Below are 576,716 nucleotides of genomic sequence, written 5' to 3' on the forward strand. Positions count from 1 at the left end.
AGCACCTTCCTCCGTACATTTGGGGAGTCTCCCACATGTCTTTTGGCAAACTCAAAATGTGCCTGGCAATTTTTGTGTGTAAAGGCCCCGTCATAAACACCGAGATCGCTAGCGAGATCGCTGATTTTGTGATGCATCAGCGATCTCGCCGGCGACATCGCTGTGTGTGACATGCATCAGCGACTGGCCCCTCTGCCAGGTATCGCTGATTGTGCATGAGTGTCCTGGGCCATTTTTTGATCGTTGGTCTCCCGCTGGCCAGCACGCATCACTACGTGTGGCAGCGGGAGACCAACGATCAGCGAGCTCCCAGCGCTGTAAGCAGACGCTGGGAGCTGGTATCCAAGGTAAATATCGGGGAACTAAGTGACGTACGCACTTAGTTACCTGATATTTACCTTGGATACCAGCGTCCTCGCTGGTCCTGATCTCTGGTGAGATCTGCCTGTTTGACAGCTCACCAGCGATCAAGTAGCGAGGCACCAGCGATCCTGACTAGGTCATATCGTTGTCGGGATCGCTGGTGCATCGTTCAGTGTGACGGAACCTAAGTAAAGGTTTTTTTCTGCCCACTCTTCCATAAAGGTCACCTCTATGGATTGTACGGCTTATTGTGGTCGTATGGACAGATACGCCAGTCTCTGCTTGGGAAATCTGCAGCTCGTTCAGGGTTACCTTTGGTCTCTGTGCTGCCTGTTTAATGCCCTCCTTGCCCGGGCTGAGAGTTTTGCTGGGCGTCCCTCTCTTGGCAGGTGTGTTGTGATGCCTTGTTCTTTCATTTGGATGATAATGGATTTGATGGGGCTCCAGTGGATCATCAGAGGCTGGGATTTTTTTTTTTTTTTTTTTATAACCCAACCCTCACTTTTACTTCTCAGCATCTTTGTCCCTGACTGGTTTGGAGATCTCCTTGGCCTTCATAGTGTTTGGTTAGTGTTGCCTCTCACTTAATGGTCTTGCATCCTCCTTGGTCTTTCAGAAAAGGTAAAGTGTATATACTGACAGACCGTGTGACACTCAGATTACACCCAGGTGGACTTCCTGTCACTAAGCAGGTGACTTGTATAGGTAATGGCATGCACCTGAAATTCTTAGAGGCTTCATAGCAAAAGGGGTGAATACATATGCACACGCAAATTTTAAATTATTTGATCCCATCAATTTAATTTATTCCTATATTTTTCTCACTTCATAATCTTCACTATTTAGTGCTGATGCATCACACACAAATCACATTACAAAAATATTTCAGTTTGTAATGTAACAAAATAGGTAAAAAGTCCATGGGGGTGAATACTTGTACAAGGCACTGTATAGTACCAGAAATTTGAACCTAGAAATGACTGATTAAAATGCAGATTCACTTTTAAAGGCCTTATCTGATGTTTGATGCTAGTTGCTCAGTAATGCGCTCTGCTTCCTTCTTGCTGGAGTTGGTGCATTCCAGATGGAAAGTTTGGACCAGAGGCATGGTTGTGCCGCTGGTCTGTGCTGAACGCTGTCCCTTGCTGCTAGTAAAGGCATCATGGGAGAAGCGCAGGAGCACTGGTGATCCACCTACAGTGGTATGGAAAGTATTCAGACCCCTTTAAATTATTCACTCATTGTTTCATTGCAGTCATTTGGTAAATTCAAAAAGTTCATTTTTTTTTCTCATTAATGTACACTCTGCACCCCATCTTGACTGGGAAAAAAAAAAAGATGTAGACATTTTTGCAAATTTATTAAGCAAGAAAAACTGAAATATCACATGATCATAAGTATTCAGACCCTTTGCTCAGACACTCATATTTAAGTCACATGCTGTCCATTTCCTTGTGATCCTCCTTGAGATGGTTCTACTCCTTCATTGGAGCCCAGCTGTGTGTAATTAAACTGATAGGACTTGATTTGTAAAGGCGCACTCCTGTCTATATAAGACCTCACAGCTCACAGTGTATGTCAGACCAAATGAGGATCATGAGGTCAAAGGAACTGGCCAAGGAGCTCAGAGACAGAATTGTGGCAAGGCACGGATCTGGCCAAGGTTACAAAGGAATTTCTGCAGTACGCAGGGTTCCTAAGAGCACAGTGACCTCCATAATCCTTAAATGGAAGAAGTTTGGGACCACCAGAAGTCTTCCTAGACCTGGCCGTCCAGCCAAACTCTGCTTTCATAAGAGATTTACACTGCGTCAGTTATGGTAACTGGTGCCATCCACAGCAGCCCGTCAATGGAACCAGAGCCCAAATTTTGCAAATCTGCTCACACACTTTGTGATTTGGTCATGCCTAAAACCTTAAGTGTATAAGAGGCTGGTGTGGTACTATGGTGAGAATGTCGCATACACTTTTAGTACGAAAATAACATTTTGTATTGCTCCCATAATGCGACTCAGAAAATCTTGGTAGGTACGGTCCCTTTATGTGGTAATAGTCTTATAAAAGGTACAAAGCGTTGAGGGTTTTTCACGCTTAAAGCACACCATTTTTTCTTTTAAGTTCCCTGCTCCTAATATTATACTTGCCAGCCATCGCCTTCAGCTCTTCTCGGCGCCGCTTCGGTCCCAACCGGCTATCTTGTGCCTGCAACTTCTCACTGATCGGGTAACGGTCACAAGCTCTCAGTGTAAGTCTATGAGAACCTCGTTCTGGCACTCAGACTTACATTGAGTTGTGACTTCCAGTATGACCAGTGAACACTGGAGAGATACCAGCAGAACACCGGAGTGGCGCTGATAACAAGATTTCGTCTGGTAACTATAATGCTGGGGGCAGGGAATATGCATTAATGACACCACTCCAGTGTTAAAAAACACAAAAAAATGCTGAAGTGGTGCTTTATGAAAAATTACAGATCCTGGCAGTCAGATCGAGCCGAAAATGACTGAAAGCTCCAGGTGGTAAAGCGGGTTCAAACAAGAACTAATGAAGGCTATTCTCTAACTCTGCAAACCCTGCACAGGCATTCTGGTGTGGGTCTGTACCAGCCACTTGTATAAGGCGGCCCTTTTGCCTCCGGGGATCAGTACATCTGCCATCCACTATCCGTGTTCAGAATGAAGTCTGACTGCTTACAGTGTGAGCTTGTAGTCCTGCACGCACGCTACTCCTCACTCGCATTTATCAGGGTGACGTTTAAGACAATAAAAGTCACTTATGGGTTAAGATGGAAACAAAAAAAATCATGTTTGGTAATATGGCATAAAAAACCCAAACATTAAATTATGACATTAAATGTCCATTATAGCATAAAACTACAGCTAAAAGTGCTCCATAGGAACTGCTGGTGCATTTCCTGATTATCTGTGTATATACGCTCTGCCTATGTGTACAGCTTACACTATATCCACAGATAACCTTGACAATGACCGTTGAGGTTCACAATGCCACTATATATACGGTCTACTTCACAAGTGGCAAATAATGTGGCTGATCCACCTGACACCAGGTAAAACCAGTTAGTAGACGATGAGCGTATATTTGCCTTAATAGATGGGTGATGAATTCATGCTCCCATTTATCATGAGCTGAACTCAAACATCTAAGACTTTCATGTACACAACAGACCTTTTGCTCTCAAATATCATTCACAAATTTGTCTATATCTGTTGGTGAGCGCTTCCCCTAATCTGCATCAGTGAGAGTTTCCCCTAATCTGCGTCAGTGAGCGCTTCCCCTTTTGCAGGACCATTGGTATCCATACAACCGTGGAGACCAGGCTCCAGATCATGCGCTCCAGCTGAGAACGAGCTCTCAACTCTGCTCAGTCCCCCAGCTTCTCTCTCCACGTCTACACACTTCGCCCTCCTCACAGAACTGACTAATTTCCCTTCCTGGCCCTCAGAGAGCACTCCTCCCCCAATTCTGGTTGAGTTCCCTCTGCTGGCCCGGAGTGGGAACTGTGTTGCATGTTATGGTTAACTGCTAGAGAGTCCCTTCATTGCTTCCAAGCCTGACATCACCCTCCCAGGAGGAAGGCAATGCCGCTGTGGCAACCATACTCCTGGGGGCACCACAGCAGCAATGATGTTGAAGCTCCCCACAGGTGGAGCTGTAGTCCCAGGGCAGTGTAGATGAGGTTGGCGAGTGGGGAGATCGTGTAAAGAAGTAGATGTAGCAGAGCCGGGTGTAAGGCGCAAGAATAAGTGGAGGACACAAGAGCATGTAGTTCCAAGGCTTTACTCAGTCTGGTGCACACAGATTCCCGCTTCGGTGCTGTGTCCTCCAGGTCAGGGGCTCAGCCAACTCCCAGGCAAGGTAAAGTACACCTTTCCAGCACTCCTCCAACATGTGCCTTCTCTGAATGTCTCCACACTAGCGCCTAATCTGAAGTACTTGTAGTTGCGTATTAAACTCAAGTTCCTCCTTCTTGATGTTACTTAAAACTCTACTTGTACAGCAGACAGCTGTAGCCTGCTTTGGAGACTTCTTGCTATCATGTCCCGGCTCTCTCACGTTGCTGTTGTGCCGCCAAGTCTTAGGCTATGTGCACATGCTGCAAATTCTGCTGCGGTTCCGCAGCGTTTTTGGCCCTGCGGAACTGCAGCAGTTCCGCAGACATGGTACAGTACCATGTTACCCTATGGGTTTTAAAAACCGCTGTGCTCACGCTGCGGTTTTTTCCACGTGGTTTTGCTGCGGTTTATAAACCGCAGCATGTCAATTGTTTCTGCGGATTCCGCTGCGGTTTCACACCTTTAACATAGTAGAGGTGTGAAACCGCAGGTCATTTTACCTGCGGTTCCACGCGAAAAAACCCGCAGGTGAATCCGCAGCGTGTGCACATAGCCTTAGATGGGAATAAAGTGGTGACGACTTCTATTCCTCAGGTTTCTGCTGCAGGAACATCAGTATCCATACAACCTTGGGGACCGGACCCCGGCCATGCACTTCAAACTTGAGGAAGGGCTCTGCTCTGACCCTAGTCCTAGTCTTCTCCTTACGTTCTGTACTAAACTATCTTCCTTCTGAAGAATCAGGCTTTCTATGGCTCTTTCCTGTGCCAGCAGCTCCAGGACACAGGAGTCTGCTGCAGCACTTTTTTCACTCCATCCCTCTCTGAGGATCTTCTCTCACAGACTGACCTTTTCCTAATATTCTCCCTCTTGTGCAGTCTAAGCTCCACCCACCTCCCAGCACTATTCGTGTTCCAAGCAGGGAGCCACCAAGGTTGCTCTGCTACACTACTGGTGTGCGTGTGGGATGCAAGTGTTAGAGTGTGGTCAGGTGTCTTCACCTTACCTGGATAGTTGTGTACCACACCTCAGGAGGAGGTGCAGTACCTCGGTTGCGACTGAACCCTCAGGGGCGCCACATTTCTCATCTGCGTCGGTGAGCTCTTCTCCTTTGCCGAGATAATCCATCCACCTAACGTGTGACATATCCAGATGCTAATTGCACACATGATTATTTCTCACATGTGCCTTAGGGTGCTCACAATGACAGACTGCTCTAAAATATGCAGTTTTACAGTGTTTGGGGCTTCTGGGGAGGTTAGAAAACCAGTCAGTATCTGGTGTGACCACCATTTGCCTCACGTAGTACAACACCTCTCCTTCGTATAGAGTTGATCAGGTTGTTGATTGTGGCCTGTGGAGTGTTGGTCTGCTCCTCTTCAATGGCTGTGCGAAGTCGTTGGACGTGACCACACTGTCATCTACGCCACCAACAGATCATGTTTTCAGGATTTCCTTAGTATTGCTCAAGTGATAATTGCTTCACCTGTGCAATACAAAGGAAATCCTGAAAACATGATCTGTTGGTGGGCCTTGAGGACTGACGTTAGGAAACCCTGATCTAGGCCGAGCCAGAGTATCCCAAACATGCTCAATGGGTGACATGTCCGGTGAGTATGCTGGCCACGCAAGAACTTCACACAGCCATTGAAGAGGAGCGGACCAACACTCCTCAGGCCACAATCAACAACCTGATCAACCAGCGACTCACTTGGAGCAACAGGTACCTTATCAACTAAGCGTCCGCATCAGTGTACATGCAATTCTACACCGTACATTGATCACACTGAATGTGAACAGACTTTTATACCTCATCTGACATCAAGCTGCAACCTGACCAGTATCGCAGCCATCTCAGAAGGAAGGACAATCATCGACTGTGATAACGCCAACATACCTTTATATAACTGTGGTCTACAGCAGGTACTTTTTATACTGCAGGTCATTATATTATATATGGCTTATCATCCATCTATTTCTATTAACACGAATATATTCTCATTGTCTCAAATATTTGTTCACATTGGTCGGAGAGCAGAAAATCATCACTTGAGCAAAACATTGTGTTTTGTACTTTAGTGCTGAATTTACCTAAAAATTACATTATATGTTGTTATAATGACCTGATTGGGTGGTATTTTTGTAGTGGCCCATTACATTTACCCATTGTGACAAATATTTCACCTCATTAATATTTTTGCCATACTGCTTTTCTTGTCATGGCCAGAAGAGGACAGTATAGTCCCATATAATGTAATGTAGACAGATGACAGGCAATAAACCTCAACATATAGTGGTGGACAAAAGTAGTGAGAGGGACACAATTTTGTTGCTTCATTTTTTATAATGGCAGCTTACATTATCTCTACATTGTTATGAAGGGGGATCAGATGAATTGCAAAGTCATTCTTTACCCTGAAAATTAATTGACACAAAATAAACATTTCCACTGATTTTCAGCCCTGCTACAAAATGACGTAACTTCTCATTAGCTTTGGAGAAAGTGTTAAACGGGACAAGGCAGCTGATATCTCTCCGTCAGGCCTCATCCAGACATTGATCCGTGTTGCCAGTATGTGTTTTATCCTTATTTTTCACAAACAGAACACACATCCATTATAGTCTATGGTGCTATATGTGTTTTTTCTTGACACTGTGACTGTGCAAAACTTTCTGTATTTTATATCGGTATTTGTAAGGCAAAACCAGGAGAGGAACAGAGAAAAGTATAATAGAAACACGTCACCACTTCTGAATTTATCACCCGCTCCTGGTTTTGACTTACAGATACTGATGTAATATACTGAGCAAATACTGAAAGTGTGAATGTGGCCAAAAAGGGAGCTGGAGTTCATGGTATTTTGTTAACCTTTTACTTCCCAAGGAAACAATGACGTGCAGTCATTACTTTGCATTAAAAGGACTTTACAGCCAAGGATGTTGCTACTTCTGAGATTTCCCCTGGATCAACCATTTATCCAATCATCAAGAGCTGCAAAGAAACAAGTTTAATTGCTGTGAAGATGGCTTCAGGAAGCCCAAGAAGGTCCAGCAAGTGCTAGGTCTGCCTTCTTCAGCTTCTGGGATTGGTTTAACACCATTGCAGAGCTTGCTCAGGAATGGCAGCAGGCAGGAGTCGATGCTTCTGTATGCCCAGTGACGTGAAGAGTTTTGGATCTTGGCCTGTTGTCAAAATGGGAAGCAAAGAATCCACTTCACCCTGAGAAAAACAAAGGACTGGCATTCTGCGGGGAATGTGGGAGTGCAGGTATTGGACTGCAGAGGACTGGGGTAAAGCTATTTTCTCTGATGAAGCCACTTCAGGCTCTTCGCAACAGAAATTGACGTGCAGAGATCTGGAAAGACGTGCCACATGTCTGTCTCCACAGGCAGCTGTAGACACGTGGTGGCTGACACTGTGCCTGCTATTATTAAAGATGAATATTCACCGCTCTCCACTTCCAAAGTCCCAAGCATGGAGCGCAGTGAGTATTCCTGCGGTTGTCCTCGGCATATGAAGGTACATGATAGTCATGTCATGTGCTGTTACATGCTGAAATCAGATGCTGGCATCAGAACAGGATGCTGCGAAGGAGAAGAGGGAAGGTAAGTAGTAGTGTTTATATTTTTTGTATGAGCGCAGCATAGTGAGGGCCATGTATACCAGGATAGGTATGGGGGTGTGGCGCCCCTGAGGGTTCAGTCGCCACAGAGGTACTGCACCTCCTTCTGAGGTGTGGTACCCCACTATCCAGGTAAGGTGGAGACATCTGACCACACTCCAACACCTGCACCCCACACCACAAAGTAGTGTAGCATAGCACCCCTTGGTGGCTCCCTGCTTGGAACACGAAACGTGCTGGGAGGTGGGTGAAGTTTAGTTCGCACAAAAGAGCGGGAAGAGTTGAGTCAGTCAGTCTTTCATTCAGTCAATGAGTGAGGATGTAGAAGGACAGAGAGTGAGAAAGAGAAGATCCCGGGGAGAGGGATGGAAGAAGGAAGTGCTGCAGCAGGCCACAGTGATCTGGGTCTGCTGGCACAGGAAAGAGACAAAGAGAAAGGAAGCTTGATTCTCCATTGGAAAGAAGGATTTGTACGGAAAGTGAGGAGAATAAGAGAACCAGGGTTAGAGGAGAACCCTTTTCAAGTTCTAAGCGCAAGGCCAGGGCCCGGTCCCCGAGGTTGTATGGATACTAATGGTCCTGCAGCAGACACCGGAGGAATAGAAGTAGTGACCACTTTATTCCCACACAAGACTTGGGGGCACAACAGCAACTTATTAGTGAGCCGGGACTTAGTAGCAAGGAGTCCCTGAAGCAGGCTACATCTGTCTGCCGTAAAGTAGAGTTCATAGGAACAGCTGAGAGGAGGAACTCCAGTGTAACTCAGTACTAGGAGTACTTCATTCAAAGGCGCTATAAGAGGAGACGTTCAGAAAAGGAACATATGTTGGCGGAGTGTTGGAAAGGAGTACTTCATCTTGCCTGGAAGTTGGCTGAGCTCCTGACCCGGAGGACACGGCACGGATGCGGGCACCTGTACCTGCAACAGACTGTGAGTAAAGCTTTGGAACCACATGCCCTGGTGTCCTCCGCTTATTCCTGCGCCAACCTGCCCAGCACTGCTACATCCCTTGCGCATGACACTACACCATCTACGTGTCACTTCACCTACACAGCCCTGGGACTACAGCCCTGCCTGTGGAGGGCTATAACATCACTGCTGCACCACACCATCTGTCCCAGAGGATCTGTCTGCAGCGTTGGCTTACATCTCTATTGCCGAACTTCACAGGTGGCGTCACGAATCACTTATAAACTTTCACCACCATAAGCACACTGAAACAACCCCCTTTGCAATGGAGCCCCAGGGCCACGGACCGGGTCACTGCTGCCGTGACAACCCCCGTTGAGAAGATCAACCGGCCCGGTACCAAGTACCCCACGGCCCTGGTGAGTGAGGGCGCTCCAGGGGCCATATATACTAGTATGGTTGCCACGTATACCAGCATGGGGGACCATGTATAATAGGATGGAGATGGGGGGGCAAGTTTTCCAGGATGGGAAGAGTGGCCATGTACATCAGGATGGGGGATGGTGGCCATGTATACCAGGGAGGCGGCCATGTATGCCTGAATGAGGACATATATCTCAGGATGGGAGATATTACCCCTATAACAGTGTCAGCAGCAGCCCCCCCTCACAACACTGTGTCATGACCACACTTTTTGCTTCAATTTTTTTTTTTCTATTTTTCTCATCTAAAACCTAGGTGTGTCTAATGGTGCGGTAGTAGCGGTACATCTTAGGCTAAGTGCACACGTTGCAGAAAATTTCTGCTCAAAAACCTGAATCCCTTCCCAGAAACCGCTCCTATATTTCCGCGGCGGTTTTTGCGCGGTTCTGATGCGTTGTTGATGCGTTTTTTACGGCAGCGGTTTCTAAACGCATGGAAGAAGCCAAAACCGCGGAAAAATCCGCAAAATTAATGAGCATGCTGCGTTTTTTACCGCAATGCGGTTTTTCGCGGTAAAAAACGCATCAATGTGCACAAAAAGTGCAAAATGCATAGAAAAAGACTGCAGCTTATTTTTAGTGGTTTTATAGTGAAAACCGTGGTAAAAACCACTAAAAAAAGCTGTGTGTGAACACAGCCTTATAGTCCAAAAAATATGGTAATAGTAATAAAAAAAAGTATGATCCCCTTCATTTGTAAAACCAGCTGAGGGAAAACAGACAGCTGTGATAATGGTATTTTTTGACAGGGAAAAGGCCAATATCCATTGAGCTGCCCAGCCTATTAGAGTATGTGCCGACAATCCGGAACTAGCAGCGCTTTGGACGCACCACATGTTCGCTGCGTTCAAAGCGCTGCCTTCTATTGAATGCAGGTGAATCCGCATGTGTTCACTGAACCGTGTGGATTCACCGCGTCCAATACATTCTATGGGTGAAATTTCTCTTGCGGAGACTCGTGTCTCTGCAACAGATTTCTTTAAAATCCCATCCACTATGCTGTAACATCTGGATGTTGCAGGTTGGGTGCTGCACAAGGACACAGCGTCCAACCTGCACATTAATATCAGCCTGAAACTGTCTGATTTGCCTTATTTATTTATTATGCTTTGCTTATACAGCGTCATCTTATTCCACAGCACTTTACACACATTATCAGTTCTGTCCCCGATGGGGCTCACAATCTACATTCCCTCTCAGTATGTGTTTGAAATGCGGGAGGAAATCGGAGAACCTGGAGGAAACCCAAGCAAACTCGGGGAGAACATACAGACCTGTCAGATGTTATCCTTGATGAGATTTGAACCCAGGACCCCAGAGCTGTGGGGCTGCAGTGTTAACCACTGAGCCACCATGCCGCCTTTAACTAAATATTAAAATGGGGTGGACCCTAAAAAAAAAAAAGATGCAGGGTTCCCCTTATTTAACCCCTTAACCCCCGGGCCATTTTCCAATTTGCGCTTGCGTTTTTTACTCCTCTTCTTCCCAGAGCCATAACTTTTTTTTATTTTTCTATCAATATGGCCATGTGGTGTGGGGGCTTGTTTTTTGCGGGACGAGTTGTACTTTTGAACAACGCCACTGATTTTAACATATCGTGTACTAGAAAACAGGAAAAAAATTTAAAGTGCTGTGAAACTGCAAAAAAGTGTAATCCCATCGGGTTTTTTTAACCATTTTCACTCAATGCTAAAACTGACCTGCCATTCTGATTCTCCAGGTCATTACGAGGTCATAGACACCAAACATGTCTAGGTTCTTTTTTATCTAAGTGGTGAAAAAAAATTCCAAAGTTTGTTACAAAAAAAAAAGCGCAATTTTCAGATACCATTAGGGTCTCCAGTTTTCGTGATCGTGGGTTGGGTGAGGGCTCATTTTTTGTGTGCCGGGCTGACATTTTTGATGATACCATTTTGGTTCAGATACGATCTTTTGATCGCCCGTTATTGCTTTTTAATGCAATGTTGCGGCAACCATAAAAACGTAATTCTGTCATTTTTACTTTTTTTCTCATTATTACGCCATTTAGCGATCAGATTAATCCTTTTTTTTATATTGATAGATCGGGCGATTCTGAGCGCAGGCTGTTGCGTATCTATCAGCTGACATGTGCCCGGAAGGTGCGGGCTCAGCACCAGAGCCTGCACCAAACAGAGGCAGTCCGACATCAGCGTACTATTACGCCCAATGTCAGAAAGGGGTTAAAATTGTTGGTACCATTCCAAAAATTGTGGGTAAACACTTTCTTTCAAGCATGTGATGCTCATTCAAACTCACCTGAGGCAAGTAACAGGTGTGGACAATATGAAAGCCACACTTGAAACCAGATTAAAAAGAGAACAAGTTGACTCAATCTTTCCAGACAGCCTCCTCATATAGAGAATAACATTTCAGTAATTCCGTAACTTTTTTGTAAAACTTCACGTTGCACTTTCAGTTGAACGTCTGCCCTTATCGCCCCATTGACTTGTATTGTACTGAAGGTTGTGCCAGGACCTTCCCAGGAGGAGGCTTCAGGCTGCAGATTCTCCTCACCCTATATATATGATCTGAAAGGCCACGCCCACCATGTGATGGACATGTAGTGGCCACGCCCACCCCATGACTGACATATAGAGGCCACACCCACCTTGTGACTGACATCTAGTGGCCACATCTGTTCCATAAATTACCTGCAGGGGCCACGCCCACTCTGTAGCTGCATTATAAGGCCGCGCCCACCTCATTAATGATCTACAAGGCCCACGCCCACAAGCGACTGGCATTTAGGAGCCACTCTGTAGAGTAAATGCAAGAGCCACGCCCACCACAGAGACCACACCCACCCTGTGACTGGCATATAGTAGCCACACCCATCCTGTGAATTACCTGCGAGGGCCACGCCCACCCTGTGAATGAATCGTGAGACCACGCCCTTTCCGTGGGCGGCATCAGAAGGCCACGCCCACCTCATTAATGATCTAGAAGACCCACGCCCACAAGTGACTGGCATTTAGAGGGACCCTGTAGAGTAAATGCAAGAGCCACGCCCACCACGTGACCGAAATGCAGGTGCCCCGCCCACGATGTGATTGACCCATGGGCCACGCCCACCAGGTGACTGACAGGCGTGTCCCGCGTGCATTGTGAATGCATTACACTTCTATCGGCTTCCCGGAGCGGCCGCAGGCCTGAGGAGACAGAGGAGCCCCGGCACAGGCCTAGCTATGTATAGGGAGGCCATGACATACGATAGAGGAGGTAAAGCCGCTATGTTCTCAGCTCGCACCGCGCCCTGTACCGATAATGAGCCGCGGGCCACACAGCGCGGCTCCCCCCCCCCTTATGTGACCGTGGAGCCGCCGGTCGCGCGCACTACTTCTGTCACTCGCAGTGCGCGGAGGAGGACAGTTACTGAGAATCACGTGACAGCGCGCGGAGGGATCTGTGGCAGGTAAAGAGAGGACGGTCTGGCTCCTGAGGGGGGCGGTAGAATGGCTGCTGCGCGTCTCCCCCAGTCTCCGCACATTACACCGCTGTCTCTGCAGACCGAGGACACACACGGGCGGCTGCACGGCTTCTCTCCGCTTTGTCAGATCCTCAGACTCACGTCACACCTGCTGGTGTCACCTCACAGGGCGTTTCCCCTTCATCTACCGCTAGTGCGGAGCCGCAGCGCCCCTGGTGGTTGCTGGGGAAATAGCAGCCAAGTCCTTGTTGCCAGTGTGGGGGGTCACGGGTGGATCCCGGCCTGTGTTTGGGCCGCACAGGGGTTGGTTTCCCTCAGATAGGACACTATGAACACGTGACATTTTCTTCTTGGCCCTGCGGTTCACATAATTATTTGGCTTGTCTCGATGACACAAATGTGGTTTCCAATGGAGAAGTAACTGGGGATGCTGTATGTGTGACACTCCAGCAGGGGGCGCCCTCTGGACCTGCCTCCACAGTCTGGGTTGTGTGTGGCCACTCATATTTGCTCCGGCACAGTCTGTGGGACCCCCTATATTTTCGGGTGATCACTGCGGTCCAGTGTCGGACACTGAGGACATATTGTCCCTATTAGCGTTTGCTCACACCAAAGTATTTTTTTTTTTTTTTTTACGCTTTACTAGATAAATAAAAAAGTGGGGGAAATTTTCCTTGTCGCCATATTCTTAGAGCCTTTAAAGGTTGTTTTCTGGTGTCAGAAAAGCGGTGTGCCCAGGTGCTCTTCATTGCAAGAAGCCCTCAATCTGTTCTGTAGTCACCATCCCCAGGTCCGCGCTGAGTCTGCCGCTGCTCACTGTGTCCTATTGTCTGCAGCCACTAGCTGGATTCAGTGGCCGAGCCTCACGGCTCCCTGAGTGAGAGAACCCCCTTCCCCAATAAACTGCACCTGGAAACACAATATTCTTGACAGCGGAAAACCCTAAGGCTATGTGCACACGTAGTTTTCTGGTTGTAGAGAAATCTTGCCCTGTGGTTTCACACCTCATAATGATAAGGGTGAAACCGCAGCGGAAACCGCACAAAGAATTGACATGCTGCGGATTGTAACACGCGGAAAAATCAGAGGCATGTGCACAGCATTTTTTTTTTACATAGGAAATAATGGTACTGTGCAACGCAGCAGAATCCGCAGCGTGTGCACACACCCTAAACCTCACAACTGATTGCATTATAGTGTCAGAGCATTTTGCCCGCAATTTTAACAAGACATTTTCCAAAACGTTTCTAAAACGTTTGTGTTACAAAAACATAGCACGGAAAAAATAAACTGACTAAACAAATGTAGTGTGAATGAGGCCTGATTTAGGTGGGAATGTAAACCACTCTAAACTCAGAACATGTTGTGAACTTGTACCTGACCCAGCACTGAGCTGCTTTTTTACAAGTTTTGTTGTAACAATTGTAATAACAATTTTCATGTCCGGTGTCCTGCAAGTTACATTAGACTAGCTCTTATTCCATCTTTACATCAGAACATTGCAGTATCTAAAATCTCTACAAAGAGAGGTGTACTAGCACAAAAAATCAGTCAGCTTCCACAGCAATTCACTTTCTACAAGTATGAAGTCAGTTTTATCCAAACGTGGGAAGAAGTTGGTCTACAAGAATCGCATGTACATATTTTCCAAACAAACGGCTGACGATGTCCCTTCCATCTGGGTGTGTGAAAAACGGTCGACTTGCAAGGGGACGTGTTTGGACCAATGAAGCATCTGGTGAATGGATAAAAGTAACCAATCCCCACAACCACGCAGCAGAAGCAGCAAGACCTGAAGCAATCAGACTTGTCATGAGGCGGTCACCAGGGCAAGGACAACACAACAGATTCTCACAGAAGTCATTTCAGGAACCCATTCTAATGTTGTAGCACTTCTCCCAAAGAAAGCATCACTGAAGAGAACAATACGATTATCAAGGCAACTTGGCAATATTCCAAGGTTGCCCCAAACCCTTGATCAACTTGTTATTCCCCAGGAGTTCCAGGGGATCAATATTGATGGTATCCAGCAGCGGTTCTGGAGGCCACCACGAGTCCTCCCCTTCTTCCCAGCATCCTCTTTTTCTGCCTGATCTCATCACGGCACTGCGCATGCACAGTAGTGTCTTGGTGACAGAAGAGGCATCCTGCCCCCTGGATTGACTGATGAATGGAGCAGGAGTGGCGTCATGTCAGTGAGCGGCCAGGAGACATTCAGCCTCACTGCTGCGGCATTCATCATGCTTCATGGATCAGTGATCCAGGCAAGATAAAAAGACAGCCGGAAACAGGAGAACACGGCACGGGGAACCGCTAGTGACCCAAGGAGCTGCAGCTGCGACAGGTAAGTATGTCAGTTTTTTTTGTGTTCTAGGGTGATAATACTCCTTTAAGGCCAGCCAGAAGAGACACTGGGTGAGCTGCTGAAAAGGCAGCCACAGGAATCCCCAGCAATTGGGGTTCTGCATATTTTACCCCCAGGTATGTTCAGACCTTGATGTTTTATTCCCTGCATGTTGACCCCAAAAGCTGAGGGTGAAACATCTGGGGGCGAAACATCAGATGGCGACACATCCAGGGACAAAATGCTGTAGGTGAAACATCCGGGGGTGAAATGTGCAGGGGCGAAAAATCCTGGGGGCCAAATGTACCCAGGGGCGAACTGCAGGGGGTGAAACTTCCTATAACCGGAGGACCAGACCCTACAATGACTGTTTGTACAGATCCCTCCGTATTGCAGTGTTTGGTAATATGAATGCAGTGGAGGCATCCAGAGTAGTGATGAGCGAGTATACTTGTTGCTCGGGTTTTCCCAAGCATGCTCGGGCCGTCTCCGAGTATTGTGGCGTGCTCGGAGACTTAGTTTTTGCCATCTCAGCTGCAGGATTTGCGACTACAGCTTGAATACATGTGTGGAATGCCTGTTTGTTAGGGAATTTCCACATGTATTCAGTCTGCCTACAAGTCACAAATCGTGCAGATAAGGCTAGTTTCACACTAGCGTTTTTGAGCGCAGCAACGGCTTGCGCACGGCCACCGCTAAGCCCTGCCGCGCCTCTGCCGGTAGCTCCGCCTACCGGCGCATGACGCTGCATGCGCCCTGCGTCCCCTATCTTTATCCCTGGGGGCGCAGGCCGTGCGCAGTATGCGTTTGGCGGCGCAGTTTGGTTGCGTCGGCGCACCGTCAAAAAGGCGCATGCGCCGCCAAACGCATACTGCGCACGGCCTGCGCCCCCAGTGATAAAGATAGGGGACGCAGGGCGCATACCGGCGGAGGCGCGGTAGGGGGCGGGGCTTAGCAGCGGCCGTGCACAGGCCGTCGCTGCGCTCAAAAACGCTAGTGTGAAACTAGCCTCAGACGACAAAAACTAATTCTCCGAGCACGCCAAAATACTCGGAGGTCACCCGAGCAATGAGTATACTCCCTCATCACTACTGGTCTTATTGGCCCCTTCCCAGCTTAACCCCTTAACATCCAATGACAGACAGAGTCAGTCATTGGACGCTTCCCCCTGTTTGGTTGCGGCTCCGGCGATGAGCCTGCACCTTTTTTGGGACATGACAGCTGATTTGATCCACTGACATGTGCCCGGAACAGCCACGGGTGAAAGTGGGGCTGCAGCCCTGCTGTATGTGGCAGAGGCGATCGGAAAACTGCAGCTTCAAGTCTCCCATGGAGACTATTGAAGCAAGTAAAAAATACGTTTTTAAAAATATTAAAAAAAGATAAAAGTTTAAATCACCCCCCTTTCACCCAGTTCAAAATAAAACAATAAAAAAAATCAAATATACACATATTTGGTATCACTGCGTTCAGAATCGTCCAATCTATCAATATATAAAAAGAATCCATTCGGTGAACGGTGTAGCGAGAAAAGAAATCAAAACGCCAGAATTACTTTTTTTTTGGTCGCTGCAACATTGCAATAAAATGCAATAACGGGCGATCAAAAGATCATATCTGCACCAAAATGTTATCAATGAAAATGTCACATCGGCACATAAAAAATAAGCCCTCAGGCAGTCAGAGAGATCATGAAAAATGGAGATGCTACGGGTCTCGGAAAATGGCAACTTTTTCTTTTTTTTGCAAACTTTGGAATTTTTTTCTGAACTTTGATAAAAAAGAACCTTGACATGTTTGGTGTCTATGAACTCGTAATGACCTGGAGAATCATAAAGGCAGGTCAATTTTAGCATTTACTGAACTTAGTAAAAAAGCCAAAAAAAAACAAGTGTGGGATTGCACTTTTTTTTTTTTTTTTCCTGTTTTCTGTTACACTATATGGTAAAACCAATGGTGCTATTTAAAAGTACAATTCATCCCGCAAAAACAAGCCCTCACATGGCCATTTTGACAAAAAATAAAGAAGTTATGGCTCTGGGAAGAAGAGGAGCAAAAAAATAAAAATGAAAAACTAAAAATACCCCTGGTCGTTAAGGGGTTAATATCCATGGACCTTCCCAGCCTTTTAATATTGGCCCACAGCTGTCTGCTTTGCTTTAGTTATTAAAAAATGGGAGACTTTTTTTTTTTTTACTCATTCATTAAACAAGTGCTGTAAACTACACACAAGGCACTGCTCCACTTGGACCTCCAAGATTATTTTTTTTTATTCTGTTATGTTAAGTAATTTTCCTATCCATATCTGTTTGCAGGGCAATTGTCCTGTTCTTACCAACATTTTGCTTCCTTTTGCAGACCCCTAGCCCTCACTATGACCGTTTTACAGCACCTAAGTTCGGGTTCCCCAAACTGAACTTGGGACTAAAGTTGGGCCGAACCAGAACATCCACGGGTCCGCTTATCCCTAGTTCTGGCACATGAGGGCCTGTGGAAGGGGCCTCCATGACTGCCTTCTTAGTCCTGATAGGAAGCCCAGTCTGTTACTAGGCTGCATAGGAACATGACATTATCGCTATATACTGCAATAATACTATATTGTATTCACCGTCATTTCCGGTTTTCTTCTGTTTTCCAGCACATTGTTTGGTAATATCAATAGGCCTCCGATATGATGAGGTTGGAAAGTTTGGGCTTGTTTAGCTTAGAAAAAAGACAAAGGACTGTCATGTGACTTATTCCTTCCAAAGACCATACTAAGGACCAGGGGGCATGCATTACGGGTGGAAGAAAGGTGATTTACTGTTACAGCTGTCAGAATATGGAAGAGGTAGTAATGGCCGACACTAAAACAGCTTTTAAAAAAAGGGCTGGATGATTTCCTGAGTACACATACCTTTGGGGGTTATAGATAACTTGGCGACAAAAAATGTATAATTGGTGGAGAAAGGTTAAACTTGATGGACCGAGGTCTTTTTTTCAGCATATGTAACTATTGTAAAACTACAACTCGTTCTGCAAAAAAAAATAAAACATCCCTCATACGGCTATTGCTAGAGGGAAAATTAAAAAAAAAAAAAAAAAAAAAAGGTTATGGGGAGGGAAAAAAAAACAAAATTGTGAAAAAAATAGCTGGCTGTTGTGATAAGGGGCTCAGGCTCCTCTTTGGCAGCTGGCCACTTTTGGGGATTGATGATATTTGGTACCACAGTTGGGACCCTCTGATGCTGGAGGGGGTGCTGTGCAGTTTCATTAGAGGAGCATAATATAGCGTAAGTTGATGTTGGAGCACATTTGAGTACAGAGGTGGGCGTATTATTGGTGGTCATGTCCACCTCCAAAGCAGCTTGTGCCACACACATTGCTTAAAGGGAACCTGTTAGCTGTTTTGGCCGATACAAGATGCGGCCACAGCCTTTCAGGGCTTATCTACAGCATTCTATAATGCTGTAGATAAGCCCCCGATCCGACCTGCAAGTGAAGATCCGCCTTCAGCGGTCACGTGATACCGCTCATTACCATTCATGAGTTTAATGAGCGGTACCACGTGACCGCTGAAGGCAGGAAGGGAAACGATGGAGAAGCGAGGGGGCTGCAGAGAGTGCCAGGATGGGTGAGTATGATCTGTGATAGCCCCAAAAAATGGGCTGAAAATCTCGGCTTATACACAAGTATGTACGGTACATTGAGAGTTGGGGAATATTGCCTGAGTTGTTCCTCAGAGTTGGGGAACATTGCCTGAGCAAAAAGAATCAACTGTTTTTCCTGGATAACCTTGTATGCGGCTTGATTCATACGTCCTTCGCAAAGATCACCCTGTCCAATTCTAGCCTTTCTGAAGCATCCACAGATCATCACTGATCCTCCTCCAAATTTCACTGTGGGTGCAAGACACTGAATCCTTGTATGCCTCTCCAGGTCTCCGTCTAACAATTAGACAACCAGGTGTTGGGCAAAGCTGAAAATTAGACTCATCAGAGAAGATTACCTTACTCCAGTCCTCTATGGTCCAATCCTTATGGTCTTTGGCAAACTTCAGCCTGGCTCTCCTTTGCTTCTCATTGATGAAAGGCTTTTTATACCTTTACATGACTTGAGCCCTGCCTCTAGGAGCCTGTTAAGAACTGTTCTTGCCATGCGCTTCACCCCAGCTGTCATTTGCCCTTCCTTTTGTAGGTCACTTGATGTCATCCTGCGGTGTCTGAGTGACATTTGAATAAGAAGATGGTCATCCTGTTCAGTGGAGAGTCGTTTTCGCCCTCTGCCGGTCTGAAGCTTTGTTGTCCCCTAGGTCTGCTGCTTGACCTTGTTGTAATGGACTCCCGTCTTAGAAATTTTAAGGATGGAGGCAACATGACGCTCACTGTATCCCTCTGCTACTAAAGCCAGAATTGAGCCCTTCTTTTCCTCACTCAACTCGTTTGGCATGGTTAAAAGTTATTTTTTCATTCCTATTACTTTTGGGATATTACTAGCACTTGTTTTGCCATCCAGTTGTCCCATTGCAAGAGGATTTTGAGGTCACAGCAGGGATTTTTATACTTTCCTTTGTTAAATAAGATTTGGTTCAGGTGATCACCTAATCAGAAGCACATTAAGTAGAATGAGGTGTACTCTGGATGGAATTCAGCTGACACTGGATGGAATGGCTGTCAGACATGGTGAGAAACTAATTTTTATTAAACTGTGCAGTGGTCTCTTAATTTTTGCCAGAGCTGTATGGAGACCATATCAAGGTAGATACCAGTTCTGAGACCATGTAAGAGATTACAGCACAGTTACAAATGGTGACTTACAGGTGACGTTCTTTCTGATGGAGTCGTTCACTCTTTCCGTCTTTTCCATCTGGCCCAGACCGACATGACAACTTCTCCAGCCAGGACTCATCTACAGAGAATACAACAAAGACACATCTGACTTCTCACATTTCCTGCACCATCCAGATCTGTTCCCAACCTGCACAAACTCCTCATTCTGCTGATACCCCAATACTGAGCCACTGCTGCCGTATGTGTCCTACAGCACCTGCTGGGTGGTACAATAATGGCTCCTCTTACAGCCCCACGTAATACTGTCACCACTGTGCCCATTGCATAATGACTCCTTTATGCTCTCTAGATAGTAAAATTCCTCCCTAGAAAATATTAATGCCATGTGCTAGTGCCCTCCACATTTTGTCCCTAAAACGTAGTAATTCCACATATGCAACTTTGATGGTCACAATACTGTGTGCCCCTATAACACTAATGCTTACGTGTCCACTTAACATTTAATAATGTCCCCTAAGTTCTCCCCATGTACAGCTTCCCTATACACAGTATAATGTCCCCACAGCTCTCCTATACACAGTATGATGATCCCACTATTATATTGCTTAAATTAAGGCATGCCATGGTCACTGGGGGGTGAATGTGAGAGGATGGGGGTATTGTAGGGGCTGAAGTGGGGGAGGGGGTACAAGACATGGGGGGTGAATATGAGAGGATGAGGGTATTGCTGGGGATGGGGCACTGGAGGTGAATGTGAGAGGATGGAGGTATTGTGGGGGCTGAAGTGAGGGAGGGGGTACAGAGCACTGAGGGGCTGATTATTGTATTGTTAGATAATATGCACTCTATAACATGTAATAGTTGCTGTCTGGGGGGCTGGAGATGGGGAGGTAGGGGGCTTTTTACACTTACCAGCTGGGTCTTTTATGAGTATTAGTACAAAAAGCTCCCATATAGTAACCATGAGCTGCATCATATTTTGCACCACTCCAGCATTTATTTTAATTTTACCACTGGAGTGGCGCTTAAAATCCAAGACCTCTACGGACTGTCTGGTATTCACCCTCCGGCGTTTTCATTGTTTTCATCGCCGCTCGGCTCCATCTCCTGCAGTTTGTGACCTGTCAGCTGCTTCAGTGTTTCATGGAGTGGCGTGGAGGTCACTAATCAATGTGAGTCTGAGAGCCTCGGTCTGGCCTAGTTCTGGCCCTCATAGACTTTCGTTGAATGCTTGTGACGCAGCTTCCGGGTGTTAGAGCGTGCTGAGTCGACTGTCAGTCGGGGTAAGGGGTGCAGTTACAGCTGCCGCTCTCTATATACAGCGCGGTGACTGAAACCGTGCCGGTGCTGACTCCAAGACCGAGGCTGCCGAGAGGAATGAAGTTAATTTCCTTCTGGCAGTGTGACTCTCAGTGCGGGCGCTGCACAGTGTCAGAACACCGTTAACTACTGTGTTTTGGGGGAGCAGTGGGGACATCATTCTATGTATAGGGGAACTCTGGGGGACATCATACGGTATGTATGGAAGCTGTGGGCCCACCATACTGTGTATAGGGGAGCTGTGGGGACTTTATACTATGTATAAGGGAGCGGTTGGCCAGTTATGCTGTGTACAGGGGAACCAGGGGAACTGTGGAGGATATCATACTGTATTTGAGAGCTGTGTATAGAGTATAGGGGAGCTGTGAAGGCATTATACTGTAACATTATTTTGTCAGGTTATGAGTTGCTGCTGAGCAATAACATGGAAGTCGGAAGACTGAGGCATAAGGCACTTCAGCCAGCAAGACCGGTTAGTCGCACCATACCTGACAGTGGTGAGTACTCACACTTGTCCTCTTCCAATCAGTCATTTTATAATATGTAAGTGGTTATCACCTCTTCACAGGATAGATGTGGGGGTCCTGCTGATCCAGAGCACAGGGGTCTGATGCCCTGTAAGAATTGAGCAGTGGCCTCACATGTGGGTACAACACCATTCATTGCCCTTTTACCCTGAGGCTCTGTTGATATGTCGTCTATGGGAAGAGCAGATGGAGGCTTCATTATTCAGGGTCCTCCATCCACTGAACGTCGCAGCATCGGGGGTCCATGATCAGGGAAGCATGGATATGATAAAACAACTTTCAGTGTTTGTTTTGCAGGAGCCTTGTTGAACTTGGAAGCTAAATTTACCAATCACTGCAAAGACGACATTAAAGAGCATTGCAATCTGGTAAGGCGCGTTATCTGTGATGGCTTTGGTGGAGAACTTGCATGTGATTATGAAAGGTGTTCATGGGTTTGTGGGGGGAAAAACTGCTACATCTAAGGCCTCTTTCACACTTCAGTTTTTTGTATCAGTCAAAATCCGCCAAAAGGATGGATGCCGGATCCGTTTTAGAACTGATGACAACGGATGCCACCCATCCGTTTTTTTGACGGATCCGACAAATGAAGAATTTTAAAGGAATCGCAGCCTGGAAAAGGAGAGAGAGAGAGAGATTTTTTTTTTTTGTCCGTCAACCAGAAAGAATTTCAGGTTAAATCCGTGTCTGGAGGATCCGCCAGAGAAAAAAAGTTGCAAGCTCCGTTTTGAAAACTTTGAGGATGGTGACGGACAGCAACTTTTGTCGGATCCGCAAAAAAAACGGATGCAACGGACGGCAATCCTTCACAATCCGCCTATAATGAAAGTCAATGGGGAAAAAAACGGATCCTCAAAAAAAAATTGCGGATCCGTTTTTTTCAAAACCTGGCGGATTGTGATTGATTGTAAAAAACTGAAGTGTGAAAGAGGTCTAAGTGCTCAATGTATGAGCTGAATCTTATAGTCCTTGGATATCACCCCCCGCCAATACTTACAATATAAGTATAGGATTAGTAATGGATAGGTGTCTTATAGGCGCCTCTACGGTACTAAGCCTGGGCTTGACGTCACCAGACAATACAAAGGTGACATCAACCCCACAAATATGAACCCTGCCACAGAGCAAGTGGGAAGAGCTGGGCAAAGCGCCATAATTGGCACATCCAATAGGTGTGCCTTTTCTGGGCAGCTGTGGGCTGCTATTTTTAGGCTGGGGGGGGGCGACAATATCCATTGGCCCCTTACTGGCCTGAGAATACCAGTCCCCAGCTGTCTGCTTTAGCTTGGCTGGTTGTCAAAATGTGGAGGAATCCACACCGTTTATTTTAATTATTTATTTAAAAAAGGGAAAATCACGGCATGGGGATCCCTCTATTCTTGATAACGCTGACAGCTGACAGTTACAGCCCGCAACTGTCAGTTTTGTCTGGCTGGTTATCAAAATTACAGGGAAATCCAAACTGGTTGTATTTTAAATTATTTAGAGCATCAGCTGATGAATACTGCCATCAGCCACGCCTGCTCTCACTATTAGCTGCAGCAGGCGTAGGCCGATGTGAGTAGTAGTCCCATCTGCCGACGCCAGTGACCGAGGGTAAACTTTTTACCTCTGGTCAGAGCTGCAGGCTCACGCTGTTATTTGCCAGCATGTGATCCGCGGCTCTCTGACCGGTGGTAAAGACTTTACCGACGATCATAGGCAGTATTTGCCGCGCTGTCTTGCACATGACAGCGTGGAAAACACTGGATGTTTGGACTTTCCCTTCAAGTGAATGGGGTCCGGGTACTATTCTGGTACCCAAACCAAATTTTTTTTTTCAACTGTTGCTGAACCCACCAGACCCGAAAATCCAGAGGTTTGCCCATCTCTAGTGATGAGTGAACGTACTCGAATAAGGCGTTATTGGAGCATGCTCGGGTGCTAAGAGTGTCTTCGGTGTGCTCGAATAATGTGTTCAAGTTCACTTGGCTGCATGTCACGCGGCTGTTTGGCAGCCACAACACTTGCAAGGATTGCAGAACAAACGGGCATCACTAGCAAATACCATGCCGTCCATTAAAGCTGTATTCTGATTACATTGGTAATGTGTCCGTATCTTCTCTTGGTTTAGTGGCCCTCCACTGGGAACCTGCATGATATAGATAAGGATCGAGGAAGTGATAAACCAACAGAAGAACCAGCAGTAAATACTACAGAAGGTGAATCTGTGTTTAGCCCCTTACCGACATATGACGTATTATTACGCCGATGCGGCCTACAGTGGTGAGCGCGGGTCATGTGATCGCGGGTCACCGATGTGTCGGCATGACAACCCAAGGTCTCCTGGAGACCTTTATAGATGTCAGTGCCTGATTGCTGTGAGCGCCACCCAGTGGTCGGCGTTCATAGCAAGTCAGTAATTCAGCTGCATAGATGAGATCTGCTCATCGCCTCTATGTAGCTGAGCCGATTGAGTTGTGGCACCTTCTAGCCTCCTATGGAGACTATTGAAAAATGCCAAAAGTAAAAAAGAAAATGTGTTTAAAAATATATAAAAGTTCAAATCGTCCCCCCCCTTTCGCCCCATTCAAAATAAAACCATAAAAATAAAATCAAACATACACATATTTGGTATCGCCGTGTTCAGAATCACCTGATCTATCAATTAAAAAAAGAATTAACCTGATCGCTAAATGGCGTAGCGAGAAAAAAATTAAACGCCAGAACTATGTTTCTTGGTCGCCGCAACATTGCATTAAAATGCAATAACTGGGGATCAAATGATCGTATCTGCACCAAAATAATATCAATAAAAAGTCAGCTTGGCGCGCAAAAAATAAGCCCTTACCCAACCCAAGATCCTGAAAAATGGAGACGCTACAGGTATCGGAAAATGGCGCTTTTTTTTTTTTTTAGCAAAGTTTTGAATTTTTTTTCACCACTTAGGTAAAAAAGAACCTAGACTTGTTTGGTGTCTATAAACTTGTAATGACCTGGAGAATTATAATGGCTGGTTAGTTTTAGTATTTAGTGAACTTGGCAAAAAGCCAAACCAAAAACAAGTGTGGGATTGCACTTTTTTTGCAATTTCACTGCACTTGGAATTTGTTTCCCTTTTTCTAGTACATGACATGCTAAAACCAATAATGTCGTTCAAAAGTACAACTCGTCCGGCAAAAAGTAAGCCCTCACACGGCCATATTGACAAAAAAATAAAAAAGTTATGACTCTGGGAAGAAGGGGAGCGAAAAACGAAAACGTAAAACCAAAAAAAGCTCCGGGGGTTAAGGGGTTAAAGTCTATTGTATGCCTGTACGCCTCTCACCGCCGGGGGCCGCTTGTGTAAACTTTTTACCATTGGTTTTCAATGTACAGACACAAAGCTGACCTTCCTGCCCCTGCACTATATCGGTCTATAAGAGGCACATCACTGACCATAGCAGATTGTTAGCTCACCTCTGCTGCTCCACTGTGTAGTATTGTTAGTAATTAGCTGCTTATGCTAAGGCTTTAGCACCTGTCTGAAAGGCCTGAATGAGTATTCCCAGCTAGAGACTTACAGCCGAAATCAAAATTATTCAACCCCCATTGCCAGCTGAGTTTGTTAGTAATAGGATTTTACTTTGTTTCTTACCCGCCCATGTCTTTCTCTGTGCAGCTTACCAGCTGAGTCTTTTCGTAGTATTAGTATAAAAACCCCCATTAGTAACCATGAGCTGCATCACATCGACACCTATAAGTACCTTGGTGTGATCCTCAATAATAAGCTTGACTGGGCCCATCACTTGGATGCAGTGTACAGGAAGAGCCAAAGCAGGCTTTATCTGCTCAGAAGGCTGAGAGCCTTCGGAGTTAGGGGGGCACTCCTTGCATCCTTCGTCAACTCTGTTGTGACATCAGTCATCTTGGGCACTCCTTGCATCCTTCTTCAACTCTGTTGTGGCATCAGTCATCTTCTTTGGTGTGGCGTGCTGGGGTAGTGGCATATCAACCAGGGATAGGAATAGGCTGGACAAACTGATTAGAAGGGCCAGCTCTGTCCTGGGATGCCCCCTTGATCCAGTTCAGGAAGTAGGCGACAGGAGGATACTGGCCAAGGTGAGCTACATGGTGCAGAAGGATTCCCATCCCATGCATGAGACCCGTGACAAAGATGTTCAGTACTGTTAGTGACCGGCTACTTCATCCTAAATGTGAGAGGGAGCGCTATCGAAAGTCCTTCCTTCCTGCTGCAGTTAGGCTGTATAACCAGCACTGTCCAGAACGGAGAATGGCCCAAACAGTGAACTGATAGATCCAAAAGTTGTGATAGTCCACTTAATCTTTTTTTTTTTTTTTTTCTTCCGTATATGTACCTACCTACTGTCAATGTAATGCCTTTATGCATCTGTATCTGTACTTGTTCCTGCGTGGCTGCTGTAATGCTCTGAATTTCCCCATGGTGGGACGATTAAAGGATTATCTTATCTTATTTAAAGCACCACTCCAGCATTTATTTTAATTTTACCACTGGAGTGGCGCTTAAATTCCAAGACTTCTACCGACTGTCTGGTACTCACCTTCCGGCATTTTCATCTGTTTTCGCCGCCGCTCGGTTCCTTCTCCTGCACTTTGTGACCTGTCAGCTGCTCCCAGTGTTTCATGGAGTGGCGTGGAGGTCACTAATCAAGTCTATGAGAACCTTGTTCTCATCTAGTTCTGTCCACGTTCTGGCCTTATGACGCTGCTTCTAACTTCTGGCCAGTCAGAATCTGCGCTCACAAGACTCGCACAGAGACGCAGGACTGGAGCTGTGCCAAAAAAAGGTGAATGCGCCGGAGGAGGAGTATATGACCGGGGCAGGGGACTTGCCCTTAAAGCACCACTCCAGCGGTGAGAAAAAAGCCCTGCTAGAGTGCAAATTGCCTCTTCAGAAAGAAAGAGGACTTTTACTCTACAGCGCCACCTATTGGTAGTAGTGCTGTAGAGTAAAAATCCTCTTTCTTTCTGAAGAGGCAATTTGCATATTTTCCCAGAGGAGCATTGCACGGCGAATAAGCCTCCTTACCTTGACAAGCCAGAGCTGGTATGTCACTCTCCATAAGAGAAACCTTACCCCTTAGACCTGCTAGAGTGGTGCTTTAATAATTTATTAATAAGCAGACGGCCAAATCATGACACGGAGCGCCTGCTCTCATGAGACCCCAGTATCACTGGCGTTATCGGTCGGTCATGGACCCCATGTTTGCTTTGTGCTTGTGTCAGCTAGAAAGGTTTGGCTTCTCTCAATAGAAGAGAATTGAGAGAAGCCGAAAGAGTCTTCTCACATGACTGCCTGCTGACATCAGTGATGCTGGGGCCATTATTACTGTACATAGGGGGGACTCGGGATATTATTAAATGTCAAGTGGGGACTTAAGAAGCATTGTTTATAGGGGTACCAGTAGCAAAACTCCCGGGTGTTAAAGGGTGCTGAGCCGGCTGTCAATCAGGGTAAGTGGCGCAGTTACAGCTGCAGCTCTCTATATTCAGCGCGGTGACTGAAACCTTGCTGGCGCTGCCCCTATGACTCCAAGCGCGAGGCTGCCGGGAGGAATAAATTTAATTTCCTCCTGGCAGTGTGACTCTTAGTGCGGGCGCCGCCATTAACTATTATACTGTGTTTTGAGGGAGCAGTGGGACATCATTCTATGTATAGGGGATTTCTGGGGGGACATCATACGGTATGTATGGGAGCTGTGGTCCCACCATACTGTGTATAGGGGAGCTGTGGGCCCACCATACTGTGTACAGGGGAACTGTTATGAGCTCATTTTCACCTTTGATGTCCGATGAACTCCCTCTGCTGGTGAAAGGAGGTAGTGAAATTGATTTGTCATCTGAACAGGTGGAGTGTGATTGGACATCCAGAATCTCTGAGTGGATATAAGGCCGCCGACGCCCTGCTGGGTTGCTGGTGATCCTCTCTGCTCTGAGCTCTGGCCTCCAGTTTAGTCCTGTCTACTAAATCTAAGTTTTTGCTCTGCTATTGTTCCATGAGATTTTGTCTGGTTTACTTAGTGTTTGTGTTCAGCCAGCCCTGGTTGGGACTGGCTGAACTCCATTTTTGTCTCTGATCAGTTGATCTCTTTGCTCTGTTTTCAGAATATACCTGAGTGCTGATATAGTGATTTTGAAGTCTAGTGGCTTCAGGGCCTTTTCTATCAGACGTGTTGGACATTATTTTTGGCAGGGTTTTTGCGTGATTGCAGACAGTTGCTTTTCTTTCCTGTCCTATCTAGTTAGTGAGGGCCCCATCGTTTGCTCAGCCTGTCTTTCTGTCTGTGTTTGTGTTTTCATCTGTTTTCACCGTCAATACATGTTGGGGGCTGTCTATTGCTTTGGGGGTCTGCTCTGGGGCAGTTTAGATTTCCCCTTTCTTTCTTTAGGTTTATTTAGCTCTCCGGCTGTAAACGAGGTGTCTAGGACCACCGTAGGAACACCCCATGGCTACTGTTAGTTGTTGTGAATAGGATCAGCGGTCTGCAATCCGCTAGCTACCAACCTCTCCGGTTTTCTGGACTTAGCTTGTATTTTTGTTTTTTCCTCCGGTGACTCATTCATAACAGGGAACTGTGGGGGATATACCTGTTATGAGCTCATTTTCTGCTCCACCAGCTGGGAGTTCTTCTTCCGTTCTCCCTCTGGTAGTGACAGGAGGTAGTGAGGTTAGTTTAATTGGTAATGGTCTGCCACCTGACGAGGAGGATTGTGATTGGATCTCTGGAGTATCAGACTGGATATAAGACAGCCAACGCCCTATCCTGTTGCTGGTGATTCAGTCTGTTTCTCAGGTCTTGGACTTCAGCTCTGCTCCAGTCATCTCAAGTTAAGTTTGTTTTTTGCTAATGTTCACACTTGCTCTTGTTGGTCAACTCAGTTTTTGTGTAGTCACCCAGCCCGGCTGGGTTGTGCTGAATTTCCACTCTTATTTACCTGTATTTGCCAATTTGCCTTTTTGTCCTTTATTAGATTGGCCTCTTTTTGCTCTGTCTCAGAATATTCCAGAGTGCTGATATAGTGGGAGAAGTCTAGTGACTTCAGGGTTAATTTTGTTATCAGAAGCGTTGGACATTATTTTTGTTAGGGTTTTTTGGCAGATTGCAGACAGTATCTTTCCTTTCCTGTCCTTTCAAGTTAGTTTGGCCCCATCGTTTGCTCAGCCTATTTTTCTGCCTTTGTTTGTGTTTTCATCTTGCTTCACCATCAATACATGTGGGGGGCTGTCTTTCCTTTGGGGTCTGCTCTGGGAAGTTAGTTTTCCTCTTTTAGGCTTATTTAGCTCTCTGGTTGTGACGAGGAGTCCAGGACCACCGTAGGCACGCTCCACGACTGCTTCTAGTTGTGTGTTAAGATCAGGGCTCTGCAGTCTGCATAGTTACCATCCTCTCTGGGTTTCTGAGACTTAGCATGTGTTGCTTTTTTCCTCCTCGGTGACCCATTCATAACATATACCATATTTAAGAGAGCTGTGTATAGGGGAGCTATGAAGGCATTATGCTGTGCGTAGGGGAGCTGTTGGTCCATTATACTGTTTATAGTGGAGCTCTGGGGGCATAATACTTTCTACAGTGGAGCTCTGTCGGCATTAGACTGTGTATAGGGTAACTGTGGACTCATCATACTGTGTATATGTGGGGAAGGTGACTTGACGGACAGACCTGACTGGAAGTAGGAGGGGACGATTTGTGCACTACAGGCGAAGATTGGCAATGACAGAAAGGTAACAGCAAGGAAAGACAGAAAAGGGAGTGCAGTACCGAAATTTGACCACAAGATGGCAGGGGGAGTGTAGTTCACGACTTAACATCAGCTTACGGCTATAGAAACTGCTTAGTCATGGGGTGTGGGGAGATAGGAACCCAGGAGGGAAATTCCCAGTGAGAGAGGGGATAAATAGGACTGGTTGGGGTTCCAGGTGAGGTTAGTCCCAGGAGGAGCTCAGCAGAGGAAGACTCAGGACAGAAGACTGAGAACGGTGAAGAGCTCGACCAGGGGACTGACAGGAGAAGACAGTCAGGCGGGTGGCCCTGACACGACGTACTGCAGGACAGACGAGGCCCCGGAGGTACCGATTGGACGACGACCTCGGGCAGGTGAAGCGCTGGCAATAGATTGGTCTAGGACAGCCTCAGCGAAAGATCCGCGAGGGACGTCATCACGACTAAAGGAAAGGTGAAAGGTACCCGGGCCTGGAAACGGAGAGCTGTATAGGAACTGCTGTGCATGGCTAAGGTTGTCAGGAGGACGGCCAATAAACCCGGATCTGTTACAACTGAATTCTGCCTCCGCCTCGTCTTTGCATCGTCCGGTCGTGGTAAGCAGTGGACCACCCCCCCAATCCGGGCCCCTACCACATTTAGGGGAGCAGTGGGATCATCACTGCAGCCTTAGGAGTTACGTAGAGTTATCAAAGCTTCCGTTGTGTCCAGACCAGTGACTGGCTTTAAAGTAGCTCCCTGGGACTTGAATCTAGTATTAAATCCCTTTGAGTCAATTCATCTGCCACGATTAGGGTACTCGCCCTGTAAAGACCTTTTTTTGGGCCTTAACCTCAGCTAGACGGGTGGATGAGTTACAGGCCATCTCGGTTAATCCACCCTTCACAACCTTCCTGTAATGGGGGTATCATAAAACCTCATCTAGCTTTTTTTTTGCTCTATGCACACGGTGTGTTTTTGCAGCGTTTTCTCTGCTTGGATATGGGCCAAAAAGCGCTATGGAATCCTTACGCCAGCTAATTCAATGAGAATCCTGAAGTGCTGTGCACGCGATCAGTAATTTTCCTTGAATATTTGCAGTGTGTTGTTTTTTTTTTCTGCAGGACGTCAATTCTCAGTCAGTCAGTTCTCAGTCTTTCTGTGAGAATCCAGAATCTCAGGACGAGTTAGTTTTTCTTTCTTTTGGACATCAGGAGGTGCCTGTTTAAATATCTTGAAGTCACGAGCCCCCGGTGTTAGTCCTCATCAATGTTTGCATTGTTTCATGGTCCCAATAAAAGTAAGGGGGCTACTAAACACACCATAGCTAGGTGAGTTAGAATAGCCATAACCTTAGCGTGCTCAGCAACAGGACAGAATCCCCCTCTGGAGATTAAGGCTGATTCTACAAGAGCCATGGCAACCTCTTGGGCAGAGAGGGCTAATACTTCTATTGATCAGATCTGCAAAGCTGCTGTCTTGTCCTCTCCCTCTTTAAACACTACAGGTTAGACCTGAGATACTCTGATCTTTCCTTTAGAAGAAGGTCTCTTTCTGCGGTGGTCTCTCCCTAGGGATCTCTCCTATTTTAGTGTCTCCGTACAGTGCTGTGTAGCGAGATCTTATGCTCTGTAAACAGCATGAGGCGAATGGAGAGGTTTCGCTTTTTTATTCTGTTGGTTTCCTGTTCCTAGGGGGCAAATACTCTCTCTTCATACGGTGCTGTCATGGTTCAGGAAAATCCAATTACCGGTAAGTAATTATCTTTTCCGGCCACATAGCCATGTATAGGCTTGTGTTTTGCAGGACGAGTTTTACTTTTCAATGACCCCCCATCCATTTTATCATGTGATGTAGTGAAAAGCGGAGAAAAAAAAGAATTTTGTCAAAATGGAAAAGCGCAATTCCAAAATTGTTTTTTTGGGGTATTTTTATTTAGAGTTTATTTTACTTTAAAAATGACATGACCATTTGACTCTCCAGGTAGTATGATTACAGTGATGCCAGAATGTATAGTTTTGTTTTATTTTAAATGGTGATAAAAGTTCAGAAAATTGTAGTGAAAAAACAAAATTTGTTGCCGTTTTTCGAGGGCCGGAAAACCGCAGTTCTGACGTTTTGACTTGGGCTTTTTCACAGGACCAGAAATTTTCAGCAGAACCCTGGCTGTCATGGCAAACCATTGATGCCCCACAACCATGTCACAGGCGCCGATGTGCACATAGAGCAACCCTTTCTTCCCCCTCTGGCACGTTGTCAGCTCTGCTCCACCTGTAGTTGTTAGTGGCAGATGATGGCTGAATAAATTATCCATCATCTGCCAGCAAAGATACAGGCTCTGTTTGCGAGCTTTCATCAGACTCCGAGAGACGGCATATGACATGCCCTGAGCGTCATATGTTAAGGGGTTAAAGGAAATCTTTGAGCACAAACTGACTATTCAAACCAGGCACAGACACTATGCGCACGCTCGGTGTGGCCAGACTGTACTGTGCATCATATCCTTTATTTCTACCTTCTTTTCCATCATTGACAGCTCTGACTTTACAGGAGCCAGAGAAAGGCAAAGATAGATAGAAAACAAGTAGATAGAAAAGTGCGCTGATCTGTGTAGCAAATACAAGGATGCACTGAGTGCTTGGTTTGAACAGTCATTTTGTTTTGACAGGCTATCAACTGAATGACTTCACCGTGAAGTGAATGTAACGTTATTTTGTCAGGTTGTGAGTTGCTGCTGAGCAATAACTTGGAAGTCGGAAGACTGAGGCGTAAACCACTTCAGCCAGCAAGACCAATTCGTCGCACCATACCTGACAGTGGTGAGTACTCATACACTTGTCGTCCTCAAATCAGTCATTTTATAAAATGTAAATGGTTATCACCTCTACACAGGATAGATGTGGGGGTCCTACTGATCCAGAGCACAGGGGTCTGATGCCCTGTAAGAATTGAGCAATGGTCTCACATGTGGGTACAACACCATTCATTGCCCTTTTACCCTGAGGCTCTGCTGATATGTCATATATGGGAAGGGCAGATGGAGTCTTCATTATTCAGGGTCCTCCACCCACTGAACGTCACAGCACAGGGGGGTCCATGATCAGGGAAGCATGGATATGATAAAGCTACTTTCAGTGTTTGTTTTGCAGGAGCCATGTTGAACTCGCAAGCTAAAGTTACCGATCACTGCAAAGACGACATTAAAGAGCATTGCAATCTGGTAAGATGCATTATCTGTGATGGCTCGGTGGAGAACTTGCATGAGATTATGAAAGGTGTTCATGGGTGTGTGGGGGAAAAACTGCTACATCTAAGTGTTCAATGTATGAGCTGCACTCCATAGTTCTAATTGGAATCTGCCACTAGGTGCCATTTTTTTTTTTTTTTCAAATTATTTATGGTAATTAAAAAAAAATGTAAAAAAAAAAAAAAATGGCCTGGTTGTTTTCCCCCCCCCCACACACACACATTTTTGTCAGCCAGCCAAAGCAGACAGCTGGTGGCTGGTAAGGGGCCCTGGATAAAACCTCCCCTCCCCACCCCCCCGCCAATATTTACAATATAACTATAGGAATAGAGGAATAGTAATGGATAGGTGTCTTATAGGCGCCTCTACGTTACTAAGCCTGGGCTTGATGTCACCAGACAATACAAAGGTGATATCAACCCCACAAATATGAACCCCCCACTTGCCACCGCCACAGGGCAAGTGGGAAGAGCCGGGCAGAGCGCCAGAATTGACATATCTGAGAGGTGCATCTTTTCTGGGCAGCTGCCGGCTGCTATCTTTAGGCTGGGAGCGGGGGGACAATATATATAGAGAAAATAAGGTACAAGACCTTAGCCAGCTCACCAACTTGACCTGCAGGTACACGGAACTCCATCCTGACCAGACGTCATGTTTCCAGTAGAGAAAAAAGTGTTCCAGCTCCTTAAAAAATTCTTGAAATTTTATTAGTGCTTTTCCAAAGTATTTCAGTGTGGTAAAAACTCCATAAGCACTGCTTATGGACTTTTTACCGTACTGAAATACTTTTGGAAAAGCACTAATAAAATTTCAAGAATATCCATGCGCCCCTTACTGGCCTGAGAATAGCAGTCCCCAGCTGTCTGCTTTAGCTTGCCTGGTTGTCAAAAATGGGGGGCACCCCACGCCGTTTATTTTAATTACTTTAAAAAAGAAAAGAAACACGGCATGAGGATCCCTCTGTTCTTGATAACGCTGAGAGTTACAGGCCCGCAACTGTCAGTTTTGCCTGATTGGAAATCAAAAATACAAGGGAACCCATGCCGGTTGTTTTTTCAATTATTTAGAGGATTGGCTGATTAATACTGCCATCAGCCGCGCCTGCTCTCACTGTTATTTGTGGCAGCAGGCATAGGCTGATGTGAGTAGTAGTCCCATCTGCCGATGCCAATGATCAGTGATAAACTTCTTACCTCCGATCACAGTTGCAGGCTCACGCTTTTATTTGACAGCATGGGAACCGTGGCTCTCTGACCGGCGGTAAAAGATTTTACCGCCGATCATAGGCAGCATTTGCCACCCTGTCATGCCATGACAGCGTGGAAAACACTGGATGTTTGGGCCTCCCCTTCAAGTGAATTCTGGTACCCAAACCAATTTTTTTTTTTTTTTTTTTATATAACTTCAGCTGAACCCACCAGATCCAAGCATCCAGAGGTTTGCCCATCTCTATTGATGAGTGAACGTACTCGAATAAGGCGTTATTGGAGCATGCTCGGGTGCTAACAGAGTGTCTTCGGCGTGCTCGAATAATATGTTCAAGTTCACTTGGCTGCATGTCACGCAGCTGTTTGGCAGCCACAACACTTGCAAGGATTGCAGAACAAACGGGCATCAATAGCAAATACCATGCCGTCCATTAAAGCTGTATTCTGATTACATTGGTAATGTGTCCATATCTTCTCTTGATTTAGTGTCACTCCACTGGGAACCTGCATGATATATTTAAGGATCGGGGAAGTGATAAACCAACAGAAGAACCAGCAGTAAATACTCCAAAAGGTAAAAAGGCGAATCTGTGTGTAAAGTCTGTATTGTATGCCTGTTCTGCCTGTACACCTCTCTCCGCGGGGGCCCGCTTGTGTAACTTATTACCATTGGTTTCCAATGTACAGTCACAAAGCGGACCTTCCTGCCCCTGCACTATATCGGTCTATAAGAGGCACATCACTGACCATAGCAGATTGTTAGCTCACCTCTGCTGCTCCACTGTGTAGTATTAGTAATTTGCTGCTTATGCTAAGGCTTTAGCACCTGTCTGAAAGTCCTGAATGAGTATTCCCAGCTGTAGACATACAGCCGAAATCAAAATTATTTAACCCCCATTGCCAGCTGAGTTAGTTAGCAATGGGAATTTTTTTTTCAGTTTCTTACTCACCCATGTCTTTCTCTGTGCAGACAGAATCACATACAGCAGAGACTTATTGATGCAAATATCATACTTGTCTGTGTGCAAAAAGAAGCCAAAGCATTTACCCGATCTCTCCATTATTCATCAGTACCCGGTAAGTTATAGATATAATCCCACATAGAGGCGAGTGGCTGCTGACCTGTCACTGCCTCCTGGTACTGGTTAGTATCCGGCAAGTGTTCTATTCAGCAGAAGTCTGACTACACCTGCCTATGATTTGATGGTTTGCCTGTCCTCCAAAATTACCAGGTCCAGTATCTATTTTGGTCATTTTCTGGTGCCTTCAACCATTTTCTCTGTATTGTTTCCTCCCCCCCCTGTAAAGGCTGATACCATGGATCTTCCTGTGTAGCGGACGCTGCTACTGGTACCATTACCCTGTTTTTGGCCAATACTAGTTATGAGCTGTGAGATTCCTTCATGGATTTTTTTAAGAAACACAAAGCAACTAAGAGGAATAGATGGTCTTAGCAGACATCTGATATTGTGGTATTGGATATCACCAAAGTCCCCCTTTACTGTGCGAGTAGAAAGTGGCTGCTAATATCATTTTTCTGCCAGTTGGCTCAGGAAAGTTGATTCCAAACACTATAAAATGGCTAAACTATCAAAGACAGTAGGTACCGCTTCGCCAAAACTACAAGACCCGAGCAGCGGTGGGGATCAAGTGTTGGACCTGGGGAGGGGGGGGGGGAGTACCTCCTCTCTTTATTTCACCTGTTTTGGGTCCATTTTCCTGAAAAGGGTAAACCCCCTTTAATAGAACAAGTATATATTTTTATAACTCTATACTTTTTCTGCCTGTAGATGAACATCTGCGACAATTAAAAGTGAGGAATGTTTTCCTTTCTTTGACAGGCAGAGCGTTTATAAAGCTGTGAGTTGTTGGTGCCCAAAGGGGTAAATTTACTATACTAAATGAGCCATGGTTATTATGCTTTAGATATCTTTTGCATGTCCCATCTCAAAATTCAAGGGAATTGCGGCATTATTTAAGGAGAACGTGGCGTGGTGCAAAGTAAGCCAACTCCTAATTTATTTTACATTTTTGTGTTGCATGTACAATACAAATTTTAACAGCGCAACAGAAACTATTACTAACATGAAAATAGACCCACGGTAATCACAAGCGACAATTTTACTCGTCTATATGGAGAATACTTGGTGCACCAGCTTTATCATCTCTTGAGACACTTTGATAAATGTGGTGCATGCTCATACTAACTGGTATAAATTTATCGCTTCATTGGGGGACACAGGAACCATGGGTGTATGCTGCTGCCACTAGGAGGCTGACACTATGCAAATAAGAAAGTTAGCTCCTCCTCCGCAGTATACACCCCACCGACTGGTGCTCAATTACTCAGTTTAGCTTAGTGTCAGTAGGAGGTGGACCCGTGTCTTTCGTTAGACCCTTATCTACCTCAGTGTGCGTCGTTTCTTTACAGGTTCCGGAGGGATACAGAGTGAATAGTCACATCTGTACTCCCACAAAGAGACTGAGTACGGCGTGTACTGCCACCCCGTATCCTCATGTCTACCGGCCAGGAACACATGCGTGTTCGCCTTCTGTATCTCACCCACTCGCCTACCAGAGCGTGTCTGTGGATGGAGACACGGTCTGCAACTGGAAATGGGGTAAGTCAGGACTGCAGGAGGTATCAGCAGGCTGAACCCCTCTCTCCTTCCCATGATAGTAATCCCCCTGGGCGGTGGGGAACGGGCAAGCTTTCTTAAGCGGCATTACCTGTATTTAGCGTTCTCCGCGCCGCAAAACTGCGGTTCTCTTTAGACCTCCGCACCGCCCCGCGCTCTCCGGCGGCCGCCGTTTCTAATTCAGGCTTCGGTTCGGGCCTAATTCTGGGGCGAGGCCACGCCCCCATTTTCAGGCGTGCTTTTTCTTCTGAGGAACAGTCCCGCCCGTCTGGCGCCACCCACCGCTTCTCTGAGGGCTAGAGGTGTCGCAGGGGCCCACCCACTCCTCCCAGTATAGGAGGGAGTGGAGTTTTCTTATACTCCTGACAGAGCGGTTAGCTCCGCCCCCCTCTCTGGTGAGCTGATTCCCGCCCACAGCGTTCAGGAGCGCATTTTTACCTCAGTTTTTCCTCAGCCTGTGAGCTGCTCGTCTCCGCTGCAGCGTGCTGCGTACACAGGTTCCGTGTGTACCTCTGCGCTGCAGACTGACACCCTCCTCAGCTCTCCGTCCCTTAACCATCTGGCACTGTTAGTGGGTTAGCTCATAATGTCTAATTCTAAACTAATTTGCTCTGCTTTTTCCTCTGTGGTAGTCAGTCATTTTGCATGTTCTTCTTGCAAACGCAAGTTTCCATCAGGTCAGTCCTCTCCCCATTGTCAGGACTGCAGCAAGCCCACTGAACCCACCGCCCAGGAGCCCCCGGTTGTCCCGAGTGAGGTTGAGGCCCCTATCCCAGGGTGGGCTTCCTCACTGTCTCAATCTGTGGCGGATTTCACCAAGGTGTCCCAGACCTTGGTGTCTGTACTGGATAAGTTGCCACTACAGACTTCTGCAGGACCCAGCAGGTCACAGGATGCTCCGGTCGAGCCTGTTAATATTAGCCGCAAAAGAGCCTTACGGGAGCATCAGTCCGGTTCCTCTTCCCGTTCCGCATCGCCCCATAGTCCGTCCAAACAGCCTCCCTTATCAAGATCTTCCTCCCCTGAGCCAGGTGAGACTTTCTCGGATGGATCCTCCGAAGATGTTTTGGAGCTGGACTCGGACCAAATCGCTAATATGAGGGATATAGTTCAGAGCCTCATTGCAGCGATTAATCAGTCCTTCAATATCAAAGATTCTACCGCGGACCAGGAGGTTTCTTTCAGATGGTCGAAACCACCTTCCAAGGTCTTCGCTCATCATTCAGAGTTCCAGAAAATTCTTTCCAGAGAGAGAAAATCCGACCAGGCGTTTTCAAAGAGGAAAACGCCTTGGGGTGTTATATCCTTTCTCGCCGGAACTCATTGCAAACTGGTCAGCTTCACCGACCGTGGACCCTTCGGTTTCAAGACTATCTAACAGCACGGTCCTTCCAATTTCTGGGGGAGCATCTCTAGCAGACACTAATGACAGAGTCATAGAATCTTTTGCTAAGTCAGCCTTCGAAGCGGCGTCTTCTGTTCTAAGCCCGGCCTTCGCTTCTACTTGGGCTTCTAAGGCCATAGCGAAATGGGCTAAGGACCTCCGCCAAGGCATTTAGGCTGGAGACCAGCCAGAACAGCTGGCGGATCTCGCGACCAAATTTCGCATGCAGGCGAATATTTGGTCTCGGCCTCCCTGGATGCCGCATCCTGCGCAGCTCAGTGATCAAGCAACTTGGTGGCTATTAGGCGCACAGTTTGGCTTAAGGCTTGGCAAGCGGACTTATCGTCAAAATAGTCCCTCACCAGTTTACCGTTTCAGGGATCGCGTCTTTTGGCGATAGGCTGGACCAGATCATTAAGGATGCCACTGGGGCACAAGCTCCCTTCTTCCCCAGTCAAAATCTCGTTGACCTCCGACAAAACGTCGGCCTTTTCGTCGCTTCACGACAGCAGATACGTCTTCCCACCAGCAGAGGCACCAGCAGAGGCCTCAACCGTGCCAAGATAGGAAAAGAGTCTTCTTTAGGCCCACTCCTTTCTGGCGATCTCATTCTTCCCAGGGTAGAGCTACCAGACCTAGACCTGGAAGATCTTCCTCCGCATGACTGGAATCAAAACACTGGAGCATACTCCCAGGTGGGCGGCCATCGTCTTGCCTTCAGGGACGTATGGCTTGCCTCGGTGGAATACGCTTGGGTCAGGGAAGTTGTATCTTCAGGATACAAAATAGAATGTTTCTCGTCCTCGGGATCGATTCTTCGAATCCCAACCCCCGAAAGACCCTGCCTTTTGTTCCGGGTTTCTTTACAGCCATCGACTCTTCTCAAGTCGGGAGTGATTGTTCCAGTACCAGAAAAAGAGCGATTCACAGGTTTCTATTCGAACCTGTTTGTAGTGCCGAAAAAAGGAGGCACGGTTCGGCCCATTCTGGACTTAAAACTACTGAACAAAAGGGTTCGTCTGCGACATTTCAGGATGGAGTCCCTTCGTTCAGTAATCGCTTCCATGGAGGCACAAGAATTCCTGTGCTCCATAGACATTCAAGACACCTATTTACATGTCCCAATCTTCCTGGGTCATCAAAAATAACTGCGTTTCGCGATACATCAGGATCACTTTCAGTTTGTCGCCCTGCCGTTCAGGCTCGCCACCACCCCCAGGGTTTTTACAAAAATCATGGCAGCATTGATGGCCATTTTGAGGATCAGAGGTCTCGTGCTCTTCCCGTACCTCGACGACATCCTCATCAAAGCTCCATCCTTGCCCCAGGCTCTCGAAAGTCTGACCATTGTCTACGACACTCTTGCTCAATTCGGGTGGATCATCAACACAAAGTCCTGCCTAGTTCCAATACAACGCCTTGTGTTTCTAGGCATACTTTTCGACACTCGTCAGGCAAAGGTCTTCCTTCCCGACGACAAGAGAGTAACTCTTCGGTGGGATGTTCGTTTGCTTCAGGGCCCCCGACTCATTTCCCTCCGATCAGCCATGAGAGTTCTAGGGAGGATTGTTATGAATGAGTCACCGTAGGAGGCAAAAACAGAAATACTAGCTAAGTCCAGAAAACCAGAGAAGTTGGCAGGTATCGGATTGCAGACCCCTGAACCTATCAACAACTAGCAGTAGCCGTGGGGGGTTCCTACGGTGCCCAAGACCCCTCGATCACAGCCGGAGAACTAAATAGCCTAAAGACAGAAAGGGAAATCTAAACTGCCCCAGAGCAGACCCCAAAGCAATAGGCAGCCCCCAACGTATAATGACGGTGAAGCAAGATGAAAAAACACTCACACAGAAAGGCTGAGCAAATGATGGGGCCCAAGCTAACTAAATAGGACAGGATAGAAAAGCTGCTGTCTACAATCCGCCAAAACCCTATCAAAACAAGAGCCAACAGACTGATAGGGAAAAAAGCCCTGAAGACGCTAGGCTTCGAAAAGACTATATCAGTACTCAGGTATTTTCTGAAGACAGCGCAAAAAATATTCAGCTCACCCCAGCAGGGGATGGCAGAAATCCAGAAAAAGGTGAAACAAAACCAAAACACAAATGCAAAAAGCAGAGCAGAAACCTTAGCCTTTGAGGAGCAGGAATCAGACTGGTCTCCTAGAATCCCTATGAGAAATCACCAGCAAGGCAGAAGGGCATCGGCTGCCTTATATCCAGTTAGCAATTCCAGTCACCCAGTCATCATCATCCTGCTCAGGTGCTTGGTAATCAGCCTTACTACCTTCCTTCACCAGAAGAGGGAGTTCATCAGACCTCAATGGTGAAGGGGAAAATGAACTCACAACAGAGGATGGTTGCAACGTCGGAGGTGATTCCCTTCGCCCAATTCCACTCAAGACCGCTTCAGCGGGCCATTCTGTCGCAGTGGAACAAGTCTGTCTCCTCACTGGATCTTCCATTCCGACTCTCATTTCAGGTCAGGCTGTCCCTCAATTGGTGGCTAACATCTCCTCTTATTGCCCAGGGCCGATCGTTCCTTCCGGTACCTTGGCAAGTGGTGACGACAGACGCCAGTCTTCTGGGCTGGGGCACAGTGTTTCGCCATCTCACAGTACAGGGCAGTTGGTCAAGGCAGGAAGCGACTCTTCCGATCAACGTCCTAGAGATACGGGCTATTTTCCTGTCAATGATTCATTGGGACAAGCTGCTCAAAGGTCTGCCAATCCGGATTCAGACGGACAATGCTACAGCGGTGGCATATATCTACCACCAGGGAGGGACTCGGAGTTCCTCTGCGTTGGCCGAGGTATCCAAGATACTTCATTGGGCAGAAATGTCAGTCCCAGCGATATCCGCCGTACACATTCCGGGTGTGGAAAACGAGGCCGCCGATTTTCTCAGCCGCAAAGGCCTCGCGGCAGGGGAATGGGCCCTGCATCTGGAAGTCTTCCAACAGATTTGACTTCATTGGGGCACTCCGGACGTGGATCTGATGGCGTCCCGTCTGAACAAGAAAGTTCCAAGGTTCGTATCCAGGGCCCGCGATCCCCTCGCGGTGGGCGCTGATGCTCTAACCATTCCTTGGTCACAGTTCGTGCTCCCCTATTTGTTCCCTCCTCTTCCTCTTCTTCCCAAGCTGTTGAAGATCAAGGCAGAAGGGGTACCAGTCATCCTCATCGTGCCGGATTGGCCCAGAAGGTCTTGGTTCGCGGACATCGTCAACCTTCTCGCGGACGCTCATTGGACACTTCCAGACTGACCAGATCTGCTGTCTCAGGGTCCGATTTACCACCCCAATTCTCGGTCGCTCAATTTGACGGCGTGGCCAATGAGACCGCGGTACTAAAAGTCAGGGTTTTCAGATCGGGTAATTCACACAATGATCCGGGCTAGGAAGCCTTAGTCTTCCAAAATATACTATAGAACGTGGAAGGCATATTTTTGTTGGTGTGAGTCCAATCGCGTTCCGCCAATGTCTTTCTCGCTCCCTTCTATTCTAGCATTCCTCCAGGTAGGCCTGGACGGGGGTCTGGCCCTTAGTTCTCTAAAGGGGCAAGTTTCGGCGCCTTCAATTCTTTTACCGAAGACGCTATCCTCTCGGCCGCAGGTAAAAACCTTTTTACAAGGGGCGGCCCATGCAGTTCCTCCATATCGGGCTCCAGTGGATCCCTGGAATCTCAATTTAGTCCAAGAGGCTCTACAAGGTTCCCCTTTGAGCCTCTCAAGGAGGTTTCTCGATCTCTTCTCTCTTGGAAAGTGGCCTTTCTAGTGGCCATTACTTCCATCCGACGTGTCTCGGAGTTGGCAGCTCTTTATTGTCAACCTCCTTTTTTAGTGATTCACCAAGATAAAGTTGTTCTACGGCCTCCGCCGTCCTTTCTTCCCAAGGTGGTATCTGCTTTCCACTTGAATGAAGGCATCGTTCTACCTTTCTGCTCGGCTCCAGTTCATCCCCGGGAATGCTCCTTAAACAGACTGGACCTGTTCTGAGCGATGAAGGTCTACTTGGCTAGAACCGATGTTTTCCGGAAGTCAGACTCTCTTTTCGTCATCCCAGATGGGGCTCGAAAAGGCATGTCTGCCTCCAAGGCGACTATTACGCACTGGATCAGATCGGCTATCTTAGAGGCTTACCGGATAAAGAACAGAGTGCCCCCTTCTGGGATTAAGGCTCACTCCACTCGGGCAGTGGGTGCATCCTGGGAGGTGCACCACAGGGCTTCTGCGATGCAGCTTTGTAAAGCTGCAACCTGGTCCTCTGTTCACACTTTTGTAAAATTTTACGAGGTCCACACCTACGCTTCGGCGGATGCCAGCCTAGGAAGAAGGATCTTGCAGGCAGCGGTGGTGAGTCCGCTGACCTGATGGAAGTTTGTTTCCCACCCCAGGGACTGCTTTGGGACGTCCCATGGTTCCTGTGTCCTCCAATGAAGCGATAGAGAAAACAGGATTTTTAGTTGCTTACCGTAAAATCTGTTTCTCGGAGCCTTCATTGGGGGACACAGCACCCTCCCATGTTTTCAACTTCTGTACTTTGTTCTATGTAATATAGTTCTAGTTGAATTGTTGGTTTACTTTATATTCTATTGCTTCTCCTACTGCTTTCTCACTAACTGAGTAATTGAGCGCCAGTCGGTGGGGTGTATACTGCGGAGGAGGAGCTAACTTTCTTATTTGCATAGTGTCAGCCTCCTAGTGGCAGCAGCATACACCCATGGTTCCTGTGTCCCCCAATGAAGGCTCCGAGAAACAGATTTTACGGTAAGCAACTAAAAATCCTGTTATTCACTGTCCACATATTTGTCAGACTGAGTATATTGGCCCCTAAATGTATTACAAATTTTAATCATTTTCATTACACTTCCTTAAAGGGACCTTGTCACAGTCCAGTGCCGCAGTATTGCTGCCATCTGTAGGGAGATGCGCTCTATCATTTGTCCTCTGACTAATTGCATCCAATATCTTCTGTAGGATTAACGGTGTCCTTGTTTTCGTACCGTGAAAAGTAACTTTTTCAAAGACGTCCCTCACTTCACTATTGTAATCAGTTTCATCTATGCGGTGCCACACTAATTCCAATTTAATAATTACTTCTGCCAACTACTTTTTTTTTTTTTTTTTTTCCCTTCAGGATATGTAACCTTTTCCAATAATGCTCATGTTCATATCACTTTGTCACAGGTGTTCACAGTAACAGCGACTATGAGTGCAACATGTAAATACAGCTTAAAACCCACAGACATCCTTGTTATGGAGAAAATGATTTTTCCATGTGTTTGTTTATTGCCTTCATTTAGTGCAATGGTATGTTTTTCTACAATCATCACTTATTTTTAGATCCCCTTATATGCAGTTTTTCCCACCGGATAAGTTTCAACACTTCCTGTTGTGGGAGTGTCTCTCCCAGTAATACAGGCCGGACGTGAGGTCTGTGTGTCTCCAAAATGCTGCTGGCTTAATTAATTCCTATATCGGCACAGCTTCTCTTGTGCACGTCATGTGCTTTTCCTCCTAATATTATTCCAAATGTTTTTTTTTTTTCATGGACCGCATACGGACCAAAAAATATGGTCATGTGAATGAGCCCTTACACAAAGGAAAGGGAGGTGGAGAGCAAAGATCAGTCAGGAGCACTTATTAATATAGAACGTTTTTGCAGATGACTTGGCTAGATAATGGGACTTAGATGATCTGAAGCAACAAAAGGAAAGCAAATGAACGATGATAAAAAAACATAAAAAATCTGTGCGTCCATAGAATTTGACCCCGTTCTGAAATCAGATGTAATATTCAGTCCATGTGACCTGGGCATGTCTGACCAGGTACAGAATATTACATCATCGCAATCGGCTGCGCACACAGGGCTAGCGGGGATCTCACCGAAGTCACCGCAGTTCAGCCCAGCTGGGAACGGAGCCTCACTGACTGGTAGTAACCTCTATGATGTCACCCCAGGTCACTGAGGCTGTGTTCCCAGCAGCTCATTCACCAGTGGTTCTCAGCCTGGACGGTCACATCTTGGCTCCGTCCAGGTTGAAAACTAATTATCTCCCAGACATGGATTACAGTGTAGAAAAGAATGACAGACAGGTATGGTATATTGTTGTTTTTTTATTCTAGGTTTATTACAGGAGATCGAGGGCTTTGGTGGAATTGGGCGATAGGTGAGTATAACTGTTTTGTTTTTAAATAAAGTAAAACTGTGTTTTGTTTTATTTCTAATAAAAGACTTTATTCTGGCTTTGTCTTTACTTACCATGTAACTACAGGATTAGTATAGGATAGGTGTCTTATAGACGCTTCTCCATTACTAATCCGTGGGCTTGATGTTACTAGACAATACAAAGGTGACATCAACCCCACAAATATTACCCCACTTGCCACCGCTACAGGGCAAGTGGGAAGAGCCGGGAAAAGCGCCAGAATAATACACGTGCCGTTTCTGGGCAGCCGCAGGCTGCTATTTTTAGGCTGTGGGGGCCAATATCCATGGCCCCTTAGCAGCCTGAGAATACCAGCCCCAGCTGTGAGCTTTAGAAAGTCCAGTTGTCAAAAAAGGGGGGACCCCATGCCTTTTTTTAAAATTATTGAATTTGAAATTTATTTAAATAATTTGAAAAAATGTCTTTTTTTTATCACTTAAATGTAACTCATCATTCTCCCCTGCTCACGCCGATCGCCAGCAGAGCAAGGGAGAATGATGAGAGCAGTGTTCAGCACCCTGCGCCCGGGAACAGCGCTTACTTTTACGCTTCTTCCCCAGCGCCGATGTGTGTCACATGGATGACATCCATGTGTGTTATGCTTATGCACGTGTGCTGGTCGTTTTGTGGCCCGTGCAGACATTAAAAAATGGGCATGTCAGTGTGTTTTGCCCATGGACACACAATCCTTGTGGAAACACACTGACATGTGCACAGACCAATTCACTTTAATAGGCGAATAGCGCTCCGTTCCTCCCGAGTCTCTCCACATGGCTAATTAGTACTGTACAGCCACATTTGGGGTATTACCACGTTCAGTACAAATTGTGGGACAAATTTTGTTGCCATTTTTAGCCACTTCTTGTGTGAAAATGTAAAATCTTTGGCTAAAAGAACATTTTGGTGGTAAAAATGTAGTTATTTTTTCTTCACTGCCCAATGATATAAAATTCTGTGACACACCCATGGTGTCAATATGATCACTGCACCCCTAGATGAATTCATTGAGAGGTGTAGTTCATAAAATGGGGTCACTTATGGGGGGGATCTACTGTTCTGGCTCCTCATGGGCTCTCCCAGTGGGTCATGGCACCTGCAATCCATAACAGTAAAATCTGGCGCTCCTGCCTTCTGAGCTTTGCACTGTGCCTGAAAAATATTTCCCGATTATATGTACGGTATTGGCGCACTCAGGAAAAAATGGACCTCAGTTTGTTGTAAAAAAAAAAGTCAAAAACTTGGTGCTAAAACAACATTTTAGTGGTAAAAATCTAATTTATTCATTCTTCATCGCTCAGAGGAATAAAATCCTGTGAGGCACATGTGGTGTCAATATGATCACTGCACCTCTATATGAGTTCATTGGGGAGTGTAGCTTGTAAAATGAGTTCACATACAGTCATATGTTAAAGTTTGGGCACCCCTATTAATGTTAACCTTTTTTCTTTATAACAATTTTGTTTTTTGCAACAGCTATTTCAGTTTCATATATCTGATAACTGATGGACTCAGTTATATTTCTGGATTCAAATGAGGTTTATTGTACTAACAGAAAATGTGCAATCTGCATTTAAACAAAATTTGACCGGTGCAAAAGTATGGGCACCTCAACATAAAAGTGACATTAATATTTCGTAGATCCTCCTTTTGCAAAAATAACAGCCTCTAGTTGCTTCCTGTAGCTATTAATGAGTTCCTGGATCCTGGATGAAGATATTTGTGACCATTCCTGTTTACAAAAAAATTCCAGTTCAGTTAAGTTTGATGGTCGCCGAGCATGGACAGTCGGCTTCAAATCATCCCACAGATGTTCAATGATATTCAGGTCTGGGGACTGGGATGGCCATTCCACAACATTGTAATTGTTCCTCTGCATGAATGCCTGAGTAGATTTGGAGCGGTGTTTTGGATCATTGTCTTGCTGAAATATCCATCCCCTGCGTAACTTCAACTTCGTCACTGATTCTTGCACATTATTGTCAAGAATCTGCTGATACTGAGTTGAATCCATGCGACCCTCAACTTTAACAAGATTCCCGGTGCTGGGCATTGGCCACACAGCCCCAAAGCATGATGGAACTTCCACCAAATTTAACTGTGGGTAGCAAGTGTTTTTCTTGGAATGCTGTGTTTTTTAGCCTCCATGCATAACGTCTTTTTGTATGACCAAACAACTCAATCTTTGTTTCATCAGTCCACAGGACCTTCTTCCAAAATGTAACTGGCTTGTCCAAATGTGCTTTTGCATACCTCAGGCGACTCTGTTTGTGGCGTGCTTGCAGAAACGGCTTCTTTCGCATCACTCTCCCATACAGCTTCTCCTTGTGCAAAGTGCGCTGTATTGTTGACCGATGCACAGTGACACCATCTGCAGCAAGATGATGCTGCAGGTCTTTGGAGGTGGTCTGTGGATTGTCCTTGACTGTTCTCACCATTCTTCTTCTCTGCCTTTCTGATATTTTTTTTGGCCTGCCACTTCTGGGCTTAACAAGAACTGTACCTGTGTTCTTCCATTTCCTTACTATGTTCCTCACAGTGGAAACTGACAGGTTAAATCTCTGAGACAACATTTTGTATCCTTCCCCTGAAAAGCTATGTTGAATAATCTTTGTTTTCAGATCATTTGAGAGTTGTTTTGAGGAGCCCATGATGCCACTCTTCATAGGAGAATCAAATAGGAGAACTACTTGCAAGTGGCCACCTTAAATACCTTTTCTCATGATTTGATACACCTGGCTATGAAGTTCAAAGCTCAATGAGGTTACAAAACCAATTTAGTGCTTCAGGAAGTCAGTAAAAAGTAGTTAGGAGTGTTCAAATCAAGAAAATGATACGGGTGTCCATACTTTTGCACCAGTCAAATTTTGTTTAAATGCAGATTGCACATTTTCTGTTAGTACAATAAACCTCATTTGAATCCAGAAATATAACTGAGTCCATCAGTTATTAGATATATGAAACTGAAATAGCTGTTGCAAAAACCAAAATTGTTATAAAGAAAAAAGGTTAACATTAATAGGGGTGCCCAAACTTTAACATATGACTGTATAGTGGGTCTCTGTTGTTCTGGCACCTCAGGGGATCTGCCAATGTGACATGGCACCCTCAAACTATTCCAGCAAAATCTGAACGCCAATATGGCGACTCTTCCCTTCTGAACTTTGTACTGTGCCTCAAAAGTAGTAATCCTCCACATATGGGGTATCGGCATACTCTAGAGAAATTGCACAACTTTTAAGGTCCAATGTCTCCTGTTATCCTGGGTAAAATAAACAATTGGGGACAAAAAAGATTATTTTTGTGGGGGAAAATTTTTTTTTTTTTTTTTTATTTATTACGGCTGTACGTTATAAACTTCTGTGAAGCACTTGGGGGTTCCAAGTGCTCACCACTCATTCCTTGGGGGGTCTAGCTTCCAAAATGGGGTCACTTGTGGGGGTTTCCACTGTTTAGGCACATCAGGGGCTCTCCAAACACGACATGGCGTTTGATCTCAAATCCAGCCAATTTTGCATTGATAAAGTCAATGGCGCTTCTTCCCTTCTGAGCTCTGCTGTGCACCCAAACAGTGGTTTACCCCCACATATGGGGTATCAGCGTACTCGGGACAAATTGCACAACAACTTTTAGGGTCCAATTTCTCCTGTTACCCTTGGGAAAATAAAAACATTTGGATCTGAATTAAATTTTTTGTGAAAAGTTAAATGTTCATTATTTTTTTTTTTTTTTTTTTAAACATTCCAAAAATGCTTGTGAAGCACCTGAAGGGTTAATAAACTTCTTGAATGTTGTTTTGAGCACCTTGAGGGGTACAGTTTTTAGAATGGTGTCACTTTTGGTTATTTTCTGTCATATAGGCCCCTCAAAGTGACTTCAAATGTGATGTGGTCCCTAAAAAAAAAAAATTGTGTTGTAAAAATAAAAAATCGCTGTTTAACCCCTTCACCCCCAAGCGTGGTTTGCACGTTCATGACCGGGCCAATTTTTACAATTCTGACCACTGTACCTTTATGAGGTCATAACTCTGGAACGCTTCCATGGATCCCGGTGATTCTGACATTGTTTTCTCGTGACATATTGTACTTCATGTTAGTGGTAAAATTTCATTCAAATAACTTGCGTTTATTTGTGAGAAAAACGGAAATTTGGCGAAAATTTTGAAAATTTTCCAACTTTGAATTTTTATGCCCTTAAATCACAGAGATACTGCACCTGAAAAACTTGATAACTAACATTTCCCACATGTTTACTTTACATCAGCACAATTTTGGAACCAAAATTTTTTTTTGTTAGGAAGTTATAAGGGTTAAAAGTTGACCAGCGATTTCTCATTTTTACACCACCATTTTATTTTTAGGACCACATCACATTTGAAGCCACTTTGAGGGGTCTATATGATAGAAAATACCCAAAAGTGACACCATTCTAAAAACTGCACCCCTTAAGGTGCTCAAAACCACATTCAAGAAGTTTATTAACCCTTTTGGTGCGTCACAGGAATTTTTTTGAATATTTAAAAAAAAAAAAATGAACATCTAACTTTTTTTCACAAAAAAAATACTTCAGGTTCAATTTTTTTTATTTTACCAAGGGTAACAGGAGAAATTGGACTGCAAAAGTTATTGTGCAATTTGTCCTGAGTACGCTGATACCTGATATGTGGGGGGAACGACTGTTTCGGCGCATGGCAGAGCTCAGAATAGAAGGAGCGCCGTTTGACTTTTTCAATGCAAAATTGGCTGGAATTCAGATCGGACGCCATGTCACGTTTGGAGAGTCCCTGATGTACCTAAACAGTGGAAACCCCCCAATTCTAACTCCAACCCGAACCCCAACACACCCCTAACCCTAATAATAATAATAATAATAATAATAATAAATGTTATTTTTATAGCGCCGACATATTCCGCAGCACTTTACATTTCAGAGGGGATTTGTACAGACAATAGACATTACAGCATAACAATAATCACATACAGTAGATTATAACAAATACCAAGAGGAAAGAGGGACCTGCTCGCAAGCTTACAGTCTATGAGGAAAGAGGGAGACACGAAAGGTGGGTGGTAACAGTTACCCTGATTGTATGGACCAGTCATAATGTTAAGTGTGTAACAGTACAGACACAGAGGGCTAATGGAGGCATAAAGCATGTGGGAACATGATGCGGGGAACCTGGTTATGGTAAAACTTTTGGCTCTGCCACACAGGGATAGATTAGGTTAATGTGTTGGGGTGGTAGGCCAGTCTGAATAAATGCGTTTTCAGGACACGCTTAAAATTGTGGGGATTGGGGACTAATCGTATTGACCTGGGAAGTGCATTCCAAAGAATTGGCGCGGCACGTGTAAAGTCTTGGAGACGGGAGTGGGAGGTTCTGACTATTGAGGATGCTAATCTCAGGTCATCAGCAGAACGGAGGGCGTGGGTAGGGTGGTATACTGAAACAAGGGAGGAGATGTAGGGTGGTGCTGAGCCATGGAGGGCTTTGTGAGTGAGGGTAATAAGTTTATACTGAATTCTGTAGTGGATGGGTAGCCAGTGTAATGACTGGCACAAGGTAGAGGCATCGGTATAACGATTGGTGAGGAATATGATCCTGGCTGCAGCATTCAAGACAGATTGGAGGGGGGAGAGTTTGGTAAGAGGGAGACCGATTAGAAGAGAGTTACAATAGTCGAGACGAGAATGAATAAGAGAAACAGTAAGAGTTTTTGCAGAGTCAAAGGTAAGAAAAGGTCGAATTCTAGAAATGTTTTTGAGGTGCAGATGACTAATCTCAGCCCTAACCCTAACCCTAATGGAAAAATGGAAATAAATACATTTTTTTTATTTTATTATTTTTCCCTAACTAAGGGGGTGATAACGGGGGGTTTGATTTACTATTTATGGCGGTTTTTATATTTGGCAGCTGTCGCACGCTAAAAGACGCTTTTTATTGTAAAAATAGTTTTTGCATCACCACATATTGAGAGCTATAATTTTTCCGTATTTTGACCCACCGAGTCATGTGAGGTCTTATTTTTTGCGGGACGAGTTGACGTTTTTATTGGTACCATTTTCGGGCACGTGACATTTTTTGATCGCTTTTTATTCCGATTTTTGGGACGCAGAATGAACAAAAACCAGCGTTTCATGAATTTCTTTTGGGGGAGTGCGTTTACACCGTTCCGCGTGCGATAAAATTGATAAAGCGGTTTTATTCTTCGGGTCAGTACGGTTACAGCGATACCTCATTTAGGTCGTTTTTTTATGTTTTGTCGGTTTTATGCAATGAAAACTATTTTATATAAAAAATTATTTTTGCATCGCTTTTTTCTGCGAGCTATAACTTTTTTTTTTTTCGCTGATGATGCTGTGTGGCGGCTCGTTTTTTGCGGGACAAGATGACGTTTTCAGCGGTACCATGGATATTTATATGCGTCTTTTTGATCGCGCGTTATTACACTTTTTGTTTGGCGGTATGATAATAAATCATTATTTTTTGCTTTTGTTTTTTATTTTTATTTTTTAAGGGGTTCGCTAAAGGGTTTAACTAATGGGACAGTTTTATAGGGCGGGTCGTTACGGATGTGGCGATACCTAATATGTGTACTTTTATTGTTTTTTTTTTTGTTTTTTTTTTTATTTCCAAAAATGGATTTATTTGGGGGAATATATATTATATTTTTTTTTTTTTTTTTTCTAATTTATTTGGCGATGTTTGTTTTTTTTTTTTTTTTTTTTTTTAAATTTATTTTAACACTTTTTTTTTTTTTTAAACTTTATTAAATAGTCCCAGGTGGGACATCACTGTCCTGTGACAGATCGCTGAGCTGTCACATCACAGATCACTGTGACAGATCAGCGATCTGTCACAGGCAGTGCAGAAGGCTTCCTCATGCCTGCGCTTTGCAGGCACTGAGGAAGCCAGCTTCCTGCAGGCCCCCGAAGGCCCCCGTCGCCATCTTGGATTCGGGGGCCTGCAGGAAAGGAGCCCCCCGCAGCAGCGCTGCACATTGCGCTACCGTGGGAGGCTCAGGGAAGCACGGAGGGAGCCCCCTCCCTGCCGATGCTTCCCTTTAACCCCCGGTACACCGCAATCATGTTTGATCGTGGTGTGCAAGGGGTTAACGTGTCGGGAGCGGTCCGTGACCGCCCCTGACACATTGTGCCGGGTGTCAGCTGTGATAATCAGCTGACAGCTGACACCCGGCTGCGATCAGCGGCGCTCACCACGTGGGCGCCGCTGATCGCGGTAGACGTACTATCCCGTCCATGTGCATAGGGGCCCAGGTCCCATGGACGGGATAGTACGTCTGATGTCAGGAAGGGGTTAAGGCCTGTTTCACACTTCCTTTTTTGACCATCAGGCATTCCAGAGTTATTAGAACTTTATTAGGTGCGTCACAGGAATTTTTTGACTATGGAAAAAAAAAGTTTTACCTTTTTCCTCAAAAAATTTACTTCAGATCCAATTTTTTTATTTTGATAAGGGTAATAGGAAAAAATGGACCTCAAAATTTGTTGTGTAATTTCTCCTGAGCATGCAGATACCTCACGTGAGGGAGAAAACCACAGTTTGGGCGCATGGCTGAGCTCGGAAGGGAAGGAGCGCCATTTGACTTCCTGAAAAATCTGCTAGAACAATTGGTGGACAACATGTCGCATTTGGAGAGCCCCTGATGTGCCTAAACGGTGAAAATCCCCCACAAGTGACACCATTTTGAAAACTAGACCCCTCAGAGAACTGATCTAGATGTGTGGGGAGCACATTGAACCCTCAGGTGCTTCACAGAAAATTATAACATTGAGCCGTAAAAATAAAAAAAAATCACACATTTTTTTAGCACAAAATATTGCATTTTAATAAGGGTAACAGGAGAAATTGCACCATACAGTTTGTTGCAATTTCTTCTGAGTATGCCAATACTCTATATGTGGGGGAATACTACTTTTGAGACACAGTGCAAAGCTCAGAAGGGAAGAGGCACCATATTGGCGTTCAGATTATGCGGGAATGGTTTGAGGATGCCATGACACATTGGCAGAGCCTGTGAGGTGCCAAAACAGAAACCCCCATAAGTGACCCCATTTTACAAACTACACTCCCCAATGAATTCATCTAGGGGTGCTGTGATCATATTGGCATCACACGTGTGTCACAGATTTTTATACCATTGGGCAGTGACAAAAAACTAACTAAATTTTTGCCAACAAAATTTTGTTTTAGCACCAGATTTTACATTTTCACACAAGAAGTGGGTAAAATTGGCACCAAAATTTGTCCCACAATTTCTACTGAACTTGGTAATACCCCATATGTGGCTGTACAGTACTGCTTAACCTTACGGACATACGGAGAGATTCGGGAGGAACGGTGCGCTATTTGCCTCCTGGAGCACAGAATTTTCCTAGAACAGTTTGCGGACTCCATATACAGAGCCCCTAATTGCTGGAAGAACAGCACCCGTAAGTTATGCAGGGTCTCATTGCTTCAGAACTGCCAATCGTGGACGCAGTATGTGTAGGCACACTGTGGGGCTCAGAAAGGAGGAGGCATTTGGATTTGGTAGTGGAGAATTTGCTGAATTTCTTTTAGCGCGTGAGGAGCCATTTCATTTTTCCAGAGCCTTTGTGCTGCCAGTAACGTGGAAGCCCCCTATATTTTATTTAACAGATGACGGACCTGAGTGAGGACTTGTGTTTTTTTGTGGATTGAGTTGAAGCTTTTACTGGGAACATTTTACATAACGTTTGGGATCACATTTATCCGGCGCTCTACGCTGACCGCTTACTTTGTGGTTTCCATCTAAATCTGTGAGTGATGTGATAAAGATGAAACCCCGGATGGATCTGTTCACTATAATGAGGCAGGTTATTCTGGACGCCATCTGGCCCCTATTCAGTGGTGTCCTTCTTTTCAGAAGTGCACAAAACTGTGGCCGACAGCACTTTTATGCAATCCTAAAAAGTCAGACACCGTTGGATCACAGGTCAGATGGCGTCCACAGTGCCTCCATCTGCCTCATTATAGGGAGCTTTCGGCCGGGGTTCCGTCAGGAATTTCAGAGATTTACACGGAAACCCCGGTGTAGGTGCGCAGCACAGCGCACAGGATAAATGTATGCCGAGCCACTGCGATCTTTGGGAAGCAGAATGAAAAAATCCAAAGCAGGTGAAGAATTGGTTTTATTTTTTTTATTTTTTTTTTATGCCGTTCCTCGTGTAGTATAACTGATTAGGCGACTTTATTCTTCGGGTCGGTGCGATTACAGCGATACCAGATCTATATCTGTATCTATACACTAAGACGCTTTTTATTGCAAAAAAATCGTTTTTGCATCACCATATGTTGAGAGCTATAATTTTTTCCATATATGGCCCACAGAGTCATGTGATGCTTCTTTATTGTGGGATGAGTTGACGTTTTTATTAGAACCATTTTTGGGCACATGACATTTTTTGATCACCTTCTATTCTAATTTTTGGGAGGAAGATTGAACAAAAAACAGCGGATCAGAATTTTTTCTTTCTTTGGGGGGGGGTTATGCCGTTCCGTGTCGTAAAATTGACTAGGCAATAAGGAAGTTTTATTCTTATGGCCAGTACGATTACAGTGATACCTCATTTATTTTTTTAATATTTTGGTGCTTTTACACAATAAAATCTTTTATAGAAAAATTAAATATTTTGCATCGCTTTATTCTGAGAGCTATAACTTTTTTTATTTTGCCACTGATGGAGTTGTGTGGCGGCTTGTTTTTTTGCGGGACAAGATGACGTTTTCAGCAGTGCCGTATTTATTTATATTTTATTTATATCCATGTTTTTTTTATCGCGTTTTTATTCCACATTTTGTTTGGCGGTATGATAATAAAGCATTGTTTTTTGTCTTGTTTTTTTTTTTATGGTGTTGGCAAAACAGATTAGTCGGATTGTTTTATTGGTCAGGTCATTGTGGATGCGGCGATACCAAATGTGTACTTTTATTATTGTTTTTTTTATCTATTTATAAATACAATATCTTTTTGTTTTTTTTAAATATTACAATTATTTAAAACACTTTTTTTAACTTTGTCCCACTATGGGACTATCATTTTTTTTTGCAGGCTGATCGCTTCTACAGCAAGGGGATGCATACTATACAGTCAGCTCTGTCAGCACTAACAGGGAAAGTTGCTGGTCATGCAGTGCGATTGATCAGCAAGTTTCCTGGCTCTGGTGACCCGGATGTTGTCATGATGACATTGGGTCACTATGGCATGCCGTGAAGTCCCCGATCCAAAGGCAGAGGGGCTGTTAGTCCTCTGCCAGCTACCAGAATGCTGCCATTGCATTCTATTGCAGCATTTCGGGGGTTAAAGTGCTGAGAGCGGTGCCTGACCGCTCCTGGGACTTAGTGCTGAGTGTCAGCTGTCAGAATCGGCTGACACCCAGCGGCAGTCGCCCGCGCACCACCTGTGTGCATGAATGATCAAAATAATGTATTAATTTGTCCCTGGTCAAATTGGCACATGGATGAATTATGTCAAATATCAGAAAGGGGTTAAATGTTTTTTTTTTTCCCTTCCTCATTTCTGAAGCACCCAGTTAAACTTCTTGAATGTGGTTTTGAGCACCTTGCGGGGTGCAGTTTTTAGAATAGTATCACTTTTGGCTATTTGCTGTGATTATAGATCCCTCAAAGTCTCTTCAAATGTGAGGTGGTGCCTGCGAATGGTTTTGTAAATTTTGTTGGAAAAATGAGAAATTGCTGGTCAACTTTTAACCCTATTAACTTCCTAACAAAAAAAAAATATTTAAAAGATGATGATGTAAAGTAGACATATGGGATATGTTATTTATGAACTATCCTGTGTGAGAATTTTTATGTCCTTAAATCAGAGTTAAGTTTGACAATTTTCTACATTTTTGCCTAATTTCCATTTTTGCACAAATAAATGCAAGTCATATTGAAGAAATTTTACCACTAACAATTAAGTACAATATGTCACGAAAAAACTCAGAATCAGTGGGATCCATGAAAGCGTTCCAGAGTTATAACCTCATAAAGTGACAGTGGTCAGATTTCTAAAATTTGGCCTGGTTGATAGACAAAATTGGCTTGGTCATTAAGGTGTTAAACTTTAAGGCTATGTGCACACAGTTAGTTTTTGATGCGTTTTCATTGCATTTCTTCCACATGGAAATGGGCCAAAAACACTATGGAATCCTTATATAAGCTTATTCAATGACAATCCTGAAGTGTTGTGCACATGGTCAGTAAATTTCTGTGCGTATTTGCAGTTCGTCTTTTTTTTTTTTTTTTTTTTTTTGTTTCTGCACCCATTGACTTCAATTGAGTCAGTTAAATCCACAGAAAAAACGCAGGTATAAAAATGTTTGTGGATTTGCTGAGTTTTTGTTTTGCGTTTTAGCAGCTTCCTTTTGTGTTTCCCACGCTGTCATCCTTATGACAGCGTGGGAAACACCGGCGCGGTGATTCTTGTCTGTGGTAACGCTAACCCCGGTAAAACTGTCGGTCAGAGTGCTGCGGGATCATGCTGTCCGATGTCAGCATGACCCAGCAGCTGTGACTGCGACCCGTCGTAACGCTACCGCAGACTGTCGGCCAGAGCGCTGGTAAAATTACATATTCAAATAAAAATTAAAGAACATTATACTCACCTAACGCCAAATCCCCGATGCCCTCATCTCGTAGAAATGTAAAATTAAAAAACCAACATATACTCGCCTGTCCGCCGTTGTCCAGGTAATCGAGTGTCCCACGGCATTCTAACGTGTAGAACAAGTCACCTCAAGATGTGACCACTCCAACCGGCTGCCGGCGATACACTGTGGGAGTGATTACCTCCTGTCAGTGTATCACTTTCCCACGCAGCAAGGGAAATAACTGGAGCTGTTCAGCGGATGAACTCCGGTGAACTCTCACGGCAGCTCAGTGATACACTGAAAGGAGGTAATCACTCCCTCAGTGTGTCACCAGCTGTCTATGAGAGCAGATGTGACTGCTCTCAAAGTGATCAGAATCATCGTGGGACATTGTAGATTCTCTTTTCTGAGGACCGGTGAGGAATACTGTGGTTTATTATTTTATTTTTGTTGCAGGATAAGTTGGCTTTAGTGGATTAGGCGTTTGGTGAGTATGGTTTAATTAAGATTATTAAAGGAGTCTGTGTCATTTCAAATAAAGGACTTTATTCTGGGTGTCTGTTTTTATACAATATCACTGTGGGGTTAGTAATGGATGGGTGTCTTATAGATGCCTCTCCATTACTAACCTGTGGGCTTGATGCCACCTGACAGTACAAAGGTGGCATCAACCCCACAAATATGAACCCCATTTGCCACCGCTACAGGGCAAGTGGGAAGAGCGAGGCTAAGCGCCAGATTTGGCACCTGTTATAGATACTCCTTTTCTGGGGTGGCTGAGAGCTGATGTTTTTAGTCTGGGAGGGGCCAATATCCATGGCCCCTTCCTAGACTATTACTATCAGCCCGCAACTGTCTGCCTAGCCTTTGCTGGTTAGATTTTATAGGGGGACCCTATGTCAACTTTTTTCTGGAGTCCCCCTGTTAACTAGCCAGTAAAGGCTAATGAAACAGCTGTGAGCTAATATTAATAGCCTGGGCACCTTTATGGCTATTAACTCCTTCCCAGAATATTAACATCAGCCTTCAGCCATCATCTTTCTCTCTGCTGGTTGTTAAAATTATGCGGGAGCTCACGCAATTTTTATTTTTTTCCTTTAAAATTAACAGTTGCTGTCTGGTTCAGCTTATGTATGTTGGTTCTGTTAAGGCTCCTACATAGGCTGGTGACAGAGTGTGTGTTTGTGTTTACTTATTGGCTTAGGCCTGTTTCACATTTCAGTTATTTGACGTCAGTCCAAATCCGCCAGGTTGTGCAAAAAAACTGATCCGTCAGTGTTGTGACACAAACGGATGCCACAGACTGGACGGATCCGCTTTAGCAGGTAGTGACCGAAATTTAAAGGAAAACGAGTCCGGGGTAAAAAGGAGAGAGAGAGATTTTTCTTTACACGGCTGTTCCGGAACGTTACTCAGGGGTTAAAAGCCGTGCTCCAGCGAATCTGCCGGGCATGCGCAATATAAATTAGCGGACCGTCGCTTGGAAAAAAACGTTGCAGAGTCCGTCCCATCCGCCCGGGAGGCGCTAAAATTTTGACAGATCAGTCAAAAAACGGGTGGTCCGTCAAGATCCGCCGCTAATGTAAGTCTATGGGGGAAAAAAACGGATCCGCCCTTTTTTGGCGGATCCGTTTTTTAAGAAAATTGGCGGATTTTGATTGACGTCAAAAAACTGAAGTGTGAAACAGGCCTTAGTAATGAGTGTGTCCGGCTGACACCTTTTAATTACTAAGCCTAGAGCTAGGTGTCAATGACAGCTGCTGATACCAAGCCCTACTACTACATCAGCATGAAAAAGTTTGTGTTGAACCAAGAAATTACATCATAAAACATTCTTTTAAATATCTTTATTTAGCTCAAAAAAGCATTCATTACTGTACAAAAACGCACCAAATACGTGCAGTTTTTCCACTGCCAAGAGATGCAGAAATTTCTGGAAGCAAATAATCAACGTGCGCACATAGTCTAAAAGGAATCTGTCACCTTGAAAATGCTGACTAATCTGCAGGCACCAAGTTATAGAGCAGTTCCTTTTTTTTTTTTCTCATTAATATACACTCTGCACCCCATCTTGACTGGAAAAAAAAACAAATGTAGAAATTTTTGCAAATTTGTTAAAAAATAAAAGCTGAAATATCACATGGTCATAAATATTCAGACCCTTTGCTCAGTATTGAGTAGAAGCAGCCTTTTGAGCTAGTACAGCCATGAGTCGTTTTGGGAATGATGCAACAAGTTTTTCACACCTGGATTTGGGGATTCTCTGTGTCATGAACTCATTTTCTGCTCCACCAGTTGAGTTCCCCTTCCGTTCTCCCTCTGGTGGTGACAGGAGGTAGTGCAGTTGGTTTAAGTGGTAGTGATCTGCCACCTGATGAGGAAGATAACGATTGGATCTCTGGAGTATCAGACTGGATATAAGACTGCCAATACCCTATCCGGGTGCTGGTGATTCAGTCTGCTTCTCAGGTCCTGGACTTCAGCTCTGTTCCAGTCTTCTCAAGTTAAGTTTGTTTTTTGCTAATGTTCGCACTTGCGCTTGTTGGTCAATTCAGGGTTAATTTTGCTATCAGAAGTGTTGGACAATATTTTTGTAGGTTGTTTTTGGCAGATTGCAGACAGTCTTTCCTTTTCTGTCCTTTTTAGTTAGCCGGGCCCCATCGTTTGCTCAGGCTATTTTCCTGCCTTTGTTTGTATTTTCATCTTGTTTCACTGTCAATACATGTGGGGGGCTGTCTTTCCTTTGGGGTCTGCTCTGGGGCAGTTAGTTTTCCTCTTTTCCTGCTTTAGGCTTATGTCGTTCTCCGGTTGTGACGAGGTGTCTAGGACCAATGTAGGAACGCTCCACGACTGCTGCTAGTTGTGCGGTTAAGATCAGGGATCTGCAATCTGCATAGTTACCAACTTCTCTGGTTTTCTGAGACTTAGCTTGTTGTCTTGTTTTTCCTCCTCGGTTTCCCATTCTTAACTCTGCCATTCTTCCTTGCAAATCCTCTCCAGTTCCATCAGGTTGGATGGTGAACGTTGGTGGACAGCCATTTTCAGGTCTCTCCAGAGATGATCAGTTGGGTTTAGGTCAGGTTTCTGGCTGGGCCAGTCAAGAATGGTCGCAGAGTTGTTCTGAAGCCACTCCTTTTGTTTTTTTAGCTGTGTGCTTAGGGTCATTGTCTTGTTGGAAGGTGAACCTTCGGCCAAGTCTGAGGTCCAGAGCTCTCTGGAAGAGATTTTTATCCAGGATATCTCTGTACTTGGTCACATTCATGTTTCCTTCAGTTTCAATCAGTAGTCCTGTCCCTGCAGCTGAAAAACACCCCCAAAGCATGATGCTGCCACCGCCATGTTTGACTGTTGGGATTCTATTGGGCAGGTGATGAGCAGTGCCCGGTTTTCGCCACATATATCGCTTAAAATAATCACCAAAAAGTTCTATCTTCATCTCCTTATACCAGAGAATCTTATTTCTCATAGTCTGGGAGTCCTTCATTTGTTTTTTAGCAAACTCTATGCAGGCTTTCATATGTCTGGTACTGAGGAGAGGCTTCCATCGGGCCACTCTGCCATAAAGGCCCGACTGGTGGAGAGCTCCAGTGATAGTTGACTTTGTGGAACTTTCTCCCTTCTCCCTACTGTATCTGTGTAGCTCAGCCAGTGATCTTGGGGTTCTTCGTTACCTCTCTCACCAAGGCTCTTCTCCGACAATCGCTCAGTTTGGCTGGACAGCCAGGTCTAGGAAGACTTCTGGTGGTCCCAAACTTATTCCATTTAAGGATTATGGAGGCCACTGTGCTCTTAGGAACCTTGAGTACTGCAGAAATTCTTTTGTAACCTTGGCCAGATCTGTGCCTTGCCTCAATTCTGTCTCTGAGCTCCATGGCCAGTTCCTCTGACCTCATGATTCTCATTTGGTCTGACATGCACTGTGAGCTGTGAGGTCCTATATAGACAGGTGTGTGCCTTTACAAATCAAGTCCTATCAGTTTAATTACACACAGCTGGACTCCAATGAAGGAGTAGAACCATCTCAAGGAGGATCACAAGGAAATGGACAGCATGTGACTGAAATATGAGTGTCTGAGCAAAGGGTCGGAATACTTATGACCATGTGATATGTTTTTTTCTTTTTTAATAAATTTGCTAAAATTTCTACATTTCTGTTTTTCTTTTCAGTCAAGATGGGGTGCAGAGTGTACATTAATGAGAAAAAAATGAACTTTGTTTCATTGCAGCCATTTGGTAAATTCAAAAAAGAGTGAAAAATTTAAAGGGGTCTGAATACTTTCCGTACCCACTGTATAGTTTTGTGGGGAAAGATTCCATAGAACCTGTGTTTTAATCATATAAATGTCTGCTCTTTCCCGGATTTTTGGTCGAGTGAGTGGTCTTGTCAGTGACTGACAGCTGTCTGTTTTCACTCTTGTACATTTAGATGTAAATTTATTTATTTTTTTTGCAACCATTAGGTAGAATTGGTTACTTGCTTTTTTTTTAAAATGCGCAGCATAAAAAACTCACTAAAAACTCATGACGGGAACGTAGCGTAAAGGTATCAAATTAGTCTGTGTAACAGCCCCATTATGCCCGTGCCTTAACGTTACATTGCTAAATCATGCTGACAGGTTCTCTTTAGGCCGGTTTCACATTTGCGCTTCAGGGCGCAGCGACGGCCTGTGCATGGCTGCCGCTAAGCCCCACCCCTGCCGCGCCTCCGCCGGTAGCTCCGCCTCCGGGCGCATGACGCTGCATGTGTCCCCATCTTTATCACTGAGGACGCATGCCGTGCGCAGTATGCGTTTGCCGGCGCCTGCGTCCTTTTGACGGTGCGCCGAACGCAACCAAATTGCAACAGGTTGCGTTTGGCGTTGGTCGGCGCACCGTCAAAAGGACGCAGGCGCCGCAAAAACGCATACTGCGCACGGCCTGCGTCAGTGATAAAGATAGGGGACGCATGTAGCGTCATGCGCCCGGAGGCGGAGCTACCGGCGGGGGCGGGGCTTAGCGGCGGCCGTGCGCAGGCCGTCGCTGCGTCCTGAAGCGCAAATGTGAAACCGGCCTAAAGCAGGAAGTCAACAAGCTGCGCCCAGTGGTCTGCATTTCTCCCCAGCAGTGTCCTCTGCCTGGGATCCCCCAAGATCTGAGGTGATCCCTGAGTTGAGACGAGGTGGGAGCTTTTAACACTTCATATGCTTAGACGAAAAAGTTCCTGCATGTTAAACGTCCCCCTTTAAAAGTTGCCATAGATAAAAATGTCTTATTACAAGTGGGGTCGGGTGCAGAGGACAATCCTGCTTGATGGGAAAGCACAGTGCTTTTATTTGTCTTATGCAGTTCTCCTTATTTCCCATCCACCATATATGATGTTGTTCCCAGGTCTCCAGCCTCCATCGTGCCACCGACCCCCTCCATGCCGGCTCGCTGGATGACACCCATCCCTCGATGAGACTCCAGCATGCCGTCTACCATCCGTGAGAGGATGACTGTGATTGTTGGCACGTTATCCGCCAGCTCATTTCATCAGACTTTCCGAATAAAATAGGAATTCTGTGCCTGTTCTGTTACTGTGCGTTGAAGCTATTTATTTTGTTTCTTTGTATATACTTTATGTTCATATTTAATAATCTTGGCTGCTTTTGATCGATCGCTTCATATGTCTGTTTTATCCAGATCCGTCTAAAGCACCACACGCTTTTTTTTTTTTTTCTATCTGTTGAAAGTTAAAGTTTATTCTCGCATTTGTGATGATAAAAAAAATCCCTTTTAGTTTTTTACTTTGCTGGATAAATTATTTTGAGAAGGGATTGAATGCGGTAGATCTGTTTTGAGGTTTCAATGATTGTTCCTCTGTTTGAAACAAATTTTATATAAAAAAAAAATTAAATAAACACGGCAGAAGATTTTCATTATTTTAGACGGCGCTACGTTGTTGGTTTTTTAATACAGAAAGTTTTCTCTACGTCTGAGCTTTCTACAGTAGATCAGAATAGAAATCCAGTGCAAGCAGGGCAGATAGGAGGGAGTGCAGGATGAAGATCTTGTGTGCGCCATCAGGCTTGGATTGGCCCATAGGAGAACAGGAGAATCCCCCTTTATGCTGATATTGGGCTGTGGTGCGTTCACCATAGGACTGACTATACGACCCTCAGTTTTGTAGTGATGAATATAAGAAAGCTTCATTGGGCCATAGACTGGACCTGCACACGTTCCCAAATCCATTTCCATTTTTATATCCATGTTAAACACCTAAAGACGGCTGAAACTTGCTTGGAAAACTGAAGTACAAAGGATGTCATCTGTTTTTAATCCCTTTTTAATGCATCCCCATAGACTTTAATGGTCAAGTCTGATCCGTAAAATACAATATCATTTCCCAAAGGCAAGACATGTTATTACCTCAGCCACAAAACAAATTAAAATGTACGTTTTACTGGGAATGAATAAAATGAGAATCTATTGTGTGAATATGCAAAAATTATGTCAATTGATGACTGGTACCGTTATAAAAATCTGCATTAACTGAGGTTCGAATACTACAACTTTCTCTATCATGGTCAATCTGTCAGGTCTGGTTCTCAATTACTGTAGGTTCTAACCAGTAACCAGCAGTTGGCCAATGTATATAACTGATCGAACATTGAACAAAATGATTAGATTGATTAGTCACCATGATTCTAATGCGCTGATCGCTAGTAAAATGATGTAGCCGATAGTTGGCTGTAGAGTAAAGCAAGCGGCCCTGGCCCGTTCACATTCCCCACCACTGCCCTGTAGTCTGTGCTATTGTGATTGTACCAAAGGGTTTAATACCATTTAAAAAAAAAAAAAAAATTAAAACTGCCTCCCCGACATGTTTCACCCAAGTGCAGGCTTCATCAGGGAAGTGAGGCTACTCTAGCACAAGCGGCCTACTTATAGCCTTTCCATCTGCCTTAACCCGGGAGCTGTCCTCTTGTAATTGTTAATGTGCAATCACTGTCCAGAAACCAATACATGGCAGTATAAGGATGCCAAACAAAGGTTGCTACTATCATAGCTAACCGGGTAACCTCTTCCAACTTGTGACATTGGAAAAAGACAGCAGGCACTTGCAATGAAAGCGTCATTGCATGAGCTGGACTGGGCTTCGCACCGAAACGGAGCGCGCCACTGTCCGTATTACTTGGTGCCCCCAAATGGAATTGGCTCAAAATAAGGACGCACGTGCAATGTGTTTCGATGGAAGCATGTACAGTAGAGCATAATCACGGTACTGTTTTTATGATGGATTCTTTGCACAGGCGCTTCTTTCCTGTGTCATGGGTTGGATGAGGATGCCTGACTAGTTATGAAGCGTACAACCTTCGATTTGTGTCCTTATACTGCAGAGTGTTGGTTGCTTGTAAGTCAATCAAGAGTGATTGCACATTGGCACTTATAATTTGGGGCTTTTTAATATGCGAATAGGAGAGGGCGACTCCTGGGAAAATATAAGAAGACATAACAGGACGTTCCTTGCGAAGGCCTCTTCCTTTAACGCCAAGCCACCTCTATCAAAATGCTATCATGGTGTAAATCAAGGTGCCAATGAAGGCTGGAATGATGGCTAGAGATTGGTCTGGAGACTGTGAGGGATTGTCACACCGGTCCTACTCCCAAGATGACGGTATGGAGGGGCATAATATAAATATACAATAGTTGGACCCCTCCAATCCTCATTCCAATTACACTGATAGCTCAGTGTTGCGTTGATTTGGTTGTGGAGCCAGTAGTACAGCTATTTCTCCAAAGTGTCCCAGGAGAGGTTTTTCAACACAGAAATGACAGGCCCCCTGCTGCTCGAGCTGGTGTGAGCAGCCTGCGTGGATCAATGGCGCTACCGTGGGACTGCAGCGTCTCCGGACTTGTCTCCCATCAAACTCACCTGGAATGGCATTCTTCAGAAGCTTCCCAGGCAGCATGCATTCAGCATGGCAGAGCAATTCTCAGACACAAATTAATAACCTCCTTGATGACAGCCAAGGCGTGCTGGTGCGGGGAATTCTACACGTGTCGCTCATATGTGGTGGTAAAGAAATCGAGATGTTTTGAAAACTAATGTCAGTAGCACGTCTATCCATCTGGTGATTTCCATAATCCCATCACTGTTTCTTGTTGCAGTTTCAAGGCTGAGACCGTATATCAATGCAAATATAAATAACTTTATTGAACAATGAATAAAAACATTAACCCCTTTCTGACCACCAAAATGACATAAAACTGACTTAAGATATAAGTGACTAGCATCCTCCAATGGGTCAAAACACGTCAGCTGTACACCCTGCTGCATCAATCACGATTGACGTCGACCCCGACCATGGTCGTTTATACCCTTAGATGCTGCTGTCAATAGTGATTAGAATGTGAGGCCTCCCTATTTAACCCCATGAGCACCCTGAGATCATGATTATCTGATCCTGATGTTTGCTATGACAATTCACGACTAAATGATGGCCTTAGCGTCTCCCTCCTGTAGTTGAGTCAGCTACTTCCAGCCGGAGCGGACAGACATGCACCCAGGCCCCTGACGGGCTGCAGCACTCTAGTGAATAGCATAAGACTGCTAGGAGGTATAACTGATTCTATCACAACTGTTGTACCCTGTACACTAAGTGGTCAACTGCTGGGATCAGGGTCTCAGCCCCTACATCATGCCGCTGTCACATTACACACCAAAATTTCTTAACAGATCCCCTTTAAAAAGTGCTCTAAGAACCTCAAATGTATTTGTATAGTCTATAGCAATAATACAGTTCAGAATTCCTATATTCAATGTATACATACACCTTACATCACTCAGTGCACTGTACCTTGTGTTTGTAAGAGCTAAAATCCAGCCTTGACTCTGTGATGCCTTCCATCAGGGCTGTCCAACAGGCTCTGTAGACATCCCGCTGGTGTTGCAGGCTATTTTTGTGTGTGTTTTAAGGAATCTGCCAGCACTATTTTGCTATTTAATTAGAGAGCAGCATGATTTAAAGGCTGAGAACTTGATAAGAACAATGATGTGTCACTTACTAGACTGCATGCTGTAACTTCAACAAAATAAGTGTTTTATCAACAGGAGATTATCATCACTACAGGACTAGGTGCTTCCTGTTCTATGTAACTCTGCCCCCACCAGTGATTAGCAGCTTTCTGGGTACACTGTGCATAGGCAGAAAGACGCTAAAAAGTAGTGTGGGTGGGTTATACAAAGTTCAGAACTGCTACATCTGCAGCAGAGAAGACAGTAATAAGTGGCATGTAAAAGTTTGGACACCCCTGGTTAAAATTACTGTTATTGTGAAACAGTTAAACAAGTTGAAGATGAAATTATCTCTAAAAGGCCTAAAGTTAAAGATGACTCATCTCCTTTGTATTTTAGGCAATATATATATGTCATTTCTTACATTTTAAGAATTACAAAAAGTAAAATTGGCCTATGCACAAGTTTGAGCACCCTTGGAGGTTTGTGTGCCCAGATAACTTTGACCAAGGTTTCACCCTTTAATTAGCTTGTTAGAGTTGTGGCTTGTTCACGATCACCGTTAAGAAAGGACAAGTGATGCAAATTTCCCAGATTTGTAAAAACCCAGCCTTTTCTAACCTTGAGCCAAAAAAACAGCAGCCATGGGATTTTATAAGCAGCTGCCTAGCACTCTAAAAAATAAAATGGTGGAGGCCTACAAGGCAGGAGAAGACTATAAGAAGATAGGAAAGTGTTTTTTCAAGTTGTCATTCCTCAGTTTGAAAAGTAATTAAGAAATTACAGTTAACAGGAATAGTGTGCGTCCACATAAGGTCTGGAAGACCAAGCAAAATTTTAGTGGGAGCTGCTCTTAGGATTGCTAGAGAGGCAAATCAGAATTTCCGATTGGCTGAAAAAGACCTTAATAAAGATTTAGCAAACTCTAGAGTTGGGGTACATTGTTCTACTGTTCAGAAACACCTGCACAAATATGGCCTTCATGGCAGAATCATCAGAAGAAAACATCTGCGTCCTCACCATAAAATTCAACTGGTCCTTCAAGTTTGTGCTTTTATTAGCAATTAAGGGTCTACGGGACACTATCTCTTGAGCAAAATTGCAGATTTGACACATGTGACAATTTGTGATTATAGATGCCCTGATGTGGCTGACCATCGGGCCAAATTGAAAATAAAAAAACAAAGCTTTTTTCTTATTTGGGATATCATGGTCACTATTTGTACCTCATAAATCTCTTTGGGATGAAGCTGCCGCTCTGATTATTGCCTCATCTAGGGACATAGATGGATACCCCCTTTTTTCTAATTTACCTTTAAGGTCAATAGCCTGTTCCAAAAAAACATGTATGATGATCACTATTTATTCTTCTGAACCTTAAAACCTGGCTAGAAGGTAAGGCGGCTTTTGTGTAAGGTGGATGTGCGCTAGGAAAATGTAGAAAGGAATTAGAAGCTGTAGGATTCTTGTGTTCTCATCCACTGTTAATTCTCACATCCAAGAAAACCAACTCTGACCCTCCAAAAAACGGAGGTGAACTTCATGTTCATGGTGTTTACAGTATTTAGGTAGTGGACAAAATCCCAAAATAATGCCTCAGTTCCTGCCCATACTATGAAGATGTCCACATAGTGCAGGTATAATCTGATTTACTTGAAAAAGCGGTTCCACCCTGTGTAGACACCTTCTTCAAGCACAGCCAAAAATAAATTTGCAAGCTGAAAAGTTGTTTCCCGAATCTCGTAAAAAGCCATATACCAAAACTCCACAAGTCAAGAACCCATCCCCCAGGCCGTCCCATAGTGTTTGGGATAGGGCCTCTGACAGAGCCCATTTCCCAGTATGTAGATTGGCTGTTTCGACCGCTGTTGAAAAGTGTACCCCCTTATTTGAAGGATAATGGTGATTTTTTTTATGTATTTTCCAGGGTTTCACCTGGCAAAAAGGCTTCACACTCCCGCCCATCGACGTGGAAAGCCTTTACTCCACAAGTCCCCAAGAGCAAGAGGTAGATACGGTACGGTCAGTCATGCTTAATACGGACAGCGCTGGGGATTTTATTAACTTCACATGTGGAGCGTTCGAGTTTATTCTGAAACCTAACGGCTTTAAAATTTTTAGACGCCTAGTACCTCCAAAAAAAAGCGGCGTGGCCATGGGCACGCCGATAACGTGCACATTTGCAAATTTAATTTTGGCTGTGCCTGAGGAAGATGTTTTCTACACAGGGTGGAACCCCTTTTTTGAAGTACATCAGATTATACCTGCGATAAGTGGACGACATCTTCATAGTATGGGCAGGCACTGAAGCATTATTTCAGGATTTTGTCCACTACCTAAATACTGTAAACACCATGAACATGAAGTTCACCTCCGTTTTTTGGAGGGTCAGAGTAGGTTTTCCTGGACGTCAGAATTAACTTAGTGGATGGTAACGTAAGAACAGAAGTACATAAGAATCCTACAGAGTCTAAATCCTTTCTACATTATTCTAGCGCACATCCACCTTACACAAAAGCCGCCTTACCTTCTAGCCAGTATTTAAGGTTAAGAAGAATAAATAGTGACCATACACGTTTTTTGGAACAGGCTATTGACCTTTTTCAAACTTTTCAAATTTTACTCTTGTTACATCCTTTTTTATTTAATTGATTTACAATCCTATATTTGGCCTGGATTTATCAAGTGGGGCAAGTCTATCATATCATCCTGCATTTGCGGAGTGCTTGCCATGATTGCTGGATGGTATTATTTGATATTTTCTTTTTGTCTACAAGACACCTGCAGGGAATTTTTTATAGGCGATTGCAATACTTGTTTTCATCTCTACTCTATAAAGATATTGTTTTCCCAACTATATTGATAGGGTTGAAATAGGGGAGTGAGGGACAGTCCTCATTGAGTGGGGGCGACAAAAAATCCTCCTTATAGGGTGCCAACCTCCACAGCCAGGCAGGTTTATAAAATAGGCTTATTGCAGGGTTTTTGTAGGATTTATGTGGTTTATTTTTGGTATATAACCATTCATTGGGTATGTGTTTTTTTTTTTTTAAAGATTTTAATTATTAAAAGTTGTTTTTTAAGGGAACATATGTTCACTCAACTTGCTTAACTGTTCACATTAACAGTAATGTTGACCAGGGGTGCCCAAACAATTACATGGCGTTATATATTAAAATAAGAGCGCAAAGCCTAGTAAGTGACACATCACTGAAATCAAGGACTCACCTCCTTTTTAGTGTAGAGTCGAACATTTCGTAGAGTACAAAACTGTGCCAAAATATCTAGCGTACATAAAATTTGTGACAAATTGTATTACTTTGAAAAAAGTAGCAAATGATCAATTGGGCAAAAACATCTGGAAAACGTAAACTCTGCTCACAATGGCGACCATAAAAAGAAAAACAAAATTGGCAAACATGTAAAATAGACTTTAAAAAAACTTTAGAAAAATATTTCAATTTGTGACACATGTGATATTTTAATCAAGTGTGACTGCTTTTTCTTTGTGGTGACGTTGGGTCGACCATGAAAACCCAACATTATGGCTGGATTTCAATGGAGCTCTGTGATGGCAGGCACAGGGGTCTTCAGCATACCTCTGACTACCATAACAAACCATCGGCACCTGCGATCATGTTGGTGCCATAAGGGGTCGCTGTTAACAGATTACCAGTCATGGACGCAGTTCAGCTTCACCCACGGCTGTTAGAGGCAGATCCTGGCCATTATCTGATAAGTATTATGCGGGCTCAGGCGGTGAGCCTGATCCATACACCTGCTCCCAACTTGATGTCCTGAACAGGTTAAAGGCAGGAACCATTTATAGCTCTGACTCCAAAAAACCGCATCAGAAATGTGTGATTCCAGCCTATGGGTATATTTGCACCTCACTTCTTTCAGGTGAATTTTGCCTGGAATCCACTTGAAAAAGAGCTACCAGATAAAACACCACCAGGGGTTCCCCGAAGCATCTTTGCCTTGGAGAAATCAGCTGGTACATTGATGTCTAAAAGGAGTATTCCTGACATGTACCGATGTATTGGGATAATGCTGCTCCTTCACTTTTCGAGACAGCTAGTGGACAGGTGGCAATGCAGGTGATTTCTTTTGCAATTCATTTATTTTTTGTTCCATTGTTGCCTTGAATTTAGAACAAGTGGTGGAGATTTACTATGTGAAATACACCAGAAGAAACTTTCCTCTGTCATGTACATTTATTATGGGAAACTTTCAGAGGCTTGCTAAACAAGAGGTGAGGCTTTATATGAAAGGGGGAGGCGCTAATAAAAAAAAGTTTTGGCACAAAGTGGGCTGAAAAAAAAAAATGGTGATGTAAATTTAGACAATTTAAACATAGTTCTGACCGGATTGGTAGACCTGGCCCATGTCAATATTTGGTTCCTTTTCTTTTACAAATATATAGGGTGGGCCATTTATATGGATACACCTAAAAATGGGAATGGTTGGTGATATCTGTAAAATAATGCGTATTCTTGTAAAATACTTAGGACTAGTTACCAGATAAAAATGTAGTGGTTTATTTGGATTCTTCCATCAAAGAAAAGATTATTACAAAAAAACATAAAAATAGGTGCACGATTATAAAGAGATTGTCCATTTGTTCCTAGCAAAGCTTGTCACCTTCTTTCTCTGGGATCCCACATGGCAAATGGCGTCTGTCTCTGTTCGGCTTCTCACGTAGCAAAGTTACATATCAGCTGTCTGTCCATTCAATGCTATGTCCGTGCAGAGATGACATCCTCGCGTCTGTGTCTCATGATGGGGAGGGAGCAAGCGCCCTCTAGAGTTAGCCATGAATTATATACGTCTCTTAAAGCACGTGATCTCTACATATGGAGCCGACCTTTTACCATGAGCTAAACTTAAATATGTAGTGGAGCTGACATGAGCAAAACTTCCAAGAATAACCTATGTAATGTCAGCTAAAGCAATGTACAGAACTGGGTGTAATAAGAATACAACTCCATAACTAATATATACATCCATAACTAATATTTAACAATATCAACTTCCTGTTTGTGGCACATTAGTATATGGGAGGGGGGAAACTTTTCAAGATGGGTGGTGACCGTGGCAGCCACCCTGGTGTTTCCACATTAATGGCCCTCTCTGTATACACACGTGGTCAAAATTGTTGGTACCCCTTTTTTAATGGCACAAAATTCCACAATGGTCACAGAAATATCTTGAATCTGACAAAAGTAAAAAATAAAAAATCTATGTAAATGAACAAATGAAAGTCAGACATTGCTTTTCTGCCATGCTTCCACAGATTTTTTTTAAATAATAAAACTCATGAAATAGGCCTGGACAGAAATGATGGTACCCTTAACTTTAATATTTTGTTCCACAACCTTTTGGAGGCAATCATTTCAATCAAACGATTCCTGAAACTGTCAATGAGACTTCTGCACCACTTGACAGGTATTTTGGCCCACTCCTCAAGAGCAAACTGCTCCAGTTGTCTCTTATTTCAAGGTTGCCTTTTCCAGATGGCATGTTTCAGCTCTTTCCAAAGATGCTCATAGGATTTAGGTCAGGGCTCATAGAAGGCAAATTCCAGATAGTCCAGTGTTTTCCTCTTAGCCATTCTTGGATGTTTTTAATTGGGTGTTTTGGGTCATTATCCTGTTGCAAGACCCATGACCTGAGACTGAGGCCAAGGTTTCTGACACTGGGCAGCACATTTCTCTCTAGAATGCCTTCATAGTCTTGAGATTTCATTGTACCCTGCACAGATTCTAGACACCCTGTGCCAGATGCAGCAAAGCAGGCCCAGAATATAACAGAGTCTCCTCTATGTTTCACAGTAGCGACAGTGTTCTTTTCTTGATATGAATCATTTTTCCATCTGTGAACATAGAGCTGATGTGCCTTGCCAAAAAGTTCCATTTTTGTCTCATCTGTCCATAGGACATTCTCCCAGAAGCTTTGTGGCTTGTCAACTTGTAGTTTAACAAATTACAGTCAGGCTTTTTTAGGATTTTTTTTCAACAATGGTGTCCCCCTTGGTTGTCTCCCATGAAGTCCACTTTGGCTCATACAGCGACGGATGGTGCGATCTGACACTGATGTTCCTTGAGCTTGAAGTTCACCTTTACTCTGTTTAAAGGTTTTTCTGGGCTCTTTTGTTACCATTCGTATTATCCATCTCCTTGATTTGTCATCAATTTTCCTCCTGCAGCCATGTACAGGGAGGTTGGCTACAGTCCCATGGAGCTTAAATTTCTGAATAATATGTGCAATTGTAGTCACAGGAATATCAAGCTGCTTGGAGATGGTATTATAACGTTTACCTTTAACATGTTTGTCTATAATTTTCTTTCTAATCTCCTGAGACAACTCTTTCCTTCGCTTCCTCTGTTCCATGTTGAGTGGTGACATGGTGTGTATCACAAACAGCACAGCCCTCTATACAGACCACTCACTGATTCCAAGATGGTAGACACCTGTGATGCTAATTGGTGGACACACCTTGATTTAACATGTCCATTTTCTCACACTACCATCATTTCTGTCCAGGCCTATTTCATGAGTTTTATTTATTTATTTTTAATTCTGTGGAAGCATGGTTGACAAGCAATGTCTGATTATCATTTGTTCATTTTCATAGATTTTTGATTTATTACTTTTGTCTGATTCAAGTTATTTCTGTGACCATTGTGGGTTTTTGTGTCATTAAACAAGGGGTACCAACAATTCTTGACCACATGTGTATGTATAAAACTCAAAATCTGTAGTAGCCCGCTGTATACAAATCCACAGTTCTCGCCCGATTTGGGTTAAATTTGGCGTGCCCCCTCTCCACCCACAGAAGCAGAATACTGCGCACGTTAAATCTCGCTAGCGTCCCCCCGTCATGAGATTGGGGCCCCCGAAGTTAGGCCCTATACATATAATCGAGAAATGTGAAGGTGAAAGTAAAAATGCTGAGGGGAAAACAGTTGTGACTGACAGGGACGGATTATAGCGATGGTGTCAAAGAGTTGCTGCTAAAGGGTCTGCACCACCACACACAAACACCATACAAACATCACACAGACAGCACACATACACCAACCCACAAGCACAACACCACACACACACCACCCCACAAATACCACAACACCACCCAATAAATACCACATGCACACCACACACACACACACGCATGCAAACTGAATTTCCCCATGGTGGGACGATTAAAGGATTATCTTATTTCTTAAAAAACACACTCAGAAGGATGCACCCTACGCACACGGACAAACATTACTGAGCAGCAATATTGGTCAGGTGAAAAATGCCTCATAGTAAGATTGTCATTATTGCTTACTATACAGGGAGCATTCATCACTGAAGCTGCTGAGTTAAAGTGAAAGCTGAGCTCTGATTGGTTGCTATGGACAACTAGACAAGTCTGCCTGTGAGGCGGTTTTCGTTACTGAGATGTGAGCTCCTGCAGGTCCTAGTAATACTGTGTGAGGGCTGCACTGTATTTACTATTCATCCTATCACATCTCTTATCAGTGTCAGGTGAATACTAAAGGGTCATAATACTAAGGACAGTTTTTTAAAATGACGCCCAAAAAACGACTATCTATTGGGCAAGTTCATTTTTTTTATAAAAAAAAAACAGTTCAAAAAATATTTGTAATAGTTTATACTACATAATATGTATTGAATATGTATTGAATATATAAAATCAATAAAAATGTTGAAATGGGGAAAAAAAAGTTATTCACATCAATTTTACGACAAATTAGTAATATGCCAAAATAATAAAAATTTAAAGTGGAAAAAATTTTTACAGTAGCATTCTGAAAATGTCAATTTCAGGGTGACACTGAAAATGTTACTTTAGCTACCCTAACCAACAATTTAACATATTTTCTGCGAGCGAAGCCGCGGGTATTCTACTAGTTGCAAATAAATGACACAAGAATAGCGAGAGAAATGATTACAAAGCACCGAAGATGAGAAATGCTTTATTAAAATTTGCCACAAAAAGTTACCTATCTAAATTATGTGAAGGTTTACTCTTGTACGATCTAAGGTACAACTTTAAGATGAAGAATAAACTGGTCTGCAATGGTCGGTCAGTACGATGGGTAATTGTCACAATGACAGTAATGTTACGGCAGCAGATATTCAAGTAGTTAAACTTTTGATATAATAACCTATATGACGACAGTCTCACAAATGACTGATCTGGAGCCGTTTACTACTTTGGTCAGTTCTGCACCCCCCATGGCTGCTCCATTGTAGCGAGGCACAGACCTGTATAGAAGGTGATCTGTGACACATGAGTACACGCACCTTATCCAGCATACTGTCATTCTTTATATTTCATGTTATAGAGAATTTCTCCTAAAATGTGAAAATGCCCTGGAAATCCTTGTTGGGGCTTTGATTTTGTAATTGACCGTTCCTGAGTCTCTAACACTGGTAAGTGAAGCAGGGTGACGACCACACGTGGCAGCCATTGCCCCCATAGTGCCTATGGTCAAGTGTTCAGAGGACTGGTGTGTAAATCTATTAGAATGGAACACATGAGATGTTATTTTATGTGCTTCCCGTAAGTGGTAATATTACTGGCAGTAATGCACAATATCACGGTAATATAAGGCATTTTCACTGCAAGGTAATCATGAGCAAGGATTGTTAAAAAGGCTGGTTTCACATTTATCCTGCCATGTTACTGCGCATGCTTGCTCGTTCATCGGGTGAAATGATCTTTTGTGCAGCATCGGGGCTCATGCAGACGTCTGTGCGACACGACCTCCGCGTGGACCTCAATGCATGGACTAGCTGCAGGCCTCCTGACGAAAGCGTGACAGCCTTGTAGAATTATACGAATCCTGCTCGGATGTTGCACAGACGTCTGCATGAGCCTTTAAAGATTGTTCTCGGTGCCACATCATCCTGCAAACAGCCGGTGAGAACTATGGCAACCTAGGCGCCCTGAGCAATCTGGTATCGATCGCTCAATGTGCACTTTAATCTGCCTGTTCTTTCTAACAACCACTGACTGGTAAAAGCCTATCGTGGTCATATCATACGGTATCGTGACGGTGGTCGTAATGCGCTGGTGGTCGATCCATGAAACAGGAGCTTAGGACCTTTTGTAGCAATACTGATTGATTCTTAACAATCAAGCTGTAGTAGCAGTCCTAAGGAAAATCCTAAGTGGTATGAAAAAAATACGGTGGCCTGCAGCTCTCATTCCAAAAAAACTGTAGAGCTGAGAAGTAGTAACAATCACCGGAACCAGAGCCCTGTGTACCTCTTACTACCCGCGGCATCCCCGCCACCTGTAAGGCTATGTTCCCACGAGAAATTTTTTAAGCTGTTTATTTTTGAAAAAAAAATGCAAGTAAAATGTTTGACTTAATGTGCAGAAATGGTGCAAAAAATCTGCAATATCAGAAACTCACCTAAAGCTCATCTTGGGAACATAGCCTAATTTGTAAGTCCAGAGCAATGTTATGCATGCTTTGCACTGCAATAATGACATTTCACAAGGTATCAGGTAAGAGAAGGTTTGCAGGACTCTGGTCCAGTGGCCACGGAGCACCAACATGGCTACTGGACCACGGTCCTGTGACTCTACTAAAGAGTGTACTGTACCTTTAGGCTGCATTCACACATACGTTGTACATTAGTGTGTGCAGTCTATTTTTTTCTTGAACATCACACGGTCTGCATGTGTTATGTTCACATTTTATATTACTTGCTCTGTTTTCTATCCATATATTGTCCAGTACATGGGATATTGACAATCCCATCTACTTGTACTGTAGATTTGTCAAGCAGAATGCACACACTACCTGAACCCAGACTTACAGTTAAGTCTCACCCTATCTCTATTGTCCAGATTCATCAAGACCCTCGATCTTCACCCCGGTCTTGATGATTGGGCGGGGTAGAGGGCACACCTCTTAATGAATCTGGAGTATCTAATGAGTGGTGTGCGCCTCACCACAAGTCTTACTCCAGTCCCTGCTGGAGTAAGATTTCCAGTGCAGCGAATTCCACCTTTTGTCATGAATTTAACAAGCGGCAGTCGCCATGCCCCATCCCGCCGTAGATTTGCCCACTTTGTCGGAGCTTGGTGAAAATGACTTGCAAACACCAAATGTCGCAAAATTTGTGCTCTGCTTTCAGTTGCAGTTTTCCTACTTCCCAAAACTTTTTACACCATGTTTCTAGGTTGTTTCTGGAAGTGAGAAAAGCAACACCTGATACTTTAAGCAGATCCAACCAATGCAGAACTAATCCACATTTCTGTATGTAACATATGTAAATTGTCTAAACAATACAGAGGGGGAGATACAATAGCACAGGTTTCTTTATATATGATGTCAGGGTATGTCCTCCTCACCGCTCATCTGTGGGACAATGCGCACCTCTAATTATTATTGAGGACCCACCAAGAAGCTGTAAAGAAGGAGAGACAAAAAAAAACAGGTTACAAACAAACTTCCCTCAAAACAAGAGTCATAAGCGTAGGTTGTCTCAATATGACCGGACATGACAGATGGTCCTGACAAAATAGTCTTTTTTTTTTTTTACAGTGGAATTAAAAAATAAGGTAAAAAAAAATATTATAAATATTGTGAAAAAAAATTCTAAACATTAAGGGTATGTTTCCACGGTCAGGAAACGCTGCGGTTTTGACGCTGCATACAGCCGCAGCGTCAAGCCCGAAGCGTCCAGATGTTACAGCATAGTGGAGGGGATTTCATGACATCCCATCTCCACTATGCGTTAAAAGACGCAGGTGGCAGACCCGCGTAAACTGACGTGCGGCGCATCTTTTCAGAACGCAGCATGTCTGTTTACAATGTCAATTCTTTCTGCAGATTTGAAACCGCAGCAAATCCATGCAGAAAATTCTGCACAGCGTTTTCCAATTTACCATTAAAAACAATGGTACTGTACAACGCAGCTAAATCTGCTGCGGACCCGCAGGGCCAGAAACGCTGCAGATCTGCAGCAAAATCCGCATCGTGTGCACATAGCCTAACTGCGTAAACACAGTTTACTATGCATGTCTACTAATTTAAATAAAGTTCTTACCTGTCCCGCCGCCGTAAGTCCGCGTCCACTGCAGTTCTCGCGATAACTTGGCTTATCGCGAGAACTGCCGTGTACTTGACCGGGGGGTTATCTCCGGTCACGTACACAGTGTAGATGATTGCCGGAAATCTCCGGTGGTCATCTACAAGCTCTTCTATATCCGGATGTCATGCATCCAGATGTGGCAGAGCTGGACTCGTCGTGGGACACTCGTATAATGGACTACGTCAGACAGGGAGTATATGGTTGGTTTGTTATTTTATTTTTTTTTTTCAGGTGATCGATGGCTTCGCTTGGATTTGGGCATATAATAAAAATATGGAAAACTGTGTTGTGTTTTATTTCATTAAAATACTTTTTTCTGGCTCTGCCTTTTTTAACCCTTTAACTACTGGATTAATAATGGATAAGTGTCTTATTGACGCCTCTCCATTATTAACTGGGCTTAATGCCACCTTACAATCAAAGGTGACATTAACCCCTTATTATCCCATATGCCACCCCTACACGGGAGTGGAATGAGAGAGGCTAAGTGCCGGAATTGGCACATCATATAGATGCGCCATTTCTGGGGCGGCTGCGGGCTGGTGTTTGCAGCCAGGGGCGGTCCAATACCCATGGCCCCTTCCTAGGCTATGAATTTCAGCCCGCAGCTGTCTGCATAGCCTTTCTGGCTATTATAGGGGGACTCCACGTCCTTTTTTTTTTTGGTCCCCCTATTTTAATAGCCACAAAAGGCTATGCAGACAGCTGCGGGCTGATATTCATAGCCTGGGAAGATCCATGGGTATTACACCCTTCCCAGGCTAAAAATATTGGCCCCCGGCCATCGGCTTTCCCACTCTGATGCAGAAAATTGTGCAGGATCCCACGTCATTTTTTTTTTTTTGGGGGGGCACCCTATTTTAATAGCCAGATATATCTGTAGATAGATATATCTATAGATATATACAGTCATATGTAAAAGTTTGGGCACCCCTATTAATGTTAACCTTTTTTCTTTATAACAATTTTGGTTTTTGCAACAGCTATTTCAGTTTCATATATCTAATAACTGATGGACTCAGTTATATTTCTGGATTCAAATGAGGTTTATTGTACTAACAGAAAATGTGCAATCTGAATTTAAACAAAATTTGACCGGTGCAAAAGTATGGGCACCCTTATCATTTTCTTGATTTGAACACTCCTAACTACTTTTTACTGACTTCCTGAAGCACTAAATTGTTTTTGTAACCTCATTGAGCTTTGAACTTCGTAGCCAGGTATATCAAATCATGAGAAAAGGTATTTAAAGTGGCCACTTGCAAGTAGTTCTCCTATTTGATTCTCCTATAAAGAGTGGCATCATGGGCTCCTCAAATCAACTCTCAAATGATCTGAAAACAAAGATTATTCAACATAGCTTTTCAGGGGAAGGATACAAAAAGTTGTCTCAGAGATTTAACCTGTCAGTTTCCACTGTGAGGAACATAGTAAGGAAATGGAAGAACACAGGTACAGTTCTTGTTAAGCCCAGAAGTGGCAGGCCAAGAAAAATATCAGAAAGGCAGAGAAGAAGAATGCTGAGAACAGTCAAGGACAATCCACAGACCACCTCCAAAGACCTGCAGCATCATCTTGCTGCAGATGGTGTCACTGTGCATCGGTCAACAATACAGCGCATGCATAACGCCTTTTTGTATGACCAAACAACTCAATCTTTGTTTCATCAGTCCACAGGACCTTCTTCCAAAATGTAACTGGCTTGTCCAAATGTGCTTTTGCATACCTCAGGCGACTCTGTTTGTGGTGTGCTTGCAGAAACGGCTTCTTTCGCATCACTCTCCCATACAGCTTCTCCTTGTGCAAAGTGCGCTGTATTGTTGACCGATGCACAGTGACACCATCTGCAGCAAGATGATGCTGCAGGTCTTTGGAGGTGGTCTGTGGATTGTCCTTGACTGTTCTCACCATTCTTCTCTGCCTTTCTGATATTTTTCTTGGCCTGCCACTTCTGGGCTTAACAAGAACTGTACCTGTGTTCTTCCATTTCCTTATTATGTTCCTCACAGTGGAAACTGACAGGTTAAATCTCTGAGACAACTTTTTGTATCCTTCCCCTGAAAAGCTATGTTGAATAATCTTTGTTTTCAGATCATTTGAGAGTTGTTTTGAGGAGCCCATGATGCCACTCTTCATAGGAGAATCTAATAGGAGAACTACTTGCAAGTGGCCACCTTAAATACCTTTTCTCATGATTTGATACACCTGGCTATGAAGTTCAAAGCTCAATGAGGTTACAAAACCAATTTAGTGCTTCAGGAAGTCAGTAAAAAGTAGTTAGGAGTGTTCAAATCAAGAAAATGATAAGGGTGCCCATACTTTTGCACCGGTCAAATTTTGTTTAAATGCAGATTGCACATTTTCTGTTAGTACAATAAACCTCATTTGAATCCAGAAATATAACTGAGTCCATCAGTTATTAGATATATGAAACTGAAATAGCTGTTGCAAAAACCAAAATTGTTATAAAGAAAAAAGGTTAACATTAATAGGGGTGCCCAAACTTTTACATATGACTGTATATATATATATGTGTGTGTGTGTGTATATATGTGTGTGTGTGTATGTATGTATGTATGTGTATATATATATATATATATATATATATATACACTCACTGGCCACTTTATTAGGTACACCATGCTAGTAACGGGTTGGACCCCCTTTTGCCTTCAGAACTGCCTCAATTCTTCGTGGCAGAGATTCAACAAGGTGCTGGAAGCATTCCTCAGAGATTTTGGACCATATTGACATGATGGCATCACACAGTTGGCGCAGATTTGTCGGCTGCACATCCCTGATGCGAATCTCCCGTTCCACCACATCCCAAAGATGCTCTATTGGATTGAGATCTGGTGACTGAGGAGGCCATTTGAGTACAGTGAACTCATTGTCATGTTCAAGAAACCAATCTGAGATGATTCGAGCTTTATGACATGGCGCATTATCCTGCTGAAAGTAGCCATCAGATGTTGGGTACATTGTGGTCATAAAGGGATGGACATGGTCAGCAACAATACTCAGGTAGGCTGTGGCGTTGCAACGATGCTCAATTGGTACCAAGGGGCCCAAAGAGTGCCCAGAAAAAATTCCCCACACCATGACACCACCACCACCAGCCTGAACCGTTGATACAAGGCAGGATGGATCCATGCTTTCATGTTGTTTACGCCAAATTCTGACCCTACCATCCGAATGTCGCAGCAGAAATCGAGACTCATCAGACCAGGCAACGTTTTTCCAATCTTCTACTGTCCAATTTCGATGAGCTTGTGCAAATTGTAGCCTCAGTTTCCTGTTCTTAGCTGAGAGGAGTGGTACCCGGTGTGGTCTTCTGCTGCTGTAGCCCATCTGCCTCAAAGTTCGACGCACTGTGCGTTCAGAGATGCTCTTCTGCCTACCTTGGTTGTAACGGGTGGCAATTTGAGTCACTGTTGCCTTTCTATCAGCTCGAACCAGTCTGCCCATTCTCCTCTGGCATCAACAAGGCATTTCCGGCCACAGAACTGCCGCTCACTGGATTTTTTTTCTTTTTCGGACCATTCTCTGTAAACCCTAGAGATGGTTGTGCGTGAAAATCCCAGTAGATCAGCAGTTTCTGAAATACTCAGACCAGCCCTTCTGGCACCAACAATCATGCCACGTTCAAAGGCACTCTAATCACCTTTCTTCCCCATACTGATGCTCGGTTTGAACTGCAGGAGATTGTCTTGACCATGTCTACATGCCTAAATGCACTGAGTTGCCGCCATGTGATTGGCAGATTAGAAATTAAGTCTTAACACACAGTTGGACAGGTGTACCTAATAAAGTGGCCAGTGAGTGTATACTAGATGGTGGCCTGATTCTATCGCATCGGGTATCCTAGAGTCTCTGTTAAAATAAAAAATTGTGATATACTCACCTCCCGACGGCCCCCGGACTCTTTCTCTCCTCTCACCACGCTCCCGATCCCAGTAATGCTTTGCGCGAAACACCGCTGATGACGTCATGCTCTCGCGAGAGTGACGTCATCTCCAGCCCTTCTCGCTAAGCATTACTGGGACTGGAAGAGCGTGGTGAGAGGCGGGACAGAGTCCAGGGGCTGTCGGAAGGTGAGTATATAACTATTTTTATCAGAGACTCTAGAATACCCGATGCAATAGAATCGGGCCACCATCTAGTGTATTATACTCCTGTTACACCCGGAGCTGCAGTCACTGTTCTGCTTTTACCTAATGCTTTGTAGTCCAGTTACACCCAGAGCTGCAGTCACTGTTCTGCTCTTACCTAATATATTATACTCCTGTTACAGCCAGAGCTGCAGTCAATGTTCTGCTCTTACCTAATGTATTATACTCCTGTTACACCCAGAGCTGCAGTCACTGTTCTGCTGTTACCTAATGTATTGTATACTCCAGTTACACCCAGAGCTGCAGTCACCATTCTGCTCTTACCTAATGTATTATACTCCTGTTACAGCCAGAGCTGCAGTCACTGTTCAGATCTTACCTAATGTATTATACTCCTGTTACACGCAGAGCTGCTGTCACTGTTCAGATCTTACCTAATGTATTGTACTCCAGTTACACCCAGAGCTGCAGTCACTGTTCTTCTGTTAATGTATTGTACTCCAGAATATGTACAGGACTGTGCGTGTGTAATGAGCAGTGATGCCTTTAACGGCTGTAATATGCCTGTACAATAAGCGATGCGGCCGTGTTGCCGCGAAGACTAATCAACTGTCACTGATTGGTCGCGGCCTAACTGCCGTGACCGATCAGCGAGGCGGGATTTCCATTACAGACAGACAGAATTAGACAATTATATAGTAGACTAGCTGAAGAGCACGGCGCTGCCCGGGCATAGTAACTAACTGTGGTTAGTTATAACAAATTATAATTATCCTCCATCCCATAGTCCCGTGCCCATATACCCATCACACATCCTCCATCCCGTAGTCCCATGCCCATATACCCATCACACATCCTCCGTCACATGCCCATACACCCATCATACATATCCTCCATCCCATAGTAGAGTGCCCATATACCCATCACACATACCCTCCATCCCATAGTCCAGTGCCCATATACCCATCACACATCCTCCAACCCATAGTCCCGTGCCCATAAAACTCACTACCACTTGAAAACAATTACCATGGAGTGCTGCCTTTATTTGGAGTGAATATATATATATATAGATAGATATATCTATGTATCCATATATCTATCTATAGATCTATTTATGTGTGTAATGGTCAGGGCCGGCATTAGGGGCAGGCAGACCAGGCATCTGCCTAGGGACCCTGCTACCCCAGGGGCCCCCAGCTAGCGGCACATCATGGGGCCCCTGTGAGGCAGGGGGGCCCGCCTGCCCCTGATGCTGACTCCCCCGCCGCCATCTGCCCCCCCAGCGCCGACTTCCCCGCCTCCACAGCAATGATGGAGGAGACAGCGTCAGCTGACGCTCCCTCTCCCATCATTCCCCGCTCTGCCTCTGACACAGCGGATGCTCTCACTGTGTGCAAGGCAGAGCAGGAGACAGGCTGGAGCGAGTGTTTGTTTTTTTTTTTTAAATATATCGCTGTGTGTGTTGGACTGTAGGGCCACTCTCAGGGGGATGCTATGTGCGGCAGGGCTGTATATACCATGTGGTGCTGGACTTGTATATACCATGTGGGGCTAGGCTGTATATACCATGTGGGGCTAGGCTGTATATACCATGTGGGGCTGGGCTGTATATACCATGTGGGGCTGGGCACTATATACTATGGTGCTGGGCTGTATACCATGGTGGTGCTGGGCTATATACCATGGTGCTGGGCTGTATACCATGTGGGGCTGGGCTATATGCTATGCGACTGTGTTATATACCATGGGGGGTACATTTTACATTATATTCTATGGGGGAGGCTGTTATATAATATGGGGGGCTGCATTATATTCTGTGGGGAGGTGGGCTGTTTTATTTTCCATTTGGGGCTACATTATATTCTATGGGGGGCTGTATTATATTTATTATATTCTGTGGGGGGTGATTGCATCATACTTGAGGGGGCTACATTATACTATATGAGGGGGCTACATTGTATTCTATGGGGGGCTGCATTATATTGTATGGGGGCTTCATTATATTTTATGGGGCTGCATTATACTTTATGAGGAGGGCGCTACATTGTATTATATGGAGGGGCTACATTATACTATATAAGGGGCTGCATTATACTATATGAGGGGGGCTGCATTATATTCTATGGGGGGTTACATTATATTCTGTGGAGTGGCTGCATTATACTCTGGGGTAGCTGCATTATGCTCCAAGGGGTGGCTGCATTATACTATAAGAGGGGGCTGCATTATATTCTATGGGGGGTTACATTATATTGTATGGCAAGGCTGCATTATACTCTGTGGGGTGGCTGCATTATGCTCTATGGGGTGGCTGCATTATACTATATGTGGGCTGCATTATACTGTATCGAGGACTATGGGGAATACATTATATGAAGAACTATTGGGTGCATTATACTATGGGAAGTGAATTGTACTACATGGATGACTATGGTGGTGCATTATACTATATGGAGCACTGAGGAGTGTATTATACTATATGGAGGACTATGGGGCACATTATATTATATGGAGGACTATGAGGTGTAAACTGTAGATGTGCTGCTGATAACATGATACTGTATGGTGATCTGTTAGTGATCCATTATTCATCGTTCTGTCTCCATCATTCTTTCTCAGATGGTGGAAAGAGGCCGGGAAACAAGTGTTGAATGATTTCAATATTGTAGATCACACTCATTTAGTGGCCTGAACTCAGCACATGTAACTACAACTGAAATGCTTCTTTGTGATGTGCAATATGTTAGCATTTGGGGCCTCATTTTAAACTTTGCCTAGGGCCCCACTTTGCCTGAAACCGGCCCTGGTAATGGTATGTGGGTTGGACAAATGTTAAAGAGGAGGTTGGACCAGAAATTACATCACAAATCTTTTTTTTGTTAAATAATATATATTATTTAGCTTACAAAAAACGCATACAAATCAGCATGAAAAAACGCATCAAAACCACAGGTGACCTGCCAGTGACCTCAGATGCAGATTTGGTGCAGATTTTACCTGCGTCTAATCCTGACTGTGGAAACATACCCTAAGAGCACATGTGAATTAAACCGTTTTGTTTTGAAACCTTTAAGTAGATCTGGTCAAAGCATTTTTATTTAGAAGTAACATAATTAGCTGAATAAAGTCAGTGCCATGTGCAGTCAGCGTCACATCATGTCCATATAAATTCTCCTGTTCTGAAAGGTCCCGGAGTCTGTAACACCACTAAGCAAGCAACGTGAAGACCAAGAAGTCCTCCAGAGGTCACAGACAAAGTTGTGGAGAAAGATAGATCATGGTTGGGTAATAAAATATTCCAAGCTTTGAACATCCCTTGGAGCACCGTGAAATCCAATATAACAAATTGGAAACAGTATGGTACAACTATCACCTGACAAAGGGCGACCACCCAACAAAACTCCCAGACGGGAAGGAAGGCATTAATCTAGGATTCATCAAAGACACCAAAAACACTGAAGGAATTCAAAGGACCCAGAGTTAAGATGGAAGTGTCTGTCCAAAGGACCACTATACACTCTACAGAGAAGAGTGGACAGAGATAAAACATTGTTTAAAGAAAATCAGAAGAAAACATTTGGAATTTGTCATACGGCACATGGCAGACTCTCCAAATACATGGATGAAGGCTCTCTGGTAAGAAGAAGCTAAAATTGAACTGTTTGACCATCACAGGAAATGTCTGTGGCTCAAACCCAATATTCTCCATCACCCAAAGAACACCATTCCCACAGTGAAGCGTGTAGAGACATACCAAATATAATCGTGTATAAGCCGAGTTTTCAGCACATTTTTTGTGCTGAAAATGCCCCTCCTTGACTTATACACGAGTCAATGTCCCAGAAGACGGCAGGAGAGGCGGAGCAGCGGGTCACAGGAGACAGGAGCTGGCTGCTGCGGTTAAAGCCTGTGCCCGCTGCTAAAGAGAAATTAATATTCACTGCACTGTCAATGAATATTCATTTCTCTTATAGCGAGCACAGTTACAGTCGCAGCGGCCGGGCTATCGTGGGTGACCGCTCATTAAGGTAATGAATATTCACATCTCTCCACTCCCATAGATGTGGAGAGAGGTGAATATTCATTCCCTTAATGAGCAGAGACACGTGATCGCCCGGCCACAGGAGCTGCTGGCACCGGAACAAGATGCAGTGAGGGAGCGCAGGGAAGGTAAGTAGGATGTTTTTATGCTTTTCTCATGGGGGTCATGCATACAAGGATAGGAATGAGGAACCATGCATACCAGGATAGGGATGATGAGTCATGCATACAAGGATAGGAATGAGGAACCATGCATACCAGGATAGGGATGAGGAGCCATGCATACCAGGATAGGTATACCAGGATGCTAATACTTGAGTCAATAAGTTTTCCCAGTTTTTCGTGGCAAAATTAGGTGCCTCTGCTTACATTTGGGTTGGCTTATATGCGAGTATATACAATACCTCAGTAAGTTAATATCTGTATTTCATAAAGTTTGCCCTGCAGTACACATTATTAACTTTCGGGGGTTGAATAGTTATGCACAATAAAGGTCTCTGTGTTTCATTGTGTCACCGTAAAGAAATACTCTGCACCTTCGAAGAAGTAGGCATGATGTGTAGTTAAAAAGGTAAATAAAAAAAAAATCCCCCAAAATGCATTTTAATTTGAGGGTGTAATGCTACAAAATAGGAAAATACCAAGGGGTGAAAACTTGTGTTATACTCATGCCTGTGATGATAATGAAAAGTAATCTCTACCTAATAGAAAATAATTCATTTTTATAAATCACAAAGAAAAGTTTTCATAGTTTTGTAAATAATAATATGGAAAATGCCAAAATCTACTTTTTTTTTCAAAGTTTAACATAATATTGTGATGTGCAGAACGTAGCTTCCTGACCACACAATCCATCTAATGGAGGTAAGAAAACTTTATAGAGAATTTCAGTAGGGTTTCGAGTAAAATGAAGGACACTGGTCTCCGCTATGAGTCAGGTGGTCTCGAGGGAGTGGGGTTGCGGTAGCGCTCGCCGTCTACGAATGCAGTGATGATAATTATACCTACCGGGTACCAGCATCGTTGTTATCAGTTCTGGGGTTTCCAGGAAATCAACATTGCTCCTCTGAAATGTCTTGCTGTAATTGGCTTGGAGGTGGCTGTGTAAAGATAAAACTCTTATTATAGGCACTTTAGCTCCCTAATCTACATTATGTTTGAGTTGTAAGGGACCTCCTGGGTAATCATGTCCAACCCCCTGCTCAATGATTCACTAAACCATCTCAGACAGATGTGTCACGGGGCAGTAGTTGGAAAACAGGGGACGAGGAACCTGGGCCCCTGAACTGCCCCTCAGACTAAGGGGGTGCCCTGACTTTCCTTAACTTGGGGGTACACTTAATGGTAGTGAGGCCCAAGTCTCAGAGGGTCACCAGGTTACCAACCTTGATCTGCAGCACCAGGTGGCCTTAAAAAAGGGAAGTGGGAGTAGTCACCAACTGCTGACTGACTAAACATGTAGTAACACCAGCAGCCACCAGGGGGGGGGGAAACCCAGCAGCCGACCAACTACAGTTGTAGTAACCCCAGCGGCCACCGGGGGCAAAAACCCATATTAACCTCTGTGGGCCAGAAAGGAAAAAGGTTTATATAAGAGAGTCCAGACTCTGATACAGATCCAAAAATGGATCGTGACAGATGTCTGTCCAGCCTATGTTTGAAGATTTTGTTGATCACATTAAAGGGAACAGTGAACAGATTTTAACATGTAGAAGTGTTGAGCCTCTCACCTAGCCAAATTAGTTCTTATGCTTTGCACTGATGAGAGGTCAATACCCCGAAACACCATGTCTGCAAATTGAGATTCTGATTTGGCTTTTATCCTAAGTCATATTGGAAGACTTGTGAAAGGGTCTATAGTGACTGGTAAGATTGCTGCTTCCAACAGGTGGCGCTATAGAGTTCAAGTCCTCTTCCTCTCTGAAGAGGTAATTTACATATTAAATGGCCCTGAATAAAAATTATAACATTTTTGTAGAGATCTGACTTGTCAGTCACAATAAATCTAGTGTAGCAGCCATATGCGAATCAAGCTGTAAGTGCACTGGGGGTGTGCCACTTTAATTTTCTTAAAGTGCATTGACACTTCCCCCCGTGCACATCCTGACTGATTTCCATGTGTTTTCTAGATTTCTAACAACTGGCACATGGGATCTCTACAAAAAAAATGGCAGTTTCATTGTGTACAAGTAAACCATTACTACCAGATGTGAATACAAGCAGATAGATTCTAATGCAGATTTCGCTATGGTATTTCCACCGAGGGACGTCTGTAACAGTAATGCATGTGTGAACAAACCATATAACCTGAGGCATACTGTAAGCCAATGAAAATCGCTTGGCATACTGTAAGCCAGTGAAAATCGCTTGTGTTGCTTAGGCCTGTTTCACACATCCGTTTTTGTCCATCAGTCAAAATCCGCCGTTTTGCAAAAAAAACGGATCTGCCATTTTTCTTGGCGGATCCGTTTTTTTTCCCATTGAGTTGCATTACCGGCGGATCTTGACGGATGGCCATCCTTTGGATCCGTTTTTTTTGCGGATCCGCCGAAATTTTGACGTCCGCCGACATGCCCGAACGGACCATGCAACGTTCTTTTGGGCGGCAGGATCCGCACTTCTCACTGCGCATGCCCGAAAGACTTCACTCAGCCGGAAATTTAACCCTAAACTCTGTTTTGGCGGCTGAAAAATTTCTCTCCCCCAGAGGCAGCGGTTCCTTTAAAATTCTGCTTTTGACGGTCCGGTGCCAAACGTTGTGGTCAGTACAGGAACGGATCCGCTATCCGCCATTTTAGCGGATTTTGACTGACCAAAAAAACTGATGTGTGAAACAGGCCTTAGGCTTAAAATTACCGCTACACTTTAGTGCTAGATATGGGTGGATCAATTCTTGAACCTCCAGTCCATCATACAGGTTCATAGTCTCCTGAGTGTTGGGCTGGAGGCTTGTGAATCTTATAACTTCTGGGATCTCCAGCGCGGCTTTTGATCAGCGGAGTTGGAGCTACGTCGTGTGTACACTGCACCATAATGGCATCACAACAGTCGGGCTAATCAAAAGCAAGTGCTGGGAATTTCGAAAAGCTAAGAGATATGGAAGCCTCTTGTCCAGCAGTCAGAGACTACTGATCAGCCGATAGACAGGACTTTCGCCAACCGATCCACCCCTCTGTGATTAACATGTCATACATCATACATATCTTGCTTCACTTACTTCTTCCATGCGTTACTGCTTTCCCAAAATTCATAGATGATAAAACGAGACTCGTTGGAAAGTCTCTGAATGGAAACACTGTGGAAGGTAAGATAGAAAAGGATGTTTAGTCCTGTATAACTGGATGTCTCTCATGCAGATCAGTAGTTTATGACTGCTTCCCGTGTAAGTACTCTGACATACAGAAGTGGAACGCATTAACTGACCACCGGCCCTTGCCTATACTTCGTAGGGACATAGCGTTTACGGCTGGGTTCACATGGGTAATTGTGCAGCGTGGGGAACACTGCATGTAATTTACTGCAGATGTCTGGAGAATTTTTATTTCAGAAACTTTTTTTTTTTTTTTAAGAATAACCATCTTTAGAAACTGTGTGGCTAACAGACACTACGCAAGACAGTTCATGGTGCAGCACATCCGGTTTTGCCAGTTTACAAGGAACTGCACCATTTATTAACCCTGACAGATATTAAAGTCATTAAAATTGGTGGAAGCTTCAAAGTCATAGTGAAATTTCTATGCCTGGAGTAGCGCTGGATTCGCTTTTCTTTTGCCAGCTCTAGTTAATGATTTCTGTCATATGGATTGATTGACGTCTAGATCAGTATTTTGCTGCCAGGGGCTCTGAAACCATCAGTTTTCACAAGATGGCACAATTTATTGGGTAAATTGCCCATGGGAGGCCACTGTAGATAGTAATGCTATGAGGGCTTACTATGGCTGTAATTTTATTGAGGGCCCTGTGGCTATCAATGTTATGAGGGGTTCCTCTGGTTGTAATTTTATGGCGGGCCCTGTGGCTATCAATGTTATGTTGGGTTCCTCTGGTTGTAATTTTATGGAGGGCCCTGTGGCTATCAATGTTATGAGGGCTTACTATGGCTGTAATTTTATTGAGGGCCCTGTGGCTATCAATGTTATGAGGGGTTCCTCTGGTTGTAATTTTATGGCGGACCCTGTGGCTATCAATGTTATGAGGGGATCGTATGGTTGTAATTTTATGGAGGGCCCTGTGGCTATCAATGTTATGAGGGGGTCCTATGGTTGTAATTTTATGGAGGGCCCTGTGGCTATCAATGTAATGAGGGGATCCTCTGGTTGTAATTTTATGGAGGGCCCTGTGGCTATCAATGTTATGAGGGGATCGTATGGTTGTAATTTTATGGAGGGCCCTGTGGCTATCAATGTTATGAGGGGGTCCTATGGTTGTAATTTTATGGAGGACCCTGTGGCTATCAATGTTATGAGGGGATCGTATGGTTGTAATTTTATGGAGGACCCTGTAGCTATCAATGCTATGAGGGGTTCCTATGGTTGTAATTTTATGGAGGGCCCTGTGGCTATCAATGTTATGAGGGGGTCCTATGGTTGTAATTTTATGGAGGGCCCTGTGGCTATCAATGTAATGAGGGTATCCTCTGGTTGTAATTTTATGGAGGGCCCTGTGGCTATCAATGTTATGAGGGGATCCTCTGGTTGTAATTTTATGGAGGGCCCTGTAGCTATCAATGTTATGAGGGCTTACTATGGTTGTAATTTTATGGAGGGCCCTGTAGCTGTCAATGTTATGAGGGGTTCCTCTGGTTGCAATTTTATGAAGGGCTCTGTCGCTATCAATGTTATGAGGGGTTTCTATGGTTGTAATTTTATGGAGGTCTCTGTAGCTATCAATTTTAGAGGGGTTCCTATGGTTGTAATTTTATGGAGGACTATGTATCTATCAATGTTATGAGGGGTTTCTATGGTGCAATTTTATGGAGGACTCTGTCTATCAATGTTATGAGGGGATCCTATGGTTGCAATTTTATGGAGGGCCTTGTAGCTATCAGTGTTATGAGGGGATCCTATGGTTGTAATTTTATAGAGGACTCTGTGTCTATCAATGTTATGAGGGGTTTCTATGGTTGCAATTTTATGGAGGACTCTGTCTATCAATGTTATGAGGGGATCCTATGGTTGTAATTTTATGGAGGGCCCTGTAGCTATCAGTGTTATGAGGGGATCCTATGGTTGTAATTTTATGGAGGGCCCTGTAGCTATCAGTGTTATGAGGGGATCCTATGGTTGTAATTTTATGGAGGACCCTGTAGCTATCAATGCTATGAGGGGATCCTATGGTTGTAATTTTATGGAGGGCCCTGTAGCTATCAATGTTATGAGGGGTTCCTGTGGTTGTAATTTTATGGAGGGCCCTGTAGCTATCAATGTTATGAGGGGATCCTATGGTTGTAATTTTATGGAGGGCCCTGTAGCTATCAATGTTATGAGGGGTTCCTGTGGTTGTAATTTTATGGCGGGCCCTGTGGCTATCAATTTTATGAGGGGTTCCTGTGGTTGTAATTTTATGGAGGGCCCTGTAGCTATCAATGTTATGAGGGGTTCCTGTGGTTGTAATTTTATGGAGGGCCCTGTGGCTATCAATGTTATGAGGGGTTCCTGTGGTTGTAATTTTATGGAGGGCCCTGTGGCTATCAATGTTATGAGGGGTTCCTGTGGTTGTAATTTTATGGAGGGCCCTGTGGCTATCAATTTTATGAGGGGTTCCTCTGGTTGTAATTTTATGGAGGGCCTTATAGCTATCCTTGATTTTGAAAAGTACCCTGGTTGTCCCACAGTTTATGTGGTGTCAGCATAGATGCAGCTTTTCATGGTGTTGCCACTTTATCTTACTGGTATTATAAAAAGTTATTGAGTTTCTAAATACTTTGTAAAAAGTTTAAGCTGGTTTTAAAAACATCGTCCTCCTACATTACAGAAAAGGAAATCTGTTAACAGATTTTTGCTATGTATTCTGAGAACAGCATGATATACAGTAGGTGCTGAGATCCAGTGATGTGTATAAGGCCCATACACCAAGGCCTATATAACCCAATCCACACCACTGAATGGCAGCTTTCCATGTACATTGACAACTGCTAATAAGTGGTGTGGGCGGGGTTATCCAGAGAGGCAGGACTAGGTGGCACCAGGCAGCTAGTCCTGTATTGATAATCTCCTGCTGATAAAACACTGATTTTACTGAATATCAGCTTAGTAAGTGACATCACTAAAATCAGGGTCTCTGCTCCTACAGTATGCTGCTCTCAAAGTACATATCAGAACCTGCTGACAGATTCCCTTTAAAACCTCAGTTCTATCCCCATTTAATTACTGGTAATTGTGGAAATTGTTTATACATATGCTAATATTACGTGCGACAGATGCACAATACTTAACTGCAAACATCCCGCCTCACTGTTAACAGACTCCACGTAGTGTTTTAGGGAAAGACGGAATTCTTCCAGCTCTTCGGTTATCACAGAGAGCTGCCGCTGAACAATCATTATGTGCTAAGGAATGGGAAAAGATTGACATCATTTCACTACAATCACATAAAGAACGAGCCACTAATCACGGACACTGTTAGAACAAGCTTGCCGAGAAGACAAAAGGGATCGGAGGATAATTTCCATGTGCCTCCCTGACACATGGAGATCTGACACCGGAAATTCTTTGGAGCATGAAAAATCCGCAATGTTCTCTTAAATTTTAAATGAGCGCTTGTTATAAGACTGGGCATTCCTCCGTTTACTACTTGATATATTTTTATATCTTTTTCACGGTTCACTCACAAATAAGATAGAGGAGGATGATTGCTCTGACACGGACATGTCTATTAGGGACTGAATAATATAAGACAATTTTAATGTGCAGAAGTTTCGTTCTAGATTGGAAATGGATCTAAAGGCTATGCACATAAATGGGGATGAGCTGCAATACCGAACACCACCCAATGACAAAAGGGGCGCTGTTGCTGGAAGAAGTAGAATCCTTTTTCTAATCCTGGGAGGTCTCTTTACTAATATAGTGTTGCTGTCTCAGATTATGGTCACTGACGACTGTCTTACGATTCAATCAGTCGCTGGTGATTTTGCTCGTACACAAAGCAGACTGATACTAATTGTTCTGGTTGAAATTTTCATCAGTGTTTGGTTCATTTTTACCATCAGTTTCATTTGTTTTTATAACTTATGAAAAGGTCTCTGAAGCATCTTATATGGAACAAATATGAAAATCGGACGGTATTAGGATGCAAATAAGAAGGCATCCATCTGCTGTCTAATTTTTTCATGGACCCATAGTCTTTTATTGGCGAGTTTGATCCATCACTCAGCCATGTGGGTGGACTTCATAGGAAACGTCTTTTTCAGCGTACTGTATGCTGCAATACTGTCTATGTGTACAGAAAAATTAAAAAAAGATAGTTCTTGGAAGTAGAAGAAAAAAAAATTAAAGGGCAAAAACAAAATCTCCTAGCCTGGAAAAGATGTATTAGATGTATTAGACTAATATGTTTTTCAGGAGTCTCATTACCATTACAGACAGATTACAATGAAAGGTAACACTTCTATATATGGTAAATAACACCACTCACAATTGGTGATGTTACAGCTCACCTCCTCACCCTCCCTGCACAATAACCTCTGCACCGTTTGTAATTCAATGCAACTCAATAGGGTCTTAAGTCTAATGCTTATATCTTAGGAGCTGCTGAAAAGAGCAAGAAGTAGGAGGATAATATTAGGCTTAGTTAGAAAATTGCAAGATGGTGATATGAAAAAAAAGATTATCAAGAATGTTTATACATATATTTATAAAAATCTGATTTAAATAATAGGTCATGAAGTTGGTACCCTTTTGTACATGTAGATGTCACGGCCCCCGTGCCTCCAGCCATGCGCCGCCCCCCCGTCGCGAGCGCTCATTCTTATCCGGCGCCACAGCCTCGCTCTCCCCTGCTCCAGCGTCGCTGCCCTCCTCTGACCGGCCCGCGGCCTGTGACGTCATTGCGTGCTCTGCGCATGCGCCATAGGCCGCGGCCGGCCCTCTGCCTATGATCTTATTGGCCGGCGGTGCCCTGACCCGGTAGCACCGCCGGACCAATGGGGGCACATCTGCAGCTATATCAGGCCGCCCTCCCTTAATGGAGGTGCCTGATCATTGTTGTTCTGACATCCATCCTGGTCCTGTGGATTGCCTAGCAGCTTCCACTCCCTCTCACTGCGTTGTGCTTCCTTGCAGTCCTGCATACGTGCTGTCCTACTCCGGTCCTGCCTGTCCGTGTCCGCACCTGCAGTCCTGTTCCAGTCCAGCCTACCCGTGTCCGTACCTGCTGTCCTACTCCGGTCCTGCCTGTCTGTGTCCGCACCTGCAGTCCTGTTCCAGTCCAGCCTGCCCGTGTCCATACCTGCTGTCCTACTCCGGTCCTGCCTGTCGGTGTCCGCACCTGCAGTCCTGTTCCAGTCCAGCCTACCTGTGTTTGTATCTACTGTTCTACTCCAGACCTGCCTTCCCGTGTTAGTCCCCACACTCTACTCCGAGCCGCCCCTCTTGGTTCCGGCTGCCGTGGCATTCGAACCCCTGGACCTGCTCCTAACGATCCCTGTATAGGGGTTGGTTCCACCTGGTTGCTCGTCCGGGGTCCCTCGGTGTCACGGTCCAGAGGGTCCACTCCGGGAAGTCCGCCTTGCCCAGTACAAAGCTAACAGTAGAGTTCTAAAGCAAGAAAAACTTATCACCTTAAGGCATCTTTCAGATGTCAGTGTGTCCAGTATGTGTGGTGACAGTTTTCATACATACCAGAGACACTTTCACACATAGACCCACCACGGACCGTGTGTCCTTGGGCAAAATACACTGACATGTCCATTTTTTAACAGCAGCGCAGTCTGAAAAATGTCCCGCAGATTTGCACACGGGTGACATACGTGTGTCAGTGCGACATGTACCGGTGCCTGGGAATCAGTGGAACAGAAAGCACTGTTCTGTGCTGAAGACAGCTCTCATCATTCTCCCCTGCTCTGCCAGCAATCAGCGCGAGCAAAGGAGAATGTTGAGAGTAATAATCAACTGATGACAGAAAGCAGAGGGCAGCTGAAGGGAGTACTACACCTGCTGCCGCTAAGGGCGGTTTCACACGTCCAGATAATTCCGGTACCGGAGCTAACCATGTCCATGTGGATACGTAGGCCATCCGTGTGTGATCCGTGTGCTATCCGAATGTCCGTGTGTACCATCCGTGTGTGATCCGTATGATGTCCGTCTATTGAAAAAATTGGTTTCAATGTTTACACTATGACTCCTAAAAACGCACACGGATGGCACACGGATGCCATCCGTGTGCGGTACGTGTTTACACGGACCCATTGACTTGTATGGGTCCGTGTGATCCGTGCTGTTCCACAAAAACGGACATGTCAGCGTATTTTGCACACGGACGGAGAAGAATCCACAAGGCCGCAGGCGACCAGAAGAGGTCTTCTGGGATAAGACAGCCCCGGCTCCTGTCGAGGAAGCGTCCACCTCCAACACGAAGGGTTTGCAGCTCTCAGGACGGGACAGCACAGGAGCCGTGGAAAAAGCCCGTTTTAGCGACTGGAAGGCCTCTTCTGCCTCTGGCGTCCAGGAGTTAGAAGAGCTCCCCTTACGAGTAAGGGCGGAAATAGGCTTGGAAAGTGAAGAAAAGTGTGGAATAAACTGCCTGTAGTAGTTGGTGAATCCGAGGAAACGTTGGATGGCTCTTAGGCCGACAGGACGGGGCCATTTGAGAATGGTGGACAGTTTCTCTGGATCCATCTGCAGCCCGGCGTCTGAGACAATGTAGCCCAGAAATGGCAGCGAGGTTTGCTCGAATAGGCATTTCTCCATCTTAGCATACAAACGATTCTCCCGAAGGCACTGAAGAACCAGGCGGACCGTCCTCCTATGGGATGGAAGATCAGAGGAGAAGACAAGGATGTCGTCCAAGTACACTACCACACAGGAGTACAGGAGGTCCCGAAAGATCTCATTGACGAATTCCTGGAACACTGCCGGAGCGTTGCACAGACCGAAGGGCATCACCAGGTACTCATAGTGACCATCACGGTGTTAAAGGCGGTCTTCCATTCATCGCCGGCACAGATGCGGATAAGATTGTATGCTCCCCTGAGATCCAACTTGGAGTATATCCGTGCCCCTCTGAGACGGTCAAACAACTCCAGAATGAGTGGGAGGGGGTACCGGTTCTTGATGGTGATGTTGTTTAGACCTCTATAATCGATGCATGGGCGTAGCGAACCGTCCTTTTTTTAACAAAGAAGAAACCGGCTCCTGCTGGGGAGGAGGACTTCCGAATAAAACCCTTGGCAAGATTCTCCTGGACGTATTCAGACATGGCGGCAGTTTCCGCGGGAGAGAGTGGGTAGATTCTACCCCTAGGCGGAGTGGAATTAACTTGATAGGACAGTCTTAGGACCGGTGTGGTGGAAGGACCTCCGCCTCCTTTTTGTCAAAGATGTCTGCATAGGCCCAGTAAGCAGAAGGCAGCCCCGAAAACTCCAGGGGTGGACGTGCGGAGACAGTTGGACGAATGGGTTTCAGGCACCAGCCCTGACACGCATCTCCCCAGCGCAAAACCTCTCCTGAAGACCAGTTGAGAACCGGCTGATGAGTCCGTAGCCACGGGAGCCCTAGCAGAATGGCGTGAGACAGATCGGGCAACACGTAGAAGGCCACTCTCTCCCGGTGGAGAGCGCCGATTTGCAAAACCACCTCCTCTGTGACCGCCGTGATGGGTTCCTGTAGTGGTCTGCCGTCCACCGAAGCGATTAGTCTGGGATTCTTCAGGGTAACCACGGGAATCCGGTATTTGTCCACCACTTCACGCCGGATGAAGCTACCTGCAGCGCCCGAATCCATGTAGGCCACCTCGGACCCACGCCTCTCCCCTGAAAGTAAAAGAACAGATAACGTGAGAGCTTGAGATGAGTCACTTACACCTAGGGAGACCTCTTACCTGACTTAGGTGGAAGAGTTTCCCGGTCTCTCAGGGCAAGAACGGATGAAGTGGGATGCTCCTCCACAATAAAGACAGAGACCCTGCACCCGTCTCTCTTTCACGTGTCTCAGCCATCCGGACCCGATCTACCTGCATGGGCTCGGGAGGCGGAGTGTGACCGGACTCAGCTGGTCGCAGACTAAAGGAACAAGTAGTGGTCGGGGCTGGCCTAGTGGGTCTCCTGTCCCTAGCAGACTCCCACGCACGCTCCTGGAACCGGAGGTCTATTCGAGTTGCCAAAGAGATAAGGTCCTCGAGGGTGGTAGGAGTATCTCGACCCGCTAATTCATCCTTTATCCTGCCCGACAACCCATGCCAGAAGGCTCCGACCAATGCCGAGTTGTTCCAACCCAATTCAGAAGATAACGTGCGGAACCGGATGGCGTACTGACCAACCGTCAGGTTGCCCTGGTGAAGGTTGAAGAGCGACTCGGTGAGGAAGGCTACCCGTCCCGGCTCATCAAACCCTCTACGAAAGGTGTCCAGAAAAAACAGAATGTTTGAAACCACGGGGTCATCCCTCTCCCAGAGCAGATTCAGCCAGGATAAGGCCTCCCCCTCCAGATGGGACATGATAAAGGCCACCTTGGCCCTATCGGAGGGATACTGGTGAGGCTGAAGTTCGAAGTGCAGGCTACATTGGTTTAAGAACTCTACACTGTTTGGGGTCACCACTGTACCGAGGGGGCTTGGCCAGGCGAGGAGGGAAGCGAAGCGGGACCGGGGGTAGCGGCCGCGGCTGCAGCGGCGGACTGGAGAGCCCCCAAACGGTTGTCTACAGAGGCCATATAGGACAGAATATGGGACTGGGCATCGTGCTGTTGACCCAGTTCCTGCCGGAGGCTGGCCAACTGGGCGGCGTTCCCTGGATCGGCAGCCTGTAGGGCAGACAGGCGTGACTCCATGGATTTCAAAACGGACATGATGCGCCCCTGGTTCTCCCGTAAGAAGAGCAACTCCTTATGACCGGGAGCCGAGGCACCAGCGGGATCCATGGCCTGATCGTACTATTAGCTTTGTACTGTTAGCTTTGTAGCCTAATGAATGTGTCTATGTGTGTCAGTGTCTCCGGTATGTGAGAAAACTGTCACTACATGTACCGGAGCCACTGACGTGTGAAACTGGCCTAATATTGAGAGCAGGCAGCGGCTGATGGGAGTATAAAAAAAAATAAACCGGTGTAGGTTCCCCTATTTGATAACCAGCCAGGCAAAACTGACAGCTGTCAGCTGCAACCCTCAGCTGTCAGTGTTAGCTTTGCTGGTTATCAAGGATAGAGGGGTTCTCACGCTGTTTTTTTTAAATTATTTAAATAAATAAACTTAAAAACCACGTGGTTTCCCCCCCATTTCTGACAATCAGCCTTGCTAAAGCAGACATCTGGGGGCTGGTATTCTCAGGCTGGTAAGGGGCCATTATGGTTTTTCTGATATGTGAAGGAGAAATAAGTTGACATTTGAACATAATACATTTAAAGAACAAAACATCAAAGGTGAAGCAGAGAGAACAACTCCAGCACAAATTCTGAAAAGGTCACGGATCTCCTGCAACTATTCATCCTCTGGAGGTTTCTACTTCTTGCTTCTGCCCCTGACTTTTCATCTATTGCACACAAAGGCCACAGCAAAAAAAAAAATGTCTAGTGTTTTGATTCATAGATTAGATAATTTAGGAAACCCTCGATTAGCCATAAGAATGCCCATTTGGTGAAACTATATACAGGATGGTTATAATGTATTTATAACCAGGATTGAAGACCACAGTGAGACAACAAATTAAAATGAAACAAAACTTTTTTTTAGCACTTAAATATATTGTATATAAACTCATATGTTCAGAAAAACACAAAAATAACAGTACACACTTGGCAGAAAAAAAAAGAATAAAAAATTGAAAACAATGTCAGGACACAATCAATGTCACCATTTGTTCAGTTTGAAGTAAAAATCAAACTAAAGTGGGATTAATTAGAAATAAGACTTCTGTGTCAGTGCTCACGTTACTTTACATAGACTATCAATGGGGGCTTTAATGCTTAAGAAGATATGTTTTATTTCATGTTCCTTATCCACAATGGCAAAGTCAAGATTGCTTTCTCAGCAGACTGGAAATGCTATTATCACCAAGCAGTCTAAAACTGTTCAAAATTATCTCCAAAGACCATAGAGAACCCTATAATAATAATAATAATACATTTTATTTCTATAGCGCCAACATATTCCCTAGAAAAGATGTTTTAAAACGTATCTAAGAAACTATGTGCAATATGCAAAGAAGAAAATGATGGACATTGGGAGCAGCGGTGGAGGAATATGAGGTGAGAAAACTCTCCCTCCCTCAATGAACTGCGCCTGGAGACACAACTTTCCTGACAGTGGAAAACCTCTTTTAACCTTTAATTTTCCATCGATGAAGCTGTACAAGATCTTGTTGTTGTCGTGGTCCAGGCTGGATTATGACAGATAAATGCACTAGTAATCTTTTTTTTCCTTAAGCTGTGTGACCATTAGGGTCATTGCACTGTGGTGGTTTCAGTTCTAGTTTTGCCCCCGGTGGCCGTTAGGGTCATTGCACTTGTTACTTTAGTTTGGTGCACGTGATTATAAAGCAGGTGTGATTTCTCTGGCTCTGCTATAAAAGAGTGTCAGGTGTTGCAATCACTGTTGGTGATAGTGGTCATTTCCAACCATCCTTGGTGGAGGAAGGAGCTAGAGAGAGTTCCTTGGAGCACAGTCAGAGTCCTGGTGTGGAAGGAGTCACAGAGGGGATGTCCATGCAGCTCTGACAGAGCTTGGTGGCAGCTATTCAGGAGGAAAGCTGCATTCTGGTGGTGGACTCTGTTGCTGGGAGCAAGAGCAACAGAGCAAAGCTAAGTGGTGTTTCCCTGTTTGTGACTTCCCTTATGTGTGTTTCAGTGCAGTGGTGGGATTAGTTTCTGCACCGTCCATTTCATTAGAAAGGGCTAGGTGCAGGGCGAGCTAGTGTTCTTAGGTTCCAGCTTGGCGACAGGTGCGGAGCCTGTATAGGGACTGTTAGGAGTGTAGAGACTGGCTCAGGGGAGTCTCCAAGTCCCCATTCCCTATCGCAGGGCCCTCCATTGTATCGGTTTCCCTGGTGTTTCCCCTTATTGTTTAAATTCGCCCTGCTGGAGGCGGTGTATACAGTTTCACGTGTAATTCTGAAATTCACCTGCTGGAGGCGGTGTATCCGGCTGCACGTTATATTATTTAAATTCGCCCTACTGGAGGCGGTGTATCCAGGGTTACGTGTGTGATAGAAATTCGCCCTGCTGGAGACGGTGTCCAGTCACACGTTGACCGTCACATTTGTTTTTTTTACAGTATGAGATGTAGTTTTCATTGGTGCTATATTTGGGATACAATTATCTGATCATTTTATTGGGGAGACAATGTAACCAAAAGTTTATTTTGCCATTTTTTTTTCTTTTTTGTGGGATGAGCTTTCTGGTTTTTTTTTTCTCCCTAGAGGACCAGAACCTGCAGTGATTTTGTCATGGAGGGATGGGGGGGACGGCGATGGAGGCATCCAAAGGGTTAAACTGTTGTTGATCAAAGATTATACAGAGCTGACCACGGTTTCATGTATGGCAGTGATATCTTATGATGTTTCTGTGTGACCACGGTGTAGGTTTGGGTATTTTTCTGCTGAATTTCTCTCCAAGGCCGCAACACATTCATGTTAACCCATTTAAGCAGGTCTGTCAGTGTAGTGTATGGATCTGGGTCATCTCCTAAGTCTCATCCATACACCTAGTGGGAACATCAGTCGTTCATGCATGTCAGATGCCCCGAGGCCATTAAGAAAGCTCGTTTCTGATACGTTTGGTTTATATGAACTCGCAAACTCCAGCTGTGCTCTTCCTCCCGATCTGATACTACATATGGCGGGGTGGCAGCAGGGCCGGACTGGGACCAGAATTCATCCCTGACATGTAAAATCACACAGGCCCACTTCTTGCAACTTTGATAGACCACTCAAAATTATTAACCCCTGCGGTTGACGTCAGCGCCAGCTGCTAACATCAAGCCCAAAACCATTACCCTGATTGCCAAAGCACCGAGGAAAATCGGGAAGAGCTGAGACTAAGCACCAGAACTGGCACATCTAATGGATGCGCCTTTTCTGAGGTGGCTTAGGGCTGGTCTTATTAGGCTGGGAAGGGGCCAATATCCATGGACCTTCCCAGCCTATTAATATCAGCTCACAGCTGTCTGCTTTGCCTTAGCTGGATATTAAAAATAGGGGGATCTGTTATGATGAGTCACCGAAGGAGGAAAAAACAAAATACCAGCTAAGTCCAGAAAAACCAGAGAGGTTGGCAGCTATCGGATTGCAGACCCCTGAACCTATCCACAACAACTAGCAGTAGCCGTGGGGGGTTCCTACGGTGCCCTAGACCCCTCGATCACAGCCGGAGAACTACATAGCCTAAAGACAGAAAGGGGAAAAACTAAACTGCCCCAGAGCAGACCCCAAAGCAATAGGCAGCCCCCAACATATAATGACGGTGAAGCAAGATGAAAACACTAACACAGATAGAAAGATAGGTTGAGCAAATGATAGGGCCCAAGCTAACTACATAGGACAGGATAGGAAAGCTGCTGTCTGCCATCCGCAAAACCCCTATCAAAATGAGCCAACCGACTGATAGGAAAAACAGGCCCTGAAGACGCTAGGCTTCAAAAGACTATATCAGCACTCAGGTATATTCTGAAGACAGCAAAAGATCAACAGATCAGAGACAAAAATGGAATTCATCTCACCCCCGGCCGGGGATGGCAGAACTCCCAAAAAACAAGGCAAAACAAATCAAAACTGAAGTGTACAAAGCAGAGCAGAAAAACTTAGCTTTGAGATGCAGGAATCAGACTGGTCTCCAAGAATCCAGCAGGAAAACCAGCCAGGAAGAAGGGTGTCGGCAGCCTTATATCCAGTCCTCAATTCCAGCCACCCAGTCATCATGTAGCTGCCCATGTGTTTGATAATCAGCCTCACTACCTTCCTTCACCAGAGGAGGGAGTTCATCAGACCTCAATGGTGAAGGGAAAAATGAACTCACAACAGGGATCCCACATCATTTTTTAATTTATTTATTAAAAAGTACAGTATACTACACACACAAGGCACTGCTCCACTTGGAATTCTTGGTTTAAAATGATTATTTTTTATTATATGTTATTTTAAGTAATTTTCCTATCAACATTTGTTTGCAGGGCAATTGTCCTGCTCTTACCCACATTTTCCTTACTTTTGCAGCCCCTTAGCCCTTACTGTGACCATTTTCCATCACCAAAGTTCGCGTCCTGATTGACTCATATGGGGTTCGGGTCAAGTTCTTGTTCCTGAACTGTGGACTAAACTTCGGCCAAACCCGTACATCCACGAGTCTGCTTATCCCTAGTTATTACACATGAGGGCCCATGGAAGGCCCCCATGGCAGCCATCTAGGTCCTCGTAGGAAGCCCAGTCTGTTACTAGGCTGCATAGAAGCATGACATAATCTCTATATACTGCAATAATGCTATACTGTGGCATATAGAACAAGCAATCACAGGTTCATGTCCCCTAAGGGCTAATTCAGATTTTCTCTGATTTTCACACGTATGGGAAAAATGTCCGTATTATTTTGATCAGACTTTGATCAAGTGCATCAGTTTTTCTCATGAATAAAGAAAAAGATTCTCCACTCTGACAGTCTCTGAAAATCCAACCACACTCGGTGATTCCTTTGTATCCCCATTCATACTGCACCCACACACACAAATGATACACCATTTGAAAGGTAAACTCGTCCCCTTCAGCAAGAAAATAGCCAAACAAGCCACACATCCACGATTTGATCACAAAATACAGTTTAAACATTAATTTTCATAAACCTGCAGTAAGGAAAAATGACCTGCAAGTGGCACCACAGTACCCCAAAGCACACTACCAACACATTTGTATACATGCATTGCTTTTTTGGAGATTACTTCACCCCCCACACACACACATGATGCACCATTTGAAAGGTAAACTTGCCCCCTTCAGCAAGAAAATAGCCAAACAAACCACACATTCATGATTTTATCACTAAATACAGTTTAAACATTAATTTTCATAAACCTGCAGAAACACAATGACCTGCAGGTGGCACCTCAACCGGAAAACATTTTTTGGCCTCTACTTATCAAAACAATTTATTGTATTACCAATCTATATATATAAATACCTCTCTGTGTTCATCAGCTCATGAAATACATTTACATTTGAGCAGAACCAAAAAATTACACCTGAACACGAGCTTAGAGGAGACAAAAAAAATTACAATTTGTGTTACTAGGTCACTTTTTCTGAACCATAAATACAAAGCTCAAAAAATAATCATGGGATAAATGATTATTTTCCCATCATTTCACTGAACTGGGAATTTTTCTCCCGTTTTCCAGCACATTGTATTGAAATGTGAATAGGACTTCGATTTGATGAGAGGTTGGAAAAGTTGGGCTTGTTTAGGTTAGAAAAAAGACAAGACGTGTGGTCAGTACAAGGGACTGGCACATGACTTATTCCTTCCAAAGACCATACTTAGAACAAGGGGACACTCATTATGCGTAGAAGAAAGACGATTCAGCCATTAAATAGGAAAGGGTTCTTTACAGTTACAGCAGTAAGACAGTGGAATACCCGACCACAAGAGGTAGTAATGGCCGACACTATAACAGCCTTTTATAAAAGGGCTGGATGATTTCCTCAGTAACCATAACATCGCGAGTTACAGTTGTGGCCAAAAGTATTGACATCCCTGCAATTCTGTCAGGTAATACTCAGTTTCTTCCTGAAAATGATTGCAAACACAAATTCTTTCGTATTATTATCAACATTTAATTTGTCTTAAATGAAAAAACACAAAAAGAATTGTCCTAAAGCCAAATTGGATATAATTCCACACCAAACATAAAAAAGAGGGTGGACAAAAGTATTGGCACTGTTCGAAAAATCATGTGATGCTTCTCTAATTTGTGTAATTAACAGCACCTGTAACTTACCTGTGGCACCTAACAGGTGTTGGCAATAACTAAATCACACTTGCAGCCAGTTGACATGGATTAAAGTTGACTCAACCTCTGTCCTGTGTCCTTGTGTGTACCACATTGAGCATGGAGAAAAGAAAGAAGACCAAAGAACTGTCTGAGGACTTGAGAAACCAAATTGTGAGGAAGCATGAGCAATCTCAAGGCTACAAGTCCATCTTCAAAGACCTGAATGTTCCTGTGTCTACCGTGCGCAGTGTCATCAAGAAGTTTAAAGCCCATGGCACTGTGGCTAACCTCCCTGGATGTGGCCGAAAAAGAAAAATTGACAAGAGATTCCAACACAAGATTGTGCGGATGTTGTATAAAGAACCTCGACTAACATCCAAACAAGTTCAAGCTGCCCTGCAGTCCGAGGGTACAACAGTGTCAACCCGTACTATCCGTCGGCGTCTGAATGAAAAGTGACTGTATGGTAGGAGACCCAGGAAGACCCCACTTCTTACCCCGAGACATAAAAAGCCAGGCTGGAGTTTGCCAAAACTTACCTGAAAAAGCCTAAAATGTTTTGGAAGAATGTTCTCTGGTCAGATGAGACAAAAGTAGAGCTTTTTGGGCAAAGGCATCAACAGAGTTTACAGGAGAATAAAAGAGGCATTCAACGAAAAGAACACGGTCCCTACAGTCAAACATGGCGGAGGTTCCCTGATGTTTTGGGGTTGCTTTGCTGCCTCTGGCACTGGACGGCTTGACCGTGTGCATGGCATTATGAAGTCTGAAGACTACCAGCAAATTTTGCAGCATAATGTAGGGCCCAGTGTGAGAAAGCTGGGTCTCCCTCAGAGGTCATGGGTCTTCCAGCAGGACAATGACCCGAAACACACTTCAAAAAGCACTAGAAAATGGTTTGAGAGAAAGCACTGGAGACTTCTAAGGTGGCCAGCAATGAGTCCAGACCTGAATCCCATAGAACACCTGTGGAGAGATCTAAAAATGGCAGTTTGGAGAAGGCACCCTTCAAATATCAGGGACCTCTGGGTGTAACAGGAGTATATTAGGTATTCTAGAGTCTCTGTTAAAATAAAAAATAGTTATATACTCACCTTCCGATGGCCCCCGGATTCCTCTCACCACGCGTCTGGTATCTTTCGGTTCCAGTAATGCTTAGCGAGAAGGGCCGGAGATGACGTCACTCTTGCGAGAGCGCGACGTCATCAGCGGTGTTTCGCGCAAAGCATTACTGGAACCGGAAGATGAGAGGAGAGAAAGAGTCCGGGGGCCTTCGGAAGGTGAGTATATAACTATTTTTTATTTTAACAGAGACTCTAGAATACCCGATACGAAAGAATCGGGCCACCATTTAGTACACTATATATGCCTTGTAAAAAGACACATCTGCATGTTTTTCTCAATATCTGACATGAAATCAGAATAAACCTTTCCTGGTTTATGTCACTTAGGATAACAATAATTATTAATATTTGCCAAATTCCAAATAATGAGAGAGCGAATGTTTTAAGGAATTTTTATTACTTTCTGCAAAGTCAAATGTTTGCATACATTTCATTAGTATTTGGTACCATTGCACTTAAACTGAATGACTTGGGTCAAACGTTTGGGATATCATTCCACAAGCTTTTCACAATAGTTGGTCGGAATTTGGGCCCATTCCTCCTGACAAAACTGGTGTAACTGATCCAGGTTTGTAGGTCACCTTGCTCGCACCGGCCTTTTCAGCTTTGCCCATAAATTTCAAATAGGATTGAGATCAGGGCTTTGTGATGTCCACTCCAAAACATTCACTTTATTATCTTTAAGCCACTCTGTTACCATTTTGGCAGTATGCTTCTGGTTCTTGTCCACCAGGAAGACCCATTTCTGACCAAGCTTTAACTTCCTGGCTGATGTCTTGAGATATTGCTTCTGTATTGCCACATAATCTTCTTTTCTTATGATATGCACTTCACAAAACAGATGCCCATTCCCTCCTGCCACAAAACAACCGCACAACATGATGCTGCCACCCCCCGTGTTTCACAGTTGGGATGGTGTTCTTAGGCTTCTAGCTTCTCCCTTTTTCCCCCAAACGTAACAATGGTCATTATGCCCAAAAAGTTTAATTTTAGTTTCATCAGACCACAGGACATGTCTTCAAAAATTAAGGTCTTTTCATGTGTACATTTTTAAACATTAATCTGGCTTTGTTATGTTTCTTTTGGAGTAATGGCTTCTTCCTGGCAGAGTGGCCTTTCAGCCCATGTAGATACAGTACTCATTTCACTGTGGATAATGACACAATCTTACCAGCTTCCGCCATCATCTTCACAAGTTCTTTTTCTTTTGTCCTTGGGTTGATATGCACATGTCGGACCAAAGCACGTTCATCTATGGGACACAGAACCCGTCTCCTTCCTGAGAGTTATGATGGCTGGACATTCCCATCTTGTTTGTACTTGCGTATAATTGTTTGTACAGATGAACGAGGCCCCTTCAGGTACCTTGAAATTGTACCCAAGGATGAGCCAGACTTGTGCAAGTCCTCAATTCTCTTCCTAATATCTTGGCTGATTTCTTTAGACTTTCCCATGACGCTACATAAAGAAGCAGTGTGTTTCAGGTGTGCATTAAAATACACCTACAGGTGTGTCTCTAAACTGTTGCCAAAAACATATCAGAAGCTTCCAAACACCTGACATAATCATATGGGCAGTCCAGAAATGATTAAAGGCATAGTAATCTTAATGTATGTAAATTTTTGAATTTGCAGAAAGTAATAAAAATGCCTTAAACATTTTCTCTCCTTATTCTGGCATTTGGCAAATATTAATGTTTTTTGGAAGTGCATTGAGTTGCAGAGTGGATTGCTGCTGAAGCAAAAAAAAAAACCCCTTTAAATCTGCTTCAGCGAGTGTGAGCAAGCTGAGTGTGACTGAAGCGTAAGTACGAACAGTGGTAAGTGTGTGACTTGTAATTCAGTGACTTTGGATTCAGGGAGTTTACAAGCGAGGTATTACTGAATTGCTGTTATATTTTATTAATACTTTTTATTTCTTTTTACTTTAATTTTCTGTCTGGTGCAAGCCCCATTAGGAAATGTGCTCCATCATTGACAATGCCATCCAGTGTACATCTTGCCACATGCATGCAATCCTTGAACAGCCGGTTGAGGGTGCATACTGCTGTGCGAGATGTGAGCACATTGTGCATTTGGAAGCCCAGATACTGGATCTAAATGTGCAGCTGGCAACACTGAGATCCATAGACAATATGGAATGGAGTCTGCTGCTCACTGAACAGACGCTTAATGGGATAGATGAGGGGGAGGATGGTAGTATGGAGCTCCAAGACACTGAGGCAGCTAGCTGGGTGACAGAAGTCAGGGTAGAGGGAAGAGTGCCAGGGAGGCTAGTCCTGATCTGGCACAACCCAATAAGTTTGCTAAGTTGGCACATGAGGGGAGTGTCAGTACAGGGGTAGCACTGCTGCAGCAAGGCATGTCCTCTGAAAGCTGGAGGAGTGTCTGCTCCAGTAAGGGGGGAAATAGGAGAGCAGGGCAGGCCAGACAGGTGCTGGTAGTGGGGGACTCTATTAGGGGAACAGATAGGGCAATCTGTCACAAAGACAGCGATCGTCGAACTGTGTGCTGCCTACCTGGCGCTCGAGTCCGACACATCGCTGATCGGGTTGACAGATTATTGGGAGGGGCCTGGTGAAGATCCAGCGGTCATGGTGCACATTGGCTCAAATGACAAAGTTAGAGGTAGGTGGAAGGTCCTTAAAGATGATTTCAGGGGATTAGGCTGCAATCTTAAAAGGACCTCCAAGGTGGTATTTTCAGAAATACTTCCTGTACCACCTGCCACACCAGAGAGGCAATGGGAGATTAGGGATATAAATAAGTGGCTCAGGAATTGGTGTAGGAAGGAGGGGTTTGGGTTCCTGGAGAACTGGGCCGACTTCTCAGTTGGCTAGAGGTTCTACGCTAGGGACAGGCTGCACCTCAATGGGGAGGGTGCAGCTGTGCTGGGGGAAAAATGGCTAGAAGGTTGGAGGAGTGTTTAAACTAGGGATTGGGGGAAGGGTATTCATTTTATAGGAGGGGAAGATAGTGCAGATAGAGACCAGGGCACAAATAATGAAATTGGGGGTGTCGTGGGGGGGTTTGAATAGTTAAGATTTTAGGGAAGAATAGAGGTACAGAGAGATACATAAAGTGCATGTATACTAATGCCAGAAGCCGCGCCAACAAGATGGAGGAATTAGAATTAACTTTGTTGGAACATAATTATGACATGGTGGGGATATCTGAGACATGGCTGGACGAGAACTATGACTGGGCGGTTAATTTACAGGGATATAGTCTGTTCAGAAATGACCGTACAAATAAACGAGGGGGAGGCGTGAGTTTATATGTAAAATCATCCTCAAAACCCATCCTGTGTGATAATATATATGAATCTAATGAAAATGTAGAGTCCCTGTGGGTGGAGATAAGGGGAGGGGGAAAAATAATAAATTACTGATAGGGGTTTGTTATAAGTCTCCAAAAATAATGGAAGCAACAGAGAATATCCTCATCAAGCAAATAGATGAAGCTGCGACTCACTGAGAAGTCATTATTATGGGGGACTTCAACTACCCTGAAATACATTGGGGAACCGAAACCTGCAGTTCCAGCAAAGGTAATAGGTTTTTGACAACTATAAGAGACAATTACCTTTCACAACTGATTCAGGACCCAACCAGAGGGGGGGCACTGCTAGACCTAATATTAACAAACAGGCCAGACCGCATATCAAATATAAGGGTTGAGGGTCACTTGGGTAATAGTGATCACAAAATAATAAGTTTTCATGTGTCCTTTAATAAGATGTGTAGTAGAGGGGTTACAAGGACACTAAACTTCAGGAAAGCAAATTTCCAACGGATGAGAGATGATCTTGGTGCAATAAATTGGGACGATATCCTGAGACATAAAAGTACACAAAGAAAATGGGAGACATTTATTAGCATCCTGAATAGGACCTGTGCACAATATATACCGTCTGGGAATAAACATGCTAAAAATAGGAGGAAACCACTATGGTTTAATAGAGCTTTAAGGAGTGCAATAAGTGGCAAAAAGAAAGCATTTAGAGAATTAAAGCAAGTAGGTAGTGATGAGGCATTTAATAAATACAGAATATTAAATAAATTCTGTAATAAGCAAATCAAAACAGCAAAGATTGAGACAGAGAGACTCATTGCCAGAGAAAGTAAAAATAATCCCAAAATATTCTTTACGTAAATAGTAAGAAACTAAAAAATTATAGTGTTGGCGCCCTTAAAAATAGTCTGGGTGAAATGGTGGATGAGGATAAAGCCAATATGCTAAATTACTTTTTTTCTACAGTATTTACACAAGAAAATCCCATGACGGATAACATGATCAGTGATAAAAGAAAAATCTCCATTAAATGTCACCTGCTTAACCCAGCAGGATGTACGGCGGCGTCTAAAAATCACTAAAGTTGACAAATCCTCGGGCCCAGATGGGATAAACCCCCCGAGTACTGCAGGAATTAAGTACAGTCATAGACCATTATTTTTAATCTATAAAGATTCCATAATAACAGGGTCTGTACGACACGACTGGCGTATGGCAAATGTGGTGCCAATATTTAAAAAGGGGACAAAAACTGAACTTGGAAATTATCGGCCAGTAAGTTTAACCTCAACTGTGGGTAAAATCCTGGAGGGTTTTCTAAGAGATACTATACTGGAGTATCTGGAGATGAATAACCTCGTGACCCAATATCAACATGGGTTTACAAGGGACCGTTCCTGTCAGACTAATCTGATAAGCTTTTATGAAGAGGTAAGTTCTGGACTGGACCAAGGGAATGCAGTGGACATGGTGTACATGTGTGGCGCCCCTGAGGCTCAGTCGCCACAGAGGTAAAGCACCTTCTCCTAAGGTGTAGTGCCCCACCACTTAGGTAAGTTGGGAACTCTTTTTCACGCTCCAACACCTGCATCCCACACACAGGATAGTTCAGCACTGACCACATTGTGGCTTCATGCTTAGAGGGTAGCAGAGCACCTTTCGTGGTTCCTTGCTTCGTAACAGGAGATGTGCTGGGAGGTGGGTGGAGTTAGCTATAAAAGAGTGGGAAAGTTTAGAATTACAGTTCAGTCGAGATCAGTCTGACAGAGGGTCAGTCAGTCAGGAGAGACTGAGGACGGATCCCTGGAAGAAGGGATGGAGGAAGGAGTGCTTCAGCTGCCTCAGTTACATGAGCCAGCTTGCACGGGACAGAAACAGAAGGAGAAAGACGTAGAACTGCAACCTAAGCTTCCATAAGAGAGAGAAAGAACAGCGCAGAACGAATGAGTAGGAGAACAAAGAGGAGTTGTGGGTTGGAAGAGGAACCCTGCCTATAGGTTCTCAGCGCAAGGCCGGGGCCCGGTCCCCGAGGTTGTATGGACACTTATGGCTCTGCAGCAGACACCGGTGGAGTAGTTGGCTGTAAATGCACAACTCCCATCCAAGACTTGGGGCACAACAGCAACTGAATAGAGAGCCAGGACTCCAGAGAAGGGAATCCCCGAGAGAGGCTACAGCTGTCTGTCATACAAGTAGAGTTGTTAGGAACATCTCACAGGATCAACTTCAGAGTACCACGGTACTGGAGCTCTTCACACTACAAGGCGCAATAGAGGAGTCGTTCAGGAGAGGTACATGTTGGCGGGGTGTTGGAGAGGAGAATCCTGACTTGCCCGGGAGGTTGATTGAGTCTCTACCCCGGAGGACGCGGCACGGAGGCAGGCACCAGTGTGTACCATGAACTCTGAGTAAAGCTTTGGAACTAAAAGCCCTGGTGTCCTCCATTCACTTGTACACCAACCCCGTCAGCACCGCTACATCTGGGTACCAACATTCCTCACACCGCCTGCGCCTATACACTGCCCTGGGGTTACAGCTTCACCTGTGGGGAGCTACACCATCTATGCTGCAACACACCATCAGCCCCCAGAGGATCTGCATGCAGTGTTGGCTTAACATCTTGCTTGCCAAACACCACAGGTGGCGTCACGAGCTATTCCATTCCATTAACTAGATTCCCCCAATACTTGGGTGCCGAGGGCCACGGACCGGGTCACCGCTACTGTGACACATCCCACTGACCCCAGTACCGAGTACCCCACAGCCCTGTGAGGGCGACTCACATGGACTTTTCAAAAGCTTTTGATACGTGCCACACAAAAGGTTGATACATAAAATGAGAACAATGGGGATAGGGGAAAATATGTGTAAGTGGGTTAAGAGCTGGCTCAGGGATAGGAAACAAAGAGTGGTTATTAATGGACCACACTCGGACTGGGTCACGGTTAGCAGTGGGGTGCCACAGGGGTCAGTATTGGGCCTGCTTCTTTTTAACATATTTATTAATGACCTTGTAGGGGGCATATGTGGCACCCTGCATCTTTATCGCCACAAAAGGGTTAAATATGTACTGTTTAGTATGTGTTTTGTGAGCAATGGGAGTTATGCTTTCTCTGCTAAAGACATAACACACACACAATTTGCCGCACTCCCTCATTTGTCTGAAGCTGAGAGCTTTGCAGACATTCCCTAACTGGAAGGGGCCGACTTGTTGTTCTCAGTGTGAAGAAGGAGGAAGAACGTCTTGGAAGCCATGATGACATGTGGCTGATCCAGAAGTGAGAGCTAAGAAGCAGGGAAACAGCCCCTAGATCATTCATGCTTTCAGAGCTGGGTGGTAAGCTGAGAGACTGCGTGTGATTATACAACCATCAGAAAAGTGTTTTCCCTCAGAAATACTGCAGTAACCTGGAATCAATGAAGGACAGTTCAAGTGGGAACTTGAGCTGCGTCACAAAGGATTCAAACTGCAAGTTGCTGAAGGCAAAATGCACAGTGAGTAGAGGCAATACTGGGAAGTTCTAAACTCCAGAAAGCCTTGGTCCCAGAAGGGATTAGAATAGCAGGAGGTTACACTGAGTTACAGCAAGGACAGATAACTCCCATTCTCCAGAGCAAACTGTCACCTGGTGAGAGTTGTAAAATCTCCTCTGAACTGCACCTAAACTACAGTAAATGATAAAGTGACTTTCCTTGTCTCCTGCCTTATTACATTGTGCCTTCTACTTGCATCACAATCTCTGGGGGTCCTGCCCTGGTTGGAGAGGGTTTTAACATCTGCACTGCCATCACCATCTACTCCCTCAGGGATTATCTGCAGTGCTGGCTATACTACAGCTGAAATGGTGAGTCGCACCCCTGCAAAGGTCAACTAGGGGGGGGAAGATGTCTAATCCCGGCGACGCTCAGGGTGCAGCAGCTGCAGCTCCCATATTGCCTCTCACCATGCCTTATATACCTGGTGCGACATGGCTGCCACAGTACAATGGCGAATCGCACACCTTAAGTGACTTCAAAGTGAAGCTGCGCAGCATGTTTGAAATTTACCCTATGTCAGAGTTGCAGAAAGTCAGTATACTTACAAGTCAGCTCAGTGGCGCTCCTCAGAGAGAAGTTAAATCTTGGCCAGCGACTGATAAATAGGCTGTAAAAGACATTTTTGCTAAACTAAAGGATAATTTTGACACCTGTACTGCTTCAGAAATAAAGATGTGATTTTTCAGCTGCAGACAGAAATCACAGGACACTGTCAGAGACTATGCCTTAAACCTGCAGGAGGCGCTGCAGGCCATTAAACAAATTGATCCAGACTAGGTAAGAGATGAGGACAAAATGCTAAAAGAACATTTTATTGAAGGTCTTCTGTCTGATTCCAGTAAGGCACAACTGCGCATGATGTCATTGCAGAACCCTGACATGGACTTTGTTCAGTTTAAGGACAGATCCATCCGTATCTTAAGAGAATCTACCTATGTCTGCACTGAGCCAGTTAAACATTCAGCCGTTACATACCACCAGAGGGCAGTATCCTCGCCCCAGGTGCCTGCAGTACAGCATGTGCAGGCTCCAGTTGATGATTCTATTGCAGATTTATGGCTGCAAGTACAGGAACTGACTAAAAATATGGTTGCTCTTTGTAAAACTGTTCAGACTCTCCAGAATTGTTCCCCCACAAAGAGGATCCAGCTACCATCAAGCCAAGATGATCTCCCATGGCGACGGCCAAAGAGGATGCCACAACATCAGCGACGACTGACTTGCTCCAGCAGGAGAACAACAGATCGATTTGACTCTTCCGGGAGACCCATCTGCAGACGGTGCAATAAGGTGGATCATATTGAAAGGGAATGTCCTTTAAATGGGCGACCCCTTGGGCCGAGGACAACCCCCCCAGGAGTAAGACAATCTGGTCCAACTAACTGGAGAAACAGGTATGTTGGAGGACGTCCACTTATAACCGTGGTAGTGGATGGTATCCCCTTCATCGCCCTCGTGGACACTGGATCACAGGTAACCACCATGCCTCACACACTGTACCAAAGATATTGGACTGATGCTGATTTCACCCAACTTCATGATGGTAAATTGGCTTTAATAGCAAATAATGGTCAACCTCTGACACAGGTGGGGTACAAAGAGGTTGTCGTTAACGTTGGGAAGGTGGAGCTCAAAGCTCAAGGTCTTGTGGTGGTAGAGGTGGAAAGAGGAGAGTGTCCACCTATCATAACCTTGGACACAAATGTGATTGAAAATTGTTTAAGTGAGGTCATCACCATTTTGAAAGACATAGCCGAGTCGGCCCCGTACAAAGAACAGCATGCCCTCAATAAAGATATCAAGGCCCTTGTGCAGCAACAGCAGGTGGTGTTAACTGGTGGAGAGATTGGTAGCGTAAAGGCCCCTTTTACATTTAGCGATGCACCAGCTATCCCAACCACGATACGACCCGGTCAGGATCGCTGGTGCATCGCTAAATGGTCGCTATTGAGCTGCCAAACAGGCAGATCTCACTAGCGATGCAGCAGCGGTCGGCGGTCGCACTTACCTTTCAGACGCAGCGATGATGTCTTCTTCCGCCTGCGTCCATAGCTCGCTCGTCGGCGCCAGCAGGAAGCCGATGACGAGAAAAGGACCAGGCCGATCTCGCGTGATCAGTGATAGCCAGCGGGGAAGCCGGTCAGAGGTAAGTTTCACATGTAGCAATATCGCTAGCAATATCGCTGCTGCGTCACAAAATCGGTGACGCTTTAGCGATATTTCTAGCGATATCGCTATGTGTAAAGCCCCCTTAAGGGTGAGTGATCCCCACTCCATTATGCTTCTCCCTAGGAGTGAGACCCTCATCTGGTGCAGAGCAGCCATAGGCATCAGAGGACGGGATTACCAAGCTCTCTTTGAACCAGTCCATTCAGATAGCAGACCTACTGTGCTGACGTCCAGGGGAATTGTTGATGTTAAAAGGAGCAGGGTTCTGGTACGTGTTCTGAACTGTGGAGAGGAGGAAGCTTGCTTGCCCGTTATGCAACCAAAGCCAAACTATTCACAGTCAGCAACAATGATATTCAGGCTGTAGAACTCCTGACTCCGTCAGAAGCGACGGATGGCAATGGCTCTTCTGTTCAGACGGAGGAATGGTTCCAAAAGATACATGTTGGCGCCGACTCCATTCCGGTACATCAGAAAAAGGGAGTGCAGCGGGTGGTGCAAGAATACGAGAGGGTTTTCAGTAAGAATCCTTTGGATTTTAGGCAGGTAAAAGGGTTTCAATATAACATCCCCACAGGATATCACCTACCTATCAAAGAAAGGTATCGTCCTGTACCTCCAGCTCATTATCAGTGTGCAAAAGGTATGCTAAAAGAAATGAAACAAGCAGGGGTAATCAGGGATAGCTACAGTCCTTGGGCAGCTCCCCTGGTGTTAGTCAAAAAGAAAGATGGTACTGTCATGATACCAGTGCTGGGTGACTGGCACTTCTGGGGTTAATGTTTTGATCTCAGTGCAGACTCTTACTTGCACACCTGGGACCTATTATGGTGGCCTCTCATTGGTTCTGGGAAAGCTTCTTATAGCCTCAGGAAGCTCCCATCCCCCGTCAGTTATACTTTCGCCCTTGGCATTGTGTGGTGACCCCTGAGTGTGTTTGTGCTGTGTTCTGGTTGCTTGATTCTCTGTGTACGACTCAGCCTGTTCTCTGGATATTGCTTTGAATTCTGCTTGGTACCTTCTATGTCTGTTTGGTTTTGACTTCTGCTTGGCCCTGACTATCCGTTCTGTCTCATCCCTGGTACTTTACTGATATCTCTGTGTATGACCTCCGTTTTGCCTGACTCTGAGTATTTCTGTATAGTGTCCTGCCATCTGTGAAAGCAGGACGCTAAGCCCTGCCCCCTTGCAGTCACAAGACCGTAGGTCCTGTGACTGCTTGCTAAACTTCAGCATCCACAGGTCCTGTGTATGTCCTTTCCGGCTGTACCTTACCCCGGGCCCCCCTCCAGTGCAGGTGAGTCCCTGCTCAGCGGAGGCTGCACGCCGGCGCTGACAGAATCCTGACGGTACAATGCGCATGTGTGTAGATTACAGAAAACATAACAAAATTACTCACAAAGATGCATACCCTTTACCGCGCATAGAGGAGTCTCTAGCAGCATTAAAATCCGCTAGATACTTCTCCACTTTGGACTTAACCAGTGGGCACTGGCAGGTTCCTGTTGCTGAGGCAGACAAAGAAAACACTGCATTCACTACTCCGATGGGGCTATGTGAATTTAATTACATGCCATTCAGATTGAGCAGTGCTCCTGGAACCTTTCAGAGAATTATGGAATATTGCCTTGGCCATATGAACTTTGAGACTGCGCTATTGTACTTGAATGATGTAATTGTATATTCCAGGACCTATGAGGAACATCTGCAACACCTGGCAGAGGTCTTGGAGGCGTTGTCCAACTTCGGCTTAAAGGTAAAACCATCTAAATGTTATCTCCTAAAGCCCAAAGTGCAGTGTTTAGGCCATGTCGTGAGTTCAGAAGGAGTAGCACTCAACCCAGACAAAGTGACTGTCATCAGAGACTGGCAAGTACCCACCAACATCCAAGAGGTCAGACAATTCCTAGGCCTAGTGGGGTACTACAGACGCTTTATCAAAGAGTTTACTAAATTGGCAGCCCCTCTTCAAGATCTCCTAGTTGGCCAATCCAAAAAGGCCAGAGGCAAGAGTCCCCTGATTGAGTGGAATGCTAGGTTGGATGAGTCATTCAACAGCCTTAAGCAAGCACTTACTGGAGAAGAGATCTTAGCATATCCAGACTATGATCAGCCGTTTATCCTACACACCGATGCCAGCAATGTTGGCTTAGGAGCAGTCCTATCTCAAGTGCAGCAAGGTAAGGAGAAAGTCATTGCTTATGCCAGTCGGAAGCTTCATCCTACTGAGAGGAACCCTACAAACTATAGCTCCTTCAAGCTAGAATTATTGGCTATCGTCTGGGCAGTGACCGAGAGGTTCAAACACTATTTGGCCTCATTCAAATTTACCATCTACATGGACAACAATCCGTTAACCCATCTGGAGACTGCCAGGCTTGGCGCCTTGGAACAAAGATGGATGGCTCGGTTGTCCAATTATGAGTTTGTCATTAAATACCGAGCTGGCACTAAAAACGCCAATGCCAATGCTTTGTCCCATATGCTAAATGCTCCTGTTCCAGCAGAGGATCTGGAAGAAATAGAGATGCCAGCATTCCATCGCTACGGTGTCTCCCAAGACTCTAACCACGTGACAGGGAGAAGTGTTGCCATTCACAAAGTTTCCCTTAATCCACTACCTCACGATTGTTGGGCAGAGATGCAGAGCAGTGACCCGGCTATATGTATGGTCAAAGAGCTCCTTGGAGAAGCAGATTCATCTCCAGCTCCTGATGCGCCTGCAGATATCCAACAGTTGTGGAAAGAGAGAAAGAAGCTGTTCCTTTATGAAGGCAAGTTGATCAGAAGAGCTATTAACCCCCGTAGGCATGAACTGGTATGGCAGATCGTGGTCCCTAAAAAGGATGTGCCCATGGTTTTGGAAGCTTACCACAATCAAGCGGGACACTTTGGTTGGAAAAAGCTGGAAGTAGTCATCCGCGACCGATTCTTCTGGATAGGTATGAGACGGTCTATTGAACAGTGGTGTAGGGAGTGTGTCCCATGTAATCTCAGAAGAAAGAATTCTGCCAATCAAAGGGCCCCTTTGAAGCCCATCATCACTAAACAACCTTTGGAACTGGTGGCCTTAGACCACATGCAACTAACCCCAAGCCAATCAGGGTATACCTATGCCTTAACAATAGTGGATCACTATTCCCGTTTCCTAGTGGTCGCTCCGGTGAAAGACCAAACCGCAAGAACAGCTGCAAAGGCATTCCAGGAATATTTCTGCAGACGCCTTGGCTACCCAGATTAATTGCTGACAGACAGAGGTCCAGCCTTCGAAGCAGAGGTCTTCCAAGAATTTTGCTCACTCTATGGATGTAAAAAGATCAGAACTACACCATACCATCCACAAGGCAATGGTCTTTGTGAAAAACTAACTCATCTGGTGATCAGTTTATTGCAGATCCTACCAATGGAACCAATGGCCTGAGAAATTGCCTGATTTGATTGAAATGTTCAACCATATCCCAACCAGTGCAGCAGGATATGCCCCAGCATACTTGATGCGTGCACGTCCAAGTAAACTCCCCATCGACCTGGAAATGGGAGTCCTAACTTCTGAAACTATATCCAGCCAATTGGACACTGATTGGAATACAGAAAGACAACTGCAGTATCAGAAAGTGTAGAGGAAAGTCTTGCTCAAGCTAGGCAAAAACAGGAAAGGAACTTTAATAGACATGCTGTTGCAACTCCCCTACCAACAGGTGAACAAGTGCTGAAGAAAAAGAGAACCCACAAGTTAGATGACCAATGGGAGGCTCAGCCTTACACTATTCAACCATCTAGCTTTGACAACAGCAAAGTGTGCACTATCTCCAAAGATGGTGGAAAAACGTGTACCACAGTATTCAGAGACAATCTGAAAGTATGTCCAGCACGATTGCGTGAAAGAGTTGAGACTAAGGAAGACTCACAGCAAAAAGAAAAGACTGATACCAAGATTCGCACTGTTCTAGGTGAATTCCCTAGTTCTTGGCTACAAGTTAACAATGCAGTGGTAGTTCCAGTGATAGTGTTCCCACAAAGGTCTTTACCAGAGACACCAAATTGTTCTGGAAGCGATGAATCGCTAATGCCAACAACTAACACTGTGCATGAGGAAGAATCAGAAAACTTGCCCACAGTCAGCAGTGAACCTGTTGTACCCATGGTAGGTTCAAAGATTCATAGGAAGCTGCCTAGTATTCCTATCGTGCACAGATCACAGCGTAGCACACAGGGCCAAACCCCTTCTTGCTATAGAAATAATTTATAGAAATGATTTGTAAGATATTCTAAGATTAATAATTTAGTTTTGAGTTGTACTAACATTGAACTTTGCTTTAGATAACGTAATTGAAAATGTTAAATTGTGCCCACATGGACTAATGTGAGATTTCACTAGTTAGTATGCCTTTTTTCTACTACAAGAACTCTTGTAAAGACTCTTAAACTCAAGAAGAAACTGTTCATCGTGCCTTGGCAGGAAGCCATCTAAAACAGCCAGTGCAGTGAATTTCCTATTATGGTCTGTGTGCCCTGCAGCTGCACTCAGTGAAGATCCAAACAATCAGAAATGTTTTTGGGCTGTAATCCATGACTCAACTCAATTACTGGGACTGTTTACTTATACTCAAGTTAACTGTTATGTCATTTGTTATATGCTTATGTTTCAAACCGTATATGATGAGCTCCACATAATGCTATAGTATATGTTGGTCCCAATGGATGAAGCTCCACTGTCTTATGGGCCCAAATAATGCTCCATATATAATGGGCCCCATTTCTACTGCTCTAGTGTATAATGGGCCCTGTAAATGCTGCTCCAGTGTCTGATGTCCACCTTTGGAATGCTCCAGTGTATGGTGGGCCCCATATATCATTCACCAGAGTATAGTGCTCCCCAAAAATTGCTGTCCCAACATTGAAAACAATTACATAAGTCTCCTTGCTAGGGAATCCCAGCACTACTCTGAACTCCTTGTCGTCCCCATCTTCCATCTCACTGCACTTGGCTGTTTAGGCCCTCCCACCGGCAAAGACACTTTTGCGTACTATGCGGTGCCCTGTGCCAGTGCCATCACCCATGAGTATGCCCCCCCCACCTGCTCAAGGAACCTGCACTTTCATCTGCACCTTCCTCTTTGTCACCGTGTAAGGTGGTATAGTATGTGGGAAGGGGAACCTGATTTTCCTCTGGGTCAGATTCTGGCAGTGTAGATTGCGAGGGGAATGTAGTGGTCTGGGTCAATGTACCAGCAGCATCATCCAGCAGTGGCTGGGCCTCAGTGCACTTGTGGCGTCCCCAAGAGTACAGTCGCCACTGTGGCATTACCTTCCTCCTAGGGAGTGTGTTGTCAAGCTTGGGAGCAACGAAGGATCTCTCTAGCAGTGAATCCAACACACAACACATTTCCCTCTCCAGGCTAGCAGGGAGACCTCTGAACCTGACTACTGAGGAGCTGCTCTCTGTGGTCGGGAGGAGGTAAGTTAGGGCACTCTGTGCAGGGAAGGGGAAGTGTGTGGACGTGAGAAGGGGAGCTGGAGGATGAGCAGAGTTAAGGCTCACTCCTAGCTGGAGCGCATGGTCCCGATTCCGGTCTCAGAGTTTGTAGGGACACTGACTTTCCTGCAGCAGAAACCGGGGGAAGTAGCAGCTATAAATGCTGTGTACCCAACTAAGGCTCGGAGGCCCCAGCATCGACGTGTGGGAGCCAGAAGGAAAAGGCTACAGCTGTCTGCCATACAAGTAAAGTCTGAGGAACATCTGTTAGACAGGAGGCGCTTCAGTGAACCACGGTCCTGTGAGTGCTTCCCCCACAAGCGCTTGAAAGGAGACGTTCAGGAAGGTACATGTTGGCGGAGTGTTGGAAGGGAGCTTTCCATTTTGGTCCCGGAGGTTGGCTGAGGTCCTGACCCGGAGGACACAGCACGGAGGCAGGCATCTGTGTAACCTGCAGACTGTGAGTAAAGCTTTGGAACTGCACGCTCTGGTGTCCTACAGTTATTCCAGCACCGCTACATCTGGGTACCAGCACCTACACCGCCTGTGCCTTTCCCCCATCACTACATCTACACTTCCCTGGGACTCCAGCTCCACCTGTGGGGAGCTTCACCATCTTTGCTGCACAACACCATCAGTCCCAGAGGATCTGCATGCAGCGTCGGCCTAACATCTATGTTGCCGAACACCACAGGTGGCGTCAAACTATCTATATAAACTCTTTACCATTATACCACGCCATTTACATGGGCACCCAGGGCCACCATCCGGGTCAGCGCTGCTGTGACACATCCCACTGACACCGGCCCGGTACCGAGTACCCATATGCCAACTGCTGATCGGGCAGCGTTATTCCCACGAACCTCCAAACAGCGTCCATGAAGGCAAAGTTTTTGGTTTCCGGGGGCAGTATGATTGCAAAGCTGAACCTTAAAGGAATGTCCAAAAGGGCACCACCAGGAGTGGAGCCTGTGGCTTAATTGGACTCCACCCGGGAAACCACAACCATGCCACCTAAAGAAAAGATGCACACTTTGAAAGCTTTGTCGATTCTGTGTGTGGTGTGGTATGTGTGTTTGTAGTTGTGCTAGCGATTTCTCAGCTTTATTCCGTTAACAACCGAGACTCCGGCATGCCCCCGCAGTACGCGTCAAGCTTACTAGAGGGATAAGCGAGGCTCTGGCACGTGAGATCGAGCAATAACAGGTCTAGCATTCCCGTACATGTCCAGGGCTGCATGCACACTACACTGAAAGGACCAGCTTTTGTCGCTTACAGGTGCAGATAACCTGCTGAACTCCGTTAGTGATGGGGATCTGTGATTCAGATTATTCCCCGCGAACGAACGATGATTTCCCAGTAAGTTCAGGTCAACCGCAATTCCGGAGTTAGGCCTAACCGTCATTCCTGAAAAAATTACGTGTCCAAATCACAGGTGCTGTAGCTTGCTTAACAGCTCGGCAGCCGTTCTCAGGCCCAGTATGGATTCAACAACATTGCAGAAAGTTGATAAAGGGTACAGTTTCACCGGATAAAACGTATATATGTAGCCTAGTTTACACATTAAAAATATATGTCTATAGATCAGGAGGCAGACTCAGATGTTCTCAGGCCCTGTATGGAATTGACCAGATTGTACAAAGTTGAGAAAGGGTACTTTATCACTGGATAGCAGGTATATATAGCATAGTTTAAACATGTAAAATCTCCGTGTTCTCAGTATGGATTACACAGCAATCTAAAAAGTGGAAAAAAGGAAATGCATTTGAGGCGTACACAACTATATACTTTTGGTGTTATTTTTAAATCTTCATATATATTTCTGTCTCAGTAATACAGTCCAGCCTCTCCGCAATAGGAAATGAGATGCATACAATTACTGACATAAAGGCTAGTGATTGCAGAAATCTAGGAATTACTATTCACGGGAAAAACTTCCATCACAATTCTCATAGGCGATGCTGACCCTCAATTAATTTGTGTGTTGAGACAGTGAAAACATTTTTTTGTGAATAAAGTCTTGCTGTATCGCACTTCCGTTGATTCCATCACTGTTACTCATCTCAATCAAATTTTTATCACAGGGAGCGATGTAAACATGGTGCTCACTGGCTATCATGATCTGTCACGTAACTTTGGAGTGCAAAAGACAGAAGCCACAGGCCATAGGCGATTCTATTTGATTGGCATGAGAGGGCACATTTTAAAATGTGCGCCGGAATGTCACACGTTTGTGAGTAGGAAAACTGTGAAAGCTGATGATAAACCACCACTGCATGTCATTGTGAGTCAACGTCCATAAGAAATGGAAGCCATTGATCATCTGGAGCTAGAGCCCGGCCAGCAGGACAGGGCATAGCTACATCTTAACCATCATCTTTCAGTTCAATCAATTTGTAGTGGCACTCCCAGTGAAGGATTTGACAGCCCAGACTACACAGCGGAGGAGCAGGGAGAGGTAAACATTGCAAATGCTGGGGCCCTGCCCAAGCAAGGGGGGCACACTCGTGGGTGTCGGTACTGGCACTGGGCCCCTCATAGTACGGCGGTGTGTCTGACGGCGGGTGTGCACCACCACCGTCAGAGACACTTGATTGCACTATGAGGGACCCAGTGCCCGTGCCCAAGAGTCGGCCTACCCACCTGTCCAGGGCAACGGCACTCGCATGGTTTCGTGCGCTAGGTGGTGACCCCGGCCATGGGGGGGCAGCCCAGTTAGGGAGGTTTACAAAGTGGCATATGTTGATGTGGGACATTCAGCTGCTGCAAAAGGCGAAATAGGTCAAGTTCGCGGAATAGGAGGAGGACCAAAGCAAGCCATTTTTCTGGCAACCTATGTGTCATCAAGGGAAGGTGGGACAAAATCCTTGGAAACCCATGCATGGTTCATTTTAATGAAGGTTAGATCATCCACATTTTGGGTTGACAGACGGGTCCTTTTTCTGTCAGGATTGATCCAGCTGCACTGAAGACTCTCCGATAGCACACTTGCAGCTGGGCAAGCGAGCTCCTGTAAGGCATATTGTGCCAATTCAGGCCAGGTGTCCAGTTTAGCGGCCCAATAGTCAAAGGGGATTGACCTCTGCGGGAGAACATCGATATGGGAGGAAAAGTAGTTTGTAACCATAGTTGACAACTGCTGTCTCTTGTCACTTTCCATCGATGCAGTATTACCAGTTGTGTGAGCGGTACTTGAAAAATCAGTCCACAACATTGTCATGAAACCCCTGTCTCCAACGCCACTTCTGCTGTGTGCACCATGAACACCTCTGCCAAGCTGCACCCGGCCCGTACGGCTCGTGTGAGAACCATCACCGCTGCTGTGTGCTGGGAATACCTCAACCAACCGGTTTACCAGAGTTGCTTGTTTATTAGCCAATATTAGGTCAAGGTTCTTGTGTGGCATGATGTTTTGTAATTTGCCTTTATAGCATGGATCCAGGATGCTGGCCAACCAGTAGTCGACATCGAGTGCTGGTTGGAGGAGCACTTTCTGGCAAATCCACATCCCTCCAGTCACGCACAAACCCTGTACCAGACCTTGCCACGCCAACATTTTCACTTGCCCCACGAGATGCATCCTCCTCCCCTAAGTAATCATCCCCATCATCATCATCCTCCTCCTCTTCTTCCTCCACCTCGTCCAGGAGAGGTTCTTGAGCAGGCAATGGCTGAATGTCATCAAGGATTCCCTCCTCCTCTTCCTCCTCGTCAACATTGGCTGCAGACGCCTGCTCCTTAAGGTGCGTCAAAGTTTGCATGAGCAGACGCATAAGTGGGATGCTCATGCTTAGGATGGCATTGTCTGCGCTTACCAGCCGTGTGCATTCCTCAAAACACTGAAGGACTTTACAGAGGTCTTTCAGCTTCGACCACTGCACACCTGTCAACTCCATGTCTGCTCTCAAAGTGCCTGGCCGTGTATCCTCCCACAAATGCATTATGGCCTGCCTCTGTTCGCACAGCCACTCAAACATGTGCAGGTTGGAGTTCCACCTTGTTGCAATGTCGATAATGAGGCGGTGGTTGGGAAGGTGGAGCAATCGCTGCAGCTTCTGCATACAAATGGAGTGTACAGGCGACCGGCGGATGTGCGCGCACAGTCTTCGCACCTTCTGGAGCAGGGCTGTTAATTCCGGATAATTGTTGAGGAAGCACTGCACCACCAGGTTCAAGGTGTGAGCCAAGCAAGGTATGTGGCTGAGTTTTGAAAGGGCTATGGCTGCCACAAAATTACGGACGTTATCACTAACTACCTTGCCTGCCTCAAGATGTATACTGCCCAGCCATGACTCAGTTTGTCGCTGAAAGTACTCGGCCAGCACCTCCGCGGTGTGTCTGTCGCCCAAATACATCATCTGCAACACAGCCTGCTGACGCTTTCCACTAGCTGCTCGATAGGGGGACACCTCATGTGCAACAGTGGCAGCTGCAGATGGAGTGCTCGTACGACTGCGCTCTGTGGACGAGCTTTCGCTTCTGGAGGAGGAGGGTCGAACGCCTACATCCAACTGTTTCTTATACCGTGGGCTAGGCAGCACTGTCCCACCACCGCTGTCCCCTGTGGACCCTGCATACACCACATTAACCCAGTGCGCAGTGATGGACACACGTAACGGCCCTGGCCATGCCGACTGGACCATGCATCTGTTGTGAGGTGCACCTTTCCACTCACTGACTGCTTGAGTGCATGGACAATGCGGTCTTTCACATGATGGTGGAGAGCTGGGATGGCTTTGCGAGAGAAGTGGCGACTGGGTAAGTCATAGCGTGGTACTGCATAGGCCATGAGTTCGCGGAAAGCTGCGCTTTCCACCAACCGATAGGGCATCATCTCTAACGAGATTAGTTTGGCAATGTGGGCGCTCAAACCCAGTGTACGCGGATGAGAGACAGTACTTTTTTGACCTACTCATAGTCTCTGGGAGGGTGAGCTGGACTTGAGAGCTGCATATGGTGGAACTAGCAGTGGAGAGAGCGGACTGAGAGAGGGTTGATGATGGTGATGGAGTTGGTGTTCTTTCTGATGGCCTAGATTCAGTCTTTCGTTGATATAAGAGTGGGATTCCCTGACTGCTTTGGCCTTGCAACGACACCTCAACATTTGCTGCTGTGCTAACCGGTGGGCTTACAGTGGGGGAAACAATGTAGCGTTGCTGACTACCTTCTTTGTGATCAGTTGCACATGTGGTACTTGAGGTTTGGTGTTGTGTCCACGCTTGCAAGTGCATGCTGGTTAAATGTCTAAGCATGCAACTGGTATTCAAATTTTTCAGATTTTTCCCTTGGCTAAAGGTCTTTGCGCACTTCTTACAGATAACCTTGGCCTGATCATGAGGATTTTGTTCAAAAAAGTGCCACACTGCACTCTTCCTACTTTGGAAGACATTTTGCAGCCTAGCACGCTGTGCTATTTTGACCGTCTGGACAAGCTGTCCAGCAACTCTTTTGATTTTTGGAACCTGTCTTTGGAGTGCTCCGGGCCTGCCAGATAACAGCTGTTGCGATGTCGATGTCTGCTGTGGATGCTCCTCCTCCTCATCTGAGCTATTGGAAGCAGCACCCTCTTCCCCCAATGGATGCCAATCTGGGTCAACAACTGGGTCATCCATCACCTCCTCTTCAATGTCATGTGCACCTTCCTCTGTGTCACCGTGTATGGTGGTATAGTATGCGGGAAGGGGCACCTGAGTCTCATCAGGATCAGAATCTGGCTCATTACACTGCGAGGACAATGTAGTGCTCTGAGTGAATGTACCAGCAGAATCATCTATCAGTGGCTGTGCATCAGTGCACTCCATGTCAGATTCATCTTGGCCTGGGTAATTCACCATTTCACTTGATAACCCAGGCATGGTATGTGAAAACCATGGAGTAATCAGTTGTATGGCCTGCGTCATCCTTCAATCTTGGTTGGGGTGAAGGACACAAGGAAAGGTGTGGTTCATGAACATGAGCCTCCAATGATGACTCAGTGCTTTTATTTTTTACAACTTCAGAAGAGGAGGCGATAGAGCTGGAGGATGAGTCAGCAATGTAAGCCAAAACTTTTTCCTGAAGCTCTGGCTTTAAAAGCGGTTTGCCAAGTCCTAGAAAACTAAGCCTTCGAGGCCTTGTGTAGCCAGACGATGACGCAGGCTCAACACCTCCTGCATTCGGTCCTATTTTGCTTTTGCCACTACCATCAGATCCACCACCAACACCATCATTACCAGCTGGCAACCCCCGCCCAATTCCACGGCCTCTTCCACCAGCCTTCCTCATTTTTGGTGAAAATGTACAAAAAATCCCACAAACTATATAGTAATGTAAAACAAGGTACAAGGTGTTTATAGGACAGGGCAGATGTAGAATTTCTGAACACACTTGTGGACACTGTTGGATTGTGTGAGGCCCAGTGAATATCACACCGGTATGTCACAGGCTCAATGTCGCAGGTGTGAAAAATGTCACTATAGGACAGGGGAGATGTAGAATTTCTGAACACACTTGTGGACACTGTTGGATTGTGTGAGGCCCAGTGAATCTCACACCTTTATGTCACAGGCGCAATGTTGCAGGTGTGAAAAATGTCACTATAGGACAGGGGAGATGTAGAATTTCTGCACAAAAGGAAATTTTCTGCTCACCCCTCTTCACTCCTTATCACACCTCCGACGCACGGAAACACCCTGACCCGGGTGTATATTGCATGCACAACATAGAAAAAGATTTTCCAGCGTCTCCAGGAGATAAAATAACAATTGCTTTATTGAAAATATAAAATCTTCTTACCATCAAGTAAAAACAACATAAAGAGGCATATGGAGGGGAGCACTTTCCTATGCGTTTCACCCTGAAAGGGCGTAATCATGGAATGCGTAAAGAAGGTCTCCAAACAGATATTTAAGTGCAAAACATGTCAAGGAAACAGGTGATTCAATTAGGTGAAAAACACACCCATTACATTTAACATAGACAAAACCAAATTTGAAAAAAGTGTACAATGCATGGAAACCAACACATACGAAGGGTATAATAATAAACAGATCAAGGAAAAAAAAAAAAAAAAAATATTTTATAAAGAAATTTTTCTTACTTGATATATCACATATAAAGCAGTTAAAAAACCATATAGGTATTTAAAGGAAGCCATAATGTACTCTGATAGCGTTATAACAAGGATCTTATAATTTGCGGACAATTTGTACGTAGCATGTTATCAAATGGTGGGAATTGATTGCATTACAACAAACGGAAAGAAAGAGAAAAATACTGCAACAGAAAAAAACAAAACACCATTGTTTCATTCATTTACAATTTTCTTTCAAAGATATATATGTACAAATATATACCCTGTGTTAAGTACCCCTCGTATATCCAACTGTGAAAATGTCTAAGTTATTTACTGGAGAGGAAAAAAAAAAAAAAAAGAAAAAGACCACACATTTGAATGACATGAACAAGAGAAAGAGATACCTAAGAATACTGCATGATTAGATCTCTCCTCTTGTTCATACCATGCGGTATTCTAGTGCCCAATTTATAAATCCAGAAAGACTCTCGATTGAGAATCTTTCTACGATGGTCCCCTCCCCTGACTGGTTTGTAGACCTTTTCAATGCCAGTGAATGTGAGAGAATCGAGGCACCTATTATGAATAGTAATAAAGTGCCTCGAGACTGCAGAAACATTCACTGCAGAAGGATTTAAAGTATCAGACATGTGTCTGCGTATTCGCTGTTTGAGAGGACAAGTTGTACAACCTACATATTGAATTGAACAAGAAGTACATTCAATGAGATATACAACATTAGGGGTATTACAATTAATGAAATCCCTGATGTTGTAAGTCAAACCAGTGTACATGGAGGTAAATGATTTGCATCTCTTGGCATGTTTGCACGATATGCAAAAATTGTGCCCACAGCCAAAAAAGCCAGTGCATGATAACCAATTTTTGGAATTGCTCTTTTTATTATTACTGACTACTAGACTAGGTGACAAGATGTGGGCTAAACTGGGCGCTTTTTTCGCCACAAAATTGATTTTATTTTTTTCTAGAATATGACTAAGTTGATTGTCCTGTAATAAAATAGGTAAATGTTTTTGTATTATTTTCACAATATCCTGAAATTGCGGAGAAAAATTGGTAGAAAAAGTTAATTGGTGATTAATATTATGTTTATTTTTGTGATGATTTAGAAAAAGGTCCGATCTGTCAATTTGGTTCACTATTTTTTGAGCTCTATTCAAACACCAGTTGGGATATCCCCTGTGTTTTAATCTAGCAACAGCTTTGCTAGTTTCATGTTGGAGAAGATCAGACCTGGAGCAATTACGCTTTAGTCTGATTAATTCTCCAATGGGGATGTTTTTCACCGTATGGGGAGGGTGACATGAGCTAGCTAGTAAAATGGAATTAGAGTCAGTTTCTTTATGATAGGGAAGAATATCAATCTTATTGCGGTCGCCAATCAAAGTCACATCTAAATAGTTGGTAGTAGACGGATGGACTTGAAAAGTAAAATTGAGGTTGAAGGAATTTTGATTGAGATGATTTATGAAGGAATGTGCTATAGCAACATCTCCTTCCCAAATGAATAATAAATCGTCGATATAACGTGTATAAAAGATTATATGCTCTGAAAAACTATTATTATCATCAAAAATGTAAAGTTCTTCAAAAATGGCGACCACAATGTTAGCAAGGGAGGGGGAAAATTTACCTCCCATGCTAACGCCACACTTCTGAAGAAAAAATTCCCCATCAAAAGAAAAATAATTATGTGTCAACAAAAAATTAATAGCTGTAATAATGAAGTTTTGAGTCTGTAAGGGATAAGAACTATGCCTTCTGAGAAACACCTGGAGACAATCAATGGCTACATAATGTGGTATAGACGAATATAGACTGACAATATCACAGGTCAGCCACATATAATCATCATGCCAAGAAATGGGATTTAAGTTGTTTATTAAAGATTTGGTGTCTCTCAGAAAGCCTGGCACATCCCTGACTAAAGGTTGCAAAAAATGATCTATCCAAGCACCCAGCTTTTCTCCAAGGGAACCAATGCCTGATATAATAGGCCTAAAGGGTGGTGGAAAAATACCCTTGTGAAGTTTAGGGAGGGCATGATAAATGGGGATAATAGGAAAATCCACTTTTAAATAATCGTATATTTTTTGAGAAAAAATGCCCCCCTCCAAACCATCTTGAAGTAATTTATCGATTTTACTCTTGTAAAAATTATTAGGGTCTCCCTGGAGATGTAGGTAGGTGTTATTATCAGATAGAATAGCATGATTCATTTTAAAATAAAGTGAAGAGTCCAGAACCACGACCCCTCCCCCCTTGTCTGCTTCCCTGATAATTAACCCTGTGTTGGATTGCAGATCTTGTAGTGCCAGAATTTCTTGAGGATTAAGATTGTTTTTATCAATACTTGTAATTCTGTCTAAATCAACAAGATCTGCCTCCACCTTTTCCTGAAAAATATCTAGGATAGATGGCCTAGATTGAACAGGGTAAAAAAAGGGGTTAGAAGTTACAAAACTATCAGGAGAGGAGTCGTAAGTTCTACATTCTGACTCCAATTGTCGCAAATCAGAAAGTTTTTTCAATTCATGAAACATTGGTATTATGTTAGAATCATGTTCAGCAGAATTTGGAAATGAAGACATGTTTTCCTGTAAATCATTATCATTATAAAAATGACATTTTAACGTTAGGTTTCTAGCTAGTTTGTTCACATCCAATAAAGTCCTGAAAACATTGAATTTATTTGTAGGGCAAAAACTCAATCCCTTAGACAAAACAGATAAATGATGCTGGGAGAGGATCTGGGCAGACAAGTTCCAAACCGGACAGGTTAATGTCTCCGTTTCCTGCGATCCGGATACCTTGTGTTTCCGATGTTTCCTGCCTCCTCTCCTGATGCGTTTTTTGAAGCAGCATTTTTTCGCTTGTATTTTTTATTGATAGGAGCAGAAGGATTAATTTCATCAATTGAGGAATCTGAAGAATTTTCTATTGAATAACTGGTGGTAGCTGAAGAGATGCTAGTATCGCCAAAGCTGACATGGCGTTTGGAATTTTTTTGGAAAAATTTTTTATTATCTTGTTTTCTCAAGATGGAATTTTGGTGAGATGAATTTCTCCAAGTATAAACTTTTTTTGTTTGATAATCATTAATGCCTCTGTCTAATTTGCGTTTTTTTCGTTCCGCAATTTTATCATCTAAGGTGGTAAGATGTTTATCCAAATTTTCTTTTAACTTAGTTAATTCAGGAAAGTCCTTAAATTTATCCAAAGCAGTCTCTGTTGTAATAATGCTGTTTTTGCAAATCTCCAGCTCTTGTTCCTCATATTTTACAATAAGCTCCATAAGCTGCAGTGAACATTTGGAAAGAATGGTGTTCCAGTCATTCAAAAAAGTCTCAGGAAAAGAGGAAAAGGTAGGAGATTTAATGATCCTTAATCCACGAGGTATCATATTTCTGTTGATGTAAGAGCGCAATGAAGTAGAATCCCACCAAAGTCTGGCTTCTTTAGATTTATTTTTTTCCAATGATCTGTGTAACAGCAGGAGCTCCTCATTATCCTTGGCGACAGCCTCAATCGTGGTAACATCACCATGAATGTTGAAGATGGAGTTGAACTTAGTTCTCCTGTGCAGAGGTGGATCCATGTGGAGTGGAAGTAACGTGGGTTATAATCGCCACAAAATTGGAAAGTCCAAATTGTAGAGGGAGCACGAAAAAGGTCAAAATGAAATGCACAAAAGGAAATTTTCTGCTCACCCCTCTTCACTCCTAATCACACCTCCGACGCACGGAAACACCCTGACCCGGGTGTATAGTGCATGCACAACATAGAAAAAGATTTTCCAGCGTCTCCAGGAGATAAAATAACAATTGCTTTATTGAAAATATAAAATCTTCTTACCATCAAGTAAAAACAACATAAAGAGGCATATGGAGGGGAGCACTTTCCTATGCGTTTCACCCTGAAAGGGCTTAATCATGGAATGCGTAAAGAAGGTCTCCAAACAGATATTTAAGTGCAAAACATGTCAAGGAAACAGGTGATTCAATTAGGTGAAAAACACACCCATTACATTTAACATAGACAAAACCAAATTTGAAAAAAGTGTACAATGCATGGAAACCAACACATACGAAGGGTATAATAATAAACAGATCAAGGGAAAAAAAAAAAAAATATTTTATAAAGAAATTTTTCTTACTTGATATATCACATATAAAGCAGTTAAAAAACCATACAGGTATTTAAAGGAAGCCATAATGTACTCTGATAGCGTTATAACAAGGATCTTATAATTTGCGGACAATTTGTACGTAGCATGTTATCAAATGGTGGGAATTGATTGCATTACAACAAACGGAAAGAAAGAGAAAAATACTGCAGCAAAAAAAAAAAAAACACCATTGTTTCATTCATTTACAATTTTTCCTCTCCAGTAAATAACTTAGACATTTTCACAGTTGGATATACGAGGGGTACTTAACACAGGGTATATATTTGTACATATATATCTTTGAAAGAAAATTGTAAATGAATGAAACAATGGTGCTTTTTTTTTTTTTTCACGCTCAGTACCTCACCAGGACAAAAAAAAAAATTTGGATTGCTTTTTAAAAAGCAGTTTGCAGAGCAGTGGGAAAACAGCAATGCAGCTATCAGGAAGCCTTATAAGGCAGCCTAACAACCAACACAGCTGATCCAGCAAAATATAGCCTCCACTTGCACTGCACACACAGTGACTGGTGTGTTGTACAGGCAAAATCGCTAGCAACAGAAGCAGTTTTTGGTGTCTTCATCCCTGCCTAACACTCTCCCTACAAAATCATCAGCAGCAGCAGCTCTCCCTATTCTGAGATCAGCATGAGTAACATGGCGATCGGCGTGCACGCCCTTTTATACCCCCTGTGACGCCCCCCAAAGCAAGCCAATCACTTGCATGCCCTTCTCAAAGATGGTGGTGACCCCTGCCTATGTCATCACGTTGCCCACAGTGTCCGTGGATCCTGATTGGCTGAAAAAGGGCGGAAAACAAACTTTTGAAACGCGACTTTGGCGCTAAAGTCGCCGAGCTCGTGGCCGACCTCACCCTAGGGTCGGGTTTCGTTTCAAGAAACCCGACTTTACCAAAAGTCGGTGACTTTTGAAATTTTTCGACCCGTTTCACTCAACTCTACCGGCTATACTACAGTCGAACACTCCAACTGGCGTCACGAATCACTACATAAACTTTATCCCCATTCAACTCTACCCTTTTTACATGACCGCCTGAGGCCACAGGCTGGGTCACTGCCACTGTGACATTTCCCATTGAAGTCAACGGGCCCGGTACCGAGTATCCCACGGCCTCTGGGGCGCGTCACATACAGAGTAGAATTTCAATATTTGCAGATGACACTAAACTCTGCAGGGTAATCAATACAGAGGAGGACAATTTTATATTACAGGAGAATTTATGTAAACTAGAAGCTTGGCCTGATAATTGGCAAATGAGCTTTAATGGGGATAAATGTAAGGTCATGCACTTGGGTGGAACAAACAAGATGTATAATTATGTGCTTAATTGTAAAACACTGGGCAAAACTGTCACTGAAAAAGACCTCGGTGCATGGGTGGACGACAAACTCACATTTAGTGGCCAGTGTCAGGCAGCTGCTGCAAAGGCAAATAAAATAATGGGATGTATTAAAAGAGGCATAGATGCTCATGAGGAGAACATAATTTTACCTCTATATAAGTCACTAGTGCGACCACACTTAGAATACTGTGTACAGTTCTGGTCTCCGGTGTATAAGAAAGACATAGCTGAACTGGAGAGGGTGCAGAGAAGAGCGACCAAGGTTATTAGGGAACTGGGGGTCTGCAATACCAAGACAGGTTATTACACTTGGGGTTATTTAGTTTGGAGAATCGAAGGCTTAGGGGTGATCTTATTACAATGTATAAATATATGCGGGGACAGTACAAAGACCTTTCTAATGATCTCTTTACACAAAGACCTGTGACGGAGACAAGGGGGCATCCTCTACGTCTGGAGGAAAGAAGGTTTAAGCATACTCACAGACGTGGATTCTTTACTGTAAGAGCAGTGAGACTATGGAACTCTCTGCCATATGATGTCGCAATGAGTGATTCCCTACTAAAATTTAAGAAGGGAATGGATGCCTTTCTTGAAAAGTATAATGGTACAGGGTATATATAATAGATTCCTTGATAGGGCGTTGATCCAGGGAACTAGTCTGATTGCCGTATGTGGAGTCGGGAAGGAATTTTTTTTCCCCAATGTGGAGCTTAGTGTTTGCCGCATGGGATTTTTTGGCCTTCCTATGGATCAACATGTTAGGCTTTGGGTTGAACTAGATGGATTTAAAGTCTCCGTTCAACCTTAAATACTATGTTACTATGTTAATGATTATGGTGATCCTAATTGACTTAAAATAGGAAAGGTTTATTCTGATTTCATGTCAGATATTGAGAAAAACATGCAGATGTGTCTTTTTATGTAGTATATGTAAACTTCTTGTTTCAACTGTATAATGCGGTCGTCTGCCCGAGCTCTTAGATGCTGACATATTACAGCTGATGCTCTTTCCTAGTGACAAAAAAGAAAATGTACTTTTAGATAAATTTTGCTGAAATGTAAAAAAAAAACAAAAAACTTTTTTTATAATGGTAAAACTTGCTGTTGATTGTTGAAAATGTCACATTTAGAAGCTTTTAACGATTGACGCCGAGCACTCTGCTGGGAAAACATATATTGAATTACTTACCGATTTTGTGCTTCCCTCTAAGATTTCTTCTTCCAGGGGTTCCAGTTTTAGATCCTTAATTAAACAGCAAAATACAGAAACCGTTTCAGAAAAGCACAGGTAACAGAACATGAATAGGTATACAATGGTCGGGAGGTGACCACGTATCAAATGAGGACAAGATAAAAATGGTGCAGGTACTCTCTGTAACCAAGCAGATTCCAGTTCTTATTTGTTAATGGTTCTTTGAAAAATAAAAACAGGAATTTAATTGGTAGCTATAGGTAAGATCTCTACTCATCTCTGCACTAGTGTTGATAAATCACAATTACAGTATATATGGTTTCTTATGAAATTCACTTAAATTTGTGCACGTATCTGTTATAGGTGAACTCCATTACAAGCAAAAGAGAGAATGATGACTAAAGTGAGTGATTACACGCATATGAATCACATAACTATTGATTGATGTCCCTGAGGACAGGGTTTGGGGTGACATATTCTACACTCAGGTGTCCTTTAAAGATGGCCTTTCAGAAGGTCAAAAGTGGCCAGTTTTAGTTTTATTTTATGCCTGCTTCTCCCTGGAGTATTACAATTTATGTTATTCCGCTTGTTTTTTTTTTTGTAAGTCCGTCATACGGTTCCAGAGATAAGTGTACTTGGCTCACAGGATTCTGTGGGTGCATGGCTCACAGGATTCTCTGGGGGCATGGCTCACAGGATTCTCTGGGGGCATGGCTCACAGGATTCTCTGGGGGCATGGCTCACAGGATTCTCTGGGGCATGGCTCACAGGATTTTATGGGGTGTGGCTCACAGGATTCTCTGGAGGTGTGGCTCACAGGATTCTATGGGGGCATGACTTACAGGATTCTCTCGGGGGCATGGCTCACAGGATTCTCTTGGGGGCGTGGCTCACAGGATTCTCTGGGGGTCATGTCTCACAGGATTCTATGGGGGCATGGTTCACAGGATTCTCTGAGGGGCATGGCTCACAGGATTCTCTGGGGGGCGTGGCTCACAGGATTCTCTGAGGGGCATGGCTCACAGGATTCTCTGGGGGGCATGGCTCACAGGATTCTCTGGGGGGCATGGCTCACAGGATTTTATGGGGCGTGGCTCACAGGATTCTCTGGGGGGCATGGCTCACAGGATTCTCTGGGGGCATGGCTCACAGGATTCTCTGGGGGCATGGCTCACAGGATTCTCTGGGGGGCATGGCTCACAGGATTTTATGGGGCGTGGCTCACAGGATTCTCTGGGGGGCATGGCTCACAGGATTCTATGGGGTGTGGCTCACAGGATTCTCTGGAGGTGTGGCTCACAGGATTCTATGGGGGTGTGACTCACAGGATTCTCTGGGGGCGTGGCTCACAGGATTCTATGGGAGTGTGGCTCATAGGATTATCTGGAAGCATGGCTCACAGGATTCTATGGGGTGTGGCTCGCAGGATTCTATGGGGGCGTGGCTCACAGGATTCTATGGGGTGCATCGCTCACAGGATTCTCTGAGGGGCATGGCTCACAGGATTCTATGGGGGCATGGCTCACAGGATTCTATGGGGGCATGGCTCACATGATTCTCTGGGGGCGTGGCTCACAGGATTATCTGGGAGCGTGGCTCACAGGATTCTATGGGGGCGTGGCTCACAGGATTCTATGGGGGCATGGCTCACAGGATTCTCTGGGGGGCATGGCTCACAGGATTCTCTGGGGGCATGTGTTTAGGTTACTTTGCACTGTATTATTACACTGTGAGCCACGGACCCTTAGGAAAAAACATAAAAATAAGGACAAAATAAAACCGTATAGCAGATTAAATATTAAAAAATAAACAATACTAAGGGGTGCAGTGGGAATAAAATAAGAGCTAAAGCTGGATACTTTTGTCCTAGTGATGGTACCATATAGGTCCCTAAGAGCATTGCCATTCTAGGGGCCTGAGTATTCAAGTGGAGAAGAGATTATTAGGGTAGTTTTTAAAGGGGTTGTCCACTAATAGAACAAACACTTCTTAATCTGAATGTTTCCTCCTTTTAAAATAACAACACTTATACTCACTTCCGGTGCCGGTGCCATTTCACCAGTGTCATCACTACCTCTTTCAGTGATTGTGTAACATTGTGAATTCACGCAAACCCTGCAGTCAGTCAGCAGCCGCGTCACTCTCCCCGCCTTCAGACAAACTGCTTACATCCAGAGGAAGTGACCTCTGCTGCTCTCTCTTCCGGTGAAGCGGCTGCTGATTGGTCTCAGGGTTTGTGTGACGTCACAATGTTACACAATCATTGAGAGAGCCAGTGCTGAAACCGGTGAAATGGCGCTGGCACTGGAGGTGAGTATATGTGTTGCTATTTTAAAAGGAGGAAACATACGGATTGAGAAGGGGTTGTCCAAGTAGTTGACAAACCCTTTATCCTTTGATGGGTGGTGGCAACCCCAAAGCTTCTGACCACTCCATAAATGTTTATTCACACACGACAGAGGCAGACTTGTTGCAGAAATGTTTGTTCCATTTATCCATATGGAGTTCACAGATTTCTGCGAGCTGAATTCAGAGGAACAGAACAGTGACAAAAATTGTTATACCAAATTTGCTGCATGTGAATTGACCTCTGGATTTAGAAGATATAAAGAAGCACTGGAATATTAATAATCTCATAAATGCAAAAGTGCAAAAGAAAAATCATAACTATTACCCTCTTTAGTGTCATATTAGTTTTTCTATGTATTTGCAATACATAGACACAATGCAGGTGTCTCAGACGTCAAGGTTAGATTTCAGAAAGGCAGATTTTAAGGGATTCAGAAAGATAATTGGAGGGATCCAATGGCTGGATATCCTTAAAGACAAAAATGTCCAGGAAGGATGGGAAATCTTGAAAAATGAAATTCTCAAAGCACAGTTGTTAACAATTCCGAAAAGAGGGAAGAATAGGAAGCATTTAAGGAAACCAGGATGGGTGAACACAGAACTTAAGCACATGCTAAAAAGGAAGAAAAAAATGTTTATAAAATGGAAAGAGGGAGGCATATCTAAAGAAGAATATAATGCTGTCTGCAGAACCTGCAGGGCACAAATCAGATTATCTAAAGCTGAAAATGAATTGAGGCTTGCAAGAGATGTCAAAAGCAATAATAAAGGATTTTGGGGATATGTCAAAAGTAAAAGAAAAGTCAAAGATGCTATAGGATTTTTACAGGATGAAAATGATGAAATGGTAAGACAGGATGTTGAGAAGGCTGAACTTTTAAATTCCTATTTTGCATCTGTTTTCTCTCAGAAAGGAAATGTAACACCAACTGTTATTCACTGTCCTATTAAGGGAATAGAAGAATCCAGGATATCTATAAACAGAAAGATAGTGAGGAAACACTTAGCTAACCTAAATGAATTCAAGTCTCCAGGTCCAGATGAATTACACCCCAGAGTACTGAAGGAGATAGCAGAAGAAATTTTTGAACCCCTCTCCATAATCTTTGAAAATTCTTGGAGAACAGGAGAAGTGCCAGAAGACTGGAGAAGAGCAAATGTTGTTCCTATCTTCAAAAAGGGGAAGAAGGTGGACCCAGGCAACTATAGGCCAGTGAGTCTGACTTCTATACCAGGAAAGATCTTTGAACAAATTATTAAACAACATGTATGTCAATACCTGGATAAGAATGAAGTGATCAAACAGAGTCAGCATGGGTTTGTAACTAATAAGTCATGTCAGACTAACTTAATTTCCTTCTATGACGGTATCACTGATTGGGTGGATCAAGGAAATGCTGTAGATATAGTATATCTTGACTTCAGCAAAGCATTTGACAAAGTCTCTCATACAATCCTTATTGAAAAAATGACTAAGTATGGAATGGACAAGGCAACTGTTAGGTGGATTCATAACTGGCTTAGTGATCGGACCCAAAGAGTGGTCGTAAATGGCTGCACATCCAGTTGGAAGAATGTCTCAAGTGGGGTACCACAGGGCTCTGTCCTGGGCCCTGTATTGTTCAACATCTTTATCAACGATTTAGATGAAGGAATTGAGGGTAAACTGATTAAATTTGCTGATGACACAAAGCTAGGAGGGATAGCTAATACTAGAGAAGAGAGAGAGAGGATTCAAAAAGATTTAAATAAACTGGAGAAGTGGGCAGCAACTAACAGAATGGTTTTTAACAGGGAGAAATGCAAAGTACTACATCTGGGCAATAAAAATGAAAAAAGCATATATAGAATGGGAGGAATAGGGCTAAGTGACAGCACATGTGAAAAAGACTTGGGTATACTAATAGATCACAGACTGAATATGAGTCAACAGTGTGATGCAGCAGCAAAAAAGGCAAATGCAATTCTAGGATGTATTAACAGAAGCATACAGTCTAGATCACGTGAAGTCATTATTTCCCTCTACTCCTCTTTGGTCAGACCTCATCTGGAATATTGTGTCCAGTTTTGGGCACCACATTTTAAAAAAGACATCAACAAACTGGAGCAAGTTCAGAAAAGAGCGACCAGAATGGTGACCGGTCTGCAAACCCTGTCTTATGAGGAAAGGTTGCAGGATTTGGGAATGTTTAGTTTGCAAAAGAGAAGACTGAGAGGAGACTTAATAGCTGTCTACAAATATCTAAAGGACTGTCACATTGTAGAAGGATCAACTTTATTCTCATTTGCACAAGGAAAGACTAGAAGCAATGGGATGAAACTGAATGGGAGGAGACACAGATTAGATATTAGAAAAAACTTTTTGACAGTTAGAGTGATCAATGAGTGGAACAGGCTGCCACGAGAAGTGGTGAGTTCTCCTTCAATGGAAGCCTTCAAACAGAGGCTGGACAGACATCTGACTGGGATGATTTAGCGAATCCTGCTTTGAGCAGGGGGTTGGACCAGATGGCCCAGGAGGTCCCTTCCAACTCTACGATTCTATGATTCTATGATTCTATATCAGATCTGTGTTCACCAAGTTGAATCACCCATGTGATAGATCTTATCGGAGGTGTTGGTAGACACTGAAGATACTTGGATCACCATGAAGCACTGGTGTGGAGATACAAATATTGTGGCAATTGCTGAGGCAATGGTGCCGCTAGTGGCCGATAACAGCAATACCACTGTCCCTTATCCTATAGTCTACACACCGGTCGAGGTTTATAATGGAAGGAACCATATTATATGAGGCTACCTTCTACCAGTGCAGACAAAGGAGAGCTGTTGCTCTATATTATCTGTATTTCCTTTCAGACAGAATCTTTAGTATCAGCGTGACGCTAGGCGCAAAGCTCGGGAACAATGGGGCATCGCATCGGGCAGAGAATGGGCGAGGTTCTAGTAACTAGAAAAGGTAACCACGTTTTAGAGGAAGAAAAGCACAGCAATATTTTCAATACCTTCTTCTCCAGTCTGTCAATTAGTTTCTGAAGTCTGTTTATCTGGGTCATCCACTGGTTGTCTTCGTCTAGTAGGCCTACGGGAAGAATAAATAAGTCATAGAACTGAAAATATTCCAGCTTTTAATACAAGCTGCTCTAGGGAGCCACCATTCTGCCTGTAGATTTTAGGATAATAAACCATTCTGGGGATTATTCCTTCATAAATAAATGTGTATAAAACATTAAACTATAGTGCCAAGAAGTGTAGTAAAGTCAGAGTCATTGAGTGGACGACTGTGACTGTAACTAGAGGACACGGGGGCCAGTCCGGATACCCAAATGGTATGTACGTCTTGTGATGGATCCTTAAGGACGTGGATACAGCTGAAGCCTCTGGCCGAGCAGAGCCTCTGTTTTCTTGCCCCACTACTTACTCTGGTAAGTTACAAGCTACTTTTGACTTGTGGCCTACCAGAAGTGAGGGGTGTATGGAAAACATCACAGTACTACACCTATGCCGAGCCACAAACTGCAGAATGAAGCAGAACTCCGTCCCTCATCGTGGGAATGTGAGTATTGACTCAAACGAGGCATGAAATCACTAGGAGAGGAAGAGTATTATCATATAGAACAGAGGGGGCACAGATATGGAGGCACATAGTGGGCATTATTGTATGGAGGCACATAGTGGGCGTTATTAATGATGGTGGCACATAGTGGGTGTTATTAATGATGGAGGCACATAGTGGGCGTTATTAATGTACCGAGGCACATAGTGGGCGTTATTAATGTACGGAGGCACATAGTGGGCGTTATTAATGTATGGAGGCACATAGTGGGCGTGTTAATGATGGAGGCACATAGTGGGCGTTATTAATGATGGTGGCACATAGTGGGTGTTATTAATGATGGAGGCACATAGTGGGCGTTATTAATGTACGGAGGCACATAGTGGGCGTTATTAATGTATGGAGGTACATAGTGGGCGTATTAATTATGGAGGCACATAGTGGGCGTATTAATTATGGAGGCACATAGTGGGCGTTATTAATGTATGGAGGTACATAGTGGGCGTATTAATTATGGAGGCACATAGTGGGCGTTATTAATGTACGGAGGCACATAGTGGACATTATTAATGATGGAGGCACAAAGTGGGTATTAATAGTGTATGGAGGCACATAGTGGGCATTATTGTATGGAGGTACATAGTGGGTATTATTAATGTAAGGAGGCACATTGTGGGCATTATTAATGATGGAGGCACATAGTGGGTTTTATTAGTGTATGGAGGCACAGTGTGCATTATTAATGTATAGAGGCACATAGTGGGCATTGTTAATGATGGAGGCACATAGTGGGTATTATTAGTGTATGGAGGCACATAGTGGGTATTATTAGTGTATGTAGGCACATAGTGGGCATTATTAATGTACGGAGGCATATAGTGGGCATTTATGTATGGAGGCACATAGTGGGCATTATTAATGTACGGAGTCCTATAGTGGGTGTTATTAATGTACGGAGTCCTATAGTGGGCGTTATTAATGATGGAGGCACATAGTGGGCGTTATTAATGATGGAAGCACATAATGGGCATTATTAATGATGGAGGCACATAGTGGGCATTATGTATAGAGGCACATAGTGGGCACTATTAATGTATGGAGGCACATAGTTGTCATTTATAATGTATGGAGGCACAGAGTGGGCATTATTAATGTATGGAGGCACGTAGTGGGCATTATTAATGTATGGAGGCACATAGTGGGCATTATTAGCACATGGAAGCACATAGTGGGCATTATTAATATATGGAGGCACAGAATAGGTATTAATATACGGAGGCACAGAGTGGGCATTATTAATATAAGGAGTCACAGAAGGAGAATGATTAATATATGGGGGCTCATAAGGAGCATTATTAATAAATGGAGTCACAGAAGGGGTATTATTAATATAAGGAGTCACAGAAGGGACATTATTAATGTATGGAGGCACGGCAGGATTATTCTTAATATGAGGAGGAACAGAAGGCGTATTATTAATATAAGGAGGCAAAGAAGAGGCATTATTAATAAATGGAGTCCCAGAAGGGGCATTATTAATGCAGGGAGGCACAGACTGGGCATTATTAATATATTGAAGCTCTGAAGGGGCATTACTAATATAAGGAAGCACAGAAGAGGCATTATTAATAAATGGAGGTAATAGAGGCACAGAAGGGGCATTACTAATATAAGGAGGCACAGAGGAGCATTATTAATATATGGAGGCACAAAAGGGACCGTATTAATATACGGAGGCACAAAGGAGCATTATTAATAAATGGAGGCTCAGAAGGGGCATTATTAATATGAGGAATCACAGAAGGGCATTATTAATATGAGGTATTACAGAAGGGCATTTTTAATATGACGAGGCACAGAAGGGGCTTTATTAACATAGAAAGAACAGTAATAATATATTGAGGCTCCTGAGGAGAATTACTATTTTTTTTTTTAAGGGAGTGGGAACATAGTGTCATTGTGGCATCCAAGCTCCCAGCTGGTTGTGGGGGATCCAAGTCCAAAGGTTTCCCTGGGGTCCATAGGACTCTAGTTATGCCCCTGCTACCATGTACTTATGCCCCTGCTACCATGGTAACATATTACCGAAAATGGAGCAGGTGCCTGCCACAGAGCTGCTATTCTTGCTATTATCTTACAGGCAGCATGGGGCAGACACTAAATACACATTACAAGTCTAAATTCAGTAAAAGAAGAAAGTGGAAAAACATACCAAGGTTAAACTGTGGGTTGTTTGGAGAAAAGCTATTATTTCTCTGAAGTCTCCGATTAGATCGTTTTCCTGACCACGGGATGGAGAGCACATGGGGCTTTATAGGGCCTTGTCTGCAGGTAATCAGAGGACAGGCATTTTGTTGCTTCTTTTATGGAGCGTTGAGCTTGTAAGATGAGTAAGAATATTACAATTTACACAACCCATCAGTATGATTTAGTGATGTAAAATAAAGGCACGGCCATACTGGTGCTGATATACCAAATTACATCAATACTTTTAGGCCACGTTCACATTATCAGTATTTTGCATCAGTATTTGTGAACCAAAACCAGGAGAGGAATAATCAGAGGAAAGTATAATAGAAACACGTCACCACTTCTGGATTTATCCCCCCCTCCGGGTTATGACTTACAAATACTGAGGTAAAATACTGACCGAATACTGAATGTGTGAACGTGGCCTTAGTGAAGAAATCCATCCTGTGGATCGCAAAGCAGTGACCTGTCAAATAGATACCAGTGGCAGGCGGAGGAGCCGGGGCAGCAGCCGAAGACCCTACTCACAGTCCTGCCCCCCGTGCACCTAAAGCTAATAACCCAAAAGCTTCAAATATGGATTAAAGAACAGCCATTGGCCGGAGTCACATTACCGTAAAATACGGTCGAGTGGTATGTGATACAAGTTATTCTATGCGGCAGCTCAAATCTGTAATTATTTTCTCATGCCGAGTCAGCATGTGAGAAAAATCACAGCATGTTGAGATTGGCAGCGAGGCGAGGCTCACGCGCACCCACATAAGTCTATGGGTGCGAGTGACACAAAGCACAGCACTCAGGTATCACCCAAGTGCGGTGCAATATACACCGATGCCGGCAGCAGAGGAGATGGAGAAAATAGTTTCTCTGTCTCCTCTGCACCTGTGCTCCAATCTTCTCAGTGCGAAAGGATCGAAGCACAGAGCACTGACCCTGAAATCACACTCGCAGCAGAGCAGGAGCCGAGGGTCATTAGCATATCGCATTCGATGCATTCACGCTGGTGTGACTCCAGCCTAAAGTTACCTATTTAATCTGTATAACAGCGCCATTATGTCCATGCCTTTACTTTACATTGCTAAATCATGCTGATGGTTTCTCTTCAGAGAAACCATGACAAACACCAGAACCTTCATGATTATTTATCGCACAAAGTGCACCAAAAACACTTTTGCTCCTTACATCAAATTTATTATGTGTTTTAGACACCTTTAGCATCAGGGTTAGCAGGATAGGGGTACGGCTTAATGTGTGTCACCATGCATCCAAAAAAAATGGCACAAAGTTAAAATAGCTAATGAATGGCATAATCTTGATGAAGTCCATGCATCCGTCCAAAAGTCAGATAGTGGTGGACAGACCCACAGACTTGCTGTTGAGCCCAAACACTGTTGCGACAGAGCTGCGTACTGCAGAGTGGTGTTTTAAACAATCAGTGGGGTCTCAGGACCTTCAACTAATCAGTAGGGGTCTTAGGACCTTTTACCAATCATTAAGGATCTCAGGACCTCAATCAGTGGGGATCTCAGAACCTTTAGTGGATAAGTAGGGGTCTCAGGACCTTTAGCTAATCAGTAAGGATCTCAGGACCTTTAATCAATCAATATACCATCAATCAAGTGTCCAAAATTAAATATACTAAATGGCACTTCAACTCAAGATAAACACCAAGTCCTTATTTATAATAAAAAAATTTTTATTATTCACCGTTATTTATCACACTTGTTGACTATTCACATATCAATTGTCCGCTAATTTCCTTCTTTTCAGTCTGTTCCGGTGTACGCATGCGCTATGATGCCCAGACGCTGGTAAACTCCTGGAAATGCTCTCATAGTGACGGCTTGCGGTTCATGCTTGCGTATCACTGAGCATCTGACTGGATGTTACGCTGTGCCGGGGGCGTGATATCAACTGCATGCGTCATTAAAACCGGCACGTGACTTTACTCCTCTCCTGCTCTTATTGGCCGCACGGTGTATAAATATCCTCCTGCCCCTGTCCTAAGCCATGCCCCAAGGAAAAAACCGAGCGGCGAAACGTGCGTCGGGATATCAGGACGGGAATCTTCTGCTGCACACAAGGTGAATCGCCCTCCTCATTTATATGTTAAGTCCTAGGTTTTATACCTGATATATATACTTATTTGGTGGTGGCATGCAATCACTATGTATGTTCTTTAATGCAGCTATTGGCACTCCATTTTTTGTCCCTATCTATTGTTACCTTGTTAACAATGTTACCTTCCTTATGTGTTTGCTCATATGTATATCCCCTAATGGTAGCCTTGCACTATGCACTTTATACCCACTATTGGGATATATATTAACTATGAGCAAATGACTATATTTATAGAAGGCATTACTTATTGTAAACTATAGTTACATATTGGCTTATTTGTGGACTTATTTATGGACTTATTTATAGTGCTATCCCGTCCTGTTCATGAGACATTCTGCTTGTTTTTTATGTATGTTTTTATTATCTATATTTAAATAAAAATGATTTTAATGGATCTCTTCATTTTTGGTCCACTTTATTATAAGTAGGGACTTGGTGTTTACCTTTAATCAATCAGTAGGGGTCTCAGGACCTTTAACCAATCAGTAGGGGTCTCAGTCAGGACCTTTAACCAATCAGTAGGCGCCTCTGAACCTTTAATCAATCAATTGGAGTCTCAGAACCTGGACTATGACTGATCAACAGCATTATACAGACTCTTTAATATTGGACATTTTTTTTTCAGATGACCAGAATCTGTTACTCTTAGGTTGGGGCGACACGAGTTTTGCATGATAGCCATTTGCATGATTTCTGACAAATTGTGCAATTTTCTGAAATTTGCTGTCACACGAGAAATTTAGATCTTTGATTTTGCTATAAATAAACCAATTAGCTGACAAGTTGCACACAATTATATGTGAAACTTGCATTGACCTCTATGGAAAGTGTGTCAGCTGCAACTTGCAGGCAGAAAATTCAACACATTTGGAAACATATACACCTACAACACCATAGAAAGTCAGCAATTTTAGTAGCTCTAATCTTATCAAAAGCTGGAAACACTGTAATAAATCTACTCCCTAATAAGACTGTCTTGTCAAACGGAATTTAGAATGAAGGGATTACTTGGTGTCATTTTTTTTTGCCTGCTTTACCCTATTTTGTCATTTATATTGAGACCAAGTTATCAATCTATAGTACAATGTAGGCGGAATTTAACATCTTACATTTTTGTCCCCTGATTGCAAAAAATGACTAGAAAAAGCAAAGCACAGAAAACTCTTGGCATGTTTGTAAAAACAAAAACAATTTCATATGAAAAGATGAACTGAAAATGAAGAAAAAAAACTAGAAACATGGATCAGTCATTCAAAGTATTTTTGAGAGTCAAATTTGCCAGATAAGAGCCGGAATTATCAAAGGAGTGAACATCGCCGTTCCTCCAACTTCTTCACAATTATCGGTGAATATGGAACATGAAATGAAGTGGTGGGAAATTACAATTACAATGACCTAAAACCCTGAACGTGCTCGCTCGGGTGACAGTGGCAGGTGGGGAGTTTGACTGGGGTGGTACACCTGTCAAGGCGAACTCAAGGAGGCCAGAAACCTCCTGTGGAGCAGAAGGGCTACTGTTTGGTGCAAAAACACAAATATCAGGATCCTGGCAGCACCGCCATACAGCCTCCGCTGAGCAGGGACTCACCTGCACTGTAGGGACCCCTGGGGACAGGAACAGCCAGAAAGTACAGGTGCACAAGACCTGAACGCTGAAGGTTAGCAAGCCGGCACAGGACCTACGGTCATGTGACTGCAAGGGGGCGGGGCTTAGCGTACAGCTTTCAGAGAAGATAGAAAACTCAGAGTCGGGCAAAACAGAGTTCATACACAGTACGGGCAAACGAGGTACAGGAGGGATAAACAGACGGGAGGTCAGACAAAGCCAAAGGTCATACACAAGAGGGCGGTGCGGTACCAAAGGGACGAGCAGAGAGTAGTCGAGTCACAAGCAGAGAGTCATACACGAGAGAGTGGTGCGGTACAAGAGGGGAAGGCAGAACTCGTAACAGTGACAGAACCGGATCACAACCAAACAAGCAACAAGTTATCAGGCACAATGCATACCTACACAAGAGGTCAACTAACTCAGCCGAGGGCAGGACTTTAACTGACACCGGACCTAGGTCCAGTGACCGTTAAATAGCCGCCCTCTGCCAGAGAGAGGCAGAACAATTAACCCCCAGTCTGACCAGGACGGGTCAAAGCGAAACCCCGTCCAGGATCATGACAACAATAACATGTTACTTGTGTGTAATAAGCTGCAGGTACTGAAGATGTCGCCACGGATCTGAGACCGACCAAGAGTTAAAGGTTTATTTACAGGGATTTTCTCTCCATGCAGGGAGGAGCAGTAGGGGTTAAATGTGACAGTATAAAACAGTAAAGCAGCACAATGGAACTGTAGAAAGCAATAAAACAGTTATGCTGGCATTGAAATGGTTAAACTCAGATAATTATAACTTATCAGTCCGGGGAAAGCTTGATTGAAGAGTCTACTTCTCCCACGTTGGCACCAGCAGCGCTTGCAATCTCTAGAGTCTCTGCTCTGAATGAAGTTGGGACCTCCAGGGGTTAAAGCAAGGAGCAGGGAAATTCTGCAAACCTGAGTCTCCCCTGCTCTGAGTCTCTGTATGATACCCTGTCTGTCTCTCCGCAGGAACGATGCTGTGCACACTGTGAAGTCTCTTTGCCACACTCAAAGGCTCCAGCTTGCCACTGAGGTCCCCAGGACTGCGTGCTCGTGTCACTTTATCTGCACTGTCAGGGGGAAGTCTCGTCTAGTCAAGGAGGCTACCCAGTCCACGTACTCACATACGGCACTCTCAACGCCTCCTCCTTCAGTCAGTTCCTTGAAGGGGGGGTTCTCTCTCTCTGGGAGCCCGATGCTGCAGCCTGCTCTTTGTCCTGCATGCTCTGCTCTGTGTCTCACGCGCCCTGCTTTCGCACCCTCACCCTGCACAGCGTCCTGTCCACCGCCCCTTCTCTTTGGTCACTGCCCCCCCATGGTCACATGGTTCAGGTGATCCAGGCCAGAAAGGCTCCCCCCCGGCAACCCTGCTGTCTGGCTAGGTGGTTCCAGACATGGAGCAGCAGAGGTATCCCCTTTTGGGCTCTTCTTCCTCTTCACCCTCTTACATTCTCCTCTCTTTTTGCTCTCCATTCCACGGGCAAAATTTTCTGTAGTTCCCGTTGACAGTCTTCCAATCCCTGAATAATTTGTTGCCAGACGAATTGGTCTTGGGGGGGTACACCGGCAGTTGAATGCTCAAAGCGTCGCAAATCAGAAGGAGCAACCGTGTCAACTGTTACGGGAGAAACGATGGCTTGAGTTGCTCCCGCTGGGATGGCAGTTTCAGGCACCAGCCTCCCTTCCGTGTCCCTTGGGGGAAATTGGGAGTCTTCCTCATCTTCAAAATCAATGTCAGTCAATGGAACTGCCTGTGGGGCAGCAGGTACTTCTTGTCTCGGCGCTGGGCCCTGCTTCATATGTTGCAGCTTGTTCAGTCCCCTGTTATGTCAGTATCTTTTTGCTTGCTGCCAGTTTATACCAGAGTGCTGATCTAGCGGGGGTGAGATCATGTGATCTCAGGTTCTTTTGTATATCAGAAGTGTTGGACTTTTTCAGGGTTTTGTGTGTGATTGCAGACAGTATCTTTTTCTATCCTGTCTTGTCTAGACAGCTTGGGCCCCACCGTTTGCTCAGTCTGTTCTCTGCCTGTGTTTGTGTCTCATCTTTTCTCACCAACAATATATGTTTGGGGGCTGTCTATTCCTTTGGGGATCTGCTTCGGGGCAGTTTAGATTTCAGCATTCTGTCTTTAGGCTTAGTTAGTCTTCCGGCTGTGACAAAGCGTCTAGGGCATCGTAGGAAAGCTCCATGGCTACTGCTAGTTGTGCGGATAGGATCAGGGGTCTGTAATCCGCTTAGTTACCAACCTCTCTGGTCTTCTGGTGGCTTAGCCTGTTCCTGCCATCCTCCTCGGTGACCCATTCATAACAGGAAGCCCAACACCAGTCCCATAACAGATTGTCCATAACAAAGCAGGAAATATGTTACTGGTGCAAGGAACTCACTTTAAGGAGAAACTCCTCTGAAACAAATTTGATGCCATTCTTAGCCAGTGGTGTTTTGTCAATGGCAACAACATGGATGGGAGTCTCCAGCCTAACTGTCCCAAATTTACACCTGGACACCAAGTCAGAGGTAATAAAGTTCATGGACAAGCCGCAATCCATGAAGTCAGAAGTGGACGTGGAGCCACTCCCACAACAAAGTTCCACTTGCAACAAAATTTTTGATAATGCAGAAAAAGGTACCTGAGACAATCACCCAGACTCAGCCGCTTGTTGATCGGGGAACCAGAGGAGCTGTCCTTTTTCCAATGTCTGGGATCTCCACAAAAAAAGCACAATTTTCCTTTACGCCACCGTCTCCACTCTATAGCTATAGCTCTCATAGAGTGAGCTGTTACACCCAGTGGGGGAGTCTGATCTAAAGAAGAATAAGCCAGTGCAATACCCATACGTAACCATCGTGCAATAGTTGACTTTGAGGCTTTCTTACCCCTGTTTGTCCCCTGAAAGGAGACAAAAAGGGCTGAAGACTGTCGCCATGATTTTGAGGCTTCTATATATTGAAGCAGGCAACGTCTGACATCTAGACAATGGAAGGTTTTTTCTCCCTGGGATTTGGGGTTTTGACAAAACGAGGGCAAAATTATTTCCTGCTCCCTGTGGAATTTGGAATTTACCTTCAGTAGGAAGGCCGGATCCGTTTTTATGATCACTCTATCATCCAAAAAGGTGGTATATGGTGGATTTACCAATATTGCCTGCAGCTCGCATGTAGAGCTGAGGTTAGGGCCACTAGAAGTACTGTTTTTAGCGTTAGCGCCTTTATTGAGATGGAAGCAATAGGTTCAAATGGAGATGCTGTCAGTGCCCTTAATACTAAATTTAAATCCCAGGGAGCCACCTTAGATGGTAATTTTTTGGGCCTGGATGTAAAGGAGGCCCGAATGAATCTATAGATCCATGGGTGATCAGGCAGTTTTTGATCAAACAACGCACCCTGGGCCGATACCTGCACTTTTAAGGTGCTTGTGGACAGTCCTTTTTCCAGTCCTTTCTGGAGGAACTCTATGACCTCTTTTCTTGGTATTTTTTGGGCTGTCCCAGTCCATTGTCGGCCCGTGAACTGTAAGAATTTTTCCCAAATTTTTTGGTATTTACGTGAAGTTACCTCCTTTCTGCTAGCGAGCAGGGTGGTTACTAAAGGGACTGAGAACCCTTTTGCTAGAAGGAGTCCCCTCTCAAGTTCCATGCAGTGAGGTGCAGCCTGTGAACCCGGGGATGTTCTACTGAGCCCTGGTATAGCAGATGGGAAGATCCATGGGTCTGAGATAGACATGCGTCTGAGCCATGTGAACAATGCCCTCTTCGGCCAGAAGGGCGCAACCAGGATTATTCGAGCTTTGTCCTGTCGGATCTTTTTCGAGACTACTGGAATCAATGGAAAAGGGGGGAACGCTTAGGCCGGACAAAATTTCCACCCCCTCTGGTCGTTCTCTTGGATTTAGGGAGTAGAACCTGTCCACTTTTCAATTTTCCCTGGTAGCAAAGGCAGCGCAGATTTCCCCAAATATTTTTTGATTTAGGGACCATTCTCCCTGGTGTAGTACATGATGGCTTAAATAATCAGCCAGATAATTGTCTGCCCCCTTTAAATGTGTACCAGATAAGGATAGAAGATTGTTTTCCGCCCATGCGAATAATTCCCTGGTTTCTGCCATAAGGGTTGCCGACCTTGTGCCCCCTTGTCTATGTATGCTATGACCGTGTTGTTGTCGGATAATATGGTGACATGTCTCCCTTGCACTTCTCGCTTTACTAGGGGAAGGGCCACCAGTTCTTTTAGATTTGAGGATGCATCCCTCATTCCAGGTTCCCACTGGCCCTGTAGGGTTCCATTCTCTATGTGTGCCCCCCAACCACTCGGAATTGCGTCCGTGGTCAGTACCACCAAGTTTTGAGTCGTCCAAGGCACTGATTTGTTTAAGTTTTCGGTGCTCAGCCACCATTTTAATGACTCCTGCACTTGAGGTGAGAGAATGATCTCCCGGTTTAAATTGGAGGGACCCCTCTCCTGCTCGGATAGGATCTGCCACTGTAGTTCTCTCGTATGGGCTTGTGCCCACCGGACCGCTGGGATTGTTGCTGTTAACGTGCCCAGGAGCGACATTGCCTCTCTTACTGATATGGCTCGACCGGATTGTATCCGTTGTATTTTTTGTTGGATAGCCCTTATTTTTTTTCTGGAAGAATGCACTGCTGTTTTAATGAGTCCAATTGAATTCCAAGGAATTCTTGTGACTGAACTGGAGTTAATCTGGATTTTTTTAGATTGATCATCCAGCCTAACCTGGTCAATATTTCCAGGACCTTTGTAACTGCATTTTCGCAATTCTGCTTGTCGTTTGCTATGACGAGGAAATCGTCTAGATAGGGTACCAACAGGATATTTTCCCTTCTTATAAAGGACGCTACTTCCCCGATGATTTTTGTAAGTATATGAGGGGCTACTGATACCCCGAAGGGTAGGCACTGGTACTGGAGATGAGTGGGGACTTGAGCAATCTCTACTACCAATCTTAGATATTGTTGGTGTTCTCCCCATATTGGCACATGGTAATAGGCGTCGGTAAGATCTATTACTGTTGTAGCAACCCGGGTCGAGTAGCTTCACTGCTGACCCCAAGGTCTCCATTTTGAATTTCTCTGTCCTGATGTATTGGTTTAGGGCTTTGAGATTGAATATGGTTCTTAGTGACCTATCTGGTTTTGGCGTGAGAAACAGAGTGCTGTAAAACCCTTTCCCTTCTTGATGATACGGTACTTTTATTAGTACCTCTTTTTGTATGAGGAGTTGAATCTCCTTTTCTAGCGTGGCCTGATTCTTTTTGGCTACCCGGGTCACTTTTACTCTTTGAGGTGGAAGGCTTAGAAAACTTAGTCGCAGGCCCCCGGCTAACAGGTCGGTTACCCACTTTGAGGCGGGCAATGCTACCCGTTGATGGACAAAGAACCGAAACCTTCCCCCAACCGCCCTGGCGTCATTGCTTAGTATCGGGTCTCGGGGTGGTTTTACTAAAGAGGAATCCTTTCTCTTTTCCCCTCCAGGGTCTTCCCCGTGTGGCTCTATCGTCTGGCCGCCCTCGGCTCCCTCTATTCCCTGCTCCACGAAAGGACGAGCGAGCTTCAGTCCACCGACGCCTAGGGAAGGGGGGTGGAAACCGTTTTTTCTTATCTGATGCTTTTTCTAAAATTTCGTCCAATGCTTTCCCAAACAGGTATTGACCCTCACAAGGGATGGCGCAGAGTTTAACCTTTGACTGGAAGTCTGCCGACCAGTTTTTTAACCATATTGCTCTGCGGCCTGAATTTGAAAGGGCGCATGCCGGGCAGCACCTCGGACGGAATCTACTGCGGCGTCAGCCAGGAATCCCGCTGCCTTCTGTAGGGAAGGTATTGCCTCCAGCAGTGTCTCCCTTGGGCATTTATTCTTAATTTGGTTACTTAATTTATCTAACCACTTGACCATGGCCCGTGCTGTACAAGTGGCGGCCACCCCCGGCTTAAACGACCAAGCCGATGCCTCCCAAGCAGATTTTAGAAAAGCGTCTGCTTTCTTGTCAAGGGGATCTTTTAAGGCGCCCATGTCCTCAAATGGCAATGCTATTCCTCTGGATGTAATGTACTAGCAATGGCGGCATCTAGTCTGGGAGCTTTTTCCCATTTATTGCATACCTCCTCATCAAACAGGTATTTACGTTTGAGCGCCTGCGGTATGGACATTTCTTTGTTGGGTTTTTTCCATTCCCTCTTGATTAAATTTAACAGGTTATCATGAAAAGGAAAAACCCTTCGTTTTTTCCCCTCAAGATTACTAAACATAGCATCTTGAATTGATTTTGGCTCTTTTGGTGTTTCCAGTCCCATTGTGGATCTTACAAGTTTTAGTAATTTCCCAATGTCCTCAGATAGGAAATATGGACGACCCTTTTCCTCATCCGAAGAATCCAGGTCCGAGTCTGAGGGCCCTAGCTCTCCTTGCTCTTCCTCAGACTCTATGTCGGTAGTTATTTCTGTGGGAGGAAGAGGAGGAGGTGGGGGCGGTGGTGAAGTGGGTGTTACATCGGAGCTAAGTGTAGTCTGCTCCTTCAATTCATCTTTGACTGTTGACTTTACTTGATCCCGGATCATAGTTTTAATGCTCTGGAGTGGGGATGGTGACTCCTTGGCCACTGTTTTTTTAATGCATGAGCGACAGAGTCGCTTCTCATATGTTTTAGCTAGGGCCTTTTTGCATAATGCACACTCCTTGTTCTTTTGTTTTGATGTGGCCTTTCCCTAAGGAAGACATACATAGGGCTGTTGTTAATATAATGTGTTGCCTTACCAAGGCCCTCACCCGGCCCTCTGGGTACCCCGGTGGCCGGTGGCTCTTCCTCCTGCGCGCGCATCTTGTCTTCAGGATCCATCTGCGCCCCGCTGCTGATCTGGCTCTGCTATTCTGGAGCCTGTATGCAGCCTCTCGGGGACTGGTGGCACCTTCCTTGCTTCCCTTTATATGGAGGAGCGGTGTGTGCTTCTGAGACCGCTCCCTCCCGGAAGTGCCCAGTACACTGCTCCCCCGGCGTGTGACGTCACTTCCGGTGTGACCCCAGAAGCCGTCTCCACTCAGTCAGTGCCTGCGTCGTGGTGGCCACGCTTCCCCCGGCCCAGCCTACCACTGGAGCGGCCGCCGGGGAATCTGACGAGGAGGACATCATTCACAGCGCCCACCGAGCTGGGCTGACAGGCACACGCCACCGCGCCCCGCTGCCATCCTCTCCCCGCGGACCTCGGCCTCCTGACCGGCTGACATCAGAGGGGGATCCCTCTGGAGGTATGGACTCTGCCCCCCCGGCATCCGCCTGCGGGAAACAGGAAACCAAAACTGAGGCGAGAGGTGCCGCCCCCTTCTTATGTCTCTGCTACAGGTTTCCTGTTTCCTGGGGGCAGATACCATCTCTCATGTCTGCGGTGCTGTCATGGGAAAGGGAAAATTCTTTTGTGACCTTGGCCAGATGTGTGCCTTGCCACAATTCTGTCTCTGAGCTCCTTGGCCAGTTCCTTTGACCTCATGATTCTCATTTGGTCTGACATGCACTGTGAGCTGTGAGGTCTTATATAGACAGGTGTGTGCCTTTACAAATCAAGTCCTATCAGCTTAATTAAACACAGCTAGACTCCAATGAAGGAGTAGAACCATCTCAAGGAGGATCACAAGGAAATGGACAGTATGTAACTTAAATATGAGTGTCTGAGCAAAGGGTCTTAATACTTATGACCATGTGATATTTCAGTTTTTCTTTTTTAATAAATTTGCAAAAATTTCTACATTTCTGTTTTTTTTTCTGTCAAGATGGGGTGCAGAGTGTACATTAATGAGAAAAAAAATGACCTTTTGTGAATTTACCAAATGGCTGCAATGAAACAAAGAGTGAAAAATTTAATGGGGTCTGAATACTTTCCGTACCCACTGTAGGAGGCCACAAACACATTTTATTTAGTGTCTTACACATCCGAAGGTCCGCAGTTATCTGGTCCTTTGGTTCCATAGTGTCTGGATAAAAATATATTTGTAAGGAACAGCGGGATCTTGTTAGCAGATATGGCAGATCGCTCTGCAATACCCAGCAGCACCTTCTAACATGCCAAACAGGAAGGTGGAGTATACCGACACGCATCATTAGCATACGTGATCGCTTTTAATCACTGCAAAACATTTTGCTGAGATTTGCTTAATTGCAAGCCTCTTAACTTCTCAGTCAGCTATTATGTAGAAAATAGCTTTGGATGCTGCAGGAGCGAGACTTCTATTAATAGAGGAATAGCAAATTTTATTTATAACCAAATAAACAAATGTACCTTTGCATAGCACATGTGCACCATACAATTCTATAATTCTATTAAGATTGTACATAAATACATAAATAGACATATATATATATATAATATATGTATGTATATATATATATATATATATATATATATACACGCACACACATGGATATATTATAATATATACAGCACTGGCAAAAATTAAGAGACCACTGCACAGTTTTATAAAATCAGCTTCTCTACATGTCTGACAGCCATTCCATTCCAGTGTCAGTTGAATTCCAACCAGAGTACACCTCATTCTACTTAATGTGCTTCTTAAAAATGAAAGACAGCAAAATGTGCTGGAGTGGGTTATCAAAATCATAGTGATTTAGATGTGTTGGTAATCACAACCAAGATTCCAGCACATGAATGGATAGTGCAGAACACACTGCATATAACCATAGCAACTGACGAAAAGCAGTGAAAAAGTCCTCATATCACAAGGTAAAGTGCAAAGTAGGTTTTTATTGAAAGGTGAAACAAACAGAACATGGCTAAAAAGTGACATTGGTGGGAAAAGAAAGGCCGGGTAGCAATGGCAGCTCCAAATAAATAGTCATGAGAAATGCATGAACATTGTGAAGTGTCTAAATGTCTAAACATAAAAAGTGTTTGCCCATGAACGTGACCATAGCTACAGGGAAAGAAATCCCTAAATGAATGATGACAGGCAAAAACATACAATATGGTAATCAAGGGGACACTTACACAAGAAGGAGCAGCAAGGGAGACCACAGCCGTACTTACACAGACACTTGTGTAAGTGTCCCCTTGATTACCATATTGTATGTTTTTGCCTGTCATCATTCATTTAGGGATTTCTTTCCCTGTAGCTATGGTCACGTTCATGGGCAAACACTTTTTATGTTTAGACATTTAGACACTTCACAATGTTCATGCATTTCTCATGACTATTTATTTGGAGCTGCCATTGCTACCCGGCCTTTCTTTTCCCACCAATGTCACTTTTTAGCCATGTTCTGTTTGTTTCACCTTTCAATAAAAACCTACTTTGCACTTTACCTTGTGATATGAGGACTTTTTCACTGCTTTTCGTCAGTTGCTACTATTAATGTGCTTCTGATTAGGTGATCACCTGAACCAAATCTTATTTAACGAAGGAAAGTATAAAAAAAACCCTGCTGTGGTGTTCACAATCCTCTTGCAATAGGACAAGCTGGATGGCAAAACAAGTGCTAGTAATATCCCAAAAGTAATAGGAATGAAAAAATAACTTTTAACCATGCCAAAGGAGTTGAAAAGAAAAGTCTTGAGTGAGGAAAAGAAGGGCTCAATTTTGGCTTTGCTAGCAGAGAGATACAGTGAGCGTCATGTTGCCTCCATCCTTAAAATTTGTAAGATGGCAGTCCATTACAACAAGGTCAAGCAGCAGACATGGAGGACAACAAAGCTACAGATCTGCAGAGGGCGAAAACGATTCTCCACTGACCAGAATGACCATCTTATTCGATTGTCAGTCAGCAACTGCAGGATGACATCAAGTGACCTACAAAACGAATGGCCGCAGCTGGGGTGAAGTGCACGGCAAGAACGGTTTGTAACAGGCAGGGCTCAAGTCATGTAAAGGTAGAAAAAAGCCTTTCATCAATGAGAAGCAAAGGAGAGCCAGGCTGAAGTTTGCCAAAGACTATAAGGAATGGACCATAGAGGACTGGAGTAAGGTAATCTTCTCTGATGAGTCTAATTTTCAGCTTTGCCCAACACCTGGTCATCTAATGGTTAGACAGAGACCTGCAGAGGAGTACAAGCCACAGTGTCTTGCACCCACTGTGAAATTTGGTGGAGGATCAGTGATGATCTGGGGATGTTTCAACAAGGTTATCCTTGAAAAACAGTTGATTCCTTCTGCTCAGGCAATGTTCCCCAACTCTGAGGACTGGTTTTTCCAGCATTACAATGCGCCATGTCACACAGCTAGGTCAATCAATGTGTGAATGAAGGACCATCATATCAAATCCCTGTCATGGCCAGCCCAATCTCAAGACCTGAACCCCATTGAAAACCTCTGGAATGTAATCAAAAGGAAGATGGATAGTCACAAGCCATCAAACAAAGAAGAACTGCTTAAACTTTTGTACCAGGAGTGGCATAAGGTAACCCAAAAGCAGTGTGAAAGACTGGTGGAAAGCATGCCAAGACGCATGAAAGTTGTTATTAAAAATCATGGTTATTCCACAAAATATTGATTTCTCCTGAGTTAAAATATTAGTATTGTTGTTTCTAAATGATTATGATCTTGTTTTCTTAGCATTATTTGAGATCTGCAATCACTGCATTTTTTTGTTATTTTGACCATATCTCTTATTTTCTGAAAATAAATACAAAAATTAGTGCTTGAAAATTCGAATACATGTTATCAGTAGTTTATAGAATAAAAGAGCAATTTAAATTTTACTTAAAAATATACCTAGAAAGAGAACAATCAGACAAACTGAACATTTTGAAGTGGTCTCTTAATTTTTGCCAGAGCTGTATATGTAAGCAGATACCGGGATGCAGTACCACAGGGAATGAAGAGCAAGGGTTAGCTATAATGCAATTTAATTAGAACAAAAGGGAAACTCCTCGCAGGGAGGCAAATGAGATTATTAAATGACACAATAGTCTTGTATGAATCTTATTGTGACTCCTATGTTCCTCAGCTGCATGTAGTCGGATGAGGGTTGTAGTACTAGCAAAGGCTCGTATGGAGCGGTTTTGCCCGTTGAGCCCCTAGCCCATGAATTTGTACAGCCAAAATGGGTAATGCTGTGGAAGTCTCTACCTAGTGTGTGCTCTGCCGCAAGTCTGGCAACGGGGGGAATAATGCTCACGGTCCGGCACCTGGCACCCGCTCCTCAATGCGAGCACTGTACGCTATCTGGCTATGTGCCCGACGCCCTGCGCACTCCCTGGTTCTGCGGGGCCAGCGCACAACTTCTCCCTGACCCTAGCTTCCCACTCTCTCTGTCTCTGCAGAGCACGGCGCACACCTGTCTCAACTCTCTGCCGGCGGGAAACTGAACTGCTTTCCCGCGCTTCCTGTTCTCTGCCGGATCCTGCTACACCCTCTCTCAACAGGTCATTGGTCCTGTATGGTTCCCCATTCTTTGCCCCCGGCAACACTGGAGGCAGCCTCGACAGTTCCGGATCCGTCATTGCGCAGGTACCCGCAGCCGGGTCTTCCTCCTTACATATACATAAATTAAGGGCTCTTTCACATGAACAAATAAATCGGACGAGTGCAATCCTATAAAAAATTGGGTAGCATGAGATTCGGATTCGGCATGAGAAAACAATTGCAGCATCCTTCAAAAGGTTGTGAGAATCAGATCGCATGCACCCATACACGTCTATGGGTGTGTGTGAAACATCGGATTGCACTCAAGTGTCATCCGAGTGCATAGCGATTTCTACGGACGCCGGCAATGGAGGAGATTGAGAAATTACTTTCTCTGTCTCCTCAGCATCTGTGCTACGATTCCCTCATGCAAAAGGATCGGAGCACAAAGCACAGACACTTGGCTCCCGCTCGCATCAGAGCTGAAGCCGAGTGTCGTTAGCATATCGCATCTGATGCTATACACTAGTGTGACCCTGGCCTAATAGGGAAGACCCTTTGCACAACATCACAACACATTTCTAGTGTGACCTACTTCTTATAAGAGGATCGGTCACTTCTCCTGATAGGTATATTTGTAGTAAATACGGTGTCATGTAATAGTTTGGGAGGGAAGAATAAATTAAACGAAATTTCAATAAATTCTTGATGCAAACATAACACCATCTGTAAAAAAAACTGAAGTTGAACAGAGGATGGCTTCTACAAATGGATAATGATTAGTGTTGAGCGATACCATCCGATATTGAGAAATATCGGATCAGATTGGATCGGCCCGATACTCAAAAAAGTATCGGTATCGCCGATTCCGATACCGGAAGTCCCATTCAAGTCAATGGGACAGAAATATCGGAATTAAAAAAACCCTTTCTTTACTTGCACATCCAGTTCGGGAGGGGGGGAAGAGTATGGGTGGTGTGTGGGCGGACACTGTGCGTGTCTGTGCGGGCCTGCCAGGGGTCTGTACGGGCCTGCCGGGGGCTTGTGCCGGCTGCCGGGGGTCTGTACGGGCCTGCCGGGGGCTTGTGCCGGCTGCCGGGGGTCTGTACGGGCCTGCTGGGGGCTTGTGCCGCCTGCAGGGGGTCTGTACGGGCCTGCTGGGGGCTGGTGCCGGCTGCCGTGGGTCTGTACGGGCCTGCCGAGGGCTTGTGCCGGCTGCCGGGGGTCTGTACGGGCCTGCCGGGGGCTTGTGCCGGCTGCCGGGGGTCTGTGCGGGCCTGCTGGGAGTCTTGTGTGTGTGCAGGCATTGTCCGATGGGACTACAAGTCCCATCGGGCGATGCCTGCTACAATGACTGTGATTGACACATTAGCCAATGATGGGACAGTAGTAGTCCCATCATCCGGCTAATGTGTTGAATGTAAAAAAAAAACCCATACATACTGCATACATACATACTACTTATATACAACATTCATACAACATACATACTGTACATACTTCATATATACTACATTCATACAACATACATACATACTACATATACTACATTCATACAGCATACATACATACTACATATATACTACATTCATGCAACATACATATATACTACATTCATGCAACATACATACATACTACATGCTGCATACATATTACATATATACAAAATTCATACAACATACATACATACTACATACATACTTCATATATACTACATTCATACAACATACATACATACTACATATATACTACATTCATAAAACATACATACTACATACATACTACATATATACTACATTCATTCAACATACATACATACATACTACATTCATACAACATACATACTATATACATATACTACATTCATACAACATACATACATACTACATACTTACTACATACATACAACATGCTACAGACATACAACATACATACTACATACAATACATTCATACAATACATACATATAAACATACAGTACATATAACATAGAGTACATACTCACCAATACTTGTCACTATGATCCCCGAAGCCAGTGTCATCTGTGGAAAAATATGAAAATAACAAACAACCTATATACTCCCTGATCCGCAGAAATCCACGCGTGTCCCACGCCGATCTCCTGTGGAGAACAGCAGCACAGCTGATGCGACCGCTCTCTACGGGGCTCCAGGAATCCAATGACGGGAGGTAGGTATCCTTCCGCACTGTATTCTTCCGCCACTGTAAAAAAAAATAGTCCCTAGTCTCACTTTTGGCATTGCTGTGAGAGAAAGTTCCCATGCAGCTTTTGCCATAAAGTGAGACCAGGGACTATTTTTTTACAGTGGCGGAGGAATACAGTGCGGAAGGATACCTAGCTCCCGCCATTGGATTCCTGGAGCCCCATAGAGAGCGGTCGCATCAGCTGATGCTGCTGTTCTCCACGGGAGATCGGCGTGGGACACGCATGGATTTCTGTGGATCAGGGAGTATATTGTTTGTTACTTTCATATTTTTCCACAGATGACACTGGCTTCGGGGATCAAAATGACAAGTATTGGTGAGTATGTACTCTATGTTATATGTACTGTATGTCTATATGTAAGTATTGTATGAATGTATGTAGTATGTATGTATGTATGTAGCATGAATGAATGTAGTATGTATGTAGTATGTATGAATGTAGTATGTATGTAGTATGTATGTATGTTGTATGAATGTAGTATATATGTAGTATGTATGAAGGTAGTATGTATGTAGTATGTAATATGTATGTTGTATGAATGTTGTGTATATATATATAGTATGTATGAATGTTGTATATATGTAGTATGTATGTAGTATGTAGTATGTATGTGTATATATAATATATATATATATATTTTTTTTTTTTTAACATTCAACACATTAGCTGGATGATGGGACTACTACTGTCCCATCATTGGCTAATGTGTCAATCACTGTCATTGTAGCAGGTATCGCCCGATGGGACTTGTAGTCCCATCGGACGATGCCTGCACACACACAAGACCCCCAGCAGGCCCGCACAGACCCCCGGCAGCCGGCACAAGCCTCCGGTAGGCCCGTACAGACCCCCGGCAGCCGACACAGGCCCCCGGCAGGCCCGTACAGACCCCCGGCTGTTGGCACAAGCCTCCGGTAGGCCCGTACAGACCCCCGGCAGCCGACACAGGCCCCCGGCAGGCCCGTACAGACCCCCGGCTGTCGGCACAGACCACGCATCATGATGTGCACTGACCGCGCATCATGATGACATCATTTCAGCAGCCAATCACAGCCACAACAGTGGCTCATTGCATTATGGGGACTTCCGATTTCGGTATCCGATATTGAAAAAATATCGGTACTCGGTATCGGAATTCCGATACAGCGAATATCGGCCGATACCCGATATTTGCAGTATCGGAATGCTCAACACGAATAATGATCCTAAACACACATCAAAATCCACAATAGAATACCTCAAAAGGCACAAGCTGAAAGTTTTACAATGGCCCTCACAGTCCCCTGATCTGAACATAATTAATTGAAAATCTGGCTGGACCTCGAAATAGCAGTGAATGCAAAGACGACTCAGGGATCTCACAGAACTGGAAGAAATTTCCAAGAGAGAATGGATGAAAATCTCTCAAATGAGAATTGAAAGACTCTTGTCTGGCTACAAAAAACATTTACAAGTTGTGATACTTTCTAATAGGGGATGATACTAGGTACTAACCATGCAGGGTGCCCAAACTTTTACATCAGTCGATGTAAAAGATGGAAATATTTTTTTTTGCCTAATATTGAAAGTAAATGTGTCATCTTTAACCCCTTAATGACCACTGATAGGCATTAAAACGTATTCCCTCATCAGTGTTTTAAAACAGCAATTGAGAATATGGCTGTAGTACCCCCCAGAGTCGTAAATCCAGGGAGGTCTTGGCTTCCGTGGGTAGCTGATCAGAGCCGGATTTTCTGGTTCCCAATCACGTGAATAACGTCGATCACAAAAAAAGTACACCCCAAAGGTACTTACCGTAATCATGATTTCTGGTTCACAAGTATGTCTGGCGCAGTGTTCCCCAACTCCGGTCCTCAGGAGCCACCAACGGGTCATGTTTTCAGGATTTCCTTAGTATTGCCCAAGTGATGGAGTTCTTGCCTGTCCAGAATGTAATTATCATCTGGCAGTACAAAGGAAATCCTGAAAACATGACCCGTTGGTGTCTCCTGAGGACCGGAGTTGGGGAACCCTGGAACAGGATATTGAAGAGCTGTTGTCATAACTGCATTTCCAGATAGTGGAGTTGGGCTTCAGAAGGGTTGTATAGGACGAGGAAACAGGATGTTTCTAGAACACTGCCTATAGTGTCCAGGAGTTGTGTACTGTATTGCATCCAAGCTAATGGTGACAGGCTGGAATACTGCTTTGATCAAGGGTAAGGGTGTGTGCACACGTAAGCGTTTTTTTCACGTTTTTTTAAGCGTTTTTACCGGCAAAAATGCTTAAAAAACACTTACAAGAAGCATCCCATTCATTTGAATGATTTCTGCACTTTTTGTGCATATTGATGCATTTTTTTCCGTGAAAAAAACGTATTGTGGTAAAAAACGCAGCATGCTCATTAATTTTGTGGAAAAATCCGCATTTCTAACTATATTCTATGAGACTGGGGATGCTCCGGAAAAAATCGCTTCAAAACGCACAAAAATCACAACAAAAACGTGCAAAAAACGCACGGAAAATGCGCGGAAAAAAACGCGTTTTCTGGGTAGGAGTCCGTTTTTTTGTCAGGAATTTTCTGCATGCGTGGGTACATAGCCTAATACTGTTTATAGAAATCAAATGGACCTTTTTTGTATTTTTTTTAAATTGTACACAAAAAAATTAAACTTAATTTGGCTTATACCTATTGTTAGAATGGCCATTCATTACAAAAAAAAACAACAAAATTTTTTTAATATGTCATCTGCAGCCTATTAAAACCACAAACAGCTGAAAAAAAAAAGTCATCAAATCAGCTAAAGTTGAAAATCAATGTCAGGTATCCAAGATAAGCAAGACAAATCCCAGGAAATTCCTTAAATGTACAGTACTTTCCCAAAGTGTTGGACAGTTTAGGAAAATATGCTGCAAAGTAAGAATGCTTCAAAAATAGAAGTGTTAATAGTTTATTTTGTTTTTTATTAATTAACAAAATGCAAAGTGAACAAACAGGAGAAGATTCTAAATCCTATCAGTGTGATTGCCACTTGCATTCAAAACAGCATGAATTCTCCTAGGTACATTTGTACTTGCAAACAGTTTTTGCGGGAACTCGGCAGGGAGGTTGTTTCAAACACCTTGGAGAAATAAGCGCAGCTATTCTGTGGATGTAGGCTTGCTCAAATCCTTCTGTCTCTTCATGTAATTCCAGACAGACTTGAAGATGTTGAGATCAGGGCTCTATGGGGGGCTATATTGTCATTTACAGGACTCCTGTACGTTTGAAATCATTGTTCTTCTGCAGTATAAATCTTGAGCCAGTCAGATGTCTCCTTGATGGTACTCAATGATGGATAAGTTATCTGCCTGTATTTCTCAGCACTTATGACATACCAGTGCTTTTCACAAAATTAGAATATCATCAATAAGGTAATTTACTTCAGTTCTTCAATACAAAAAGTGAAACTCATATATAGAGTGATCTATTTCAAGTGTTTATTTCTGTTAATGTTGATGATTATGTCATACAGCCAATGAAAACCCAAAAGTCATTATCTCAGTAAATTAGAATACTTTTTAGCACCAGCTTGAAAAATGATTTTAAAATCCGCAATGTTGGCCTACTGAAATGTAGGTTCAGTAAATGCACTCAATACTTTGTCGGGGCTCCTTTTGCATCAATTACTGCATCAATGCGGCGTGGCATGGAGGCAGACTGTGGCACTGCTGAGGGGTTATGGAAGCCCAGGTTGCTTTGATAGCAGCCTTCAGCTCGTCTGCATTGTTGGGTCTGGTGTTTCTCATCTTCCTCTTGACAATATCCCATAGATTCTCTATGGGGTTACGGTCAGGCGAGTTTGCTGGCAAATCAAGCACAGTGATAGTTGTTTTTAAACCATGTTTAACCCATGTTTTTCTCTGAAACAATACAATATTTCAGACTTAAATGTATGTAGCTGAAATTGTGCAGCAAGAATCTGATATATGTTGACCATACATAAGGTAGAACGTATCGGCTGTCAAAGTTCTCCTTAATAAGTTCTGGCATGAAATGTTTTGGAAAAGACATTTGCAATATGTTCAAGGAATGTTTTGTATGGCTACAGGAGAGTGCACAAAATTATCCATATTCAATGAGGTTCAGAAGTGTTTTATGTAGAGGAACTCCCTAAAATGGCCATAAGGAGTTCTCCACTTATTCAGAAAATGTAAAATCCTTTAGTGTCCAGCAAGATGATAATGGAGCCTGTTTTATGCTACCTTTTATATATGAATATTTGATCTGTTTTACATCATGGCGTGTAAGCTTCAGAGAGGAGAACACATAACAGAAATTATTGTGAACTAGATTAAGGCCCGATGCTATCGCATCGGGAGGATAGTGATGTAGCATTTACCATGTGTTGTGCGGCACTGTGAGCAGCACACCTTGAGAAGGAGATGTGGTGAACAGCCATCCCGCCTATCTCTTTAGCTGTTCACAAAAACCCAGCCCTGTTAAAAGAGGAAATAACATATCTCAGCAGCAAATATGATGCTAGACCTTGACATCCGGGTTCATATCACCAAATGAAAGAATTTTGATGATACACATCTCCCCTCTTATACTTAATGTGTGTTACAGTAATATTGAGAATTATGTATAAATGTATCACACCTATGTTTTTATGTGGATAGGATGAAGTGTGGTAGTAACTTGTTCCACATGCTGATGTGGAAGCATCCTGTTGTGAGTCTACTAATAATGATGAGGAAGAAGCCGTCTGTTGTCGGCAGTGACGGCGTGCAGAGGCTTCTTCAGCCAATCTAATGGATTTAGAGTTAGGGGATTTGTGTGTGAGGCAACGGCGTTTATAAGCCTTAATCTTGTCAAGGCGATGGTGTTTTTCCTCAGGAGTCTCATTAGCACGGTGTTGTTTTTGACGTAGTGCTAAAGCTGCTTTCCTTTCACTGGCATTGCCATACTGTGCGTCGGTATTGACTAATGGTGGTATTGATAGGGCAGAAACAGATTGCTGATTAGTTATGTCAGTGGATGAAGTGTGGTAGTAACTTGTTCCACATGCTGATGTGGAAGCATCCTGTTGTGAGTCTAATAATAATGATGAGGAAGAAGCCGTCTGTTGTCGGCAGTGACGGCGTGCAGAGGCTTCTTCAGCCAATCTAATGGATTTAGAGTTAGGAGATTCGTGTGTGAGACGACGGCGTTTATAAGCCTTAATCTTGTCAAGGCGATGGTGTTTTTCCTCAGGAGTCTCATTAGCACGGCGTTGTTTTTGACGTAGTGCTAAAGCTGCTTTCCGTTCACTGGCATTGGCATACTTTTTGGTATGACTCATGTTGGCACAGGTAAAGGAGTCAATTTGGCAGTTATCTGGCAGTGAAGAAGGCGTCCTGGAGTATTGTAGTGTAAACGGATACTTATAGTGCTTATAGTCTTCTTATAGAAGTGGGGTACAGCAAAACAGGGCATAGAAATGGCGTGAGATAATTGACTTATTAACTGGTGTAATTATGCAGAAGACTTAAACTGGGGTCCTCCTGTAGTAATGCTTAACGTTTGAAGAAACTAGTGTCCTCCTAGTCGAGGCAAAATTGGCCCTGTAATTGCCCAGCAGTAGTTATGAAGTGGTAGAGGCAAATTGGCCCTGTAATTAGACACCGGCAGTGAACAGGCAGAGGAGCAAGGCAACATGTCCACACAGCAAGTCGGCGTGAGGTAAATGACGAAATTCCACGGGATCCAAGATGGCGTCGGTGAAATCTTGTCGAGATTTCGCCAACGCCATCTTGAGTATCGCGGGATTTCGCCAATCCAAGATGGCGTCGCCGCAAAAACATGTCAACGGCGTGGACAATGTCTGGATCCAGGATGGCGCCAGCGGAAGATGTCGGGGATCGTGCCGATGCCGACGGCGATCGTGGAGCAGCGGCGATGACGGCGTGAGTATGAGAGATGGAGTGAGAGAAAGGGTCGCATGTGGAGTGAAAGAGGGGGGACGTGAGTGGTGATGGTGAAAGGTGAGAGGAGTGTGTGTTGAGGAGGTGTGTGTATTGAGGAGGAGTGTGTGTTGAGGGTTAACATGGCAAGAGGTGTGTGGTGACGGCTGGCATGGTGAGGAAGGTGTGTGTTAGGAAGGTATATGGTGTCGGGGAGTGTGCGGGGGGCAGAAGAGGCACAGTGCTACCGCCAAAGGCAGCTTCTGTCTGGATGTGACGTCACCAAGTTACAACCGGACGGAAGCTGCTTTGCACATTTATTATTAGAGATGAATTCGACAGGAATGTATTATGCAACCTTCATTACATTGCATTGCATTAGATTTGCTTTTTATTAAGTATGCATTTCTTTTGTCTGGATATATTTTCTGTGAAAGCAATAAAGTGTGACAAAGAGAGAAAAGGTAAAATGAAGTTAGGGAAGAAAATACACTGAAGAGAAAAGGAGAGGTGTATTGTATATTGTATTGTAGCTGCTTACGCACCCTGATTTTCCAAACAATTTGTAAACGATCGGTGGTTTGAAACATCTTAGCCAAGGATCCAATGGCTGTTTCCATTAGTTTGACCCCTGCAGTGGATGTAAAGGAAACATCTACCACTGATATTATGAGTGTCCATAAAAGGAATGTGTCAATTACAAATAAGGCTTTTATGCTCAATGTTTTTGTTGTGGGGAAGGTGACTTGACAGACAGATGTGACTGGTAGTAGGAGGGGTCGGTTTGTGCAAGAGAGACGGAGATTGACAGGATAGAAGGGTGACAGCTGGGAAAGGTAGATAGGAGGGTGTAGTACCGAGAAATGACCACAAGATGGCAGGGGAGAGTAGTTGAGGACTGAACATCAGCTTATGGCTCAAGAAAACGCTTAGTCATGGGGGGCGGGGAGACAGGAACCCAGGAGGGGAATTCCCCTGTGAGAGAGGGGATAAATAGAACTGGTTGGGGTTCCAGGGAGACTAGTGGGAGGAGCTCAGCAGAGGAAGACACAGGACAGAAGACAGAGACTGCTGAGGAGCTCGGCCAGGGGACTGACAGAGAAGAGACAGTCAGGGGGGTGGCCCCTGACCCGACGGACCGCAGGACAGACGAGGCCCCGGGGGTACCGATTGAACGACGACCTCGGGCAGGTGAAGCGCTGGCGGTAGATTGGTCTAGGACAGCCCCAGCGAAAGATCTGATAGGGACTTTACTGCGACTGGAGAAAGGGAGCAGGTACCCGGGCCTGGAGACAGAGTGGTGTAAAGAAGCTGCGGTGCGTGTTTGGTAGTCGTCAGGAGGACGACGAATAAAATCCGGAACTGTTACAAGTGAAATCTGTCTCCGCCTTGTCCTTGAATCGCCTGGTGTCTGCATCATCCGGACAGGGTAAGCAGTGGTCCACCCCCCAAGCTCGACCCCAACCACATTGTCATAGAGAAAAATTAAAGCCCCCCAAAAAAATCTCCACTAAAACATCTCCAAACATCACCTCCTTTTAAATTAAAGCCCCCCAAAAAATCTCCAATAAAACATCTCCAAACATCACCTCCTTTTGAAGTATTACCTCACATTAAACATATGGGAAAGAGAGAAAAAATATAAGAAGGGAACAGAGGGACTACTTAAACAAATGAAATTAGAAAGCATTAACACCTCACCTCCATTGAAGCAGAGTCCTCCTGCTGTGACCAAATAATTACAGCAGGAACATTTGATAGGAAAGGGATAACCAGTCTTTACGCAGAGGAGGAGAACTGCTTTCCCAGGCATAAGCTTCCTTTGATTAAAGGAACTTTCACAGCCCGAGTGGTGCCAGTGGTCAGATATGAATATTGGGTTTTGCATTGATCCATTAATTATGGGAGATACATTTCAGACATTGTAGCAAAGGGATGAACAGAACATATCCACTCACATCACTGTAGGGCCACCAGAACCCCTCCAACTTAATAAGGGTCCAGTAGATGTGAACAAAGCCATGTTTGATCTCCATGCAATGGTAAAATCAGATAACAAATAAGACGTCAATAACTAATGCCCAGAAACTTCAGGGGAGAAGATATCTTGTAAGTTGGAGATCTCATAAAATTCTAACAGAACCAGCACATCCTACAATCCGTCCCCACATGAGCTCATCAAGGGGAGAAATGTGGGCACAACTTGGAGCTAATAAAAAGCAGTATTTGGTCTTGGTCATTTGTCAGTACATGTGTCTTGGTATTACAACTTTCTAGATACTCTGGAGTTCTGTCTATATGTCTGTAGTCTTCCAGGACCTCTGATGCCTGTTTCCGGTCTTCCAAGACCTCTGCTACATGTCCATTTGCGGCTTCCAAGACCTCTGCTATTGTCTGCTTATGGCTTCCAGGACCTCCTGTCCGCTTGCAGCTTCTAATACCTCTGCTACCTGTTCCAGTGTTCCCATATGTGTCTTGGTGGGTCTTACAGAGACCCAGGCAGATTATCACAGGGCATCATGCCAGATTATCTGCAAAGACCGAAATGTAGCACATCAGAGGTCAATGGACCAGAGTGAAGGGATCACAGCCCAGATCTGGAACAGGTGCATAACAGTTCCCCTTCTTAGGGCCCCTCCCAAATGAATCCTTATCTTATGGCAATGATGTTGTTGTTGCTGTTCTTTTGGGACCAATTATATTCTGTTGGGCTTCGAGGATCCACCTCACGTAGTGAGCCTAAGGTCCAGGAAGGCACATAGGCCAAAGGCGTTGGTGCAGCAGGCAGTTGAGGCATGTTGGAAACATATAGCAGAGGTACGGGGAGATCACAGACAGACAAGAGTCCCGAAATAGACAGCTGAAGTCCTTATAGCCGAAGACAGGAGATGTCCTGGATACTGCAGGTGTACATATAGTAGAGGTCCTAGAAGACCGAGAACATGTAGCAGACAGAATCATTTAGAAACTAGAAAGTCTGAATACTGAGACACAGGTGTGTGTCTTGGTAGACCTTATATAGCCCCAGGCAGATGACCACATGGGATCATGCTGGACCATCTGCAAAGCCCGACATGGAGCAGAACCTAAGCTCAATGGCTCTGATTTTTCGAAGCTTTGAAAAGTTGCAATTTTGCGCAACGTGAGGCTGAGCAAAAATTTTACAACCTTTGGCATTTTCACATCATTTTTGACCAGTTCTGACAAAGCAGGGGGCGCTGTGGTGTTACAACCTTTGCCTCTTCAAATTTATGACGAACAGTGGCATTCCTTATGCTAAAAATTTTGCTCCAGTCCTCAAATGGTGTAAGATTTGTTGTGAGGCATAAAAGCAGTATGTGCCTCTTTTGAATCAGGTGTCTCACATTTTTCCCCTCCCCTTAATCAAGTCGGATCGGGGTCTTATCTACAGCATTATAGAATGCTGTAGATAAGCCCTGAAAGGTGGTGGCTGTAACTAGTATCAGCCAAACCTGGTAACAGGTTCCCTTTAAAAACATTTTTTACATCACAGAAATAATCAGCGTAATCCTATGCTGTCCTGTCTGTATACTCTTTTGCTTCCTCCCCTGCCCAGGAGCTGTGGTTTGATCAGACCATGCTCCTGCACGATCAGACACGACCATTACGCAGTACACAGCAGGGACACATTTATAAGATTATCTCAGCCAGGGCTTTGGAGTTGGTAAGCCAAACCTCCGACTCCAATTCCGACTCCTCAATTTCCATGACACGGACTCCGATTCCATGACTACGACACTCTCATACCAGGGCTGTGGAGTCGGTAAGCCGAACCTCCGACTCCTCAATTTCCATGACACCGACTCCGACTCCAACTCTGACTCCACCAAAATGGGCTCCGACTCCAACTCCACGACTCCGAGTCTGACCCCACAGCCCTGATCTCAGCACATGAACATTTTATTTAAACACATCCAATTGTGGAACTTAATATTCAAAGATCTATTGATTAAAATGTACTTTTATCCAGCAGCGCCTTTAACTTTTGATTAAGCACAGTGTATGAAATGCTGGTCTTGGCAAATATTTCCATATATGTTTATATTTCTGAAGTTGAGTAGATCTTTTTTTAGGATTCTCTCTCCCTTGCTCTTTAGCTAACGTGTAGATTTATTCTTGGTCAATGCATTATTTATGTAGAATAGTAGCAGGATCCTGAGGGCATTGCAATGAAGAAAAATGCTTCTCCTCCTAAACTGCATGAAACAAGATGTGTGCTCACATTTGTATTTTCAATTACAAACAATGGAGAATAGGATCTGGAAAGAATATGCCATGCAGAGGAGTCAGTGGATTTTTCTTAAGGGGAAAAAAGGGAAACTGGAGCAGGGAAGAACAGAGGTGGACGTTAGGGAAATTTACAGCTTTTAATACATGCATAATTACAACGAAACTATATGATAAGCTCCCAGTATGCGAATATCTGTAAGGATGGCATTACCTTTTCTACTATGCTTTTAGCGACCATCTGAAAAAGGATCTCATTTATCAACATTGTCTGATAGAAATGAGCAAAATTTTGTCAGCCAAGAGTTTCACCGACAGGCGAAAATCCTATAAGGGCTCGTGTAGATGACCGTAGTTTCGATCCGAGTGTGATCCCACAAAACATCAGATCACACTCGGATCAGTGCTATTCATTGAGGCAGTACACGTCAGATTTTTTACTCAGATCAAGTGGTTGAAGGAAAAAAAATCACAACATGCACAATTTACCTTCAATAATCAGATGGCACACGCCCATTCATGTTTATGGGTCCCTGTGAAACATTGGACCACACTCGGATGACATGCGATTGCGATCCGATTTTCACAACCAGACTGAATGGAGAAGATGGAGAAACATTTTTTTTTTTAATTCTCTACATCTGAGAAAAAACAATCCCACTCTGATCAAACTTTGGTCAAACTCTAATCAGTCTGATTATTATCACTGGATTGATTTTCTTAGATGGAGAACATATGTTCATCTGCACCTGCCCTAAGAGAGCTGTATTTGCCACTTGAAACATAATGGAGGCTTAAATATGGATGGCACTCACACCAATCTGATCGTTAGCCTCAACTGTTTAGGTGGATTCATGAAGCTGTAGGTCAGGACACATGAACCAGGGTGTTGGCCTGACAGACTGCAAGTCACATGGAACCGTACGAACATGGATAACAAGCTATGTTAAATGACAGGCAAAAAGCAAGGAAGGACACACTGGAAGTTACAGAACCAGAAAGATAGATGACAAGGAAAACGGTGAGTCTGAAGCAGCACACAGAGGTAGTTAACAAAATCCATAGCATGTTATTGCTTAATGTGAACAGTCTCTAATAACAGTTTGTCATGCTCACAGCAAATGATTGGATAAGCAGTAGAAAAGTGAAGTTTTAACCAACATGTCTGAGGGTTTGTTGAAATACATGAGTTTGCAAAGATGAATGTATGCAGCATAGTGCATAGTCTCTAAATATCAGTCTGTAATGCTTACTGCAAACTATGGGCTAACAAACAAGTCTTGAAGAACATAAGTTGCTAATTGTAGAAATCACAGGAGTCTGAGGAGATGATAGCAACAGGAGACCCTGAATGGTGACAGACACTAAACAGCAACCGAACACAATACATTCTCAATTTTCAGACACTGCAATGTGTCCAAGTGGACAATAAGGAACGTATAACCATGTTGAGCACAACAAAGAGCAGCAGCCATAGTGGACCTCGGCCCAGAAAATGAGAGGTCATCATTATCAGTGTTGCCCACCTATCTTAAGAACAACCCATTACTTTTCTGTTGGCTTTCATTTGACAAAGGTGTAAAATAATACAAAAATTATCTAAGCAAAAAGGCTATCTGTGTTGTCCATAGCACACTGTCAGCCCAAATGCCATTAGTGCATTAAATATACACTGCTCAAAAAAGTAAAGGGAACACTAAAGGCCCTTTTACATTTAGCGATGCACCAGCGATACGACCAGCGATCCGACCCGGTCAGGATCGCTGGTGCATCGCTAAATGATCGCTAGTGAGCTGTCACTCAGGCAGATCTCACAGCGATGCAGCAGCGACGCAGCGCACGATACTCACCTTTCACACACAGCGATCCTGACGTCCTCCCGCCCGCCTCCACGCGTCGCTCGTAGTCACAGCAGGAAGCTGACGACGAGAAATGGAGCCGGACATTCTCGCGCGATCAGCAATGGACAGCGGGGGAGCCGGTCGGAGGTAAGTATCACACATAGCGATATCGCTAGCAATATCGCTATAACGTCACAAAATCGGTGACGTTATAGCGATATCGCTAGCGATATCGCTATGTGTAAAACCCCCTTTAAACAACATCTGTTGTCTATTCCATTTGCACAACAGCATGTGAAATTGATTGTCAATCAGTGTTGCTTCCTTAAGTGGACAGTTTGATTTCACAGAAGTTTGATTTACTTTGAGTTATATTCTGTTGTTTAAGTGTTCCCTTTATTTTTATGAGCAGTGTATAAAATTACCTACCTGGTATTTTTCATGAAATAAAAACAGCACTCAGGTCTTATGGTTATAAGTGACAGGTAGCCTAGGTTTAAGGGGGTTGTCATCGAAACTCATCACCTATCTACTGTGCAGGGGTGGCTGATATAGCAGCTACATCCAAGCTAAGATGATAGAGATCATCTCTAAACGCAAAACAACTGGACCAGCAATAGGACAGACTGGCTATCCATGCAGGTATTCTGTATCACCAACTGATGTTACTCTGCTTAAATTGGTTCTACCCAGCAAATTGTGATAATACATGAAAATGTCTGTTCAATGGATTCATGAGAAGAAGGGTCACTGTTCAGTTGGCTGTAAAACTTCCATGCAGCGGAGTCAGGGGGCCTGTTTCAAAAACAGAGAGATCGAAGAGTTGTTTCTGCTATGTCAAGTATGAACATTACGTAGAATATTTTACCAACCCCAGTAAAATGGCACTTATACAGTGGCATGTAAAGGTTTGGGCACCCCTGGTTAAAATTACTGGTATTATGAACAGTTAAGCAAGTTGAAGGTGAAATTATCTCTAAACGGCCTAAAGTTATAGATACCTTTGACCAAGGTTTCAGACCTTAATTAGCCTTTTAGGGTTATGGCTTGTTCACTATCATTGTTAGGAAAGGCCGGGTGATGCAAATTTCTCAGCTATATAAATCCTAGCTTCCTCTAACCTTGAGCTAAAAAACAGCAGTCATGGAGTCTTCTAAGCAGCTGCCTATCTCTCTAAAAATGAAAATGTTGGAGGTCCACAAAGCAGGAGACGGCTATAAGAACGCAGCAAAGCATTTTCAATTTGTCCTTTTCCTTAGTTCAAAATGTAATTAAGAAATGGCAGTTAACATGAACAATGGAGGTCAAGATAAGCTCGGGAAGACCAAGAAAAATAGCAGTGAGAGCTGCTCGTAGGATTGCTAGAGAGGCAAATCAGATCCCTCGCTTGACTGCAAAAGACCTTTAGAAAGATTTAGCAGACTCTGTAGTTGTGATACATTGTTGAACTGTTCAGAGACACCTGCAAAAATATGGGATTCATAGAAGAGTCATCAGAAGAAAACCTCTCCTGCATCCTCACCATAAAACTCAGCATCAGAAGAATTCAAAAGATCATCTAAGTAAGCCTGATGCACTTCGAAAACAAGTCCTGTGGACCGGGGAGGTTAAAATAGAACTCTTTGGCAACAATGATCGAAGGTATGTGTGGAGAAAGGAAGGAAGAATGGATGAAAGTCCCCCAAACAGGAATTGAAAGACTCTTCGATGACTACAAAACCATTTGCCAGCGGTGATACTTTCCAAAGGGAGTGCTATTAGGTGCCAACCATGTAGGGTGCAAAACTTTTGCTTCAACCCCTTTTTCCTTTTTGTAATGAAAATATATATGTATTTTTTTTGCCTAAAATACAAAGGAAATGCGTTCTCTTTAACTTTTAGAGATCACTTTATCATCAACTTGCTTAACTGTTCACAATAACAGTAATGTTGACCAGGGATGCTCCAACTTTTAACCCCTTAATGTCCAATGACGGACACAGTCCGTCATCAGACATTTCCCCTGCTTTGATGAGGGCTCCGGCGCTGAGCCCGCATCAAAGCCGGGACATGTCAGCTGTTATGAACAGCTGACATGTGCCCGCAATAGGCGCGAGCGGAATCGCCGTCCGCCCGCGCCTATTAACTAGTTAAATGCCGCTGTCAAAGCTGACAGCGGGCATTTAAATAGCATTTCCGGCCACCGGGCCGGAAATGACCTCATCACCGACCCCCGTCACGTGATCGGGGGTCGGCGTCATGTTGCCTGGACAACCAGAGGTCTCTATGAGACCTCTATGGTTGTTCCAGGCATATGGCTTTCAGCGCCACCCGGTGGTCGGCGCTGAAAGCACAGCAGTAAATCTGCTACATACGGGCGATCTGCTCATCGCCCATATGTAGCAGAGCCGATCGGGTTGCGCAATCTTCTAGCCTCCTATGGAGGCTATTGAAGCATGCCAAAAGTAAAAAAAAAAAATGTTTAAAAATAAAAAAAAATAAAAAAACCTAAAAGTTCAAATCACCCCCCTTTCGCCCCAATCAAAATAAAACAGTAAAAAAAAAATCCCACATACACATATTAGGTATCGCCGCGTTCAGAATCGCCCGATCTATCAATAAAAAAAAAGCATTAACCCAATCGCTAAACGGCGTAGCGAGAAAAAAATTCAAAGCGCCAGAATTACGTTTTTTTGGTCACCAAGACATTGCATTAAAATGCAATAACGGGCGATCAAAAGAACATATCTGCACAAACATGGTATCATTAAAAACGTCAGTCCGGCACGGAAAAAAAAAGCCCTCACCCGACCCCAGATCATGAAAAATGGAGACGCTACGGGTCTCGGAAAATTGCACAAATTTTTTTTTTTTTTTTTAGCAAACTTTGGAATTTTTTTTCACCACTTAGATAAAGGAGGACATAGACATGTTTGGTGTCTATGAACTCGTAATGACCTGGAGAATCATAATGGCAGGTCAGATTTAGCATCTAGTGAACCTAACAAAAAAGCCAAGCAAAAAACAAGTGTGGGATTGCACTTTTTTTGCAATTTCACCGCACTTGGAATTTTTTTCCCGTTTTTGAGTACACGATATGGTAAAACCAATGATGTCATTTAAAAGTACAACTCGTCCCGCAAAAAATAAGCCCTCACATGGCCATATAAACGGAAAAATAAAAAAGTTATGGCTCTGGAAAGAAGGGGAGGGAAAAATGAAAATGTAAAACCAAAAATACCCCTGGTCGTTAAGGGGTTAAATGCCACTCTAACCCCATAAAATATATGTTGTTACAGTTGTTATGAATCCAAAGAATCCAAAGAAAGGAGAAGATGAAAGAATGGTTACTAGATTATGTTACTAATTCAGTGTATAAAACCACAGTAGACTCTGTTATGGGCTATCCACCATCCTTACTAATATTAAGATGAGCCGGACATTGCTCCCTCAACCAGATAGTACAGAGTAAGCACAAAGGATGAAGAGCGAACACCCCGGATCTGGATGGACATTTCAGAAAAGCTTTAGAGATGCGTGACTTCTTGGCTCAACAGCTGGGTTCCTGCACTATCATAGCCAATTGAAAATTTGAAACAGATTTCCAAAAGGGGCCAGCAATGTGCAATGGAGGTGAGTTTATCACTTTAATCCACATCTGAAAAACTATGATAGATAAAAGAAACCCCAGACATTTTAACCTGATCTAATAGTATGGGCATGATCAATGAACCGTAAGCTGGCATGGTGCACTACAAATATTTGTGTTACTGGCGCTGTATACAAGACTTATTCGTATTCATTTAGAAATCTAAAAAGGTCCCATCCTCCCCATGGTTGGTAGGTGTGTGAGATGTTCCTCATCAGTATTTTGCACGTATGCTGCCTTGGCCTTTGTCATGGAGGTCTTCTAAATTCTGCAATGCATTAGTAATGTGAGCAGGTGTAGTAATGGCCCGGATTGGGGGGTGGTCCACTGCTTATCGCACGCATACAACACAAAGACAAGACGGAGGCAGATTTTCGGGTACAACTGGTCCGAGTCTATTGGCCGTCCTCCAGACGACCGTAGCAATACACTGCAGCACCTTTACAGCTCTCCATATTCCCTCCCGGGTTCCTTCACCTTCCTTCAGTCGTAGTGACGTTCCTCGCGGATCTTTCGCTGGGGCTGCCCTAGGCCTATCTACCGCCAGCGCTTCACCAGTCTGAGGTTGTCGTCCAATTGGTACCCCCGGGGCCTCATCTGTCCTGCGGTTCTTTGTGTCAGGGCCACCCCCCTGACTGTCTCCTCCTATCAGTCCCCTGGTCGAGCTCTCCACCATTGTCAGTTCTCCGTACTGATTCTTCTCCTCCTGAGCTCCTCCCGGGACTGGAACCCTCTGGAACCCTCTCCTGTCTTATTTATCTCCCTCCTCGGGAATTTCCCTCCTGGGATCCTGTCTCCTCGCCCCCCATGACTAAGCGTTTTCGTAGCCTTAAGCTGCTACCAAGTCCTGTTCTCATGCTCCCTCCTGCCATCTTGTGGTCAAACTTAGGTACTGCACTTCTTTTCCGTTTTCCCCAGCTCTTTCCCTTTTGTCATTACAAACATCCGTCTACAGTGCACCAACCATCCCTTCTCCCTACAGACAAGTCCGTCCGTCAGGTCACCTTCCCTACACAGGTATTACTAAAAATGGCTGTTTTTTCAATGATTTGTTTTTTTTTGGGATTTATATCCATTTGCTGTAATTTGCAATTAATCCACATCTGCTGACAAAGTAAACGATGAAGCAACCAGGGGACCGGATTTGTACTGTTTACTGGAACACAGTGAGATCTTGTACATTCATAAGACAATTAAGAAAATTAAGTCAACAACTGCAGCTCCTCTGTTTTCAGAAACAATGTAGTTGGTAGCACATTAGCAGGATGACACTACAGGGACAACTTAATAGGCTGAAAAGAGAGGCGTCCCTCACTGCATGAGAAGATGTGGAAGGCAAAATCAACAAAAAACTAACATGGCTTGAAAATTATTTGTCATATACCCAGATTGTTGCAACAACAACTAGAAAGATAAGAGAAGAAAATAGGCTTTGAGAGAGTACAAGACAGTATGACACTCTCCTTATAGTTGGGAGTTGGAGAAGTGGAAGAACCTTAGCCACTAGCAGAGAAGAGGACAAGGCAGCCGAGTTATGAGAGAGGAATCAGTGGATTTACAAAGGATATTCTTCATATTCGTACCATAGGAGTAGACTTTTTGTCCAAAAATGTTGAGTGAAATCACTCTAATTTCTTTACTGAGCTCCAAAGCCAGCTTTCTGTCATAAACATGCTCTTGAAAATGGCTCAAGCACCTTTTAACAAATCAGGTTGCAGCTTGCCCTTTCAAACGAGTCAAAAAATCAAATCTATGCCTGCTATGGCAAATTTCAGCCAAAATTCATTCCTTATTCTTTGAACTGAATTTAAGAGTAACCACCATTTCAGGTAACTTTTCAGAATAAACTGTCCTGTGTTTGTATGTGTGTAAAAACACTATTTACGGTCATCATATAATTTTTTATTCTGCATTTATCAACATTTTTTCCCCCTGGCCGGCTACATATTTTATTAGCTATCCCTGCACTGTATAGAGGTCTGAGACTACCTGCTATAACGTTTCTCATGTACTGTAGACCAAGAGAAATGGCAATCCTGCTGCCTTATCTCTATTTATCACGTATATGGACACAGCAATATGAAGGACATTATAGAGCAGTACCAACTGTGCAGTGTAGCTGTGAATCCAGCACTGAAGAGAGGCCAACAGGAATGTTTCTATGTATATTTACCTCTGTCTATCAGAAGCTGCTTACTGATCCTCAAAGCTACATAGCCTTCTCAGGGCAGCAACTGTAGCCTGATCAATCACTGAAGCTGATAAGTCATCTTTATTTCTGCCTCTTTGAGATGGATTTTAGCAGTGAACTGAGAGTGAGTGATAAGGTGCTGGATGAAGGGGGAAGGAGAAGAGGAAACAAAATTTCTTATCTTCATCTGTACTATTAGTTTCTGTGAGTAAACTGAAACTACAGTTACACCTTAATACAATTTACTTGTCTATAGGGAGACAAGTTACAGATTGATAAAAATAATGCACAGTTTTGCAGAAGCAGCACATCGAGTTTGCAATTTCGTTGGTTTAGTTTGCGTGAAAAACAGCAGTAAACTGCTTTAAAAATATGGATGTTTAACTATATAAAAATCCAGGTGAGGCACAATGGCCATTTAAGACTCCATTGTTCAGGTGGAAAGCTGCTATACTTCTATAAGGAAAACTTGACTCCTGTCTCAAGCATTTGCTTCTGCAGTTTGGGATTTGCAAGTCAGATTACTCCCCGAGGAAAAGTGATTGGCTCTCGGTGTAAAAGGCATTCTAAAAAGTTGTCAAGTGCTCATGGATATGCTTAGAAATTTCAAAGCCCTGTCTCATAAGACCTACAAAATAGAAAAAACACGGCACTCAGTGTGGAGAGAGGTGCACAAGTCGGGTATCCAGCCAACTAACAATGTAGTACAAAAACTTGGCACTCAAAAGAAAAATTGATTTGACAGTTCCTTTATTGTAAAAGGCATCCAGTTAAATATACTTATTTTACTTCTTTAAACGTTTTCGGTCATACAATTGACCTTCATCAGAAACAGAATTTTTTCACAGTTGGTTTTAACTAGAATGAGTTTACAAGAAGACAAGACATGTCTACATGATGTTCATACGGTCATTATCAGCATCCTGTTGCTCAGATATTTGTTAGATACTTATTTGTTCACTAACCATACTGTCTTGTCTTCTTGTAAACTCATTCTAGTTAAAACCAACTGTGAAAAAATTCTGTTTCTGATGAAGGTCAATTGTATGACCGAAAACGTTTAAAGAAGTAAAGAAGTATATTTAACTGGATGCCTTTTACAATAAAGGAACTGTCAAATCAATTTTTCTTTTGAGTGCCAAGTTTTTGTACTACATCATAAGACCTACAGTTTATCAGAATACCTAAAGGGTAAGGACAGACCGGCATCGCGATGTGAGACAGAAGCAATATTACTGAGGTGAATGAACATAACGACAAAAGTGTTTCTATTCACGCATATACATATATTTTTGGCCAATTTGTGTTTTTGAAGAGAAAAAGCTAATTGTCGTATAATGAAAAATAATATATAAAAATGTTAGAAAAGTGCAGAGGAGAGTATTTTTTCCTAAACGGTTTAACATTTAAAGGGTTCCAGCTCACATCAGTTAGAACTAGGGATGATCGGACCAGTGGAAGCTTGGGTTCGTCTGGTACGACCAAACTTTAGTGTAAAGTTCGGTACGGGTACCAGAACTGTACCCGAACTTGAACTTAAACCCGAACCCCACAGAAATCAATGGGGACCCAAAATTTGGAGCTGGAATCTCTCTCTCCATTCCAAACTGTAAAACAGAGTTCCAGGAGAAGTTCATGTTCAGAGTTCAGCACCAGACACAAGGAATGAACCCAAAATTTTACAATTCGGGTTTGCTCATCTTTTGCTAGTAGGTCTCAGATTGTCAGCGTCCTGGAGCCCTATGCAGTAAGCTATTACTGATCAATTTGACATATAGTGTCAAATTACAATAATCCTATTACATCCCCAGTGCCGATGGTGTAACTTGAAGTTTCTGGGCTCTAACATGACTCCCAACTATCAGGTCTTGAATCGCAATAGTCTTTTAATATGGAGCAAAGCCAACTTTTTGCATTGCCCACTCAGGCTCTAAGCAACGTATGACAAAAGTTGTGTCCTCACGAATAGCGATTTGGTAGAAGTGATGGTATGGGGCTAGGATATACCTGCCTGGACGCTGTAGAAATTCTCACAGGTTTTGACCACTTGTTTGTCTTTATCTGCACTCAATTAGAGATGGCGAATCATAGTAATGTGATATGCCATCAGTGAGCTGTAACGTATAGCCACCCTGCTACAATGGCTAGGCTCAGAGGTAGCTCCCGGGTGTTTAACCAGAGAGATTTCACGATCAAAAGTGACATATAAGGAGTTGGAAACATGAAACACGTTAGAGAATCAATCCGCAATAATTTCACTATACCCTGGACTCTCTGGGGATTTCTTATTTCATACCGACCCGCACCTCCTACAATTGATAAAAAGAGTTTGACAGTGAGAGGTGTCCGTCTGTCAGCTCAATGGCAGCCCGCGATATAATCATGGGGTGACGATGTGTCGCCATGACAGAAGGGAACGCAACAATACTAACAGGCAGGTAAAAAAAATGTATTATGTGATTAAAAAATGTATTGTTTCCTCTTCTAAGTCTATATGAATATTCTAAACTAAACTGTTTCAAAATACAAAAAAAAAATTATAGATAGAGAAATATTGCCTTATTTACAGTGAAAATTAGTTTATTATGAACAACAACAAAAAAATTAGAAAAACTGTACAAAATGGTCATGTCAGTATGTATGGGTATTGTAATCACCTGTACTGTAAAGTTCTGACATTATTAATCTCAACACAGTGAGCAGTGTAGATGGGGAAAAAGCAGAATAAAAGAATCAAAAGTCCTGTGTATCACAAAATGGTATTAATAAAAGCACTGATCACCCCCCCCCCAAAAAAAAACAAAACAAAACAAAACATCTCCGTCAAGGTAAAAAAATTGTATGATTCTTTCAATGTAGAGAAAATTGGGTGATTTTATTGCGTAGAAGGGGTAAAACTTAAAATCTGTAGGATTACCATGTTTATAATACACACAAAATGCTGTAAAGACAAAACCCAAATCAGAAATGACAGTGACTGGGTTTTTTTCATCCTAAAAATACAATAATATATTGATATACAGTTCAAAATGTTGACATTAATAAAAATTTGCTCTCTAAAAACAAGCCCTCATACAGCTATGGTAACGGAAAAGTTAAATTCTAATGGATTTTGGAATGCAAACTTTTTTATACCACTCATCGCCCTAAAAAATGAACCAAAACAATTGATTACTGTGATACAATAAATGTCTCCCAAAATGGTGCTATTAAAAAGTTTTACTCTTCCTGCAAGAAAGAAGAAGGTTTCATGGGGCTATTTCGACTGCAAAAGAGAAAAAAAAAATAGCAGGCTATAACTTTGATGAGTTAAAGAAAAGCAGGACACTTGTAAGGTAGGGAACAATGCGATGTCTGCACAGTGACGTGCCTACGCAATCCTACCTTTCCTGGCGCGTCTGCTCCTCTGTCGTCTCCATGGCACATTCTAATGAGTTCTGTAGAGATTGCAGCTGGTTGAGTGTTTCTTTCAACAAAAAACGTGTCACAAACTGTTCCAGTTTTGAGGCGTTTTGATATTGCTGAAACAAAGCAGAAACTCACATGAGAGAAACGAGACATGAATTATTTTATATCATTCCAAAATGCAATTAAATGCTGAACCCTCAGAGCCGCTCTTTCCATTGCACCAAGGGAAGTCTGATGACTCATGCAGAACGCTAAAGAAGAGAATTCAGAAGGAATTACCAAGACCGACGCTGTAGCTAACATTGTCTGAGAGGAGAGGCATCTTTAACTCTTTCCTGATATCAAAACTGAACGTTAAAGAAAGACGACAGGTAAAAAAAAAACATGTTGGAGCTTCATTGCTGAAACAAGTTCTTCCCTACTTTAAAACTTATTTTTCGATGGGCCTATGGTGTGGAATTAAGAAAAAACCTTGCACTCACCTTTTCACCTTCCGGACCGATACTCCTCCAGCACTGGCTACTGTGTTCCCCGAAGGTCTCTTGCCATAAACATCACGTGATGTCTGCAGCCAATCAATGGTCACAATAGCTAGTGCAGGAGAGCAGTACCAGTCCGGGAGAGTAGCATCATTTTTTTTTATAAATTATAATCTATTGGAAGCAAAAATTCCAAAAGTTAATATCAACCCTTTGGCGTTGCCAAAGGAAAAAGAAGCAAAACCAAATCCTAAAACTCTACATACAGAGACGTGTTTTGAGGTGTTTGTCCCTCAGCAGTGCAAAGCAGGAGAACTGGTTTGGCTGGGTGAGAGGACTCTGCATCTGAGCACTTGTATCTGATTTTGTAAGAACTACTCAGTCAGCAAAAATAAAGGAACATGTGAGCAGCCCCGCAGACTATAAAAGGTGCAAGTTCTATCTGTGAAAAGCAAAAATAGAACTTATGTACGAAAAACTGAATGCGGCATTATACAGCTGTGAGCATTCTCCTCCTGTGTTGTTATTGTTGTTGGCTAATATCCTTCCAAGAAAAATAAGGGAAAAAGAGGGAGAGGAAGACAACCAGCAATGCTATCTGTGTGAAATAGTTTACGTGTAAAAAAATGATGAAAGGGGTGTAGTTAAAAACTTTTCACCTTATGGGGTTCTGCAATGACAGAAACCTTAAAACGTATGGAAATATTCTCAATGCATGCAACCTGTCTAGTAGGCTTCTGGTCGTCTTCTAAATTAGATCCCATATGTTGGCATGCTCAAAGGTTTGGAATGGTCTGGCACTTCACAATGGATTTTACATATAAAAGACCACTGTTTGTTCATGAAAGTGTTTTTATTGAAACACACACACATACAGTATAGACATGCTGGTCTTCCTCTTTGCCTTGGTCCTTCTATTTTTCCGACCATGATGTCCTTCTCCAGTGATTGCTCTCTTCATATGATGTGTCTACAGTAGGCAGGTCATAGCTTGGTGATCCTTGCTTCGAGTGACATGTTGGCTTGATTTGTTTCAAAATTGATTTGCTTGTTCTCCTTGTCATCCATGGTGTTGATGGCATCCTTCACCAGCACCATATTTTAAAGGCATTCATTCTTCTTCCTTCTTGTTCCTTTAGTGTCCAGGTTTCGTATCCGTGTGTTACCACAGAAAAGACCAGACTATGTACGAGCCGGGTCTTCCTTACTTGTGAAACATAGATCATACTTATATGGACCCAACTGTATACTATACGGTATATACTGTATATATATATATATTTCTTTAATGGGAACCAATAGCAGATTTATGTAACTTTAAGGGTATAAAAATCCACAAACAGGATTAGATGCTAACTTTATATTGTGTGAGTAAGGCCTGTTTCACACTTCAGTTTTTTGTTTCAGTTAAAATCCGCCAAAAAGGCGGAAAGCGGATCCGTTCGTAACTGATGTGAACGAATGCCACCGGCTCCGTTTTTTTGACAGATCCGCCGAATGAAGAATTTTAAAGGAACCGCTGCCCGGGAAGGAGAGAGAGAGAATTTTTTGTCTGTCTGCCAGAAATGATTTCAGGGTTAAATTTCCTCCTGACTTCATTCCTCCGGGCATGCGCTGTATAAAAATGCGGATCCTGCAGTAAAAAAAACGTTCCATGGTCCGTCCAGGCATCTCGGCGGACGCCAAAAAATTGACGGATCCGCAAAAAAAAGGATCCAACGGATGGCCATCCGTCAAGATCCGCCGGTAATGCAAATCAATGGGGAAAAAACGGATCCGCCCAAGAAAATGATGGATCCGTTTTTTTTGCAAAAACGGCGGATTTTGACTGATGGTCAAAAACGGAAGTGTGAAACAGGCCTAATACTGCTTCTTTCATAGTCAGTTGTCCAACATGGCAAAGCCTTGTGTACGTGTTACTGGAGCTATGTGATGTATTCTTCCGACAGGTATGTCCATCCACCCAGCTCTCCTGCTCTCCTGCTGTCTGTCTATGAAGGACACACAGTGCATCACCCAGCTTTGCACATAGACTTGCCTCTGCACCTAGCATTCACATTGTATGCCTTTCAGCTAACCCCAGCTTACCCCAGTGGTATTTATGACCTTGTTTACTCTGGCTTGATCATATACATCTGGTCCACTCTTAATTGTCTGACCAAGAAGAGCAGAGACCACTCCTCTCTGCTTCACACCTGACTGCACTTAGTTGTACATATATTGCAGAGCACAAGTCTGCATAGACTTCAGTCTGCATTGTGATTCCTATAAGTGTGTTCTAGAAGTGTGAAGATTAATTTAAGAATTAAAACCAGAAGTGAACCAGAAGGGAACTGAAGGTAACTGGACACAGTCACTGTAAACAATGTTTCTGTTTGTTTTCACTTTCACCCCAATAATCCTTCACTTTCTGCTAATTCCCCTAATCCCTACTCCTAGTAAGGAACTGTTCATCTCTTCTTCAATCCTCCCCATCCACCTCACCTCCGCCTCAAAACTGTTCCTTAACATACAATCCTCTGTCTCCAAACACAGACAGCCCCCTCATGCCCTCTCCTGCTCCCACCTGCTAACACTTTCTCTGCTCCTTCTCACTGCTGGTGATATCTCTCCAAATCCTGGTCCTCCTCACCACATTCCCACAGTCATTTCTACCTCCCATCCACACTCTATCACAACCTTCCGTAACCTCTCCAACCTTATACCCATTCACCCAGCCCCCGTTTCCCCAGTCCCACTAACAGGAGCTCTGTGGAAAGCTCGCTCTGTCTGCAACAAGCTTTCCTACATCCATGATCTTTTTGTTACTACCAAACTTTCCTTCCTCGCCATCACCGAAACCTGGCTCACCCCTTCTGACACAGCCTCTCCTGCTGCACTTTCGTATGGCGGCTTCCACCTTTCTCACACCCCCCGCCCCAGCAGCAAACATGGTGGAGGAGTTGGTTTTCTCCTGTCAGATACCTGCTCCTTCACCCCAATCCCACTGCCACCCTCTGTTACCCTCCCTTCCTTTGAGGTGCACTCTGTGCGCATCTACTCCCCCTCCAACCTCCAACTGGCTGTCATCTACCGCGCCCCAGGGCCAGCCACCACCTTCTTTGACCACTTCACCACCTGGTTACTTCATTTCCTTTCCGCGGACATCCCTACTATCATCATGGGCGACTTCAACATCCCCATTGACACTTCCCTCTCAGCTGCCACTAAACTTCTATCTCTCACTTCCTCCTTCGGCCTCACTCAATGGTCTTCTACAGCCACCCACAAAGATGGCCACACACTGGACCTCATCTTCACCCGCCTCTGCTCCCTATCTAACCTCTCTAACTCACCTCTTCCTCTCTCTGACCACAACCTTCTCACATTCTCTTCCCTCTTCACTCCATGTCTACAATCCCCACCCCACAAACTTTCACACCCTCGCAGGAATCTTAAACACCTTGACCTACACTCATTCTCTGAATCCTACCTCCATCTTACAGATATAAGTTCCTTACACAATGCGGATGACGCTGCCGCTCTATATAACACCAGAATAGCTGTAGCTTTGGAATCCGCTGCCCCACTTACACATACCAAAACTCGCAAAATCAACAGACAGCCCTGGCACACCAGCCTGACCAAAGAGCTGAGGCGAGCTTCCAGGGCTGCTGAGCGCAGATGGAAAAGATCCCACTCCAACGAGCACTTCATCGCATTCAAACAGTCCCTCACTACTTTCAAGACCACACTCGCCACAGCTAAACAAACCTACTTCTCATCTCTCATATCCTCCCTGTCTCACAACCCTAAACAGTTATTCAACACCTTCAATTCTCTCCTCCGCCCCCCAGCACCTCCTCCCTCCCCACTCATCTCAGCTGAAGACTTTGCCTCATTTTTCAAGCAGAAAATTGATAACATCAGGGACAGTTTTGGTCAACAACCCCCAGAGCCCTTCCTCCCGACTTCCCAGCCCTCCACCTTCAAAACCAACTTCTCCACCATTACAGAAGATCGACTCTCCACTCTACTCTCAAGATCACATCTCACCACCTGTGCACTCGACCCGATCCCATCCCACTTCATCCCAAACCTCACCACAGTCTTCATCCCAACCATAACCCATCTCTTCAACCTATCACTAACAACTGGTGTTTTCCCCTCAAGCTTTAAACATGCCTCCATCACACCTATCCTCAAAAAGCCCTCTCTTGACCCATCCTCTGTATCTAGCTATCGCCCTATATCACTTCTCCCATACGCCTCCAAGCTACTGGAACAACACGTCTACCTTGAACTGTCCTCCCATCTCTCTTCTTGCTCCCTCTTCGACCGCTTACAATCTGGCTTCCGGTCACACCACTCCACTGAAACTGCCCTTACTAAGGTCACCAATGACCTCTTAACTGCCAAGAGCAAGCGACACTACTCTGTCCTCCTCCTCCTGGACCTGTCGGCTGCCTTTGACACAGTGGACCATTCCCTATTATTACAGACCCTCTCATCCCTCGGCATCACAGACTTGGCCCTCTCCTGGATCTCATCATACCTAACAGACCGGACATTCAGCGTCTCCCACTCACACACCACCTCCTCACCTCGCCCCCTATCTGTCGGAGTCCCACAAGGTTCAGTCCTTGGGCCCCTGCTGTTCTCTATTTACACCTTTGGCCTGGGACAGCTCATAGAATCTCATGGCTTTCAGTATCATCTTTATGCTGATGACACACAGATCTACATCTCTGGACCAGATATCACCTCCCTACTAACCAGAATCCCTCAATGTCTGTCCACTTTTTCATCCTTCTTCTCCACTAGATATCTGAAACTCAACATGGACAAAACAGAATTCATCATCTTTCCCCCATCTCACGTGACCCCCCCTACGAACCTATCAATTACAGTAAATGACTGCCCACTCTCCCCAGTCCCACAAGCTCGCTGCCTCGGAGTAATCCTTGACGCTGATCTCTCCTTCAAACCACATATCCAAACCCTTTCCACTTCCTGCCGACTTCAACTCAAAAATATTTCACGCATCCGTTCATTCCTCACCCAAGAATCTGCAAAAACCCTAGTCCATGCCCTCATCATCTCTCGCCTTGACTACTGCAACCTCATGCTCTGTGGCCTCCCCTCAAACACTCTCGCACCCCTCCAATCTATTCTAAACTCTGCTGCCCGATTAATCCACCTGTCCCCCCGCTATTCCCCAGCTTCTCCCCTCTGTCAATCCCTTCACTGGCTCCCAATTGCCCAGAGACTCCATTACAAAACCCTAACCATGACATACAAAGCCATCCACAACTTGTCTCCTCCATACATCTGTGACCTCGTCTCCCGGTACTTTCCTGCACGCAACCTCCGATCCTCACAAGATCTCCTTCTCTACTCCCCTCTTATCTCCTCTTCCCACAATCGCATACAAGATTTCTCTCGCGCATCACCCCTACTCTGGAACTCTCTACCACAACATATCAGACTCTCACCTACCATCGAAACCTCAAAAAGAGCCTGAAGACCCACCTCTTCCGACAAGCCTATAACCTGCAGTAACCACCGATCGACCAAACCGCTGCACGACCAGCTCTACCCTCGCCTACTGTATTATCACCCATCCCTTGAAGATTGTGAGCCCTCGCGGGCAGGGTCCTCTCTCCTCCTGTACCAGTTATGACTTGTATTGTTTAAGATTATTGTACTTGTTTTTATGTATACCGCTCCTCACATGTAAAGCGCCATGGAATAAATGGCGCTAGAACAATAAATAATAATAATAATAATAATAATAATAATAATGTGTGAGTAACGGCATGTTAGTCCTTTAGGGAACAAAGAGTTTAGTCTCTTTAAATAAAGCCGACAGATCTGTACAATAACCAGTGCTTATTGAGGTGACACAATGCTCCTGACCGTCTCCAACCTGTCCTCCAGTATATCCATTTATTACACTTCAGGGGAAATTACCATCACTTGCTATTTCTTAACCCGATCAAATCTTGTGTTTGCCATCTCGGGTACTGGGAAAACAACAAGTAATTTAATAAGTCAACTCATCTGTGAATCAGATTTAATTGTGCAAAGCAAAAATTAAACCTTTATAGGAATTACGCCGGTAATGAATCGTCGCATTAACTTCTATGTGGAGAAGCAAAGAGAATTGTTGCGACAAAACATACACTGTAATTCCATGTTATACACAATGAATAACAACAGAGGGGACCGTGTCATCGAGGAGTAAGAGCTGACGCCATTATAGGCGCCCATATAACGCTGCTGGACAGACTGGCACCTCGATGCACTCACTGTACAAGTGCCAGGACCGATCTTGTATTTGCTTAGCACATTACATGTAGTGCTCACTGCAGCCAGTAGAAATCTGTTATATACTTGTCTGCCTCCATTCATTTACAGACTGGCTGATACATTGTGGCACAGTAGAGCCCTACGTTAAAAGGTTTCAGCAGAGAAACGAAGAAATGAAGAATACCTGCAGCGCATGTAGAAAGTCTAATGTATTTTGTTTCAAAATGAACAAATATGCCCAAAACTAACTGTAAGCACCGTAATTTTTGTTTTTCAATCTTTTGCATCCAGGTTGGGTGCATACACAGTGAGTGTTTCGTCTGCACTCGTCAGCCTGACCAAAGGGCCACTGACCCAAACTACCAGACTAATATACAGTATGTCTATGTTATTAGATCAGGTTAGGAGACCCGCGGTTGGGCAAATTGCATCCATTATATGAACCATAAAATGATGTGTTCCTTGTTTTTATGATGCTGTTTGATCCCTACTGTTCTCAAACAAACCTCTGAGGCCTTCACAGAACAGCTGTAGTTATACTGAGAATAAATTGCACAAGATGGACTCTTTTTACTTATTTTGTGACTTTTGGAGGCAATTGGTAACTCAGGATTTTATTAAGGGGTATCAGACTAAAGGGGGCTGAATACAAATTTGTGTTAAAATTTCAGATGTATATTTTTAAAATAATTAGAAAACCGTAGAGCATTTCCTTTACACTTCCCAAATACGTGTTACCTTGTGTTAGTATATTAAAAAAAATCACAATAAAATGCATTTATGTTTGTGAGTGTAATGTGAAAAAATCTGGAAACGTTCACAGGGTATGATCTGTATGGGATCCGATTTTTTTCTATAGCGTTGAATAGGCAAATCTCATTAAAAAATGCATGTTGCGATTTGTTTCACTCGGGTATTTGATCTGCATGAACGAAAATATTCATCTGAGCAATGATCTGAGTGTTGTCAGTTTTTTTTTCATGGAGCGCAGAGACCGAAAATACAGTCCCAGGAACGAAGCCTTACAAGAAGATTTTATGACCAAGGAATGTTTAGAAATCTTCAAACTTGTCTATAACATACAATGAATATGAAAAGTCTACACTCCCCTGTTAAAATGGCAAATTTTTTCATGTAAAAAAATCCTATCAAGAAGAATAATTTTAAAACTTTTTCCACCATTAATGTCATCAGTAATCTGCACAAATTCATTGAGAAACAAACTGTAATCATTGAGGTGGAGGGGATTAAAAATGAAAAAAAAAAAAACTAAAATAATGTAGTATATTTGAGTATGTGGTTGTGTTGGTTGTGTTCAGAATTAACCAGTCACATTTACTCATGCTACATAGTAGACAGTGCACAGCTGCCATCATTTAGAGTGATTCTAATTTAGCCCCTATAAACTATAGCTGTTCGAGTAGGATTTTCCTAGTTGCATTTTACAACAAAAGCCATGTCCAATAAACAGCTTACAATGCAGCAAAAGGATCTCATTATTAAAAGTTAGTACCCAGGAGAAGAGTACGGGAGGTAAGCATACCTCTAAATGAAGTAAAGAATGGCTTCACCAGAAGATCAATGTTTTGGAATGGCCCAGATGTGAATCCAGTTTTTTTTTTTTTGAACTGTACGAACAGATTATGGACGACATTAGAGTGGAAAAATTATTTATTAGAAATTGGCACTCAAGAGATGAATAATAATAATAATTGACCAAAACATATATTTATACAGTGGATTGCTCTGTGAAATGTACTAAACCACATATTCTTCTTGCATCATCTCTGGAATGCAAGTTCTAATAATTTCTTTATACTTGTGGTGGAATCCTATTTGGGCACCCATTTTGACATAGGTGTGCTGCGCTGCTTCATTTTTTTCAATTAAAAAGGAAAAGTTCTGAAATAATTCTTATTAGGCTGGGGTCACACTAACCGACTATAAATATGGTTCGTACTTTCCATGCGTAATACGGAGAAATGTCCCCTAAATAGTGATCCGTATGTCATTCGCTGTCAAGGTGTGGCTGCGTATTTTGTGCATGTAAGCATCTGTATGTAATCCGTATGGCATCCGTATGCCGAGATTTTCTCGCAGGCTTGCAAAATGGACATATAATAGAGCCCAATGACAAGTTGAAACATTAGTTCACCTCAGGTCAGACAGGGGAGGCTGTGCAGCCTCAGTGACGTCACTGGCTGACCTGAGGTGAACTGATGAGCGTGGGAAAAAATGCAGAAACTTTCCCACGCTCATTAGTTCATCTTCGGGCAGCAAGGGAGGCTGCACAGAGATGAAATAATTCATTCTGGCAGTGGTTTATATGGGGCTGGTCGCATTAGCAAAGGTCCCTGTGTAAACCACTTAACCCCTTCTGATGGATTGCAGCGGGGACGTGACTGAGCAGCAGAGAGGTAAGGATAGTGTTGCTTTTTTTTGTTACAGGTTGATGGTTTATTTTTGGATTACCAGAGCAATAAATCTTGTCAAAAACTAGGTGTCTTTATTTCATTAAAATAATTTTTCATTAATGTCTGTGTGTGTTTTTTAACCATTTAATAGTCTAGGGTTAATAATGGATAAGTGTCTAATTGACCCCTCTCCATTATTAATCGGCTTAATGTCACCTTCCAATTGCAAGGTGACAGTAATCCATTATTATTAACCCATTAGCCACCGCTACAGGGCAATGGGAATAGAGAGGATAAGTGCCAGTTCTGGGGTGTCTGGGGACAGATTTTTGTAGCCGGGGGGCCCAAAAACAATGGTCTCTCTCAAGGCTATTAAAATCTGCCCTCACTCACTGGCTTTACCTCTCTGGTTGTGATTTTGCCGCGGGAGCCCACGCATTTTTTTCCAATGAATTAACCTCTTAATTTAACACCTAGACGTCCCAAATTTTACACATATATCACAATCTAATTATTAGTCAGGGACATATAAAAAATACATGAAATGAAATGGTTTACCATGTGTCATTTCATGTCGGGTTTTAGAATGATTTTACAGAAGACGGCAATTGATTTAGCAGCTATTCTGCTATTTTGAACTCTATGAAATGTAAATATATATATATATGTGTGTGTCTCAGTGATGTATATATATATATGTGCATTCTATGTGTATATATCTATGCTTTCGTTTCTTTATTAAACATGTCTGTGTGATTTTATTGTATCACACACTGAATTGCCGGCTTTTGTTAAAGGACACTGGTTGCGTATTTCTCGCAAGTCACACGTCTGGTCCATGTGTAATCCGTATTTTTTGCACACCCATAGACTTGCATTGGCGTATTTTAGCCGGAATGTGCTTCCAACAGTTTACTTCATTATGGGAGTTTCCACCCGCCACATGTACGTAATGGAATACCACGAGGGCAATTGCAGTGAACCGGAATCTTTCCGTATGGCAGCAAGATCTCTCACGTCACGTTTTAGGGAGAGGGGTTACCCTAAGCTTGTTATCTCACTTGCATTCCAAGCCACGGTGAAGAAGGAGCGTGGTGAATTATTACAGCCAAAACCCAAGAGAGAATTCTCATCTATGAACATTATTACACCTTACAACAATCGTTGGACAGAAGTGTACAATATATTGTCCAGAAATTGGAACACCTTGTTAAGTGAGCCTAAGGTATTGCCGTTTGTTGGTGAACGGCCTAGACTCATTGCTAAACGTGCTAGAAATTTCAAGGATATTTTTTGCTCAAGTCACTTTAAGCGCCCAACACAATCTTTGGGAAGGAGCTTTAAACTTACGGGCACATACCCGTGTGGGGGCTGTACCGTGTGCCCTTACATTGTTGCTGGTGACGATATTGCCCTTCCGGGTTATGCCAATTTGATTAAAATACATTGCTATGCCAACTGTCGCATGAGAAATGTTGTTTATATCCTTGTTTGCAGTTCCCCCAAAGGTCTATGTTGGACAAACGGGCCAAGAATTACGTCAACGCATACAGCATCATGTCTCAAATATAGTATGTGCAAGAAAAGACAAAGCTTTGGGTAAACCTATCTCATCTGTGGCTAACCATTTTCAATGGTGCCCCTGGACATCTACGGGTCATTGTTGTTGAAAAAATTGATACCACAATTAGAGGGGGACATTGCACTGATGACTGATGAGTTATTAAGAAGGGAATCAAGGTGGATTTTTAAGCTTGATAGCCTAGCTCCTAGGGGGCTTAATGAGGAGCTGCTATTTACTGGTTTCTATAAGAAATAAAGTATATATTTTCACAATTAAATCTTTTTGTATTTATTTTCTATTTTTGTTCACTTATGATTTCATTATTTTTATTTGTTTTTTTCATTTTCTTCTCTATATATATTTTTTATTTTTATTTTTCATTCTTTATTAATTTTTTTTTTATTTTTTATTTCTTTATTTATTTTTTGTTTATTTTCTTATTTATTTTCATAAAGAAAAATTATTATTTTTTAGCACAATTTGTGCTTTTTTGTATTTTTGGAAAAAAAACTGTTGCTACTGATTTGTCTTTTTTCTTTTCCTTTTTTTTCCACCTTTGAGTCATTCTTTTCATTATTTCCAGTATTAGTTGTCTCCTGCTCTCTTTTTACTGGGAGCGTTAGTCACTCATAGATTTTGTGCTTTCATTTGCCATGCACCTCGCTAAATGATATGTTTTCCATTTGTTACCCGTTATGCATTTGTCATCCCTCTCACTTTGTTATGTATCTCTCTAAATGATATGTTTTCCATCTGTTACCCACTGCGCATGTGTCATTTTTCTTTCATCGCCCTACGATGGGTTAACACACTTTTTTTCTTATGCCTTTCACTGCACACGCGCGGTTTTTAGCTTGCTTTCTGCCGCTTCCATGGAGGTGCCCGTAGTGGCGGTATCTAGCTGCTAGGTAGCCGCGCGCATGCGCGGCTGCCACTTCCGGACGCCGTCACATCGGATGCCAGGCTGAAAAGATGTGAGCAATTAAATCTTGATTATCTCCTATATTTATAGCACGCCATTTGGACATAATAGTCCACTTCTCCCCTGAGGAAGCCACGCTTTCTAGTGGCGATTCGCGTGGGGTTGTCCCATGCACCACACCGTCATGCTGGCTGCGGGCTGCAGGCTTAGCCTATTATGTATCTAAGCTGTGAGGTAGTATTATCTTTTGCCTGATTGTTTGGACCGCTCAATTGTCCTTTCTTTTTACCCATGAGGGGTTTATTTCTCTCCTTTTTCTTATCTAGGTCACTATACCATTTTGACTTTGGATGTGCTGTTTCATAGGGCTATTTATTATCACCACACATCCCCTAGGATTATTTATCATTATACTGAGTACATCATTTCCTAGGTGTTTGCATTTATCCTATTTAGGATGGTGGTGTAGGCGGCTATTGCTAAATATCTGACATAAATTTGGGACAATTCTGATTCTTATTTATTGGGCTATTGGTCCACTTCATTTCAGGTCTTTGGCTGTTTTACTAATATATTGCTATTTGTGATATTCTTTATTAATATTAAATTGGGCCTTCACTACCTGCATATATGTTTATGTATACATTTCTAGATTTCTAATGACTGCCAGCTTGGTGTAAGTGTGTTTACAAGGGTCCTTATATGGGCTTGTGGTTTGATTTTGGCCTCTTTTAGGCTTTTTTTTAACTGTTTTTAATCGCTGTTTGACCAATAAGTGTGTTTTCTGTAAAATAAAATTTATACTTGCACATATTGCTTCTATTATATGCTATTTTGGGTGATCATGACTTTTATACACACGGCTTTTTTCATCATTGATGTCTGTTCTAAGCTTCCCCCTGGTGGTGGTGAGCATCATTGCACTCTGGTTTCTTAGTTAAGTGCACATGATTAGAATACAGGTGCGATTGCTGGCTCTGCTATAAAAGAGACACAGGTGTTGCAATCAGGGTTGGTGATAGTGTCATTTCAACCATCCTTGGTGGAGGAAGGAGCTGGAGAGCAGCTCTGACAGAGCCTGGTGTGAAAGGAGTCATAGGGGATTTCCTTAGCTCTGACAGAGCTTGGTGGCAGCGATTCAGTAGGAGAGCTGCATGCTGGTGGTGGACTCTGTTGCCAGGAGCAAGTGCAACAGACTAAAGCTAAGTGTTGTTCCCTGTTTGTGTTTTTCCTTAGAGTTTATTAGTGCAGCGGTGGGGCCAGTGCCTGCGCCACCCAGCTCCCTAGCAAGGGATAGGTATAGGGTGTGCTAGGGCAACAAGTTCGTGATCAGTGCCTGGTGCGGAACCGGCATAGGGAACGCTAGGAGCGTTAGGGACACTGACTCAGGGGAGTGCAGGAGGTCTCCACATCCCCTGTCCCTATCGCAGGGCCCACCCTTGTAACTGCTTCCCTACCCCCTTGTCTTGTTGTTTTAGTTACCGGCCTGTGAGCTGTGTCACACAGGACAATATCACGTGCCGCGTCCTGTTGTTTTAGTTACCGGCCTGCTGGTCGCGTCACACAGGACGGCTCCACGTGACATTTATCACCAACCTAACTTTTTTTCTGCTGAGCCATGGACCCAGTTCAGGCCTTTGCCCAATTGCTGCAGACCCTTATTAATGAGATTAGAGGGCTGCACGGAGGGTTGGAGCGGCAGCTGCGGCTGTTTGTGGGCTTTGGGGGCTTGGTTCAGAGGCAGGCTCAGCCAGATCCCAAGATATCCCTCCCTGACAGGTTTTCTGGAGGGAGAGATCAATTATTGGTATTTCAGCAAGCCTGCAAATTGTATTTCTGCCGTCTCTCTGCAACGGACCCCTTCCTCTCTGGTGAGGTCAGCAGATGTGCTGCAGGAGAGTAGGGGCAAGTCTCAATCCTCGCCATTGGCCAAACCTGGGAGGCGCAGACCTTGTGGTGGAAGGGGTTGGAGGGTGGTGTACCCCTTGGTGAGGTGCGGCGGTGTGAGTGTGGTGACAGGGGGACACCTCTGTTGTCAATCCCAGAAAGAGTTCTCCAAGTGGTGACAAATGAATGAGTGGCAATAAACGTTCAGGTCCGGACCTGTGTGTGAACGAGCGTGTATGGGTGGCCACCAAAAAACATCCAGTGCAAGTGTGTTGTGGAGTGTTACCAGCTCATACCAAACATACACATACACAACCCGTTCCCCAGGTCAAAACTTCAGAGATGTATGTTGCCTCCAGAACATACGCTGCCAATACCAGCGGGCTCGTTTGTCATAAACCTGAGGTGCAGGTAGTTGCAGGGGTGAACTCTGGATCTGGGCGTTCCCGCTGTAGGTGGTTCCCTGATGGGGAGCGGTCTTGAGGGTCTGGAGGCACCTCATTAAGGGGGGGGTACTGTCATGATCCGTGCTGGATCATGACAGATATAAAGCACAGGTAACCTTTTTTTTTTCCTAAGCTGTGCTTAGTTGGGTTTTTCCCCCGGTGGCTATTAGGATTATTGCACTGTGGTGTCGTCTGTTCTAAGTTTCCCCCCCGGTGGTGGTGAGTGTCATTGCACTCTGGTTTCTTAGTTAAGTGCACATGATTAGAATGCAGGTGTGATTGCTGGCTCTGCTATAAAAGAGTCACAGGTGTTGCAATCAGGGTTGGTGATAGTGTCATTTCAACCATCCTTGGTGGAGGAAGGAGCTGGAGAGCAGGGGATTTCCTTAGCTCTGACAGAGCTTGGTGGCAGCGATTCAGGAGGAGAGCTGCATGCTGGTGGTGGACTCTGTTGCCAGGAGCAAGTGGAACAGAGTAAAGCTAAGTGTTGTTCCCTGTTTGTGTTTTTCCTTAGTGTGTATTAGTGCAGCGGTGGGGCCAGTGCCTGCGCCACCCAGCTCCCTAGCAAGGGATAGGTGTAGAGTGTGCTAGGGCGACAGGTTCATGATCGGCGCCCGGTGTGGAACCGGCATAGGGAACGCTAGGAGCATCAGGGACACTGACTCAGGGGAGTGCAGGAGGTCTCCACGTCCCCTGTCCCTAACGCAGGGCCCACCGTTGTAACTGTTTCCCTACCCCTTGTCATGTTATTTTAGTTACCGACCTGCGAGCCGTGTCACACAGGACAATATCACGTGCTGCGTCCTGTTGTTCTAGTTACCAGCCTGCTGGTCGCGTCACACAGGACGGCTCCACGTGACAATAACTATAAGATCTTCAAGTGGATGTGTGCGCAGCTTTTCTACTCCTTTACATTGTCATCATCAGTTTAGTGCTGTACAGCTGCCTGCAGTGTAAGCACTGACCTCCTGAGCTTACAATGCACGGCATCATACAGATACTTCTGCGTGCAGCATCTTCCAGTGCTACCTGGAGTCACATTGTCTCCTGAGAAGAAGATGGAAGCGGTTAATCACCACTGTCTTCTCTTCTGTAGCTACAGAGAATTCAATGAGCTCTCTTTGATAAACAGAAGCATCAGGACAGCCAAATCTTCCGTTAGACCCAGCGGTCACATAATCAATGGTTCTCTGCCTCACACAGAGCTGCTTGGTCCTAGCTGACCTAGATCACCTCTGCCAGTGACTTCTCACGGCGTGGTCCCCAAAGCTGGGGCTCCTAGAGATGCCATCTATCTATCTATCTATCTATCTATCTATCTATCTATCTATCCCATCTACCTATCAATTAAAAATAAAGAGTCCCCACATCTCAAAACAAATAATATAACATAATACAATAACATTTTATTACATATGTTAAATATCAAAAACATCCATATTAATGTGTATTAACACAATGAACGCTGAGGAGGCGACCCGAGGGCAGAGAGGAATGCTGAGGAGATGGAATGAAGGAAGAGACGATTGCTGAGATAGCCAGAGGGAAAAAAGGCTAACTGAGGAAATGACCTGAGGTATGAGAGGAGCACTGAGGAGACAGAAGAATGGAAGGGAGAAATGCTGAGGAGATGACCGAGAGAAGAGTGATACACTGAGATTTCTGTAGGGCAGAAAAGATCGCTGAGGAGACAGCATGAGGCCAGAGAGAAGCATCAAGGAGACAGTCTGTGTGTAAACTGATAGGAACAAGAACTTAGGTTTGCAATGTAATGGACATTTAGACAAAAAGTTGATGGAGCTCATTACGATCAGTGGCAACAGTCAGGCTCTGTTGTGGGTTCTGACAAATCTGTTCCAACTGTTTTCCATTGTTCTGCTAATGGACAGGAGAACAAAAAGGGTTAACAGTAGTGTGAACACAGCCTTCAATGGTTTATCCATCACTTTCTAAACTTTTCTTAATGTGGCCAGATGAGAATAAAATGGTAAATGGGTGTGGCTGGGGTTGTGGTTAAGAACATGGCCTAAAATTTTGCCGTGGAGCGCTTTGTCCACCACATACTCTGTCTCTCTTACTCTTCTTGAAAAGTTGGGAAGGTATGATTATATGACAAAAAGTAGTGAAAATATTGTGGCTAGTCTATATGCCCAAGCATTGTTTCACACAGCCACAATATTATATCATTTAGTAGCCATAGTGTGGCCACAGCTACTGGACCTCGTGCAGTTGCACTTACCTGAACTTATATGGAGTCTGTCAGCAGATATCTCCCTATTAAACTAGAGACAGGGCTGGGGAGCCCGCCTACAAACATGAGAAAGCATTACGATGTTTTTGCTGATTGTGGTACTGATGCTTGTACAATCTTTTAATCTTTGGCTAGTCAGTTCATAAGTGCCAAATGGGCATTCTACACAATCCATGCAAGTTCTCAGCCTGTCGTCACAAAAACGCCCAATATCTGAACCTCGGTCTTGATTGACAGCACTTTCCAAGGTCATGCTTGCCTCTGAAATACTTCACACATGCAGCTTCCCAATGCAGTAAGCTACCTGCTCAGACATTGTCCGAAATTGGACACCTGGATCTTCCAATTCCCCAACATCTGTTGAGGGTTGAGTTGAGTTGGAAGATCTCATGCACATTAGATGGTCAAGTGATATTGGAATCAAACAATATTGATGAATGTTCCCCAAACTCTTTAAAATGGCTAGACACAGCTATCTGCCTCAGCAGTGCGTACTCTACAATTCTTGCTTTTCAGACCTCTGCTGTGATGACAGGACCACCAACATAGCAGGGGTCTGCTACTACGGAAATCATCTTCTGCTATATTGATTCCATTTTACTGTCAGAAGTGCTCAATAGCTGTTTCAATTATTACCCTGATCATTTCCATGCACAGTGTCTGACCTGCTATGGAAGAATGCTGGATTCAATTCATCGTCTTCAACTCTTTTATTGGGGTCTATAAAGAAAATGTAACAGCGTTAACCTCAAGGGATGATGTGGATGTAGTTGTCTTTCAATTTTCAAATTAAAAAACGAACAACAAACTCTGCTTGTCTCATCCATTTCCAGGAATTTTCTTTGCCATTTTGACAAACTGCAGCAACATATCCCTGGTGTCATCTAATCAGAAACCGATGCTTGATTATCACTGGAGATTATTTGGTATGCCGGTGATGTATCGCTTATCTTTGCACAGTTGTCATCTTTTGCTCCCACAGGAAATGCGAAACTTTCTCCGAAATCTGCTTCAGTCTACAGGGAGTTCATTTATTTCTAGTTTAAGCACAAAAATATTTTTGATCAGCCAGCGGTAGAAACATTTGTAGGATGAAGGTGATGTCTCTCAATGAAGCACCCAGCACATCTCAGGGTCCAGAGCTCCAAGGGGTTTTATGTTGTAGATAATAAGACAATACGCTGATGATTTGCTTTTTTTGTTTTCTCATCATATTCCCAAAGATACAACTTTCTATAATGACACTGTGAATGGTGTTCGATATTCATACCCAGCCCCCTTTTTGTTGGGGCATCTTTTGCAATAATTACAACCTCATCTCTTTCTGGGTATGAAGCTACAAGCTTCACAAACCTGTGTTTAGGAATTTTCTTCCATTTTCCTCTGCACATCTTCATGGGATCTGTCAAGTTAAATTTGAAGCGTTGACGCACAGCTATTTTCAAGTTTCTCTAGAGATGTTTGGCTCAGTTCAAGTCCAAGCTCTGGCTGGGCCATTTAAGGACACTCCAGCCTTGTTTTTTTTTGCTGTGTGTTTAGTGTTGTTCTTTTATTGGGATATAAATTTCCTCGTTAATCTGTGGTCCAAAGCAGTCAGGTGTTGGTTTTAGTAAGAAATCTCTCAACACAATGTACATTCAAAGAATAAGATGCTGCCACTTCCATGCTTTACCTTAGAGATATTGTGGGCCAGGTGATTAGCAGTACCTAGTTTTCTCTAGGAATGGACTTTAGGTGCACCATAGCGAGTAAATTTGAAAAGACAAATCACCGAATATGTCTGCCCACTGGACTCGTATGCATATAAACCCCAGGGATTTCAATAAATAAACTTAACATTTTGCTAAAACTGTTAAACATCTGTTTTGGTTTCTGGGCCTGGATCCGCTCCCTTCCCTGCCATTTGCTGTGCTCCACATCAGGCCTTACAAGTTGCCACGGTGCCTCTATGGCTCCATTATCCTAGATACACTTTAATACACCTGAACTGTCTGAGTAATCTTTCAGTGTAGTGTTTTGTTCAGTTGCTGCATGTCTCGGACTAGCCACCATCCAATTCTTTCATGAGCATCTGCACTGGAGACTGTTTCTGAGACCTGCTGGTAAATCCATAATTTTCTGTAAGCATTACAAAATGTGATTAGTGTATGTTCTCATAACACTACAAACGGCTATACATTCTACGTCTTCCATTTACTTTTTCTGAGACCTGCTGGTTTTATCCATACTTTGCTGTAAACATTATGAACTGATATCTGAGAAAGTTCACATTACTTTACAATATGCTGTGGATTCTACATCTTGCATCTACTGCTTCTCAGACCGCTTCATTTTCCCATTGTTTTCTGTATCATTCCAAATTGCTATTTATTGGCTGTTCACATCATGCTGCAGCCATTGCTGCAGAGGCCTATGGTTTCTGCAACCTGCATCTAAGTTCTGCTTCATACCTCACATTTTCATCTGCCCTTCTGGTTCTGCGGCTTCTGGGGTCTCCTGCTTTACTTGTTAGTTTGACATCCAGCATATCCTTTTGTCTGGAGCCTCACCTTCTACACTGCTGTGCTAATGCACTGGGTATGTGTGTCCACACTGACCTGCATTTACAGAAACTGTTCCCACAAAATCTATATCAGCCTGATCAGCTCCTCTTGCCATATTAGATTCTGCCTACAAATTAGATCCTATTTTCAACATGACAGGTTCCCTGTAATCTTAGTATATTTGTCTTTTAACAATCAAATAAGGCTGACCGGTAAGATTGCTGCTTAATGTATCTGCTGTAATATGTTTAACTCTCCCTTTCATGTGTCTGTTCCAGACAGATTTTCTATAATGACAGCAATTTTGACTTGCCTAGTATATATGATTGAGTATGGGATTTCTTCTCTCTCTCTCTCTCTCTCTCGGGCACTTTAGTACTGAAAGGCGGAATGAAAATTGAAAGTGCAATAAAATGGTAATGGTATTGCCTGTAACAGCAGCAAATGGATCTACTGGTTGCTGCTGTTACAGGCACAGGCTGGCTGTTTAACACAGCTGGCATCTGCCAAGTTTGGTATCGATTCCATATATTGTGACCCAATGTAGGACACACTGTTATGTCATTGTTGAGGAAGTAACCTCAGCACCAAAACAGAAAATTAAACTGTAAGTCTTGCTGTAGTGATAGTTTATCTTCATCCGGCAAGTAGTCAAAAACAAATATGATCCAATGTTTCAATCGGGAGAGGTCTTTGTCAAGGACAAGGACTGTTGCTGGTGCAGAAAGGCAGAAATCTAGTAGAGCAATAATTTAAATTGTGAGATCTGTATCATATAAAGAACAACCTGTGTGGAGTCGGGAATCAGGAAATGCGGCAACTAGGGTATGATAAGTGTGACTGTGGGATAGCTGACGAGTACCTCTATGGACCCTCAGGCTAGTAGTCTCTAGCTATCCCTGAACCCAGGATTACCCCTGAGGGTGGAGACGCCTGGTCCACGTTCCTTCCTATGCTCCTAAGTAGCACTGGTGTAAGGAGGGAATACAAAACAAGACAGGGCAGAACTGAAGCACAATCACACAGCGCTCGCTCAGGAAAATACATAAAGTAATATAAAGTGTCAAACCCGAGAGGCAACAAAGTAACATAAAGATACCTAGGGAAAATGTTAAACAAACACCGCATGCAACAACTTTGGAAATAACCACTAATAACCAGAATGTGTCCAACTTTCCAGACTAGGAAAGAGAAACTAGTGCTGGCATCACCTGCAAGGCAGAGCCAGTTTAAATAGGAAAAGAGCAGCCATGACTGGTTTCCCCGCAGCATGTGACCAAAGGCAATTAACAACATCAGCTCAGCAAAGATTAACTCTTGCTACCCTGCTTAGGAGCTGCAGCTCTAAAGGGTCCTTTACACATAGCGATATCGCTAGCGATATTGCTAAAGCATCACCGATTTTGTGACACAGCAGCAATATCAGTAGCGATATCGCTACATGTGATACTCACCTCCGACCGGCTCCCCCGCTGGCTATCGCTGATCGCGCGAGATCGGCCTGGTCCATTTCTCGTCATCGGCTTCCTGCTGGCTCCGACGAGTGAGCCATTGACGCGGGCGGAAGACAGTCACCCTCGCTGCGTCTGACAGGTGAGTACGACTGCCGATGGCTACTGCATCGCTGTGAGATCTGCCTGTTTGGCAGCTCACTAGCGACCATTTAGCAATGCACCAGCGATCCTGACCGGGTTATATCGTGGTCGGGATCGCTGGTGCATCGATAAATGTAACGGGGCCCTAAGAGTCGACTCTGTGCTGATCATAGCTATCAATGGAGCTACAAGGAGAAATGTAAGAATCTGTGGAGACCACAGATCCTGACGCCGCTGTGACTGTTGGTGATGACTGAGAAAACCTCCTTGTGACCGAAATATGACAGGGTTAAAAGAATTTAAAAAAAAATAAAAAAAAGACAACACTGCTATATCCATTGCTGCTCCAGCACAGAAGCTTGTAGAAACAGTGTGTAGGAACTTCATGTGACCGCTGTAGCCAATCACTTGTGAGTCTAGCATGTACAGCATTAGACTATTCAATAGTCTATTCAAGTCAATGATTAGCTGAAACAGTCATGTGGCTGTATGTGGCAAAATAATTGCAGGGAATGAAACAAAGATCATCGGAACCACCATAGCATCAATGTCGGTGGAACAGGGAACTGAACAAATGGGAATTTACATTAAATCACATCTTCAGCTGTTAGCTAATGCAAATGTTTGACTGTACAGCTTTTACTCCAATCTTTTTACTTTTCGCTGTAATTTTGATTGTTTTTGCATTTGAAAATACATTAAGATAGCACCAATAAAATTAGCATGTGTAAATACAGCCTGAGCTTAAAAGGGATGTGGCACAATCAAAACCTATCCACTGCTAAAATGGCCACATAGGTTGATCATGCGTCCTGCCGCTCCAGTCAAACTATTTGAGGCTATCAGAGATAGCCAAGCTCTTTACTCCACTGTATTAGTTGGCCGTTATAGACTTTTTTTTTTACAGAGCAGCAATGCAATGCACAGGGAGGAACCCTTCAGCACACCGAGCAATTTGCATATTTCCCAGAGCAGCATTGCGGCTTTAAGTCTCCTCATCTCCGCATGCTAAGCATGTCAATCTCCGCAAGGAGAAACCATACTTCTTGGATATCGGTCAGACGCCTCTCACACAGTGAAACCACATCTCACACTTTGCACTGACGAGTGGCAGTACCCCGAAACACAGTGTCTGCAAATTTAGATTCTGGTTTGACTTTTATCCTAAGTTATGTGACAAGGCTCGTTAAAGGGTCAACATTGACTTTTAGGATTGCTAATTCCTATAGGTGGCACTAGCGTTCTAGTCCTCTTCCTCTCTGAAGAGACAATTCTTCTAAACAGTGTAACAGACAATTACAATAATACAAACCCCTACAGGGCTCAGTGCAATACTTACATATTATAAATCATCTTACACAGAGTTTTAGTAATATTCAACTCTGGAGTATTACATTTGACCACAGCTTTATTCAAAAATGGTCATTGAAACCCTCCTTCTCTTGATTAGTGGGAGTGCTGTGCATAGGTAATAAGTTCTGATCAACAATAACAAAAAATATGCGATCAGCTCACCCATCCACAAGTGCACATGATCCCAAATCCAGGGAAAGACAGTCCATAAGAAGAAGAAAGTTGATCCAGCACTTCAAAAATACAACATTTTATTCATTCTTGTTCCATCAGTGAAAACGTAATTCAAGAGAAAATCCACATCCTTAGGCCGGGATCACAGACAGCGAGATACGGCCGAGTCTCGCAGGTTAAAACCAAGCTCTGGCGCTGGCACTCCGGAGCGGAGCGTGCAGCTCCATGTATTGCTGTGCGGCTGCACGCTCCACTCCGGAGTCCCGGCGCCAGAGCTTGGTTTTAACCTGCGAGACTCGGCCATATCTCGCTGTCTGTGATCCCGACCTTAAAATGGATAAATGTATTATCCCAATAGAAAATATCAGAGTCCAGGTTGACGCGTTTTGAAGTGATACGTCTTAATCTTAACCTTATGATTATGATTAAGAAGTATCACTTCGAAACACGTCAACCAAACCTCTGATATTTTCGCTTGGGACCTTCTCCTAGAATAATAGATTTATCCATTTTAAGGAACTGCTTTTTCTCTTGAGTTATGCTTTTACTGATGGAACACGAATAGAATAAAATTTTGTATTTTTGAAGTGTTGGATCAACTGTCTTCTTCTTATGAGAAGTTCTGATTGTGGGACAATAACCATTATAAAAGAAAACTAGGCACCTATAGACAGTGAATAATGACTTCTTTAGAGTATGTGCACACTGTATCTTTGTCAGGTGAATTCCTCTCCGACAATGGCCTGAAAAAGAACGAACTAAACGCGCAAAAAAATAAACATGAATTTTTAGGTACAAACAGTGCATGTGTTCAGTTTTTTAAGCATCTTTTAAACTATTCAGGTTGCCAAGTAAAAAAAAAAAAGCGGATAAAAATGTCATCTGATCATTCAACTGAAAAATGGCCACAAAAGAGATGCTAGAAAAACACACACAAAAAATTGCCAGGGGTCAAAAATGTTGAAAACGTGCTAAACAAATGACAAACAAGATGCTGAAAAAAGTTTTTTTTTCTATCACGTCTTGATTTTGGCAGCTTCACCAGCTTGAAATAGACACAGTGGGACCTTACCCTCCTACAGAACTCATCTATGTTACCGCTGAGACTTATTTCTGCAAATTTGGAGTCTGGATTTAAACCTTAGCTTTTGAGTCACTATAATTCTGTGACCTCGTTTTTAGAGACATCAGTAAAATTATGGCTATGTATTATTGGAAACAGGAAAGAAATGACATTGCTAGAACTTGCTGCTCTGTGGGATTATCATCCTACATAAAGAAAGAACTGCATAATCATGCTGCTGACAACACTCAGATCATTTGTTCACTTGCGGAGTCCGTAATCTTCCCTGCTTGAAATGCCACAAGAAGTCATCTCATGTGTGAAATGCTTGGAATAGAAACCAATGGTAATCCGGTAAAACTACTGTAGCTCTGGAAATATTACACTGAATCACTGGAGATAATGTGTAATCACCAATATATAGGGGAATGGTGGATATGGAGTCTTATTGCCCTGTTTATAGCTGACATCGACATATGTGTAGTGATGGTATGTTTTATTATGAGCAGGAGTGGCTATTTCTTATGACCCAAGGTTATAGATGGCCCAAATCTATCACTTCAGCTTGGATACCATCTGGTAAGCAAATCTGATGGCTCACATCTACTAACACAAATACACATTTCTTTTCCATCATACAATACACAGAGAACTACTACTACAACTTGGTGTTGTGCAAAAAATGTATGACTTGGCGTTTTCACAAGCAGCTCCGACAAAATGGGTGAACCTGGTTTGGTGCTGGGATTGGGCATGGCTATGTCAGTACATCAAATTAAAAGTGCCAGAGTCTTGTGCGCCAGAAGTGTTACTCCAGTTCTCGATCCCCAAAATCAGGATAGTGATGACAATGTTTTTAAAATGCAGTGGAATTAATTATGCTATATAAGCGAATATAATAGAGAAACAGAGTAATACACAAGAATGAAAATAAGAACAAATTCTTCTGGGACCAACTGCACTACCCTTTCAAAGAGGAAGTGGAAGCCAACTATTGAGGAATGGAGGAAACTTTTCATCCACTTTTATGGAAGAAGTCTGGGTAGATACCAGGGACCAAGAGACCTTCACTAGAAGAAAATTGATTGTGTTCATATAAACGTCACAAGCAAGTTTCATTCCTATAGTGATGTTAATAATCATGGCAAAATCTTAAAAGATTTTTTTTTTTTACTTTACTGTAAAATTAAAATATCATCAATGTACCTACCACAAAATAAAATGTAACTAGCAAAGGAAGTGAGTTCATCAGAAATAAACATAAATGTCTTTCCATCACCCTAAAAAGTACTTTTATATAGGCATTTGTGCAAGCTCTGCTCATGCTTTTTATTTGATACATTTTGCTGTCAAAAGTAAAACATTGTGAAAAATAAAAGCGAAGATGCATCAACACAAAAGCTCTGTGTGAATGGCATTTTGCACCCTTAGTGCTCAAAAAGTGTTATAAAGCTTTACAAAGTAGAGCTTGATTTTGATTAATTTTTTCTGTTTCTCATATATAGAATCTTTAAGCGCTTTTTAACCAATGGTGACAAAATTTGGTGATCTACAAGCTCATTCATGGCTGTTAGCAGGCACAATTTCTATGCATCTAATATAGTTGGAGCTACAGTTTTGGAATCTCCTCTCTCCTCACTTTTTTCTCACGTTTCATGGTTTTCTTCTTGACATTGCAAAATAAATAACTTGGACTGTACTTAATGGTTATATTTTCACTTCACCTAAATCCAGCTCTAAGCACAGCGTTCTCCAGCTCTTGCCACTAGGTGCCTCTGCAACATCGCTCTCCAAGGCCTTACAGAGTACAGTTTGTTGGCAACCTCACCAGTACTGTGGGCTTCTTCCTATATGCTTTTGCCTACTCATCTAGAATAGAATTTATTGCAAAGCAAGCATTGCTATACCTGGTCCTCATCACTGAGTTAACTCTGCTATATCTCTTTTGAGTCTACTGTTGAACTCCATTGCAAACCCAGCTCTGTTATATCGCTTCCTTAATGTTGGCTCAACTGTACCACAACTGTTGTGAGCTCATCTGTTCATTCATCTTTTGTGTCTGAGGATCTCCCTCTTCTGGTGAAGGAAGGTAGTGAGGCTGATTACCAAACACCTGAGCAGGTGGATGGTGACTGGGTAACGGGAACTTCTGACTGGATATAAGGCAGCCAACGCCCTTCTGAGTCGCTGGTGATTTCTCTGCTGGATTCTTGGAGACCAATCTGATTCCTGCTTCCCAAAGATAAGTTTTTGCTCTGCTATTGAACTTATTAGTTTTGGTTTTGTTTACCTTGTTTTTTGGAGTTCAGCCATCCCCGGCCGGGGGGTGTGCTGGATTCTTTTTCCTTGATCAGTGTTCTCTTTTGCTCTGCTTTCAGAATATTCTGAGTGCTGATATAGGGTTTGAAGTGTAGAGACTTCAGGGTCCTTTTTGCTTATCAGTTGTGTTGGTAATATTTTTAGCAGGGTTTTCTCGGATTGCAGACAGCTTTTCTATCCTGTCCTTTTTAGTTAGCTTGGGCCCCATCGTTTGCTCAACCTATCTTTCTATCTGTGTTAGTGTTTTCATCTTGCTTCACCGTCATTATATGTTGGGGACTGCCTATTGCTTTGGGGTCTGCTCTGGGGCAGTCAGTTTTTCCCTTTTCTCTCTTTAGGCTTATGTAGATCTCCGGCTGTGACGAGGTGTCTAGGATCACCGTAGGAACACTCCACGGCTACTGCTAGCTGTGTGATAGGATTAGGGGTCTGCAATCCGCTAGTTTCCAACCTCTCTGATTTTCTGGGCTGAGTTTGTGTTTTGTTTGTTTTGTTTTTTCCTCCTCGGTGACTCAATCATAACACACAACACTGTAACAGCTCAGATGCTTTAAACCTCCATTTCACACTCAGCCCTGCTATACTAAATTCTCATCATTGAGTCAACTTGGGTACATGCTGTAACCAGCTCTGTTTCATTTAACCACCACTACAAACTCAGCTCTGCTGCATTGATTATACATTTCTATGTCAAATTAGGTGCACCAAAAGGACTACTCTGCTATGCCAGTTGCCGTTGGTCCAAATCAACTTAATCTCTTGCTATTGTTTCTGTCCAGTTGCCATTTTTTCAACCCTTCCATATCTGCCAGCAATGTTCCAACTACATCTCCCTGCTGTATCAATGCCACCTGTCTGTCCTGCATAAAAACTGCTCTTTTGAGCCAAACGCTTCAAGAAATATCCTCACCAAGTCAGACACAATAGGCTGTTTTTCACTGTAAAAAATAAGAGGCAATGTCTGACTTTTGCCACACCAGAAACTGTAAACAAAGGTTCACATATTTTTACCCCTCACAGACATATTTTTGACTCATTTGTTTGATTTGGGCCTCTTTATCTGCTTTTGTGATTTACAAGTGCTGCTCACAAAATTAGAATATCATCAAAAAGTTAATTTATTTCAGTTCTTCAGTACAAAAAGTGAATCTCATATTATATAGTCATTACAAACAGAGTGATCTATTTCAAGTGTTTATTTCTGTTAATGCTGATGATTATGACTTACAGCCAATGAAAACCCAAAAATCATTATTTCAGTAATTTAGAATAATTAACAAAAAACACCTTCAAAGGCTTCCTAAGTGTTTAAAAAAGTCTCTTAGTCTGTTTCAGTAGGCTCCACAATCATGGGGAAGACTGCTGACCTGACAGATGTCCAGAAGGCAGTCACTGACACACTCCACAAGGAGGATGAGCCACAAAAGGTCATTGCTAAAGAAGCTGGCTGTTCACAGAATGCTGGAGCCAAGCATATTAATGGAAAGTTGAGTAGAAGGAAAAAGTGTGGTACAAAAAGGTGCACAAGCAACCGGGATAACCGCAGCCTTGAAAGGATTGTTAAGAAAAGCCCATTCAAAAATTTGGGGGAGCTTCACAAGGAGTGGACTGCTGCTGGAGTCATTGCTTCAAGAGCCACCACACACAGACTTATCCAGGACATGGGCTACAAGTGTCGCATTCCTTGTGTTAAGCCACTCATGACCAATAGACAATGCCAGAAGCGTCTTACCTGGGCCAAGGACAAAAAGAACTGGACTATTGCTCAGTGGTCCAAGGTGTTGTTTTCAGTTGAAAGTACACTACCGTTCAAAACTTTGGGGTCACCCAGACAATTTTGTGTTTTCCATGAAAACTCATACTTTTATTAATCAAATGAGTTGCCAAATTAATTTAAAACCTAGTCCAGACATTGAAAAGGTTCGAAAAAAAGATTTTTATTTGAAATAATAATTTTCTCCTTCAAACTTTGCTTTTGTCAAAGAATGCTCCCTTTGCAGCAAATACAGCATTGCAGACCTTTGGCAATCTAGCAGTTAATTTGCTGAGATAATCTGGAGAAATCTCACCCCATGCTTCCAAAAGCTCCTCCCACAAGTTGGTTTGGCTTGATGGGCATTTTTTGCGCACCATACGGTCAAGCTGCTCCCACAACAGCTCAATGGGGTTGAGATCTGGTGACTGCACTGGCCACTCCATTACAGATAGAATACCAGCTGCCTGCTTCTTCCCTAAATAGTTATTGTATAATTTGGAGGTGTGCTTTGGGTCATTTTCCTGTTGTAGGATGAAATTTTTCTCCAATCAAGCGCTGTCCACAGGGTATGGCATGACGTTACAAAATGGAGTGATAGCCTTCCTTATTCAAAATCCCCTTTACGTTATACAAATCTCCCACTTTACCAGCACCAAAGCAACCCCAGACCATCACATTACCTCCACCATGCTTGACAGATGGCATCAGTCACTCTTCCAGCATCTTTTCAGTTGTTCTGCATCTCACAAATGTTCTTCTGTGTGATCCAAACACCTCAAACTTGGATTCATCTGTCCATAACACATTTTTTTCCAATCTTCCGCTGTCCAATGTCTGTGTTCTTTTGCCCATATTAATCTTTTCCATTTATTAGCCAGTCTCAGATATGGCTTTTTCTTTGCCACTGCCCTGAAGGCCAGCATCCCGGAGTCGTCTCTTCACTGTAGATGCTGACACTGGTGTTTTCCGTGTACTGTTTAATGAAGCTGCCAGTTGAGGACCTGTGAGGCGTCGATTTCTCAAACTACAGACTCTAATGTACTTGTCTTGTTGCTCAGTTGTGCAGCGGGGCCTCCCACTTCTCTTTCTACTCTGGTTAGAGCCTATTTATGCTCTCCTCTGAAGGGAGTAGTACACACCGTTGTGGGAAATCTTCAGTTTCTTGGCAATTTCTCACATGGTATAGCCTTCATTTCTAATAACAAGAATAGACTGTTGAGTTTCATATGAAAGTTCTTTTTTTCTGGCCATTTTGAGAGTTTAATGGAACCAACAAATGTAATGCTCCAGATTCTCAACTAGCTCAAGGGAAGGTCAGGTTTATAGCTTCTCTAATCAGCCAAACTGTTTTCAGCTGTGCTAACATACTTGCACAAGGGTTTTCAAGGGTATTCTAACCATCCATTAGCCTTCTTACACAGTTAGCAAACACAAAGTACCATAAGAACATTGGAGTGATGGTTGTTGGAAATGGGCCTGTATACAGCTATGAAGATATTGCATTACAAACCAGACATTTGCAGCTTGAATAGTCATTTACCACATTAACAATGTATAGAGTGTATTTCTGAATCATTTAATGTTAGCTTAATTGGAAAAAACTGTGCTTTTCTTTCAATAATAAGGAAATTTCTAAGTGACCCTAAACTTTTGAATGGTAGTGTAAATTTTGCCTTTCATTTGGAAATCAAGGTCCCAGAGTCTGGAGAAAGAGTGGAAAGGCCACAATCCAAGCTGCATGAGGTCTAGTGTGAAGTTTCCACAATCAGTGATGGTTTCGGGAGCCATGTCATCTGCTGGTCTAGGTCCACTGTGTTTTATCAAGACCAAAGTCAGCGCAGCCATCTACCAGGACATTTTAGAGCACTTTATGCTTCCCTCTGCCGACAAGCTTTTTGGTGATGGAAATTTCATTCTTCAGCAGGACTTGGCACCTGTCCACACTGCCAAAAGCACCAATACCTGGTGTAAAAACAACAGCATCACTGTGCTTGATTGGCCAGCAGACTCACCTGACCTTAACCCCATAGAGAATCTATGGGGTATTATCAAGAGGAAGATGAGAGACACCAGACCCAACAATGCAGATGAGCTGAAGGCTGCTATCAAAGCAACCTGGGCTTCCATAACACCTCAGCAAGTGCTCTTATAGTGATTGCGACAGAATGACGTTTCGGTCATTCAAGACCTTGATCACATAAGTCGCCGTAGTAGTTCTGAACTAAGGGCTGTCCTGAATTAGGTAATGGTCACTTATGCCTTTAGGTTAGCCAGGGTCAGGGCTGTCGCTCTATGTGGGGTGGTGGCGAGACGGTGGAGTGTGTTAACACTCAGTTGTAGCAAGGAGGAGTGACTTGTTTTCAATAAATTCCACTAATAAGCAAATACTCCTTAAGTGTATGTGTGCAGTGATTCTAATAGACATTTATGTGGGACTCACGAGCCTCCTTCACTAACACCATACCCCCATACCTATCGTGTGCTAGCCATTGAATCTCATACTAACACCTCAGCAGTGCCACAGGCTGATCGCCTCCCTGCCACGCCACATTGATGCAGTAATAGATGGAAAAGGAGACCCGACCAAGTATTGAGTGCATTTACTGAACATACATTTCAGTAGGCCAACATTTCGGATTTAAAATAAATTTTCAAGCTGGGGTTATAAAGTATTCTAATTTACTGAGATAATGACTTTTTGGTTTTCATTGGCTGTAAGCCATAATCATCAACGTTAACAGATATAAACACTTGAAATAGATCACTCTGTGTGTAATGACTCTATATAATATATGAGATTCACTTTTTGTATTGAAGAACTGAAATAAAATAACTTTTTGATGATATTCTAATTTGGTGAGAAGCACCTGTATGTGAAAATCTGATGCAATTTTAGTTCAAATTTATGTAGGAATATGGAAAATACTGAAGGGTTCACAAACTTTCAAGCAACATTGAACCTAAAGATGACCATAATGAGTATAAACTTAGGGTTAATAAAGCAACATAATTGGCTTTTGTGAAAAGAATTAACTTAAAATAAATTCTGTAAAATCGCTACATCAAAATTCTAGTCTTGCCACAACTCGTGGGAAAATCCAAGTTGGATTTGTTGCACAGCAACGGAACATGATAAAAGCAAGTAGAGCTGCTTGGTATAAATAGAGGTCAAAGCAGAGCAAATAATGATTTACAAATGTGAACTGGTCTAATCATATATTATACAGGAATTTCTCCAGTTACCAGCGAAAACTCGGTCAGTTTTTAGTCCTTATTTGTGTAGCTTGTTAATAATAAGCTATTACGTTTTAAGTTGTATTTTTTTTGCAGATCCTACCATTTAATAATTTATACTTCAGGATGATATTTTTATTTGTATACATATATATATATATTACATATATGACATATATATGTATACACATACTGTTTATAGTCATGGCCGAAAGTGTTGATACCCTTGAAATTGTTCCAGAAACGGAAGTATTTCTCTGAGAAAATTATTACAATTACACGTGTTTTGTTATACTCATAATTATTTCTTTTGTGTCTATTGGAACAATACAAACAAGGAAAATAGGCAAATTGGACATAATTTCACACAAAACCCCCAAAAATGGGCAAGACAAAGTTATTGACACTCAATTTAATGTTTGGTTGCACGCCTTTTCTAATAACTAACTGCAATCAATCACTTCTTATAGCCATCAACAAGCTTCTTACACCTCTCAACTGGAATTTTTGGACCACTCCTCCTTTGGAAACTGCTCCACATCTCTCATATTTGAAGGTGTCTACTCCCAACAGCAATTGTAAGATCTCTGTGTCTTCAATGGGATTTAGATCCAGACTCATTGCTGGCCACTTCAGATCTCTCCAGCACTTTGTTTTCATCCATTTCTGGATGCTTTTTGAAATATGTTTTGGGTCTTTGTCCTGCTAGAAGACCCATGACCTAAGACACAAACCGAACTTTGTGACACTGGGCACTACATTGCAACCCAAAACCCTTTTGCAATCTTCAGATTTCATGATGTCTTGCACATAGTCAAGACACCCAGTGCCAGAGTTAGTAAAGCAACTCAAAAACATCTTTGAACCTCCACCATATTTTAATGTAGGCTTCATTCCGTTTTCGGTAAATTGTAGATGATGTGCTTTACCAAACTGCTCTACCTTGGTCTCATCTGTCCACAAGACATTTTCCCAAATGGATTTTGGCTTACTCACGTACATTTTAGCAAACTACAGCTAGCTTTTTTTATGTCTCTGTGTCAGCAGTGGGGTCCTCCTGGGTCTCCTGCCATAGCGGTTCATTCCATTCAAATGTTAATGGTTAGTCCGCTCTGACACTAATGCACCTTGAGCCTGCAGGACAGTTTGAATTTCTTTGGAACTTCATTAGGACTGCTTATCTACTATCCAGACTATTCTGTGTTGCAGTCTTTCATCCATTTTTTCTGCTGTCCACATTCAGGGAGATTAGCTACAGTGCCAGGTGTTGTAAATTTCTTGATTATGTTGCATGCCATGAACAAATAAACATTAAGATCTCTGGAGATTGTTGATATTTTTCAACAATTTTGATTCTCAAGTTCTCTTCTCCACTTTCTGTTTTCCATGCTTAGTGTGGCACACACAATGCAAAGATTGAGTCAACGTCTCCCCTTTTTTACCTGGTTTCAGGTGTGATTTTCATATTGCTCACACCTGTTACTTGCCACATGTGAGTTTGAATGAGCATCATATGTTTGAAACAAATTTGCTTACACACAACTTTGGAGAGGTTCAAACAATTTAGTCCAACCCATTTGTTTTTTTTTTCCATTTTTGTTGTGTGTTGTTGCAATACTCACAAAGGAAATAAACATGTGTATAACGAAACGTGTAATAATTTTCTTGGAGAAATACTTCATTTTCTGGAACAATTTCAAGGGTACCAAAACTTTCACCCATGAATGTATTTATATACACACATATTACTAGGGCCAATGTAATTATAGGAGTCAGAAAGCCAATACTCATAGAAATATGATACAGAAGCCTAACCATTTTAATTTTCTTGGATGTTTATGGAAGTTCATATTACAGGATTCTACAAGTACCTCAACAAGGTGCCTATCATAGAGATACACAAACTCACACACCAAGCTGTGGAACTAGCTTCATCAGATCCCTCCTTACATTAGCCCACCAGTACAAGACTTTGTAATGGTGGTTCCTCTTTAACCCTTTGAAAACACAGGCATTTTTAGATCTTTGGCTTTTTTTCTGCTTAAATTTCAGGAGAAATAACTTTTGCATTTTCCTTTCCAATAAGCAATATGAGGGTTTGCTTTTTTTTGCAGGACAATTTGCATGTATTGAAAAAAATGCAACAAAACTCCAATTGAGGAGCATTTAAAAAAAAAAAAAAAATTCTGCTGTTGCTTTTTTGGATTTTGTTCTTACAACGTTCATTTTGCATTTAAATGACCTTGTAATTTTGCTCTGTGGGGCAGTACATTTGTGGTTATACAAAATCTATGTTCCTTTTGCATATACAATATATTACATTGCTGCAGTCTATTATATAATGAAATCCAAAGAAATGAGCTGGAATATACGCTACCGTTCAAAAGTTTAGGGTCACTTAGAAATTTCCTTATTTTTGAAAGAAAAGCACAGTTTTTTCCAATGAAGCTAACATTAAATGATTCAGAAATACACTCTATACATTGTTAATGTGGTAAATGACTATTCTAGCTACAATCTGGTTTGTAATGCAATATCTTCATAGGTGTATAGAGGCCCATTTCCAACAACCATCACTCCAGTGTTCTTATGGTACTTTGTGTTTGCTAACTGTTTTGCTAAGGCTAATGGATGGTCAGAATACCCTTGAAAACTCTTGTGCAAGTATGTTAGTGGGTTGCCCTCCCAGGGCTGTGGGGTACTCGGTACCAGGCCAGTCCTTCATAGGGGAATGTCACAGCAGCGGTGACCCAGTCCGTGGCCCTGGGCGCCCATGTAAAAGAGGATGAGTGGTGGGAATAAAGTTTGAGTGGATGATTCGTGACGCCACCTGTGGTGTTCGGCAAGGGAGGTGTTAAGCCGACGCTGCAGACAGATCTTCTGGGACAGATGGTGTAGTGCAGCAATGATGTTGTAGCCCTCCACAGGCAGGGCTGTAGTCCCAGGGAAGTGAGGATAGGTGTTGGGGAAGAGGGTGCAGGGTTAGGCACCGGGATGTAGCAGTGCCAGAGAGTTTATAGGAAGAAGGCAAGAACACAACAGGGTGCAGTTTCTTTACCTTTACTTTGGCTTGGCAAATGCAGTCCAGGGTCCCGATTACATATGGCACAGGAGCTAATTAGCCTGGAAACAACTCAGGAATCTCTCTATGCAGATAGGTTGTGCAGTCTCTTTCCTAGCGCTTACTTGAGGTACATGCAGTACTGTGTTACACTGAAGTTCCTCCTTCTTGTTCCCTCTCAGATCTACCTCGTATGGCAGACAGCTGTAGCCTTCTATCTCTTCTCTTGGCTCACCCGTTGCTGTTGTGCCTCCGAGTCTTAGGTGGGAATAGAGCATTTACAGCTTCCTATTCCTCTGGTTTCTGTTGCAGGACCTTCAGTATCCATACAACCGTGGAGACCAGGCTCCAGATCATGCGCTCCAGCTGGGAACGAGCGCTCAACTCCACTTAGTCTCCCAGCTTCTCTCTCCACGTCTACACACTTCGGCCTCCTCACACTAACTAATTTCCCCTCCTGGCCCCCAGAGAGAAGCTCTTCCCCTTAGTATTGGTTCAGAGCTCCCTCTGCTGGCCTGGAGTGGGAACTGTGTTGTATGTAGAGATTAACTGTCAGAGAGACCCTTCATTGCTTCCAGGCATGACATCACATTCCCTAGGAGGAAGGTAATGCCATTGTGGCGACCATACTCCTGGGGGCGCCACATTAGCACAGCTGAAAACAGTTTGGCTTGGATTAGAGAAGCTATAAGACTGACCTTCCTTTGAGCTAGTTGAGAATCTGGAGCATTACATTTGTTGGTTCCATTAAACTCTCAAAATGGCCAGAAAAAAAGAACTTTCATATGAAACTCAACAGTCTATTCTTGTTATTAGAAATGAAGGCTATGCCATGTGAGAAATTGCCAAGAAACTGAAGATTTCCCACAACGGTGTGTACTACTCCCTTCAGAGGAGAACACAATCAGGATGGCCCCTAGTCTATTGTATAAATTCTCATCCCCTATTCAGCTACTGAGCCATGCATAGTATAGAAAATGCACTAAAGCGCTTAAGGGAACCGATCAGTCCTATTTACCCATCAAAACCAGATACATGCCACTTTACTATATAGAAGATATATACTATATATCTATATTCTATAGATATATACTATATTCTATATACTAGAAGTTTACATACACTACATATAAAGACACATTTGAATGTTTTTCTCAATATCTGACATGAAATCAGAATAAACGTTTCCTGTTGTAGGTCAATTAGGATTACCATAATTATTAATATTTGCTAAATGCCAGATTAATGAGAGAGAGATAATGTTTTAAGGCATTTTTATTACTTATTCAAAGTCTAAAGTTTGCATACACTTCATTAGTATTTGGTACCATTGCCCTTAAACTGAATGACTTGGGTTAAACATTTGGGATATCCTTCCACAAGCTTCCCATAAATGATGGTGGGAATTTGGACCCAATCCTCCTGACAAAACTGGTGTAACTGATCCAGGTTTGTAGGTCGCCTTGCTCTCACTGGTCTTTTCAGGTTTGCCCATAAACTTTCAATTGGATTGAGATTAGGGCTTTGTGGTGGCCGCTCCAAAACATTCACTTTGATATCCTTAAGCCACTTTCTTACCATTGTGGTAGTATGCTTCGGGTCATTGTCCATTTGGAAGATCCATTTCCACCCAAGTTTTATCTTCCTGGTTGATGTCTTGAGATGTTGCTTCAGTATTGCCACATAATCTTCCTGAGTCATAATGTCATCTATTTTGTGAAGTGCACCAGTCCCTCCTGCAGCAAAGCAACACCACATCATGATGCTGCCACCACCGTGTTTCACAGTTAGAATGGTGTTCTTAGACTTCCTAGCTTCTCCCTTTTTCCTCCAAGCGTAGTGATGGTCATTATGCCCAAAAAAGTTCAATTTTAGTTTCATTAGTCCACAGGACATGTCTCCAAAAATTAAGGTATATGTTCCTGTATGCATTTGCAAACATTAATCTGGCTTTATGTTATGTTTCTTTTGGAGTAATGGCTTCTTCCTAGCAGAGTGGCCTTTCAGCCCATGTTGAAACAGTACTCGTTTCACTCTGAATATTGACACAATCTCACCAGCTTCCGCCATCATCTTCACAAGGCCTTTTGCTTTTGTCCTTGGGTTGATATGCACATGTCCGAACAAAGCATGTTCATCTCAGGGACACAGAATCCATCTCCTTCCTGAGCGGTATGATGGCTGGACATTTCCATCTTGTTTGTATTTGTGTATAATTATTTGTACAGATGAACGAGGCACCTTCATGTATCTTGAAATTGTACCCAAGGATGAGCCAGACTTATGCAAGTCCACAATTCTCTTCCTGATATCTTGGAGACTTTCCCATGATGCTACACAAAAAAGCAGTGTGTTTTAGGTGTGCATTAAAATACATCCACTGGTGAGTCTCTAATTATCTCGGATTAACACTTGCTCCTGGCCCCCTAACCTTTGATGTCCTACCTGACATGTTTAGAACTGTATTAACAAAAAATATCACCGCATGAGTCAGCTTTAGTCACATACCCTGCAGTGACAGGTCCCCTTTAATGGAAAAACCCCTTTAAGTTAATCTTGCATCTTAAAATCGATCTGTACAAAGCAATTCACAATCAGGAAATCTATAGCTTGAGGCATTAAGCTTCTGCTTCCGCAGTTTCTCCTTTCTTCTTCGGACCAGCATGCTGTACCTTTTATTTCTTCCTAAGCTTTGTATGGCTTCCTTTGTAACATTGTTATTCTTACTCTGAAGAACTGACTCCCACCCTCTGAGATAAACAGCTTGCCTTGTTCTGTTCATTGTCATTTCATCGAAAACCTCTTCTATCAAACAGACACCTTCGGGTTGTTATTACCATTTTGCATTTCTTTTTATAAACTATTGGCTCGAAAATAATAGCACTGAGCACAGAATAAAAGAAGCAGACACACAAAAGGTGAATGACATAAGTGTTAATAACTAGTTCAGTAACAAATCAGTGGCTCAATGTATTAATATTGTATCAAGTCAACAATCAGTAGCAGTTGCCAAAATATTTATATTAAGTAATTGTGTCCTTGAAGGTCTCGGAGACCTGTGTAATTCCAGGTTTGCAGTGTATATGACCAAGCGGTATTTATTCTTGTAGGGTATATGGCATGAAGTTCTTTCAGATTAAGTGATTTGTAAGAATACTTATCAAATCTTAGCTCAACATTCTGTTCCTGGTGCCCACCATATCAAATTAAAGCCAATCTTTTTTCCCAAAATGTCAGGCTCAAGTAAACTATGCACAGGGTGTATAAAAAGGGGTTGCCTCATTAGGGTATATTGACATCATAGTGGTGGTCTTATGTTCAGAAACCCCCACCATGGGACAGACAACAACAAACCAAACCCATACTTGTATTACATCTAATTCTACACATAACCACGTGTTTCTATACTGGAGGATAACATAGTAACATAGTTATTAAGGTTGAAGAAAGACTTTAAGTCCATCTAGTTCAACCCATATCCTATCCTAACTTGCCCTAACATGTTGATCCAGAGAAAGGCAAAAAAAACCCCATGTGGCAATCAGTAAGCTTCACATTGGGGAAAAAAATTCCTTCCCGACTCCACATACGGCAATCAGACTAGCTCCCTGGATCAACGCAATATTAAGGAAACTAGTGTATATACCCTGTAATATTATACTTTTCAAGAAAGGCATCCAGTCCCTTCTTAAATTTTAGTAGGGAATCACTCATTACAACATCATATGGCAGAGAGTTCCATAGTCTCACTGCTCTTACAGTAAAGAATCCGCGTCTGTGAGTATGCTTAAACCTTCTTTCCTCCAGACGTAGAGGATGCCCCCTTGTCCCCGTCACAGGTCTAAGAGTAAAAAGATCATTAGAAAGGTCTTTGTACTGTCCCCGCATATAATTATACATTGTAATAAGATCACCCCGAAGCCTTCGATTTTCCAAACTAAATAACCCCAAGTGTAATAACCTATCTTGGTATTGCAGACCTCCCAGTTCCCTAATAACCCTGGTCGCTCTTCTGTGCACCCGCTCCAGTTCAGCTATGTCTTTCTTACACACCGGAGACCAGAACTGTATGCAGTATTCTAAGTGTGGTAGCACTAGTGACTTATATAGAGGTAAAATTATATTCTCCTCATGAGCATCTATGCCTCTTTTAATACATCCCATTATTTTATTTGCCTTTGCAGCAGCTGCCTGACACTGGCCACTAAATGTGAGTTTGTCATCCACCCATACTCCCAGGTCTTTTTCAGTGACAGTTTTGCCCAGTGTTTTACAATTAAGCACATAATTAAGCGTCTTGTTTGTTCTACCCAAGCGCATGACCTTACATTTATCCCCATTAAAGCTCATTTGCCATTTATCAGCCCAAGCTTCTAGTTTACATAAATCCTCCTGTAATATAAAATTGTCCTCCTCAGTATTGATTACCCTGCAGAGTTTAGTGTCATCTGCAAATATTGAAATTCCACTCTCTATGCCCATTACAAGGTCATTAATAAATATGTTAAAAAGAAGCGGACCCAATACTGACCCCTGTGGTACCCCACTGCTAACCGTGATGCAGTCCGAGTGTGCTCCATTAATAACCACCCTTTGTTTCCTATCCCTGAGCCAGCTCTTAACCCACTAACACATATTTTCCCCTATCCCCATTGTTCTCATTTTATGTATCAACCTTTTGTGTGGCACCGTATCAAAAGCTTTTGAAAAGTCCATGTACACCACGTCCACTGCATTCCCTTGGTCCAGTCCGGTACTTAACTCTTCATAAAAGCTTATCAGATTAGTCTGACAGGAACGGTCCCTCGTAAAACCATGTTGCTATTGGGTCATGAGGTTATTCTTCTTCAGATACTCCAGTATAGTATCTCTTAGAAAACCCTCCAGGATTTTACCCACAGTTGAGGTTAAACTTACCGGCCTATAATTTCCAAGTTCAGTTTTTGTCCCCTTTTTGAATATTGGTACCACATTTGCTATACGCCAGTCCTGTGGTACAGACCCTGTTATTATGGAATCTTTAAAGATTAAAAATAATGGTGTCATGATCCAGGATGGAGTTTCGCTTTTGCCCGTCCTGGTCAGACAGGGAGTTAATTGTTTCTGCCTCTCTCTGGCAGAGGGCGGCTATTTAATGCACACTGGACCTAGGTCCGGTGTCAGTTATACTTCTGCCCTCGGCTGAGTTAGTTGACCTCTGGTGTACGTGTGCCTTGTGCCTGATTACTTGTTGCTTGTTTGGTTTTGATCCGGTTCTGTCCCTGTTACGAGTTCTGCCTGTCCCTTTTGTACCGCACCGCTCTCTCGTGTATGACTCTCTGCTTGTAACTTGACAATTCTCTGCTCGTCCACCTGGTACTGCTCTACCCTCTTGTGTATGACCTTTGGCTTTGTCTGACCTCCCTTCTGTATATCCCTCCTGTAACTCGTTTGCCCGTATTGTGCAAAAACTTAGCTTTCAGTAGACAGGACTAACTGGTTGCAAGAGCTCAGAGCAGAAAGGATCACCAGCACCCCTGTAGGGCGTCAGCTGCCTTATATCCACTCAGTGATTCCGGGTGTCCAAGCAGGCTCCACCTGTTCAAATGACAGGTTCTTCTCAAGCCAATCAATTTCACTACCTCTCTTCACCAGCAGAGGGAGTTCATCAGACATCAACGGTGAAGGGGAAAATGAACTCACAACAGGTGCGGTTGCATGGGGTACCCTTGAATGTGGTGTCTGATAGAGGAGTGCAATTTGTTTCCAGATTTTGGAGGGCTTTTTGTAAGAGGTTGGGTATTGGTCTGTCCTTTTCATCCGCTTATCATCCAGAGTCTAATGGGCAGACCGAGCGGACCAATCAGTCTCTGGAGCGTTGCTTGACCTCAGCCCGACAGGATGATTGGTGTTCTGTGTTACTGTTGGCCGAGTTTGCATTTAACAACCGCATTAACCAGTCTACGGTTACATGCCCCTTTTTCTGCAACTATGGGTTTCATCCTCATTTTGGAGAATTTTCCCGTTTGAATTCTGGGAGTCCTGGGGTGGATGAGACGATCCAGCGGTTGGGGGAGGTATGGCAGGAGGTCCAGAGTAACATTACGAAGGCTCAGGATAAATTTAAATTTTTTGCAGACAAAAAACGATCCGCGGGACCGGTGTTTCAGGTTGGGGATAAGGTATGGTTATCCACCAAGAATATAAGGCTCAAGGTCCCTTCGGCGAAGGTTGGACCCAAGTTTATAGGTCCCTATGAAATTACCGAAGCAGTTAACCCGGTGGCTTTTTGGTTGCGTCTCCCGCCATCTCTGCGGATCCCAAATGTTTTCCATAGGGCCCTTTTGAAACCTGTGAGGTCCGGTGGGGAGGGACCATCAACTTCCCCGCCACCAGTTTTGGTAGACGGGCAGTCTGAGTACGAGGTGGAACGAATTGCTGACTCCAGGTTGGTCCATCGTGCCCTTCAATATCTGGTACATTGGAAAGGCTACGGTCCTGAGGAACGCTCGTGGGTTCCTGCTCGATCAGTTCATGCAGATCGGTTGGTCAGGGCCTTTTTACGCCAAGTTTCCTGAGAAACCTGGGGGTCCAGTGGCTCCCCATTGAGAGGAGGGTACTGTCATGATCCAGGACGGAGTCTCGCTTTGGCTCGTCCTTGTCAGACAGGGGGTTAATTGTTTCTGCCTCTCTCTGGCAGAGGGCGGCTATTTAATGCACACTGGACCTAGGTCCAGTGTCAGTTATAGTTCTGCCCTCGGCTGAATTAGTTGACCTCTGGTGTACGTGTGCCTTGTGCCTGATTACTTGTTGCTTGTTTGGTTTTGATCCGGTTCTGTCCCTGTTACGAGTTCTGCCTGTCCCTTTTGTACCACACCGCTCTCTCGTGTATGACTCTCTGCTTGTGACTTGACTATTCTCTGCTCATCCCCTTGGTACCGCTCTGCCCTCTTGTGTATGACCTTTGGCTTTGTCTGACCTCCCTTCTGTATATCCCTCCTGTACCTCGTTTGCCCCTACTGTGTATGACTTCCATTTTGCCTGACTCTGAGTTGTTGTATGGTGTCCTGCCATCTCTGAAAGCAGGATGCTAAGCCCCTCCCCCTTGCAGTCACATGACCATAGGTCCTGTGCCAGCTTGCTAACTTCAGTGTCCACAGGTCCTGTGCATCTTTACTTTCCGGCGCTGACAGGATCCGGACACTGATAGTTTGAAGCATGCATTGTCACCTCTGCTGCCCTGCTCCACAGGTATCTTTTAGCACTGTTTCTGCACTCAGGACACGCGCACTGGCTCAGTGTGCGAGTGTAGTGCGGTGTTCCTGACAAATGGTCTATCTATGACTGTACTTAATTCTTGCAGTACTCGGGGGTGTATCCCATCCGGGCCCAGGGATTTGTCAATTTTAGTGATTTGTAGACGCCGCCGTACTTCCTGCTTGGTTAAGCAGATGACATTTAATGGAGAATTTTTATCACTGTTCATGTTATCCGTCATGGGATTTTCTTGTGTAAATACTGTAGAAAAAAAGTCATTTAGCATATTGGCTTTTTCCTCATCCACCATTTCACCAAGACTATTTTTAAGGGGGCCAACACTATCATTTTTTAGTTTCTTACTATTTATATAATTAAATAATATTTTGGGATTATTTTTACTTTCTCTGGCAATGAGTCTCTCTGTCTCAATCTTTGCTGTCTTGATTTGCTTTTTACAGAATTTACTTAATTTTCTGTATTTAGTTAATGCCTCATCACTACCTACTTGCTTTATTTCTCTAAATGCTTTATTTTTATCTCTTATTGCACCCCTTACAGCTCTATTTAGCCATAGTGGTTTCCTCCTATTTCTAGCATGTTTATTCCCATACGGTATATATTGTACACAGGTCCTATTCAGGATGCTAATAAACGTCTCCCATTTTCATTGTGTATTTTTATGTCTCAGGCTATCGTCCCAGTTAATTGCACCAAGATCATCTCTCATCCATTGGAAATTTGCTTTCCTGAAGTTTAGTGTCCTTGTAACCCCTCTACTACACATCTTATTAAAGGATACATGAAAACTTATTATTTTGTGATCACTATTACCCAAGTGACCCCCAACCCTTATATTTGATATGCGGTCTGGCCTGTTGGTTAATATTAGGTCTAGCAGTGCCCCACCCTCTTGTTGGGTCCTGAACCAGTTGTGAAAGATAATTGTCTCTCATAGTTGTCAAAAACCCAATACCTTTGCTGGAACAGCAGGTTTCGGTTCCCCAATGTATTTCAGGGTAGTTGAAGTCCCCCATAATAATGACTTCTTGAGTCGCAGCTTCATCTATTTGCTTGATGAGGATATTCTCTGTTGCTTCCATTATTTTTGGAGACTTATAACAAACCCCTATCAGTAATTTATTTTTTTTTCCCCCTCCCCTTATTTCTACCCACAGGGACTCTACGTTTTCATTAGATTCATATATATTATCACGAAGGATGGGTTTTAAGGATGATTTTACTTATAAACACACACCTCCCCCTCGCTTATTGGTTCGGTCATTTCTGAACAGACTATAGCCCTGTAAATTAACCGCCCAGTCGTGGCTCTCATCCAGCCACGTCTCAGATATCCCCACCATGTCATAATTATGTTCCAACAACATTAACTACAATTCCTCCATCTTGTTGGCGAGGCTTCTGGCATTAGTATACATGCACTTTATGTATCTCTCTGTACCTCTATTCTTTCTTAAATTATTAACTGTTCTAACCCCACCCCTAATTTCTTTATTTGTGCCCAGGTCTCTATCTGCACTGTCTTCCCCTCCTATAAAAGGTATACCCTCTCCCTCATTCCCTAGTTTAAACACTCCTCCAACCTTCTAGCCATTTTCTCCCCCAGCACAGCTGCGCCCTCCCCATTGAGGTGCAGCCCGTCCCTAGCGTAGACCCTGTAGCCAACTGAGAAGTCGGCCCAGTTCTGCAGGAACCCAAACCCCTCCTTCCTACACCAATTCCTGAGCCACTTATTAACTTCCCTAATCTCCCGTTGCCTCTCTGGCGTGGTACGTGGTACAGGAAGTATTTTCGAAAATACCACCTTGGAGGTCCTTGCTTTAAGCTTGCAGCCTAATTCCCTGAAATCATCTTTAAGGACCTTCCACCTACCTCTAACTTTGTCATTTGTGCCAATGTGCACCATGATCGCTGGATCCTCACCAGCCCCTCCCAGTAATCTGTCAACCCGATCAGCAATGTGTTGCACTCGAGCACCAGGTAGGCAGCACATCGTTCGATGATCCCTGTCTTTGTGACAGATTGCCCTATCTGTTCCCCTAATAATTGAGTCTCCCACTACCAGAACCTGTCTGGCCTGCCCTGCTCTCCTATTTCCCCCCTTACTGGAGCAGACACTCTTCCGGCTTTCAGAGGACATGCCTTGCTGCAGCAGTGCTACTCCTGCACTGACACTCCCCTCATCTGCCAACTTAGCAAACTTATTGGGGTGTGCCAGACCAGGACTAGCCTCCCTGGTGCTCTGCCCTCTACCCCGCCTTCTGTCACCCAGCTAACTGCTTCATTGTCCTGCAGCTCCAACCTAGCATCCCCCCCTCATCTATACTATTGAGCGTCTGCTCAGTGAGCAGAAGACTCCTTTCCATATTGTCTATGGCTCTCAGTGTTGCCAGCTGCACATTTAGATCCAGTATCTGAGCTTCCAAATGCACAACGTGCTCACATCTCGCACAGCAGTATGCACCCTTGAGCCGGAGCTTTAGGCTATGTGCCCACGTACTGTTTCTCATGCAGAATATTCCTGAGCGGAAACGCACACCCTCTTCCCAGGAAAACGCATTCGTTTTATGAAGCGCTTTTGTAAGCGTTTTTGACGCTTTTGTTAAGCATTTTCGCATGCGTTTTCCTATGCGTTTTTGCAATACAATTGAATGTATGCGGAAACGCGTCCATTTCTGCAAAATTAATGAACATGCTGCGTTTTTTTCCGCTTAGCGTTTCCGCAGCGGAAAAAAACGCACCATTAGCACAACATGTGCAGATTCCATTATGATTACATTGGATGCTTTTCTTAAGTGTTTCTGCAGCAGAAACGCTTGTCTAAATGCGCTGCAGAAACGCTTAAAAAACGCAATGTGGGCACACAGCCTTAAGGTTAGAAATATATAAACTTTATTAATTGCAAAAAATCCATACTTAGTAAAAAAAATGGTATGTATTTAGAAAAATACAAACACACAGATAACAAACACTGATGGATTACATATAAACAAAGTGTAAAGTGACAAGAGACTTCATGTTTCTACATAGAGCAGAGAATAGAGAAGAATTAACTGAGCAGAAAGGCAAAATGAGCAATTGTAAGCACACAGTGCTGTATAATATGATGACTGCAATATATTAAGAGGATAAAAACTTTGATGGGAGGAGGAGCAGTGCTTCTTTAACTTCTTTTCTCTTAGAAAACTACACAAGTTGATAAGGGGAGTGCAAAATTGTTATCCTAAGCTCGTATATGTCTTTATAACTTATCACTGGATCTATGCATTAGAACCGGAAGCCATGAAGCAGATAGACATGCGAAAAAAAACAATCATCGCCTTGTCCTGCAATGTACAGAGTGATCAGCAGGATGAAGATTATGTAAATCTGCTGGATGGGTCAAGTAGGAGTTATTTGCTCTCTATTCTCTCATTTAATACAAGCAGTTTTATTATTAAAAAGTCTTATTATCTTACTCTGAGCCAGCAGGATATTTGCTGTATCAGGTTATCAGCACTGGAGAGACTCCTCTATAATTAACTTCTGAATTACTTTGCAGAACTGTATCCAACTTTGTAATTATAAGACTTCTCCATGCACATGGCAGGCCGGGTTATTTTTAGTGGGAAATTGAATACATTTAAATGAATACTTTGCAATTCTCTGTACACAATGGAGGACTGAATGGAAGCAGAAAACAAGCTTAGCTGCAAAAGGTAGAAACAACTGACTTAACACTTTTCAAGGACTTTCTTAATTTTTAGAAAGTATGGCCTGGACTGTATCCCCCATAGGGGACTTAAAGGTAGGGCCACATGATTAAGGAGGATGCCAGGCCTTAACTTTGGGTGGTAAGGGGTTAATGTGAGGGATAGAGTTTCATCGCTAATTTAGAGGGGAGGAGTATAGGGTCAGGGGAATGATTTAGGTTTTGTAATTGGCTAGTGGGAGGTATCCTGTGGGGGGGTAAATAAGGTGAGGGGCGGAAGGGGAACATCAGTCGGGATAGTAACTTACCTGAATGTCATGGAGGCTCTTGTCCTGGAGATCCGTGCCTTGGCAGCAAGCAGAGGACACCAGTGGCTCCAAGATCAGCTGCAGATGTGTAATGCTGATGGTGGGACTACTGAGGTGGCTGCATCCGCATCCGTTGCTCCTTTGGGTCGTGCCAGGAGGTCTCGACCTCCGGAGCGACTTAGCCCAGATGTGACTCCCCAGACTAGGCGCCGGCTGCAGAGCTCGTCCAGGGACCCATCCAGATCTTTGGCGGAGTTCCAGCCTCCGGCCACTGGGCACCACTCTGGAAGAGTTTTTCGGTGTCGGCCTGTGTCAGGAGCCCGTAGAAGTGACGTTGCTGGCTCCGCCTCCTTTGTGATGTCATCCCGGTCAGGTGGTATCGCTGACCAGGATGTGCGGCCAGGTCGGAGCAGGGCCTCGGCTGCAGCAGCGAGGATGGAGCCAGCAGAGGAACGGCAGGTGCAGCAGTGCCAGGACCAGGCAGCTGTATGCAGAACAGGAGCGGATGTTACGGAGGGGCAGGTGCAACCATGCCCATGCAGCAGCGGTGGGGAGGACAGAAACTCCTCAGCTGGGGCTGACACAGAATGGCTGGAGAATCTGCTCAGAGATGGAGATCCGGAAGATTGGTGCGGGGGGCCAGGAGGCGATCCATCCAGGATGTCATAATGAAAAACAGTCGCACTCAAAAAATCATATCTTAGTGAAGAAAAGATTTATTTCAATCACAAAAAAGTGCAATAAATTCAACGCAGTCAGGTCAAATTGTCTTCTTTATTTGACCTGACTGCGGTGAATTTATTGTCTTGGAATAATGCATATTGATCTGTATGTATTGCAATAACTACTACTGTACTGTTTGATATATTGTGCATATTGTGAGATTGTTAACAAAGTTCAGTGACAAAAAAAAAAACAGACAGGATGCCCCCTCCTTCTCTTCCCTTGTTGTTGTTGTAATGCTCCCATGCTGCAAGCCACAGCAGATACCAGACTGATCACATTTCATGCTGTAAGCTGTTCAACCTGGATATGAATAAATCTACATTCTGTGTTGCTGACTCTGGATGTTACGCTGATTAATTCCCTGCTAACAGGTTATGGGCCCAGAGTCTTAGAGTCCCAGATCCCCAGAGCACCGAGAAAAGAAAAGAAAGGAAGACAGCAAAGATGGGCCACCAGCAGCAGCAACTCCATGAAGTTTACAGTACCAAGTCTCACTAACCAGAATTATCAATCCTGGAAATTCAAAGTGAAAATGCTGCTGATAAGAGAAGGTACGTGGAAATACACACAGGAGCCTAAACCTGACCCAGTATCACAGGAGTGGATAGAGATGGATCAGAAAGCACAAAGTACCATATCACTCAGTATAGATGATGATCAGATTGTGCATGTGTGTAAAAGTGAAACTGCAAGAGAAATGTGGGAGCATCTGCAAAAGGTGCAGGAGAGGATAAATTTAAGCAATAAACATTATCTTATGAGAAAATTGTACCAGTCTAAACTACAGAAAGGCCAGGATATGCAGGACTACATAACAAGCATTCTAGAGATTGTAGAACGTCTGAGAGGCATTGGGGAAGATTTGAAGGACTTTCATGTAGCCGCATTACTGCTTAATGGTCTTCCAGAAAACTATGACATGCTTGTAACCGCACTAGATGCGCGCCCAGATGATGAGCTTACATGGGAGTATGTCAGAGGGAAGCTCATAGATGAATATAAGCGGAAAGCGGAAGGTGTAAACACCAGGACATGCGATGCAGAATCTGCTTTACAGACAAAATCTAAATGATAACAGAAAGCACCTAAAAGAAACATGTGAATGTTTTGTTTGCAAGAAATCAGGACAATTGAAAGCCGACTGCATAGTCTGGAAAGCTAGAATGAATCAACTGAAAAAGCAAAGCAGTCTTCAAAGGGTAAAAAGTGCTGTGTCTGCAGAAAATGATTCTGTGAATACTGAAACTGCATTTACTGTCAGTATAAATACATCAAAGCATGCATGGTGTATAGACTCTGGAGCAACTAGTCACATGACTAATAACAGGGACTTCTTTTCTAAGCTTAACCAAAGTAAGTCAGAGAAAGTGATTATGGCTAATGGTCAGTACATGACTTCACAAGGTATAGGAGATGGTTATATTGATTGTCAAATCTCACCAACACAAAGCAAGAAGATCCCAGTAAAAGATGTGCTCTATGTGCCTAGTCTTGAGAGTAATTTACTATCTGTGAAGAAACTCACAAAACAAGGAAATGAAGTTACATTTAAGCATGATAGCTGCATCATCTCAAAAGAGGGCCACACACTAGCAGAAGGAAAAATCACAAATGAACTTTACCAGCTTAAATGCAAAGAGTGTGTGTACACTGCTCAGGAAGAAAGGCACAATAACTGCATTCATGTATGGCATAGGCGCCTAGCACACAGAGACCCAGAAGCAATAAGGAAGTTAGTTCAAAAGCAACTAGCTGAGGACATTACAATTGATCTATGTAACCAGATAATGAAATGTACTAGCTGCATCAAAGGGAAAATGTCTAGAAAAGCTTTTCCTAAGAGAAGTACTACAAGAACAGAACAGACACTAGATTTAATACATAAAGATGTCTGTGGTCCAATGAGCACTCAGACTCCTGGGAAGAAGAGATATTTTCTGTCACGTTGCCGCCAGACTTAGGGCCTGCTGTTCCGGTCGCGGCCACTAGGAGGCGCCGGACCGCCACTTTATTGTCAGACTCAGGGATGGCTGTTCCTGCCTCGGCCACTGGAAGGGGCCGTGGTTCGGTCACGTCAGGCTCAGGGCCTACTGTCCCGGCTTTAGCCTCTAGGAGGCGCCGGTCTGTCACGTCGCCTTTAAATTCGGGGTCTGCTGCTCCTGTCGCGGTCACTAGGAGGCGCCATGGCTCGCCCGGGAGTTATGGTGCTGACAGAGTAAGGGCACCTGCGCAGGCATCTGGTGGACGCAGGCTCCACCCCTCTGTCAGTCATCAAGAGGTTACTGCATCTTCATCTGGCCTGGTCCTGGGGGCGGTACTGATGACATTATCAGTCCAGGAACCTGTGAGGGGTGACCTGATCCCTGAAATACCTTGGGACTGGTCTTGCAAGCCGCCGGATATATTCTTGGTTCCCCTGCATGTTACTGTGTGAATTACTGTTTGACTGACTCTGACTTTGGCCTGGACTTCTGACTCTGCTTCTGCCTGACGATTTCGTACCCCTGCTACTCTCCTGGTTTATGACTCTCGGCCTGAATCTGACTCTGCTTCTGTCTACTGTTTTTGTACCATTGCTGCCCGACTGGTTTAGATTCGCATATCTCTACGTTTGTGTCCCGTATTGGAACACCTTTCTGGCGACCGTCCTGCTCTGGTCACTGCTCCTATTCAGACAGCGCCTCCTGGGCTCTGCTATAAATCCAGATCCCTGTATAGGGGTAAAGGGTATCAGTGTTTCTCGGGGTGTTGTCTGACTGCAGCCCAGACCCGCAGGCGGACGTCACATTTTCTCACATTTATTGATGATCATTCAGGATATACAGTTGTCCATCTGCTTCACAGCAAGAAAGAAGTTCCAGAGAAACTTGATGTATATCTAGCTGAGGTATATAATAAATTTGGGAGAATGCCAAAGATTCTACGTGCAGATAATGGGACTGAATACACAAGTAATGAGACACAGAGCATTTTAAAGAAAAATGGAATCCTATTTCAGACCACTGTACCGTACAATCCTGAGAAAAATGGTGTCACGGAAAGAAGGAACCGAACACTCTGTGAAAGTGGAAGAAGTATGTTGTTTGATGCAAATCTGCCCAGCATATTGGGGTGAAGCAATCATGACAGCTTGCTATCTTCAGAACAGACTACCAGGTAAAGCTACAGAGAAAACTCAGTTTGAGCAATGGAACAGCAGAAAGCCAAAACTACATCATATAAGAATATTCGGAAGTAAAGCGCTTGTACATGTTCCCAAAGAAAGGCGAACTAAGTGGGAATCTCACGCTAAGGAAGGGATCCTGGTAGGCTACAGTGAAACCCAGAAAGGTTATAGGATTCTACACCCAGAAACAAACAAGGTCACAATAAGTAGAGATGTAGTGATTGATGAGAACTTTGTGTCCCCCAAGTTTTGTGACATCACGCCAGTAGTCCAGCTGAAGTCACAATTACAAGACAATAACAAGGAGGATGTAGAGGTCTGGCTGGATTCTTCAACCACTGAAGGAACAACAGAAAAATCAGGTGAATCTGAAATCAGGAGATCTTCAAGATCAAACAGAGGCGTACCAGCTAAACGTCTATCCTACATAGTCAAGACACTACCTGAATCAGAGCCACAGTCATGGGATGAAATGCAAGAACTACCTGTCCATGAAAGAACAAAGTGGATCAATGCCGCTAATGAGGAAATCAAATCGCTTCATCAACTTCAAACTTGGAAACTCACCAAGCTGCCACAGGGCAAAAAGGCAATCAAGTGCAAGTGGGTCTTCAAAACCAAATATGACTCTGAAGGTAAAGGCCACAGATTTAAAGCAAGGTTGGTGGCAAAAGGATATTCTCAAAAGTATGGCGAAGATTATGATGCTACGTTTGCTCCAGTCGCTAAACAGACCACGTTCAGAGCTTTGTTAGCTGTAGCTGCTGTACAAAAGATGAATGTCAGACATTTGGATATAAAAACTGCCTTTTTAAATGGTGACATTGAGGAGGACTTATACATGACTCAACCTGAAGGTTATGTAAAAGGGGGTGAAGAGAATCTTTTTTGCAAACTACAAAAATCCCTTTATGGTCTTAAGCAATCAGCAAGAGCATGGAATACCAAGATGAATAAGGTCTTGTTAGAAGAAGGTTTTAAAAGAGGTCAAGCGGATCCATGCTTATACACAAAATATACAGATGGAAAGTGGATGTATATTCTCTTATATGTGGACGATGTGATTGTAGTTCATCAGGAAGACGCAGAAATTGGAAAAATGGCTGAAATTCTGAACCAGCATTTTGAAACGAAAGACCTTGGAAATGTCACATATTGTCTAGGAATCCAAATCCAGAGAGCGGAAGATGGAAGTTTTCTTCTAAACCAAAGTGCAAAAATTAATTTGAATCAGTTTGGAATGTCAGAAGCCAAAGGTATATCAACCCCAATGGAACCATCCTACCTGAAGCTGGAAGGAGAAGATGACCTGTTGCCAAACAATGAGAAATATCGTCAGGCAGTGGGGGCACTTCTATACATATCAACTATGACTCGACCGGATATCACAACAGTTGGAATCCTTTCCAGATATGTGGAAAAACCACGCCAAAGAGACTGGAATGCTGTTAAGAGACTTCTCCGATATTTAAAAGAAACGCAAGATGTAAATTTAAAGCTGTCTACAACGGGAGATCTAGAACTCACCGGCTATGTAGATGCAGATTGGGCTGGTGATTCGCATGATCGTAAATCCTCAAGCGGATACTTGTTTAAAGTTGGAGAAAGTTTAATCTCCTGGTCTAGTAGGAAACAAGAGTCTGTTGCCTTGTCATCTACAGAAGCGGAGTATGTGTCCGCAGCCTATGCAAGCCAGGAGGTCATTTGGCTAAGACACTTGATGGATGATCTTGGCACACCGTCAACTCAGCCGACGGTGATTTATGAGGACAACCAAGGATGCATTAAACTTGCATGCAGTGCAAAGATCAGTGCTAGAACCAAGCACCTTGATGTCAGACATCATCATTTACGCGATTTGATAGATTGTGGCATAATTCAGTTCGTCTATTGTGAAACTGATAAGATGGCAGCTGACATTATGACAAAGCCATTGCCACGAGCCAGGTTCCAAGAATTGAGAACCACACTGGGACTAAGAGGATAAGTAGTTGTTGAGTGGGGGTGTTGGAATAATACATATTGATCTGTATGTATTGCAACAACTACTACTGTACTGTTTGATATATTGTGCATATTGTGAGATTGCTAACAAAGTTCAGGGACAAAAAAAAAAAAACAGACAGGATGCCCCCTCCTTCTCTTCCCTTCTTGTTGTTGTAATGCTCCCATGCTGCAAGCCACAGCAGATACCAGACTGATCACATTTCATGCTGTAAGCTGTTCAACCTGGATATGAATAAATCTACATTCTGTGTTGCTGACTCTGGATGTTAGGCTGATTAATCCGCTGCTAACATATTGCACTTTTTTGTGATTGAAATAAATCTTTTTCTTCACTAAGATATGAATTTTTTGAGTGCGACTGTTTTTCATTATGATGTCGTTTGTGGATTATATCCACGTCCAGTCTTCATATCCATTATAGCAAGAGTGCGCATCTTTCTCTCTCCATCCAGCAGTGGAGGCCAGGGTGATTTTCATAGGAGAGGGCAGATTGCTGCCAGGGATGTGGGCTGCAGGTGTGCAGCTGAAGTCTCACCTACTTCCAAATGACGCGCCACGGTGGATAGGAGGTCCGGGTCTAGTGGTGGGTTGACTATGTCGGGTTTACCTGACGATGTCCTCAAGCCAGACTCTGCCTGAAGAGGAGGGCCAGATTTCGTCTGACAGTGAAGACAGCAAAGGCGATCGTCGCGGAGGACATGAGACAGCTGTTGTGAGGCTCCCTCATAGTCGGCCTGGTAAGTCACGTGGTTCGCATGCGCCTTGGAAAAATGTGAACAATGTGGATGTGAGTGAGTGGTATTTTAGGAGGGGTTTGGCTGCTGACAGTGCGGTGAGTACTGAACGTGTGAGCGAGGTGGTGTCAGAATTCTTTAGTATGGTGCGGGGTTTGTTATCACTGGTGTCAGGTCCCAGCAGAGTTTGGCAGGGTGGCGTCGGTGTTTCAGGGTCAGCAGGGGTGGTGGAGACCTCGCTGGTTGTTAGCAGTGAGATTCCCGCACCAGTTGTGGTTGCTCCAGTAATGAGATGGTTTCATCACCACCGTCTGCGGCAACTACAGTGGATGTGGTTCAGTTGGATGACAGAGCGAGGGGTGAGGTCTATGTGTGCTTTGATGGCCCCTTAGGGGCACATTTGAAGTAGGAAGTGAGAGAAAAATATGGAAGGATGAGTACATGTAAATTTTTTCTCTGTTACTGTTGGAAAAGTTTAATCTGGACAGGGTAAAGACTGATGAGAGCAAGGATGAGGAGGAGCGCAGACGTTATTGCCTTATTCCTTGCACTATTCAGAACTGGTTGTAGGCGTTTACTATATTAGCGAGTGTCATTGGGGAGAAAGCTCCAGTGAACTGTTCGGCATTATTTTGTTAGTTTAGATTCCATTGGTGAAGCATACCGAGTTTATGGTGGGACGGCATGGCTGAGGTATGACGAGCAATTCAGGCAAATTAAGGCCGTCTGTCCAAGTTTGCGGTGGGACCACAAGGAGATTAGTTTGTGGTTGCGGTTGATGGCAGCACCAAAGTAGGCCTCGCAGTCCTTTTCCGTGAGTATCGGGGGCACTGCCAATTCAGCAGCGTCCTCGGCAGGTTCAAGAAAAGGGAGTGTGTTGGCAGTTTAACGAACAGGAGTGCCATTTCGGCACATCCTGTAAATATAAGCACGAATGTTCGGGCTGCAGAGGGTCTCACAGCCATTCCAAGTGTATTAAGAAAGGAAAGACGAAGTCAAGCAAGACTTCTGCAAAAAGGGAGGATGCTGGTTAGAATCGATCGGATGCTTCTGTTTCAAAATAGATATCCGGATAGGGAGGCGTCGGTCTTGTTAAGCGATGGTTTTAATTTTGGCTTTAGGATTCCGTCGTCCGCCGTGCCTCGTTCAGGGCGGTCTAACAACTTGCTTTCGGCTACGATGCATACGGCAGTGGTTAGGGACAAATTGGATAAAGAGATTGCTTTAGGTTGCATGTTGGGTCCATTTTTGGAGCCCCCTTAACATTTTTATGTGTTTCGCCACTTGGTGTTGTGCCCAAGAATGAGCCAAACAAGTTCCGCTTGATCCATCACTTGCCTTACCTTCAGGACAATTCTGTTAATGATGGTATTGATCCAAGTTTGGCGTCAGTATCGCATGTTTCGTTTAATAAGGCAGTGGACTTGGTGCGTAGGTTGGGAAAAGGATCTTTGATGGCAAAAACGGACATTGAATCCGCTTTTCGTTTGCTTCCGGTGCACCCTTAGAGTATTTATTTACTCGGTTGTTTTGGGGACGGCCAGTATTACGTGAATTGTTGTTTACCGATGGGTTGTCCGATCTCGTCTTCATATTTTGAAAAATTTAGTTGTTTATTGAATGGATAATGAAGGAAGAATCGGGCTTGGAATCAGTTTTGCACTATTTGGATGATTTTTTGTGTATTGGGCCAGCTGGGTTCGCTGTTTGTTCTTTGCTGCTTCGGACGGTTGAACAGGTGGCTTCTCATTTTGTTATTCCATTGGCTGCAGAGAAGACGGAGGGTCCCTCAACAGTGTTGAAATTTTCAGGAATTGAATTGGATTCAGTTAAGATGGAATGCCGCATGCCAGAGGACAAGTTTTTAGACTTGAAGTCTTGTGTGCAGGAGGCTTTGCAGGTGAGAAAATTGCGCCTGTGCCAATTGCAATGTCTTTTGGGTAAGTTAAATTTTGCATGCAGAATTTTACCCATGGGACAAGTTTTTTCATGGCGTTTATCACAGGTGATGGCCAGCGTTACACATCCGAGGCAATTGGTAAGAGTGAATTCAGAGCAAAAGGCTGACTTGTCTGTTTCGGCGGATTTTCGTCAACCTTATAATGGCAGGTCGGTATGGCTGGATTAAGTTTTGTCTAATGTGGATCTCGTCTTGTTTATGGACGCGTCTGGTTCGTGTGGTTTTGGGGCTTATTTCTGCAGAAAATGGTGTGTGGGAGAGTGGCCGTGGAAAGCCGCATGTTTATCAAGCAACATGGCGCTGCTGGAAGTGTTTCCTATTGTAGTAGCTTTGGAGGTTTGGGGCACTGATTTGAGGAACAATAAAGTGCGTTTCTTTTGTGACAATCTGAGTGTCGTGTACTGAATTAGCAACTTGTCGGCTGGTTCTTTGCCAGTTTTGTCTCTGTTGCACCATCTAGTGCTCAGGTGTTTGGTTTTTAATGTCTGGTTTTGTGCTGAACATGTACTGGGTGTTCAGAACTCAATAGTTGATGCATTGTCTCGCTTCCAGTGTTATCCTTTTCGGGAACTGGATGCAGTTTGAGACCGTTTGATCCCAGTGGTTGTGGGAGATAGTGTCCGTTCAGCGTTGAATCTGGTAAGTCGTTCTGTTAACCCTTGTACATGGTCCCGGTATCTTTCTGCGTGGCTTCTTTGGCGAGAGCTTGAGGAATCGGTTGGTGAGCATGTAGCGGAATCTGACCGTCCATATTTATTGTTGTTTATGATTGGTAAGGTTAGCAGGTATGGCGTTTTTCTTTAAACTTCTGGGTTGGAGGGATTTTACTAAGGATTTTTTGGTGTGTCAGGCGATGAATGCGTTTCGGAGGAGTTCTCCGGTAAGGGATTGGAGGCGCCTGGTATCAGTTGAAGTTCTGAATCAGATGTTACGTTGCCTTCGTGTTGTGTGTAGTTCGGAATATGAATGCCGGCTGTTTGGTGTGTTTAGGGTAAGTGAGCTGGTGAACAGGAATGTTAAATGTCATGGTGGGCTGTTATTAAAGGATGTAGTGTGCTCAGAGGAGGCTGTATGGTGTTATCTGAGGTAGTCAAAGACTGATACAGCCGGTAGGGGTTGTTTGGTGGAATTGTGGGGAGTGGTTGGTTGGTTTGTTTGAATGCCCATGAGATGGATTTCTTCATTCTTGGAGGTGAGAGGTCTTGCATCGGGTTCCTTTTGGTACATCAGGATGTCTCTGCGTTATCGGTATATCAGTTTATTACCATTTTTAGGCGGAACTGGTGCATTGTGGTTTGAATGGTTTAGAGTTTGGTTCTCATTCATTTCGGATTCGGGCGAGCATGGAGGCAGCTCAGTGGGGTTTGGGGGTTAAAGCGGTGAAAAAGATTGGTCGCTGGGAGTCTGCAAGGTATCAGTCTTACATCCGGCCCCATATGTTATAGGTCCACCCCCTCCTCTCCCTTCTCATCTCCAGTTATTTCTTGTAATTTGGTTGCATTATTAGTGTGTATAGGAGTTTGTTACTTAACATCTTTTTGTTTTAGGACCCCCTTGGTTGATCTGGGTGTTAGGCCACTCATACGTGTATTGGGGTGCTATTTGAGCCGACGCAAGACCGACGGGGCGTCAACTGGGCATACTGAAGGAAGTGGCTTTGGTGTTGTGGATTGGTGTCAGGGGTTTGTTGTGGAGCCAGGTACTGCCCGAATTTCATTTTCACGCTACTTTGGATATGCCCCAAAATATACTCGTTTTGCATGCGGTGGGGAATGACTTGGGCTCCAGAACGTCTAGGGACATGATCTGTGACATCAAATGACATCAAGTTTGACTGTCTGAAGCTTTTGGCATCCTACCCAAGTTTAGTTTTAGTGTGGTCAGACATCATTGCACGGTTGGCATGGAAAAATGCCAGATCGGTCAAACAGATAAATAAAGCTCAGAGTAAAGTGAATAGGGAGGTTTCCCATTTCATTACTTTGCACGGGGGGGTTGTGGTGCGCCATTGGGACTTGGAAGTTCCGTCTGGGGAATTTTTGCGCTCAGATGGGGTTTATTTAAATTACATTGTTGTAGATATGTGGGCTTTAGCATTGACGGGGGGAGTCGAAAAGGCTCTCTTGGTGTGGTGGGACTCACATGCATAAGGAATCATGCCTGTTTGCTGTGGAGGAAAAGGAGGGGGGTTTTGAAGGAGGTTGCTAACACCAAAGGAGGTCGGGGGAGCCCATTGCAGGGATGGGTGACTCCCATCGGTGTTAAGCGGGTGTTTGAACTAAAATTGGTCCCTGCTGAGAGAGGTCTCAGGGGGACATTTTGGTACGGGCAACAGTCAGCTGGGTCCCCCTGGGCCGGTTGTGTTGCGGCCGGGGGGTGGCATGATGGGGCAGTTTTGTTGCAATTTTTCCCAATAGTTGAAGTATGGACAACATTCAGCTGCGTCCCCCTGGGCCGGTTATGGTGCGGCTGGGGGTGACATGGTGGAGCTGTTTTGTTGAAATTTTTCCCAATAGTTGAAGTATGGACAACATTCAGCTGGGTCCCCCTGGGCCGGTCATGGTGCGGCTGGGGGTGACATGGTGGAGCTGTTTGTTGCAATCTTCAAAATGTTCAAGCCTTCAATTCCCCTCCTCCTTTTCAGAGACTAGAAATTGATATTGTTTGATGTTATTTAATGTTATTTATCTTTACATGTTATTCAATAAATGGGGCTGCTGTGGCCATTATAGCCAATGTCACGCAGTGTGGTGTTTTATTTATAGCTAAGTGGGAATAAAGGGGGTTTCAGATGGTTTTGCATAGAAGGCCGGTTAGTCATACATTCCTAAGTCATGTTAACAGTCCACTTGGCTATCTTTTATATACTGGTGTGGGAGTAGGGAGATAGCACAGGATAGTGAAGTTACATGATAACAGACCTCATTCAGATGGTCCATTTTTCAGACATCCATTTATCCCTCTAATTGACTCTTCAGAGACAGGTCTGACAGTGTGGACTCATGACTGTCGCAATAATAAAGGGAGCCCGTTATCTGTTTTCTATAATGCTGTAGATAAGCCCCCAGTCCGACATGAAAGATAAGAAAAATGAGTTTTATTATACTCACCTGGGGGTGCGGTCCGATGCGGTCCGGTCTGATGGGTGTCACAGGTCCGGGTCCGGCGCCTCCCATCTTTTTGCGACGCCGCCCTCCTGTTTGCTTCCTCGCTCCCGGCATCACACTTCTGCACAGGCGTACTTCTCTGCCCTGTTGAGGGCAGAGCAAAGTACTGCAATGCGAGGCGCTGGGAAAGGTCAGAGAGGCCCAGCGCCTGCGCACTGGAGTACTTTATAGAATGTTGTAGATAAGCCCTGAAAGGCAGCGGCCGCATCTTATAGCGGCCAAAACAGGTGACACCTACACTTTAAGCCCTTAAGAAAGCGGCCAACTTTCATTTTTGCGCGTTTATTTTTTACTTGCAATCATCTAAAAGCCATAGCTTTGTTATCATTCCGTGGACATAAAAGAGCCTCCCATGAATAATATTTATCACCTATCCTCCGATCCTCGTCAGTGGAGAGGAGTCTTAGGTCACCTGTTCTAGTGATCTAACAATCTTATTCTGTGAATTTCAGTGGAAACTCCTTAAAGGGAGCATGACAGGTCCCCCATGCCTGCCATCCCATGAGCATTTATGTATTTTTTGTTAAATTCCCCATCCTAACTTGCCCTTTTTAGTGATTATCACATAAATATGTTTTTAAAAAGTTTTTAAGTTCGCTTTTCCAACACTAATGAGGCCTTTGACTTATCAATGGGGCGTTTGTTTCCCAAGACTAGTTAGTCCTCACAGCATGTTATCACGCCCCTGTTGGTGTGTTAACATGATGTCTAAAGGGCCTTTCTCACATAGCAAGATCGCTAGCGAGATCGCTAAAGCGTCACCGATTTTGTGACGCAACAGCGACCTCGCCAGCGATCTCGCTTTGTGTGACATATACGGTACCTGCGACCGGGCCCCCCGCTAGATATCGCTGATCGTGCTCGAATGGCCTGGGCCATTTTTCGTCGTTTGGCGTCCCGCTGGCCGGCATGCATCGCTGTGTTCGGCGCCGACTAGCGATGTCGTTGGCGATGCAGAGCTCATAGATGCAGGCGGAAGTTGTCAGAATCGCTGTGGTGTGACAGGTAACAGCGACCCCCGACGGATCGCTGTATCGCTGCTGCATCGCTGGAGAGATCTGCCTGTTTGGCAGCTCAATAGCGACCATTTAGCGACGCACCAGCGATTCTGACCAGGTCATATCGTTGTCGGGATCGTTGGTGCATCGCTAAATGTAACAGGACCCTTAGAGCCATCGTCATCACCAGCTCTTGCACATCTCGCGCAGGCGTTCGGCTTTAGTTGCCTATGTCATTGACAGGAAGTGTACATTCTTGGCTTCAGAGATGCACTGCGCCTGTCTGGAAGTGAGGAAGTTGGTAGGTTGGAGGGCATGGGGGACCTGTCAGGATCTGTTTAAAATATCAGCCACAATACTTAATACATTTTTGAACATGCAATTTTCAATTTTTGTGTTTTAGTTATTCCCTTCCTTTCCTCCAAAAGCTGTAATTTTTATATATTTCCATCTGCACAGTCATATGAGAGCTTAATTTTTGTGGATAGAGTTGTAGTTTTGAAAGATACCATTCATTTTGTCATATAATGTGCTGAAAACAGGAAAGAAAAATCCATGAGGGGTACAATTGTGAAAAAAACCAACATTGTTTTTTGAGCTTTTTGATTACGTAGTTTATTGTGTGGTGAAAAACACCCAACAACATAATTTTCCAGGTGAATATGATTTTTAGACCACCTAGGAGGTTTGAACCTGTGATGATTTGATTGTTCGTACAATACACTGTAATATATCTGCACTGCAGTATGTAGTGAAGTTAGTGTGGCGCCCCTGAGGCTCAGTCACCACAGAGGTACTGCACCTTCTCCTAAGGTGTGGTGCCCCACCATCCAGGTAAGTTGGAGGCTCCTGACCATGCTCCAACACTCGCACCCCACACAATAGAGTAGTTTTGATGATTTAGCGAATCCTGCTTTGAGCAGGGGGTTGGACCAGATGGCCCAGGAGGTCCCTTCCAACTCTACGATTCTATGATTCTATGATTCTATGATTCAGCAAAACCACATTGCGGCTCCTTGCTTCGAGGAAAGCAGAGCACCTTTTTTGGTTCCCTGCTTGGAACACAAATGTGCTGGGAGGTGGGTGGAGTTGAGAATACACATAAAAGAGCGGGAAGGTTTTAGGATTTGGGGTCAGTCAGACGGGGAGTCTGAGAGAGGAAGCCACTCGGAGAGGAGTGTGGATCCCTGGAAGAGGGATGGAGGAAGGAGTGCTGCAGCTGCCTCAGTGATCTGAGCCAGCTGGCACCGGAAAGGAAAGAAGGAGAAAGACATTGAACCGAAGCCTGAGCTTCCATTGGAGGGAAAGACAAGTACGGAACGTAGGAGTGAAAAGGAACACAAAGGACGTGAGTTAGAGGAAGAACCCTGCCTAGAAGTTCTAAGCGCAAGGCCGGGGCCCGTTCCCCGAGGTTGTATGGACACTAATGGTTCTGCAGCAGACACCGGTGGAGTAGTGGGCTGTCAATGCACTACTCCCATCTAAGGCTTGGGGGCACTACAGACTGTGAGTAAAGCTTTGGAACTACATGCCCTGGTGTCCTCCATTCTTTCCTGCGTCCGTCCACCTGGCACTGCTACATCCCCTGCGCCAAACACTACACCATCTAAGTGTCTCTTCACCTATCCTGCCCTGGGACAACAGCCTTGCCTGTGGAGGGCTATAACATCATTGCTGCACCACACCATCTGTCCAGGAGGATCTGTCTGCAGCGTCGGCTTAACACCTCTCTTTCCGAACACCACAGGTGGCGTCACGAACTATTCCATTAACTAAATTTCACCATTCACATCTTCCTATTACTTGGGCGCCTAGGGCCACGGTCCGGGTCACCGCTACTGTGACACATCCCACTGATACCGGCCCGATACCGAGTACCCCACAGCCGTGGGAGGGCGACCCATTAGCAATCAATGTAGCCCAGCCATTGGCTTCAGTAGGACCCAGTCTGCCATGGCAAATCATCAACACCCAAAAATGGTGTTGGCATTGAAACAAATCCCCAGCTGTATTGTACAACTTAAATTCTGCTGTCAATCTCTGGCATCAGCATGTAAGTGGTTAACTTCAGCAATCAAAAGATGAATACTTTTGACCAAGCGTTCCTCTTATGGCTAGGGTCACACAACCGGTTTTCTCTCATCTGGGTCCGATTATGCAAATCACACTCTGATCAGAGTTTGAAAAGGGTTTGATCTGATTTTCTTGGAGGCGGAGAAAAAATACATTTGTCCACCCTCTCTATTCAATCTTTCTGTGTAATGCAATCTGATGTTTTCCATCTGATATCAGAGGCAAATCATTCATGCAGCTTTTTTTTTATACTCAGACCACTTGGTCGGAGGAAAAAGAATTGGACACATGCACTGCCCCATTAAATAACATGGAGACGAGGGCTATCCTTGAAAACGAGCGATAGCACTCTTCCAAGTTATATGATTGTCTCAACAAGCCCTATGGGCAAATCTCATACATTTGCATTGTTTATGTAAGAACTTACATCTCTTTCTCACCTATTCAGTTTGTTATATACTGTAGCTTCTTACTAGAGACTTACCTACTTATGATGTGTTTGTGTCTAAGTATACTGTAATTCTACCTGCTATTTTGTTATACCTGTTCCTTGTGATCTTACCGTCATACTAATTAATATTACATAATAAAAACATGTTGTCAATTTCTGTTTTAATATATTACTAGATTTCTTGTGGTATCTACGGTAATTATTTTACATAGAATGACCGTGTCTCGTGATCACATCATTATGCCGCTAAAATTCTGTACGTATCTTCTCCTCTTTGCAGTGTCGCTTCCTTTCAAGCTATTTTATGATGATGTATAAAAATTTTCCATATTTTTTTTTATTTATTTATGGATATTTTGGTGTATTTATACTTTGACCAAACCTCAAACATCCTTGTATAATAATCTATAAGGTATTAGAGAACTACTTATGGCAAATATTACATATATTTGTAATAAAAGTCTTTTTGATATTATTTATCTCTGCTGTCTTTTTGAATTACTGCCGATGGTAGGCACTGGTTGTTTGGCACAGGTAGCACCCAAATTGTCATATACGGTAGTTCCCGAGCACACGCCATCCACCCGCAGCTGACAAAGAATGTGCCAGTAAGTCCTATGTCGGTAAGTAGTTAATAATGTTATCTTATGTGATTTTGGGTTTGGTTTATTGAGAATATTACTGTAACTTTTAACAAAATAAATTGTCTAGGTAGCACATGTACTAAAATATATTTTTATAATATGAATATTTATTTATAGATACACTGCATGAAATTACACGCCCTGGCTGCTATTAATAAGGTTATTATAAGGTTATTAATGATTTTCTGAAGTATGTTCTGAAGCAGTGAACGCACTTGGGCACCAATCATCAAGATCCCCTGCTGACAGCTCCCTTTGCTATTGCCAATCAATGACTTCCCAGAAATGCTCAATAGGAGACACTGCAGACAATAGTAGAAGATTTAGGCCACACTGGCAGCTCACAGTCATATGAACAACATGTGGTATGCTTTTTTTCATGTGGAAAAACAACTCTTGGGACACTTTGGAGAAATGGCTGTATCACTGGTTCCTTAGCTGAATCAATATATCTCTGAGCTGGTAGTGTACCTGGAATGAAGACTAAAGGAGTTCCGGCTACCACAAATTTTGCCACCTTACACCATAATCCCAGATGTAGGACCGGTGCAACATCTGGGATTATGGGCTCATCATGGTGTTTCCCACGTTCTCTGCAGATCAAACTCTAGCCATCATTGCATGCTGCAAATTCAATGCTGAGGAGTGCATTATATATTAGTGTATGTATATAATTTTGTTTATTAGTTCCTTACTTGTTTTGTTTTGTCCATAGCCTTTAATATTGAAAGGTTGAGGTCCTCCAAAGCTGCAAGGACACTTTCATATTCTCCCAAGTGCTGAGAAAAATAATCTGCAAACAGAGAAAGAATAAGATAAGCCATGAAAAATATGACATTCTGCCTCATAGCATCAACTAAAGAATACTTTCGTACAGGGGTGGGGAATCTCCGCCTCAATGGCCCGCAATATCCTTTTCTCTGACCCTCGGTCAGATTCCCGGGGATAATAGTGCGCGGGCCAGCAGCTGCATATTGCTCCTTCCACTGCAAGCACGCGCATGCAGCGTTCACTACTGAATACTGCGACACATAGAATGAATGATCACCCCCCCGACACTAGCCATTTCCAGCTTCAGGACATACCTTGCGGGCAGAGTCAGCACATTTTGCGCTCCAGTCCCACTGATGAAGACAGCAGCGGCAGCCTCAGTGTGTCTTGTGATGTATACAGTATGTCCCAGAGACTCCTGTGATGTGTGTGCTCAGCCCCTTATGTGATGTATGTGTCCCAGTGTCTACTATGATGTATATGTACCGATCTCAGTGTCTCCTCTGATTTACGTGCCCCAGCTCCAGCGTTTCCTTTGAGGTATATACAGTAGGGCTGTGTAAGGGGGTGAGGAAAATCTGTTTGTAATATACAGTGGGGAAAAAAAGTATTTAGTCAGTCAGCAATAGTGCAAGTTCCACCACTTAAAAAGATGAGAGGCGTCTGTAATTTACATCACAGGTAGACCTCAACTATGGGAGACAAACTGAGAAAAAAAAATCCAGAAAATCACATTGTCTGTTTTTTTTTCATTTTATTTGCATATTATGGTGGAAAATAAGTATTTGGTCAGAAACAAGCAATCAAGATTTCTGGCTCTCACAGACCTGTAACTTCTTCTTTAAGAGTCTCCTCTTTCCTCCACTCATTACCTGTAGTAATGGCACCTGTTTAAACTTGTTATCAGTATAAAAAGACACCTGTGCACACCCTCAAACAGTCTGACTCCAAACTCCACTATGGTGAAGACCAAAGAGCTGTCAAAGGACACCAGAAACAAAATTGTAGCCCTGCACCAGGCTGGGAAAACTGAATCTGCAACAGCCAACCAGCTTGGAGTGAAGAAATCAACTGTGGGAGCAATAATTAGAAAATGGAAGACATACAAGACCACTGATAATCTCCCTCGATCTGGTGCTCCACGCAAAATCCCACCCCGTGGGGTCAGAATGATCACAAGAACGGTGAACAAAAATCCCAGAACCACGCGGGGGGACCTAGTGAATGAACTGCAGAGAGCTGGGACCAATGTAACAAGGCCTACCATAAGTAACACACTACGCCACCATGGACTCAGATCCTGCAGTGCCAGACGTGTCCCACTGCTTAAGCCTGTACATGTCCGGGCCCGTCTGAAGTTTGCTAGAGAGCATTTGGATGATCCAGAGGAGTTTTGGGAGAATGTCCTATGGTCTGATGAAACCAAACTGGAACTGTTTGGTAGAAACACAACTTGTCGTGTTTGGAAGAAAAAGAATACTGAGTTGCATCCATCAAACACCATACCTACTGTAAAGCATGGTGGTGGAAACATCATGCTTTGGGGCTGTTTCACTGCAAAGGGGCCAGGACGACTGATCCGGGTACATGAAAGAATGAATGGGGCCATGTATCGTGAGATTTTGAGTGCAAACCTCCTTCCATCAGCAAGGGCATTGAAGATGAAACGTGGCTGGGTCTTTCAACATGACAATGATCCAAAGCACACCGCCAGGGCAACGAAGGAGTGGCTTCGTAAGAAGCATTTCAAGGTCCTGGAGTGGCCTAGCCAGTCTCCAGATCTCAACCCTATAGAAAACCTTTGGAGGGAGTTGAAAGTCCGTGTTGCCAAGCGAAAAGCCAAAAACAGCACTGCTCTAGAGGAGATCTGCATGGAGGAATGGGCCAACATACCAACAACAGTGTGTGGCAACCTTGTGAAGACTTACAGAAAACGTTTGACCTCTGTCATTGCCAACAAAGGATATATCACAAAGTATTGAGATGAAATTTTGTTTCTGACCAAATACTTATTTTCCACCATAATATGCAAATAAAATGAAAAAAAACAGACAATGTGATTTTCTGGATTTTTTTTTCTCAGTTTGTCTCCCATAGTTGAGGTCTACCTATGATGTAAATTACAGACGCCTCTCATCTTTTTAAGTGGGAGAACTTGCACTATTGCTGACTGACTAAATACTTTTTTTCCCCACTGTATGTCTGCATATTGGTATTGCTACACTACTTGGTGTAATACCACTAGTTCTTTAATGGTATTGCTACACAATGTATTACCATTCTTGTAACAATGTATATTTGTTTATTTTTCCCTTTGTTCTGCTATGTATATCCTGTGTCATAATATTGTTTAATGTATTTGTGTATTTCCCTGGGTCGACCACTAGATGGGGCACAGTGTATAAGGAGAACATTGCCTTAGCTGGGCCACTAGAGGGGGGGGAATCGTAAACACATAGTGTAGTTAGGGTTAATATAGGAGGGGCTGCTGCCTGTTAAGCTTGAGAGATTCTGAGTGTCACGCCGCCACTGCATCCTCACACGACCTCCGCTCCCACGCCGCAGCCCCCCGCTGTCCGACAGCCATGGCGTCCCCTTCGGACAGGTCCGCACCTCCCTCCTGTTACTTGTGCTCCGGCAATGTCCTGACCCGAAAGCACCGACAGACCAATGGCAGACCAGACGGGCATATCAGGCCATTCCCCCTTGAGGGAGGCGCCTGATCGTTGTGTCTGCTAGCACACTAGGCTCTGCTTCCTTGTGCACTCTCTGCAGCCTCGCAGTCCTGTCTTCCTTGTTTCCTGCAGCAGCCCCGCAGTCCTGTATTCTGTGGGTCCTGCTATCTATGCTCCAGTCCTACAGTCCTACTCCAGTCCTGCCTCCTCTGTTCCTGCTCCATTCTGATATCTATGCTCCAGTCCTACAGTCCTACTCCAGTCCTGCCTCCTCTGTTCCTGCTCCATTCTGATATCTATGCTCCAGTCCTACAGTCCTATTCCAGTCCAGCCTCCCATGTTCCTGCTCCATCCTGCTGTCTATGCTCCAGTCCCGCAGTGCTACTCCGGTCCTGTCTCCTGTGATCCTGCTCTGTCCTGCTGTCTATGCTCCAGTCCTGCAGTCCTACTCCGGTCTTGTCTCCAGTGATCCTGCTCTGTCCTGCTATGTATGCTCCAGTCCCGCAGTCCTACTCCGGTCCTGTTTCTTACAGTTTCATGCTCCTACTCCAGTCCATTCTGAGCCGCCCCTCTCGGTACCGGCTCTTGTGGTACCCGAACCCCTGGGCCTGCTCCTAACAATCCCTGTATAGGGGTCGGCTCCACCTGGCATCTCGCCCGGGGCCCCTTGGTGCCACGGTCCAGAGGGTCCACTCCTGGAGATTTTCCTCACCTGACCAGCCATGGTAACACTGAGTTAGAGGCAGAGGGCTAGAGGCACTCGGAGGGTCCACACGGGCGATAAGCCCAGGACTCGGCAGCAGTCTCGCAACGTTGCAAATGAGAAGTCCAGCCTTCCTCCTCACCAGCACAGCGCAGCAACTGGCTAGTACAGAAGAATGTGGCAACTTATTGCTTGGGCACACACCTTTAAGACAGGGGCAAAAAGGTCAGGGGAACCCACAGAAGCAGTAAGTGCAGATGGAGAAGAAGCGGGGCCAGGGCACAGAGCAGTACATCAGACCAGGGCTCATCTTCTGTGGCTACTGACTTCAGGGACTAATGATCTTGTGTCTGAGGCGAAACAGACTGAAAGATGCTTGGCCGTGGCAGAGCTGAATAGAGAGGAAACTGGGAAACCGTCAGGGATGGTCGGACCCGGGCCCATGCAGAATAACTGTGAACGAAGTGCAAGGAAAGTGAAGGAACCTTGTTATGTGAAGCCTGTTATAAATGCTTTGGAAATGCTGTGGAACTAACCAAATAAAGAAGTCTTTGTTGAATTTATGATGGACTGTGTCTCAGTTGATGTGAATTATCCTGGATACGGTCTCCCACTGCATAGGGAGGACCCTGAAGGAGCTTAATCCGGAGACAAAGGTATGCTGAGTGGCGAGCATAATTTTTATGTGAGGAGAGGCCAGGACACCAGAGCCCCGGTGTCCCCAGCTACGACTACCGTCCTGAACCTCCCTTACAGCCGCATGGTGGCTCAGTGGCTAGCACTGTTGCTTTGCAGCACTGTGATCCTGGGTTCAAAGGTCACCAAGGACAGCATCTGCGAGGAGTTTGTATGTTCTCCCCGTGTTTGTTTGGGTTTCCTCTGGGTACTCCGGTTTATTGCCACACTCAAGAGACATACTAATAATAACATATGGGGAATTTAGATTGTGAGACTCAATTGGTACAGCAACACTGATGTTGCTAAAATGGTGTAGAATTAATAACACTTTATAAGTGAGTAAATTAAGTAAAAATATGTATATGCCCCAGTGTCTCCTGTGATGCATATGCTACAGTCCCAGCGTATTCCATGTGATGTATATGCTCCAGCTCCAGCGTTTCCTATGTGATGTGTTTGCAGCAGTTCCAGCGTATCCCATGTGAGGTATATGCTCCAGCTCCAGAATCTCCCATATGATGTACATGCTTCTGCATCTCCTATAGGATGTATATATGCTAGTACCACTGTCTCCTATGTGATGTATGTACAGCAGTCCTAGTGTCTCTTTTGTGATATATATATATTGTATATTAAAAAACTTCCTTCTCACCCCCCATTGGGGGTGGTCTTTGTTGTCCTTTCTCATTCTCAGGTCCTCTACCAGAGGCCTGGCAGTTTGAGAGTTGTGCGCAGGATCTAGTTGTTCCCATCATTGCGCTTTTCTAGACAGAGAGCTCAGACCTCGCTCCTGGGATCTGTTTTAGCCATTCTTACAACTTATGGGTCACTGCTCCAAGTTCTCCTATCACCACTGGAATCACTGTTGCATTCACCTTCCACATCCTCTCCAGTTCTCCTTTGAGGCCCTGGTATTTCTCCAGCTTCTCATATTCCTTCTTTCTGATGTTGCTGCCACTTGGCATTGCCACATCTACTGCATTATCATTGCTGTCTTCTGATCCTTGTCTACTATCACAATATTTGGTTGGTTAGCCAACACCTGCTTATCCACCTGGATCTTGAAGTCGCACAGGATTTTTGCCCTTTCATTCTCCACCACTTTCTCTGAGGTCTCCCACGTGGACTTAGGGGGACCTAGCCCATATGCTGTGCAGATGTTCCCGTATACAATTCCCGCTACTTGGTTGTGGCGTTCGGTATACAATGTTTCTGCTTGCATTTTGAATCCTGCCACTATGTGTTGGATTGTTTCTGAGGTTTCTTTGCATAGTCTTCACCTTGGGTCTTGTCTTCTGTGGTAGATTCCTGCTTCTATGGATCTGGTACTTAGTGCTTGCTCTTGTAAATAAAAGTAAATTATAAATATTAGTCTCGGTTTCTCCTTTGTGATGCATATACAGAAGTCTCGGCATCTCCTATGTTATGTATATAGAGCAGTCTTGGTGTCTTCTATTTGATATACAGTATGCAGAGCAGCCATATAGGATATCGTGGCTGAAAGAACGTGGTCCAAAGAACAAAAGGACATCATAATTGGAACAATAGAAGGAAGAAGGCAAAGAGGAAGACCAGAAACCCAATGGTTTGATACTATCAAGATAACGGTGGAGAAGATAATTGTGGAGCTAACTAGGCATACACAAGATCGATCTTGTGGGCTACCACATTTTAAAAAGAGACATCGAAAACTGGAGCAAGTTCAGAGAAGAGCTACCAGGATGGTGAGTGAACTGCAAAGTATGTCCTACAAGGAAGGATCTGGGAATGTATAGCTTGCAAATAGAAGGCTAAAAGGAGTCTTAATAGCTGTCTACAAATATCTGAAGAGATGTCACAGTATAGAGGTGTAAGGAGGTGGGGTGGACGCTCATGTACCTTCTCTCTCCTTGATGCTGTTCACCTGTGTCACATGCGGCACCCTGATGTTTTATTATTGTATGTACTGCAATGTGATGTATTATGCTTTAGCTTAGGGATAGATTAGTGAGTAGTGCAGGACCATAGAGATGGGATAGCATAGAATATACAGAAATGTTAGATGCAGGCAGCATAGGGTTTAAGTAGATGGGAGAAGTCACAGAGCAGAGCAGCACAGAGCAGTTGGGTATACTTCCTGGTTCTGTCAGACGCCTGGGCACCTTGCCCAAGGGCAGGACGTGTGAGTACAGAATTACAGGCCGTGAGGATAAAGCTGTTTCAGTAAGCGGTCCCAGGCTGAAAATCGTGCAGCTTAGACAGAACCGTTCCAAGGAAGGATCCAAAGCTAGTGGCTGGGATTAGGAGGAAGCTGAGTTGGCGAGCCCATCACCCTATAACTTGCATCAAGACCAGGGAAATGGCAGGAAGCTGGTGGGTCTGGAACACGAGTGGGACAGAGATTGTCCAGAAGAGATACAGAGATTGTCCAAGGAAACAAGTGGGACACAGATTGTCCAGGGATATAGTTGAGCTTGCCTGGAAAGGGAAGCTGATGCAGAAGATGGAGTCTGTCTGGATGACAGGGAAAGATAAGAAGATATCTATGTGTTTAACTTGTGCTGCTTGTGTGAAGAATGCAGATAAGAATATGTCTCTGTGTTTGACTTGTGCTGCCTATGTGATGAATACGCTGCTGTCTAGTAAAGTTAAGCTGTTGGAAAAAGACCTCGTCTCTGAAGTGATTTGCGGAGCCGACATGGCAGCAGCTGAGGGGAATCTGACAGAGCCTGTGAGGGTGCTGTGGTGCCTGCTGCACATACAGTGCAGGGGACTTTATCTTTTCATGTACAAGGTGCTGAGGTGCTCACTGACTGTTGTTTAGTGAACTCATTCACGACTACCACCCAGTGCCACCTTGTTACAGAGGGATCATCCTTATTCTCATTTGTAAATGTCTTTATTTATCATATAATTATAGGATTAGTAATGGATAGGTGTCTTATAGACGCTTCTCCATTACTAAGCCACAGGCTTAATGTCATCTGACAATACAAAGGTGACATCAACCCCACAAATCTAAACCCCACTTGCCACCACTACAGAGAAAAAGTGGGAAAAGCCAGGTAAAGCATCAGAATTTGCACATCTAATAGATGTGCCTTTTCTGGGCAGTTGCGGTCTGCTATTTTTAGGCTGGGGGAGTAAATATCCATGGCCCCTTACCAGTCTGAGAATACCAGCCCCCAGCTGTGAGATTTTGCAAGGCTGGTTGTCAAAAATGGGGGGAACCACATGACATTTTTTAAATTATTTATTTAACCCCTTAAGGACCAAGCCACTTTGTAGGTTAATGACCAGGCCTTAATTTTGAAATCGGACCACTGTCACTTTATGTGGTTAAATCTCTGGAATGCTTAAACGGATCCCGCTGATTCTGAGACTGTTTTTTCGTGACATATTGTACTTCATGTTAGTGGTAAAATTTCTTTGATATAACTTGCATTTATTTGTGAAAAAAAATGGAAATTTGGTGAAAATTTTGAAAATTTCACAATTTTCCAACTTTGAATTGTCATGCCCTTAAATCACAGAGATATGGCACAGAAAACACTTAAGTAACATTTCCCACATATTTACTTTACATTAACACAATTTTGGAATCAAAATTTTTTTGTTAGTAAACAAAAATTGGGGGCAAAAAGAATATTTTTGTGGAAAAAATATGATTTTTTATTTTTGCGGCTCTACGTTATAAACTTCTGTGAAGCACTTGGGGGTTCAAAGGGCTCACAACACATCTAGATAAGTTCCTTGGGGGGTCTAGTTTCCAAAATGGTGTCACTTGTGGCGATTTTTCTCTGTTTAGGCACATTTTGGGATCTCTGAACACGACATGGCGTCCGATCTCAATTCCAGCCAATTTTGCGTTGAAAAAGTCAAACGGCACTCCTTCCCTTCTGAGCTTTGCCATGCGCCCAAATCGTGGTTTACCCCCACATATGGGATATCAGTGTACTCCGGACTAATTGCACAACAACTTTTTGGGTCCAATTTCTCCTGTTACCCTAAAATAAAAAAATTGGATCTGAAGTAAAGTATTTGTGAAAAAAAGTTAAATGTTATTTTTTTTAAACATTCCAAAAATGCCTGTGAAGCACCTGAAGGGTTAATAAACTTCCTGAATGTAGTTTTGAGCACCTTGAGGGATGAAGTTTTTAGAATGGTGTCACTTTTGGGTATCTTCTATCATATAGACCCCTCAAAGTGACTTCAAATGTGATGTGGTCCCTAAAAATAAAATGGTGTTGTAAAAATGAGAAATCGCTGTTCAATTTTAACCCTTATAACTTCCTAACAAAAAAAAAATTTTGGTTCCATGATTGTGCTGATGTAAAGTAGACATGTGGGAAATGTTACTTATTAAGTATTTTGTGTGACTTATTTTTGTGATTTAAAGGAATGAAAATTCAAAGTTGAAAAATTGCAAAATCTAAATTTTTTTTGCCAAATTTCCGTTTTTTTCACAAATTAACGTAAGTCATATCAAAGAAATGTTACCACTATCATGAAGTACAATATGTCACGAGAAAACATTCTCAGAATCATAGGCATCCATTGAAGCGTTCCAGAGTTATTACCTCATAAAGAGACAGTGGTCCGAATTGTAAAATTTTGTCCAGTCATTAACATGCAAACCACCCTCGGGGGTAAAGGGGTTAAAAAGCAGCAACTCTGCTCTTTTTACTTTTTTAGACTTCAGTGCACAAGTCAAATATTATAATATTATTTATATTAGCCCAGACAGTTAAGCACACAGCAATACCTAGTACAGAATGTTAATCTATATATTTTTTAGACATTATCAATGTTCACAGTGACATATAAAAGTTTGAGCACCATTGGTCAAAATTACTGTTACCGTGAACAGTTAAGCAAGTTGAAGATGAAATGCTATTTAAAGAGTCTTTTACATGCCACTGTGTGTATATATATATATATATATATATATATATATATATAGCCAGATCGGCTCACTTGGCTTTACACGAAGGTAGACACTGGAACTCTGCAGCTTTAGGAATGTCCTTGGTTTAATAGACGTGGCATAAATCAAGGTGAAGCACAAAGTAAACACGGCCCTCCTGGGCCCAATCTATCAATATTTAAAAAAATTAACCCGATCGCTAAATGACCTAACAAGAAAAAAAAATCAAGACGCCAGTATTATGTTTTTTTTGTCGCCACTACATTGCAATAAAATGCTATAATGGGCGATCAAAAGATCATATCTACACCAAAATGGTATCAATAAAAATGTCAGCTTGGTGTGCAAAAAATAAGCCCTCACCCATCCCGGGATCACGAAAAATGGAAACACTACAGGTCTTGGAAAATGACGCCATTTTTATTTTTTTTTTTAAATTTGGGAATTTTTTTCACAACTGAAATTAAAATGTATCTAGACATGTTTGGTGTCTTTGAACTCGTAATGACCTGGAGAATCATAATTGCAGATCAGTTTTAGCATTTAGTGAACATGGTAAAAAAACCAGCTGTTGAATTGCACTTTTTTTTTCACCACACTTGGAATTTTTTTTCCAGTTTTTCAGTACACTATATGTTAAAACCAATGGTGTTGTTCAAAAGTACGACTTGTCCGGCAAAAAACAAGCCCTCACATAGCCATATTGACAGAAAAATTAAAAAGTTATGGCTCTGGGAAGAGGGAGAGCAAAAAACAGAAATTAAAAAACTGAAACACCCTTGGTTGTTAAGGGGTTAATAGGTTCAGCAGTTGTGATAGAATCACATTTTTCTTTGCTGCAGAACTATCAGATCTCAGAATGTTACACCAGCTGACATCATTGATAGGCAGCTTTCTGTTAATATACAGGTGCTTTTCACAAAATTAGAATATCATCAAAAAGTTAATTTATTTCAGTTCTTCAATACAAAAAGTGAAACTCATATATTATATAGAGTTATTACACACAGAGTGATCTATTTCACGTGCTAATTTCTGTTAATGTTGATGATTATGGCTTACAGCCAATGAAAACCCAAAAGTCCTTATCTGAGTATATTAGAATAGTTTATAACACCAGCTTGAAAAATGATTTTAAAATCTGAAATGTTGGCCTACTGAAATCTATGTTTAGTAAATGCACTCAATACTTGGTCGGGGCTCCTTTTGCATCAATTACTGCATCAATGCGGCGTGGCATGGAGGTGATCAGCCTGTGGCACTGCTGAGGTGTTATGGAGGCCCAGGTTGCTTTGATAGCAGCCTTCAGCTCGTCTGCATTGTTGGGTCTGGTGTCTCTCATCTTCCTCTTGACAATACCCCATACATTCTCTATGGGGTTAAGGTCAGGCAAGTTTGCTGGCCAATCAAGCACAGTGATACTGTTCTTTTAAAACCAGGTATTGATACTTTTGGCAGTGTGGACAGGTGCCAAGTCCTACTGGAGAATGAAATTTCCATGTCCAAAAAGCTTGTCGGCAGAGGGAAGCATGAAGTGCTCTAAAATTTCCTGGTCGATGGCTGAGCTGACTTTGGTCTTGATAAAACACAGTAGACCTACACCAGCTGTCACGGGGCAGTAGTGGGAAAACAGGGGGCGAGGAAAGATAAAACAGACACCATGGGGTTAATCAACTAAAAAACAAAACTTAGCTTTCTCTGCTGCCAGCAGCAGAGTAAGGCTCCAGATCAGCTTTCAGCAGTATCACCACTGCTCCAGAAAGCTCCTCTCTTCAGAAGAACCACCACTGCTCCCGATAAGCTGAACCACCACTGCACCAGGTAGCTTCAGTCTTCACCACGGTTGGTTTCCAAAGAAAGTGTATCACCAACACCAGCTGATGCCCCAGACGACCTTTTTTAGGAAGGAGTGGTCACCACCTGCTGAATAACTAAACATGTAGTAACGCCAGTGGCCACCGGGGGAAAAAAACCACCAGCAGACTAACTAAACTTGTGTTAACACCAGCGGCAAAAACTAATATTAACCCCCGATGGCCTGAAAGGAAAAAAGTTTATATAAGAGAATCCAGAATCTGACACAGATCCAAAAATGGATCGTGACACCAGCAGATGACATGGCTCCCCAAACCATCACTGATTGTGGAAACTTCACACTAGACCTCAAGCAACTTGTGTGCCTCTCCACTCTTCCTCCAGACTCTGGGACCTTGATTTCCAAATGAAATGCAAAATTTACTTTCATCTGAACACAAAATCTTGGACCACTGAGCAACAGTCCAGTTCTTTTTCTCCTTGGCCCAGGTAAGATGCTTCTGGCATTGTCTATTGGTCATGAGTGGCTTGACACAAAGAATGTGACACTTGTAGCCCATGTCCTGAATACAGCTATCCACACAGCACCATATGTGGAGGAAGGCAGAACAACCACACTTTTTCCTTCCATTCAACTTTCCATTAATATGCTTGGATACAGCACTCTATGAACAGCCAGCTTATTTAGCAATGACCTTTTATGGCTTACCCTCCTTGTGGAGTATGTCAATGACTGCCTTCTGGACATCTGTCAAGTCAGCAGTCTTCCCCATGATTGTGGAGCTACTGAAACAGACTAAGGTGTTTTTTGTTAATTATTGTAATTTACTGAGATAATGACTTTTGGGTTTTCATTGACTGTAAGCCATAATCATCAACTTAAACATAAATAAACGTGAAATAGATCACTCTGTGTGTAATGACTCTATACAATATATGACTTTCACTTTTTGTATTGAAGAACTGAAATAGATTAACTTTTTGATGATATTCTAATTTTGTTAGAAGCACCTGTACATTATACACAAGAAGCTGCCAATCAGTGGTAAGGGTGTGGTTGGACTACAAGGTGCAAGCCAACTTATCCTATAGTGATAATCTCCTGCTGAGAAAACACTCATTGCATTGAAACAGCAAAACACAGCACAGTAAGAGACACATCACTCGAATCAGGGTCTCTTGCCCTACAGTACATCAAGATGCTCTTAGATTACATAGCAAGAGCCTGGTGACAGATTCCCTTCAAGGATGCATTTACACTGGGAATGAGTGTTCCTATGAATTGTTTCCCAAGATAATCGCCCAGTACAAACAGGCTGCCAATCCCCCGAAGTACAAAAAAATGCTTGTCTGTTGGATGAAATTATTTTTAAACAAAATATGTGCTGCCGCGAACAATGACAGTCTACTGTATGTGCACAGAACAATCTATTACTAATCGTTCTCGACACGGGAAGTGCTTTTGGCTTTATTAGTTGTTTAGTGTCACAAGTCGATTATCGATTAGATAACATCGATAAAAATGCCCAAAGTTTTTTAAAAAATGTGCATTATTTAAAATACAACGAATAAGGTTTATTTGCAGAAAGCAGAATGTTCTGTAAATGTGTTCCTTTTGTGTTACATACATCCTTAATAATTGCTGGTGAGGAACAAAATAGCAAAAATAGATCTTTAGTAGTTGAAGATTAGCTCCTGCTTGCCAAGTTGGTTAGGCTGTATATCAAATCTGATTTAGGCTGGCAAGTCTGGAGCGCTCTTGAAAGACTTTCCAATGTACTTTAAAAGTTTGGTCTCTTTTCAATGATCTGAAAAGCAATTACACACGTGCACAATAGAACTAAAAATAAATGTTCGCTCTTTATAGAATGCATAGAATTAGGCCATTACTTCGTTTTGTTTTCCAAATAACTTGTAATGGTTTCACCTCTACATGATTCATTAAGCAATAGCCACATGATAAATGTCATAAAATGAGCAAATATGTTACCAATTCTTGATAATAGGAAAGAAGAACAACGTGTAAAGAGGAGTTATATGTATTTTACCAAATTATACAAATCATGTAGGATTTGCTATAAATATTTGATAGGATGAGAAATGGGACCCATCAAGAGAGGATAAAGCTTGCTTGGGAGTTTTCATACCACTCATAAACTTGAAGGTAAAATGCCAACCTCTGTATTTAGTTGGGGGTAATGGTTATAGTCTGCCTCCCAAGACTCTATGGTGTGATCTTGATAAGTAGGGGGTTAGCAAATATTTACAAATTCCGAGAGAAGCACTGCATGGCCTCTATCGCCATGTAATCTATTACATACACTGACCTGGCACAATCCACAAGGAGAAATGTTCCTCCTTAGACTACCCTAGGGTATGTGCATACAGAGTTTGTTAAGGAAGTTTTGGAGCAGAAACTGAGAAAAACCTCTCCAAATTCTTCTCAAAAACTCAGAGGTAGGGGGATGAGCGGACTCGTGGATATTCGGGTTCATCGGGCTCGGCCGAACTGTAGTTCAAAGTTCAGTTTGGCATCCACACTTGACCCCGAACCCAATAGAAGTCAATGGAGACCCAAACAAAGGTACTTAGGTGCTTTAAAATGGCTGTAGAGTGGTCACAGTAAGGGCAAAGAGGATACAACATGGGTGAAACAGCAGGACAATTGCCCTGCAAACAAAATGTGGATAGGAAACTAAGTTAAAATAACATAGAACGAAAAAAAAAACTATATATATATATATATATATATATACACTGTATATATGTATATCTTGGGTGGAAGAGGCAGGGGGAGGAGGTATCCAACACTGTTTTGTGGGGGCTTTTATGTTTTTTTGGACCTGAAAGTTAAAAAATAACAGTCTAGAACCATTAGCAGAGGTCCAAGTGGAGGAGTAGATGAACGCGTAGGTGGAAGAGCCAGGGGAGGAGGTATCTGGTGCTTTTTTTTTTTTTTAGGGAAGTGACTTAAAAGAACATATAAATCAAAAAATAATAATAATCTAGAACCAGGGTAGGTGGAGGTGGATGCAGCGGTGTAGGTGGAAGAGGCAGAGGAGGAGGGAGCCAACCATGTTTTTTTTTAATTTGGGGAGGCCCCAGAATTAAACGAATGGCAAAAAGAGTATAACAATGAATGGGTGTGGCTGGTATAGTTGTCTAGTCAACCAAAGGTACGGACAATTCCTGTGGGATCCATGCCTGGTTTATTTTAATCAATGTTAACTTCCCCATGTTGGCTGTGGACAGGCGGATGCGCCTGTCTGTGATCACACCCCCTGATGTGCTAAACGCATGTTACAACAGTAAACTTGCCTCAGGGCAAGACAGCACCTCCAAGGCATAAAGGCATGCTCAGGCCATGTGTCCAATTTGGAGACCTAGAAGTTAAAGGGGGCATACCCATTAGTTAGTACAAGTAGACATATGACACGTACTCTTCCACCATGTTGCTGTAACGCTGGCTCCTAATAATATGGACCCTATTACATGGTGGTGCTGGACAATGTGACGTGCTCATAAAGTTTTGCCACATTTTGGCCATGCCAACCCTACCTTCCGAGGTGATGGCGGTGCCCCAGCTAGGTTCGCGACTTCCTCCTTCACTGCCTTGTTCTTCCACTGAGTCCCCTCTGTCGGGTGGGAATGTCGTCAGTAGTGCCTCTACCAGGGTGCACTTTTTTAACATATTTTGCGATCCTGCTCCAGTTACGAAAGAAAGCAAGGAGCACTGTTCTTGTAGTGGGGATAGAGGAGGTTGGCAACTCTGCATTTGTTGCACAGGCAGAGCAGCATGTGTTGGCTCATGTGTGCCACACTGCCCAGAGGCAACGACAATCTGTCCTCAGTGGGAGGTATATGGTCTGGGATCCTCTGTATCCCCCGCCATGCTCCAGTTATGCCCGTCAGCTGCTTTTGAGTGTCACCTGTTGTAAACTCATTTTCTGGTTTACCTCTGGCTTCTGGTGAGGGTGGTGGAGCTGGCTGTTGACAGAGGAGTCGTGAGTTCTCCATCTGGGCTCCCTCTAGTGGTGACAGTAGGTAATGAAGCTGATCTAAATGGCAGAGACCTGCCACCTGAGGAGGAGGACTGTGAGTGGACATCAGGAGTCTCTGACTGGATTTAAGACAGCCGACTCCCTAATTTTGCGCTGGTGATTTTTCCTGCCCCGAGGTTCTGGTTTCCAGTTCTGTTCCTACCTTCTCAAGCTAAGTGTGCTCTGCTATTTTTTCACATGAGATTTGGTCAGGTTTACTCAGTTTTTGTGGTCAGCCAGCCCCTGCTGGGGCTGTGCTGAATTTCCATTCTTATGTCTCTGTTTATGCCAGTTTGCTTTTTGTCCCTGATCAGATTGGTCTCTTTTTGCTCTGCCTTCATAATATAGCAGAGTGCTGATATAGGGAATTGAAGTCTAGCGACTTCAGGGTTTTTGTTATCAGAAAGTGTTGGACATTTTTTGGCAGGGTTTTGTGCGTGATTGCAGACAGCATCTTTCCTTTCCTGTCCTTTCTAGTTAGTGTGGGCCACATCGTTTGCTCAGCCTATTTTTCTATCTGTGTTTGTGTTTTCATCTTGTCTCACTGACAATACATGTTTGGGGGCTGTCTTTTGCTTTGGGGTCTGCTCTGGGGCAGTTTAGATTTCCCCTTTTCTTGCTTTAGGCTTATTTAGTTCTCCGGCTATGACGAGGCATCTAGGATCATCGTAGGTACGCTCCACGGTTACTGCTAGTTGTGTGGATAGGATCAGGGGTCTGCAATCCGCTTAGTTACCAACCTCTCTTGTATTCTGTGGCTTAGCTTGTTTTTGTTTTTCCTCCTCGATGACTCATTCATAACAGTCACCCTGCTGAAAACACAGTTACACCTCCTCCTCATCCTTCAAAACTGTGCCTTGGCTGCTGATGATATAAGAACCCACCCTCTGAGCCATATGTGGGCAACAGACCTGAAAGCAGGGTGAATGGTTTCTGTTTCTCCTGCTCCTCTCCCTCCTGTGCCACAACATCATCCATCATCAAGTGTTTTTCCTAGCAGGCATAGAATTGGTATAGTAACACTCATGATGGCGTCATCAGCGCTGGCCTGGTTGGTGGAGTATTCGAAGCAGCGCAACATGGAACATGCATCCCGCATAGAGGCCCACTCATTGGTGGTGAAATGGTGTTGTTCCGCAGAGCGACACACCTGTATGTGTTGCAGCTCAAACTCCACTATTGACGGCTGCTGCTTTTACAGTTGCTTCAGCATATGCAAGGTAGAGTTCCACCTTTTTGGTACGTCACATATGAGGTGGTGAACGAAAATACAGAAATGACCCTGCAGCGCAGACAGGCGAGAAGCAGCGGGTGAGAACGCCAAAAGCGCTAACACACTGCCCACACTTTCAGTAGCACCTCTGACATACTGTATGTGAGTAATTTTTAAAGAAGCTCTGCATCACCAAATTCAGCACATACACCAGGCAAGGGAGGAGCATCAAACCCATTATTGCACACGACCAGGCGGGGCGCAATTATTCATCTGTCTGCTGTTTGATCCCCGACCACAGTTCTTGCACGGTGTAAGATTCGTTTTCCAAACAGATGAGTTTTTTTGTCTTCCAGAACAGCCTGCTGTCATTTCCCCCTGACTGTGCTGAAGTTGGTGGTGTAGGTGTTACTGTGACCGGATGAGGAAGAAGTGGAGTAGGAGGAGGAGGAGGCAACCTGAAATGAGAAACATCCAACAATCCTCGGCTATTGTAGTACATGCGCTAGAACACCTTCCGCCTGTGTCCCAACTGCCACTACATTTACCCAGTGGGCGGTTAGGGAGACGTAACATCCCTGGCCATGTTTACTGTTCCACGTATCGGTGGTAATGTGGACCTTACCAATGATGCCATTGTGCAGTGCACACCTCATTTGGTCCGTAACATGTTTGTGTAGGTCAGGGATAGCACGCCTGGAAAAGTAGTGGTGGTTGGGAACAATGTATTGTGAAACAGCCACTGCCATCAGTTTTTTAAAACTGTCCATTTGCACCAGCTGGAATGGCAGCATTTCAAAGGCCAGGAACTAGGAAATGCTGTTATTCAGGACCAAGGCCCATGGTTGGGTAGGAGAATTATTTCCTCTTTATCTCAAGGGTTTGGGGGATGGAGAGCTGAACACTTCCATGGGGCAGTGTGGAGATGCTCTCTTTGCGGGGAGGCAGGTGACCCTGTTGATTGTGAGATGGAGGAAGAGGCTGAAACCACAACAGAAGAGGGAGCAGGAGGAGGTTCAGATGTGTCATGCCTTTAGGGTCTTTACTCCACTGCACCTCGCGCTTGGAACTCAGATGCCTCATCATGCAGGTGGTGCTCATGGTATGAACATTTATGACTCGCTTCAGACTCTGACAGCACATTGTGCAAACCACCCGTGTCTTGTCATCAGCACATTAGCTGTAGAAATGCATCACCAGGGAGCTCCTTTGAGCTGGCTTTGGTTTGCTCATTTCTTTGGCACGGTGGGCAGTAGCAGTCACCGTACAGGATAGGGGCCGCCTGCTTTTCTTTTGCACCCTGCTATCTCTTTTGCTGTGCTGTTGGGGCAGCATGACCACCTCCTCTTCCTCCGAACTGGGCACATCACTAGGATGGCCATGTGGAGTCTAGGACCTCATCATCCCCACATCATCCCCCACCCACTCCTCACCTCTGCCCTCCTTGCTGGTCTGTACTATGCAAAAAGACGCTGCAGTTGGCAACTGTGTTTTGTCATCCTCTGTACTCATCCTCCAACATAACAAGTGGTTATGCATCAGTGCACTCCGTCTCTTCCACTTCTGGCACAGGGCCAGGTGGATGGGCCATGGAACCTTAGCCAGCGGATTTATCAAAAAGCAGAAGAGACTGCTACATGACTTGAGGCTCAGACTGCTTTGCTGATTTGCGAGGGGGTGAGGTAGAAGCCAGATGACCATGGTCCTCAGGTGCCAACTCTGCACTTACTGCAGGGACTGGGTGGAAGATAACACAAAAATAATGGAGGCACTCTCAGTCATCCAATCTAACACCACCTCAACATGTTCTGGCTTCACTATTTGAATAGTGGTACTCGGCAAGCACAGAACAACCACATCCTTTCCCTGTAGTAGCTACACCACCACCCCCCAGCTACATCACCACTAGCACCTTGGCCATGTCCCTTATTAGATGTTCTGCTCATTATTGGAAGTGGTTTTAAGGCACATTACTCTCACAGACATGGGTGCCGAGTAGAAAAATTAGTTTTTACTCAGTACTCCCTTAGACATGGGTGCAGATTAGAACAAATAGTTTTAACACACAGTACTCCCACACACAGGTGCAGAGTAGAAAAATTAGTTTTTATACACAGTACTTCCACAGACACGGCTATGGAGGAATAAAAAGTGTCTAAAAGGCACAGTACTCCCACAGACACGAGTGTAGAGTAGAGCATTTTGTTTTATGCACACTATTTCCAGAGACATGGGTGCATAGTAGAAAAATTTGCTCTTATGCACAGTCCTACCACACACACGGGTGCAGAGTAAAATATGTAGCTTAAAGGCACACTACTCCCACAGACATGGGTGTAGAGTAGAAAAATTTGTTTTTACACACAGTGCTCCCATACACGGGCTCAGAGTAAAATAAAGTGGCTTAACCCCTTTCCGACATTGGGTGTAATAGTATGCCAATGTCGGACACCCTCCCTTTAATGTGGGCTCCGGCACTGAGCCCACATCTTTTCCAGTACATGTCAGCTGTTTTGAACATGTGCCTCTAACAGCCGCGGGTGGAATCGAGATCCACCCACAGCTGTTAACCCATGAAATGCCGCTGTCAATCTGTGACAGTGACATTTTATTCGCATTTCCATCAAGCGTGCCGTAAATCCTGCCCATCAGTGACCCTGCCACGTTATCTTAGGTCACCGATGGGTTGGCATGACAATCAGAGGTCTCCAGCAGACCTCTATGGTCTGTCACTGCCAGATTGCAACGAGCGCCGCCCGGTCAACCATGATTAAGACCTCATGGTCGAAACGCATTGGTTGCTAGCCATCCTGGGCTTCCAAGTGTATCCACTACATGTCCTTTTAATGTTTCTATAATAAACGTGAAGTATTATTTCCTGACCAGGCCGGAGAACCTTTTTCACATTGTTTGCTTCTGCATGCCCAGAGCAGGAGCGACTCCCTGCATGGACTCCATCTCCATCTGAAGAACTGATATACGGTGAGCTGACTCTCCTATTCCCTGTCCCTCTATATACACACTACTTAAAGGGACTCTCTCAGCACAGAATGACTGTTCAAAACAAGTACAGGCGCTCGGTGATTCACGGTGGGGCCAACCCTTTAAATACCCCTTCCAACCTGCTTGTTTTGCTCTATTTCCACTCTTCCCAGGTTCTTTTTGAAGGTTTCGATGGTAGTCGAGAGTCTAATATGTTGTGGTAGAGAGTTCCAGAGTAGAGGGATGCGCAGGAGAAATCTTGTATGCCTTTGTGGGAAGAGCAGATAAGAGGGGAGTAGAGAAGGAGATCTTGTGATGATCGGAGGTTGTGTGCAGGTAAGTACCGGGAGATGAGGTCACAGATGTATGGAGGACACAGGTTGTGGATGGCTTTGTATGTCATGGTTAGGGTTTTGAAATGGAGTCTTTGGGTAATGGGATGCCAGTGCAGGGATTGACAGAGGGGAGAGGCCGGGGAATAATGGGGGGACAGGTGGATTAGTCAGGCAGCAGAATTTAGAATAGATTGGAGGGGTGCGAGAGTGTTAGAGGGGAGGCCACAGAGCAGGAGGTTGCAGTAGTCAAGGCGGGAGATGATGAGAGCATGGACTAGGGTTTTTGCAGATTCTTGGTTGAGGAATGTACGAATCTGTGAAATATTTTTGATTTGAAGTCGGCAGGAAGTGGAAAGGGCGTGTATATGTGGTTTTAAAGAGAGATCAGTGTCAAGGATCACCACAAGGCAGTGAGCTTGTGGGACTGAGAAGAGTGGGCAGCCATTTACTTTAATGGATAGGTCCGTTGGGGGTATGTAGAGTTAGATGGAGGAAAGATGATGAGCTCTGTTTTGTCCATATTAAGTTTTAGAAATCTAGCGGAAAAGAAGAATGAAATAGCAGACAGACATTGAGGGATTCTGGTTAATAGGGTGGTGATATCTGGTCCAGAGATGTAGATCTGTGTGGTATCAGCATAGAGGTGATACTGAAAGCCGTGAGATTCTATGAACTGTCCCAGGCCAAAGGTGTAAATGGAGAAGAGCAGAGGCCCTAGGACTGAATCTTGCGAGACTCTGACAGATAGGGGGCGCAGTGAGGAGATGGTATGTGAGTGGGAAACGCCGAATGTCCGGTCTGTTCATCAAGATGCGATCCAAGATAGGGCCAAGTCTGTGATGCCAAGAGATGAGAGGGTCTATAGTAATAGGGAATGATCCAATATGTCAAAGGCAGGGGACAGGTCCAGGAGGAGGAGGACAGAGTAATGTCACTTGGCAGTGGCGGTTAATAGGTCATTGGTGACCTTAGTTAGGGCATTTTCAGTGGAGTGATGCGGCCGGAAGCCAGATTGTAAGCGGTTGAAGAGGGAGCAAGAAGAGAGGTGGGAGGTGTGATAAAACACTCCGGGATCGCCTTTGCTGGGGTCAAAGGTCACGTGCGTTCAGCATAAAACTCAGGCGCAGAGCTGGGATTCGGGTATAACTGACTCTGGGTCAGGTTTATTAATGGTGAAAGCAATGCATAAAGAAATAAAACATAAAACAAATCCTGGCCTGTCCGGCACTAACTAAACAAAGTACAACCTAACTACCAACTGGCGGGCTTCTCCCGTCCAGCCAAACCACAGTTGCCGTGGGCACTGCTTCCAATCACGTGTGTCTCTCACACAGACAGGCTCTCTGTGTTCCCAGGCTGAGACACTCACACAACCACCTGGCATCCTTTTATATCCACCTCCCATTATTCATTAGCAAGCAGGTGCGATACTGACCAGACTAGGCCACATAGGAAAGGAATCTGGGCGAGCTATACCTGCCCTCATCCACTATTCCCACATGATTCTCACATATCCCCCCCCTCTGCTCAGACCTCTCCGGTCGAGCAATGACACCCGCCAAACAGTGCACTCGGGACAGGGCATCTGCATTTCCCATCTATACCCCTGGGCGGTGCTCCACCGTAAAAGTGTAGGCCTGCAGGGCAAGGAACCACCGGGTCACCCGGCTATTCCGTTCCTTGTTCAAGTGCATCCACTTGAGAGGGGCATGGTCCGTGATCAGCCTGAACTTTCGGCCCACCAGGTAATATTTGAGGGCCTCTAGAGCCCACTTTATGGCGAGGCACTCTTTTTCTACGACTGCATACCTTTGCTCGTGTTTATTCAGCTTCCTGCTGAGATAGAGGACTGGGTGTTCCACTCCGTCCCTCACTTGTGAGAGTACTGCCCCGATACCGGTATCAGAGGCATCCGTTTGTACCACAAACTCGCTGCGGAAGTCCGGAGTCACCAGTACGGGTTGAGAGCAAAGTGCCCGTTTTAGGCTATGGAAGGCTTCTTCAGCCGCTAAACTCCATTTAATCATGACGGAGTCTTTCCCTTTTGTAAGATCTGTCAGGGGGGTAGCGATGGCTGCAAAATTGGGTATGAACCGGCGATAATAGCCGGCGATCCCCAGGAAGGCTTGCACCTGCTTCTTGTTGACAGGTTGTGGCCAGTCCTGAACCGCCTGAATCTTATCAACCTGGGGTTTAACAACACCCCTCCCAATTACATACCCCAAATACCGGGCTTCTTCTAGCCCGATGTGACATTTCTTGGGGTTCGTGGTTAGACCTGCCTCCCACAGGTCATCAATCACAGCTTGTACTTTCTGGAGATGAGTCTCCCAGTCCAAGTTGTAAATGACAATGTCATCCAAATAGGCCGAAGCGTACCGCCTATGTGGCCTCAGGACTCGATCCATCAGTCTCTGGAAGGTCGCCGGTGCCCCGTGCAGTCCAAACGGCATATACACATACTGAAATAAACCTTCTGGGGTAGCAAATGCCGTCTTTTCTCTGGCAGCCTCAGCCAGAGGGATCTGCCAATACCCCTTTGTTAGATCTAAGGTCGTAATATACAGGGCTTTTCCTAACCGATCTATTAACTCGTCGACCCGGGGCATAGGATAGGCATCAAATTTTGAGACCGCATTCAGTTTCCTGAAGTCATTGCAGAACCGGATGGTGCCGTCCGGTTTAGGAATTAGCACAATCGGGCTGGACCACGCACTGTGCGATTCCTCAATGACTCCTAACTCTAACATTGCCTTCACTTCTCGGGAAACGGCTTCACGGCGCGCTTCCGGGATTCGGTAGGGCTTTACGTGAACTGTGACACCAGGTTCCGTTACGATGTCATGTTTCATTAGCGTAGTCTGCCCGGGTTTTTCTGAGAAAAACTTTTGGTTGTGAAGTAGAAATTGCCTGACCTCAGTCTTTTGCCGCTCCGAGAGAGTCTCTGCAACCCGTACCTCCGGTACGGAATGCGAGCAGACGGGACGGGCCAGCTCCGCTGACAAGGCAGACCGATCTTTCCAGGGTTTTATCAGATTTACATGATAAATCTGTTCAGGTTTCCACTTACCTGCCTGGTATACTTTGTAGTTTACTTCACCAACTCTTTCCTTAATCTCAAAGGGGCCCTGCCACTTTGCCAGGAACTTACTATCCACCGTGGGGACCAGGATCAACACCCTATCTCCGGGTGCAAACGTACGGATCTTGGCGCCCCTATCATAGATTCTTTTTTGGGCTCCTTGAGCCTGCATCATGTGTTCTTTGACTATAGGCATAACAGCCGCAATACGGTCCTGCATTTGTGTGACGTGATCTATCACCGTTTTAAACAGAGTGACCTGACCCTCCCAGGTTTCTTTTGCAACGTCTAACAGTCCGCGAGGACGTCGGGCGTACAATAACTCGAAAGGCGAGAATCCCGTGGAAGACTGGGAAACTTCCCTGATGGCAAAAAGCAAATACGGAAGTAAATAGTCCCAGTTCTTCCCATCCTTGTCTATCACCTTTCTCAGCATCTGCTTCAGAGTTTTATTGAACCGTTCGACCAACCCATCTGTTTGAGGATGATACACGGATGTGCGTAACGGTTCGATTTGTAACAATCGGCAGAGCTCCTTCATTACCCTGGACATAAAGGGGGTCCCCTGGTCGGTGAGTATCTGTTTTGGTATACCGACCCGACTAAACACATGCACCAGTTCCTTGGCAATCGTCTTGGTGGCCGTGTTACGCAAAGGGATGGCCTCCGGGTAACGAGTGGCATAATCCAAGATGACCAGGATATGTTGGTGTCCACGTGCAGACCGTGGAAGGGGTCCAACTAAATCCATCCCAATCCTCTCAAACGGGACTTCAATAATAGGTAGGGGTACCAAAGGGCTACAGAACCGGGGCTTAGGTGCAGAGGCTTGGCAGTCAGGACAAGACTCACAATATACACGAATATCGTGATGCATGCCTGGCCAAACAAAACAGTGTAATATCCTTTCGGTGGTTTTCTGGACTCCCAGGTGACCTCCCATCACATGTCCGTGGGCCAGGTCAAGCACCTGCCGCCGGTAGGGTTTTGGCATGACTAATAGTTGCACCGTGTCTTCCCCCTTTTTCTCTATCTGATAGAGTAAATCATTCTCCAGAACCATGTAAGGATATGCCAGCCTAGAGCCAGGTTCTACGGGTACCCCGTTTATCACTTTTAAATTTGTCCTAGCCTGAGAAAGGGTAGGATCCTTTATTTGCTCGCTTTGGAAGTCATCTTTCTGAACTTCCAAATCCGGCAAACGGGGAGGTGGACGGCTGTCGGCCTCCTCGTCTTCCCCGGTCTCCTCCGTATCACCCGCCATAACTGAAAACGGGAACTGCAGGTCATTTCCCGCAGACTCTTCCCCCGTGTCTTCCGGGGAGACATCTTCCAGGGGTCGAGACCCCCACGTGCCCTGGGAGAAGGATCATGTACACTATTACCCGAGGGCATCAACTGATTCTCCCACAATTGCCAGAAGTGGGGAAAATCCCGGCCCAGGATAACATCATGCAATAACGCCGGGACGAGTCCCCCTTTATGTTGCACAGACCCATAGGAAGTAGTAATGCATATGATCGTGGTGAGGTACGAACAGGTGTCTCCATGCACACACGTTACAGAAAATTTGTCTGATGGTCCAGTCGGGGCTGACACCAGACTGGCCTTCACCAGAGTCACCACACTTCCTGAGTCTAACAATGCCACCACATTCTTGCCATCAACAGTTAAATCACACAAGTGTTTTTCCGCATCCTTTTGACCGGCATTCACACTCACTACCCGTGCAACCATAGACATGCGGTTTTTAGAGTCTGTGACGTCGCACTGCATGGGTTCAGTAGTGACCAGACAGTTCGCAGCAATATGTCCCATCTCTTGGCAGCGGAAACACCTAACGGGCCCCTTGCTTAGACCATAGTTCGTTACTCTCGGCCTCGCAGTGCGGGCAGTCCCGTTTTCCTCCCCCACTGTCTTAGGGATTATTCCATCTCCCCTACTCCCTGGAACAGTCTTACCGGTTCCACGTGGAGATGATGAAGAACGAGGTGGGGTAGCGTCGTCTCGGAGTCCTTCCGCCACGGAGTAACGTTCAACCAGATTCACCAGTTGATCTGCCGTCGTAGGATTTCCATGGCTTACCCACTTCCTCAGGGCTGGCGGTAGAGCTCTCAGGTACTTGTCCATGACGACTCTCTGGATTATCTCTGGAGCTGTCAGCACCTCGGGTTGTAGCCACTTCTTCGTCACGTGGATCAGGTCGAACATCTGTGACCGCGGTGGTTTATCCGGCTGATAAGTCCATTGATGCACTCTCTGTGCACGGACAGCGGTCGTCACTCCCAGCCGGGCCAAGATCTCGGCTTTCAATTTGTCAAAGTCCTGCGCGGCTTCAGGCTCTAAGTCATAATAAGCCTTTTGGGCCTCACCGGAAAGAAACGGGGCAATCAGGCCGGCCCATCGTGCCTTCGGCCAATTTTCTCGCACCGCCGTCCGTTCAAACGTGGTCACGTATGCCTCGACGTCATCTTCGGTCGTCATCTTCTGCCAGTACCGACTCACGTGAATCACTCTCGACTCGGCTTCCAGGTTAAGCTCAGGTAAGCTTGCCAAGCGCTGCGCCACCTGCTGGAGAAGCGAACGATCGGTAACTGTCATGTCCACCAACTCCTTCAGCTGGGCCATCATCACCCGATTAGCTTCTTGCTGGATGGCGGTGGACTGTACCAGCGCTTTCACCACGTCCTCCATGCTCATGCTTGCAACGTGATGCCGCGTTCTCCACCACAATGTGATAAAACACTCCGGGATCGCCTTTGCTGGGGTCAAAGGTCACGTGCGTTCAGCATAAAACTCAGGCGCAGAGCTGGGATTCGGGTATAACTGACTCTGGGTCAGGTTTATTAATGGTGAAAGCAATGCATAAAGAAATAAAACATAAAACAAATCCTGGCCTGTCCGGCACTAGCTAAACAAAGTACAACCTAACTACCAACTGGCGGGCTTCTCCCGTCCAGCCAAACCACAGTTGCCGTGGGCACTGCTTCCACTCACGTGTGTCTCTCACACAGACAGGCTCTCTGTGTTCCCAGGCTGAGACACTCACACAACCACCTGGCATCCTTTTATATCCACCTCCCATTATTCATTAGCAAGCAGGTGCGATACTGACCAGACTAGGCCACATAGGAAAGGAATCTGGGCGAGATATACCTGCCCTCATCCACTATTCCTACATGATTCTCACAGAGGACAGTTCAAGATGGACGTGTTGTTTCAGTAGTTTTGAGGCATAGTGGAGAAGTGATATAGGGCGATAACTAAATACAGAGGATGGGTCATGAGAGGGCTTTTTGAGGACAGGTGCGATTAAAGCATGTTTAATGCTTGAGGGGAAACTGCTTGTTAGTGATAGGTTGAAGAGATGAGTTAGGGTTGGGATGAAGACTCTGGTGAGGTTAGGGATGAAGTGGGATGGGATCTGGTCAAGTGCACAGGTAGTGAGATGTGACCTTGAGAGTAGAGTGGAAAGTCGATCTTCTGTAATGATGGAGAAGTTGGTTTTGGAGGAGGAGGGCTGGACAGTTAGGAAGAAGGGCTCTGGGGGTTGTCACCAAAATTGTCTCTGATGTTATCAATCTTCTGCTTGAAAAATGAAGCAAAGTCTTCAGCTGAGAAGAGTGGAGAGGGAGGAGGTGCTGGGGGATGGAGGAGAGAATTGAAGGTGTTGAATAGCTGTTTAGAGTTGTGAGATGATATGATATGAGAGATGAGAAATAGGTTTGTTTAGCTGTGGCAAGTGTGGCCTTGAAAGTAGTGAGGGACTGTTTGAATGCGATGAAGTCCTCGTTGGATTGGGATCTTTTCCATCTCTGCTCAGCAACCCTGGAAGCCCGTCTCATTTCTTTGGTCAGGCTGGTGTGCCAGGGCTGTCTGTTGATTTTGCAAGCTTTGGTATGTGTGAGAGGGGCAACCGATTCCAGAGCTGCAGCTATTGTGATGTTATATAGAGTGGCAGCGGCATCCACATTGTGTAGGGAACTTGTGTCTGTAAGAGGGAGAAAGGAATCAGACAGTGAGTGTAGATTGAGGTGTGTAAGATTTCTGCGAGGGTGTGCAAGTTTGAGTGGGGAATGTGGACCTGGAGAGGAGAGGAAAGAGAATATAAGTAGGTTGTGGTCAGAAAGAAGAAGAGGTGTTAGAGAGGTTAGATAGGGAGCAGAGGCAGGTGAAGATGAGGTGCAGTGTAGCCATCTTTGTGAGTGGACCATTGAGTGAGGCTGAAGGAAGAAGTGAGAAATAGAAGCTTAGTGACAGCTAAGAGGGAAGTGTCAATGGGGAATTTGAAGTCACCAAAGATGAAAGTGGGGATGTCAGCGGAAAGGAAATGAAGTAGCCAGGAGGTGAAGTGGTCAAAGAAGGTGATGGCTGTCCCTGGGGGGCAGTAAATGACAGCCAATTGGAGGTTGGAGGGGGAGTAGATGCGCACAGAGTGCACCTCAAAAGAAGGGAGGGTAACAAAGGATGGTAGTGGGATTGGGGTGAAGGAGCAGTTATCTGACAGGAGAAAAACAACTCCTCCACCATGCTTGCTGCTGGGGCGGGGGGTATGGGAAAGGTGGAATCCACCATATGAAAGTGCAGCTGGAGAGGCTGTGTCAGAGGGGGTGAGCCAGGTTTCAGTGATGGCGAGCAGGGAAAGTTCTTCCTCAAGTATGTCTGAGGTAGCCTTTATTGAGGGAACGGCCTCAGAGAGACTTTATACTTAGGTATTTAGTGTTCCAATGTGTCTGCCAATCAGACCCGAAACTGCCGTACATTAACCCCTTACCTACAATGGACGTAATATTCCGTCCATGTGACCCTAGACCTAATTACCATGGACGGAATATTACATCCCAGCGATCAGCGGCGCCCACGTGGTGAGCGCCGCTGATCGCGGCCGGGTGTCAGCTGATTATCACAGCTGACACCCGGCACAATGTGTCAGGGGCAGTCACGGACTGCCCCGGCACGTTAATCCCTTGTACACCGCGATCAAACGCGATCGCGTTGTACCGGGGGTTAAAGGGAAGCATCGGCAGGGAGGGGGCTCCCTCCTTGCTTCCCTGAGCCCCCCACAGCAGCGCAATGTGCAGCACTGCTGCGGGGGGTCTCTTTCCCTACAGGCCTCCGGATCCAAGATGGCGACGGGGGCCTTCGGGGGCCTGTAGGGAGCTGACTTCCTCACTGCCTGCAAAGCGCAGGCATGAGGAAGTCTGCAGAACTGCCTGTGACAGATTGCTGATCTGTCACAGTGATCTATGATGTGACAGATCAGCGATCTGTCACGGGACAGTGATGTCCCACCTGGGACAAGGTAATAAAGTAAAAAAAAAAAAAAGTGTTAAAAATAATTTAAAAAAAAATCGCTAAATAAATTAGTAAAAAAAAAAAAATATTCCCCAATAAATCCATTTTTTCAAAATAGAAAAAAAACAAAACAATAAAAGTACACATATTTGGTATCGCCGCGTCCGTAGTGACCCGCCCTATAAAACTGTCCCATTAGTTAACCCCTTTAGCGAACCCCTTAAAAAATAAAAATAAAAAACCAAGCAAAAAATAATGATTTATTATCATACCACCGAACAAAAAGTGCAATAACGCGCGATCAAAAAGACGCATATAAATATCCATGGTACCTCTGAAAACGTCATCTTGTCCCACAAAAAACGAGCCACCACACAGCATCATCCGCAAAAAAATAAAAAAGTTATAGTTCGCAGAATAAAGCGATACAAAAATAATTATTTTTTATATAAAATTGTTTTCATTGCAAAAAACCGACAAAACATAAAAAAACGACCTAAATGAGGTATCGCTGTAACCGTACTGACCCGAAGAATAAAAACGCTTTATCAATTTTACCGCACGCGGAACGGTGTAAACGCACCCCCCAAAAGAAATTCATGAAACGCTGGTTTTTGTTCATTCTGCGTCCCAAAAATCGGAATAAAAAGCGATCAAAAAATGTCACGTGCCCGAAAATGGTACCAATAAAAACGTCAACTCGTCCCGCAAAAAATAAGACCTCACATGACTCGGTGGGTCAAAATACGGAAAAATTATAGCTCACAATATGTGGTGATGCAAAAACTATTTTTACAATAAAAAGCGTCTTTTAGCGTCTGACAGCCGCCAAACATAAAAACCGCCATAAATAGTAAATCAAACCCCCCGTTATCACCCCCTTAGTTAGGGAAAAATAATAAAACTAAAATAAAATGTATTTATTTCCATTTTCCCATTAGGGTTAGGGCTAGGGTTAGGGCTAGGGCTCAGATTAGGGTTAGGGGTGTGTTGGGGTTAGGGTTGGAGTTATAATTGGGGGGTTTCCATTGTTTGGGCACATCAGGTGCTCTCCAAAGGCAACATGGCGTCTGATCTCAATTCCAGCCAATTCTGCGTTGAAAAAGTCAAATGGTGCTCCTTCCCTTCCAAGCTCTGCCATGCGCCCAAACAGTGTTTTACCCCCACATATGGGGTATCAGCCTACTAAGGACAAATTACAATACAACTTTCGGGGTCCAATTTCTCCTGTTACCCTTAGGAAAATAAAAAATTGGGGGCAAAAATATCATTTTTGCGGAAAAAAATGATTTTTTTTTTTCACGCCCAGGCGTTATAAATTTCTGTGAAGCACTTGGGGGTTCAAAGTGCTCACCACACATCTAGATAAGTTCCGTGGGGGGTCTAGTTTCCAAAATGGGGTCACTTGTGGGGAGTTTCAATAGTTTAGGTACATCAGGGGCTCTCCAAACGCACATGACACCCGCAGACCAATCCATCAAAGTCTGCATTCCAAAACGTCACTACTTCCCTTCCGAGCCCCAACGTGTGCCCATACAGTAGTTTTCTCCCACATATGAGGTATCAGCGTACTCAGGACAAATTGGACAACAACTTTTGGGGTCCAATTTCTCCTGTTACCCTTGGAAAAATAAAAAAATTGGAGACTAATTGATCATGTTTGTGGAAAAAATACGATTTTTTTATTTTCATGCCTGGGCATTATAAACTTCTGTGAAGCCCTTGGGGGTTCAAAGTGCTCACCACACATCTAGATAAGTTCCTCAGGGGGTCTAGTTTCCAAAATGGGGTCATTTGTGGGTGTTTCCACTGTATAGGTACATTAGGGGCTCTCCAAAGGCAACATGACACCCGCAGACCATTCCATCAAAGTCTGCATTCCAAAACGTCACTACTTCCCTTCCGAGCCCCGACGTGTCCCCATACAGTAGTTTTCTCCCACATATGGGGTGTCAGCGTACTCAGGACATATTGGACAACAACTTTTGGCGTCCAATTTCTCCAGTTACCCTTGGGAAAATAAAAAAAATGGGGACTAAATGATGATGTTTGTGGAAAAAATACGATTTTTTTATTTTCACGCCCGGGCGTTATAAACATCTGTGAAGCACTGGGGGGTTCAAAGTGCTCACCACACATCTAGATAAGTTCCTTGGGGGGTCTAGTTTCCAAAATGGTGTCATTTGTGGGGGGTTTCTACTGTTTTGGTACATCAGGGGCTTTCCAAACGCGACATGGTGTCCGATCTCAATTCCAGCCAAAAACGTCAAATGGTGCTGCTTCCCTTCCGAGCTCTGCCATGCGCCCAAATAGTGGTTTACTCCCACATGTGGGGTATCAGCGCACTCAGGATAAATTGCACAATATCTTTTAGGGTCCTGTTACTCTTGGAAAAATAAGAATTGAGGGTGAAAAGATCATTTTTGTGGAAAAAATATGATTTTTTAATTGTACGGCTGTATGTTATAAACTTCTGTGAAGCCCTTGGGGGTTCAAAGTTCTCACCACACATCTAGATAAGTTCCTTGGGGGTCTAGATTCCAAAATGGTGTCATTTGTGGGGGGTTTCCACTGTTTTGGTACATCAGGGGTTTTCCAAACGCGACATGGTGTCCGATCTCAATTCTAGCCAAAAACGTCAAATGGCGCTGCTTCCCTTCCGAGCTCTGCTATGCGCCCAAATAGTCATTTACACCCACATATGGGGTATCAGCGTACTCAGGACAAATTGCACAATAACTTTTAGGGTCCTGTTACCCTTGGGAAAATAAAAATTGGGGGTGAAAAGATCATTTTTGTGGAAAAAATATGATTTTTTTAATTGTACCGCTGTACGTTATAAACTTCGGTGAAGCCCTTGTGGGTTCAAAGTTCTCACCACATATCTAGATAAGTTCCTTGGGGGGTCACTTGGGGGGTTTCCACTGTTTAGGTACATCAGGGGCTCTCCAAACGCGACATGGCGTCCGATCTGAATTCCAGCTAATTTTGCATTGAAAAAGTCAAACGGCGCTCCTTCCCTACTGAGGTCTGCCATGCGCCGAAACAGTGGTCCCCCCCCACATATCAGGTATCAGCGTACTCAGGGCAAATTGCACAATAACTTTTGCAGTCCAATTTCTCCTGTTACCCTTGGTAAAATAAAGAAAATTGAACCTGAAGTATTTTTTTTGTGAAAAAAAGTTAAATGTTCATTTTTTTTTTTTAAATATTCAAAAAATTCCTGTGACGCACCTAAAGGTTTAATAAACTTATTGAATGTGGTTTTAAGCACCTTATGGGGTGCAGTTTTTCGAATGGTGTCAATTTTGGGTATTTTCTATCATACAGACCCCTCAAAGTGGCTTCAAATGTGATGTGGTCCCTAAAAATAAAATGGTGCTGCAAAAATGAGAAATCGCTGGTCAATTTTTAACCCTTATAACTTCCTAACCAAAAAAATTTTTGGTTCCAAAATTGTGCTGATATAAAGTAAACAGGTGGGAAATGTTATTTATTAAGTTTTTTGTGTGCCGTATCGCTGTGATTTAAGGGCATAAAAATTCAAAGTTGGAAAATTGCGAAATTTTCAAAATTTTCGCCAAATTTCTATTTTTTTCACAAATAAACGCAAGTAATTTGAATGCAATTTTACCACTAACATGAAGTACAATATGTCATGAGAAAACATTGTCAGAATCACCGGGATCCATGGAAGCGTTTCAGAGTTATGACCTCATAAAGGGACAGTGGTCAGAATTGTAAAAATTGGCCCGGGAGTTAACGTGCAAACCACCCTTGGTAGTGAAGGGGTTAAAGGAGTTGCCAAGGACAATTTTTTTAAAATATGGGTCTAAAAACTAACAGGCAGATAGGTGCTAACACAGGCAACTACCTGTCTGTTCGATCAGCTGCTTTGTCAACATAGCTGCTCTTCTTCTTCCAGGCTGCTCTGTCAACAGGGTGTGACAACCGACTTCATGCAGATTAACAGAAGGTTCGCCATAGTGAGGCTTCGTGGAGTCGGCAATCAGTCACTATGACATCAGTAGTCACACTCTGTCAACAGAGCAGAGTGGAAGAGAAGCTGTGCTCTGTCAAAGTGACATCAGTGGAAGCCACTGAATCTCTGGCAGGAGCGGTCTGTGAACGCACCACTCCAGCAGAGATCGGCCCCGGGCACAACAGACAGGTAGTTAGCAACCATCTGCCTTTAGTGCTTAGTCCCTTAGTAAAAAAAATAAATAGTCCTGCATAACCCTTTTAAATAGTGTCCAAAATCTCCAGTGACATAATCTCCAGCCACTGCAAAAAATGACTGCACCTAAATTTGCACTTTATCTTGGATCCCAGAAAGTTGGGTACAATGAGACAAAAGTGACCCTTTTTTTAATCTCATGTTACACTTTAAAAGCCCAACAGAACTGTTGTTTACAGTGTATAATTTCAGATAATATTCAATAAGTCTAATATGTTCATGCATACCCTGCAGCTACAAATTCTACACCATGATGACCTTAAATTAGGCACCCTGCAAAAGGCAACCACTGACGTCTTAAAAACATTACGAACTGTGTTTGAAAGCAGGCAAATATACAAATTACTTCATTAAACTAGATGTGTGCAAGCAGGAGACAGCGGGAGGAAATGATGAAGAATATATGATGTCAGTAAGGCGATGATCAGCACCAGCAGGGCTCGGCAATGCTTCATTACTCTCATTTTCAGAAAGTAAAGACTCAAGTGATCAGAAACAAATATTTCTGTATCCTCTCTAAAAAAAGCCCTATATATATTTTACTTTGTGAGAAAGAGGCAAAACAATAAAATAAAGACATTTTTACCAGTAATAACTGATGTGGATGCCCCGGTTCTTGATCCTCTTTATTATGCTAAGCAGATAATTTAGAAAGAGCTGACTCTCCTCATTAATGACCAGACAGTAATTTTTCCATGTATTTTATAGATATATTACTTGAGCCATAATATTTGTATTTTTTTTGCAGTTATACTTATGAAAAAGCTTGTTTATTGTGGCATGAGTCGCAATTTGTCAGTGACACGACTTTGGATTACATATAACTATAGATGAGCGAACCCATACTGTTTCTGAACTCCATAGAAAAACATCAGACAGCACAGCAGGAATGATCAGGGTGCACGATCAAAGTCTAAGGACCCAAAAGTATTCACAGAAGAAAAAAGGAGAGAGCAGCATCCAATCCGGGTGAAAAAAGTGATCAAAAATTTATTCTGCCACCGTTACATACAACGTTTCGACCACAGCATGGTTTTTTTTTCAAGTACCATGCTGTGGTCGAAACATTGTATGTAATGATGGCAGAATAAATTTTTGATCACTTTTTTCACCCGGATTGGATGCTGCTTTCTCCTTTTTTCTTCTGTGTATCTGAACTCCAAACATGGATCTTTCCTGGAAGTCCGTTTCACAGTCCAGTTCTGAACTCTGAACACAGACTTCTCCTGAAAGTCCGGTTCTGAACTCTGAAAAAGGACTTCTCCGGAAAGTCTGGTTCTGAACTCCAAACACGGTCTTCTCCTGTAAGTCTGTTTTACAGTCCAGTTGTGAACTCCAAACACGGACTTCTCCAGAAAGTCAGGTTCTGAACTCCAAACACGGACTTCTCCTTAAAGTCTATTTTACAGTCTAGTTCGGAACTCCAAATACAGACTTTCTTGTAAGTCTGTTTTACAGTCCAGTTCTGAAAGTCAGGCTCTGAACTCCAAACATGGACTTCTCCTGTAAGTCTGTGTTACAGTCAAGTTCTGAACTCCGAACACGGACTTCTCCTGAAAGTCCGGTTCTGAACTTCGAACACGGACTTCTCCTGAAAGTTTGGTTCTGAACGCCAAACATGAACTTCTTCTGGAAGTCTGTTTTACAGTTCGGGAGGAGATTCTAGCTCCAAAAGTTTCGGTCCCTATTCAGTTCAATGGGGTTAAGGTTCAAGTTTGAGTGCAGTTCTCGTACCCGAACCGAACTCTGGACTACAATTCGGTTGGGTACCAGAATCCGAGCTTCCACGGGTCTGCTCATGCCTACTTATTCACTGACTTTTATTAACTCTTTATAGAGAGAAGTAGAAAAACGAAAAATTTTACCATTATTTTAAGTCGTAACTTTATTCTATGGGTCAGTATGAATTTGCTGATACCTAATTTACATAGCTTTATGTGTGTTCTTTTACTTTTAGTCAAAAATACAATAGTTTGTTTAGCCATACTTTAAAAAAATATATGTTCTACGCTGTTCTGTCATTGGAGCTTTGGGAGGGCTTTATTGAGTGAAAAACTGTAGTTTTCATTATTACCATTTCGAGATGCATGAATTTTTGATCACTTTTTATTTCACTTTTTTGGGAGGTGAAAACAAAAACAGCAATTCTGGATTTTTTTTAAAACATTGCTGAGCATTTAGTAGAATCGACGTTTTAGATTTATTTTGCAGGTTTTTATTACAAATTTTATGATTTCACTACTTTTGCACAAAAAAAAAAATCTTTATCATGCAGGTTGATATGTTGATGCACAATTTATATAGTATTTTTTTTACATTTTAATACTTTTGCACAACAAAAATCACTATTTAATAAAAAATAATTGGTGACTATAGTCTGAGAGCCACATTTTTTTCACTTTTCTGTTTTCTTTATCTATGATAAGGCTTATTTTTGTGTATTAAGATGTAATCTATAATTGGTGCCGTTTGGGGATATATACAACTTTATTGATTTTTTATTTTGGATGGCAGCTAACGCATCGACTTCAATGACTTCCACGTCCTCTCAGGGCCAGAGCACTGAAGAGCAACCATCTGTCTCTTCACCACCTGCCAAGGTGCCCAAGCAGTCAGAGAGCCATGGACAGGAGCCATCACAGTCTCTACTTCTGTTCTCTGAATCTGTTGGCTTGGAAAGAGGGGGGACAGCCAAGCAGCATTCAAGAATGTGAAGAAGAGGGAGTATGCAGTGATGCGCAACTTCTTTGTCCCTCTGAATCTGAAGAGGCGGGTGGGCCAATGCCTATGGTCAGCACACCTCAGTACGCATCAGATGATGACGAGACTCAGGTGCCACTTTCAGGTGCGTACGGTGCTGGCGAGACTACCCAGGAGAAGCAGGTGTTTGAAGAGGGGAGTGCAGATGATGAGGTCCTTGACCCATCATGGCGTGAGGAACAGGGAGGTGGTGGGAGCAGCTCTGAGGAAGATTCCCCGAACAGCCAAAACAGGAGGGAGAGGGAGGGGGCAGACTTGGTTGCCTGTAGCCTCCACTTCGGCACCCGTTAGGAGCATTCCTCTTCCAAAAGCCAAAACGGGCGCTCCCAAGACTTGGAGTGCGTGGTCCTTTTTTGACAAACTTGCAGATGACATTTGCTTCGTCAAATGCAAGCTGTGTCATCAGAAAGTCAAAAGAGGGAAAAATGTCAGCAACCTCAATACCACAAATATGTGGAAACATGTGCGGACCATGCAAGAGCTGGAGTTACACAGACACACTGAAGACGTAGGCCAACTTACAGCACCACCTACCACCTCTTCAGCTTGTGTTTGGGCCTCTTCCAGCAGCTCACAGACAGCTGGTTCGGCTTCCTCACAGGATCGCCAAGGAAGAACCTCTGGCACTGTTGTCCGGAGACCCAGTGACATTCCACCCACAGCACCACGTTCCCAGTCATCCTCACACTCCCAGACCACTCTACAGCCATCGTTAGCACAGGCATGGGATAAAAGGCGGCCATACTCGGCAAACCATCCCCGAGCACAGGCTTTGAATGCTGGCATTGCCAAACTACTGGCCCTTGAAATGCTCTCATTTAGGCTGGTGGAGACTGACACCTTCCGGAACTTCATGGCATTGGCAGTCCCACAATACACCGTGCCCAACTGCTTTTATTTCAGCAGGCAAGCCGTCCCTGCTCTGCAAAAGCATGTGGAGGGAAAAATAAAACATGCGCTACTAAACGCCGTCAGTAGCAAGGTCCACCTGACCACCGATACGTGGACCAGTAACCATAGACAGGGACGATACCTTTCCCTCACTGCCCTTTGGGACAATGTTGTGGAGCCGGGTACAGATCTGGAGAGTGGCGCTGTACGTGTTCTGTCAACTCCACGGATTGCAGGAATCCAGTCTCTACACATTGACTCCTCCTCCTACTCAAGTTCCTCAGAAACAGCGCTGCAGGAGCCTGTTACGACCGATATGAGCACAGCCGTGGCCAAACGTCAACAGGCCGTACTCAAATTAATTTCTTTGGGGAATCGAAGCCACACAGTGCAGGAGCTCTGGAATGCCATCAAGCAGGAGAGCAACGTGTGGTTTGCGCCAGCGAATCTCCAGCCGGGCTTGGTAGTGTGTGACAGTGGCCGAAATCTGGTTGCAGCTCTGGGCCTAGGCAACCTCACTCACATCCCATGTCTGGCACATGTGCTGAACTTGGTCATGCACAGCTTTCTGAGGGACTATCCAGATCTTGATGCACTGCTGCACAAGGTCCGCATAGAGTGCGCTCACTTGCGGTGTTCCAGCATGGCAAGATCGCGCCTTGCTGCTCTGCAGCGCCGATTACGCCTTCCGGAACATCGCCTCATATGTGACCTACCCACCAGGTGGAATTCAACATTACATATGTTGGAGTGGTTGTGTGAGCATCAGGCAGCAGTCATGGAGTACCAGCTGCATCAGGTGCAAACAAGTCGCACTGTGCGCCGGTCACACTTCAGCACCACTGAGTGGGCCTCTATGAAGGACATCTGCCTCGTTTTGCGTGCCTTCGATGATTCCACGCGGATGGCGAGTGAAGATGATGCACTAGTCAGCATGACTGTCCCCCTTATCTGCCTGCTTCAAAAAACACTGCAAGCACTAAGGGAGGAGGTTTTGGAAGAGGTGGAGGATGAGGAGTCACAAATGCCATCTGCTTCTGGACAGTCTGCGCTACGTGGTTCCTCACGAAGGCCTAGGCAGGGGACACTTTGTGAGCAGGATGAGGAGGACTCAATGGAGGAGGAAGACATCTCTCCAGAGGAGGGAGGTACACAATGCTCTAGTCAGTATGTACAGCGAGGGTGGGGTGATGCAGAGCAGGCAGAGATGACGACTCAAGCAGGAGACAGCGTTTCTTTGGCAGTTGGGAGTCTGCAGCACATGGTTGATTTCATGCTGCAGTGCCTGAGAAACGACCGCCGCATCGCCCACATTCTCAACACGACTGATTATTGGGTGTACACCCTCCTAGATTCTCGCTACCGGGACAACTTACAGAGCCTCATATCACCGTTGAACCGGGAGCGTAAACTGCGGGAGTACCAAGACACACTGGTGCAGTCCATCATGTTCTCCATTCCACCCGACAGCAGTGCTGCTAGTGCTTTACAAAGCAGCTCTGTGCGTCGAGGCAGTGGAGGAAGCTCGGCACAAAGAGGGAGCAGAGGCAGCGCCTCAGCACAAGGCAAGACCACTATGGCCCAAATGTGGCAAAGTTTTGTGTGTCCGCCACAAATGTCTACACCATCACAGACGGCTCCAGTCATCAGGAGGCAACGTTTCCGTCAGATGGTGACAGACTACATGTCTTGCCCTGTCAGTGTACTCCCAGATGGCTCTATCCTCTTCAAGTTTTGGGTCTCAAAGCTGGATACATGGCCAGAACTTAGCCAGTGTGCATTGGAGGTGCTGGCTTGCCCTGCTGCCAGTGTATTATCGGAGCGCGTCTTTAGTGCCGCAGGTGGTGTACTAACAGACCGTCGCACGTGACTATCCTCCGATAACGTTGACCAGCTTACTTTTCTGAAAATGAACAAGGCGTGGATCTCGCCAGAATTTTCCAGTCCTCTACCAGAATAAAAGTATCCAGGTCTCCTGTTGTGTTCATGTTTCTACCACCTGAACTGTAATCCCTGGGCTTCAACACAGCCAGTTGTCGCTCAGAAGTGCCGTCTGCACAGAGAAAATCACTAGCTCCTGTGTTAGTGGGGTTCAGTAACGCCATCTGCTCCCCTGCTGTGTGGACGGCAAAGTCTTCTGCTCCCTCCACAATCGAACTACTACTGATTTTTAACTGTGCTCCACTATGGCCTCTGGCTCCACTGTCTCTAGTATTTCCCCTGGCCTCCAACCCCGCCAATTGCTGCTCTGAAGTGGCGTCTGCACAATCCACACTTGTTCCTGTGTTACTGGGGCTTAGTCACGTCAGTTGATCCCCTGATGTGTGTCCGGCAAGGTCTCCTGCTCTGTCCACATTCCCATTACTAGTAGTGGGAATGTAAACAGAGCAGGAGACCTTGCCGGACACACATCAGGGGATCAACTGACGTGACTGTGCCCCAGTAACACAGGAACAAGTGTGGATTGTGCAGCAACTGGCGGGGTTGGAGGCCAAGGGAAATACTAGAGACAGTGGAGCCAGAGGCCATAGTGGAGCACGGTTACAATCAGTAGTAGTCTACAACCTATATCAAACTTGCTGCAATTTGGCCTCCGCCTGCTGCATGATTGATCCTGGGCTTCAGCACAGCCAGTTGTCGCTCGGAAGTGCTGTCCGCACAGAGAAAAACACTAGCTCCTGTGTTAGTGGGGTTGAGTAACGTCTGCTGTTCCCCTGCTGTGTGGACGACAAAGTCTCCTGCTGCCTCCACATTCAAAAACCATCAGGCCTCAGCCTGCTCCATGCTTGATCCTGGGCTCCAACAACGCCAGTTAGTGTTCAGAAGTGCCGTCTTCACAGGGAAAAACACACTAGCTCCTGTGTTAGTGGGGTTCAGTAACATCAGCTGTTCCCCTGCTGTGTGGATGACAAAGTCTCCTGCTGCCTCCACATTCAAAAACCATCAGGCCTCAGCCTGCTCCATGCTTGATCCTGGGCTCCAACAATGCCAGTTGGTGTTCAGAAGTGCCGTCTTCACAGAGAAAAACACGAGCTTCTTTGTTAGTGGGGTTCAGTAACGTCTGCTGTTCCCCTGCTGTGTGGACGACAAAGTCTCCTGCTGCCTCCACATTCAAAAACCATCAGGCCTCAGCCTGCTCCATGCTTGATCCTGGGCTCCAACAACGCCAGTTGGTGTTCAGAAGTTCCGTCTTCACAGAGAAAAACACACTAGCTGCTGTATTAGTGGGGTTCAGTAACGTCAGCTGCTCCCCTGCTGTGTGGACGACAAAGTCTCCTGCTGCCTCCAAAATTACACTACATTTTATTTTCTACTCGCTCCAAGTAGGCCTCAGCCTGCTCCATGATTGATCCTGGGCTTCAACACAGCCAGTTGTTGCTTGGAAGTGCCGTCTGCACAGAGATAAACACTAGCTCCTGTGTCAGTGGGGTTCAGTAACGCCAGCTGCTCCCCTGCTGTGTGGATGGCAAAGTCTCCTGCTGCCTACACAGTCACACTACTACTGATTTTTAACTGTGCTCCACTATGGCCTCTGGCTCCACTGTCTCTAGTATTTCCCCTGGCCTCCAACCCCGCCAGTTGCTGCTCTGAAGTGGCGTCTGCACAATTCACACTTGTTCCTGTGTTACTGGGGCTCAGTCACGTCAGTTGATCCCCAGATGTGTGTCCGGCAATGTCTCCTGCTCTGTCCACATTCCCATTACTAGTAGTGGGAATGTGGACAGAGCAGGAGACCTTGCCGGATACGCATCAGGGGATCAACTGATGTGACTGAGCCCCTGTAACCCAGGAACAAGTGTGGATTGTGCAGACGCCACTTCTGAGCAGCAACTGGCAGGGTTGGAGGCCAAGGGAAAAACTAGAGACAGTAGAGCCAGAGGCCTAAGTGGAGCACGGTTACAATCAGTAGTAGTGTACAACCGATATAAAACTTGCTTCAAGTAGGCCTCAGCCTGCTCCATGATTGATCCTGGGCTTCAACACAGCCAGTTGTTGCTCGGAAGTGCCGTCTGCACAGAGAAAAACACATGCTCCAGTGTGGGGTTCAGTAACGCCAGCTGCTCCCCTGCTGTGTGGACGACAAAGTCTCCTGCTGCCTCCAAAATCACACTACATCTTATTTACTACTCGCTCCAAGTAGGCCTCAGCCTGCTGCATGATTGACCCTGGGCTCCAACATCGCCAGTTGCTGCTCAGAAGTGTCTTTGGCATGGGGACTCCCTCCTGCCCAACCTGGTTCCAGCACGCCTGCTGTTTCCGGGTAGTGTCAACGTCGCTTTGCCACCAAAACGTTGTCCAGTTGTGTTGCGGTCGGGTTAGCTGAGTCTATGGTGCCTGCAGTTTAGGTGCTTCCTGTCATGGTCACGTGTGTCAGGTCGCAGATGATACCGCAAGGCGGACCCATAACACACGTGACCCTGGATACACGGCCTCCAGTGGGGCGAATTTAAATAATAACACGTGCAGGTGGATACGCCGCCTCCACCTGGCGAATTTAGGTATTACACGTTATACATACAATAATCAGATAATAAAGGGGGAACCTGGGAAACTTTAACAATGGTGGGCCCTGCGATAGGGAATGGGGACATGGAGACCTCCTAAGCTCCCCTGAGCCAGTGTCCCTGCACTCCTTACATTCCCTAAACAGGCTACGCACCTGTCGCCGCACGCGTACCTTAACGCCCTTGCTCACCCTGACTCTAAACCCTCACTAGGGAATGGGTCGGTGCGGAGACTAATCCCACCACTGCACTAATAACACACATGAGGAAAGAGACAATACAGGGGAAACACCACTTAGCTTTGCTCTGTTGCGTGCGCTCCTAGCAACAGAGCCCTCCACCTGAGTGTATCTTCTCCTCCACCTGGATCCATCACCATAACAGGATACTTCACCTTAGTGCAGCCTTGGAGCAGAGTCCAACACCAGTTGCAGCTGCTTAGTACCAGAGTCCCAAGGAAGTGTTCAGCTTCTGCCACGAAGTCAAGCATGCTTGAGTCCAGCTCAGCAACCAAGTCCCACATGGTGAGTGCCACTCTCCATAGTAGCCACTCCACCAGCCCATGCAGACACTTCCCGCTGACACCATCATTGCGACTCCACCACGCCATGCCAGCCCTTCGTCCAGACACCATAGCTGACACTCTTCCCCCCTGGCTAAGCTGCGCAGGACTCCTCACCAGCTCCATCCTTCCTCCAGGCTCTCCAACTCAAAGTGAACAATCTCACAGGCCGTGATTGAACACCCTGAGCACACCTTTATAGGGTGTCACACCTGATCCATAATTAAGTGAACATTAACCTAAACCTAAGGTGCGATACCATTCCCCACCACCGGGCAACTTAGAATGAACGACACCACGTAATAATTCTAATGGCCACCGGGGGCAATCACGACACACTTTGGAACCAAAGGAAAAAAAGTTCACTTAATGCATTTAATACTGCCAGATCCAACACTGGATCATGACACTTCCTATGTGGTCTGCAGGTTCTGGTAATAAAGGCTGGTTCCGTAGTGCCAATAGGACAAGCACCCCCTGTAGGACTGTGGGTTTCGGTAACTGCGGCCGGCTCGCGGCCTTGCAACGTTGTTTTTCAGGGGTAGCTTCTGCTAGCCATCCGGGTTCCAGCACCGCCAGCTGGTCCTCGGCAGTGTCTTTGGCACGGGTACTCCCTCCTGCCCAACCTGGTTCCAGCACGCCTGCTGTTTCCGGGTAGTGTCAACGTCACTTTGCCACCAAAACGTTGTCCAGTCGTGTTGCGGTCGGGTTAGCCGAGTCTATGGTGCCTGCAGTTTAGGTGCTTCCTATGTGGGCTGCGGGTTTTGGTAACTGCGGCCTGTTCGCGTCCTTGCAACGTTGTTTTTCAGGGGTAGCTTCTGCTAGCCATCCGGGTTCCAGTACCGTCAGCTGGTTCTCGGCAGTGAATTTTGCCTAGGTGCCTCCTTCTCGGTATCCGAGTTCCAGCAACGTCTGCTGGTCCTTGGTAGTGCTTTGTAGCACAGGTACCTCCTGCTTAGTAACCGGGTTCCAGCACCGTCAGCTGGTCCACGGTTGTGCCATTGGCTCTTGTTCCTTCTGCTGCCCCTCCGGGTTCCAGCACCATCAGCTGGTCCTCGCTAGTTCCATTTGCTCTTGTTCCTTCTGCTACCCATCCGGGTTCCAGTACCTGAATGGGAGGAGACACAGATTAGATATTAGAAAAAACTTTTTGACAGTTAGAGTGATCAATGAGTGGAACAGGCTGCCACGAGAAGTGGTGAGTTCTCCTTCAATGGAAGTCTTCAAACAGAGGCTGGACAGACATCTGACTGGGATGATTTAGCGAATCCTGCTTTGAGCAGGGGGTTGGACCAGATGGCCCAGGAGGTCCCTTCCAACTCTACGATTCTATGATTCTATGATTCTATGATTCTACCATCAGCTGGTTCTCGGCAGTGCCTTTGGCCTAGGTGCCTCCTTCTCGGTATCCGAGTTCCAGCAACGTCTGCTGGTCCTTGGTAGTGCTTTGTAGCACAGGTACCTCCTGCTTAGTAACCGGGTTCCAGCACCGTCAGCTGGTCCACGGTTGTGCCATTGGCTCTTGTTCCTTCTGCTGCCCCTCCGGGTTCCAGCACCATCAGCTGGTCCTCGCTAGTTCCATTTGCTCTTGTTCCTTCTGCTACCCATCCGGGTTCCAGTACCATCAGCTGGTTCTCGGCAGTGCCTTTGGCCTAGGTGCCTCCTTCTCGGTATCCGAGTTCCAGCAACGTCTGCTGGTTCTTTGGAGCCCTTTTTAGCACAGGTACCTCCTGCTTAGTAACCCGGGTTCCAGCACCGTCAGCTGGTCCACGGTTGTGCCATTGGCTCTTGTTCCTTCTGCTGCCCCTCCAGGTTCCAGCACCGTCAGCTTGGCCTCGCTAGTTCCATTGACTCTTTTGTAGCTTCTGCTACCCATCCGGGTTCCAGCACCGTCAGCTGGTTCTCGGCAGTGCCTTTGGTCTAGGTGCCTCCTTCTCGGTATCGGAGTTCCAGCAATGTCTGCTGGTCCTTGGTAGTGCTTTGTAGCACAGGTACCTCCTGCTTAGTAACCGGGTTCCAGCACCGTCAGCTGGTCCACGGTTGTGCCATTGGCTCTTGTTCCTTCTGCTGCCCCTCCAGGTTCCAGCACCGTCAGCTGGTCCTCGCTAGTTCCATTTGCTCTTGTTCCTTCTGCTACCCATCCGGGTTCCAGTACCGTCAGCTGGTTCTCGGCAGTGCCTTTGGCCTAGGTGCCTCCTTCTTGATATCCGAGTTCCAGCAGCGTCTGCTGGTCCTTGGTAGTGCTTTGTAGCACAGGTACCTCCTGTTTAGTAACCGGGTTCCGGCACCGTCAGCTGGTCCACGGTTGTGCCATTGGCTCTTGTTCCTTCTGCTGCCCCTCCGGGTTCCAGCACCATCAGCTGGTCCTCGCTAGTTCCATTTACTCTTGTTCCTTCTGCTACCCATCCGGGTTCCAGTACCGTCAGCTGGTTCTCGGCAGTGCCTTTGGCCTAGGTGCCTCCTTCTCGGTATCCGAGTTCCAGCAACGTCTGCTGGTCCTTGGTAGTGCTTTGTAGCACAGGTACCTCCTGCTTAGTAACCGGGTTCCAGCACCGTCAGCTGGTCCACGGTTGTGCCATTGGCTCTTGTTCCTTCTGCTGCCCCTCCGGGTTCCAGCACCATCAGCTGGTCCTCGCTAGTTCCATTTCCTCTTGTTCCTTCTGCTACCCATCTGGGTTCCAGTACCGTCAGCTGGTTCTCGGCAGTGCCTTTGGCCTAGGTGCCTCCTTCTTGGTATCCGAGTTCCAGCAACGTCTGCTGGTCCTTGGTAGTGCTTTATAGCACAGGTACCTCCTGCTTAGTAACCGTGTTCCAGCACCGTCAGCTGGTCCACGGTTGTGCCATTGGCTCTTGTTCTTTCTGCTGCCCATCCGGGTTCCAGTACCATCAGCTGGTTCTCGGCAGTTCCTCAGCCTTCTTGTACCTTCTGCTATTTTTCAAAGTTCACGCTTGTGGAAATGGATTTTGGTTCTCACTCTTGATCTCCCTGATGACGACCCTGAAGACCACACTGAAGAAGACCAAAAAGATGACATTGGAGAAGATGACCAAGAGGACAAAGAACAAGAAGACAACCACCAAGATGCAGAACAACAAGAGACAGACGAGCAAGAAGCAGAAAAACCAAAAGCAGAAGAACATTAAGCATAAGACGAAAAATCAGAGCAAATGATATTATCTAAATTATAAGCAGAAGAAGACTAAGCAGTGTATGGGGGTGAGTCCGTTCCTACTCGTGGTGCCCCTGGAAAATGCCTGCTGCTGCAGGCCAAACTGAACACGGACAAATGCTGTTGTAAATCTTTTGTGACAGGCAGAACGGAAGGTGTAATCTTCAAACTTTTATAGATAACAACTACAGGAATGCCTGTCACAAATAAGAATATGATGAAGAAGAAGAAGAATAGGAAGAAGATGAATAAGAAGAATATGAAGAATGTACAAAAAAAAAATAATAGAAAGAAGGTGAAGAAGAAGAAGATGAATAAGGTGAAAAAGAAGTTGATGAAAAAGATGCTGCTGCTGAGGATGATGAAGGAGAAAGTGTTGGAGAAGTAAAAAAGAAGGTGAAGAGCATGGAAGTAGTGAAACATACATATCTAACAAAATATAGACAAGGTTAACATAGTCAATATCTTTGTAACTCCGAACATCTTTAAAAAAATAATTTATTCCTGCTATTCCATTTGATTGGGCTAAACCTCTATGCCTTTAATGTCTCCTCCACCTCCCCTAATACATTCTACATTATTCTTAGTTGTTTTTCTTCATGTAGAATTAAACTACAAGGAAAGAAAGGGTTTTTTTTAATTCGGATATTTCTGTTCCATTGACTTGAATGGGACTTCCGGGATCGGAATCGGCGATACCCGATACTTTTTTGATATCGGCCGATCCAATCCGATCCGATATTTTTCAATATCGGGTGGTATCGCTCAACACTAGACACGACCCAAAGATTGGTAGGTCACCAAACAGCAAAACAAAAAACACACCAGGGGACACATGTCACGTGGACCCGTCCTGTGTGCCGCGACCCGCAGGCCGGCAACCAAAACAACAAGATGCGGCACGTGACACTGTCCTGCGCGACACGGCCCGCAGGCCGGCAACCAAAAGAACAAGACAAGGGGAAGGGAAAACAGCCACAACGGTGGGCCCTGCGACAGGGAAAGGGGACGCGGAGACCCCCTGCACTCCCCCGAGTCAGCGCCCCCAACGCTCCCCACGCCGGCCCCGCATCGGGCGCGGATCAGGAACCTGCCGCCCCAGCACACCCCACACCCACCCCCCACCAGGGAGCCGGGCGGCGCAGGCACCGGCCCCACCGCTGCACCAACACACACCAAGGAAAAGCACAAACGGGGAAACACCACTCAGCCCTACTCCGCCGCACCTGCTCCCGGCAACAGAGTCCACCACCAGAATGCAGCTCTCCTCCTGAATCGCTGCAGCCAAGCTCTGTCAGAGCTACAAGGAAATCCCCTAAGACTCCTTCCACACCAGGGCTCTGACTGAGCTGCCAGGACCTCTCTCTAGATCCCTCCTCCACCAAGGATGGCTGAAATGAACACTATCACCAACACTGATTGCAACACCTGTGACTCTTTTATAGCAGAGCCAGCAATTATTATTATTATTATTATTTATTGTTATAGCGCCATTTATTCCATGGCGCTTTACATGTAAGGAGGGGTATACATAATAAAAACAAGTACAATAATGTTAAACAACACAAGTCATAACTGGTACAGGAGGAAAGAGGACCCTGCCCGTGAAGGCTTACAATCTACAAGGGATGGGTGAGAATACAGTAGGCGAGGGTAGAGCTGGTCATGCAGCGGTGTGGTCGATCGGTGGTTACTGCAGGTTATAGGCTTGTCGGAAGAGGTGGGTCTTCAGGCTCTTTTTGAAGGTTTTGATGGTAGGTGAGAGTCTGATATGTTGTGGTAGAGAGTTCCAGAGTAGGGGTGATGCGCGGGAGAAATCTTGTATGCGATTGTGGGAAGGGGAGTTGAGAAGGAGATCTTGTGAGGATCGGAGGTTGCGTGCAGGAAAGTACCGGGAGACGAGGTCACAGATGTATGGAGGAGACAGGTTGTGGATGGCTTTGTATGTCATGGGTAGGGTTTTCACACCTGCATTATAATCATGTGCACTTAACTAAAGAAACTAGAGTGCAATGACGCTCACCACCACCGGGGGCAAACTTAGAACAAACGACACCACAGTGCAATAATCCTAATGGCCACCGGGGGCAAAAACCAAACTTAAGCACAGCATAGGAAAGAAAAAGGTTACCTCTGCTTTTTATCAGTCCTGATCCAGCATGGATCGTGACAGTACCCTCCCCTTAATTAGGGGCCTCTGGACCCTCAAGACAGTTCCCCATCAGGGAACCACCTACAGTGGGGATGCCCAGACCCAGAGTTCACCCCAGCAACTACCTGCATGTCAGGTTGATGAGAAACGAGCCCGCTGGTATTGGCAACGTATGTTCTGAGGGCAACACACATCTCCGAAGCGCTGACCTGGGGAACGGGTTGTGTATGTGTATGTTTGGTATGAGCTGGTAACACTCCACAACACACTTCCACTGGATGTTTTTTGGTGGCCACCCATACACGCTCGTTCACACACAGGTCCGCACCTGAACATTTATTGCCACTAATTCGTTTGTCACCACTTGGAGAACTCTTTCTGGGATTGACAACAGAGGCGTCCCCCTGTGCCCCACACTCACACCCCCACCATTCACCAAGAGAAACACCACCCTCCAACCCCTTCCACCACGAGGTCTGCGCCTCCCAGGGTTGGCCAATGGCGAGGGTTTAGACTTGCCCATACTCTCCTGCAACACATCTGCTGCCCTCACCAGAGAGGAAGGGGTCCGTTGAAGAGAGACGGCAGAGACAGTAGTTCCTAGGCAGCAGCCCTCACACGAGTGCCCCCAGCTGACCACTTCCCTCGCCCGCCAATCTATTACCGTGTTGTGTCTCTTCAGCCAAGGGAGGCCTAAAACAATAGGTACTGGCATTCCCTCCAAGATGTAGCATGACAAGGACTCTTCATGATGTCCTATACGCAGATGGATATTCTCTACAACCTTGGTTAAGCTCCCCGGGCTCAGTGGAACAGAGTTTATGGCCTGGACGCTTATAGGCTGGGCTAGCGGCCTACACCTCAGACCATGAGTCTGGACAAAGCGAGCATCCACCAGACTGACTGCTGCTCCACTGTCCACAATCACTGGTGTCACCTCTGGTACCCTGCCAGCCAAGATCTCTGCTGACATGGTACCTTGGGAGGGCAAAATGGAGGAAATGTATACTCCCTGGTCGCCTCCCTCCAAGCGACCAGGGGAATGCGGCTTCTCAGATGGCACAGATAATTTGGCGTGCATTGGGCAAGCCTTCAGGACATGACCAGTCTGCCCACAGTACAAACATACCGACACCACTCCCCGAACCGTAGGCAGCTCCGAATACAAACTAGCTCCTCCTACTTGCATAGGTTCGACAGGAGACTTGGCATGAACTGGGCAGGCTCCCCTAAAATGGCCAGGCTTCCCACAGGAAAAGCATACCCCCCCCCCACGACGAGCCGCAGACACCCCCTTTTTTGTATCAACAACACAGGGCTTTCTGGGTTCCTCCGTCCGCACTGGTGGGTCCTCCTCCCTAGCGAGGACATCAGGGGGCACTTTTTGTATATGTGTTTCCCTAAGGCGCCTATCCACCTGGATGGCAAGGGACATGGCGGCCTCCAGCGACCTGGGGGCAGCGTACTGCACCAGAGTATCCTGCAACTTTGGAGACAAACTCTGCACAAATTGACTCCTAAGTGCAGGGTCATTCCACTGAGTATTAGTGGCCCATCTCCTAAACTCTGAGCAGTACTCCTCAGCGACCCGGGCTCCCCGTTTACACCTATGGATTCGGGATTCCGCCAGGGCGACGCCATCAGGATCCCCATACACAAGCGCCAAAGCCGCAAAGAACTCGTCCACGGACTCTAGAGATGGAGAATCGTCCGGTAGGGAGAAGGCCCAGGATTGGGGATCCCCTTGAAGAAGGGACATAATGATTCCCACCCGTTGCTCCTCACTCCCTGATGAACGAGGGCGCAGCCTGAAATACAATTTACAGGCTTGTTGAAACACCAAAAATTGATCTCTCCCTCCAGAAAATCTGTCAGGGAGGGATATCTTGGGTTCCGGCTGAGCCTGTTCCTGAACCAAGCCCCCGATCCCACCAACAGCCGCAGCTGCCGCACCAACCCTCTGCGCCTCCTAATCTCATTAGTAAGGGTCTGCAGCATTTGGGCAAAGGGCTGAACTGGGTCCATGGCTCAGCAGAAAAAAAAAGTTGTGGGTTGGTGATAGTGTCACATGGACCCGTCCTGTGTGCCGCGACCCGCAGGCCGGCAGCCAAAACAACAAGACAAGGGGAAGGGAAAACAGCCACAACAGTGGGCCCCGCGACAGGAAAAGGGGATGCGGAGACCCCCTGCACTCCCCCGAGTCAGCGCCCCCAACGCTCCCCACGCCGGCCCCGCACCGGGCGCCGACCAGGAACCCGCCGCCCCCGCACACCCAACACCCACCCCCCACCAGGGAGTTGGGCGGTGCAGGCACCGGCCCCACCACTGCACCAACACACACCAAGAAAAAACACAAACGGGGAAACACCACTCAGCCCTCCTCCGCCGCACCTGCTCACAGCAACAGAGTCCAGCACCAGAATGCAGCTCTCCTCCTAAATCGCTGCCACCAAGCTCTGTCAGAACTACAAGGAAATCCCCTATGACTCCTTCCACATCAGGGTTCTGACTGAGCTGCCAGGACCTGTCTCTAGATCCCTCCTCCACCAAGGATGGCTGAAATGAACACTATCACCAACACTGATTGCAACACCTGTAACTCTTTTATAGCAGAGCCAGCAATCACCTGCATTATAATCATGTGCACTTAACTAAAGAAACTAGAGTGCAATGATGCTCACCACCACCGGGGGCAAACTTAGAACAAATGAGACCACAGTGCAGTAATCCTAATGGCCACCGGGGGCAAAAACCAAACTTAAGCACAGCTTAGGAAAAAAAAAGGTTACCTGTGCTTTTTATCAGTCCTGATCCAGCATGGATCATGACAACACAATTACAATGGTGGTTCCTGTGATAGGGAATGGGGAAATGGACACCTCCTGCACTCTCCTAAGGATGTGCCCTCATCTCCCTGACGTCTCTATACAGGTTTTCTCAACCTGTCGCCGAGCAGGATACCTAAGCCCTCGCTTGCCCTGCACCTATCCCTAAGTAGGGAATTGGCAAGTGAAGACAAGTAAGACAGACAGCAAAAGGAAAAGGTTAACAAAAATACAACATTTAGCTTTCTGCTGTAAAGCACCGCACAGCAGGATAACGACATCAGATTTACCATAAACAGCTGAGGCACCACTGCTCCCAGCAAGCTCCATCTCCCAGAATGGTCGCTGCAGAATGAACTCTAACACTGACGATTAGCTGATGCATCAGGTGACCTTTTGAAGGAAGGTGGGAGTGGTCACCACCTGCATCAGCAAACTCAGCAGCAATGTAATTACACCAGCGGCCACCGGGGGGAAAAACTGACATTAACCCCCGATGGCCTGAAAGGAAAAAAGTTTTAATGTGAGAATCCAGATCTGCCACGGATTCAAAAATGGATTGTGACACTATCCATGTCCAGCTGCTCCCTCAAGACTTCAGACAGCATAATGAAAAGAATTATCAGAAGAGTTGTCCAAGAGTCAAGAACCACCTGTGGAGCCTGTGAAATACTGGGAGAATATAGTCTGGTCAGATGAGAATAAAATTGAAATCTTTGGATGCCATAATACATACCATGTTTAGAGACCAAAAGGCACTGCATATCACTACAAAAAAAACCTTACTAACAGTGAAGTTTGCAGGTGGGGGCTGTTATTCAGCATACAACACTGGACAAACTTCATATGATTGAAGGATGAATGGACAAATGTACCGAGACATTCTTGATAAAAATCTGCTGCCAGGATGATGCAGATGAAATGATGGTGAACATTTCAGCAAGACAATGGTCCCAAACATACAGCCAAGAAAATTCTCAATTGGTTTCAGAGAAAGAAAATATAACTGCTAGAATGGCAGAGCCAATCACCTGACCTAAATCTAATAGAAAATTTATGGAAGGAACTAAAGCTCAGAATTCATAGAAGGAGCCCACGGAAACCTCAGGATTTGAAGAGTGTTTGTGTGGAAGAATGAGCCATAAATAATCACACGTGAGCAATGCCTGTGACTAGTTTCTCTATACAGTAGGAGTCTTGAAGCTGCCATCACCAGCAAAGTCTTTTGTGTGAAGTATTAAATACATTTCAGTAAGCGTGTTCAATACTTTTTCCCTGTGTCATTACTCTATTACACATGAATGGCCACTTCATGTGTATGATGCCCTCCTTTTGATTAAATGCACCATAAATATACAATAAGTAGACACTAATGGAGTCATAACATTTGCTTGACTTTAAGCGAAACAGAACAAAATGTGGACTGTGTTATAGTTTGTTTGGTTGTCATGTCATGTAAAGGCAGAATTCACATGTCTTTTTTCTCATCTGCAAAAAAAGACAATTTTTCAACATCCACATTAGTTTTTAGTCTGTTTTTACAATCAGCGTGTCATTTGTTTTTCTCATATCAACAAAAACAAAAATGGAGGTTTCCTAAGCTACTCCCAGCAGCCGATCACTGAAAAATAGCTAGCACATACAGTAGATACAACTTGTGTAGAAAGCTCTCAGTAAGTCTCAATTGAGCATCTGAAAAGGGCTTATTCAGGAGAGATAACTCCTATACTATTAACCGTGTTTGTATAGAAAAATTCTTAATACTTGAGAAAAACATTTGGGAAATAATCAGAAATCATCTTACCATACAACTCTTCTGTGTCCAGGTTACTGAAAAATAAATAGTTCACAGTTACAAATGTATTATAATTAAATTAAAGGTGAAACAGTTATCCAATCTTATCCGTTATTTCCTTTTGGTGCTATGATAAAATCACTTGCATATTCCTAAAGGGAGGCTGCCAATACTGAATGACTGTCCAAACAAAGCACAGATACTCAGCGCAGTCTTGGAGTGGCCAAACAGTGCAGTGCGGTCCCACCTACTACTTTTGCATCTGTCTCTACTCTCCTCTTCTTTGATTGACAGTTCTGTCTTTACAGAAGGGAAGGGACGGTGCATTGAAATGTTTAGCCACGAAAAATGATGCACTGACTGCCCATGCTTAGTTTGAACAGTCATTCTGTGCTCACAGACTCCTTTTCAGCAATGTAATCATAGAATCATAGAATCATAGAATCGTAGAGTTGGAAGGGACCTCCTGGGCCATCTGGTCCAACCCCCTGCTCATAGCAGGATTCGCTAAATCATCCCAGTCAGATGTCTGTCCAGCCTCTGTTTGAAGACTTCCATTGAAGGAGAACTCACCACTTCTCGTGGCAGCCTGTTCCACTCATTGATCACTCTAACTGTCAAAAAGTTTTTTCTAATATCTAATCTGTGTCTCCTCCCATTCAGTTTCATCCCATTGCTTCTAGTCTTTCCTTGTGCAAATGAGAATAAAGTTGATCCTTCTACAATGTGACAGCCCTTTAGATATTTGTAGACAGCAATTAAGTCTCCTCTCAGTCTTCTCTTTTGCAAACTAAACATTCCCAAATCCTGCAACCTTTCCTCATAAGACAGGGTTTGCAGACCGGTCACCATTCTGGTCGCTCTTTTCTGAACTTGCTCCAGTTTGTTGATGTCTTTTTTAAAATGTGGTGCCCAAAACTGGACACAATATTCCAGATGAGGTCTGACCAAAGAGGAGTAGAGGGAAATAATGACTTCACGTAATGGTTGTCAATGAATTTTAACGGCTTCACAAAGCAATGTTGAATTTATGTATTGTAGTTGAACAACAGGTTAGCAGAACCAAGTTTGTTAAAATCAAACTCAAGTAGTCAATTTTAGGCCACAATTCTGTGCCTGTGCCAAAGTCATAACATATATTTTCTTTAAAGAGGTCAGGAAATAGTCCTCATACAGAACTCAATATTACCTTTTTTCTTCAAGTGGATACGTCACCAGGTGTCACAATACAAACTGCAAACATTACGGAATAAAGCTCTTAGACCTGATGAGGCTGATATATTTAAACAAAAATCCACATTGGAATAGCTGTATAATCCTTATTATTGCAATTAGCATGTTATGAGTCCAGCTTTAGAGTGAACGATAATTAATTAGTCAAAGGCTATTCTGTTTTTTCCTACCCAGCCTGACTGATAGCTGAAGCTTATACTTAGCAGTGTGAGATCTCAGCAGCAACAGGGAGGAGGGACACTGAGGAAATATCATTTAGGCTAGGTGGGAAGAAATTTAATTTGTTTTTAAAAAGGATTAAACAGTCTTTTTTACATGAAGCAGCCTCATCAAGTCTCATCAGTTTGTTTGGCTAATTCTGGGACACATCCTCTTCTAGTCAAACTATTTGCAAAATTTAATTACAAATTCAGCTCTGCTGCATCTGTAACTTTTCATAGTTATACCTGATCTGTGTTCACACTTTTCATAGCTATACCTAATCTGTGTTCACACTTTTCATAGTTATACCTGATCTGTGTTCACACTTTTCATAGCTATACCTAATCTGTGTTCACACTTTTCATAGTTATACCTGATCTGTGTTCACACTTTTCATAGCTATACCTAATCTGTGTTCACACTTTTCATAGATATACCTAATCTGTGTTCACACTTTTCATAGTTCTACCTGATCTGTGTTCACACATTTCATAGTGATACCTGATCTGTGTTCACATTTTAGTATTAGATTTCTATCTAAAATCCAAAAATATTCAGAATTGAGAGTCCTCAGTGGTATCTAGAATCCAATCATTCCGTGCAATTCGAGCCATGTCTGCACTTACAGTTGAACACTGACATCTAGGTAAATCCTTAAATCCTAGTTCTTGAGAATAAAGTTTATGACTGACACATGGCTCTGTTCAGTGAATGTATTCCCCTCCATGGGGAATGAAGCCTGTAAGCACATTCCGCTGCTTCCCATGTTGTTTCCCTCTGTGCTGCATGGATGACCCCATTTGAAGCATTGGAAGTCAGCCTAGCTGCTATTAAATTGGTCTTACTACATCTCTGGAGGAAAAACCTGAGTGTGAAAGTAACAAATGTATTTGTAGGTTTCTGGAAAACTGCATTCACAGAAAGGCCTTGTCATGTACTGTATTCTGAATGAATGAGCTTCCTTCATGAATATTTGAATAGGTGGTGGATCCATCACATCTCCAAGCTCTGAAATGTTGGTGATCACTTGAGATTGTCAGGATCAGAATCTTATCGTGTCCAGGCCTGATTTTCATCGATTAAAATTGTGCATAATTGCAGCTACATGAATGGGGTTTTATACTATATCTTCAAAAGAATTCTGTTAAATGTAGAACATGGAGAAACAATCACAACTTCTTCCAAATCATATGTAGAGAAAGATTTCCAGTTTGTCAAGGAGCGCTTCCGGCTGATTCATTAATTACTCCGAGTATTTCAAGGAATATCCAGAAAAAGAAGGGGGGTGCAGATATAAGTGCAGAGTTTTAATTATGTCAGATAGAAATAAAAAATTCTTCTCACCTTTTTGGTGTCTTGTTGCTCAGCGTGTAACCCTGTGTTTAGGTACTGGAGTAATCGTCTGGATCTGCTGGCCTGCAGCTCAAAACAGGTGGAACGAACTACCTTGTAGGAGATTCGTCAGAGAATGCAGAAAAGGATTTCCAGTTTGTCAAGGAGCGCTTCCGGCTGATTCATTAATTGCTCCGAATATTTAAAGGAATATCCAGTTTATTATTAGACATAAAAACACAACGCGTTTCGGCTATACATATAATTAGCCTTCATCAGGTAAAATCATATATATCTTTAAAAGACACATTTATATAGGGAAAAAAAAAAAAAGGTTCCACCCTTCAATCAATTATCATCGATTAAAAACACATGCACACCTCTCCAAACTGTTGGGAGGCTAGTTGTAGGTGGAATCTATATTGCTTGGAATCTAATTAAAAAAACAAACATTTTCTATGTGTTTTTTTTTTTCCTTTCCTTCTCCTTTTTCCTTTCTTTTCTCCAGGAACCTATTGGTCAGAATTTTGCTTTGTGCTATATAATCCTGTTCTCTACTATTATTTTTTTATGAATATGAATGCATGAGTTCTAGTCCCGACAGATACTAGTTAGGCTGGTTTCACATTAGCGCATTTTCAGCGCGCGCACGGCCGGGGGTAGCTCCGCCCCCGAGCCGGCTCTCTGCCCGGCGTGCCCGCCCCTTCCTTGTAGCGCCGCCTCCTAGCGGACAGCGGCGCCTGCGATCGGCGCACCCTATCTTTAGCATAGGGTGCGCCGATCGTGCGCAGGCCGTGCGCTAGTTGCGCTTTGACCTGCGCTGCGCACTTTTGACGGTGCGCCGTGCGCGCCAAAATCCGAAAAGTTTGATTTTGGCGCGCACGGCGCACCGTCAAAAGTGCGCAGCGCAGGTCAAAGCGCAACTAGCGCACGGCCTGCGCACGATCGGCGCACCCTATGCTAAAGATAGGGTGCGCCGATCGCAGGCGCCGCTGTCCGCTAGGAGGCGGCGCTACAAGGAAGGGGCGGGCACGCCGGGCAGAGAGCCGGCTCGGGGGCGGAGCTACCCCCGGCCGTGCGCGCGCTGAAAATGCGCTAATGTGAAACCAGCCTTAATCTGATGGTCCCTAGTGATGAAACTAATAAAATGAAATTATCTACGGGTTGGAAAAATAGTTTTGACTCATCAGAGATATATACAAATTCTTTAATATGGATGCTAAATGATAAATAACCTTATTAATTTTATTAATTTTAAACATGGAAGAAGTATATGTATAATGAGAAGAGAAGGGAGAAAGGAAAAAGGAGTAGGAAAGGCAAGGAAGAGGGAGAAAAAGGAGAAAAAGGAAAAAAAAACAACACATAGAAAATGTTTTTTTTTTTTTTTTTTTTAATTAGATTCCAAGCAATATAGATTCCACCTACAACTAGCCTCCCAACAGTTTGGAGAGGTGTGCATGCGTTTTTAATCGATGATAATTGATTGAAAGGTGGAATCTTTTTTTTTTCCCTATATAAAGGTGTCTTTTAAAGATATATATGATTTTACCTGATGAAGGCTAATATTATGTATAGCCGAAACACGTTATGTTTTTATGTCTACTAATAAACTGGATATTCCTTTAAATATTCGGAGTAATTAATGAATCAGCCGGAAGCGCTCCTTGACAAACTGGAAATCCTTTTCTGCATCCAAATCATATGTAAAATGATTCCTGATTATTCATTGTTGCTGCCTGCACAGTAATGATACCTTGAACTAGAACAAACTGGAAATAATAGCGTAAAAGTCTACTGCCACCCACTGACAGGTGACAGGAGTCCAACCATCATTGATAAGACTTTGACTACCAATCCAAATGACAGTCCACCAATATTGGAGTTCCAGAAAGCCCCTTTAAAGAAGTTGTCCAATACTTGGACAACCCCTTCTCATACCCCATGCTTGGCCCTGATAAAATAAAAAAGCCTATACTCACCACTTGTGCCAATACCATTCCTACGGTGTCGGCACTCGCTCTCCCCTGGGCTCCCATGCAGTTGTTGTGACACATGACCCTGGTGCCCAATCAGTGCTGGCGTCACTGTCCCGCCTTTGGAAAAATTGAACATGAAGAGGAAGCCCGGGCTGCAGCTGATCTCTGACTTCCTCTTCATGTTCAATTTGTCTGAAGGCGGGGACAGTGATGCAAGCGCTGATTGGACACCAGGCACTTTGTGTCATGAAACTGCACGAGAACCCCCACACCGTGGGAACGGCACTGGCACTGGAGGTAAGTATAGGTGTTTTTATTTTATCGAGACCAAGCGTGGGGTATGAGAAGGGGTTGTCCTAGTACTGGACAACCCCTTTAAGGAGCCATCTGATTTGTACCCATTACTAATAATACCACACGTAGAAAACTCATCTACAGAATTTCAGTTAAAGAGTATACTTCACCAGTTTGAGCATATTAAACTGGCCACAACATGGAGCGGTGGCTGCAGAACAGAATAAAACATCATAGTTTTGTTTTATTTATTTTTTACTTCTAAACTTTATTGCAGATTGGTCAATGTCATGTGTAAAAAAAGTCAACTCACCCAGTGAGCAATCTTTGCTAATACACCCTTGGCTATTGTTTAAACTAGCATATTATGCACTATAAACTTTACTAGATAATAGCTCTGCAATAGATTTGAAATTAAAAAAAAGAAAACAAACAAAACAAGAACCAAATTGTATTTAACTCTGCAGTGTCATGCCAGTGACTCGTACAGTTTGTAAGCTCCATCCTACTCACTGTGTGCACCTCTCTGTTTCTCCCAGTGTCAAACCATCTCACTGAGCTGCCTCATGCAAACCTCCAACACTGCTACATCCTCCTGTTGCTGGAGAGTTTCCACCCAGCTACAGAGAGGCGTGGAATTAAAACCACTGTGAACTGCAGAGTTTTGCTTTCCTGCAGTGTATATATAAGGCTGCTCCTCCTTACACACCTTGCCTGAGTTTAGGCCCTAGTTGTAGTTTCTTTCTAGTTCACTGTCCAGATGCTTTATTGTTTAGTCTCTACTGGTACTTACTCCGCTTGTTTACTCATTTTGTCTGACCTCTCCGCTACTGACCCTGGCTTCTTATTTTGAACCTGTGCTGCCCGCCATGACCTTAGACTTTCTGACCACATGCTTTCATCCTCGGTGCTTCGTGTTCTGCCTTGACCTTTTGGTCAGTTACTGAATGTCCAGGGACTGCCCTAGAGTGGCACCTGATTACTACACTAATGGCTCAAGCCTATCCTCACCTTCAGAGCCTCCAGTGAAGACCAGGTAGTCACTTAGGTACAACCCCTCCAGGGTAAGCCCGGCAAGTGGCACAATGGGTCCACTCCCACCGCCGTCACATCCAGTCACTATTTCATGACGGCCAGATTTACATGTTAAAACTGGTGAAAAATGATATAGTAATACAATTTCCTACACTGCTTACACCAGATTTTATAAGGATTATTCAGAGGTGTAAGTAATGTTTTGAACATTAGATGTCTATGAATATATTGGTTTCTATTTTATCTTATATGTGTCTTCCTTTCCTCGGGTTTCCTGCTGATCTGCATGCAGTTTTCTTACTGACCTTTAAATTCCTCCTTTTCATCATTCACAATGATTACTAATTTCATCTCCGAATTATGGGGCCCTATAACAGGTTATCTGCCTATTACCATAGTAGACCCCCGTCATGGATCAAGCATTTATAGAATTAAGCAGCATTGTTTTATTCTTTCTAGGTAGAAGCTGTAATCTCCAGTACAGAAAGAAATGTTTTGTCAGTTTATCATAACTGGAAAATAATGGTTTGATATCCCAACAGAGTAAATTATTTTTCAGTGTCGGGGTGTACAGTATTGTAAATGGAAATTTACACCGGACACTCAAGTATTTATGGTCAACCTTTTGACATGATTGTTCTCAACATTCTGACCCATATTCCCATGCTGAAAATGTTCATAGGTTTTTGTTTTTTTTAAAGAAAAGATAAGAAAAATCAACAGACCGGCCTAGAACCATTAAATTGTAAAATTCACATAGACTTTTATTTATCTGGCTGCTTTCATATTCATCACCCCATTGACTCCATGACTATGGAGTCAATGGGGGTGATGGATTTTCACAATCATCAAAAATAAATGTTACAAAGAGCAGCCGGAAAAGATGCTTTTTCTTAACTCCTATTACTTATTTATTTGCTTTGCAGCACTGTATAAAATTTTGCGGGAAACCAAACAAAAATATATAATAATAACATATAATGTGGGATCACCCCAATTGTAGGTATTTGGCACCATATAGAGGACACACACTCAGTGGATACTATTGGTGTAGGTAAAGGTGTTGTCCAACCTTGAAAATATTTTTGAAAATACCTTAGTGGTGATGGATTGGGTGGCAGTAAGTGCATTTATGCTTAAATTGAGGTATATATATATATATATATGTGTGTGTGTATCACCAATCAATCACGAAGCAGCAGAGTGGGACACCAACTAATCACGAAGCAGCAGAGTGGGACACGGTTGGAGAGCAGGGCTGAGAACGGATACAGCAGGACAGTGCATGGAGAGCGGGGCTGTGAGGAAGACAGTCTTCAAGACAGGGGCAGAATAGTGCCGGCACCCTCCCAGCCCTGTCCCAGCTCAGTCGGCGCTCCCCGTCGCTAACTGCACTATCCCCAATCTCCCCTGCAGCTTCCCGGCCTAAATTTAGTCCCCAGCTTCTACTGCGGCCTACTACAGTGTTAGGCCACACCCCCCGCAGGCCGCCCAATCACACACGCAGCTCCAGCCACTCCGGCAAGCTCCGCCCACTCCGGACGCCCATGCTAGGCCACGCCCCCCGCAGGCCACCCAATCACATGCGCTGTAGCTCTGCTCTAGCTCCGCTCACTCCACCCAGCTCCGCCCACTCCGGCCGAACTAACAATCTGCGCACCTCTCTCTCCTGGTCCCGGCATCACCACATGTGGTGCATGGAGAACGGGGCTGTGGAGGAAGGAAGACAGCTGGGCTGTAGAGGGAGAGAGCGGGAGAGCAGGGCTGTGAAGGAATTGAATGGGGCTGTGGACGGGGAGAGCAGGGCTGTGAAGGAAGAGAATGGGGCTGTGGACGGAGAGAGCGGGAGAGCATGGTTGTGAAGGAAGAGAACGGGGCTGTGGACGGGGAGAGCAGGGCTGTGAAAGAAGAGAACGGGGCTGTGGATGGGGAGAGCAGGGCTGTGAAGGAAGAGAACGGGGATGTGGATGGGGAGAGCAGGGCTATGAAGGAAGAGAATGGGGCTGTGGATGGGGAGAGCAGGGCTATGAAGGAAGAGAACGGGGCTGTGGACGGGGAGAGCAGGGCTGTGAAGGACTCACCCCCCTATCCTGGTATGCATGGTCACCCTCACCCCCCTATCCTGGTATACATGGTCACCCTCACCCCCTATCCTGGTATACATTGTCACCTCAACCCCCAATCCGGGTATGCATGGTCCCCTCACCCCCTTATCCTGGTATGCATGATCCCCTCACCCCCCAATCCTGGCAACACAAAGGCGGACATTATAAAGGGGAATAATTATTTTAAACAGTCACAAAGGGGGACATAAAAATTATATTGAAGCACACATGGGGCCAGAATTGTATGTAGGCACAAAAAGGAGCAAAATTATAGCATGGGGGCATAATTATAAGTGTGGGGGTACAAAAAGAGAGATAATTATTGTATGGGAGCACAAAAAGGAGCTAAATATTGTATAGGGGCACAATGTGAACATGACCTGCCTGGGGGCACTATTACTTACTGGAGAAATATAGGGGGCACTATACAGTATATGAATGGCTTTCCAACAGGTGTTGGTATTTGTTACTTGTATATTAGTATTATTTGCTAACTGTCCACCTGGTTGCCTATATATATTTGTGTTATCGTCTTTTTGAGGAAGGAGGCACATATACCTTTACAGACCCAAGCTGGGCCACAAGGGCGCATGCGTCAGAGCTACAAACTGATTGATATATAGTTTTGTGATAAAAGGTTTGGTTTACCCTGCAATTTATGCATTTAATCCTCTTTTGGGCAGTGAAAATTTTCTGTATACATACTGTAAGAATATCAGTGTAGAAGATTCTTCACACCAGCATACCATCCTGGCTTGGGACTCGATCCTCTGACCTCTCTGCTGAGCCACAGATCTCCATCGTTCTGATATTAATGACCTATGCCAAGGTAAGCCATCAATACTATAAGCCCAGATAACCCCTTTAAGCCACGGAGCTTTGTATTACTGTTATTGAAGTGTTTTTGAATTTTTCATTTATTACAATACATTATGTACATGTATCGATGCTAATCTGCGAATTCTCATTCAAATGGGTGAATGAATTTGCTAAACATCGCCTTTTTTTGGAGTAGACGTGTTAAATGTGTGTCAGGGCTCCCAACTCCTTTTAGTATCATGCATTTATAAAAGGTTAAGAAATAAAGCCTAAGGGAGGTTGTGATATTTCAGAACCGAGGCTAGGCGGTGATGGCTGGTGCAGCTACAAACTCATAAATAAACATAATGGAGAAAAGAAAAGGAGCGAGGGGATAACTAGGCTTTTGTTGGAAGCAGCATGATATTTTACTTAGATTTTTGGGCCATCAACAAAGACTTAAGCGCTTTACCTAAAACTTGATGCTGTTTTGATCTGTCACAAAGAAGACATAAAAGAGAATTCAGGTTCCTGGGAATTCGGATGTTAATTTCTGCTTTAAGAGAAAGGTTTTTCTTTGTAATGAAATAGTTTTATGGATTTGTATCCTATGATAAAGCTAGCAGTTTACAAATCTACCTATGGTGGCACTTCAAGGGTTTAACTATAGATTACTGATGATTGCTGGGAGGGTGAGTTCTCATTCAATGGAAGTCTTCAAACAGAGGCTGGACAGAGATCTGTCTCAGATGGTTTAGTGAATCCTGCATTGCGCAAGGGGTTGGACACGATGACCCTGGAGGTCTCTTCCAACTCTAACATTCCATGATTCTATGATTCTAAGCAACAGACTATTGTTGGAAAACCCTTCACGCCTCAAAAAATACCACAATAATTCCCTTATATAATACCACAATGTGGCAAAATGTGGTGCCTTAGAGTAAAAAAATGCTGCCTTTGCTAACCACAAATAAAGACACCATACAAACTCTAAATAATAGCACTGTAATCAAAATCATTACTGTAATAAGATGGCTACATCAAAAGTACACTACAAAGTATACAGTATAACCCACATTGGAGTTAACAATGACATATCATAAGGCTAGGTCCACAACATCTGGATGAGAAATCAATAATGCACACAAAAAATGTTCGGGACTAAAACTAATGAGTAGATTTTTTCCCACATCAGGAATTATAGACAGTGGCATTTACAGCAATGTCCTACATCGACTTTTAAGTTAGTCACAACTGGACTCCCTCCAGCCCAGACACAGGCATTACTTTAAATGGTTGGTGTTTTCTTCTCTACTCATAAGACTTCCTCCTTGGAGGGAAGCTCCTGATTCAGGACAGTTCAGGCCATGGGCTGCTTGACTCTACTGTGTGTGTGTCCTGATGCTTCTATATAAAGTAGAAGAATTGAGCAAGTTGGAAAAAGCAAATTCATTTTAAACTTGCTTAGTTTTAAGATGTCTACAGCTATTATGTAGTCATGGCCGAAAGTGTTGGTATCCTTGAAGTTGTTCCAGAAAATGAAGCATTTCTCCCATAAAATTGTTACAATTACACTTGTTTGGTTATACACATGTTTATTTCAATTTGTGTGTATTTGAACAACTCATAAAGAGAAAAAAAGGGCAAATTGGTCATAATTTCACACAAAGCCCCAAAAATGGGCACTACAAAATTGTTGGCCCCTTTCCAAAATTGTGGGTAAACAACTTTGTTTCAAGCATATGATGCTCGTTCAAAGACACCTGTGGCAAGTAACAGGTGTTGGCAATATGAAAATCACACCTGATACTAGATAAAAAGGGGAGAAATTGACTCAATGTTTGCATTGTGTGTGCTACACTAAGCATGGAAAATAGAAAAAAGGAGACGAGAACTGACTGACAATCAAAATTGTTGAAAAATATCAACAATCTCAAGTTTACAAGTCCATCTCCAGAGATCTTGATGTTCCTTTGCTCAAGGTGCGCAACATAATCAAGAAATTTACAACCCTTGGCACTGTAGCTAATCTCCCCGGATGTGGATGGCAGAAAAAAATTGATGAAAGCTTGCAATGCAGGATAATGTGGATGGTGGATAAGCGGCCCCAATCAAATTCCCAAAGGTGTGCAACCAAATATTAAATTGAGGGTGCCAACAATTATGTCCAGTTGAAAATCTTTCTTTGTATCCTTGACATATATACAGTATTTGAGTGAAAACACCAAGATCGCCACATACTGTTATTTCAGGTGTTTGAATATGGGCAGCTCAGTGGTTAGCACTGGCGCCTTAGGTGATATTACCACCATGGAAATGATCCACATGGAATTTTTATGTTTTCCTCTAAATATTCAATTAATAATTATTTTGGTCAATTGGCTTCTTATGAAACTTACCCTTGTGCATTTCTCGTGATAAGATTATTAGATTGTGAGCTGCATATTAGACGGGTACTGATGGCAATCTCTGTACAGTGTTGTGGGATACCTTGGAGTGCTTTAAACTACAGAACTAGATTATGTTGACATAGAGAAATGATATTTTGGGTGCAACATATGTCTAGGCTCACACAAGCTTAAAAAAATAATCAGAATTTCATCCTGTAAACTCAAACTGTTTTTTTCACATTTTTCATCTGTGTGCGCTCCGTATGAAATCAGTTTTTATAAATCAGCAATTATTAAACATTAAAATGCATTTTTTTATCTTAAAGAATTGCAGTAAAAATCGGATGTTATTCGGTGATTCTGTATCCAATTTTTTGACGTGCCCATAGATCTGAATGAGTGAGTCTGATCCAGCAAGGCTCATGGTGCTAGTGGGGATCTCACCGAAGTCACCGCAGTCCATCCCGGCTGGGAACAGAGCCTCAGTGACCAGAGGTAACTTCTATGACATCACCCCAGGTCACTGATGCTGCGTTCCCAGCAGCTCATTCACCAGTGGCTCTCAGCCTGGATGGTTGCATCTTGGCACCGTCCAGGTTGAAAACTAATTATCCCCCAGGCATGGATTACGGTGTAGGACAGAACGACAGACAGGTATGGTATATTGTTGTTTTTTTTATTTTATTTTTATTACAGGAGAACGAGGGCTTTTGTGGAATAGGCATTAGGTGAGTATAACTGTGTTATTTTTAAATAAAAAAAAAGTAAAACTATCTTTTGTTTAATTTTTGATAAAAGACTTTATTCTGGCTGTGTCTTTATTTACCATGTAACTATAGGATTAGTAATGGATAGGTGTCTTATAGACGCATCTCCATTACTAAGGCGTGGGCTTGATGTCACCTAACAATATAAAGGTGACATCAACCCCACAAATATGAACCCCACTTGCCACCGCTACAGGGCAAGTGGGAAGAATTGGGCAAAGCACTAGAATTGGTGCATCTAATAGATGTGCCTTTTCTGGGCAGTTGCGGGCTGCTATTTTTAGGCTGGGAGGGTCAATATCCATGGTCCCTTACCAGCCTGAGAATACCAGCCTCCAGCTGTGCTCTTTAGCATGTCTGGTTGTCAAAAATGGGGGGGACCCCATGCCGTTTTTAAAATTATTTAAATAATTTAAAAAAAATAGCAAGTGAACCCCTCTATTCTTGATAACCAACCTTGCTGAAGATGACAGCTGAGGGTTGCAGCTCCCAGCTGTGAGTTTTGCCTGGCTGGTTATAGAAAATACAGGGGAACCAACGCTGTTTTTTTCATTTATTTATTTATAGCACAGATGGCGGCTGATGAATACCTCCATCAGCCGCTCCTGCTGTCACTGTTATTAGCAGGTGTAGGCTGATGGGAGTAATAGTCTAATGGCGCTCCTTCCCTTCCAAGCTCTGCCATGTGCCCAAACAGTGGTTTACCCCCACATACGGGGTATCAGTGTACTCAGGATAAATTGCACAACAACTTTTGGGGTCCAGTTTATTCTGTTACCCTTGGTAAAATGACAAATTGGGGGCAAAAAGATCATTTTTGTGGAAAAAATATGATTTTTTATTTTTACGGGTCTACGTTATAAACTTCTGTGATGCACTTGGGGGTTAAATGTGCTCACCACACATCTAGATAAGTTCCTTGGGGGTACAGTTTCTAAAATGGTATCACTTATGGAGGGTTTCCACTGTTTAGGCATATCAGGGGCTCGATAAATGTGACATGGTGTCTGATCTCAATTCCAGCCAATTTTACGTTGAAAAAGTCAAATGGCGCTCCTTCCCTTCCGAGCTCTGCCATGTGCCGAAACAGTGGTTTACCTCCACATATCGGGTATCAGCGTACTCAGGACAAATTGCAGAACAAATTTTGGGGTCCAATTTCTCCTGTTAGCCTTGGTAAAATAAAAAAAATTGGACCTGAAGTACATTTTTTTGTGAAAAAACGTTACCGGAAATGTTCATTTTTTTTTAAACATTCCAAAAATTCCTGTGAAGCACCTGAAGGGTTAAAAGATTTCTTGAATGTGGTTTTGAGCACCTTGATGGGTGCAGTTTTTAGAATGGTGTCATTTTTGTGCATTTTCTATCATATAGACCTCTCAAAGTGACTTCAAATGTGATGTGGTCCCTAAAAAAAAATGGTGTTGTAAAAATGAGAAATCACTGTTCAACTTTTAACCCTTATAACTTCCTATTCCTAACAAAAAAAAATTTGGTTCCAAAATTGTGCTGAAGTAAAGTAAACATGTGGGAAATGTTGCTTATTAAGTATTTTGTGTGACATATCTCTGTGATTTAAAGGCATAAAAATTCAAATTTGGAAAATTGTGAAATTTTCAACATTTTCACCAAATTTTCATTTTTGTCACAAATAAACACAAGTCATAACAAAGAAATTTTACCACTATCATGAAGTACAATATGTCATGAGAAAATATTCTCAGAATCAGTGGGATCCATTGAAGCGTTCCAGAGTTATTACCTTATAAAAGGACAGTGGTCAGAATTGTAAAAACTGGCCTGGTCATTAACATGCAAACCACCCTTGAGGGTATAGGGGTTAAACAAAATGGGCAACCAGGGAAAGTGTGGGGGAGTGTTTATTTAAATAAGAATTTTTTGATGTATTACTCCATAACACCCTCCACGTCTTCCCAACTAAAATTCTTGCCAAGGACAAAGGAGGGCAGTTATTATTTCCGTTTGGTAGTTCTACTGCCTGTTGACTTTTTTTTCTACTTTTTCAACAATATTCTACACTTTAAACAAAATTGTCACAATATGAAATGCTAGTTAGGCATAAGGCCAAAAATACAGCTCAGGGTGTTTATTGTGGTGGTATTGATGGATGTACAATTTGACAAGTAAGTAAAACAAGCATGCAAGAAAAAAAAATAGTTTGACACGTACACTTAGTAAGGTAGACAGTAAGTTGTGAGACCTCACAGTGCCCTCCACAAGTATTGAATGACAAAATATTAAAAATAAATTATCATCTGGGCTGTGCAGCATGTGGACCGAGCCTTCACACAATACATGCGTTCAAGAAATATCATCACCTCTGCTGCACTAAAACTCAGATGCACGAGCTGAATGGTGGCAGAGAGCTGACTGATCATTGTTCCACCGTTGTATTCAACTGTATCTGTATCCAGAATAGAGGAGAGGGGGGCGGTACCATTATTAATCCTTCATGTTTATTACAACCCTTTGGAATAGTACAATGGTACATTGTGACTATTGGACCAGGAAAGCTTGAGCATAATTTGCAGTAAACAGGCAAACAAAAAAAGGAGCAGCACAAGTAATAGTGCGGGTATAGGTGTTGGCACTCAGGATGCAACCCATTAACATATATTACATGAAAAAGTAAAATAGGCAGCACTGAATAACAAGATGGTGCCTTTATTGACCTATGTGAACAAGGAGCAATGTTTTGGCTCAATACCAAGTGGGTCTGACAAAGGCTCACGTGCTCTTCATCTGAACCATTGCCACCTGTTCACATGAGCCAAAGACACCAGTTTCTTTGCATGGAACTTGCTATTGAGTGCTGCCCAATTTTCTTCCTTTGATTGATTGATACCGTAGATAGATGATAGAAAGATATGGGATAGATAAATAGATAGATGATAGCTAGATATGGGATAGATAGAAAAATAATAGATAGATATGAAATAGATAATAGATAGGTAGAGATATGAGATAGATAATAGATAGATACAAGATAGATAGATAATAGATGATAGATAGATAGATAGATAGATAGATAGATAGATAATAGATATGAGATACCGCATATACTCGTGTATAATCCGATCCCCCTAAATTTGCCACAAAAAACTGGGAAAACTTATTGACTCGCGTATAAGCCTAGGGTGGAAAATGCAGCAGCTACTGGTAAATTTCAAAAATAAAAATAGATACCAATAAAAGTAAAATTAATTGAGACATCAGTAGGTTAAATGTTTTTGAATATCCATATTGAATCAGGAGCCCCATATAATGCTCCATACAGTCCAAGATGGCACCATAAGATGCTCCATACAAAATACACCCCATATAATGCTGCACAAAGGTTAATAATGCCCCATATTCTGCCCCATAAAGGTTATGGCCCCATAAGATATTCCATAGATTATGCTCCTATAAAATGCTCCATAGATTATGGCCCATATGCTGCCCCATAAGATGCTCCATAGATTATGCCCCATAAGATGCTCCATAGTTTATGCCCCCATATGCTGCTCCATAGATTATGCCCCCATCTGCTGCTCCATAGATTACGCCCCCATATGCTGCTCCATAATTATGCCCCCATATGCTGCTCCATAGATTACGCCCCCATATGCTGCTCCATAGATTATGCCCCCATATGCTGCTCCATAGATTATGCCCCCATATGCTGCTCCATAGATTATGCCCCCATATGCTGCTCCATAGTTTATGCCCCCATATGCTGCTCCATAGATTATGCCCCCATATACTGCTCCATAATTATGCCCCCATATACTGCTCCATAGTTTATGCCCCCATATACTGCTCCATAGTTTATGCCCCCATATATTGCTGCTCCATAATTATTCCCCCATATATTGCTGCTCCATAGATTATGTCCCCATAGATTTTCCCCCCATATTTGCAGCTGCAAATTAAGTAAAAAATTACATACTCACCTCTCGTCGCTGGGGGCCCTAACTACTTACCCCCTCCTGGCGCGGTCTCTGCAGCCCCCCTGCTTCCCCGGTCTCAGGCTCCTTCTTTCAGCGGTCACGTGGTACCACTTATTAAAGTCATAAATATGCACATATTCATGACTTTAATGAGCGGCACCATGTGACCGCTGAAAGAAGGAACTTGAGACCGGGAGAAGCAGGTGGGCTACAGAGACCGCGCAGGGGGGAGGGTAAGTATGACCTGACACCCCGCCCCCTTGGTATATGTCTCATGTATAAGCCGAGAGGGGGACTTTCAGCCCCCAAAAATGGGCTGAAAATCTCAGCTTATACGCGAGTATATACAGGTAGATAGATAGATAGATAGATAGATAGATAGAATTGAGACAGAAACGAAGACAGAATTGTTTACTTTACATCATTAGTCTATATTGAGACCTGAATAAGTTTTTTCTTTCCTTTTTTCTCATATTCTGTTGAAACTTTTCACAAAAAGGCTGCATTATTATGCTTTCTGCTCACCGTCCTACATACTATCTTGTCTTTCATGGCATTAAAGCAGCATGTGTCCATCGCTGAGTTTTTATGCTTTCAGTGCACTATAGCGTCAGCGCCGGTATGGCCGGACTCTGCTGCTCCATTCAGCCTCGCGGCATGCTGAGCGCAGGCATTATACACCATCAGCTGTACTCCAAGATAAAAAGCCAAACATCCGTCTGTTGTCGCAGCTTAGATATATGAGTTATATTTTATACTAGGATACTGATACAATGACATTAGTCTGGCTTTGTTTGTACATTATGTCGGCAAATAAAGACAAACAGAAATAAAAATATATTCTTACTAAGAGTGCAGATGGGCGAAATATTGAAGACATCCCTATCATTGCGCATTTGTCCCATTGAATGGCCTATGGTCCGTGAACAAAGTGTTTTTGATGTTTTTTGAGTGCGTTTTCTTTTTAGATGCCTTTTAACGTTTTTTTTGTCTCCTTTCATTATGTATTAAATAAAGCCGCTTTGTTTTTGATACTTCTTAGTATTCGGCTTTGACAATATTTTATTTATACAGTCATGTGCATCTTAACATGTTTTTTTACTGCATTTTCATAACAGAAACACACTAAAAATACACCTGCATTTTTACCCATGTATTCTCCACATATAATGCAATTCTATAGAGAAATTCTGCACATGAAACTCAGCCTACCTGCAATAGAAAGTGACACGTTGTGGATTCCAAACATGCACAGAGGTGGATGTGCGATTTCTACAAATACCATCCACTTTGCTGAATCTTTAAGGCTATGTTCACATGTTGCATTTTTGCTGGGTTTTATTCTTGGCAGTAGAGAAGCTGCTTATAGAAAGCAGGTTTCGCTGCATTTTTTCTATATTTTTTGCTGCGTTTTTGTTGCCTCTTGTGCATGTTGATAAAGTTTAGCCTATAAAAAAAGCCTGATTTAACTTCCTTAGGTTTTTGCACCACAAATGCAGCAACAACTGATACTTGCATTTTTGCTGCGTTTTTGCTGTTCTTGTGTACTACCCATTGTTTCCTATGGGTGAAAAAACGCTGCAAATACGCTGGAAAAATGCGGATTGACATGGTGCAGCTTGCAAAAACGCAGCAATTTTCCAAATCAGGAAAATAAAACCAATGTGTGTGTGAGATTTGTAAAATCTCATAGACTTTGCTTGCACTGTAAAACGCGGCTTAAAATTTGCATAAAATAACAAAGAAAAAAATAATAATACAAAAACGTGTTCACACACCCTAAGACGCTGCGTTGTTTTGCAGCATAGTGAAGAGACCTGAGTAGTCTGGAAAGCTTGCAATGTGTCACCATCTTTTCAGTTAGCCATTAAAAGATATCAACCACTGAGGACTCTCAATTCTGAATATTTTTCTATCTACTGGCTAACACGGTACAAAGATATCTCTTTGCTGTAAGAACGCTAATCCGCACAGTGCGAAGAATATCCATTGTGTAAACTGAAAAGAGATCTGTACAATGTCAATTAATGCTGCGGATTAGAGTTGAGCGACATTTGGTTTTTTAGGGTCGCGTTTCGTTTCGTGAAACCCGACTTTTCCAAAAGTCGGATCGAGCAAGATCGTCCGATTATAGGGAAAAGTTGGGGTCGTCCCGAAACACGAAACCCAATGTAAGTCAATGGGGAATAAAAGTCGGCAGTGAGAGGAGGACAGGAAACACACCTACAGTGCCCATTTGAATGCCAAAAGCATCAATTCTTCTTACTTAAGCTTGTCAACCTTAATTAACTTCATAATATAAGTTACGCACTGAAAAATGGGGGTTATTTGGCTAAAGTTGTGGGGGGGGGAGGGCTGGCTGCAGGTTTTCATGTGCCCTGGGTGAAAGAGCGCCCCTTTAACACATACCACAACTCAACATGCTCCGATACGGCAGATAAATAGCGGTATAGTACAATGAAAAATACCTCACTTTTTACATCTCATGACGAGGCCCATCTATTTCTCCATACAGAATCATTGGTCCCATATAATGTTTGAAACAGTATATGATGAGCTCCACATAATGCTACAGTATATGTTGGTCCCCATGGATGAAGCTCCACTGTCTTATGGGCCCAAATAATGCTCCAAACATAATGGGCCCCATTTCTAATGCTCTAGTGTATAATGGGCCCTGTAAATGCTGCTCCAGTGTCTGATGTCCACCTTTGGAATGTTCCAGTGTATGGTGGGCCCCATCTATCATTCTCCAGAGTATAGTGCTCCCCAAAAATTGCTGTCCCAACATTGAAAACAATCAAATAAGTCTCCTCGCTAGGGAATCCCTGTACTTGTCTGGACAGGTGCTGTAGCTTGCTTAACAGCTCGCCAGCCGTTCTCACGCCCAGTATGGATTGCACGTGATTGCACAAAGGTTAGAAAGGGTACCGTATCCCTGGATAACATGTAAGGATAGCGTACACATTCAAAATATATGTCTATACAGCATGAGGCAGGCTCAGACGGTGTTAGGCCCAGTATGGATTGCACGTCATTGCACAAAGGTTAGAAAGGGTACCGTATCCCTGGATAACATGTATGGATAGCGTACACATTCAAAATATATGTCTATACAGCATGAGGCAGGCTCAGACGGTGTTAGGCCCAGTATGGATTGCACGTGATTGCACAAAGGTTAGAAAGGGTACCGTATCCCCGGATAACATGTATGGATAGCGTACACATTCAAAATATATGTCTATACAGCATGAGGCAGGCTCAGACGGTGTTAGGCCCAGTATGGATTGCACGTCATTGCACAAAGGTTAGAAAGGGTACCGTATCCCTGGATAACATGTATGGATAGCGTACACATTCAAAATATATGTCTATACAGCATGAGGCAGGCTCAGACGGTGTTAGGCCCAGTATGGATTGCACGTGATTGCACAAAGGTTAGAAAGGGTACCGTATCCCTGGATAACATGTATGGATAGCGTACACATTCAAAATATATGTCTATACAGCATGAGGCAGGCTCAGACGGTGTTAGGCCCAGTATGGATTGCACGTGATTGCACAAAGGTTAGAAAGGGTACCGTATCCCTGGATAACATGTATGGATAGCGTACACATTCAAAATATATGTCTATACAGCATGAGGCAGGCTCAGACGGTGTTAGGCCCAGTATGGATTGCACGTCATTGCACAAAGGTTAGAAAGGGTACCGTATCCCCAGATAACATGTATGGATAGCGTACACATTCAAAATATATGTCTATACAGCATGAGGCAGGTTCAGACGGTGTTAGGCCCAGTATGGATTGCACGTCATTGCACAAAGGTTAGAAAGGGTACCGTATCCCCGGATAACATGTATGGATAGCGTACACATTCAAAATATATGTCTATACAGCATGAGGCAGGCTCAGACGGTGTTAGGCCCAGTATGGATTGCACGTGATTGCACAAAGGTTAGAAAGGGTACCGTATCCCTGGATAACATGTATGGATAGCGTACACATTCAAAATATATGTCTCAGGAGGCAGGCTCAGACGGTGTCAGGCACAGTATGGATTTGACGGCCCAGATTACACAGCGGAGGAGCAGGGAGAGGTAAAGATTTCAAATGCTGGGGCCCTGCCCAAGCAAGGGGGGCCCACTCGTGGGCGTCGGTACTGGCACTGGGCCCCTCATAGTACAGCGGTGTGTCTGACGGCGGGTGTGCACCACCACCGTCAGAGACACTTGATTGCACTATGAGGGACCCTGTGCCAGTGCCCGCGCCCAAGAGTCGGCCTACCCACCTGTCCAGGGCAACGGCACTCACACGGTGTCGTGCGCTAGGTGGTTACCCTGGCCATGGGGGGGGAGGCAGCACAGTTAGGGAGTTTTAGAAAGTGGCATATGTTGATGTTGGACATTCAGCTGATGCAAAAGGCGAAATAGGTGAAGTACCAGGAAGAGGTGGACCAAAGCAAGCCATTTTTCTGTCACCCTATGTGTCATCAGGGGAAGGTGGGACAAAATCCTTGGAAACCCATGCGTGGTTCATTTTAATGAAGGTTAGATCATCCACATTTTGGGTTGACAGACGGGTCCTTTTTTCTGTCAGGATTGATCCAGCTGCACTGAAGACTCTTTCCGATAGCACACTTGCAGCTGGGCAAGCGAGCTCCTGTAAGGCATATTGGGCCAATTCAGGCCAGGTGTCCAGTTTAGCGGCCCAATAGTCAAAGGGGAATGACGTGTGTGGGAGAACACCGATATGGGAGGAAAAGTAGTTTGTAACCATAGTTGACAACTGCTGTCTCCTGTCACTTTCCATCGATGCAGTATTACCAGTTGTGTGAGCGGTATTTGAAAAATCAGTCCACAAATTGTCATGAAACCCCTGTCTCCAACGCCACTTCTGCTGTGTGCACCACGAACACCTCTGCCAAGCTGCCCCCGGCCCGTACGGCTCGTGTGAGAACCATCACCGCTGCGGTGTGCTGGGAATGCCTCAAGCAACCGATTTACCAGAGTTGCTTGTTTATTAGCCAATATTAGGTCAAGGTTCTCCTGTGGCATGATGTTTTGTAATTTGCCTTTATAGCGTGGATCCAGGATGCTGGCCAACCAGTAGTCGTCATCATTTTGGCAATGCGGGGGTCCCTTTTTAGGATCCGCAAGGCATAATCTGACATGTGGGCCAATGTTCCCGGTGTCAATGATGCACTGCGAGTGCTGGGTGGAGGAGCACTTTCTGGCAAATCCACATCCCTCCAGTCACGCACAAACCCTGTACCAGACCTTGCCACGCCAACATTTTCACTTGCCCCACGAGATGCATCCTCCTCCCCTAAGTAATCATCCCCATCATCCTCCTCCTCCTCTTCTTCCTCCACCTCGTCCAGGAGAGGTCCCTGAGCAGACAATGGCTGAATGTCATCAAGGATTCCCTCCTCCTCTTCCTCCTCATCAACATTGGCTGCAGACGCCTGCTCCTTAAGGTGCGCGAAAGTTTGCATGAGCAGACGCATAAGTGGGATGCTCATGCTTAGGATGGCGTCGTCTGCGCTTACCAGCCGTGTGCATTCCTCAAAACACTGAAGGACTTTACAAAGGTCTTTCAGCTTCGACCACTGCACGCCTGTCAACTCCATGTCTGCTCTCAAAGTGCCTGGCCGTGTATCCTCCCACAAATGCATTATGGCCTGCCTCTGCTCGCACAGCCGCTCCACCATGTGCAGGGTGGAGTTCCACCTTGTTGCAATGTCGATAATGAGGCGGTGGTTGGGAAGGTGGAGCAATCGCTGCAGCTTCTGCAAACGAACGGAGTGTACAGGCGACCGGCGGATGTGCGCGCACAGTCTTCGCACCTTCTGGAGCAGGGCTGTTAACTCCGGATAATTTTTGAGGAAGCACTGCACCACCAGGTTCAAGGTGTGAGCCAAGCAAGGTATGTGGCTGAGTTTTGAAAGGGCTATGGCTGCCACAAAATTACGGCCGTTATCACTAACTACCTTGCCTGCCTCAAGATGTACACTGCCCAGCCATGACTCAGTTTGTCGCTTCAAGTACTCGGCCAGCAACTCGGCGGTGTGTCTGTCGCCCAAACACATCATGTGCAACACAGCCTGCTGACGCTTTCCACTAGCTGCTCGATAGGGGGACACATCATGTGCAACAGTGGCAGCTGCAGATGGAGTGCTCGTACGACTGCGCTCTGTGGACGAGCTTTCGCTTCTGGAGGAGGAGGAGGAGGAGGGTCGAACGCCTACAGCCAACTGTTTCCTATACCGTGGGCTAGGCAGCACTGTCCCACCACCGCTGTCCCCTGTGGACCCTGCATCCACCACATTAACCCAGTGCGCAGTGATGGACACGTAACGGCCCTGGCCATGCCGACTGGACCATGCATCAGTTGTGAGGTGCACCTTTCCGCTCACTGACTGCTTGAGTGCATGGACAATGCGGTCTTTCACATGATGGTGGAGGGCTGGGATGGCTTTGCGAGAGAAGAAGTGGCGACTGGGTAGGTCATAGCGTGGTACTGCATAGGCCATGAGTTCGCGGAAAGCTGTGCTTTCCACCAACCGAAAGGGCATCATCTCAAACAAGATTAGTTTGGCAATGTGGGCATTCAAACCCAGTGTACGCGGATGAGAGACTGAGTACTTTCTTGACCTACTCATAGTGTCTGGGAGGGTGAGCTGGACTTGAGAGCTGCATATGGTGGAAGTAGCGGTGGACAGGGCGGACTGAGAGAGGGTTGATGATGGTGATGGAGTTGGTGTTCTTTCTGATGGCCTAGAATCAGTCTTTCGTTGATATAACAGTGGGATTCCCTGACTGCTGTGGCCTTGCAACGACACCTCAACATTTGCTGCTGTGCTAACCGGTGGGCTTACAGTGGGGGAAACAATGTAGCGTTGCTGACTACCTTCGTTGTGATCAGTTGCACATGTGGCACTTGAGGTTTGGTGTTGTGTCCACGCTTGCAAGTGCATGCTGGTTAAATGTCTAAGCATGCAACTGGTATTCAAATTTTTCAGATTTTTCCCTCGGCTAAAGGTCTTTGCGCACTTCTTACAGATAACCTTGGCCTGATCATGAGGATTTTGTTCAAAAAAGTGCCACACTGCACTCTTCCTACTTTGGCAGACATTTTGCGGCCTAGCACGCTGTGATCTTTTGACCCTCTGGACAAGCTGTCCAGCAACTCTTTTGATGTTTGGAACCTGTCTTTGGAGTGCTCCGGGCCTGCCAGATAACAGCTGTTGCGATGTCGATGTCTGCTGTGGATGCTCCTCATCTGAGCTATTGGAAGCAGCACCCTCTTCCCCCAATGGATGCCAATCTGGGTCAACAACTGGGTCATCCATCACCTCCTCTTCTATGTCATGTGCACCTTTCTCTGTGTCACCGTGTATGGTGGTATAGTGTGCGGGAAGGGGCACCCGAGTCTCATCAGGGTCAAAATCTGGCTCTGTACACTGCGAGGACAATGTAGTGCTCTGAGTGAATGTACCAGCAGAATCATCCATCAGCGGCTGTGCATCAGTGCACTCCATGTCAGATTCATCTTGGCCTGGGTAATTCACCATTTGACTTGATAATCCAGGCATGGTATGTGAAAACAGCTCCATGGAGTAATCAGTAGTATGGCTTGCGTCATCCTTCAATCTTGGTTGGGGTGAAGGACACAAGGAAAGGTGTGGTTCATGAACATGAGCCTCCAATGACGACTCAGTGCTTTTACTTTTTACAACTGAAGAAGAGGAGGCGATAGAGCTGGAGGCTGAGTCAGCAATGTAAGACAAAACTTTTTCCTGATGCTCTGCCTTTAAAAGCGGTTTGCCAACTCCTAGAAAACTAAGCGTTCGAGGCCTTATGTAGCCAGACGATGACGCAGGGTCAGCACCTCCTGCATTCGGTCCTATTTTGCTCTTGCCACTACCATCAGATCCACCACCAACACCATCATTACCAGCTGCCAACCCCCGCCCAATTCCACGGCCTCTTCCACCAGCCTTCCTCATTTTTGGTAGAAATGTAGACAAAATCCAACAAACTATATAGTAATGTAAAACAAGGTACAAGGTGTCTATAGGACAGGGGAGATTTAGAATTTCTGCACACACTTGTGGACAGTGGACACTTTTGGATTGTGTGAGGCCCACTGATATCTGAGCGCTATGTGACACGCTCGATGGCACAGCTGCCTGTGACCAAAGTGACGAGAGGATAATGGAGATTTTGAATCTCTGCGTACACTTTTGGACACTGGACACTTGTGGATTGTGTGAGGCCCACTGATATCTGAGCGCTATGTGACACGCTCGATGGCACAGCTGCCTGTGACCAAAGTGACGAGAGGATAATGGAGATTTTGAATCTCTGCGTACACTTTTGGACACTGGACACTTGTGGATTGTGTGAGGCCCACTGATATCTGAGCGCTATGTGACACGCTCGATGGCACAGCTGCCTGTGACCAAAGTGACGAGAGGATAATGGAGATTTTGAATCTCTGCGTACACTTTTGGACACTGGACACTTGTGGATTGTGTGAGGCCCACTGATATCTGAGCGCTATGTGACACGCTCGATGGCACAGCTGCCTGTGACCAAAGTGACGAGAGGATAATGGAGATTTTGAATCTCTGCGTACACTTTTGGACACTGGACACTTGTGGATTGTGTGAGGCCCACTGATATCTGAGCGCTATGTGACACGCTCGATGGCACAGCTGCCTGTGACCAAAGTGACGAGAGGATAATGGAGATTTTGAATCTCTGCGTACACTTTTGGACACTGGACACTTGTGGATTGTGTGAGGCCCACTGATATCTGAGCGCTATGTGACACGCTCGATGGCACAGCTGCCTGTGACCAAAGTGACGAGAGGATAATGGAGATTTTGAATCTCTGCGTACACTTTTGGACACTGGACACTTGTGGATTGTGTGAGGCCCACTGATATCTGAGCGCTATGTGACACGCTCAATGGCACAGCTGCCTGTGACCAAAGTGACGAGAGGATAATGGAGATTTTGAATCTCTGCGTACACTTTTGGACACTGGACACTTGTGGATTGTGTGAGGCCCACTGATATCTGAGCGCTATGTGACACGCTCGATGGCACAGCTGCCTGTGACCAAAGTGACGAGAGGATAATGGAGATTTTGAATCTCTGCGTACACTTTTGGACACTGGACACTTGTGGATTGTGTGAGGCCCACTGATATCTGAGCGCTATGTGACACGCTCGATGGCACAGCTGCCTGTGACCAAAGTGACGAGAGGATAATGGAGATTTTGAATCTCTGCGTACACTTTTGGACACTGGACACTTGTGGATTGTGTGAGGCCCACTGATATCTGAGCGCTATGTGACACGCTCGATGGCACAGCTGCCTGTGACCAAAGTGACGAGAGGATAATGGAGATTTTGAATCTCTGCGTACACTTTTGGACACTGGACACTTGTGGATTGTGTGAGGCCCACTGATATCTGAGCGCTATGTGACACGCTCGATGGCACAGCTGCCTGTGACCAAAGTGACGAGAGGATAATGGAGATTTTGAATCTCTGCGTACACTTTTGGACACTGGACACTTGTGGATTGTGTGAGGCCCACTGATATCTGAGCGCTATGTGACACGCTCGATGGCACAGCTGCCTGTGACCAAAGTGACGAGAGGATAATGGAGATTTTGAATCTCTGCGTACACTTTTGGACACTGGACACTTGTGGATTGTGTGAGGCCCACTGATATCTGAGCGCTATGTGACACGCTCGATGGCACAGCTGTGACAAAAGTGACTAGAGGATAAGGGAGATTGGATTGCTTTTAAAAAAGCAGTTTGCGGAGCAGTGGGTAAACAGCAATGCCAGCGTGTCAGGAAGCCTTAAAAGGCAGCCCAACAACCAACACCACTGATACACCACGATATAGCCTCCCCTTGCACTGCACACACAGTGACTTGTGTGTTGTGCAGGCCAAATCGCTAGCAGCAGAAGCAGTTTTTTTGTCTTCTTCCCTGCCTAACGCTCTCCCTACAGAATCAGCAGCAACCTCTCCCTATACTAAGATCGGCAGAAGATGGCGGTCGGCGTGCACGCCCTTTTATACCCCCTGTGACGCCCACCAAAGCAAGCCAATCACTTGCATGCCCTTCTGAAAGATGGTGGTGACCCGTGCCTAGGTCATCACGTTGCCCACAGTGTCCGTGGATCCTGATTGGCTGAAAAAGAGCGCAAAACAAACTTTTGAAACGCGACTTTGGCGCGTAAGTCGCCGACCTCGTGGCCGACCTCATCCTAGGGTCGGGTTTCGTTTCATGAAACCCGACTTTGCCAAAAGTCGGCGACTTTTGAATTTTTTCGATCCGTTTCGCTCAACTCTACTGCGGATGTTAGGGCAAATTTCAGAATCGGCTTTGCAATGATAAAATAATGCTCAAGGGGACATCTGCTTCAGGTAGTCCGAAGTATATAAATTCCATGGGAATGTAACCTAAGGCTCCTTCTGCCCTTCTGCCGCTATTGACAGTCATACCTCACTTACTGTGCATAGGGATAGAACTGTCAATTACTGCCTGAAGGGGCAGGTGATGGGAACCCACAGCTCATTACTTACAGTATTTCCATAACTCTGCTTTTTACTGTTATTATTTATTATTAAACTATTAGATATATTATTTGACAAACTTGTCATCAGGCAAAACTAACAGCTAAGGCTACTTTCACACTTGCGTTTTTTTTGCTGTGCATTTTTTGCGCACACAAACGCATGAAAAAAACGCATCATGCGTTTGTGTGCTTTTTTTGCGGGTTTTGGTGCGGTTTTTTTGCGGATACGTGCGCATTACAATGCACACGTATGCGCACCCATAGACTATAATGGGTGTTTTGCTGTAAAAAAAAAAAACGCATTGAGTGCGCATGCGTTTTTTGGGGGCAAGTCGGACGCACAAAAAATGCAACAGGATGCATTTTGTGCACCCGAGCGCACACTATTAAAAAACGCATGCGCATACAAACGCGTACAAACGCATGTGTATGCGCACCCATGTAAAAGATAGGGGGAAAAAACGCATGCTTTTTTTGCGCTAAAAAACAGCGCAAAAAAAACCGCAAGTGTGAAACCAGCCTAAGCTGAATTCTTATAATCGGACATAGTTTTTACTTTTTTTCTTATCCCAGTACTCTAAAGAACCTGGTGTAAAAATTACACTTTCCAAGAAGGAAATCACGGTACAAGTACAGTCAGAGTCAGAGAGAAAGACTGGAAAACTACAAGGTAAAATGAACCAAGAAGATAGCCTCACCGTGTCCTATAGCAGTGGTCCCCAACCTTTTTTGCACCAGGGACCGGTTTCAAGCAAGACCATTCTTCCATGGCCCGGCAGGGCGGGGATGGAGGTGTGGCAGGGGCGGGGCTTTGGTCATAAGGGGGTGGGCTATGGACACGGTTGTAGTGTAGCAGTGCATACTTATAATTAAATAACATTTATAATGTGACTCAACTCACCATAGGTTTTGAATGAGTGCTCCATCACCCCCTTCTCCCCATCATTGCCTTCACCCCATCACTCCCCTCTCCCCATCATTGCCTTCACCCCATCACTCCCCTCTCCCCATCATTGCCTTCACCCCATCATTGCCTTCACCCCATCACTCCCTTCTCCCCATCATTGCCTTCACCCCATCACTCCCTTCTCCCCATCATTGCCTTCACCCCATCACTCCCTTCTCCCCATCATTGCCTTCACCCCATCACTCCCTTCTCCCCATCATTGCCTTCACCCCATCACTCCCCTCTCCCCATCATTGCCTTCACCCCATTACTCCCTTCTCTCCATCATTGCCTTCACCCCATCACTGCCATCTTTCCATCATTGCCTTCACCCCATCACTGCCATCTTTCCATCATTGCCTTCACCCCATCACTCCCTTCTCCCCATCATTGCCTTCACCCCATCACTGCCTTCACCCCATCACTCCCTTCACCCCATCACTGCTGTCTCTCCATCACTCCCCTCATGGCCTTCTGCTCATGTCCCCATCTCCTCCAGGGCCAGGCTACACAAACACAGACCAACACACACACACATACACATATTATACGTGTACACACACACACACACACATACATGTACACACACAGACAGACAGACATACACACACACACACACACACACACACCACCTCTCTCCTCTCACCTGTCGCAGCATCGCCAGCGCTTCCTTGCTGACACAGCAGCGGCCGCGCTCCTCTCTGTGTCAGTCAGAGACAGGAAGCGCGGGCGGTGGGCAGGAAGCTGGACGGGTCCTTGCAGCTCCGCTCCTGCTATTCCCTCTTGCAGGCAGCGGAGCTGCTTGGATCGCTCCCTGGCCGCCGCTAAGAACTGCTGCGCGCCGCCCCAGCCCCCGCTACGCCACTGACCGCCCCTGGCTCCCCTTGTGTCCGCGGACCGGCAAGGGCACTGCAGCGGCCCGGTGCTGGGCCGCGGACCGGCGGTTGGGGACCCCTGTCCTATAGTATAATTCAGTCCGTCTTGCCATGAAATTGGTCTCCAGCCAGGAGTCATGACTGAGCGAATAAGGGCTTTTGCCAGAAACGCGTAGAAATGTATGGCGTAGCGTGGGGGGGCGGTCCGCCCCAGGCGGCGCGTGTGTGGGGGCGGCAGCTGCAGCAATTCGTCTCCTCTGTGGCAGAAGCGCGGAGGCACAGTGCAGCTGCTGAGATCACTGGAGACATTCAGACTAGAGCAGCGGATCAAGTGCACTGTCCTGTAATTGATTGCAGAGCGCCTGGAGCTGCCAGCCTGTATTTATTGGCCGTGTGTCTGGGGAGGCTGCTGCTGCCTGCTTCATCCGTTTCTCTGAGTTTGACTAGCTGTCCCTAGCTAACCCCTGCCTGGCTCTGTGCAGATCATGGAGGAAGTGGGAGCTGGATTACCCTCAGCTGCAGCACAACTGCCCTAGTGCCCAAAGCAGCTGCAGAGCACCAGAGGCGGCAGCAGCCACGTCCCCGGGGATGGCAGTGTGGCCCCGCATGCCCTGCTAAGGTAATGGCAGCCGTGCGCTCCGTGCTGCTGCAGGTGACGATGGAGGGGGCACAAACTTGTTATTTTCTGGCACTGTGTCACTGCGCTGCCGACTTGTTGATTGCAGGAGGAGGGGAGGGAGCTGTCACCCTGCCCGTCACTGTGCTGTCACCCTGCCCCTACCTGTCACCCTGCCCTTCACAGTGCTGTTACCCTGCCCCTGCCTGTCACAGTGCTGTCACCCTGCCTCTGACTGTCTCCCTTCCCCTGCCTGTCACACTGCTGTCACCCTGCCTGTCACCGTGCCCCTATCTGTCACTGCGCTGTCACCCTGCATGTCACCCAGCTGTCACACTGCCTGCACCGCACTGTCTCCCTGCCTGTCATAGCATTGTCACCCTGCCTGTCACAGCGCTGTCACCCTGCCCTGGCTGTCACTGCACTGTCACTCTACCCCTGCCTGTCATCCTGGCTGTCACCCTGCCTGCACCGCACTGTCACCCTACCTGTCATAGCAGTCACCCTGCCCCTGGCTGTCATAGTGCTGTCACCCTGCCTGGACTCATGGTTGTTATACCTGTCTGCCGCTTCTCTCCCTCCCTTCCTGTCCTCCTTGTCTTGCCTATCTGCATGTCACCCCACTGTCCAAATGCTTATCCTGCGTTATCTGCCTGTCACTCTTCTGTCCACCTGCTGAATTTTTTTCTGCTACCTGCTTCTCTACTTTTCACTGTAGTTGTTACCTGTCCTGTCTATCTGTCATCCTGCTGTGCACCTGTTTATCCTGATTCTGCTGCCAGCCCTACTACATTTCATCCAACCAATTACCAGTGCCTACCCTGTCTATCCTCCTGCCTGCTTGTTCTGACTGCCTGTCACTCTGCTGTTCACTTGCTTATCTTTGTTCTGTTATTTCTACTTTTACAATGTCAGTGCACAACATATCTGCCTGTTTGTCTGTCACTGGTGTCTGTCTGCCTGTTACTTGTACCTGGGTTTTTGTGTTTTTTTTTTTTTTATTCTGCTACCTGCTTTTCTACATTTCGCTGGTGCCTGAGCCTTTTCTGCCTGCCTGTCCTGCTGCTGTCCATCTGATAATCCTGCTTATTTTGCTGCTCGTCCTTCTACTTTTCATCCTGCCTGTCACCAGTACCTGCTCCCCCATTTTCCTGCTTGTCACCAGTGCCTGCTCCCCCATTTTCCTGCTTGTCACCAGTGCCTGCTCCCCCATTTGCCTGCCGCAGTCAGAACAAGCAGGCAGGAGGATAGACAGGGTAGGCACTGGTAATTGGTTGGATGAAATGTAGTAGGGCTGGCAGCAGAATCAGGATAAACAGGTGCACAGCAGGATGACAGATAGACAGGACAGGTAACAACTACAGTGAAAAGTAGAGAAGCAGGTAGCAGAAAAAAAATTCAGCAGGTGGACAGAAGAGTGACAGGCAGATAAGGTAGGATAAGCATTTGGACAGTGGGGTGACATGCAGATAGGCAAGACAAGGAGGACAGGAAGGGAGGGAGAGAAGCGGCAGACAGGTATAACAACCATGAGTCCAGGCAGGGTGACAGCCAGGGGCAGGGTGACTGCTATGACAGGTAGGGTGACAGTGCGGTGCAGGCAGGGTGACAGCCAGGATGACAGGCAGGGGTAGAGTGACAGTGCAGTGACAGCCAGGGCAGGGTGACAGCGCTGTGACAGGCAGGGTGACAATGCTATGACAGGCAGGGAGACAGTGCGGTGCAGGCAGTGTGACAGCTGGGTGACATGCAGGGTGACAGCGCAGTGACAGATAGGGGCACGGTGACAGGCAGGGTGACAGCAGTGTGACAGGCAGGGGAAGGGAGACAGTCAGAGGCAGGGTGACAGCACTGTGACAGGCAGAGGCAGGGTAACAGCACTGTGAAGGGCAGGGTGACAGCACTGTGACAGGCAGGGTGACAGCTCCCTCCCCTCCTCCTGCAATCAACAAGTCGGCAGCGCAGTGACACAGTGCCAGAAAATAACAAGTTTGTGCCCCCTCCATCGTCACCTGCAGCAGCACGGAGCGCACGGCTGCCATTACCTTAGCAGGGCATGCGGGGCCACACTGCCATCCCCGGGGACGTGGCTGCTGCCGCCTCTGGTGCTCTGCAGCTGCTTTGGGCACTAGGGCAGTTGTGCTGCAGCTGAGGGTAATCCAGCTCCCACTTCCTCCATGATCTGCACAGAGCCAGGCAGGGGTTAGCTAGGGACAGCTAGTCAAACCCAGAGAAACGGATGAAGCAGGCAGCAGCAGCCTCCCCAGACACACGGCCAATAAATACAGGCTGGCAGCTCCAGGCGCTCTGCAATCAATTACAGGACAGTGCACTTGATCCGCTGCTCTAGTCTGAATGTCTCCAGTGATCTCAGCAGCTGCACTGTGCCTCCGCGCTTCTCCCACAGAGGAGACCAATTGCTGCAGCTGCCGCCCCCCCCCACGCTACGCCACTGCAGCGATCTCACCAGCGAGATCGCTGTGTGTGACAGCGATCAGTGAGCGGCCCCCCTGATCGCTGGAAGAAACCTCTGAACATTTCTTTGGTCGCTGGTCTCCGCTGGCCAGCACGCATCGCTGTGTGTGACAGGCGGGAGACCAGCGATCAGGTGTAAAAAATATAGTTATTCTCACCTTCCGACGTCCCGTTCAGCCATCCTGCCTCTCTCCACGCTCCGGTCCCAGTGATCCTTTGCACGAATGACCGCGAGACTTTGTTATCCCTCGAGACCGTGACATCTCGCGGTCATTCTCGCAAAGGATCACTGGGACCGGAGCGTGGAGAGAGGCCGAAAGACTGCGCGGGACATCGGAAGGTGAGAATAACTATATTTTTTATTTTGATTCTACTTTTTACAGGGATGGCCAGCGATGCCGGGCGCTCGGCGTCGCTGTGCTGATCGCTGGTGAAGCTGTCTGTGTGACAGCTCACCAGCGATCACATAGCGACTTACCAGCGATCCTGACACCTTGATATCGGTGTCGGGATCGCTGGTAAGTCGCTATGTGTGACGGGGCCTTTACGGATTATCAACGACCAAAGGGGCGGCAAATTTTTCGACCGCCCCGGGCGCCACAAACAGTTGCTACACCACTGGATGTATTCCCAACCTGTATGATCTTTTATATAATTCGAAATAAATTGAGGATTTTATTTATTTTGGGACTCGCAAAAATTTCTTTCCTATTGGAAAATTACATTTGTTTTCATATTAAATTCAATTTAAATTTTTTAGTGGTGATTTTTTTTTTTTTTAAGGGGTTGTAATTTACACTTCTCAACACTGAAAGTGCAACACCAAGAAGGAAAAGTCAAATATTAAGCAAATGATGACAAAATGAAAACAACATTTTTCCAACAAATCTTGATTTTTTTTCAACATCAATCATGAACATCACCTGCATAAATCTCCGCACTTACATGACTTGACTGCTATCAAGAAAGTTATTAATGGCTGTCTGAGAAATGTGCTTCTGCTCTGAATGCACTTGGGAAAATCATCAAGATCTGCTGCTGGCAGCTGCCTCTGCCATTGCTGACCAATGACATCCCGGATGTGCTCAATGGGAGACAAGTCTGGCAGATTCATGTCCTCTTTCTCATATTGCTTTCCATAAAAGTGTCCATAAAAATTGTAGAGAGGCACAAATCAGATTTTTTTTTTTAGCAAATTAATCCAAAATTACACCAAATTTGGTAAATTAACCCAGATGCCTTTCAGAAATGAAACTGAGTTAGAAATTTCTTGGCAGGCTTTGCCAAACTAATATACTCTACTATTTATCGTATTTTTATTTTGTATTTTTTTGTACAAGTCACAGTTGCAAAAATCTTTGTGACTTGTGACGTTCTTACATTATTCCCAGGCAGCTCCGCCAGCTTTTAGAAAAGTAAGGGGCAGGATGTGGCGTGATCAAACACACCCAATAAAGTGGAGGAAATTACTACAGAAATATTAGCCCAGTACTCTGCTCTGTCCTCAACAGGGCAGAGCAGTGCGCATGCGCCGGAGCCGCGACGGGAAGCAAAGAAGAGGACGTCTTTGCTAGAAGATGGGAGGCGCCGGACCGGACTGTGACACCCTCCGGACCGGACCAGACCCCGGACTGCCCCTGGGTGAGTATAATATAACTCGTTTTTCTTCTCCTTCAGGTTACATTGGGGGCTTATCTACAGCATTACAGAATGCTGTAGATAAGCCCCTGATGGCGGTGGCCGCAGCTTATACTCGAAAAAATAGGTGACAGATTCCCTTTAATGAATCAGACCCAGTGTCTTTTAGTGAATGTACAGTATATGGTTGAAATTTATTTTGCTGCAACAAATTATTAATGTGGTTGTGGCCTCTTACAGAATGAAACGGGAAATTTCCAAGTTCAAAATCCAACCTGGTCACACAGCTACAAGAACTCTGGTACCGCTATACATACAACCATAAAGCTAAATGGTACCATTCTGTCTGTCTGCAGCAACCACTAGGGAACGGATTCATGCAATTCACATGAACTAATAAATATAAGCTAAACTGATATTCTGGCAGAAAGAATAGATTGCATATGGAGGGGGGCATTGATAGGTTATGCACAAAATCTAGTATAAAGTGCAGGACATCGGATTCATGCTGCCAAAACTGCAAGTGGCATGAATTACTGTACATCCTCAATTGTGCATACATTATGAATGTACACCCGCGCCCCCACACATACAGCAGATGAGAGGTACATCCTTGTGTATAGCGTGCTAAAGGATATAAAAAAACACAAGCAAAAACAGGTACCACCGCCCTATAGGAGACCAAATAAGTACTGTTCAGGTAGAACCATAAAAATGAGGGCAACTAATAAACAAAATTTAAAGAAAAGTGAATCCAGGTGTGAAGTAGTTGTGACCGCACTTCAGGGTAATCTATTTTTGCTTGTGATGAATGAGATTCTGCCAGCACAAATACAGATAAGCAGTATTGGACTAGGCTGCCAAAGGCCCACCAGCAACCAGCTCCAAGGCCCCACTTTTCAGCTACATGCAAATGTGACGTTGTGCTCTATCACAAATTTATATTATGGATAGATTGTTAAATGAATAAGATTCTGCCTTTGTCTGTACATATATGCAAATAAAGTCCGTGGAGCCTCATTTAAGAGTCTCAAACATGGGACTAGCCAGATCTTTCTCCAGGGAAGGACCCAGCCAAGGGGTGGCTCCTTTCGGAAACCACCATTACCACCATATTATCCAGCTCTTTACGAGTTTACAGATATGACAAGGGAAATACCAAGGCCGAAACAGCTGTCTGTGGATGGATACCCGGCCTAGGTATTTCCCTTGACTGATTGAGCGCCTTTGCCGGTTGCCGCAGTGTTTTCTTTGACTGGTCTCCCTGAGGTCAGAGATTGTTTCGTGATGTTGGTCTACTAGGCATTGCTTCCACCTAGCCAGAATCCTACTCCACACTGATGAGGGGCAACACCCCGAAACAGCTGTCTGTGGATGGATACCAGGCCTTGGTATTTCCCTTGTCATATCTGTAAACTCGTAAAGAGCTGGATATTGACTTAAAGGGTCACTTAATATGGTGGTAATGGTGGTTTCCGAAAGGAGCCACTCATTAGCTGTGTCCTTCCCTGGAGGAAGATCTGGCTAGTCCCGTGTTTGAGACTCTTAAATGAGGCTCCACGGACTTTATTTGCATATTCGTATTTCCCAGGGAGCAATGCACCTGGGATTTCACTGATTGAGCGCCTTTGCCCGGCTGCCGCAGTGTTTTCTTTGACTGGTCTCCATGAGGTCAGTGATTGTTTCGTGATGTTTGTCTGTACATAGTGATCCAAGTATATAGGGCCAAGTGTTGCTCATATAAGAGGGTGGTGGCCTACTGTACCACAGGGGCCCACTGGAGGATTCTCCTGTGGGCCAGTCCAAGCCTGCAGCTAGGTATATTCTACTCTGAAACGATCCAACGTTTCAGGAGAAATTTACTTTAAAGATGCCGGCGCTGCTGCAGGTGGTTGACCGGTCTTTTCCTTGTATATACATAAAGAGAGACCAGTAAGTCACCTGCAGATGTTAGGAGGGTGGGGTTTGGCGCCGGATTAATCTGGTCTCTCCTCATGGCCAGATCTTTCAAGTATATTTTTGTCTGAAATACCAAATACCAATATACTTGTCTGCGATCGTGAAGCTAAGATCTGATTCATGCTGCTCATGGTTTGGGCAGCATTAGTAAGATGAAACGTTTAAATACATGTGGTCTGATGTGTTAGATTTTATCAGTGTTTGCTATATTACCGCCCTCACATGCAGATGTTCCTGGCTTATTTCTGTATAATCCTACAGCTGTTCTAACATTAATTAATAGATGAGGGCTAGATTACATTTGTATTTCTAGCAGAACAGGTGTCAGCATCCAGCTCCAACAGCAACATGGAATGAATAATACATAACCGGTGACCCACAAACCTGAAAAATGAAAGGAGTCAGATCTATGAAGCAAGATTTTTAGTGTACTAATCTGCTGAAGGGGATCCAGAGTGCAAGTGGCCTGGAACGAAGCGGAGCTGAGAACGGCAAGTGACACATTAGAGACCAGCGCAGTAGTAAAGGCGAAATGCCACTTTTTCCTACGTCTCAGAAGTGTATTATTATTAGTATTACTTTTATATTATCATAAAATGTAATGTGTTACACTTACACTATGTAATGCACAATTTACTTATTTTATTATTTTTACTATTGCATTAATAATTTATGCTTGTAAGAAATGTGATATTCCTCTATTAAAAAATAGCCATCAGAGAGCTCTGTATAATGTGTCCTTCATACACTGTTTGCCTGTGTTGTGCTTGTCTAAGTGAAAAATAATAAGAGGACATATTCAATTCAGGTCAGTCAGGAATCAGCAGAAACTACATTAAAAAGAACGTCAATTAAGCTCCATATTCGCTGAGCCTAGTGACCTACCGCCAATGGTGGCAGGCCACGCAACTGCTATCGGGCCCCAAGGGGTGAGGGTGCCCACCGGGGTACGACCACAACGGCTGTGCCAGGGGCAGATATACCGTATGTGCAGCCTGTGCGGCTGCACCGGGGCCCAGAGGCTCCGGGGGGGCCCTGCAGGGCGGCTAAAAATGAGGACAATCTGGCCTGTTTATCTGGCCCCTAGGCTCCGGGGGGCCCCTGGCCAGATTGCCCTCATGTGCAGTGTGAAAGGGAGAGATCCCTGCAGCTCCGCTGCCTACAAGAGAAAATGGCAGCTGTCTGTCCTGATTCCTGCCCGTGCTTCCTGTCTCACACAGCAGTCAGTGGCATGGCTGGATGACATCATCAATCAGCGCCTCGGCCGCTGTGCCAGTGAGAGGAAACTGAAGGGCGACGGTGATGCTGTGGCTGCGGGAGAGCGTGCTGAGAGGTGAGAGGTGCTGTCTGGTGTGTGTGTACATATGTCAAAAGCAATAATAAAGGATTTTGGGGATATGTCAAAAGTAAAAGAAAAGTCAAAGATGCTATAGGATTTTTACAGGATGAAAATGATGAAATGGTAAGACAGGATGTCGAGAAGGCTGAACTTTTAAATTCCTATTTTGCATGTTTTCTCTCAGAAAGGTAATGTAACATCAACTGTTATTCACTGTCCTATTAAGGGAATAGAAGAATCCAGGATATCTATAAACAGAAAGATAGTGAGGAAACACTTAGCTAACCTAAATGAATTCAAGTCTCCAGGTCCAGATGAATTACACCCCAGAGTACTGAAGGAGATAGCAGAAGAAATTTTTGAACCCCTCTCCATAATCTTTGAAAATTCTTGGAGAACAGGAGAAGTGCCAGAAGACTGGAGAAGAGCAAATGTTGTTCCTATCTTCAAAAAGGGGAAGAAGGTGGACCCAGGCAACTATAGACCGGTGAGTCTGACTTCTATACCAGGAAAGATCTTTGAACAAATTATTAAACAACATGTATGTCAGTACCTGGATAAGAATGAAGTGATTAAACAGAGTCAGCATGGGTTTGTAACTAATAAGTCATGTCAGACTAACTTAATTTCCTTCTATGACGGTATCACTGATTGGGTGGATCAAGGAAATGCTGTAGATATAGTATATCTTGACTTCAGCAAAGCATTTGACAAAGTCTCTCATACAATCCTTATTGAAAAAATGACTAAGTATGGAATGGACAAGGCAACTGTTAGGTGGATTCATAACTGGCTTAGTGATCGGACCCAAAGAGTGGTCGTAAATGGCTGCACATCCAGTTGGAAGAATGTCTCAAGTGGGGTACCACAGGGCTCTGTCCTGGGCCCTGTATTGTTCAACATCTTTATCAATGATTTAGATGAAGGAATTGAGGGTAAACTGATTAAATTTGCTGATGACACAAAGCTAGGAGGGATAGCTAATACTAGAGAAGAGAGAGAGAGGATTCAAAAAGATTTAAATAAACTGGAGAAGTGGGCAGCAACTAACAGAATGGTTTTTAACAGGGAGAAATGCAAAGTACTACATCTGGGCAATAAAAATGAAAAAAGCATATATAGAATGGGAGGAATAGGGCTAAGTGACAGCACATGTGAAAAAGACTTGGGTATACTAATAGATCACAGACTGAATATGAGTCAACAGTGTGATGCAGCAGCAAAAAAGGCAAATGCAATTCTAGGATGTATTAACAGAAGCATACAGTCTAGATCACGTGAAGTCATTATTTCCCTCTACTCCTCTTTGGTCAGACCTCATCTGGAATATTCTGTCCAGTTTTGGGCACCACATTTTAAAAAAGACATCAACAAACTGGAGCAAGTTCAGAAAAGAGCGACCAGAATGGTGACCGGTCTGCAAACCCTGTCTTATGAGGAAAGGTTGCAGGATTTGGGAATGTTTAGTTTGCAAAAGAGAAGACTGAGAGGAGACTTAATAGCTGTCTACAAATATCTAAAGGGCTGTCACATTGTAGAAGGATCAACTTTATTCTCATTTGCCCAAGGAAAGACTAGAAGCAATGGGATGAAACTGAATGGGAGGAGACACAGATTAGATATTAGAAAAAACTTTTTGACAGTTAGAGTGATCAATGAGTGGAACAGGCTGCCACGAGAAGTGGTGAGTTCTCCTTCAATGGAAGTCTTCAAACAGAGGCTGGACAGACAACTGACTGGGATGATTTAGCGAATCCTGCTTTGAGCAGGGGGTTGGACCAGATGGCCCAGGAGGTCCCTTCCAACTCTATGATTCTATGATTCTATGAGAGTGCACATATGTGTGTAGAGATGAGTGGTGGTGTGTGTGTGTGCGCTGTGGGGGAACGGTCAGAGAGGTGAATGGTGCTGTGTGTGTATGTGTAGGTGGAGATGAGGGCAATGATGGGGATGGTGGGGAGATGGCAATGATGGGGGGTGATGGGGGGAAGGCAATGATGGGGTGACGGAGAGGGCAATGATGGGGGTGGTGGGGAGAAAGCAATGATGGGGTGGTGGAAAGGGCAATAATGGGGGGTGGGGAAGGAGGAAATGATGGAGGTGGTGGAATGGGCAATGACGGTGGTGGCTGGGAGAAGGCAATGATAGAGGTGGTGAAAAGGACAACGATGATGGTGGTGGAAAGGGCAATAATGGGGTGGTGGAGGAGGAACTGATGGAGGTGGTGGGAAAGGGCAATGATGGGGATGGTGGGGGAAGAGGAAATTATGGGGTGGTGGAGAACGAGGCAATGATGGAGGTGGTGGGGAAGAAGGCAATGATGGGGTGGTGGGGGAGAGGGCAATGATGGGGTGGTGGGGGAGAAAGCAATGATGGAGGTCATGGAATGGGGAATGAGGGGGATGGTGGGGAAAAGGCAATGATGGGTGCGGTGGAAAGGACAATGATGGTTGTGGTGGGAAGGGCAATAATGGGGGTGCTGGGGAAGGAGGAAATTATGGAGGTGGTGGAATGGGCAATGATGGGGTGGTGGGAAAAAGGCAATGATGGTGGTAGTGGAAAGGACAATGATGGTGGAAAGGGCAATGATGGGGGTGATAGGGGAGGAGGAAATGATAGGGGGTGGAATGGGCAATGATGGGGTGGTGGGGGAGAAGTCAATGATGGAGGTGGTGGAATGGGCAATGAAAGGGTGGTGGGGAGAAAGCAATTATAGAATTATAGAGGTGGTGGAAAGGGCAATGATGGGGTGCTGGGGGAGAAGGCAATGATGGGGGTGGGGGAGAGGACAATAATGGGATGTGGGGGGCGGGGGGAGGAGGACAATGAGGGGTGTAGGGGAATGGGAAGGGAGGAAGGGGGATTTATAATGGATTTAGGACCAGGGGGAGGTGGAGGAAGATGTTATTATTGCTTATTATGTTTAACACAGTCCCTTAGTATATAGTGCACTGACTTATTATATATAGTACAGCCTCTTAGTATATAGTGTACTCACTTATTATGTATAGCACAGTCCTTTAGTATATAGTGTACTCGCTTATTATGTGTATCTCCATCCCTCAGTATATAGTGTAGTCACTTTTTATGTATAGCGCAGTCCCTTAGTATATAGTGTACACACTTACTGTATGTATAGCACTGTCCCTTAATATATACTGTACTCATTTATTATGTCTAACACAGTCCCTTAGTATACAGTATAGGGTACTCAATTATTATGTATAACATCATCCTTAGTTACATAGTTTCCTCTTTTATCATATATAACACCATCCTGTTATGAACGAGTCACCGTAGGAGGCAAAAACAGAAATGCTAGCTAAGTCCAGAAAACCAGAGAAGTTGGCAGCTATCGGATTGCAGACCCCTGAACCTATCAACAACAACTAACAGTAGCCGTGGGTGGTTCCTACGGTGCACTAGACCCCTCGATCACAGCCGGAGAACTACATAGCCTAAAGACAGAAAGGGAAATCTAAACTGCCCCAGAGCAGACCCCAAAGCAATAGGCAGCCCCCAACATATAATGACGGTGAAGCAAGAAGAAAAAACACTAACACAGATAGAAAGATAGACTGAGCAAATGATGGGGCCCAAGCTAACTAGATAGGACAGGATAGAAAAGCTGCTGTCTGCGATCCACAAAAAACCCTATCAAAACAAGAGCCAACAGACTGACAGGGAAAAAGGCCCTGAAGACGCTAGGCTTCAAAAAGACTATGTCAGTACTCAGGTATTTTCTGAAGACAGAGCAAAAAGACAAAGGAATTCAGCTCACCCCAGCAGGGAATGGCAGAATCCAGAAAAGCAAGGCAAAATTAAACCAAAACACAAATGCAAAAAGCAAGGCAGAAAACTTAGCTTTTGAGGAGCAGGAATCAGACTGGTCTCCTAGAATCCCTCAGAGAAATCACCAGTGAGGCAGAAGGGCGTCGGCTGCCTTATATCCAGTCAGCAACTCCCGTCACCCAGTCATCCTCTACCAGCTCAGGTGTTTGGTAATCAGCCTCACTACCTTCCTTCACCAGAAGAGGGAGTTCATCAGACCTCAATGGTGAAGGGGAAAATGAACTCATAACACCGTCCCTTATTACATACCATCCTCTCTAGTTATATATGGTGCCGTCCCTTATTATATAGCTTCCTCTGCTGTTATGTACAGTGCTGTCTCTTACACAGTGTATTCTTGTTTTTTTTTGTTATTCTCAGCACCCTCTTTTATTACACAGTCTGCTTTCTTGCTAGATATAAAATGACTGCTGATGGAGGAGCCGGTGATCAGACTACCAGTCTATCATCTCCTCCATTAGAAAAGAAGCTTTTCCATGCTCCATCAGCCATCATTGCATTATATATCTAACAAGAGAGGACGGTATGTAATAAAAAACAAGGCTCTATATAATCCAATATGTAAGGGACGGTGCTGTACATAGCAAAAGAGGGCACTGTATAAGGGACAGCAATATACATGATAATGGAGACTATGTAATATATATATACATGTATGTGTGTGGCTATATATATATTTATATATATGTAGCTTTGTCGCCAAAAAAGGAGGGGGCCCTGACACATTTCTTGCACAGGAGCCCTAAGCTGTCAGTGTCCACCCCTGGGCTGTGCTGTGCAGTGTGCCTTTAATTAAATGTCCATGCCACCATCACTCTGTACCTAGCTCCTCCTAACTCCTTCTTTCTAGTTCTGCACTGCTCCCGACTTAACTCTCTGGCTGGATTTGCATAAGGACGCCACGCCTCCTGGCTGATGTAGCTTTCCAGCCAGAGACAGCAGTGTATGCTGGGCCTGGCCGGAAGTAGTTGCACATGTGAGGGCGGCTACCGGCTGTTGGAGGTGGAGCGTGAGGAGCTGAGGCTGTGTGGAGACACAAGACAGTGAGGTGGGCCCGGCAGTGAGTTTTTTCTTTTTTGGGGGGGGCAATTCAGACTTTTATTATGGGGCCCCATGATTTCTACGTACGCCCCTGGTTGAGCCCCAAATCATTTTATGGCAACTCTTGTAAAGTTAACAGAGAGGGAAGTAGCTTTACAGTTGATAACAATACTACATTATTTTTTAACAAATACTCTCATTTTTCTACTCGAAAAAGTTTACGCAAGCTACAATAACTAAAGTTTTTCTAGATCTGGTGCTGGCAGCACCTGAGAGACTGTAGAAACATGAAATAGGGTCCATCATGGTTTCATTGGGGTGTTTGTCGATGTGACAGAAACCATAGCAAGGCACTAACAGGATTTACAACAAAGGAGCCTTCAATGTAGATGTGAACAGATTCTAAGACTATACAGTATATGACTAAATCTTCATTACAAAAGCCTTCCACATGGATGTAATCAGTCCCTCAGATCCAGTGTGCATCATGTTGGCAACTATGTCACATGGTGCACAGAAGATAAATATTTTGCTCTAAATGGTCCAAAAGAGGATGTTCTTCAGCACCAAACCAAAGTGTCATGGGGATATCACGATAGAGAGGGGTGTCTTCATCTGGTTACACAAACTCCTGCACTTATTAGAATTGCTTCACCATCTTATTAAACAGTGCAGATTTTTCCCTTGATCTGTCATGGCAAGGGTTAATCAGTTCGGTTGATCTCCTGGAGCTCTCCTTCCTGAGTTGTCTCAGCTGCTCTGTGTTGGCCACTCCCCTCTGGTATATATGCTCGCCACTGGCACTTGGGAGTTGCCAGTAATTGGTCTACTTCCTGGTTTGGTGGTGAAGTAGAAAGTTCAGTATTTGGAGCTGGCGGTTGGAGAGTTTTTCTTGTGATTTCTGCATGGAGTTGGTTTGCGTGTTTACTGTTATCCTCATGCACTTGGTTTCCCCTTCCTATACTTTCTCTGTTTCCCACTCTGTTGTTTTGTGAGTGTATTTGTATGCCTGTAGTTTTCTTTTTTCCCTGTCTGTTTACCCCTGTCTGTCTGGTTAGTGTTTTTCTATACACTTCGCCTCCTCGTCTCCCTGGGTGAGGAAGGGATCAGATAAGGGTTAAGTTAGGAGCATAGATAGGTATGAGACCCCGGCATCTCCACTATCAGGAGTAATCAGAGGGGACAGGGATAGACTAGGGCGCCCACAGTTCGAAGGATCAGGTTGCAGAATATGCACATATTAAAAAAACATAATGCTTATGCATTTCTGGTAGAAAAACCCTTAATCGAAACTCATATAAGCATTACGCTTGTTTTATTATGTGCATAGGAGTTGTGAGCTGAATTGACACCTTTTCCATTATTTGTATAGATATTATGCATTAGTTTTAGTAAGGGCTACCTACCATCATCTGAGAATTACATTACTTTGTGTTTTTGATGCAATAATGTTATTTTTGTTCATTCTAAAATCTATAACAATATATAACAAAATGCAATGATTGGGGTTTAAGAAATCTCAACACACAGTAGGAAAAAGAATCTAAATTGTAATGTCCTCAGCATGCGCTAGTCTGCTGTAGATTATTTCTGGATCTCTCTAGTGCATTTTATGACAAATCTGTTGTAAAATCCCTATACTGATTTTAAAACTTCCTCTAAAACACAGATTTTCACCATACACTGTCAAAAAAAACAGGACCATACAGTAGTGATATTATATAGTTACATAAAAATGTGTCAAAGAGAACCCAAATAATGCCATTGCTCAGTGCCTAAATAATAATAATAATATCACATGACGTGCTTACAAAGAACCAGTCAGCAGTGCTGTAGAGGCAACTGTAGGTTGTGACTTTTAGGCCAGTGTTCAACAATTAAAACAATATATAATTTGACCTGATACATTGCTGAGAAATCGATACTTTTCTTCAAATGTAAATTAGACTGCAAGTGCACTGGGAGGTAAGATGCACTTGCAGTTCATAGTTCTTCAGTTTTCCCCACTCAATGCAGCTGCATTATCAGTCAACAGAGACTGAGGTTGTTATCCCTAGATAATATTAATAACCTTAGCCTCACAGCCAACAAATTGCTGGGGAACGGTGCTAATTGGAGAATGCCGAAAAGGAGCTTTAGACGGCAGGTGCACTTATACCACCAAGTGCACTTTCAGTCTAAGTTACACATGAATTGCAGATTTACCTGTAATGAATCAGGACAACATAGGTATCGTTTTAATTGCACAAACACATGGACTTATCCAACATTACCTCAGGTTGCTCCCCTAAAACGCGGCAGGCAGGTTTCTTTAAATAATACCATCATAGCAGACTACCAATAATAATGACATACAAAACACACATAACAAATCAATGTAATAGAGAGCTCTATTAATACCACAAAATAGTTCCCAAATAGTACGCCAGCTATTGCCCAGATGCCGCTGATAACAATGATTGCCAAGGGTACACACCACAAAACAGAAACCAGACAGACCCCAGATATAGTCCCAGAATGGAGCAGAGAAACAGAAGTCAAGAAAAGCAGCTGTGAATACTCAGCCTTCAGCACTATGCCGTCATCGAGAAACAACCAGGTTAATTTGTCTTAAATGAAAAAACACAAAAAGAATTGTCCTAAAGCCAAATTGGATATAATTCCACACCAAACATAAAAAAGAGGGTGGACAAAAGTATTGGCACTGTTCGAAAAATCATGTGATGCTTCTCTAATTTGTGTAATTAACAGCACCTGTAACTTACCTGTGGCACCTAACAGGTGTTGGCAATAACTAAATCACACTTGCAGCCAGTTGACATGGATTAAAGTTGACTCAACCTCTGTCCTGTGTCCTTGTGTGTATCACATTGAGCATGGAGAAAAGAAAGAAGACCAAAGAACTGTCTGAGGACTTGAGAAACCAAATTGTGAGGAAGCATGAGCAATCTCAAGGCTACAAGTCCATCTCCAAAGACCTGAATGTTCCTGTGTCTACCGTGCGCAGTGTCATCAAGAAGTTTAAAGCCCATGACACTGTGGCTAACCTCCCTAGATGTGGACGGAAAAGAAAAATTGACTAGAGATTTCAACGCAAGATTGTGCAGATGTTGGATAAAGAACCTCGACTAACATCCAAACAAGTTCAAGCTGCCCTGCAGTCCGAGGGTACAACAGTGTCAACCCGTACTATCCATCGGCGTCTGAATGAAAAGGGACTGTATGGTAGGAGACCCAGGAAGACCCCACTTCTTAACCCGAGACATAAAAAAGCCAGGCTGGAGTTTGCCAAAACTTACCTGAAAAAGCCTAAAACGTTTTAGAAGAATGTTCTCTGGTCAGATGAGACAATAGTATAGCTTTTTGGGCAAAGGCATCAACATAGAGTTTACAGGAGAAAAAAGAGGCATTCAAAGAAAAAAAACACGGTCCCTACAGTCAAACATGGCGGAGGTTCCCTGATGTTTTGGGGTTGCTTTGCTGCCTCTGGCACTGGACTGCTTGACCGTGTGCATGGCATTATGAAGTCAGAAGACTACCAGCAAATTTTGCAGCATAATGTAGGGCCCAGTGTGAGAAAGCTGGGTCTCCCTCAGAGGTCATGGGTCTTCCAGCAGGACAATGACCCAAAACACACTTCAAAAAGCACTAGAAAATGGTTTGAGAGAAAGCACTGGAGACTTCTAAGGTGGCCAGCAATGAGTCCAGACCTGAATCCCATAGAACACCTGTGGAGAGATCTAAAAATGGCAGTTTGGAGAAGGCACCCTTCAATATCAGGGACCTGGAGCAGTTTGCCAAAGAAGAATGGTCTAAAATTCCAGCAGAGCATTGTAAGAAACTCATTGATGGTTACCGGAAGCGGTTGGTCGCAGTTATTTTGGCTAAAGGTTGTGCAACCAAGTATTAGGCTGAGGGTGCCAATACTTTTGTCTGGCCCATTTTTGGAGTTTTGTGTGAAATGATCAATGTTTTGCCTTTTGATTCATTCTCTTTTGTGTTTTTTCATTTAAGACAAATTAAATGAAGATAATAATACCAAAGAATTTGTGATTGCAATCATTTTCAGGAAGAAACTGAGTATTATCTGACAAAATTGCAGGGGTGTCAATACTTTTGGCCACAACTGTAACTCGTTCTTCGTTATTTCATAATATGCCTTAGAAAAAAAATGTCTTACTCTGTTTTATGGGTGTCAATCTTGTGAAAAAGTTCGCTCAGTTCTTCTGCACTCAGGATGCCATCAGCAAAATAAGCTTTGAACTCTTCAAAAGAAAGTTTTCCATCATCTGCAATAAGAGATGAAAATGAGACAATGTGGAAAAATACCGGAATAAACAAGTCAGTGAATGCTGGGATGAAACGTGTAATGGCTTACAAGATATTTTACGCACCAACAGGAGAAGAAGTCGTAAACCACAGTAAGTAAAAAAGGAGCAGAAATGACGGTATGGTAATGAAAATGAAAGTCTAATAGAAAAGAACAGGTAGGCTTAGGCTGGATATTTTTTTGTTTCGATTTAATATTTATATGCCAGAAAAATCTCCAGACGCACAGGATATATGAAGCAGGGGCTGTGATCGATGCCTGACAATGGCATAGACTTTGTGCAAAAATAGTATTCGCTTCACAATTCGGTTTCTAGTGGAAGCAGCACAGAATAGAGAAGTCTACTAAGCTATTCCATTATTTTTCTCTTTTCGTACACTAGGGCCTCATTCACATGTCCGTGTTGCATCAGTTTTTACCATGGATAGAAGACGCTCCCATTATAGTCCATCCAGCTATTCACATGTCAGCGTTTTTTCACAGACATTGCGTCCATACAAAACTCACAGAGACATGTCTATTTTGTAGAGACGTGTCCATTTTTTCCAATATCATGGATGAAAAGTGCCATTAACGTTAAAAAACACGTATAGCACATGGATGGAATCAGTGTGCCGCTGTCCAGATAGGCGGAATATAATGGGGGCTATCTGGACTAGCGCCTGTGGTCCTGAAGACCATGGGAGAAGCTGCGCCTGCTTGCCGCCTCGTCGTCTCACTCCCAGTCCCACATCACTGAACTGTACCCTGTAAGGAGAAAGCGGCGCCACCTAGAGACAGGAGAAGCAGGAAGAGCAGGCACTGATACAGATGCCACACTTTTAAGAAGTAGCTTCCATGTTGTATGGAGTCTACAATACCAGATAGTCTGTGTCTACAGCCCATGGAGTATAAACCTAGCGCTGCTCCTTGGGTTGGAAATTAAGCTAATGGTGCATTTCCTTGAGTTGTATTTGTTGCAGTTCCATGTAGCCAAAAAAGGACTCATGTACACACATTCTAGAAGTGGATAGAGAGTAGACATGAAATCAACCAAATTCTGGAGAAGATTCCCTTATAAGCATCTTATGGTTCCTCCTAATTATCACACAGAATGGTCGTATCATCTGCTTTCCCCTCAGCTCTAGATGAGTTGAAGACACATAAATGATCTTGGTTCTATGCAGGTACAGTATATAATGATAAATTCAGTCCTGTCATGTTCTTACCATTCTTGTCTGCTCTTCTCAGTATCTGAAAAATAAAAGAAAAAAGAAATGACTACCTCTGTACAAGTGACAGGCTTATTCACGCCAATTAAATCTTATGTGACATCTTTTTAATATGTCTTGTAGACGCTTGTGTAATGCAGCCTCTTCTAAATCATCTGATGGCTTATGTGACTCACAGGCAGCAGAATAATACAATTTATTATACACTGTAGGTAAAAAACAGTCTAAATATCATAGAATCATAGAATCGTAGAGTTGGAAGGGACCTCCTGGGCCATCTAGTCCAACCCCCTGCTCAAAGCAGGATTCGCTAAATCATCCCAGTCAGATGTCTGTCCAGCCTCTGTTTGAAGACTTCCATTGAAGGAGAACTCAAGACTTCTCGTGGCAGCCTGTTCCACTCATTGATCACTCTGTCAAAAAGGTTTTCTAATATCTAATCATGTTTCCTCCCATTCAGTTTCATCCCATTGCTTCTAGTCTTTCCTTGTGCAAATGAGAATAAAGATGATCCTTCTGCAATGTGACATCGGCACCACTTTGAATGCTTATACGGTGGATCTAAAAAGTCTACACGCCGCTGATAAAATGGCACAATATTTGAAATAATTTCAGAACTTTTTTCACCCATAATCTGCACAAATCCATTGAGGAACAAATTGAAATAGTTTTGAGGGGGGAAATGAAAATAATAAACTTAAAATAACGTGTATGTATAAGTGTGGGGATATAGTTGTGTTCAGAATTGGCAATTCAAATTTAAACACATGTTACATAATAGTCAGCACACAGCTACCATCATTTAGGCTATGTGTCCACGCTAGCGTTTTTAAACGCTCAGGAAAAGGATCCCCTTCCCAGAAATCGCGCGTCTTTTTCCGCGATTTTTGACGCGATTTTGACGCGTTTTTGACGCGTTTTTTGACACGCGATTTCTGGGGTCATTGGGGATGGCTAAAAACGCTCAGCAATTCGGAAATTAAGGAGCATGCTGCGTTTTTAGCTGCTAAGCGATTCCTGAGCGGTTAAAAACGCATGCATTGGCACAGAAAGCCAAAAACGCATGCTAATTAATTTGATGCATCTTAAGCGTTTCTGCAGCGTCTGAGCCGGCTCAAACGCTGCGGAAACGCTTAAAAAAAACGCATAGTGTGCACACAGCCTTAGGCTGAGTTCACACGTGGCGTTTTTTTCGCGTTTCCGCGGCGGTTTTAACCGCGCGATTTTGCCGCGAAAACGCGAAAAATAAGCATCCCATGCATTCCTATGGGATTCCGCAATGCTGTGCTAATGCTGCGGTTTTTACTGAGGCGGAATCGCTTCGCGGTAAAAACCGCAGCATGCTCATTAATTTGCGGAATCGCGGCGATCCCGCACCCATAGGAATGCATTGTTCCGCTTATTTCCCGCATGTGGCTGTGCACACCATGCGGAAAGTAAGCAGAACAATTGCAGATGGTACCCATGGTCCGGAGGAGAGAAGACTGTCCTCCGGGCTTTGGGTACCATATCCCTGTAAAAAATAGAATTTAAAATAAAAAATATTGTTATTCTTACCTTCCGACGTCCCGCGCAGCCTTCCTGCTTCTCTTCACGCTCTCGTTCCCAGTAGTCCTTTGCGAAAATGCTCGCGATGACGTCCCTTCTCGCGGGATCTCGAAGTCTCGCGGTCATTCGCGCGACGTCATCGCGAATTACCGCGAGACGTCGCGATCCCGCGAGAACTGACGTCATCGCGGGCATTTTCGCAAAGGATTACTGGGAACGGATGCGCGGGACGTCGGAGGGTGAGAATAACACCGTTTTTTATTTTTTTTTTACATTCTATCTTTTACTACTGATGCTGCATAGGCGGCCTCTGTAGTAAAAAGTTGGTCACACTTGTCAAACACTATGTTTGACGAGTGTGACCAACCTGTCAATCAGTTCTCCAAGCGATGCTACAGATCGCTTGGAGAACGCTAGCATTTTGCAAGCTAATTACGCTTGCAAAATGCTAGTTTTTCCGCGGGAAAATCGCGGTAATTTAAAATGCGATTTTCCCGCGGACTGGAATTCTGGAATTCTCGCGGTAATTTCCGCGAGAGTTCCGGTACGTGTGCACTTAGCCTTACAGTCATTATGATTAAGGCCGTATAAAATTTATCTGTTGTAGTAGAAAGTTCCTGACATTTTCTAAGATGCATTTTACAGCAAAAGTCATGGTCAACAGCTTACAATACAGCAAAGGGATCTCATTGATGAAAGTTATCAATCAGGAATCAATAAGGGTAAAAAAAATCCAAGGCATTAGATATACCAGGGAACACTGAGAACATGGTCATCAAGCAGTGGCTTAAATTTTTAAGAAAGCGAGGAGAATATTGGTTCGTGACCTGCAAAGAGGCCTACAGCAACATTAAAAGGGCTGCAGGAATTTCTAGCAAGCACTTGTTGTGTACTGAATGTAAACACAATCTTCCATGTTCTTTATATGTCCGGCCTGTGGGGTAGGGTGGCAAGATGGAAGCATTTTCTTACAAACAAAAACATCCAATCCTCACTATGTTTTATTACCCCAAATTTTGAAAAAAAAAGCCAGCCGAAATATTTTAAAAACATCAAGTTTATTTAGAATATATAAAAATAGAACAAAAGTGACATACGATAATAATGAGACAAAACAGGTCAAAAAGGGGGACACCTGGTATAAATATATATATAAATAGACAAAAAAGAACAAAGTTGGTATACAAACCTATTAATAAATAAAGCCTGGGTATATAATTTAATAAAACAGTTTATAGTTGTACATACACAATTCCTAGTAGGTGCTGAGGTGGATCTCAAAAGTAGAACGTCTGGCCAGAGAAGTTATCAAACTACTCCAAGTAAGCCATCTATAGGAGATTACATGTATAGTAGACAATAAACATATAAAAGTACAATACCTGTTTAAGTATGGGAAATCAGTCATAGAGAGATCAAAGACAAAGGGCCCACCGCACCTGATGCGCATTTTGCATAGAAATGCTTCTCCCAGGAGTTTGCCAAACCATACACAGAGCTTGCCAAAAGCATGTGGGAGAAAGTGTTGTGGTTTGATGAGACCAAGGTTGAACTTTTTGGCCATAATTCCAAAAGGTACGTTTGGCGCAAAACCAACAATGCATTACCAGGAGAACACCATACACACATGGTGGAGGTAGCATTATACTTTGGGACTGTTTTTCATCCACAGGAACTGAGGCATTAGTAGAAGTGGAGGGAATATTTCCAAATATCAGTCAGTTTTGCAAAAAAATCTTCAGGCCTCTTCTAAAATGCTGAAGATTAAGAGGAATTTCACATTTCAGCACGAGAATGACCCTAAGCATACCTCCAAATCAGCAAAAAATGGCCCAGCCCAAACTCAGACATGAATCTGATTGAAAATCTGTGGTTGACCTAAAGATGGCGGCGCTGTATACTAGAGATGCCTCCACAATCTGACAGATTTGGAGTGCTACTGCAAGGAAGAGTGGGCAAAGATTGCCAATTCTAGATGTGCCATGCCGAGAGACTCCTACCCAGAAAAGACTGAATGCTGTAATAAATTCAAAGGGTACTTCATCAAAGTATTAGTTTACGGGTGTGAATGCACTGGTGGTTGTGGAAAAGGCAATAATGGGGGTGGTGGAGGAGGAGGAAATGATGGAGGTGGTGGAATGGGCAATGATGGGAGTGGTGGGGGAGAAAGCAACGATAGTGGTGGTGAAAAGAAAATGATGGAGGTGGTGAAGAGGGCAATGATGGGGTGGGGGAGAGGACAATAATGGGATGCTAGGGGAGGAGGACAATGAGGGGTGTGGGGGATTGGGATGTTAGGAAGGGGGACTTATAATGGCCTTAGGAACAGGGGGAGGTGGAGGAAGACATTATAGCTTATTATGTCTAACACAGTCCCTTAGTATATAGTGTACTCACTAATTCTGTATAACACCACCCTTAGTTACATAGTTTCCTCTTTTATTATGTATAACACGTCCCTTATTACACACCATCCTCTCTAGTTATATATGGTGCCGTCCCTTATTATATAGATTCCTCTGCTGTTATGTATAGTGCTGTCTCTAACATAGTGTATTATTGTTAATTTTGTTATTTACAGTGCCCTCTTTTATTACATATGTGAAAAAAGATGATGAATGAACTCATGGAGATCAATATCCAACACTGCGGAGACACCATCACATGTTTCTCAACGCAGTGATTCTAGAGCAATGGTGATGGTTAGAGTTGAGCGACTTTTGCTTTTTTAGGGTCGAGTTTCGTTTCATCCCTTATGGGAAATATGTAAAAACATACAAAACACAAGCCGCGGAGACACCATCACATGTTTCTCAACGCAAGCAATGACTAGCCAGGTCTTTCCCCGGGAAGGAACCACCACGGGAAGGGCAGTCTCCAATGAAGGAAACCACCTATGCCAAAACATGGTATCCACCCACAGACAGCTGTTTTGGGGTATTGCCCCTCATCAGTGTGGAGTAGGAAACTGGCCAGTAGGACCAATGCCTAGTAGGAGACTGTGAAAAATGAGGATGAATGAACTCATGGAGATCAACATCCATCACTGCGGAGACACCATCACATGTTTATCAACGCAATGCCCCCATCCCTTATGGGAAATATGTAAAAACATGCAAACCACAAGCCGCGGAGACACCATCACTAGAGTTGAGCGAAACGGGATGAAAAATTTCAAAAGTCGCCGTCTTTTGGTAAAGTCGGGTTTCATGAAACGAAACCCGACCCTAGGGTGAGGTCGGCCACGAGCTCGGCGACTTTAGCGCCAAAGTCGCGTTTCAAAAGTTTGTTTTCCGCCCTTTTTCAGCCAATCAGGATCCACGGACACTGTGGGCAACGTGATGACATAGGCAGGGGTCACCACCATCTTTGAGAAAGGCATGCAAGTGATTGGCTTGCTTTGGGGAGCGTCACAGGGGGGATAAAAGGGCGTGCACGCCGACCGCCATGTTACTCATGCTGATCTCAGAATAGGGAGAGCTGTTGCTGATTCTGTAGGGAGAGCGTTAGGCAGGGAAGAAGACACCAAAAACTGCTTCTGCTGCTAGCGATTTTGCCTGTACAACACACCAGTCACTGTGTGTGCAGTGCAAGTGGAGGCTATATTTTGCTGGATCAGCTGTGTTGGTTGTTAGGCTGCCTTATAAGGCTTCCTGATAGCTGCATTGCTGTTTTCCCACTGCTCTGCAAACTGCTTTTTTAAAAGGAATCCAAATTTTTTTTTTGTCCTGGTGAGGTACTGAGTGTGCATTTTTTCACACCATACAGCGGTGTACGCTCCTCACACAGTACCGTGTAACGGCTGTTATCACGGCCACAGTGAAGCTATCTGTGTGTGACTCTGTAAGAATAAGTCGAGGACATGTTCTGTTCTTACAGACCTCCACCTTCTAGTTTTGTCTGCTTTTCAAACAGTTAAGTATATTTGCTGTTTGATCACATTCAAAACTATAGAGAGAGCGTGTGTCAGTCCGTATACTTAAAAAACACGGAGCTTGACAATTTTACGGACACCGAACAGCGGTGTACGTGCACGCTCCTCTCTCAGTACCGTGTAACGGCTGTTATCACGGCCACAGTGAAGCTATCTGTGTGTCACTCTGTAAGGATAAGTCGAGGACATGTTCCGTTCTTACAGACCTACACTCTAGGGAGATTCCTATTCTGCCCAATTCTATATACACCTTGTAGTTTGTCATACACTAGCCAATTTCTGCCTGTGACATAGCGGTGTGATATTCACTGGGCCTCACACAATCCAACAGTGTCCACAAGTGTGTTCAGAAATTCTACATCTCCCCTGTCCTACAGTGACATTTTTCACACCTGCGACATTGAGCCTGTGACATAGCAGTGTGATATTAACTGGGCCTCACACAATCCAACAGTGTCCACAAGTGTGTTCAGAAATTCTACATCTCCCCTGTCCTATAGTGACATTTTTCACACCTGCGACATTGAGCCTGTGACATAGCGGTGTGATATTAACTGGGCCTCACACAATCCAACAGTGTCCACAAGTGTGTTCAGAAATTCTACATCTCCCCTGTCCTATAGTGACATTTTTCACACCTATGACATTGAGCCTGTGACATAGCGGTGTGATATTAACTGGGCCTCACACAACAATGTCCACAAGTGTGTTCAGAAATTCTACATCTCCCCTGTCCTATAGTGACATTTTTCACACCTGCGACATTGAGCCTGTGACATAGCGGTGTGATATTAACTGGGCCTCACACAATCCAACAGTGTCCACAAGTGTGTTCAGAAATTCTACATCTCCCCTGTCCTATAGTGACATTTTTCACACCTGCGACATTGAGCCTGTGACATAGCGGTGTGATGTTAACTGGGCCTCACACAATCCAACAGTGTCCTGTTATGATGAGTCACCAAAGGAGGAAAAAACAAAATACTAGCTAAGTCCAGAAAAACCAGAGAGGTTGGCAGCTATCGGATTGCAGACCCCTGAACCTATCCACAACAACTAGCAGTAGCCGTGGGGGGTTCCTACGGTGCCCTAGACCCCTCGATCACAGCCGGAGAACTACATAGCCTAAAGACAGAAAGGGGAAAAACTAAACTGCCCCAGAGCAGACCCCAAAACAATAGGCAGCCCCCAACATATAATGACGGTGAAGCAAGATGAAAACACTAACACAGATAGAAAGATAGGTTGAGCAAATGATGGGGCCCAAGCTAACTAAATAGGACAGGATAGGAAAGCCGCTGTCTGCCATCTGCAAAAACCCTATCCAAAATGTGACAACCGACTGATAGGAAAAACAGGCCCTGAAGTTGCTAGGCTTCAAAAGACTATATCAGCACTCAGGTATATTCTGAAGACAGAGCAAAAGATCAACAGATCAGAGACAAAAATGGAATTCAGCTCACCCCCGGCTGGGGATGGCAGAACTCCCAAAAAACAAGGCAAAACAAAAACGAAACTGAAGTGTACAAAGCATAGCAGAAAAACTTAGCTTTGAGACGCAGGAATCAGACTGGTCTCCAAGAATCCAGCAGGATCACCAGCAAGGCAGAAGGGCGTCAGCTGCCTTATATCCAGTCCTCAATTCCAGCCACCCAGTCATCATCTAGCTGCCCAAGTGTTTGGTAATCAGCTTCACTACCTTCCTTCACCAGAGGAGGGAGTTCATCAGACCTCAACGGTGAAGGGAAAAATGAACTCACAACAGTACCTCCCCCTTGAGGAGGGGTCACCGAACCCTCATCCATGCCACCAGGGCGATCCGGGTGAGCCCGATGAAAGGCACGCACCAATCTTTTGGCATGAATATCAGACGCAGAGACCCAGGAATTATCCTCCTGACCATAACCCTTCCACTTAACCAAATACTGGAGTCTCCGTCTAGCCAGACGGGAATCCAGTATCTTCTCTACCTCATATTCCATGTTACCTTCAATCAATACAGGGTCAGGAGGTGCCACCACAGGAACTACTGGTTCAACAAACCTCTTCAACAAGGACTTATGAAACACATTATGAATTTTAAATGTGACAGGAAGAGCCAACCGAAAAGAGACCGGATTAATAATCTCCAAAATCTTGTAAGGTCCAATAAATCTAGGCTTAAACTTAGGAGAAGCCACCTTCATAGCGATATTTTTTGATGACAACCAAACCATATCACCCACCTTAAACTGGGGACCAACGGTCCTACGCCGGTTGGAAAACCGCTGGGCCTTTTCCTTGGAGAAAGACAACTTATCCACTACTAGGTCCCAGATCTGGTGCATTCTCTCCACCACAGTGTCAACACCTGGGCAAGCAGAAGGCTCCACCTGCCCTGAAGAAAATCGAGGGTGAAACCCAAAGTTACAAAAAAAAGGTGACATCAAAGTGGCAGAACTAGCTCTACTATTTAAAGCAAATTCGGCCAAGGGCAAAAATGAAACCCAATCATCCTGATCGACAGAAATAAAACATCTCAAATACGACTCCAAAGTCTGGTTTGTTCTCTCCGTCTGCCCATTGGTCTGAGGGTGAAACACAGAGGAGAAGGACAACTGAATTCCCAGCTTGGAACAGAAAGTCCTCCAAAATCTAGACACAAACTGAACTCCTCTGTCAGATACAATGTTCTCAGGAATCCCGTGCAAGCGAACCACCTGTTGCAAAAACAAGGGCACCAACTCAGAGGAAGATGGCAACTTAGGGAGTGGTACAAGATGGACCATCTTAGAGAATCTATCACAAATCACCCAAATAACAGTCATTCTCTGAGAGACAGGCATATCAGAGATAAAATCCATTGAAATATGGGTCCATGGCCTCCTGGGCACCGGCAAAGGCATCAACAAGCCACTAGAGCGAGAACAAGGTTTAGACCGGGAGCAAGTCCCACAGGACTGCACAAAATTCCTGACATCATGAGACAAGGCGGGCCACCAAAAAGACCGACTCACCAGATCTCTAGTACCAAAAATACCTGGATGACCAGCCAATGCAGAGCAATGAACTTCAGACATCACTCTCTTCCTCCACTGGTCAGGAACATACAATTTTCCACTGGGACAACACTCAGGTTTGTCCTCCTGAAACTCTTCCAGAGCACGTCTCAAATCGGGCGAGATGGCAGAAAGAACTACGCCCTCGCCTAAGATGGGAGCAGGCTTAGTCACAACAGGAGAATCAGCAAGGAAACTCCTAGAGAGGGCGTCTGCCTTGACATTCTTAGTGCCCGGAAGAAAAGAGACCACAAAATCAAAACGTGTGAAAAACAAGGCCCACCTAGCCTGTCTAGGATTCAAGCGTTTAGCCGACTCCAGGTAAATCAAATTCTTGTGGTCAGTAAGGACCACGACTTGGTGTTTGGCTCCCTCCAACCAATGTCTCCACTCCTCAAATGCCCATTTCATGGCCAACAGTTCCCGATTCCCCACATCATAGTTACGTTCGGATGGGGAGAACTTTCGGGAAAAGAAAGCACAAGGATTCATTTTAGATGTCACAGGATCTTTTTGGGACAACACCGCTCCTGCACCAATCTCAGAAGCGTCCACCTCCACCTGAAACGGGAGTGAGACATCAGGTTGCCGCAAAACCGGAGCAGAAGTGAATCTTCGCTTCAGCTCCTGAAAGGAAGAAACAGCCTCCGGAGACCAATTCAGCACATCAGCACCCTTCCTAGTCAAATCAGTCAATGGCTTGGCAATACCAGAAAAATTAGCTATAAATTTCCGCTAAAAATTAGCAAAGCCCAAAAACTTCTGGAGGGCCTTCAATGAGGTGGGCTGAACCCAATCATAAATGGCCTGTACCTTGGACGGGGCCATTTCAATAGTTGACGGAGACAAAATAAATCCCAAAAATGAAATCCTCTGTACCCCAAAAAGGCATTTCGATCCCTTGACATACAGGGAATTCTCCCTCAAAATCCGGAACACAGTCCGAACATGTTCCACATGAGAGTCCCAATTCTTGGAGAAGATCAAAATATCATCCAGATAGATAATCAAAAATTTATCCACAAAGTCACGGAATATATCGTTCATGAAGCACTGGAAAACAGAAGGGGCATTAGTGAGCCCAAAAGGCATCACCAGGTACTCAAAATGTCCCTCTGGAGTATTAAATGCCGTCTTCCATTCATCCCCATGCTTAATGCGAATAAGATTATACGCCCCCCTGAGGTCAAGCTTGGTAAACCAGCAAGCACCTTTAACTCTGGAGAATAGATCAGAAATCAGGGGTAACGGATACTGATATTTAACAGTAATTTTGTTGAGGGCACGATAGTCAATACAAGGCCTTAATGAACCATCCTTTTTAGCCACGAAAAAAAACCCAGCACCTAAGGGTGAAGAGGATGGTCTAATATGACCCTTCACCAACGACTCCTTAATATAGGATCGCATAGCCTCGTGCTCGGGTAAAGATAAATTGAAAAGCCGACCCTTGGGGAATTTACACCCCGGGTTCAGCTCAATTGCACAGTCATAACTCCTATGAGGAGGCAAAGACACAGACTCATTCTCACTAAATACATCATAAAAGTCAGCCAAATAGTCAGGAACATCATGCGACTGGGGAGAGGTGGAGAAAACGGAGCATCACTAAGGGCACACCGACAACCCCAACTCACCACAGACAAAGATTTCCAATCCAGAACTGGATTATGGATTTGCAACCAGGAAAACCCCAGAACAATGGTATCATGCAAATTATGCAACACCAAAAATCTGCAATTTTCTTGATGGTCTGAGGCAACCCGCATTACCACCTGGGTCCAAAACTGAGGTTTATTCTTTGCCAAAGGAGTAGCATCAATACCCCTCAAAGGGATAGGCGTCCGCAGAGGTGTCATAGGAAATCCACAACGTTTAGCAAAATCCAAGTCCATCAGGTTCAGAGCTGCTCCCGAATCCACAAAAGCCTTGGCGGAAAATGTGGACAGGGAGCAGATCAGAGTAATTGCCAGAAGAAACTTAGGTTGAACACCACCCACAGAAAACGTGTGTGCACAACGTCTCTCTCGTTTAGGGCAGACAGAAATAATATGCGAGTCATCTCCACAAAAAAAACACAGCTTATTACGCCTTCTGAACTCCTGACGTTGCGCCCAAGACAAAACTCTATCACATTGCATAGGTTCAGACATTTATTCAACAGGTGGCAAGATCTCTCGTGTAGTTTTGCGTTCACGTAAACGCCGATCCACCTAAATGGCTAATGACATAGAATCGTCAAGACCAGAGGGAACAGGAAATCCCACCATAGTATCTTTTACAGTTTCTGACAAACCCTTCCGAAAGAGGGCTGCCAAGGCACAATCATTCCAGGTAGTAAGGACCGCCCACTTTCGGAATTTTTGACAGTACATCTCTGCCGAATCCCGACCCTGGCTTAATGCCAACAGGGTCTTTTCAGCCTGATCAATAACATTAGGTTCATCATACAACAACCCCAAGGCTTGAAAAAATGCGTTCACATTATTCAGAATAGGATCATCAGGTTTCAAAGAAAACGCCCAATCCTGGGGATCGCCGCGCAGCAAAGAGATGACAATTTTAACCTGCTGCACGGAGTTCCCCAATGAGTTAGGCTTCAAGGCAAAAAATAATTTACAATTATTCTTGAAATTCAAGAATTTAGACCGATCCCCAAAAAACACATCAGGAGTATGAATCTTTGGTTCAGCAGCATGTGAATGAGCAAGATAGGCGGAAATTCCCCGCACTTCAGCAGCGAGCTGTTCCACACGATCAGACAATTGCTTCATCTCCATTGAGAGAAAAATTCCCCCTACGGCCTCAGAGATATAGAGGACAAAATATGCACCAAAAAAAACAAAAAAACAAAAAAATTCTGACACACTTTTTTTCTTTACAATTCTCTCCTGCTATTGAGTACCCTAGGATCTGCGGTATGGCTGGTGATTCTGTTATGATGAGTCACCAAAAGAGGAAAAAACAAAATACTAGCTAAGTCCAGGAAAACCAGAGAGGTTGGCAGCTATCGGATTGCAGACCCCTGAACCTATCCACAACAACTAGCAGTAGCCGTGGGGGGTTCCTACGGTGCCCTAGACCCCTCGATCACAGCCGGAGAACTACATAGCCTAAAGACAGAAAGGGGAAAAACTAAACTGCCCCAGAGCAGACCCCAAAGCAATAGGCAGCCCCCAACATATAATGACGGTGAAGCAAGATGAAAACACTAACACAGATAGAAAGATAGGTTGAGCAAATGATGGGGTCCAAGCTAACTAAATAGGACAGGATAGGAAAGCCGCTGTCTGCCATCCGCAAAAACCCTATCCAAAATGTGCCAACCGACTGATAGGAAAAACAGGACCTGAAGTTGCTAGGCTTCAAAAGACTATATCAGCACTCAGGTATATTCTGAAGACAGAGCAAAAGATCAACAGATCAGAGACAAAAATGGAATTCAGCTCACCCCCGGCCGGGGATGGCAGAACTCCCAAAAAACAAGGCAAAACAAAAACGAAACTGAAGTGTACAAAGCAGAGCAGAAAAACTTAGCTTTGAGACGCAGGAATCAGACTGGTCTCCAAGAATCCAGCAGGATCACCAGCAAGGCAGAAGGGCGTCAGCTGCCTTATATCCAGTCCTCAATTCCAGCCACCCAGTCATCATCTAGCTGCCCAGGTGTTTGGTAATCAGCCTCACTACCTTCCTTCACCAGAGGAGGGAGTTCATCAGACCTCAACGGTGAAGGGAAAAATGAACTCACAAGTCCACAAGTGTGTTCAGAAATTCTACATCTCCCCTGTCCTATAGTGACATTTTTCACACCTGCAACATTGAGCCTGTGACATAGCGGTGTGATATTCACTGGGCCTCACACAATCCAACAATGTCCACAAGTGTGATCAGAAATTCTACATCTCCCCTGTCCTATAGTGACATTTTTCACACCTGCGACATTGAGCCTGTGACATAGCGGTGTGATATTAACTGGGCCTCACACAATCCAACAGTGTTCACAAGTGTGTTCAGAAATTCTACATCTCCCCTGTCCTATAGTGACATTTTTCACACCTGCGACATTGAGCCTGTGACATAGCGGTGTAATATTAACTGGGCCTCACACAATCCAACAGTGTCCACAAGTATGTTCAGAAATTCTACATCTCCCCTGTCCTATAGTGACATTTTTCACACCTGCGACATTGAGCCTGTGACATAGTGGTGTGATATTCACTGAGCCTCACACAATCCAACAGTGTCCACAAGTGTGTTCAGAAATTCTACATCTCCCCTGTCCTATAGTGACATTTTTCACACCTGCAACATTGAGCCTATGACATACTGGTGTGATATTAACTGGGCCTCACACAATCCAACAGTGTCCACAAGTGTGTTCAGAAATTCTACGTCTCCCCTGTCCTATATACACCTTGTACCTTGTTTTACATTACTATATAGTTTGTGGGATTTTGTGTGCATTTTTACCAAAAATGAGGAAGGCTGGTGGAAGAGGCCGTGGAATTGGGCGGGGGTTGCCAGCTGGTAATGATTGTGTTGGTGGTGGATCTGATGGTAGTGGCAAAAGCAAAATAGGACCGAATGCAGGAGGTGTTGAACCTGCGTCATCGTCTGGCTCCACAAGGCTTCGAAGGCTTAGTTTTCTAGGAGTTGGCAAACCGCTTTTAAAGCCAGAGCTTCAGGAAAAAGTTTTGGCTTACATTGCTGACTCAGCCTCCAGCTCTATCGCCTCCTCTTCTGAAGTTCTAAAAAATAAAAGAACTGAGTCATCATTGGAGGGTCATGTTCATGAACCACACCTTTCCTTGTGTCCTTCACCCCGACCAAGATTGAAGGATGACGCAGGCCATACAACTGATTACTCCATGGAGCTGTTTTCACATACCATGCCTGTGTTATCAAGTGAAATGGTGAATTACCCAGGCCAAGATGAACCTGACATGGAGTGCACTGATGCACAGCCACTGATAGATGATTCTGCTGGTACATTCAGTCAGAGCACTACATTGTCCTCGCAGTGTAATGAGCCAGATTCTGACCCTGATGAGACTCAGGTGCCCCTTCCCACATACTATACCACCATACACGGTGACACAGAGGAAGGTGCACATGACATTGAAGAGGAGGTGATGGATGACCCAGTTGTTGACCCAGATTGGCATCCATTTGGGGAAGAGGGTGCTGCTTCCAATAGCTCAGATGAGGACGAGGAGCATCCACAGCAGACATCGTCATCGCATCAGCTGTTATCTGGCAGGCCCAGAGCACTCCAAAGACAGGTTCCAAAAATCAAAAGAGTTGCTGGACAGCTTGTCCAGACGGTCAAAATAGCACAGAGTGCTAGGCCGCAAAATGTCTTCCAAAGTAGGAAGAGTGCAGTGTGGCACTTTTTTGAACAAAATCCTCATGATCAGGCCAAGGTTATCTGTAAGAAGTGCGCAAAGACCTTTAGCCGAGGGAAAAATCTGAAAAATTTGAATACCAGTTGAATGCTTAGACATTTAACCAGCATGCACTTGCAAGTGTGGACACAACACCAAACCTCAAGTACCACATGTGCAACTGATCACAAAGAAGGTAGTCAGCAACGCTACATTGTTTCCCCCACTGTAAGCCCACCGGTTAGCACAGCAGCAAATGTTGAGGTGTCGTTGCAAGGCCAAAGCAGTCAGGGAATCCCACTGTTATATCAATGAAAGACTGAATCTAGGCCATCAGAAAGAACACCAACTCCATCACCATCATCAACCCTCTCTCAGTCCGCCCTGTCCACCGCTAGTTCCACCATATGCAGCTCTCAAGTCCAGCTCACCCTCCCAGAGACTATGAGTAGGTTAAGAAAGTACTCAGTCTCTCATCCGCGTACACTGGGTTTGAACGCCCACATTGCCAAACTAATCTCGTTTGAGATGATGCCCTATCGGTTGGTGGAAAGCACAGCTTTCCGCGAACTCATGGCCTATGCAGTACCACGCTATGACCTACCCAGTCGCCACTTCTTCTCTCGCAAAGCCATCCCAGCCCTCCACCATCATGTGAAAGACCGCATTGTCCATGCACTCAAGCAGTCAGTGAGTGGAAAGGTGCACCTCACTACAGATGCATGGTCCAGTCGGCATGGCCAGGGCCGTTACATGTCCATCACTGCGCACTGGGTTAATGTGGTGGATGCAGGGTCCACAGAGGACAGCGGTGGTGGGACAGTGCTGCCTAGCCCACGGTATAGGAAACAGTTGACTGTAGGCGTTCGACCCTCCTCCTCCTCCAGAAGCGAAAGCTCGTCCACAGAGTGCAGTCGTACGAGCACTCCATCTGCAGCTGCCACTGTTGCACACGAGGTGTCCCCCTATCGAGCAGCTAGTGGAAAGCGTCAGCAGGCTGTGTTGCAGATGATGTGTTTGGGCGACAGACACACAGCTGAGGTGCTGGCCGAGTACTTTCAGCGACAAACTGAGTCATGGCTGGGCAGTATACATCTTGAGGCAGGCAAGGTAGTTAGTGATAATGGCCGTAATTTTGTGGAAGCCATAGCCCTTTCAAAACTCAGCCACATACCTTGCTTGGCTCACACCTTGAACCTGGTGGTGCAGTGCTTCCTCAAAAATTATCCGGAGTTAACAGCCCTGCTCCAGAAGGTGCGAAGACTGTGCGCGCACATCCGCCGGTCGCCTGTACACTCCATTCGTATGCAGAAGCTGCAGCTATTGCTCCACCTTCCCAACCACCGCCTCATTATCGACATTGCAACAAGGTGAAACTCCACCCTGCACATGGTTGAGCGGCTGTGCGAACAGAGGCAGGCCATAATGCATTTGTGGGAGGATACACGGCCAGGCACTTTGAGAGCAGACATGGAGTTGACAGGTGTGCAGTGGTCGAAGCTGAAAGACCTCTGTAAAGTCCTTCAGTGTTTTGAGGAATGCACACGGTTGGTAAGCGCAGACGACGCCATCCTAAGCATGAGCATCCCACTTATGCGTCTGCTCATGCAAACTTTGACGCACCTTAAGGAGAAGGCGTCTGCAGCCAATGTTGACGAGGAGGAAGAGGAGGAGGGAATCCTTGATGACATTCAGCCATTGTCTGCTCAGGGACCTCTCCTGGACGAGGTGGAGGAAGAAGAGGAGGAGGAGGATGATGGGGATGATTACTTAGGGGAAGAGAATGCATCTCGTGGGGCAAGTGAAAATGTTGGCGTGGCAAGGTCTGGTACAGGGTTTGTGCGTGACTCGAGGGATGTGGATTTGCCAGAAAGTGCTCCTCCAACCAGCACTCGCAGTGCATCATTGACACCGGGAACATTGGCCCACATGTCAGATTATGCCTTGCAGATCCTAAAAAGGGACCCCCGCATTGCCAAAATGATGAACGATGACGACTACTGGTTGGCCAGCATCCTGGATCCACGCTATAAAGGCAAATTACAAAACATCATGCCACACGAGAACCTTGACCTAATATTGGCTAATAAACAAGCAACTCTGGTAAACCGATTGGTTGAGGCATTCCCAGCACACAGCAGCGGTGATGGTTCTCACACGAGCCGTACGGGCCGGGGGCAGTTTGGCAGAGGTGTTCGTGGTGCACACAGCAGAAGTGGCGTTGGAGACAGGGGTTTCATGACAATGTTGTTGACTGATTTTTCAAGTACCGCTCACACAACTGGTAATACTGCATCGATGGAAAGTGACAGGAGACAGCAGTTGTCAACTATGGTTACAAACTACTTTTCCTCCCATATCGATGTTCTCCCGCACAGGTCATTCCCCTTTGACTATTTGCCGCTAAACTGGACACCTGGCCTGAATTGGCACAATATGCCTTACAGGAGCTCGCTTGCCAAGCTGCAAGTGTGCCATCGGAAAGAGTCTTCAGTGCAGCTGGATCAATTCTGACAGAAAAAAGGACCCGTCTGTCAACCCAAAATGTGGATGATCTAACCTTCGTTAAAATGAACCATGCATGGGTTTCCAAGGATTTTGTCCCACCTTCCCCTGATGACACATAGGGTGACAGAAAAATGGCTTTCTTTGGTCCACCTCTTCCTGGGACTTGAACAATTTCGCCTTTTGCATCAGCTGAATGTCCAACATCAACATATGCCACTTTCTAAAACTCCCTAACTGTGCTGCCTCCCTCCCCCCATGGCCGGGGTCACCACCTAGCGCACGAAACCGTGCGAGTGCCATTGCCCTGGACAGGTGGGTAGGCCGACTCTTGGGCGCAGGCACTGGCACAGGGTCCCTCATAGTGCAGTCAAGTGTCTCTGGCGGTGGTGGTGCACACCCGCCATCAGACACACCGCCGTAATATGAGGGGCCCAGTGCCAGTACCGACGCCCACGAATGAAAAAAGCATATATAGAATGGGAGGAATAGGGCTAAGTGACAGCACATGTGAAAAAGACTTGGGTATACTAATAGATCACAGACTGAATATGAGTCAACAGTGTGATGCAGCAGCAAAAAAGGCAAATGCAATTCTAGGATGTATTAACAGAAGCATACAGTCTAGATCACGTGAAGTCATTATTTCCCTCTACTCCTCTTTGGTCAGACCTCATCTGGAATATTGTGTCCAGTTTTGGGCACCACATTTTAAAAAAGACATCAACAAACTGGAGCAAGTTCAGAAAAGAGCGACCAGAATGGTGACCGGTCTGCAAACCCTGTCTTATGAGGAAAGGTTGCAGGATTTGAGAATGTTTAGTTTGCAAAAGAGAAGACTGAGAGGAGACTTAATAGCTGTCTACAAATATCTAAAGGGCTGTCACATTGTAGAAGGATCAACTTTATTCTCATTTGCCCAAGGAAAGACTAGAAGCAATGGGATGAAACTGAATGGGAGATGACACAGATTAGATATTAGAAAAAACTTTTTGACAGTTAGAGTGATCAATGAGTGGAACAGGCTGCCACGAGAAGTGGTGAGTTCTCCTTCAATGGAAGTCTTCAAACAGAGGCTGGACAGACATCTGACTGGGATGATTTAGCGAATCCTGCTTTGAGCAGGGGGTTGGACCAGATGGCCCAGGAGGTCCCTTCCAACTCTACGATTCTATGATTCTATGATTCTATGAGTGGGCCCCCCTTGCTTGGGCAGGGCCCCAGCATTTGCAATCTTTACCTCTCCCTGCTCCTCCGCTGTGTAGTCTGGGCCATCAAATCCATACTGGGCCTGACACCGTCTGAGCCTGCCTCCTGATCTATAGACATATATTTTGAATGTGTACACTATGCTATCCATACATGTTATCCGGGGATACGGTACCCTTTCTCACCTTTGTGCAATCACGTGTAATCCATACTGGGCCTGACACCGTCTGAGCCTGCCTCCTGATCTATAGACATATATTTTGAATGTGTACACTATGCTATCCATACATGTTATCCGGGGATACGGTACCCTTTCTCACCTTTGTGCAATCATGTGTAATCCATACTGGGCCTGACACCGTTTGAGCCTGCCTCCTGATCTATAGACATATATTTTGAATGTGTACACTATGCTATCCATACATGTTATCCGGTGATACGGTACCCTTTCTCACCTTTGTGCAATCACGTGTAATCCATACTGGGCCTGACACCGTCTGAGCCTGCCTCCTGATCTATAGACATATATTTTGAATGTGTACACTATGCTATCCATACATGTTATCCGAGGATATGGTACCCTTTCTCACCTTTGTGCAATCACGTGTAATCCATACTGGGCCTGACACCGTTTGAGCCTGCCTCCTGATCTATAGACATATATTTTGAATGTGTACACTATGCTATCCATACATGTTATCCGGGGATACGGTACCCTTTCTCAACTTTGTGCAATCACGTGTAATCCACACTGGGCCTGACACCGTTTGAGCCTGCCTCCTGATCTATAGACATATATTTTGTATGTGTACACTATGCTATCCATACATGTTATCCGGGGATACGGTACCCTTTCTCACCTTTGTGCAATCACGTGTAATCCATACTGGGCCTGAGAACGGCTGGCGAGCTGTCAAGCAAGCTGCAGCACCTGTGGTTTGCACACGTAAGTTTTTCATTTTTTCAGGAATGACGGTTAGGCCTAATTCCGGAACTGCGGTTGACCTGCACTTACTGGGAAATCATCGTTCGCGGGTAATAATTGTAATCCCAGATCCCCATCACTAACGTTGTTCAGCGGGTTATCTGCACCTGTAAGCGACAAACGCTGGCCTTTTCAGTGTAGTGCACATGCAGCCACGGACATGTAAGGGCATGACACACCAGTTATTGGCCAATCTCACGTGCCAGAGCCTCGCGTGTCCCTCTAGTAAGCCGGACTCGGACCGCGGGGCATGACGGAGTCTCGTTCGTTAACGGAATTAAGCTTGCAATGTGTGCATCTTTTTTGTTGCTGGATGGTTGAGGTTGCCCGTGTTGAGTCAAAATACGCCGTAGGCTCCACTCCTGGTGGTGCCCTTCTGGACATTCCTTTAAGGTTCAGCTTTGCAACCATACTGCCCACGTAAAACAAACACTTTGCCTTCATGAACGCTGTTTGGAGGGTCGTGACTCGTGGGAATAACGCCGCCCAATCAGTTAACCTGCTAGAGAGATCCTTCGTTGCTCTCAAGCATGACATCACACTCCCTAGGAGGAAGGTAATGCCACTGTGGCGACCGTACTCCTGGGGGCGACACAAGTGCACTGATGCCCAGCCACTGCTCAATGAATCTGCTGGTACATTGACCCAGACCACTACATTCCCCTTGCATGCTACACGGCCTGAATCTGACCCTGATGAAACTCAGGTTACCCTTCCCATATACAGTTCCATCTTACACGGTGACAAAGAGGAAGCTGCAGATGAAAGTGCAGGTTTGGCCCACCCGTCGTCAGACACACCACCGTACTATCAGGGGCCCTGTGCCAGTGCCGTCGCCAATGAGTGGGCCCCCCCTGCTTGCTCAGGATCACAGCACTTGCAAGGTTGAAATACTGTGCAGTGAGATGGAAGATGGGGACGACGAGAAGTCCAGACTAGTACAGGGATTCCCTAGCCGGGAGACTTATTTCATTGTTTTCAATGTTGGGACAGCAATTTTTGGGGAGCACTATACTCTGGAGAATGATAGATGGGGCCCACCATACACTGGAACATTCCAAAGGTGGACATCAGACACTGGAGCAGCATTTACAGGGCCCATTATACACTAGAGCATTAGAAATGAGGCCCATTATGTTTGGAGCATTATTTGGGCCCATAAGACAGTGGATCTTCATCCATGGGGACCAACATATACTGTAGCATTATGTGGAGCTCATCATATACTGTTTCAAACATTATATGGGACCAATGATTCTGTATGGAGAAATAGATGGGCCTCGTCATGAGATGTAAAAAGTGAAGTATTTTTCATTGTACTATACCGCTATTTCTCTGCCGTATCGGAGCATCATGAGTTGTGGTATGTGTTAAAGGGGCGCTCTTTCGCCCAGGGCACATGAAAACCTGGAGCCAGCCCTACCCCCCCACAACTTTAGCCAAATAACCCCCATTTTTCAGTGCGTAACTAGTATTATGAAGTTAATTAAGGTTGACAAGCTTAAGTAAGAAGAATTGATGCTTTTGGCATTCAAATGGGCACTGTAGGTGTGTTTCCTGTCCTCCTCTCACTGCCGACTTTAATTCCCCATTGACTTACATTGGGTTTCGTGTTTCGGTCGGACCCCCGACTTTTCCCTATAGTCGGCCGATTTTGCTTGACCCGACTTTTGGAAAAGTCGGGTTTCATGAAACGAAACTCGACCCTAAAAAAGCAAAAGTCGCTCAACTCTAACCATCACCATTGCTCTAGAATCACTGAGTTGAGAAACATGTGATGGTGTCTCCTCAGTGTTGGATGTTGATCTCCATGAGTTCATTCATCCTCATTTTTCACAGTCTTCTACTAGGCATTGCTCCTACTGGCCAGTTTCCTACTCCACACTGATGAGGGGCAATACCCCAAAACAGCTGTCTGTGGGTGGATACCATGTTTTGGCATAGGTGGTCTCCTTCATTGGAGACTGACCTTCCCGTGGTTGTTCCTTCCCGGGGAAAGACCTGGCTAGTCATTGCTTGCATTGAGAAACATGTGATGGTGTCTCCACGGCTTGTGTTTTGCATGTTTTTACATATTTCCCATAAAGGATGGGGGCATTGCTCTAGAATCACTGCGTTGAGAAACATGAGATGGTGTCTCCGCAGTGTTGGATGTTGATCTCCATGAGTTCATTCATCCTCATTTTTCACAGTCTTCTACTAGGCATTGCTCCTACTGGCCAGTTTCCTACTCCACACTGATGAGGGGCAATACCCCGAAACAGCTGTCTGTGGGTGGATACCATGTTTTGGCATAGGTGGTCTCCTTCATTGGAGACTGCCCTTCCCGTGGTTGTTCCTTCCCGGGGAAAGACCTGGCTAGTCATTGCTTGTGTTGAGAAACATGTGATGGTGTCTCCACGGCTTGTGTTTTGCATGCTCTTTTATTACAGTACATAGTCCCCTCTCTTGTTAGATATAAAATGACTGCTGATGGAGCAGCCGGTGACCAAACTACCAGTCCATCTGCTCCTCCATTAGAAAGGAAGCTTTCCCATGCTCCATCAGCCATCATTGTATTATACAGCTAACAAGACAGGACGATATGTAATAAAAACCAGGGCTCTATATAATTCAATATGTAAGGGACGGTACTGTACATAAGAGAGGGCACTGTGTAAGGGACATCAATATACATAATAAAGGAGACTCTGTAATATATATAGGGGCACTGTAAATAACAAAATTATCAATAATACACTATGTAAGAGACAGCACTATACATAACAGCAGAGGAAGCTATATAATAAGGGATGGCACCATATATAACTAGAGAGGATGGTACGTAATAAGGGACATGTTATACATTATAAAAGAGGAAACTGTGTAACTAAGGGTGGTGTTATACAGAATTAGTGAGTACACTATATACTAAGGGACTGTGCTATACATAATAAGCGATAACGTCTTCCTCCACCTTCCCCTGTTCCTAAGGCCATTATAAGTCCCCCTTAATAACATCCCAATCCCCCACACCCCTGATTGTCCTCCTCCCCTCGCATCCCATCATTGCCCTCTTCACCACCTCCATCATTTTCTTTTCTCCACCACTATCTTTCCTTTCTCCCCCACCACTCCCATCATTGCCCATTCCACCACCTCCATCATTTCCTCCTCCTCCACCACCCCCATTATTGCCCTTTCCACCACCACCAGTGCATTCTCCCCCACCACCCCCATCATTATTTCTTCCCCCCACCCAATCATTGCCCTCTCCATCACCCCCATCATTGCCTTCTCTCCATCACCCCCATCATTGCCTTCTCCCCATCACTCCCATCATTGTCTTCTCCCCATCACTCCCATCATTGCCTGCTCCATCACCCCATCACTCCCATCATTGCCTTCTCTCCATCACTCCCATCATTGCCTTCTCCATCACCCCATCACTGCCTTCTCCCCATCACTCCCATCATTGCCTACTCCCATCATTGCCTGCTCCATCACCCCATCACTGCCTTCTCCCCATCACTCCCATCATTGCCTACTCCCATCATTGCCTGCCCCATCACCCCATCACTCCTATCATTGCCTTCTCCCCATCACTTCCATCATTGCTTGCTCCATCACCCCATCACTCCCATCATTGCCTTCTCCCCATCATTGCCTGCTCCATCACCCCATCACTACCATCATTGCCTTCTCCCCATCAATCCCTTCTCTCCATCACTCCCAACATTGCCTTCTCTCCATCACTCCCTTCTCTCCATCACTCCCATCACTGCCTTCTCCCCATCACTCCCATGATCCCATCAATGCCTTCTTTCCATCACCCCTCATGGCCTTCTCCCATTACCCCTCATGGCCTTCTCCCATCACCCCGAGCATCATGGCCTTCACTCCTCATCACAGTCTTCTTCTCATGTCCGCATCTCCTCCAGGGCCAGGCTCCACCTACACATACACACACAGACACACACACACATTCACACAGACATACAGACGTACATACATACACACACACAGATATACACACACAGACATACACACAGACATACACACAGACAGACATACACATATACATCCACACAGACATACATACACACACACATACATACACACACCCATACACACAAACACAGGCATACACCCATACATGCACACACAGACATACACACATACATACACACACAGACACACACACATACATACATACATATACACACATACATACACACATACACACACATACACACACATACACACATACATACACACAGACACACATACATACATACAGACACACATAAACACACATACATACATACACACACAGACATACACACACATACAAACATACACAGAGACTTACACACATACAAACATACACATACACACACAGACATACACACATACACAGACACACATGCAGACATACACACATACATACACACATACACACATACATACACACAGACATACACACAGACACACACACATACATCATACACACATACACACACCCAAGTGACTGACTGACCTGCGGCTGCAGCCACCGTCCAGCCGGCGCCACAGGCACAGTGAGTGAGACAGTCTGTCTCCTCCTCTCCTCTCCCACACAGCAGCAGCGCAGCACAGCATGACTTGAATAATTAGCCATGCAGTGCTGGAGGGGCCCCCTCTCCCCCGGGGTCCCCGTGCAATGCACGGGCTGCACGGGCGGTAGGTCCGCCCCTGGTCCTGAATAGCACACAGACAGGACACGTGAGTTTTGTGTGGTGTTTTTTTTTCTTTTCTCAACTCAGCCTGCGGTGGCTCAGTGGGAGTCAAGAAGGGGACAAGCGGCTTCCTGTAACTCGGCAGGGTTACGAAGGGGACAAGAGGTTTCCGGTAACTCGACAGGGTTACGAAGGTGACACCAGCAGCTGTGTGTGAACGGCAGCCGGTGGTGTTGAAGATCGGTGACAGCAGGAGCTGTGGTGGTGCCAACAAGGACTTGTGTGGTATCGTAAGAGACATAAACTGTGTGGTGTGAACTGTGGTCTGAGAAGACCGGTAGAATGGACATGGGAAAATCCCGAAAGGGGGTGGAGTCCCAGAGGGGGCGGTGACCCAAATCGGGGTGTTAACCAAAAAAGGGGTGGAGTCCCAGAGGGGGGTGGTGACCCAAGTTGGGGTCGTCCAGAAAGGGGCCTTTGTGTCAAAAGAGGAAATGGCAGCACTGATTGCCTCAGTGCGTATGTCTGGGGAACCGCAGTGTGTGTGTATGTCTTTTGAGGAGTGCGGCATGTATTTTCCAGATAATGACGGGCCACAGGTGTGTACCGTGATGCTGCATCGGGAAAGAGTCTCTGGTAGACTGGACTCAGAGAGTCAGGTGACTCTGACAGGAACTCCTCTCGTTTTATCTCTGGCCGAGAAAAACGTCAGGGTTCGCTGTAAACACTGGGTCATGGTGAACTATGCCGTAGACAGAGTAATGTTCGAGGGGACCAAAGGTGGTGAGCGCCAAGGGGGCGGGATACCACGGGACTTAGTCTATGCCTTGGAGAGGGGCCGGGACTTTGTTTTGTTTGATGATGTATGGTCGGACGATGGAGACGTTTCGACTGTGGGGCCAGCAGACATTGAGACGGTGACGGCTCCTGACGTGGACAGGTCAGAGGTAGAACTGACCGGAAGAAGTTCATCTGCCCAACTTACGGACCTGACGTCTCGTGACATGATGGATGGTGGGCTGGGAGATAAGACAACTGGGGTAAAAACACGGTTAAACGGTAACTGGAGGGTTCACTCGACGGACGGGACTGACCCAGTTGTACCCTTTGACAATATAATTAAAGAGGTAGTGGTGCGACACGTGCTGGCCAAAAGAGAACAAGATCATGAGATACAGTTAATAAAGGATATAGTGGAAGGACATCTCGAACGAGAAAGAGTCCTGCGACAAATGGCCGAGCACAGGGTTGAGGAGCTCGAGAAAGAAGTCTTGGAGCTCAAAGAAACTGTAAGTGGTCTTCTGCGGGAGAAGAACTTGGACAGTGATGAACAGCGGCCGGGTCCAATTGGTGGTGGGACGAAGCTGCCGGTGCCCGTCTTGGCAGAGGGTCGTGAAGAGATGAGATCTCAAGAAGTTGAGGAGCTGAGAGCTGAAGAAGACAGTCACCCGGTCGGGTCAACTGTAGTGAGGGAAGTGTCCGTGGTAAAGCCAGAGCCTCCTGACCTGGAAGAGAGCAAGGCCACGACCTTCAAGTTTGTGATTGATGTACCAGAAGACATGCAAGAAGCCTGTGCTGAGGAAGGTGTGCATGAGGCTTTCAAAGAGGCGGTCAAAGCGTGTAAGGTGCACTGGGCGCCTGAGACTCAGCAGTTGGTATCAGTCAGGGAAAACACAGCAAAGCGGGTAGCTGTCCTGAAAAACATGCATCTGCAATGTCTTCACACCAAATAGCTGGTTAGGCGGAGTATTATGAAAGCTGCTCGAGGCCTAGAGGTAGCAAGGGAGGCTATGGATCGGCTGGGTTTGCGGAAAGATGTAGTTCCGGTACCCAAAGGTCTGATTGGGAGAATTATTGGAAGATTCAGGAAGGTAATGCAAGACCTTGTGAATATCTCCGGTGTGGTGAGGATCCCTCCTGATGATGAAGACCAGGTATCCAGTGAAGAGGGTAAGATTCCCATCATGGTGGTTGGCTTCGTGGAAAGCCTGTGAAATTTTCAGATGCTCTTGGAGTATCGAGTGGGGTACCTGCAAGAGATTGAGCAGTTGAGGCTGGACCATCGGCGAATCAATAAAGAGGTACGGAACACCAGGTGGCGGCTGCCTGCATCCCAAGATGTAAGGACCCGAAGGGTTCCTCCAAGAAGTGACATGTCAGATGGCCGAAGAATGTCAGCGAGTGGCAGTTCGACGGGCTGTACGAGGCTGAGAGACCTTAGTTCCTGTGAACGCTGAATGGGTCAGACTCAGGCCAGACAGTAGGCTCTATTAAGACTTATGACCGCACCAACCGGGAGAGCCGGTCAGTGAGAGAAAGGAGTGTGGTGACTAAACAGTGTCTGATGACGCAGACATACTGTGACTGGAGGGCCAAAGATCAGGGCGGATATTCTGACAGCTGGGGGCGGGGGAGGCCTAATGTAGAGATGAGGCCAGATGACAGATGGAGACGGTTTTCTCGACATGTGGGGCAAGGTGTAGTGAGTGCCCGGTCTCAAGATCCTGGGGTTATGTTGTGTGTTCAACCCCACAAGTTTGAACAGAGGGGGGAGGTATGTGGTGTAGTGATGACTGTGTCCACTAGGGGCACTGTGTGGATGTCCCAGGACAAGAGTATAAGCATTTCCAGTGTCCTGATAGGTGTAGGATACTGAATGACCGTTATGTATCCCAAGGTGGGTGGCCTTGAGATGGAGACATATGTGTGTGTGGATCAGCAGTGATACTGCTGAGGTGCTGTTTTAATGTGTCAGGGATCAGTTACCTACAAATCCACCCAGGTGCGTGGTTAAGAACGATATTGTAAAATGTGTATGAGTGGTTCAAGGACCTGTGATGAGGTCATAGCCATGTGACCCGGTGGGCGTGGCTATGGACCATATAAGGTGGGCAGGGTAGGTCACATGAGGTGAATGCAGGGAGCTGGTTGGTCTGTTGTGGAAGGTCCCGCTGGGAGAAGTGTCTCCTGGCTAACAGCATGTGAAGTGGCTGTGTTGAATGGCTGCACGTGCCTGATGATTCCCTGGAGGGAATGGACGTCTGCAGCATGATAAAGGAACCATGAGCAAACCCTGACGAAGGTGAGATAACTGAGGCTGAAGAGCCTGTGTATGCATAACCTGTGTGACCACAGGAGTTACAGAGCTGATCTCTGTCATGGACGGTATGCTGATGTTATGAAGTTTATGTTGCTTGCCTTGGTTTATGATGCTAAATAAACCGCACGGACTATGATTGTTTATGGAAAACCCGTGCCGGATCTGGTTTTGTGGCTACTAAGCGAGTATTCCCTACTTAAATGACAGCGCTACCTTACACGATTGTATATATTAGTTGAATGTTGGCTGACTGTGCTGATTTTGCAGCCAAACAACTAATGTATATATATTTTACAGGTTAAACATCTTAACCCTATCACAATACTGGTTTGCTGTGCTGCAAATTAACCTGGTGGTGTGAACCTGGCCTGAGTTGTATGGACCTAGGGTGCCTTGAGGGTAACATGGGTGAAGTAATTGAGATCATTGTACACTGGGCATCCTGGTGATGAGAACATGTCAGAAATGGTCCTAACAGCCACATACCCCATTGTCCCAGCCACACACCACATTATCCTGTGCCGGGCGACTGCATCTCCCAATCAAGTGGACTTTGTGTAGCCACTTGTTAACGTGGTCTCTCACATTGGAGCTGTTTAGGTAGGTATTCAAGAGGCTCCAGTGGCTGTATTTTCACCTGCCCGACCGCGCCATCCAGCTATGCAGGGACCATTTTTATACAACTAGAATCTTTAGGATAAGTTCCCATAAGGATGCAAAAGCTGATGAAATTTGAAAATCTTCAACAATTTGCAATATCTGAGTTGTGTATGAGATTTTTAGTAATGTTGGCCCCGCTTCATTATTTCCTTGTTTTTTCCGCTACTTTCTTTTTTGTCTTGTGGCATTTGCTGACCTTATTTGCGCAAAAATTCATCAGAAAAGGCTCACTCGGTTCAAAGTAAAAATAGGCTTTTACCTGTCATTAATTATTTTTGAACAGTCACAAAAAATTGAATTTTTTTCTTGAGGTGCAGAAAGTTATTTCAGGGGAATATTAAAGCGGAGTTGTGCAAAATCTTGCAACTTTTTAAAGAGATGCAAATAACAAATTAGCCAAAAACATCTGGAATCACTAAATTTAACCCACAAAATGTGAAAAGGGAGGCAAGCACATATGAAATCGATTTTAAATTTTAAAAAGCCACAAATAGAATAAGGGGTGAAAGCAAAAAAATGGCACAAATAGAATAAAGAAATAGGTGCAAAACGCATAAAACTAGACAAAAAAAAAAAACTGATGAATCGCAGCACTTATGTACATGGAGCATATTTGAAATTACAGCTTGTCAATTAATACTGAGGATTAGAGATCATCAAATCTTTTGAATTTCAAATTTGGTGGATTCGCTGAATGAAAGCCTGACTGTGTCAGTGGAGCGAGCAGTCGCTCAGCGTACCTGAGCGTGATTACAGCTGCACACTCAGGATACTGTGCTGACAGAGTCCCTTTAAAGAACCACTCCAGCATTTTTTTTTCATTCCACTGCTTGAGTGGTATCACTAATGTCTGTTCCCATCCCCTAGTATTATAGTTACCAACTGCCAGTGGTACTCAGGCTCCGTTCCCCCATCTTGGAGGAGCATCGTCACAAAATCATAACTGAGGGATCCACACGACTGTTCGACAGCCACAACACATGCAGGGTGTCACGTGTTTATCGTGACAGAGAGGATCCAGAAGAGCACAGCTTCTGATTGCTCCTACTCCTGCACTGATTAGAAGCACTTCACCTTCATATTAAGCCGTGTAGGTTTCTTTTAACAGTTGAGGGGTTAATCTGCTCAGTTAAGAGCTCCTGGAAGCTTTCCTGCGTTAAGGCTCTCAGCTGTGCACTGTTAGCCACTCCCATCTCCTATATAAACTGGGTCCTGGCCAGCAGTGATTGAGAGATAGCTTATGCTGCATGGCTGGAGGTTGTTGGTGGCTGTTATTGGGGAAGGCATTTGGTGGATTTATCTGTGACTGTTGCTAGATTTTGGGTTTGCTAACCCCATCATCCACTCTCTGTTGTTTACCTCTGTTGTTTATGTGAGTATATTTGCATGACTGTTATTTTCCTTTATCCCTGCTCGTATTACCTTGTTAGTTTGGTTGGTGTATTACGGAACACTACTACTCCCCTCTTTCCTGGGGGGGAAGGTACAGACTGAAGGCGGATTCAGGAGTTAAGGCAAGGTACGTGGCCCTGGCATTTCCACCATCAGAAGTAATCCGAGGAACAGGGTGACTTAGGGCGCCCCTAGCACTAGAGACAAGGAAAAAGCCCCTGGTCCAGGAACACCCAACCACAGAGTCATGACACAGGGATTACCTTTTATGCAATCCCTGTTTGTGTTGCCACTGTTGAATAGCTGCAAGACATGCAGCCGCAGGGACTCGAACATATTATTCGAGCACACCGAAGACACTCGGTTAGCACCTGAGCATGCTCACATCATGTTCGCTCATCAGTCATCACCAACAGGGACCACTATTGAGAGCAGAAATTCCAAGGTATTTGTTGCTTTATTTTCAAAGCAAAACATTTGAGGACAATATTATTTGCACCCTTGATTGTTTTTTACTTAAAATGCTATTTTTTTAAATAAGAAACTATATATCAACTACATATCATTAGAAAATTTTAATAGCATGTTAAAATACATTCACTAGTAAGCTGACCCGTCACCACACACGCGGTCATTTCCAAAGACAGACGGAGATGAAACAAGTATCACTGTAGCTAGCAGCACTTTTCTTTACAGGCTTCGTTTTGCTGTCTATAATCATAACTCTGGTTTGTTTTGTGATGTAGTTCTTTCATCCGTCCATAGAACATTTTCACAGGATTCTGGTATGTAACTTAAGCCAAACCTTAGTTGCTCTTTTTAATGCCTTTCTGCAGTGGTGTCATCCTTGGCCCTGAAGTTCTTTGAATGTTGTCCGTTGTTTCTTTGCCATATTTCTAACCAACTTTTGTAGAGTTCTCCATTCATTTCTACTCTTGACCTTTTTGAAACGTTCTTTACTGTTTATGAGTTGCACAATTTTTAACAACATCTTCAACAGTTGAAGCAGGTATGTTAAGGTCATTGGAGACAGTGTTGTACTTTTTAGACTGCTTGTGCTTGGTGATAATAACATTTCTGGTATCTCTTATATTTGCTACTGAGAACAAGCAACGGGGAATGAAGCTGGCCAAGAACTGTGGAAAATGGACCTGTGACCAGACACATCCATCAGCGCCCTGCTAGAAAACATATATGGATTGGTCGGTCACGTGCATATCCACAGGATATTCCAAGAATATATGATAGGTGAACGTCCTTCCTCAGGCACCCTCACCTATTACCCATGTTTGCCAAATTCTGCCAGCTTTGGTATTATGATCTTCTGAGCTAGCAGCACTGCGGATCTATAAATGCCAGGTGAGACTATTTCTTTAGCAACTGTGAAGACCTCCTCATCTTTTTCGCAGCTACAGTTGTATCCACCATGGAGAATCCATCAGAAGACCTAATGGGTCCCATTTCTCTCCTGACTGGAGCCATTTTATCAATTCTGGGCTAATTGTCAAAGACACAACATCAAGTCTGTTCTTCTAATAGTTCATTTAACAATTATTCATTTTCGTTAGTTCCATTGCAGTAAGCCTGAAATATTCCTCGCTGGGACATTTTATATATAGCAAGAATTATTACATAACAGTTTTAAAACAGAATGTCACTGCCGGAGAACAGGCAGCTGAGACCGAGCAAACAAACACCAAATACATATGTAACCAGTAAGCAAAAGAGAAGAAATGGCTCTGGAGCTGACAATGCAGAGAACGCAGGCAAATAAGACGCCAGATGCTCAGTACCCAGAGTAAACACGATTACATACACGCGAGTCATTAGTGGAGTTTGCATGACAAGCGTTTTCTTTCTGATAACATGTTTAGGCTCAGTTCACACTGTATTTAGGGGGATCCATGAAAATCGTCTAATGATTGTTTGTAGAGCCCTGAATTAAAAACAAAAACACCCCATACCCTGCAATATACGTGAAGTGTACTGTACCTGTTATTCAGATGGCTTTTCAGAATAAGCTGCCATGTCTGTGTACATAAGAAATAATGCTATTTCTGGCCATTTTAGTGCTCTCCGCCTAATTGCCAGTTGTCTCTGTGCTAGTGGGTGGAAATTAACAGCTATGATGCTCCCTTTACACAGTACACACAAATATGAGAGATTCCTGATCTCCTGTGTCTACGTAGCACTTGTTATGTTCAGAAGCAGCAGCAACATGGAGGCCATTATACACCACTAATGAGCAGCATAGCTGTGAATCCAGCTCTCTGGTGAGATAAAACCATTAATAGATATCAGCAACATGGGGCTATGTATCTTCCTCTGTTTTTCACACACTCTGCTTTTTCCTCCTCCTGTCCTCTCCACCTCTCCATTGACTTCAATGGACAGCAGGAATCTGATCCCTCAGTGACCTGATAGTCTTTCTTGATTTGACCAAAACAGAATCTGATCCTTCAGTGATCAAGGCAGATTTTAGCTATTTTTCAGAGTAAATGGTCATCTCAAGAGGCAGATGGGGATGATGCGTGTGTGTGTGTATATATATATATATATATATATATATATATATATGCACATACAGGTGCTTCTCACACAATTAGAATATCATCCAAAAGTTAATTTATTTCAGTTCTTCAATACAAAAAGTGAATCTCATATATTATATAGAGTCATTACACACAGAGTGATCTATTTCACGTGTTTATTTCTGTTAATGTTGATGATTATGGCTTACAGCCAATGAAGACCCAAAAGTCATTATCTCAGTAAATTAGAATACTTTATAACACCAGCTTGAAAAATGATTTTAAATCTGCAATGTTGGTCTACTGAAATGTATGTTCAGTAAATGCACTCAGTACTTGGTCGGGGCTCCTTTTGCATCAATTACTGCATCAACGTGGCGTGGCATGGAGGCGAACAGTCTGTGGCACTGCTGAGGTGTTATGGAAGTCCAGGTTGCTTTGATAGCAGCCTTCAGATCATCTGCATTGTTGGGTCCGGTGTCTCTCATCTTCCTCTTGACAATACCCCATACATTCTCTATGAGGTTAAAGTCAGGTGAGTTTGCTGGCCAATCAAGCACAGTGAATGTTTTTAAACCAGGTATTTGTACTTTAGCTGTGTGGACAATGAACTTTCCATCTCCAAAAGCTTGTCGGCAGAGGGAAGCATGAAGTGCTCTAAAATTTCCTGGTCGATGGCTGCGCTGACTTTGGTCTTGATAAAGCACAGTGGACCTACACCAGCAGATGACATGGCTCACAAAACCATCAGTGATTGTGGAAACTTCACACTAGACCTCCAGCAGCTTGGATTGTGGCCTCCCCACTCTTCCTCCAGACTCTGGGACCTTAATTTCCAAATGAAATGCAAAATTTACTTTCATCTGAAAACAACACCTTGGACCACTGAGCAACAGTCCAGTTCTTTTTCTCCTTGGCCCAGCAGGTAAGACGCTTCTGGCGTTGTCTATTGGTCATGAGTGGGTTGACACAAGGAATACAACACGTGTAGCCCATGTCCTGGATACATCTGTGTGTGGTGGCTCTTGAAGCAATGACTTCAGCAGCAGTCCACGCCTTGTGACACTCCCCCAAATTCTTGAATGGCCTTTTCTTAACAATCCTTTCAAGGCTGCGATTATCTCGGTTGCTTGTGCACCTTTTTCTACCACACTTTTTCCATACAATCAACTTTCCATTAATATGCTTGGATACAGCACTCAGTGAACAGCCAGATTCTTTAGCAATGACCTTTTGTGGCTTACCCTCCTTGTGGAGTGTGTCAATGACTGCCTTCTGGACATCTGTCAAGTCAGCAGTCTTCCCCATGATTATGGAGCCTACAGAAACAGACTAAAGGTCCCTTTTTAAACACTTAGGAAGCCTTTGCAGGTGTTTTTTGTTAATTATTCTAATTTACTGAGATAATGACCTTTGGATTTTCATTGGCTGTAAGCCATGATCATCAACATTAACAGAAATAAACATGTGAAATAGATCACTCTGTGTGTAATCACTCTATATAATATATGAGATTCACTTTTTGTATTGAAGAACTGAAATAAATTAACTTTTTGATGATATTCTAATCTTGTGAGAGGCAACTGTATGTGTTTTGGAGTAGAAGTATTCTCTGATAAGATATATTTTAAAGTTCCTTATCTTTGCTCGTACTGGCTTAGGCAAAGTATGTTCAAATGGTAGAACCCCTAAAATCTATGGGGATGTTGGCACATATATTAGGAGAGTTTATTAGTGTGTATGTCAGCTGCGTATCACATACTTGGTTTGAATACCTTTGCCTGTCGCATACATCTGGCATTAATGTATCATAACTATATATATGTTGGGATGCAGTGACAGCAAACCTCCATTGTAAGACTTCTATCTATCTACCTATCTATTTATCTCATATCTATCAATCTATCATAATAATAAATAATAATCTTTATTTTTATATAGCACTAACATATTCTGCAGCGCTTTACAGTTTGCACACATTATCATCACTGTCCCCAATGGGGCTCACAATCTAAATTCCCTATCAGTATGTCTTTGGAGTGTGGGAGGAAACCGGAGAACCCGGAGGAAGCCCACGCAAACACGGGGAGAACATACAAACTCCTTACAGATGTTGTCCTTGGAACCCAGGACCCCAGCGCTGCAATGCTAACCACTGAGCCACCATGCCGCCCCATCCAATATATGGTGAAACATGACAGTGAAACGTATTTGAGACCAATCAAAATTCCACTAATAGGGTTTTTAGATTTTGGTCTTTCAAACAAAACACCAATATTGCAAACTTACATCGGAACTGAAAAATTGAAAATCTATCAAAGTCAGGTCTAAACAGAAGAGGATGGATTTTGGAGGTTTCTCAGTATATACAATAAATCACTTTCTCATTATTCCTCACCTCCAGCATTTTCATTATTTTCAGTAGCTAAAGAATTACTGCACGCGTTGAGAAGGAAGATACCTTACCTATAATTCACCCCACTTTACAGTGTTCTTAATTTATAAGTAATCAATATAGAAGCTGAATGCCGGCACTTCAGAGGCCAGAAGGCTCGTAATATTCAATAAAATAGGTTGGAGAATATTGTGTAAGTGGATCGCAGGGTGAAGAATGATATCATTACTGGCAATAAATGACATCGATAGTCAGATTGTTTTGATTTTGTTTTATGTGACATTTCATAACATTACCTCCTATTTATATTTATTTTTAAATATTTGATGTTAGTTTCTGTAAATGTTATTAGCATCTGTATTTCTCAACATATTACATAACAACCTGGGGGGAAATGTCATATGGGAATGTATGTGACATCAGGGACCAGGTGCAGCGTATTAGTGCTGACCCTGATCTATCTATCTATCTATCTATCTATCTATCTATCTATCTATCTATCTATCTATTATCTATTTAGCTATCTATCTATCTATCTATCTATCTATCTATCTATCTATCTATCTATCTCATATCTATCATCTATCAATCATCTATCTATATAATCTATGTATCTATATCTCTATTATCTGTTATCTATCCATTTATTTATCAATCTATCTATATCATATATCTATCTATCTATCTATCTATCTATCTATCTATCTATCTATCTATCTATCTATCTATCTATCCATTTCATATCTACCTCTCTCTCTCTTTCTATGAATACTGATACATTAGGGTATTACTGCTTCCTAGGTGATGTCTCCATTACATAGGATGCTGGAATGACAGCTCAAAAGTTTTAATATTAAGAAGAAATGGACAATACCTTTCATCTTGCTCTCTGACCAGCAAAGAGTCTCAGAGAGTAATAAGAAGACCGCAGAGCTCCATTCATACTTACATCCAGGAAGATGGACATGCCTTTGGTCATGTGCAGGGATGAGCTGATCTCTTCTGAAGAGTCAGTCCTGGAAGGAGAAGACATCTCCTGACCATCCATTGTGTAATCAGTGCAGAGGTCCTCAGGTGCCTGGATACCAGGTGAGCTCCTTCTCTATGAAGCTCAGGTCTATGAGTCAGAGATGCTCCCAGCAAACACCAATCTGCTTTGTGCTGATCCTCCTTCAGTTTCCTACAATCCCTCCCAAGTGTGCTCATCCTCCTGATCAGCCACACTGTACAGCCCACTACCCTTCTCTTCCCACTGTTACTACAGTATATACCTAATTACTGTATATTATATTTCATATCGCAATCCCTCTGTAATTACTGCATACATGGATCAGGGCTGTACATAATAAAGACTACAACTGAAATTATTACAATTGTCTTAATTATTTGGAAAAAGCAAAAACAAATCCATAGATGAGAGATCACTGATGTTAAAGGTTAGAATATACAGTGTGAGCGCCATCCAGTGGTCAGTAAGTGGAACTATGCAACTACAGTAAGGACTGCTACTAAAATATTGAATTTATGTCACAAGAATAATTATTGCCCTTTCCTCCTTGTTTGGGTCCTCTGCCCTTCTTCTTGGATTGCCTTTACCAACATATATATTACATGAAATCCCAGGCAAAACATTGTTATGAGCAGAACACGTATAACTTTATGCATCATTGAATGCACTTAAAGAGTAACTGTTTTTTTTGTTAGTTTTTCTTCTATATCAGCACACATGAAAATAAAAAAACTTGGTAATATATCCTATTATAGATATCCACTTATTTCTTCATATCCTGTTATAGAAATCCACTTATTTCTCCTCCTGGACTGATCAGTAATTCTCAATTCACAAAGAGAAGTCTGTTTTTGTTGAATACAGACTTTTCCATTACTGAGATAGGAGATGACAGTTGGTGCTCATAAAGTTCTATGGAGAACTGTAACTGTCTTTTCAGGAGAACTTGCAGCAGAATGTCTGCGTCTACCACAAGCTCCTCCCTCCACTGAACTTTGAAAGTACCAACTGTCATCTAACTCAGTCCAGGAGGAGAAACTTTCTCTGATAAGATATGTTACAAAGTTACTTATTCTCTGTTGAGAGTCAAGTTGAAACTATCACATGTATGTGATAAAGAATTGATTTTTCACATATTGACTACTATGAGGAATTTCTATGCCCTTGGAATGTGTGGACTTTTTGTGCTTCATTGAACGCCATCGTGCTTGTCTCAGGCTCGGTGATGCCTTGCTATGCAGGGAACCAATCCATGAAAGTGTCGTGATTTGGCTCAGAAGTGGTCATTTTGGCTGCTTTTCGGGTACAGTTTCTGGCAGTGAAATGCTGATAAGTATTTAAACAAGTTTCTATGTCAATGGACAAAAAATACACTGATTCCACATATAGAAAAGTAAAAACTTCACTTTTATTAACAAATACTAGACAGAATCCAAACTACAATGAATAGATTGTGAATTACTTCAGAACATTCATCCCTAGCTTGACCGTGTGTCCGCTGCTCCCTTCAAACTCCCCCCAGATCACAGGACACGTTGACACTAGATCCTCGGGACTTCCACTACTCCCCTGCTTCAGCTCTGGCTCCGAGCGGCATTCCCCCTGCTCGGAGCCCTCTAGTTTAACGGGCGGCGAGATTGGTTCCTCCCTCACTGCGGACACTCCTGTGCAAAATGTCCCCGCTCTCCGCATTCATAGCGTGTGAGGGGTCATTGTTGACGGTTTCTACGGGGTTCATGGTGGGACTCTACCCCATCTCCTGCTCCTGACCGGTTTGACGCAGCCTCCGTCTTTCTCTTAACTTTGGCCAACTCGCCCTTTATGACTTGGAGCTCTCTCCTCATTTCTTCTACCCATTGGGGCTCTGCCACTGCACTCACGGAGACTTCAGTGCTCTGAACCTTCCCTACCGGGACTGCCACGTGTTATGATTGAGTCACCGTAGGAGGCAAAAACAGAAATGCTAGCTAAGTCCAGAAAACCAGAGAGGTTGGCAGCTATCGGATTGCAGACCCCTGAACCTATCAACACAACTAGCAGTAGCCGTGGGGGGTTCCTACGATGCCCTAGACCCCTCGATCACAGCCGGAGGACTAAATAGCCTAAAGACAGAAAGGGAAATCTAAACTGCCCCAGAGCAGACCCCAAAGCAAAAGGCAGCCCCCCACATATAATGACGGTGAAGCAAGAAGAAAGAACACAACACAGACAGAAAGATAGACTGAGCAAAGACGGGGCCCAAGCTAACTAGATAGGAAAGGACAGGAAGGCTGCTGTCTGCAATCCGTGAAAAACCCTATGAAAATAAGAGCCAACAGACTGACAGTGAAAAAGACCCTGAAGACGCTAGGCTTCAAAAAGACTATGTCAGTACTCAGGAATATTCTGAAGACAGAGCAACCGGCAAAAGGAGATTCAGCTCACCCCAGCAGGGAATGGCAGAATCCAGAAAAGCAAGGCAAACAAAAACAAAACACAAATGCTAAAAGGCAAAGCAGAAAACTTAGCTTTAGAGGAGCAGGAATCAGACTGGTCTCCTAGAAGTCCACAGAGAAATCACCCGCAGGGCAGAAGGGCGTCGGCAGCCTTATATCCAGTCCGTGACTCCACTCAGCCAGTCATCATCATTAGGCTCAGGTGCCTGATAATCAGGCTCATTACCTTCCTTTACCAGAATAGGGAGTTCACCAGACCTCAGTGACAAAGGGGAAAATGAACTCACAACAGTACCTCCCCTTGAGGAGGGGTCACCGAACCCTCAACCACGCCACCAGGGCGATCAGGGTGAGCCCGATGAAAGGCACGCACCAATCTTTTGGCATGAATATCAGAGGCAGAGACCCAGGAATTATCCTCCTGACCATAACCATTCCACTTAACCAAATACTGGAGTCTCCGTCTAGCCAGACGGGAATCCAGTATTTTCTCTACCTCATATTCCATGTTACCTTCAACCAATACAGGGTCCGGAGGTGCCACCCCAGGAACAACTGGTTCAACAAACCTCTTCAACAAGGACTTATGGACACATTATGGATTTTAAATGTGACAGGAAGAGCCAAACGAAAAGAGACCGGATTAATAATCTCCAAAATCTTGTAAGGTCCAATAAATCTAGGCTTAAACTTAGGAGAAGCCACCTTCATAGCAATATTTTTTGATGATAACCACACCATATCACCAATCTTAAACTGGGGACCAATGGTCCTATGTCGATTGGAAAACCGCTGGGCCTTTCCTGGGAGAGAGATAACTTATCCACCACTTGGTCCCAGATCTGGTGCATTCTCTCCACCACAGTGTCAACACCTGGGCAGGCAGAAGGCTCCACCTGCCCTGAAGAAAATCGAGGATGAAACCCAAAGTTACAAAAAAAAGGTGACATCAAAGTGGCAGAACTAGCTCTATTATTTAAAGCAAATTCGGCCAAGGGCAAAAATGAAACCCAATCATCCTGATCAGTGGAAATAAAACATCTCAAATACGACTCCAAGGTCTGGTTTGTTCTCTCTGTCTGCCCATTGGTCTGAGGGTGAAAAGAAGAGGAGAAGGACAACTGAATTCCCAGCTTGGAACAGAAAGTCCTCCAAAATCTAGACACAAACTGAACTCCTCTGTCAGATACAATGTTCTCAGGAATCCCGTGCAAGCGAACCACCTGTTGCAAAAACAGGGGCACCAACTCAGAGGAAGACGGCAACTTAGGGAGTGGTACAAGATGAACCATCTTAGAGAACCTATCACAAATCACCCAAATAACAGTCATTCTTTGAGAGGCTGGCATATCAGAGATGAAATCCATAGAAATATGGGTCCATGGCCTCCTGGGGACTGGCAAAGGCATCAACAACCCACTAGAGTGATAACAAGGTTTAGACCGGGAGCAAGTCCCACAGGACTGCACAAAATTCCTGACATCATGAGACAAGGTGGGCCACCAAAAAGAGTGACTCACCAGATCTCTAGTACCAAAAATACCTGGATGACCAGCCAATGCAGAGCAATGAACTTCAGACATCACTCTCTTCTTCCACTGGTCAGGAACATACAACTTTCCACTGGGACAACGCTCAGGTTTGTCCTCCTGGAACTCTTGCAGAGCAAGTCTCAAATCGGGCGAGATGGCAGAAAGAACTACCCCTTCGCCTAAGATGGTAGCAGGCTTGGTCACCACAGGAGAATCAGCAAAGAAGCTCCTAGAGAGGGCGTCTGCCTTGACATTCTTAGTTCCAGGAAGAAAAGAGACCACAAAATCAAAACGTGTAAAAAACAAGGCCAACCTAGCCTGTCTAGGGTTCAAGCGTTTAGCCGACTCTAGGTAAATCAAATTCTTTTGGTCAGTGAGGACCACAACTTGATGTTTAGCTCCCTCCAACCAATGTCTCCACTCCTCAAATGCCCATTTCATGGCCAACAGTTCCCTATTCCCCACATCATAGTTACGTTCAGATGGAGAGAACTTTCGGGAAAAGAAAGCACAGGGATTCATTTTAGATGTTACAGGATCCTTTTGGGACAAAACAGCTCCTGCACCAATCTCAGAAGCATCCACCTCTACCTGGAACGGGAGTGAGACATCAGGTTGCCGCAAAACCGGGGCGGAGGTAAATCTTCGCTTCAGCTCCTGAAAGGAAGCAACAGCCTCAGGAGACCAATTCAACACATCAGCACCCTTCTTAGTCAGATCAGTCAATGGCTTGGCAATACTAGAAAATTTTGCTATAAATTTCCGATAAAAATTAGCAAAACCCAAAAACTTCTGGAGGGCCTTCAAAGAAGTGGGCTGAACCCAATCATAAATGGCCTGTACCTTGGCCGGGTCCATTTCAATAGTTGACGGAGACAAAATAAATCCCAAAAATGAAATCCTCTGTACTCCAAAAAGGCATTTCGATCATAGAATCATAGAATCATAGAATCATAGAATCGTAGAGTTGGAAGGGACCTCCTGGGTCATCTGGTCCAACCCCCTGCTCAAAGCAGGATTAGCTAAATCATCCCAGTCAGATGTCTGTCCAGCCTCTGTTTGAAGACTTCCATTGAAGGAGAACTCACCACTTCTCATGGCAGCCTGTTCCACTCATTGATCACTCTAACTGTCAAAAAGTTTTTTCTAATATCTAATCTGTGTCTCCTCCCATTCAGTTTCATCCCATTGCTTCTAGTCTTTCCTTGTGCAAATGAGAATAAAGTTGATCCTTCTACAATGTGACATCCCTTTAGATATTTGTAGACAGCTATTAAGTCTCCTCTCAGTCTTCTCTTTTGCAAACTAAACATTCCCAAATCCTGCAACCTTTCCTCATAAGACAGGGTTTGCAGACCGGTCACCATTCTGGTCGCTCTTTTCTGAACTTGCTCCAGTTTGTTGATGTCTTTTTTAAAATGTGGTGCCCAAAACTGGACACAATATTCCAGATGAGGTCTGACCAAAGAGGAGTAGAGGGAAATAATGACTTCACGTGATCTAGACTGTATGCTTCTGTTAATACATCCTAGAATTGCATTTGCCTTTTTTGCTGCTGCATCACACTGTTGACTCATATTCAGTCTGTGATCTATTAGTATACCCGTCTTTTTCACATGTGCTGTCACTTAGCCCTATTCCTCCCATTCTGTATATGCTTTTTTCATTTTTATTGCCCAGATGTAGTACTTTGCATTTCTCCCTGTTAAAAACCATTCTGTTAGTTGCTGCCCAGTTCTCCAGTTTATTTATATCTTTTTGAATCCTCTCTCTCTTCTCTAGTATTAGCTATCCCTCCTAGCTTTGTGTCATCAGCAAATTTAATCAGTTTACCCTCAATTCCTTCATCTAAATCGTTGATAAAGATGTTGAACAATACAGGGCCCAGGACAGAACCCTGTGGTACACCACTTGAGACATTCTTCCAACTGGATGTGCAGCCATTTACGACCACTCTTTGGGTCCGATCACTAAGCCAGTTATGAATCCACCTAACAGTTGCCTTGTCCATTCCATACTTAGTCATTTTTTCAATAAGGATTGTATGAGAGACTTTGTCAAATGCTTTGCTGAAGTCAAGATATACTATATCTACAGCATTTCCTTGATCCACCCAATCAGAGATTCCATCATAGAAGGAAATTAAGTTAGTCTGACATGACTTATTAGTTACAAACCCATGCTGACTCTGTTTAATCACTTCATTCTTATCCAGGTATTGACATACATGTTGTTTAATAATTTGTTCAAAGATCTTTCCTGGTATAGAAGTCAGACTCACCGGCCTATAGTTGCCTGGGTCCACCTTCTTCCCCTTTTTGAAGATAGGAACAACATTTGCTCTTCTCCAGTCTTCTGGCACTTCTCCTGTTCTCCAAGAATTTTCAAAGATTATGGAGAGGGGTTCAAAAATTTCTTCTGCTATCTCCTTCAGTACTCTGGGGTGTAATTCATCTGGACCTGGAGACTTGAATTCATTTAGGTTAGCTAAGTGTTTCCTCACTATCTTTCTGTTTATAGATATCCTGGATTCTTCTATTCCCTTAATAGGACAGTGAAGAGCAGTTGATGTTACATTTCCTTTCTGAGAGAAAACAGATGCAAAATAGGAATTTAAAAGTTCAGCCTTCTCAACATCCTGTCTTACCATTTCATCATTTTCATCCTGTAAAAATCCTATAGCATCTTTGACTTTTCTTTTACTTTTGACATATCCCCAAAATCCTTTATTATTGCTTTTGACATCTCTTGCAAGCCTCAATTCATTTTCAGCTTTAGTAATCTGATTTGTGCCCTGCAGGTTCTGCAAACAGCATTATATTCTTCTTTAGATATTCCTCCCTCTTTCCATTTTATAAACATTTTTTTCTTCCTTTTTAGCATGTGCATAAGTTCTGTGTTCATCCATCCTGGTTTCCTTAAATGCTTCCTATTCTTCCCTCTTTTCGGAATTGTTAACAACTGTGCTTTGAGAATTTCATTTTTCAAGATTTCCCATCCTTCCTGGACATTTTTGTCTTCAAGGATATCCAGCCATTGGATCCCTCCAATTCTCTTTCTCAATCCCTTAAAATCTGCCTTTCTGAAATCTAACCTTGACGTCTGAGTCTTCACAGGTCTTCCGCCTCTAGTTATCCAAAATTCTAAAATAGCATGGTCGCTACCTCCTAGGGTCCCAGCCACTTTTACCTCCTCAACCATTTCCTCCCTGTTTATAAGGATTAGATCCAAGGTAGCAGGTCCACCTTGTTTTCTCCTCTACCTTTTGGAAGATAAAGTTGTCAACAAGAGAGGATAAGAATTTCCTTGACCTGTTAGTTTTGCCTGAGAGAGATTCCCAACAAATGTCTGGATAGTTTAAATCTCCCATGACAACTATGTCATATTTTTTGGAGAACTTGGCCATTTGATGCATAAAGAGTTCATCCATGTCTTCAGCTTGCACAGGCGGCCTGTAGTAAATGCCTACAATGGTGTCCTTTCCATTGTTCTGTCCTTGTATTCTTACCCAAACAGTTTCCACAGAACTCCCAGTCTCTGAAGCTTCAATCTCTGTGCAGATATACGCGTTTCTAACATACAATGTGACACCTCCTCCTCGTTTATCAAGTCTGTTTCTTGCAAATAAGTTGTATCCTTCTAGTCTTGTATTCCAATCATGTGTATTGTCCCACCAAGTTTCAGTGATTCCAATGACATCATATTTCTTTTCCTGTGTTAGTAGTTCCAATTCTCCTTGTTTGTTGCCCATGCATTGTGCATTAGTATAGAAACATTTTAGTTTGTGATAGGTTTCTCTTTCTCCAATATTTTTATTAATTAGATTCTTTTGTTTTTGTTCTTCCTTTCCACTTCTAATAGTAGAGTTCTCAATAGCATTTGTCAGGTGTATGGCTTTTTCTGGTCTTTTGCTTCCCTTCCCATGTTGTTCTAGTTTAAAGCTCTCCTTACAAGTGTAGCAAGGTGACTTCCAAATACATGTTTTCCAGTCTTCGTAAGGTGCACCCCATCTCTAGCAAGTAGTCCATCGTATAAGTAATTCACTCCGTGATCCAGAAATCCAAATCTTTGTTGACGGCACAATCGACGTAGCCATTTGTTCACCTGCAGAATCTTATTCCACCTCCTTGTTCCATGGCCATCCACTGGGAGGATGGAAGAGAAGACCACCTGCGCTCCCAGTTCTTTCACTTTCTTGCCTAAGTCTTCAAAGTCTCTGCAGATGGTTTCCAGGTCATTTCTTGCGGTGTCATTTGTCCCCACATGTAGTAGCAGGAATGGGTAGTCTTCTGTAAGTCTGAAGAGTCCTGATATCCTGTCAGACACATCTTTAATTTTTGCACCTGGAAGACAGCACATTTCTCTTGAAGTTATATCCGGTCTGCAGATAGCGGCCTCTGTTCCTCTCAGCAGGGAATCCCCCATGACCACCACTCTCCGTTTCTTCTTCACAACATTTTTCTTTCTCCATCCAGGAGGACTATGAAAGCGTACAAGGTTGCTGTTTGTTGGCAAAGTATTATCCTGATGTATTTCTTCATCGTTTTCCTGCGTGAGAGCCTGGTACTGGTTCCTGAGCAGTATGGGTGCTGACTGCCTCCTGATCCTCCTGCCTCTCTGGGTCACATGTCTCCATTCCTCTGTTTCTTCAGGTGCACTTCGAATTTCTTCTCTTTCTGTAACATGAAGAGATAATTCTGCTCTGTCCAAGAACTCTTCACCTTCCTTAATGATCTTCAACGTAGCTAACCTCTCTTCGAGATTTTGCAACTTTTCCTCCAACAGGGACACAAGCTTGCATTTGTGGCATGTGAAGTTTGGCTTTTCCACTGGTAAGTCTGTGAACATGTAGCAAGAAATGCAGCTCACAAAATGGCTCCTGGCCTCTTCCATATTGAGATTTCTTAAAAACAATGAAAGATGAGCCAAAATTCGTGCGCCGATAGGCGCGCGGTTTTCCGATTTCTTCCCCTGGTTTTCCGATTTCCTCTTTTTAGCTGCAACGGCCAAAACCCAGTGATCGTTGAGCTCACGGAGACTCTTCACTTATCCCAGAAGGCACTGGGGATATGCAAATGATCTCCTCAAGACTCTTCCCTTGGTTTTCCGATTTCCTCTTTTTAGCTGCAACGGCCAAAACCCAGTGATCGTTGAGCTCGCGGAGACTCTTTACTTATCCCAGAAGGCACTGGGAATATGCAAATGATCTCCTCAAGACTCTTCCCCTGGTTTTCCGATTTCCTCTTTTTAGCTGCAACGGCCAAAACCCAGTGATCGTTGAGCTCGCGGAGACTCTTCACTTATCCCAGAAGGCACTGGGAATATGCAAATGATCTCCTCAAGACTCTTCCCCTGGATCCTTTGACATACAGGGAATTCTCCCTCAAGATCCGGAACACAGTCCGAATATGTTCCACATGAGAATCCCAATCCTTGGAGAAGATCAAAATATCATCCACATAGATAATCAAAAATTTATCGACAAAGTCTCGGAAAATATCGTTCATGAAGCACTGGAAGACAGAAGGGGCATTAGTGAGCCCAAAAGGCATCACCAGGTACTCAAAATGTCCCTCCGGAGTATTAAACGCCATCTTCCATTCATCCCCCTGCTTAATGCGGATAAGATTATACGCCCCCCTGAGGTCAAGCTTGGTAAACCAGCAAGCACCTCTAACTCTAGAGAATAGATCCGAAATCAGGGGTAACGGATACTGATATTTAATAGTAATTTTGTTGAGGGCACGATAATCAATACAAGGCCTTAAAGAACCATCCTTTTTGGCCACAAAAAAAAAACCGGCACCTAAGGGTGAAGAGGATGGTCTAATATGACCCTTCTCCAACGCCTCCTAAATATAGGACCGCATAGCCTCGTGCTCGGGTACAGATAAATTGAAGAGCCGACCCTTGGGAAACTTACACCCTAGGCTCAGTTCAATTGCACAGTCATAACTCCTATGAGGAGGCAAGGACGCAGACTCATTCTCACTAAATACATCATAAAAGTCCGCCAAATAGTCAGGAACATCATGCGACTGAGGAGAGGTGGAAAAAACCGGAGCCTCACTAAAGGCACACCGACAACCCCAACTCACCACAGACACAGATTTCCAATCCAAAACTGGATTATGAATTTGCAACCAGGGAAACCCCAGAACAACGGCATCATGCAGACCATGCAACACCAAAAATCGGCAATTTTCTTGATGGTCTGGGGCGACCCGCATGACCACCTGGGTCCAAAACGGAGGTTTATTTTTCACCAAAGGAGTAGCATCAATCCCCCTCAAAGGGATAGGCGTCTGCAGAGGTGTCATCGGAAATCCACAACGTTTAGCAAAATCCAAGTCCATTAGGTTTAGCGCTGCTCCCGAATCCACAAAAGCCTTGGCGGAAAATGTGGACAGGGAGCAGATCAGAGTAATTGCCAGAAGAAACTTAGGTTGAACACCACCAACAGAAAACGTGTGTGAAAAGCGTTTCTCTCGTTTAGGACAAACAGAAATAATATGCGAGGCATCTCCACAGAAAAAACACAGCTTATTACGCCTTCTGAACTCCTGACATTGCGCCTTAGACAAAACTCTATCACATTACATAGGTTCAGACGTCTGTTCAACCGGTGGCAACTCCTCTCGTGCAATCCTGCGTTCACGTAAACGCCGATCAACCTGAATGGCTAATGACATAGAATCGTCCAGACCAGAGGGAACAGGAAATCCCACCATAGTATCTTTTACAGTTTCTGACAAACCCTTCCGAAAGAGAGCAGCCAAGGCATTATCATTCCAGGTAGTAAGGACTGCCCACTTTCGGAACTTTTGACAGTACAACTCTGCAGAATCTCGACCCTGGTTCAATGCCAACAGGGTCTTTTCAGCCTGATCAATAGCATTAGGTTCGTCATACAACAACCCCAAGGCTTGTAAGAATGCGTTCACATTAGTCAGAATAGGATCATCTGGTTTCAAAGAAAATGCCCAATCCTGGGGATCGCCACGCAGCAAAGAGATGACAATTTTAACCTGCTGCGCGGAGCTCCCTGACGAGTTAGGCTTCAAGGCAAAAAATAATTTACAATTATTTTTGAAACTCAAAAATTTAGATCGATCCCCAAAAAATACATCAGGTGTAGGGATCTTTGGTTCAACAGCATGCGAACGAGCAAGGTAGGCGGAAATTCCCCGCACTTCCGCAGCGAGCTGCTCCACACGATCAGACAATTGCTTTATCTCCATTGAGAGAAAAAAAAAAATTCCCCCTACGGCCTCAGAGATATAGAGGAAAGAATATACACACTCCTTTTTTTTTTTTTTTTTTAAACACAATTCTTTCCTGCTATTGAGTACCCTAGGATCTGCGGTATGGCGGGTGATTCTGTTATGATTCAGTCACCGTAGGAGGCAAAAACAGAAATGCTAGCTAAGTCCAGAAAACCAGAGAGGTTGGCAGCTATCGGATTGCAGACCCCTGAACCTATCAACACAACTAGCAGTAGCTGTGGGGGGTTCCTACGATGCCCTAGACCCCTCGATCACAGCCGGAGGACTAAATAGCCTAAAGACAGAAAGGGAAATCTAAACTGCCCCAGAGCAGACCCCAAAGCAAAAGGCAGCCCCCCACATATAATGACGGTGAAGCAAGAAGAAAGAACACAACACAGACAGAAAGATAGACTGAGCAAAGACGGGGCCCAAGCTAACTAGATAGGAAAGGACAGGAAGGCTGCTGTCTGCAATCCGTGAAAAACCCTATGAAAATAAGAGCCAACAGACTGACAGTGAAAAAGGCCCTGAAGACGCTAGGCTTCAAAAAGACTATGTCAGTACTCAGGAATATTCTGAAGACAGAGCAACCGGCAAAAGGAGATTCAGCTCACCCCAGCAGGGAATGGCAGAATCCAGAAAAGCAAGGCAAACAAAAACAAAACACAAATGCTAAAAGGCAAAGCAGAAAACTTAGCTTTAGAGGAGCAGGAATCAGACTGGTCTCCTAGAAGTCCACAGAGAAATCACCCGCAGGGCAGAAGGGCGTCGGCAGCCTTATATCCAGTCCGTGACTCCACTCAGCCAGTCATCATCATTAGGCTCAGGTGCTTGATAATCAGGCTCATTACCTTCCTTTACCAGAATAGGGAGTTCACCAGACCTCAGTGACGAAGGGGAAAATTAACTCACAACAGCCACCCCCTGTTCCTATTCCCACGCCTCGCTTCCTATCTCGGAAAATGTCATTTGGGGGTTCACCCGCATGCGTTCTCGAAGGGCCTGCTTTGTCAGGGTATCTCGCAATCCAGTCACCAACAGGTCACATAACATCACGTCAATGGGCCCCACTCCCACACCATCCTTCCTTATAATTGCGGTGTGTAGTTCCTGCAGAGCATTCATGTATTGGATCACTGTCTCCTCTCCCTCTGCATACGACTAAACAGATGGGTTCTCAGTTACCCTACATCAGTGGGGTCCCCATGGTTCTCCTCCAGGATCTGCATCACCTTGGAGAAAGAACCACGTTCCCTAGGGGGTCGCAACATTACTGAGTCCCGGGCTTCGCCATCCAAAGTCATAATGGCCACCTCAGCCTCTACTGTAGAGAAGGGGTCATCGGGTGCATTCTCATCATTCCCCGTATCCGCTCGGTCCAGCTCCACAGCATGGTGCTACTGCCTGTGAATTTGGGCCCCTAATGATATACTGGACCTTGGGCCACCCCCAACTCCTTGGTCTGCTGCATCTGTGCTGTTAGACTGCATCTTGCTGACTATGCCAATTGTGAGAGTATAGCAGGTATGCAGGATGCAGTGATGAGCAGGAGGCAGAGCAAGTGTTAGCGGGTATTTTATATAAAAAGAGGTTAACAGCAATTTATCCATGCAGGAAATTGAGTAACACAGTATACCCCTGTGGGAAGAAGGGCCCCCGCCTCGTGTCCGGGCCGGAACCAAGGGGACCATCACCTCCAGGGGAAACTGTTCCCGGGGGACAGAGTTCAGGGACGGACCGTTGAGATGGACAGATGGGCTGGGGAAGAGCCAGTATAAATGGGCGGGGAACGCTAGTCTCTGTGAGTCAGCAGACTGGGACAGAAGCAGAAGGAGACCGTGGGAGTGACTGAGAGCCAGAGCGACTTATCAGAACCAGGAGAGACATTCCTCGGGGACATCAGAGGGACGGCGCCGAGACGACCGTCCGAGAGCCGCTACCCTGCTTCTGCTCGTGGCCGCTGCCGCCTCGCCCCTGCCCGTGGCTGCGGCCTGCCCGCAGTCACTTGCGGCCGTTGCCGCCTCGCTCCGGCCCGTGGCTGCAGCTTGTTGTTGTGAGATCATTTTCCCCTTCACCATTGAGGTCTGATGAACTCCCTCTTCTGGTGAAGGAAGGTAGTGAGGCTGATTACAAAGCACCTGAGCAGAATGATGATGACTGGGTGACTGGGATTGCTGACTGGATATAAGGCAGCCGACGCCCTTCTGCCTTGCGGGTGATTACTCTGAGGGATTCTTGGAGACCAGTCTGATTCCTGCTCCTCAAAAGCTAAGTTTTCTGCTCTACTTTTTGCATTTGTGTTTTGGTTTTGTTTTGCCTTGTTTTTCTGGATTTCTGCCTTTCCCTGCTGGGTGAGCTGAATTCCTTTTTGCTCTGTCTTCAGATAATACCTGAGTACTGATATAGTCTTTTTGAAGCCTAGCGTCTTCAGGGCTTTTTTCCCTATCAGTCTGTTGGCTCTTGTTTTTTAGAGAGTTTTGGCGGATTGCAGACAGCAGCCTTTCTATTCAGTCCTATTTAGTTAGCTTGGGCCCCATCATTTGCTCAGCCTATCTTTCTATCTGTGTGAGTGTTTTTTCATCTTGCTTCACCGTCATTATAAGTTGGGGGCTGCCTATTGCTTTGGGGTCTGCTCTGGGGCAATTTAGATTTCCCTTTCTGTCTTTAGGCTATGTAGTTCTCCGGCTGTGATCGAGGGGTCTAGGGCACTGTAGGAACCCCCCACGGCTACTGCTAGTTGTTGTTGTTAGGTTCAGGGGTCTGCAATCCGATAGCTGCCAACTTCTCTGGTTTTCTGGACTTAGCTAGTATTTCTGTTTTTGCCTCCTACAGTGACTCATTCATAACAGCTTGTCCCCTGCCACCTGCGGCTGCCCTGCTCCTACCCATGGCCGCGGCAAGTCCAGTGCCGCCGGCCACCGCTGTCCCGCTCCGGTCCACAGCAAGAGCAGGGCCGTTGCTCGCCGCGTATTCCCCGTCACAGCTGGTAGCTGCGCAGGTGGCCTGCCCTCGCCACCCCACATCGCTGCCGCTTGCCCCAGTCCGGGGGCTGCGGCCCATCAGTCCAAGGTCTTCTCCGGGGCTTGTGGTGCTCCAGTGTCATCGGAGCGCCGGAGCGCTCGAAGACTTCATCAACGCTTCAGCAACTGGGCCCAGCGACTGCTACACCAAAAGACCACCATCCCGAACGGCAAGGGACATCTGGACGGCTAAGTTGACTATATAATTAAGGACCCCTAGTCGGCCAAACCGCAGCTATATAGTGACCGGCTCTTGCCGGACGTAGTCGTGGTCTACCACATTTTTGTGTGCTTGTATAGAGACCCTGCGAGGGCAATTCTTGTTACCCCTTTGGTTGGTTAGGCTACAACTGGAGACAGTTACCTCTAGGCCTATGAACGTTAATACTAAAAGCACTAAACCGTCTCGTGCCTCGTCATTGCGTCCTGCGAGTACCACATTTGGCGTAGTCGGCAGGATGCAGTCTCCGAGCACAGACAGCGGTGCGCCCGATCAAAGTGGGGCCGCGGGTGCTGCTGATAATGGGGGCCCCCGCTCCAGCCTCTCTCTGGGGGATATGCTAAGTAATTTACCCCGGTTTTCTGGCTCCGATACGCTGTTGTGGAGCTGGACAGAGCGTATGCGAGGCCTTTTCCGCATGCATCCGATGACCCCCAATTTAAAGGCCGAGGTGGCCCTCATGGCGCTAGAAGGGGAAGCCCGGAAGTCAGCGATGTTGAGACCCCCCCGGGCACCGCAACACCTTTGCCAGGGTCTAGCAGATTATGGAAGAAACCCACGGGGATCCAACAAACGTGGGAGAGTTGAGGACCCGGTTGTTTAGTCGGATGCAGGGGAGGGAGAGACCATCACCCAGTACATGAACGCTCTCCAGGAGCTATACACAGCCATAGAGCGGAAGGACGGGATAGGAGTAGGGCCCATCGACATTACCCTGCGCTACCTGTTAGTGACTGGACTCCGGGACCCGTTAATCAAGCAGGCATTGCGGGAGCAGATCCGAGTGAACCCACGCATAGCCTTCTCTGAAGTGGGGAGTCAGGCCCGGGTGCGAGAGCAGTAGCTGGGCATGTCGGTTCCCATGGGGAAGGAACGGAGCATGGAGGCTTCCATAAGCATTGTCGGAGAGCTTCAGTGGATTGAGGAAATGAGACAAGAGTTGAAGAGTATCAGGGGCGAGCTGGCTGAAGTGAAGAAGAGAACGGAGCCTGCGCCCGGCCGGCCTGGCAACAATCCCGGGCCTTGGGGGCCTCGCAATACCAGGGGTGGTCGGGCCTCACCGCTCCGGTGTTATGAGTGTGGAGAACTGGGCCACTTCGCACGAGAGTGTCCACGGCGTGGGAGATACCCACCCCGGCGGGCATTAAACTAGAGGGCTCTGGGCATGGGGGACGCCGCTCGGAGACAGAAGCCACAAGTCACTTCAAGACACAGACAGTGCCACTGCTTTCTACAATGCCACTCTCGCATCAGCTATTGACACGGTCACACCTCTTGTTCATGGCAGAATGCGACGTGCCAACAGACAACCCTGGCACAATAACACCACTAAAAAGCTCAAGCAAGTGTCAAGGGATGCAGAGTGGCGTTGGAAGAAAACAAATTTGCAAGATGACTTCGATGCATTCAAACAGGCAACACTCGCTTTCAAATCTGCCCTCACCTCTGCTAAACAGGCCTACTTCACAACCCTCGTATCTTCCCTATCCTACAATCCCAAACAGTTATTCAAATCTTTCAACTCCCTCCTCCGCCCACCACTGCTCCCTCCAACCTCCCTCATCTCTGCTGAGGACTTTGCCACACACTTCAAAAATAAGATCGACCAAACAAGGCAAGTCTTCATTGTTCAAACACCACAACCCCTTTGTATACCAGACCAATGCCCAAACCCCATAACCGCCCTCTCCAACATCACTGAAGAGGAGCTTAATTGCCTCTTCTCCAAATCGCACCTTACAACCTGTGCACTTGACCCCATCCCACCTGCTCCCCAAACTCACCACCACACTTATCCCATCCCTAACCCACCTCTTCAACCTATTGCTAATGTCCGGTACCTTTCCTTCTGCTTTTAAACATGCCATAATCACGCCTATCCTTTAAAAGCCAACCCTCGACCCAACGGCTATGTCCAGCTATCGCCCAATATCACTGCTCCCATTCGCTTCCAAACTCCAGGAGCTGCATGTCCACGCTGAACTTTCCTCCCACCTCTCATCTAACTTTCTCTTTGACAATCTACAATCTGATTTCCGCCCCCATCACTCCACTGAGACAGCCCTGACCAAAATTACTAATGACTCTTCCTTCTAGACCAGTCCTCTGCATTTGACACAGTTGACCACTGCCTCCTTCTACAGATACTCTCCTCCTTTGACATCAAATACCTCGCCCTATCCTGAATCTCCTCATACCTCTCAAACCGCACACTCAGCGACTCTCACTCCCACACTACCTCCTCATCCCACCCTTTCTCTGTTGGAGTCCCCCAAAGCTCTGTTCTAGGACCCCTACTCCTCTCAATTTATACTCTTGGCCTGGGTCAACTCATAAAGTCCCATGGATTCCAGTACCACCTTTATGCTGATGACACTCAGATCTACCTCTCTGGCCCAGACGTCACCTCTCTGCTGTCCAGAATCCCGGAGTGTCTATCAGCCATATCCTCCTTCTTCTCCTCTCGCTTCCTCAAGCTCAATGAGGACAAATCTGAACTCATCATCTTTTCTCCATCTTACAGATCTTCCTTACCTGACCTATCCATCACAATTAATGACATCATGCTTTCCCCAGTACCGGAAGTCCGCTGCCTTGGAGTAATCCTTGATTCTGCCCTTTTCTTCAAACCGCACATCCAAGCTCTTTCTACCTCCTGTCGTCTCCAGCTCAAAAATATTTCCAGAATCCATCCTTTCCTCAACCCTCTATCTACTAAAATGCTTGTGCATGCCCTCATCATCTCCCGCCTCGACTACTGCAACATCCTTTTCTGTAGTCTCCCTGCTAACACCCTCGCACCTCTCAAGTCCATCCTTAACTCTGCTGCCTGACTTATTCTTGTCTCTCCTCGCTACTCCTCCACTTCTCCCCTCTGCAAATCTCTTCACTGACTTCCATTCCCTCAGCGTATCCAGTTCAAATGACTAATACTGACGTACAAGGCCATCTATAACCTGTCTCCTCCATATGTCTCTGAACCAATCTCCCGATACCTTCCCTCGCGTGATCTCCGGTCATCCCAAGACCTCCTTCTTTCATCCACACTTATTCGCTCCTCACCCAACCGCCTCCAAGACTTCTTCCGAATAGCCCCCATCCTCTGGAATTCTTTGCCCCAACATGTCCGACTATCAACCACATTCGGATCCTTCAGACGGAACCTGAAAACCCACTTCTTCAAGAAAACCTACAGCCTGCAATGACCCCGCTACCTCATCACCACTACTGGAGATATCACCTCAACCAACACCGGAACTACTGCAACCCACCAACCTACTGTCTCCTTCCCCACCATCCTGTAGCATGTAAGCCTGAAAGGGCAGGGTCCTCTCCCCTCTGTATCAGTCTGTCATTGTAAGTTTGTTTACTGTAAGTGATATCTGTAATTTGTATGTAACCCCTTCTTATGTACAGCACCATGGAATCAATGGTGCTATATAAATAAATAATAATAATATACACACTTGCACAATGTCGGCAATGAAAATAGTAAGCAGCAATAACGCAGTAACGGTCTGATGACAGCTGTGAACAAAGTATGAACAAGTAATTAAACGGCAGGTGACTTATCAGTCTCTGGCATCCAGCAGAGGAAGGGTTAGGAGATCCCACATTGGCACCGTAGGCAATGCGTCAAGCCGTGGAAGCGGTCCGGGATGTATCGGAGGTACTGTCCTTTAGTAGTGTTCTGGTGCCCGGGGGCTTCCCGTGGCCCCCTTGGAGTCCGGTTGTAAGAACACGGCCGGATTGCCATCAGGCCAGCACATTCCATACTCACTGTGCTGTCAGCTGCTTCTTCCCTGCTGTGTTCCCTTGTCTTCCGTTCGCTTAAAGGACAGGAGGCAGAGTCCAAAGCAACTTTAAACATAACGGATTTATTTTCTTCAGGACACAGCACATCCATAATACTTCCAGCACACTTGTCACAGAACCAGCAATGCATTATTCTTCATCTTTCTCTTACTTCTTCTACTTAACTGGAATAGGCAACAAAGTTACAACGGGGCGAGGAGCCCAGTGAAAACGGCACTTCAACCTATCTCCCTGGAACCGACTTCAGCCCAGACACGGAAATAATCATCTACTAGGTCGTCCACCCACTTTTGGTTATCCTGCCTGCACACTCGCTGGCGGCCCACTCTACTACTTCAGCACCCAAACTTCTTCAGTAACTTCATCACTAACTTCTCTGACTTCTTCACTACATTGCTGCAGATACCATGCACTGCACTCTTCTCTTCTTCTTTTCCTTGTTTTCCACTCCTTTCTATGGATGGCTGGGTTTCTCTACTTGGGAACGTTGTGTGATAGCTAAGCAGCTCAGGCCCCAAGGCCACCTGAGCACACCAGGGGGTTTACCCCAGTCTGACTATGTCCAGGAAATCAGTCTAGCTTATTCCCCAGCTACCACTCCTACAATTAACCTGTAAGTGTCCTAAAACTAAACCTGCAGTGTACTCAGTGCCCTCATCTAGTGGCCTTTTCCCTAACTGCACTGTCCCTAGCTTACATATAGCAATAAACATGTATATACAGCTTACATATAATTCAAAGATACCTAAATACGACACATACAAATATGGCAATTTTGTACATGTAAATAGTAGCATCAACATTTAAAGGGTTAGGTCTTGACCCTTTTACATGGTCACATGGTACGGAAGCTGTGGCCGGTGAGGCGGAGAACTCCTGTGACGGCTGCAGCTGCTACATCAGCATCTCTGGCAGGGGCAGCTTTGATCAAGTTGCCGGCAGGCAAGCGTCAGTCGGTGCGGTCTGGGTTTACGGCCAGGGGTAGTGTCAGGGTTAGTGTCAGGAGGATGTCCCCCAGAACTTCACAGTCTCTGGAAGCAGGGCAGGAGACACTTCAGCACGATAGTCTCTTGCGGTGCCGCGGCAGGGAGGGAGCTAACCTCCTGCAGTAACGTCTGTCTTCCCACATAAAGTCCCCTGTTGGTGCGCACAGCTCCTTTTATCTCCGTCCCGTCCTTTGTCCCAGGGGTCACAGGTCTGTCCCTGTTAGGACCTCCATCCCCCTGTAACTCAAGTGACAGTCCCAATAGTTCTGGCCCAGAAACACCGTGGTCCTCAATGCTTTGGTTTATCTTCTTACACCAAAGCGAGAATCCACAAGATTGACTCCAGCTCCCCTATCCAGAAGAACCAGTACCGTCTCAGTCTCCCCACCAACCTCCACTTCAGCAGAAATTGAAAACTGAGATGTAAAGGTGGAGGAAATATACACACCCTGGTCGCCTCCCTCCACACGACAAGGGGAACGCTGCTTTGGAGATGAAGTACCAACTTTGGTGCGAGATGGGCAGACATTAATGTAGTAGCCTGAAAGACCACAGTAGAAACATGTCCCCAACCCACGGCGAAATGCAGGCAACCCAGTTTGAGAAGAGACTCCTCGAAACTGCATAGGTTTGTCAGTCTCCACCAGCATGTCCTCCTCCCTAGAAAGAACAATAGGGGTTGATTCAGTGTATGTCTCGCCCTGAGGCATCTATCCACCTGGATAGCAAGGGCCATAGTGGCTTCCAATGACCCAGGAGCAGCATACTGAACCAGAGTATCCTGAAGCCTAGCTGACAGACCCTGACAAAAATGGCTCCTAAGAGCAGGGTCATTCCGCTGCGTGTCAGTGGCCCATCTCCTAAATTCTGAGCAGTACTCCTCAGCCGGCTGGCCCCCCTGCTTGATTTTATGGAGTCTAGTCTTATTTAAAAATATGATCTGGTTTTTATTTATAGAGTCTGTCTCTCACAATTGAAGTGTACCTACGATAAAAATTACAAACCTCTCCATTCTTTGTAGGTGGGAAAACTTGCAAAATCCACACTGCGTGAATTACGCATTTTCCCCAGTGTATGTGTCAGCAGTCCTCAAAATAGACAGAGGCAGAGCAGGACTAAGGCTGGTTTCACATTAGCGTTTGTGTGCGCAGCATTTGATCCGCATAGATCCGCATGCGTCATGCGTACATATCTTTAGCATGGTGTACGCAGGGACAAGCGTTTGCATGCGTTCACATGCTTTTGCGTACGCATGCGTCATTTCACGATGTGTGGCGGTGTCCGGCGAACGCAACATGTTGCTTTTTTTTAGGTGTCAAAAATCCATCAAATATGCACAGGCATGCGCATGGGGATGAGTGCGTAACAAAAACGCATTACTGTCTATGGGAGCGCATTGGTATGGATGCGATCTTCAAAATAAATAAAGAAATCCCATGAAACATGCCCATTTTTGTCTGGTGTCGTATCGAACGCATGCGCATAAACAACGCAAACACATACAAACGCATGCAGACGCAGCGTTTTTTTATGCCCCGATGAAGCTGGGTGAAACGCGCGTCGGGGCAAGGAAACTGGGAGTCCTCTGACAGCGGTGCCTTTTTTATAATCTTGGTGCTAAGGTTATATGTATTTATGACATGAAAACATACTTTAAAACTTGTTAGATGTTGTTCCCAGTCATGGATTTTTTTGTGGTGATGGCAATAGAATGATCAATGGATTAATATGATGCCAGTTCAATAGAGACAGGACTGATTGGAACACATTTATTGTGAGATTTATAGCGCTTGATTATAAGTGCTGGCAAGGAAAATTATTTTTAGAAATATTTAATGTACTTATAATTTTAAACTTACTGGTGGAATGATAGTGCCATCTTATGGCCAAACTAAGTAATAGCAATTGCTAATTGTTTTTTGAAACCTCAATGATCTTCATATAGGAGATAATATTATTGATAGCACTAAGCACATTTACTGTTCTATGATATTTATTTTAGATCAATTATAGCACAACAGCACTTTATTAGTATATTTTTGTGATTTATGAGTAAACTTTTACCAATAATCTTTTTTGTGATTCCACTGTAAGATAAGATTAAAAAATATAAGTGGAATAAATATGTCGCTCAAATAGTCATCTGTGGACTTTCAACAGCTTTTGTTTTTCCAGTACCTTTTTCCTGCAATTTCTTAAAGTATCTTTTAACTATATTCTAATACATTTATTTATTTTAATTGAATCTTTTTTGTCACTTCAAATTACTTTTTTGTTCCTCCTATTAATGAGGTACATACAAAAAAAAAAAAGTGGTTAGATTTCATGTGAGGTAAGTGTAGCCTGTGCTTCATGGGCATTTGTGATATAAGGACCTTTGTATAAATCTTTATATGTCTGTAAAATACAGAAAGACTTCAATGTTTACACATAAAATACCCCAAAATCTGCCAAGTGACTCTGTGATATTGGTGTGTGAGCGGAGGTGTAAACCATATCCTGCACTGACCTTGGACTCTCCTACTGAAGGTCTTGGTGCAGTTGGTGGTCAGGTGGAGGGTTCGCCTTATTCTTTGAAAGTCCATTTATAAAGCTCCATATTAGTACTATGTTTGCATCGCAGGGTATCGAGCTCCAGCCTGCCTCGGAGAAGCATTTCTGTGTAAAAGGATTCAGAGATTATTACATATATGACATTCAGCTCTCTATAACAATTACATTATTACATATCTCCTATAGAGACTTCATTTTTGTTGCTCCATTGTGACCACACAGCAGAGAAATCCTAAACTGATACTAATAATTCCTTTACAAGAACGTCAGTAACCATTTTCTTGATTCCCTCATCCTAATTAGATGAGCATAAGGATATGGGAAAAGTAAAAAATGTGTAAATCACCAGATTTAGATACCAGAAATAGATACCTCAGGTTTTATGATGAACCAGGATCAAGGGATTCAGAATCGGCCTCCAGATCAGATCTGGTGTCTCAGGCCCCTAAAACTAAAACTAAGAGAACTGGGACAAAAGAAAGAAACATTAGGAGGAAGAAAAGAGCAGAACAATTGGAAAGATACTCACGCCACCGATGATAAAACAGGATAAAATGATGAAAATGTCATAGCTGCCTGAAAAGATAAGAGAGGAGAAATTCATTTTGATCCTTCCATATATTACATAGAAGAAAGTCCTGAGTACACTGCGTCCATAGTGCTAACATTAAAAAGGACCTATCCGCTCTCCTAATAGGTCTGGTTTAGTAAATAGATGCATTCCCTATAACATAACAATGCTGGAGCCGCTTTTCTATATAATAATGCCCCAGCGTTCTCTATTTAAAGTGTACCGTCCTTACACAGGGTAACATAGTATTCTGTCACATATGACATAAGCAACCACACCATTAAGGGGTTGTCCAGACTTGAGAATAAAGTCTTCAGTCACTCTATGTAACTAGAGACTTGTGAATCCTGAATGCGCTCATTGTGCGCGCTGTCAGGATTGTTAGATGCTCGTGCCAGGAGCAGGCGGGCATGTGATTTGCATACATGAAATCTCATGCCGACTAGTCGTGTGCTGCCTTGCTCAACAAAAGCAAATTGAGAGAGGACGGATGTGTCTAGTCAGAATATGGTCATAAGTATGTAAATCATATACTTGCAATCACATGAACACACCCACCTGGCACCGGCACCAGAGAATCCTGACAGCTTGCACACTGCGCGTTGTGAGGTTTTGTGAGCTGCCACAGGGTGGTAGTTGTGCATGAGCTGCTACTACACGTCACCCTGGCATCCTACAGGACATTAGTTTCCCAGATCACATGTGCTGTGGTGTGTGGGGTGCTTTGCACTCACTGGTAGGCCACAGGCCTCAGCTGTCTTCAGTTTCAGGAGCCGCAAAAAAAGAAAATCAGGGGACAAGCTGTTCATTCCATGACAAAAAACTTTACTCAGCAGTCCATGTTCATCATATTGCAACTCCTCGTAGTATCAGTCAGAACGCTTTCCGCTTCTTGTTTCCGCAGCATAGTACACTTCCAGATTTTCCGCCATTCTACCTTGACTAATCCCGCTTTCACTGGTCCCGTCAGTGTCAGCGATCCCCAGCCCAGTCCCACATTACGTCCAACGTTTACTTCTCCAACCCGAGACTTTGCGTCAATCTTTCTAGATAATGAGAGGGTTAAGATGCCTGCCATTGCACCCGGATCAAGCCTTGAGCTCCAAACATTACTGGAGTATATCCCCCAGGGAGTTCTAGTAATGCCTCATACTGCCCAGAACAAGGTGTATTTTTTCTTGCTGTTCAGCCCTCACTCCCTTTCTTCAGGAAGCAGTCACTTGCCCAAACACTCAGGCTGTGTGCCCACGTTTGTTTTTTTAAGCTTTTCCACCGTGTTTTAGGTGCAGCGGAAACGCTTAAAAAAAGCTAACAAAATGGATCCCATGCAATCCTATGGGATTCCTCAGTTGCTGTGCCCATGCTGCAGATTTTTCCACTGCGGAATCGCAAAGCAAAAAAATCCCCAGCATGTCCATTAATTTTGCGGAATCGCGGCGATTCCGTCACCATAGGATTACATTGAAACGCTCACTTTACGCATGTGGCTATGCCCACCATGCGTAAAGTGAGCACTTCATGTGCGGATGTTACCCAGGGTCTGGAGGAGAGGAGACTGTCCTCCATGCCCTGGGTACCATATTCCTGTTAAAACTAGAATTCAAATAAAAAATAGGGATATATTTACCCTCTGTCGGCCCCTAGAGTCCTCAGCGGCACTACCGGAAAGTTCCGTTCCCAGGCGTGCTTTGCGAGATTGACCTCTGATGACAAAGCGGTAACAAAGGTCATTCTCGCATAGCACGCCTAGGAACGGAACTTGCCGGCAGCACCGTTGGGGACCGGGATAGCCGCTGAGGACATCGGGGGCCGCCAGGAGGTGAGTGTATCCAGATTTTTTTTTTTTTTTTATTTTTAACATTCTATCTTTTACTATTGATGCTGCAGCATTTGTCAAGCACTATTCTTGACAAGTGTGACCAACCTGTCAATCACTTTTCCAAGCAATGCTTCAAATCGCTTGGATATGCGCTAGCATTCTGCAAGCTAAAAACGCTTGCATAGCGCTTTGGTTTTGTGGGAAAACGCATGCGAATTCCGCATGCGTTTTACCCGTGGCGGGGAGTTGCGGAAATGCTGTGGACAATTCCGCAGCATTTCTGCAATGTGGGCACCTAACCTTAACCTCTCCCACTATGGGTTTGTCAAAAACATTAACTCTTACCTTACTCTAACATCACTGCCTAACTACAGTCAACTATCTTATACTACCTATCTTGTGTCCTAAGTCCTAAGCTATGTCTTACGTTATGCTATTGTTGTAGCTGCTTTTTGTTCTGACCAAGCGTCAGATATGTCAGATCACCATGAGGCCGGATTAGGAGTTTTTGCCCTTCTGTTCACAAGCGCTAGGAGACAAAGAGACTCAACACGCACGAGCCGTGGTCAAATCACTTTATCTGACATAATGAAATACAAGGCAATCTTTTATACCATTTACAACAATATGTAATTCGATGGAGCTCATGTGGCCCCCACCATCACCTTCAGGGTTACAACATGTTTACAATGTACCCAGAACATGTTGTTACTGACTATTGAGAACAAATATGATAACAAGTATAGTTTCCTTGAAAACAGAGGCTATTAGTCTACATAAGAATAATTCTAGCAATATTAGGCAAAAGGCATTTGAAGTCTTAAAGGCAATTAAAGGGATATAAAGGCAAACCATTAACTCTTCTATATCAATTTCCCCCTTTTGTAAATGGTATAACCTTTGCCACAGGGTCAGCTGATGTCCATAAAGGAGCTACTGTCTCATGGGTCTAGTACCCATAAGGGGGCTTCCTACCTGCTTCGCCCATCCACCCTCAGTGTGGACACTCACTTTCCCCATCAGCAATGGCTACCTGGGGTCTATGATACACTACAGAAGGTTCAGCCTTAGAATCTTTGTTGTTACAGCCTCAATGATGCCAGATATGTATTTTTTTAGGTTTTTTTGTATAAAAATTTTTATTTTTCACTTATAAACATTTTTTGTTTAACAATATTTATTGGTCCCACAAGGGGAACTTGAACAAAAGGTCTGTTGATCACATTGGTACCTATGCAATACAGAGCATTATCCATTCTGTCAGTGTTACACATAGCATAGCATGACTGCAGATTTTCATTAAAGACCGGACAACCCAACTAATATATTACGGTAAGCACAAATCTAAGTTGAATTAACTGGGCTTATGAACCTATTTTCTACCAAAGCCTGGAAATGTCAAGATATATTGAAAAATATAATTATATTTAATGTCTAATTCCTATTCCAAACCCAATTTGATGTAGATAGAAGTGGTAATGATTTTTCCCACCACTATCAAAGAATCATATAATGGTAGAGTTGGAAGGGACCTCCTGGGTCATCTGGTCCAATCCCCTGCTCAAAGCAGGATTCACTAAATTATCCCAGACAGATGTCTGTCCAGCCTCTGTTTGAAGACGTCCATTGAAGGAGAACTCACCACCTCTCGTGGCAGCCTGTTCCACTCATTGATCACCCTAACTGTCAAAAAGTTTTTTCTAATCTGTGTCTCCTCTTATTCAGTTTCTTCCCATTGCTTCTAGTCTTTCCTTGTGCAAATGAGAATAAAGATGCTCTCTGAACTTGCTACAGTTTGTTGATGTCTTTTTAAAATGTGGCGCCCAAAACTGGACACAATATCCCAGATGAGGTCTGACCAAAGATGAGTAGAGGGCAATAATGACTTCACGTGATCTAGACTGTATGCTTCTGTTAATACATCCCAGAATTGTATTTGCCTTTTTTTTGCTGCTGCATCACACTGTCGACTCATGTTCAGTTTATGATCTATTAGTATACCCAAGTCTTTTTCACATGTGCTGTTGCTTAGCCCTATTCCTCCCATTCTGCATATGCTATTTTCATTTTTATTGCCCAGATGTAGTAGTTTGCATTTTTCCCTGTTAAAAACCATTCTGTTGCTGCCCACTGCTCCAGTTTATGTATATCTTTTCAAATCTTCTCTCTCTCTCTTCTCTAGTATTAGCTATCCCTCCTAGCTTTGTGTCATCAGCAAATTTTATCAGTTTACCCTCAATTCCTTCATCTAAATCATTGATAAAGATGTTGAACAATACAGGGCCCAGGACAGAGCCCTGTGGTACCCCACTTGAGACATTTTTCCAACTGGAAGTGCAGCCATTTACGAACAAGAGGAAAATGTTCCAGCTCGAGATGGAGGCGGCTGCAACTCTGCAAAGCTTTATTGGACAACTTTAAAAATAGCAGCAGTGCTGGCTCTTTTCTCTTTTTATTGCAAATTGGTTTTGTGGCTGACCACCACTGTTGCCGTGCACGCTGGGTCATGTTCGCCATCTTTTCTGTGTTTATTGTGATTGATCTAGGCTGCTGTGCACACTCACGGCAGCCCCGCCCTGCCCCAGGCTTTATTTATTTTTGCATCCATGTCTGAGCCTGCATTGCCCTTCATCTGTGTTTTGCTGGTCAGGCAGTGTGTGGAGGTCAAACCTGAGATGTCTGTGTTCAGACCTGGTTGGCCTTCATCTGCACCTGCTCCATCTGGCTGCACGGGAGTGATGCAGTCATGCTTCAGGTATGGATTGCATTTGATATGGTCTTGCTTTTAAAACATTTAGGAGGCCGCAATGGCACAGTGAATAAATAAAAATGTAGAGTAGGACCCCCCATATGAGATTGCCTTGGCATGGCGGGGTGGCTCAATATATTGATCAATATTTTGCTAAATGTCTCATTTTGAATGCAGTAAGATATGCATATGCATATGCACCTCATGTTATGGGTTCTGACCACTGGCAGTGCTGGCTCTTTTCTCTTTTTATAACTTTAAAAATATATATTGCTCTTTAAAAAATATACATAGCAAACACCGGGCACACCAGTGAGACCAATCAACGCATTTCAACTACGAAGTCTTACTCGTGATCTACATAATAGTGCATTAAAGACATATATATATATATAGTGTGTGCATGAGATTGATTGGACAGACAATTAAAAATGCAAAAAAGCAAATATAAGGCCTCTTTCACACATCAGGTTTTCGCCGTCAGGCGCGATCCGGCGCTTTTGACAAAAACCGGATCCGGTGAAATGCAATGCCGGATCCGGTTTCCCCCCACTGACTTGCATTTGCGCCGGATCGCGCCGGATGGCCATGCGTTTCATCCGGTTTTCGCCGGATCCGGCAATGTGTCTCAATCCGGCGTCTGGAAAAAACGGCTACTGTAACGTTTTTTGTCTCCGGCGAAAAAGCCGGACACGCCGGATCCGGCGCATCCGGCTTTTTCACACAATGAAAGCCTATGAGCGCCGCAATGCGGGTTTTTTTTGTCTGAGCATGCTAAGTAGCTCTGCCCACAAGACACATATATAAAAGCAAGACAGTGGGACCCTCAGCCACACCCAACATGCCACCCAAGACAGCAACCAGGCGCAGGAGAAGGCAATAGACCACTGCAGCACCATCAGCACCACCACCACGCCAAATGGAGCAGCAAATGGAACATGCTGAGGAGGGGAGTCCAGCAGCAGATGAGAGACGGTAATTATCAAATCCCCCATTCCTCCAAACTAGGGCCATGGAATATCAAGATATTCATTGGCCCTTTGTTTCTCTTTATTCAACAGCCGCCCAAGAGATGCAGCAGCAGCAGCACTGGCTTCACTGGCAGCAGCTGTAACACCACCCACAGCCATGGAGTCTGGCCAGCAAGAGGACAGCACATCTTCTTCTGGGAGCCCTCCCTCGCATCGTCAGCGTTTGACGGTAAGTTTTTATTTCCAAAATCCATCATCTCTGTAATATATGTCTATTCATTGCCTTTTATTTCAAAACAGGAATCACAAGATGAAGAGGAGCTCCCAGAAGAAGAAGGAAGGGGTGGACAGACACCTGGAGTGGGCTCACAATTGGTAAGTTTTTGGCATCAAACGCAGAAACACAACATCACACTACACACAACACATAGAAAACAATGTTCTGCAGACCACACACAGCAAACAAATGCCTACATCCAAAGACATAACATTTTTTGTTTTCTTCTCTAGTCTTCCCAATCTGGTGCTCGGCCAAGAGGTCCTCGCAGTGCCTCCCAGGGTCGTCGGCGACAGCAACGCGGCGGTCACCAGCGTGTAAGTATAAATATTTTTGCTTTGTTTTTTTGCACTTTTTATTTCATTTCTTTTGTGGAGGCTAATTATGTTATTTTTGTCTTTTTCTTTAACAGCCTTCACAGCGTGCTCCCGACTCTGACGGTGAGGATGGAGGAATCGATGTGGACCACCTCATCGATCTCGTCAGAGAAAGGGAGCCGCTCTGGATTTTGGCTGACCGCCGCCACGCTGACCTGATCGTTACTCGACGACTCTGGGAGGAAATCTGTTCGCTCCTTGTGGACCGCTGGGAGGACCTCGATACTCGGGCCCAGATTAAAGAGCGTAAGTATATACAGTACCGGTTGCTTGATGTAAACCAGTGTTTCCCGAACAACAGTCCTCGTGGTCCCCACGGATCATGTGTTCAGGATTTCTATTTACTATGGAAATCCTGAAAACATGACCCCTGGGGACCATGAGGACTGGAGTTTGGGAAACACTGATGTTGTATACTAACCACTCCTTTCTCGTTTCAGGGGAGAGAATTGTGAAGCGGTGGCGGTCTGTGAGGGATCGTTTCAAGAAGGAGTTCAATAAAGAGATGCGGGCCCCGAGTGGATCTGGAGGACGCAGGAGCAAGTACAAGTACGCACGAGCCCTGTCGTTCCTCCGGGATACAATGGTCACCAGAAGGTAAATATTACACACCACATGTGAAAAAAAAATGTTTAGATGTAACAATTTTTTTTCAGCCAGGGCCATGCCATGTCACTTTTTTAATTGTTTTTTTTTCTCTTTATTCCACAGCACGGTGAGCAGCACTCGAGAGCCTGCACGGTTGGACCCTTCTGAGGCGATCCCTGAGGAGACCGGCACCGAGGGACACTTCGACCGCCCCGGTACATCTGCACCTTCACAGCCTTCCCACACATTCGACCCCTCTGTCCCATCCACCAGCACAGGAGCATCGTGGCCGCCTACATTACATGAAGTTGCTGGTGAGGAGATCGCTTTCCCTTTACCCCACCCTTCTGCCCCTGCCACCTCTAGTACACCTGCGGGTACTGGGCGGCAGCGGCAGAGGGGTCAGGAAAAGACTTATGCGCCAGAGTTCTTGCATCTGAATGCATCTTTCCAGAACTGTCTAAAAGTCTTGTCAGAGCAAATCTCCGCAGGCTTTCAGCAGATCAACTCCAGCATTCTGGAGGTGAAGACACTTCTGCAAACCATGCATTCAGAAGCAAGATCTTCGCCAAACCACACCTTTTTCAGGTCTGTTGTGGAGCGCATGGAAACGCTATCTCCTACCCAGCAGATGCATGTAATGCATTCATGCCACGGTGCTCTCCAGCACGTTACCTCCCAACCTCCTCTTCCCACCCCAGTAGTTCCTCCACCTGCACCCCCTCCAGCCACTTTCCATCCTCCCCCTCCTATTACATACCATCCACCTCCCCAGTACCAGCAACCTCCCCAGTACCAGCAACCTCCCCAGTACCAGCAACCTCCCCAGTACCAGCAACCTCCCCAGTACCAGACATCTCCCCACTTCCAGCAACCTGCCCCATACCAAACTCCTTCCCCATACAACTTGCCATCAACATCATCTGCTCCTACAGTCCCTGCCCAACCTTCCACTCCACTGCCCACCACCTCTTCTGCCTCCCACATGTCCACCCATTCTGTAGCTTTTTCCACACCTTCACCTCTAACTGTTCCTTCCCCACCACGATCCCAGTCCTCTCTCCACACTCCCAGTGTCGAAGTGTCCCGCAGCCCCTCCAGCAGTATTTCCACCCCACACTACACAGATTTATAATATGTGTGTATTTTAATAAAAATGACCAGTTTTATGGTTTCAAAGCTTTATTAAAAAAGTTTATTAAAATTTAAAAACAGTTTACTAAAAAAAACATTTTTCAATAAAAGTTAAATTATTTTACACTGGTTGTCTGTCATTTCTTTCTGCGGCCAAAAAGGTTAAATACAGGGTATTTAAAAGGTAAAATGGTATTCAAAACTAGGTATATAACTGTGGGTAAATTTTAGCTTTTTGCCACAGTTGTGTTCCTGGTTGTGTTTGAAGCAAAGTATTTCACCTAAAAAGTTGTGTTTATTGTTGGTGATTTCCTAACAATGTACACAACTTTTGTTAAAAGGTGAAATACTTTGCATAAAACACAACCAGGTACACACCTGTGGCCTAAAGCTAAAAATAGTAAGACCATGACAAGATAGCCAACTTTGGTTGGCAAAGGTATATACTGTTGGTACAGAAGGTACACAATTTTGGTTAAGGGCACAAATCTTTCACACTCTGTCATCCTGCCAGTGTACTCTGCCTTGAGGTGACATAAAGTATAGTGCAAAATTGTCCCTCATTACTGAAACCGTCACGGAACTTCTAGTGGTAATGTCATGGTAATCTTGCAAGGTGGTTTCTTCAGAGGTGTCCACAATCGAAATGGGTTCCTTGCAGATAACAAAATTGTGGAGTACCACGCAAGCTTTGATCACCTCATCCACAGTTTCTGTCTTGAGGTTGATCGCAGTCAATAGGACCCGCCATTTGGCTGTCAGAATACCAAAGGTACATTCAACCATTCTTCTTGCTCTTGTGAGGCGGTAATTAAAAATGCGTTTTGTTCTTGACAATCCTCTGCTACCGTACGGTTTCAAAAGGTGTTCTGACAGTTGGAAGGCTTCATCCCCTACACAGACAAATGGCATAGGTGGACCAGATGTTTGCGGCAGCGGTCTAGGGGGTGGGAACTGGAAGGTGTTTCCATACAGTTTACGCCCCATGGCAGACAGTTTGAAAACTTGAGAGTCATTGGAGCGGCCATAGGCCCCAATATCAACAGCAATAAATTTGTATTCCGCGTCAGCGATGGCCATGAGGACAATTGAAAAATATTTCTTGTAATTGAAATATTCCGATCCCGATCCGGCTGGCTTTACAATGCGGATATGTTTCCCGTCCACAGCGCCCAAGCAGTTGGGAAACTGACATATCTGTTGAAACTTTTCTGAAATTTCAATCCACCTCTCTGTTGTGGACTCTGGTAAAAACTCTTCAGCTAAGGAGTCCCACAGTGCACGGCATGTGTACTTCACTATTCCAGATATGGTGGAAATCCCGAGTCTGTACTGGAAATGCAGTGACGAAAGGGATTCTCCAGTTGCAAGAAATCTGTGGGGAATTAAAAAACAATCAATTAGTTTTAAATCACAGCATTACATACCAAAACTCAGCTATAACACTTGGAGATACAAACTACCACCAAAAGATTGCAGTGAAAGTGTGCTCTGATGCGAGCATATCCAATAAATGTGGCTTACCTTAAAGTCACTATCAGACGCTCTGCGGGTGAAACAGAGAAGCGGCAATAGGTGTCTGCTTTTCTTATGAGGTGTGCAATGCGCTCCACCAAGTAATCAAAATTCTCCATTTTCATCCGAACATATCCAAAAAATTTATCCGGGTTTCGTCGAAGGTCCATGCAGAGTGTAGAATAGACCCCACGCGTCATTCTCTTGGCTGTGATGGGGTGGATCCACAAACGTCGTCTACGATGCCTGATGCGCTGCTGTCTCGCTCTCTCCTTCTCCAGAACAATCACCCTCAAACGATTCGCCTCCGCTGTAAAATCCGCCAAATTCTTCAAAATATTTCCAATGACAACATCCATCTTCGCCAGTAACTTGCTCTTCTCTCCAACCTGCACTTTCTCCTCTACAACCTGTCAAAGAAGGGCTGTAGGAACACGCTATATATATAGTTTTCCAGTAGCCAATCCCGTTCGGAAGGCCACAAGGGGTGTTTTTAAAAACCGGATCCGGCGTAATCCGTCGAAAAACGGATCGAAAAACGGATGAACCGGATGAGACGGATCCGGTTTTGTCTGTCAAGAACAAAACGGATCCGGCAGAAAAACGGATCCGTCACATCCGGTTTTATGAAATATTTGCCAGATCCGGCGCTCCGGCACGACGCCGGATCGCGCCTGACGTCGAAAACCTGATGTGTGAAAGTAGCCTAAATGTAGAAAAAAGCAAACAATCTCCAGTTCAAAACTATCATGGACAATAGTAAATTGACATAATATTTTCCCTTATAAAATATTACCTAAACAATAATAAGTATTGTTTTAATAAATCTTGTCTAGCATTGTCTCTAGCATTGAGACGTTGGGGAACACGAGTGTCAAGCATAAACATCTAGTATGTTTCACGGTTAACTAGTTTCTTTTGTAAATTACCTCTTTTAGCTACAAACTTACCATAATATCATTCTGGGTTAATATTTGCTTCAGTTTGTCATCTTGTTTCAACATTGGTAAATGTTTTTTAACAATATCTACGGTCTGCCCATATTGCGAACTATAGGGAGTACTAAATACCACATTATTGTTTTTATGTGAATTGTTATGAATAGATCTACTATTTTTTGTTGTTAATAAATTTTTACAATCTGCCTTTACATTTTTTTTACGTGCATTCTCTAAATTCCACTTAGGATATCCTCTTTATGAACAGATGCAAAATAGGAATTTAAAAGTTCGGCCTTCTCAACATCCTGTCTTACCATTTCATCATTTTCATCCTGTAAAAATCCTATAGCATCTTTGACTTTTCTTTTACTTTTGACATATCGCCAAAATACTATTTTATTGCTTTTGACGTCTCTTGCAATCCTCAATTCATTGTCAGCTTTAGTAATCTGATTTGTGCCCTGCAGGTTCTGCAGATAGCATTATATTCTTCTTTAGATATGCCTCCCTCTTTCCATTTTATAAACATTTTTTTCTTCCTTTTTAGCATGTGCTTAAGTTCTGTGTTCATCCATCCTGGTTTCCTTAAATGCTTCCTATTCTTCCTTCTTTTCGGAATTGTTTGAGAATCTCATTTTTCAAGATTTCCCATCCTTCCTGGACTTTTTTGTCCTTAAGGATATCCAGCCATTGTATCCCTTCAATTCTCTTTTTGAGTCCCTTAAAATCTGCCTTTCTGAAATCTAACCTTGACGTCTGAGTCTTCACAGGTCTTCCTCCTCTAGTTATCCAGAATTCTAAAATAGCATGGTCGCTGCCTCCTAGGGTGCCAGCCACTCTTACCTCCTCAATAGTGTTGAGCTTTCCGATACCGCAAGTATCGGGTATCGGCCGATATTAGCTGTATCGGAATTCCGATACTGACTTCCGATACTTTTTTAGTATCGGATACCGGAATCGGAAGTTCCCATAAAGCTATCAGCCTGCTCGATTTGATTCAGCCAATGGGAATCCTCAGAAGTGTGGGCACATCCTGTTAGGCATGTTAACTATTGGCATTACTGTGATTGGCTGCTGAAATGACGTCATCATGATGCGCGGTCTGTGCACATCATGATACGCGGTCTGTGCCGACTGCGGGGGGTCTGTGCCGACTGCCGGTGGTCTGTACGAGCCTCTCGGGGGGCCTGTGCCGGCTGCCGGTGGTCTGTACGGGCCTGCTGGGGGCCTGTGCCGGCTGTCGGTGGTCTGTACGGGCCTGCCGGGGGCCTGTGCCGGCTGCCGGTGATCTGTACGGGCCAGCAGGGTGCCTGTGCCGGCTGTCGGTGGTCTGTGCGGGCATGCCGGAGGTCTTGTGTGTATGCAGGCATCGTCCAATGGGACTACAAGTCCCATTGGGCGATGCCTGTTACACTGACAGTGATTGACACATTAGCCAATGATGGGACAGTAGTAGTCCCATCATCCGGCTAATGTGTTGAATGTAAAAAAAAACAAAAACATACTTCATACATGCTACATATATACTACATTCATACAACATACATACATACATACATACTACATGCATGCTACATATATACTACATTTGTACAACATACATACTACATACATGCTACATATATACTACATTCATACAACATACATACTACATACATGCTACATATATACTACATTCATACAACATACATACTATATACATGCTACATACATACTACATTCATACATGCTACATACATGCTACATATATACTACATTCACACAACATACATACATACATAATACATATATACTACATACATACTACATACATACTACATATATACTACATTCATACAGCATACATACATATATACTACATACATGCTACATATATACTACATTCATACAACATACATACTACATACATGCTACATATATACTACATTCATACAACATACATACATACATACTACATGCATACTACATATATACAACATTCATACAACATACATACTACACACATACTACATATATACTACATATATACTACATTCATACAACATACATACATATATACTAGAGTTGAGCGACTTTTGTTTTTTTAGGGTCGCGTTTCGTTTCGTGAAACCCGACTTTTCCAAAAGTCGGGTCGAGCAAGATCGTCCGATTATAGGGAAAAGTCGGGGTCGTACCAAAACACGAAACCCAATGTAAGTCAATGGGGAATAAAAGTCGGCAGTGAGAGGAGGACAGGAAACACACCAACAGTGCCCATTTGAATGCCAAAAGCATCAATTCTTCTTACTTAAGCTTGTCAACCTTAATTAACTTCATAATACAAGTTACGCACTGAAAAATGGGGGTTATTTGGCTACAGTTGTGGGGGGGGAGGGCTGGCTCCAGGTTTTCATGTGCCCTTTAACACATACCACAACTCATCATGCTCCGATACGGCAGAGAAATAGTGGTATAGTACAATGAAAAATACTTCACTTTTTACATCTCATGACGAGGCCCATCTATTTCTCCATACAGAATCATTGGTCCCATATAATGTTTGAAACAGTATATTATGAGCTCCACATAATGCTACAGTATATGTTGGTCCCCATGGATGAAGCTCCACTGTCTTATGGGCCCAAATAATGCTCCAAACATAATGGGCCCCATTTCTAATGCTCTAGTGTATAATGGGCCCTGTAAATGCTGCTCCAGTGTCTGATGTCCACCTTTGGAATGTTCCAGTGTATGGTGGGCCCCATCTATCATTCTCCAGAGTATAGTGCTCCCCAAAAATTGCTGTCCCAACATTGAAAACAATCAAATAAGTCTCCTCGCTAGGGAATCCCTGTACTAGTCTGGACTCCTCGTCGTCCCCATCTTCCATCTCACTGCACAGTATTTCAACTTTGCAAGTGCTGTGATCCTGAGCAAGCAGGGGGGGCCCACTCGTTGGCGACGGCACTGGCACAGGGCCCCTGATAGTACGGTGGTGTGTCTGATGGCGGGTGGGCCGAACCTGCACTTTCATCTGCAGCTTCCTCTTTGTCACCGTGTAAGATGGAACTGTATATGGGAAGGGTAACCTGAGTTTCATCAGGGTCAGATTCAGGCCGTGTAGCGTGCGAGGGGAATGTAGTGGTCTGGGTCAATGTACCAGCAGATTCATCGAGCAGTGGCTGGGCATCAGTGCACTTGTGTCGCCCCCAGGAGTATGGTCGCCACAGTGGCATTACCTTCCTCCTAGGGAGTGTGATGTCATGCTTGGGAGCAACGAACGATCTCTCTAGCAGGTTAACTGATTGGGCGGCGTTATTCCCACGAGTCATGACCCTCCAAACAGCGTTCATGAAGGCAAAGTGTTTGTTTTACATGGGCAGTATGGTTGCAAAGCTGAACATTAAAGGAATGTCCAGAAGGGCACCACCAGGAGTGGAGCCTACGGTTAAATTCGACTCCACCTGGGAAACCTCAACCATGCCAGCTACAGAACAGATGCACACATTGCAAGCTTAATTCCGTTAACGAACGAGACTCTGTCATGCCCCGCGGTCCGAGTCCGGCTTACTAGAGGGACACGTGAGGCTCTGGCACATGAGATTGGCCAATGACTGGTGTGTCATGCCCTTACATGTCCGTGGCTGCATGTGCGCTACACTGAAAAGGCCAGCGTTTGTCGCTTACAGGTGCAGATAACCCGCTGAACAACGTTAGTGATGGGGAACACTGAATACAATTAATCCCCGCGAACAATGATTTCCCAGTAAGTGCAGGTCAACTGCAGTTCCGGAATTAGGCTTAACCGTCATTCCTGAAAAAATGAAAAACTTACGTATGCAAACCACAGGTGCTGTAGCTTGCTTAACAGCTCGCCAGCCGTTCTCACGCCCAGTATGGATTACACGTGATTGCACAAAGGTGAGAAAGGGTACCGTATCCCCGGATAACATGTATGGATAGCATAGTGTACACATACAAAATATATGTCTATAGATCAGGAGGCAGGCTCAAACGGTGTCAGGCCCAGTGTGGATTACACGTGATTGCACAAAGTTGAGAAAGGGTACCGTATCCCCGGATAACATGTATGGATAGCATAGTGTACACATTCAAAATATATGTCTATAGATCAGGAGGCAGGCTCAAACGGTGTCAGGCCCAGTATGGATTACACGTGATTGCACAAAGGTGAGAAAGGGTACCATATCCTCGGATAACATGTATGGATAGCATAGTGTACACATTCAAAATATATGTCTATAGATCAGGAGGCAGGCTCAGACGGTGTCAGGCCCAGTATGGATTACACGTGATTGCACAAAGGTGAGAAAGGGTACCGTATCACCGGATAACATGTATGGATAGCATAGTGTACACATTCAAAATATATGTCTATAGATCAGGAGGCAGGCTCAAACGGTGTCAGGCCCAGTATGGATTACACATGATTGCACAAAGGTGAGAAAGGGTACCGTATCCCCGGATAACATGTATGGATAGCGTACACATTCAAAATATATGTCTATACATCAGGAGGCAGGCTCAGACGGTGTTAGGCCCAGTATGGATTGCACGTGATTGCACAAAGGTTAGAAAGGGTACCGTATCCCCGGATAACATGCATGGATAGCGTACACATTCAAAATATATGTCTATACATCAGGAGGCAGGCTCAGACTGTGTTAGGCCCAGTATGGATTGCACGTGATTGCACAAAGGTTAGAAAGGATACCGTATCCCCAGATAACATGTATGGATAGCGTACACATTCAAAATATATGTCTATACATCAGGAGGCAGGCTCAGACGGTGTTAGGCCCAGTATGGATTGCACGTGATTGCACAAAGGTTAGAAAGGGTACCGTATCCCCAGATAACATGTATGGATAGCGTACACATTCAAAATATATGTCTATACATCAGGAGGCAGGCTCAGACGGTGTTAGGCCCAGTATGGATTGGACGTGATTGCACAAAGGTTAGAAAGGTTACCGTATCCCCAGATAACATGTATGGATAGCGCACACATTCAAAATATATGTCTATACATCAGAAGGCAGGCTCAGACGGTGTTAGGCCCAGTATGGATTGCACGTGATTGCACAAAGGTTAGAAAGGGTACCGTATCCCCAGATAACATGTATGGATAGCGTACACATTCAAAATATATGTCTATACATCAGGAGGCAGGCTCAGACGGTGTTAGGCCCAGTATGGATTGCACGTGATTGCACAAAGGTTAGAAAGAGTACCGTATCCCCAGATAACATGTATGGATAGCGTACACATTCAAAATATATGTCTATACATCAGGAGGCAATCTCAGACAGTGATAGGCCCAGTATGGATTGCACGTGATTGCACAAAGGTTAGAAAGGGTACCGTATCCCCAGATAACATGTATGGATAGCGTACACATTCAAAATATATGTCTATACATCAGGAGGCAGGCTCAGATGGTGTTAGGCCCAGTATGGACTGCACGTGATTGCACAAAGGTTAGAAAGGGTACTGTATCCCGAGATAACATGTATGGATAGCGTACACATTCAAAATATATGTCTATACATCAGGAGGCAGGCTCAGACGGTGTTAGGCCCAGTATGGATTGCACGTGATTGCACAAAGGTTAGAAAGGGTACCGTATCCCCAGATAACATGTATGGATAGCGTACACATTCAAAATATATGTCTATACATCAGGAGGCAGGCTCAGACGGTGTTAGGCCCAGTATGGATTGCACGTGATTGCACAAAGGTTAGAAAGGGTACCGTATCCCCGGATAACATGTATGGATAGCGTACACATTCAAAATATATGTCTATACATCAGGAGGCAGGCTCAGACGGTGTTAGGCCCAGTATGGATTGCACGTGATTGCACAAAGGTTAGAAAGGGTACCGTATCCCCGGATAACATGTATGAATAGCGTACACATTCAAAATATATGTCTATACATCAGGAGGCAGGCTCAGACGGTGTTAGGCCCAGTATGGATTGCACGTGATTGCACAAAGGTTAGAAAGGGTACCGTATCCCCAGATAACATGTATGGATAGCGTACACATTCAAAATATATGTCTATACATCAGGAGGCAGGCTCAGATGGTGTTAGGCCCAGTATGGATTGCACGTGATTGCACAAAGGTTAGAAAGGGTACCGTATCCCCAGATAACATGTATGGATAGTGTACACATTCAAAATATATGTCTATACATCAGGAGGCAGGCTCAGACGGTGTTAGGCCCAGTATGGATTGCACGTGATTGCACTAAGGTTAGAAAGGGTACCGTATCCCCAGATAACATGTATGGATAGCGTACACATTCAAAATATATGTCTATACATCAGGAGGCAGGCTCAGACGGTGTTAGGCCCAGTATGGATTGCACGTGATTGCACAAAGGTTAGAAAGGGTACCGTATCCCCAGATAACATGTATGGATAGCGTACACATTCAAAATATATGTCTATACATCAGGAGGCAGGCTCAGACGGTGTTAGGCCCAGTATGGATTGCACGTGATTGCACAAAGGTTAGAAAGGGTACCGTATCCCCAGATAACATGTATGGATAGCGTACACATTCAAAATATATGTCTATACATCAGGAGGCAGGCTCAAACGGTGTCAGGCACAGTATGGATTTGACGGCCCAGACTACACAGCGGAGGAGCAGGGAGAGGTAAAGATTGCAAATGCTGGTTCCCTGCCCAAGCAAGGGGGGCCCACTCGTGGGCGTCTGTACTGGCACTGGGCCCCTCATAGTACGGCGGTGTGTCTGACGGCGGGTGTGCACCACCACCGTCAGAGACACTTGATTGCACTATGAGGGACCCTGTGCCAGTGCCCGCGCCCAAGAGTCGGCCTACCCACCTGTCCAGGGCAATGGCACTCGCACGGTGTCGTGCGCTAGGTGGTGACCCCGGCCATGGGGGGGAGAGGCAGCACAGTTAGGGAGTTTTAGAAAGTGGCATATGTTGATGTTGGACATTCAGCTGATGCAAAAGGTGAAATAGGTCAAGTCCCAGGAAGAGCAAGCCATTTTTCTGTCACCCTATGTGTCATCAGGGGAAGGTGGGACAAAATCCTTGGAAACCCATGCGTGGTTCATTTTAATGAAGGTTATATCATCCACATTTTGGGTTGACAGACGGGTCCTTTTTTCTGTCAGGATTGATCCAGCTGCACTGAAGACTCTTTCCAATAGCACACTTGCAGCTGGGCAAGCGAGCTCCTGTAAGGCATATTGTGCCAATTCAGGCCAGGTGTCCAGTTTAGCGGCCCAATAGTCAAAGGGGAATGACCTGTGTGGGAGAACATCGATATGGGAGGAAAAGTAGTTTGTAACCATAGTTGACAACTGCTGTCTCCTGTCACTTTCCATCGATGCAGTATTACCAGTTGTGTGAGCGGTACTTGAAAAATCAGTCCACAACATTGTCATGAAACCCCTGTCTCCAACGCTACTTCTGCTGTGTGCACCACGAACACCTCTGCCAAGCTGACCCCGGCCCGTACGGCTCGTGTGAGAACCATCACCGCTGCTGTGTGCTGGGAATGCCTCAAGCAACCGATTTACCAGAGTTGCTTGTTTATTAGCCAATATTAGGTCATGGTTCTCCTGTGGCATGATGTTTTGTAATTTGCCTTTATAGCGTGGATCCAGGATGCTGGCCAACCAGTAGTCGTCATCGTTCATCATTTTGGCAATGCGGGGGTCCCTTTTTAGGATCTGCAAGGCATAATCTGACATGTGGGCCAATGTTCCCGGTGTCAATGATGCACTGCGAGTGCTGGGTGGAGGAGCACTTTCTGGCAAATCCACATCCCTCCAGTCACGCACAAACCCTGTACCAGACCTTGCCATGCCAACATTTTCACTTGCCCCACGAGATGCATCCTCCTCCCCTAAGTAATCATCCCCATCATCCTCCTCCTCCTCCTCCTCTTCTTCCTCCACCTCGTCCAGGAGAGGTCCCTGAGCAGACAATGGCTGAATGTCATCAAGGATTCCCTCCTCCTCTTCCTCCTCATCAACATTGGCTGCAGAAGCCTGCTCCTTAAGGTGCGTCAAAGTTTGCATGAGCAGACGCATAAGTGGGATGCTCATGCTTAGGATGGCATCGTCTGCGCTTACCAGCCGTGTGCATTCCTCAAAACACTGAAGGACTTTACAGTGGTCTTTCAGCTTCGACCACTGCACACCTGTCAACTCCATGTCTGCTCTCAAAGTGCCTGGCCGTGTATCCTCCCACAAATGCATTATGGCCTGCCTCTGCTCGCACAGCCGCTCCACCATGTGCAGGATGTAGTTCTACCTTGCTGCAATGTCGATAATGAGGCGGTGGTTGGGAAGGTGGAGCAATCGCTGCAGCTTCTGCATACGAACGGAGTGTACAGGCGACCGGCGGATGTGCGCGCACAGTCTTCGCATCTTCTGGAGCAGGGCTGTTAACTCCGGATAATTTTTGAGGAAGCACTGCACCCCCAGGTTCAAGGTGTGAGCCAAGCAAGGTATGTGGCTGAGTTTTGAAAGGGCTATGGCTGCCACAAAATTACGGCCATTATCACTAACTACCTTGCCTGCCTCAAGATGTACACTGCCCAGTCATGACTCAGTTTGTCGCTTCAAGTACTCGGCCAGCACCTCGGCGGTGTGTCTGTCGCCCAAACACATCATCTGCAACACAGCCTGCTGACGCTTTCCACTAGCTGCTCGATAGGGGGACACCTCGTGTGCAACAGTGGCAGCTGCAGATGGAGTGCTCGTACGACTGCGCTCTGTGGACGAGCTTTCGCTTCTGGAGGAGGAGGAGGAGGAGGGTCGAACGCCTACAGCCAACTGTTTCCTATACCGTGGGCTAGGCAGCACTGTCCCACCACCGCTGTCCCCTGTGGACCCTGCATCCACCACATTAACCCAGTGCGCAGTGATGGACACGTAACGGCCCTGGCCATGCCGACTGGACCATGCATCAGTTGTGAGGTGCACCTTTCCGCTCACTGACTGCTTGAATGCATGGACAATGCGGTCTTTCACATGATGGTGGAGGGCTGGGATGGCTTTGCGAGAGAAGAAGTGGCTACTGGGTAGGTCATAGCGTGGTACTGAATAGGCCATGAGTTCGCGGAAAGCTGCGCTTTCCACCAACCGAAAGGGCATCATCTCAAACGAGATTAGTTTGGCAATGTGGGCGTTCAAACCCAGTGTACGCGGATGAGAGACTGAGTACTTTCTTGACCTACTCATAGTGTCTGGGAGGGTGAGCTGGACTTGAGAGCTGCATATGGTGGAAGTAGCGGTGGACAGGGCGGACTGAGAGAGGGTTGATGATGGTGATGGAGTTGGTGTTCTTTCTGATGGCCTAGAATCAGTCTTTCGTTGATATAACAGTGGGATTCCCTGACTGCTGTGGCCTTGCAACGACACCTCAACATTTGCTGCTGTGCTAACCGGTGGGCTTACAGTGGGGGAAACAATGTAGCGTTGCTGACTACCTTCGTTGTGATAAGTTGCACATGTGGCACTTGAGGTTTGGTGTTGTGTCCACGCTTGCAAGTACATGGTGTTTAAATGTCTAAGCATGCAACTGGTATTCAAATTTTTCAGATTTTTCCCTCGGCTAAAGGTCTTTGCGCACTTCTTACAGATAACCTTGGCCTGATCATGAGGATTTTGTTCAAAAAAGTGCCACACTGCACTCTTCCTACTTTGGCAGACATTTTGCGGCCTAGCACGCTGTGATCTTTTGACCCTCTGGACAAGCTGTCCAGCAACTCTTTTGATTTTTGGAACCTGTCTTTGGAGTGCTCCGGGCCTGCCAGATAACAGCTGTTGCGATGTCGATGTCTGCTGTGGATGCTCCTCATCTGAGCTATTGGAAGCAGCACCCTCTTCCCCCAATGGATGCCAATCTGGGTCAACAACTGGGTCATCCATCACCTCCTCTTCAATGTCATGTGCACCTTCCTCTGTGTCACCGTGTATGGTGGTATAGTGTGCGGGAAGGGGCACCTGAGTCTCATCAGGGTCAGAATCTGGCTCTGTACACTGCGAGGACAATGTAGTGCTCTGAGTGAATGTACCAGCAGAATCATCCATCAGCGGCTGTGCATCAGTGCACTCCATGTCACATTCATCTTGGCCTGGGTAATTCACCATTTGACTTGATAATCCAGGCATGGTATGTGAAAACAGCTCCATGGAGTAATCAGTAGTATGGCCTGCGTCATCCTTCAATCTTGGTTGGGGTGAAGGACACAAGGAAAGGTGTGGTTCATGAACATGAGCCTCCAATGACGACTCAGTGCTTTTACTTTTTACAACTGAAGAAGAGGAGGCGATAGAGCTGGAGGCTGAGTCAGCAATGTAAGACAAAACTTTTTCCTGATGCTCTGGCTTTAAAAGCGGTTTGCCAACTCCTAGAAAACTAAGCCTTCGAAGCCTTATGGAGCCAGACGATGACGCAGGCTCAACACCTCCTGCATTCGGTCCTATTTTGCTCTTGCCACTACCATCAGATCCACCACCAACACCATCATTACCAGCTGCCAACCCCCGCCCAATTCCACGGCCTCTTCCACCAGCCTTCCTCATTTTTGGTAGAAATGTAGACAAAATCCAACAAACTATATAGTAATGTAAAACAAGGTACAAGGTGTCTATAGGACAGGGGAGATTTTGAATTTCTGCTCACACTAGTGGACACTGGACACTTTTGGATTGTGTGAGGCCCACTGAATATCTGAGCGCAATGTCACAGGCTCGATGGCACAGCTGTGACCAAAGTGACTAGAGGATAAGTGAGATTTTGAATTTCTGCAGACACTTGTGGACACTGGACACTTTTGGATTGTGTGAGGCCCACTGAATATCTGAGCGCTATGTCACAGGCTCGATGGCACAGCTGTGACCAAAGTGACTAGAGGATAAGTGAGATTTTGAATTTCTGCAGACACTTGTGGACACTGGACACTAGGGTGACCGGATCTCATATGGGGGGGAAAAAATGTCAGAATCTTGTTCGTCTGGACCCCACAAAACGATTCCCCTTTCCAGATATTGAGATAGCCAAAATTTGAGCTCGATCAAATGACGTTAACCCGTGCCGCTCGTCGCTCAAAGTTTTAAGATTTAGGTATTTTGCATAGTCTGTTAGACTATAAAGAATGTGACAACAACATTGCAGAAATAGCCCTGACCAAATTTTCGAACCATTTGTGGTATTTGAATGCAGAGTTGGTGGGATTATCGTTTTTTGATCCCACCATTACAGACAATGAAAAGTTGTTAATGGCTAATAAATTGCTCAGTAGCACAGATGAACCATCAGAGCACGCTAACCTACATGAGTTGATAATTTTACATAGTTATCTAATCTATTCTAGAGCTTTTGTTAAAGCAGTTTTTGAAACGTCAGAATATAATGCTCGGTATTTGCTTACAACTTGCAGGACATATTGCTTTTGTTCTTCATCTTTTGTCAGAAGGTCGTTAAAGTCGGTTACTTCCTACCTCTTTTAATTTTTATTTCCTAACTTTTGGATTTACAACCCTAGCGTGCTCTGATGGTTCATCTGTGCTACTGAGCAATTTATTAGCCATTAACAACTTTTCATTGTCTGTAATGGTGGGATAAAAAAACCATAATCCCACCAACTCTGCATTCAAATACCACAAATGGTTCGAAAATTTGGTCAGGGCTATTTCTGCAATGTTGTTGTCACATTCTTTATAGTCTAACAGACTATGCAAAATACCTAAATCTTAAAATACCTCAATTTGGATTTTTTCAAACTTTGAGCGACGAGCGGCACGGGTTAACGTCGTTTGATCGAGCTCAAATTTTGGCTATCTCAATATCTGGAAAGGGGAATCGTTTTGTGGGGTCCAGACGGACAAAATTCCGACATCGATTTTTTGCGGTCACCCTACTGGACACTTTTGGATTGTGTGAGGCCCACTGAATATCTGAGCGCTATGTCACAGGCTCGATGGCACAGCTGTGACCAAAGTGACTAGAGGATAAGTGAGATTTTGAATTTCTGCAGACACTTGTGGACACTGGACACTTTTGGATTGTGTGAGGCCCACTGAATATCTGAGCGCTATGTCACAGGCTCGATGGCACAGCTGTGACCAAAGTGACTAGAGGATAAGTGAGATTTTGAATTTCTGCAGACACTTGTGGACACTGGACACTTTTGGATTGTGTGAGGCCCACTGAATATCTGAGCGCTATGTCACAGGCTCGATGGCACAGCTGTGACCAAAGTGACTAGAGGATAAGTGAGATTTTGAATTTCTGCTCACACTAGTGGACACTGGACACTTTTGGATTGTGTGAGGCCCACTGAGTATCTGAGCGCTATGTCACAGGCTCGATGGCACAGCTGTGACCAAAGTGACTAGAGGATAAGTGAGATTTTGAATTTCTGCAGACACTTGTGGACACTGGACAGTTTTGGATTGTGTGAGGCCCACTGAATATCTGAGCGCTATGTCACAGGCTCGATGGCACAGCTGTGACCAAAGTGACTAGAGGATAAGTGAGATTTTGAATTTCTGCAGACACTTGTGGACACTGGACACTTTTGGATTGTGAGGCCCACTGAATATCTGAGCGCTATGTCACAGGCTCGATGGCACAGCTGTGACCAAAGTGACTAGAGGATAAGTGAGATTTTGAATTTCTGCTGACACTAGTGGACACTGGACACTTTTGGATTGTGTGAGGCCCACTGAATATCTGAGCGCTATGTCACAGGCTCGATGGCACAGCTGTGACCAAAGTGACTAGAGGATAAGTGAGATTTTGAATTTCTGCAGACACTTGTGGACACTGGACACTTTTGGATTGTGTGAGGCCCACTGGATATCTGAGCGCTATGTCACAGGCTCGATGGCACAGCTGTGACCAAAGTGACTAGAGGATAAGGGAGATTTTAAATTTCTGCAGACACTTGTGGACACTGGACACTTTTGGATTGTGTGAGGCCCACTGAATATCACAGCGCTATGTCACAGGCAGAAATTGGCTAGTGTATCACAAACTACAAGGTGTATGTAGAATTGGGCAGAGCAGGAATCTCCCTAGAGTGCAGGTCTGTAAGAACGGAACATGTCCTCGACTTATTCTCACAGAGTGACACAGATAGCTTCACTGTGGCTGTGATAACAGCCGTTACACGGTACTGTGTGAGGAGCGTACACCGCTGTATGGTGTGAAAAAATGCACGCTCAGTACCTCAGCAGGACAAAAAAAAAAATTGGGATTGCTTTTAAAAAAGCAGTTTGCAGCTCAGTACCTCAGCAGGACAAAAAAAAAATTGGGATTGCTTTTAAAAAAGCAGTTTGCAGAGCAGTGGGTAAACAGCAATGCAGCTGTCAGGAAGCCTTAGAAGGCAGCCCAACAACTAACACCACTGATACACCACAATATAGCCTCCCCTTGCACTGCACACACAGTGACTGGTGTGTTGTACAGGCACAATCGCTAGCAGCAGAAGCAGTTTTTTTTTCTTTTTCCCTGCCTAACACTCTCCCTACAGAATCAGCAGCAACCTCTCCCTATGCTAAGATCGGCAGAAGTAAGATGGCGGTCGGCGTGCACGCCCTTTTATACCCCCTGTGACGCCCACCAAAGCAAGCCAATCACTTGCATGCCCTTCTGAAAGATGGTGGTGACCCGTGCCTATGTCATCACGTTGCCCACAGTGTCCGTGGATCCTGATTGGCTGATAAAGAGCGCAAAACAAACTTTTGAAACGTGACTTTGGCGCGTAAGTCGCCGACCTCGTGGCCGACCTCATCCTAGGGTCGGGTTTCGTTTCATGAAACCCGACTTTGCCAAAAGTCGGCGACTTTTGAAATTTTTTGACCCGTTTCGCTCAACTCTAATATATACTACATACATGCTACATATATACTACATTCATACATACATACTACATACATGCTACATATATACTACATTCATACAACATACATACTACACACATACTACATATATACTACATACATAATACATACATACTACATATATACTACATTCATACAACATACATACATATATACTACATACATGCTACATATATACTACATTCATACATACATACTACATACATGCTACATATATACTACATTCATACAACATACATACTACATACATGCTACATATATACTACATTCATACAACATACATACATACATATTACATACATGCTACATACATTATATACTACATTCATACATACATACTACATATATGCTACATATATATTACATTCATACAACATACATACTACATTCATGCTACATATATACTACATTCATGCTACATATATACTACATTCATACAACATACATACATACATACATACATACTACATACAACATACATACTACATACATACCACATACATACTGCATACAATACATTCATACAATACATACATAGACACACAGTACATATAACATAGAGTACATACTCACCAATACTTGTCACATTGTTTCCCGAAGCCAGTGTCATCTAAGGAAAAATATGAAAATAACAAACAAGCCATATACTCCCTGATCCGCAGAAATCCACGCGTGTCCCACGCCGATCTCCTGTGGAAAGCAGCAGCATCAGCTGATGTGACCACTCTCTAGGGGCTCAAGGAATCCAGTGTCGGGAGGTAGGTATCCTTCCACACTGTATTCCTCCGCCACTGTAAAAAAATAGTCCCTAGTCTCACTTTTGGCATTGCTGTGTGAAAAAGTTCCCACGCAGCATTTGCCATAAAGTGAGACCAGGGACTATTTTTTTACAGTGGCGGAGGAATACAGTGCGGAAGGATACCTACCTCCCGACACTCGATTCCTGAGCCCCGTAGAGAACGGTCGCATCAGCTGATGCTGCTGCTCTCCACGGGAGATCGGCGTGGGACACTCACTCGTGGATTTCTGCAGATCAGGGAGTATTTGATGGTTTGTTATTTTCATATTTTTCCTTAGATGACACTGGCTTCGGGGATCAAAGTGACAAGTATTGGTGAGTATGTACTCTGTGTTATATGTACTGTATGTCTATATGTATGTATTGTATGAATGTATTGTATGCAGTATGTATGTTGTATGTATGTATGTAGTATATATGTATGTTGCATGAATGTAGCATATATGTAGCATGTATGTAGTATATATGTAGTATGTATGTACTATGTATGTATGTTGTATGTAGTATGTATGTTGTATGAATGTAATATGTATGTATGGCAGGTGGTTTTGATGTTATGGCTGATTTATGCATTTTGATTGCAATAGCTTTCATTTGCTGCTCTGGTGCGTGAAGCACTCAGCGTGGCGGGGTAGTGCTTTATAAATAGCTCTATTAGCAGAGCAATTATTTTATGGCTCATTAGCTGTTGGAAGCTTTAATCTTCAGTATCGTTTTTAGACCAGTTGTGACTTCATATCTTTCTCTGCCCGGCTACGTGGAAAGTTCTAACAGCGGGAAGATTGCTGTGCAGTTTTTTCTTTTACTTTCACACAATTGTGACATTTTGCAAATGCATTTTTCAAGGAGACTTTGAAGTTTTACTGAAAAGTTGCATCTTCATCTCATGACTACTGCATTTTAGCCTCTCTAGCTTCTTCATGTTCATTTTCCATATCTGCATCTTTTCTCCTCTTCTTTAAAGCGCCATAAATTTTTCTCTGTTGACAAGCGAGGGCTTGTTTCATGAGGAGTAAGTATTATTTTAGAATTACACTATTCATTTTATCATAAAATGCATTGAAAAAAGGGAAAAACCGCCGACAGTACAATTACAGCGGTACCTTACTTTTTTATTAAGTGGTGAAAAAAATGTAGAAATTAAAAAAAAAATTGGTTTGTGTCACCATTTTCTGAGACCTGTATCCCACTTTCATCTTTCCCCTCAGCGAACCTGTGTGATAGCTTGTTTTTTGGCATTTTTATGGAAAGCATTAGGGTATATACAATGTCACAATAACTTTTTATTGTATTTTTTAGGCAAATAAAATAATGACAGTTAGAATCATAGAATCATAGAGTGTTAGAGTTGGAAGGGACCTCCAGGGTCATCATGTCCAACCCCCTGCTCAAAGCATGAGTCAATAAACCATCTCAAACAGATGCCAAAAATGGCATGATAAAAATTAAGGTGCTTCGTGCACTGCTCCAAAAAGCTACCAGCCAAAAACGTTTGATCCAGCAATCATTATATATCCCAAAATGATACAAATGTATTACTCACAGTGAAAAGTTCCTGGTTAACCAGACTACCCGGGCTTACCCCGACAGCACCGTTTCGCCTGACCGGCTTTTTTATCATGCCATTTTTGTTATATGCAGTATGATACATTTTGGCCAGGAAATTACAAGGAATGGTGTACTATACACTGCATTTCATTAACTGGCCCTCATATAGCGCAGTTGTATGGTGCACTTTATATTGCTTATTTTGATTGCAAAAAAACTTTTTAAAAAAATAATAATTTTTTTTGATATTTTTTGTACTGATTATTATGTGGCACAACTGCACGGTGCACTTTTAATCGTTCTGTTAGTTACATAATATATGTTCATATATACTTCTTTTTTGCTATGTGTGTAACTATATATCTCATGACATTATAGCTTTCCTGGTTTTTCTATACCTCCATTTTTTTACCTTTGAGGATTCCTTGTTTAGGTGTCATTAATTCAACATGTTTGAATAAAATTATTTTAATTAATACTGTGTCACTGCCTCTATATCCCCGTTCATGTTTGGGGATGTTGTTTAAATTACTTGAATTGAGGTGGTTTTGTTACAAAAGGACTGTGTTTGGTGCACTCAGACTTTGTCTGAATGTCTAATTTGTTGGAAGTAGAGAAGAGTGAAGCCAACTCTGATTGACAGCAGGGGAAGCAAAACAATGTGATGTGAGCCCCGGAAAAGCCAGTGCCGACAATGCTGGAATGGTGCAGGCACTGGAGGTGAGTATAACTGTTATTATATCACTTTGTTGAAACATAAGGATTGAGAAGAAGTTGTCTGAGTAGTTGACAACCCCTTTAAATGGCATTGTCAGACAATTAAACAGCAGTAATTAAAGCAAGTAGGTCGGGATGGGGTTGAAATACGCCTTTCAACATTCTGGCCAGATTTCTGAAATCTTACATGAAAAAAATGACCAAGTATGGTATTGACAACGTTACATTTAGGTGGATTCATAACTGACTCAGTGAACGTACTTGGATCGCCCGCCAGGGCAGTGGGGTTACTCGGTACCGGGCCGGTGTCTCAGAGGGATGTGTCATGGTGGCGGTGACCCAGTCCGCGGCCCTGGGTGTCCATGCAAAAGGGGTGAAACGTGGCTGAATAAAGTTTATAGGTGGATGACACGTGACGCCACCTGTGGTGCTCGGCAATGAAGGGGTTAAGCAGACGCTGCAGGCAGATTCTCTGGGACAGATGGTATAAGGTAGCAAGATGTAAGAGCTCCCCACAGGTAGAGCTGTAATCCCAGGGCAGTAGTAATAGGTGTTGAGGAAGAGGGTGCAGTGTTAGGCACAGAGATGTAGCAGTGCTGAAGGGGTTACAGGAAGAAGGCAATGACACAACAGGGTGCAGTTTTCTTTACCTTTACTTTGCTTTGTAAGTGCAGTCCAGGATCCAGATTACAGATGGAACAGGAGTTGATCAGCCTGAGAGCAACTTAGGAATCTCTCTATGCAGATGGGTTTTGTAGTCTACTTTCTAGCGCTTATCTGAGACACTTGCAGTACTGAGTTACACTGAAGTTCCCCTTGCTTGCTTTTTTTAGAACTCCCCTCGTATGGCAGGCAACCGTAGCCTCCTTTTTCTGGCTCACACAAGTTTCTGCTGTGCCTCCGAGTCTTAGTTGGGAACAGAGCATTTACAGCTTCTTGCTCCTCTGGTTTCTGTTGCAGGAACATCAGTATCCATACAACCTCGGATGCCGGACTCTGGACCATGCGCTTCAGATAGAAGTGAGCCTAAATTCTGCTCAATCCTCCAGCTCCTCTCTCCCACATCCACACTCTTTGCCTTCTTAACACGAACTCCCCTAACTTCCCTTTCCTGGCCCCCAGAGAGCAACTCCTCAGCAGTTAGGTTCAGAGCTCCCTCTGCTGGCCTTGAGTGGGAACTGTGCTGTGTGCTGAATTTACCTGATAGAGAGACCCTTTCATTGCTTCCAAGCATGACATAACACTCCCTAGGAGGAAGGAAATGCCACTGTGGCGACCGTACTCCTGGGGGTGGCACATTCCCCCCTAGTGCAATTCAGTACTCCTGGACTGAGAAAACATGCAAACATATAAACAAATGAACAATTGTAACTGTTACAAGATTTCAAAAATAAAAAATTACAAAAACAAAAGCTCAAAAATAGTCCTTGTGATGATTAGTCCATGCGTCAATGTCCATCGTCCAATTCCTGAGCAAGTTGGTAACTATATACAAGGATTGTTTTTGCCACACATAGTCCTGTGGCCCAATTGTCCATCAAAACAAAATAAGATATTCAAAAAGTTCTTATAGAGTCTCTGTAGGCACATAAGCTTGAAAAGTTGCATATTTACAGATACAGTTTACATTTTCTATTTGCACTTTAATCTCTATATCTAACTGGGATCTCACCTCTTGTACTACGGGTAGATCTGCGTAGCATGGGTACTTCTAATGGCCTATTTAGGTTTAGTGGGCCTGTTACTGCTGTTGGTAAACTGGGTAGTAGCCGTCTGCGAACTCTTAGACTCACCGTGGGCATGACAGATTCACCACTGGCAGGGCGAGGATTCTCTTGCTCCACTGCTGGTGTGGCATCCGCTGCCTGAACTTCCTGACTTTCAGAGTTGTCTTGAGTCTCTGCTACTTCAATTGCAGTAGGCTGGGGAAAGATTAGGACAGGAACTACGATGGCTTGATCCACTCTTGTCCAGTTTGCAGGAAATTCTCTGAGTACAGTGCTGACCTTTTTCTCTTCTTCCTCTATGGGTTGAAGGTAGTTTTGCTCTCCCATCTTTTCCTTTAGTTGGTCAGGGAACAGTTTAAGATGATCCCTCGATACTGCTGATGAGGTTTCTCCTCCATCCTTACTGATAAGGCACACTTTGGTGTTGTCAAAGTTTGATGGTAGGATGGTGTAGGGTTCAGCTTCTCATTGGTCATCCAATTTATGCATCCTCCTTTTCCTCATTAGGACTTGTTCTCCTGGTGACAGGGGAACTGCAGGTGCATGTTGATTGTAGTTCTTTTCCTGCTTTTGTCTTGCCTGCGCTAGACTCTTTTCCACCCACTCTTGCACTCTACGGTACTGCTGCTGTCGTTCTGTATCCCAGTCAGCATCTGGTGATGTCACCTCAGGTGTAAGGACTCCCATATCCAAATCAATAGGCAGCTTACCAGGCCTCGCTTTCATTAGGTAGGCTGGAGTGCAGTTGGTGGAATTCACAGGAATGTGATTGTAGAGGTCTACCAGATCTGGCAACTTATCTGGCCACAGATTCCTCTCTTCCAAAGGCAAGGACTTCAGTAGATCGATCACCACCTGATTCATCTTTTCACACATGACATTAGTCTGTGGATGGCACGGTGTTGTCCTGATCTTCTTGCAACCGTACAAGTTACAGAATTCCTGGAACACTTCTACCTCAAAGGCTGGACCTTGATCTGCAAGCACTCACTCAGGATATCTGTGTGGTCGACAAAAGTGCTGTTGGAATGCTCTGGCTGCTGTCCTGGCTGTTTGATCCTTGACAGGCGCGACAAACAGGAATCTCGAGTAGTGGTCAACGATGGTAAGAGCATAAACGTAGCCTGAACGCCTTGGGACCAGCTTCACATGGTCCAGGGCTACCAACTCGAGTGGCTGTTTAGTTATTATTAGCTGCAAAGGAGCTCACTGGCTGTTACGGTCCTTCCTGCGCAGGTTGCATTGTCCACACTCCCGGCACCAATTTTCAACGGCCTTCCTCATATCAGCCCAGTAGAATCTCTCTCGGAGCAAGGCCTCCAATTTCTTCCATCCGAAGTGTCCAGCTCCATTGTGGCATGCTTCCAAGACCATTGATGCCTCCCTCTTTGGGACTACCACCTGCCAGCCCAACTCATGAGTGCGGGCATTGATACTCCTCTGACACAGCTTTCCCTCATAGATGAACAGCCTGCCTCTTTCCTTCCACAACTGCTGGGTTTGTTCAGGAGCATCTAGACCTGGGCGTGAGTCAGCTTGTGACTGTAGCTCCTTTACCAGGCCCCAGGGGTTGCTCGTTTAAATAACAGAATCTTGCGATGTGGCCTGCCTTGCGGCAGTGACGACAGATGGGACATCCGTCCTGGTCATAGCGATTGTTGTCTCTCCCTCGGAGTGGTGGGATCCTCTTCTTCCTTAGACATGGGATATCCTCTGGACTGGAGGCCAGCTGGATCTTCTCCTTTGAGGACACCTGCATGGACTGCACAGTTTTGGCAAGTGTAGCCATATTTTTGGTCAGCTCTTGGACCTGAAGGCGCAGTTCTGTAGATGGATCATTATCCAGAGTCTGTGCGTCAGCCTCCACAGGGCTCTGAGGGAAAGATGCTGCTTCTTGGTAGTATGTAATTGCCGGACACCTAGGGGGCGCTGGACGGCTGACATTTGGTTCATGCAGCACCCGGGTAGCCCTGTCTTTAAAGTCTGAAAAGTCTAGATCAGGGTTCTGTAGGACTATGATGCAAAGCTGTGCTCTGTGGGTACTGGATAGGAGTCCCTCAATAAATTGCTCCTTTAACAGTCTGTCTCCATCTTTCACACTGTCTGGGTCAATCTACTTTATGGCTAGCAGCGCCTCCTGCAGGTTAAGAGCATAGTCCCGTATACTGTCCTGCACTCTTTGCTTACACCCAAAGAATCTCATTTTTATTTCAGCTGCAGTGCGGGTGTCAAAGGTGCTTCTTAGCTTAGCCAGAATCTTTTTAACAGTCTCTTTATCAGTGTCCTGCCAGGACTTTACTTCTCTTTGCGCTGCACCAGTTAGCTGCCCAATAAGGAAGTTCACTTTTTGGCTTTCAGACAGAGGATACACTTCAAACAAACTGCACAGTCTCTCTTTGAATTCACTCAGGGTATGTGACTCCCCTGAATACTGCGGTAACCAGGCTGCTCCTGGTATATAGGGCATGGACAGTGGCATTATGGGGACTGCTGCGGTGGGCGCTGGTTCTTGCGGTGCCATTGGAGCCACAGCTGTGCTTGCCCCTGCATCTTGCAGCGCTGTGGGGGGTGCGGTGGCGTTCACCGCTGCATCTTCTCTTGCCTCAGACATTCTCTTCCCCCCTAGTTAACGTTGGCAAGGCCCTGTGTTGCGCTGGCTTACCGGTCTCCGCTCCGCAAGGTTGGAAGATCGGGGGCCCCCTGGGCTGCAGGCCTCTGCTCCTCACTTCCCGCCCGCTGGTCTCTTCCCGCGCAGCACCTCACTTTTCGGGCTCTCTGGCAGGCTCCGCCCACGACGGCACGCCCCTTCCCACGCGCGCCAAGTGGCGGGTTAATGGCGGAAATTGCACAATAAGTCTATGGCACACAACATAGTCATAATTGTTGATATTGATCGACGTGAATGTAATCCCATGATGACTCTTGGTACAAATGTAATTGAAAACTGTCTGTCCGAGGTCATTGTCTTGTTGCAACAGGTGGCTGAGACTGCTGGTTCCGGAGAACAAAGTCCTGCAGAAGGAGATCCGAGCCCTGATGCAAAGGCAACAGGTAGAATTCTCTGGTGGAGAGATTGGCAGCGTCAGAGTGAGTGATGCTTTTCCCATTGTAATACCCCCCAGATGTGAAATGTTGGTTTGGTGTCGGGCAGCCATAGGGCTCAGAGGGCAGGATTACCAGGCATTGGTAGAGCCAGTATATTCAGATAGCAGGCCCACTGTCCTGACAGCCAGAGGGGTGGTTGATGTACGAAAGGGGAGAGTACCTGTACGCCTTCTGAATTGTGGGGAGGAGGAAGCCACAATACCTCGGTACGCCACAGTTGCTAAACTGCTCACTGTTAATAACAACTCATTGCAGGCAGCAGAGCCTTTGGTCTCATCCGATCCGGTGGAGGACAATGGCCCTGTGAAGCAGCTAGAAGAGTGGTGCCAGCAACTGCAGGTGGGAACTGATTCTATACCTTCATACCAGAGAAATGGGGTTTACAGAGTGACACAAGAGTATGAGCGGGTATTCAGCAAACACCCACTAGATTTTGGGCAGGCAAAAGGGGTCCAACATCATATCCCCACCGGAGACCATCCACCCATAAAGGAGAGGTACAGGCCTATACCCCCAACACAGTACCAATGTGCTAAGAGTATGTTGAAAGAGATGAAGGAAGCAGGGGTCATTAGGGACAGTTGTAGCCCATGGGCAGCTCCAATAGTGTTTGTAAAACAAAAGGATGGTACTATGAGAATGTGCGTTGATTACAGGAAAATTAACAGTATCACACATAAAGATGCCTACCCATTGCCTAGAATTGAAGAGTCAATAGCTGCACTTAAAACTGCTAACTACTTTTCCACCTTGGACCTCACCAGTGGGTATTGGCAGGTTCCCGTGGCAGAGGCAGACAAGGAGAAAACCGCATTTACCACTCCAATGGGTCTCTGTGAGTTCAATTATATGCCATTTGGGCTCTGCACTGCTCCAGGAACCTTTCAACGGCTGATGGAGTGTTGCCTGGGACACATGAACTTTGAAACAGTCCTGTTGTACCTGGATGATGTCATTGTTTTCTCCAAGACCTATGAAGAGCATCTGGAACCCCTGGCCGAAGTGTTTGAAGCTTTGTCCAATTTTGGCCTGAAAGTGAAGCCTTCAAAATGCCATCTCCTGAAGCCTAAGGTGCAGTACCTCTGTGGCGACTGAAGCCTCAGGGGCGCCAAACTTACACACTACAGGAGAGAGAAAGGACCCTGCTGACCATAAGAGGTTACATTTTACAGGAGAGAAAGAAAGGACCCTGCTGATCATAAGAGTTTACACTCTACAGGAGAGAGACAGTACTCCGCTGACCATAAGAGCTTATACTCTGCCTGAGAGAGAGAGAGGACCCTGCTGACCATAAGAGCTTACACTCTGCAGGAGAGAGAGAGGACCCTGCTGACCATAAGAGCTTACACTCTGCAGGAGAGAGAGTACTCTGCTGACCATAAGAGCTTACACTCTGCAGTAGAAAGAGAGAGGACCCTGCTGACCATAAGAGCTTACACTCTACAGGAGAGGGAGAGTACGCCACTGACCATAAGAGCTTACACTCTGCGGGAGAGAGAGAGAGGACCCTACTGACCATAAGAGCTTACACTCTGCAGGATAGAGAGGACCCTGTTGATCATAAGAGCTTACACTCTACAGGAGAGAGAACCCCACTGAACATAAGAGCTTACACTCTACAGGAGAGAGAGGACCCCACTGACCATAAGAGCTTACATTTTACATAAGAGAGAGGACCCTGCTGACCATAAGAGCTTAGATTCAAATTTAGATTCATCAGCCATGTTTTTCCCCAGTTTGTCTAGGTCTTTCTGTTCCCTTATATTAAATAATGAAGCTGATTTTTATATACTTTATGTTTTGCAATATTGGCAAAACTGACACTGACTGACACTAGGATGCAATAAAATACAGACTGAATGTCTTACTAACAATGAGAACTTTACAGTGCAAAAAACAGAGATCGCTCTGACAGGTTATTGTTAAAAATGAAATGTTAGGCTAGTTTCACACTAGAGTTTCACTGACCTGCGTCGGTCTGCGCAGGCCGCCGCTAAGCTCCGCCCCCGGCCGTGCCTCCTCCTGGCCGCTCCGCCTATGGGCGCATGACGCTGCATGCGACCTGCGTACCCTATCTTTAGCATTGGGTATGCAGGCCATGTGCAGGTATGTGTGGACATATGTGCCGGCAAACGCATACCTGCACATGGCCTGCGCAGGTCAGTGAAACGCTAATGTGGTACAAGCAGGTACGCAGGATGCAGTGACGAGTCGCGAGACGGTTTGGTGTTTTTATAATAACGTTTATAGGCCTAGAGGTGACTTTCCTCAGTCTCAGCCTGACCAACCAAAAAGGGGTAACAAGGGTTGCCCTCGCAGGGGCTCAATACAGGTAAACACAAGCAGAGTAGAACATGACTACTTCCGGCGAGAGTCGGTCACCATAGAGCCGCGGTATGGCCGACTACGGGTCCTTACCTCTATAGTCAACTTAGCCGTCCTGACGTCCCTCAGCGTTCTGGACGGTGGTTCTTCGGCGGAGCAGTTGCTGGGCCCAGTTGCTGAAGAGTTGATGTAGTCTTTGAGCGTTCCGCTGCTCCTGTGGCGCTGGGGCCCCTCCGGCCCTGGGGGAGTCCTTGGACGAGTGGGCTGCAGCCCCTGGACTAGGGCAAGTGGCGGCGATGCGGGAAGGCGGGTGATAGGCTACCTGTGCAACGAGCAGCTGCGACGGGACTCCACGGTGAGCAAAGGCCCAGCCCTTGCCGCGGACCGGAGCGGGACAGTGGTGGCTGCCGACGGCACTGGACTTGCCGCGGCCACGGGTGAGAGCAGGGCGGCTGTGGGTGGCGGGAGACAGGCCGCAGACGCGAGCTGGGGCGAGGCGGCAGCGGCCGCGAGCTGCCGCGGGCTGGCCGCAGCCGCGAGCAGCCGCGGGCAGGCCGCAGCCGCGGGCTGAGGTGAGGCGGTAGCAGCCGTGAGCCGAGGTAAGGCGGCAGCGGCCGCAGGCTGGAGCGGGGCAGCAGGTCTCGGACAGTCGTCCCGGTGCCGTCCCTCTGATGTCCTCCATGAGCGTCTCCCCTGGCACTGGTAAGTCACTCTGGCTCTCAGTCGTTCCCACGGTCTCCTGCTGCTTCTGTCCCGGTCTGCTGATTCATCGTGACTAGCGCTCCCCGCCCATTTTATACTGGCTCCTCCCCCAGCTCACCTGTCCATCTCAGCGGTCCGTCCCTGAACTCTGTCCCCCGGGAACAGTTTCCCCTGGAACCCAGTTGACGGTCCCCTTGGTTCCGACCCGGACACTCTGCCGGGACCCCCTCTCCCACACTCCCCAACCATGTTTGCTCGCCAGTCCTCGGGCGAAGGCTTTAGTAGACTCGAGTTAGTCTTTGGAGACGACAGTTCTTGTCGCCATAGGAACTGGTCCTGTTCGTAGCGTTCAGGGGGCTTGCCAGCTGTTGACCGCTTGGAGCGTCTAAGCTCGACTGTGGTGGGACGTTCTGGGGTGGTAGATGGGGTAGGCCGGTCGACTCTGGCGGGCTAACTGGGTCTGCTGCAATGTCACTACTTGGAGGGCTCACGGATGTGGCTGGGAAGTCCTCTTCGTCATCCAGGTCCCAGACTGGTGACGGGGGGTCGGGGACCTGAGGGATCGGCTCGGGTCACATGGGATCAGTGAAGGCACAGGGGCGCAACATATTTCGGTGCAAAGTACGAGTGAGAGGTGCGTCATTTCCTTCGGATTGTATTTCACACACAAGCCCGTCGGGGCTTATCCGGCACAACACTCGGTACGGGTTCTCCTCCCACCGTGGTTCTAACTTGTTCTGGGGGCGCTGATCTAGTACGAGTACCCGATCCCCAGTCTGGAAGTCAATTGGTGGGGGCAGCGCTCGCCCCGGGTGTTCTAGATCCCGGAGCTTTGAATGGAAGATTCGGTGGAGGGTCTGCAGCCGGTGCCGGTGGTTTCGGACCCACGAGGATAGTCTGGTCCAGGGTTGGGGTTCCTCAGGGTTTAACTCCACTTCCGTGATTCCTTTGCCCTCCCGTCCAAACAGCAATGAGTAGGGGGTGTAACCCGTCACCCGGTGCACCCGGTTATTATATATCCACACCAGCTCAGGGATGTATTCAGGCCAGCGGGCCTTTCGGTCACTCTCTAGGGTACGCAGCATTTGGATTAGTGTCTGATTGAATCGTTCGCAGGCTCCGTTCCCGTGTGGGTGGTATGGTGTAGTCCGAGACTTATCAATACCGTAGAGATGATGTAGTTCTTCCATGACTCTTCCTAGGAAGCACGCTCCTTGGTCCGAATGTATTCGTTGCGTGCAGCCGTACACTTGGATAAAGTTTTTACAAATCGCATAGGCAGCCGACTCCGCTGTTTGGTCTCGGGTGGGGGTGTCCACTGCGAACTTGGTGAAATGATCCACCATAACGAGGCAATGTTCATACCCCTGGTAGGCAGGACCTATGGTCAGATTGTCCACCGTGAGGACTTCGAGGGGAGCTGATGTTACAATTGTCTGTATCGGGGCTCGTTGCGCGGGAGACTTAGAGAGCTCGCACTGGCGGCAAGTTCGGCAAACTTCTTCCACAGCAGCGTGCAAGCGTGGATGGTACACTATCTGCTGCAACCATTGAAAAGTCTTTTGAGCACCAAAGTGAGCCCCGTTTTCGTGGACTTCCCGAGCCAGTTGGCTGAGATGGGTTCTGGGCACGATCACCTGCCATACTGTCACAGACTTTGTTCGTGACATGGCTCTCCGATATAAAAGTCCCTTTTTGATGACTAGTTTCTCCCACTGGCGCAACATCAGCAACATATCCTGGGTCAAAGTCTGTCTCTGTGAGCCAGTGGGCAATTTGCCGGTGGCCACCCATCGGCGCAAGAGTCCAATCTCTCCATCCTCTTGTTGCTGCTGAATCCACTTGTCTAGTGGCTGTTCTAATATTCCCCCTAAGGGTCCCGGATGGGGCGCTTCTTGCGCGTTAGCAGTAAGCGCAGCGGTGGTGAGGGCAAACGACGTCTCTTCCCCTTCTAATTCGTCGTCTCGATTCCTCCCTGGGGTGTTGTGTCGGATTCTGAAGAGTGCGTCAGCGTGCACGTTTTCAGCTCCTAGTTTGTAGATGATCTTGTAGTTGAACTTGGCCATCCGAGCCACCCACCGCTGCTCTAGGGCTCCCAGTTTGGCATTCTCCAAATGGGCTACTGGGTTGTTATCAGACCGCACCACCACATCAGAGCCCGCCAGGTACTCTGTGAACAGCTCCGTCATTGCCCACACTACCGCGAGGAGCTCGAGCTTAAAGGAGCTGCAATTGTCCGGGTTTCGTTTGGAGTCATGCAGTGACCGGCCACCATAGGTGATCACTTTCTCTCAGCTGTCCTGCACCTGTGACAACACAGCTCCTAGTCCCTGGAGGCTCCCGTCGGTATGCAGGATGAACGGTAGCGAGAAATCCGCATATGCCTATATCGGGGCGTCCGAGAGTGCAGCTTTGAGATCTTGAAATGAGTCCTCTTGCGGTTGTTGCCACTGGACCTTCCGTCCATTTGCCCCAGCTGGAGTCCCCTTCAGCAGGTCCTACAGGGCTCGGCGTGCAAAATTCTTCATGAACCGACGGTAGTAGCCGGCCAACCCCAGGAAGGCCCGCACGTCTTTCACCGTTTCGGGGGTAGGCCACCCCTGGATGGCAGCAACCTTTTCCAGGGATGGTCTGACACCCTCCGCCGAGACGGTATGCCCCAGATATTCGATCTGGGTGCTGAACAGGTGGCATTTCTGGGGCTTTACCTTCAACCCGTACTTCTGCAGCCGGCTGAACACCTGCCCCAGCCGCCGCAGGTGGTCCTCGAACGTGGCGGAATAGATAATGATATCGTCCAGGTATATCAATGTGGCTTCAAAGTTGAGGTCTCCTAGACACCGCTCCATCAGCCGCTTGATGGTTCCTGGGGCATTGGCCAGCCCGAACGGCATCTGATTAAACTCGAACAGTCCCATGAGAAGGATAAATGCCATCTTGGCTCTGTCTTCCTCCAACATCGGCACCTGCCAGTACCTACTGGCCAGGTCTAGAGTCGAAAAGTATGTCGCGTTCCCCTAGGCGGACAGAGACTCTTCTATGCGGGGCAGTGGATACGAATCCTTGATGGTGCAGGCGTTCAACTTTCGATAATACAAACAAAAACGCCGAGTGCGATCTTTTTTACAAACTAGAACAAAGGGGGCCGCCCAGGGGCTCTGGCTTTCTCGTATGACCCCCTTCCGAAGCATTTTAGCTAATAGAGTTTTCACTTCCTGGTATAGCTGTGGTGGTATTTGCCGATATCGCTCCCGGATGGGGGCCACCCCTGCCGTGGGGATCCCATGCATGATGGCCGTGGTATATCCAAAGTCATCCTCAGGACTGGCGAAGACACTGTAATATTGTCCAAGAAGTGTCTCTACCTGGAGAAGTTGGGCTGGCGCTAGGCCAGAAAGTTTGGCCCGCATTCTCTCCAGGATGGCTCGACCTTTCTCCTGAGTCGAGGATACGGCAGTCTGTTGGGTTTGTACCGTTACTGCCCAAGGATCTTCGAGCTGCACCTTCAACTGGACCGCGGGGTCCAGCAGTATCTCCTCCAAAGGCCTCACTAGTTTGGCCATTTCAGCCCGCGGCTTCAGGGCGATATCTTGGTCTTCCAGGTTGACACAATGCACCAGGACGGTCCCTTCCAGCACCATGGCTAGGGAGCGAGCTACCAGTATGCCAGGGTTCAGGCGCTCTGAGTAGCAGGGTTCCACCTGCACCTCCACGCCCTCCAGTGGCATCGGGGCGTGGATCGGCAGGGTCACCGTCTGCCTTGGAGGAAGCACGAGCAGGGGAGCCGCCGGCGCGATGACTTTGCCCTGCACCTCACCCTCCTGGCACTCCTGGAGCACTCGCGCCTCCCACACCAACATCTGGAAGACCTGCCCTTGGGCCATCCGAGAACCCCTGTGGCTCAGAGTTTCTTGTGTGGGCTCATTGAGGAGGAGGTTGCCGAACTCTCGCAGTATGTTCATACCCAGAGTAACCGGATGTTTGCTGCTTCTGTCTCCCTGGGTCAAGACCACTCCCCGGAGGCCGAGTGATTTGCTGCTTATCGAAATCTGCATCCAGGCTACTCCGACGACAGGAATTGGTAGCTGGTTGGCGGCTACCAACTTTATCACGGTCCCCCACTGAGGTCTCACTGCCTCGGGAAAATGCTGCCGAAAGTAAGTCTCTGGCATGGTTGTTTCTTGCAATCCCGTATCTACTAGGCATCGTACGGCACGGCCTTCGATCTCTGCCCATAGCCCTGGGCACCGCGCGGCCAGGTCTTCATGACTCCCTCCACCCCGTGTGGTGGGCTCCGGCTCCGGGCAGCGCCTCCACGGCTCAGGGTTTTCTGCTCTTCTTGGCCAGCGTGGCGGGTTCCCCCTGGAACGCGGGCACTTTCGGGTGGAGTGCCCCAATTCTCCACAATCGTAACAGGCGAATGGTCGCGGGGACCGACTTGGGTGAGGGCCGCGATGGTTCATGCCTCAACCGGCCCTGGCCGAATCCTTGTGACCGCTTTCTTGGCCTCGGCCAGTTCACCTTTAATACTCTGTATCTCTTGCTTCACCTCTTGTATCCAGTGGGGTTCACTCAGGGTGCTTACGGATGCTTTGATACTCTGAGCAATCCCCACGGGGACCATCACCTCTTGCTCCAGTTCCCGAACCAGTGCCTCCTTCCCTATTTCGGAAAAGGTCAGATGTGGGTCCACCCGCACCCGCTCTCGCAAAGCCTGTCTTGTCAACGTGTCTCGTAACCCGGTCACTAACAGGTCGCGTAATGTTACGTCCACGGTCCCCACACCGACACCACCCTTCCTTTCAATGGCTAAAAACAGTTCCTGCAAAACATTCATATACTGGGTCACTGTTTCCCCCTCTTTCTGCATGCGTCTAAACATCTGGGTTCTCAGTCCCCCCACATCGGTCGGGTCCCCATAGGCCTCGTCTAAGATCTGTAGCACCCTGACGAAGGTGTTTCGCTGCCCCCGGGGCCTCAATATTACGGTATCCCGGGCTTCCCCGTCCAACGCAGCTGCGGTCTGAGGTGAGGTGGCAGCGGCCGCGAACTGAGGCAAGGCGGCAGCGGCCGCAGGCTGGAGGGGGGCAGCAGGTCTCAGACGGTCATCCCGGCGCCGTCCCTCTGATGTCCTCCGTGAGCGTCTCCCCTGGCACTGGTAAGTCGCTCTGGCTCTCAGTCGCTCCCACAGTCTCCTGCTGTTTCTGTCCCAGTCTGCTAACTCATCGCGACTAGCGCTCCCCGCCCCTTTTATACTGGCTCCTCCCCCAGCCCACCTGTCCATCTCAGCGGTCCGTCCCTCAACTCTGTCCCCCGGGAATAGTTTCCCCCGGAACCCAGTTGACGGTCCCCTTGGTTCCGACCCGGAAAACACTCTGCCGGGACCCCCTCTCCCACACTAGTGTGAAACTAGCCTTATTCCTTACTAAGGAACTGTTTTCATAAATTAATGTTCAAAAACAGAAGTGGAAAAACTCATCCAGAAGAAAGGACATTATTTAGTGCATTTTCCTAAAGAGGACTTGTCACCAGGTAAAAAGTATTTCTATTTTTATTCTAACTTTATTCCGCTGCTCCCCTCAGTATACATTGCTTTTTTTATTTTTTAAATGCTCTATATGAGTCTAGAGATATGAGACCTTTTTATGTAATGCTATATTTGTGGTCTTCACTTAGTAAACGTGGCTCACAGAGTAATTATTCAGAGCAACCTAAAGACATGCCCCAGAGGATCCTGTGAGCCACTCCCACTTGTAAAGACAGTAAAATTTGCACTAAATAAAAAGGTCCACATCTCTTCAACTGTATGGCAACTTAAAAGATTAATAGAAAAGAAAAGAAATGGAATACTCGGGTTAGCAGTGGTAATTAAACAAGAGAAAAAATGAAAAACTGGCCATTTTTGACCTGGTAAAAAGTCCTCTTTAAATGGTCGTACCATATGTATCATGAAACAATGGTTAATATATGAAGTGCCAGTATTTTTTTAAAATTTATCTGTTTTTATTGAACTTTTTAAAGAGAAATGGTAATATAATCACGAGGCACAAGCTGTGCAGAGATAGAAGGGCAACAACAAAAAGAAAAAATAGTATTAATAAAGACTGCCATAAAGAATAAGAAGTATTGTCTTATTATAGGGATCCTGAGAACAAACCAAGGTAGTAACACAAGTTGTAAATTCGAGAACAGGGTATAAAATTCCATAACCGCACAGACTAATTGGAGTAACACATATATAAGATAATGCAATTAAACTAAAGGAACAAAAAGCGCAATAGGGTCTTATCCGGGTTATTGTTAGAAGAATAAATTAGAATTCACTCACCCTTTTCAGGAGAGGTTCAGGCATGTAAGATCCGTAGTCAGCTTGCTGCACATCCAAAGGTCAGCTCTGTGACCGCTAAAACTTCAGATTTTAAGGGAATAAATTCATGGACTTCATTGCGCTGCTTGACAAATTTCACGAATCCAGATTGTGAGAAAGATTAACTGTTTATTTCCCAATGCGTTTCAAAGTGTATACCACTTCTTCCTCAGGGGATGACATATATGAACAGATAAAGCTGTCACAGATTATATACAACCACGATTCAAAAAGTTGGCGCCAATGATCACATGTCATATGGTACAAATGTCAAAGTTCAAAGTATACCAAGTGGAATGTCATATTAGTTAATCTTTGTTCATTAAAAATATTATTTTTATTGATTCACAGATAAAACTCAAGGAAGACTCGAAAATCAAGAAAAAAGAAAAAAAGAGAAAAAAAGGAGAAAAAATATATACATGTATTTAAAAACCGAACTCCTGCTGATGAAAAAAAGAGAGACACGATCTGTACTCAAACCACTACACCAAGGTCAGGTCATGCCTGAAGGGAAGGAAAACAATTGCTAGAAAATGGATATAAAAATGATTAGAAATAGTAAAAACGATTAGAAATAGTTAAAAAATGGAGAAAAATTGTTGAATAAAATTATATATTAAAAAAATATATTTATATATATATAATTTATATGACAATAAAGAGACTTCTTTTATATAAAAGTGTGTGTGTGTTAATGGGTTAATACCGGGAAATATCCATTCATGATTTACTGGCGTCAGTGTAGCTGAACAACAAAACAGACTACAAGAAATTCAAGCGTCTCCCTGAGAAAACAGTGTTACTTCCATTCGCAATTTACTTGCTCATAAATCAAAGTGGTCAGTGGGAGCTGCGCAGCCACCACACAGATGTATCCAGGACATGGGCTACAAGTGTCACATTCCTTGTGTCAAGCCGCTCATGACCAATAGACAACGCCATAAGCGCAACCCTCTTTTTGGAGATGGAAATTTCATTCTCCAGCAGGACTTGGCACCTGTCTGTGGGGAGGTGGACCTGACAGAGAGATCTGCCTTTAGTGGTAGGCAGAGGGATAGCTCAGTGTAGGAATGGAAGCACTGAGATGAAGAGGAAATGGGTGCCGTGCTGTAGAGTGACCATTAGAGGGCAGTGGGGAGCGAAGAAGAAAGTGGTTATGTAACTGCCAGGGTTCAAGGTCACTGTCATTGGTCAGAGGTCTCGGTCAGGTGATAGTGGGCGGAGCTACCAGGGCAGGTAGCATAAAGGCTGAGAGAAGATTCCAGAAGCTTCAGTCAGCCAGGGGAGCTCACTAGAAAGGAGGGTCTACTGTGAAGAGAAAGGCAGTAGAGAGCCCTCAGAGAGGATCTGACAGTAGAGACGGTCATGGGGGGTGACCCAAAAGGACAGTGGCAGCAGACAGAGACGGTCTGAGAGCAACAGATAACGGTGTACTTTGAATGGCGAACCGCTGAGGTGAAAGTGCCTAGGGCAGCCACAGTGGATGAAGTCACAAAGGACGCCACGACGGTGAAACAGAGAAAGTGAAGGTACCCGGGTCTGTGTAAAAAGGAGTTGTGAAAGTCCTGTCGTGAAGTGTGGAAGTCGTCAAAAGGCAGTGAATAAACACGGACCTGTTGAATTCAATTTCTGTCTCAGTCTCCAGTCTGTCTGCGTCAAGAAGTGGGTCACCCCCCCCTATTTCGGTTGGATCAGCACACCTTTCCCGCCTATCAGCAGCACCACCTAACCACCTCAGCACACCCTCCCTCACCTACCCTACATGTCCATACTGACAAAAGTACCAATACCTGGTTTATAAACAACAGTATCACTGTGCTTGATTGGCCAGCAAACTCACCTGACCTTAACCCCATAAATAATCTATGGGGCATTGTCAAGAGGAATATGAGAGACACCAGACCCAACAATGCCAACGAGCTGAAAGCTGCTATCAAAGCAACCTGGGCTTCCATAACACCTCAGCAGTGCCACAGACTGATCGCCTCCTTGCCACGCCGCATTTATGCAGTAATTGCTGCAAAAGGAGCCCGACCAAGTATTGAGTGCATTTACTGATCATACATTTCAGTAGGTCAACATTTCAGATTTTAAAATCATTTTTCAAGCTGGTGTTATAAAGTATTCTAATTTACTGAGATAATGACTTTTGGGTTTTCATTGGCTGGAAGCCATAATCATCAACATTAACAGAAATAAACATGTGAAATAGATCACTCTGTTTGTAATGACTCTATATAATATATGAATTTCACTTTTTGTATTGAAGAACTGAAATAAATTAACTTTTGATGATATTCTAATTTTGTGACAAGCATCTGTATATGAACACGGAGTCTTTTTGGAGCAGAAACTGGGAAGAAACTCTGAAAATCTCTCTCAAAAACTCAAGTCCTCAAAGCTTTGGAGTTTTTGCTCCAAAACCTACTAAAAGAAACTCTGTGCACATAGCCTTAGCCCACGTGCACACATTGAGTATCTGGTGAGCTTTTTACCCCAGTATTTGTAAGCCAAAACCAGGAGTGGAACCGTCAGAGGAAAAGCATAATAGAAACATTTGCACCACTTCTGCATTTTTCACCCACTTCTGTTTTTGGCTTACAAATACTGGGGGTAAAAAAAACTCACCAAATACTTAATGTGTGCATGGGCCTAAGGATGTTTTCCCACCAAGTCTATTTGCTGAGTTTTTGGAGATGTTTTTGCAGAAATGTGGAGTTTCCCCAAACGTTCTAAAAATTCTTGAAAAAACTCAGTGTGAACACACCCTAGCAGACTTTTTGCAACAGAAGAAGCTTCAGGAAAACTTTGGCAGTGTTTTTCCTGAAGTGTCTTCTTCATTGTGTTTTAGGTGGTTTTTACGCCAGCTTTGTATTCAGCTGCAATACCAGATACAGCCTTAGGAAATGTATGACACTCTTTCATCGAAAAACCTGCCCCTTTTATCCTAATCCTTTACAACCTTTATGAAAAGTTAATAATCCACTTTAAGCCTCTTCAAATGTTGTGTGATAGACAGGAGCAAGTGACTGAGACTGGTCCAACATCAAACAATCCATGCGCTTGCCCTCCACCTGTTCTCTGCCATCGGGTGACAACTCAACTTTATAAATGAAAGAGTGGCACCAGCTTGGCCGCTGCTCATTCGAGGACTTTCTGACAGGTTTCCAGACTAGAGTTTTTCTTTTTGTGACACAGCAGGAGGGATATATTGAGTTACTCTATACAGTATATATTACAGGATTTTTTCACATTACCCATAACAATGTATTCATTCTGTCACGTCTGGTGTAAGCTTTATGAAAAATTTCCAACATAACTATGACATGAATATTTCCCAGAACATGTCATTTATAGCCTTGACCTGTAGTGGAACATGCCACGGTTCCAGCAAAGTGGATAGGATCTATATTAATTTCGTGTCTTTTGTGCTTTTTTTTTTTTCAAACTCTGACATGCAGTGCAAGTTTCAAATCCGCAACATGTAACTTTCTCTTGCGGGTACGCTGAGTTTAATGTACAGTTTTTTCCCATAGACATATTAGATGCGGAAAATTCGCAGGTAAATAAAACGCACATGCATTTAGCGCATTTCTGCAGTGAAAATGCATAAAAAAACACATGTAATCCGCACATGACTGTATCAATAAAGTTTTGTGAAAAACAGATACCAGGAAGTAACAAAAACAAAGTAGCTTTATTTAAAACATGACACACCAAAAAGTGACAAAAAGAGCAGCGTCAAAAACGCAATAAAAAAACCACAAGTAACCTAATTCTGCAACTTCAAAAACTCACAAAAAGCTCATCGTGGGAGCGTAACCTTAGACAGAGCGTCAAAAACTCACCAATAGCTGGGATTGTATTGGGCAGGTGATGAGCAGTGCCTGGTTTTCTCCACACATACCACTTAGAATTATCACCAAAAAGTTCTATCTTCATCTCATCACCAGACCAGAGAATCTTTTTTCTCATAGTCTGGGAGTCCTTCATGTGTTTTTAGCAAACTCTATGCAGGCTTTCATGTGCCTTGCACTGAGGAGAGGCTTCCATCAGGCCACTCTGCCATAAAGGCCCGACTGGTGGAGGGCTGCAATGATAGTTGACTTTGTGGAACTTTTTCCCATCTCCCTACTGCATCTGTGGAGCTCAGCTACAGTGATATTGGGGTTCTTCTTTATCTCTCTCACCAAGACTCTTCTCCCACGATTGATCAGTTTGGCTGGATGGTCAGGTCTAGGAAGACTTCTGGTGGCCCCAAACTTCTTCCATTTAAGGATTATGGAAGCCACTGTGCTCTTCGGAACCTTGAGTACTGCAGAAATTCTTTTGTAACCTTGGCCAGATCTGTGCCTTGCCACAATTCTGTCTCTGAGCTCCTTGGTCAGTTCCTTTGACATCATGATTCTCATTTGGTCTGACATGCGCTGTAAGCTGTGAGGTCTTATATAGACAGGTGTGCGCCTTTACACATCAAGTCCTATCAGTTTAATTAAGCACAGCTGGACTCAAATGAAGGAGTAGAACCAGCTCAAGGAGGATCACAAGGAAATGAACAGCATGTGACTTAAATATGAGTGTCTGAGCAAAGGGTCTGAATACTTATGAACATGTGATATCTCAGTTTTTCCTTTTTAATAAATTCGTAAAAATTTCTACATTTCTGCATTTTTTCAGTCAAGATGGGGTGCAGAGTGTACATTAATGAGAAAAAAATGAACTTTTTTGAATTTACCAATTGGCTGCAATGAAACAAAGAGTGAAAAATTTAAAGGGGTCTGAATAGTTTCTGTACCCACTGTATTTTGTCCCTTCTGCTGTATACAGTGGGGCAAAAAAGTATTTAGTCAGTCAGCAATAGTGCAAGTTCCACCACTTAAAAAGATGAGAGGCGTCTGTAATTTACATCATAGGTAGACCTCAACTATGGGAGACAAACTGAGAAAAAAAAAATCCAGAAAATCACATTGTCTGTTTTTTTTTTCATTTTATTTGCATATTATGGTGGAAAATAAGTATTTGGTCAGAAACAAAATTTCATCTCAATACTTTGTGATATATCCTTTGTTGGCAATGACAGAGGTCAAACGTTTTCTGTAAGTCTTCACAAGTTTGCCACACACTGTTGTTGGTATGTTGGCCCATTCCTCCATGCAGATCTCCTCTAGAGCAGTGATGTTTTTGGCTTTTCGCTTGGCAACACGGACTTTCAACTCCCTCCAAAGCTTTTCTATAGGGTTGAGATCTGGAGACTGGCTAGGCCACTCCAGGACCTTGAAATGCTTCTTACGAAGCCACTCCTTCGTTGCCCTGGCGGTGTGCTTTGGATCATTGTCATGTTGAAAGACCCAGCCACGTTTCATCTTCAATGCCCTTGCTGATGGAAGGAGGTTTGCACTCAAAATCTCACGATACATGGCCCCATTTATTCTTTCATGTACCCGGATCAGTCGTCCTGGCCCCTTTGCAGAGAAACAGCCCCAAAGCATGATGTTTCCACCACCATGCTTTACAGTAGGTATGGTGTTTGATGGATGCAACTCAGTATTCTTTTTCCTCCAAACACGACAAGTTGTGTTTCTACCAAACAGTTCCAGTTTGGTTTCATCAGACCATAGGACATTCTCCCAAAACTCCTCTGGATCATCCAAATGCTCTCTAGCAAACTTCAGACGGGCCCGGACATGTACAGGCTTAAGCAGTGGGACACATCTGGCACTGCAGGATCTGAGTCCATGGTGGCGTAGTGTGTTACTTATGGTAGGCCTTGTTACATTGGTCCCAGCTCTCTGCAGTTCATTCACTAGGTCCCCTCGCGTGGTTCTGGGATTTTTGCTCACCGTTCTTGTGATCATTCTGACCCCACGGGGTGGGATTTTGCGTGGAGCACCAGATCGAGGGAGATTATCAGTGGTCTTGTATGTCTTCCATTTTCTAATTATTGCTCCCACAGTTGATTTCTTCACTCCAAGCTGGTTGGCTATTGCAGATTCAGTCTTCCCAGCCTGGTGCAGGGCTACAATTTTGTTTCTGGTGTCCTTTGACAGCTCTTTGGTCTTCACCATAGTGGAGTTTGGAGTCAGACTGTTTGAGGGTGTGCACAGGTGTCTTTTTATACTGATAACAAGTTTAAACAGGTGGCATTACTACAGGTAATGAGTGGAGGAAAGAGGAGACTCTTAAAGAAGAAGTTACAGGTCTGTGAGAGCCAGAAATCTTGATTGCTTGTTTCTGACCAAATACTTATTTTCCACCATAATATGCAAATAAAATGAAAAAAAAACAGACAATGTGATTTTCTGGATTTTTTTTTCTTAATTTGTCTCCCATAGTTGAGGTCTACCTATGATGTAAATTACAGATGCCTCTCATCTTTTTAAGTGGTGGAACTTGCACTATTGCTGACTGACTAAATACTTTTTTGCCCCACTGTATCTGTCCAGACCAGAGGTTTGAGCTTTCTATGCTGATTTTTGGGAGGCAAAATGAACAATTTCCAGCAATTCAGGGATTGTTTTTTATTTTTTTATGCCGTTCATTGTGTGGTAAAAATTGATAAGACAGCTTTATTCTTCGGGTCAGTATGATTTCAGCGATACCACATTTATATAGTTTTTCATATTTTGTTGCTTTTCCACAATAAAAACTATAATAAAAAAGTTATTATTTTTGCATTACTTTACTCTGAGAGCTATAACTTTTTTATTTCACCACCAATGGAGTTGTGTGGTAGTTTGTTTTCAGCGATATCATTTTAATTTCCATTGAACTTTTAGATTGCACTTTATTCCATTTTTTTCTTCAACAGTATGATGAAAAAGCATTGTTTTTTGCCACCTTTTTTTTCTACTGTGTTAACGGAAGGGGTTAACGTGATCATTGTCACATTATTGCTTTCTCATCATTTGCACAGTAGTGTTTTGACAGTCTTCTCTGTAACAGGTGGAATAAATGGACTTTCTTTCTAGACAGATCTGTCCCACTGGCAAAACATTGACTCAGCTGTGCCAAAATATTTTGCCACTTAACAAATTCGTTACTAAACCTAGTTCACTTAGACTTCATTTAGACATCTGTGTTGCACTTACAGTGGCATGTAAAAGTTTGCGCACCCCTGGTCAAAATTACTGTTATTGTGAACAGTTAAGCAAGTTGAAGATAAAATGATCTCTAAAAGGCTAAAGTTAAAGATGACAAATTTCCTTTGTATTTTAGGCAAAATATATATATATTTTCATCGTTTATATTTTAAAAATGACAAAAAGGAAAATAGGTCGATGTAAAAGTAGGGCAAGCTTGGAGATTTGTGGCTTGTTCACTAACATCTTTAGAAAAGGCGAGGTGATGCACATTTCCCAGCTTTATAAAAACCCAGCCTCCTCTAACCTTGTGCCAAAAAAACAGCAGCCATGAGTTCTTTTAAGCAGCTGACCAGCGCTCTGAAGATGTAAATGATGGAGGCCCACAAAGCAGAAGAAGGCTACAATAAAATGGCAAAATGTTTTCAAGTTGCCCTTTCCTCAGTTTGAAATGTAAGTAAAAAACGGCAGTTAACAGGAACAGTGGAGGCCAAGATAAAGTCTGGAAGACCAAGGAAAATTTCAGTGAGAGCTGCTCACAAACTAGAACACCTGCTTGACTGCAAAAGACTTTAAGAAAGATTTAGCAGACTCTGGAGATGTGGTACATTGTTCTACTGTTCAGAGGCACCTGGACAAATATGGCCTTCATGGAAGAGTCACCAGAAGAAAACCTCTCCTGTGTTCTCACTATAAAATCCAGTATGCAAAAGAACATGTAAATAAGCCTTGTAAGGTGCACAAGGCGGTAGTCATGGGTGAGAGGCTGTTGTTTTCCCACATCGTGGCACCTCACAAGTAAATAATGTCCCATCTGTTGTGTGCTCTGTGAAAACTGAATAAGGCTGTGTGCCCACGTAGTGATTTTTAAGCGTTTTTGCCTCGATTTTCGGTGCGAAAACGCTGCGAAAACGTTTAAAAATCATGTACAGAACACCCCCCATGCATTCCTATGGCATTCCGCACATGCTGTGCTTTTTTCCGCGGCGGAATCGCATCGCGGAAAAAAATCGCAGCATGCTTATTCTTTTGTGCGGAATCGCAAAGAATTGCCGCGATTCCGCACCCATAGGAATGCATGAGAATTGCTTACTTCCCGCATGTGGCTATGCCCACCATGCGGGAAGTTAAGCGTCTCATGTGCGGTTGGTACCCACGGTGTGGAGGAGAGGAGACTGTCCTTCAGGCCCTGGGTACCATACCCCCGTAAAAAACAGAATAAAAAATCGGGGTATATTTACCTTCTGGCGTCCCGCGCTGCATTCCCAGCCTAAGCGTTCCCAGTAATGCCTTGCGGCAAGGCCCTGTGATGACGTAGTCTCGCGTGACTCTAGCGGTCTCGCGAGATCGCTATAGCAACGCGAGACCAACGTCATCACAGGTCTCGCAAGGCATTACTGGGAACGCTGAGGCCCGGGATAGCAGCGCGGGACGCCGGAAGGTAAATATACCCCGATTTTTTTTTAATTTTTTTTAGCATTTTAACATTCTATCTTTTACTATTGAGGCCGCATAGGCGGCCTCAATAGTAAAAGCCTGGTCACACTTGTCAAACACTATGTTTGACGAGTGTGACCAACCTGTCAATCACTTTCCAAGCGATGCTTCAAATCGCTTGGAAAGTGCTTGAATATCACACGCGAAAATCGCGGCAAAATCGCGATCATAATCGCGGTAAAATCGCGGTGAAATCGCTAGGAAAAAAACACGCAATTTCTTGGAAGGAGTCCGGTTTTTAGTGTCCGGAATAAAACGCTACGTGGGCACATAGCCTAACACTCACTTTTTGTCCAGAGGACTCAGCTGGCTCTGCAATTCCAGATCCGGTAACAGCCACACAGTCAACAGCAGTCACTTTGTCCTTTTTTAAACAGTGGAACTTTACTGTGCAGATCAAGTTCAGTTTTTTTTATCACGGATACAGCACAGTATGTCAAAGCGCTGTCAGGAGCCCCGCACTGCACTTGCTCACTAAGCCAGTGCGGGTGTCCTGATTACAAAAATAGTGCTCAAAGATACCTGTGGAGCAGGGCAGCAGCGGTGATGATGCGTGCTTCAGAGTATCAGGACCTGAAGCACATGACTGCTGGGGGTGTGGCCTAAGCTCCACAGAGCTAAGAGCTGCAGGGAAACTCCTAGAAAGGTAACTACAGGAAAATGTTACCAAGGGGCATAGACAGAGACAGAAACCAGATGAAGCCAGGGTCAAAGCACAAGATAGCAATACAGTACCAAAGGGTTAGACAGAATGGATAGGACGTAGCAATAGATCAGAAAATCAGAACGGGCAATAGACGGTACAATAGGGACAAACTGTAACGGAGTAACGATAGCCAAGCCAGGAGGTCAGAACCGGAGAAGACAATAGTACCAAAGCGAGAGATGGAGTACAGAGTGAAGGAACAGACCGGGTCATACACGGGAAGCAAACAAGCACCGCAGAATACACGCATACCAGGGGTCAGACACACCAGAACAACAGTATAGCTGACAGAGAACCCTGGTAAAGAGTGAGTATAAATACCCCTCCCAGATCCAGAAAGAGGCCACGAACACTTAACCCTGTGAGTGCAGGGCAAGAACCCTGTTCAAACCATGACAAGCGGTAAAGGTTTCTTCAGCCTGCGCTATCCCTCTACTTGTGGACACTTTTGCTCCTGGAATGTTACGCCCAACTCCGCAACTCCCCAGAATCCCAATCCAATTTCCGTTTTTGGATTCCCATTTGGCTTCCCCTTAGGGTAAAGGAGTAAGGCAAGCTCTTCCATACCTAATTCAGGCCGTAGGCCCCGGACGTTCTGTGATGGACCACAGAAATTTGTTGCAGCTGTTCCCATGCTGCTCTCACAGTCCATATCTCAAGTGTTCTTAATCTCTCTGACCCTGGACGTCTGCTGCAAACAATCTTGTTATATCTAATCAGCGCTGTCACTATATCTATATCTATCTGCCTACCTTTATATAGAGGGGCAGGGAATAGGAGAGTCAGCTCACCGTATATCAATTCTTCAGATGAAGATGGAGTCCACACAAGGAGTCGCCCCGGTTCTGGGTGTGCAGAAGCAAACAATGTGAAAAAGTTCTCCAGCGTGGTCAGAAAATAAAACTTCACGTTTATTGTAGAAACATTAAAAGGACATGTAGTGGATACATTTGGAAGCCCAGGATGGCTAGCAACTGACGAGTTTCGACCATAAGGTCTTAATCGTATATCTATCCTTGCCTCTCCCAAGCTGTTTACGAATACTTTAACTGTTCCTATACTAGAATTATCTATTTCCTGGTTCTATTGTGCCCTACACTGCCCTTCCCCATTCCTATCTATATCTGTCACTTTATCCTATTCCTACACTCAAGTCCTAACTTCCTAACTTCATACTGTACCTATTTTAATGCAATACTGCATTAAAACCTTATCAAAACACATTTAAGTTATCCACATATCAAATACAGTAGCTACAAAATACATGTACATACTATGTCATTTACATTATTACACATAAACCACTCCCTTTGTGCTCGTAACGTTCTTTGGGCTTAAAATATGAAAAAAGTGTAGCCGCTTTAGTAGTAAGGGAAGAAGAACATGTTTGTCCAGGATACACTCTTACATTCCTCCCTCCTAAAACATAGTTGTCACCAACCAACAGTACATGAAAACTGTTAAATATTAATAATCCGTTAATTTCTTATAAGACTCAGTTCTGTACATTGCTAGCTGAAATGACATAGGCTATTTTTAAGCTTGGCTCATGGTAGAAAGACAGCTCCATATATGTAGAGACCACGTGCTTTAGGAGACGTATATAATTCATGGCTAACTGTAGAGGTCGCTGGATCCTTTCCTCACCATCATGAGACACAGAGGCAAGATGACATAACTGAACAACTGGTATGTTACTTTACTACAAAGAAGCCTAAGAGAGACAGAGGCCATTTGCCATGTGGGATCTTAGAGAAAGCAGATGACAAGCTTTTGCAATAACGGACAATTTCTCTTTCACCTATTTTTATTCACCTGTTTTTCTGTAATAACCTTTCTTTGATGGAAGAATCCAAATAAACCACTATATTTTTATCTGGTAACTAGTCCTGAGTATTTTACAGGATAAGCATTATTTTACATTGGAGAGCCAGCCAGATCTGAATTTTTGTACTTTTTTGCGGATTTCCCTCCACTTGCCCAAAAGGGGGATTGAACTTTGCTAACGTCATATGTGCAAGTTATCAGGAAATCTACTACTTACAAAAATCAGACAGAACCTAGAAGTAAGAATTGCCAGATAGATTGAGAAGTACTACAAGTGCCAAAGTGCCAGACGTGCTGAAGCCAAGACGTGTGAAGACAAGAGCCCGGCGTTGTCCATTAAAGGAACAAGCTGAGAAATTTCAAGGTAAGAGAAATGGATGTAATTAATTCTTATGCTAAGCAGAGTAGATTGAAATTTAAGTCTGTAGACAAGTCTAATCCAGAAGTATTATGGCTTAGATTATATGCTGAGTGCGAACTGGCGAATCAGAAGTTAGACTGTAAATTCTTCAATAGAGAAAGAGAGAGATTAAAAAATATTCTACAGATGGTAGATATATTTCATAGATCTGTGTCAGAGAAATCCAAAAATGATTGTGTAGAGGATAGTGATATTCCCGAGATTCACTGTAATGTGGAGAAACAGTTACAAGTAGCAGCAGCCATTGAAGGTGACCTTGCAGACGTGGAACAAGATGGAGAAGTAGGAGGAGACTTCAGAACTGACGTAGAGGACGTACAAGGGAAAGACGTACCACTAAAAATAGACGAATCAGAGGCCCAAATCCGAAGGAAAGTAAGAAAAACTTTGCTAAAGATATGCAAAATAATACCTGCATATGATAATACAATCCATGTTTGTAGAAACTCTGAGGTTTTTGAAAGTTGTGTTGATAAATTTGATTTATCTAACGAGGAGAAGAATCAGTTGTTCAAAATGTGGATCCCTGTAAATTTTGCTAGGAGATTGACTTTAAAGTTATCTGTTGAAATACATGAGAATTTAACTGATAAGGACAGATTAAAAATTCTGATTTTTTGTTCATCAAATGAAAATCATCCAGATATTGATATTCTTCAAAAATTAAGGATTGGTCGGAAGTAGAGTTGAGCGATACCGTCCGATACTTCAAAGTATCGGATCGGAATGGATCGGCCGATCTTTAAAAAAAGTATCGGTATCGCCGATTCCGATACCGGAAGTCCCATTCAAGTCTATGGGACTTCCGGTATTGGAATAAGAAAAACCCTGTTTTTGCCTTGTACAGCCTCTCTGGGGTCTGTACGGGCCTTTCGGGGGGCTGTGCCGGCCTGCCAGGGGGTCTGTGCAGGCTCCGGTGGTCTGTGCCGGCCTGCCGGGGGGCTGTGCCGGCCTGCCGGTGGTCTGTGCAGGCTCCGGGGGGCTGTGCCGGCCTGCCGGGGGGGCTGTGCCGGCCTGCCGGTGGTCTGTGCAGGCTCCGGGGGGCTGCGCCGGCCTGCCGGTGGTCTGTGCAGGCTTCGGGGGTCTGTGCAGGCATCGTCCGATGGGACTACAAGTCCCATCGGGCGATGCCTGCTACCATGACAGTGATTGACACATTAGCCAATGATGGGACAGTAGTAGTCCCATCATCCGGCTAATGTGTTAAATGTTAAAAAAAAAAAAAAAAATACTACATACATACTACATGCATGCTATATACATACTACATGCTACATACATACTACATGCTACATACATAATACATGCTACATACATACTACATATATACTACATGCATGCTACATACATACTACATGCTACATACATACTACATATATACTACATACATACTACATACATACTACATACATGCTACATACATGCTACATACATACTGCATGCTACATACATACTACATACATACTACATACATACTACATGCATGCTACATGCATGCTACATACATACTACATACATACTACATACATACTACATGCATGCTACATGCATGCTACATACATGCTACATGCATGCTACATACATACTACATGCTACATACATACCACATACATACTACATACATACTACATACATACTACATGCATGCTACATACATACTACATACATGCTACATACATACTACATACATACTACATACATACTACATACATACTACATGCATGCTACATACATACTACATGCATGCTACATGCATACTGCATGCTACATACATACTACATGCTACATACATACTACATATATACTACATACATACTACATACATACTACATACATGCTACATACATGCTACATACATACTGCATGCTACATACATACTACATACATACTACATACATACTACATGCATGCTACATGCATGCTACATACATACTGCATGCTACATACATACTACATACATACTACATACATACTACATACATACTACATGCATGCTACATACATACTACATGCATGCTACATGCATGCTACATACATACTACATGCTACATACATACCACATACATACTACATACATACTACATGCTACATACATACTACATATATACTACATGCATGCTACATACATACTACATACATACTACATACATGCTACATGCTACATACATACTACATATATACCCATTGCTGTGTGGGAAACATCTGATGCTGCAGTTCTCTACCCAAGATCGTCGTGGGACACACTCGTGGACTGCTTCGGATCGTGGGTGAGTATTTTTGTGGTTTGTTATGTTAATATTTATTCCGGAAAAGACAATGGCTTCGGGGAACAATGTGACAAGTATTGGTAAGTATGTTACTCTATGTTATATGTACTGTATGTCTATGTATGTATTGTATGAATGTATTGTATGTATGTAGTATATATGTGGTATGTATGTAGCATGTAGTATGTATGTAGTATGTATGTAGCATGCATGTAGCATGCAGTATGTATGTAGCATGCATGTAGTATATATGTAGTATGTATGTAGCATGCATGTAGTATATATGTAGTATGTATGTAGCATGCATGTAGTATATATGTAGTATGTATGTAGCATGTAGCATGTATGTAGTATGTATGTAGTATGTATGTGATATGTATGTAGCATGTACTATGTATGTAGCATGCATGTAGCATGCATGTAGTATGTATGTAGCATGCATGTAGTATGTATGTAGCATGCATGTAGTATGTATGTAGTATGTATGTAGCATGCATGTAGCATGCATGTAGTATGCATGTAGTATGTATGTAGTATGTATGTAGCATGTAGCATGTATGTAGTATGTATGTGGTATGTATGTAGCATGTAGTATGTATGTAGCATGCATGTAGTATATATGTAGTATGTATGTAGCATGTAGTATGTATGTAGTATGTATGTAGTATTTTTTTTTTTTTTTTAACATTTAACACATTAGCCGGATGATGGGACTACTACTGTCCCATCATTGGCTAATGTGTCAATCACTGTCATGGTAGCAGGCATCGCCAGATGGGACTTGTAGTCCCATCGGACGATGCTTGCACAGACCCCCGGACATCAGCACAGCCCCCCGGCAGGCCGGCACAGCCCCCCGGCAGGCCGGTACAGACCCCCACAGGGTGCACAGACCACCGGCAGGCCGGCACAGCCCCCCGGCAGGCCGGTACAGACCCCCACAGGGTGCACAGACCACCGGCAGGCCGGCACAGCCCCCCGGCAGGCCGGTACCGACCCCGGGCAGTCCACACAGCCCCCCGGCAGGCCGGCACAGCCCCCCGGAAGGCCCGAAATGACGGCGCATCATGATGCGCACACACCGCGCATCATGATGACGTCAGGCCGTCAATCAACTTTGAACTTCCGATTCCGATGCCGAATTCCGATATTGAAAAAATATCGGAAGTCGGTATCGGAATTCCGATACAGCAAGTATCGACCGATACCCGATACTTGCGGTATCGGAATGCTCAACACTAGTCGGAAGGAATGTATTTTTACGTTCATGTCCATATATGACCGCCTGTATAGAATGCTGAGTGAGAATGTCAAAACACAGTCCCTCATAAGGAGTTTTGTAAGCAAATTTTGGTTTTTAAATCCTGCATCTCGTGTTATTGCGTCACAAAAAGATTCTTTGTTTGAATGTGCGCAATCCCTTGATTTTGCCAGAAAACATGAGAATCGTGAAAGGACAGTAAATCGTGCTAATTTTGTGAAGACAGGCAGAGTAAAATCTTATCAGAAGCCTGCATTAGCAAAACCTTCTAAAATGAGTTTTCCCCAAAATCAAATCTATGAAGAACAAAGAAAATCACATGTTTGTTTTAAGCCATATGGAATGATGCAAAGGAACACCGAAAAGACACAAATTGAATTAAGAAAAATGATGAGTTTTGATTTTCTTTCTGTAACCAAGATGGCCGAATTTGACAGACAGAAACAGGTGGTGAGTGACATCATGGCCTGTAAACTGAATACTCTGCTCCAAGAATCTATCAGCTTTAAAATGGCAAGAACCTTTCAGGATATTTTTTGCAGAGAAATAAGTATGGGTTTAGGAATTGGCTAGAAAAAGTAATTATATATATATTTTGTGTAACAGTGTTATACAATTAGTGAGTTATATGTAATTATTTTATAGAGTATAATCCTGTAGTTTTATGGTTTGTGGATATATACATATTCATACAGTATATATAGAGTGTTTGTAGAAGTAGAAATAGTAGAACTGTATTTTTTAATGAAAATTAAAATCTACATCAGTAATAATATTTAGAATTATGAATATGATATTAACCTTATCTTTTATGTTTCCTTAGAATTTTCATTTCAAAGCAGGACTTAATCGGGAAAAATTCTCTTCCAAGGATTTATGCCTTTATTTACACAGGAAGTTGCAATAATTGCATGATTTTATATATCTAACCCTTAAAAGGAAATAACTAATTGCATTTTAAAATGTGTTCTGTGTGTGTGCTTTTCCTGCATGGCTTGAATGACAACCATAGCAGGTGAAATTTGAACTTTGTTCTAATAATACCAGTATACTATGTCCCTGTTCCATAGGAAAAGAATTTTTAAGGGGGTCTCAACTTTTGCAAACCAATGGAATTTTTTTTCAGGCCTAAATGTCAAGTATAGCTATACATATACATATATTTATGTCATGTGTATTTGGGGAATATTCAAAGAAATATTAAGACTAAATTTAAATAGTTTACAATGCATTGATAATTAGGATAATTTGGGTTAAAATACGTGTATTCATCACACCTTCGTATGTGAGGTATTTGGTTTAAACTTAAATATGTGACACAGTCTGAGTGACAGTGACTGAGTGTATGAGCAGCTGCTGAGCGAGTAATGTGATACGTTTGTATGTGAGGCCTCAGGATTCTGAAAGAGAAAAAAAAAAAACCCCAAAAGCTTTTATCTTTAGGAGGAATATGCAGATCAGTTAAATTATTAGAATATTAGGATACATAATGAAATATTATCTATACAACATATATTTCTATATTTCTATAGTAATTATTATTTCTTGATTTAGTTAATTGTGATAAGTGCAATCGCACATCAAAATGGTTTATGAAGAAAATCTACATTCAAATTAATTTTTCCAAAGGATAATTTTATGATATTCAAATTAATTTTGATGGTTACACATCTTATAATGGTAAAGCAAGTATAAATTCACATAATTTATACATTAATTATTTTTCATTTTGGTTTTGATAAATGAATTATTTTATGAAACAATATTTTTTGGTATTAAGGGGGAAATATGTTTTTGATCCTGACTACATCGTCACATTTGATTAATACCTCTTCTTCACACATTTTAATAGAAAAGAAATAAATAAGGTATAAGTATTGGGTATAATAACATTAAGTATTATAAAGAGTCATTTCTTTACAGTAAGAGGAATATTACATGCAAAGTTGCATAATTTGAATATTTCGGTAACACAAGTTTATGACAATTATGAAATAATCCAGATCATGGAAATATTAAGGGTATATGTTACTGAAGACATAACTACTCTGCATCAACATAAAGGCCTAATTTTTATTTTTATTTTTATTCTTATTCTTATTTTTAATTTTCAATTTTTTTTTCTATTTTTATTTTTAATTCTTACATTCTTATTTTTTCTTTCATCAATAGTAAAGTAATATCTACTATAGAATTTTGCTTCATTAAATATAGCAATGATATGGTTTTATTACAAAGGAAATGTTTCACTTCTGAGTTATATGCAACAATTCTTTTATTCATTCATTCGCTCACTCATATATTCTTATTTTGGTTCATGGCTTTACATTCCTACATATTATTAGTATAATAAATATATTCCTTATTAATAAAGATGAAAACACTGGTTACATAAAATACAGTGACACCTATGGGTTGAAAAAGGTAATTACACCTAAGACATAAAAAATGTTCTATCACATGAAAAAATATGGATAATAATTTATCACTTATTATTGGTTTATTATTTCAAATATTGAAATCTATATATGGTACAAATTCTGATAATAATTATATGGATATTACTGATTGCTATGGTACGCTGTGATATTATAGGATAGGAAAATTACCAGATTTGGTATAGGATAGGGAATGAAGACTTCAAGCAAGATAATGAAATTACGTTAATAAAGACTTTTCATATTAAAATTGATTCTTATCAGTTGCAAGAAGAAGAATGCCGCTATCCAGAAGTCCCAGAAGGTAACAAAGCTATGATTACTGAGTAACTGTGTTAATTACAAGTGCAGTATCCACCACTGACAGTCACAATTAAAGTGTCTAACCTGACAACCAGAGGACGATGCTCCTATGATGCTGGGATGAACGGTGTTATCACGTTCTTACCAAGTTCCAGAGGTTTCAATCACCGGAAAAGCTTCGATGAAGGCTGGTGAACAATAAGGTAATTGTCAGGAAGCTACAACCCTGACATATGTCCTGTGCATTAGGACAAGGACTGGTTATGGTGCTATGTTTAGCAAGGAAGAGTCATTTTAACCCTTGCTTTGCTGACCAAAGACGTCACACCTGTTCAAAGACCAGTGCGGATGGAGGATTCCAGAATATCCAAGGCGAGCCAATGTAAGCCCAGGTTTTTAAAGGTGACACTGCACAGATATTAAAGCTGCATCTATAAACTTTGTTTTCGTATTAACATTTGAAATTATGGACTTTGATTTGATACACAACACGATTTCTACAACATCAATATGCTATAGAAAAAACTGTGGTTTTAAAAAGAACCAAGAAGAAGACAGAAGACATCAAAATGACAACCAGATGACATCAGATGATGATGACTGGACCTGAGATGCTTCAATTTAGACTTAGGGAAGTATAATTATACATATTTTATATGAATATTGTTCACGGCTTACCATAACATGAATTCACATCAATTATGTCATTGAGTACTTATAACGGTAATCTGATATTATTATTATTATTATTATTATTGATATTAAATTATTTTGTCAAAGAAGAAGAAAAGAAGAAAAAAGATCTCATTATATTTTGAGGGTTCCAATTAATGTCTGTCTCCCTCAAAAGGGGGAATTGTTAAATATTAATAATCCGTTAATTTCTTATAAGACTCAGTTCTGTACATTGCTAGCTGAAATGACATAGGCTAATTTTAAGCTTGGCTCATGGTAGAAAGACAGCTCCATATATGTAGAGACCACGTGCTTTAGGAGACGTATATAATTCATATAATTCATATAATTCATATAATTCATATAATTCCTTATTGAAAAAATGACTAAGTATGGAATGGACAAGGCAACTGTTAGGTGGATTCATAACTGGCTTAGTGATCGGACCCAAAGAGTGGTCGTAAATGGCTGCACATCCAGTTGGAAGAATGTCTCAAGTGGGGTACCACAGGGCTCTGTCCTGGGCCCTGTATTGTTCAACATCTTTATCAACGATTTAGATGAAGGAATTGAGGGTAAACTGATTAAATTTGCTGATGACACAAAGCTAGGAGGGATAGCTAATACTAGAGAAGAGAGAGAGAGGATTCAAAAAGATTTAAATAAACTGGAGAAGTGGGCAGCAACTAACAGAATGGTTTTTAACAGGGAGAAATGCAAAGTACTACATCTGGGCAATAAAAATGAAAAAAGCATATATAGAATGGGAGGAATAGGGCTAAGTGACAGCACATGTGAAAAAGACTTGGGTATACTAATAGATCACAGACTGAATATGAGTCAACAGTGTGATGCAGCAGCAAAAAAGGCAAATGCAATTCTAGGATGTATTAACAGAAGCATACAGTCTAGATCACTTGAAGTCATTATTTCCCTCTACTCCTCTTTGGTCAGACCTCATCTGGAATATTGTGTCCAGTTTTGGGCACCACATTTTAAAAAAGACATCAACAAACTGGAGCAAGTTCAGAAAAGAGCGACCAGAATGGTGACCGGTCTGCAAACCCTGTCTTATGAGGAAAGGTTGCAGGATTTGGGAATGTTTAGTTTGCAAAAGAGAAGACTGAGAGGAGACTTAATAGCTGTCTACAAATATCTAAAGGGCTGTCACATTGTAGAAGGATCAACTTTATTCTCATTTGCACAAGGAAAGACTAGAAGCAATGGGATGAAACTGAATGGGAAGAGACACAGATTAGATATTAGAAAAAACTTTTTGACAGTTAGAGTGATCAATGAGTGGAACAGGCTGCCACGAGAAGTGGTGAGTTCTCCTTCAATGGAAGTCTTCAAACAGAGGCTGGACAGACATCTGACTGGGATGATTTAGCGAATCCTGCTTTGAGCAGGGGGTTGGACCAGATGGCCCAGGAGGTCCCTTCCAACTCTACGATTCTATGATTCTATGATTCTATGATTCATGGCTAACTGTAGAGGTCGCTGGATCCTTTCCTCACCATCATGAGACACAGAGGCAAGATGACATAACTGAACAACTGGTATGTTACTTTACTACAAAGAAGCCTAAGAGAGACAGAGGCCATTTGCCATGTGGGATCTTAGAGAAAGCAGATGACAAGCTTTTGCAATAACGGACAATTTCTCTTTCACCTATTCTTATTCACCTGTTTTTCTGTAATAACCTTTCTTTGATGGAAGAATCCAAATAAACCACTATATTTTTATCTGGTAACTAGTCCTGAGTATTTTACAGGATAAGCATTATTTTACAAAAACATGCATACGTTAAACCATTTGACACATAAAATTTAAGAATTTAAGGAAAAGAGCATCTCGCCAAGCATTAAGTATGGGGGAGGATCAATCATGCTTTGGGATTGTGATGCAGCCAATGGCATGAGGAACATTTCACGGTTAGAGGAAAGAATGGATTCAATGAAATTTCAATAAATTCTTGATGCAAACCTAACATCATCTGTAAAAAAATCTAAAGTTAAAAGGAGGATGGCTTCTACAAATCGAAAATGACCCTAAACACACGTCAAAATCAACAATAGACTACCTCAAAAGGCGCAAGCTGAAGGTTTTACAATGGCCCTCACAGTCCCCTGATCTGAACATCATTGAAAATCTGTGGTTAGACCTCAAAATAGCAGTGCATTCAAGACAACCCAGGAATCTCACAGAACTGGAAGAATTTTCCAAGAAAGAATGGATGAAAATCCTGCAAACAGGAATTGAAAGACTCTTGGCTACTAAAAGAATTTACAAGCTATGACCCTGTCAAAAGGAGATGCTACTAGGTACAAACCATGCAGTGTGCCCAAAACTTAGAATCAGCCTATTTTCCTTTTTGTAATATTTAAAAGGTAAAAGATTAAAATATATTATATACGTGATTTTCACGGGTACATTACATGCCCAGTATAGTCTATGGGGCTGTTCACATTTCCGAGTTTTTGAGGAAAAGTGCCAATATAAGTCTGCAGGTCTGTGAAAAACATGCACAACCATGCTATTCGTGTTTAACATTGCAAATGATAAATTTGTATTTGAAATTGTGAACTACTTTTGAGGCACAGAGCAAAACTTAGAAGGGAAGGAGTACCATAATTTAGTGCATATTTTACTGTTATGGTTTATGGGTGCCATGACCCTCTTACAGAGACCCTGAGGTGCGAAAAGAGCAGAGCTCTCCCATAAGTGACCCCATTTTACAAACTACACCTCTCAATTAATTTAAGGAAATTCTTATCCTCTCTTGCTGACAACTTTATCTTCCAAAAGGTAAGGGAGAAAACAAGGGGAACTGCTACCTTGGATCTAATCCTTATAAACAGGGAGGAAATGGTTGAGGAGGTAAAAGTGGCTGGGACCCTAGGAGGTAGCGACCATGCTATTTTAGAATTTTGGATAACTAGAGGCGGAAGACCTGTGAAGACTCAGACGTGAAGGTTAGATTTCAGAAAGGCAGATTTTAAGGGATTCAGAAAGAGAATTGGAGGGATCCAATGGCTGGATATCCTTAAAGACAAAAATGTCCAGGAAGGATGGGAAATCTTGAAAAATGAAATTCTCAAAGCACAGTTGTTAACAATTCCGAAAAGAGGGAAAAATAGGAAGCATTTAAGGAAACCAGGATGGATGAACACAGAACTTAAGCACATGCTAAAAAGGAAGAAAAAAATGTTTATAAAATGGAAAGAGGGAGGCATATCTAAAGAAGAATATAATGCTGTCTGCAGAACCTGCAGGGCACAAATCAGATTAGCTAAAGCTGAAAATGAATTGAGGCTTGCAAGAGATGTCAAAAGCAATAATAAAGGATTTTGGGGATATGTCAAAAGTAAAAGAAAAGTCAAAGATGCTATAGGATTTTTACAGGATGAAAATGATGAAATGGTAAGACAGGATGTTGAGAAGGCTGAACTTTTAAATTCCTATTTTGCATCTGTTTTCTCTCAGAAAGGAAATGTAACATCAACTGTTATTCACTGTCCTATTAAGGGAATAGAAGAATCCAGGATATCTATAAACAGAAAGATAGTGAGGAAACACTTAGTTAACCTAAATGAATTCAAGTCTCCAGGTCCAGATGAATTACACCCCAGATTACTGAAGGAGATAGCAGAAGAAATTTTTGAACCCCTCTCCATAATCTTTGAAAATTCTTGGAGAACAGAAGTGCCAGAAGACTGGAGAAGAGCAAATGTTGTTCCTATCTTCAAAAAGGGGAAGAAGGTGGACCCAGGCAACTATAGGCCGGTGAGTCTGACTTCTATACCAGGAAAGATCTTTGAACAAATTATTAAACAACATGTATGTCAATACCTGGATAAGAATGAAGTGATTAAACAGAGTCAGCATGGGTTTGTAACTAATAAGTCATGTCAGACTAACTTAATTTCCTTCTATGATGGTATCACTGATTGGGTGGATCAAGGAAATGCTGTAGATATAGTATATCTTGACTTCAGCAAAGCATTTGACAAAGTCTCTCATACAATCCTTATTGAAAAAATGACTAAGTATGGAATGGACAAGGCAACTGTTAGGTGGATTCATAACTGGCTTAGTGATCGGACCCAAAGAGTGGTCGTAAATGGCTGCACATCCAGTTGGAAGAATGTCTCAAGTGGGGTACCACAGGGTTCTGTCCTGGGCCCTGTATTGTTCAACATCTTTATCAACGATTTAGATGAAGGAATTGAGGGTAAACTGATTAAATTTGCTGATGACACAAAGCTAGGAGGGATAGCTAATACTAGAGAAGAGAGAGAGGATTCAAAGAGATTTAAATAAACTGGAGAAGTGGGCAGCAACTAACAGAATGGTTTTTAACAGGGAGAAATGCAAAGTACTACATCTGGGCAATAAAAATGAAAAAAGCATATATAGAATGGGAGGAATAGGGCTAAGTTACAGCACATGTGAAAAAGACTTGGGTATACTAATAGATCACAGACTGAATATGAGTCAACAGTGTGATGCAGCAGCAAAAAAGGCAAATGCAATTCTAGGATGTATTAACAGAAGCATACAGTCTAGATCACGTGAAGTCATTATTTCCCTCTACTCCTCTTTGGTCAGACCTCATCTGGAATATTGTGTCCAGTTTTGGGCACCACATTTTAAAAAAGACATCAACAAACTGGAGCAAGTTCAGAAAAGAGCGACCAGAATGGTGACCGGTCTGCAAACCCTGTCTTATGAGGAAAGGTTGCAGGATTTGGGAATGTTTAGTTTGCAAAAGAGAAGACTGAGAGGAGACTTAATAGCTGTCTACAAATATCTAAAGGGCTGTCACATTGTAGAAGGATCAACTTTATTCTCATTTGCACAAGGAAAGACTAGAAGCAATGGGATGAAACTGAATGGGAGGAGACACAGATTAGATATTAGAAAAAACTTTTTGACAGTTAGAGTGATCAATGATTGGAACAGGCTGCCACGAGAAGTGGTGAGTTCTCCTTCAATGGAAGTCTTCAAACAGAGGCGGGACAGACATCTGACTAGGATGATTTAGCGAATCCTGCTTTGAGCAGGGGGTTGGACCAGATGGCCCAGGAGGTCCCTTCCAACTCTACGATTCTATGATTCTATGATTAATTTATCTAAGGGTGCAATAATCATATTGACACCACGGGTGTGTCACAGAATTTTATACCATTGGGCAGTGAAGAAAAAAATAATTACATTTTTACCACAAAAATATTGTTTTAGCGTCAAATGGTGTCAAAATTTGTCACACAATTTCTGCTTAACGTATACCCCATATGTGGCTGTGTAGTATCATGTGCCGACTGGGGGGTGGTCCCTTTTTCGCCGCCGTGAACAGACTTGAGACAGAGACTGATGTGCGTTCAACAGGTCCTCTTTATTGGCCGTCCTCTCGACGACCGCAGCACCACACAGCAGCTGCACGACATCTTCCACGCACAGGCCCGGGTACCTTTCATTTTCTCCTCTTTCCTCTTATAGTGACGTCTCTCATGGTTCTTTCACTGTGGCTGCCATTAGGCCCATGGCCACAGCACTTCCCCTGTCCGAGTCCATCCATCTTGTACCCCCGGGGTTTCTCTGTCCACGGCTCTCCTGTCAGGGCCACCCCCCCGACCGTCTTTCTCCTCAGTCCCTTCTGGAGCTTCCTCTTCTGTCCATCTCTCCCTTCCATCTCTTCTTCTCCTGAGCTCCTCCTCCTGGACTGGCCTGCTTCTGGAACTCTCTACCACTATTTATTCCCCTCCCTGGGATTTCCCCTCTAGACTCCTGTAACTCCGCCTCCATGACTATGCGGTTTCGTAGCCTTAAGCTGTTGTTAAGCCCTTTCCTCCCTGCTCCCTGCTTCCATCTTGTGGCCAAACTTCAGTACTGCATCGTCTCCCTTTCCTGTTGTTCGTGGTCTCCCCCTAGTGGCCAAACCCAGTATTTTACTATCTTCAACTGTCTCTAGCAGTCTCCTGACATACATATACAGCAGCCCAAGTCAAGCACTTTTACGGCACATTTTACATTTACCTTCCTGCTGCAGACAGGTCCATAGGTCAGTCCACTTCCCTACAGCTGTACAGTACCCATTAGCCAAATGGCGAGACTTGGGAGAGATGGATCACTATTTGCCTCCTGGAGCACAGATTTTCCTAAAATAGTTTGTGGGCTCCATATACAACGTCCCTAAGTGCTAGAAGAGCAGAATACCCCCCTCAAGTGACCCCATTTTGGAAATTATATTCCTTTGGGAATTTATCTACAGGTGTAGTGATAATTTGACTCCATGGATTTTTTCCAGAAACAAGCAGTAGAGGATGTTGCTGAGTGAAAATCTGCTATTGTAGTGCCCAGTACATTGTAGTCACCATTGCATGGAAGTGCTCAGCTCTTGCATCTGGAGACATGCACATGTAAATTAAGAGGGCTCTAATAGCTGCAGAAATGCCAAACAAGTGTATGATAAATGTGGTTTAGACACACTGTGGGGCTAAGAGGGGAAGGGACATTTGGATTTGGGAGCGCAGAATTCGCTGAATTTCTTTTTGGTTGTTGAGGAGCCATAGCAATTTACAAGAGCCTTTGTACTACCAGTTACATGGGAGCCCCCTATATTTCCTTTAACAAATGACAGGCCTAAGTTGGGACTTGTTTTTTTGTGGATTGAGTTAAAGCTTTTTTTGGGAACATTTTACATAGCGTTTTTGCATCGCCATATTTTGAAAGCTATTAATTTTTCCATATTTCTGCTGACAGCGACATGTTAAGGCTTATTTTCTGTGGGATGATATTGGTATCATTTTTGTGCACATGTCATTTTTTGATCACTTTCTATTCCGATTTTAGGGAGGGAAAACGAACAAAAACTAGCAATTCATGAATTGTTGTTTTTTTTAATGCCGCTCCGTGTGTGGTACAATTGGTAAGGCAGCTTCATTCTTCGGGTCAGTACAATTACAGCGATACCACATTTACATAATTTTTTTATGTTTTGGCGCTTTTACACAATAAAAATATCTTATAAAGAAAATATTTATTTTTGCTAAATTCTGAGAGCTATAAGTTTTTTTATTTTTCTGTTGATGGAGCTGTATGGCTGATTGTTTTTTGTGGGGCAAAAATCAGCGATATAATTTTTATTTATATTCGTCCTTCTGATCACGTTTTATTCTATTTTTTTTCAGTGGCATGGTGGAAAAACATAGCTTTTTTTATGGTGTTCACTGCAGGTGATAACCAATGGGATAGTTATATAGGTCGGGTCGTTCCGTGCACGATGATACCAAATATGGGCACTTTTTTTTCTCAAACAAAATTATTTATTGTTGGGTATAATATATATTTTTTATAATTATTATTTTGTGATTTTTACATTTTTTTTAACTTTTTTACTTAGTCCCTCTATGGGACTTTCACTTTTTGTAGTCTGATCGCTTTTATAAACCATTGCAATGCAAGAGCATCGCAACGCTTTATAAACTGTCTGTGCTGCATTGATATAAGCTTGTTAGATCATGCTCTGCTCTAACTTGCTTGCTGGCCCTGGTGACTCGAATGTCATCATTATGATGTCGAGTTGTGGGAGAGAGGGTCCCCGTCGAGTGTCAGGGTCGGAACCAAGGGGACCGTCACCTGGGTTCCGGGGGAAGCTGTTTCCAGGGACAGAGTTCAGGGACGGACCGTGGAGACTGACAGGTGGACTGGGGGAGGAGACAATATAAAAGGGGCGGGGAACAAGAGTAACAGTGAGTCAGCAGAACGAGACAGAAGGAGCAGGAGATCGTGGGAGCGACTGAGAGCCAGAACGACTCACCAGAGCCAGGAAGGAGGCCAGAGACAGGAGAGATACTTCCCCTGGACATCAGTGGGATGGAGCCGAGACGACCGTCTGAGAACCACTGCCCGGCGTCGATCAGCGGCCACCGCTGCCTTCTTCCAGCCCACGGCTGCGGCCTGCCCGCGGACACCAGCGGCTGCTGCCGCCTCACTCCAACCCACGGCTGCGGCCTGTCTCCCGCTGCCTGCAGCCGCTCTGCCCTCACCCGTGGTGCCGGCAAGCCCAGGGCCGTCGGCGGCCACCACTGTCCCTCTCTGATCCACGGCAGGGGCCGGGCCTCTGCTTGCCGCGGATTCCCCGTCGCAGCTGCTAGCTGCACAGGTGGCCTGTCACCCGCCACCCCGCATCGCTGCCGCTTGCCCCCATCCAGGGGCTGCGGCCTACTCGTCCAAGGATTCCTCCGGGGCCGGAGGTGACCCAGGGCCACAGGAGTGGCGAAACGCTCGAAGACTACGCCAACTCTTCAGCAGCTGGGCCCATCGGCTGCTCCGCCGAAGAACCACCGTCCAGAACGCTGAGGGACGTCAGGACGGCTAAGTTGACTATATAGTTAAGGACCCGTAGTCGGCCATACCGTGGCCCTATAGTGACCGGCTCTCGCCGGATGTAGTCGTGTTCTACTCTGTTTGTGTTTACTTGTATTGAGCCCCTGCGAGGGCAACCCTTGTTTCCACCTTTTGGTCGGTCAGGCAGAGCCTGAGGAAAGTCACCTCTAGGTCTATAAACGTTATTACAAAAGCACCAAACCGTCTCGCGACTCGTCACTGCATCCTGCGTACCTGTTAGTACCACATTTGGCGTAGTCGGCAGGATGCAGTCTCCGAGCATGGACAACGAGGGCCCCCGGCCCAGCATTTCTTTGGGGGCTATGCTAAGCAATCTACCCAGGTTCTCTGGCAGCAATACTATGCTGTGGAATTGGACGGAGCGAATGCGTGGGTTATTCAGGATGCATGCACTTACCCCTGACCTAGAGGCAGAAGTGGCCCTGATGGCGTTGGATGGGGAAGCCCGGGATACCGTAATGTTGAGGCACCGGGGGCAGCGAAACACCTTCATCAGGGTGTTACAGATCTACCGATGTGGGGGAACTGAGAACCCAGATGTTTAGACGCATGCAGAAAGAGGAGGAAACAGTGACTCAGTATATGAATGTTTTGCAGGAACTGTTTTTAGCCATTGAAAGGAAGGATGGAGTCGGCGTGGGGACCGTGGACGTAACATTACGTGACCTGTTAGTGACCAGGTTACAAGACACCCTGACAAGACAGGCTTTGCGAGAGCGGGTGCGAGTGGACCCACATCTGACCTTTTCAGAGATAGGGAAGGAGGCACGGGTTCGGTAGGAGGAGAAAGAGGTGACGGTCCCCATGGGGATGGCTCGGAGTATCGAAGCATCCGTAAGCGCCCTGAGCAAACCCCACTGAGTACAAGAGGTGAAGCAAGAGATACAGAGTATTAAAGGTGAACTGTACGAAGCCAAGAAAGCGGCCACAAGGAGTTGGCCAGGTCTGGGTAAAGGAGGTATGAACCATCGCGGCCCCCACCCAAGTCGGTCCCCACGACCATTTGCCTGTTACGATTGTGGAGAATTGGGACGCTCCGCCCGAGAGTGCCCACGTTCCAGGGGAAACCTGCCCCGCTGGCCAAGAAGAGCAGAGGACCCTGAGCCGTGGGGCCGCCGCCTGGAGCTGGAGCCCATCACACGGGGTGGAGGAAGTCACGAAGACCTAGTCGCGTGGTGCCCAGTGGTATGGACAGAGATCGAAGGCTGTGCTGTGCGATGCCTAGTAGATACGGGATCGCAAGTTACGACCATGCCAGAGACTTATTTTCGGCAGCATTTTCCCGAAGCAGTGAGACCTCAGTGGGGGACAGTGATAAAGTTGACAGCCGCCAACCAGCTACCAGTTCCTGTCGTTGGAGTAGCCTGGATGCAGATTTCAATCAGCGGTAGATCACTCGGCCGCCAGGGAGTGGTCCTGACCCAGAGAGACGCAAACAGCAAGCATCCGGTTATTCTGGGTATGAACATACTACGAGAGTTCGGCAACCTCCTCCTCAATGAACCCACACAAGAGACTCTGAGCCACTGGGGTTCTCACACAGCCCAAGGGCAGGTCTTCCAGCGGTTGGTGCAGGAGGCGCAAGTGCTCCAGGAGTGCCAGGAGGGTGAGGCGCTGGGCAAGGTAATCGCACCTGCGGCCCCCCCCGCTCGTGCTTCCTCCATGGCGGACGGTGGTAGCTCTGCCGATCCGCGCCCCGATGCCACTGGAGGGCGTGGAGGTGCAGGTGGAACCACGTTACTCGGAGCACCTGCACACTAGCATACTGGTAGCCCGCTCCCTGGCCACGGTGTGGGAGGGGACTGTCCTGGTGCATTGTGTCAACCAGGAAGACCAAGATATCACCCTGAAGCCCCGGGCCAAAATGGCCAGACTAGTGAGGCCTTTGGAGGAGATGCTGCCGGACCCCGCGGTCCAGTTGAAGGTGCAGCCCGGAGATCCTTGGGCAGTAAGGGTACGAACCCAACAGACTGCCGTATCCTCGACCCAGGAGAAAGGTCGAGCCATCTTGGAGAGAATGCGGGCCGAACTTTCTGGCCTAGCGCCAGCCCAACTTCTCCAGGTAGAAACGCTTCTTGGACAATATTACAGTGTCTTCGCTAGTCATGAGGATGACTTCAGATGCACCACGGCCATCACACATGGGATCCCCACGGCAGGAGCTGCCACCATCCGGGAGCGATATCGGCAAATACCACCGCAGCTATACCAGGAAGTGAAAACCCTATTAGCCCAAATGCTTCGGAAGGGGGTCATACGAGAAAGCCAGAGCCCTTGGGCGGCCCCCATTGTCCTGGTTCGTAAAAAAGATGGCACTGCGGTTCTGTGTGGATTATCGAAAGTTGAATGCCTGCACCATCAAGGATTCGTATCCACTGCCCCGCATAGAAGAATCTCTGTCCGCCTTGGGGAACGCGACGTACTTTTCAACTTTAGACCTGGCCAGTGGGTACTGGCAGGTGCCAATGTCGGAAGAAGACAGAGCCAAGATGGCATTTATCCTCCCCATGGGACTGTTCGAGTTTAATCAGATGCCGTTCGGGCTGGCCAAAGCCCCAGGAACCTTCCAGCGGTTGATGGAGTGGTGTCTGGGAGACCTCAACTTTGAAGCCACGTTGATATACTTGGACGATATTATCATCTATTCCGCCACGTTCGAGGACCACCTGCGGCGGTTGGGGCAGGTGCTCGGCCGGCTGCAGAAGTACGGGTTGAAGGTAAAGCCCCAGAAATGCCACCTCTTCCGCATCCAAATCGAATATCTGGGGCATACCGTCTCGGCGGAAGGTGTCAGACCGTCCCTGGAAAAGGTTGCTGCCATTCAGGGGTGGCCTACCCCCGAGATGGTGAAAGACGTGCGGGCCTCCCTGGGGCTGGCCGGCTACTCCTGTCGGTTCGTAAAGAATTTCACACGCCGAGCCCGAGCCTGCAGGACCTGCTGAAGGGGACTCCAGCCGGGGCGAATGGACGGAAGATCCAGTGGCAGCAACCAGAGGAGGATGCGTTTCAAGATCTCAAAGCCGCCCTCTCAAATGCCTCCGATATTGGCGTATGCAGATTTCTCGTAACCGTTCATCCTGCATACCGACGGGAGCCTCCAGGGACTAGGAGCTGTGTTGTCACAGGTGCAGGATGGCTGAGAGAAAGTGATTGCCTCCGGCAGCCGGTCGCTGCACGACTCCGAACGCAACCCGGACAATTACAGCTCCTTTAACTCAAGCTCCTCACGGTAGTGTGTGCAATGATGGAGCGATTCGCAGAGTACCTGGGGGGCTCCAAGGTAGTAGTGCGGACTGATAACAATCCATTGGCCCATTTGGAGAATGCCAAACTAGGGGCCCTAGAGCAGCGGTGGGTGGCTCGGATGGCCAAGTTCAACTACAAGATCGTCTACAAACGGGGAGCTGAAAACATGCACGCCGATGCACTCTCCAGAATCCAACACACCACCCCAGGGAGGAATCAAGACGATGAATTAGAAGGAGAAGAGGCGCCGTTCGCCCTCACCACCTCCGCGTTTACAGCCTCCGCGCAAGAAGCGCCTCAGCCGGGACCCTTAGGGAGAATGCTGGAACAGCCATGAGACAAGTGGATCCAGCAGCAGCAGGAAGATGGAGAAATTGGACTCCTGCGCCGATGGGTGGCCACCGGCAAATTGCCCACTGGCTCACAGAGACAGACTTTGACCCAGGATATGTTGTTGATGTTGCGCCAGTGGGAGAAGCTAGTCATCAAAAAGGGACTTTTATATCAGAGAGCCGTGTCACGAACAACGTCTGTGACAGCATGGCAGGTGATCGTGCCCGGAACCCATCTCAGCCAACTGGCTCGGGAAGCCCACGAAACAGGGGCTCACTTTGGTGCTCAAAAGACTTTGCAATGGTTGCAGCAGATAGTGTACCATCCACGCTTGCACGCTGCTGTGGAAGAAGTTTTCCGAACCTGCCACCCGTGCTAGCTCACTAAACCTGCAGCGCAACGAGCCCCGGTGCAGACAATTGTAACATCAGCTCCCGTCGAGCTTCTCACGGTGGACTATCTGACCATAGGTCCTGCCTACCAGGGGTATGAGCACTGTCTCATTATGGTGGATCATTTCACTAAGTTCGCCGTGGTCACCCCCACCCGAGACCAGACAGCAGAGTCGGCCGCCTATGCGATTTGTAAAAACTTTATCCAAGTGTACGGCTTCCCGCAACGAATACATTCAGACCAAGGAGCATGCTTCCTAGGAAGAGTCATGGAAGAACTACATCATCTCTACGGTATCGATAAGTCTCGGACTACACCATACCACCCGCAGGGAAACGGAGCCTGCGAACGATTCAATTGGACACTAATCCAAATGCTGCGTACCCTGGAGAGCAACCGAAAGGCCCGCTGGCCTGAATACGTCCCTGAGCTGGTGTGGGTATATAATAACCGGGTGCACCGGGTGACTGGTTACACCCCCTATTCATTGCTGTTTGGATGGGAGGGCAAAGGAATCACGGAAGTGGAGTTAAAACCGGAGGAACCTCTACCCTGGACCGGAGTATCCTCGTGGGTCCGAAACCACCGACACCGGCTGCAGATCCTCCACCGAATCGTCCATACAAAGATCCCAGATCTAGAAGACCCGGGGGGAGTGCTGCCCCCACCAATTGACTTCCAGGCTGGGGATTGGGTACTTGTACTAGATCAGCGCCCCAAAACAAGTTAGAACCATGGTGGGAGGAGAACCCGTACCGAGTGTTACGTCGGATAAGCCCCGACGGGCCTGTGTTTGAAATACAATCGGAAAGAGACGGTGCACCTCTCACTCGTACTGTGCACCGAAATATGTTGCGCCCCTGTGCGTCCACTGATCCCATGCGACCCAAGCCGATCACTCAGGTCCCCGACCCCCCATCAACGGTCTGGGACCTGGATGACGAAGAGGACTTCCCAGCCACATCCGCAGGCCCTCCAAGTAATGACATTACAGCAGACCCAGTTAGCCGGTCAGAATCGACCAATCCACCACCATCCACCACCCCGGAAAGCTCCACCCCGGTCGAACTTAGACGCTCCGAGCGGTCAACAGATGGCAAACCCCCTGAACATTACGAACAGGACCAGTTCATATGGTGACAAGAAATGTCGTCTCCAAAGACTAACTCGAGTCTACTAAAGCTCTCTCCCGAGGACTGGAGAGCATACAGGGTGGGGGACTGTGGGAGAGAGGGTCCCCATCGAGTGTCCAGGTCGGAACCAAGGGGACCGTCACCTGGGTTCCGGGGGAAGCTGTTTCCGGGGGACAGAGTTCAGGGACGGACCGTGGAGACTGACAGGTGGACTGGGGGAGGAGCCAATATAAAAGGGGCGGGGAACAAGAGTCACAGTGAGTCAGCAGAATGAGACAGAAGAAGCAGGAGATTTAGGAGCGACTGAGAGCCAGAACGACTCACCAGAGCCAGGAAGGAGGCCAGAGACAGGAGAGATACTTCCCCTCGACATCAGTGGTACGGCGCCGAGACGACTGTCCGAGAACCGCTGCCCCGCGTCGACCAGCGGCCGCCGCCTTCTTCCAGCCGCAGATTCCCCATCGCAGCTGCTAGCTGCACAGGTGGCCTGTCAGCCGCCACCCCATATCGCTGCCGCTTGCCCCCGTCCAGGGGCTGCAGCCTACTCGTCCAAGGACTCCTCCGGACCCGGAGGTGCCCCAGCGCCACTGGAGCGGCGAAACGCTCGAAGACTACGTCAACTCTTCAGCAGCTGGGCCCAGCGGCTGCTCCGTCGAAGAGCCACCGTCCAGAATGCCGAGGGACGTCAGGACGGCTAAGTTGACTATATAGCCAAGGACCCGTAGTCGGCCATACCGCGGCCCTATAGTGACTGGCTCTCGCCGGATGTAGTCGTGTTCTACTCTGTTTGTGTTTACTTGTATTGAGCCCCTGCGAGGGCAACCCTTGTTATCCCCTTTTGGTCGGTCAGGCCGAGCCTGAGGAAAGTCACCTCTAGGCCTATAAACGTTATTACAAAAGCACCAAACCGTCTCGCGACTCGTCACTGCATCCTGCGTAACTGCTAGTACCACAGAGTCACCATGGCAACGATCGGCCCCTTGCAATGACATCGCGAGGGCACTGATCTGAGAGAAGAGGGAGCCCCCTCCCTTTTCCTGACTTTGAAATGCTATGACTGCCTATCGATGGCAGCATTCAGGGGGTTTAACGCTCCCATCAACTCAGAATCTAGCTCCTCGTTTCTGCTTGTTCTCGGGTTCCTATTGATTGACCGCAGCGGTAATGTCACATTGGAAATGTTATAGTCAATCATTGGGCCTAGTGTCTCATGCCATATAAATCAGCAGAGCAGCTGAGCTCAGTCATAGGTCGGAGTGCTGTCGATGTGATGTCACCACTTCAGCCTATGAACAAACCAGGGCAGCAGCGGAGAGTCAGCACTGGACTCGGGGAGAGTTAAGGCCCACATACACATTAGATGTGTCAGGAACACCGCACTGAGCTTGCTCACTGAGCCAGTGCGCGTGTCCTGAGTAAAGCGAACTGTGCTCAGAGATACCTGCGGAGCGGGCAGCAGCTGAGAAGGTGCGTACTTCAGAACAGCAGGACCTGAAGCATGTGACTGTTGGGGGCGTGGCCTAAACCTCAGAGAGCTAGGAGCTGCAGGAAAACTCCTAGCAGGGTAACTGCGGGACAGAGTTACCAAGGGGCATAGAAAGGGAGGATAGTCAGGACGTAGCCAGTGAGTCATACACGGAGATAGCTGCAAAGTACAAGAGGGGCAAGCAGAGAGTAGTCAGATCACAGGCAATGAGTCATACAGAGAGGGTAGTGCAGTACAGAATCAACAAGCAAACTCACAACGGGGAACAGAACTGGGTCAGAACCATATATGCAAGCTATAAGACAACGAACAGGCACAGGCACACAGGGGTCAACACACTCGGCCAAAGGTAAAAGTATAACTGACAGGGATTGGAGTTTCTCAGGGGTTTAAGATGCTCTCCCTGAACCAAAGAGAGGCCACAATCATTAACCCCAGGTGTGCAGGTCAAAGCCTGCACTGGGCTCCTGACATTAACCCCTGACGTGCAGGTCAAAACCTGCACTGGGATCATGACAGTACCCCCCTCTCAACGGGGGGCCTCTGGACCCCCAGGCTTCCCCGGGTATTTGGCATGGAAAGCCCGAACCACGCGATCTGCATGTACAGAGTGAGCAGGGACCCATGAGCGATCCTCTGGTCCATATCCCTTCCAGTGGACCAGGTACTGCAAGGAGCGGCGACCCACCAAGAGTCCACAATATGTCCGACCTCATACTCCAATTGACCCTCCACCAACACTGGAGGAACAACAGACTCGGAGTCCTCCTTGACAGACCCTACGGGTTTCAACAGAGATTTATGGAACACATTGGATATTTTTAAGGAGGCGGGGAGACGCAACCTATATGCCACTGGGTTGACTATCTCCATAATCTAGTACGGACCAATGATCTTTGGTCCCAATTTAGCTGATGGTACCTTTAATTTGATGTTACGCGTGGAAAGCCAAACCTTCTCTCCCACCTGAAACATGTCTCCCGAGGCTCTCTTTTTGTCAGCAAAATATTTGTACCTCCCCTGGGCCCGAGAGATATTACGCTCGACTTCAGCCCAGAGATTTTTTAACCATTGAACGGACCCCTCTACCCCTGGACAACTGGAATCCACCCGTGAAAACTCCCCAAAATGCGGATTAAACCCATAATTAATCAGGAATGGGGACATGTTGGTGGACTGACTCACCCGGTTGTTAAAAGCGAATTCCACCAACGGTAACGCATCACACCAATCCTCCTCTCTGGCGGAGGTCAGACACCTGAGAATTTGTTCCAGGGATTGATTGGTGCGCTCCATCTGACCATTACTCTCCGGGTGATATGCCGACGAGAAGGAGAGTGAGATGCCCAATTTCATACAGAATGCCCTCCAAAATTTGGCCACAAACTGCACACCTCTGTCAGACACAACATTCAGGGGTACCCCATGCAATCGGACCACATGCTGCACAAACAACCTTGACAATGTTTCTGCTGAGGGTAATGCTGCCAAGGGAATGAAATGGGCCTGTTTTGAAAACCTATCCACCACCACCCAGATCACGGTATTGCCCCTGGAAGGTGGAAGGCCGGTAATAAAGTCCATGGAGAGATGAGTCTGTGGTGCCCCTGAGGGTTCAGTCGCCACAGAGGTACTACACCTCCTGAGGTGTGGTACCTCACCATCCAGGTAAGGTGGAGACACCTGACCACACTCCAACACCTGCATCCCACACAACACAGTAGTGTAGCAAAGCACCCTTTGGTGGCTCCCTGCTTGGAACACGAAGCATGCTGGGAGGCGGGTGGAGTTTAGTTTGCATCAAAAGAGCAGGAAGAAGATAGGAATTAGCTAGTTAGTCACAGGAGTCTGACAAGGTCGGACCTGTGAAAGGAGATCCCTGGAGAGGGATGGATGAAGGAAGTGCTGCAGCCGACCTCACTGATCCGGGTCCGCTGGCACAGGAAAGGGACACTGATAGAAAGCCTGACTCTCCATAAAAAGGAAAGGATTAGTACGGAACGTGAGGAGAGGAAGAGAACCAAGGATCAAGGTTAGAAGAGAACCCTTCCCAAGTTCTAAGCGCAAGGCCGGGGTCTGGTCCCCGAGGTTGTTTGGATACTAACGGTCCCGCAACAGACACCGGAGGAATAGAAGTTTGTCACCACTTTATTCCCTCACAAGACTTGGGGGCACAACAGCAATGATAGTGAGCTGGGACTTGATAGCAGAGAGTGTTATGAATGAGTCACGGAGGAGGAAAAAACAAAAAAGCAAGCTAAGCCCAGAAAACCGGAGAGGTTGGTAACTAGCGGATTGCAGACCCCTGAACCTATCCACAACTACTAGCAGTAGCCGTGGAGTGTGCCTACGGTGGTTCTAGATGCCTCGTCACGGCCGGAGAACTAAATAAGCCTAAAGAAAGAAAGAGAAAATCTAAACTGCCCTAGAGCAGACCCAAAAGCAATAGACAGCCCCCAACATGTATTGTCGGTGAAACAAGATGAAAACACAGACACAGGTAGAAAGATAGGCTGAGCAAACGATGGGGCCCTCGCTAACTAGAAAGGACAGGAAAGAAAAGCTGCTGTCTGCAATCACGCAAAAAACCCTGCCAAAAAGAATATCCAACACGTCTGATAGAAAAAGGCCCTGAAGTCGCTAGACTTCAAATCACTATATCAGCACTCAGGTATATTCTGAAGACAGAGCAAAAAAGATCAAAGGGGTGCACCTTTCGAAGACTGGAAAGCATGTATTTGGAAGTCGCCTTGCTACACTTGTAAGGAGAGCTTTAAACTAGAACAACATGGGAAGGGAAGCAAAAGACCAGAAAAAGCCATACACCTGACAAATGCTATTGAGAACTCTGCTATTAGAAGTGGAAAGGAAGAACAAAGACAAAATATTCTAATTAATAAAAATATTGGAGAAAGAGAAACCAATCACAAACTAAAATGTTTCTATACTAATGCACAAAGCATGGGCAACAAACAAGGAGAATTGGAACTACTAACACAGGAAAAGAAATATGATGTCATTGGAATCACTGAAACTTGGTGGGACAATACACATGATTGGAATACAAGACTAGAAGGATACAACTTATTTGCAAGAAACAGACTTGATAAACGAGGAGGGGGTGTCGCATTGTATGTTCGAAACGCGTATATCTGCACAGAGATTGAAGCTTCAGAGACTGGGAGTTCTGTGGAAACTGTTTGGGTAAGAATACAAGGACAGAACAATGGAAAGGACACCATTGTAGGCATTTACTACAGGCCGCCTGTGCAAGCCGAAGATATGGATGAACTCTTTATGCATCAGATGGCCAAGTTCTCCAAAAAATATGACATAGTTGTCATGGGAGATTTCAACTATCCAGACATTTGTTGGGAATCTCTCTCAGGCAAAACTAAAAGGTCAAGGAAATTCTTATCCTCTCTTGCTGACAACTTTATCTTCCAAAAGGTAAGGGAGAAAACAAGGGGAACTGCTACCTTGGATCTAATCCTTATAAACAGGGAGGAAATGGTTGAGGAGGTAAAAGTGGCTGGGACCCTAGGAGGTAGCGACCATGCTATTTTAGAATTTTGGATAACTAGAGGCGGAAGACCTGTGAAGACTCAGACGTCAAGGTTAGATTTCAGAAAGGCAGATTTTAAGGGATTCAGAAAGAGAATTGGAGGGATCCAATGGCTGGATATCCTTAAAGACAAAAATGTCCAGGAAGGATGGGAAATCTTGAAAAATGAAACTCTCAAAGCACAGTTGTTAACAATTCCGAAAAGAGGGAAGAATAGGAAGCATTTAAGGAAACCAGGATGGATGAACACAGAACTTAAGCACATGCTAAAAAGGAAGAAAAAAATGTTTATAAAATGGAAAGAGGGAGGCATATCTAAAGAAGAATATAATGCTGTCTGCAGAACCTGCAGGGCACAAATCAGATTAACTAAAGCTGAAAATGAACTGAGGCTTGCAAGAGATGTCAAAAGCAATAATAAAGGATTTTGGGGATATGTCAAAAGTAAAAGAAAAGTCAAAGATGCTATAGGATTTTTACAGGATGAAAATGATGAAATGGTAAGACAGGATGTTGAGAAGGCTGAACTTTTAAATTCCTATTTTGCATCTGTTTTCTCTCAGAAAGGAAATTCAACATCAACTGTTATTCACTGTCGTATTAAGGGAATAGAAGAATCCAGGATATCTATAAACAGAAAGATAGTGAGGAAACACTTAGCTAACCTAAATGAATTCAAGTCTCCAGGTCCAGATGAATTACACCCCAGATTACTGAAGGAGATAGCAGAAGAAATTTTTGAACCCCTCTCCATAATCTTTGAAAATTCTTGGAGAACAGGAGAAGTGCCAGAAGACTGGAGCAGAGCAAATGTTGTTCCTATCTTCAAAAAGGGGAAGAAGGTGGACCCAGGCAACTATAGGCCGGTGAGTCTGACTTCTATACCAGGAAAGATCTTTAAACAAATTATTAAACAACATGTATGTCAATACCTGGATAAGAATGAAGTGATTAAACAGAGTCAGCATGGGTTTCTAACTAATAAGTCATGTCAGACTAACTTAGTTTCCTTCTATGACGGTATCACTGATTGGGTGGATCAAGGAAATGCTGTAGATATAGTTTATCTTGACTTCAGCAAAGCATTTGACAAAGTCTCTCATACAATCCTTATTGAAAAAATGACTAAGTATGGAATGGACAAGGCAACTGTTAGGTGGATTCATAACTGGCTTAGTGATCGGACCCAAAGAGTGGTCGTAAATGGCTGCACATCCAGTTGGAAGAATGTCTCAAGTGGGGTACCACAGGGCTCTGTCCTGGGCCCTGTATTGTTCAACATCTTTATCAACGATTTAGATGAAGGAATTGAGGGTAAACTGATTAAATTTGCTGATGACACAAAGCTAGGAGGGATAGCTAATACTAGAGAAGAGAGAGAGAGGATTCAAAAAGATTTAAATAAACTAGAGAAGTGGGCAGCAACTAACAGAATGGTTTTTAACAGGGAGAAATGCAAAGTACTACATCTGGGCAATAAAAATGAAAAAAGCATATACAGAATGGGAGGAATAGGGCTAAGTGACAGCACATGTGAAAAAGACAGGTATACTAATAGATCACAGACTGAATATGAGTCAACAGTGTGATGCAGCAGCAAAAAAGGCAAATGCAATTCTAGGATGTATTAACAGAAGCATACAGTCTAGATCACGTGAAGTCATTATTTCCCTCTACTCCTCTTTGGTCAGACCTCATCTGGAATATTGTGTCCAGTTTTGGGCACCACATTTTAAAAAAGACATCAACAAACTGGAGCAAGTTCAGAAAAGAACGACCAGAATGGTGACCGGTCTGCAAACCCTGTCTTATGAGGAAAGGTTGCAAGATTTGGGAATGTTTAGTTTGCAAAAGAGAAGACTGAGAGGAGACTTAATAGCTGTCTACAAATATCTAAAGGGCTGTCACATTGTAGAAGGATCAACTTTATTCTCATTTGCACAAGGAAAGACTAGAAGCAATGGGATGAAACTGAATGGGAGGAGACACAGATTAGATATTAGAAAAAACTTTTTGACAGTTAGAGTGATCAATGATTGGAACAGGCTGCCACGAGAAGTGGTGAGTTCTCCTTCAATGGAAGTCTTCAAACAGAGGCTGGACAGACATCTGACTGGGATGATTTAGCGAATCCTGCTTTGAGCAGGGGGTTGGACCAGATGGCCCAGGAGGTCCCTTCCAACTCTACGATTCTATGATTCTATGATTCTATGAACTGATCAGAGACAAAATGGGGATTCAGCCCAGTCCCAGCCAGGGCTGGCTGAACACAAAAACTAAGTAAATCAGACAAAAACTCATATGAAAGATAGCAGAGAAAACTTAGCTTTAGGAAGGCAGGAACCAAACTGGAAACCAGGAGCCACAGTCAGGAAAAATCACCAGCAAGAAACTAGAGAGTCGGCTGTCTTAAATCCAATCAGAAACTCCTGATGTCCAATCGCAGTCCTCTTCCTCAGGTGGCCAGTCTCTGCCATTTAGATCAGCCTCATTACTTCCCTTCACTAACAGAGGGAGTCCAGATAGAGAACTCACTACTCCTCTGTCAGCACAGCCAGCTCCATAACCCTCACCAGAAGCCAGAGGCAAACCCGAAAATGAGCTCACAACAGTACCCCACCCTTGAGGAGGGGTCACCGAACCCTCATCCAGGATGGGCCCGATGAAAAGCACGAAACAATCTATTGGCATGAATATCAGAGGCAGAGACCCATGAATTGTCCTCCTGGCCATAACTCTTCCACTTGACCAAATACTGGAGTCTCCGTCTAGCCAGACGAGAATCCTGTATATTCTCCACCTCATATTCCACATTACCTTCAACCAATACAGGGTCAGGAGGTGCAGCCATAGGAACTACTGGCTCAACATATCTCTTCAACAGCGACTTATGAAACACGTTATGGATCTTAAAAGTAACAGGAAGAGCCAATCGAAAAGAAACCGGATTAAGAATCTCCAAAATCTTGTAAGGTCCAATAAATCTTGGCTTGAACTTTGGAGAAGCCACCTTCATAGAGATATTCTTTGATGACAACCAAACCATATCACCCACTTTAAACCGGGGACCAATGGTCCTATGCCAGTTAGAAACCCGCTGGGCCTTTTCCTGGGAGAGAGACAACTTATCCACTACTTTGTCCCAAATCTGCTGCATTCTCTCTACCACAGTGTCAACACCTGGGCAGGCTGAAGATTCCACTTGCCCTGAAGAAAATCGAGGATGAAACCCAAAGTTACAGAAAAAGGGCGACATCAAGGTGGCAGAACTAGCTCTATTATTTAAAGTGAATTCGGCCAAGGGCAAAAATGAAACCCAATCATCCTGATCAGCAGATATAAAACATCTCAAATAGGACTCCAAAGTCTGGTTTGTTCTCTCCGTCTGCCCATTGGTCTGAGGGTGAAACGCAGAGAAGGACAACTGAATTCCCAGCTTGGAACAAAAGGCTTTCCAGAATCTGGAAACAAACTGAACTCCTCTGTCCGATACAATGTTCTCAGGAATCCCATGCAACCGAACCACCTGTTGTAAAAACAAGGGTACCAACTCTAAGGAAGATGGCAACTTTGGGAGTGGTACAAGATGGACCATCTTAGAGAATCTATCACAAATCACCCAGATAACAGTCATTCTCTGAGAGACAGGAAGATCAGAAATAAAATCCATTGAAATATGGGTCCATGGCCTCTTAGGCACCGGCAAGGGCATCAACAACCTACTAGAGCGAGAACAGGGTTTAGACCGGGAACAAGTCCCACAGGACTGCACAAAATTCCTGACATCACGAGATAAGGCGGGCCACCAAAAAGACAGACTCACCAAATCTCTGGTACCAAAAATACATGGATGACCAGCCAATGCGGAGCAATGAACTTCAGACATCACTCTCTTCCTCCACTGGTCAGGAACATACAATTTTCCCATAGGACAATGCTCAGGTTTGTCCTCCTGGAATTCTTCCAGAGCACGTCTCAAATCGGGCGAGATGGCAGAAAGAACTACCCCCTCACCTAGGATGGTAGTAGGCTTGGTCACAATAGGAGAATCAGCAAAGAAACTCCTAGAAAGGGCGTCTGCCTTAACACTCTTAGTGCCTGGAAGAAAGGAGACCACAAAATCAAAACGCGTAAAAAACAAGGCCCACCTAGCCTGTCTAGGATTCAAGCATTTGGCCGACTCAAGGTAAATCAAATTCTTGTTGTCAGTGAGGACCACAACTTGATGTCTAGCTCCCTCCAACCAATGTCTCCAGTCCTCAAATGCCCATTTCATGGCTAACAATTTCCGATTCCCCACATCATAGTTGCGTTCAGATGGGGAGAACTTTCGGGAAAAGAAGTGTTACGGCGGCGGAACACGCTTAAAAAAATATAAATAAAGCGTGTTCGCCGCGCGGGGTCCACCGTGCGGCAGATGTAATGACCGCTGCTGAAAAGGCAGAGCACCAGGACGGTGATGTGCACAGGGAAGGACTGCACCTGATGCACAAAAGCAAGCTCTTTTGGAACTCACAGAGTTGCACACAAGAACAAAAACACAAAAACGCTGAGTCTGTATATACTGCACAGATAATCAGCGGCACATGTGCGGTAGCCAGAGATTGGGGTAGTTAGAGACGTCACTACCACCAAATGGACTTACCGTGACTAGACGTGTGCACGGCGTCGCAGCTGCGGACGCCCAAAACGGCTGCAAGCGCAATTAGCAGGCGCAATGCAAGACGCTCGCTGCTGTAAAAGGTGGATCTTGAGCGCGCTGGCGCTAGCGCGCACACTGGCTGAATCCCAATCACTCACACATTCGTATTATCAGAGGGAAGGGGTTTCATAATAAGTCATTCACCAGTCCAAGCATCCATCACCAAACACACAGCAGCAAGTATAGAAAATACTAGCGCATGGCATAGCGGCCATGCGCACTTTTTTTAGCGTATGGGACCTGCCGGAAATCTCCAGAGCCCCGAGCATAGCCAATCAAATCAGGAGCAGGACCTGAGCACCTGACTCCTGAACTCCAATGAGAGCTAGTCCCGTGAGCATGCTCAGAAGCAGGGAAAAAGGACTTAGCCTCTGGAGACAAATGTGAGAATCTGGGTTGCTGCATATGCATAGAATGACCCAGATTCCTAATATTACCCCCCCTCCTAGGGCCCCCTCCTCCCTGAACCCTCCGATCCACCAGCCTGTGCCTGACAGCAGCACAGGTCTCAGACTCGTCAAAAGGCGAGCCTGATCTCCCGGTAGGTGAAACCGAAAACCGGGAGGTGCAGATGGTATTGGGGGAGACCAGATCATCAGGTCTCAGGAGGGACACCTGGGAAACAATGGGAGTTTTAGGAGAAGGCCGCCGTGTATCGGCGGGCGTAGCCGCTCTCCGTTCGGGAAAGCTATCCCGAACACATAGGGTGCATGCCCGAATGAATTTTTTTACATTCCGAGCCCTGTGCGGCCACCAATACGAACTGGTCAGTGACTTCGTGATCTGCATATAGCCACGATGGCCGTCCGCATTGGGCGCGTGTGCCCACGCGAGAACTTTAGGCCGCTGGCGAGGAGGGACATAAGTCTCGCCTACCGATTCGCAATCAGACCATTGCGGGGCGCTGTCTTCCTGAGAAGCAGCAGGCAGATGGTGACAACTGCATATGGTCTCCTGCGCCGGACATGCCTCCGAAATGGCGCGAGACACCTCCATGGGCTCAGGGGGTAGAACCTTTGGCTCGGGCAGATCCAAAGGCTCAAAAAATTTGGGAGCCGGGGTACCACTACGCTTGGTGTGAGCACGCTCCAAACCACGCTCCGAAAAACGGAGGTCGATACGGGAGGAGATGGAGATTAGTTCCTCCAGAGTGGTGGGGATCTCTCTAGTGAAGAGAGCATCCTTTATGTGCTCAGCTAGTCCTCTCCAAAAAACTGGGTAAGTGCCTTGTCAGACCACTCTAACTCAGATGCCAGTGTCCGAAAACGGACGACGTATTGACTTACTGAGAGTGATCCTTGAGACAAGGCAAGTAATTGGAGTGAGGTATCGTGTGTAACCCGTGGACCGAGAAACACCTGCTTAATAGCGGTAAGGAGATTAGCCGTGGTCCGAACATCCGGGTCACCACGCTCCCAAAGTGGCGTTGCCCATTCCAGCGCCTTGCCCGACAGTAGGGAAATAATAAAGGCCACCTTGGCCCATTCTGTAGGGAATTGCGCAGCCAGCAGCTCCAGATGGATTGAGCACTGGCTGATAAAACCCCTACAGGAGGCGCCATCCCCAGAATATTTCTCAGGTAACGGGAGGCGGGTAACTGTCGGTGCAAGGGCGGACATGGACATACGACCCACCGCGTCCGTAAGTGCCTGGACAGCAGCATCCATGGCCTGCGAAGCTGCGAGGGCCCTCTCAAGGGTAGTCAAGCGAGCCTCGAGCTGTCGCACGCATTGCACGAGTTGCTGCTGATCTGCCATTTAGCCAGACCCTGGCACTAGTATTATGTTACGGCGGCGGAACATGCTTAAAAAAAATAAAATAAAGCGTGTTCGCCGTCCAGGGTCAACCGTGCGGCAGATGTAATAATCGCTGCTGAAAAGGCAGAGCACCAGGACGGTGATGTGCACAGGGAAGGACTGCACCTGATGCACAAAAGCAAGCTCTGTTGGAACTCACAGAGTTGCACACAAGAACAAAAACACAAAAGCGCTGAGTCTGTATATACTGCACAGATAATCAGCGGCACACGTGCGGTAGCCAGAGATTGGGGTAGTTAGAGACGTCACTACCACCAAATGGACTTACCGTGACTAGTCGTGTGCACGGCGTCGCAGCTGCGGACGCCCAAAATGGCTGCAAGCATAATTAGCAGGCGCAATGCAAGACGCTGGCTGCTGTAAAAGGTGGAGCTTGAGCGCTCTGGCACTAGCGCGCACACTGGCTGAATCCCAATCACTCACACATTCGTATTATCAGAGGGAAGGGGTTTCATAATAAGTCATTCACCAGTCCAAGCATTCATCACCAAACACACAGCAGCAAGTATAGAAAATACTAGCGCATGGCATAGCGGCCATGCGCACTTTTTATAGCGTACGGGACCTGCCGGAAATCTCCAGAGCCCCGAGCATAACCATTCAAATCAGGAGCAGGACCTGAGCACCTGACTCCTGAACTCCAATGAGAGCTAGTCCCGTGAGCATGCTCAGAAGCAGGGAAAAAGGGCTTAGCCTCTGGAGACAAATGTGAGAATCTGGGTTGCTGCATATGCATAGAATGACCCAGATTCCTAACAAGAAGGCACAGGGATTCATTTTAGACGTCACCGGATCTTTTTGGGACAAAACAGCTCCTGCACCAATCTCTGAAGCGTCTACCTCCACCTGAAAAGGAAGTGAGACATCAGGTTGCCGCAAAACCGGAGCAGAAGTGAACCTCCGCTTCAGCTCCTGAAAGGCCGAAACAGCCTCTGAAGACCAATTCAGCACATCAGCACCCTTCTTAGTTAAATCAGTCAGTGGTTTAGCAATACCAGAAAAATTATCTATAAATTTACGATAAAAATTAGCAAAACCTAAAAACTTCTGGAGAGCCTTCAAAGAAGTGGGTTGAACCCAATCATAAATGGCCTGTACCTTGGCCGGGTCCATTTCAATAGTTGACGGAGACAAAATAAATCCCAAAAATGAAATCCTTTCTACACCAAAAAGGCACTTCGATCCCTTAACATACAAGGAATTCTCCCTCAAAATCTGGAACACAGTCCGAACATGTTCCACATGAGAATCCCAATCCCTGGAAAAGCTCAAAATATCATCCAGATAGATGATCAAAAACTTATCCACAAAGTCCCGGAAAATATCATTCATGAAGGATTGGAAGACAGAAGGGGCATTAGTGAGCTCAAAAGGCATCACCAGGTACTCAAAATGTCCCTCCGGAGTATTAAACGCCGTCTTCCATTCATCCCCATGCTTGATGCGAATAAGATTATACGCCCCCCTGAGGTCAAGCTTAGTAAACCAGCAAGCACCTTTAACTCTGGAGAATAAATCAGAAATCAGGGGTAACGGATACTGAAATTTAACCGTAATTTTGTTGAGGGAACGATAGTCAATACAAGGCCTTAATGAACCATCCTTCTTGGCCACGAAAAAAATTCCAGCACCTAAGGGCGAAGAGGATGGTCTAATATGACCCTTCTCCAATGACTCCTTAATATAAGATCGCATAGCCTCGTGTTCAGGTACAGATAAATTGAAAAGTCGACCCTTGGGAAATTTACACCCAGGTCTCAACTCAATTGCACAGTCATAACTCCTATGAGGAGGCAAAGATGCAGACTTGCTCTCACTAAATACATCATAAAAATCAGCCAAATAGTCAGGAACATCATGCGACTGGGGAGAGGTGGAGAAAACAGGAGTGTCACCAAGAGCACACCGACAACCCCAACTCACCACAGACACAGATTTCCAATCCAAAACTGGATTATGGATTTGCAACCAGGGAAAACCCAGAACAATGGTATCATGTAAATTATGCAACACCAAAAATCTGCAATTTTCTTGGTGGTCTGGGACGACCCGCATTATCACCTGGGTCCAAAACTGAGGTTTATTCTTCGCCAAAGGAGTAGCATAAATACCCCTCAAACGAATAGGCATCCGCAGAGGTTTCATAGGAAAACCACAACGTTTAGCAAAATCAAAGTCCATTAGATTCAAGGCCGCTCCTGAATCCACAAAAGCCTTCTCGGAAAATGTGGATAAGGAGCATGTCAGAGAAACTGCCAAAAGAAACTTAGGTTGTACACCACCCACAGCAAATGTGTGTGCAAAACGTTTCTCTCGTTTAGGGCAGACAGAAATAACATGAGAGGCATCTCCACAGAAAAAACACAGCTTATTACGCCTTCTAAACTCCTGACGTTGCACCCTAGGCAAAACCCCATCACATTGCATAGGTTCAGACATTTGTTCAAAATGTGGCAGCGCCTCCTATGTAGTCTTGTGTTCACGTAAACGCCGATCAACTTGAATGGCTTATGACATAGAATCATCAAGACCAGAGGGAACAGGAAATCCCACCATAGTATCTTTTAAAGTCTCAGACAAACCCTTCCGAAAGAGAGCTGCCAATGCACTATCATTCCATGTAGTAAGGACCGCCCACTTTCAGAATTTCTGACAGTATAACTCTGCAGGATCCTGACCCTGGTTCAATGCCAATAGGGCTCTCTCAGCTTGATCAATAGCATTAGGTTCATCATATAACAACCCCAAGGCTTGAAAAAATGCATCCACATCAGTCAAAACAGGATCTTCAGGTGTCAAAGAAAACGCCCAATCCTGGGGATCGCTGCTCAGCAAGGAGATGACAATTTTAACCTGCTGCGCAGAGCTCCCCGATGAGTTAGGCTTCAAGGCAAGAAATAATTTACAATTATTCTTAAAATTCAAAAATTTAGACCGATCCCCAGAAAACACATCAGGAGCAGGGATCCTTGGTTCAACAGCATGTGAATGAGTGAGATAGGCAGAAATTCCCCGCACTTCAGCAGCGAGCTGCTCCACACGATCAGACAATTGCTTAATCTCCATCAAGGAGAAAAAGAGAAAAAAAAAAAAAGAATCCTCCTACGGCCCCAGAGAAAAAGAGGTGAAAATATACATATAAAAAAAAAAAATCCTGACACTTTTTTCTTTTTTTTTATACAATTCTCTCCTGCTTTTGAGTACCCTAGAATCTGCGGTATGGCTGGTGATTCTGTTATGAATGAGTCACCGAGGAGGAAATAACAAAAAAGCAAGCTAAGCCCAGAAAACCGGAGAGGTTGGTAACTAGCGGATTGCAGACCCCTGATCCTATCCACAACAACTAGTAGTAGCCGTGGAGCGTACCTACGGTGGTCCTAGATGCCTCGTCTCGGCCGGAGAACTAAATAATCCTAAAGAAAGAAAGGGAAAATCTAAACTGCCCCAGAGCAGACCCCAAAGCAATAGACAGCCCCCAACATGTATTGTCGGTGAAACAAGATGAAAACACAGACACAGGTAGAAAGATAGGCTGAGCAAACGATGGGGCCCTCGCTAACTAGAAAGTACAGGAAAGAAAAGCTGCTGTCTGCAATGACGCAAAAAATCCTGCCAAAAAGAATGTCCAACACGTCTGATAGAAAAAGGCCCTGAAGTCGCTAGACTTCAAATTACTATATCAGCACTCAGGTATATTCTGAAGACAGAGTAAAAGAGATCAACTGATCAGAGACAAAATGGGGATTCAGCCCAGTCCCAGCCAGGGCTGGCTGAACACAAAAACTAAGTAAACCAGACAAAAACTCAGATGAACAATAGCAGAGAAAACTTAGCTTTAGGAAGGCAGGAAACAAACTGAAAACCAGGAGCCACAGTCAGGAAAAATCACCAGCAAGAAACTAGGGAGTTGGCTGCCTTAAATCCAATCAGAAACTCCTGATGTCCAATCACAGTCCTCTTCCTCAGGTGGCCGGTCTCTGCCATTTAGATCAGCTTCATTACCTCCCTTCACCAACAGAGGGAGTCCAGATAGAGAACTCACTACTTCTCTGTCAGCACAGCCAGCTCCATAACCCTCACCAGAAGCCAGGGGCAAACCCGAAAATGAGCTCACAACAAGAGAGTCCCCGAAGCACGCTACTGCTGTCTGCCGTACAAGTAGAGTTCATGGGAACATCAGACAGGAGGAACTCCAGTGTAACTCATTACTGTGAGTACTTCACTAAAGGCGCTAAGAGGGAGATGTTCAGAAAAGGCACATATGTTGGCGGAGTGTTGGAAAGGAGTACTTCATCTTGCTTGGAAGTTGGCTGGCCTCCTGACCCGGAGGACAGGGCACAGATGCGGGCTCTTGTGCCACAACAGACTGTGAGTAAAGCTTTGGAACTACATGCCCTGGTGTCCTCCACTTATTCCTGCGTCAACCCGTCCAGCACTGCTACCTCCCCTGCGCCCCCCAACACTACACCATCTAAGTGTCACTACATCTACTCTGCCCTGCGACTACAGTCCTGCCTGTGGAGGGCTATAACATCATTGCTGCACCACATCATCTGTCCCAGAGGATCTGCCTGCAGCGTCGGCTTAACATCTTCATTGCCGAATACCACAGGTGGGGTCACGACTTATTTATTCACGTTGAACATTTCACCTAATTAAATTGGGCGCCCAGGGCCACGGGCCGGGTTCCAGCTGCCGTGACATCTCCCATTGAGGCTCATCGGGACCGGTACCGCGTACCCCACAGCCCTGGGTGTGAGGGCGTCCCAAGTCTATGGCCTATCAGTAACTGTTAAAGGTATTAGTTCCCCAGCCGGACGGTTATGCGAGCTTTTGGAACGGGCACACACACCACAAGCAGAAACAAATTTCTTGACATCGGACCTCAGTGAAGGCCACCAAAAACCCCTGGCTACTGCCTCTCTAGTGGCCGTGATACCAGGATGAGCACTCAGCCTAGACTCATGAAACTCCTGCAGAAGTCTAGGCCGCAATAAATCTGGAACAAACAATTTATCCCCTGGCCTCGTTGCCGGAGCTAGGGCCTGAGCCCTTAAAATTTATTGTTCTAACTCAGATGAGACCCCCGCCACTACCACCCCCGGGGGAAGAATGGAGGACGGCGGCTAGGGGGGAGACACCGGGTCAAAACTTCTGGACAGGACATCCGCTTTAACATTTTTGGATCCCGGTCGAAAAGTAATGGAGAATTGAAATCGTGAAAAAAAGTGATCAACGGGCTTGTCTAGGAGTAAGCCTCTTAGCCGATTCAAGGTATGCCAACTTTTTGTGATCCGTGATAACAGTGATAGGGTGAGCCGCCCCTTCCAAAAAGTGCCTCCATTCCTCAAATGCCTGCTTGACCGCAAGAAGTTCTCTATTGCCTACATCATAGTTTCTCTCGGCTGAAGAGAACTTCTTGAAGAAGAAGGCACAAGGTTTGAGATTAGTAAGGGTGGCTGGACCCTGGGACATCACAGCCCCCACCCCCACTTCAGAAGCATCCACCTCCACAATTAATGGTTTGGACAGGTCTGGTTGTACCAACACCGGGGCGGACATGAAATATTTATTAATAGCTGAGAAGGACTCCTTAGCGAGTACAGACAAATTTTTTACATCAGCCCCCTTCTGGGTAAGATCCGTGAGTGGTTTAACCACTTGTGCGAAACCTTTAATGAATCTCCGATAATAGTTCACAAATCCTAAGAAGCGCTGGAGCCCCTTGAGATCTCGATGTTGAACCCAGTCAGCGATCGCCAGCACCTTCTTAGGATCCATACGAAACCCATCACAGGACACAATCAGCCCCAAAATCAACAGTTCCTGTTTGAAAAATTAACATCTTTCCAATTTAGCAACCAATTGGTTCTCCCTGAGTCTCTGGAGAACTGTCTGTAGATGTTGCAAGTGAGATTGACTGGCCGGGGAATACACCAAAATGTCATTCAAATAAATGATAACAAAACGGCCTATCAGGTCAGAAAACACAACATTGATGAAATTCTGGAAAATAGCGGGTGCATTAGTTAACCCAAACGGCATTACCAGGTTTTCAAAGAGTCCTTCTGATGTGAGGAACGCAGTTTTCCACTCGTCCCCTTCCTGAACCCTTATCAGATTGTAGGCCCCCCGGAGATCTAACTTGGAGAACCATTGGGCCCCAGCTAACTGGTTACATAAGTCTGGGATGAGGGGAAGCGGGTAAGTGTTCCTAAACGTTATCTTGATAAGTTCCCGAAAGTCGAGGCACGGCCGCAAACCACCATCTTTCTTCTTCACAAAGAAGAATCCTGCTGCCACAGGTGACACAGAAGGCCTGATAAGCCCTTTGGGGAGACTCTCAGCTATGTACTCCTTCATGGCTTGGCGCTCAGGCCCGGACAAATTGAACAATCGAGCCTTAGGTAACTTGGCTCCGGGTACTAACTCAATGGCACAATCGTAGGGTCTATGTGGTGGCAGCACCTCAGTCTCACTTTCGGAAAAAACGTCTTCGAAATCCTTCAGGTACTCCGGAATACCTTCCAGACTGACAGACGACACAGATAAGGATTTAACAAAGTTAACAAGATGTTCCAGGTTACAACATTTATCCTTGCATCCCCATTGAGTGATCTCCCCTGTTACCCAATCAATGGTAGGATTATGGTGTTGAAGCCAAGGCATCCCCAGTACCAGTCCTGCAGGCAAGTTATCTAGCACAAGACAGCTTAGTTTTTCCACATAAGTGGGACCCACTTTTAGAGAAAAAAGTTCAGACCTGAAACAGATACCGTCCTGGGTAAGAGGGGACGAGTCAATTGCCACAAGTTTAACAGGATCCTGAAGCCTGACTGTCCCTATCTTATTAAGAGTCATAATTTGGGTATCAATCAGGTTCACAGCAGAGCCAAAGTCAACAAAAGCAGTAGTCTGAACCGGACCATTACCAAGTTCCAGTTCCAGTTCCACCTGCAGCACCATTTTTGCACGTGAGGAAAATTGTACCTGAATGTCTGGGTAGCCTCCTCGACTACTACCCAGACCTAGTCGTTTCCCGACATCTTGGAGGATGATGGACAGGAGGGGCAGTCCTTCTTCCAGTGTCCAGATTCCCCACAATAGAAGCACAACTGCTTCTCCCGGCGGCGTCTTCTTTCCTTCTCCTCACAGGTGACATCGCTCACCTCCATAGCCACAGGAAGAGTCCGGGTCTCACCTCCACTGGAGAATAATGGTGTTTCAAGTTGCATAATGTATCTAGCCCGCAGGCTGAGAGCCATGCGAACCGCTTGGGTCATGGCATCCTCCAGGGAGTCAGGTGGAGGATGGAGTGCCAGTGCATCCTTCAGATGTTCACACAGGCCTCTACGGAACAGCCCCTGAAGGGTGTCATCACTCCAAGAGATTTCGGCTGCCCGACGTCTGAATTCAGAACAGAACCACTTGGCCGAGTGCTCCCCCTGACAGACACTCATCACCTTGTCCTCAGCCAAACGCACTCTATCAGGCTCAGCGTAAATTAGCCCTAAGGCCTCAAAAAATGCATCCACAGACATTCTCTCAGGGGCAGAAGAGGAAAGCGAAAATACCCAGGCTTGTGGGGACCCCCTAAGCAGGGACATAACCACCCCCACCCTCTGTTTCTCATACCCAGAGGAGCGGGGTCTCAAGGAGAAAAAGAGCTTACAGCCCTCCTTAAATGCTCTAAATTCATTTTTGTTACCAGCAAATGTATCTGGCAATTTAACCGGGGATTCGGGTGGGACTAAAATGACATCTCTATTCCCCACCTGCTGAAAGCCTGCGGAAAGCACCCCCTGAACCGAGTCTGCAACCTACCGTTGGGACCGGGCCAGAGTTTGGTGTTCCAAACTTAGTTTCTGCAGCGACTGAGTCAAGCATTTCACCTGCTCAGATAAAGCACACATTGGGTCCATGCTGCAGAAGTGAGGAGAGAAAAAAAAGTTCACGGTCAGTTATAATGTCAGGAACACCGCACTGAGCTTGCTCACTGAGCCAGTGCGCGTGTATTGAGTAAAGCGAACTGTGCTCAGAGATACCTATGGAGCGAGCAGCAGCCGAGAAGGTGCATACTTCAGAACAACAGGACCTGAAGCACGTGACTGCTGGGGGCGTGGCCTAAACCTCAGAGAGCTAGGAGCTGCAGGAAAACTCCTAGCAGGGTAACTGCATGATAGAATTACCAAGGGGCCTAGACAGGGAGGATAGTCAGGACGTGGCCAATGAGTCATAGCTGCAAAGTACAAGATGGGCAAGCAGAGAGTAGTCAGATCACAGGCAATGAGTCATACACAGAGAGGGTAGCGCAGTACAGAATCAACAGGCAAACTCACAACGGGGAACAGAACCGGGTCAGAACCATATAAGTAAGCTATAAGACAATGAACAGGCACACATGGGTCAACACACTCGGCCAAAGGCAAAAGTATAAGGCTATGTGCACACACTGCTGATTGGTCTGCGGATTTGTATCTGCAGAACCGCAGGTTAAATGACCTGTGGTTTTACCTGCGGATTGGCCTGCGGATTTCCCCTGCGGTTTATCACCTCTACAATGGAGGAGATAGTAAACCCGCAGCAGAATCCGCAGAAAAGAAGTGACATGTCATTTCTTTCTGCTGATTCAAAACTGCAGCTTTTCCGCAGTTAAAAATCCACAGCATGTGCACAGCAGATTGTAAATCACATAGACTTACATTGTACTGTACACTGTCTGCAGAACTGCTTCAGATCCACAGCGGCCAAAACCGCAGCAGATCCGCAGCAAAAACCGCAGCGTGTGCACATAGCCTAACTGATGGGGATTGGAGTTTCTCAGTGGTTTAAGAAGCTCTCCCTGAACCAAAGAGAGGCCACAATCATTAACCCCAGGTGTGCAGGTGAAAGCCTGCACTGGGCTCCAGACGTTAACCCCTGACGTGCAGGTCAAAACCTGCACTGGGATCATGACAAGATGGCTATTTACTAAACAATGTTTCACCAATTGGTCGGCCAACAATCATCTCAGCTGACTCCCTCATGCACAGAAGCCTTCGTTCAGCCAAGCGCTCCTGTTTCCTCTATGAAAACGCCACCAACAGACATCTCTGCCCTAGGCTTATCTCTGAGAGAAAAAAGTAACTGATACTCTGAAATCAGACATGCTTGATCGATATCTCCCCCACCATCAGCATCACTATACACCTCAGATTGTTGGCATTCCGATACCGACATCCGATATTTTTTCAATATCGGATACCGGAATCGGAATCGGAAGTTCAAAGTTGATTGATTTGACAGCCGAAATGACGTCATCATGATGCGCAGTGTGTGCGCATCATGATGCGCCGTCATTTCGGGCCTTCCGGGGGTCTCTGCCGGCCTGCCGGGGGGCTGTGCCGGCCTGCCGGGGGGCTGTGTGGACTGCCCGGGGTCTGTACCGGCCTGCCGGGGGGCTGTGCCGGCCTGCCGGTGGTCTGTGCACCCTGTGGGGGTCTGTACCGGCCTGCCGGGGGGCTGTGCCGGCCTGCCGGGGGGCTGTGCTGATGTCCGGGGGTCTGTGCAAGCATCGTCCGATGGGACTACAAGTCCCACCTGGCGATGCCTGCTACCATGACAGTGATTGACACATTAGCCAATGATGGGACAGTAGTAGTCCCATCATCCGGCTAATGTGTTAAATGTTTAAAAAAAAAAAAATACTACATACATATTACATGCATGCTACATACATACTACATACATACATACTACATGCATGCTACATACATACTACATATATACTACATACATACTACATATATACTACATGCATGCTACATACATACTACATGCTACATACATACTACATGCATGCTACATACATACTACATGCTACATATATACTACATACATACTACATGCATGCTACATACATACTACATACATACATACTACATGCATGCTACATACATGCTACATACATACTACATGCTACATATATACTACATACATACTACATACATACTACATGCATGCTACATACATACTACATGCTACATACATACTACATACATACTACATGCATGCTACATACAAACTACATGCTACATATATACTACATACATACTACATATATACTACATGCATGCTACATACATACTACATGCTACATGCATGCTACATACATACTACATGCATGCTACATGCATGCTACATACATACTACATGCTACATATATACTACATATATACTACATGCATGCTACATACATACTACATGCTACATATATACTACATACATACTACATGCATGCTACATACATACTACATGCATGCTACATACATACTACATACATACATACTACATGCATGCTACATACATACTACATGCTACATATATACTACATACATACTACATGCATGCTACATACATACTACATGCTACATACATACTACATACATACTACATGCATGCTACATACATACTACATGCTACATATATACTACATACATACTACATATATACTACATGCATGCTACATACATACTACATGCTACATGCATGCTACATACATACTACATACTACATGCATGCTACATACATACTACATGCTACATATATACTACATACATACTACATACATACTACATATATACTACATGCATGCTACATACATACTACATGCTACATACATACTACATACATACTACATGCATGCTACATACATACTGCATGCTACATACATACTACATACATACTACATGCATGCTACATACAATACATTCATACAATACATACATAGACATACAGTACATATAACATAGAGTAACATACTTACCAATACTTGTCACATTGTTCCCCGAAGCCATTGTCGTCTACGGAATAGATATTAACATAACAAACCACAAAAATACTCACCCATGATCCGAAGCAGTCCACGAGTGTGTCCCACGACGATCTTGGGTAGAGAACTGCAGCATCAGCTGATGCTGCCGCTCTCTACGGGCTGCAGGAATCCAATGACGGAAGGTAGGTATCCTTCCGCACTGTATTCCTCCGCCACTTAAAAAAAAAAAGTCCCTAGTCTCACTTTATGCCATTGCTGTGTGGGAAATTCTTTTTTTTTAATGTATTGTATGTAGCATGCATGTAGTATGTATGTAGTATGTATGTAGCATGTAGTATGTATGTAGCATGCATGTAGTATGTATGTAGTATGTATGTAGCATGTAGTATGTATGTAGCATGCATGTAGTATATATGTAGTATGTATGTAGTATGTATGTAGTATATATGTAGTATGTATGTAGCATGCATGTAGTATGTATGTAGTATGTATGTAGCATGCATGTAGCATGTAGTATGTATGTAGCATGCATGTAGTATATATGTAGTATGTATGTAGTATATATGTAGCATGTAGTATGTATGTAGCATGCATGTAGTATGTATGTAGTATGTATGTAGCATGTAGTATGCATGTAGCATGCATGTAGTATGTATGTAGTATATATGTAGCATGTAGTATGTATGTAGCATGCATGTAGTATGCATGTATGTAGTATGTATGTAGCATGCATGTAGTATGTATGTAGCATGCATGTAGTATGTATGTAGTATATATGTAGCATGTAGTATGTATGTAGCATGCATGTAGTATATATGTAGTATGTATGTAGTATATATGTAGCATGTAGTATGTATGTAGCATGCATGTAGCATGCATGTAGTATGTATGTAGCATTCATGTAGCATGTAGTATGTATGCAGCATGCATGTAGTATATATGTAGTATGTATGTAGTATATATGTAGCATGTAGTATGTATGTAGCATGCATGTAGTATGTATGTAGTATGTATGTAGCATGAAGAATGTATGTAGCATGCATGTAGTATGTATGTAGTATGTATGTAGCATGTAGTATGTATGTAGCATGCATGTAGTATATATGTAGTATGTATGTAGTATATATGTAGCATGTAGTATGTATGTAGCATGCATGTAGTATGTATGTAGTATGTATGTAGCATGCATGTAGCATGTAGTATGTATGTAGCATGCATGTAGTATATATGTAGTATGTATGTAGTATATATGTAGCATGTAGTATGTATGTAGCATGCATGTAGTATGTATGTAGTATGTATGTAGCATGTAGTATGTATGTAGCATGCAGTATGTATGTAGCATGCATTTAGTATATATGTAGTATGTATGTAGCATGCATGTAGTATGTACTGTATGTAGCATGCATGTAGTATGTATGTAGCATGCATGTAGCATGCATGTAGTATGTATGTAGCATGCATGTAGTATGTATGTAGCATGCATGTAGTATGTAGCATGTATGCAGTATGCATGTAGTATATATGTAGTATGTATGTTACATGTAGTATATATGTAGTATGCATGTTGCATGCATGTAGTATATATGTTGTATGTATGTTGCATGCATGTAGTATATATGTTGTATGTATGTTGCATGCATGTAGTATATATGTAGTATGTATGTTGCATGCATGTAGTATATATGTAGTATGAATGTAGCATGTATGTAGTATGTAGCATGTATGTAGCATGCATGTAGTATGCATGTTGCATGTAGTATATATGTAGTATGTATGTTACATTGAGTATATATGTAGTATGCATGTTGTATGTATGTAGCATGTATGTAGCATGTAATTTTTTTTTTTTTTTTTACATTCAACACATTAGCCGGATGATGGGACTACCACTGTCCCATCATTGGCTAATGTGTCAATCACTGTCATGGTAGCAGGCATCGCCCGATGGGACTTGTAGTCCCATCGGACGATGCCTGCACAGACCCCCGAAGCCTGCACAGACCACCGGCAGGCCGGCACAGCCCCCCCCGGAGCCTGCACAGACCACCGGCAGGCCGGCACAGCCCCCCGGCAGGCCGGCACAGACCACCGGAGCCTGCACAGACCACCGGCAGGCCGTCACAGCCCCCCGGCAGGCCGGCACAGACCACCGGAGCCTGCACAGACCCCCTGGCAGGCCGACACAGCCCCCCGAAAGGCCCGTACAGACCCCAGAGAGGCTGTACAAGGCAAAAATAGGGTTTTTCTTATTCCGATACCGGAAGTCCCATAGACTTGAATGGGACTTCCGGTATCGGAATCGGCGATACCGATACTTTTTTTTAAGATCGGCCGAGCCATTCCGATCCGATACTTTGAAGTATCGGACGGTATCGCTCAACTCTAACTAAGAGTTGTGTATAGAAGATATACATTTAAGATAGCACCTACAGTATGTTGTCATGTACCAGGAAGGTGTTATTACACCTCCGCAGATCTAAAACTCAAGCCTAGACCAACAATTATCAGTAATAATTTGAAAATTAATTACCTTTTATGTGATTCTTCCAATTGTCTTGCTGGATTCCACAATGAAAAATTTTACCCTTCATTATGTCAATTAGAGCAGTAACCTGTGAAAAGACAAACGTATGATAATATGTTCCTGCTACATGCTATACACACCAATAAGTATAACTCCCTAGGGCCAAAATTAATTATCTCAGAGATAATGAATGTGGTCAATCTATCCACAGCTTATTGTCAAAGCTGTAGTCAGTCTGTCCACAGTATATTGTAAATGTTGCTGTCAGTCACTCCACAGTGAAATGTTAATATTGTATTCAGTTGGTCCTCCGTCCAGTATAAATACTGTGTTTAATTAGTTATCACCTAGTGTAAATGCTAGGATGAGCCGGTATACAATTTATCATGACCTTTGTGGTCCGTCAGTCCACAGACTAGTGTAAATTGTATAGACAGTCATTCCACAGTTTAATATTATTACTGTGCTCAGTCAGTCTACACTTACCAGCAGTTGCAATACTTTACCCCATTGGTGCTGACCCTGATGATCCCTGTATAGGTGGTTCCAATAGGTCAGTTCACTCAGGGTGGGTTGGTATCTCAGCCCAGAGGGTCCACTCCAAGAGTCGTAACAGAATAATCAGGTCATGGATCCCGCTGGTGCCTCTGCTGCCCAAAAATGAGTGGATATTTTTGCGGGAGAATCAGGGTCGCATTATGTCCTTCATGAAGTCCATGGATTTCCGATGGTCCGCTTTACAGGCCGCTGACCCAGGGAATGCTATTCAGCTTGCTAATCTCCAGCAGGAGTTTGTTCAGCAGCGCAACACTCAGGCCCACATATTGAGTAATATGGCCTCTGTGGATGACCGTCTGCTCTCTCTTCAATCTGCCGCCTCGACTTTGGTGCAGGCGTCGTCTTGAACCCCTGACTCTACTCCTCATCCCCCACCTCGCCTTGGTAAACCACCCCAGTTTAATGGCGATCCCAAGCTTTGCAGGGATTTTTTAAATCACTGTCGTCTGCATTTTGAGTTGTTGCCACAGCAATACCCCACTGATCGGGCTAAGGTGGCGTTTGTGATTTCACATCTGGAGGGTGAGGCGTTGGCTTGGGTAAATCCCTTGTGGGAGCGAGACGATCCCATAGTCTCTCAGCTGCAAATTTTTTTGGAAACCTTCCACATAGTGTTTGATGAACCGGGTCGCCTGGCCTCTACCACTGAGTCCCTCTTTAATCTCCGCGAAGGTTCACTTACTGTTGGGCAATACGCCATTTGTTTTCGAACTCTGGCTTCAAAGTTGGGGTGGACTCCTGGCTCGCTGGTCGAAATACTCCAACCTTTCTCAAGGATTTGATTTCTCTTGCTACACGTATTGATTTACGATTTCAGGAGCGTTCTCTTGAGGCTGCTCGAGATTGGAGACCTACTATCTCATCTCTAACCATCCACAGGCATCTTAGCCCAGGTTCTGCGGTGTCTTCTTCCGCAGCAGCTGCTGAATCTATGCAGGTGGATCGTCTTAAAATGGCGGAGCAATGCCGTCGTGAGAGACTCGTGCAAGGCTTATGTCTATACTGTGGAGATGGTTCTCACTTGCTTCGTTCCTGTCCAGTGCGGCCAGGAAACTCCTCTACCTAAGACAGGTAAGAGAGGCCTCCATAGGTGTATGTGATTCCTATCTACCTTTAACCCTGACTGTTCAGTGGTTCTCAGGTCCTAAACGCTATTCTGAGGTGGTTTACGTGGATTCGGGCGTGGCAGGGAACTTCCTCAGGCTTGAAGAAGGTGAGAAGTACCAGATCCCAGTTAGGACCCTGGAGAATCCTCGTTGGATTGCTTCTGTGGATGGAAGGACTTTACCTGAGGCGGTCACTAAGGTTACCAAGGAGCTGAAGTTGTAAGTTGGGGTTCTGCATCGGGAGAGGATTGCCATCTATGTTCTATCTGACATGGCCCAGGCTCTTCTTCTTGGTCTTCCCTGGCTAAGGACACATGAGCCAACCCATGATTGACGCTCTGGTAACATACTTCGCTGGGGTCAGTACTGCCAGGAGAGGTGCCGGCTGCCAGTTCGACCCTTTGGGATGTCACTGCCTCCTTCTGTTCCCGTTGGATTACTCACTGTCTACTGGCCCTTCTCGGATGTCTTCAACAAGAAGGAGGCAGAGAGTCCTCCGCATCAGCCATATGACTGCCCGATTGAACTCATTCCTGGTTCGACCCCTCCTAGAGGCAGAATATACCCGCTCTCTTCAGTGGAGACCCAGGCCATATCGGAAATATATCCAAGAAAATCTGGCCAGGGGCTTTATTCGAAAGTCCTCCTCTCCCACAGACGAGGGTTTCTTCTTTGTTAAAAAGAAGGACGGCTTCCTTCGACCCTGTATTGACTATAGAGGCTTGAATAACATCACGGTCAAGAACAGGTATCCTCTACCACCAATTCTGGAGCTTTTTGATCATTTGAGGGGAGCACGGATTTTCATCAAACTAGACCTTCATGGTGCCTACAACCTGATCCGTATCCACGCTGGTGACGAGTGGAAGACCGGGTTTAATACGCGGGATGGAAATAACGAGTACCTGGTCATGACCTTTGGCCTCTGCAACGCACCCGCTGTATTTCAGGAGTTTGTTAATGACATTTTTCAAGACCTCCAGTATTACTGCGTTGTAGCATATTTGGACGATATTCTCTTTTTCTCTCCGGATCTATCATCTCATCGGCAAGACATTCGCCAAGTGGTGTTACGTTTAAGAGAGAACCGTCTCTAGGCCAAGTTCGAGAAGTGTGTCTTTGAGCAAACCCCGTTACCATTTTTGGGACACATTATCTCGGAATCCTGCCTGAACATGGATTCGGAGAAAGCATCAGCCATAATCAAATGGCCACTGCCTCTCAGGGTAAAAGCGATCCAACAGTTTCTTGGATTCTTGAAAAATTACAGGCAGTTCATCCCACATTTTTCCTCACTATCTAAGCCTATCTCGGCTCTTGTCCGTATAGGAGCCAACTTTCACATCTGGTCTCTGGAGGCTAAAGATGCCTTTTTGTCTCTAAAGCAAGCCTCTGCAGCCGCCCCTGTGCTTCATCGTCATGAGTAGTGTTGAGCGACTTTTGGTTTTTAGGGTCGAGTTTCGTTTCAGGAAACCCGACTTTTCCAAAAGTCGGGTCGAGCAAAATCGGCCGACTATAGGGAAAAGTCGGGGTCGTCCCGAAACACGAAACCCAATGTAAGTCAATGGAGAATTAAAGTCGGCAGTGAGAGGAGGATAGGAATCACACCAACAATGCCCATTTGAATGCCAAAAGCATAAGTTCTTGTTACTGAAGCTTGTCAACCTTAATTAACTTCATAATACTAGTTACGCACTGAAAAATGGGGGTTATTTGGCTACAGTTGTGGGGGGGGGCTGGCTCCAGGTTTTTATGGGCCCAGGGCCAAAGAGCGCCCCTTTAACACATACCACAACTCATGATGCTCTGATACGGCAGAGAAATAGCAGTATAGTACAATGAAAAATACTTCACTTCTTACATCTCATGACTGATATCCATTTTAAATTCTCCAATACCTCCAAAAACGGACAGTATATAACTCCATACAGTATTATGGCCAGCGCATAGTGCGCTATACAGAGTAATGGGGCCCATATATTTCTCCATACGGAATCATTACTCCCATATAATGTTTCAAACTGTATATGATGAGCTCCACATAATGCTACAGTATATGTTGGTCCCAATGGATGAAGCTCCACTGTCTTATGGGCCCAAATAATGCTCCATATATAATGGGCCCCATTTCTACTGCTCTAGTGTATAATGGGCCCTGTAAATGCTGCTCCAGTGTCTGATGTCCACCTTTGGAATGCTCCAGTGTATGGTGGGCCCCATATATCATTCACCAGAGTATAGTGCTCCCCAAAAATTGCTGTCCCAACATTGAAAACAATTACATAAGTCTCCTTGCTAGGGAATCCCTGCACTACTCTGAACTCCTTGTCGTCCCCATCTTCCATCTCACTGCACTTGGCTGTTTAGGCCCTCCCACCGGCAGAGACACTTTTGCGTACTATGCGGTGCCCTGTGCCAGTGCCATCGCCCATGAGTATGCCCCCCCACCTGTTCAAGGAACCTGCACTTTCATCTGCACCTTCCTCTTTGTCACCGTGTAAGGTGGTATAGTATGCGGGAAGGGGAACCTGAGTTTCAAGAGTACGGTTGCCGCTGTGGCATTGCCTTCCTCCTAGGGAGTGTGTTGTCAAGCTTGGGAGCAACGAAGGATCTCTCTAGCAGTGAAACCAACACACAAAACATTTCCCACTCCAGGCCAGCAGGGAGACCTCTGAACCTGACTGCTGAGGAGCTGCTCTCTGTGGTCGGGAGGAGGTAAGATAGGGCACTCTGTGCAGGGACGGGGAAGTGTGTGGACGTGAGAAGGGGAGCTGGAGGATGAGCAGAGTTAAGGCTCACTCCTAGCTGGAGCGCATGGTCCGGATTCCGGTCTCCGAGTTTGTAGGGACACTGACGTTCCTGCAGCAGAAACCGGGGGAAGTAGCAGCTATAAATGCTCTGTACCCAACTAAGGCTCGGAGGCCCCAGCATCGACGTGTGCGAGGCAGAAGGAAAAGGCTACAGCTGTCTGCCATACAAGTAAAGTCTGAGGAACATCTGTTAGACAGGAGGCGTTTCAGTGAACCACGGTCCTGTGAGTGCTTCCCCCACAAGCGCTAGAAAGGAGACGTTCAGGAAGGTACATGTTGGCGGAGTGTTGGAAGGGAGCTTTCCATTCTGGTCCAGGAGGTTGGCAGAGGTCCTGACCCGGAGGACACAGCACGGAGGCAGGCATCTGTGTAACTTGCAGACTGTGAGTAAAGCTTTGGAACTGCACGCTTTGGTGTCCTACAGTTATTCCAGCACCGCTACATCTGGGTACCAGCCCCTACACCGCCTGTGCCTTTTCCCCCATCACTACATCTACACTTCCCTGGGACTCCAGCTCCACCTGTGGGGAGCTTCACCATCTTTTCTGCACAACACCATCAGTCCCAGAGGATCTGCATGCAATGTCGGCCTAACATCTATGTTGCCGAACACCACAGGTGGCGTCAAACTATCTATATAAACTCTTTACCATTATACCACGCCATTTACATGGGCGCCCAGGGCCACCGTCCGGGTCACCGCTGCTGTGACACATCCCACTGACACCGGCCCGGTACCGAGTACCCCACAGCCCTGGGAGGGCGACCCATATGCCGACTGCTGATCGGGCGGCGTTATTCCCACGAACCTCCAAACAGCGTCCCTGAAGGCAAAGTTTTTGGTTTCCGGGGGCAGTATGATTGCAAAGCTGAACCTTAAGGGAATGTCCAAAAGGGCACCACCAGGAGTGGAGCCTGTGGCTTAATTGGACTGCACCCGGGAAACCACTACCATACAAGCTACAGAAAAGATGGACAGATTGCAAGCTTTATCGATTCTGTGTGTGGTGTGGTATGTCCGTTTGTAGTTGTGCTAGCGATTTCTCAGCTTTATTCCGCGTCAATCTTACTAGAGGGATACTGTGGCACGTGAGATCGAGCAATAACAGATCTAGCATTCCAGTACATGTCCGGGGCTGCATGCACGCTACACTGAAAGGACCAGCTTTTGTCGCTTACAGGTGCAGATAACCTGCTGAACTCCGTTAATGATGGGAATCTGGGATTCAGATAATTCCCCGCGAACGATGATTTCCCAGTAAGTTCAGGTCAACCGCAATTCCGGAGTTAGGCCTAACCGTCATTCCTGAAAAAATTACGTGTCCAAACCACAGGTGCTGTAGCTTGCTTAACAGCTCGGCAGCCGTTCTCAGGCCGATTATGGATTCAACAACATTGTAGAAAGTTGATAAAGGGTACAGTTTCATCGGATAACACGTATATACACTCACTGGCCACTTTATTAGGTACACCATGCTAGTAACGGGTTGGACCCCCTTTTGCCTTCAGAACTGCCTCATTTCTTCGTGGCAGAGATTCAACAAGGTGCTGGAAGCATTCCTCAGAGATTTTGGACCATATTGACATGATGGCATCACACAGTTGGCGCAGATTTGTCGGCTGCACATCCCTGATGCGAATCTCCCGTTCCACCACATCCCAAAGATGCTCTATTGGATTGAGATCTGGTGACTGAGGAGGCCATTTGAGTACAGTGAACTCATTGTCATGGTCAAGAAACCAATCTGAGATGATTCGAGCTTTATGACATGGCGCATTATCCTGCTGAAAGTAGCCATCAGATGTTGGGTACATTGTGGTCATAAAGGGATGGACATGGTCAGCAACAATACTCAGGTAGGCTGTGGCGTTGCAACGATGCTCAATTGGTACCAAGGGGCCCAAAGAGTGCCAAGAAAAAATTCCCCACACCATGACACCACCACCACCAGCCTGAACCGTTGATACAAGGCTGGATGGATCCATGCTTTCATGTTGTTTACGCCAAATTCTGACCCTACCATCCGAATGTCGCAGCAGAAATCGAGACTCATCAGACCAGGCAACGTTTTTCCAATCTTCTACTGTCCAATTTCGATGAGCTTGTGCAAATTGTAGCCTCAGTTTCCTGTTCTTAGCTGAGAGGAGTGGTACCCAGTGTGGTCTTCTGCTGCTGTAGCCCATCTGCCTCAAAGTTCGACGCACTGTGCGTTCAGAGATGCTCTTCTGCCTACCTTGGTTGTAACGGGTGGCAATTTGAGTCACTGTTGCCTTTCTATCAGCTCGAACCAGTATGCCCATTCTCCTCTGACCTCTGGCATCAACAAGGCATTTCCGCCCACAGAACTGCCGCTCACTGGATTTTTTTTCTTTTTCGGACCATTCTCTGTAAACCCTAGAGATGGTTGTGCGTGAAAATCCCAGTAGATCAGCAGTTTCTGAAATACTCAGACCAGCCCTTCTGGCACCAACAATCATGCCACGTTCAAAGGCACTCAAATCACCTTTCTTCCCCATACTGATGCTCGGTTTGAACTGCAGGAGATTGTCTTGACCATGTCTACATGCCTAAATGCACTGAGTTGCCGCCATGTGATTGGCTGATTAGAAATTAAGTCTTAACACACAGTTGGACAGGTGTACCTAATAAAGTGGCCAGTGAGTGTATGTAGCCTAGTTTACACATTAAAAATATATGTCTATAGATCAGGAGGCAGACTCAGATGTTCTCAGGCCCAGTATGGATTTGATCAGATTGTACAAAGTTGAGAAAGGGTACTTTATCACTGGATAGCAGGTATATATAGCATAGTTTAAACATGTAAAATCTCCGTGTTCTCAGTATGGATTACACAGCAATCTAAAACATGGAAAAAAGGAAATGCATTTGAGGCGTACACAACTATATACTTTTGGTGTTATTTTTAAATCTTCATATATATTTCTGTCTCAGTAATACAGTCCAGCCTCTCTGCAATAGGAAATGAGATGCATACAATTACTGATATAAAGGCTATTGATTGCAGAAATCTAGGAATTATTATTCACGGGAAAAACTTCCGTCACAATTCTCATAGGCGATGCTGCCCCTCAATTAATTTGTGTGTTGAGACAGTGAAAACATTTTTTTGTGAATAAAGTCTTGCTGTATCGCACTTCCGTTGATTCCATCACTGTTATTCATCTCAATCCAATTTTTATCACAGGGAGCGATGTAAACATGGTGCTCACTGGCTATCATGATCTGTCACGTAACTTTGGAGTGCAAAAGACAGAAGCCACAGGCCGTAGGCGATTCTATTTGATTGGCATGAGAGGGCACATTTTGAAATGTGCGCCAGAATGTCACACGTTTGTGAGTAGGAAAACTGTGAAAGCTGATGATAAACCATCACTGCATGTAATTGTGAGTCGACGTCCATAAGAAATGGAAGCCACTGATCATCTGGAGCTAGAGCCCGGCCAGCAGGACAGGGCATAGCTACATCTTAACCATCATCTTTCAGTTCAATCAATTTGTAGTGGCAGGATTTGACAGCCCAGACTACACAGCGGAGGAGCAGGGAGAGGTAAACATTGCAAATGCTGGGGCCCTGCACAAGCAAGGGGGGCACACTTGTGGGCGTCGGTACTGGCACTGGGCCCCTCATAGTACGGCGGTGTGTCTGACGATGGGTGTGCACCACCACTGTCAGAGACACTTGATTGCACTATGAGGGACCCTATGCCAGTGCCCGCGCCCAAGAGTCGGCCTACCCACCTGTCCAGGGCAACGGCACTTGCACGGTTTTGTGCGCTAGGTGGTGACCCCGGCCATGGGGGGGGTCGCCCACTTAGGGAGGTTTACAAAGTGGCATATGTAGATGTGGGTCATTCAGCTGCTGCAAAAGGCGAAATAGGTCAAGTTCGCGGAATAGGAGGAGGACCAAAGCAAGCCATATTTCTGGCAACCTATGTGTCATCAAGGGAAGGTGGGACAAAATCCTTGGAAACCCATGCATGGTTCATTTTAATGAAGGTTAGATCATCCACATTTTGGGTTGACAGACGGGTCCTTTTTTCTGTCAGGATTGATCCAGCTGCATTGAAGACTCTTTCCGATAGCACACTTGCAGCTGGGCAAGCGAGCTCCTGTAAGGCATATTGCGCCAATTCAGGCCCAATAGTCAAAGGGGATTGACCTGTGCGGGAGAACATCGATATGGGAGGAAAAGTAGTTGTTAACCATAGTTGACAACTGCTGTCTCCTGTCACTTTCCATCGATGCAGTATTACCAGTTGTGTGAGCAGTCCGTGAAAAATCAGTCCACAACATTGTCATGAAACCCCTGTCTCCAACGCCATTTCTGCTGTGTGCACCACGAACACCTCTGCCAAGCTGCCCCCGGCCTGTACGTCTCGTGTGAGAACCTTCACCGCTGCTGTGTGCTGGGAATGCCTCAACCAATCGGTTAACCAGAGTTGCTTGTTTAGTAGCCAATATCAGGTCAAGGTTCTCCTGTGGCATGATGTTTTGTAATTTGCCTTTATAGCGTGGATCCAGGATGCTGGCCAACCAGTAGTCGTCATCGTTCATCATTTTGGCAATGCGTGGGTCCCTTTTTAGGATCTGCAAGGCATAATCTGACATGTGGGCCAGTGTTCCCGGTGTCAATAATGCACTGCGAGTGCTGGGTGGAGGAGCACTTTCTGGCAAATCCGCATCCCTCCAGTCACGCACAAACCCTGTACCAGACCTTGCCATGCCAGCATTTTCACTTGCCCCACGAGATGCATCCTACTCCCCTAAGTAATCATCCCCATCATCATCCTCCTCCTCCTCTTCTTACTCCACCTCGTCCAGGAGAGGTCCCTGAGCAGACAATGGCTTAATGTCATCAAGGATTCCCTCCACCTCTTCCTCCTCGTCAACATTGGCTGCAGACGCCTGCTCCTTAAGGTGCATCAAAGATTGCATGAGCAGACGCATAAGTGGGATGCTGATGCTTAGCATGGCATCGTCTGCGCTTACCAGCCGTATGCATTCCTTAAAACACTGAAGGACTTTACAGAGGTCTTTCAGCTTCGACCACTGCACACCTGTCAACTCCATGTCTGCTCTCAAAGTGCCTGGCCGTGTATCCTCCCACAAATGCATTATGGCCTGCCTCTGCTCGCACAGCCGCTCAACCATGTGCAGGGTGGAGTTCCACCTTGTTGCAATGTCGATAATGAGGCGGTGGTTGGGAAGGTGGAGCAAACGAATGGAGTGTACAGGCGACCGGCGGATGTGTGCGCACAGTCTTCGCAGCTTGTGGAGCAGGGCTGTTAACTCCGGATAATTATTGAGGAAGCACTGCACCACCAGGTTCAAGGTGTGAGCCAAGCAAGGTATGTGGCTGAGTTTTGAAAGGGCTATGGCTGCCACAAAATTACGGCCGTTATCACTAACTACCTTGCCTGCCTCAAGATGTACACTGCCCAGCCATGACTCAGTTTGTCGCTGAAAGTACTCGGCCAGCACCTCGGCGGTGTGTCTGTCGCCCAAACACATCATCTGCAACACAGCCTGCTGACGCTTTCCACTAGCTGCTCGATAGGGGGACACCTCGTGTGCAACAGTGGCAGCTGCAGATGGAGTGCTCGTACTACTGCGCTCTGTGGACGAGCTTTCGCTTCTGGAGTAGGAGGATGAGGAGGGTCGAATGCCTACAGCCAACTGTTTCCTATACCATGGGCTAGGCAGCACTGTCCCACCACCGCTGTCCCCTGTGGACCCTGCATCCACCACATTAACCCAGTGCGCAGTGATGGACACGTAACGGTCCTGGCCATGCCGACTGGACCATGCATCAGTTGTGAGGTGCACCTTTCCACTCACTGACTGCTTGAGTGCATGGACAATGCGGTCTTTCACATGATGGTGGAGGGCTGGGATGGCTTTGCGAGAGAAGAAGTGGCGACTGGGTAGGTCATAGCGTGGTACTGCATAGGCCATGAGTTCGCGGAAAGCTGCGCTTTCCACCAACCGATAGGGCATCATCTCTAACAAGATTAGTTTGGCAATGTGGGCGTTCAAACCCAGTGTACGCGGATGAGAGACTGAGTACTTTCTTGACCTACTTATAGTGTCTGGGAGGGTGAGCTGGACTTGAGAGCTGCATATGGTGGAAGTAGCGGTGGACAGGGCGGACTGAGAGAGGGTTGATGATGGTGATGGAGTTGGTGTTCTTTCTGATGGCCTAGATTCAGTCTTTCGTTGATATAACAGTGGGATTCCCTGACTGCTGTGGCCTTGCAACGACACCTCAACATTTGCTGCAGTGCTAACCGGTGGGCTTACAGTGGGGGAAACAATGTAGCGTTGCTGACTACCTTCTTTGTGATAAGTTGCACATGTGTTACTTGAGGTTTGGTGTTGTGTCCACGCTTGGAAGTGCATGCTGGTTAAATGTCTAAGCATGCAACTGGTATTGAAATTTTTCAGATTTTTCCCTCGGCTAAAGGTCTTTGCGCACTTCTTACAGATAAGCTTGGCCTGATCATGAGGATTTTGTTCAAAAAAGTGCCACACTGCACTCTTCCTACTTTGGCAGACATTTTGCGGCCTAGCACGCTGTAATATTTTGACCCTCTGGACAAGCTGTCCAGCAACTTTTTTGATTTTTGGAACCTGTCTTTGGAGTGCTCCGGGCCTGCCAGCTGTTGTGATGTCGATGTCTGCTGTGGATGCTCCTCCTCCTCATCTGAGCTATTGGAAGCAGCACCCTCTTCCCCCAATGGATGCCAATCTGGGTCAACAACTGGGTCATCCATCACCTCCTCTTCAATGTCATGTGCACCTTCCTCTGTGTCACCGTGTATGGTGGTATAGTGTGCGGGAAGGGGCACCTGAGTCTCATCAGGTTCAGAATCTGGCTCTGTACACTGCGAGGACAATGTAGTGCTCTGAGTGAATGTACCAGCAGAATCATCTATCAGTGGCTGTGCATCAGTGCACTCCATGTCAGATTCATCTTGGCCTGGGTAATTCACCATTTCACTTGATAATCCAGGCATGGTATGTGAAAACAGCTCCATGGAGTAATCAGTAGTATGGCCTGCGTCATCCTTCAATCTTGGTTGGGGTGAAGGACACAAGGAAAGGTGTGGTTCATGAACATGAGCCTCCAATGACGACTCAGTGCTTTTTTTTTTTACAACTTCAGAAGAGGAGGCGATAGAGCTGGAGGCTGAGTCAGCAATGTAAGACAAAACTTTTTCCTGAAGCTCTGGCTTTAAAAGCGGTTTGCCAACTCCTAGAAAACTAAGCCTTCAAGGCCTTGTGGAGCCGGACGATGACGCAGGCTCAACACCTCCTGCATTCGGTCCTATTTTGCTTTTGCCACTACCATCAGATCCAACACCATCATTACCAGCTGCCAAACCCCCGCCCAATTCCACGGCCTCTTCCACCAGCCTTCCTCATTTTTGGTAGAAATGTAGACAAAACCCAACAAACTATATAGTAATGTAAAACAAGGTACAAGGTGTCTATAGGACAGGGGAGATTTTGAATTTCTGCACACACTTGTGGACACTGGACACTTTTGGATTGTGTGAGGCCCACTGAATATCACAGCGCTATGTCACAGGCTCGATGTCGCAGGTGTGAAAAATGTCACTAGAGGATAACGGAGATTTTGAATTTCTGCACACACTTGTGGACATTGGACACTTTTGGATTGTGTGAGGCCCACTGAATATCACAGCGCTATGTCACAGGCTCGATGTCGCAGGTGTGAAAAATGTAACTAGAGGATAACGGAGATTTTGAATTTCTGCACAAACTTGTGGACACTGGACACTTTTGGATTGTGTGAGGCCCACTGAATAGCACAGCTCTATGTCACAGGCTCAATGTCGCAGGTGTGAAAAATGTCACTAGAGGATAACGGAGATTTTGAATTTCTGCACACACTTGTGGACACTGGACACTTTTGGATTGTGTGAGGCCCACTGAATATCACAGCGCAATGTCACAGGCTCGATGTCGCAGGTGTGAAAAATGTCACTAGAGGATAACGGAGATTTTGAATTTCAGCACACACTTGTGGACACTGGACACTTTTGGATTGTGTGAGGCCCAGTGAATATCACAGCGCTATGTCACAGGCAGAAATTGGCTAGTGTATGACAAACTACAAGGTGTATATAGAATTGGGCAGAATAGGAATCTCCATAGAGTGTAGGTCTGTAAAAACGGAACAAGTCCTCGACTTATCCTTACAGAGCGACACACAGATAGCTTCACTGTGGCGGTGATAACAGCCGATACACGGTACTGAGAGAGGAGCGTGCACGTACACGGCTGTCCGGTGTACGTAAAATTGTCAAGCTCCGTGTTTTTTAAGTATACGGACTGACACACGCTGTCTCTCTATAGTTTTGAATGTGATCAAACAGCAAATATATTTAACTGTTTGAAAACTAGACAAAACTAGAAGGTGCAGGTCTGTAAGAACGGAACATGTCCCCGACTTATCCTTACAGATCGCAACACAAATAGCTTCACTGTGGCCGTGATAACAGCTGTTACACGGTACTGAGAGAGGAGCGTGCACGTACACGGCTGTCCAGTGTACGTAAAATTGTCAAGCTCCGTGTTTTTTAAGTATACGGATTGACACACGCTGTCTCTCTATAGTTTTGAATGTGATCAAACAGCAAATATATTTAACTGTTTGAAAGCTAGACAAAACTAGAAGGTGCAGGTCTGTAAGAACGGAACATGTCCTCGACTTATCCTTACAGAGTGACACACAGATAGCTTCACTGTGGCTGTGATAACAGCCGTTACATGGTACTGTGTGAGGAGTGTGCACCGCTGTATGGTGTGAAAAAATGCACGCTCAGTACCTCACCAGGACAAAAAAAAAAATTGGGATTGCTTTTAAAAAAGCAGTTTGCAGAGCAGTGGGTAAACAGCAATGCAGCCGTCAGGAAGCCTTAGAAGGCAGCCTTACAACCAACACCGCTGATCCAGCAAAATATAGCTATAGCCTCCACTTGCACTGCAAACACAGTGACTGGTGTGTTGTACAGGCAAAATCGCTAGCAGCAGAAGCAGTTTTTGGTGTCTTCTTCCCTACCTAACGCTCTCCCTACAAAATCAGCAGCAGCAGCAGCTCTCCCTATTCTGAGATCAGCATGAGTAACCTGGCGGTCGGCGTGCACGCCCTTTTATACCCCCTGTGACGCCCACCAAAGCAAGCCAATCACTTGCATGCCCTTCTGAAAGATGGTGGTGACCCCTGCCTATGTCATCACGTTGCCCACAGTGTCCGTGGATCCTGATTGGCTGAAAAAGAGCGCAAAACAAACTTTTGAAACGCGACTTTGGCGCTTAAGTCGCCAACCTCGTGGCCGACCTCATCCTAGGGTCGGGTTACGTTTCATGAAACCCGACTTTGCCAAAAGTCGGGGACTTTTGAAATTTTTCGACCCGTTTTGCTCAACTCTAGTCATGACACTAACAAGTCGCTCATGCTCGAGGTGGATGCCTCCTCCACGGGAGCTGGAGCAGTGCTTCTCCAAAGATCCCCTTCCGGTCGCTTAGTCACCTGCGGTATTTTCTACAAGGCGTTTTCTTCTGCTGAGCGCAATTATTCCATCAGAGACAGAGTGTTGTTGGCCATCAAACTGACTCTTGAGGAATGGTGGTACCTTCTAGAGGGGGCGTCCCATCCTTTCATAATTTTCTCCGACCACAAGAATCTGTCCTACATCTGGTCGGCTGAAAGACTTAACCCCCGGCAGGCCAGATGGTCCCTTTTCTTTGCCCGCTTCGATTTTAAATTTCACTTCCGATCAGGCTATTTTAACGTCAAGGTCGATGCTTTGTCGAGGTCTTTCCAGCCAGCGGATGCAGAGGAGGATCCTTCTCACATCATCGATCCCTCCAGGATTATAACGTTGACTCCCCTAGGTCTTGTTAACTTACCCCCGGGGAGGATGTTTGTTGCCGAGAATAAGAGAAAGAAAGTGCTGCTTTGGGGCCATTCATCCAAGATTGCCGGTCATGCGGGGATAAAGAAGACTAACTCTCTCATATCTCGCCACTATTGGTGGTCCTCTTTACGCCAAGACATCGTGGAGTTTATATCTTCATGTCACTCATGCGACAAGAACAAGATTCCGAGGCAACTTCACTCCGGTACTCTGCAGCCTCTCCCAGTACCTTCAGCCCCATGGCAACATATCCCCATGGATTTCATCACAAATCTCCCTCGATCCTATGGTTGTAGGGTAATCTTGGCGGTCGTGGATCGGTTCTCTCAGATGGCTCACTTTATCCCTCTGCCGGGTTTGCCCTCTGCCTCCGAATTGGACAAGACTTTCATTGCTCATACCTTCAGCATTCATGGATTCCCGTAACGCATTGTTTCCGACAGAGGAGTTCAGTTTACTTCTCGGTTTTGGAGTGCTCTCTGCAAGCTTAAGAACGTGACTTTGGATTTTGATTTTTCTTTGGACTATCACCCCCAGACCAACGGTCGGATGGAACATACCAACCAGATCTTGACATCGTACCTTCGCCATTTTTCAAATGCTCACTAGGATAATTGGGTCTGTCTTCTTCCTTGGGCCAAATTATGCCTATAACAATTATCCTAGTGACTCCTCCAACAAGTCTCCTTTTTTCATTGTCTCGGGACAAAATGCTAATATGCCCCTGCCGATTCCACCAGTCTCGGCTGTACCAACAGCTGACTTCTTGTCCGTGGAGTTCTATAAAATTTGGGAGGAGACCAAAGAAGCCCTTGTCAAAGCTGGTGACAGGATGAAGAGACATGCTGACAAAAGATGTTTGGACCCACCTCCGTACCTTCCCGGTGGCAAAGTATGGCTATCTTCCAAGTTTATCCGGCTTAAAAGTTCTTCCTACAAGTTGAGTCCTCGATACATCGGTCCCTTTGGGATCTTGGGACGAATCAATGATGTGGCCTACAAGTTGACGTTGACTGCCTCGCTCCGTATTTCCAACACCTTCCATGTCTCCCTCCTCAAACCCATGGTGTTTAATCGCTATTATTCCTCTATGGCCGGGGTCACACTAACCGACGCAAAATACGGTCAGTATTTTACATGCGATACGGATGAATGGCCCCTAAACAGTGCTCCGTATGTCATACGTAATCAAGGTGTGGTTGCGTATTTTGCGCATGTAAGCATCCGTATGTAATCCGTATGGCATCCGTATAGCGAGATTTTCTCGCAGGCTTGCAAAATGGACATATAATGGAGCGTAGAATACGGATGAGAAATATGCGGCTGGTGCGAGGGACGTCATAGAGAATCATTGGTCCGTGTCTAATGCATGCTTTTAGCGCCTCTCACTCGGCCGTATTCCTCGCCAGTGTGACCCCGGCCTATCTCTCACACTCCTAATCCTGTTAGCCATGAGGACATTTTTGAGGTGAGGGATATACTCGCCATGAAAAAGGTGACAGGGAAAACCTTCTTTTTGATCGATTGGATAGGGTTTGGTCCTGAGGAGAGGTCGTGGGAACCTTGGGAGAACATCACTGCGCCTCGTATCTTAGAGAGGATTCTTTCAAGCCTCAAAAGGAGGGGATGTAAAGGGGGAGGTACTGTTACAACGCCGCACGCCCCCCAGCAGCAGGATACTTACCTCACTTGGCGTGCCGCTGACCGGGCTCTTCCGGAGGTCTCTCCTCAACTTCCGGCTTGGCGGGCACGTCAGTGATCCCATCCACCAGGAACACGCACCCGGCTGCTTAGGCCGCGGCAGCGCACTTCCTCCGATCATTATGCTGCCTGACCCAGAAGTACCTCATTCTTGGCAATAGCAACAGGTATTTCAGGATGCTATCTGCTAGAGGAAGCCACCGATTACTACTTCCGCATCTGTGCAGGTCTCAGTGTGGGTGCTTTTATATGCTCAGGCCCTACAGCGTGCGTCTCAGTGCGCGATATGCACTCTCTGTATCTCAACGTGCTCCCTAGTGCGCGCTCTACACTCTCTATCTCAGCGTGCTTCCCATTGCACGCTCTGTATTCTCCTGTATTTCAGTGTGCTTCCTAGTGCGCGCTCTGCACTCTCTGCATCTCAGCGTGCTTCCCAGTGCACGCTCTGTATTCTCCTGTTTCTCTACTTGCTTCCCAGTGCACACTCTGTATTCACCTGTTTCTCTACTTGCTTCCCAGTGCATGCTGTGCGCTTTACTGTATCCAGCGTGTTCCCATTGCATCTCGTGTAATCATGGTATTAATTGTTTCATCGCTGAAACAAGTGTATTTTGTGAAATATAAGAGGGCATTCCCAATTTCGAAGACAGATGATAATGAGAAAAAATGTTCCCAACTCTGTACCTGAGATAAGGTGGTGTTATACTAAGAGTTGTGTATAGAAGATATACATTTAAAATAACACATACAGTATATTGTCATGTATCAGGAAGGTGTTATTGCACCTCCATAGATCTAGAAATAAAGCCTAGATCAATGATTAACAGTAATTAATTTGAAAATTAATTACCTTTTATGTATTTCTTCCAATTGTCTTGTTGTAGTCCACAAAGAAAAATTTTACCCTTCAATATGTCAATGGGAGCAGTAACCTGTAAAAAGACAAACGTATGATAATATGTTCCTGCTACATGCTATACACACCAATAAGTATAACTCACTAGAGCCAAAAATTACTTATCTCAGAGATAATACATGTGGTCAATCTATCCACAGCTTATTGTCAAAGCTGTAGTCAGTCAGTCCACAGTATACTCTTAAATGTCTTTGTCAGTCCATAGTGAAGAGTAAATATTGTAATCAGTTGGTTCTCCGTCCAGTATAAATACTGTGTTTAATTAGTCATCACCTAGTGTAAATGCTAGGATGAGCCGGTATAAAATTTATCATGAACATTGTGGTCCGTCAGTCCACAGACTAGTGTAAATTGTATAGACAGTCATTCCACAGTTTGATATTATTACTGTGCTCAGTCAGTCTACACTTACCATCAGTTGCAATATTTTACCCCACTGGTGCTGACCCTGATGATCCCTGTATAGGGGGTGGTTCCAATAGGTCAGTTCACTCAGGGTGGGTTGGTATCTCAGCCCAGAGGGTCCACTCCAAGAGTCATAGAATCATAGAATCATAGAATCATAGAATGGTAGAGTTGGAAGGGACCTCCGGGGCCATCTGGTCCAACCCCCTACTCAAAGCAGGATTCGCTAAATCATCCCAGTCAGATGTCTGTCCTGCCTCTGTTTGAAGACTTCCATTGAAGGAGAACTCAACACTTCTCGTGGCAGCCTGTTCCACTCATTGATCACTCTAACTGTCAAAAAGTTTTTTCTAATATCTAATCTGTGTCTCCTCCCACTCAGTTTCATCCCATTGCTTCTAGTCTTTCCTTGTGCAAATGAGAATAAAGTTCATCCTTCTTCAATGTGACAGCCCTTTAGATATTTGTAGACAGCTATTAAGTCTCCTCTCAGTCTTCTCTTGCGCAAACTAAACATTCCCAAATCCTGCAACTTTTCCTCATAAGACAGTGTTTGCAGACCGGTCACCATTCTGGTCGCTCTTTTCTGAACTTGCTCCAGTTTGTTGATGTCTTTTTTAAAATGTGGTGCCCAAAACTGGACACAATATTCCAGATGAGGTCTGACCAAAGAGGAGTAGAGGGAAATAATGACTTCACGTGATCTAGACTGTATGCTTCTGTTAATACATCCTAGAATTGCATTTGCCTTTTTTGCTGCTGTATCACACTGTTGACTCATATTCAGTCTGTGATCTATTAGTATACCCAAGTCTTTTTCACGTGTGCTGTTGCTTAGCCCTATTCCTCCCATTCTGTATATACTTTTTTCATTTTTATTGCCCAGATGTAGTACTTTGCATTTTTTCCCTGTTAAAAACCATTCTGTTAGTTGCTGCCCACTTCTCCTGTTTAATTATATCTTTTTGAATCCTCTCTCTCTTTTCTCAAGTATTAGCTATCCCTCCTAGCTTTGTGTCATCAGCAAATTTAATCAGTTTACCCTCAATTCCTTCATCTAAATCGTTGATAAAGAAGTTGAACAATACAGGGCCCAGGACAGAGCCCTGTGGTACCCCACTTGAGACATTCTTCCAACTGGATGTGCAGCCATTTACGACCACTCGTTGGGTCCGATCACTAAGCCAGTTATGAATCCACCTAACAGTTGCCTTGTCCATTCCATACTTAGTCATTTTTTCAATAAGGATTGTATGAGATACTTTGTCAAATACTTTGCTGAAGTCAAGATATACTATATCTACAGCATTTCCTTGATCCATCCAATCAGTGATTCCGTCATGGAAGGAAATTAAGTTAGTCTGACATGACTTATTAGTTACAAACCCATGCTGTCTCTGTTTAATCACTTCATTCTTATCCAGGTACTGACATACATGTTGTTTAATTATTTGTTCAAAGATCTTTCCTGGTATAGAAGTCAGACTCACCGGCCTATAGATGCCTGTGTCCACCTTCTTCCCCTTTTTGAAGATAGGAACAACATTTGCTCTTCTCCAGTCTTCTGGGACTTCTCCTGTTCTCCAAGAATTTTCAAAGATTATGGAGAGGGGTTCAAAAATTTCTTCTGCTATCTCCTTCAGTACTCTGGGGTGTAATTCATCTGGACCTGGAGACTTGATTTCATTTAGGTTAGCTAAGTGTTTCCTCACTATCTTTCTGTTTATAGATATCCTGGATTCTTCTATTCCCTTAATAGGACAGTGAAGAACAGTTGATGTTACATTTCCTTTCTGAGAGAAAACAGATGCAAAATAGGAATTTAAAAGTTCGGCGTTCTCAACATCCTGTCTTACCATGTCATCATTTTCATCCTGTAAAAATCCTATAGCATCTTTGACTTTTCTTTTACTTTTGACATATCCCCAAAATCCTTTATTGTTGCTTTTGACATCTCTTGCAAGCCTCAATTCATTGTCAGCTTTACTAATCTGATTTGTGCCCTGCAGGTTCTGCAGACAGCATTATATTCTTCTTTAGATATGCCTCCCTCTTTCCATTTTATAAACATTTTTTTCTTCCTTTTTAGCATGTGCTTAAGTTCTGTGTTCATCCATCCTGGCTTCCGTAAATGCTTCCTATTCTTCCCTCTTTTCGGAATTGTTAACAATTGTGCTTTGAGAATTTCATTTTTCAAGATTTCCCATCCTTCCTGGACATTTTTGTCCTTAAGGATATCCAGCCATTGGATCCCTCCAATTCTCTATCTGAATCCCTTAAAATCTGTCTTTCTGAAATCTAACCTTGACGTCTGAGTCTTCACAGGTCTTCCTCCTCTAGTTATCCAAAATTCTAAAATAGCATGGTCGCTACCTCCTAGGATCCCAGCCACTTTCACCTCCTCAACCATTTCCTCCCTGTTTATAAGGATTAGATCCAAGGTAGCAGTTCCCCTTGTTTTCTCCCCTACCTTTTGGAAGATAAAGTTGTCAGCAAGAGAGGATAAGAATTTCCTTGACCTGTTAGTTTTGCCTGAGAGAGATTCCCAACAAATGTCTGGATAGTTGAAATCTCCCATGACAACTATGTCATATTTTTTGGAGAACTTGGCCATTTGATGCATAAAGTGTTCATCCATATCTTCAGCTTGCACAGGCGGCCTGCAGTAAATGCCTACAATGGTGTCCTTTCCATTGTTCTGTCCTTGTATTCTTACCCAAACAGTTTCCACAGAATTCCCAGTCTCTGAAGCTTCAATCTCTGTGCATATATACGCGTTTCTAACATACTTTGCGACACCTCCTCCTCATTTATCAAGTCTGTTTCTTGCAAATAAGTTGTATCCTTCTAGTTTTGTATTCCAATCATGTGTATTGTCCCACCAAGTTTCAGTGATTCCAATGACATCAAATTTCTTTTCCTGTGTTAGTAGTTCCAATTCTCCTTGTTTGTTGCCCATGCTTTGTGCATTAGTATAGAAACATTTTAGTTTGTGATTGGTTTCTCTTTCTCCAATATTTTTATTAATTAGATCCTTTTGTCTTCGTTCTTCCTTTCCTCTTCTAATAGCAGAGTTCTCAATATCATTTGTCAGGTGTGTGACTCTTTCTGGTCTTTTGCTTCCCTTCCCATGTTGTTCTAGTTTAAAGCTCTCCTTACAAGTGTAGCAAGGCGACTTCCAAATACATCTTTTCCAGTCTTCGTAAGGTGCACCCCATCTCTAGCAAGTAGGCCATCGTAAAGGTAATTCACTCCGTGATCCATAAATCCAAATCGTTGCTGACAGCACCATTGACGTAGCCAGTTGTTCACCTGCAGAATCTTATTCCACCTCCTTGTTCCATGGCCATCCACTGGGAGGATGGAAGAGAAGACCACCTACGCTCCCAGTTCTTTCACTTTCTTGGCTGTCGTAACAGAATAATCAGGTCATGGATCCCGATGGTGCCTCGGCTGCCCAAAAAGAGTGGATATTTTTGCTGGAGAATCAGGGTCACATTATGTCCTTCATGAAGTCCATTGGTTTCCGCTTTACAGGCCGCTGACCCAGGGAATGCTATTCAGCTTGCTAGTCTCCAGCAGGAGCTTGTTCAGCAGTGCAACACTCAGGCCCACATATTGAGTAATATGGCCTCTGTGGATGACCGTCTGCTCTCTCTTCAATCTGCCGCCTCGACTTTGGTGCAGGCGTCAGTCCGTACCCCTGACTCTACTCCTCATCCGCCCACTTCGCCTTGGTGAACCGCCCCAGTTTATTAGCGATCGCAAGCTTTGCAGGGATTTTTTAAATCAGTGTCGTCTGCATTTTGAGTCTTTGCCACAGCAATACCCCACTGATCGGGCTAAGGTGGCGTTTGTGGTTTCACATCTGGAGTGTGAGGCGTTAGCTTGGGAAAATACCTTATGGGAGCGAGACGATCCCTTAGTCTCTCAGTTGCAAATTTTTAAGGAAATCTTCTACAGAGTGTTTGATGAACCGGGTCACCTGGCCTCTACCACTGAGTCCCTCTTAAATCTCTGCCAAGGTTCACTTACTGTTGGGCAATACGCCATTTGTTTTTGCACTCTGGCTTCAAAGTTGGGGTGGACTCCTGGCTCGCTGGTCGAAATACTCCAACCTCTCTCGAGGATTTGATTTCTCTTGCTGCAAGTATTGATTTACGATTTCAGTAGCGTTCTCTTGAGGCGGCTCGAGAATGGAGACCAACTATCTCATCTCTAACCATCCACAGGCATCTTAGCCCAGGTTCTGCGGTGTCTTCTTCCGCAGCAGCTGCTGAATCTATGCAGGTGGATCATATTAAAATGGCGGAGCAATGCCGTCATGAGAGATGCGTGCAAGGCTTATGTCTATACTGTGGAGATGGTTCTCACTTGCTTCGTTCCTGCCCAGTGCGGCCAGGAAACTCCTCTACCTAAGACAGGTAAGAGAGGCCTCCATAGGTGTATGTGATTCCTATCTACCTTTAACCCTGACTGTTTAGTGGTTCTCAGGTCCTAAGCGGTATTCTGAGGTGGTTTACGTGGATTCAGGCATGGCAGGGAACTTCCTCAGGCTTGAAGAAGTTGAGAAGTGCCAGATCCCAGTTAGGACCCTGGAGAATCCTCGTTGGATTGCTTCTGTGGATGGAAGGCCTTTACCTGAGGCGGTCACTAAGGTTACCAAGGAGCTGAAGTTGCAAGTTGGGGTTCTGCATCGGGAGAGGATTGCCATCTATGTTGTATCTGACATGGCCCACGATCTTCTTCTTGGTCTTCCCGGGCTAAGGACACATGAGCCAACCCATGATTGACGCTCTGGTAACATACTTCGCTGGGGTCAGTACTGCCAGGAGAGGTGCCGGCTGCCAGTTCGACCCTTTGGGATGTCACTGCCTCCTTCTGTTCCCGTTGGATTACCCGCTGTCTACTGGCCCTTCTCGGATGTCTTCAACAAGAAGGAGGCAGAGAGTCCTCCACATCAGCCATATGACTGCCTGATTGAACTCATTCCTGGTTTGACCTCTCCTAGAGGCAGAATATACCTGCTCTCTTCAGTGGAAACGCAGGCCATATCGTACTATATCCAAGAAAATCTGGCCTGGGGCTTTATTCGAAAGTCCTCCTCTCCTGCAGACGCGGGATTCTTCTTTGTTAAAAAGAAGGACGGCTTCCTTCGACCCTGTATTGACTATAGAGGCTTGCATAACATCACAGTCAAGAACAGGTATCCTCTACCACCAATTCTGGAGCTTTTTGATCGTTTGAGGGGAGCACGGATTTTCATCAAACTAGACCTTCATGTTACCTACAACCTGATCCGTATCCACGCTGGTGACGAGTGGAAGACCGGGTTTAATACGCGAGATGGAAAATACAAGTACCTGGTCATGACCTTTGGCCTCTGCAACGCACTCGCTGTATTTCAGGAGTTTGTTATTGACATTTTTCGAGACCTCCTGTATTACTGCATTGTAGCATATTTGGACGATATTCTCTTTTTCTTTCCGGATCTGTCATCTCATCGGCAACACGCTCGCCAAGTGCTGTTACGTTTAAGAGAGAACCGTCTCTATGCCAAGTTCGAGAAGTGTGTCTTTGAGCAAACCCCGTAACCATTTTTGGGACACATTATCTCGGAATCCTGCCTGAACATGGATTCGGAGAAAGTATCAGCAATAATCAAATGGCCACTGCCTCTTGGGGTAAAAGCCATCCAACAGTTTCTTGGATTCGTGAACTATTACAGGCAGTTCATCCCACATTTTTCCTCGCTATCTAAGCCTATCCCAGCTCTTGTTCGTAAGGGAGCCAAATCCCACATCTGGTCTCTGGAGGCTAAAGATGCCTTTCTGTCTCTAAAGCAAGACTCTGCAGTCGCTTCTGTGCTTCATCGTTATGAGACTAACAGGTCGTTCATGCTCGAGGTGGATGCCTCCTCCACGGGAGCTGGAGCAGTGCTTCTCCAAAGATCCCCTTCCGGTCGCTTAGTCACCTGCGGTATTTTCTACAAGGCGTTTTCTTCTGCTGAGCGCAATTATTCCATCAGAGACAGAGTTGTTGGCCATCAAACTGACACTTGAGGAATGGTGGTACCTTCTAGAGGGGGCGTCCCATCCTTTTGTAATTTTCTCCGACCACAAGAATCTGTCCTACATCCGGTAGGCTCAAAGACTTAACCCCGGGCAGGTCAGATGGTCCCTTTTCTTTGCCCGCTTTGATTTTGAATTTCACTGCCGATCAGGCCATTTTAACGTCAAGGTCGGTGCTTTGTCTAGGTCTTTCCAGCCAGCGGATGCAGAGGAGGATCCTTCTCACATCATCGATCCCTCCAGGATTATAACGTTGACTCCCCTAGGTCTTGATAACTTACCCCCGGAGAGGACGTTTGTCGCCGAGAATAACAGAAAGAAAGTGCTGCTTTGGGCCCATTCATCCAAGATTGCCGATCATGCGGGGATAAAGAAGACTTTTATTGCTCATATCGTCAGCATTCATGGATTCCCGTAACGCATTGTTTCCGACAGAGGAGTTCAGTTTACTTCTCGGTTTTGGAGAGCTTTCTGCAGGCTTATGAACGTGACTTTGGATTTTTCTTTGAACTATCACCCCCCAAGACCAAAGGTCAGGTGGAACATACCAACCAGATCTTGATATCGTACCTTTGCCATTTTTCCAATGCTCACCAGGATAATTGGGTCTGTCTTCTTCCTTGGGCCGAATTATGCCTATAACAATTATCCTCGTCCAACAAGTCTCCTTTTTTCATTGTCTCGGGACAAAAAATGCTAATATGCCTCTGCCGGTTCCATCAGTCTCGGGTGTGCCAACTGCTGACTCCTTGTCAGCGGAGTTCTCTAAAATTTGGGAGGAGACCAAAGAAGCACTTTTCAAAGCTGGTGACAGGATGAAGAGACATGCTGACAAAAGATGTTTGGACCCACCTCCGTACCTTCCCGGTGACAAAGTATAGCTATCTTCCAAGTTTATCCAGCTTAAAAGTTCTTCCTACAAGTTGAGTCCTCGATACATCGGTCCCTTTGAGATCTTGGGACGAATCAATGACGTGGCCTACAAGTTGACGTTGCCTGCCTCGCTCCTTATTTCCAACACCTTCCATATCTCCCTCCTCAAACCCGTGGTGTTTATTTGCTATTATTCCTCTATCTGTCACACTCCTAATCCTGTTAGCCATGAGGACATTTTTGAGGTGAGCGATATACTCGCCATGAAAAAGGTGACAGGGAAAACCTTCTTTTTGATCGATTGGATAGGGTTAGGTCCTGAGGAGAGGTCGTGGGAACCTTAGGAGAACATCACTGCGCCTCGTATCTTAGAGAGGATTCTTTCTAGCCTCAAAAGGAGGGGATGTAAAGGGGGAGGTACTGTTACAACGCCGCACGCCCCCCAGCAGCAGGATACTTACCTCACTCGGCGTACCGCTGACCGGGCTCTTCCGGAGGTCTCTCCTCAACTTCCGGCTTGGCGGGCACGTCAGTGATCCCATCCACCAGGAACACGCACCCGGCTGCTTATCAGGATGCTATCTGCTAGAGGAAGCTACTGATTACTACTTCCGCATCTGTGCAGGTCTCAGTGTGGGTGCTTTTATATGCTCAGGCCCTACCGCGTGCGTCTCAGTGCGCGATATGCACTCTCTGTATCTCAACGTGCTCCCTAGTGCGCGCTCTACACTCTCTATCTCAGCGTGCTTCCCATTGCACGCTCTGTATTCTCCTGTATTTCAGTGTGCTTCCTAGTGCGCGCTCTGCACTCTCTGCATCTCAGCGTGCTTCCCAGTGCACGCTCTGTATTCTCCTGTTTCTCTACTTGCTTCCCAGTGCACACTCTGTATTCACCTGTTTCTCTACTTGCTTCAAAGTGCATGCTGTGCGCTTTACTGTATCCAGAGTGTTCCCATTGCATCTCGTGTAATCATGGTATTAATTGTTTCATCGCTGAAACAAGTGTATTTTGTGAAATATAAGAGGGCATTCCCAATTTCGAAGACAGATGATAATGAGAAAAAATGTTCCCAACTCTGTACCTGAGATAAGGTGGTGTTATACTAAGAGTTGTGTATAGAAGATATAGAAGATATACATTTAAAATAACACATACAGTATATTGTCATGTATCAGGAAGGTGTTATTGCACCTCCATAGATCTAGAAATAAAGCCTAGATCAATGATTAACAGTAATTAATTTGAAAATTAATTACCTTTTATGTATTTCTTCCAATTGTCTTGTTGTAGTCCACAAAGAAAAATTTTACCCTTCAATATGTCAATGGGAGCAGTAACCTGTAAAAAGACAAACGTATGATAATATGTTCCTGCTACATGCTATACACACCAATAAGTATAACTCACTAGAGCCAAAATTACTTATCTCAGAGATAATACATGTGGTCAATCTATCCACAGCTTATTGTCAAAGCTGTAGTCAGTCAGTCCACAGTATACTCTTAAATGTCTTTGTCAGTCCATAGTGAAGAGTAAATATTGTAATCAGTTGGTTCTCCGTCCAGTATAAATACTGTGTTTAATTAGTCATCACCTAGTGTAAATGCTAGGATGAGCCGGTATAAAATTTATCATGAACATTGTGGTCCGTCAGTCCACAGACTAGTGTAAATTGTATAGACATTCATTCCACAGTTTGATATTATTATTGTGCTCAGTCAGTCTACACTTACCATCAGTTGCAATATTTTACCCCACTGGTGCTGACCCTGATGATTCCTGTATAGGGGGTGGTTCCAATAGGTCAGTTCACTCAAGGTGGGTTGGTATCTCAGCCCAGAGGGTCCACTCCAAGAGTCATAGAATCATAGAATTATAGAATCATAGAATGGTAGAGTTGGAAGGGACCTCCGGGGCCATCTGGTCCAACCCCCTACTCAAAGCAGGATTCGCTAAATCATCCCAGTCAGATGTCTGTCCTGCCTCTGTTTGAAGACTTCCATTGAAGGAGAACTCACCACTTTTCGTGGCAGCTTGTTCCACTCATTGATCACTCTAACTGTCAAAAAGTTTTTTCTAATATCTAATCTGTGTCTCCTCCCACTCAGTTTCATCCCATTGCTTCTAGTCTTTCCTTGTGCAAATGAGAATAAAGTTCATCCTTCTTCAATGTGACAGCCCTTTAGATATTTGTAGACAGCTATTAAGTCTCCTCTCAGTCTTCTCTTGCGCAAACTAAACATTCCCAAATCCTGCATCTTTTCCTCATAAGACAGTGTTTGCAGACCGGTCACCATTCTGGTCGCTCTTTTCTGAACTTGCTCCAGTTTGTTGATGTCTTTTTTAAAATGTGGTGCCCAAAACTGGACACAATATTCCAGATGAGGTCTGACCAAAGAGGAGTAGAGGGAAATAATGACTTCACGTGATCTAGACTGTATGCTTCTGTTAATACATCCTAGAATTGCATTTGCCTTTTTTGCTGCTGTATCACACTGTTGACTCATATTTAGTCTGTGATCTATTAGTATACCCAAGTCTTTTTCACATGTGCTGTTGCTTAGCCCTATTCCTCCCATTCTGTATATGCTTTTTTCATTTTTATTGCCCAGATGTAGTACTTTGCATTTTTTCCCTGTTAAAAACCATTCTGCTAGTTGCTGCCCACTTCTCCAGTTTACTTATATCTTTTTGAATCCTCTCTCTTTTCTCAAGTATTAGCTATCCCTCCTAGCTTTGTGTCATCAGCAAATTTAATCAGTTTACCCTCAATTCCTTCATCTAAATCGTTGATAAAGAAGTTGAACAATACAGGGCCCAGGACAGAGCCCTGTGGTACCCCACTTGAGACATTCTTCCAACTGGATGTGCAGCCATTTACGACCACTCGTTGGGTCCGATCACTAAGCCAGTTATGAATCCACCTAACAGTTGCCTTGTCCATTCCATACTTAGTCATTTTTTCAATAAGGATTGTATGAGATACTTTGTCAAATACTTTGCTGAAGTCAAGATATACTATATCTACAGCATTTCCTTGATCCATCCAATCAGTGATTCCGTCATGGAAGGAAATTAAGTTAGTCTGACATGACTTATTAGTTACAAACCCATGCTGTCTCTGTTTAATCACTTCATTCTTATCCAGGTACTGACATACATGTTGTTTAATTATTTGTTCAAAGATCTTTCCTGGTATAGAAGTCAGACTCACCGGCCTATAGTTGCCTGTGTCCACCTTCTTCCCCTTTTTGAAGATAGGAACAACATTTGCTCTTCTCCAGTCTTCTGGGACTTCTCCTGTTCTCCATGAATTTTCAAAGATTATGGAGAGGGGTTCAAAAATTTCTTCTGCTATCTCCTTCAGTACTCTGGGGTGTAATTCATCTGGACCTGGAGACTTGATTTCATTTAGGTTAGCTAAGTGTTTCCTCACTATCTTTCTGTTTATAGATATCCTGGATTCTTCTATTCCCTTAATAGGACAGTGAAGAACAGTTGGAATTTAAAAGTTCGGCGTTCTCAACATCCTGTCTTACCATGTCATCATTTTCATCCTGTAAAAATCCTATAGCATCTTTGACTTTTCTTTTACTTTTGACATATCCCCAAAATCCTTTATTGTTGCTTTTGACATCTCTTGCAAGCCTCAATTCATTGTCAGCTTTACTAATCTGATTTGTGCCCTGCAGGTTCTGCAGACAGCATTATATTCTTCTTTAGATATGCCTCCCTCTTTCCATTTTATAAACATTTTTTTCTTCCTTTTTAGCATGTGCTTAAGTTCTGTGTTCATCCATCCTGGCTTCCGTAAATGCTTCCTATTCTTCCCTCTTTTCGGAATTGTTAACAATTGTGCTTTGAGAATTTCATTTTTCAAGATTTCCCATCCTTCCTGGACATTTTTGTCCTTAAGGATATCCATCCATTGGATCCCTCCAATTCTCTATCTGAATCCCTTAAAATCTGTCTTTCTGAAATCTAACCTTGACGTCTGAGTCTTCACAGGTCTTCCTCCTCTAGTTATCCAAAATTCTAAAATAGCATGGTCGCTACCTCCTAGGATCCCAGCCACTTTCACCTCCTCAACCATTTCCTCCCTGTTTATAAGGATTAGATCCAAGGTAGCAGTTCCCCTTGTTTTCTCCCCTACCTTTTGGAAGATAAAGTTGTCAGCAAGAGAGGGTAAGAATTTCCTTGACCTGTTAGTTTTGCCTGAGAGAGATTACCAACAAATGTCTGGATAGTTGAAATCTCCCATGACAACTATGTCATATTTTTTGGAGAACTTGGCCATTTGATGCATAAAGTGTTCATCCATATCTTCAGCTTGCACAGGCGGCCTGCAGTAAATGCCTACAATGGTGTCCTTTCCATTGTTCTGTCCTGGTATTCTTACCCAAACAGTTTCCACAGAATTCCCAGTCTCTGAAGCTTCAATCTCTGTGCAGATATACGCGTTTCTAACATACATTGCGACACCTCCTCCTCATTTATCAAGTCTGTTTCTTGCAAATAAGTTGTATCCTTCTAGTTTTGTATTCCAATCATGTATATTGTCCCACCAAGTTTCAGTGATTCCAATGACATCAAATTTCTTTTCCTGTGTTAGTAGTTCCAATTCTCCTTGTTTGTTGCCCATGCTTTGTGCATTAGTATAGAAACATTTTAGTTTGTGATTGGTTTCTCTTTCTCCAATATTTTTATTAATTAGATCCTTTTGTCTTCGTTCTTCCTTTCCTCTTCTAATAGCAGAGTTCTCAATATCATTTGTCAGGTGTGTGACTCTTTCTGGTCTTTTGCTTCCCTTCCCATGTTGTTCTAGTTTAAAGCTCTCCTTACAAGTGTAGCAAGGCGACTTCCAAATACATCTTTTCCAGTCTTCGTAAGGTGCACCCCATCTCTAGCAAGTAGGCCATCGTAAAGGTAATTCACTCCGTGATCCATAAATCCAAATCGTTGCTGACAGCACCATTGACGTAGCCAGTTGTTCACCTGCAGAATCTTATTCCACCTCCTTGTTCCATGGCCATCCACTGGGAGGATGGAAGAGAAGACCACCTACGCTCCCAGTTCTTTCACTTTCTTGGCTGTCGTAACAGAATAATCAGGTCATGGATCCCGATGGTGCCTCTGCTGCCCAAAAAGAGTGGATATTTTTGCTGGAGAATCAGGGTCGCATTATGTCCTTAATGAAGTCCATCGGTTTCCGCTTTACAGGCCGCTGACTCAGGGAATGCTATTCAGCTTGCTAGTCTCCAGCAGGAGCTTGTTCAGCAGTGCAACACTCAGGCCCACATATTGAGTAATATGGCCTCTGTGGATGACCGTCTGCTCTCTCTTCAATCTGCCGCCTCGACTTTGGTGCAGGCGTCAGTCCGTACCCCTGACTCTACTCCTCATCCCCCCACTTCGCCATGGTGAACCGCCCCAGTTTATTAGCGATCGCAAGCTTTGCAGGGATTTTTTAAATCAGTGTCGTCTGCATTTTGAGTCTTTGCCACAGCAATACCCCACTGATCGGGCTAAGGTGGCGTTTGTGGTTTCACATCTGGAGGGTGAGGCGTTAGCTTGGGAAAATACCTTATGGGAGCGAGACGATCCCTTAGTCTCTCAGTTGCAAATTTTTAAGGAAATCTTCTACAGAGTGTTTGATGAACCGGGTCACCTGGCCTCTACCACTGAGTCCCTCTTAAATCTCCGCCAAGGTTCACTTACTGTTGGGCAATACGCCATTTGTTTTCGCACTCTGGCTTCAAAGTTGGGGTGGACTCCTGGCTCGCTGGTCGAAATACTCCAACCTCTCTCGAGGATTTGATTTCTCTTGCTGCAAGTATTGATTTACGATTTCAGTAGCGTTCTCTTGAGGCGGCTCGAGATTGGAGACCTACTATCTCATCTCTAACCATCCACAGGCATCTTAGCCCAGGTTCTGCGGTGTCTTCTTCCGCAGCAGCTGCTGAATCTATGCAGGTGGATCATATTAAAATGGCGGAGCAATGCCGTCATGAGAGATGCGTGCAAGGCTTATGTCTATACTGTGGAGATGGTTCTCACTTGCTTCGTTCCTGCCCAGTGCGGCCAGGAAACTCCTCTACCTAAGACAGGTAAGAGAGGCCTCCATAGGTGTATGTGATTCCTATCTACCTTTAACCCTGACTGTTCAGTGGTTCTCAGGTCCTAAACGCTATTCTGAGGTGGTTTACGTGGATTCAGGCATGGCAGGGAACTTCCTCAGGCTTGAAGAAGTTGAGAAGTGCCAGATCCCAGTTAGGACCCTGGAGAATCCTCGTTGGATTGCTTCTGTGGATGGAAGGCCTTTACCTGAGGCGGTCACTAAGGTTACCAAGGAGCTGAAGTTGCAAGTTGGGGTTCTGCATCGGGAGAGGATTGCCATCTATGTTGTATCTGACATGGCCCACGCTCTTCTTCTTGGTCTTCCCGGGCTAAGGACACATGAGTGAACCCATGATTGACACCTCTGGTAACATACTTCGCTGGGGTCAGTACTGCCAGGAGAGGTGCCGGCTGCCAGTTCGACCCTTTGGGATGTCACTGCCTCCTTCTGTTCCCGTTGGATTACCCGCTGTCTACTGGCCCTTCTCGGATGTCTTCAACAAGAAGGAGGCAGAGAGTCCTCCACATCAGCCATATGACTGCCCGATTGAACTCATTCCTGGTTCGACCTCTCCTAGAGGCAGAATATACCTGCTCTCTTCAGTGGAAACGCAGGCCATATCGTACTATATCCAAGAAAATCTGGCCTGGGGCTTTATTCGAAAGTCCTCCTCTCCTGCAGACGCGGGATTCTTCTTTGTTAAAAAGAAGGACGGCTTCCTTCGACCCTGTATTGACTATAGAGGCTTGAATAACATCACAGTCAAGAACAGGTATCCTCTACCACCAATTCTGGAGCTTTTTGATCGTTTGAGGGGAGCACGGATTTTCATCAAACTAGACCTTCATGGTAACTACAACCTGATCCGTATCCACGCTGGTGACGAGTGGAAGACCGGGTTTAATACGCGGGATGGAAATTACGAGTACCTGGTCATGACCTTTGGCCTCTGCAACGCACTCGCTGTATTTCAGGAGTTTGTTATTGACATTTTTCGAGACCTCCTGTATTACTGCATTGTAGCATATTTGGACGATATTCTCTTTTTCTTTCCGGATCTGTCATCTCATCGGCAACACGCTCGCCAAGTGCTGTTACGTTTAAGAGAGAACCGTCTCTATGCCAAGTTCGAGAAGTGTGTCTTTGAGCAAACCCCGTAACCATTTTTGGGACACATTATCTCGGAATCCTGCCTGAACATGGATTCGGAGAAAGTATCAGCAATAATCAAATGGCCACTGCCTCTCGGGGTAAAAGCCATCCAACAGTTTCTTGGATTCGTGAACTATTACAGGCAGTTCATCCCACATTTTTCCTCGCTATCTAAGCCTATCCCGGCTCTTGTTCGTAAGGGAGCCAAATCCCACATCTGGTCTATGGAGGCTAAAGATGCCTTTCTGTCTCTAAAGCAAGACTCTGCAGTCGCTTCTGTGCTTCATCGTTATGAGACTAACAGGTCGTTCATGCTCGAGGTGGATGCCTCCTCCACGGGAGCTGGAGCAGTGCTTCTCCAAAGATCCCCTTCCGGTCGCTTAGTCACCTGCGGTATTTTCTACAAGGTGTTTTCTTCTGCTGAGCGCAATTATTCCATCAGAGACAGAGTTGTTGGCCATCAAACTGACACTTGAGGAATGGTGGTACCTTCTAGAGGGGGCGTCCCATCCTTTCGTAATTTTCTCCGACCACAAGAATCTGTCCTACATCCGGTAGGCTCAAAGACTTAACCCCGGGCAGGTCAGATGGTCCATTTTCTTTGCCCTCTTTGATTTTGAATTTCACTTCCGATCAGGCCATTTTAACGTCAAGGTCGGTGCTTTGTCTAGGTCTTTCCAGCCAGCGGATGCAGAGGAGGATCCTTCTCACATCATCGATCCCTCCAGGATTATAACGTTGACTCCCCTAGGTCTTGATAACTTACCCCCGGAGAGGACGTTTGTCGCCGAGAATAACAGAAAGAAAGTGCTGCTTTGGGCCCATTCATCCAAGATTGCCGGTCATGCGGGGATAAAGAAGACTAATTCGCTCATATCTCGCCACTATTGTTGGTCCTCTTTACGGCAAGACATCGAGGAGTTTATATCTTCATGTCCCTCATGCGACAAGAACAAGATTCCGAGGCAACTTCACTCTGGTACTCTGCAGACTCTCCCGGTACCTTCAGCCCCATGGCATCATATCGCCATGGATTTCATCACAAATCTCCCTCGATCCTGTGGTTGTAAGGTAATCTTGGTGGCCGTGGATTGATTCTCTAAGATGGCTCACTTTATCCCTCTGCACTCTCTGCATCTCAGCGTGCTTCCCAGTGCACGCTCTGTATTCTCCTGTTTCTCTACTTGCTTCCCAGTGCACACTCTGTATTCACCTGTTTCTCTACTTGCTTCCCAGTGCATGCTGTGCGCTTTACTGTATCCAGCGTGTTCCCATTGCATCTCGTGTAATCATGGTATTAATTGTTTCATCGCTGAAACAAGTGTATTTTGTGAAATATAAGAGGGCATTCCCAATTTCGAAGACAGATGATAATGAGAAAAAATGTTCCCTAACTCTGTACCTGAGATAAGGTGGTGTTATACTAAGAGTTGTGTATAGAAGATATAGAAGATATACATTTAAAATAACACATACAGTATATTGTCATGTATCAGGAAGGTGTTATTGCACCTCCATAGATCTAGAAATAAAGCCTAGATCAATGATTATCAGTAATTAATTTGAAAATTAATTACCTTTTATGTATTTCTTCCAATTGTCTTGTTGTAGTCCACAAAGAAAAATTTTACCCTTCAATATGTCAATGGGAGCAGTAACCTGTAAAAAGACAAACGTATGATAATATGTTCCTGCTACATGCTATACACACCAATAAGTATAACTCACTAGAGCCAAAATTACTTATCTCAGAGATAATACATGTGGTCAATCTATCCACAGCTTATTGTCAAAGCTGTAGTCAGTCAGTCCACAGTATACTCTTAAATGTCTTTGTCAGTCCATAGTGAAGAGTAAATATTGTAATCAGTTGGTTCTCCGTCCAGTATAAATACTGTGTTTAATTAGTCATCACCTAGTGTAAATGCTAGGATGAGCCGGTATAAAATTTATCATGAACATTGTGGTCCGTCAGTCCACAGACTAGTGTAAATTGTATAGACAGTCATTCCACAGTTTGATATTATTACTGTGCTCAGTCAGTCTACACTTACCAGCAGTTGCAATATTTTACCCCACTGGTGCTGACCCTGATGATCCCTGTATAGGGGGTGGTTCCATTAGGTCAGTTCACTCAAGGTGGGTTGGTATCTCAGCCCAGAGGGTCCACTCCAAGAGTCATAGAATCATAGAATTATAGAATCATAGAATGGTAGAGTTGGAAGGGACCTCCGGGGCCATCTGGTCCAACCCCCTACTCAAAGCAGGATTCGCTAAATCATCCCAGTCAGATGTCTGTCCTGCCTCTGTTTGAAGACTTCCATTGAAGGAGAACTCACCACTTCTCGTGGCAGCTTGTTCCACTCATTGATCACTCTAACTGTCAAAAAGTTTTTTCTAATATCTAATCTGTGTCTCCTCCCACTCAGTTTCATCCCATTGCTTCTAGTCTTTCCTTGTGCAAATGAGAATAAAGTTCATCCTTCTTCAATGTGACAGCCCTTTAGATATTTGTAGACAGCTATTAAGTCTCCTCTCAGTCTTCTCTTGCGCAAACTAAACATTCCCAAATCCTGCATCTTTTCCTCATAAGACAGTGTTTGCAGACCGGTCACCATTCTGGTCGCTCTTTTCTGAACTTGCTCCAGTTTGTTGATGTCTTTTTTAAAATGTGGTGCCCAAAACTGGACACAATATTCCAGATGAGGTCTGACCAAAGAGGAGTAGAGGGAAATAATGACTTCACGTGATCTAGACTGTATGCTTCTGTTAATACATCCTAGAATTGCATTTGCCTTTTTTGCTGCTGTATCACACTGTTGACTCATATTCAGTCTGTGATCTATTAGTATACCCAAGTCTTTTTCACATGTGCTGTTGCTTAGCCCTATTCCTCCCATTCTGTATATGCTTTTTTCATTTTTATTGCCCAGATGTAGTACTTTGCATTTTTTCCCTGTTAAAAACCATTCTGTTAGTTGCTGCCCACTTCTCCAGTTTATTCATATCTTTCTGAATCCTCTCTCTTTTCTCAAGTATTAGCTATCCCTCCTAGCTTTGTGTCATCAGCAAATTTAATCAGTTTACCCTCAATTCCTTCATCTAAATCGTTGATAAAGAAGTTGAACAATACAGGGCCCAGGACAGAGCCCTGTGGTACCCCACTTGAGACATTCTTCCAACTGGATGTGCAGCCATTTACGACCACTCGTTGGGTCCGATCACTAAGCCAGTTATGAATCCACCCAACAGTTGCCTTGTCCATTCCATACTTAGTCATTTTTTCAATAAGGATTGTATGAGATACTTTGTCAAATACTTTGCTGAAGTCAAGATATACTATATCTACAGCATTTCCTTGATCCATCCAATCAGTGATTCCGTCATGGAAGGAAATTAAGTTAGTCTGACATGACTTATTAGTTACAAACCCATGCTGTCTCTGTTTAATCACTTCATTCTTATCCAGGTACTGACATACATGTTGTTTAATTATTTGTTCAAAGATCTTTCCTGGTATAGAAGTCAGACTCACCGTCCTATAGTTGCCTGTGTCCACCTTCTTCCCCTTTTTGAAGATAGGAACAACATTTGCTCTTCTCCAGTCTTCTGGGACTTCTCCTGTTCTCCAAGAATTTTCAAAGATTATGGAGAGGGGTTCAAAAATTTCTTCTGCTATCTCCTTCAGTACTCTGGGGTGTAATTCATCTGGACCTGGAGACTTGATTTCATTTAGGTTAGCTAAGTGTTTCCTCACTATCTTTCTGTTTATAGATATACTGGATTCTTCTATTCCCTTAATAGGACAGTGAAGAACAGTTGGAATTTAAAAGTTCGGCGTTCTCAACATCCTGTCATACCATGTCATCATTTTCATCCTGTAAAAATCCTATAGCATCTTTGACTTTTCTTTTACTTTTGACATATCCCCAAAATCCTTTATTGTTGCTTTTGACATCTCTTGCAAGCCTCAATTCATTGTCAGCTTTACTAATCTGATTTGTGCCCTGCAGGTTCTGCAGACAGCATTATATTCTTCTTTAGATATGCCTCCCTCTTTCCATTTTATAAACATTTTTTTCTTCCTTTTTAGCATGTGCTTAAGTTCTGTGTTCATCCATCCTGGCTTCCGTAAATGCTTCCTATTCTTCCCTCTTTTCGGAATTGTTAACAATTGTGCTTTGAGAATTTCATTTTTCAAGATTTCCCATCCTTCCTGGACATTTTTGTCCTTAAGGATATCCATCCATTGGATCCCTCCAATTCTCTATCTGAATCCCTTAAAATCTGTCTTTCTGAAATCTAACCTTGACGTCTGAGTCTTCACAGGTCTTCCTCCTCTAGTTATCCAAAATTCTAAAATAGCATGGTCGCTACCTCCTAGGATCCCAGCCACTTTCACCTCCTCAACCATTTCCTCCCTGTTTATAAGGATTAGATCCAGGGTAGCAGTTCCCCTTGTTTTCTCCCCTACCTTTTGGAAGATAAAGTTGTCAGCAAGAGAGGATAAGAATTTCCTTGACCTGTTAGTTTTGCCTGAGAGAGATTACCAACAAATGTCTGGATAGTTGAAATCTCCCATGACAACTATGTCATATTTTTTGGAGAACTTGGCCATTTGATGCATAAAGTGTTCATCCATATCTTCAGCTTGCACAGGCGGCCTGCAGTAAATGCCTACAATGGTGTCCTTTCCATTGTTCTGTCCTTGTATTCTTACCCAAACAGTTTCCACAGAATTCCCAGTCTCTGAAGCTTCAATCTCTGTGCAGATATACGCGTTTCTAACATACATTGCGACACCTCCTCCTCATTTATCAAGTCTGTTTCTTGCAAATAAGTTGTATCCTTCTAGTTTTGTTTTCCAATCATGTGTATTGTCCCACCAAGTTTCAGTGATTCCAATGACATCATATTTCTTTTCCTGTGTTAGTAGTTCCAATTCTCCTTGTTTGTTGCCCATGCTTTGTGCATTAGTATAGAAACATTTTAGTTTGTGATTGGTTTCTCTTTCTCCAATATTTTTATTAATTAGATCCTTTTGTCTTCGTTCTTCCTTTCCTCTTCTAATAGCAGAGTTCTCAATATCATTTGTCAGGTGTGTGACTCTTTCTGGTCTTTTGCTTCCCTTCCCATGTTGTTCTAGTTTAAAGCTCTCCTTACAAGTGTAGCAAGGCGACTTCCAAATACATCTTTTCCAGTCTTCGTAAGGTGCACCCCATCTCTAGCAAGTAGGCCATCGTAAAGGTAATTCACTCCGTGATCCATAAATCCAAATCGTTGCTGACGGCACCATTGACGTAGCCAGTTGTTCACCTGCAGAATCTTATTCCACCTCCTTGTTCCATGGCCATCCACTGGGAGGATGGAAGAGAAGACCACCTACGCTCCCAGTTCTTTCACTTTCTTGGCTGTCGTAACAGAATAATCAGGTCATGGATCTTGATGGTGCCTCTGCTGCCCAAAAAGAGTGGATATTTTTGCTGGAGAATCAGGGTCGCATTATGTCCTTCATGAAGTCCATCGGTTTCCGCTTAACAGGCCGCTGACCCAGGGAATGCTATTCAGCTTGCTAGTCTCCAGCAGGAGCTTGTTCAGCAGTGCAACACTCAGGCCCACATATTGAGTAATATGGCCTCTGTGGATGACCGTCTGCTCTCTCTTCAATCTGCCGCCTCGACTTTGGTGTAGGCGTCGGTCCGTACCCCTGACTCTACTCCTCATCCGCCCACTTCGCCTTGGTGAACCACCCCAGTTTAATAGCGATCCCAAGCTTTGCAGGGATTTTTTAAATCAGTGTCGTCTGCATTTTGAGTCTTTGCCACAGCAATACCCCACTGATCGGGCTAAGGTAGCGTTTGTGGTTTCACATCTGGAGGGTGAGGCGTTAGCTTGGGAAAATAACTTGTGGGAGCGAGACGATCCCTTAGTCTCTCAGTTGCAAATTTTTAAGGAAATCTTCTACAGAGTGTTTGATGAACCGGGTCACCTGGCCTCTACCACTGAGTCCCTCTTAAATCTCCGCCAAGGTTCACTTACTGTTGGGCAATACGCCATTTGTTTTTGCACTCTGGCTTCAAAGTTGGGGTGAACTCCTGGCTCGCTAGTCGAAATACTCCAACCTCTCTCGAGGATTTGATTTCTCTTGCTGCAAGTATTGATTTACGATTTCAGTAGCGTTCTCTTGAGGCGGCTCGAGATTGGAGACCTACTATCTCATCTCTAACCATCCACAGGCATCTTAGCCCAGGTTCTGCGGTGTCTTCTTCTGCAGCAGCTGCTGAATCTATGCAGGTGGATCGTATTAAAATGGCGGAGCAATGCCGTCATGAGAGATGCGTGCAAGGCTTATGTCTATACTGTGGAGATGGTTCTCACTTGCTTTGTTCCTGCCCAGTGCAGCCAGGAAACTCCTCTACCTAAGACAGGTAAGAGAGGCCTCCATAGGTGTATGTGATTCCTATCTACCTTTAACCCTGACTGTTTAGTGGTTCTCAGGTCCTAAACGCTATTCTGAGGTGGTTTACGTGGATTCAGGCATGGCAGGGAACTTCCTCAGGCTTGAAGAAGTTGAGAAGTGCTAGATCCCAGTTAGGACCCTGGAGAATCCTCGTTGGATTGCTTCTGTGGATGGAAGGCCTTTACCTGAGGCGGTCACTAAGGTTACCAAGGAGCTGAAGTTGCAAGTTGGGGTTCTGCATCGGGAGAGGATTGCCATCTATGTTGTATCTGACATGGCCCACGCTCTTCTTCTTGGTCTTCCCTGGCTAAGGACACATGAGTGAACCCATGATTGACAACTCTGGTAACATACTTCGCTGGGGTCAGTACTGCCAGGAGAGGTGCCGGCTGCCAGTTCGACCCTTTGGGATGTCACTGCCTCCTTCTGTTCCCGTTGGATTACCCGCTGTCTACTGGCCCTTCTCGGATGTCTTCAACAAGAAGGAGGCAGAGAGTCCTCCACATCAGCCATATGACTGCCCGATTGAACTCATTCCTGGTTCGACCTCTCCTAGAGGCAGAATATACCTGCTCTCTTCAGTGGAAACGCAGGCCATATCGTACTATATCCAAGAAAATCTGGCCTGGGGCTTTATTCGAAAGTCCTCCTCTCCTGCAGACGCGGGATTCTTCTTTGTTAAAAAGAAGGACGGCTTCCTTCGACCCTGTATTGACTATAGAGGCTTGAATAACATCACAGTCAAGAACAGGTATCCTCTACCACCAATTCTGGAGCTTTTTGATCGTTTGAGGGGAGCACGGATTTTCATCAAACTAGACCTTCATGTTACCTACAACCTGATCCGTATCCACGCTGGTGATGAGTGGAAGACCGGGTTTAATACGCGGGATGGAAATTACGAGTACCTGGTCATGACCTTTGGCCTCTGCAACTCACCCGCTGTATTTCAGGAGTTTGTTATTGACATTTTTCGAGACCTCCTGTATTACTGCATTGTAGCATATTTGGACGATATTCTTTTTTTCTTTCCGGATCTGTCATCTCATCGGCAACACGCTCACCAAGTGCTGTTACGTTTAAGAGAGAACCGTCTCTATGCCAAGTTCGAGAAGTGTGTCTTTGAGCAAACCCCGTTACCATTTTTGGGACACATTATCTCGGAATCCTGCCTGAACATGGATTCGGAGAAAGTATCAGCAATAATCAAATTGCCACTGCCTCTCGGGGTAAAAGCCATCCAACAGTTTCTTGGATTCGTGAACTATTAAAGGCAGTTCATCCCACATTTTTCCTCGCTATCTAAGCCTATCCCGGCTCTTGTTCGTAAGGGAGCCAAATCCCACATCTGGTCTCTGGAGGCTAAAGATGCCTTTCTGTCTCTAAAGCAAGACTCTGCAGTCGCTTCTGTGCTTCATCGTTATGAGACTAACAAGTCGTTCATGCTCGAGGTGGATGCCTCCTCCACGGGAGCTGGAGCAGTGCTTCTCCAAAGATCCCCTTCCGGTCGCTTAGTCACCTGCGGTATTTTCTACAAGGCGTTTTCTTCTGCTGAGCGCAATTATTCCATCAGAGACAGAGAGTTGTTGGCCATCAAACTGACACTTGAGGAATGGTGGTACCTTCTAGAGGGGGCGTCCCATCCTTTCGTAATTTTCTCCGACCACAAGAATCTGTCCTACATCCGGTAGGCTCAAAGACTTAACCCCGGGCAGGTCAGATGGTCCCTTTTCTTTGACCGCTTTGATTTTGAATTTCACTTCCGATCAGGCCATTTTAACGTCAAGGTCGGTGATTTGTCTAAGTCTTTCCAGCCAGCGGATGCAGAGGAGGATCCTTCTCACATCATCGATCCCTCCAAGATTATAACGTTGACTCCCCTAGGTCTTGATAACTTACCCCCGGAGAGGACGTTTGTCGCCGAGAATAACAGAAAGAAAGTGCTGCTTTGGGCCCATTCATCCAAGATTGCCGGTCATGCGGGGATAAAGAAGACTAATTCGCTCATATCTCGCCACTATTGTTGGTCCTCTTTACGGCAAGACATCGAGGAGTTTACATCTTCATGTCCCTCATGCGACAAGAACAAGATTCCGAGGCAACTTCACTCTGGTACTCTGCAGACTCTCCCGGAACCTTCAGCCCCATGGCAACATATCGCCATGGATTTCATCACAAATCTCCCTCGATCCTGTGGTTGTAAGGTAATCTTGGTGGTCGTGGATCGATTCTCTAAGATGGCTCACTTTATACCTCTGCCGGGTCTGCCCTCTGCCTCCGAATTGGCCAAGACTTTTATTGCTCATATCGTCAGCATTCATGGATTCCCGTAACGCATTGTTTCCGACAGAGGAGTTCAGTTTACTTCTCGGTTTTGGAGAGCTTTCTGCAGGCTTATGAACGTGACTTTGGATTTTTCTTTGGACTATCACCCCCCAGACCAAAGGTCAGGTGGAACATACCAATCAGATCTTGACATCATACCTTCGCCATTTTTCCAATGCTCACCAGGATAATTGGGTCTGTCTTCTTCCTTGGGCCGAATTATGCCTATAACAATTATCCTAGTGACTCGTCCAACAAGTCTCCCTTTTTCATTGTCTCCGGACAACATCCTAATATGCCCCTGCCGGTTCCACCAGTCTCGGGTGTACCAACAGCTGACTCCTTGTCCGTGGAGTTCTCTAAAATTTGGGAGGAGCCCAAAGAAGCACTTGTCAAAGCTGGGGACAGGATGAAGAGACATGCTGACAAAAGATGTTTGGACCCACCTCCGTACCTTCCCGGTGACAAAGTATGGCTATCTTCCAAGTTTATCCGGCTTAAAAGTCCTTCCTACAAGTTGAGTCCTTGATACATCGGTCCCTTTGAGATCTTGGGACGAATCAATGACGTGGCCTACAAGTTGACGTTGCCTGCCTCGCTCCGTATTTCCAACACCTTCCATGTCTCCCTCCTCAAACCCGTTGTGTTTAATCGCTATTATTCCTCTATCTGTCACACACCTAATCCTGTTAGCCATGAGGACATTATTGAGGTGAGGGATATACTCGCCATGAAAAAGGTGAGAGAGAAAACCTTCATTTTGATAGATTGGATAGGGTTTGGTCCTGAGGAGAGGTCGTGGGAACCTTGGGAGAACATCACTGCACCTCGTATCTTAGAGAGGTTTCTTTCTAGCCTCAAAAGGAGGGGATGTAAAGGGGAGGTACTGTTACAACGCCGCACGCCCCCCAGCAGCAGGATACCTACCTCACTCGGCGTGCCGCTGACCGGGCTCTTCTGGAGGTCTCTCCTCAAATTCCGGCTTGGCGGGCACGTCAGAGATCCCATCCACCAGGAACACGCACCCGGCTGATTAGGCCGCGGCGGCGCACTTCCTCCGATCATTATGCTGCCTGACCCGGAAGTACCTCATTCTTGGCCACAGCAGCAGGTATTTCAGGATGCTATCTGCTAGAGGAAGCCACTGACTACTACTTCCGCATCTGTGCAGGTCTCAGTGCGAGTGCTTTTATATGCTCAGGTCCTTCAGCGTGCGTCTCAGTGCGCGCTATGCACTCTCTGTATCTCAACGTGCTCCCCAGTGCAAGCTCTGCACTCTCTGTATCTCAGCGTGCTTCCTAGAGCGCGCTCTGCACTCTCTGTATCTCAGCTTGCTAAAATTTGCACGCTCTGTACTCTCCTGTATTTCAGCGTGCTTCCTAGTGCGCGCTCTGCACTCTCTGCATCTCAGCGTGCTTCCCAGGGCACGCTCTGTATTCTCCTGTTTCTCTACTTGCTTCCCAGTGCATGCTCTGTATTCTGTTTCTCTACTTGTTTCCCTGTGCACGCGCTGTATTCTCCTGTTTCTCTACTTGCTTCCCAGTGCATGCTCGGCGCTTTACTGTATCCATCGTGTTCCCATTGCGTCTCGTGTAATCATGGTATTAATTGTTTCACCGCTGAAACCAGTGTATTTTGTGAAATATAAGAGGGTATTCCCAATTTCGAAGATGGATGATAATGAGAAAAAATGTTCCCCAACTCTGTACCTGAGATAAGGTGGTGTTATACTAAGAGTTGTGTATAGAAGATATACATTTAAAATAACACATACAGTATATTGTCATGACTGAGTACTTTCTTGACCTACTCATAGTGCCTGGGAGGGTGAGCTGGACTTGAGAGCTGCATATGGTGGAAGTAGCGGTGGACAGGGCGGACTGAGAGAGGGTTGATGATGGTGATGGAGTTGGTGTTCTTTCTGATGGCCTAGAATCAGTCTTTCGTTGATATAACAGTGGGATTCCCTGACTGCTGTGGCCTTGCAACGACACCTCAACATTTGCTGCTGTGCTAACCGGTGGGCTTACAGTGGGGGAAACAATGTAGCGTTGCTGACTACCTTCGTTGTGATCAGTTGCACATGTGGCACTTGAGGTTTGGTGTTGTGTCCACGCTTGCAAGTGCATGCTGGTTGAATGTCTAAGCATGCAACTGGTATTCAAATTTTTCAGATTTTTCCCTCGGCTAAAGGTCTTTGCGCACTTCTTACAGATAACCTTGGCCTGATCATGAGGATTTTGTTCAAAAAAGTGCCACACTGCACTCTTCCTACCTTGGCAGACATTTTGCGGCCTAGCACGCTGTGATCTTTTGTCCCTCTGGACAAGCTGTCCAGCAACTCTTTTGATGTTTGGAACCTGTCTTTGGAGTGCTCCGGGCCTGCCAGATAACAGCTGTTGCGATGTCGATGTCTGCTGTGGATACTCCTCATCTGAGCTATTGGAAGCAGCACTCTCTTCCCCCAATGGATGCCAATCTGGGTCAACAACTGGGTCATCCATCACCTCCTCTTCTATGTCATGTGCACCTTCCTCTGTGTCACCGTGTATGGTGGTATAGTGTGCGGGAAGGGGCACCTGAGTCTCATCAGGGTCAAAATCTGGCTCTGTACACTGCGAGGACAATGTAGTGCTCTGAGTGAATGTACCAGCAGAATCATCCATTAGCGGCTGTGCATCAGTGCACTCCATGTCAGATTCATCTTGGCCTGGGTAATTCACCATTTCAATTGATAATCCAGGCATGGTATGTGAAAACAGATCCATGGAGTAATCAGTAGTATGGCCTGCGTCATCCTTCAATCTTGGTTGGGGTGAAGGACACAAGGAAAGGTGTGGTTCATGAACATGAGCCTCCAATGACGACTCAGTGCTTTTACTTTTTACAACTGAAGAAGAGGAGGCGATAGAGCTGGAGGCTGAGTCAGCAATGTAAGACAAAACTTTTTCCTGATGCTCTGCCTTTAAAAGCGGTTTGCGAACTCCTAGAAAACTAAGCGTTCGAGGCCTTATGTAGCCAGACGATGACGCAGGGTCAGCACCTCCTGCATTCGGTCCTATTTTGCTCTTGCCACTACCATCAGATCCACCACCAACACCATCATTACCAGCTGCCAACCCCCGCCCAATTCCACGGCCTCTTCCACCAGCCTTCCTCATTTTTGGTAGAAATGTAGACAAAATCCAACAAACTATATAGTAATGTAAAACAAGGTACAAGGTGTCTATAGGACAGGGGAGATTTAGAATTTCTGCACACACTTGTGGACAGTGGACACTTTTGGATTGTGTGAGGCCCACTGATATCTGAGCGCTATGTGACACGCTCGATGGCACAGCTGCCTGTGACCAAAGTGACGAGAGGATAATGGAGATTTTGAATCTCTGCGTACACTTTTGGACACTGGACACTTGTGGATTGTGTGAGGCCCACTGATATCTGAGCGCTATGTGACACGCTCGATGGCACAGCTGCCTGTGACCAAAGTGACGAGAGGATAATGGAGATTTTGAATCTCTGCGTACACTTTTGGACACTGGACACTTGTGGATTGTGTGAGGCCCACTGATATCTGAGCGCTATGTGACACGCTCGATGGCACAGCTGCCTGTGACCAAAGTGACGAGAGGATAATGGAGATTTTGAATCTCTGCGTACACTTTTGGACACTGGACACTTGTGGATTGTGTGAGGCCCACTGATATCTGAGCGCTATGTGACACGCTCGATGGCACAGCTGCCTGTGACCAAAGTGACGAGAGGATAATGGAGATTTTGAATCTCTGCGTACACTTTTGGACACTGGACACTTGTGGATTGTGTGAGGCCCACTGATATCTGAGCGCTATGTGACACGCTCGATGGCACAGCTGCCTGTGACCAAAGTGACGAGAGGATAAGGGAGATTGGATTGCTTTTAAAAAAGCAGTTTGCGGAGCAGTGGGTAAACAGCAATGCCAGCGTGTCAGGAAGCCTTAAAAGGCAGCCCAACAACCAACACCACTGATACACCACAATATAGCCTCCCCTTGCACTGCACACACAGTGACTTGTGTGTTGTGCAGGCCAAATCGCTAGCAGCAGAAGCAGTTTTTTTGTCTTCTTCCCTGCCTAACGCTCTCGCTACAGAATCAGCAGCAACCTCTCCATATACTAAGATCGGCAGAAGTAAGATGGCGGTCGGCGTGCACGCCCTTTTATACCCCCTGTGACGCCCACCAAAGCAAGCCAATCACTTGCATGCCCTTCTGAAAGATGGTGGTGACCCGTGCCTAGGTCATCACGTTGCCCACAGTGTCCGTGGATCCTGATTGGCTGAAAAAGAGCGCAAAACAAACTTTTGAAACGCGACTTTGGCGCGTAAGTCGCCGACCTCGTGGCCGACCTCATCCTATGGTCGGGTTTCGTTTCATGAAACCCGACTTTGCCAAAAGTCGGCGACTTTTGAATTTTTTCGACCCATTTCGCTCAACTCTACTCGGGACAAAAAATGCTAATATGCCTCTGCCGATTCCACCAGTCTCGGGTGTGCCAACTGCTGACTCCTTGTCCATGGAGTTCTCTAAAATTTGGGAGGAGACCAAAGAAGCACTTTTCAAAGCTGGTGACAGGATGAAGAGACATGCTGACAAAAGATGTTTGGACCCACCTCCGTACCTTCCCGGTGACAAAGTATAGCTATCTTCCAAGTTTATCCAGCTTAAAAGTTCTTCCTACAAGTTGAGTCCTCGATACATCGGTCCCTTTGAGATCTTGGGACGAATCAATGACGTGGCCTACAAGTTGACGTTGCCTGCCTCGCTCCTTATTTCCAACACCTTCCATATCTCCCTCCTCAAACCCGTGGTGTTTATTTGCTATTATTCCTCTATCTGTCACACTCCTAATCCTGTTAGCCATGAGGACATTTTTGAGGTGAGGGATATACTCGCCATGAAAAAGGTGGCAGGGAAAACCTTCTTTTTGATCGATTGGATAGGGTTAGGTCCTGAGGAGAGGTCGTTGGAACCTTAGGAGAACATCACTGCGCCTCGTATCTTAGAGAGGATTCTTTCTAGCCTCAAAAGGAGGGGATGTAAAGGGGGAGGTACTGTTACAACACCGCACGCCCCCCAGCAGCAGGATACTTACCTCACTCGGCGTGCCGCTGACCGGGCTCTTCCGGAGGTCTCTCCTCAACTTCCGGCTTGGCGGGCACGTCAGTGATCCAGTATAAATACTGTGTTTAATTAGTCCACACCTAGAGTAAATGCTAGGATGAGCCGGTCTACAATTTATAGTGAATATTGTGGTCTGTCACTCCACATAATAGTGTAAATTGTATAGACAGTCATTGCACAGTCTGATATTATTACTTTGCTCAGGCAGACTACACTTAGTGTACATGCTATGGTCAGTCGGTGCACAATGTATTGGAAATGTTGTGGTAAGTCAGTCCCATAACTATTATAAATACTGTGCTAGGTCAGTCCACACCTAGTGTATGTTATATGTTTAACTAGTGCACAGTCTACTGTGAATGTTGTGGTCAGTCAGTCCACAGACTAATTTAAATGATATACACAGTCAGTCCACAGTCTGGTATTATTACTGTGGTCAGTCAGTCCAAAATTAATGTAAATGCTATGATCAGTCGGTGCACAATCGATTGTAAATGTTGTGGTAAGTCAGTCCTAAGCCTGGTATTAATACTGTGCTCAGTCAGTACACACCTAGTGTATATTATATGGTTAATAAGTGTACAGTCTACTGTGAATATTGCAGGGTCACATTATGTCCTTCATGAAGTCCATGGATTTCTGATGGTCCGTTTTACAGGCCGCTGACCCAGGGAATGCTATTCAGCTTGCTAGTCTCCAGCAGGAGCTTGTTCAGCAGCGCAACACTCAGGCCCACATATTGAGTAATATGGCCTCTGTGGATGACCGTCTGCTCTCTCTTCAATCTGCCGCCTCGACTTTGGTGCAGGCATCGGCCCGTACCCCTGACTATACTCCTCATCCCCCATCGGCCTTGGTAAACCGCCCCAGTTTAATGGCGATGCCAAGCTTTGCAGGGATTTTTCAAATCAGTGTCATCTGCATTTTGAGTTGTTGCCACAGCAATACCCCACTGATCGGGCTAAGGTGGCGTTTGTGGTTTCACATAAACATAAACATAGTGTTTGACAAGTGTGACCAACTTTTTACTTTTGAGGCCGCCTATGCAGCATCAGTAGTAAAAGATAAAATGTAAAAAAAAATAAAAAATGGTGTTATTCTTACCTTCCGGCGTCCTGCGCAGCCGTTCCCAGTAATCCTTTGCGAAAATGCCAGCGATGACGTCCGTTCTCACGGGATCGCGATGTCTCGCGGTCATTTGCGATGACGTCGCGCGAATGACCGCGAGACTTCGCGATCCCGCGAGAACGGACGTCATCGCAGGCATTTTCGCAAAGGCTTACTGGGAACGAGAGCGTGGAGAGAAGCGGGAAGGCTGCGCGGGACGGAAGGTAAGAATAACAATATTTTTTATTTTAAATTCTATTTTTTACAGGGATATGGTACCCAAAGCCAGGAGGACAGTCTCCTCTCCTCCGGACGGTGGGTACCATCCGCAAATGTTCTGCTTACTTGCCGCATGGTGTGCACAGCCACATGCGGAAAGTAAGCGGAACAATGCATTCCTATGGGTGCGGGATCGCCGCGATTCCGCAAAATTAATGAGCATGCTGCGGTTTTTACCGCGAAGCGATTCCGCCGAGGTAAAAACCGCAGCATTAGCACAGCATTGCGGAATCCCATAGGAATGCATGGGATGCTTATTTTTCGAGTTTTCGCGGCAAAATCGAGCGGTTAAAACCGCCACGGAAATGCGAAAAAAACGCCACATGTGATCTCAGCCTTACTGTGCTCAGTCAGACTACACTTAGTGTGCATGCTATGGTCAGTCAGTGCACAATGTATTGTAAATGTTGTGGTATGTCAGTCAGAAAAAAGTATAAATACTGTGCTAGGTCAGTCCACACCTAGTGAATGTTATATGGTCAATTAGTGCACAGTCTACTGTCAATGTTGTGGTCAGACAGTCCACAGACTAGTTTAAATGATATAGATAGTCAGTCCACATTCTAGAATTATTACTGTGGTCAGTCGGTCCAAACTTAATGTAAATGCTATGGTCAGTCGGTGCACAATCTATTGTAAATGTTGTGGTAAGTCAGTCCTAAGTCTGGTATTAATACTGTGCCCAGTCAGTTCACACCTAGTGTATATTATATGTTTAATTAGAGTACAGTCTACTGTGAATGTTGTGGTCAGTCAGTCCAGAGACTAGCTTAAATTATATAGACAGTCAGTCCACAGTCAGGTATTAATACTGTGCTCAGTCAGTCCACATCTAGTGTAAATACTTTGGTCAATTAGTGCACAGTCTACTGTGAATGTTGTGGTCAGTCAGTCAACAGTTTTTATAAATACTTTCCTCAGTTTATGGTCACATAGTGTAAATGCTGTGTTCTGTCAGGCTGCGGTCTAGTGTGAATGCTGGGGTCAGTCTCGTGTAATCAAGGTATTGATTGTTTCACCGCTGAAACAAGTGTATTTTATGAAATATAAGAGGGTATTCCCAATTTGGAAGAAAGTTAATAATGAGAAAAAATGTTCCCGATCTCTGTACCTGAGATAAAGTGGTGTTATACTAAGAGCTGTGTATAGAAGATATACATTTAGGATAGCACCTAAAGTATATTGTCATGTATCAGGAAGGTGTTATTACACCTCCGCAGATCTAGAACTCAAGCCTAGACCAAGAATTATCAGTAATAATTTGAAAATTAACTACCTTTTATGTGATTCTTCCAATTGTCTTGCTGGAGTCCACAAAGAAAAATTTTACCCTTCATTATGTCAATTAGAGCAGTAACCTGTAAAAAGACAAACGTATGATAATATGTTCCTGCTACATGCTATACACACCAATAAGTATAACTCCCTAGGGCCAAAATTACTTATCTCAGAGATAATGAATGTGGTCAATCTATCCACAGTTTATAGTCAAAGCTGTAGTCAGTCTGTCCACAGTATATTGTAAATGTTGCTGTCAGTCACTCCATAGTGAAATGTTAATATTGTAATCAGTTGGTCCTCCGTCCAGTATAAATACTGTGTTTAATTAGTCATCACCTAGTGTAAATGCTAGGATGAGCCGGTATACAATTTATCATGAACATTGTGGTCCGTCAGTCCACAGACTAGTGTAAATTATATAGACAGTCATTCCACAGTTTGATATTAATACTGTGCTCAGTCAGTCTACACTTACCAGCAGTTGCAATACTTTACCCTACTGGTGCTGACACTGATGATCCCTGTATAGGGGGTGGTTCCAATTGGTCAGTTCACTCAGGGTAGGTTGGTATCTCAGCCCAGAGGGTCCACTCCAAGAGTCGTAACAGAATAATCAGGTCATGGATCCCGCTGGTGCCTCTACTGCCCAAAAAGAGTGGATATTTTTGGAGGAGAATCAGGGTCGCATTATGTCCTTCATGAAGTCCATGGATTTCCGATGGTCCGCTTTACAGGCCGCTGACCCAGGGAATGCTATTCAGCTTGCTAGTCTCCAGCAGGAGCTTGTTCAGCAGCGCAACACTCAGGCCCACATATTGAGTAATATGGCCTCTGTGGATGACCGTCTGCTCTCTCTTCAATCTGCCGCCTCGACTTTGGTGCAGGCATCGGCCTGTACCCCTGACTATACTCCTCATCCCCCACCTCGCTTTGGTAAACCACCCCAGTTTATTGGCGATCCCAAGCTTTGCAGGGATTTTTCAAATCAGTGTCGTCTGCATTTTGAGTTGATGCCACAGCAATACCCCACTGATCGGGCTAAGGTGGCGTTTGTGGTTTCACATCTGGAGGGTGAGGCGTTGGCTTGGATAAATCCCTTGTGGGAGCTAGACGATCCCATAGTCTCTCAGTTGCAAAATTTTTGGAAACCTTCCACAGAGTGTTTGATGAACCGGGTCGCCTGGCCTCTACCACTGAGTCCCTCTTTAATATCTGCCAAGGTTCACTTACTGTTGGGCAATATGCCATTCTTTTTCGCACTCTGTCTTAAAAGTTGGGGTGCACTCCTGGTTCGCTGGTCGAAATACTCCAACCTCTCTCGAGGATTTGATTTCTCTTGCTACACGTATTGATTTACTATTTCAGGAGCGTTCTCTTGAGGCTGCTCGAGATTGGAGACCTAATATCTCATCTCTAACCATCCACAGGCATCTTAGCCCAAGTTTTGTGGGGTCTTCTTCCACAGCAGCTGCTGCATCTATGCAGGTGGATTGTCTTAAAATGGCGGAGCAATGCCGTCGTGAGAGACAAATGCAAGGCTTATGTCTATACTGTGAAGATGGTTCTCACTTGGGTCGTTCCTGCCCAGTGCGGCCAGGAAACTCCTCTACCTAAGACAGGAAAGAGAGGCCTCCATAGGTGTATGTGATTCCTATCTACCTTTAACCCTGACTGTTCAGTGGTTCTCAGGTCCTAAACGCTATTCTGAGTTGGTTTACGTGAATTTGGGCGTGGCAGGGAACTTTCTCAGGCTTTAAGAAGTTGAGAAGTACCAGATCCCAGTTAGTGCCCTGGAGAATCCTCGTTGGATTGCTTCTGTGGATGGAAGGCCTTTACCTGAGGCGGTCACTAAGGTTACCAAGGAGCTGAAGTTGCAAGTTGGGGTTCTGCATCGGGAGAGGATTGCCATCTATTTTGTATCTGACATGGCCCACGCTCTTCTTCTTGGTCTTCCCGGGCTAAGGACACATGAGCCAACCCATGATTGACGCTCTGGTAACATACTTCGCTGGGGTCAGAACTGCCAGGAGAGGTGCCGGCTGCCAGTTCGACCCTTTGGGATGTCACTGCCTCCTTCTGTTCCCGTTGGATTACCCGCTGTCTACTGGCCCTTCTCGGATGTCTTCAACAAGAAGGAGGCAGAGAGTCCGCCGCATCAGCCGTATGACTGCCCGATTGAACTCATTCCTGGTTCGACCCCTCCTTGAGGCAGAATATACCCGCTCTCTTCAGTGGAGACCCAAGCCATATCGCACTATATCCAAGAAAATCTGGCCAGGGGCTTTATTCTAAAGTCCTCCTCTCCCGCAGACGCGGGTTTCTTCTTAGTTAAAAAGAAGGATGGCTTCCTTCGAACCTGTATTGACTATAGGGGCTTGAATAACATCACTGTCAAGAACAGGTATCCTTTACCACCAATTCTGGAGCTTTTTGATCGTTTGAAGGGAGCACGGATTTTCATCAAACTAGACCTTCATGGTACCTACAACCTGATCCGTATCCACGCTGGTGACGAGTGGAAGACCGCGTTTAATACGCGGGATGGAAATTACGAGTACCTGGTCATGACCTTTGGCCTCTGCAGCGCACCCGCTGTATTTGTTAATAACATTTTTCGAGACCTCCTGTATTACTGCGTTGTAGTATATTTGGACGATATTCTTTTTTTCTCTCCGGATCTGTCATCTCCGGAGAGACCGCCAAGTGCTGTTACGTTTAAGAGAGAACCGTCTCTATGCCAAGTTCGAGAAGTGTGTCTTTGAGCAATCCCTGTTACCATTTTTGGGACATATCATCTCGGAATCCTGACTGAACATGGATTTGGAGAAAGTATCAGCCATAATCAAATGGCCACAGCCTCTCGGGGTAAAAGCCATCCAACAGTTTCTTGGATTCGTGAACTATTACAGGCAGTTCATCCCACATTTTTCCTCGCTATCTAAGCCTATCTTGGCTCTTGTGCGTAAGGGAGCCAACTCACACATTTGGTCTCTGGAGGCTAAAGATGCCTTTTTGTCTCTAAAGCAAGCCTCTGCAGCCGCCCCTATGCTTCATCGTCATGAGGCTAACAAGTCGTTCATGCTCGAGGTGGATGCCTCCTCCACGGGAGCTGGAGCAGTGCTTCTCCAAAGATCCCCTTCCGGTCGTTTAGTCACCTGCGGTATTTTCTACAAGGCGTTTTCTTCTGCTGAGCGCAATTATTCCATCAGAGACAGAGAGATGTTGGCCATCAAACTGACTCTTAAGGAATGGTGGTACCTTCTAGAGGGGACAGCCAATCCTTTTGTAATTTTCTCCGACCACAAGAATCTGTCCTACATCCGGTCAGCTCCAAGACTTAACCCCCGGCAGGTCAGATGGTCCCTTTTCTTTGCCCGCTTCGATTTTGAACTTCACTTCCAATCAGGCCATTTTAACATCAAGGTCGATGCTTTGTCTAGGTCTTTCCAGCCAGCTGATGCAGAGGAGGATCCTTCTCACATCATTGATCCCTCCAGTATAACCTTGACTCCCCTAGGTCTCGCCGAGAATAACAGGAAGAAAGTGCTGCTTTGGGTCCATTCATCCAAGATTGCCGTTCATGCAGGGATAAAGAAGACTTAATCTCTCATATCTCGCCACTATTGGTGGTCCTCTTTACGCCAAGACATCGAGGAGTTTAAATCTTCATGTCCCTCATGCGACAAGAACAAGCTTCCGAGGCAACTTCACTCTGGTACTCTGCAGCCTCTCCCGGTACCTTCAGTCCTATGGCAACATATCGCCATGGATTTCAACACAAATCTCCCTCGATCCTGTGGTTGTACGGTAATCTTGGTGGTCATGGATCGGTTCTCTAAGATGGCTCACTTTATCCCTCTGCTGGGTTTGCCCTCTGACTCCGAATTGGCCAAGACTTTTATTGCTCATACCTTCAGCATTCATGGATTCCCATAACGCATTGTTTCCGACAGAGGAGTTCAGTTTACTTCTCGGTTTTGGAAAGCTCTCTGCAAGCTTATGAACGTGACTTTGGATTTTTCTTTGGACTATCACCCCCAGACCAGCGGTCAGGTGGAACATACCAATCAGATCTTGACATCATACCTTCGCCATTTTTCCAATGCTCACCAGGATAATTGGGTCTGTCTTCTTCCTTGGGCCGAATTATGCCTATAACAATTATCCTAGTGACTCGTCCAACAGTCTCCTTTTTTCATTGTCTCCGGACAACATCCTAATATGCCCCTGCCGGTTCCACCAGTCTCTGGTGTACCAACAGCTGACTCCTTGTCCGTGGAGTTCTCTAAAATTTGGGAGGAGCCCAAAGAAGCACTTGTCAAAGCTGGGGACAGGATGAAGAGACATGCTGACAAAAGATGTTTGGACCCACCTCCGTACCTTCCCGGTGACAAAGTATGGCTATCTTCCAAGTTTATCTGGCTTAAAAGTCCTTCCTACAAGTTGAGTCCTCGATACATCGGTCCCTTTGAGATCTTGGGACGAATCAATGACGTGGCCTACAAGTTGACGTTGCCTGCCTCTCTCCGTATTTCCAACACCTTCCATGTCTCCCTCCTCAAACCCGTTGTGTTTAATCGCTATTATTCCTCTATCTGTCACACTCCTAATCCTGTTAGCCATGAGGACATTATTGAGGTGAGGGATATATTCGCCATGAAAAAGGTGAGAGAGAAAACCTTCATTTTGATAGATTGGATAGGGTTTGGTCCTGAGGAGAGGTCGTGGGAACCTTGGGAGAACATCACTGCACCTCGTATCTTAGAGAGGTTTCTTTCTAGCCTCAAAAGGAGGGGATGTAAAGGGGAGGTACTGTTACAACGCCGCACGCCCCCCAGCAGCAGGATACCTACCTCACTCGGCGTGCCGCTGACCGGGCTCTTCTGGAGGTCTCTCCTCAACTTCCGGCTTGGCGGGCACGTCAGAGATCCCATCCACCAGGAACACGCACCCGGCTGATTAGGCCGCGGCGGCGCACTTCCTCCGATCATTATGCTGCCTGACCCGGAAGTACCTCATTCTTGGCCACAGCAGCAGGTATTTCAGGATGCTATCTGCTAGAGGAAGCCACTGACTACTACTTCCGCATCTGTGCAGGTCTCAGTGCGAGTGCTTTTATATGCTCAGGTCCTTCAGCGTGCGTCTCAGTGCGCGCTATGCACTCTCTGTATCTCAACGTGCTCCCCAGTGCAAGCTCTGCACTCTCTGTATCTCAGCGTGCTTCCTAGTGCGCGCTCTGCACTCTCTGTATCTCAGCTTGCTTCCCATTGCACGCTCTGTACTCTCCTGTATTTCAGCGTGCTTCCTAGTGCGCGCTCTGCACTCTCTGCATCTCAGCGTGCTTCCCAGGGCACGCTCTGTATTCTCCTGTTTCTCTACTTGCTTCCCAGTGCATGCTCTGTATTCTGTTTCTCTACTTGCTTCCCTGTGCACGCTCTGTATTCTCCTGTTTCTCTACTTGCTTCCCAGTGCATGCTCGGCGCTTTACTGTATCCAGCGTGTTCCCATTGCATCTCGTGTAATCATGGTATTAATTGTTTCATCGCTGAAACCAGTGTATTTTGTGAAATATAAGAGGGTATTCCCAATTTCGAAGACAGATGATAATGAGAAAAAATGTTCCCTAACTCTGTACCTGAGATAAGGTGGTGTTATACTAAGAGTTGTGTATAGAAGATATACATTTAAAATAACACATACAGTGTATTGTCATGTATCAGGAAGGTGTTATTACACCTCCGAAGATCTAGAAATAAAGCCTAGATCAATGATTATCAGTAATTAATTTGAAAATTAATTACGGTACCTTCTATGTATTTCTTCCAATTGTCTTGTTGTAGTCCACAAAGAAAAATTTTACGCTTCATTATGTCAATGGGAGCAGTAACCTGTAAAAAGACAAACGTATGATAATATGTTCCTGCTACATGCTATACACACCAATAAGTACAACTCACTGGGGCCAAAATTACTTATCTCAGAGATAATGAATGTGGTCAATCTATCCACAGCTTATTGTCAAAGCTGTAGTCAGTCAGTCCACAGTATACTCTTAAATGTTTTTGTCAGTCCATAGTGAAGAGTTAAAATTGTAATCAGTTGGTCCTCCGTCCACTATATATACTGTGTTTAATTAGTTCACACCTAGTGTAAATGCTGGGATGAGCTGGTCTACAATTTATAGTGAATATTGTGATCTGTCACGCCACATAATTGTGTAAATTGTATAGACAATCATTCCACAGTCTGTTATTATTAGGCTAAGTTCACACGTACCGGAACTCTCGCGGAAATTACCGCGAGAATTCCGGAATTCCATTCCGCGGGAAAATCGCATTTTAAATTCCCGCGATTTTCCTGCGGAAAAACTAGCATTTTGCAAGCGTATTTAGCTTGCAAAATGCTAGGGTTTTCCAAGCGATCTGTAGCATCGCCTGGAGAACTGATTGACAGGTTGGTCACACTCGTCAAACATAGTGTTTGACAAGTGTGACCAACTTTTTACTATTGAGGCCGCCTATGCAGCATCAGTAGTAAAAGATAAAATGTAAAAAAAAATAAAAAATGGTGTTATTCTTACCTTCCGGCGTCCCGCGCAGCCGTTCCCAGTAATCCTTTGCGAAAATGCCAGCGATGACGTCCGTTCTCACGGGATCGCGATGTCTCGCGGTCATTTGCGATGATGTCGCGCGAATGACCGCGAGACTTCGCGATCCCGCGAGAACGGACGTCATCGCGGGCATTTTCGCAAAGGCTTACTGGGAACGAGAGCGTGGAGAGAAGCGGGAAGGCTGCGCGGGACGGAAGGTAAGAATAACAATATTTTTTATTTTAAATTCTATTTTTTACAGGGATATGGTACCCAAAGCCCGGAGGACAGTCTCCTCTCCTCCGGACGGTGGGTACCATCCGCAAATGTTCTGCTTACTTTCCGCATGGTGTGCACAGCCACATGCGGAAAGTAAGCGGAACAATGCATTCCTATGGGTGCGGGATCGCCGCGATTCCGCAAAATTAATGAGCATGCTGCGGTTTTTACCGCGAAGCGATTCCGCCGAGGTAAAAACCGCAGCATTAGCACAGCATTGCGGAATCCCATAGGAATGCATGGGATGCTTATTTTTCGAGTTTTCGCGGCAAAATCGAGCGGTTAAAACCGCCACGGAAATGCGAAAAAAACGCCACATGTGATCTCAGCCTTACTGTGCTCAGTCAGACTACACTTAGTGTGCATGCTATGGTCAGTCAGTGCACAATGTATTGTAAATGTTGTGGTATGTCAGTCAGAAAAAAGTATAAATACTGTGCTAGGTCAGTCCACACCTAGTGAATGTTATATGGTCAATTAGTGCACAGTCTACTGTCAATGTTGTGGTCAGACAGTCCACAGACTAGTTTAAATGATATAGATAGTCAGTCCACATTCTAGAATTATTACTGTGGTCAGTCGGTCAAAACTTAATGTAAATGCTATGGTCAGTCGGTGCACAATCTATTGTAAATGTTGTGGTAAGTCAGTCCTAAGTCTGGTATTAATACTGTGCTCAGTCAGTTCACACCTAGTGTATATTATATGTTTAATTAGAGTACAGTCTACTGTGAATGTTGTGGTCAGTCAGTCCAGAGACTAGCTTAAATTATATAGACAGTCAGTCCACAGTCAGGTATTAATACTGTGGTCAGTCAGTCCACACCTAGTGTAAATACTTTGGTCAATTAGTGCACAGTCTACTGTGAATGTTGTGGTCAGTCAGTCAACAGTTTTTATAAATACTTTCCTCAGTTTATGGTCACATAGTGTAAATGCTGTGTTCTGTCAGGCTGCGGTCTAGTGTTAATGCTGGGGTCAGTCTCGTGTAATCAAGGTATTGATTGTTTCACCGCTGAAACAAGTGTATTTTATGAAATATAAGAGGGTATTCCCAATTTGGAAGAAAGTTAATAATGAGAAAAAATGTTCCCGATCTCTGTACCTGAGATAAAGTGGTGTTATACTAAGAGCTGTGTATAGAAGATATACATTTAGGATAGCACCTAAAGTATATTGTCATGTATCAGGAAGGTGTTATTACACCTCCGCAGATCTAGAACTCAAGACTAGACCAAGAATTATCAGTAATAATTTGAAAATTAACTACCTTTTATGTGATTCTTCCAATTGTCTTGCTGGAGTCCACAAAGAAAAATTTTACCCTTCATTATGTCAATTAGAGCAGTAACCTGTAAAAAGACAAACGTATGATAATGTGTTCCTGCTACATGCTATACACACCAATAAGTATAACTCCCTAGGGCCAAAATTACTTATCTCAGAGATAATGAATGTGGTCAATCTATCCACAGTTTATAGTCAAAGCTGTAGTCAGTCTGTCCACAGTATATTGTAAATGTTGCTGTCAGTCACTCCATAGTGAAATGTTAATATTGTAATCAGTTGGTCCTCCGTCCAGTATAAATACTGTGTTTAATTAGTCATCACCTAGTGTAAATGCTAGGATGAGCCGGTATACAATTTATCATGAACATTGTGGTCCGTCAGTCCATAGACTAGTGTAAATTATATAGACAGTCATTCCACAGTTTGATATTAATACTGTGCTCAGTCAGTCTACACTTACCAGCAGTTGCAATACTTTACCCTACTGGTGCTGACACTGATGATCCCTGTATAGGGGGTGGTTCCAATTGGTCAGTTCACTCAGGGTAGGTTGGTATCTCAGCCCAGAGGGTCCACTCCAAGAGTCGTAACAGAATAATCAGGTCATGGATCCCGCTGGTGCCTCTACTGCCCAAAAAGAGTGGATATTTTTGGAGGAGAATCAGGGTCGCATTATGTCCTTCATGAAGTCCATGGATTTCCGATGGTCCGCTTTACAGGCCGCTGACCCAGGGAATGCTATTCAGCTTGCTAGTCTCCAGCAGGAGCTTGTTCAGCAGCGCAACACTCAGGCCCACATATTGAGTAATATGGCCTCTGTGGATGACCGTCTGCTCTCTCTTCAATCTGCCGCCTCGACTTTGGTGCAGGCATCGGCCTGTACCCCTGACTATACTCCTCATCCCCCACCTCGCTTTGGTAAACCACCCCAGTTTAATGGCGATCCCAAGCTTTGCAGGGATTTTTCAAATCAGTGTCGTCTGCATTTTGAGTTGTTGCCACAGCAATACCCCACTGATCGGGCTAAGGTGGAGTTTGTGGTTTCACATCTGGAGGGTGAGACGTTGGCTTGGATAAATCCCTTGTGGGAGCTAGACGATCCCATAGTCTCTCAGTTGCAAAATTTTTGGAAACCTTCCACAGAGTGTTTGATGAACCGGGTCGCCTGGCCTCTACCACTGAGTCCCTCTTTAATATCTGCCAAGGTTCACTTACTGTTGGGCAATACGCCATTCTTTTTCGCACTCTGTCTTAAAAGTTGGGGTGCACTCCTGGTTCGCTGGTCGAAATACTCCAACCTCTCTCGAGGATTTGATTTCTCTTGCTACACGTATTGATTTACTATTTCAGGAGCGTTCTCTTGAGGCTGCTCGAGATTGGAGACCTACTATCTCATCTCTAACCATCCACAGGCATCTTAGCCCAAGTTTTGCGGGGTCTTCTTCCGCAGCAGCTGCTGAATCTATGCAGGTGGATTGTCTTAAAATGGCGGAGCAATGCCGTCGTGAGAGACGCGTGCAAGGCTTATGTCTATACTGTGAAGATGGTTCTCACTTGGGTCGTTCCTGCCCAGTGCGGCCAGGAAACTCCTCTACCTAAGACAGGAAAGAGAGGCCTCCATAGGTGTATGTGATTCCTATCTACCTTTAACCCTGACTGCTCAGTGGTTCTCAGGTCCTAAACGCTATTCTGAGGTGGTTTACGTGAATTTGGGCGTGGCAGGGAACTTTCTCAGGCTTGAAGAAGTTGAGAAGTACCAGATCCCAGTTAGTGCCCTGGAGAATCCTCGTTGGATTGCTTCTGTGGATGGAAGGCCTTTACCTGAGGCGGTCACTAAGGTTACCAAGGAGCTGAAGTTGCAAGTTGGGGTTCTGCATCGGGAGAGGATTGCCATCTATTTTGTATCTGACATGGCCCACGCTCTTCTTCTTGGTCTTCCCGGGCTAAGGACACATGAGCCAACCCATGATTGACGCTCTGGTAACATACTTCGCTGGGGTCAGAACTGCCAGGAGAGGTGCCGGCTGCCAGTTCGACCCTTTGGGATGTCACTGCCTCCTTCTGTTCCCGTTGGATTACCTGCTGTCTACTGGCCCTTCTCGGATGTCTTCAACAAGAAGGAGGCAGAGAGTCCGCCGCATCAGCCGTATGACTGCCCGATTGAACTCATTCCTGGTTCGACCCCTCCTTGAGGCAGAATATACCCGCTCTCTCCAGTGGAGACCCAAGCCATATCGCACTATATCCAAGAAAATCTGGCCAGGGGCTTTATTCTAAAGTCCTCCTCTCCCGCAGACGCGGGTTTCTTCTTAGTTAAAAAGAAGGATGGCTTCCTTCGAACCTGTATTGACTATAGGGGCTTGAATAACATCACGGTCAAGAACAGGTATCCTCTACCACCAATTCTGGAGCTTTTTGATCGTTTGAAGGGAGCACGGATTTTCATCAAACTAGACCTTCATGGTGCCTACAACCTGATCCGTATCCACGCTGGTGACGAGTGGAAGACCGCGTTTAATACGCGGGATGGAAATTACGAGTACCTGGTCATGACCTTTGGCCTCTGCAGCGCACCCGCTGTATTTAAGGAGTTTGTTAATAACATTTTTCGAGACCTCCTGTATTACTGCATTGTAGTATATTTGGACGATATTCTTTTTTTCTCTCCGGATCTGTCATCTCATCGGCAAGATGTTTGCCAAGTGCTGTTACGTTTAAGAGAGAACCGTCTCTATGCCAAGTTCGAGAAGTGTGTCTTTGAGCAATCCCCGTTACCATTTTTGGGACATATCATCTCGGAATCCTGACTGAACATGGATTTGGAGAAAGTATCAGCCATAATCAAATGGCCACAGCCTCTCGGGGTAAAAGCCATCCAACAGTTTCTTGGATTCGTGAACTATTACAGGCAGTTCATCCCACATTTTTCCTCGCTATCTAAGCCTATCTTGGCTCTTGTGCGTAAGGGAGCCAACTCCCACATTTGGTCTCTGGAGGCTAAAGATGCCTTTTTGTCTCTAAAGCAAGCCTCTGCAGCCGCCCCTATGCTTCATCGTCATGAGACTAACAAGTCGTTCATGCTCGAGGTGGATGCCTCCTCCACGGGAGCTGGAGCAGTGCTTCTCCAAAGATCCCCTTCCGGTCGTTTAGTCACCTGCGGTATTTTCTACAAGGCGTTTTCTTCTGCTGAGCGCAATTATTCCATCAGAGACAGAGAGATGTTGGCCATCAAACTGACTCTTAAGGAATGGTGGTACCTTCTAGAGGGGACAGCCAATCCTTTTGTAATTTTCTCCGACCACAAGAATCTGTCCTACATCCGGTCAGCTCCAAGACTTAACCCCCGGCAGGTCAGATGGTCCCTTTTCTTTGCCCGCTTCGATTTTGAACTTCACTTCCAATCAGGCCATTTTAACATCAAGGTCGATGCTTTGTCTAGGTCTTTCCAGCCAGCTGATGCAGAGGAGGATCCTTCTCACATCATTGAACCCTCCAGTATAACCTTGACTCCCCTAGGTCTCGCCGAGAATAACAGGAAGAAAGTGCTGCTTTGGGTCCATTCATCCAAGATTGCCGTTCATGCAGGGATAAAGAAGACTTACTCTCTCATATCTCGCCACTATTGGTGGTCCTCTTTACGCCAAGACATCGAGGAGTTTAAATCTTCATGTCCCTCATGCGACAAGAACAAGATTCCGAGGCAACTTCACTCTGGTACTCTGCAGCCTCTCCCGGTACCTTCAGTCCTATGGCAACATATCGCCATGGATTTCAACACAAATCTCCCTCGATCCTGTGGTTGTACGGTAATCTTGGTGGTCATGGATCGGTTCTCTAAGATGGCTCACTTTATCCCTCTGCTGGGTTTGCCCTCTGACTCCGAATTGGCCAAGACTTTTATTGCTCATACCTTCAGCATTCATGGATTCCCATAACGCATTGTTTCCGACAGAGGAGTTCAGTTTACTTCTCGGTTTTGGAAAGCTCTCTGCAAGCTTATGAACGTGACTTTGGATTTTTCTTTGGACTATCACCCCCAGACCAGCGGTCAGGTGGAACATACCAATCAGATCTTGACATCGTACCTTCGCCATTTTTCCAATGCTCACCAGGATAATTGGGTCTGTCTTCTTCCTTGGGCCGAATTATGCCTATAACAATTATCCTAGTGACTCGTCCAACAGTCTCCTTTTTCATTGTCTCGGGACAACATCCTAATATGCCCCTGCAGTTTCACCAGTCTCGGGTGTACCAACAGCTGACTCCTTGTCCGTGGAGTTCTCTAAAATTTGGGAGGAGCCCAAAGAAGCACTTGTCAAAGCTGGGGACAGAATGAAGAGACATGCTGACAAAAGATGTTTGGACCCACCTGCGTACTTTCCCGGTGACAAAGTATGGCTATCATCCAAGTTTATCCGGCTTAAAAGTCCTTCCTACAAGTTGAGTACTCGATATTTCGGTCCCTTTGAGATCTTGGGACGAATCAATGACGTGGCCTACAAGTTGACGTTGCCTGCCTCGCTCCGTATTTCCAACACCTTCCATGTCTCCCTCCTCAAACCCGTTGTGTTTAATAGCTATTATTCCTCTATCTGTAACACTCCTAATCCTGTTAGCCATGAGGACATTATTGAGGTGAGGGATTTACTCGCCATGAAAAAGGTGAGAGAGAAAACCTTCATTTTGATAGATTGGATAGGGTTTGGTCCTGAGGAGAGGTCGTGGGAACCTTGGGAGAACATCGCTGCACCTCGTATCTTAGAGAGGTTTCTTTCTAGCCTCAAAAGGAGGGGATGTAAAGGGGAGGTACTGTTACAACGCCGCACGCCCCCCAGCAGCAGGATACCTACCTCACTCGGCGTTCCGCTGACCGGGCTCTTCCGGAGGTCTCTCCTCAGCTTCTGGCTTGGCGGGCACGTCAGGGATCCCATCCACCAGGAACATGCACCCGGCTGCTTAGGCCGCAGCGGTGCACTTCCTCCGATCATTATGCTGCCTGACCCGGAAGTACCTCATTCTTGGCCACAGCAACAGGTATTTCAGGATGCTATCTCCTAGAGGAAGCCACTGACTACTACTTCCGCATCTGTGCAGGTCTCAGTGCGGGTGCTTTTATATGCTCAGGTCCTACAGCGTGCGTCTCAGTGAGCGCTATGCACTCTCTGTATCTCAACGTGCTCCCAAGTGCAAGCTCTGCATTCTCTGTATCTCAGCGTGCTTCCTAGTGCGCGCTCTGCACTCTTTGCATATCAGCGTGCCTCCCAGTGCACGCTCTGTATTCTCCTTTTTCTCTACTTGCTTACTAGTGCACGCTCTGTATTCTCCTGTTTCTCTACTTGCTTCCCAGTGCATGCTCTGCGCTTTACTTTATCCAGCGTGTTCCCATTGTGTCTCGTGTAATCATGTTATTAATTGTTTCACTGCTGAAACAAGTGTATTTTGTGAAATATAAGAGGGTATTCCCAATTTCGAAGACAGATGATAATGAGAAAAAATGTTCCCTAACTCTGTACCTGAGATAAGTTATTGTTATACTAAGAGTTGTGTATAGAAGATATACATTTAAAATAACACATACAATATATTGTCATGTATCAGGAAGGTGTTATTACACCTCCGAAGATCTAGAAATAAAGCCTAGATCAATGATTATCAGTAATTAATTTGAAAATTAATTACCTTCTATGTATTTCTTCCAATTGTCTTGTTGTAGTCCACAAAGAAAAATTTTACGCTTTATTATGTCATTTGGAGCAGTAACCTGTAAAAAGACAAACGTATGATAATATGTTCCTGCTACATGCTATACACACCAATAAGTATAACTCACTAAAGCCAAAATTACTTATCTCAGAGATAATACATGTGGTCAATCTATCCACAGTTTATTGTCAAAGCTGTAGTCAGTCAGTCCACAGTATACTCTTAAATGTTTTTGTCAGTCCAGAGTGAAGAGTTAAAATTGTAATCAGTTGGTCCTCCGTCCAGTATAAATACTGTGTTTAATTAGTTCACACCTAGTGTAAATGCTGGGATAAGCTGGTCTACAATTTATAGTGAATATTGTGATCTGTCACGCCACATAATTGTGTAAATTGTATAGACAATCATTCCACAGTCTGTTATTATTACTGTGCTCAGTCAGACTACTCTTAGTGTGCATGCTATGGTCAGTCGGTGCACAATGTATTGTAAATGTTGTGGTAGGTCAGTCCCAAAACAAGTATAAATACTGTGCTAGGTCAGTCCACACCTAGTGTATGTTATATGGTCAATTAGTGTACAGTCTACTGTGAATGTTGTAGTCAGTCAGTCCACAGACTAGTTTAAATGATATAGACAGTCAGTCCACAGTCTGGTATTATTACTGTGGTCAGTCAGTCCAAACTTAATGTAAATGCAATATTCAGTCGGTGCCCAATCTATTGCAAATGTTGTGGTTAGTCAGACCTAAGTCTGGTATTAATACTGTGCTCAGTCAGTCCACACATAGTGTATATTATATGGTTAATTAGTGTAAAGTCTACTGTGAATGTTGTGGTCAGTCTGTCCAGAGACAAGTTTAAATTATATAGACAGTCAGTCCACAGTCAAGTATTAATACTGTGCTCAGTCAGTCCACACCTAGTGTAAATTCTTTCATCAATTAGTGCACAGTCTACTGTGAATGTTGTGGTCAGTCAGTCGACAGTTTTTATAAATAATTTCCTCAGTTTATGGTCGCATAGTGTAAATGCTGTGTTTTGTCAGGCTGCGGTATAGTGTGAATGCTGGGGTCAGTCTCGTGTAATCAATGTATTGATTGTTTCACCGCTGAAACAAGTGTATTTTATGAAATATAAGAGGGTATTCCCAATTTGGAAGAAAGTTGATAATGAGAAAAAATGTTCCCGATCTCTGTACCTGAGATAAAGTGGTGTTATACTAAGAGTTGTGTATAGAAGATATACATTTAAGATAGCACCTACAGAATATTGTCATGTATCAGGAAGGTGTTATTACACCTCCGCAGATCTAGAACTCAAGCCTAGACCAACAATTATCAGTAATAATTTGAAAATTAATGACCTTTTATGTGATTCTTCCAATTGTCTTGCTGGAGCCCACAAAGAAAAATTTTACCCTTAATTATGTCAATTGGAGCAGTAACCTGTAAAAAGACAAACGTATGATAATATGTTCCTGCTACATGCTATACACACCAATAAGTATAACTCCCTAGGGTGAAAATTACTAATCTCAGAGATAATGAATGTGGTCAATCTATCCACAGTTTATTGTCAAAGCTGTAGTCAGTCTGTCCACAGTATATTGTAAATGTTGCTGTCAGTCACTCCATAGTGAAAAGTTAATATTGCAATCAGTTGGTCCTCCGTCCAGTATAAATACTGTGTTTAATTAGTCATCACCTAGTGTAAATGCTAGGATGAGCCGGTATACAATTTATCATGAATATTGTGGTCCGTCAGTCCACAGACTAGTGTAAATTGTATAGACAGTCATTCCACAGTTTGATATTATTACTGTGCTCAGTCAGTCTACACTTACCAGCAGTTGCAATACATTACCCCACTGGTGCTGACCCTGATGATCCCTGTATAGGTGGTTCCAATAGGTCAGTTCACTCAGGGTGGGTTGGTATCTCAGCCCAGAGGGTCCACTCCAAGAGTCGTAACAGAATAATCAGGTCATGGATCCCGCTGGTGCCTCTGCTGCCCAAAAAGAGTGGATATTTTTGCGGGAGAATCAGGGTCCTTCATGAAGTCCATAGATTTCCGATGGTCCACTTTACAGGCCGCTGACCCAGGGATGCTATTCAGCTTGCTAGTCTCCAGCAGGAGCTTGTTCAGCAGCGCAACACTCAGGCCCACATATTGAGTAATATGGCCTCTGTGGATGACAGTCTGCTCTCTCTTCAATCTACCGCCTCGACTTTGGTGCAGGTGTCGGCGCGTACCCCTGACTCTCCTCCTCATCCCCCACCTCGCCTTGGTAAACCGCCCCAGTTTAACGGCGATCCCAAGCTTTGCAGGGATTTTTTAAATCAGTGTCGTCTGCATTTTGAGTTGTTGCCACAGCAATACCCCACTGATCAGGCTAAGGTGGCGTTTGTAGTTTCACATCTGGAGGGTGAGGCGTTGGCTTGCGTAAATCCCTTGTGGGAGGCGAGACGATCCCATAGTCTCTCAGCTGCAAATTTTTCTGGAAACCTTCCACAGAGTGTTTGATGAACCGGATCGCCTGGCCTCTACCACTGAGTCCCTCTTTAATCTCCGCCAAGGTTCACTTACTGTTGGGCAATACGCCATTCGTTTTCGCACTCTGGCTTCAAAGTTGGGGTGGACTCCTGGCTCGCTGGTCGAAATACTCCAACCTCTCTCGAGGATTTCGTTTCTCTTGCTACACGTATTGATTTACGATTTCAGGAGCGTTCTCTTGAGGCTGCTCGAGATTGGAGACCTAGTTTCTAATCTCTAACCATCCACAGGTATCTTAGCCCAGATTCTGCGGTGTCTTCTTCCGCAGCCGCTGCTGAATCTATGCAGGTGGATCGCCTTAAAATGGCGGAGCAATGCCGTCGTGAGAGACGCGTGCAAGGCTTATGTCTATACTGTGGAGATTGTTCTCACTTGCTTCGTTCCTGCCCAGTGCAGCCAGGAAACTCCTCTACCTAAGACAGGTAAGAGAGGCCTCCATAGGTGTATGTGATTCCTATCTACCTTTAACCCTGACTGTTCAGTGGTTCTCAGGTCCTAAACGCTATTCTGAGGTGGTTTACGTGGATTCGGGCATGGCAGGGAACTTCCTCAGGCTTGAAGACTTTGAGAAGTACCAGATGCCAGTTAGGACCCTGGAGAATCCTCGTTGGATTGCTTCTGTGGATGGAAGGCCTTTACCTGAGGCGGTCACTAAGGTTACCATGGAGCTGAAGTTGCAAGTTGGGGTTCTGCATTGGGAGAGGATTGCCATCTATGTTCTATCTGACATGGTCCACTCTCTTCTTCTTGGTCTTCTCTGGCTAAGGACACATGAGCCAACCCATGATTGACGCTCTGGTAACATACTTTGCTGGGGTCAGAACTGCCAGGAGAGGTGCCTGCTGCCAGTTCGACCCTTTAGGATGTCACTGCCTCCTTCTATTCCTGTTGGATTACCAGCTGTCTCCTGGCCCTTTTCGGATGTCTTCAACAAGACGGAGGCAGAGAGTCCTCCGCATCAACCGTATGACTGCCCGATTGAACTCATTCCTGGTTCGACCCCTCCTAGAGGCAGAATATACTCGCTCTTTTCAGTGGAGACCCAGGCCATATCGTACTATATCCAAGAAAATCTGGCCAGGGGCTTTATTCGAAAGTCATCCTCTCCCGCAGACGCGGGTTTCTTCTTTGTTTAAAAGAAGGACGGCTTCCTTCGACCCTGTATTGACAATAGAGGCTTGAATAACATCACGGTCAAGAACAGGTATCCTCTACCACCAATTCTGGAGCTTTTTGATCGTTTGAGGAGTTTGACAAGTGTGACCAACTTTTTACTATTGAGGCCGCCTATGCAGCATCAGTAGTAAAAGATAAAATGTAAAAAAAAAAAAAAATGGTGTTATTCTTACCTTCCGGCATCCTGCGCAGCCGTTCCCAGTAATCCTTTGCGAAATTGCCAGCGATGACATCCGTTCTCGCGGGATCGCGATGTCTCGCGGTCATTTGCGATGACGTCGCGCGAATGACCGCGAGACTTTGCGTTCCCGTGAGAATGGACGTCATCGCCGGCATTTTCGCAAAGGCTTACTGGGAACGAGAGCGTGGAGAGAAGCGGGAAGGCTGCGCGGGACGGAAGGTAAGAATAACAATATTTTTTATTTTAAATTCTATTTTTTAAAGGGATATTGTACCCAAAGCCCGGAGGACAGTCTCCTCTCCTCCGGACGGTGGGTGCCATCCGCAAATGTTCTGCTTACTTTCCGCATGGTGTGCACAGCCACATGCGGAAAGTAAGCGGAACAATGCATTCCTATGGGTGCGGGATCGCCGCGACTCTGCAAAATTAATGAGCATGCTGCGGTTTTTACCGCGAAGCGATTCCGCCGAGGTAAAAACCGCAGCATTAGCACAGCATTGCGGAATCCCATAGGAATGCATGGGATGCTTGTTTTTCGAGTTTTCGCGGCAAAATCGCGCGGTTAAATCCGCCACGGAAATGCGAAAAAAAACGCCACATGTGAACTCAGCCTTACTGTGCTCAGTCAGACTACACTTAGTGTGCATGCTATGGTCAGTCAGTGCACAATGTATTGTAAATGTTGTGGTATGTCAGTCCCAAAACAAGTATAAATACTGTGCTAGGTCAGTCCACACCTAGTGAATGTTATATGGTCAATTAGTGCACAGTCTACTGTGAATGTTGTAGTCAGACAGTCCACAGACTAGTTTAAATGATATATATAGTCAGTCCACATTCTGGAATTATTACTGTTGTCAGTCGGTCCAAACTTAATGTAAATGCTATGGTCAGTCGGTGCACAATCTATTGTAAATGTTGTGGTAAGTCAGTCCTAAGTCTGGTATTAATACTCTGCTCAGTCAGTCCACACCTAGTGTATATTATATGGTTAATTAGAGTACAGTCTACTGTGAATGTTGTGGTCAGTCAGTCCAGAGACTAGTTTAAATTATATAGATAGTCAGTCCACAGTCAGGTATTAATACTGTGGTCAGTCAGTCTACACCTAGTGTAAATTCTTTGGTCAATTAGTGCACAGTCTACTGTGAATGTTGTGGTCAGTCAGTTGACAGTTTTTATAAATACTTTCCTCAGTTTATGGTCACATAGTGTAAATGCTGTGTTCTGTCAGGCTGCGGTCTAGTGTGAATGCTGGGGTCAGTCTCGTGTAATCAAGGTATTGATTGTTTCACCGCTGAAACAAGTTTATTTTATGAAATATAAGAGGGTATTCCCAATTTGGAAGAAAGTTGATAATGAGAAAAAATGTTTCCTATCTCTGTACCTGAGATAAAGTGGTGTTATACTAAGAGCTGTGTATAGAAGATATACATTTAAGATAGCACCTAAAGTATATTGTCATGTATCAGGAAGGTGTTATTACACCTCCGCAGATCTAGAACTCAAGCCTAGACCAAGAATTATCAGTAGAGTTGAGCGAAACGGGTCGAAAAAATTCAAAAGTCGCCGACTTTTGGCAAAGTCGGGTTTCATGAAACGAAACCCGACCCTAGGATGAGGTCCGCCACGAGGTCGGCGACTTACGCGCCAAAGTCGCGTTTCAAAAGTTTGTTTTGCGCTCTTTTTCAGCCAATCAGGATCCACGGACACTGTGGGCAACGTGATGACATAGGCACGGGTCACCACCAACTTTCAGAAGGGCATGCAAGTGATTGGCTTGCTTTGGTGGTCGTCACAGGGGGTATAAAAGGGCGTGCACGCCGACCGCCGATCTTAGTATAGGGAGAGGTTGCTGCTGATTCTGTAGGGAGAGCGTTAGGCAGGGAAGAAGACAAAAAAACTGCTTCTGCTGCTAGCGATTTGGCCTGCACAGCACACCAGTCACTGTGTGTGCAGTGCAAGGGGAGGCTATATAGTGGTGTATCAGTGGTGTTGGTTGTTGGGCTGCCTTCTAAGGCTTCCTGACATTCCTGCATTGCTGTTTACCCACTGCTCCGCAAACTGCTTTTTTAAAAGCAATCCAATCTCCCTTATCCTCTAGTCACTTTTGTCACAGCTGTGCCATAGAGCCTGGCTGTCACATAGCGCTCAGATATTCATTGGGCCTCACACAATCCAAAAGTGTCCAGTGTCCAAAAGTGTGTGCAGAGATTCAAAATCTCTCTTATCCTCTAGTCACTTTTGTCACAGCTGTGCCATCGAGCCTGTCACATAGCGCTCAGATATCAGTGGGCCTCACACAATCCAAAAGTGTCCACTGTCCACAAGTGTGTGCAGAAATTCAAAATCTCCCTTATCCTCTAGTCACTTTTGTCACAGCTGTGCCATCGAGCCTGTCACATAGCGCTCAGATATCAATGGGCCTCACACAATCCAAAAGTGTCCAGTGTCCAAAAGTGTGTGCAGAGATTCAAAATCTCCCTTATCCTCTAGTCACTTTTGTCACAGCTGTGCCATCGAGCCTGTCACATAGCGCTCAGATATCAGTGGGCCTCACACAATCCAAAAGTGTCCAGTGTCCAAAAGTGTGTGCAGAAATTCAAAATCTCCCTTATCCTCTAGTCACTTTTGTCACAGCTGTGCCATCGAGCCTGTCACATAGCGCTCAGATATTCATTGGGCCTCACACAATCCAAAAGTGTCCAGTGTCCAAAAGTGTGTGCAGAGATTCAAAATCTCCCTTATCCTCTAGTCACTTTTGTCACAGCTGTGCCATCGAGCCTGTCACATAGCGCTCAGATATCAGTGGGCCTCACACAATCCAAAAGTGTCCAGTGTCCAAAAGTGTGTGCAGAGATTCAAAATCTCCCTTATCCTCTAGTCACTTTTGTCACAGCTGTGCCATCGAGCCTGTCACATAGCGCTCAGATATTCATTGGGCCTCACACAATCCAAAAGTGTCCAGTGCCCAAAAGTGTGTGCAGAGATTCAAAATCTCCCTTATCCTCTAGTCACTTTTGTCACAGCTGTTCCATCGAGCCTATCACATAGCGCTCAGATATTCATTGGGCCTCACACAATCCAAAAGTGTCCAGTGTCCAAAAGTGTGTGCAGAGATTCAAAATCTCCCTTATCCTCTAGTCACTTTTGTCACAGCTGTGCCATCGAGCCTGTCACATAGCGCTCAGATATCAGTGGGCCTCACACAATCCAAAAGTGTCCACTGTCCACAAGTGTGTGCAGAAATTCAAAATCTCCCTTATCCTCTTGTCACTTTTGTCACAGCTGTGCCATCGAGCCTGTCACATAGCGCTCAGATATCAGTGGGCCTCACACAATCCAAAAGTGTCCAGTGTCCAAAAGTGTGTGCAGAGATTCAAAATCTCCCTTATCCTCTAGTCACTTTTGTCACAGCTGTGCCATCGAGCCTGTCACATAGCGCTCAGATATTCATTGGGCCTCACACAATCCAAAAGTGTCCAGTGTCCAAAAGTGTGTGCAGAGATTCAAAATCTCCCTTATCCTCTAGTCACTTTTGTCACAGCTGTGCCATCGAGCCTGTCACATAGCGCTCAGATATCAGTGGGCCTTACACAATCCAAAAGTGTCCAGTGTCCAAAAGTGTGTGCAGAGATTCAAAATCTCCCTTATCCTCTAGTCACTTTTGTCACAGCTGTGCCATCGAGCCTGTCACATAGCGCTCAGATATTCATTGGGCCTCACACAATCCAAAAGTGTCCAGTGTCCAAAAGTGTGTGCAGAGATTCAAAATCTGCCTTATCCTCTAGTCACTTTTGTCACAGCTGTGCCATCGAGCCTGTCACATAGCGCTCAGATATCAGTGGGCCTCACACAATCCAAAAGTGTCCACTGTCCACAAGTGTGTGCAGAGATTCAAAATCTCCCTTATCCTCTAGTCACTTTTGTCACAGCTGTGCCATCGAGCCTGTCACATAGCGCTCAGATATTCATTGGGCCTCACACAATCCAAAAGTGTCCAGTGTCCAAAAGTGTGTGCAGAGATTCAAACTCTCCCTTATCCTCTAGTCACTTTTGTCACAGCTGTGCCATCGAGCCTGTCACATAGCGCTCAGATATCAGTGGGCCTCACACAATCCAAAAGTGTCCACTGTCCACAAGTGTGTGCAGAAATTCAAAATCTCCCTTATCCTCTAGTCACTTTTGTCACAGCTGTGCCATCGAGCCTGTTACATAGCGCTCAGATATTCATTGGGCCTCACACAATCCAAAAGTGTCCAGTGTCCAAAAGTGTGTGCAGAGATTCAAAATCTCCCTTATCCTCTTGTCACTTTTGTCACAGCTGTGCCATCGAGCCTGTCACATAGCGCTCAGATATCAGTGGGCCTCACACAATCCAAAAGTGTCCAGTGTCCAAAAGTGTGTGCAGAGATTCAAAATCTCCCTTATCCTCTAGTCACTTTTGTCACAGCTGTGCCATCGAGCCTGTCACATAGCGCTCAGATATCAGTGGGCCTCACACAATCCAAAAGTGTCCACTGTCCACAAGTGTGTGCAGAAATTCAAAATCTCCCTTATCCTCTAGTCACTTTTGTCACAGCTGTGCCATCGAGCCTGTTACATAGCGCTCAGATATTCATTGGGCCCCACACAATCCAAAAGTGTCCAGTGTCCAAAAGTGTGTGCAGAGATTCAAAATCTCCCTTATCCTCTTGTCACTTTTGTCACAGCTGTGCCATCGAGCCTGTCACATAGCGCTCAGATATCAGTGGGCCTCACACAATCCAAAAGTGTCCAGTGTCCAAAAGTGTGTGCAGAGATTCAAAATCTCCCTTATCCTCTAGTCACTTTTGTCACAGCTGTGCCATCGAGCCTGTCACATAGCGCTCAGATATTCATTGGGCCTCACACAATCCAAAAGCGTCCAGTGTCCAAAAGTGTGTGCAGAGATTCAAAATCTCCCTTATCCTCTAGTCACTTTTGTCACAGCTGTGCCATCGAGCCTGTCACATAGCGCTCAGATATCAGTGGGCCTCACACAATCCAAAAGTGTCCAGTGTCCAAAAGTGTGTGCAGAAATTCAAAATCTCCCCTGTCCTATAGACACCTTGTACCTTGTTTTACATTACTATATAGTTTGTTGGATTTTGTCTACATTTCTACCAAAAATGAGGAAGGCTGGTGGAAGAGGCCGTGGAATTGGGCGGGGGTTGGCAGCTGGTAATGATGGTGTTGGTGGTGGATCTGATGGTAGTGGCAAGAGCAAAATAGGACCGAATGCAGGAGGTGCTGACCCTGCGTCATCGTCTGTCTACATAAGGCCTCGAACGCTTAGTTTTCTAGGAGTTGGCAAACCGCTTTTAAAGCCAGAGCATCAGGAAAAAGTTTTGTCTTACATTGCTGACTCAGCCTCCAGCTCTATCGCCTCCTCTTCTTCAGTTGTAAAAAGTAAAAGCACTGAGTCGTCATTGGAGGCTCATGTTCATGAACCACACCTTTCCTTGTGTCCTTCACCCCAACCAAGATTGAAGGATGACGCAGGCCATACTACTGATTACTCCATGGAGCTGTTTTCACATACCATGCCTGGATTATCAAGTGAAATGGTGAATTACCCAGGCCAAGATGAATCTGACATGGAGTGCACTGATGCACAGCCGCTGATGGATGATTCTGCTGGTACATTCACTCAGAGCACTACATTGTCCTCGCAGTGTACAGAGCCAGATTCTGACCCTGATGAGACTCAGGTGCCCCTTCCCGCACACTATACCACCATACACGGTGACACAGAGGAAGGTGCACATGACATAGAAGAGGAGGTGATGGATGACCCAGTTGTTGACCCAGATTGGCATCCATTGGGGGAAGAGGGTGCTGCTTCCAATAGCTCAGATGAGGATCATCCACAGCAGACATCGACATCGCAACAGCTGTTATCTGGCAGGCCCGGAGCACTCCAAAGACAGGTTCCAAACATCAAAAGAGTTGCTGGACAGCTTGTCCAGAGGGTCAAAAGATCACAGCGTGCTAGGCCGCAAAATGTCTGCCAAAGTAGGAAGAGTGCAGTGTGGCACTTTTTTGAACAAAATCCTCATGATCAGGCCAAGGTTATCTGTAAGAAGTGCGCAAAGACCTTTAGCCGAGGGAAAAATCTGAAAAATTTGAATACCAGTTGCATGCTTAGACATTCAACCAGCATGCACTTGCAAGCGTGGACACAACACCAAACCTCAAGTGCCACATGTGCAACTGATCACAACGAAGGTAGTCAGCAACGCTACATTGTTTCCCCCACTGTAAGCCCACCGGTTAGCACAGCAGCAAATGTTGAGGTGTCATTGCAAGACCACAGCAGTCAGGGAATCCCACTGTTATTTCAACGAAAGACTGATTCTAGGCCATCAGAAAGAACACCAACTCCATCACCATCATCAACCCTCTCTCAGTCCGCCCTGTCCACCGCTACTTCCACCATATGCAGCTCTCAAGTCCAGCTCACCCTCCCAGACACTATGAGTAGGTCAAGAAAGTACTCAGTCTCTCATCCGCGTACACTGGGTTTGAACGCCCACATTGCCAAACTAATCTCGTTTGAGATGATGCCCTTTCGGTTGGTGGAAAGCACAGCTTTCCGCGAACTCATGGCCTATGCAGTACCACGCTATGACCTACCCAGTCGCCACTTCTTCTCTCGCAAAGCCATCCCAGCCCTCCACCATCATGTGAAAGACCGCATTGTCCATGCACTCAAGCAGTCAGTGAGCGGAAAGGTGCACCTCACAACTGATGCATGGTCCAGTCGGCATTGCCCGGGCCGTTACATGTCCATCACTGCGCACTGGGTTAATGTGGTGGATGCAGGGTCCACAGGGGACAGCGGTGGTGGGACAGTGCTGCCTAGCCCACGGTATAGGAAACAGTTGGCTGTAGGCGTTCGACCCTCCTCCTCCTCCTCCTCCTCCAGAAGCGAAAGCTCGTCCACAGAGCGCAGTCGTACGAGCACTCCATCTGCAGCTGCCACTGTTGCACACAATGTGTCCCCCTATCGAGCAGCTAGTGGAAAGTGTCAGCAGGCTGTGTTGCAGATGATGTGTTTGGGCGACAGACACACCGCCGAGGTGCTGGCCAAGTACTTGAAGCGACAAACTGAGTCATGGCTGGGCAGTGTACATCTTGAGGCAGGCAAGGTCGTTAGTGATAACGGCCGTAATTTTGTGGCAGCCATAGCCCTTTCAAAACTCAGCCACATACCTTGCTTGGCTCACGCCTTGAACCTGGTAGTGCAGTGCTTCCTCAAAAATTATCCGGAGTTAACAGCCCTGCTCCAGAAGGTGCAAAGACTGTGCGCGCACATCCGCCGGTCGCCTGTACACTCCATTCGTATGCAGAAGCTGCAGCGATTGCTCCACCTTCCCAACCACCGCCTCATTATCGACATTGCAACAAGGTGGAACTCCACCCTGCACATGGTGGAGCGGCTGTGCGAGCAGAGGCAGGCCATAATGCATTTGTGGGAGGATACACGGCCAGGCACTTTGAGAGCAGACATGGAGTTGACAGGTGTTCAGTGGTCGAAGCTGAAAGACCTTTGTAAAGTCCTTCAGTGTTTTGAGGAATGCACACGGCTGGTAAGCGCAGACGACGCCATCCTAAGCATGAGCATCCCACTTATGCGTCTGCTCATGCAAACTTTGACGCACCTTAAGGAGCAGGCGTCTGCAGCCAATGTTGATGAGGAGGAAGAGGAGGAGGGAATCCTTGATGACATTCAGCCATTGTCTGCTCAGGGACCTCTCCTGGACGAGGTGGAGGAAGAAGAGGAGGAGGAGGAGGATGATGGGGATGATTACTTAGGGGAGGAGGATGCATCTCGTGGGGCAAGTGAAAATGTTGGCGTGGCAAGGTCTGGTACAGGGTTTGTGCGTGACTGGAGGGATGTGGATTTGCCAGAAAGTGCTCCTCCAACCAGCACTCGCAGTGCATCATTGACACCGGGAACATTGGCCCACATGTCAGATTATGCCTTGCGGATCCTAAAAAGGGACTCCCGCTTTGCCAAAATGATGAACAATGACGACTACTGGTTGGCCAGCATCCTGGATCCACGCTATAAAGGCAAATTACAAAACATCATGCCACAGGAGAACCTTGACCTAATATTGGCTAATAAACAAGCAACTCTGGTAAATCGGTTGCTTGAGGCATTCCCAGCACACAGCAGCGGTGATGGTTCTCACACGAGCCGTACGGGCCGGGGGCAGCTTGGCGTTGGAGACAGGGGTTTCATGACAATGTTGTGGACTGATTTTTCAAATACCGCTCACACAACTGGTAATACTGCATCGATGGAAAGTGACAGGAGACAGCAGTTGTCAACTATGGTTACAAACTACTTTTCCTCCCATATCGATGTTCTCCCACACAGGTCATTCCCCTTTGACTATTGGGCCGCTAAACTGGACACCTGGCCTGAATTGGCACTATATGCCTTACAGGAGCTCGCTTGCCCAGCTGCAAGTATGCTATCGGAAAGAGTCTTCAGTGCAGCTGGATCAATCCTGACAGAAAAAAGGACCCGTCTGTCAACCCAAAATGTGGATGATCTAACCTTCATTAAAATGAACCACGCATGGGTTTCCAAGGATTTTGTCCCACCTTCCCCTGATGACACATAGGGTGACAGAAAAATGGCTTGCTTTGGTCCACCTCTTCCTGGTACTTCACCTATTTCGCCTTTTGCATCAGCTGAATGTCCAACATCAACATATGCCACTTTCTAAAACTCCCTAACTGTGCTGCCTCCCCCCCATGGCCGGGGTCACCACCTACCGCACGACACCGTGCGAGTGCCGTTGCCCTGGACAGGTGGGTAGGCTGACTCTTGGGCGCGGGCACTGGCACAGGGTCCCTCATAGTGCAATCAAGTGTCTCTGACGGTGGTGGTGCACACCCGCCGTCAGACACACCGCTGTACTATGAGGGGCCCAGTGCCAGTACCGACGCCCACGAGTGGGCCCCCCTTGCTTGGGCAGGGCCCCAGCATTTGCAATCTTTACCTCTCCCTGTTCCTCCGCTGTGTAATCTGGGCCGTCAAATCCATACTGTGCCTGACACCGTCTGAGCCTGCCTCCTGAGACATATATTTTGAATGTGTACGCTATCCATACATGTTATCCAGGGATACAGTACCCTTTCTAACCTTTGTGCAATCACGTGCAATCCATACTGGGCCTAACACCGTCTGAGCTTGCCTCCTGAGACATATATTTTGAATGTGTACGCTATCCATACATGTTATCCAGGGATATGGTACCCTTTCTAACCTTTGTGCAATCACGTGCAATCCATACTGGGCCTAACACCGTCTGAGCCTGCCTCATGCTGTATAGACATATATTTTGAATGTGTACGCTATCCATACATGTTATCCAGGGATACGGTACCCTTTCTAACCTTTGTGCAATCACGTGCAATCCATACTGGGCCTAACACCGTCTGAGCCTGCCTCCTGAGACATATATTTTGAATGTGTACGCTATCCATACATGTTATCCAGGGATACGGTACCCTTTCTAACCTTTGTGCAATCACGTGCAATCCATACTGGGCCTAACACCGTCTGAGCCTGCCTCATGCTGTATAGACATACTGTATATTTTGAATGTGTACGCTATCCATACATGTTATCCAGGGATACGGTACCCTTTCTAACCTTTGTGCAATCACGTGCAATCCATACTGGGCCTAACACCGTCTGAGCCTGCCTCATGCTGTATAGACATATATTTTGAATGTGTACGCTATCCATACATGTTATCCAGGGATACGGTACCCTTTCTAACCTTTGTGCAATCACGTGCAATCCATACTGGGCCTAACACCGTCTGAGCCTGCCTCATGCTGTATAGACATATATTTTGAATGTGTACGCTATCCATACATGTTATCCAGGGATACGGTACCCTTTCTAACCTTTGTACAATCACGTGCAATCCATACTGGGCCTAACACCATCTGAGCCTGCCTCCTGAGACATATATTTTGAATGTGTACGCTATCCATACATGTTATCCAGGGATACGGTACCCTTTCTAACCTTTGTGCAATCACGTGCAATCCATACTGGGCCTAACACCGTCTGAGCCTGCCTCCTGAGACATATATTTTGAATGTGTACGCTATCCATACATGTTATCCAGGGATACGGTACCCTTTCTAACCTTTGTGCAATCACGTGCAATCCATACTGGGCCTAACACCGTCTGAGCCTGCCTCATGCTGTATAGACATATATTTTGAATGTTTACGCTATCCATACATGTTATCCAGGGATACGGTACCCTTTCTAACCTTTGTGCAATCACGTGCAATCCATACTGGGCCTAACACCATCTGAGCCTGCCTCATGCTGTATAGACATATATTTTGAATGTGTACGCTATCCATACATGTTATCCAGGGATACTGTACCCTTTCTAACCTTTGTGCAATCACGTGCAATCCATACTGGGCCTAACACCGTCTGAGCCTGCCTCCTGAGACATATATTTTGAATGTGTACGCTATCCATACATGTTATCCAGGGATACGGTACCCTTTCTAACCTTTGTGCAATCACGTGCAATCCATACTGGGCCTAACACCGTCTGAGCCTGCCTCCTGAGACATATATTTTGAATGTGTACGCTATCCATACATGTTATCTGGGGATACGGTACCCTTTCTCACCTTTGTGCAATTACGTGTAATCCATACTGGGCGTGAGAACGGCTGGCGAGCTGTTAAGCAAGCTACAGCACCTGTCCAGACAAGTACAGGGATTCCCTAGCGAGGAGACTTATTTGATTGTTTTCAATGTTGGGACAGCAATTTTTGGGGAGCACTATACTCTGGAGAATGATAGATGGGGCCCACCATACACTGGAACAATCCAAAGGTGGACGTCAGACACTGGAGCAGCATTTACAGGGCCCATTATACACTAGAGCATTAGAAATGGGGCCCATTATGTTTGGAGCATTATTTGGGCCCATAAGACAGTGGAGCTTCATCCATGGGGACCAACATATACTGTAGCATTATGTGGAGCTCATCATATACTGTTTCAAACATTATATGGGACCAATGATTCTGTATGGAGAAATAGATGGGCCTCGTCATGAGATGTAAAAAGTGAGGTATTTTTCATTGTACTATACCGCTATTTCTCTGCCGTATCGGAGCATGATGAGTTGTGGTATGTGTTAAAGGGGCGCTCTTTCGCCCAGGGCACATGAAAACCTGCAGCCAGCCCTCCCCCCCACAACTTTAGCCAAATAACCCCCATTTTTCAGTGCGTAACTTGTACTATGAAGTTAATTAAGGTTGACAAGCTTAAGAAAGAAGAATTGATGCTTATGGCATTCAAATGGGCACTGTAGGTGTGTTTCCAGTCCTCCTCTCACTGCCGACTTTTATTCCCCATTGACTTACATTGGGTTTCGTGTTTCGGGACGACCCCGACTTTTCCCTATAATCGGACGATCTTGCTCGACCCGACTTTTGGAAAAGTCGGGTTTCACGAAACGAAACGCGACCCTAAAAAACCAAAAGTCACTCAACTCTAATTATCAGTAATAATTTGAAAATTAACTACCTTTTATGTGATTCTTCCAATTGTCTTGCTGGAGTCCACAAAGAAAAATGTTACCCTTCATTATGTCAATTGGAGCAGTAACCTGTAAAAAGACAAACGTATGATAATATGTTCCTGCTACATGCTATACACACCAATAGGTATAACTCCCTAGGGCCAAAATTACTTATCTCAGAGATAATGAATGTGGTCAATCTATCCACAGTTTATTGTCAAAGCTGTAGTCAGTCTGTCCACAGTATATTGTAAATGTTGCTGTCAGTTACTTCATAGTGAAATGTTAATATTGTAATCAGTTTGTCCTCCGTCCAGTATAAATACTGTGTTTAATTAGTCATCACCTAGTGTAAATGCTAGGATGAGCCGGTATACAATTTATAATGAACATTGTGGTCCGTCAGTCCACAGACTAGTGTAAATTGTATAGACAGTCATTCCACAGTTTGATATTATTACTGTGCTCAGTTAGTCTACACTTACCAGCAGTTGCAATACTTTACCCCACTGGTGCTGACCCTGATGATCCCTGTATAGGTGGTATCAATAGGTCAGTTCACTCAGGGTGGGTTGGTATCTCAGCCCAGAGGGTCCACTCCAAGAGTCGTAACAGAATAATCAGGTCATGGATCCCGCTGGTGCCTCTGCTGCCCAAAAAGAGTGGATATTTTTGCAGGAGAATCAGGGTTGCATTATGTCCTTCATGAAGTCCATGGATTTCCGATGGTCTGCTTTACAGGCCGCTGACCCAGGGAATGCTATTCAGCTTGCTAGTCTCCAGCACGAGCTTGTTCAGCAGCGCAACACTCAGGCCCACATATTGAGTAATATGGCCTCTGTGGATGACCGTCTGCTCTCTCTTCAATCTACCGCCTCGACTTTGGTGCAGGCGTCGGCCCGTACCCCTGACTCTACTCCTCATCCCCCACCTCGCCTTGGTAACCCGCCCCATTTTAACGGCGATCCCAAGCTTTGAAGGGATTTTTTAAATCATTGTTGTCTGCATTTTGAGTTGTTGTCACAGCAATACCCCAATGATCGGGCTAAGGTGGCGTTTGTGGTTTCACATCTGGAGGGTGAGGCGTTGGCTTGGGTAAATCCCTTGTGGGAGCGAGACGATCCCATAGTCTCTCAGCTGCAAATTTTTTTGGAAACCTTCCACAGAGTGTTTGATGAACCGGGTCGCCTGGCCTCTACCACTAAGTCCCTCTTTAATCTCTGCCAAGGTTCACTTACTGTTGGGCAATACGCCATTAGTTTTCGCACTCTGGCTTCAAAGTTGGGGTGGACTCCTGGCTCGCTGGTCGAAATACTCCAACCTCTCTCGAGGATTTGATTTCTCTTGCTACACGTATTGATTTACGATTTCAGGAGCGTTCTCTTGAGGCTGCTCGAGATTGGAGACCTACTATCTAATCTCTAACCATCCACAGGCATCTTAGCCCAGGTTCTGCGGTGTCTTCTTCCGCAGCAGCTGCTGAATCTATGCAGGTGGATCGTCTTAAAATGGTGGAGCAATGCCGTCGTGAGAGACGCGTGCAAGGCTTATGTCTATACTGTGGAGATGGTTCTCACTTGCTTCGTTCCTACCCAGTGCGGCCAGGAAACTCCTCTACCTAAGACAGGTAAGAGAGGCCTCCATAGGTGTATCTGATTTCTATCTAACTTTATCCCTGACTGTTCAGTGGTTATCAGGTCCTAAACGCTATTATGAGGTGGTTTACGTGGATTCGGGCATGGCAGGGAACTTCCTCGGGCTTGAAGAAGTTGAGAAGTACCAGATCCCAGTTAGGACCCTGGAGAATCCTCGTTGGATTGCTTCTGTGGATGGAAGGCGTTTACCTGACGTGGTCACTAAGGTTACCAAGGAGCTGAAGTTGCAAGTTGGGGTTCTGCATCGGGAGAGGATTGCCATCTATGTTCTATCTGACATGGCCCACGCTCTTCTTCTTGGTCTTCCCTGAATAAGGACACATGAGCCAACCCATGATTGACGCTCTGGTAACATACTTCCCTGGGGTCAGTACTGCCAGGAGAGGTGCCGGCTGCCAGTTTGACCCTTTGAGATGTCACTGCCTCCTTCTATTCCCGTTGGATTACCCTCTGTCTACTGGCCCTTCTCGGATGTCTTCAACAAGAAGGAGGCAGAGAGTCCGCCGCATCAGCCGTATGACAGCCCGGTCGAACTCATTCCTGGTTCGACCCCTCCTAGAGGCAGAATATACCCGCTCTCTTCAGTGGAGACCCAGGCCATATCGCACGATATCCAAGAAAATCTGGCCAGGAGCTTTATTCGAAAGTCCTCCTCTCCTGAAGACGCAGGTTTCTTCTTTGTTAAAAAGGACGGCTTCCTTCGACCCTGTATTGACTATAGAGGCTTGAATAACATCACGGTCAAGAACAGGTATCCTCTACCACCAATTCTGGAGCTTTTTGATCATTTGAGGGGAGCACGGATTTTCATCAAACTAGACCTTCATGGTGCCTACAAACTGATCCGTATCCACGCTGGTGACGAGTGGAAGACCGCGTTTAATATGCGGGATGGAAATTACGAGTACCTGGTCATGACTTTTGGCCTCTTGCAATGCACACGCTGTATTTCAGGAGTTTGTTAAAGACATTTTTCGAGACCCCCTGTATTACTGCGTTGTAGTATATTTGGACAATATTCTCTTTTTCTCTAGCGGATCTGTCATCTTATCGGCAAGACTTTCACCAAGTGCTGTTACATTTAAGAGAGAACCGTCTCTATGCCTAGTTCGAGAAGTGTGTCTTTGAGCAATCCCTGTTACCATTTTTGGGACACATTATCTCAGAATCCTGCCTGAACATGGATTTGGAGAAAGTATCAGCCATAATCAAATGGCCACTGCCTCTCCGGGTAAAAGCCATCCAACAGTTTCTTGGATTCGTGAACTATTACAGGCAGTTCATCCCACATTTTTCCTCGCTATCTAAGCCTATCTCGGCTCTTGTCCGTAAGGGAGCCAACTCCCACATCTGGTCTCTGGAGGCTAAAGATGCCTTTTTGTCTCTAAAGTAAGCCTCTGCAGCCGTCCCTGTGCTTCATCGTCATGAGACTAACAAGTCATTCATGCTCGAGGTGGATGCCTCCTCCACGGGAGCTGGAGCAGTGTTTCTCCAAAGATCCCCTTCCGGTCGCTTAGTCACTTGCGGTATTTTCTACAAGGCGTTTTCTTCTGCTGAGCGCAATTATTGCATCAGAGACAGAGAGTTGTTGGCCATCAAACTGACTCTTGAGGAATGGTGGTACCTTCTAGAGGAGGCAGCCCATCCTTTCGTAATTTTCTCCGACCACAAGAATCTGTCCTACATACGGTTGCCTCAAAGACTTAACCCCCGGCAGGCCAGATGGTCCCTTTTCTTTGCCCGCTTCGATTTTGAATTTCACTTCCGATCAGGCCATTTTAACGTCAAGGTTGATGCTGTGTCTAGGTCTTTCCAGCCAGCTGATGCAGAGGAGGATACTTCTCACATCATCGATCCCTCCAAGATTATAACGTTGATTCCCCTAGTTGTTGCTAACTTACCCCCAGGGAGGACGTTTGTCGCAGAGAATAACAGAAATAAAGTGCTGCTTTGGGGCCATTCATCCAAGACTGCCGGTCATGCGGAGATAAAGACTTACTCTCTCATATCTCGCCACTATTGGTGGTCCTTTTGACGCCAAGACATCGATGAGTTTGTATCTTCATGTCCCTCATGCACCAAGAACAACATTCCGAGGCAACTTCCCTCTGGTACTCTGCAGCCTCTCAAGGAATCTTCAGCCCCATGGCAACATATCGCCATGGATTTCATCATAAATCTCCCTCGATCCTCTGGTTGTACGGTAATTTTGGTGGTTGTGGATCGATTCTCTAAGATGGCTCAATTTATCCCTCTGCCGGGTTTGCCCTCTGCCTCCGAATTGGCCAAGAATTTTATTGCTCATATCTTCAGCATTCATGGATTCCCATAGCGCATTGTGTACGCCAGAGGAGTTCAGTTCACTTCCTGGTTTTGGAGAGCTCTCTGCAAGCTTATGAACGTGACTTTGGATTTTTCTTCTGCCTATCACCCCCATCAATGACATTGTACCATCGCCATTTTTCCAATGCTCACCAGGATAATTGGGTCTGTCTTCTTCCTTGGGCCGAATTTGCCTATAACAATCATCCTAGTGACTCCTCCAACAAGTCTCCTTTATTCATTGTCTCGGGACAACATCCTAATATGCCCCTGTCGTTTCCACCTGTCTCGGGTGTACCAACAGCTGACTCTTTGTCCGGGAAGTTCTCTCAAATTTGGGAGGAAACCAACGGAGCTCTTGTCAAAGCCGGTGACAGGATGAAGACACATGATGACAAAAGATGTTTGGACCCACCTGCGCACCTTCCCGGTGACAAAGTATGGCTATCTTCCAAGTTTATCCGGCTGAAAAATCCTTCCTAAAAGTTGAGTCCTTGATACATCGGTCCCTTCAAGATCTTGGGACTAATCAATGGCGTGGCCAACAAGTTGAAGTTGCCTGCCTCGCTCTGTATTCCCAACACCTTCCATGTCTCCCTCCTCAAACCTGTGGTATTTAATCACTATCATTCCTCTATCTGTCACACTCCTAGTCCTGTTAGCCATGAGGACGTTTTTGAGGTGAGGGATACACTCGCCATGAAAAAGGTGAGAGGGAATACCTTCTTTTTGATTGATTGGAAAGGGTTTGGTCTTGAGGAGAGGTCGTGGGAACCTTGGGCGAACATCACTGCAACTCGTATCTTAGAGAGGTTTCTTTCAAGAGGAGGGGATGTAAAGGGGGAGGCACTGTTACAGTGCCACGCACCCCCCAGCTCCGGGAAACTTACCTTACTTGGCGTGCCACTGACCGGGCTCTACCGGGGGTCTCTCCTCAGCTTCCGGCTTTGCAGGCACGTCAGGGATCCCATCCACCAAGAACACGCACCCGGCTGCTTAGGCCGTGGTGGCTCTTCCTCCGATCATTATGCTGCCTGACCCGGAAGTACCTCATTCTGGGCAACGGAAAAAGATATTTCAGGTTGCTTCCTGCTAGATGAAGCACCTGATTATTACTTCCGCATCTGTACTGGTCTCAGTGCAGGTGCTTTTCTATGCTCAGGTCCCACAGCGTGCTTCCTAGTGTGCCTTTTGCACTTTCTGTATCTCAGCGTGCTCCCCAGTGCAAGCTCTGCACTAACTGAATCTCAGCGTGCTCCACAGTGCATACTCTGCACTCCATGTATCTCAGCATGCATCCCAGTGCGTGCTCTGCACTCTGTATCTCAGCGTGCTTCCCAGTGCACACTATGCACTCTTTGTATCTCAGCGTGCTTCCCAGTGTGCGCTCTGCACTCTCTGTATCTCAGCGTGCTTCCCAGTGTGTGTTCTGCACTCTCTGTATCTCGGCGTGCTTCCCAGTGCACGCTCTGCATTCTCTGCATCTTAGCGTGCGTCCCAGTGCACGCTTTGCCCTCTGCTGTATCTCAGCGTGCTTCTCAGTGCATGTTCTGCACTCTTCTGTATCTCTGCGTGCTTCCCAGTGCATGCTCTGCGCTTTTCTGTATCGAACTTGTTCCCTATACGCGCTCGGCGCTCTCCTAGACCCTGCGTGCACCCCAGTTTGTCGTAGCCCTTTTGGTCTCTTTCGAGCTGGCCTCCTGGTACCAGCATTTGCGGTACTTTACCCCCCTGGGTCTGCCCCAGACACTCCCTGTATAGTGGGTGGTTCCATTAGGTCAGCTGGCTCAGGATGGGTTGGTATCTCGGCCCAGAGGGTCCACTCCAGGAGTCGTAACACAGTCTATGGTCACATAGTGTAAATGCTGTGTTCTGTCAGGCTGCGTCTAGTTTGAATGCTGTGGTCAGGCTCGTGTAATCATGGTATTGATTATTTCAATGCTGAAACAAGTGTATTTTATGAAATATTAAAGGGTGTTCCCAATTTGGAAGACAGATGATGATGAGAAAAAATATTCCCTATCGCTGTACCTGAGATAAGGTGGTGTGATACTAAGAGTTGTGTATAGACGATATACATATAAAATAACACACAGAGTATATTGTCATGTATCAGGAAGGTGTAATTACATCTGCGCAGATCTAGAACTGAAGTCTAGACCAACAATTATCAGTAATTAATTTGAAAATTAATTACCTTTTATGTGATTCTTCCAATTGTCTTCTTGGAGTCCACAAAGACAAATTTCACATTTCATTATGTTAATAGGATTCAGTCACCTGTAAAAAGACAAACGTATGATAATATGTTCCTGCTACATGCTATACACACTAATAAGTATAACTCATTTGGGCCAAAATTACAGTGGCTGTCGATTCACTACAGGATCCAATTCATAGTACTTGTTCTCACCCACAAAGCTGTCCACAGTGCGGCACCCCCTTAAATCTCCTCCCTCATTTCTGTCTATCGTCTAGCCCATCGCTGCGCTCTGCAAACGACTTTCGACTAACCTCTGCACTAATCCGTGCCTTCCACTCTCGACTACCAAGACTTCTCCTGCGCTGCACCAAACCTCTGGAATGCTCTACCCCAAGAAATTAGGACCATACACAACTTGCACAGTTTTAGGCGCTCCCTCAAAACACATTTGTTCAGAGCGGCCTATCATGTTCCCTAATAAAAGTCAGTTTATGTGTAAGTGTGTGTGTAGCCCATTCACTATCTCTAT

The 576,716-nt window shown here is 45.0% G+C and overlaps 2 protein-coding genes across 5 annotated transcripts; one reads left to right on the forward strand and one right to left on the reverse strand.

The window, feature by feature from the left end:
- Positions 1-12,295: 12,295 nt before the first annotated feature.
- Positions 12,296-61,565, forward strand: CUNH8orf88 (chromosome unknown C8orf88 homolog). 4 transcript variants are annotated; one of them, XM_073550516.1, is made up of 9 exons: positions 12,296-12,328; positions 21,512-21,610; positions 21,938-22,008; positions 23,754-23,841; positions 32,061-32,159; positions 32,490-32,560; positions 34,282-34,369; positions 34,766-34,872; positions 61,028-61,565. In XM_073550516.1, exons 2-9 carry the CDS (start codon positions 21,538-21,540, stop codon positions 61,124-61,126), a joined length of 696 nt encoding a protein of 231 aa, XP_073406617.1. In that variant the 5' UTR covers positions 12,296-12,328; positions 21,512-21,537; the 3' UTR covers positions 61,127-61,565. The 4 variants fall into 4 exon arrangements, with proteins under 4 accessions (XP_073406617.1, XP_073406615.1, XP_073406618.1 ...); XM_073550514.1 differs by lacking the exon at positions 12,296-12,328 and adding an exon at positions 12,335-12,472; XM_073550515.1 differs by lacking the exon at positions 12,296-12,328 and adding an exon at positions 12,621-12,665.
- Positions 61,566-72,609: 11,044 nt separating this feature from the next.
- Positions 72,610-371,644, reverse strand: NECAB1 (N-terminal EF-hand calcium binding protein 1). The gene is made up of 13 exons (XM_073550518.1): positions 371,392-371,644; positions 337,062-337,086; positions 335,704-335,812; positions 290,094-290,119; positions 239,388-239,485; positions 178,135-178,271; positions 139,559-139,671; positions 136,796-136,872; positions 131,436-131,489; positions 90,355-90,467; positions 87,138-87,215; positions 84,929-85,020; positions 72,610-75,077 (listed from the first exon to the last, which is right to left on the reverse strand). Exons 1-13 carry the CDS (start codon positions 371,488-371,490, stop codon positions 75,049-75,051), a joined length of 1,050 nt encoding a protein of 349 aa, XP_073406619.1. The 5' UTR covers positions 371,491-371,644; the 3' UTR covers positions 72,610-75,048.
- Between the last annotated feature and the right edge of the window lie 205,072 nt (positions 371,645-576,716).

The sequence above is a fragment of the Dendrobates tinctorius genome, unplaced genomic scaffold, assembly GCF_039654945.1.
Source record: "Dendrobates tinctorius isolate UK_male_01 unplaced genomic scaffold, ASM3965494v1 ptg000165l, whole genome shotgun sequence".
Classification (NCBI taxonomy): domain Eukaryota; kingdom Metazoa; phylum Chordata; class Amphibia; order Anura; family Dendrobatidae; genus Dendrobates; species Dendrobates tinctorius.

Coding starts and splice junctions, on each gene's coding strand:
- CUNH8orf88 (XM_073550514.1), top strand. CDS start 12,439: ATGTATAGGGAGGCCATGACATACGATAGAGGAG. Junction 22,009..23,753: donor TTAAAGAGCATTGCAATCTG/GTAAGGCGCGTT, acceptor CTCTTGGTTTAG/TGGCCCTCCACTGGGAACCT. Junction 32,160..32,489: donor TCGCACCATACCTGACAGTG/GTGAGTACTCAT, acceptor TTTGTTTTGCAG/GAGCCATGTTGAACTCGCAA.
- NECAB1 (XM_073550518.1), bottom strand. CDS start 371,490: ATGGATGGTCAGGAGATGTCTTCTCCTTCCAGGACTGACTCTTCAGAA. Junction 136,873..139,558: donor CAACCCACAGTTTAACCTTG/GTATGTTTTTCC, acceptor TTCTTCCCGTAG/GCCTACTAGACGAAGACAAC. Junction 90,468..131,435: donor TAGAGGGAAGCACAAAATCG/GTAAGTAATTCA, acceptor CCCATTCCTTAG/CACATAATGATTGTTCAGCG.